Source organism: Ochotona curzoniae, unplaced genomic scaffold (genome assembly GCF_017591425.1).
Source record: "Ochotona curzoniae isolate NIBS_2020 unplaced genomic scaffold, NIBS_Ocur_1.0 scaffold_4506, whole genome shotgun sequence".
In the NCBI taxonomy this organism is placed as follows: Eukaryota; Metazoa; Chordata; class Mammalia; order Lagomorpha; family Ochotonidae; genus Ochotona; species Ochotona curzoniae.
In genome coordinates this window covers 67911761-68488476 of record NW_024467119.1, presented here as the reverse complement: position 1 = coordinate 68488476, position 576716 = coordinate 67911761, and the positions used below count along the sequence as shown (strand labels likewise).

At 43.6% G+C, this 576716-nt stretch overlaps 2 protein-coding genes, 2 long non-coding RNA genes and 1 pseudogene across 4 annotated transcripts; 3 read left to right on the top strand and 2 right to left on the bottom strand.

The window, feature by feature from the left end:
• Positions 1-98734: 98734 nt before the first annotated feature.
• MAML3 (mastermind like transcriptional coactivator 3) lies at positions 98735-532059 on the top strand. The gene is made up of 5 exons (XM_040967043.1): positions 98735-100190; positions 357719-359284; positions 520435-520692; positions 524833-524917; positions 530610-532059. The coding sequence occupies exons 1-5, from the start codon at positions 99699-99701 to the stop codon at positions 531611-531613; spliced, it is 3405 nt and encodes a 1134-aa protein (XP_040822977.1). The 5' UTR covers positions 98735-99698; the 3' UTR covers positions 531614-532059.
• On the bottom strand, positions 159698-160673 carry LOC121147252 (annotated as a pseudogene).
• Positions 229208-243940, top strand: LOC121147230. Its single transcript, XR_005882353.1, has 3 exons — positions 229208-229947; positions 243653-243661; positions 243927-243940. It is a non-coding gene; the product is annotated as an uncharacterized LOC121147230 (long non-coding RNA).
• Positions 364364-377148, top strand: LOC121147231. Its single transcript, XR_005882354.1, has 3 exons — positions 364364-366900; positions 369066-369068; positions 377136-377148. It is a non-coding gene; the product is annotated as an uncharacterized LOC121147231 (long non-coding RNA).
• A 6205-nt stretch (positions 532060-538264) lies between the features above and the next one.
• Positions 538265-557051, bottom strand: MGST2 (microsomal glutathione S-transferase 2). The gene is made up of 5 exons (XM_040967058.1): positions 556847-557051; positions 553647-553746; positions 541098-541168; positions 539112-539193; positions 538265-538493 (listed from the first exon to the last, which is right to left on the bottom strand). The coding sequence occupies exons 1-5, from the start codon at positions 556902-556904 to the stop codon at positions 538361-538363; spliced, it is 444 nt and encodes a 147-aa protein (XP_040822992.1). The 5' UTR covers positions 556905-557051; the 3' UTR covers positions 538265-538360.
• Between the last annotated feature and the right edge of the window lie 19665 nt (positions 557052-576716).

Below are 576716 nucleotides of genomic sequence, written 5' to 3'. Positions count from 1 at the left end.
TAGAAAGTCTATTGCAATGAACTGCACATGCAGTTAAAAAGACATTTACCAAGGTGAGAGTGGAATAGAGAGGAAACACAGATCTTTCGGGTGGGGGTTCAACAAAGGATTTAGACACTGCATCACATGTTAAGATACATGGGGTTAATATCTGGGTTTAATACTGAGTTCCAGCTCCTAGCAGCAGCAGTTTCCTGCATGTGAGAACACTGGGAGGAAGTGATGACTCGAGTACTTGGGTTTTTGTCACTTACGTTAGAGATCTGGCTGGGAGCGCAGTTCCTGGCTTTGACCCCAGCCCAGCCCAGCCCAGGTTGTTGTGGCTATTTGGGGAATGACTTGGTGACTGACAGCTTTCTCTGTTTCTCATCGTCTCTCAAATTAACAAAAATACATTTTTTCAAAAAAAAGTTCAAATTGTTACAACTTTTTTAAGAGAGATATTATGAGGTAAAAAAGAATAACAAATATTGTGACCAGTAGTTGGATGTGAGGTTGTGAAAGAGAGAGGAATCAAATCTTAGATTCTTTTGAAACTTTGAAAGTACTGATCACTGGTCAGTGATGCCCAAAGCTTTGTAGACAGGTATTTCCTGAGTTGAGCTTGCTAATGCATTTTTCCTTGGTTTGATGTCCATCTCAGTAACAGGCTGGTGGGCATTTCTGGATTTTTCTCTATCACATTTTAATGAAAATTGTTAAATTCATCCTGTGGAGAGCAAAGAGAATCTGGAAAGACCAGGCCATTGGATCAACAGTAAATTGCAACTTGACACATCTGCCCTTAACCCGAAGTACTCTGGGTCAGACACAAGACATAATCAGCAGGAACAAAAACCCATATATGGATGATGATGATGGAATATAAACAGACAGGCAGATAACAGTGATAGATAGACAAAGGATAGTTGACAAACAGAAAATAGATTGCAGAGAGAAAATAGGCGGGTGGATGGATGGCTATATGGATGAATAGATGATAGATACATACACATACGCAGGCAAATGATGGGCCTTCATTTAAGTTTGAGCTTCAGTTTTTTGGTTTTGTTTGTTTGTTTCAGCTTCAGTTTCTAAACTGGGTTTGATACCTAAGAGAGGCAAGTGCAAACTATTTTTGAAGCTTACTCAAAGAGAAAATAGTGGAGAGAGCAAACCCCAAAAATCTAGAGAGAGCTGTGCTCCAACTCAGACACTCTAAAGAGGTTCTTCTGCTCATACCATGAATGAATGATAGCGTTCAGAAATAAGGAACTGGCAGTAATGAGGTCAAATGAGAGGTTGGCTTGGAATTGACCTTTCAATCCAGAAAGAAGTGCAAATGCTTGGGCTAAGGACTGACTGATTATATGGCTTGCGTCTTACCCACAGTGGGCAGTCAGTGCTTGTACTGTTAACCTCAGTGAAAATACAGTGTTGGATGCTGATAGCAACCCCTCCTACTCAGCTGGAGGCAGAGGCTGGCCTCAAGAGAAGCGAGAAGCAGATGAGGAGGTACTTCTGGGAAAGGAGACAAGATGAGCCTCCAACAGAAGAAGAAGCTGAAGGAAAACAATTTGTTAGTAAATGCCTCATGAGAGGCAGAAACTAGGGATGAGTCTCCACTTCTGCATCTGGGTGGATGCAGCTGGGTGACCACGAAGAGGGCCTTGGGTGGGGCTTGGGGCTTGGCAGAAGGGAGAGAAGGTATTCCCAGCTGGCAGTATGAGTAACAGACCCATGTGTGGAGTGGGCTGAGCAGTGGCGACCTTGAGGGGAGAGGCAGGAACTATCTGAGGACCCCAGTCCTGCCCCATACAGAGACCTGCCCAGGGGCAGAGGCTGACATGAGAGTCAGGTCACCTCACCAGAGGTGTAGAAACAGTAACAGCACGTGGGTTCCTAGGACCAGCCTGGGTCGAGGTCTGCCCCATGCAAAGAGGAGGATAGAAACACGGACGATCCGAGGCTAGCTGGTACTTACCAGTACTGAGCAGGTGCCAGGCTGGGGCTGTGCGAGGCTCTCTGCACTTGCCATCACTTTCAGTCCTCACCTCGAGCCAAAGAGGGTCTACCTTCCCCAAACGGGAGACCGAGGCAGGGAGGTTTGGATTCCACTCAGCCACCCAGCAGCCAGATCCCTCTAAGGGCTCTCCCCGCTTTTGGGTCTGCAAACAAACAAACAAACGAAAAACCTCAGAGGATGAACAAAGGTGCGCATTAACCAAGCTTCCTGTAAGCCAAATGGTTCTGCTGTCAACACTTACCCTCACAAACAGATGTCGAGAACAAAGCCTGTGTGGGCAGCTCCATAACACCTTACCTTAACTTCCAGAGGACACGCACTGATTCAGCAAAGAAAAAAAAACTAATTCGCTAAGCTTCAGATGTAGCCATCATCCCCATCCGAGGCAAGAGCATCTCAGTAATGATGAAAAGCACCAGGATATTAACCTTGTTATTGGACTAAGCACAATGTACACTCAAGACCAAACACACACACACAAAAAAGAAGAGATTTATGCGATGTAAGATGGAAAGATAAACTCTTGTCCCTTAGTGGCTATTAGAAACATTGCCAAAATACCATAAATGTGCGAGAGATGACATGATTAGTTTGCATTTCCACTGGGCATTTCCTGCAGTGTAAGAATTTATAGGGGCAGAGTTGACAGCAAAGATGGCAGTGCTTGATGGTTGGTGGTGGGGGAAGCTAGCAGCTACGTGCCAGCTGGTCCACAGAGGAGGGGCCCCTGCCCAGACCACTGATCAAGGGCAAGTGGCTTCAGGCAGAAAGAACCCACCCGATTGCATAACAGCCAACAGCTGCCTGCATTCTTTTTCTTCCTTACCTCCAGCCACCTGCTCAGACGCCGGGCTCCTCATTTCATCACCATGTGCTGTCAGATTCTGGAACTGCATCCTTTGAGTCACCACAAAGCCTGGAACATGAAAGGGCATCCAGGATAGTTCAGGAAATCCAAGGAGGAGAGGCCTAGGATCCCTGACCATCCCCACAATGCCTCATAATGACAAGCTTCGGATCCAGCAGGTTAAGTCACCACGTGTGACACTGGCTTCCTACACAAGTTCCAATTCCAGTCCTAGCTGTTCCACGTCTGATCCAGCTCCCTGCTAATGTGCCTGGGAAGGGAGAAGAAGGCCCATTCACCTGGGCTCCTACCATGCACTTGGGAGAACCAGATGGAGTTCCAGGCTCCTGACTTCTGCCTGACCCAGCCTTACCCCCAGACACTTGAGGGGTGAACCAGTGGTTAGAAGATCTCGGTCTCTCCGTTTGTAGCTTGGACTTCATATTAATACATAACATCTTTTAAAAATAAGTTGTGTTGATAATAACTACAAACTTTCAGGAAATGAATAGCATCTAACCCTGAGGAACCAGAATAAGGGAACAGAGAGCAGACTGTGATATAACTGAAACCAATTTGAAAATCATTCTTGTAGCTGGCCAACTTCCACCGTAGAAGGGACATCATCAACATTGACATTGGAAGGTCTGCTCATGGAAAGTCAGCCCCAGCTCAGGCAGTCAGGATTGGATGGATGCAGGTCATGTAAAGACCTGAAAGCAAATCAAGGCTAGGTCCAAAGCTCCACTTGGCTAGCAGTCAGTGTCAGAAGCAGGAGGTCCGTTCAGCTTCTGGCCTCTAGAGAGGCCACAGGGAGGACACAGAGTTAATCAATGGGGGCAGGCATGGCAGATGAATCTTCTGTCCTGTGGGGCTGGCATCCCATCTGGATGCTGCTCTACTTCCCATCCAGCTCCCTGCTGGCAGTCTAGGAAAGCAGTGGGGGATGGCCCAAAGCTGTGGGACCCTGCACCTTTGTGGGAGACCCAAAGGAAGCTCCAGCCTCCTGCCTTTGGACCAGCTCAACTCCGCTGTTGCAGCCATTTGGGGAGTGACCCAGCGAGCAGAAGATCTCTTTCTCTCTGCCTCTTTTCTTCTAACTTGAACTTTCAAGCAACAATAAATATATCTTTTTGAAAACAGCCATTGGAGGGGTCTGGGTTACCATCCTTTGCTAACATCATTTCTTTTTCATGTGGAGCTGAACACAGAGCAATGTGCCCCTAGGGCCTGTCGCACAGACACCAGTGGCTGTGGCCGGGGTTGAGTTTCAGCCCCGGTGGGTTGAGTCTGGTCCCGAGATGCTTGAAGGCAAAGATGAATACAGTGAGTTAGAGAACATCCACACATCCCTCGGGCTGACCTAAAAGGGAGTGCCACAAGCGTGGGTGCTTCACGAACAGTCTCGTGAAGTCAGTACTTGTCAGGTTAAGTGTTTGCAAAGGAAGCACCGTGGCCCCTGGATGTGGCTAAGCGAGGGCTTCAGCTGCTGCATTCCATATTTAACTGCAGGCTGCAAACTGAGACGCAGCTCCTACAACTCCAAATACACCCTCTACTACAGAGAATGGTGACTGAAGCAAAAGTAAAAATAGCTGCTTGCATCACAGTCTGAGAAAATCTAAATCTGAAAATGATCATTTTTAGTTGCATGGCTACCAAATAAGGACATTGGGAAGGCAAGGAGTCACCAGAACTCAAGCATTGACCAGAGTTGGCATTCCTGAAGACGAACATCAGATATTCTAACACATGTATTCAGCCTCCCCCTAGATGGGTAGCTCTGAGTTCCCATCTGAAAAATGGGTTGAACAACTTCTCAGAAGGGCTACCCAGCCTTAGCCTACCCAGGCGAATGCCTCCAGGGTTTCTGACTTGCAAACACCAGGGCACACTACTTCTGGTCTGAAGAATACGTGAGGCTTTTCATAGTATCCCACAGTCATGGTGTCCTTTGATCTCCCAAAACCCTCCAGGCAAGGTGTTTGTGTGCAGTGGTTGTCGCATCAGAGTGCCACTGCGCCAGGATGAATCACCATGTGGTAGAGAAAGAAAGGAACAAAGGAAAGCTGGGAGACGTTGAGATCTGAGGTCCCTGTTAGGCTTCCCTCCACCCCTGCAGAAATGCTCTTAAAGTGACAAAACCCCCCACAGCATGGTTTCGGGTTTTGCACACACTCCAAAAGTGTTTTCTTGTTGGTGTCGCTGTGAGGAGACAATTTAAAGAGAGTTAGGGAGGGTTCTGGCCTTTTGTTTTGAAATCTCCTCTGTTGCCTGGTTGCCTGCAGACGGGGAGATGGGCTTGTTTGCTTTCAACAGACTGAACAACTTCTAAAACAAGCAGCATGTTATGACAGGTTGACTTATTCCGGAGGTGCGGAGCCTCTCACCCAAGACTCAAGAACTCTGTCGCTGTGTGACGCGGCGAGCGCTGTCTGTTGTGGCGTACTTGGGGAGGTGGCAGGAGAAAAATGGCAAATGGCGCTGTTGTGCAGCGCCACCAGCTAGCTGCTTTTGCAAGAGTTTCTTGAGAGTCCTGGAAAGAAACCTCCATTATCCAGTGCCCCAGCGCCAACCACCTTTGCCAAGAAGCGACAGGGCATAGTTTCCAAAGATGGAAGACCCGATTCCTCTGCCTGGATGAGAGGGGATGTTTGTGGTTCATTACAGTAGGTTTGCGTGGATTCGTTTATTCCAGCAAAATAACAACGTGAATGAGCAAAAATGACATCGATCCGGCCCCTTGCTTGGTTGTAAAATTGAGATGCAGTGGAAAGGAGAGCGACCAGGAGCTACCAGCACAAGCTGGGAAGCTCTCGCCTGGGGACATCACCCACCTTGGCACATGGCAAACCCTCCATGGTGTAGGCAATCTCTCCACCCCTCCCTCCCCAGGAAAGGCTGGACCTCAGGACATTACCAGCAGGGCCTCTAGGGTCCTGGGGATTAGGGACAGGAATTCTGGTCCCGCCTCTGCTCCTAATTCCTTGGTTGCCTCCAGATAAAGGGAGTCTGCCTCTTTCATCTGGGAAGTCAGGGGTGAAGCATTCTTCAAGGGCCCTACGAGAACGCACAGCGAGTTGGTAAAGCAAAAAGCGATTATCCCCGTTGGCTGTGAAAGAACGGACCTCGGGGGTGGTGCGAAAATAATCTTCCCCGAATGCCCGCAGCAGCGGGTCGGGGAAAGCCCGCAGAACCGCAGGATCGCGGCGCGCAAGGCGAGCGCAGACTGCCAAGGCGGGAGGAAACGGGGCGCAGGGAAGACGGCTCGCCTGGCGGAGCTGCGAAGGCAGGCTGCGGAGGGAAGCAGTGCCTCCTCCGCTCCCGCAGTTTCTCCGCACCATCACGCGGCACCTTGCGCACACCATTAAATGTCAGCCACAGAAAACATTTCCTTCGCTTTGTTGTTCCAGACCGGGGGTCTTTTGTCCTCCCTAGAACGCATATGCAGAAACAATGATAGAGCAGAGATTTTTTTTTCTCCCTTTCTCTCTCCAAAGCCATGACAAACACGTGGCTGCTTCCTCTCTCTCCCTCCCTCCTTATCCCCACCCCCTAAAATAAATCATTGTTCCCAAAACCAAAATCCCATTGTCTATTGTCCAAGGAGAGGAGGATCTGCCCGGGAAGCGCGCTGGGGGCGCCGCCGTGTCCGCCCGCGGCCGGTAGGTGGCGCCCGCAGGCAGCGCAGGCGGGGCGCTGGGCCGCTCCCGCCCCGGGGCCCCCGGCCCCCACCCGCGCGGCGCGCTAATTGCTGGGTGCTCCGCCGGGACCCGGGGCACCGGGGAGCCAGCGGCCGCGGAGGTGGGGAAGCCGGCCCTAGAGCCAGCGGCACGCTCTCACCCTCCTTCTCCCCCTGTCCTCGGCCCCGCCGCTCGGGACTGGCACCCCCGCAGACCCAGAGACCCTGCGAGAAAGTGGGGGGCTCAAGGTGTCGGGACCCCTCCCATCCCTACCCCCGCTGTCCAGCGGGCACTGCCCAGCCCAGAGTCGTGTCTAGTCACCCGCGTGCCACGTCTGGAGATGCAGAGTGGGCCGAACTGCAGAGCAGGATACAACCCCCCACCGCCACCACCACCCTGTGCGTCCCCAAGTGGGCTCCACCTGCGGGTCCTCTTCCTGGAGGAAGCCACGTGCTCGTGTGACCCCCCCAACCTATTCCCCGTCTAGTAAAACCCAGTGTTAAGATGTCTGAGCTCAGATGGCAGGGGCCTGGGCTGGCCACGGCGGGGCTTGGTGACCTAAACTTGGTCCCCAGCCCTCCAGCAACCGCCTGGGCAACAAGGGCAGTGCCACTTAGCTGCTAGGAATGGTGTGAGGGTTTGTAAAAAGTGCTTCCCTGAGCCAGAGTCCTTGGGGAGAGTAGCTATTATTATTAACAATCAGGCTGCCCTTGGAGGAGAAGGGGTGGCAGTTCGTACCCCTGCCCAGTAGGAAGGACGCCCAGGGGATGGTGGCCAGAAGGGTGATGCCCATCAACGGAAGACCCCAGCTGGCCCCTGCACCCCAAACCAGTAACTGCTACCTGGTAGTGGCCAGCTGAGGCCCTCCTCCAGTTCTCCCCACCTCCTCATCCAGCTCCTCTGCTCCCAGCCCAGACATCTGCCCCCTGGGGAGATGGTTTCCCCATTTCTGCTGGAATGCCCAGAAAGGGCAGGCCCTGGAGGGAGATGGGGCTGGTGTTCCCCTGCTCCCCCCCGGGGCTCCCCAGGAGCTCAGCAGGAAGTGGAGGAAGCCCTTGGCCTCCTTAGTTCACTCTGCAATGAGGGCCGTGAGATCTACTTTGCAGGCTTGCTGGGAATACTCTGCATAGTTATGTGTAATAAACCATGAGGCACAAGCTCGCTCTCCTCTTGTCTCTCTCTTTATTTCGCTCTGGAAGTTTATAAAGTTAAATCTTACTGGTGAGATGAGGTTACCTAGCAGAACGTAAAGGACGGACAGTCCTGGAATTGCCGCTGACAGGCATAGAAGGGGAACCCAGCAACTGCTGTCAGCCCCTCTGCTCCCATCTGGGCCAACAGGCTTCTTTCCCCTCCCCAAAAGAGAAGAAATTCCAGGGGACCATATGCTTCCTGGAACCACACGGGTGTGACTTCGAGCGGCAACAAGGTTTGCTAACTCAGTTGTGCATTGCAGAGCAGATCATCCACCTGGAAGGTTGCCTGGTAGGGGGAAGAGGGTAGATGCTGAGCGGTTGTGCTGGATGCTGAGACGTGTGCCCAGCTGCCCAGTGCCTCCTGAGGACTGTTCCCCTAGGCAGAGCTTGGGCAGCTGGGGCATAGCACTGAGGCAGGTAGGGGGTGCTGTCCACCTTTCTTCAAAGGATGCTCCAGCATTCCCATACTCATCAGGTTCCAGGAGAAAGTTCAGGGACTGGCTCCCTCAAGGCCATTCTCCTAGACACACCCAATGCCCCTGGCCTCCTGGGGAACCCTCAAGCAGCTGTGTGGCATGTGCTGTGAACACTTCATGACCTCAGCAGGCCAGCCTGCAGATGGCCACATCTCTGGCCAGCATCTTGGACACAGGAGGGACTCCAGGCCAAGGTCATGCAACGAAAACATGTGCCAGTTCTTGACCCAAAGAAAAACTGTGTGTTTTGGTCTGTTTGAGATACAGCTGCTTTGCAGAGGGCTCCCATCCACCACAATGTAGCTGAAAGAGTCCTGCTCCCCAACTCCATCAGCCCCGGGCGCTTCATTGATGAGTGGGTTCTATACACCCCTTTTGTACCTCACCTGAAGATCCCACTTCCAAGAAATCAAGGGGAAAACCTCCAGCTAGCATCTCCCAGCAGCGCCAAGTTAGGACTTATGGAGCAGGTGCTTCCACCTGGAAGTTAAGACCGCTGCTTCTGGAGAGTGAACAGGTGCATGGGAGTGCTCACTCTTGCTATTGCTCTCAAATGTATCTTTTTTTTTTAAAAGATTTATTTATTTATTGTTGGAAAGTCAGATATACAGAGAGAAGAAAAGACAGAGAAGAAGATCTTCCGTCTGACGATTCATTCCCCCAAGTGGCTGCAACGACTAGAACTGCACTGATCTGAAGCCAGGAGCCTGGAGCCTTTTCCAATTTCCCACTCGGGTGCAGGGGCTGTCTTCAACTGCTTTCCTAGGCCACAAGCAGGGAACTGGATGGGAAGTGGAGCTGCTGGAATTAGAACCGGCGCCCATAGGGGATCCTAGTGCATGCAGGGTGAGGACTTTAGCGGCTAGGCTACTCTCAAATGTATTTTTTTTTAAATTGGATTAGAAGTAGGGTACTCTCTGCCTACCCACAGCTCCTCCCCAGAGTGTGTCCTGACTTGGCTCTGGCATAAGATTGTCACCATTTTTTTTAAAGATTTATTTTATTTTTATTGTAAATGTAGATTTACAGAGAGAAGGAGAGGCAAATATGTCTCATTTGCTGGTTCACTCCCCAAGAGGCCGCAATGGCCAGAGCTGAGCCAACCCAAAACTAGGAGCCAGGAGCTTCCTCTGTGTCTCCCATGCTGGTGCAGGGCTCCAAGGTACTGGACCATCCTCTGCTGCTTTCTCGGGCCCTAAGGAGGTGTCTGAATGGAAAGTGGAGCATCTGGGACATGATCTGACGCTCATATGGGATGCTGCGCTTACATGTGAAGGATTAGCCAGTTGAGCCATTGCACTGGGCCTGTCACTGTGTTCTGAACTTATTAGTGCATCTGCCAGGATCCACAGATGTTAGCATGTCCTGGTGGTTGTGTCGGATCTTTTGGTTTTGGGGTTAGAAGCCTGTTACTGAAAATTCAGTAGGTGGGTTGTGGTAACAGGTTATGGTGGCCTGAATGGACAGATCCGGGCTGCTGGAGGATGAGGTTAGGAATGGCACATTGACCGATCAGGTCACCCTGCTTCCTCCTGAAGTTTCTTTCCCTGGTCAGTTCCAGGACTGGCTACCTGTGCAATGTTGTGTGTGGCTGAGTCCAAACCCCAGGAGTGACTAACTGTCCCACTGCACCAACCGTCTGCCTTAGAGATCTCACACGTTTTCACCACTGAACATGCTGAAGAATCAAAACACAGTGACTCAAAATGAATTAGTGCCTAATAGCCTTGGCATTTTCTGTGTTTTCATAGTCTGCCCCTAAGCAATCAGATGTTGAAGTCTAAACAGATCTAAGATGACTGATCGGATGTTTATATTATTGAGTGAGGAGAGGGTGCTGATTGCCAATTCTAGACCCCAAGACACCCCGCCTCCCCACCAGAACCAAAGTTATGATGGAGTTTGGCTTAGCAGGAAAACTCAGCTTTTTGGAAAAGCATTCTGATCCCCTAAAATCCATTTCTTATTTTAGATGTGATGCTAAATTTCAGCTTTTTTTTTTTTCAGAAAGTTTCGGTTTTGCTATATTTTTAGATTCAAAGGTATTTATTTAAGGTGAACAAATGATACAGCATACCCAACTGCTAGGACTGCTTTTTAATTGAGTACAAAAAGGGAATACCTGGAACAAGAATATGCAATTACCACTTCATTGTTTTCAGTGCGTTTTGTCAAGTTTGTTTATCTCATTGGTAATGTGATGATACAGCAATCCTTGAAAAAAGAATAGCACTGTGTTAAACAACACATCTAGATAAAAATGGAAGATGGTGTTAGCCACAAGCTGCAAGGCCTGCTATGCGGAGAACTCCCTTGGAACAAAGCCACCTCCCGCCTCACGAGAGAAGATGCCACTGTCGTGTCTCCCTTTCTGGTGCCACAGTGTTGCTGAACAAAGGCCTTCAGGCAGTAGCTGCCTGGCATCTATTTTGTGATGTAATTTCTATTTTCAGGGCCCCGTTTTCCTCCTGCTTTGTGCCCGATGCATCTGGTCATCGGTGCCTTCTACTTCGCTCCATCACACTCACCATCGCCAGTGCCCACCTGGAGCGTTCAGCAAGCTGTCCGCTGGCCAAAGCAGGAAGGCTGTTGTCCATCTCCAGGGCCGACAGGCATGCTCAAGGACTGGCCCACCGTAGGTAGACAAGGAAAGGTGTATACGTTCTGCAGGATGAAAAGGCCGTTCCAAATGGTGTCAAAAGGAAAAGCTAGACAACTAGCATATATCCAACTCTTGGATACTGCTTAAAGAGCAAATGGGGCTGAGGTTTCTGCTGGTGCAGTACACATGTCCTAACTTGTGACTGGATCAAAAGTAGCTGTATGATACTTAGAAATTTGCATAGTTTCCCCAGTAACTTTACAAAGTAAAGGAGAAACTCTGGGTATTTATTCTTTACGGCTAAACAAGGATTAGATGGTCTCTAAACATGTCACACAAGTATAAAATCCTGCAGCTTTAGATTCTATATATGGCTTTAATCTGATTTTAATATTTATTCCTTCAGCTAGACATTAAACAATTATTTAAGTACCTATCGTGTACTAAGCACAAATTTGCATTAACGACAAAACAGATACGGATTGTTCTTCAGACTACCATGCCCATAGAGAAATCTGTATCCTTACAAACCATATACATTTTGGAAAAAAATAAATGGATTTGGAGATTAAGAATATCAAAATGTACCTATCTTAATAAAGGCAATGTAAATGGTGTCTCTAAGCAGAAGACATTTAAATCAACATCCGAATAATTTTAAAAGTCTGTACAATTATTTAAGGAGATGGGAGGATTGACATCCTAGGGGGAAGAAATGGATGACACAGACAAAGGAAAAGGTGTTCTGTGTGAAGAGTTGAACCTGAAAGATTCAGATTCCTGCAGACTAGAGAACATGCTAGAACCCATGCCAGTCCGGGCCACATAACCAGTTTTTAAATCCCTTTCATAACACTCTCTCTGAGTAGTCAACCAGCTTGAGGCTGAGTGGCTCCACGGGGAGGGAATGTCCCACCTCTTGAAGCATCTGCGGAAACCTGGTCTCAGCATGAGACTTTGCTCCAAGTGAAGAAGCTGGAGCCATAATCGGACTGGTAGTGAAATGGGAGCAGCTGCTTGGATAGCTGTGTGCACCACTTATTATTCCATGAGATGTCAAGGAGAGACGAGATTTCAAGCTTGTCATTCTTTTGGAAAGAAAGGCGAGAGGAATAAAGTAGCTATCAAAAACTTTCCTTTTTTTTTTTTTTTTTTTTTTTTAAATAACAAGCTACAGGTCTGCATCCTGGCAGAATGGTGATTGCATAATATGATCAGTTGTACCTTTGGGGGACAGCTGTATGTTTGGGCTGCCATGATGAGGTGGGGGCCACTTCCCTGTGGTACTTGTGGCTCACGGTACAGAGGAAGTGTGCTGTATCTGCTGGTTTTACAAAAGGTTTTGATAACATGAGTTATGGCCGGTTATTAAAGAAACTCAATGAGGTTCCAAGAAGACTGTTGCAGTGACCTGCTGCTCTTGCTCACACCCACTGAACTCCAGCGATGGCTTCAGTGTTCACCTGTCCTGGGGTACGCAACAAAACCTACATTTCCAGGTCTCAGGGAGGTACTTCCAACTTGAAAACCCCGGATGATGCCCTTTTAAAGTCATTTATGAATTTTTGTAGTGATTGTTGGCACACTCTACTTGAATCAACCATCAGAGGATGTTGACTCATCTGTCATATTTATAATACTGTATGGGTGCAAAAAGTCAGAACGTTGACTGAGATTATATGCTAACGCACACGATGAAAATCCTGTTGACAACTGATACATTTCAACGCCACTGAAAAACAAGAGGGAAACCTTCATTGAATTTCACTTCTTAGCAGTTATGCTCTGAAAATATCAAAGCAAAAGAAAAATAAAACACAAAGAATATCTGAGGCTGGTCAATGATGAGTGTGCTTGTGTGGCACCTGTTTCTAGAATAAACTAAAGAGCTACAGACCAGGGCCACCAGTGTCTTCAGCCAGTCCATAAGGACCACTTCTTAGACCTGCTTCATGCTGAAGGATGAGACAGATTTGCCAACATGCCCTGAAACACAGCCAGCCCAGCAAGGCTGATGGATGTCCTCTAGGTTGGCCAAGTACCAGCAGGCTGATTTTCAAGTGCCCCTGGAGTCTGTTGAGGTGGCTCAGCTTCAAAGAATTGACCACTGGACCCTTTTCAAAACTTTACTCAGGGGACTGGTGTTGTGACATAGCAGGTAAATTCATATGGCCGCTGGTTTGTGCCCTGGCAATTCCACTGGCAATCCAGCTACCAGCTATTGACCTAGGAAAAACAGTGGAAGGTGGCCCAACTACTTGGGCCTGTATGGGAGAACTAGGAGAAGCTTGCGATTCCTGGCTCCTGGTTTTGGTCTAGCCAATGCCTGGCTGTTGCAGTTACCTGGTGAGTGAAACAGCAGATGGAAGATCTCTCTTTCTTCTTCCTTCTCTGTGACTCTTTCAGATAAATTTAAGAAAAAAGAAAAACCAACAAAAAACCGGAGGCTTCCTTAAACATCACTGCTGGTGGCGTCTAGCTCTAGCAAGCTGGCAGACAGAACAATAGACCTTGCTGGCCAGCAGTAAGGAAAAATGGAGCAGATCCTTCCGCCCAGAGCTTGTATGCACATGTCACTTTCGTTGGTCTCATTGCCACTAGTATCCCCCGGGATACTAAAAAAAAAGGCAGGGCCAGAGAAATTAACCTCAGGACAAAGGGGAAAACAAAACAAAACAAAACAAAACAAAACCAACCAACCAACCAAACAAAAAACGTTGATGAAAAACCAGAAATGCGTGTTCTCTGGAAACAGCTAGCTCCTGTGGAATTCCTCTGCAGATACGTGACCCTACAGCAGCAGGGGTGGGTGGAGCGAGCTTGGTGCCATGGGTAAAGACCAGACACATAAACTTAACATGATTTATCATCTCTAGCTGAGTACAAAGCCAGGCAATTCTGCCAAGCAAGTCTCTTAGAATCTTCCCTGAGTGGGAAGAACATAGGACCAGGAGCGTAGGGACCCAAATCCCACTCCAAGATCACTGACCAACTTGTGCTGGGTGACCCCCACCTCATCTCCCTGCCTTCTTGGAATCACAGTTGAAGCATCTGTGCAAGGAATTGGTGGGACCCTAGTTCTGCAAACTTGGAAACTGATTATGCTGAAAGCCCTCACATTCCAAGGCTGCACTTTGCTGGGAGCCTGGAGTGTGAGAAATCGCAGCGACTGACCCAGGTAATGATCCCCTCACACAGGCCCACACTTACACACCTGTGCACACCTGTACACACCTGTACACACCTGTACATACATTTTCTGTGAATTCAGCTGAGCAGGAGGATCATAGTCCATCCCCTAAGCGCCTATCTGAAATCTCATATGGATCCTCTGGGATTGTAGATAGAATTTTGATAGATTAGCCTTGATAGTACCTATAGAATTTCCTAATTTTTTCCCCCAAGAAACCTAGCAAAGTAATTTTCAAGGTAGGTGGGAGGTAATAGAAGTAGAGTTAGGATGTATGTGTGTGTTTTTGGCAAATATCACCCCTGCTTCTATAAATGGTGAAATATAATACTTTGATGTAATTTGGGACAAATTAGATCATATTAGAAAAGCAATTACTTTTTAAAGAATTACTTATTTTTATTACTGGAAAGGCAGATCAGAGAGAAGGAGAGACAGAGAGAGAGAGATCTTTCATTCATTGGTTTACTCCCCAAATGATTGCAATGGTTGGAGCTGAGCTGATCTGAAGCTAGGAACCAGGAGCTTCTTCCTGATCTCCCATGTGGGTGCAAGGTCCCAAAGCTTTCAACCATCTGCTGCTGGTCCTAAAGAGGTGTCTGGATGGGAAGCAGAGCAGCCAGGACATGAACTGGTGCCCATATGGGATCCTAGCACTTGCAAGGTGAGGATTTAGTCACTAAGCCATCACACTGAGCCCAACAGTAACTTTCATATTCAGAAAACAAATGAGTGGCTAACTATTTTTTAGTTAAGAAAAAATATCTGGGATAATTGTTTATCGATCTTTTTTTAGCTTTAAGTCATCTTTCTTCACCATTTTTGGAATTTCTAAGTCAACTAAAAAAACTTTTTTTAAAAAAAGATTTATTTACTTATTTAAAATGTAGAGTGACAAGAAAAAAAGATTGAGAGAAAGAACTTTCCATCCCCAGACTCACTCCTCAAGTAGCCACAGTGGCTAGGATTGGGCTAGACAGAAAACCAGAGCCTGGAACTCCATCCAGTCTCCCATATGGATGATAGGGACCCAAGCACTTGGGCCATATTCTGTTGCTTTCCTACTTGCATCAGCAGGGACCTGGATCATAAGTGGTATGGCTGGGACTTGAACTGAGACACTGGTGTCATAGGGGCAGTGCCATGACAGTGGCCCCCATAAACTGTTTTGAATCTTATCCTCCTCTACTGATCCCCCTAAAATCTGCTCTCTGATCCCCCCCAAATCTGCTCTCTGATAAATAGCTCCATGTACACTACCTGATTTCTTCCCCATTTCTTTCCACCTTCATGTCCAGACTCCATTTTTTTCTACACTCGACACCTGGGCCTTCTTTCCTGGGCCCCCTCTGTAGAGAATTCTGATTGAGCATTTCCCCAGACACACCCCTTTCTCAAATGGACAGAGCCCAAACTGAGGCCACACTGGCTCTACCTTGAGCCCCTTTAATGTTCAGATGAAAGTCAAGAGGCTCAAAGTTTGCTCTGTCTACACAATCGCTGTGCCATCTTGACCAGCTCCCGGCCACCTGTGACACAACTCAGGGACCCAGTCTTGCCTGCACTCAGTATCCTGGAGGGAAAGCTTGCTCCTTTGTGGGAGTCTCTGGCTAAAATGATGGCTCTTTGATTCAGTCAGCAGGTGCTTTCAATGAGGCGGGAGAGGACTGCCATGGCTTGCCGTATAGTGTCCATTTGTAAAACAAGGAAGTGGAAGAATCTATCCGCAGTGAATTTGCTCTGACGGCTCACAGCAGTTTTTCAGGCACCATTGAGAAGAGGCCTTCTCTTCAAGTCTAGTTTTCTGAAATATTAAAGCTAGAGAGGATTTCTAAGAGCATGAGAACTGCTGTCAGTCAAGAAAGGAGCCCAGAGAGAAGCTAAGTAGCTTGTCCAAGTTCACACTGCACGCAGCCCGGATGAAAGCCTGGAAACGCATTTCCCTCAGTCCCACCCACTGTCCTCCTGCTCTTGCCCTCACACTCTCATTCAAAGTGAGGAAGACAGAGAGGCAGACAGAATGACCCTATCTCCAAATCCTGCCATCTTCAACCTCCCCCTCTGGTTCCCTTTGTCTTCAAAAGATGGTGGACCTAAAAAGAGCAAATCTCTGAGAGAGACAAATATTTGCCATCTGTCTTCCCAGCCTCTCTGCTTCCCTCCATCCCTCCCTCACTCCCTTCTTTCATTCTCTCAAGATGTTCAATATTTTGGCTTTGCTCAGGAAATGAAGGAAAAGGGTAGAAAATTAAATATCTAAAAAAAAAAAACAAAAACCTAAACAGAACTGCTTTTTAGAGAGCATTTGCGTAAACAGAATAAAAATGTAAATGGCCTTCCCATGCAGTGAAACATACAGAATAATGCTTTATTTATCTGTTCCCCCAAAACCTTGGTGGGGACAAACCCTTCAGTCCCCTGCAGACACTGGGTCTTCTCATAGCAGGGATTTGTAAGAACAGTCCATTTTCCCTAGGCTTCCCTCGGCTCTCCCCAAGCCATCCCTTCCCTCACCAAGTTGTCTCTTCCATCATCAGTCATTCTAATAAACATTCCTAATAAACACAAACTCTATAAAACAATCCAAGATGCTACTTTTGGCTTCTATGCTGCCTTTAGCAAAGACTGATACCTACATTAACTTTGTCATTTGTCCTGAAGAAACCCAGCTGAGATCTCTAACATACGCCGCTGCAAGCTGCAATATAATGGACATATTTAGCGTACATTCTGCTGTTAAATGGAATCTGCATTCCTAAGTGAACTAAAATTGCTTAATTATTAATCAGTCCCCCAGGGATCGGTGACATTTGGGATGATTTTCTCACACTGTAGATATTTAGCAACATGTACGTTGGAATCCAATTCAACTTCTTTCCTTTGAAATAAAATTCCTCCAATTTCTATTTTTTTAAAGACATTTATTTTTATTGGAAAGGCAGATCAGATCTGGAGGGAAAGAAAGACAGAAAGATCTTTCATCTGCTGGTTCACTCCACCAAATGGTTATAATCATTAAAACTGAGCTGATCCAAAGCCAGGAGTCAGGAGTTTCCTCTGGGCCTTCCATGTAGGTTTAGGGTCTCAGGGACTTGGGTTTCTGTCTGCTGCTTTTCCAGGCTGTAAGAAGCAAGCTGGTTGGGAAGTGGAGCAGTGGGGACATGAACCAGTGCCTACATGGGCATCCCAGCTCTTGAAGGGGGAGGATTAGCTTGTTGAGCCACAGGGCTGACACTGGTTCCTCTGCACCTCCTGATTTCATGCACCACATAGACCAGACTGAATATGCAGACCTGGGCGCATACAGAAGTATGTTACTGACTAATAGGAAGGGATGAAGCTGGGGCTACAGGAAGGGAGGGGTGAGGACAGGCTTCAAGGAGCTTCCTCCTGGGAGTCACAGTTGGTTCCAGGTGATGCTTCCATGAAGGGGAGACAAAGGGAACCAGGGGGGAAAGTAGAAGATGGCAGGATTTGGGGGACAGGGCTTGTGTCTCTGCACTGAGCTTTCTGTGTGACTCTGAGAATGTTGTTTAAACTCTCAGAGAAAGCATTGTCTCATACGTGTATAAATGGTAGCACAATTGCAGCTTCCTTAGCTCCTTTATAGAATTGTATGCAAGGTGTATTTAGTACCCCCAGCAATTGAAGCACTATAGAAAGAATATATTTACAGTTGTAAAGAAGGAACTCTTATATGCTACATGCCAGGGTTGTTTGATATTTTTACACACAAGAAGTCCTCATGCGAATGCTCAACTGGACCTCTTGCTCCCATTTCTCAGGAGGGGAAGACCAAAGCTCAGAGCCCCGGGCTGCAGTACTGCTGCAGAGTCAGGCTAAAATCTGAAATGTAAAGGGGCACAACTGAGAAGACAGTGTGCCAATGGAGTGGGTCACACCTGCAGGCTTCCACAGAAACGTCCCATCAGCCCAAGAATCTGTTGACTTCCACATGACGATACGGATTCCCACAGCATAACAGCACCATGACATTTTAATTATTTTATCATCAGCCTATTTCTCTGCACAGCTCTGATATTAAAGAAGGAAAAAAATCTCTTCATATCAAAAATAGATTTTTAGATGAAGTAGATGTTTAGAAATTCCTGTCACAAGCTTATGACCTTCACCTGTTAGTGGTAGACTGATCAATGATTGTGAAGTTAACACTCATGACTTGAGTTCTAGAATTTCAACATGAGATCGGCCTTGGGTGGCAGTTGGACTCCAGCAATCACAGTGGTTTCTTTGGCTCCATGCCTGTCCTGAACCCCAAGTCCTGCTCCAGGGCGAAGGGGGAGGTCTCATTTGCACACAGCTGCTTTGAATCCTGTGTGTCCTCTGCTGGCAGTGTGCAGCCTGAAGAGGAAGTTACTGATAGCTGTCTACTAGACAGACAAATTGAGGCAGGATTCAGAGTCAGAGACTAGAAGCTAACCCATCACTTGCTCCCCAGTGACCTCACTTCACCCCTTCATGCTTCAGTTTCTCTGTGTTTTGATCAAAGGGTGACACACTCTCAGAGTGTGGTGGACAGCATTGTAAAGCACTCGGAGATGTTAGAAGGGTCTGAACGCCTCCATGCTTCCTTTATGAGGTAAAATCAAGCCTCGTCTAATGCTTAAAAATTACAGGTGATTTTTAACCATTAAAAGATTTGGACTGCCACCCTGGTACAATACGTTAAGCCTCTGCCTGCAACATTGGCATCCCTATCAAAGTTACTGGTTCAAGTCCCACTTACTCTGTTTCTAAGCCAGCTCCCTGCGTATGCACTGCTAAAGCAACGACAGATAGTCAAAGTACTTGAGCCGTATTAGCCTAGTGAGAGACTAGTGGAATTTCAGGCTCCCGGCCTCAGCTTGGTCCAGCCCTGGCTGTTACTACTGCTTGAAGAAAGACCCAATGGATGGAAGATCTCTCTCTCTCTCTCTCTCTCTCTCTGCCCTTGCAAAGATATAAGTAAATACATCTTTAAAAATAGAGTCATAGAAGGACTCAAAGAAAGGAAAGAAAGAAAATAAGAGAAGGAAGGAAGAAAGGAAGGGATGGATGGAGGGTGGGAAGGGAAAATGTGACCTGTAGTTCAATAGGGTATTACATTAAGAAACCCATTTCCGACTGGTGGACCTAATGAGTCATTTACACTTAAGCAAATACACATGCTAGGAGGTACACAGACAGGTGCTATTCTGGCAAATAATCTACCTTTCTGCCATAAAATGTTCCTAACACTTGTATCATTTCCCCTCTTTTGTGCACACACTCATACAAGCACTTGCACAGAAAGGCAGAAGGCTGCCATCATCACCTTATTTCACAGATGAGAAAACCTAAACCAGGAGATGTCTGTGAATTACCAGGCCCACACAGATAATTAGGGAGAGAACTGGGCACGCCATCTAAATCTCTTTTTGAAATGCAGGAATCTCCCTTCTCATCACTTGTTATAAACCTGAACACTTGCTGCCCCCTTCTTGTTCTCTGTCTCTTTCTCTGCTCATTGATGCTACACAGCCATTGGTGCCTTCTACCCAGCCTTTAGACAATGGTGCCTGGGTCCCTGACATGCTCAGCTGAAACTGGCACGGAGACCCAACTGCTTGTTAAGTTTGTGTCTCATCACACGCTCCAAGACAAACCTGCCCGAAACCTCAGGACTGAGTCACCGGGCCCTGCAGGCTGCTGAGTGGAGGAGCCGGTCGTGCTGGCCGCAGGCTCACTAAGGCTGAAATAGCTGCGTTGTGACGCCACTCCTCGCTACCATTGTTCCTCATGTGCTTCCCAGGTGCCAGAATACCAAAAGGACACCAGAGATGGGCATTTTTTCAACCTGTGCCCACCCGGGTGGCTATTCCTTCCCAGCACGTGTCCCTTTGGGCAGGACCACTCAGGAGGCACAACTGTACTGAGATGTTCAAACAGCGAAACAAGGAAGGCTGCAAAGCAGAGTCCAATTCAACAGGCAGCCAGTGGCAGCTGCATGCCGCCAAGTGACCACCGAAGCACGGACTGCAAGAATCAAGGATGCTCGTCTGGTCCACATGAGCTTCCTCCGCCAGGGCCAGCATCCCCAGGGAAACTGCCCTGTAAAATGGGCAGCATGGGGGCAGGTGTTCAGCTTAAGTTGCCACTTGAGGCCACAGCAGTCCAAATCCATCTCCTCTGTTTCAATGCAGCTTCCAGCTAATGCTGGGGCTGGGAGGCAGCAGAGGATGGCTCAAGTAGTTGGCACCCTGCCACCCACGTGGTAGACTCTGTTAGGAATTCCCGGGGTTCCTGGCTTCAGCCTGGCCCAGCTCTGACTGTTGTAGGTATTTGGGGCAATGAGCCAGTGATGGAAAATCTTGCTTTCTCTTCTATCTCTCTCTACTTTTCAGATACATATTTTGTTTTAATAGCTCGCACCCACCTCAGAGGCTGTTGCTGTGTCCCATCGAGCAGCCCCCAGAGCCCAGCTCTCTTGTTCTGGAGGGACAGCAAGGAGCTAAAGCTGGAGCCCAAGCCAGGCAGGAGGCCTGGGGACAGCCCCGGGCGTCTGGGCTGCAATGGCCCTTACCAGCTTTGCACTGTTGGAGTGGCTGCTCCGAGGAGGCCATGTGGCATGTCTCTCTCTGCTCATTTCCCTTTATTGTACCGTGCACTCTCACCCACGCTACAGTCTTGTCTGCCACCACCAGCACAGGGCAGCCAGCCCTTCCCCCTCCCCCCAGCTTGTCCCCGCCCCTCCCCCGCCCCAGAAGCCAGAAGGGCCAGATCTGGCTAGAGGCCAGATGCAGAAGACACAGCACATAGCAGAGAGAGGCGGTGGGTGTGGCCGTCCAGGAGCTCTGCCTTGCACATGCGGAGCCTACTTTTGGATCTCAGTCATCCTTGTAGCCCAGCGGGAAAGATGACGGGCACGGGGTGAGGCTGGGTGGGCAGAGGAGGGTGGGTGTAAGGGAAAGAGGAGCTGCAAATGATCTCAGAGCTGGGCCAGGCCCCGGCTCTCTTACTGCCCTGGGTGCCACTTTCTCCTCAGAAGGTCAAGTTGGGCTTGTTTGGACCTTTCACGGGGGTGTGTCTGGTTTTTAAGCGACAGTCACCTTCTTTCAGCCCCAGGCCGGCTGAGCGCAGTACAGGTGTGTCATCCCTTGCTCTGTGTCCGGCTTCCCCAAAGCCTCTGCTGACAAGAAGCCATGCCCACCCTCCTTGCTGCGCCAGCCTCATCCCCTGCGCCTGCCTGCGAGGCCCCATCTGCTTGTACTGGCCCCACGCAGACAATAGGCCGGCCGGGAGAGGGAAGCGGCAGGTGAGAGCAGGCGGCTTCCCCTGAACAATGGAAACCACTGTCTGACTAGGCAGAGCTCCCAGGGCGAGGAGCCCGGCCCCGCGCCGCCCCGGGGAGCTAAGAAGGGCTGCTCTCGGCTCCGACAAGGGGGTGGGCGCGCGTCCGGGGGCGCAGGCTCCCGGGCAGGCGGGGTGGGGGAGGGAGCAGCCCGCGTGTTGGCGGGGCTGGCCAGCCCGCAGCCCAGCAGCTGCTGGTAATTATGCGTTGCAGCTTCAGAGGAAGTTGCTGGCTCCGGAGCGCGTGCTCGGCCGGGCTGCACACTGGCTGCTGGGCTTAGGGGAACAATGGAGATAGAAAGTAGTGGCAGCAGGGGAAGGGGAGGAGCAGGACCCGGCTGAAGAAGACTGGCTGCGAGGGAGGGCTAGGGCTGCTCCCTGCCCTGGCTCCCAGACCGACATGTCCGTCTGTGCCCGCGCTGGGCGCAAGCCCCCGACTTCGCTGGCAGCTCTGTCCCTGCTGGAGACCTTGCGGCCAGAAGTGCGGCCGGCTGACATCTTGAAGGGCACTCTGGCACCGCTGTGATCCGAATGGACTGGCGGGCCCCGGGAGAAACAAAAGACTTCGGGGCGTGAAAGGGGGAAAGACTGTGCCTCTGGTCGCAGTCCTGCTTCTCCGTACTCCGCCAAGCGCTGAGCCCAGCTGCCTGGATCAGGAGGCAGAGGGGGAAGAAAAAAGACAAGTTTGCAGAAGTGAAATGTGTGTTAATTAACAAGGTTTTTTTTTTTCTGTATAGAAAAAGACTTATTAATATCTGATTCTTTATACTTTCTTACGTTTCTTCTTTAGGGTTTCCTCATGAGAACAGGAAAATCCAGGAAGGTACTAGATTCATGGGAGATGAGAAGCCTGGCCATAACCAACCAGGTTTCTCTCTCTCTCTCTCTCTCTCTCTCTCACACACACACACACACACACACACACACACGGACAATCCCATCCGCCAAGTTTTTTGGGTCCTTGTTTCTGCCAGGCAACCCAAGGTAGGAGGACCCCACCAAGTATCCTGTGCAAGCTCAGAGAGTAATTTGAAGGCCTCTGGGAAGCCAAGGGAACAGGCCTGAGATTCCTGTGGCCTCCCGGTGACCCCTCGGCACTTGCACAACTGATTTATGTTGCTTCAGAAGGGCGGGTGTCCTACCTGTTATTGGGCACCCTTGATGTGTAAAAGTGACAGCCACCCACAATGACACATTATTGGCTTGGGCTGGTAAATGAGGAGGCAATTTCATTACCTCTCCCCCTTGTCTGTTGCCTCGCACAAGATGACTTGAAATGCTATCAATCAGTAGGCATGCATGCAGGCGAGTGCCCAGCCGGGGTGTGGGCACGGCAGCTTGACTCCCTAATGATTAATGAAAATAAATGATGATGCTCCCGGACTGTGAGGCTCTTCTTATTGCTTGCTGCAGAGGTGATGGTGAAAGCTCCGAAGGAGCCTTCCAGAAAGCTCCTTATCAGGATGAATTGTTCTACCTTTTCCTCCCATGTAGGTCTTAGATTTGTCCAAACACACTCCTGACCCTCCCTCTGCCAACACACACACACACACACACACACAATTAATTTTTAGAACTGTGCCATTCAAAACAGTAGCCACGATGGCAATTTCAGTATAAGTAAAAATATGAACTCAGTTCTTCAGTCCAAATATTATTTAAAAATTTCATCAATTTATTTCTATTTACTGGAGAGGTAGAGAGACAGAAGACACAGAGAGAGAGACTTTCCTTCCAGTGGCTTACTTCCCAAATGCTCACAACAGCCAGGAGCTCAGAACTCAATACACATCTCCCATGCACACGGCAGGGACCCATCGGCTGGGACTGCCAGTCCTCTGCTGCCTTCCAGGGTAGCAGTTATCAAGAAGCTTTAGGCACTCTGAGGGTAAGCAGGTGTCCCACCCAAGTGATGTCAGATGCTTACTCTAAGCCATACTTGAGTTGTTCAGTAGCCACCATAAGGGACAAGGAAGAATGAAGTTTTACTAGATTGTCCAACTCAATGTACCTATTAGTGCTTATACCTCAGGTCTGCTTTTCCTTCTAGAATCCTCTACCTATAATTTCTGTAAAGGTGAATATTTTTTCTTTATTTGCAACTTAAAACAATAAGCTCCCTCCCAGACCCAAAGGGATAGCTCCCCAGTCACTCTGCTGGTGGAATCCTCTCGAATCAATGGCAAAACAGGGTATAGCATTGAAGACCCCGAAAGGGCAAAAAGTCAGCAGGGCTGATTTCAGGGGCTCTCTGGCCTTTATCTATTTCTTTAGATCATTTTCCTAGACAGTTCAGAATAATAGCTACAAGAAGCTACTATGAAAGTCAAGTGATCTGGCCAGTAAGATACCAGGGCATCTCCATAAAAATTTGCACAAGAAATAGAGAGTAATAGCTCCTTTAGAATGACATGGTACACTGCACTGCACATTCCTGGAGGGAGGCTTTGATGTTGGGTGGAGATGCACAGAGCAATGAAGCACTTTGATGCAGCTGGAAACACCTTCAAAGGCTCAGAGGGAGAGATTACAACGACTACCTGGAACCAATTGTTCAGGTCCTTTGTGTGTGTTGCTGGCAGAGCCAGGGGCTGGACCACACAGAAAATCAAACCAAAAATTACACTGGAAACCCTGTGCCCAACCTAGCTACAGTACAACTTAACAAAGGGTAAGATATTAAATTCAAAGCTTTGGCTAAAAAAAAAAATATATATATATATATATTAAAACTTTTATTGTACTCTATTTTTATTCATTTTCTTATTATTAATTTGTTGATTTTCCACTTTAAAGTAGAACCTTGTTGACTTGTGGAATTTGTTATTTCTAATTTCTTCAAATTTTACTTTGTGATAAACTGTAAATCATGTTAAAGAGTTAGGCAACAAGAACCCAGTCCCTATCCTGAGCCTCCCACAGCTAAACTGGAGATGGAGTATTGAAAGCAGAGTCCTATGACCATGTTTCTATTCATGACGGACTTTTATTCTGCTCTGTTGTGTTGGTGGAGGAGGTGGCTATCCCTGTTTAACAGAACATTCCTAGAAGCAGATAAACAGGATATTGCCCAAGCTGCTTTCTTGGTCCAATCTCCTTTGTCATAAAGCAACCATTATGTGTCATAGACACAAAGCAGAGCTATCCACAAGGATGACTTTGCCATGTTTGAAGCAATAAAATGTGGACCATGGCCTTGGTGGACATTGAGTCTGGAACAGGGCTAGAGTGAGCAGGAAAAATGGGTAGAGTTGAGCCCTGCTTGAGAAAATTTCCTGGGTAGGTGCTGGAAAGCTTTTCCAGTTTGAGATTTCTGCTTCTCCCTGTCTGACCTCTGGTGGAGAGTGTGAGGTGGGGAGGAAAAGGTGGAAGGTCAAGGTTGGCTGTGCACAGTGATGTCTAGCAAGAGTCCTGGAATACTACTCAGTGAGGCAGGGAGACAACCAACAGAATGCTCGAGCCTGGACCTAATAACACTTGATCCCCTTTCCATCTTTCTCAGGACCTTGAACTACACATGCATTTCTGGAGTAAGTAGCTCCAGGCCCCAATGGCATTTCTGCTCCAGTGGTTGGCATGTTTGGGAGGTTGCAAGCCTCCTGTGGCAGTGGAGAGCAGCTACAGATCCTGTGTCACTTCTCCAGCTAGAGACACCCCCATTGGAGCTGGGAGCCAAGCAAACAGGGAAGACGGGTGTTGTTGGCAGAAGCAGCTTCAGAACAAGCAAGCCAGGACCACATGCTACCACGATCCTTGACTAGCAAATCCTTGAAAAACAAGGCGGCTTCATCATCACGAAGCAGGCTGTTTTCTTCTTCTTTACGTCTTCATAAATCACATGCAGCAGTGTTGGCACGAGTCACGTGGCTGGGCGGCAAGGCTCCTGCTAAGCCGCACAGCTGCACGAGACAAAAATACCTCGGTGAATACAGCGTGTTTGTCCTGCAGGGTTGATGGCATAAAAAAGAAGTCAGCCAGAATGCAGGGGTTCCCCAGCCTTGCATTTCTGAGTCTGCCAGTCCTGGGCTGCCTCCTCTGCCCCCTCAGCTGCCCACTATGAACCCCTCCCCCCAGGATCATCATCACGTCCTGCTTGTCTGATCCTTAGTCAAGGTGGAACCTCAATCAGGTAGATGTACAGAAGCTTTTCTTTCCATGGCAATGATGAAAGACATCCTCCCTTACTCCCTTACAAATGAGTGGGCTGACAGGGAACTCAGTAACTCACAGGTGTGTCTCCCTGACCTTGGTCTTGTCCTTGTTGCCTTCTGGGGCCTCTTGGGAGAAGGTCGCAGGTGCCCTGTCCTTGCACAGATGGTCTGGGCCAGCACCGCTCGTTCAACCTGTCCTGGAATTGCTGGGGTGACAGATGCAGGCTGAGTCCATTCTACCTTGGTGGAGGCTAACCCCATGAAAACCTTCTTCAAGGTCCTTCGCACTCTGGAGGATCCCAGGTTAACTCTGTGATTCTAACTTCCTCTCTCTCTCTTTCTCTCTTAGAACTTTCAGATACTTGCACTCTAGCAGCCTACTTGATGTTACTTTGGTGAATATTTAATAGTTTCACACTGTATACTTCTCTGTCCTGGATAGGTCCCTATAACTTCAGTGCTGTTGCATCACCGAATCATGCGGTTTCTGACACCAGTGTCTGCTGTTGGGATGCATTCACTTCATTAATGGAGGTATTCCTGTCTATGTGAATCACTTAATATCTGTAAGGTGGCATATCTCATTTACCTTCAGAGTAGGCTATCACTTAATATGTATTTAGGGCTTTGCTTTTAAGAGATGTATTTCTTTAATTAAATACATATTTTGAGTCCTGACATCTGACATGTTTTGCTTTTATATAAAGTGTTTATATAATTTGCCTATCTAATTTCAGTGAAGTATAAAATACACTAATGAGTGATAGTAAATCACTCTACAATTATAAACCTCAATTTTTTTGTGTGTGTGTGTGGTTGGACTAGAAACAGCTAGAGGCTTCTCCAACATTCCATGCCCCGTTGCTTTGGGATTTGTTTATCTGAGTATGGGTTCTGGCCTGCAAGGATGCTTTGGAACAGCTTCGCAGCCATGTGTCTGTTTTAGGGCTTGAGGTGTGAAAAGCAAAGAGACAGGTAGGAGAAAGACATTTTGGTGATTGTCATTTTGCTTTGAACTATCTGTGGACTTCCCTGATCTTTCCTGATGTGGAGAAAGAGAATGAACTTCAATGTCAGAGGGGCTGCATTTGAATCTATTAGCTCTTAACCTTGAACAGTTGAAAAATCTTTGTAAGCCTCACTTTTAGCATCTTAAAAAAGTGGAGGGTGAAACATAGTTCCTATGTTGGTTGTGAAACAAAGGTGCTTAGGCCAATTCTCTCTATAATGATGTTCGATAAATGTCAACACTCTTCCTATTCCTGTCTTCATTCAGCTATCGGTAGCAAATAACCACATTTAGAAGACAATATGAGGAAGCATTTTAGTTCTGGCCCCATCACCATGTGAAGTAATTAAGCAAAATGTCAATTAGAATGGGCATCTGGAAAGTGACATTGGTGTCACACATTCTGGATGTCAAAGCAGCAAGCCACTGCCCCAGGTTCTTCTGCCTTTTCATCAGCAAATGGCCATGTGGAGTCAGTGCTATGGGAAGGTGGACAGTGGACAGACTTGAGGGTGGAGAAAGACCACATGAGATCACACCTGTCTGCCGTCACCAGCTCCAATGGCAGGTGTGGCCTAAAGACCACAGAGCATCATCATGGGCCACACAAACATCCAGAGTCTGCCTTTGTTTCAGAGTTTGTCAGTGACAAATGTACAACTCAGCCTAGTTTTCCAGAAATAATTTGGGGATTTATTCACCCATGTTAGGAAAGGTCGTAAGCTGATACTGATTCCAAGTACATTTGAAGCACATGTCCATCCACTGAGGCTGTGGCAGGCAGTCATTGCATGGATCAGACTGTGTTCGTAAGCCTGCTCCTCCTGCACCAAGGGCTAGAGTCAATCCTGTGTAAATCCAACTGATACTGAAAATGGGAAATTTGGCCAAAAGGCAAAGATAAGTTTCTGTGAGGACAAGTGCAATAGAGGTGGGACTTATGCTACTTGTAGAAAATATTGTGGGTGTGAGCAAGACAATCTCCATTTTCAGCTGGTCTATCAGGCAGGGCCTAGGGAGGAGGCAGAAGCCACCCAGGTTAGTTCTAACTGGGGACCATGCAGTTCACACTGCAGTCTGAACTGGACAGAACTGAGAGATGCTCAAGTCTGGGAATGCTTGTGAAGATGATTCCAGAGAGGTTAATATTTGCATAAGGAGACTGAGTAAACGAAATGGCCATGAGAGTGTGCGGCAGCATGATGCACTCCTGGAGGAAGAGTGACTACTCCTTTCCGGCTGCAGCTGCTGCCATTTGACTTCTGCCAAGGCCTCGGGCGCTGAGACCCAGGGACTGACCTGGCATCTCGGGGCCTGCAGCTTCCGGCTGGGCAGATAGTGAGGCTTGTCAGCCTGCAATACTGCATGACCCAATCCCCCATACTAAATCCCTTTCCATACATTTCTCTCTGAGTCCTTCCTATTGGCTCTGTTTCCCTAGAGAAGCCTGACTAATAACAGTAACGAAAAGTGTAAAAAGAGGATATTAAGATCCAAAGAAGGCCACAACTGCAGGAAGCAGCAAGCAGCTATAACCCTTAGGGCTGAGGATGAAGGAAGGTAAATGGAATTGTTAAACTCTGGAAGCCTGGGGGAGACGCCCTATGGAGCTGAAACTTAGGCGTCTTGAGAAGGGCACTCCCAGCTGGTGCCTGAGCTGCTGGGTTTAAGAAGGCTACTTCTGGCAGGAAGAGATGGAATGCTGGATTCACTCCCTGCTATTGGAGGGAACTGCTTCATTTCAGTTAAGAAGTTTGACTGGGTGGCTCTCACAGCAGGGACCAAAAGGGAATAAATGGCAAGGAGGTAGTCGCCCCTCCTCCACCTGCCTCACAGACTCCTTCCACTCTCTGAGCCTCTCATAGAGTTACTGGCCAGGAAGTTTACAGAAGGCCAGCGCCTGCACCCTGAACAGCCTACGGAGCAAGCAGGGGTAATTAGCAGGTGACATACTTCAGTGTGCATTGGTGACTTCCTTAAACACTGGCAGATAGTAAATGTGCTGAAGAAATGAAGTTTGCAGGACAATGAATAATGTGTGAGATCTGGAATATTCTCTCTTATCATCAAAGTTCCCTCTTCTTGGGGCAGACCAGATGTGATATCAGGGGGCTATTATAGATATGACATGAAGTCAAGAAATGGCACCACAAGGACAATGACTCATTAATTTGAACAATCCTTCCAGGTACTACAAGGAGATCAAGCTTTGCTATGTCTATCTAGGCTGTGGGTAGTCAATGTCTTGCTTATTACCTAGCCAGGGTGACTGAAGCTTGATTGAAACTTTCTGATGACTAAAGAAGTTTGCAAGGGGAAGGGACCAGTATGTTTACGCAAAGTATTTGTCTCTATACTAAGGTAAGGCTCTTTACCTGGTCAAAATTTCGCAATAGCTCTTTCCCTTGAGATCAACTCATGAAGATCTGAAGTTCTAGACAAATTTAATTTCTATTATGAATCTAATTAGCATGAACATTTTGACAGCAAAGCAAGATGTATATGTGTGTGAGAACACATTTCATAAGACCAGGTGAAAAAAATATTCTGTCAGCAGTAAATGTGAGGAAATCCGGTATGATTTTGTGAACTTTAGCAGAACATATATTAATTGATACCATCCTTGTCATTGCTCCAACAAATTGTGAAGGATCAAATTTTCAAGAAATGGAAAGGCAAAACTATTGAAGTACAATTAAAACACAAATCCATTTTTGGTTTGTTAGCAAAGGGCTCTCATTATGTTTATTAATAAAAAACTGATAAATAACAATTGTTCCAAATAAGAATAAACTCTTATGAAAAAATATAGATCTAAAAATCACTCATCATAAATGGTAAGCAAGATAAAAATGATGAAAATACTCTAATTTACTTAAACTAAGTCCTTTCTATAAAGTTTTCAAAATGCACTCCTATGTGCTATCCCATTTGATCACCTCAGAATTGTTAGGAGGCAGGTAAGAGACATCAGCCGGCTTTTCACCTAAATGTGCACACACACACACACACACACAGCCACCCTTATAGGCTCAGGGAGGCCTGTGCGGTTTGTGGTTTGTTGAAGTTGTAAATGGTGGAGCTGGAGCCAGGAATCAGGATTTCTGAATCCCATGTTAATTTCTACTCACTGATGCTTCTGTAACATCATGGCCAGCTGTCATAAAATGTAAAGGGCCATAGCCTATTCTTTCCTGCACAAGTAAAGTGGTAGAAATCTAACCTTTTAGTCAGTATACCTAAAATGTAACTTACAAATAATTGAGAGGCAAGACTAGACACATTGCCATCATCATCATGGTAAAGCAGGCATTATGGCATGGTAGATTAACCCTGTGCTTGTGTTTACCTGCATGCCAAATTGAGTGCCCTCTATCAGGTTTCCTGCTAATGCATCCTCAGAGATAGCAGGTGCTGGTCCAAGTGATCCATCCACTCTCATGCATGTGGGAAGTCCAGATGGAGTTCCAGGCCCTGGGTTTGGCCTGGTTCAGCCCTGGAGTTGTGGGGATTTGGGGAGTGAGCCAGCAAAAGGTTTCTCTCTCTCTCTCTCTCTCTCTCTTTCTCTCTCTCTGTTGTGTGTGTGTGTGTGTGTGTGTGTGTGTGTGTGTGTGTGTGTATGTCTCTCTTTCTCCTGCTGCTCCTGCTCTCACTATCGCTCTAACTCTGCCTTTCACGTATATAAAAATGAACATTTTTAGAAAATAGCAGTTAACATCTTGTTGTTACTATTTACCAAACTGCCTTATGCAACCCCTAAAACTACCTGTGATTTATGAATTTCTTTTAGTTCCATTTTAGAGAGGAGCCACTGGAGGGTTACCTAAGTTTCCAGAATCACTTAGCCAGTAAGTCGCAGAGCAATGATCCAATGGAGTTCAGCCTCACCAAGAACTCATCATGTAAGCACAGTCCCCTGTGGCACTGAGCCAGTTACAAACACTAACCCATCCCAGACCCCAAGACCCACACAGGCACAGAGGACGAGGCCCCAGTCTGATGCTCTGCAGATACACCCTCACCTGGGCAAGGCATCATTTTGGCTTGGCTTTGCTGTCTGACCTCTGCTACAACCCTCCTTTGTGAATTTCCTCTGCTAGTAGGGAAGGACAGGTGCAGGCCCATCTCCATGGTCCCTGAGCTCTGACTAACCTCCTCCACAGCTTCACACCAACAGGACAGACCTGGGCTGGGACTGTGGGCCTTTCTGCCTTGCTTTATTTAATATCCTGGAACAAAACACACCATGTAAATTCCAGGGAGTGCCCAATTAACTGTAATGGATAACGTTTGTCATATTGGAAGCCTGAAGGCAGAAATCAGCATTCCACATTGGCAGAAGTAGTAGCGGATTTTAGAAATATTCACACACGATACAACACATTTCCCACCAAGTAGTTTAGATTTGTGTCATCTTTACACCAGGGACATGTATCCGTATCATGGGCTTGAAACTTTGTTTTCTCTCCTTCAAGTCTTACTTTCAAGTTGTGAAACTTGAAGGCCTGAAACGATCAAACGATCAAACGTCTGTTTCAAACGTCTGTTTTAGCACCTTTAACCATGAGTACATTTTCCCCCCTAAGGTTTTTACAAGGGCTTTGCTCTTGGACTGATACTTGTTAATGGAGTTCTTTTTCCTGACCAACTTTTAATTTCCTGAAAGTTGGGGCTTATTATGGAGGAGGTGGCAACAATTCAAATCTGGGGTAATAGGTGCATGAGCAAATGAGTGGAAGGTTCTACCCAAAGCCCATCATGTCTGGGGCTTCTTTTCCTCCCTATTACATGTAGATGGGATGCTCTGAATGTGCAGAAGTAGTCCTTCAGTAATTGGACTAGACTAACAGTCCAAATTTATTTTACGTAATATTCTTTTTAATAACAATGACTATTAAAGACATGTGTTGAGAGTCTGTAATGCTTATTTCATGGGTAGACAGTATGAGAGCATGCTTTCAGAATTCTGTTTCCAGTTTAACATTATGGGCTGTTAAGGAGACGGTTTATGGCTGCAACATTATTAGGTGGAATTTGACTGAAGTTAAAATCAGGCCCAAGAATTTACTTATCCATAATATTATGAAGGGCTTTTGAAAGCATTAGAAGCTTAAATATGCATGAATATTAGTATAATTTAGTGTTTTACCTACATATTTCAAGGTCGTTCAAAACACTTCCTAATCACTAGATTTCAGATTCAGAGGTTGGCTTGTTCCTCATGCTATACAGGTTTCAAACATCAGAGATTTATCATGTCAGGCCAATACTATAACTGTGAGAGAAAGAGAGATGTGTATTGTTGGATTATTTGACTATAAGTGAAACAGGGGGAAGCTCTATGACCAGAACCCTTTGTTAGGACTTGGCAATGTCAGCCGCGCCTTGAGGATGGTGGTAGGCTGGGGAGGCCCTAGGGTGCCCAGTCCAGGCATGGCCTGGAGAGAGGCCACCCTACTGACTTGCTTGCCAACTGAAAGTGAATCATCCCAGCCACCCCAGCTGGATTTAGCATCTCTTGTGATTTTATTTTAAAATCTTCATGATCAAGATTAAAAGAAAGCAATAAAACGTATCAAATGTTTGCTCATGCAGCTAGAAAAGCCCCCTGTGTTGCAGATCTGTGGCCTTGACACTTCTTTTGCCATCGCTATTAGTGACACAAGGAATAATTCAGCACTGTCAGGGAATTTGGCTGTTTCATCACCTACATAAGGGACCTGCATAGCTCCATGGTGATTGCTGTCGCAATGAATTATGTGGCTCTGTCATGCACTTTTTGATTGAACAGTGATAACTCAAATAATGCATTATCCTGTGCCCCTCTCTGCAAGGAAACTGCTATTTTTTCTTACAGAGCAGTCAAAGGAAGACCTTATAGAGGCATTTAAAGTGACATTGCTATCCTAATCCCAATTTATTATAATCAGGAAGAAGCAATTGCCGGCCCAGATTAAATACATAATAGAAGGAAATCTCAGTGACAACACTTCCCATGCTTTGGAGCTGGTGCTAATTGGTCACCAAGTTCTTAGAAAACGTGGAGGAAATAATGTCCCCAATGTCATTGATAAAATTTACTTAATGATCTCACGTCATTCATTCTATGTACAGTGTCACATGTCGAACAGAAATGGCCAGTGCTCTTCAAAGGTTTGTAGTGTCCTGGGAAGAATATTTGAATATTTACAAGTGGGCTGAATATTAAGAAGGAATACAGGATACCCTGTAAGGCTGTCACAGGGGATGTAACCTACCTGGAAGCATCAGAAAGATTTCTTAAAAGAATTGATCCTGAAACTGAGACCTGAAGGTCTAGGGGCATCTTTAGAAGGCAGAACGCTTAAGCAGAGCAGGCAGCAGGTTCAGGGTCTCAGGCAGAGACACAGCACACATGTGAGAACCCGCAAAGTCCGCAGTGGGCGGGACATAGGGAGGGGAGGGGAGCTTGGCATAACAGCAAGTGTCCTGATGACTAAGCGAGCAGCAGCCCCAAAGAAACAAACAAAAAGTATGCTATCAATCAGGTTGTACTGTACTATGATTCTAGGGTTATGGAGAATACTTTTTTTAAGATTTGTTTTCTTTTATTGGAAAGGCAGATATACAGAGAGGAGGAGAGACAGAGAGGAAGATCTTCTGTCCAATGGTTCACTCCCCCAAGTGACCGCAACAACCGGTGCTGCGCCGATCCTTTTAAGCCAGGAACCAGGAGCTCTTCCAGGTCTGCCATGTGGGTGCAAGGTCCCAAGGCCCCGGGCTGTCCTCAACTGCTTTCTCAGGCCACAAGCAGGGAGCTGGATGAGAAGCAGGGCCGCCAGGATTAGAACCGATGACCATATGGGATCCTGGTGCATGCAAAGCAAGGACTTCAACCACTACGCTATCATGCTGGGCCCAGTTATGGGAGAATCTTAAAAATAAAATGATGAGAAATATTGTTTTTACTGAGGAGTGTATATGAGTGTTGTGGGGTGAGAAGGCAGAACATATAAAGAGTATATATACATATTTACATGCATGCATATATGTTCATGAATTATATACACACACGGCTACAGAGAGAATATGTACATGAGCAGGGTCTTAAGCAAGTTTGGAGAAAACAAGTATATGAAAGAACACATGAATGATCTCAAAGATTTTGTACAAAACTTATTGTTGAATTCCATTTCCCAAGGACTTTTTGGAGAACCCTCATATACTAAGAGATGCTTTTAAACAAAGGCATTTCAAAAAGTTTGTGGAAAGATGTGGCCGTGTAGCACAGTCACTTAAATGCTACTCAAGGCACCCACACCCCATTATCAAGGTTCTTGGGTTTGAATCCTGGCTCCATATCCAATTCCAATTTCCTGCTAATGTGCCTGGGAGAAATTGGGTGACATCTCAAGTATTTGGGTACCTGCCACCAACATGGGAGATGCAGGCTCAATTTCTGGCGCATGGCCTTGTCCCGGCTTAGGCCTCAGTACAGCTCTCTTACTGGCATTTTGGGAATGAACCAGGGGGTGAAGGGCATGCTCTCTTTCTTTCCCTTTCTCTTTTTAATTTTATCTGAAAGATAGATTTTACCTGAAAAAAAAATTTATTTGAAAAAAATTACCTTTCAGATAAAATTAAAATAAAGAAGTAAAAACTTAAAAACCAAAAGTTTAAGGATAATAAAATCAAAAGGCAACTTTATTTTTTGGAGATTTTTTTTGAAATCACATAATCTTGGGTTTTTTGTTGTTGTTGTTTTTATTGCAAAGTCAGATATGCAGAGAGGAAGAGAGACAGAAAGGAAGATCTTCCATTCGATGATTCATTCCCAAGTGGCCACAATGGCTGGAACTGAGCCCATCCGAAGCCAGGAGCCAGGAGCTTCTTCTGGGTCTCCCACACGGGTACAGGGTCCCAAGGTTTTGGACCATTTTCGACTGCTTTCCCACAAGCAAGGAGCTGGAATGGGAGCAGGGCCGCCAGGATTAAAATTGGTGCCCATAGGGGATCCCAGCATGTGCAAGGCGAGGACTTTAGCTGTTAGGCTATTGTGCCTATATACAAGTACCATATACTTGTATGTGGTATTGTGTATATGCATATTCTCACATAGCTTGAATAACTATATTCTTGCTGAACTAACACTATTTAAATTGCAATTCAAATGAAAATAGAATGGTCATATTTCTATCTAACACTCAAGTTTAATAAATATGCTATTTATTATATCATTAATTAAATAATTGTTATTATATATTTCATAGTATAGTCGCGCTCCCTCATTTTTACTTATAATTTTACTCACAAGTGTGCATTATTAAGTTTATGGGCTGCATAGTTATCTGAATTTTATGTAAGTGAAATTATAGCCTACACTCATGTGCCCTTTTAAGACTTTTTTCTGCACTAAACATTCAGAAGCAAGATGCTGTGAATTTTGAAAATCTAGAGGGAATTTCTAAATATTCTCTCTTCCAATTTTAATTTTATTTTTATAATAACACGATATTTTCATTAATCATTATCTTTGAACACTTTTTGGAAGGAATTTATTTATTTGAAAGGCAGAGCACAGCAAGAAGGAGATTTCAATCCTCTGGCTTACTCCCTAAATGGCTACAATTGACTGGGGTTGGCCCAGGGTGCTCCACATGTACAGCGGCCCAAGTCCTTGGGTTACCTTCCACTGCTTTTTAAGCTCATTAGTAGGGAACTGAATAGGAAATGAGATGCTAGCATCACAGGTAGAGCCACAAAACCCACCCTTCTGAATTTCTTTACTCTCTTTAATAGCAAAAAGCTATGACGGACCATAAATTGTCTTATATTTGCAAAACGTTTCTACTTTCTGCCATGCAAGCCTATCATTGCGTTTACACCTCACCACAAGCACAGGAAATAGGCATTCCCTAACTTCACTATCTGACAGGTGGAAGGACTGAGGTTTAGCGATCAGGTCCCTGTGCCAGGGGCTCCAATAGGAGGAACTGAATTTGCTGCTTTGCTCTTACCACTGCGTTGTCAAATATTGGACAGTGAAAGAAGCGAGGAAGAAGGGGCTAAAGGTGTGAAAACTTTGTGAGCAATTTTTCCTGATACTGGATTATCACATTAAAACCTCCGGCATTAAGTGTAAAAATAAATTTAATCTCCAAGAGTTAAGTTCACCCTTGCTCCTGCCCTTCTAAGACTTAAAAAAAGCAGAGTTACAATTCACCACATCTTCCACGTGGTCTCTACATTCAGAGCCTTCTATCTAAGTAGCAGAGGAGATAGAACAGAAGTGCTTGGTGAGGAGATGGACTTGTGTTTCCCCATCCACCCCACACATGCCCTGACTTTTACATAGCTCAAAGTTCCTTCATACTTTTTGTTCTCATTTATGCCTTACAACCAAGCAGCCTTCGTTAGTAACATTGGCTCCACAGTGAACTTGGACTTGGCAGGAGTTAAATGACTGTTCAGGAAGGCAAGCTTATCAGAAGCAGCATCCTGACGAGGACAAAGCTCACGCAACTCCAGAGGCATTCTTCCACCCTGGCACAGTCTCTGCGTACCTGCAAGGAGGCTCAGGTCTGTTGCAATTTGAGAGTGTCCTCGAGGTCCTGAATCCAAATAAATTCCTGAACACACCCTGAGCCAGCTCAGGAGCAGAAGCAGTTTGCATTGGGATTCCCTGTTCAGCAGGTAACAGTAGCAGGCTGGTTCGGCAGTTCCAGGATTGTGTTATAACTAGGTAGTTTCTGAGAACCTTGGAAATGATGTGAAATACCAAGTTAAAATTGGGCGGTTCAGTTTGCATATCAGCTTCTAGATTTTCATCTGTTTGTTTTTATCATCATTCTTTCTGTCACTTTGTATGTTTTCAAATATTTTTATTAGCAAAATAAGTCACTTGTAAAATATAGAGCACTTCCGATCCTGATCTTGTCTAAATGAAGGCCTGATTGGGCTCATATTGCAGGAACTCATGGACCTACGCAGTATTCCCAAGGACTGCTGAGTATCTGCAGCACAAATCCCTAGGTCCATGGTGTTATTTGGGTTCACTGTTTCAATTGCTCTGAGAAATTCAGGATACCCTTACCTGTACTGGTTTATAATTTATTGGAGGGAACTTTGATGGATGAAAGCCTCAAGGCTGGGTGGGGTGTAGCCAGGTATCTTAGCCATTGAATGAACCTGGTGAGCTGAGCCTGCTGAGTCTTGGAGCAGTTTCATTGTTCTCTCTTCATTCTCAGCCTAAAAGTGCTAACCTGACACTTGCCAGTTGGGAATTTACAAAGATCTTCTATATGCTTACGTACCAGGAGTCTACTCTGATTCTCCACAACATTCTTTGTTAGACTGAATCCAAAACACAGGACAAAATATAGTATTGTTCGTGCGTATACAAGAGTACTTCAGAAACTTTATGGAAAGTGCAGTGAAACACTACATTTAAGGTAGAAGTTGGATCTAGTGGTGAAGATGCCCTTGTCCCATATAGGAGGACCAGGGTTTGAGTAGCTGCTCTGGTTTCCAGTCCCTGCTTCCTCTTGGTGCAGACCCTGGAGGGCATCAGGTGCTGGCTCAAGCAGTTGACCCTTAACGGCACATGGGAGGTCTGGATTGAGTTCCCAGCCCTGACTTCAGTGCTGCCCAGCCTTGGCCATTGTAAACATTTGAGAAAGGAACCAGTGGATGGCTGAGAGTGTTCTCTCTTCTCCACCTGCTCTTTCTCTCTTAAATAATATTTTAAACATGGAAAAGATAATGTTTAATAATAATTTATCTTGGTGGGTTTTTTAAAATCTTTGCAGTCATTTCCTAACACACACTTCCCTTTACTCTTTTTTTGAAGACTCCTTTGTGTATGGGATCTGTGCCTATCTATACATGAGGAGGTCTCAAGAAGATCATGAAAAAATGCATCCTATGAAAAAACTATGCATGAACTTTAACTTTTGCATCAAACCAAAGCTATCTTTTAATTTCATTTTCTACAAACTTTTTATAAAGTACATATATGTGGGTGCAGTATATTAATTAGATTACAATGGACTACACAAAGAAATGATACGATTAGAACTGTTTTTTTAAGGTTTATTTATTTATTTTTATTTGAAAGGCAGATACAGAGTGAGAGAAGGAGAGACAGAGAATTTTTTCTATCTGCTGGTTTAACTCCCCAAATGGCCACAACTGCCAGAGCTGAGCTGATTGAAAACCAGAAGCCAGGAGCTTCTCCTGGCTCTTCCACATGAGTGCAGGGGTCCAAGCACTTGAGCCATCCTCGGCTCCTTTCTTAGGCCATAATTAGAGAGCTGGATCAGACGTGGAGCAGCCAGGACACAAAAGCAGCACCTATATAGGATGATGGTACCACAGGATGGAGGATTAGAGTTCCTTGCTACCACAATGACCTGGAGCAGTGTTTTCTAACTGGAATTGGTTTTATCTGTGGCGGAAAAGTGGAAACTTTTGACAGTTAATAATGACATCTTGAGTTATTACAACTGGCTGGAGGGAAGTTGTAAGCAGAACTGGCAGATGCCACTGCATGTGCTAGAGAGAGACCTTGCTCTAACGGTGTAGAGCCCAGGACAGCCGCTTACATCAAACCACTTCCTTATTTATTTATTTATTATTTATTTATTTATTTATTTTATTTTTATAGACTTGACATAGTTCATTAGGTCACAAAAGGCCAAGGGCTATAGGAAAGTGGGTAAGACCATTGTTTCCACGTTATTATTGTTATTTTTTCTGTAGCTGGGATAGGTGGAGACATAAAGGGAGAAGCCCCACCCAGCCTCCCACCCATCCCAGGTCCCCGACGTGCAGCATGCTCCAAGGGTCCTGCTCAAGTGGAACAAACCACTTTCTAGTACAACATGTCAACAGTGCTAAAGTTGAAAAACCTAGAATTGTAGGATTTTTGTCTATTGTTTCAAAATTACTTGGCTATTTTATAATGTATCCTAATATGTAATGCTGTTATATTTAGGCGCGCGCTCTCTCTCTCTCTCTCGTAAGTGTTCTCATTCCCTAAAATCAAACCATTACCATCCTTACTTTCTGGAGAATTTCCTTTGTGATTAAAGCAACACCCTCAGCTTTCATCAAGGACTAATTAAGCAAAATCTTAATATGAATTCTTTGCAATTTGATAAATCTACAGATAAAGACAGAGTTCACACTGTTACTAAATTCACCTTTCAAAAATACTAAAGAAATATTTCTTTGTCCTCAAGGCCACAAGAAGTTCATTTCTCTTGGGAATTTGGTCTAGTAGATAGACGGATGATTGGTTGACTGATTGATGCTACCTAAGAGTTTGCTTTGAGTGATGAGTACGTGTAGTTTCTCTCTTTGCCAGGGCTGCTCGGAAACCTTACTAACTGCTAATCCCACTTCCTTGTTGTCTCACCTTCTCTGTTAATTGATTCTTCCCATCTCCCTGTATCTTGCTCATTACTCTCTGCACCGAACATAGCACACTTTGGATTCATGAGCCCAGCACATATTCTTCTCCTATCTCCATTTCTTTCTGTTCTATTAAATATTCATGTTTCTCTCTGTAGTGTTCTTTCCTTCCTTATGTTTTATATTTAATATTTAGCTCTTTCATAATTTTAAATGTGGTCAATCTACTATCTCTTTCAGATTGTGGCATTATCTTAGGCTCCTGTTTGATGCTTTCTTGATCTTATTTTAGATTACATTGTTGCCTTGTGTGATTAGTAACTTTTGTGCATGAGTTTATCTCTAATTATTACTGGGCTTTTGATATTGTTTTTTTCTAATAGAATCCCATGAATCTTTAACGAAAGGCGAGTATATGTATTTTTAGAAAAAGTTAAACAGTATTTTAATTTTATACTATATTTTATACTACATTTCAACACAAGATTTAATAAAATAACAATATGAAATATTTGAAATTTTCTTACATTATTATGTAAATGCCAATGGCATGAACATGTTCTCACAGAGCTGGTATTCTTAAATGAGAATACAGTTAGCCGTCCAAATCTATGCATTCCATATCTGTGGACTCAACAAACTGCAGGTTGAATATCTGCAGCACAGTAAAATTACACGGTCCTGAACATGTGCACACTTATTTGCTGCTGTTACTCCCTAAACTGTTTGCTACAATAGCTATTCACATACATCTGCTTTATGTATGTATTACAAGTAATCTGTAGATGATTTAAACTCTAAAAGAGGATTGTGGTATGTTGTGTGCAAATATAACACCATCTGATCTAAGGGATTTAGTATCTACAGGTTCAGTATTTACAGGGGCTGCTGGACTCAATCGCCATGGGCACTAAGGTAAATGTCGCATGTTAAAACATGAAAGACAAATCCATGATTTTAAAAATAAAAGATCCTGGGAGCAAGCATTGTGACACATGGCTTAAACTGTTGCCAGCAGTGTTGCTGGCACTGGCTCCAGTCCAGCTGCTCCACTTATTCCCCAGATCCCTGTTTATGCACTTGGGAAAGCAGCAGACAATGACCCAAGTAACTGGGGCCCTACCATCCATGTGTAGGACTCAGATGGATCTCCCAGCCCCTGACTTCAGCCTGGCCCAGCCCCAGCCATTAAAATCATTCAGGTATTGAACCAGCAGATGGAAGATCTTTGTCTTTCCCTCTTTCTCTGTAATGCTGACTTTCAAATTAATAAATAAATAATTTTTAAAAACCCTGGCCAGGAAATGACATACATCACCTACTTCCACATTCTTGTGGCAGCCATCTAATAGTCACACTTGGAGATATGAAGGGAATTGCAGTGGTGTCTGGGCCGCAGCCTCTCTACTATAGAAAAGTATGAACAGCAGTGGTCAGCTAGCTGCCTCCACCACAGCGGGCCCTTCCACACCCTCCTCTAGCCTTCCCAGGACTGAGTGTGTAATATGCCGCAGTGCCTTCCCAATCCCAGCTCTCATCCATATGCATACCATATTGAGGTTGTGAGGACAGACCTGTGGGCATACCTGACTGCTCAAGCAGTTAGTCCTTTACTCAATATGGGTTAGGCATGGTGACAAGCTATGAAGAATACAAACAGGTCCACAAGGAAATTAAGTCTGTGAAGGCAAAGGCTCTGCCTGTTTTGTTCACCACTATCCTCAGGGCCTAAAACAATACATGGCATGAAGCAGGTGTTCGTGGATATTTGAATACATGAATGGTCATATTGAAGAAGTAAGTGTCTCTCTGCTGCTTTCATCTTCCTTATAGTCTTTGCATCTCATTGGAGATCCACCTGTCCCATCTACAATGACTTCCAAAATTTCCATTTTCCCATTGATCTTTCCACTCCGTGGCAAGCTCTTGGTTCTACAGCATTATGCTTCTTTTGTCCCATATTCTCTGTGTTGATTTGTTGTGTTCATCAGTGTCCAAACCCTCTGCCTTTCATTGGAGTGCCTTTTATTTTACTGTAACGATGCTCAGTAAATTAGGGTATGAATCAGTGTATTACAGAATAGCCTGGAAATGCCTATTTGCATTCTCTGATTTATGTGGCGTCTCAAGGAGCCTTCATTAGGAAAAACTGCACCTGACTCCTCCCTTAACTGAATAATCTTCTTTTGGCTTTGCAGGGCAGGACAGGTTGAGCCAGGCAGCATGGCGTGGTAACAGTGCTTGCCAGTTCCCAAGGCAGCAGCTTCACACCCCATGCATCATGTCCTGTCCTACAAGGTGCTTGCCTGCTTCTCTCTTTGGCACAGGATCCTTGTCCTATGTCCTGATCATTTTGGTCTTTCTGCTGATGTTGTGAGTGGGATTATTTTCCCAAGCTCATTACTTGGGTATAGAAATGCCACTGATTTTTTTTTTTTGGAATATCGATTTGGCATCCTGGCACTTTCCTACGTTTATGAGTATGGGCTGCTTCTCATTAAGTCCTGAGGATTCTGTATGTAGATGATTATGTCACCTGTGGGCAGTTGTTGGTACTTCTTCCTCTCAGATTTTCCTGTCCCCTGTCCTTTGTGCATGCCCTGATGTTGGAAGAGCACAGTTTATCCATCCCTGAAAGTTTCCTGTCATTCCTTAGAGCCTCCTCCTCTCAGCCACCCTCCTTGCTGTGAACTAAGTGCCCAAAGGTCGCATGCTGCCTTGTGTTCATATACCTCTAGAGAACAGTCGTAAGACCCCTAGATCTAACTACAGCTCCTTTATGCCCCCGCAAAAGGAAATGTATGGGAAAAGTGCCAGGCAACCTTCTGATAGTCATGGAAGAAGTCCCAGGAGAACCTACAGACTCATACATCTGCATGAGGAACTACACATCTTCTGGCCCTCCATATACACAGCAGAAAACATTTCCAGCTGCAGTTCAGTCACCTTCGGCATGGCTTGACCATGGCTTGGCTTGTCAGAGTCAACTCAAGATTCCTGGGGAAATGGCACTTGGTCTTGAACTACATTAGAACATCACCCTTGGATCCATTCAGTCTAGCCAGGGCACAGTCTCTAGATATTAAACGACTGTGACTTCTATAACCAAACATCATTTTAACAAATATTTTGAGAATATATATGCAAAAACCATTGTGCTTGGCAGTGATGATAGATGGCAAAAGATACAGTCTCGATCTCTACAGTACTCAAACTGTGGGAGGGAAGACAGCGGATATAATTCATTATCAAATCCATGGACTTCAGATGATGATGATGATGCCATGAGAATGCACTGCTCAGGTCTGCCAGTTGCATGGGGCACGACTGATAGCCCCAGCTGCTCCTCTGGTTTCACTGCCCTGTTCTTACAGACCCACCCTTCCCAGGTATGCCAACATGTCCTCAGGTGACCTTAACTGAGTCATGCTCTTGCAGATTGACCTCTTCTCTCTTGACTGCAGTTAGGACTTGTGGCTTCTCCATAACCAATAGGAACTAGCCAAGGACCAGGGGTGTTGTATATGTAATTAGGCTTCCAAGTAAGCTGCCATGGAGCTCTTCCAAAAGGGCACCGTCCTAGTGGGCCTGACAGCAGGTGACAGCCTTTCAAGGAGAACGTGGCTCCTCCCTGGGGTCAGGATTTCTTCAGAGATGCATCAAGTAAGAAGCTCTTTGGGTTGTGAGAGACACACAAGGTAAAAGAATGTGCAATCCTCTGGGATCTTAGCATGGTCCCTGGCAGTCAGCAGGTAAGGCTGTGGAAACATCAGTCTGACCACCACAGGGAACTGAGTTCTGCCAACAGCTACATGGGCTTGGATGAGGCTCCTGACTGACAGCAAGGTTTCTGAGAGCCAAGGGAGAAAACACAGCCAAGCCATGCCCAGATTCCTTGCCCACAGAAACTCTGCTATAATAAATGAGGATTGTTGTTGGTCCCCAAGCAATAGATAACTAACTCACATAGTAAGAGTGAGTTTTCCTCACAGTGCTTCAAGATCAACAAAAGCAAATGATCCCTCAGGAGTTGCCCACCTCCTCTCTAATTGCCAGATTTGAAACTCGGGTTTCTGAACAGTAGGACCTGGTTGAGTCTGGGCCATCCCGACAGAGGAAGAGATTATTCACTGAAGATATGTAAGGTGTGAGAATTAACTGGAAACTAGCAACAGAAATCAGAACATCCTTGAGGATTCCTGAGCCTCAAATAGGGCCAAATGTAAGACAACATAAACAAGAGTGCTTTGCACCTAGGAGGCATCTGCCCAGTGTTAGAGATGGATTAATGGAGAGCATGAGAGGTCATGCAGAACTGAATTTTTATTGTTGTGACAGGGCGGCCATCGTCTCACAGGATGATGTGTTGAGACAAAGAAAGTGACTGTTTTTGTACATTTACACAAACATAGTGTAAGTGGTGGGAAAGCAGGTGCACAGAGCACAGATTAGCGGAGCTTCCACAAGGTCATAGTAGCCCATAACAGTTTCAAGTAAAGGGTAAATAAGTAGCTCCCTTGTAAGAAGAAAGGAGTTGGACAACATTCCGAGGTAGAATAAAACATCAGCCTCTGGGGGCAGGTCTTTACATGACTCCTGGCCTATGATCAGCCTTGCATGTACACAGCCTTGCTTGTCTTCTGCTTTACATCTCTCTTGGAATGTCTGCCAGACATCCACATCAGCCCAGCACACTACTATAACATCCTAGTTAGCACCAGGGAGCAGGGTAGCTCCTAGTAGCCCAGAGAAAGTACTAGATGACACTGAACAAAGTATGAATGATGGTATGTTATGAGTATGGGAGACCACTAGGTGATTATGTTGGGTGAGAGGTTGCAGAGAATGTAACAATAATTATAAAGGCTGATCTAGCCATTGTTGCCTCTTATTGCTCAGCTCTCCACAACAGTGACCAGTGGCAAGCTTCCAGATGGTACTATTCCTTGACAAAAACTTCTAACTGCTGGATGACATGTCAGTTACACTGGGTTTCTGCCATCCTAGAAGGACCAGTGATCTGTGTCTCCTATATAGATCATCTTTTGAATATGAATTTGTCTTTCCTGTACCCAAAGCCTCTGCCAACATTAATTGGGAATGTACACAGACATTACGTCGCTTGCAACATAATGTCTAAGCAGGGGACACATTTCACAGCCAAAGCAGTGTGGGAGTGGGCCCATGCCCACGAACATCACAATATGAAATCACGTCACCTACAGCACCATCTGGCTTCACAAAGCTCCAACACCACTTTCTACTGTTACAAGCTGAGGTGCCTGCTCAGAGACAACACTGCAAAAGATGGCAGCCACATATATTACATCAGAGAAAGACTGCCCTGTGATGCTGTGTCTCCAACAAGAATGCAGGGTCCCAGAACAAAGGACTGACAGCAGGAATGGCACGCCCTCCCATGGCTCCCAGTGACCACCTGGGGAAGGGGCTCCAGTTCTGTTGTCTCCAGAGTTGGGTATCCTAGTTCCCTGTTGTCGGCAGGGGCACATCAAGAGTCCATTGAATACAAGCTTTGACTTTTGCTGCAGGGAATTGGGAACCCCTACTGTCCAGAGACCCACCAGCAAGCAAAAGGAGGAATCAAATCAGCATAGTGGCTGAGCTAATTGACCTAGAGGAGCAGAGGGAGTAGAACTATTGTAGACCATGAGGGCAGAGGAAATCGTGGGGAGCCTCAGTGATTCATTTGGAGGGCTGGCTAGTATTTTGCTATCTTCTGGCAACTGAAAAGGAGATGATAATCAAGAGCTCAGACTCTTTAGGAATGAAGATTTAGTTGACTCCAATATGTGGACCATCAAGATCTGCTAAGGATAAAAACAATTTTAGAATGGATGCTGGAAAGGGCAAGAAAGGGTGTCATAATAGCTCTGAGACCGCTTGCTCAGGTGGGAACTGTAGTTTGCACTAGGGCTTTCCCTTTCCTAAGTTCCCCGCCCTCCCTGAAAGAAGACCCATGAGAACATGAAAGGGCTACTGCATGCACTGTGTGAAACTGTATGGCACCGGGGCCCTTGTCAGCTGGGCTGTGCCACTGGAGATATCCATGGAAAGCATAGAATGGAAATGTAATCTTCTGTGTGACAATATTAGAAGGTAGAGTTCATGGGAGGTGTTTGGCATATGAGGGTCTTGACCTCATGAATGATTCGTTACCATTTGTTAAAAGGTTTCAGGTGGGAACCAACTTTGTAGCACAGAGTTAAGCCACTGTTTGCCTCACCAAAATTCCATACCAGAGTACTGGTTTAAGTCCTGGCTGTTCCACTTCTTATCCAACATGCCTTCTAAAATGCCTGAAAAGGCAGCAGAAATGATCCAAGTACTTGTATCCCTGCCACCCTTGGGCAATCCAGATGGATCCCTGGTTTCTGTCTTCAGTCTGACCCAGACCTGGCTGGTATAGTCTTTTGAGAAGTGAACCAGCAGGTGGAAAACTCATTCTCTCTCTCACCTTTTTCTTGCCTTTCAAATAAATGATTTTTTTTTTCTTTAAGAAAAGGGGATGGAGATAGTTCCAGGCTGCAAGTTCAATCTCTTGTTCTCTGTGCCCTTGACATTTGCTGATTGCACCTTCCCAGACTCCACCGCCTCCAGAACTATGAACCCATGAATTTCTGTTCATTATAAGTTTTCCATCTTGTGTAATCTGAGCTGGCTCCAATACAGGCTGCCATAGCATCAAACCACAAGCTTCAACACCAGCCACCCACAGATCCAGAGGCTAAGAAGTCCAATGTCAAAGTTCTGGCAGACATGGTGTCTGGCGAGAACTGTCTTCATTGTTTGCAGAAGGCTGCCTTCTCGATGGGGTCCCACATGGTAGAAAGAGATGATTGCACACTCATCTCTACCTCTTCTTATAAGGTCATTAATCCAAACAGACAAGCTCTACCTTCCTGTACTCATCTAAATCTAATTACCTCTCCCAGGCTCAACCTGCTTACAACATCTCAGGGATTAGTGTTTCAATATAAGAATTTAGAGAGCTCCCGAACATCCAGTCTATAGCACTTGACTTGATGCTTGACAACCATGAAAATGCATTTCTCAAATGACTGATGACAAGGAGCAAATGTGACTAATGGTCCCAGCTACTGTTCTTTTGGACCCATCAGAGTATTTGTGTCATGGACAAATCTGAGGACTCCCAAGCAATGACTCAGCATGGCACTGGTCGAAGGAAAGTCTATTTCTGCAAGATGCAAGATTCTTCCAGTGGGTGATTGGATCCAGTAGCCCCTGTGGTCCTGGCTGTAACCTCTTCTGGACTGTGTTGAAGTTCAAGGCTCTTCCTACTCAACTTTCCTTCCTCTTCACCTGCACTGCAATCTGGTGGCTGTCCTCATCTTCTGAACTTTCTCTCTCAGTTTCTTTTTTCACAAGCAATTCCCCACCCCCACCCCCCGGGTCAATCTCTAGGATATAGTTCCACTTAGGCATGTGCCACTTCATAGAAGGAACTAAGATAACTCACGAAATAGAGAAGATCCTGGAAGTTGTAGAGAATACTGTGAAAGTGATGTCAAAATGAAAGACCACCTTACTTGGGTTATTGGAGGAGCCCTTTGGAGATTTGATGCTAAACAGTAAGCAGATGAAACAAGCTAAGAGGAAGGCAGGAGATGTGCAGAGAGCCAGGATTCTGCACTCTGGCATGATGACCATTAACAGGCCTGGAGTATAAGCAGGCGAAGAATGTGGCAGGCAGGAGTAATCTAGAGAGTGCGGCAAAGATCAGATCCTGTGGGAATTTTTGATCATCCAAAAAAGATGGGATAAAAAGAGCTCCTACAAGCAAGGAGAAATCAATCCCATTAGTCAGAATTGGCAATAACAGAGCTTGTAATGCTGTGTGATTCTGGGGTCTGGTATCTCAGTATTTTAGATTTATACATTCCATGTGTTTTTGTTTGTTTGTTTTGTTTTTGTTTTGTTTTGTTTTTCCAGCTGAGAAGAATTCAGACTATCAAGGACAGTCTCAGAGTAACCAAACTTTGTATAGTCCGATGTCTATCTCAAAAATTTTACATATTAGGTCCAAAATGGTGGTGGTTGGTCAAAATGTTCCTACTTTGTAACAAAATTCACCAAGAGAATTAAAATTGAATCTAATGTCTGTTTCCTTTCAGCCAAATCCTCTCTTTTTTCCTGTAGTAACATCTTTCGTGAATTCCACAGAAATCCTATTCACAATTTTGTCAATACAATCTTCAGAGCACAATGACACGATTGGCTTAGCAACTCATAAGCATAATACATTCCTAAACTGACTCTCCAGACTACTTGCTAGTGACTTTGGGCTATTCCTATACCTTTCAACTGCACATTGATGAAAAGGGTCTTGAACTATACATCATAACAATTAGTATTAGGGAATTTTTATTATTGTTATTTCAAGTTTCTTACAATGCTTATTCTTGCTTAAGCCCTTTCCATAAAATACTTCCTCAAATGCTGAGAACAACTCTGTGATGGAGGCCTTGTCCCATTTTACAGAAAAGGAACTGAGTTAAGCAACTTGAGGAATTTGTCATTGTGACCTTAAAGCCCATCCTGATCATTTCTATTTTCCGGTGTTTTGTGCTTTTGTCTTGCTCTCTTTCTTCTTTTTTTCTCTTTTCTCAGTTATAATCAACCACCGGGACAGCACAATTACAGAAGGGAATAAAAAGAACATAAGCTCTATCTTATTCATTCTCACTTCTTAACACCAGCAGTGGTTCATCCAGTTTCCTACTCAAATAAAATTATTCACCAACAGTTTACTTTGTAGAGTTCTTTCATATTCTACACGCAAGCATGCACACGAGTATGTATGTGTGTTTTCACAAAGTATACATTCTTACATCAGTATGACTATCTTCATACCTTCCTACCTCATTCATTATTGATAGATTTCATTCTTTTATTAACAAGCTTGTTTATAAGATTTTATTTAGTGAAAAGCAAAGCAAAGGAGAGGCAGAGAGAAAGATTGTGCATCTGCTGGTTAACTCCCTAAATATTCATCGCCAAATCTAGGCCAAACCACATTAAAAATAATGAACATATCCATTATTGTCAGAAGTTTCCTCATACTCGTTTCTATATATTCTCTTCATACCCACCCCCAGACTTGGTTCCATCCACGCACAATCAATTGGTCTATTTTCTGTGCATTTTCTAGAAATGTATACACTTTGCATCAAATGTATGTATTCTGTATTCTCTCTCTTTTTTTCCCTAGGCATAATAATTTTGAGATTCACCATGTTATTATACATGTGATACATAATTCTTTTCATTACTGAGAAGCATTCTGTGGTATGTTACAGAAATTTTGCTTCTGCATTCATCTGGTGAAGGAGATTTAGTTTGTTTCCAACTTTTGGCCATTACTAATGAAGCTGCTCTAGAAATCCATATACAACAAAGTGAAAAGGCAATAGAATGGGAGAGAAATCTTTGCACACTACACAACAGACAGGGGACTAATATCCAGGATTTACAAAGAGCTTCAGAAACTCAACAACAGCCAAACAAAAGATCCTAAACATGGGAAAAAGAAAAACAGATGAAAGAGGAAAGGCTAAAGAATCTACTCTACAGAATACTACTCAGCCATTAAAAAGAATGAAATTCTACCATTACTGACGAAATGGTCCCAACTGAAGACCATTATGCTCAGTGAAAATAAGCCAGTGCCTAAAGGACAAACATCACATGTTCTTTAAGGGATAGATAATTTAATACTTTAAAATTTGCTGAGGCTTGTTTTGTGGCCTAAAATGTGGTCAGTCCTGAAGAAGCTTCTTTACACTGATGGAAAAAAGTGCGTCTCCTGTCTGTTTGATGAAAGCTTCTGTAGGTATCAGTTAAGCTTATTTGTTTCATTGTCTGGATGAGCCACTTTGTTTTCTTTCTGAGTTTCTGCTTCATCAGTTTGTGCTTTGTGGTTAGTAGGGTGTAAGGTCTAGTTCTTCTTTTAAATCCATTAATATTTATTTCAAGTAACTAGATACCCTGGCATTTGGTGCATATACATTTATTATGATGACTTCTTTTTGTTGAATGGATCCTTGAATTATTGCATGGTGTCCTGCTTCATCTCTTTTAATGCTTTTCACATACACATAGAAGTTATATTTTCTGATACAAGAATGACTATAGCAGCTCATTTTCCTTTTCATTAGCCTGAGATATTCTTTCCATCCTTTCACTCTCAGTGTTGGTGAGATGTGTCTCCTATAGGCAACAGGAAAACAGGTCCTTTCTTTCTTTCTTTCTTCCTTTCTTTCTTTCTTTCTTTCTTTCTTTCTTTCTTTCTTTCTTTCTTTCTTTCTTTCTTTCTTTCTTTCTTTCTTTTTTCCTTCCTTCCTTCCTTCCTTCCTTTCCTTCCTTCCTTCCTTTCTTTCTTTCCTTCCTTCCTTTTTTTTTGGCTCTGAAAAATTATATAGCAACCAATTTATTAGCCTGAAAGAAATGAACAAATTCTTGGTGAGATACACCTTACCGAGTTTTAATCATAAGGAAATAAAATAATTTAAAAACCAACAACAGGTAATGAGATTGAATCAGTAATTTTAAAAACCTCATTAAAGAAGTTCAGGACCAGATGGCTTCACTGAAAAATTCTCTCAGACTTTTAAAGAATTAACATCAATCTTTCTTTCTTTTTTTTAACATATATTTTTTATTGCATTTCATTTTATAACAATGTTTCATAGGCTCTGATGTTCCCCCTTCCCCTTCTCTTGCCCTCCCCCCATGGTGCATTGCTCCACCTAATTGCAGTAATACAGTTCAAATCTAGGCTTGTTTCTTTTTTAATCTAGTTCACTAATCTATAACTTTCGCTGATGGCTTTACACCATTTACATTCAGGGTTAACATCAACAGGTAGTGATTTGGTTCTCTCATTTCAGCATTGCGTTTCTGATGGTTTAAGTTTCCTTTGTGGGTTTATTATCCACATTTGCCTTTGGATTTGGTAGGTGTTTTTTTCTCTGTCTTCCCTCATCTTTAAACAATATTTGTAGGGCAGGTCTGTTATTGGCTAATTCTTTCAGCTAATGTTTGTGTTGAAAGTATTTAGTTTCATTTTCAAGTACAGAGCAAAGCTTTGTTGGTTGTGTTATTCTGAACTGACAATTTTTTTCTTTTAGGATCTGGAATATGTCACTCCATTCTTTTCAGGCTTGTAGGGTTTCCTCTGAAAGATCAGCTCTGAGTCTGATTGGGGTTCCTCTTTAAGTTCATTGACTTTTCTCCCTTACATATTTAAGCATCTTTATGTTCAACTGAAGAAAGTTTGATTATGATGTGCTGTTGAGAGTATTGCTTTTGGTTGACACTGTTTGGGGTTCTGTGTCATTCCTATATTTTGTTTCCCAATTCTTTTTCCATGTTAAGGAATTTCTCAATTATTATTTCATGAAATACATTTTTTAACCCAGCTTTTCTTTCTGCACTTTAAGGGACTCCCATAATTCTTGTGTTTGGCCTTTTAATGGTTTCCTTTCACAGATGCTTCTCTTAACTCAGTTCCTCTTCTAGCTTTCTGTATCAGCGTTATTGCAGGAAATACCTTCCAGTTCTGAGATTCTTTCTTCTGCTTCACTCATTCTATTATTGAAGGCTTACGTTGAATTTTTACTTTGCTGATTGCATTCTACATTTCTGATAATTCAGTTTGATTTTGTTTCAGTGTTGCTATTTCCTGTGTAACATTGTCCTTAAATTCCTCAAACTCCTGAGATGTGCTTCTCATTGTTTTTTAGATTTATAATGATTTTTAAAAATTCTTTATCTGGCAATTCCTCGATGTCTTCCTCAGTTTACTATGAGGTTGACGTATGTTTTGGACTTTTGCATGGGAGCTATTAGTAACCTCCTTTACTGTGGGTGTGTCTTTTCTTTCATCTTTGGTCACTGTAACTCAGATGAGCGAATTCTTCACCTAAGGGCCAATTTTTAAGCTGTGTTGTCCACAAGTCTACAGGTCGGCTTTACTGATCCTGTTCAGTGACCAGTTCTCTATTTGCCATCACTTGTAATACCCTGCCAATGAGTTTTAGTCCCTGGCACCGGTGCTTCGTTTCCGCCATGGCCTCTGCAGCCAGGGCTCCCAGGTCACCACCCTCCACTTCCTGTAATCCCGTATGTGGCTGCAACATTGTCTGCTTTAATTTTAAACTAGATCACTGGGCTCTCAGTAACATCCGTTGCATGGATTTTTTTTTTCTTTCCTCTTCTTGCTGAACCTACTAGTAGTTAGGTTTAGGGGCGATCTGAAATTATTTTTAATAGAGCCTTGGGGATATCAAGTTAGTATTATTTTCCTGGTGCAACCAGTGCAATGGATTGAGCTAGAACTGAGTTCTTCACTGGCTTAGCTCAGGAACAGCTCACTGTTGTTCTTTCCCAGGGCCTTTAACAAAATGACACCCAATGTAACATTGGTGGAGGGCCTGGGATGTGAAATCCACCCTGTTTTCATATCAGTCCAAAATGGCTGTACCTCCTGTTTCTACTTCTGATTGGAGGGGGAAAAAAAATCAGTGGGACCCGCAATTGTATAGCTGGATTCAGCTCCTATGTTCCCCTTGATCTCCCCCACCCAGCTGGCTGCCAGGGGAGCTTCGTCACCGCTGGGGTTTCTGTTCACTGCAGCTCTGTTCTGCTTTCTGTTTGACTTCTCCATGCCCACGGGTCTCCAGGTGTCCCTCTGCTAGCAGCCTGTCTTCTCCTAACTCCCGCAGTGGTGTCCTCTCTGCCTCACCTCAGCCGATCCTCTATCCATTCTAATGTGTCTTCACCCTCTTCCACCATCTTACTCTTTCTGCCAGTGAATTAGATTTATAGCTGCTCTTTATTAGCGAAAGCACTCGATACACTATTTCTTATGTAATGATAGCCATTCCAGTGTGCTTTTAGTGATATCTTACTATGGTTTTATTTTGTATTAATTAATGACTAATAATGTTGAACACATTTGTTCTCTCGAGTTTTTAGCAAGTAAAGATTCCCTTTCTTAGGTGAGAGCCGTAAGTTCCCTTTATAGATATTTCTAAATATAAGCCCTTTCTTGGATACATGCCCTACAACTATTTTTTCAAAGTCTGTGGTTTGCTTTCTTATTTTCCTAACAATGTTTTTTAAAGAACAATTTGTTCTTTTCTTTTTTTTTTAAGATTTATTTATTTTATTGCAAAGTCAGATATATATAGAGAGAGGAGAGACAGGGAGAAATATCTTCCATCCAATGGTTCACTCCCCAAGTGACTGCAATGGCCGGTGCTGAGCCAATCTGAAGCCACAAGCCAGGAGCTCTTTCGAGTCTCCCACACAGGTCCAGGGTCCCAAGGCTTTGGGCCATCCTCAACTGCTTTCTCAAGCCACAGGCAGGGAGCTGGATGGGAATCAGCTGGGATTAGAACTGGGATTAGAACTGGAGTCCGTTTGGGATCCCGATGCGTTCAACACAAGGACTTTAGTCACTAGGCTACTGCGCCGGGCCCCAAGTTTTTATTTTCAATGAAGCCCTTCTACTTCTCTTTCTGGTTTATGTATTTAGTGTTGTTTTTAATAAATATTTGCCACATCCAACTTTACTAACACTTTCTCCTGGGCTTTGTGTCTAGATGTTTATTGTTTGAGTTCTCTCACTTTGTCCATGGTCCATTTTAGATTAATTTTTACATACAGGGTGAAGTAATTGTTCAGCTTGTGCTGTTACTGCTTGCTCTTCTTCTTGACATATGGTTATCCATTAGTTTCATTACCTTTCCCGACTGAATTGCCTTTGTACATCTGTTGAAGATCAGTTGTCCATTAGGAGTCTACACGACTTAGATCTAACATAAGGTTTAAAATCATGCAGTATAATCATGGAAATATATTATTTTTACAGATGGTTTGGTTATTTTAGGTATTTTGTAGTTCTTAATTTTAGGGTCAGCTTGGCCATTTATGTTTTTAAAAGCTTGTCAGTGCTTCAGCTTGACTGCATCAAATTTATAAATATATATGGAACAATTGATGTCTTAGTAATATGAAATCTTCCAATCCATTAACATGGTATAGCTTTCATTATTTCTAAGTCTTTAATTTCCATCCACAATATTTACACTTTACAGAGTACAAATTTTAAATACCTGTTGCCAGATTTGTTCTAAAGTATGTAATATTTCTATGCTCTTGCAAATGGTATTATTTAAAAGTAATCTCTAATTGTTTGCTAATAATATATATGGAAATGCAATTTAATTCTTATTAACGATTATATCTCTAATAGTGTCTAAATCACTCATTTCTAGTAGTTTTGTAAAAACATGAATATTTACTAAATAGTAGATGAAGTGGTAGGCAAATATTCCTTGTCTAATTTGATATTTCCTGCCTACACCTAGAACAATACTAAATATAAGGTACAGAAATGGACATTCTTGGCTTGTTCCTGATCTTAACGAGAAAGTACTCATTTTTTTCTGTAGGATTTTTTTAAAAGAGGTTTTTAAAAATCCAAGCTGAATAATTTCCTACCTATTCTTTTTTTGCTGATAATTCTTGTTATTTTTGCATTTATTAAACGTATTTATTGATATAAAGATTTGATTTTGTTTTCTAGTCTGTCAGTGTGCTAAATTGCAATTCCATTGCTAGGATAAACTTCACGTGGCTTGAATGATGTATAATACACAGAGAGATTATTCATTATATTATCATAAATATAAATTACGAAATTTTGTTTGCTAAAATTCTGTTGTGGGGTCCCAGTGTGATAGCCAGGATCCCATATGGGTTCCAGTTCTAATCCGGGGAGCTCCACTTCCCATCTACTGCCTGTGGCCTGGGAAAGGAGTCGAGGACGGCCCAAAGCCTTGGGACCCTGCACCCGCGTGGGAGACACGGAAGAGACTCCTGGCTCCTAGCTTCAGATTGGCTCAGCTCCTGCCATTACGCTCACTTGGGGAGTGAATTAATGGACGGAAGATCTTCCTCTCTGTTTCTCCTCCTCTCTGTATAACTGATTTTGCAATAAAAACAAATAAATCTTAAAAAGAAAATATGTTGAGAAATTTTTGTGTATATTTTCAGGAGGCATATTAGTTTCTAGTTTTCATTTCTTTTTTTGCCCCTGCTCTTAGTTTTAGCATCAGAGTTGTTCTGAATCATAAAATACATTGAGAGTTTTTCATTTTTTTAAAAGAATACGGTTTGCATTTCTATCTTTTTTTTTTTGTAAAATATTTGGTAGGTTCATTTGCAAAGTCATCTGGAATATGTTTACTTATTTTGCTGAATTCTTTGTCAGTTCAGTTTCTTTAGTAAATGTGAGGAAGGTCAAGTTTTCTATTCTTGAGTGAACTGTTATCATTTGTGTCTATCAATTAATTAGTCTAATAAAGTTACATTGTAGGATTATTGGGGATAAGTTTCCTTACATTATTTTATTGTTCTTTTAATCTCTGGAGCAATAGTTTTTGCTCTCTTCAATTCATATGTTTTTGTCTTCTTTCTTTTTCCATGTTCAGTTTGATTAAAACATCTTTGAGTTGCATTGGCTTATAGGGTCTTTGGGTTTTTTTTATTATTATTAATTTGTAGTTGCATTTATACTAGTTTTCCACTTGGTTACTTAGGGTTTCACTTGTTTCTATTTTTAACTTATTAAAGTAAAACTTGAAGTTACTGATTTGAAAAGCTTCTTTTCAAATACCATATGTGGTGCTATAAATTTCCCTCTAGTTTTAGTTTTAGATGCATTACACAAAGTTTGATGTTTTATTTCCTTCTTCAGGCACTTTGATGCTTTCTAATCTCCCTTTTTATTTCTTCTTTACTCCATGGGTTATTTAGAAGCCCATTATTTAGTTCCCAAGTATCAGAGGACTTTCCAGATATTTTTAAATTTTTGACTTCTACTTTAAGACCACTGCAGGGACTTTTCCTTGCATTTCTACTTATTCTGTGAAGTCCTAAGAAAATCACTTGAAATAGTCTGTAACTGTGAATTTATTTATTGGTCCTTTTGATTCCATGAGGATTTTATTAATTACATTTTAAAGCTCTGTTATTAGGTGCCTACATTCTTAACTTTATCTTTGCCTTTTGAAGAACAACCCTGGTAATATTCTTTGATCTAAAACATGCTTTATCCATTGATAATACAGCAACTCCAGCTTTCTTTTTTTTAAAATTAATTTTAGCATAGTATATACTTTTCCTTTTTCACTTTAACATATTTTTCTCTTTTGTATTTAAAATGAATATGTTATTGACAGCATAAATTGGGTCTTGCTTTTTAAAATAAGTTTTAAATTTCTGCAATGTAATTGGAGATTTTAATGATCTATTTATTTTTACCCAAATTAACTATGTAAAGATTGTCAAAATAAAAAAAATAATTTATGTATTTATTGTGACTAGTTTTTAAGTTATTGATTTATTTATTTTGAAAGAGTTACAGAGCAAAGCAGAGGGAAAGGAGAATGAGAATGCTCTTCCGTCCACTAGTTCATTCCCCACAGGTCACAATGGCCAGTTCTGGGCCATGCCAAAGCCAGGAACCAACAGCTTCCTCTGGGTCTCCTTAGTAGGTAGTAAGGTCCCAATCAGTTGGGCCCTCTTCCACTGCTTTCCTCAAGCCATTAGCAGGGAGCTAGAGCAGCCCAGACACTTATGCCCAAGTAAGATGCCAGCATCACATATATCATGCCTCAATGCTGACCCGTGGTGTGATGGACACAGTTAGATTTATTTAGTTTTATTTATGTTGATTTGAAAAGCAGATTTTGCAATGAGAAGGAGAGACAGAGGAAGAAGTCTTCCATCTGCTGGAAGACTACCTCCCCAAATTGCCACAAAAGCTAGAGTTGAGCTCATCCCAAACCATGAACCGGGAGCTTCTTCTGGTCTCCCATGGGGGTGCAAGGGCCCAAAATCTTGAATCATTCTCTGCTGCTTTTCCAAGACTAGAACAGGTGGTTGTATCAGACGTGGAGCAGCTGGGATGCTAGCATTAAAAGACAGAAGATTAGCATATTGAGCTACCAGGCCAACCACAATACATTTAATTTTAAAACTAGTAAGCTGCCAATTGTCTTCTATTTGTTTCATATATTCTTTCTTCACATTTTCTTCTTTGGATTTCTCATGTTTTATAATTTGGTTTTGGCATATTCACCATATCTCTGTGTCAGTTTTGTTTTTAGAATTTGCTTTGATTTTACAGTATGGATCTTTAACTTATGACTGATTATCTCCAAGCAATACTGCATTATTTGCCACAAAAACTTTACAATAGGAGCCAACTTTTGGTGCAGCAGTTGAAGATGCTACACAGTAAGTTGAGTTTCCACCTGCATTACCAACATCCAATAATGGGCTCCAGTTCAAGTCCCTTCTATTCCACTTGTGACCCAGCTACATACCAGCATGCCTGCAGAAGCATCCGAATACGGCCCAAGAATTGGACTCTGCCACCCATATAAGAGACCTGCATGGAATTGTAGGCTCATGGTTTTGATCTGGCCCAACTCCTGGGAGTGAATCTACAGATGAAAGATTTCTTTTTCTCTGTCTCTTCCTCTGTCTCTGGGCTGGAATTGTGGTAGGCCAGGTATATCTGCAATGCTAGCATCCCCTCTGGGATCCACTTAGAGTCCTGTCCGCCCCACTTCCAGTGCTGCCCCTTGCTAATGTGCTTGAAAATCAGCACAAGGTGGCCCAAGTGCCTGGGCTCTCATACCCATGTGGGACCAGAAGAAACTCTTGACTCTTGGCCTTGGTAAGCAAGCAAATAAATCTTAAGAATGAAACACAATAGCATACTTACATTTATCTCTTTTATACTATTGTCCAACATTTTATATATTTCAATTTACTGTATATTTACATGTTTGCTTTAAATAGTCCACACGCTTTAAATTTTTTTTAATAAGAAATGTAAAAGTGCAAAATTTCTGATATACTTAAAATCTCAATAGTTTTTGTTCTTTTATTTAAATCCAGATATCCATCTGCTATTTTTGTCTTCTGCCTTAACTTTTAATACAGCACAGATCTCTTGCTGATGAATTCTTTCAGCTCTTCTATACCTGAGGGTGTGCATTAGTATAAAGTTGGAATCAGAAGTATATGGTATTTCAACTTAGCCTCTACAACTATAAAAAATAAACTTCTGAAATTTAAGATACTTTTTTTATCACAACATGACTATACTAAGATAAACAAATGTTTTCTTATGCAGTGTCTGGTGAATTTTTCATCTCATCTCATGATTTTTTTCATGCTAATCTGTTTTCCTCTTTAGAAGTTTGGTTTGGAACCTGGCACAACAGCTATGTAGCTAAATCCTTGCCTTGCATGCAATGGATTCTATATGGGCACCAGTTTGTGTCCCGGCTGCTCTGCTTCCCATCCAGTTCCCATTGTCACCTGGAAAAGCAGGAGAGGATGGCTCAAAGCCCTGGGATTCTGCACCTGTGTGGGAGACTCAGAAGAGACTCCTAGTTCCTGCCTTTGAATTGGTTCAGCTCTGGCTGTTACAGCTACTTGGGGAGTGAACCAGCAGATGGAAGATCTTTCTCTTTGTATCTTCTTCTCTCTGTAGACCTGCCTTTCAAAAAAATACATAAATCTTTTTTTTTAAGTTTGTCTTTTTTTTTTTTTTTTGTATCTTTTGTGTCTGTTTGCCAGGCTTGTTTTCTTCTATCTTCTTGATGTTTTCACAGACTATTTTTGATGTTTCTATTAAGTCTACTCTTAAGTATATTTTTCATTTATTTATTTAAAAAGCAGAGGCACATAGAAAAGGACAAACCAAGAGTTCTTACACCAACTTGTCTGTAGGATCAGAAATGGAGCAGCTGGATTAGAACCCAGTGCCCATACAGGATCATGGTGCCGCCATACAGGATCATGGGAGCTTAGTGCTAGCCCTAATTCTACTCTGTTGTTGTTGTTGATTTCAAATATCATTTTCTGCTTCTTTATGTGTAAGGTAAGTTTCGATTGCACATTAGAAATTGTGAATTTTACCTTGTTGGGGCCTGGATATTCTTGTATTATTTTGAATATAAGTTAGCTGTTCTGTTCTGTTCCAGTTAAGTCACTAAAAATTTCAAGACTTCCTTTAGTTTGTTTGACAAGACCAGAGCAGCCCTTAGCACATAATTAATTTTGTCTTAAAATTGAAGCAACAGTCTCTAAGGACTCTACACCATGGCCAACATAGCATGGGACACTTCCACTCTAACTTGCAGGAATAGAATTATTCCCAGTCTGTAAAGTCTCCTCAGACTATTACCTCTACCCTTCTTCATGGCTTTTTTCCCCTAACCTTTGTTTATTTCCTCAAATACATGCACCAGTGGGTGTTTAACTGGTGACTCCTCAAGGAACACACTCTGTAGAGCTCTTGGATTTTTTCTTTATTCAGTTGTCTTCTCGCTAATTTTTTACCCAATGAACATTAAGCGACCTTAGCTGTCTTGAAATTCCAGCCCCATATCCTTGACTTAGAGGGATTCCTGAGTTCTGCCTCAGTTTCTCCTCCTTGCAGCATAACCTAGCCCTGTTCAGGTGGTTCAATGGACAATGGCAGCCATGCCCTTGTTTTTCTTCTCTCTCTGTGGTTGCTCTCCTCCACTACTTGTTATCTACTGCCTGAAAACAATGATTCACACATTTCCCCCCAGCGTTTCAGTTGTTTAAAGTAAGCAGATAAATCCAGTTCTTATTCATCTTGGCAGAAGCTGAAATTCCTTACATGTTACTATTAGCAAAGACTAACATTGACTTGACTCTTCTTACAAGCTAAATTTTCCTGAACTTACAGTCTTTTACAACCTATAAGCTTTTCATTTTTGACATTCAAGTTACTAATAAGTAAGGTATTTATGGTCAACATAAAATCAGATCTCATTCTGCCAAATTTCTTTATATAGATTTTAGTCCTTGGGTCTTTTCGAATAGTGCTTCTTGCATCCCTTTTATTGTCTGTCTCCATTATTTGATGAAAATTTATCAGTGTCAATTTTAGAGAGTAAATAATTTAGTCACATAAACACAGTTCTTTTTTCTCATGCAGCTAACATTTCAAAGGGAAGGAAATACATGATAAAAAAAAGATTAGAAATATAAGCTAATAAATTAATTCAGATAAAGTCTTAGCTCAGGCTACTATAACAAAATACCACAGTCTAAAGTGACTTATGCACAACAGAAACTTATTTCTCACAGTTCTAGGGACTGGAACTCCAAAATCAAGGAGCCAGTAGATTCAGTGTCTGCTAGGCTCCTGCTTCCTGGATCATAGATGCTCTATTTGCTGTATTATCACACGATGCTTGAGGAAAGTGAGATTTCTGGAGCCTCATTTATAAGGACATTAATCTCATCTTAAATGGCTCTAACTCCATGCATAATCACTTCTTAATATATCCACCTTCTTTTTTTCTTAAAGATTTTTTTATTTTTATTGGAAAGTCATATATATAAAGAGAGGAAGAGAGAGAGAGGAAGATCTTCCATCTGATGATTTACTCCCTAAGTGACTGCAATGGCGGGAGCTTTGCCAATCCAAAGCCAGGAGCCAGGAGCTTTTCCTAGTCTCCCACATGTGTGCAGGATCCCAAGGTTTTGGGCCATCCTCCACTGCTTTCCCAAACTACAAGCAGGGAGCTGGATGGGAAGCAGGGCTGCTGGGATTAGAACCGATGACCATATGGGATCCCAGTGTGTTCAAAGCGAAGACTTTAGCCACTAGACCATGGTGCCAGGCCCAATATTCCCACCTTCTAATACCACCACATTGTAGGGTGTTAGTATATCACCGTAAGACTTTGAGGTCGGTGGTGGGGCGGGAGCACAAATCTGTTGTATAATCACATATGCTATGAAGAAGGTAAAACTGAAGACTGTAACCTAGTCCCCAAGGTAGAGCTATGGCTGCTTTAACTTAGGTCAGAGAATTTCTTTGTTGACTGAGAACAACAGAAAACAACTGGGCTTGCCTTAGGCAGAAAAGACATGGATTGCAAGGGTTCTGAGAATTAATATTATTGATACATAGGCAGTAGGACCTTCTGACATCAGAAGGAGCCTCAAGAAAGAAAGCACATTCAAGAGAAAAATCATACCCTACAGGATACAGTAACTCAACGCCAGGCAGTCACAGCCACAGCCATGACTAGCAGCACACAGCTCAGCAACCACAGTCATGAGTCCAGCGATCTTAGCCACCATCATCATTCCATGTCTCTCCATGGCACCACAGCCACCATGAAGCTACAACTGCCCCACCCCTGTGTGTCACTCTCCTGAGCTTCAAAGTCCAGAGTCATGAACTGATTGGCCACACTCTGCCCAAGTACCTCTGCCTTAATTTCCATAGGAACTGAAAGAAAATACCTGACCTCAGGAGTTCCCTTGGTGCCAGCCAGGGTTGCTTGCTAGGCAGATAATAACCAATGACTCTATAGTTTTCTAAAGATGGGCATTTGCAACACTATTTAGTCAGTGAGAAGAAGCAACTTTAAGAAGATCTGGAGAAAACACCCTTCAGAGCAAAACAACAGACGGGTCAAAGACCCTAAAGCAAGAATAAGGTGTTTCCAAGTGACGTGCTGTGCACAGTGACTGAGACGTAGTGGACAAGGATAAGAATTGACCAGGCAGTGGCAAAGGCAAGACTTACAGAACCTTGAAGATCATGGAAAAGGATTTTCACTGTAGAGAAGTCATCAGAGGACTGAAAGTTTATAGAAAGGGAGGTGGTGGTATGTCATCGCTCCTTCTGTTGTATCACTTCACATTTAAATCAACTTAAAATTTCATTCCATTGATTCTGTTTTTATTTCTGTTTTCCTCAAAGTTGGCCCATGTGCATGTACATTTACTTATATGTATTATCCTTTTTACTTACTGTTATAGTATGCCTGTTCGATACTAGAGTTGATGCTACGTTCAGCATTTTTCTTGGCAAACTTTTAAAAAGATGTACTTTATTTATTTGGAAGACAGAGTTACAGAGAGAGATAGAAAGATGTCTTCCATCCACTGGTTCACTTCTCAAATGACCACACTTCAGCAGGCAGCTGGATCAGAAGTAGAGTAGCCAGGATTTGGACCAGTGCCCATAGGGGATCCTGGCATTGCAGGCTGAAGCTTAACCCCAAACACCACCACCTGAGATCCGTAAATTTTCCTTACAATGAACATTTTGGTACAGAATTATAGGGTCACAAGATTTAGGGTTTTTTTTAAAATATAGTTCATTCATTCTACTCATCAGCACAAGGCAAGAGAGGATTTAATTTGCAATTGCCCAGTCTTCAACTGATACAAACTAGGATGCCTGACTTTTTCCCATTATTCAACCGAGTATCACCTTGAAAGATCTCAGACTTCAATCCTAGAATGTGTAAAGTATGGGAAAAAACTAGTTCATGTGTGATAAGTTCTGAGGTGTCCAGGAGGAAGCATCACTGCCTCCCTTGGGCCCTGTCTACTCTTACTGTTTGAGGATCTCTGTCTCTCACCTTTTGCTTTGGGTTGGTCTCTTATGATAAATTCTTGTATTATCAGTCTAAAAAATAATAAAATAAAATATAGTTCATTCAGCCATGGGGCTTTTGCAAGGGTGGAATTGATTTCTGATGTTATTATAATCTGTGAGAATGTTGGTTTTATTATAGCTAAATAAGCTCCTGACTTTGTGTATATCACAATTTGAAGTGTGTTCTCACTTCAATTCTTTAATGACAACTGCCACCCATGCTCCTCGAGGCCACATGAAATTGGAGAGTAGTGCAGAGTTCATGTCAGAAGAAATGAGAGAGAGATAGTTTGGCCTATCTTCCACTTCTAAAATTGTGCAGACACAGGCTTCCTCTGTGTCACCAAGCATGAGGTGTCTGCAAATGACCCTCCTGGGGCATGCCCTGTTCTGTGCACCTCCTCCCCATGAAAGCTGCTTCCAAGTGGTCACCAGGTCTCAGCACCAGGATGCCTCCTCCCAGTTACTAGAGTCATCACCACTGCCTGCAAGGTTGCTCACTAACAGGAAGCTGAAATTAGGAGCTGGGACTGGGAATGAAACACACACACTGATATGGGATGTGGGCGTCTTAGCCAATAGGCTAAATGTCTATCCCTGCGTGTTCTTCTTAAAGATGAAAAATTCCTCTTCTGTGAATTACTATTTCTATTATTACAATTCTATTATTATTTCTATTCATCATGTTTTTCTTACACATTTGAACCTAATTTTCTTTTTATGTATTACAGATATTATTCTGTCAAGTTTGATTAAAATCTTGTTACAGCCTGACTTTTCCTTTTAATGTAACATAATGTATGGATATTTTAAAATTTTACTTATTCAAGCCTGTCATTAACCAGTATTTTCTGCTTAGTTTGTTTTTGCTTATTTATGGCTGAGAACATACTCTTCCTTCACAGATCTACAAATATTTTGTCCTAAGTTTTTCTATTCTAAAAATGCTTATTTTTAACTTTAAATTGGAAGGCAGATTTTACAGAGAGAGAAGGAGAGAGGGAGAGAGAGAAAGTCTTCTGTCCATGAGTTGACTCCCCAGCTTTGTACAAAACTAGAGCTGAGCTGACCAGAAGCCAGAAGCCAGGAGCTTCTCCTGGGTCTTCCACATGAGCAGAGTTCTAAGCACTTGAACCATCTTCTGCTGCTTTCTCAGGCCACGAGCAGGGAACTGGATCAGAAGCAGAGCAGCTGGGACATGAAACAGCACCTGCATGGGATGCTGGTGCCACAGGCACTTGTTCAGCCTGCTACAGCATGGCATCAGCCCCCAAACTCATTCAATCCCTTCTATTCCTCTCAAACTCCAGCAATCACATTCCACGTACAGAGGAGCTTTATTTGAAGTTCACATATGAGTTAAAATATGCAATACTTTTTTCTTTCTGTGTTTTCCACCAGACATTCATATAATTTTGAATTATTAGCACTTTTAATGTTTTTGAGAATGATTTTACATATTGTTTAACATCTAAGCAAAAATTAATTCTCAATATTGCAATATTTTCTATATCATCCTGCCTTAGTGATAAAACTTGGGAAAATCCAGAATCAGCTCTGCTACCCTAACCACAGAAACTTCTGGGGTTCCCACTAATCTGTCAATCAACATTCCAGTTAGTTCTCCTAGGTATGACTCATTTCACTGTGTTTTCCATGGTCTTACTCAAGCTATAGACAGAAGGCTAGCTCCATGAAGCTGGGGATCATGTGTTCATCCCCACCATATGACTTTCATATTGGTTATTTGCACCATAAGTGTTTTCTCATGAATAAAAGAAAGAAAGAATAGAAAACAGAAATAGGTAACTAGGAGTCCACCTGCGGTTTCTTTATTCATTCCTTATAAATCCACAAGGATAATGGGAAAGACTCTCAAATGTCACTTAAGCCGCCTGACTTATTATTATTTCCTTGATCCTCTAGTCTAGAAATGTTATCAAAAGAGGAAATTATGTTAGGTCCATTGTCAGTCCCTAGTGGACTCACACATACTCCTAATACCGTCACTCTCTTGTCTGAGTGCTCTCAAATCACCTGCTTTGTAATCTTTTCTAGACCTTATCCAAAATCGCCTGTAAGCTCCTTGATTTCCAGAATTCATTTCCACCTTGCCCTCACCACTTTCAGAAAATAAAGGCAGGGAGCATATATAATAAAAGAAATTCAAAATGTTCCTGGAAAATGGAGTTTAATAATTTGAACTATATAATTTGTTTCTCAATAAGCACCATCAAGTTCAAGACACTTATGCAAGCAATGATACCAGTTATTCAATAGATCTCTGCATTGTTGGAAATTTCCATTGAAAGCTCCTGTCTGCAACTAATCTGGACACAACAGTTTCATCACACAGTGAATAGAAAGGTTGTCCCACTTTGTTTCCCATCATAGCTGTGTATACCAAACCAATAGAAATGTCTGTAGTGTTGGATCCCATATGGGTGCTGGTTCATGTCTCGGCTGCTCCACTTTCCATCCAGCCCCCTGCTTGTGACCTGGGAAAGCAGTCAAGAATGGCACAAGGTCTTGGCACCCTGCACCTGCGTGGGAGACTTGGAAGAAGCTCCTGGTTCCTGGCTTCAGATTGAGTCAGCTCCAGTCATTGTGGCCACTTGGGGAGTAAATCAGTTACTGGAAGATTTTTTTTTTTTTTGTCTCTCCTCTCTGTAAATCTGACTTTCCAACAAATATAAATATATATATAACAGATATATATATATATATATATATTTAAATGATGTATCTGTCTGTAAACTGCTAATAGGGGTCGGGATGATTGTCTCCATGAGCACGGTGCACCAACGATGTCATCACTCTTCTACCAAATCTTCACCTTCAATTTTGGCAGACTTCATATTGCTCTGATAGGGGCCTATTTGAAGCTGATGTATTTACTTCATAGTACCTCAAACTAGGTCAAGTTTATTTGGGCGTGAGTGAGTTCTGAAATCTATACATAGGTTTTTCACAACATGCATTTCCCACGAGCTTTGTGAAAGTCCCTTGTATTTGACGTGGTATTCTCTTTGCTGAGTATTATTATAGGAAAAAATAAGTAGGCAACCAACAAATGTTTAATGCACGAATATCTACATGAAAAACAATTATTATCCAACAGAATCTTCTAGCCAATTAAAATTAAATTGTCCCAGTAAATATTTTAGTGCTGAATAATACTCACCAGCAACTCAGCTCTGTTCTACCCTCCTTACAGAGAGAAGGTAGCCACAAAAGTGCTCATGACCCAAAAGGCAAAGACTATTAGCAGTCCCTCTGACATCAGGGACAAGTGTGACTATCCCCAAATTGGGTACTTTGAGTAAGACATGATCTACACTGCTAAATGTTTGCAGAGATACTGCTTTTGTCCAGATTTGCCTTTATTCGAACCATCTTTTATTTTCTCCCTTTCTCACCAAGACAAGAATGAAAGAAAGCTTTATGCACCACAGTTTCTCCTTAGATCTGACAACTTTGTGCAAGGGCCCAAGTTGAATCACTAGTCTTTAAGTGTACAGGGGAAAAAATATTTAAAATAAACTGCACTGGCAAGCCATCTGCCTTGGAATATTTAACTTAATTTCTTAAAGTTATTGCCCATGAATGATGTGTTTAGCACCATTTGTCATAAAGCAGAATAAAGCTCATCTTACTGAAGGTCAGGCTGAAGGTCTTCCCACTTAATGAAGCATCAATATTAAATTGGAATGAGTAAATTTGTATTAGAAGAATCTGATAAGCAATGCCCAATCTAGGAAGGGAAATGAACACAAGGCCAGCTAAGGCCACACTCTGTAATGATGTGCTCTCCCCAAGATTATTGGGCCCCTCTGTTGGCTTGGAGACCTGTCATTAGTAGTGAGGAGGAGTTTGGTACTTGGAGCGAGCCTCCTGTTCCACAGGTGCACCTGCAGCACTTGGAGAGAGGTCCACTTGCTCAATTTCATCTCTCTCTACAGGACTCACAAGCCAGCTCCAGAGCCCCTCTTGCTCCTGGGAAGACCCTCTGCCTTTCCTGTTCATGGCTCCTGCCCATTCACAGTGTATCAGACACTATCAGAGGCAATGCTTGTGTCAGTCCCATAACAAGCTCAGGACTTGTGCAGGTTCTCTGGCTCCTGAAACCCTTTAATGATGGCCACTACATTATGGGTTGGCAACTTTTACTGCAAAGGTCCAATTGATCTTTGTAGCAACTATGTAATTCTGACATTGTAGCGCTAAAGCAGTCATAGATAGTGCACAAATCAATAAACTTGATGAGGGGCAGTCTCCAGAAATTCCAAAAACAGGTGGTTCACAAGCTATGGTTTGCTGACACCTACCCTATATTCTTAGTGTTTTCTGAGAACATTCTTGACTTCTCTCTGGCTGATGTCACCTAGCCTTGCTGAGAATACCTCTACTCCTGAAGCGCTCTCAACTGCTCTGGTGGCTACTTCTCCTTTGGAAGTTGTGGTCAGACAGAAAATAGGTGTTCCATCTGTTGTTTCAGTGTGTCCCTTCGTGCACAGGCTCCCTTTTTTCCTAAAATGTCTTTTTTGAAACTCTCTCATCAGGTGCTTCTGCCCCTGTCTTCTGCCACCTACTAACTCTAGGCAGACCTCTTACTCTTTGAAGATGTTAGCAACCAACCCACAATCACGGTCCTCAAAAACAGCCCAATTTTTATTCATGTTATTGCAGTAACCCGGGAGTCTTGCAATACTCTGGCCTTTGAGTTCCTTAATTTTCTTGCTCCAGTGGTCTCTTTATGCTCTCAATGTCTGCTGCACATGTCTAAAATCATATTATTGACCTTTTCCTTATTAATAGTTTCAACATCTTCAAAATCTCAGTTGCAGACATCATCCTCTCTCATCCCTAAACACTACCGTTCCAGTGTGTCCCCTCTGGTATCCCAACACATGTAAGCTTTCTGCAACACCTAGATTCTGATCAAATGATCCTATCACCTTCTCACTGTCTCCTGTCCTCCATATTCAGACTCTTGTAGGCCCAATTGGGTAGGCCCAATTTAACTCCTATGGCCTACCTGCCACACAAATGTGACCTTCTTGTCCCTCTCTTCCTTTCATGGGCTTGGATAAACCAAAATTTAGTTGTATTCCAACATACCTACTGGGTCAACCATCCCTTCTTTCCTGGGTAATTCTTAGAGCCCAGGCATTGTATTTCCCTATTTGAAAAAAGAAAAAAAAAAAACCTCTTGCTTTCACTGTGGCCCATTTATCACTTCCTCTTTATAGTAAAGCTTGCAGGGAAAACTGTCCATTCCCACTGTGTGCAATTGGTCTTCTTCCATTTTCTCTGAAGCCAACAAAGTTGGCCTTAACATGTCCCCAATTACTGCACATTGCTTGACTTCAACAGGCAGTCCCTCACCCTCATCTGATGGGTCTGCCAGAGCCTTTTCTCACCAGGTGTGCCTGGAAAGGACAGTAAACTGTGCTTCAGCATAATGGAAATGGGTTTCTACTTTTATAAAGTTAAACTTGTAAGTTACGAACAAACCCATCTGGAAGACTGTCTCACAGCAACACACCCATCTCCCTTCACTGAGTTAATGGTGATTTATGACAGAGAAAGAATAAGGAATGTTAATTGGGTTTGTTTTAGGAAGGGTTTTCCCCCCAGAGATGATTGATTGATAGGGAAAAAGCTTAAAGGAACATGGAAATCTGGTTTCCCAACCGAAACAGTTCTTACACTCCTCTGCTGTCTTTCAACATTTAGCATTACAAAAATAGTACCTTGGAATGTATCTTGCAAAACAACTAATCAAACTTTTCAGTAACAGAGAGGGACTCTCTTCATCTAGAGAAGTCAAGCTACCGCCCGTGTCTCAGAGCCAATTAATGACTCATTTGAGGCTAGAACCCGAACTCCTCATTCCACATCCCATGTCCTCTGGGCCACAGTCGCCGCTGTTACACTTCCTCGCAGTTCTCTCCATGTCTGCATTCTATAGTGATATTTTTAGTGCATTTTTCCAGGAATCCTCTTATTCTGCTGGACTGTGTGGGCTCTTAAAGTACAACTTTCCAATGCACCAGGAGCTGGTAGGGTTCTCTCACAGTTCATCTGATGTGTTCAGTGTGCACATTCTCTGCCAAAGCACTTCATTCGCTTTTCAGGGTCCTTTTACCCCTCCTGCATGGCGTAAGATGTTGGGTTCCAGTAAGGAACATACTTCACTTATCAGGGCTCAATCTGACAGTGGTTTTGATTCGTTGCTTTGCCCCAAGTTGTAAAACAGATACACTTGGCAGCATCCCAGGCTGCATTCCAATGCCAAATACTTAAAGATGTTCTTGATTGTGCAACATTTTAAAATACCCTCCTAACATGGGACTTGGGTCTTGCTGCCTACTTGGCGAAAGGTCAGCTACCAGTTGTCATTGCTCCTGTTCGATATCTGTGAAATCTTCAGTCCACAGAATCTGCTCCATTTGAGACAACTTCCTGAACCTTGCCCAAGAGGCTCTGCAATTGAGTTGTTTTAGGAGAAAAAATGAGGCATCTCAACTAGGCCAACTCACAAGTGACAGTCCTCTTAAGTAAAAGACTAGCAAACCTCTCTCCATTCTGTGAAGCACTTTATTGAGGGATCGTTGGTAGCAAAAACATGTACAGAGGTAAAATGTACCTCTCTGAGAGTTCCTGGTTAAGAATGCATTGATGAAACCGTGGCCATAACCAGGTACATCAATATGACCCGTTTCTTGTTATAATTTTTGTTGTCCTTTGGCTTGGCTTGGTAAGAATGTTTGTCATATGAGCTATCCTCTTACCAAGTTTTTTTTTTTTAAGATTTATTTATTTTTATTGGAAAGCCATATATTCAGAGAGGAGAAGAGACAGAGAGGAAGAGAGACAGCCGATGATTCACTCCCCAAGTGACCACAACAGGCAGAGCAGAGCCAATCTGAAGCCAGGAGTGGAGCTCTTCTGGGTCTCCCACGCCAGTGCAGGGTCCCAAGGCCCCAGGCTGTCCTCAACTGCTTTCCCAGGCCACAAGCAGGGAGCTGGATGGAAAGCAGGGCCGCCGGGATTAGAACCAATGACCATATGGGATCCCGGTGCTTGCAAGGCAAGGACATTAACCACTACACTATTGGGCAGGGCCCTCCTCTTACCAAGTTTTAAGAACACAATATAGTATTGAAAGCTATAAATCTCATGCTATAGCAAATATTTACATCAACCTCTGCTTAATAAGATAAACTGGCTCCAAAAGCAAAATAAAACTTGCTGAAAGCTGTTAACATACCAGAAGAGTGACTGTGTCCACTGAGAGGGGTGCTTATAGCACCAATAATGATACCTAACACTTTCCAATGTGTCAAGCACTACCCTGGGCTCTGTATGTATAAATGGAGGAGACCTTAATCAAAGAGCTTAGGACAACAAATGTTTTGAATTTTTAATTTTGTTTGGAATATGTATGCATATAGGAGATGACTCAGGGATGGAACCCGAGTATAAACATGAAATTCATTTATGTTTCAATACACATAGCCTGAATGTCATTTTATAAAATATTTTGATAGTGTTGTACATGAAACAAAGTTTCATGGTATGTAGTTTTTTCACTTGTGGTGTCATGTTGGCAGTAAAAGAATTTTCCATTTTGGAGCATTTCAGATTTGGGATTTTCAGATTAGGGCTGCTCAATATGTACTAAATCTAATAATAACAACTCTTTAAAATACTCTTCTGAATGGAATAACCCAAAGCACAGAGATTACATAGTTGCCTGAGATCACACAGCCGGTGCAATGGCGGAACACGATTTGAAGGAGGGATATGTTGACTCTGGAATCTTGACTTGGTTTTTGAGAGGCAAGGAGAGAGTTTTCCCAGCGGTTGGTTCAATCTCCAAAATGCTTGCAATGGCTAGTGCTGAGCCAGGCCGATATCAGGACCTCCTGGACTCACCCAGGTTTCCACCTGGGGAACAGGGATCGCAGTACTTGAGCAATCACTGTTTCCTTCCAGGAAACGGGTCAGCACTCAAGCCTGGGTTGTCTGGTGTGTTGCTGGTGGACATGCTGGTGCTTTGCTCACACTCTGTGGGTTTTGTCGATGTGAGTCTGACAGCTCCTCCTGATGCTCACAGCTCCAATGCGGGAGTCAGAGCCAGAGGCCACCACAGCAAGCAGAAGCCTGGAGATCCTGCTGCCGATCTTGCCTCGACACTGCAGACATCTCGGCATCAGGCCTTCTCCCTCGAGGGTTCACCTGGCTTATTTTCCTTATTACAGAGGCGACTGCTTGATGGGACCTATTGCACTGCAGACATCTCGGTATTTCTTAGGTGTCATTGGCCTGCCCACACCCCTAGAACTTGTCAGGGTGCTTCAGCTAACTTGCAGTGGCCAGCACTACGTTTTTCTGTACTGAGGGCTTTCCTGAACCCAGAAGCACAGAAGGTGAGTCCAGACTACAGGCTGACAATCCCCCAACTCCTATCCCAAGAGCTGTCAGCTGACCATAAAATGACTTTTGGGAATGGGTAAATAACTCCTCCAGCACACTGCTCCCTAGGTGGGACGAAGCTCTGTCTGTGGGCTGCACTGAAGAAGTTCCTGTCACCCACACTGGTGTCCAGCCTAATAACACACTCTTAATAGTTGCTCCCCAATCTCCATTTCACCTCTCCACTGCCCTGTGACCTCCCTCAAGTTGCCCTAGGATCCTTGGCTTTGTATCTGCCTTGGTTGGAGCCCAAAGTAAAAAAGAGAAGAAGGCAGACAGCACTTACAGAATGGCTCTTGTGCCTTACATTAGGCCAAGACTGCTGCAAGTACAAATCATCTCTAATCTAGCCACAGCCACAGTGTGTGGGAAGATATTTCATAGGTGCGTCACCAGAAATTGGAAGGACAAGCAACCTGACGGTCACTGAGCTGCCCAGTGGTCAACTGGGATGCTGAGTAGTCATTCATTTTTCAGCCTAGCTTTTGGCCAGGACTTCACACCGTATAACCAACACCCCAAAACATGTGTGGGATACTTATGTGGATATTTCTGGACTGACCTCTGATGATCTGTCATCCTATTACCAACTTCCAAGCGGTGGATCAGCAACAAGAAAACATGTATCAACATAAGCAAATGTTTCCAAAACAGCTCCTCCCCCTCTGTGCTGTCTCTCTTCATGGAGATTGAGCCTGTGTCAAAGTTGAGGCAGGGAGTAAACATGACTAATATACAGCCTATTGGGCCGGCTGCTCTATGCAAATCTACATATCCATCGAGGGTGCAGGTGCCCGGCCAGGAGAGAAGACGGCCTGCCGAGATGGGAAGGCTGCAGTCTACACACAGGCCCAGATTTCTTCCTACAACATGCTGCCATGTTGTTGTGCAGACTGAGCCCTGCTACCATACACAGATACCTCAAGGAAGAGCTAATGTCTTCTGTTTGGCAAAGAAGCAATCAGAAATTTTTCAGCCCCAGAGAAGCTATAGTTGTTTGTCATTGAGGTTTTTATTTTGTTTTGTTTTCAAGGCTCCTTCTAGGACTGGTCAGTGAATCATGATGGAGCACACCTAAATTATAAACCTAGCCACAGATTCTTGTCCTCAAAAACTTTAGAGTGTAATCACAAGATTTAACAGTCTAAGCATGTAGACTGAAGTTCCTGTCATCCCCGCTGTCACACCTTTCCAGGACCTCAGAGCCTCACACATAGGACAGAGCATGGCCGCCCTGTCATCCTCGGGCTAGAGATTGCTGGCCCTTCCAGCTTCTACACAAGCCTCACTTGCCAAGGCAGAGGGAGTGGTGTTGACCGAGGAGCGTCCCCGCCCATCCCCTCTGCGGACTCCTTTCTCCAAGGGATGAGGCATGTCTGTGTCGGAGTGATCGTCCTTGGTGCTCTTGATTGGACACAGCAAAACAAGCTTAGGTCGCCTCTGCTGACAGCTGGGCTAGGAAAAGCTGTGTCTTCCTGTAAATTCTCCTTCCCCAGCTGGGCTTTTCCATGGTTTTGTATTAAGATAGACACCTCCAAACTGGACAGATCTCCATCAGGGGGATCCGCGTGAGGACTTCCATAGACTATCATAGGAGGTTTCCTCTTCCCGGGTCACTCCATATTCTGCAGCCCTACATTGCTTCTGCTTCACAGCTCACTCCTGAGCAGGCAATACACACATAACTGGTCATCAGGGTTCTGTCAGCTGAGCGCAGACGCATCAGTCTTCTACTGCTGACATTAGCAAGTTTATCATATATTTCTCATAATTGTGATGAGTACCTCTGGAATATTCAATCAATAAGAAAATCCTTTCCAAAGAATGACAACTAACATCATGTTTGGGTGAAGGTCTCTGAGCATATAAACACATCAAAATAAGAATGGCCCACCAAATTCCAGCCCCAAGTGTGTCTATAAGCACCCATGCTCCTGGACAGACTTCCAAGCCCTGGCTCAGACATCTATCATAAGCCACCCAACAAAGAAGCTCTTGCTGAATAGGGGATGGAGTTATCTCACCAATGTTATAGTGAGCACCTGCTTTAATGACAAAAATCAGAAGAGCAGCACTTGGGGCCTCTCCCATCGTTATTCAGAGATTGTTCATCATAATCTTGGTGATGGTGTTATTTCCAATAGGATCCAATGGAAAATAAAGCAAAAAAAATGACTGTTTGCTCTCATTTTGAAGGAAAAATTATCATATGAAAGTTATACTTATGTCAAAATTCAAAAATTGAAACTTCAGAGTAATGTCACATTATTGGAACAATCAAAGTGTAGCTTTCCAAAGAAGTTATGAATGGGTAGCACCACGGTACAGAATAAGAAAAGCAGAATCATTTTAATATGAAAAAAATACTTAGTTTATTATAAAAGCTATTTTATCTTTGGGACATAATCAGAGAAATAATCATCTTTCTGGATAAATGTATGTCATCTATTATTTAACGTGTTCTCTTCCCCCCAAAACGCTACCAAAGTGATAGTTATTTTTAGACTTTATTCTGAGGTTTTGCATCAAATCGATGATTGCTACACCTGCAAAGGCTTACCTAACAAATTGAGTTAGCATGAACTAGATGGCAATTGTAACCATACCTGTCAATCTCAAGGAAACTCAGTTTGCCATCACCAAAACACAAAAGCTAAGGTTTAATAAAAGAATCCTAAACAGGAAGCATTTTTCTTTCTCCACAGTTCAAAACAGTGTTTGTTCATCATGTAGAAATGGCAAATATGCATGTTGGAAATTCAGAAAACAAATATGTTGGGAAGCATTTTATGCATCATTTAAAATTATATTTAAACAGTTCTGTGGCTGTAAATTAAAAGAAGGAGAAATTATGTGCCCAAGCTTTCATAAATGTCACATACCAAATTCATAGAAATTAATAAATACAAATCAAGTACAATTTATCTTTTTTTCATTAAATAAAACAGTAATTCACCAAGTCTAAATGAGAACTACAGACACTAACGCATTATTAACAGCAGCAACGATGCTGTATTACCAGAAATGTTCGTAACACATTAGATATGTTGCCTCAAATGGACAGGAATAAATTAGAAGTAGCATGTATATTTTATGACATATTGATAGTTTTTCTTCCTGGTTTAATCCACCCTTCTTTCCTCGAGGTTTAACCCTTCCCCTGGGGCAACAATTGCTTTCAGCTCATGTCACAAACAGGCTCAGGACAATGCAAAGGCTAATAAAGCCAGGGCAATAGATAATAACAAATATTTATACTCTTGAGCAGGACTGGGAATCAAGTGCTGCTCCTTCACTGGATTCCCTTGCTTGCTGAGCTGCACAGCTGTACAGGCCTGCTCATAGTTTAGAAAAGAGAATCTGGACAAGGGGGGAATTGATAAAGGTCGTTTGTAATTCCCTGCAGCCAACTGTCACAAAGTGATTTCAATGTGTGCTGTGACCTGGTGCCAGTTGGCATGTACAGGAGACTAGCAACGGGAAAAGGTGGAGATTATTTTTCCTTCATTTAAAAAAAAATGTTTTTTTTAGACCAAAAATGTATGTTTGTTATACAACTTAGAAAATACAGCTTTAAATATATATATTTAAATATATGTAGTATGTATATGTGTAATAAAGACACAAAATTTAACATGTATCTTATGCCCTGATTTTATTTTGTTGCTGTCTTATTAGGTATTCTTCAAGCGTTTTTTTCTTACTCGGTGATGTTCTGCCGATGCGCTGTCATCTATCTATTGAGTGCTTTCCTGCTGCTGGACGTCTACTGGTCTCCACTTCTCGAGAGTTATGAACAGCTGCTACAAAACATTCTTGTTTACCCATTTTCATTTGCATGCTTGGTTATTTGCTTGTTATAAACACCCTATTTTATAGCATGCTATTATTACATATTGACAAATCACTTTTCAAAAAATATGATACTGGGGTCAGCATTAACCCCTGCATGCCGCATCAGAGAGCTGGTTTGAGTCCCATCTGCTTTAGTTCCCAGCTATTGCACATGGGAATGGTAATCCAACTGCTTAGAGCCCTTCCATCCACAAGGGAGACATGGATGGAGTTCCAGGCTCTTGGCTTTAATCTGATCCAGTCCTGGCAGTTGTGACCATCAGAGGGAAGATATTTCTCTCTCTGTTTTCTGTCAAATAAATAAATCTAAATAAATAAGTAAAATCATCTTTTTTTTGTATTGTCCCTTGCAGGTTTTAGTTTCAGTTATATTAACTTAATACAATGAATTTGGTAGCTTCTCTGCTTCCCCATTGTCTAAAATAACTTAAATATTGAGACTCTAAATACTAAAGCTGGGCCCAAGGTCTTTAGGGGCAGAGCAGAGGGCATTTTATCTTGGAGGAGCCATTGCTTCAGTGGTTATGGCTTTATTGCTGTTGGGTATTTTCTACTTGAGTCAATTTTGAGAATGTCACTTGGTTCCTATTTACTCTCCGATCATATATCTGTCTTCCTCTTGCAAGCTGGATTGCCAGATTCCTACTCGGTCACTTAGTTTGAATAAACCGTAGATACCACAGGAAGAGTAGGAAGTGCCGGAAAGGCAGAAGCTAGCTGTTGCCCCTCTTCTCGTCCAGGCGGGTGCCGTGGCACTATGTATCAATTCACACAGTTTGAATTTGGAAAATGCAAATGACTCATCTCAAAGAATTATATCTGATATAGTTTCATAGAACTGAATGGACTTTGCTTGACTTTCTTCTTTTTTTGTTTTCTATTTATTAATTTCTGCTTTTATTATTTCCTACCTGTCATTCTATCTGGATGTACTGTGCTATTAGAGGGCACTTTTTTCATTTGCTTACCTTATAAATACATAAATATATCTCGAATTTCATGTTAGCCATATCTCAAAATTTGACAAATGGTAATTTCATAGTATTTATTTCTTAGTATTTTATTATTCCCCCTATGACTTCTTACTTAATCATTGAGTCATTTAAACATAGCTTTTATCTTCCTAACATATCTGTTTTTAATTTTCTTTTTGCTACTGATTTATAATTTAAGTACATCATGAAATTGAAGTGTATTTAGCAAACCTGTGTAGCAATTTGTATGTATTCTGTTGATTCATTTCCCACAAAATCCAGTGGTCTTTACATGAAAGTTTATTTTATGTTCATTGGACATGATGGTCTTGCACACACATTAACTCATACTTAATATTATATTTTTCAACTAGATATTATATATATTTTCATTTCCTTATATGAAAATATATATTTTTTCTTTTTCTGATTATGTTGTAATACAGGTGTGTGTAAGATGTCCTGCTGTGTTTTGTTTGTCATGTTATTTTCAAATTGTTCAGCTTCTGTTTTACTGATTTGAGACCATATTGCTAGTTTACAGAACCTCATGATTATTATGTATTCTCAATGACTGATGTTTATATTATTTAAGCCCTGTTTGATCTTAATTATGTTTCTATCTCATTTTATATTAGTAAATCTTTGCCATATTCTCTATACTTTTATTTGCTTGATATATATGCATATATATTTTTTAAGATTTAGTTATTTTTATTTGAAAGGCAGATTTATAGAAAGAGTGAGAGACATTTCCATTCACTGATGCACTCCTCAAATGGCCACATGGCTGAAGCTGAGCTGATTTGAAGCCAGGACTTAGGAGCTTCTGCTAGGTCTCTCACATGGGTGCAGGGACCCAAGTACTTGAGCCATCGTCTACTGCATTCCCAGTCCAGAGGCAGGGAGCTGATTCAGAGATGGAGCAGCACATGAACTGGTGGTACCCACAGGGATGCCCATTGCTTTGCTTCAGGGTTTGCTTGCTGAGCCAATGCGCTGACTGCTTTGCCTGGTATAATTTATTCTGTTCCTTGTTTTCAAATTTTTGTAATCTTTTAAAATTTGATGTTTTTAAAGAGTCATGGAACTTAGCTTTAAAAAATGCAAACAGCAAGTGGAAAAAAAAAAACTAAAGTATATCTGTTTTCAAGCGACATGAATACCTGGGATTGACCATACACCTAGAAAATCCTGAGGAGTCTTCAAAAATAGTCAAAAAAAGAGAATAGAACTTCTAAGTTAATTCAGCAAATTTGTAGAAATTATAATCTACAGCAAAAAAATCAGTTGGGGTTGGGCCCAGCACAGTGGCTCCATAGCTAAATCCTTGCCTTAAATGCTGTGGGATCCCATTTGGACACTGCTTCATGTCCCAGTTGATCCACTTCCATCCAGCTCCCTGCTTGTGGCCTGGGAAAGCAGTTGAAGATCCCCCAAAACCTTGGGACCCTGCACCTGTTTGGGAGACACACAAGAAGGTCCTGACTCCTGACTTTACATTGGCTCAGCTCCTGCCATAGCAGCCATTTGGGGCGTGAACCAGCAGATGGAAGATCTTCCTCTCTGTATATCCTTCTCTCTATAGATCTGTCTTTTCAATAAATGTAAATGAATCTTTAAAAAATAATCAACTGGGATTCTCCTTAATAACAATGAAAATATGAAAGCTGAACATTTTAAGTGATATACTGTTTATAATTATTCCAGAGGATATTAAATATTTAAGTGTAAATCTACTAAAATATATTCAGAATATGCATGCTGAGTTGCAAAATGCTGATAAAACAAACCAAGGGAAATCTTGGGTGGGTGTTGTGATGTAGCAGGATAAACTGCCACTTGGGACGCCCATGTCCCATTCTGAGTTCCAGTTTTAGGCCTGGCTCCTCCATGCCCAATCTACCTCCTTACCAAGATGCCTGAAAGGCTCTGCTACCCAAGTGGAAGATTCCAATGGAGCTCTGGGCCTCAGCCTGGCCCAGTGCGCGCCCTCTCTCCCTCTCTTTTCTATTCTGTCTCTCTTTTTCCTTCTTCTACTCTCTCTCTCCCTTTCTATCTCTTGCCCTCTTCCTTTTAAATAAACAGATTTGTCTTATAAAAACCAGGGACCAAGGCTATCAGAATAGAGGTCCATCCCATGTTCATTGATTAGAGCATGATAGATGTCAGTTCCTCCAAAATTAAACGCAAGTATTAAAAAAAAAACACCAGGAAAGGGACTGGTATGATGGTTCAGTGGCTAAATCCTCACCTTGCAAAAGCCAGGACCCCATATGGGCACCAGTTCAGGTGTTGGCTGTTCCACTTCCCATCCTGCTCCCTACTTGTGGCCTGGGATAGCAATGGACGTTGGCCCAAAGCGTTGCACCTGCTTGGTAGACCAGGAAGACACTTCTGGCTCCTGGCTTCAGATCAACTCAGCTCCAGCGATTGTGGCCATTTGGGGAGTAAACAGCAGATTGGAGATTTTTCTCTCTGTCTCTCTCCATAAATCTGGTCTGCCTCTCCAATAAAAATAAATAAATATTAAAAATACCAGGAAGATTTTTAGTAGACATATTTAAGGTCATTATAAAGTGTATAAGAAAAGGCAAAGGAATTTGAAGAACAGAAATTTTTAAAGAAGAAAGAAAAAAGTAAGAGAAAACAATTTCCTGAATTTAAGAGTAATTAAGGGTCTGGTGCGGTAGCCTAGCAGCTAAAGTCCTTGCCTTGAACATGTCCAGGATCCCATATGGGTTCCAGTTCTAATCCCTGCAGCTCCACTTCCCATTCAGTTCCCTCCTTGTGGCCTGGGAAAACAGTTGAAGACAGCCCAAGCCTTAGGATCCTGCACCCGTGTGGGAGACCCAGAAGAGTTCCTGGCTCCTGGCTTCAAATTGGCTCAGCACTGGCTGTTTCTGTCACTTGGGGATGTGAATCTTCAGCTGTCTCTCTTCCTATCTGTATATCTGATTTTGCAATAAAAACAAATAAATCTTTAAAAAAGAGAACAATCAAGTTTGTGGGACGTGAGTGGAGGGATAGATACATAGGCTAAAGAAACAAATGCAGAACGTAAAAATCAATCCATCAAATATGCTCAGGTAACTTCCATCAAAGGGATGAAAGCAAATCCGAGGGAGAGAGGTAACCAGAACTAGCTGTGCATCCAAAGGCAAAAAGCAAGCGAGCAAACAAAAGAACCTCAACCTCACACCTTGAAGAAAAATGGAAATCAAAATATATCTCAGACATGTGTGAAATATAAACCATACAGCTACTAGGGAAAAAATTGTGAGAAGATGTTGGGGAACAGGAGAAAGGTGCACTTCTTGAGCTTGATATAAAAAATACCACCATAAAAAGAAAAAGCTTATAAATGGAACTTGATCGGCATTAAAAACCTTTGCACTGGGAAAGACTTCGTTAATAGAATGAAAAGACAATTTAAAAGTTGTAATATTGGCAATATACGTTTGTGACAAATGACTTGTATCTTAATTTATAGAGACAATTCTAAAGGTAGCAAAGTAAATTAACAATCAACTTCAAAAGTGGACAAAGGGCCCGGAGTGATAGCATAGTGGTTAAAGTCCTCGCCTTGAACACACTGGGATCCCATATGGGTGCTGGTTCTAATCCCGGTGGCCCTGCTTCCCATTCAACTCCCTGCCTGTGGCTTGGGAATGCAGTCGAGGACGGCCCAAGACCTTGGGACCCTGCACCCACATGGGAGACCCGGAAGAAGCTCCTGGATCCTGGCTTTGGATCGGCTCAGCTACAGCCATTGTGGTTGCTCGGGGAGTGAACCATCGGACAGAAGATCTTCCTCTCTGTCTCTCCTCCTCTCTGTATATCTGCCTTTCCAATAAAAATAAATAAATCTTACCAAAAAGAAAAAGAAATTAAAAGTGGACAAGACATGAATGATGCTTCTCTGAAGAAGCCATACCAGTGGGAAATAAGCACATAAGAGTATTCAACATTGCTCACAAGCATACTGTCTTATACATGCCACATTCCCAGGGCCTATGGACCTGTATCATAAAATGATAATAATTTTTAAAATTGAAAAAAAAATTTAAAAAGCAATGCAACAACCCAACGCTAGCAATTACAAGTCAGAATTTTCTGTAGATAGGATCATGTATTTCTCAGAGTCCTTAACCCAATGTTTGACCTCTGAGTGACTCTACCTTTGAGAATAGTAAAATCTTGGAATTGAAAGGAAAAAAAAATGTTCGACATCATTGTCATTAAGAAAAAACAAATAGAAGCCATGATAATACTACACATCTATCAAAATGGCTAACTTTTTTTTAAAAAGTAATTATCTACCATATAAGAATAGAGAAAAAATCACACATACATTGTGAGGAAGAGTGTTAAATGGTATAGGCATTCCGAAAAATACAGTTCATTTTAAACATGCACTATCATATAATCCAGCTACGACATTCCTGGCCATTTATTGCAGAGGCAAGAGAAGTGACGTTCATGCAGGATGCTGTGTGCGAGCGCTCCGAGCAGCCTTGTTCCTAATAACCCCAAACTACAAGTTATCTAGATATCCTTCAGTGGGTGAATGGGTAAACTGTGTTACATCCATTGCAGCAATCAAAGGGAGCAAAAGTTGATAAATGAAACAACTTAAGTGAAATTCAATATATTCATGCTGATTATAGAACAGTGATGATCATGTACATAGAACTACCAAGCAGCTGTGGCCTTAAGGTGACAGCAGGGGAGAATTTCCTAACCTGACTGTGGTGGTAATTACATGCAGGCTTCATTGTGCAGGGCATTTGTTCAAGAACCTTTTGCACTTTAGAGCAATATAACAACAACCTGGAAGCTCTTTGAGAATTCCGTCACAAATGACAAGTACACTTTACACTGACAACCAAATGTGTCTTCTCAGAATTCGTCGGAACATGGTGAATCATAACATATCATAATCTCCATTCATCTATAAAATTATCTTTTAAATTCATGTTCAGCATACAGGTAAAAAATTATCCCTTTAGTTCAATATGTTACATGCAGTGCACTATTTATATAACATATTAAAAGCTACCAATGGCTAAGCAGTGTCTTAGCAGCTGGACTTTTCATTGTCTGTGAAACTGCTTTTATGCTGATTAGAAAATTGTTTTAAAGAGTCACTCACCTAAAGTTTGGGGAAGTAGAAGTTTTAGGACTACTAGGGGTCAGTCGTGTGGTGCAGCTAGTTTAACTACCCCCGGTGACTCCCAAATCCCATATGAGCACTTGCCTACTCCACTTCAGATCCAGCTTGCTCGGGTTTTTTGTTTTGTTTTTGTTTGTTTGTTTGTTTGTTTTGCTTGGTTGGTTTTGTTTAAGATTTACAATGTTTTTATTGAAAAGGCAGATTTACAGAGAGGAGAGACAAAGGGAGAAGGGTCTCCCATCTGCTGTTTCACTCCCCAAATGGCAAGGAGCCAGGATCTTCTTCCAGGTCTCCACACACAGGTGCAGGGTCCCAAGGCTTTGGGCCATCTTCCACTGCTGTCTCAGGCCACAAGCAGGGAGCTGGATGGGGAGTGGAGAAGCTGGTACACAAATCAGTGCCCATATGGGATGCCAGTATTTGCAGGTGGAGGATTAGCCAGTTGAACCATCATGCTGGCCCCAAGATCCAGTTCTCTGTTACTGTGCCTGAGGAAGCACTGAAAGATGGCCCAAGTACTTGGGCATATGCCACTGTTGTGGGAGACATAGCTGGATTTCCAGGCTCCTGGCTTCTGCCCGGCCTAGCCCCAGGGGCCATTTGGAGAGTGAACCAGCAAGAGAAAAATCTCTCTCTCTTTCTGACTGTTTCAAATACAACAATAAATAGAATTTTTTTTAAAAAGTAAAGACTGGCAAATGTTTTCTCTCTGACATACTGTGTACTCTGGAGTATAATTAGGAAAAAAAAACCATAATTCTAAACTAATTGTTCTACAATTTGAAAAGGAGTGAGACAAGGCTTCTCCCTTCAAGTGCTTTCTGAAATACCAGTTTTTATAAATATCCATCTGCTTGGGCTTTAATTTCCTTTATCAGCATAATTATGAAAACACAAATCTCAATTCTAAAATCAGAAATGCAAGCTACATCTCCTGAATGTTGTCTGTAGTATCAATTAAAATGCTGTTACACTGTGGGGGGCAGATAGGAAACTTGGATAATAAAATTTCTTGGCTACTTTAAAAAAACACAGTGTGAACAGATTAGTAAGTTCATTTAATAAGTAGAGTTCATTTCAGAGTTATCTATAGTGATTGGTGATGTATTTAAATACATATCTACAGTATTTTAACATAATCTTCCTTTTTAGAAGTTCTCTTCCTTTTCTAGCTTTCCACTGAATTGACAAAGGTTGTTGTCCCATTTTAAATTTTCTTCTGATGATTTGTAAACTATAAATTACATTTATATTCTTTTTTCATTAGATCTTAAATCTATATAACTTTTTATAACAGTTTGAAGATATCCTTTATTTTCAGCTTTCTAAGCACACTAAAGTCCTTGGCATGGATAGCATTTATAGAATCGCTTATGATCTTATAATTATAATACTGAGTTTCCGATTTTTCTCTTTCCTTCACATAGAAAGTTGTTATTACAACCAATGATTGATTAAAATATATCCACACAGTAAGCAAGCTCTTTGTTTACAGTAGTTCCTTTCCTCCAATGCCTTCCCAACCTGGTTTTAACTATCCATAGCGCCAGACTTTCTGTTCCTTAGTTTCCTTACTGTATAACAGGACTAAGAACATGTTTGCCTCCTAGTGTTCCGTAGCTGTTGTGGCTGTCAATAGGTTCTTCACTTCACAGTTCAGTTAGTCACTTAATGAACATGTGCAGGGCAAAGGGTAAAAGTTTTTAAATGATAGTTTAATTCCTATTTGTAGCTAGACTGAAAATTATTTTCCTTTGGCCATTTGAATAATTCTTTCATCTATCAGTATGGTGAGAGTTCCGTTGCCAGCCCAGTTGTCCTATTTGGTTAAATAGCCTGTCCTCTCTCTAGTAACTTTTTCTAAAAAAAAAAAAGATTTTTATTATTTTCCATGATACACTTTTATAGGTTTGGGGATTCCTTTTCCCCTCCCTCTCCTCTTCCCCACTTTCCCCTTTCAGTAGATTTTAACATTCTATTTGCCTTCAATGTTTCAGCTTCTCTAAGAGTAGAGAAGTTGTTATTGCTTAGAATTTTGCAAACTTTTGTTTGGCAATATGTATCATTAATTCTTAAAGTTTTCTCAGATATTGCCTCTTTAAATATTAAATACATTTTGCTTCCATATATTTTTTCCTGGAATATTTACAAGTTTATTTTACAGGCCCTCTATCTGTGGCTCACAACTTAGTGCTTTGTTCTGTTTTTCTTTTCCTGCACTACATTCTGTGTAACTTCCTCAGCAGTATTTTCCAATTCTCTTTGGCTGATTCCAATATAAAATGTATACAAAAATTGATTCATTTTTTTACTTCAATGAATGCATGCTTTTATTTTTAGAATTAGTTCTTTTTTTATATCTGTTTGCTCTCCATAAAATTCATGTTTGTTTGTTTGTACAATAAAAACTAGCTTACCCATTTCTGTAATACTCACATTGTACACTGAAGTGAGGAGAACTCAGGACATAAACTAAAATTTTAAGACAGTAGTATTTAGGATTCATTCTATTTAATTCCATTATAGTATTCATAAATTGCCTATTTTATGTAAAAAATCATTCCACTGAAACAATGAGTAATCTTTAAAATGTCTTACCTTCATCATGCTCTGAAAATCAGCTATCTGCATCAAACACGAACATTCTAAGAAAAACCAAGATGAAAGGGAACAATGCAGAAATGTTGTAACTTCTTCTAATTTTTAAAATTTCTTCTCAGTGCAACGGAATGAGATTCATTTGTATGGCCCATGAAAGGCAGTAATTAGGAGCTGGGTGAATTTAGAAAGCATGGTAACTTTTTAAAATCATGGAAATCTTATTATTAGGAAATTACATGCGGATTTCAAATCTTGAGGGCAGAATAAACCCACCTTTAAATTCTGTTCTTCCACAAGCCCTCTCTCCCCCCTCTCCCTCCTTTCCCTTCTCTCCCTCCTCTCCCTCTCTCCCAATCTCTTTCTGCCTTTAAAATATGTAAAAATAAATGAGTAAGCTTTTTGAAAAAGATACCCTCTCCTTGAAGATCAGATTCCTCTGAGATCTACTCTAGGCTGAATCTCCAATCAGCTGTTGATTCTAAGTAAACCTGCCATGAGGCTGGTTGGAGTCATTGAACAGTGCACAAGGAAGGTCTTGGTTCTCAGCTTTTCATAAATGGCATTCATATACTAGTCTTTGCTTTTTCAATAGGTGTTTAATCCCCGATATTGCTCATGTATTTTTCCAGGAGATGAATGTAACTATCGTATAGCTTTATGCTTAGGCTTTTACAAAAAGATGTTTGCATGGCACTATTATCCTTTTACTATCTTGTCATATAGATCTGTTACCATGTTTCCAACTTGAAATATGAGAGGTAATTCATGTGCTCACCTGTTTCTTGAGAGAGCTCTGTTTTCTCATATTCATCTCCCTTCACTACATGGGATTTCAAAGGCAAAATAGAATTCTGAGTGATCATGCAGGCATTGACCTTCGGATGTGGGTAGTTAGGGAAACAAGCAGCAGCAATGTCAAGTTTTAACAGTTAATTAGCACCAGGCCTAAAGGTTAGGATTTATACTTCCTAACTCCTGGTCTAGTGTTCATGCAGGCAGAGAGCCTAGGAATAAATGTGAATATTTGGTGGATTCAGAAGCCACCTGAGATATTCCTGTACTTTGTAATGAGTCTATTAGTAGTATAAAATTGTTGCTTCTGACATGTTATAAACAAAATCAACAATCTCATGGACCCATTATGAGGTACTTAGGAACTTAGTTTTGAAGTTTAAAAGGCAGAGGAAGCCGGCCAAAGGAGCTCTCTGTGGATGGGCAGCTTTCCCAGATAGCCCCAGAAGGGAAAAAGAAACAACAAATTAATGAATCAGAGTTCTTTTAATAGTTCTATTATTATTCTAATTGTTGAGTATAAGACCCTATGATTTCATCACAAGGTTCAGCACTCAGAAGATGTTGGCTAAATTCACTTTTTTCCCCCAAAATACTAAAAAACCAAACAAGCTCTTGACCTAAAGTGAAGTGTCCAAAATTCTAAGTTCATTGTATATGAAAAGCCATATTTAAAATCATAGTGCTTTCACTAGCCCAACCTCAGCATCACAAGTAGTTTATTTGTGAAATTTTACTATCCATCCTGAGTATCAGACAACCTCATTTAACCCTCCTAATAAGCTGGTGTGGCAGATCTTGTCATCAATGTTTCCTCTGCTTTATAAACAAAGAAACTGCCGAGTAGAGGAGTTATATAATCTGCCCAAGGTCATGTAGCCAGTAGCAACAGAGCTGGGATTGAACTCAATTCATTCTGACTGCAGAGTTTAGTTACAAATCACTACGATATACAGACTCCATTTCACTATGAATGGGAACGAGACTTCATGGACGAGATTTCCATATTCCGGTGCCAAGAACTGTGCTTACATATACTCAATAAATATTCATTGGATACACAAATCAATAAGTTTACAAGGGTACAAAGGACAGTCTGCATCTTCATATGAGCTTGTAAATCTACTAAATACACCAGGTAGGCATGACCTAAGAAAGGTTAAACACATCTTTCTTGTTATTTTGTTGATTTCAACTGTGTTGCCCCAGAGATGATCACAACGTTAACTGCAGAGGACATCTCCGAGTGCCCATTGCCTGGTGGCCCTGCCTGCTGATTCACTGCAAACTGGTGAGGCGCCTCTAGAGTGGTAAATATTTCTTTCCTAATAAACAAAGGTAGAGAGTAAGCCTTTCAATTCTTAGCGGTCTTCAGCATTTCTTAATGAATTTGCCAGATGTGCATTCTAATTGATTAGCCATTACGCATGTTCTCTGAAGTCAAGCTGGATATGAAATGAAGTTCCACCCCTTGTCAGCTGGGGAACATCAGGGCCTATCTCTGCCTCAGTTCTCTCATTCAGAAATTTCTGTGTGCTCCTAGGTTGTGGTTGGTAAGAATCAAATGAGCTAATCCACTTAAAAAGCTAATCTGTTTTAAAAGTTTGGCACTATGCCCAAGAAATAATACTTGATCAGTAAATATATGCTTTGCTTTCCTCAGTGTATGGAAAGAAGCCCAATTGGTTCATCAATTGCATCTGAATATCTGAGTGTTTTCCCACAGTCCCTCATCCACGTGTAGGGAATAGGGAAACAGGCTGTTGTCTGCATGGGCCTTGTGCCTAGAAATAGATAACTGAAATTGGATGTGGTTATGCCTAATGGTGAAAGTGCAAGGAGGCTAGCTAGCAGAGTAAAGGAGCAGTGGAAAGAAATGGAGAAGACAGAGCCAGCAAGCAAGAAAGGGCAGCTGTCAGAGCCCCTGAATGAGATGGGAAGCATTAGTAAGTTTTGAGCAAAGGATGGACACGATCTGCCATGGGTTAGAAGAATTCCTGAAGTGGCTGTGCTGCTGGCTAATGGGTACGGGCCTGAAAGAGAATCCAAGAAACTAGTGTGAACACTATAGCACTAGTCCACATGTAGATTTAGGCCGTGATGGTAGCAAATGAGTTGGTCAGATTTTAAATGTTGTTGAAAGGCAGAGCCATCACAATTCGCTTTGGGTTGGATCTTGAAAGAGAAAAGGAAGGGTAATCCCAGAGGTTTTTATACCAAAGCTTTGGCAAACTAAGGTTGCCACTGCAGGAGGATGAATAAGGCAGGGTTCTCTGAAGAACCAGAACAAGTATCATGGATATGTGTCTGTTTATCTTTCTAGAAAGAGGACATTTCAGTTTAAGTCCAAGATCAGAAGAAAGCTGTTGTCCCACTTAAAAGGTGGACAAGAAGAACTCTGCTCTTCCTCTGTAGAATGCCAGCCCTTTTGTTTCTTTCAGATCAACTGATAGCTATGCATATCAGGGATGGCTGCTCACTCAATCTATTGATTTAAATCTTAATCTCATACAGAAGCATCTAGAATAACGTTTGTTTAAATATATGAACACCCCATGGCACAATCACATTGACATGTGAAATTAACCATCACAGGGTAGGGATAGATTTCAAGAGGAAATAAAGAACTGTTCCTTTGGGTGCTGATGTTGTGTCATAGCTGGTGTAGCTGCCACCTGCAACAGCAACATCCTATATGGCTACTGGTTTGTATCTCAGCTACTCCGTTTCCAACTCAGCTTTTTGTTAATGGCCTGAGAACAGCAGTGAAAGATGGCCCACGTGTCTGGAGCCCTACGACACACATGGGAAATCCAGCTGGAGTCCCTAGCTCCTGGTCTTGGTCTGGATCAGCCCTGACTTGTAGTCAACCGGCAAGTGAACCAGTAGATACAAAATCTCTCTCTCTTTCTTTCTCTTTCTGTAACTCTGCCATTCAAATAATGTTTTATATCTTTTTTTAAAGGAATTTCTGCTTTGGTCATGTTAAGTTGGTAATGTTTGTTGGATCTCCAAGGAGAGAAGTGGTTAAGCCATCAGGTGGAGGGACCATGTAATCTCCCTTGGGCATCCAATCAATGAATACATTTGATGTAAGTTCCTCATGCCAGCATTGGTGCTGAGTCTGCCTTAGTGGTCCATAGTTAGTTGCTAATTTGTTGACACATGTTGACCTGAATCAAACAACTTACAACTTGGGGCATCTTGTTTAAGGGCCCTCACTTGTCTCACCTGTCTGGGCCCTCACCTTAGCTGATGCTTCTCACTTTGTATCTGTCTTCCTGGAAAACACTCTGTAAGTTTCAAACAGACATCTCCTGCTCCTAATGAAATCTTTTTCCAAGTTATCTAGGCAGATTCAGACTGTACACTTCCTCTTCTTCCTGCTCTTCAGCTTCTCCCTCTCTCCCTTTCTGCCTCTCTATTTTTCTTTCTGGAAAGTTTTCATTTTCTCTGTTATATAAACACTCTCAAATATCACAAAGTAGAACTGAGTAAGAGAGTAAAAAAAAATGAAATCCCAGAATAATGATGCTTATGTAGCTTTTTAGAATGTTCATGATTTATATGTTTAAATATGATAATTATATAAAAGAAGAGTATTTTGTAACTTGCTTTATAACCTGTTTTTTAAATTTTCTGGTTCTTTTTTAGAAATAGACTCTATTTTAAATTGATAAATGGAACCCGATTCTATTTAAGGTGCACAGCCTGATGTTTGGATATATGTGTACATTACAGAATGATTACATCAAGATGACTGCCATATGTGTTACTTCACATGCTTTTTTTTCCCCCAATACTTGCTAATTACAAGCACCGTGTTGCACAATGAGTCTCTAGGATTTGTTCTTCCTGTCTGACTGAAATGTCATACCCTTTGATCAACATTGCCAGGCTCCCACTATCCCCAGCCTCTGGTGACCACAGTTCTGCTCCTGGCGGCTCTAAGTTCAACTTTCCTAGATTCCATGAGTCAGTGAGAACAAGCAGCGTTTGTTCTCCTGTGCCTGACTTATTTCACTTAATGTCCTTTGGATTTATCCGTCTTGTTGCAGATGACAGGCTTTCCTTCTTCTTAAAGGCTGAATTGTGTTCTAGTTGGTAGACAGTGTATGGCCCAGTGATAGTTGCTTCAGCTGATTGCTTATCTTGGCTATTGCCAGTGCTAGTCTAATGACCATGGGAGTGTACAGATCTCGTTGACAGACTGATTTTGTTTCTTTTGGATATTGCTAATAGTGGGATTGCTGGATCATGGGCTAGCTCTATTTTTATTTTGTTGAGGAACCACCATACTGTTTCCCATAAAGGATGTACAAATTTGAATCTCTACCAATAGTACGCAATAATAATCTGCTTTTTAAAATACACCAAGAAGAGGCCGGCATGATAGCATTTCGAGTTAATCCTCTACCTGTGGCAATAGCATCCCATATGGGTACCTGTTTCTTTCCCAACTGCTCCACTTACATCCAACTCCCTGCTTACTGCCTAGGAAGGCAGTGGAGGGAAGATGGCTCAGGTCTTGGGACCCTGTACCCAGGTGGGATACCCAGAAGAAACACCTGCTTCTGCCTTGGTTCTTGGGAAGTCAAAAACAGCAATTCTTAAGGCAAGTTAGATTTCTAGTGCTTTTGTACCAAAATCTCTGTCCCAATTCTGCCCTCATGACAGCTGAGATGTCACGCTGGAGATGTTCTCTAACACACCTGAGGATTTTGTTTGGAATCTCATGGGAGATAGCTAATACCTTCATCCTGGAAATATCAAATCTCACATCAGATTATGTTCTGGCTTCACTGAAAGTCAAAAGGCAGACTAGGCCAAAGTGAGAGGGTACTTCAGGAAGTTTTTGGAGGAGCTAGTGCTGTGGTGCAGTGTGCTAAGCTACTGCCCACATGCATATGAATACTTGTTTATTTCTGGCTGTTCTACATCTGATCTAGCTCCCCGCTGATGTGCCTGGGAAAGCAGCAGAAAACACCTCAGGTACTTGAGTCCCCACCTCCCTGTGGGAGATCTGGATGGAGTTCCAGGCTTCTGGCTTCAGTCCTTCAGGGGGTGAACCAGTAGACAGAAGGACTGTCCTTCTCCTTCTCAAGAGAAAAATTCTTGGAAAAACAGAATTAAGAAATAAGTTTACTTTGGTACAAAAGCAATTCTGAAATCCTACACAAAAATACTCTTTAAATATACTGAAATGTGAATCATGAGGCGCAATGCATAGTTTTCCAAATTACTTTGTACCAAGAAACATGTTTTAATTCCATGTGGATATCCTGAATAGATTCATCATTTGGTAGTCCAAGAAACCACTTTGCTTGGCATTTCCTCACCAGAGGGAACTGGGGGTAAGCTGGAAGATCGGGTCACCAGGAGCTCTCTCCTTAGTCTCAAAGCAGCCTACCTCACTCTGTCAACAAAAGCCCTGCTAGAGCCAGAAGCAGCCTGGGCAGGGGCAATGCGTTCAATTCCACCACTGCGTGTGTGTGTGTGTGTGTGTGTGTGTGTGTGTGTGTGTGTGTGTTGTGGGGTAGGGTTGTTATGATGTTCCTTCTCAGCCTACTCAGATCACCCCCACCCCCACCACACACATACAACCTGCAGTTGTAAATAGCTTTCTCTAACTCCACACACATTTAGCAAACCTTAATCCTGCCCACTTCAGAGGAAAGGAGAGACGTTGGAGGGACCTGACCTTCAACAAGTGGAAGCCACAACAAATTGAGCTTTAGTAACACCATGAGAAGATAGAAATCATCCGATGAGTGTGAGGATAGGCCTGGGAGGGAGAAGAGGCTGCCAGCAGCAGCAGCTGAAGCAGAGAACTTTTAACACTTCTTTTAACCAGGAACTCTGTATTCCAAGGCGACCTCACTCCAATTGGAAGGAGGGAGCCGAGTTTCAGGGCTGGATCTAGCCCAGCGCCCCACCCCCGCACACCCAACCATTGCACAGCCCCTGGGCCCCTCAGAGGGAATTCTTAGGGCTCAAGGCAGCTTAAAAACCGCTGACCTAGACTGTCTACTGGAGTTAGAGTGAAGAATGCAGTTTGTTCAGAGACAAACTCATGTTGCCTCGGCTTTGTTCCAATGTTAAAAAGGGAGAGCTAAGGACAGACAGTATCAAACCACTAAACAGATTCTGCTGGGCGTTTTCATCAGACATTGAAAATGATGCTCTGTGTTCTGCAATGATTGTGTTTTATTCTTTTTTCATCTTTTGAGTGACATGTATAAGGTAGCAAATTTTCCTTAATATTGGATGTAATTCTAGCTAAGCTTAGGCTATTTTTCCCCTATGAGCCCTCCTTTTTTTTTTTTTTACTAGTTGTGTTGTTTTAACTGTGCCAAACCTTTTTCCATCCTCCCTCAAATCCTACTTTACCAAGAACTGACTATACTTCCCTTATTCTAGCTTGTTTTATAGCTTACATCTTCTCTTCACACCAGATTGCTAAACTCCTTTACAGAGGAAAATATTTCTTTTAACATATGTATCCCTTGCACCTGGCACAGCATTTGTGAACAGTCATCAGATATTTACTGAATGAATGACACCCACAGAAACATCATGGCCATGAGGTCTCCCACAACAGTACCAGCAACACAAAAGGGAATTCACGCGGTGTGGTGGCGTGGAAGGCAGAGACATTGCACTTGATTTGGGTGGAAGCTATGCACATTCTTTGAGCCTTCATTTTCTCATCCATAAAATGGTAATAATGTGCTGAAGCCACAGCTGCTCAGGGATGTGGTTACAATTATCTTAAAGTTTTTATGACGTATTCACTTGGACTACTAGAGCAAAGACACTACAGAGGGAGTATTTTACACAATAAAATTGTATTCCTTACAGTTTTGAGGCTTGAGGAGTTTAAGGGCAAGGTGGAAAATGATTTGGTTCCTGGTGAGGTCCCTCTTCCTGATCTGCCAAGTGAACACCTTCTTGCTTTGTTCTCTGCTATGGAAGAGAAAGAGAGAAAGGGGAATTTCTCTTGCTTCTTCTTACAAGACCAACCAATCCCATTATGAGAGTTCCACCCTCATGACCTAATTGTATCCCAGAAGCCTCACATTGAAATATCATCCCACTGGGGATTAAGGTTACAGCATATGAGTGTGGGGAAGCCACAAGTAAGTCCATAGCATCGTATATCATTAAGGCAATAAAATGGTATATGTGGTTTGTTACATTCTTCTACTGCCCCATACAATGACAAAATAATTCCTACTCCTGTGTTCTTTGTAGTATTGATGAAGCAGATGAACCCACTAAGTTGCAATAGTTTTTCGTAAATTTATTTTTACTCAAAAGACAGAGAGAGAGAGGAAGCGAGAGAGAGGGTTCTCATATCTCTTGGTTCATTCCCAAAATGCCCTGAACAAATGGAGCTAGACCAGGCTGAGCCTAGGAGCCAGAAACTCAATCCCGGCCTCTCATGTGGGTGGCAGGGACTTCAATCACCTCTGCTGCTTCTCAGGCTGTGCATCAGTAGGAAGCTAGGACTGAGGCCTGAGCTGGGGCTGGAACCCAAGCTTCCCATCCAGTGTGGGATGCATGCAAATGGCATCTTAACTACTCTGAAAAACACCCACTCTTCCTATTATTTTTAAACAAAACTGAGAACAGAGTACAATCCAAGGATGTCGGGCCCAGAGGCATGGCCTAGTGGCTAAAGTCCTCACCTTGAACACGCCAGGATCCCATATGGGTGCCGGTTCTAATTCCGGCAGCCCCACCTCCCATCCAGCTCCCTGCTTGTGGCCCGGGAAAGCAGTCGAGGACGGCCCAAAGCTTTGGGACCCTGCACCTGTGTGTGGGATACCCGGAAGAAGTTCCTGGATCCTGGCTCTGGATCGGCATAGCATCGGCCATTGCGCTCACTTGGGGAGTGAATCATCGGACGGAAGATCTTCCTCTGTGTCTCTCCTCCTCTCTGTATATCTGATTTTCCAATGAATAAATCAATCTTAAAAAAATTAAAAAAAAAAAGAATTCAAGGATGTCAGAAAATGCATTTGGTCAAGCCTGGTATACGCACCTCCTTAGGCTGTGGAGATTATTGAGTTTGTTAGTACTTGTGTATGGAAAGTACCTTGCTAATTGAGGACACTGGGCCACTGTGTACAGCAAGTGTGAGCCCCTCCCCCTTTCTGACAGGCAGCCCAAGTGCAGTGGGGAGATTCCTATGCTGGTTTCACCCTTACAACTGTCCAAATCAGTTTTAGAATGCATCAAACCCCTGCAAGACAAGACAAATAAATTGAATAATACTGAAAAGTAAATTCTCTCTCACTTTGACTTTCTGTATCCAGATCCTACAGTTTCTACAGAACTAGCAACACAACTCTACTCTTCTTGGGGGCTGTGACCTGGGGCTGCCTGCAACTTCCTTTCCTTTTTTGTAACTCTGGTAAGTTGTGCCTCATTTGCTCTTTCATGGACTCCCCATCACCACACACTGTTGCCGAGCTCAGTTCTGGCCCCATGTTAAGGGACAAAGACCAAAGAAACACAAGTGAGAGACCCACCAGGAATTAGACAGTTACAACATAAGATGACAACATCAGTGGCAAGTCTGAGCAAAGCATGGAGAAGGTGACAAACCCAGAATGGCACAGTCACAGAAAGCTACAATCCTTCTGTAACAACAGGCTTTTGTTAATGTGAGTGGGTAAAGCACAGGAACTGCATTTCTGGAGGACAAGCAGTGGAACTAGCAGGCAACTAACCAATCTTATTGTTTAACTTTAAAAAAAAAAGATTTATTTTATTTTTATTGGAAACTTGGATAAATAGAGGAGGAGAGACAGAGAAAAAGATCTTCCATCCGATGATCCACTCCCCAAGTGGCTACAACAGCCTGAGCTGAGCTGATCCAAAGCCACAAGCCAGGAGCCTCCTCCAGGTTTCCCACCCGGGTACAGGGTCCCAAGGCTTTGGGCCATCCTTGACTGCTTTCCCAGGCCACAAGCAGGGAGCTGGATGGGAAACAGGGCCACCAGGATTAAAACTGGTATCCACAGGGGATCCTCCCAGCAGGTGCAAAGTGAGGACTTTAGCCACTAGACTACCACACTGGACCCCTTGCTGTTGTTTTAAAGATTTATTTATTTGGAAGGTCAGAGTTACAGAGAGGAGAGACAGAAAAAAAAAAGATCTTTCATCTGTTGGTTCACTTCCCAAGTGCCACAATAGCCAGAGCAGCACCAATCCGAAGCCTCGAGCCAGGGACCTCCTCCATGTGGGTGCAGGGTCCCAAGCCTTTGGACTATCCTCTACTGCTTTCTCAGACCACAAGAAGGGAGCTAGAAGGGAAGTGAAGCAGCTTGGATGCAAACTGGAGCCCAATGGGATCCTTGCTCATGCAAGGTGAGGACTTTAGCCACTAAGCAATCTTATTACATGTTTCTTCCCTACTGTGCATCCAAGGGTCAAACTGCCAGGGCTTAAATTCAATCTTCATTACTTCAAGTTTTGTGGTTTGGAGAAAGTTCCTTAAGTTTTCTGTGTGTCAGTTTTTTTTTTTTTTTTTGACCAATGAAATGGGAGTAATAATAAAAACTATAATAGAATAAGGTTTCAGTGATTGCTAATGATTAAAATAATTGTTTTGGGCCTGGCATGGTAACCTAGTGGCTAAAGCCCTAGCCTTACACATGCCAGGGTCCCATATAGGCGCCAGTTCTCTTCCCAGCTGCTTCACTTTCCATGCAGCTCCCTGCTTGTGGCCTGGGAAAGCAGTCGAGGACAACCCAAAGCCTTGGGATCCTGCCCTGCGTGAGAGACCCAGAAGAGGATCCTGGCTTGTGGTTTCAGATTGGCTTAGCTGCGGCAGTCACAACCACTTGGGGAGTGAACCAGTGGACAGAAGATATTTCTCTCTGTATCTCCTTCTCTGTACATTTGCCTTTCCAATAACAATTTTTAAAAATATAATCCTGGGTGGGTTTTGTGGCGCTTGTATCCACGTTAGAGCGTCTGGCTTTGACTCCTTCTCCATGCCTGTTCCAGTTTCCTGCTAGTGCATATTGTGAAAGGCAACAGCAGATGGCTCAAGTACTTGAGTCGCTGCCACACACATGTGAGACCTAGATGCAGTTCCCAGCTCCTGGCTTCCGGTTGGTCCAGCCTCAGCAGCTGTGGGCATTTGGGGAATGAAGCAGTGGATGGGAGTTCTCTGTCTCAGGCTCCTCTCTCTCTCTCTCTCTCTGACTCTGAGCTAAAGCAAGTAAACAAATGGAAACAAATTATTTCTTTTTTTTTTTAAAGATTTATTTTTATTATTTTTTTATTGGAAAGGCGGATATACAGAGAGGAGAGACAGAGAAGAAGATCTTCCGTCCGATGATTCACTCCCTAAGTGAGCGCAATGGCCGATGCTATGCCGATCCGAAGCCAGGAGCCTCTTCCGGGTCTCCCACGCAGGTGCAGGGCCCCAAAGCTTTGGGCCGTCCTCAACTGCTTTCCCGGGCCACAGGCAGGGAGCTGGAAGGGAAGTGGGGCTGCTGGGATAGAACCGGCGCCCATATGGGATCCTGGGCGTGCAAGGCGAGGATCTTAACCACTGTGCCACCGCACCGGGCCCAACGAATTATTTCTAAAGTGACAGTTTAGCTGTCTCTAGACCTTCCTGAAATGAAAACTTACACAGGTATTTTCTTTCAGAAGTCTTCAACATCTTGCTAGGAAGCCAGACCCCATCCAAGTCAAATGCTTTTAGTTTGTGAAACTATTTAATGCAGAGAGTAGGGGCATATATGAAATTAAAAAGAAATGTGTAAATTTTTTCTCTGTTACGAACTTTATAGAACCTTCCCCTTAAAAACTATAAAACTATTATATAAATATTAAAATAAATGAGTGAGAAAATATACCTCATTATTTCATATAATTCTCAAAATATATGGAATGGCCTAGGATATAGAAAATCCTTTCTTAAACAAAAGTGAAAATTAATAATGTAAACAGGGTCTTGCTAGGAATATTTAAAAGATATGGCAAACTTTTAAATCACCCCAATTCCATTTGGGATGTCACCTGCACACAACTGTTTCACTAAGGAAAGAGCGAGAGACCATTAAAACAGTTCCAAGAGACTAGAATTCATTAGGCTAGACAGAGTGCTTCCTTCCAAAGTAATGAAAGTCTATATCATTAAAGATATTACATAATATTTTTGGTTAAATAAGGCTGACCTTTTTTCCTAATAAGGAGGTTTTATTATATAAAGATACATATGACTATAACATGCTCAAGTGCTAATGCTGAAAAGGGCTGGTCCAATTCATCCTTTGGGATTTTTGCCTTTTGTGTTTTACTTGCTCACTACTTGGAAGCCAGAATTCAACACAGCTGAAGTTGGTCACTGCAAGCCTGCTGCAGCAGAGGGTAAAAGGTGTGTGTGTGTGTGTGTGTGTGTGTGTGTGTGTGTGTGTGTGTGTGTGTGTGTGTGTGTGTGTGTGTCTTGCCTCCACACTAAGGACCCAGGCAACTGTGAATGTGATTGGATGTTGGAACTGCCTGCCATTGTCTCTCTCTCCAAGACAGCCCTCCCTAGAGTGCGTTCTGTTCTGTGGGACGTAGCAGGATTTTGGCAGTGCTAGGTTAAACAAAGTTAAACATGCTTGCTGCAAGATTTCTTGTGACCTTCAATGTGGTCATGAATCTTCGAGAGAGATGCAGCATGGATCACCTCCAAAACTTCCTTGGCTCTGAAGCATTTCTTTCTGGGGAAGCATCTATGGGACCAAGTTTTCAGAACACACTCAGAACACCCTATCATAATACATCTACTACACTGTTGAAGGAAAAAGGGTAAGTCAGCTTAAATTCTCCTAATGGCAGCCATCTCAAGGACATATCGAAACCTCCGCATAGCCTTGAGCAACCTGGCTCCTGCTCATCCCCCAGCCTCAGCCTCATTCCTTATCGCTGTGCCTCACAGCCCCAGTCCTGGCAGAGGGAACCACTGAGGAATTTTCTGAAATAATCTTAGATGGCCCCCTTCCCCCGACTCAATCCATGTCTACTCCATGGCATCTCGGTAGGTGCCTGTCACTGGGTTGGGGACTGTGCTCTGTATGCGGGCAGTCTGTATACCCAGTGCCTAGCACATAGTGGAGTTATTAAAAGGATAACTATTGCTAGACAGTTGAGGGCACACCTCAGTGTGTGTGCCCAGGCCCTATTTTGTAAAGACATGTACGTGTTGGCAGCAGAAGGTACCTATTTTCTGCTAGTCACCTACAAGTATTTTTAGGGCATAATCATGAGGCCAGGTCTTTTGAGCCACAGTCTGAAACAGAAGTGGCATACAGGCTTGAATTGTTACACAAAGATCTCTTTCTTGTCCCAAAGACATCAGGGCCTATCAGATGAACATGGGAAGATTCCATCAAGCTAGCCTAAAGGAAAGGGAACCTGGTCCAACTCCTGAGAACTGCCAACTTTTAATTGAGGGTCAGAGGTGATGGACAACTTGTTATAGGTGCTTATTGCTCACTCCCTTCTCTCCTGGGCACCCAGATATAGCTATCTTCAAAGTCTGACAATGCAGTCAGAGCAATTGATATCTCATTTCTGGTGTGGCATCGCAGAATGTTTTGCCACTCAACTTCATTCCATGGCAACTTTGTGGGTGAAGTGTGGATAGCTTCTAGTCTCAACTGTTACTTTGTAATAGACTCACATACAAGAAAAAGTCAAACCCCCTCCTCTGCTGTTGATGCCTGGTAGTTTAGAAAGGTCTAGAATATGGAGATTTAGGACTTGCAAGAACTTGTTTAGGATAGTGAACCGAAGTGGCCACTGTAAACACCTCGCTTTGTTCCAAGGTCAGTGGAGTAGCTTAGCATCTCTCAGAGTGATGATCTATGTGGCTCAAGACTCAAGTATTGTTCACTTCCTGCTGCTCCCTTCTAATCATCCCAGATAAGACGTCACAGTAGAGTCTTGCATGGATCAGCTTTCACCAAGACACTTCTTCTCTCATCAGCAGCCAGGCTCACAGTCTTCCTTTCCCAAAATTCAGCCTGCTATTCGCACCATCTTGAAGAAATGAAAGGATACCCCTCTCTTTTTATCTCTCTTTACACCTCCCGCCACCACGTGTGTGCACACATGCAACTTGTCCAGAGTCTGTGATTGTTTTGGATATAGTGCACTCAGGCACCCAAGAATACTGTGATTGCACAAGACAACTCTGTCTTCTCAGAGCCCCAGATTTCAAGGCTAGACAGCGTCTCATCCAACTATTGATTCCTTCGAAGGGAACGGTGTAAACTCTTGTGCATTTCACGGTTGCCTTGTGATGGGAATGGTAAACCGTGGCTGTCATGATCATTGTTCTCTGTACCCCACTTCCAGTCCTGCCCACCAACACCAGAATGTGGACCCCCTCAACAAAAAAATCAGATCCCAAGGCCCAGGAAAAACTAAAATGAGAAGGCAAATCTCAAAGCTGGAGGTCTGACACTCAGGAGTTCCCATCCCTGGCAGTGAAGTCCTGGGTGGGTGATGCAGGCAAGTTGGGGTAGGAAGGATGAAAGCTAAGACCCAGCGAAGAGAGGGTGGGCTGAATGCCGAGTCAGAGCTGTCCCTTTGTGCGGGAGCCATATGTTTCCTGAGCCAAGAGACATTTTAAATGTACAACTGAAAAGGATCGAAACTACTTTTCTCTCTTTCCTTATCATTTTTACCATGTCCTTCATGATTTTCGAGTCTAAATGGACTCCTTTTCTGCAGAACCAACTCAGCTTAATTTTCTGATTGGCCATGGAGGAAAGGGAGAGGTTTGACTTAGAAGTTCGCATGTGAACTGTAACGTCCACAGAAGAAGTGTGGCAACTTTGACAAAGACATGTTCTCAGGTCGGATATACCCTAAGAGTGACCGGCGCTGTATGCAGTCAGACTGTGCTGCTCTTTCTACCATATGCTCTAATGGATGTTGCAGCTACCGTTCACCCTGAAGAGCTGATTAATTGAAGAAAATATAACTTCTTATCTCTGACATTATGAGGTTAGAAATAGCGTCCTATGCTAATCTGCAATGCCAAGGAATGAAGATGGCTTAAATCAGATCTCATGACTAATGCATAAGACCCAAAGTTCTTTTATTCCTGGCTATTTTAGAAAACTGGGGTATATTTTTACCCTAAAAATTGATCCTGCAAGATTTATTGAGATAATACAAAATGCCTTATAATTAATACCTCACAATCAAGATTCCCGGTTTCCTGAAGATCACAGAAACTCCAGCCATGTCTCCATTTTAAATGTAAAATCTCATCCACACACAGCAGTTTACCTCTGGAGGGGAAGGATATGTGATCCTTGGTCATTGTTCTTTGAAAGCTGGTAACGTGGAAGGATCATTCCCCATGATACAATTAAAAAGCCCTGATGGCTAACCGCAGTTGCTATTCCATTTTAATTTTATTCACTGTGAATTAATCGAAACAGAAAGAAATATATCCAGCAATAAAGTAAGCCTGTTATTTTTGCTTGTTTTTGTTTTGGTCATGACAAACTGTGAAATGCTGTGTTTTTCCTATAGTTCTTGCTCATGAAATCTGCAATCTTTCCACTTGATTTACGAAGGACCCTTAATTACTGCTGTCATTAGCACCTAGTGTTCAAAACAGTCTGTTAAAATGTACTGTTAGTCTCACCTCCAGGTCCCTGCTTGCTTTATTTTAATTTTTTTCCAAGGGTAAGTAAAGCAATAATTGCTTTAATAACAGCAATCATTGTGTACAGAGAATTAAATAATATATTCCCCAGTTCTTTGGTGCTTACTTCCACACACGAAGCCTTCAGCGTTGTGTGCAGACTGGCCTAGAGTTTGAGCAAGTGTTTACGAGGCGGCTTATTACGAACCCAGACTTAGTCCCTGAGTTTGAAAAACAAGTCACTCATTTGCCTTTTTCTTTACACATGGACGGTGCTAACAGACAAATGCTGTGAAGCTTCAGTGTTTCTGCCTGGTCATGCACCTTTCTGCAATATAATGCATAAATGTATAACAACAACTGGGGCTCCCTTGGAATAAGGAAAGGCAGCCAGGCGCGACCCCGCCGTCGTCCTCTCACACGCGCGCGCGCGCACACACAACATACTCACACAAGCACGCGCGTGCACACACACACACACACACACACACACACACACACACACACACACACACACAGGTCAAAAGTTGATTCATTCCGACACCAGTCCACAACCATTCTCCTCCTGCTTTCTGACTGCTCAGGGTTCCCGGGCCAGGGAGTCGCGAGGCTGGGGGCGCAGGAGCGGCGGGGGCGGGCGAGGCGAGGGAGGCGCGAGCAGGCGAGCCCGGTGCCGGTGCGTGCCGCGCCCGCTCCTGCCGGGTGAGAGTCCGGGCCGGGTTTTGCGCCGCGTCCCCGGGCCTGTCTCACGGCCTCCAGCCGCCGCCGCTGCCGTGTTTACTGAGCTCGCGCGTCCTGATATCACTCCGCTGGCATGGAGGAGGAGGAGGAGGTGGAGGAGCGAGAGGAGGAGGCGGCGGCGGCGGCGGCGAGCAGTTGATCATTGTGATGGTGGCAGCAGCAGCGGCGGCAGCGGCAGCCCAGCCGAGCGTTAGGGGCTGCTCTCCGCGCGGCGTTTTGCAAAGGACTTCACCGATCTACTTTTGCAGTCGCCTCGGACTGGCCATGTGTTTACTTACCCCAGCCCGAGGATTCGATATCTAGGTTCCTGTGAAATGCAACTGAGCAGCCAAAGTACTTTGAGAACACGGGGCGGCATAAACACCACCAAAACTTTTTTGTGGAAGGAAAATGCACTAAGCAAGCTTGCCGTTTTCCGATGCGGGGTGGAGTGAGTGTGTGTCGCGCGTGTCCGCACTGGAGGCATATGCTTGTGTGTGTCCACGGGGTGTGTTTTTCGGAACGTAGGGAGAAAATGCTTGCCAACCTCCGGAAATCTCCTGGAATTTATTAGAAAATGATGGATTATAAAAAGAAGGCAGGCGAGGAGCGGATCTCCCCTTGAGTTGTAACCCGATGTGCTGCTGGCTCAGTTTGTTGTGATTCTTTTTTGTTGATAGGTGTCTGATGGTATTCCGATAACACCCCCCTCCTTTTTTTCCCTGGAGCTTTACAGTTTTGTTTTGTTTTTTGGTTTTTTTTTTTTCTAAGAAACAAAAAAACCATCCCAAAATCCCCCCCCCCCCTTTTTTTCCTCCCCGTCGGGATCGCTGTTTCCATCCATGTGCTTGCATCTCCCCCGCGTTCCACTTAAACTATTTTAATCCTTGGACCCAAGGAGGAGGCTGATAGGGGGGGTGGGGGTGGATAAAAAAAGTTCTTCCAAAATAGTGTGCCCGGGGAGCAGGATGGGGGATTTCGCAGCCCCCGCTGCTGCCGCGAATGGCAGTAGTATTTGCATCAACAGTACCCTGAACAGCAGCCTCGGCGGGGCCGGGATCGGTGTGAATAATACTCCCAATAGTACTCCCGCTGTTCCGAGTAGCAATCACCCCGCGGCCGGAGGCTGCGGCGGCGGCGTTGGCTCCGGGGGCCCCGGCGGCAGCTCGGCGGCCGTCCCCAAGCACAGCACCGTGGTCGAGCGGCTCCGCCAGCGCATCGAGGGCTGCCGGCGGCACCACGTCAACTGCGAGAACAGGTACCAGCAGGCTCAGGTGGAGCAGCTGGAGCTGGAGCGCCGGGACACCGTGAGCCTCTACCAGCGGACCCTGGAGCAGAGGGCCAAGAAATCGGGCGCCGGCCCCGGGAAGCAGCAGCAGCAGCAGCAGCAGCACCCGAGCAAACCCCAGCAAGATGCGGAGGCTGCCTCGGCGGAGCAGAGGAACCACACGCTGATCATGGTGAGGGCGCACGGGCAGCGGGCTTGGGGCGCGCGCGTCGTGGGTGTGTGTGTGTATGTGGGGGGCGGGGGAGCGTGGCGCTTCCTACTTGGGGGTACGAGGGGTGAGGTAGATTGGAGCCGAAGGGTTAATGTCAACTTTTCTGAGGTAAAAAAAGGGGGGAGGGGGGAGAAGCTGTCGTCGCCGCTACCTGTTAATCTGTCAGGGTTGTCAGATTTGGGGAGGAGGGGGCGAGAGGGGGAGAAGCCAGTCACGACCGCGAGGGGCGGAGGGAGCCTCGAGTCGCGCCGGAGTGAGGTGCTGGAAAAGTTTGCCCCTCCCTGTCTGAGGGAGCGAACCCCTAAGTGGAAGCCTCGCTCCTCCTCTTCAGCTCTCGCCGCGCCGCCCCAGAGCCGTCCCCCCTCGCCCACCCTTCTCGGCACTTGAGTCGGGTGAGGAGAAAAACTGCTGCTGTCGCGGTAATGGGCGGGCACAGGCCCTCGACACTTCCCTCTGCCCCCCTCACCTAATGGAGAGGGAGAGGCCCTTTCGCCGCCTCTTCCCAGCTCACCCCTTTGGGGCTGAGAAAGTCTGAGAGTTTTGTGAATGAACTTTGAAGTGGGTGAGAAAACGAGCGAGCGAGTGTGGTTGCGCGCGCGCGCGGTGCTCGCGGGAGCGCGCGGATGCGGGGCCGGGGTGCGCTCGGCTCGCCGCTCCAGACCCGGGGCTAGCCCGGCAGGTGGAGCAGCGGCCCGGCGGGGGCAGCGCGAGGCCAGGCTGCTCCCAGGATGTGCGCCCGGAGTCCCCGTCGCGCAACTTCACTCGGGATCCTTTTCCCTCCTTCCCAACTTGCTGCACCAAGCCGGCTCCACTGGATCCTCCTTCACCCCCCACCCCCACGCCTCTCCCCGGCTCCCTGCCAACTTTGCGGGGTTGTCTAAGAATCCCGGAGGAGGGGAAGGTAGCTGGGGAGCCGACCGAGGCTTAAATGGCTGGGTGGGTGGGTTCGAGGTGGGATGAGCAACCAATGGCTGAACTTCTCCGGGAGGAAGGGGCAGTTCCCACCTCCGAACCCAAAGGGGAGAAGCCTTTCTCTTATCTCCTGTCTGCCGTGCTCCGGCTTTCCTCGGGTGGGTGGGAGGCCGGAAGCCTGGGGAAGGTGTCTGCGCCCCTCCCCCAGCGCGCCGGGGAGCGGGGAGCACCGTGGGGTCTGGCGCGCGCGCGTCGGCGCCTCCCGGGCCAGGCCGCGCCTCGGCGTGCGGCTGCGGCGAAGCGCGCGCGGCCCCTGCCCGGGGAGTCCTCGGCCGCAGGGCTGGTGTCGGCGCCGCCGCGGGCTCCGGCCGGGCGCTCCGTGACAAAGAGAGCGTGCCGCGGGGAGGGAAGGGGAGGAGGAGAGCGGAAAGGCGGCCGTTCGCGGCCTCCACCCCCCCCCCAGCCCCGCACGTGAAGAGGAACAATTTGTTTATCTTGGGCTTCTAGAAGCCGTTCCTCCTCCCAGTTCTCCGAGGCCGCCCGGCCCCTCCTCTCGGCCCGCCCGCCCTCTCTCCTTGGACGGCGCGATCCTGCCCAGTCCCGCCGGCAGCACCTTCCTCCTCCTCCTCCTCCCCTGCCTCACCGCCTCCCTTCCTCCTCCGCCCTCCCTCTTCCCCTCCCTTTTGGAACGCGGCCGTGGGGGAGGGAGCGGGCGCTTTGTCCGCCTTGCGCCCGGCTCAGCCTCGGGGCCGCCGGCTGGGAGGGGCGCTGCGCCCGCCACCCCGCCCCACCCCCGCTCCCCGGCGCGCGCCGAGACCCGGGCCGCCTGGGCTGGGAGGAAGAATCCCAGTCCCTGAGCCGGGGAGGGAGGACCTCACTTTCCAAACGGGAAGCAGAAACCTGGGCTCGCTGGAGCTTTTCTGATTGTACCCCAAGGCGGGGCTCGGACCCGTGTCTGGGGCTGTAGCGCCCGCCCCCCGGCCGTACTTGTTTGGCTGGCACCCCCACCCCCTCGCGCCCTCCACCGGGAGGAGATCACTTTGTGGCCTTGAGGCCGAAGTAGAATTTGAAAGGCATGTAGGAGATTTCGTCCCCATCCACCCCGCCCCACTCTTTTTTTCTGTGGGCGTGAACACAGCTCACGCACACAGATTGCGTAGTGTTGTTGCCCCTCAGATCCTTTTCCCGCGGAATCCCCCAGCACCCTTGGGGTCCCAAGGTGGCTGAGGCGCTCCCCGAGCCAACTGAACGACCCTGGAACAAAAGCTAAAGCTGCTGCCAGGCCGGATCGCTTCTGGCCGCAGGGAGAGCCACAGAGTTTGCGGCCAGAAAGTTTCCGTGTTGGGACCTTGTTCTCACTAGCTGTTCTGTTGGCGGCTGGGATGGGTAGGCAGGGCGGAGGGAACTCGGGGTGCGCGCACCCCGTGATGTACCTCACCCTGCAGGTGGGAACCTGCTCAGGGTCCTGATGTTGAACGGAGGCTGCCCAGTCCAAGCCAGGGCATAATTTTGCAAAGGAAAAGATCATACTTATTTGAACAGAGACAGGTGGCGTTTGGAGATTTCATAATGAATCCTAGTTATAGCTGGATAGATTTGAAGTGTGACACTAATTGAACCTATTGGTTCATGACGTCGTGACCAAGGTGAAGTGGAGAACTGGAGTGCAAGGCCAACTTGAGCGATTTCATGTATGCAACTCCCAGTGACACCAGTGGGAAGCTTGCATCTGATGCTTGTCGTGAACACAAACAGACCACAGCTTAAGCAGAGAATTCTGTGTCATTTTTGGGTGTCAAAAGAAAGCAAGAAATGCGTGATTCTGTGTACAGTTTCTACTTCTAAAATCCCGAGTTTGAACATTCACCTTGGCCTCTGAAATGACAGAGAATTTTAACTTCGACTATGTGTGAGATAAAACATAAAAATAGAGGTTACAAAAAAAAATGTTAGCTGCTTCATTTTCTTGAATTGACTGCTGGATTATGGCTGTGCTCTGCTAGGCCCAGAGCAATTAAATTTAGTTCTCAGATTGGGCTCCCTATTTGGAAAGCCCTAAAGGAAAGTCAGGGTCAGCTGCAACTGAATGATAATAACACTGATGATAAAAATAAAAGTGAACAGGATTCTTTTTTGTTTGGTTGCTATTGTTTACCTTCTTAGGGCCAATATGACCAAAATGCTAAGTATCGATTAATTAATTCTCCTCTGCCTGGCTTGGGTTAAGAAGGCGCTGTAATGAGGGCTTTTTAGCTTTTTTGATTTGTTTGTTTGACTTACACAAGTATAAGCATAGGCATGAGAAGCAAACTTGGCAAATAGAAAAGCGAGAGGGGGAGGGGAACTAGCAATCTTTTTTTGCCACCAGCTTGGGTTCTGTGTGCTTTCATCTATCCCTGCTGATGGAGCAGATAGCACAGACCTGGGTTTCTCACTGTCTGGGTCCGTTATGAATGAAGTGAAGATCTTTCATCCCAACATCAACCCTCAATGCCTTTTATTTATAAAGATTCCTAACAGCCCCCCCATATACATGTTTGTTGATGAGAGCTATTCATTTCGCCTAGTAAAAACTTTTTAAGTGGAAAGTCTTTCCCCCCAAGGTAGTTTTATTAAATGTTAACAAAAAGAGGTATTGTTTATTAGCTGTGCTTTAGACTGAATTCTTGGTTATAAGTGTCAGATAAATTTCTATAGGCAAGCTTATTTTCGAGCCTGACGATGGATGGGACATGTGATTGTTCAGGCCCCTGAGCATGCACATTGCTCAGTTTTCAGAATTTCTCCAAAGGATGGTGGTGGTACTTGACCTTGATACAACTCACACACATATTCATTACATCCTGATTTTTAGACTATGCATATAATGTGCTTCATTATACCTATAGAGCCTGTGTCTGAGTGAGCCGTACCCTGAGGAGTTTTTCAGGTAACATTTATTTGCTAGTAGCATGTAGGTTACTGAGTATGGGCTTGGTGACAACAGCAGCCTATTCACAACAGTCTCCTAGGTTCCTGGAATAGACCCAGGGAATGTCAACATACTAGTCTGGAGCTCAACTTCCTGGTAGGTGAGCCTGGCTTGCCATTCCTTTCCCTACTGAGGGTAAATGATTGGCATTGTCTCCGGGTCTTTTGGCCCTCTTGTGCTACTAGATCGTTCCTCTTTCCTACAACAGCTTTCTGTGGCTTGCCCTGTTCTCCTGCCTTCGGCTGGCTTGCAGGACACACAGTGATCTTTTGGAAAAATTGGCACAGAGTGTGCCTTACATTTATTAAAAGCTTTTCGAAACTTTGGCTCTGCCCTTCATGTGTTAATCTTTTCAAGCTCCGATGCAGGCTTAATTTTATCAAGGTCTTTGGTTGCTTAGTACTGGGCAGCCAGTGGTGAGCAAAGTAGAAACACAGTTAATCATTAATTGTAATCTACAAACTACTCTTCAGACTGGGTTCCTATCTAGTGAAAGGCAAGTTTTCACAAACTAGTGTGTTTGATACTTTCCATCTTGTCTCATGAATCTTAAAGGCAAACTTGAGAGTCTTATGCAAGCTTTCTGCCACCCGATAGGACAAAAATGAGCATCCTGGCGCACGGTTTACTGACCTTTCTGTAAGAAGGATGAGGATCTTAACCGTTAGACATAGAGTTACCCTTATAGGGGATTTTTCCTGGATTCTTCATTAAAACCAGTAGCCACCTGTTGTTACACAGATTTTTTGGACAGACTTCTTTTGGTTCAGATTGGAAGAGGGAATTTCTCTCGCTCTCTCTCTCGCTCTCTCTCTCTCACACAGAGGCATATCTTGCAAACTACATAATAATTCTTGGGTACGATGAAGTACTTATGTTTTGTGTGTTGTCACTTACAAAACTGTATCGATCAGTACTCTGGTGATTAGCAGTTCCGTGCCGAAGATGGGTAAGCTATCTTCTTTCTCCGTGCTTTTCATCAGAAAGCTATGAAATTCATCAATCAGGTTTCAAAGTCTTATAAACAGGAGCATATTTAGAACTCAGTCTCAAGATTTTCATAACCCCCACCTTGTTAGTCTCCCAGAAAACTTCACATTATTCAGAGGGTGATGAGTGAGTTTTTGGATCCTCCAGCTGTTGGCTTTCTTCCCCCTCCTGCTGCCAGCCTTTTAGTCTTTTCCACCTCTTAGCATTTTTACCAAAGAGTAGCAAGAACCAACAAAAAGAGGATGCATTTAATTTTGCTTCTTTGACTCAGAACAAGTGAAATAATTGGATAAGGTGCCTTCTTGAGTTGAGTAATCTTTTGCTCTTATGTGCTGTTTATTCTTCCTTAGCTCTAAGAATAGAGAATAAACCAAGTTTTTATGAAGACTGGTACATAGTCCATAGTGCTTCGAGGAAGTTAAAACGCTAATGCTAAGTCATGCTCCTGTTGTTTTTTTTTAATCAGCATCATTATTGATGCCAGTGACTTCGCAGTGGTTTCAGGCTTCAGGCTGGGATAGCTCCCTCCCCAGACATTTTAAAGAAAATAATGTGCTTTTCTTCCCTGTTGTTTCAGACTACTTTGACATTGATATCTTCAAAGAAAAAAAAAAGGCTGATCTACAGAGATTTACAGATGACTGCCCTCCCCCAATTAAAGTTTCACTAAAAGTATGCATGGTTTTCTCACAGACACAGTCTAAAAATTCATCCTTCTGGTTTCTGAGTGGGAGAGGTAGCTTCTGGAACATCAGCTCCCAGTAAGACCTAATTCCTTTTCATTTCTGTCGTATTATCCAAGAAAGTTTAAAGCACAACAGAGTAATATTATATAAGTTCAAAGCAGAAAGCAAAGTTAAGGATCTCTGTTTACACTTAAGGAGTGTAGGATCCTGTTTAGCGGGCCAGGGAAGCAACACAGCTTTTGTCTCCAGCCTACCTGGCTGGCCCATCTGCTAAGTAGTAGATGTGCTTTTGAAGGGCTTTGGAGATTTCATCTCCGTTTGGGTGAGAGGCCCAGGGTTCCCCAGGGCCACATAGGCACATGCAAAGAGGAAGGAGATTGCTCCTAGGGTACATATTTTCTTAAGGCAATCTGTGAGTACTATTCTTGGGGGAATTTAATAAAAGTCTCCAAAGGCTTGCAGTTCTTTGCCTAACATAGGAAAAGTGATTGCTTAAGAATAGTTTAGGCACCTCCTTTGAACCCTGTCAATCTCCCGTGGTTGGAAATGACGCTTATGCAAAAGTAAAATCTTTAAAAATTACTAACATTCATCATCTTTATCATTGGCTTAACAACCGCAGAGAATTTGTTTCACTATTAACTTCCTGCCTTTCCTCTCTTACTCTGTAAGTCTCCACCCATCCTGCCAGGTGCAGTATGGTTGTGGAGCATCCCCAACCCTCACCTCTTTCAGCGTTCACCTGTGTGTGTGAAGAAGTGATTAGGATACCTTTCTGGATATCTCTCCTTGTCTCTCACAACATCTTGCTCCACCTGCTGAATACTTGTCTGTACAGGGGCTGCCTTCTCTTCAAAGGAAGAGGATGAAGGGCTGTGTGTCTATTTGTATGGATTCAGCCTGGGCTGTTGCTGTGACTCAAAGCAGCGCACAGCTCTAAAAGACAAGCGCTGCATGTCCCATTTATTCTCACAGTGGTTGGTTATTTTTCTTTCTTTGATTGTTTGCTACATGCTGAATGTAGCTCAATGGTGGAGGGTGAATCTACAGGGATGGGGCCCCAGAAAAAAGCTGGAAGGATCTAGTGGTACGGTAAAGGAGGCTAAAAAGGATGAACAATTTGGCTGCATCACCTGCAATTGGTGGCAGGGGAGAGACCAATGAGATGTGTTTGGTTTTGCCTGTTTGTGGAAAACAGACAAGGTCCTGGTGGCTTGGGAGTCAAGGCAACGTGTGCTATTAGAAGTGTACTCATAACCTGCAGGCCTTGCGGGAAGGCAGCTATGTGTTTCCAAGAGCTGATATCTGCAGTGCTTGTATCTGGGAGATCACGTTGCAAAATATTCTCATGTTCTCTTAAATCATTACTGCTGCTCTTTCGATGGGTTTAGTGGAATTCCTTTAATTCAGTACTTTTCAGCTGGCAGAAATGTGCTCTGCACCTTAACCCCAGAGCATTAGGCTCGTGTAGGGTTACATTTTCGCTTGTCACACATAAGATGCTGCTAGTGTCTAAAGAGTTGAGTCCAGGGAGTTTGCTAACTGACCTGGCATCCCCAAGCACAGAACTCACCTGCACCCAAATATCAGTATTGGTTGTATTTGAGGAAACTTGTTTAATCAAGGAATTCCCCCAGGTTGAGAACCACATGTGGCTTTATGCAAGATTTTCAAAATCACTCTTCATAGTGAAAGAGTGGAGCTGCTGTGTGAGAAGAGAAGGAAGAGTGCCTGGGAAGAAGAGAGAGCCTTGCTGTATGGCATTTCAACTCAGTCCCAACCAGCATGGGACAGTCTGGGTCTTGACTTCTTGGTCATGAATTCTGTCACCGTGCCTATCAGGAAGGTGAAGAGCTGTTATTCCTTTTTATCTCACAGGGCGATGCTTAGGATCGAATGAATTTGTTTATGTGAAGGTCTCAAAGACTTCTTGTGCTGTGCAAATACTGGGTCTGGTTTAAGAATCCCTTTGATTTTACTTGTTGCTTGCTGCTTAGATATAGACTCATTGAAGAATAATTGGAGGCTGATTTCTGTCACACATAAGCCAAGATCTAATGAGGCTGTCCTGAGCCAGTGTTGCATTTGGGGGGCCGTTGTAGCTACTGTGGAACGAGTGGAGAGCAGTATCCTTGTTCTCATTGGGCTCTATTTGGGCATCACATTTCTTTAGAAAATGGTATTTGTGGTTTTTTATACATGTTAATGGAAAGAGTGAATAAATTAGCATCCTAAGGGCGCTAATATGCTTTGTATCTTCTTGTAAGCTTTATTTCTGTAACAAAACTTACTTTACATTTTTGAAAGTTGTGTTCATTTGAGGGGCAGTGAGACAGTGAGAGATGCCATGTATCTGCTTGTTGTTTACGTAGCAGGGGCAATGGATGGGCCAGCCTGCAGCGGGAGCTGGGAACAGAATCCAGGTGTTCCATGCAGGTGACAGGAGCCCAGTTACCTGAGCCATCACTGCTACCTCCCCCAGAGTCTGCTTTAGCAGGAAGCTGGAGCCAGGAACCAGAGCTGGTCATCAAACCAGGTTCTCTGATTTGGGATGTGGGCACGTTGACTGCTAGACTCAATGCTCATCCCCATATTTATCTATTTTTATTTTTCGAATAAAGTTATGCAGTGAGGAGAGCATTAGTTGGCATGGTGAAGAATAAGCTATGGGTATGATTTCACAGGAGGCAGATGATTGTCTTCCTCCCTTGTTTTCGGATGAAGTGACACTTGTGGCTCCAGAATTGCAGCTTGCCATCAAGCGTTTAGAGGGAAAGAGGAGGGCATGCAGAAAGGAGCCAGCAGAAGTAGGGGCTGGATGCCTGTCACCTGGAGAATGGGTAGAAGACCTGGAGGAGCTGAGGCTGATGCAGAGACTGATAGAGTTGCTTTTTTGAACTATTAGAAGGGTCATCATGTGCAGAAAAGATCACCTGTGCTCTTTGTGGCCTTGTGGGCGTGTGTGTAAGGAGCCAACTTTTTAATATGTATTTATAACTCAATTTGACAAAAATTAAAACTGTTCAGAGGTGAAATGAGCTGTATTGATGGGTGGAAATGACCTAGCAAAAGTTGTTCAGTTGGCTAGAATGTTGGAGAAGGATGTGGCAAGGAGCTCTATTAATTTTTATGATTTTATACTTCCGATGACTCGAGAGGGATCCACCAGTTCACAGGACGAAGCCCAAGTGTTTGTTGCCTGTAATACTTATGAGAGTCACTAAGAAGTGGATTCCCCTATTCAGAAGTCATCTTGGTTTCCCTCTAGAGATCCTCCTATTTACATGTATACGTTATACATAATCACACATGAGTTTTTAGGTAGAAATAGAATTCCAGTCCATTTTAGGACAGATGAGAGTTGTGTCCCCCTAAAATATATGGCTTTGAAAAATATTAACTTTCACAACTTGTGTTGAACTTTGTGCAAACTTTATTTTTAAAGACTGCATAGATGGCAGATGACACATGTTACAGGATTGATGTTCTTTCATTTCAGCTGATCCTAAAGAGGAGTGCATTGAAGTAGGAGAGGAGTTAAGTAGCCCCTGACCATTCTAAGAAGCAAATGCATTTCCTTGTACAAGTAATGGTTGTTCTTAAACTTGGTGCTCCCCAGGCCCAAATATGTGGCTTTATCTGAACTGTGTTTCAGCTGGTGATACACCTGTGACTGGGGGCAGGCGTGGGTACAGATGTGAATGACCATAAAAGTCTCAGGTCTGTGAGTTGCCACTTCCTAGGGCTTAAATTACCCTGACTAATCCAGTCACCTGTGTGACATGGTAATAACAACCTGCTGACCCGGCCAACTGTAGAAAATGCATCAAAATGGACTTGCCTTGACAGTCACCCTGTCACATTTGTTTCGACAGTGAGAAGTCCTATCAGTTTTCATTATTCACAGGTGCTGGAGTGGCCCAAAGACCGCCCTGCATCAGCATCTATGGCCACTTTGATGTCTCTCTGACACGGTGCTTCCCCACCCTAAGACGTTAGTGGTAGTCTCTCTTTCCACGGTGGCTGCAGCCTTCTAGCTCCCATATCCCTGCCCTGGGCAGCCACGTTACTCTGCCCTCACTGGAGCACTTGAGTTGCCATGAAGCCTTCGTCTGCCAGGGAGACTTTCCTTCCCGTCAGTTTGAGCAAGAGCACATTTTAGGTGCGTGGTCGTGGGGCCCTTGCTTCATCACCAGGACTCTGACTTTGCTGTCTCCCGGCTCACATACCTCTGTCTGCCCTCTTTCCCATCCCCTTTGCCACCGCCTCATGTGTTGCCATTGTCATAGTGACAAGCACAAGTTACGGGTGCTGTGACCTGAACCAGAGAAACAAGAAGTCAAGGGTGAAAATGTAAGTGATCAGGGAGGAGAGAGCTACATTTTACACGTAATTCTCTCCCTCGTGATTTGGATAAACTAGGAATTTTACTTGAATTTGAGACCTGGATGATAATTAGCCTTTTTATTATTATTATTTTTTAACATTAACTGGGCCACCTAGCATTGTGAGAAAAGCCTTTGGCTAGCTGAGGTAGTGCAGCTGTGTGCTCTGTGCAGAGTAGGGAATTTGGGTTCATCTAGACACACCAAGCTAGCTTCTGTTATTTACATAGCCAGGGTTGGTTGTGTCCACAACACAGGAAAATTCACTCCTAATCTGGAACACAGGCCAAGGATGTGATAAACTGAGAGGCTGAGAAGACTGCTGCTCTGGTAGTGCAATAAAGTTTCTGCCTTTGACTTCCTGGAGTGGTTAACTGCTCTCTGTGAAGAGCACCATCTCAGTTTCTGTGTTGGCTTCTGAGTTTTGCTACAGAGGTTTCTTCCATTTTTCCTTTTAGATCTTGTAAGGAGGACTTAACCAACAAAGTAGACAGCTCTTGGATTTTGCAGAAGTGTAAAACCTTCATGTTGATTGGAGATGACTAAAGGGTTAGCTAAATGATTTGAGTACTAGTTATTTAACAGCCATCTGAGGATGACCAATAGACAAAAGCAAATTTCCAAAGCTATCTGGGTTACAACTATATTTCAATAAAGGTATAATTTCTAATTCCTTTGGAAAACATTTTCTTATTTTTTCTTTTAAAGGATCCAGAAATGATTTGTAATGGACAATAGCAAAAGCCTACACTTAGGTCTTCCCTTATTATGTAGTTCTAAAAATGTAATTTGCAAAAAGTGTGTAAGCTGCCATTAAAAAAAAAAACTTGGTAAAGCTTCAAGGCTAATCTCGAGAGACTGGCCGTGAAGACAGTTTAGTAACTGTGGTTATAAATTCACAGATGTGGGGTTTGTGTAAGCATTTAAAGAAATTCGATGGATGCAAGAGCTTGATACAACTTTCTGAATACTCATTCAAAGAAATGAACTAACAGTTTTGTTTTACTTTCTTTAGTTTTGGCTTCAGATTGTCCTAAACGATACCAAAGCCAGAATTCCCTGGGGGAGAGGGGTAAAATATACATTCCTTTTGCAAGCTCTTATCTTGTGTTCCTTCTCTTTTGTCCCCTGTTCTAATCCACTGTGGTATTTCAGTGCATCTTCCCTCGCAGAGAGGAGAGTATGTGGCTGTAGCAGGGGCCGCCTTGGCAGGGCAAGCAGGTGGTGTTTGTCTTTAATCACTGAAGGCATTTCCTCACCGTGGTGTGTGTGCGCGCGCGCGCGCGCATCCACACCCCGTGCTGTCACATTAACTGTTCGTATCCTGCAGTAGCCCTTCACCCAAAATCCCCTGGTATTTGCTAAACCCTGGTTTATACACAAAAGCAACTTTCTCAGCTCAGAAGTGGTTCCATCTAAATGGTTGAAAATGCAGGTTGCGTTTATCTAGGAATTCCTTCATGGTTTGCAGCTGCTATTGGGTTTTTAAGAAACACATTCATTTGCTGCAGTGAAGCCCACGGCCCATGATTTCAGCTGTACCTAATTCTCAGAATGTCCCGAAGAAATATTTGCAAGAGGTATTTGTCATAACAGCAAATTACCACCCTCAAAAACCTTTTTGGTGAGTGGTGTTTATCGGAGTGCAGTACATCTGCAGCCTGCAGTGAACTGGAAGCCTATGCTGGTGAATTTGAGGGTGAGAATCAGTAGCATACTTCGGGGATCACAGATCGCTGGCACCAAGACTGCCGGTATACAAACATTGCCTTTTTAGTGTTTGATCCTGTTCTTGAGTTTTAGAAGGACCGATGTGACTCTTTGCTGGGAGGGGTTTATTAGCAGTTAGGTTTGTGGTTGAGCTCGGAATACTCAGACATATGTAAATGACAGTTTTCAGTGGGGGAGTGTGATGGTAGTGTGTGCTTGGGAGAATCATGTCTTTGTTTCCTTTTGGGAGGTGCAGGTTGCTTGGGTGACTGGTTTGGTGAGCTTCATGTTTATCTGAGGTCTGGAATGTCAAAGGTCTGCTAGCCTGAGACTTTGCTTCCCTCCTGATTCTAAAGTGATGGCATAGAAGTGTCTGGTCCTGGCTGCAGGGGTGGGAGCTCCATTAATGGGAGAGGAGGCAGCGATTGGCTAGCTTTGGTATTCTCCTCCACTTCCTCTAATGCTATTTTCATTATGTTATTAACAAACAGAGTGTATACTTTGAGCAGTTATTTATTTCTGTCTTTCCCTTCACAGTGTAATGCACATTTCACTTGTTTTCTCCAACTTTTCATAATATATGTGTTTATGAGACACGGAAGAGCAATACATTCGAGAAGAGAGATAATGAGCTTTGACAGACTCACAGAAATGAGATTGTAAGAGGAGGAATCCAGAGGATGGAGGATTGCTTCAGAAAAGGTTGGATCACTGAGCCTGAGGAAAATTATGTAGAGAAGAGAGTCTTCAATATGAAAATTCACAGGTTATAGGAAGAAGTGGCTACTTCTGTGATTTAAAAAAAATTATAATGAATATTTTGTAGTAAAAAAAATCCAGTTAGACTTTCAAAATAGAATTTTAGGAAGAGAAATTGAAGATACTGATTAATGAAGTGGAAGGCACATGAACCCAGCTGTTGATGTTAAAACTCCTTAGGTTGTTCACACTGCCCTTGAACTTGAACTTCTCTGTTAACATGAACATGTATCGTTTGTGAGAAATCTTTGTTTAATAGCTATTTACATGAAAACAGTAGTTCCTCCCTTCCCTATGTGGCCTGTGCACTTGGGGAAGCCACTTTCAAGAAACAGGTCTTATTCACTTGAGTCGGTTGTTGATCCTGCTCTTCTCAGAATGGGGGTTCCCTCTGCAAAAGGGGGCGATCAGTTTCAGCATTTCTAGAAGACAGTGGCCATGGTTGGGTTAAGTGATTCCTACTATTGTAAGTCATTTCTGTTTTCCAGATTAATCGAAACACTTGTATATCAGAGTGAAAGACTGATGATGGCTGACAATGGGGAGAGGTGAAATCCACACCCTGTAAACCCCAGGATGACCATCATTGCCTGGCTTTTCCTCTGCAGGGTCAAATCATGCCCTTATTCACAATGGGGATCATGATGTCGAATGGGGGACTTTATTGTTCGTAAAGGAGAAAAGGGGGGCCTTTTAGGAGAATTTCATAGAGAGTGAAAATGTCTAGGCAGTTCACAGCCCAGTTGGTGGGATAGTTCTATTTGGTTACCATCAGCCCTCAGCAGCAAGGTTTCTAGCATTGACTAGGGAATTGCTTGGGTAGGGTGAGGTATCTCCAAAGAATGTCAGAGCCAAAGGTTTGGCTTTCCCCATAAATTCAGCCCAGTGTCACAGGGTAATCACAGTGAGTATCTCCTTTAAAATGTCCAGCTTTTTTTCTATCCACGCCCAGGAGCTGCCTGGGCTCCACCCCCGACTCCATTCCTCTGTCTTTTGTTCCATGAATAAATATTATGTGGTTTGGTGCTCATTACTCTTTGATATGAAAAAAGGCAATTCATTAGGTGGAGGGAGGAGGGAGAGGGAGACACCATTTTTCACCGAGTGCATCAAGCGCGGTTACACTGATTTGAATTCCCAGAAAAGTAATAAAACAGTGAAAATAATGATAAGACAGTTCCTGGGCTGACAGCTGTGCAGCACACGGGACGTGAAGCCAGGCCTCACTGTTGCGTGCGGTGGGACAATATTGTAGAGCATATGGCGCTGCGGCAAGCCAGTTGTTGAACTCGGTGGCTGGCTTTTGTGTGGGGAATTCCCCCTGCACTGAGGCCCTGGGAGCTCTTCAGAGACTTCTAGTCTTATTGGCAGAGGGCTCTTGGCCCCAGGCCAGCCTAGCTGTCCTGTGGCTGACTCAAGTCACGGAAAAAGCTCCTGCTTGGAGAGTGTTCACTCCTCCTCACTTTGGTCACTAATCATTGGTTCAACAAGTATAAATTGGGATCTGTCTCTGCAGCAGCCCAGTGGCAACATTACAAAGGGGCATTTTTCTATGGGCATGCCAGTTAATTATTAGATGCATTAATTCACTGAGGCTCAGTACTTCTTGTGAGAATGAAAGTGGTATTGTTTTGCTTTTAGTGCTTTTCAGAGCCCTTTGCACATTACCTTTTCATTCTTCAGGTGTGAATAGCCCAAATCATTAAGTGTATTAGGGAAGAACTGCTGCTAGAAAGGAGAGAGAGGGAGGGAGAGAGAGAGAGAGATCTGTCTACCAAGTTTTTAGAATATGGTGCTGAAATAGGCCTTTTCTCTAGCATGGTTCTGTTTTTTTAGTGTAGGAAGCTGGCATGTGTGTTTGCATATAAAAGCTAATTAACTCCGCTTCCCTCCATGGGAGCCTCCTTAGCTGCACTGTTAGTAGGACACACAGTGGCCAGAGCTGGGCCATCAGCCTGAATCCTCTCTTACTTCCACCTCTATGGAGTTTTGGTCACCCATGCTGGCTCCTTTCTGTTGGATTCCAAAGTGCAGAGCATAAGCGAGATGGGCTGGCCAGGCCTCGAAGAGGCTCCTGCAAACATAGCAGATGGCGAATCTCAGAGAATCACGTTCCATGAGGAAGGGCTGTTGACCATGCTATTGTGCTCCGTGAATGAGAATATTTTTATTTCAGGAATTAAGGGAGGAAACGGGTGCTATTCACGCTTTGATCGGGTAGCACCAAATGTTGCCCCAGTCTTGGTCTCTGGGGGAACCTTTCTTACAGAACACCCATGAAGGCTGGTTGGATAATGGTGTTGGTGTTGAGATGAGTGAATTTCTTTTTCTCATGAACCAATGTCATTGCAAGGCCAAATGTGCTAGAAAAATATGCTTATGTACATATATGTGTACATATTTCTGTGCTGTCCTCCTTATCACTAATCAGAGATTATAACGCTGGGATCTGCTAGGGAAGCTGCTGTGTGTTTTTACATGTTTGATCACTGGTCTTGAAAACATGTTTTTAATTGCAGGAGAACAGGTCTGTCTATAAATCTGCTATAAATGAGTGCACACTTTCTTTAGAGTTCTGGGACTGGGAAAGTTTATGCCTGTACTCTGGAAGTTATTAAGAACATCCCGAGAAATGACGAGGACTTGTTTTCTGTTGCTTTATTAGGTTGGCTGCGCTTGCTCCTTACACGTGTGACTATGCCTTCAACCTCAGCTCAGTAGTGTGCTCATGCAAATCTGGGGAGTAGTATGATTGCTTTTTTTTTTTTCAAATGTTTTATTTGTTTTGTTTTATATGAATATTTATTTATTTTCCCCTTGATGCAGATTAGCATGTCTATTTTTGTTTTCTCTGTGTTTCCTAAGTTAGAAGACCCTTTGTAGGCTCTCTTCTTTTGAGAAATCAAGCAGGAAGATAGTGAAAGAGTGAACTCTTCTCTATCCTTGCCCCAAGCATTGTAGAACCAACCATAGTCACTCCTGGGGTTTTTTGCTGTAACTATTACAGCTCCTCCAGAGGCAGAGAGCAGAGAGACAGCAGAAGGATGAGTGGGGTATCAGAAGAGAGCTAGGGGGATAGCTGGAGAGAAAAGGGAAAAAGCAAGGGTGAGAAATGAGAAGACATTTTTAGTTGTTAAGAATGGGTGATGGGGTAGGCTTTTAGCCCAATGGATAAGACCCCACTTGGGATACTCGCATTTGAACACATCCATTGGGAATGAGGTGTTTGGACTGAAGGGTTGGCTATGCTTCACTTCCAACTCCCTGATGGTGCATGCATGCTCTAAGAGGTGATGATTCAAGCAGTTGAGTCTATGCTACCCACATGGGAGGCCTGGATGGAGTTCTTGGCTTGTAACAATGTCCAGGTCCAGCTCCAGCTGTTGTAGGTGTTTGTAGAATAAATCGGCAAATAGACTACTTGTCTCTGTCTGCCTTTTAGCAAAAAGAATGAGTATTCATACAGATGAAGTGTTTTTATTTCCATTTAATTACATTTGTAAAAGATTGTAAGTCTTACAGCTATTTTATGCTTGAGAATAATATTAAAATGATCTAATGATGTGACATATTTAAGGGACAAGCAAAGCTGTGGTAAGACCCAGTGTACTTATGAGGTCACCAGATAAAGTAGATGCCAAAACAAAAGGGGAAACAGATTTTTGAACATTCTACCGTAGGTTCCAGCTTTTCCAGTTGGACGAAGAAATGAGAATCTGAAAATCTAACTGTGTTGCTTTATAAATTACTGACAAATATAATCTTTAGGGGTTATGGGGATAGTTCACTTAAAAAAAACTTGCCCCCCTAATGTGATTTGTATTATAATTATTTAATACCTAAAGGACTTTTATAATTGAATTTTAGGGTGTTTCATTTACATTCGAGCTGGCAAGAGTTGCAATACTATCACTTTGTGGTCCTCTAATTGCTGTCCCAAACATTCACAGAATACCCTGTTATTCAATTATAAGTATCTTCTAGGGACTGTGTAATTATATATTATGTGGTTATCAGTATAAAGCACCAGGGAACGCTGAGCCAATCAGATGCCTTTCCTGGTAGATGTTCGTTACCTTGCCACTGATAACATGAGGTGCTATGGGCAATGCTACAAATTTTGTAAGGGTGACCACTGTACTTTTAGGGACAGACAAGGGTTTGCATGTTAATTTTTAAGCTGCACAAAAATAATTTATGGAGTAAGCTGTCCCCCTCCCCCTTTTTGGCGTTATGTAAAACTACTCAAAGACATAGCATTAGAGAGTAAATTCTCTTGACAGAAATCCATCTCTGCTCTTTCCTCATTTAGAAATAAATAAGGGCATCACCATAATCACCAGCTTGTTTTTGATAGTATCAATTGCCAGCACTTTCAGGGCAGTACACATGAACACAAACATTAAACAATGGGTTAACATCTGTGTTCAGAATAAAGGAGACACAAAATCTAAAGATGGGATCTCTGTAGCTTATAGTGAAAGAAAAAAGGGAGGATTACTGTGTGTATGTAAAGCTGTGTTTTCATCAAACTAAAATTAAACCAAGAATAATATAAGAAAATATGCCACATATACAAAATAATTGCTGCATGAGTATACCTACTGATGTTTGAATTAAAGAACATAGAACCCGCATTTTCGGAGGGGGTGTTTGTGCACTGTAAAAAGTCTTCAGCCTGCTCCTCCCAGGGCACCATGCAGGCATTTACTTGTGGAGTTTGCTTTCTTCCAAGAGCTCTTTAAAGCAGTCGTCCGCTCAACAGCAATTGCTTCTGAGCAGTGTTCAAACAACCCTGACATGAGTCCCTTGGTATATCATTATCTAGTCTCATATTTAACCTTTTTCTAATAGCCTCCCCAAAGTCCAGCATTTTCAGCTGGCGCCGGAGGAAGTTATAAAAGGTGGTTTTCCCCCCTCTTGACTGTACAGCTGTGAGAAGCATCACATTCTAAAAGCTGCCTTTGTTTTTCCTTCTTTGTCCTAGGAGGGACCAGGTAGATGTGAAAGTAAAGTGACCTGTTGAGATGGGCCAAGCTTTGTGGCAGGTGTCAATACGTTAATAAGAACTTCTCTTTTTCCAGTTTTAGCTGAGCCTCTTGCTTGATTAACTCTATTCTTAAAAGAGAGAAGGGCAGGGGAGTGTGTGCTTTCAGGAGCTCTGTGCTTCTCTGTCGGTATGCTTCAGCTGGTTATTACTGAAGCATGTGTTTCAGTAAGAGGTCAGCTATAAGCTGCAGCATTGTGGACAGGTCTGAGAAGAGTGGTAGTGTTTCAGTTGGCAAAGGCCCTATGCTGGCACCTCCTTGTAACAAACAAGACTTGCTTGCCTGATTGCTCTACAATCCCATGACCACAGAAGCAGCGTATGAAAATGATGACATCTCTGTTGACTCATCTGCAATAGGAATTGCAGATGGCGTTCCTAAGTTGACATGAGTGGAGAATACCAAGAAGTAATTCTGAGTGGGGGCCAGAGGCAGAGGACCCCAAAGACACTTGCCCATTCACTGCTTCTCATCTGGAGCCTGGGCAATAGGTGGGTACTGCTGATGTTCTGGTCTCACTGTTAACAGCAACTACCTGGCAGATGTAGACAAGAGCAGAGAGCTAGATCAAGAAAGAAATGAAATACATAAGAGGAAAGAATGAGAGGAGAGTTTTGCGTGCTGTCTCTTGATTAACCTGGCACCGATTTTTGAAGTAGTGAGAAGGAAAGTTTCTCCACTCTCCTTGGAGCCTGTGCAGATCTGTGCTGGCTTTCTTTCCTGGCTCCTTGCTTTTGGAGGCATCTTTGTGGTCCTGTGCACATTCCAAGGTACCTGGTCCCGCAAGACCTTAAACAGCATGAGAAAGGGGGCAATAGGCACTTGAACCAAGCTCCTCCCTTTAATGACTTACTTGGGAGACCTCTAATGTGGGTGCTACACACATTTGGATAAACAAGCCTTTCATCTCCCAAGCAGGGCTACTGCTTTGGAAGGTTTCCCTCATGTTTCTCCTGCCCCATTTTGTAGTTTCCCCAGGTTAAATCAACATCCAGCCTGTAACCTTTTCAAAGATGCTGGACCCGTCTCTCACAGACAAAATTTCTCCCACTGTCAGTTCTGTGTCTGGCTCTCATGTTCCTACTAGAGAGGCAGTTTGGTCTAATACTAGTAGAACATTCCATAGGGAGCCAGGAGGTGGGATAACATTCATGCTACAGCAAATTATATGACCTTGAACAAGTTACTTAATCTCCAAGGACCATGGTTAAATAAATTTGTTTTAATGTTTGATTGATATGTAATACTTATTTTATGGGGTACAGTGCAATATCCCAGCACGCATATATAGCACAAACAGATCAGATCAGGCAGTCAGCACTTCCACTTCCATTTCCATTTCTTTGTGCAGGGAACATATCAGCTCATCTCTTTCACATCTTATGTCACATGGAATGTATTGTTGTGGACTATGCTTGGCTCACTATGCCATGAACATTAGAGTTTGCTTCTTCTACCTGACTCTGTGTGAGTTCTCATTACCCAATCTCTTTCCTTCTTTTTCTTCTCAACACATCCCAACTTTTAGTAACCACTAAAATATTGGAAAACTACTACATATGAAAGAGAATGTACAGTATTTATCTTTCTGTGTCTGACTTATTTCACTTAGCATAATGACATCTGAGTTTATACATTTTGCTGCAAATGTCAGGATTTCTTTTATATTGCTGAATAATATCTCATTGTGTATATGTAAAAACTCATGATTTGATTCCTTTGATTTGTAAAGACATAAATTCATGATATTCAGATTTTCCATAACCTTCTGTAGCTATACTGACACTACTTTAGATTTGCAATCTTCTTCTGGCTAACCAGAAGTCTTCAGTACAATAAAATTAAAAGAGGAGTCAGAACCTGCAGTGTTGCAATTCTGCTGTCACCTGTGATGCTGATTGTCATCATCTAGAACCACTGATTTGAGTCCTGGACCTTCACTTCTGGTCCAGCTCCTTATTGATATGCCAGGAAAAGCAATGGAAGATGGCTCATGTATCTGGGCCCTGCATGCACATAGGAGATATGGATGGAGTTCCTGGCTTTGCCTGGCCTGGCCTCAGTCACTGTGATCATTTAGGGAGTAAAGAAACAGATGGAAAATTTCTGTCTCTCTCCCTTTGTAGCTCTGTCTTTCAAACACGTATCATCTTAAAAATGATCATAATGAGAAAAGAGGGCTTGACTTTCACTGCCACAACTGGAGAACGTTGTCCAGAGATCAGTGAGTAAACCCAACATCTGTGTGCATGTGCTTTTCTTGGAAGTCAGCCATGTACAGTTAGTTTAGTCAGCAGGACAGGAAGTGATGGTATGTAAATTATGCTGGTTGTCTTGATGTAGAGCCCCTGGCTACCCTTTCCCTTGTGGTCCTCAAGTCACCCACCCTATAACGTGGTGTTTGTCCACAGTGCACGTGCATGGGAGCCAGCACTGGTGGTTAGCAGACTCTAACAGAGGTTGAACTTCACTCACTTGAATTGCTCAATAGATGTTTCTCAAGTAGATCTGAACTATGATACTGACTGGGCATTTCTTTATGCTCTTAGTAATTATGCCACTCGTCTTAAATTTCAGAGCTGGAATCTCCAATATGGCATGTGAGTGAGGCCTCCCTTCATGCTTTTCTTCTGGTGGGCTGGAGCTATTTTACTCCTCTTTCATGTAGTATTTATCCATCTGCTTACCAAACTTTTAAAAATTTTCATTTCTTAATTATTGGTAAGTAGAACCCTTCCTTCATGAAGGCCAAATAATGGCCCTAGGATTTAAGCAGGCTTGGAAAAATCATTCACACAAACTGCGGTTGATAGGCTTTTGTGTTAGGCAATATGTGAAAAAACATCAGAATACTTTTCAAGACTCTCAAGTTCTTAGTCGTGGACTGTCTCAAGCAACTTACCTCTATGTCACTTTCAGTTGAATTTCCATCAGGCAATGTGTGTTTGAACAGATGAAATTGTGGGACCAGGCACAGGCTAGTGTACAGAACCCACCACGTATGCAAATAACGTAAGTATTGTCTGCAAGCATAGATGCTGTTTCTTTAACTGTAAAGATGTTTAGCTTTGTTGTAATTGACCAGCACATTTCTAAATAAAAATATCATCAATGATAGTGCACAGATGGTCTCAGCGCAGCAAGATAAAGAGCCTATCAGAAGCACTGTCCTACCTAGTGTGTGTTTGTGTACTCGGCAGATTTTCCATCCCCATAGCCTCCAGTTCTAAGTTGATTCAAAGATGTATCTACTTGTTGGAGAGGCAGAAAGACATACAGCAAGAGGGGCAGCTAGACACAAAGAGCTGGCTTCTATTCATTGATTCACTCTCCAAATGTTTGCAGCGATTGGAGCTGGGCTCAGCTGAAGCCAGGATCCAGGAGCTCAATTTAGGTCTCTGCAGTGGGTAGAAGGGACTCAAGTACTGGAGTCATCACCTCTTGTCTGTCAGCATGTGCATTAGCAGGTAGCCGGACTCAGGAGCAGAGCCAGGACTAAAACCGAAGCACTCTGAAACAGGACACAGGTATTCCACGCTATGTCTTAAGCACCAGGTTAAGTGCCTGCCCCTCCAAATAGTTGTGGCAAGCACAAGACAAGAGAAGTCCTCATAATCAAATCATGTTCCATTTTGTTGTCTCTCACAATGCATGCTCTTACAGAACTCCAAAGTGAAAAGTAGTCACTTTAATCAAATGAAGGCAAGAGAACAGAGCTGGGTTGAGCATGTTGTCTGTTTGTGGCCCGGGGATCACACTGGTGATTCTGTTGCACTGGCAGATATACTTCTTGTTCTGTGTCACGATTTCGAGAGCAAACAAATTACTTGCTAAGTTTTAAGTTTGCAAACAGAAGGGTTTTTCCCCAGGTTAACTCTTTGTGTGGGTGTATGTGTGTGCACGTACGAGTGCATGCCTCAGCTATCACCATCTTGGATTGATCCTGGGTCCCGTTTCCACCACTGCAGAACCATTAGAATACTATGGCATAGTAGGATGTTTTATTTCAATTCTAAATGACTGGTTCGAGGTTCCTGAGGGGCGGTGAGCCTGCAGACTCCTCCTCTTTTGTATTTGTTTCAGTTCTTTGGCAGACAGACTCAGCCTGTCTTTCCAGGGGCTAGGGAAGATTATTAAGCAGGAAAAATCCACCTTCTCTGTTGCCTTGACTTTTTTTGAAAACATAGTGCAGACAAAATTGGTTCTGACTTAATTTGATTAAAAATACTTGGGTTCCAAGGAAAGGTTTGTGACAGAACTATGAGTGATTTAGGAACAGCTTCTGCCTATCCAGGACTTTGGCATGTCTCCAAAATGGGGTGGCTTGTCCTCTGAGCTGTTCATTTATAAGCATCCCTGTGGCTTTCCGAGTTTGCCGTGGCCTAGCAGAGTGCTTCTGTGATCCTGTTGATGGAAAAAGTAACAATTGTAACGGCTCCCATTTCCTCAGTGCCAGCTGCTGTTTTAAGTGCTTTCCATGTTGTCATCTCTTAATTTTCACAATGACCTTAGGAGGTGTTATACCGGTTGTTTCCATGAAAGGCGAGGCCGCTGAGTTCCAGGGAGTTCTGGTGACTTGTCAAGGTTAATGAGTGGTAGAGCAGGGATTCAAACCCAAGTACTATTGCTCCGCAGCCTGTGTGACTGAACACTGTGTCTAATTACCTCTGTGGGCTGGTTGTAGTGTTCAGGATTTGGGAGCTGGTTTACCCATGCAGTTGATGCACGCTGAAGGCAGTCTTGGAGGTCCACACCTAGATGCTGCTTGCTACTTATCTCCTGACTGACATGTTTTACTCTGCCTTGAGTTGAAGGATAGGATGACACTGCTGGATAGCCTGGCTTCAGCTCTGTTCCTTGTTCTATAAGGAGCCCACTAGCTATGTTTATATTCAAAATGTGTTTTCTACCTATATCAGCTTGCTTCTTTCCCACATTGCCCAAGTCAAACTCTTACTTGGCCTTGAAGTATTCATCTGGAGACCTAAGATTTTGCAGGTATGGCCAGGGAGCATCTGTTTATATGCAGCATTTCTATGGCAGCACACAGAGGTTTTCCAAGAGTGCCACAGCCTTGATTTCAGAAGGAAGCTTCAGCTAGGAACTAACCAGTGTTCAAAGCTACAGTCTCCATAAAGGCAAGGATTCTGTGTCATGTGTTCGTTGCTGTGTCTGTTGGCCCTACAATATTGCTTTGGATAGTCAGCGTTCGGTATGTGTCTGTGGACTGAACTTTAAAAAACATATTTATTTGTTTGTTTATTTACTTATTTGAAAGGCAGATTTACAGAGAGAAGAAGAGACAGAGAGAGAAATATCTTCCATCCACTGACTCACTCCCCAAGTATCCTCAATGGCTGGAGCTGAGCCAATCTGAAGCCAGGAGCCAGGAGCTTCTTCCAGCTTTGGGATGTCTGATCATGCTTTCCCAGACCACAAGCAGGGAGTTGGAAGGGAAGTGGAGCAGCTGCGACATGAATGGGTGCCCATATGGGATCCTGGCGCTTGTAAGGTGAGGATTTAGCCACTGAACCATGGCGCCAGGCCCCTTGGACTTAGTTTCTAAACTATTTATTTCTTTACTTAAAAGGCAGAGAAACAAAGAAAAACATAGAGACAGGAAAAGATCTGTCCACTGATTTGCTTCTCAAATGTCTGTAACAGCTAAGATTGGGATGGCCTGAAGTGAGGTCCCTTACATGGGTGGCACAGAACCAAGTACTTTAACCAACATCTGGTGCCTGCTAGGGTGTGTGTTAATAGGAAGCTGAAATTTGAAGTGCAGCTGAAACTCAAACCTAGTCATTTGGACATAGGGTCCAGGCATTGCAAGTGGTGTTCTATCCCCTAAAACAAATGCTTGAGTCAGTGGACCTAATTGTATGGGCAAATATGGTTATATCTCTGTCCATGTTTTCTCTCCCAAATTCTATACTTCTAGATCTCTCATCCATAAATTCATTCAAACTCTTCTTGAGCGTTGGAGATATTTTGGCTTCTGTATCTTCTAGAGTGATGAGGAAGACCTTGCCTGTTTGAAGAATCTTCATGACTGAAGTTGGGAAGAGGATTTTGGAGAAGTTGGAGTGTTGAATAGACAGATGAGGGGATGAAGGATAATGAAGGTACAGGTGCCAGCAGGGAGAGAGGAACTGCTTCTCTGTGTATCACTTAGGTCTCCTGTAGGTACTGGTCTTGCACATCTGTGAGGTACTGGGTCAAGGGAAGGAGTGATTCTTTAAATTGGTGACGTCACTTTATTGGATGAGAACAGTGGCTCAAAGGTTTGATGACATGATAAGCTTTTTTGACCTTCTATTCACAGTCAACTTGAAACATACCTGATTTGGGGAATTAATGTGAAATGTCTATAGACACTTCGTTTACATTCTGGTGAGCGATATTCTTAATATTAAAGCTCTGTGCCATTAGTAAAGTTATTTGATGTTTGGGCGTTAGTTTTTCTACCTGTAAAGCACAAAAGGGAAACAGTATCTTTTCCCATGGCATTGATGTGAGGCCTGGCATTTAATTCAACAAAGTTTGGGAGACACAATAAACATTCTATAAATATTAGTTGCTATTATTAAAATCATCAATATGCCCACTACTGTGCTTCATGATGGCAGGCTTAGTGGATAGCCAACAAGTTTTCTCCATGAAAAACAGTGTGACTAGGTTAATGGTTGGTACTGTATGGACTAGAGCTTTTGCTGCTTGCCTTGTATGTCTTGTTGGAAAGTATTTAGCATGTTTAAGTTTCACTGTTGTGATTTTCAGCCTCAGTTCAATTTTTTTCCCCTATAGATTTATTTTATTTATTTGATAGAGAGTTACAAAGAGAAAGAGATTTTCTATCCTCTGTTTCACTCCCCAAACAGTTGTAATGCCCAGGGCTGGCCCAGGCTGGGGCCAGGCTGAAGCCAGGAACCAGGAGAGTTTTCTGGGTGTCCCATGTGGATGCAGGACCCAAGAACCTGCACCATCTGCTGCTGCTTTCCTAGGTGTGTTAGCAGGCAGCTGGACTAGAAGTGGAGCAGCGGAGACTTCAGCAGGTACCCAACTGCTGTTCCAGGCTGAGGCTTAGCTTTCTTTGCCACAATACTTACTCTGTAAGTCCAAATACTATCGATTCCTTCTATTTGTGTCATATATTTTATGCTTGGTCTATATTGTTTTCCATTATTTATCATTGATAGTTCACCCGGCACCTGTTATGAGCTAGGCGCTGAGTTAAGCAATGATGTGACAGGTGTCTAGATTATTATCCCTGCCCTGTAAGAGCTTGAAGAGTGTTTTGGTGAAAGAAAAAGGGCCATGAACAGGAAATTACAGGTGTTTTGGTGCTGTTGAAACAGAAGACTTGGGGCAAGAAGTAGTGGAAAAGGAACCCCGTAAGATTGATGGGATTTAGGGTACAAAGGACCATGTATGTCATGCTCAGGAGAGTGAACTCTGTAATGTAAGTGGAAGAAGCAATCAAATGATTTTATACAGGAGCATGGTGTGGTCACTGGACTTTACATAAAGCACCTCAACAACTACATAAAATAGCTTTGCAGAGACTAAAGGCCAGGAGGTCAGTTAGCACACATAGGATATTATTGAATGGCTTAACAAGAGCTGCTGAAAGTCTTGAGATACATGAACGGTAGTTATAAATGAAGATTGGAGACCATTTTCAAAATAAGATGAAGGAAGTAATTCATTGAGTCGACAGGGAGGTTTGAGAGAAGTCAAGGATGGCTTCTAGTTTCCCTGACTTAGAAGATAGGGTCATTATCCAACTTAGGAAATAGATGATATATGGTTTCAGAAGGAAGATGTTCAGTTCTGGATCTGCACAGTTTAATACATTTAGTTATGGTCCATTCTTCTGGGGGTGTCCAGTAATTATTTAAATCTGCATGTCTAGAATTTAGCTTAGAAGGGTGAAGTGCAGGTATAGACGTTAAAGATGGCTAAAACTTCATAGCAAGTGGAACCTGGAGGAGTGCGTATAGCATGACAGGAGAACAAAGGCAGGAGCACTGAAAAACACATCTAGTGTGTGTTTTTGCGAAGGAGATCTTTCAAAGGTAACAAAAAGGAATAGTCTAATTGATGAGCAAGAGGAGTGATGTGTTGATAACTTAGGTGCGTGTAGCCAGCATGACTGCAAGGCAGGCAGGTACGAAACAGTATGCTGAGATTGGTGATGGAAAGCTACTGGCTTTGTGTTGCAGCAGTTACAATAGAGTGATGGGAGCAGGGGCAGTGAAGGAGAAGTGTGGGAGAGAGGAGAGGTTGGTACAAGAAGAAGAAACTGCATGCGTAGGAGGGAAGAGATATGGCTAGGAGAGGGGCCTCTTTCAAATTCATGGTAAACCTCCCGGGCTTGGAAATGTCTTGAATATCTGTGGTTTTGTAGTTTTTTTTACAATGCTATTATAATCTTTTATTATTATTATTATTATAAAAAGGGGTCCATTAAGTGGAATTATGTGCTATCTTCTCAAAATTGATACTTTGTTTCTCTATGTGAGAATGAGGTGGACAGTTGGCTGCCTTATGCAGGAATAAATATATTCAGATTCTTACAAAGGGCAGATAAGAGGAATAAAGCCATGTGATTGTTACCACACTTATTTTGTGACGAACTCATTATTTCAAAATTTACAGGTTTTTAAAAGATTTATTATTCATTTTTATTTAAAAGCCCATTTTACAGAGAAGAGAAGAGAAGAGACAGAAAGAGAGCGAGAGTCTTTCCTCTGCTGGTTCACTACCAGATGGCCACAATGGCTGGAGAGGAGCTGATCTGAAAGCAGGATCCAGGAGCTTCATCTGGGTCTCTTACTTGGACCCAAGGATCTGGGCCATCCTCTTCTGCATTCCCACAAGCAGGGAGCTGGATGGACGGTGGAGCATCCAGGACTAGTATCAGGGCTCATATTTGATGCTGGCACCTGCAAGTGGAGGATTAGCCTTTTGAACTACAGCACTGGCCCCAGAAATGAACATATTTTTATAGCTTTTGTAAAAAGAAAAATTGTTATTAAATATTTATCAGTTGGGATGTGTTGATGTTGATTTCTTTTCTGGTATGGTTTGAATTGTCTTTTTTAAAAAAGATTTATTTGTTTTATTTCAAAGTCAGATATACAGAGAGGAAGATCTTCCATCTGATGGTTCACTCCCCAAGTGGCTGCAATGGCTGGAGCTGAGCCAATCCATAGTCAGGAGCCAAGAGCCTCTTCCAGGTCTCCCATGTGGGTGCAGGGTTCCGAGGTTTTAGTCTATCCTCAGCTGCTTTCCCAGACCACAAGCAGGGAGCTGGATGGGAAGCAGGGCTGCTGGGCCACAAACCAACACCCATATGGCATCCCAGCACGTGCAAGGTGAGGACTTTAGCCAACAAGGCTACTGTGCTGGGTCCTCAATATGTGGTTTTGTAAGTCATGTTAGTAAACCTTTTCTGGAACCAGCAGGGATTAGATGAGAAGAGTCACATTTTAGGATAAAGCAACCAGAGTCTAAAATGTGCCTGCTATTTCCCAACCATAACTGTATCTTTAAAAACCTATAGAGCTTTGCTTGGAAGAAGTTTGAAATTCGTAAAGTCTCTATTTTTAATATTACGATGCTATTGATTTGGTAGAGAATGTGAGAGATTAGAGGATGAGATAATAAGAAAACTATTTCAGGAAAGCTCAAATCTTATCAGTAGGAAAAATCTGAAGTACTTAGAGTAATTGTAGATATTTACTGAATATTTAGTTAAACATCAGTGTACTTTATTCTGAGAAGTGATGACACTTTCAGATTTACACAGTGGTTTTACCAAATAGACTCAGTTTTGTTTATTCTTGGTTTTTTCTTGGATAAGCCCCCTCAGTGCACTCTAAGTACAAATACCTCTAGTACATTTAAATTTGGTTTTGTTTTGAAAATTTAACTTCGATTGCTCTTTAAGTCAAATAGGTGATTATGAAATAAAATACGTTGGTAAAACTCTGCTTTGGGCCGTGCCGGATGGAGTCTCTGAATATCAGCTAAATCTCTGTGCTGCTCGTGGCGATCCTCGCTCTACCTGCAGAGCCTGCAGGGTCTGATGGCTTGTCTTCCCTCTCCAAGTGGTGGTTTAGTCATGATTGCCAGACAAAGACCATTTCTGATTGATTATGGAGGTGTGTGCTACATTGTGAAGTGGCCTAGATAGCCTTCTGAGCTTTCTGAGGTTGGATTATTTATGTGACCATCAGGAGTATTTAACATTTTGAATTTCACTTGGAACGAACGTGGTAAGTGCACTGAAGCATGATCGTTTGTACCTGTTTGGCACAATTAAGAAAAGCCAGATTTCGTTGCTTTTGCGGCCACCACGAAAAAGAAAGAAAGAAAGAAAATGGACAAAGCATTAAGAAGCCAAGATGTTGAGTATGAGTGCTTGGTAGTTTTTGTGTCCACATGTAAATGATGCTGCTTTTCAGTGTTTCTGCCTTCAGCCTATCTGTTTGGCAGAATTTTCAGTGAACAGCTCTCTGTAAACTTAGAAAAATATAGAGTATATTCAAAGCTTAGCGTTAAGTCTGTCCCTCAATCTGGATTTAGAGCTTTTAGCTCACAAGATTTTATTTGATACTAGAAGTACATTTTTCCTAAGACCATTGTGGGCTTTTTGTTTTTCTTTGTAATAATACTTAAGGATCACCAGTGTCACCCGTTCTTAAGTGTACTGTTGGGATAGGAACTGAATGTTACTGTAACACCTTCATCCTGAGAACAAGCAGTGACTGACTTCCTTTTCCTATCTGTGGCTAATTTCCAAATGAAAAGTGAGAGTACAAAGATCATATAATGAGAACAAAGAAACACATAATCCATGTTTCTCCATGAAGGAAAAAAGAAAGATTAAGGAGCAACTATTAGATCTTAGCTGTGGCCAGCTTTTACATGGGAAAAGATTAATTCTCATGAACTAACTCTATCTAAAATTAGAACTGTGGGAAAAGGATTATATGCAACAAAATGCGAAAGATTAATGTGGAGGCATGATGCCTAAGGATTGGATACCCTTAAAATATTACCACACATCAGACACATTTGCAGAGTTCCAAGTACTCATGAGGAAGTAGAGAGACAAGAATGGTCTCAGCTTAAGCAAAGGTTTTGTTAATTTGCTTTGGTTAATAACTACTTTTACAGGACATCATCTACCTAGAATGTGGAGTTTTTGTATGTGGTATCAGTAGTAACCTGTAATTTAATACTGCTCATTTGCTCATTACACATTAGGAGAGACACTCATATTCACATTGTACGTGCCACACTTTTGGTCAACTTTTAACCTGAAGAGACAGATTTGATTGTGGCTGGAAGTCTTTATTCAAACCCATAGTAGTTATTAATTTGCTTCTTGGGAACATCTAGTAGTTACTGACTAAAAAGAGATTGAGTGATATTTGAGACTTCAAATGCATGAGTATTATGTATCTCTAAGTGTCTCTTTGGAGGGAAACTGGCATTGTGGCATAATAGGTCAAATCTCCCCTTACAGTATCAGCAGAAAATCTTTTTAAAGATTTATTTATTTTTGTATTGGAAAGGCAGATTTACAGAGAGAAGGTGATACAGAGAGAAAGATCTTCCGTCTGCTGGGTTCACTCCCCAGCTGGCTGCAACAGCCAGAGCTGTTCTGATCTGAAACCAGGAGCTTCTTCCAGGTCTCCCACATGAGTGCAGGGGCCCAAAGCTTTAGGTCATCCTCTACTGCTTTCCCAGGCCACAAGCAGGGAGCTGGATGGGAAGCAGAGCAGCTATGACTGGAACCAGTCAGTGCCCATATGGAATCCTGGTGCGTGTTAGGCGAGGATTTAGCCACTGAACGATCGATCGCACAAGGCACAGAAAATCTTTTAGACTGGTTGTCTAGTGTAGATTCATGGGGTGCCTGTTACGGGTGTCCTGATTCTCATTGCGAAATATTTAGAAAACGTGGGTTCACTGTGTTCTTTCTGGGTATTATCTCTCTGTGAAAAATCCACTATGTTTGGCCATTGATAGAAGGTGTTAAAAGCATGTATGCAGAGTGCCCTGAGATTTGCCAGGTCAGCTTCTGCTCTTTCAGCCAGATGCTGCTCCTCTGATGGTGCTGAGGTGCTGCAGGGGCCTGCTGTGCTGCTGCGGTTATCTCAGCCTTGTACCATGTGCTTGTATCGCTTTATTAAGGGTAGAGCTTTCATTCAGAAACCTAACATTATCATGAGATCGGGGGAGAGATAGCATCAACACTGATCAATTAGTCTCATTTGCATTTATGATTTTGATATATTTTCTGGCGTTTTGAATGGAACTTTGTTTCTTACATGGGATTTCCAGTTTAAAATAACTTGCCTTGTCTGGGTCGAAGCCTGTGACTGGTTTGGCAGGACAGACTTGCTCTGTAAATCACACCTTTCAGCTTTGTGTTTAGTATATGTTACATCCAAGTTTAACTTGCAAGTTACATTTTTATGTGTCAGCAACTAGAAGCAAAAGTATTTATTTAGAAACACCTTTTAAATTTTTTATTTGAGATAGAATAGTGAGTATTTAAGAAAATATGGGGAAAGAATTTGGACCAATATATTAGGAACCTCAAAATTTTCTTTTGGGTTGTAATAAATGCAAGCCAATGGTGTGAGGATTCTGCTTGAATCAAGATTCTAAGAAATCACCAAGCAATTGCACTGAGAATAAAGAGGTAGACTAGACACGTCCCCACTTTGAAAACAGAAACAACTTTTAATTTTTCCAAGGAATAGAAAATAGACTTTTTAAAACACTGCAAAAAGAAGAGGACATTGTGAGAACTTGGTGTGCTCTGGAACCACTGTGAGAATGTAGCAGGGAGAGACCTGAGGCAGAAGGTGGTTTACATGAGTGATTGTGTGTTATGTGTAAAAAAGTTCTCATGCTTTAAAAAAAAATGCTGTCTGTGATGGGAGAGGGGTCATTACCAACAATCTCTGGATACCTTTCACAAGGAGGTAAGTGCTGTTGTCCATTCTGTTCAGTTGACAGTGTTTAGTTCCCAGAATGCTTGATGCAGTTTCAGTTTAGCAAAGCATGACTCACTTCCTGCCCTACTGGGGGAAAACCAGCTCCAGTGGTTTAGTCTGCTAGTGCACCAAGCTGTAAAGGATGGAGAGAATGGCACCTTTTGAAGCAGTGATATTGGCACCTGAGGTTAGAGTGGCAGGAGGAATTGAATACAGGCAATTGTCTCCAAGGGAACTGTGTTTCCTGTGATTCTTTGTGAGCCTCTGCATCCTTGTGTTCAAGAAGAATAGACCCCTCTTGTGTGTGATGACATGAAATGTTCTCTGCGTAGGGGTCTTTGCTGGGAGTCTGTATGAATGGGGCTCAAGGTAGCACTAGTCCAAGCTTCCCAGAGGTCCTGGATATGGGAAAGTGTTGTTTTGTAGACATAAAAAAAATTCATAATTGTAGGAATACAGAATCCCTTAAATTATATGAGCCTGGGTAAGACTTTTTGTTTTGTAAGAAAGAACATTGATAAGCAAACCATTGATACACTAACAGGAAATAAAACATGCAAGCTTTTCAATAAAGTGCTTTTATTTGGAATCATCTATTTAAGAAAAACAGTAACAAAATAGTTGTAAATAAAATCACTGCAATAAGCATTTTAAAGGACAAAGTTGTATCTAATAAATATTTATTTGTACATATGTCAATGTAATTACTACCTTTTATTAATCCATGTCACCCTACCTTCAGTTAATATTAATTTTCATCATTTTTTAAAAAGGCTTATTTTGGGGGAGGGGGCGGCGGCGTGGCCTAGCAACTGAAGTCCTCACCTTGAACGTGCTGGGGATCCCGTGTGGGCGCTGGTTCTAATTCCAGCTGCTCCACTTTCCATTCAGCTCCCTGCTTGCAGCCTGGGAAAGCAGTCGAGGTCGGCCCAAAGCTTTGGGACCCTGCACCTGCGTGGGAGACCTGGAAGAGGTTCCTGGTTCCTGGCTTCGGATCAGGGCAGCACCAGCTGTTACAGTCACTTGGGGACTGAATCATCGACGGAAGATCTTCCTCTCTGTCTCTCCTCCTCCCTGTATATCTGACTTTGGAATAAAAAATAAATAAATCTTAAAAAAAAAAAAGAATGTTGCAAATTGCAACCCTCATTAAAAAAAAAAAAAAGAAAAGAAAGGCTTGTGTTTTTGTTTAAGAGGCCAATTTACAGAGAAAGAAAAGGAGAGAAAGAGAGACAGAATATCTTCCATCTGTTGATTTGCTTCCCAAATGGCCACAATGGCCATAACTGAACCAGTCCAAAGCCGGGAGCCAGGAGCTTCTTCTGGGTCTTCCAGTGTGTGCAGAGGCCCAAGGACTTGAACCATCTTCTACTCCTTTGCCAGGCCTCAGGCAGGGAGCTGGGTCAGAAGTAGAGCATCCGGAGCAGCTGAAACTCAGACCTGTACCTATGTGGAATGCTGGTGCTGCTAAGTCACCATTTAAAGATAAGAATTTAAAAATATTTTCTGTGTATTAGTAGACATCTTACTTTGCAGGAACTAAATGTGTTTGGTGGAAAACCCTTTTATATTGAAACCTAAACTCCAAAGCGTCAATTTCACATTATAAAAGAGCATCTTAATTTTCCAGTTCCTTGGTATTCATGTAATGACAAAGTTTTCATATACAGGAGACTAGAGTTGTGCACCAGGCTAAGCAACATTCCAGCATCCCGTATCAGAGTGCTGGTTTAAGTTCAGGCTGCTCCACCTGCCTGCCTGTCCTCTTTCAATGGGCCTGGGAGGCAGTAGCTGATGACCCAGGTACATGTGTTTCTGCTACTCTTGTGGGAGACCTGGGTGGGATTCTCGGTGCTTGACTCCAGCCTGACCCAGCCCTGTGGCTATTTTGGCTGCCTGGAGAGTAAACCAGAAGATGGAAGATTCATTCGCTCTCTTTCCCTTTGCCTTTTGAATAAATAATCTTGAAAATATTTCCCTATACAAATGTTTGTTTATTGAGGTTTTCAGAAATAGTTTCCTTGCATATATTAAGAATATTTACTTCATGCTCTTTATGCAGTTTCCCATTCCTAATCAATCAATATATTTTATATGCACAAATGCATATAGATGAACTTACATAGTTGTTTTAAGTCTTGCCTGAGTCTGAATATCCCCGTCGTCCTGAGCTCTGCTTGAAGAGACAGTTAATTTCCAGATCTGTTCAGTGTTGGTCTTTTTCACTCATTGACTCTGTTATTGTGGAAGCATTTTCCCTTATCCATTGATTTGCATGCTTAAATGAAAAATCTTGGCTATTTAATAGTTTTACACACATTACTTGTTTATGAATTGTTCATTAACTTTTTTTAACCATAGTTTTATATTTTAAAAATGAAGATTGAGCTGAAAGCATTTGTGTTAATTCAGAGTGAGCATTTGTGTTTCAGGAAGAAGAAAGACATGTACTTTAAAACTTAAAAATAAAATGTATTGCTATGGGCTATGAGTAACTCAAAAGTAGTGCCAACTCATGTGGAAGTCTTTGTCAGCGGAAAATCTTTGAGTAGAAAGGTGATAAGCTGAAAACAAATTATCTCATATGTGTATACAGGACAAATATTTAACCAAATCTGAGCAACATAATTAGTATGTTGTATTGAAAGGAGACTTCATATGTCTTGTCCTCTGGAATTGTATGGCTCTTAAGATAAATTTGAAGCTTTCTGTTTAAACAGGGTAGCTTGTGGTTTGTGTAAAGTATCAGTGTATTTTCGTTGTTGAGACTCTTAGTCAAAAAGGAATTGAAGACCATTGAGAATTTCAACGTTCATTGCATATTTGATGACACTGGGGATTGTTATTAAATCCTTAAAAACGTATAATTACATTTTTCAGAAAGGAGACCACAACTTTCTTTTCAAAGACTTATTTATCTGAAAGGCAGAGAAACAGAGAGAGAGGGTTGGGAGAGAAAGTGTGCCTACTGTAGGTCCCTTCCCGAGAAGGCCGTTTTAGCCAGAGCCATGAACTCTATCCACATTTCCTCATGTGAGTGGTAGGACCCAAAGCACTTGGGTTATCATCAAATACTTCGCAGGTACACCAGCAGCAATGTACTTGGGACTTGAGCCTCACTCTGATATATGGATGTTGTGTGTCCCATTGCTGGCCCAGGAGATCCTGGCTTTCAAAGGTACATTCTGTAATGTAATAACTGAAATGTGATTTAAAATAATATGAGAGGGGAAATGGATGTAAAATATAGGTGAAACAAGATAGTTGTGAGTGAAATGAAGCTAGTGATGGCAATTTGTGACATTATTCCAACTACATAGGTGTAATTTTCAATCAAAACATTTGAAAAGGAAAACATACAAAAACTTACTAAGCTGGCTCAATGCAATAGCCTAGTGGCTAAATCCCTTGTCTTGCATGCTCCAGGATCCCATATGGGCACCAGTTCTAATCCCAGCTGCTCCACTTCCCATCCAGCTGTCTGCTTGTGGCCTGGGAAAGCAGTTGAGAGTAACCTAAAGCCTTGGGACCCTGCACCTGCCTGGAAGACCTGGAAGAAGTTCCTGGGTCCCAGCTTCAGATCAGCTCAGCTGTGGCCATTGCAGCCGCTTAGACAGTGAACCAGCAGACGGAAGATCTTTCTCTCTGTATCACCTTCTCTCTGTATGTCTGACTTTCCAATGAAAATAAATACATCTTTAAAAAAATTACTGAGTAGAAATACATTGATATTTCATCAAAGACAGCCAAGGAGAATTTCAGAGGGAAGAAACACCTAAAAATATCAGAGGTTTGATTGCATTGCAATTACATACAGCTATATACAGTGATATGATTTTAACTCAGTAACATTGTAGTTTTATTCTAATTAAGATAAGTTTGCACCTAGGAGAAAAGAAAAACAACCTTTGTCATTTTGGGTATAGTCTTTCATTTAGCAAACATTTTTTTAAATTAAGATTTATTTTATTTATTCAAAAGTCTAAGTGACAGAGTGGGACAGAGAAAGATATTTTCCATCTGCTGATTCACTCCCCCAGATGGCCACAACAGCCAGGACTGGATCAGGTTGACGCTAAGAACCTGGAATTCCATCCAAGTCTTTCACATGAGTGGTATTTGGGCCACTTTGCAGTACTTTCCAAGTTTCCTTGGCAGAAATGGGATTGGAAGTACAGCAGGTCTCGAATGGATGCTCCAATGTGTGGCATGCTTGTAGTACAGGCAGCAACTTAACTCACTGCACCTTATTGCTTTATCCCAGGGAATATTTTTTTAAAATAATTATTCTGTGTAGAGTTTTTTAGAGACTGCTGGAGTTAACACTTGACTGGGGTCTTTAGAAAAGAGTAGCCTGTTTCTAGGCCGAGAGAACCATTGCAGGTATAGGAAGTGGCACGATCCATAGATCAGAGGGAGGAAAATGAATTCTGCTGACAGTATCTGATTCAAGTAACGTTAAAACTTGGGTTGGGATAAAAAGAGTGGAAGTGGATATGTGAACCTCAAAGTGAGGTCCAAAATTCAAGTTCTCCTCATGCCCAGAGACAGCATGCAATAGTTGTCAGCTTGTGTTTCTACGTCCAGTTTCAAACTTCGCCTGTGACTTTGGATAGGATTAATCATCCCTGCTTGGTTTGAAGGTTCTAAGTACCCCACCTGATGACTCCACGGATGAACAGATTTACATTTGTGTATGGGTGGAGGTGGCTAATGAACAGCTAGCAAGACTTACAGAACAGGTTGCTCCTGTGCTTTTGGAGGCAGTTTAGGTAGCTTTTCTACTTTACGGTGTTGATGTGGGTTAGAGTTTAAGCCTGTTGACTAGGGGTATTCTTGGTAGTATTTGCTGGAGTGCACCCTGGCAAGTCTGACTCGCAGACTAGTGGAAGGACACTTGGGACTGCCCCTGTTGAAAAAATTTTGTCTCACTGTGTGGCCTTGGGATTGTTGATGCAAAGGTGAAGCAATTGAGCAGAGATGGACTTTTACGATGAAGTACATGAATCTTGAGCTCAAGTGTCCTCCTCACTTGTAAATCTCTTGCGTGTTTCTGGAGCGGCCCTAGAAATTTCCATAGAAGTAATGCTTTACTTTGTATTAGTAATATGCCTAAAGCATAAACTGTTATGGGTTCCGGTCCCATGGAACCTGAAATTCCCCTTGCTTCTGAGCCTTGCGTGGGAGGTTGTCTGTGTTTTCTTCCTTCTTGCTGAAAAGAGCAGGTCACAGTGTTTTCTCCCTCATAGACTGGTTACTGATTATTTTTCAGTTGTATGCAAAATGGTATTAGATACTGTTTTCTAGGTCAGTAAGTGTGATAAGCAATTGGGTCCTTACACCAGAGAAGAAGAACTCTGTCTGGGTAAGCTCTAGTGGTTATGAAAAGTCTGGTCCTGCCCAGGGCAGACCAGCAGGCATGTTTCGCCTTATCTCCAGTACCTTACGTTATCATGTTGGAATTCTGATCTCTGAATTCTAACTCTTCTTCTCTCTGACCTTTAACTGTCCCGGGCTTTCATAGCCCAGCTGTGTGTGGCAAGAACAAAGTCAGTTCTGATGTTACTAGACATGAACATGTGAGAAAGGCTGCACTCATTGACTACTTTCTGCAGGTTGACCAGTGATGATTTCATTCTGTATTAGACAGACACTTTTTACATAATTTTCTTTAGTATAGTTTCATCATTAGTAGTTCTTAGTCTTCTTGATCTTGATGTTTTTATAGTTCAGAGGGCCATTTCTTTATAGAGTGACACTTAGATTGAGTTTCTCTTGTATTTCTTGTATTTAGAATCAGGAGAAACCACTGCACTAATGCTGGAGCCTCAATGCGTCATCTCACCAGGCACCTGAAGTTGATTTGTCTCTGTATTGGTGTAATGAATTTAGATCACTTAAGTGATGTCTTCTAAATTCTCCTGCTCTAAGTTACTGTATTTGTCATTTAGTTAGTAAGCAGTTTGTGGAGAAATACTATAAGACAGCTACTGGGGAAGGGCAAAGATAAGGACTGAGGTGGCAGCAGTGGGCAGATTGGAAGAGCAGAACAAACGCTGTAGCTTTCTGTTGATTGTGGGAGCTTCTAGCTGCCTTGAGACAAGGTTTATGAGCCAGTTTTCAAGGTTTGCTCTTCAAATGAGGTAGTATAGCAGATAAGATCCTTCTAATATGAAGGTTACAGAATGTATTACATAACACTGTTACAAGATGGGTCTCCTGCCACGTTAGGAGGTAGCAGATAAAAAAGCTCCTTGCCAGTGGATTTTATAAGTATCAAGATACTTAAAATGTTTATCTGTCCCGTGATACTTAAGTGATGTTTATCAAATTCCTAAGGGGAGATGTCCAAGCTAAGGTGACTATGTGAAAACCACAAATGATTATATGGGAATGTTCATTTGTGTCTTAACAGCCTGGTAAAATTGATTGAAATGTTCAGTCCTGGGTTGATCATATTGACCAGGTATTACTGAATGTCTATGTGTTGCAACATCTATAGCCATGATTCTCTGTAGAAAATTATGAAAGCTGTTGAAGATTTTCCATTATGAAGGTCAACCTTAGTTTTATCTCATAGTCTTTTTCTGGCCTTTTATGACATCTACTGACAAACAATGCGGTGGCCACGGTGGCCAAAGACTTGTCCAATAAGCAGCAAACAACTAGAAAGGCTCTGTTACAGAGGCTTTTGAGTAGGTAAGCCTTCAGTATGTCTTGTTTCTATAATGTCTGTAACGCCATGTTTAGTACCTAGCTTAGGTAATGCCAGTTCATAACTGATATTTTGACAGTCGGTTAAATGTTTTATGGCTATGTTTTTTGGGATTTGGTCAGGTTCATTCCGATAGGTGCACAAATATTAATCTAAGAGTTCATTATTTAAATGTAGAAGTTATATTACCTTTGTCCCCATATGGACTGAAATTTATTCTTATCATATGAAATTGCTTAATTTTTTCTGAATGTCAGTATTTTATGCTAACTTGTAGAACGAGGTACTATGCCCTATAACTACTTTGGTAGTTAGTGAGTGGATGATGTGCAGGAGTATTTTTCTGTGAAAATAACAGGAGTTAAGGAAAGGTGGAGCAAACTTATCAGGATTTGAGCCTCCTCAACTGGAAGAGTTGCCACTTTCTGTGCCCTTTGGCCCTCCCCCCCTTTTTGTGGATGGTCATTTGCTTCTCAGGCCCATGTGACTTTGGATGTTGCCTTTCATTATTCTTGCCTGTAAGTACTTTTTCTCCACCAGTAGTTTGTTGGTCAAAGGTTACCTTTTAATACCATTTGACTGAAACTTTCCTTGAGGATGGGGTTGAGCCACCACCAAGAATTTGCAGTGCTAAATGCAAAAGTCAAGTATCCATGTTCATGGTTAGAGTGCAAAGGGGAGGTTTGAAGAGGAGTGGCAGCGATGAGCACAGGAAAAGTGCTCACAGAGAAGGCTTATTCTCGTTTCTACTCGCTGGAACTGCTGTCTCTGTGCCTGTGTTTCATGCCATCCTGAGGAGATCATGATCCCTGGGGGCCAGGGTTGTGTAGATGGTCATGACACACCTTTAGAAATGGCAAGAACTGCGAAATTTTACTGTCTGATTTTCTTGTGCCAATTGTATCTTCAGAGGATCTTCAATCAACTGGAGTTGCTTATACATCTCTCTTGCAGGCTGCTGCATTCACTGGCTGCAAAGGGACAGTTCACGCACAGTCAGCTACATTTATACCAGCCACAGCCTCCTCTGTCTCCATCCATCCCCCCCTCCCTTTCCACTTAAGGTTTCTTTTAGTTTTTGCAAAGCAGCCATGTGAGAGGAATAAAATAATTTTGAAGAGCATTATATAGTGGGAATTTTGACAATGAGTGGAAGATGGTAATTACTCTCTTCCATTAGACTCAGTGGCTTTGGACAGATAAGCTGTATTGAAACGTGTGACCAGGGCATGGGATCACGGATTGTCTTTCACTGTTGTCATGGCGACAGTGATGCAGGTGGCCTATAACTGCCGGGCTGTCAGATCTTATACATCAAACTGGTGCTAAGTGAAAATATGTTAGAAGCATTGGGGAAAAAATTGCCAGCAGTGTTTATAGGATCAGCTGGAGAAAAGCTGGCCCAGTTGAAGAAAAGATTTCTGTTAAAAGCTCTAGGTGATTCCAAAGAAGTTGGAGTTTTTACTTTTTTATTAATGAGGCAAGAGTGGACTATTAAAAGAGAAACAACAGTTTCGGTTTCTCGATGTAGCAATGTAGCGCTGCTGTCTGCTTCCAAATGATCAACATGATACCTTTCTGCTTTCCCCCTTGAGCTATTGTGATAATGCAGTGGCTACAGAGTAGGCAAGGAGACACCCGTAGTCTTGAAGCTTTGCTTGGGGGCTGGGGAACTGGTTTTGCACACTGAAATAAGTTTGAGGTCTTCTTTTTCCACAGAGTCTCACTGAATTTCTGCTTCTTAGAGGTGGTAAGAAATCATTATCACAGAATTCTAGTAGAGCACTTTGTGGTATGGAGTACATTGTTATACTGCCATACACACTGGACGAAATATATTTCCTTGTAGGAGGAGATTTGGGGTTGTAGAAGGCTTCTTCTTTCTCAAGCACAATTGTCATACCTTCTCCATTTCTCATTGGTTTGTCTTCTCTCCTCTTTCTTTCTTAGTCTTTTGTCTCTTTCCTTAACAATTCATAAATGCTTTGATGCTAAGCACAGTGAGTTTAATTGTGTTTGAGTATATGGTCCCTTGTCTCTGTAAGTTGGAACTATATGAGTTAGCCATGCTCTCTTGGTGAATACAAAGAATAAATGAGTGTATGTTTTCATTTCCATGTTATATTTTAGGGATAAAGATAAGATGGTGAAGTTCCAGAAAAAAATATTTCTGGGGAGGACAGTCTGTTCTTGGGAGAGCCAGGCAGAACAGATGAGGTGATGGGGACTTCCTGGAAGACCTCAGAGTTTGGCGTATGGCCCAGCTCCTGGCATTGTGCGTGGCATATTCTTTGGTATTCAAATGTAAGTTAACAAGAGTAGGTGAAATCATCCTATGTCGCACTGGCAAATAATTGATCAGTCATACTATTGGAAGTGAAAATTTAATTTAACATATATGTGTTGAGCATGTACTCCATGGTGGGTGCTATGCTTGGTCCTTGTAATCAGAAGGTAGTAGAGTTTCTAAAATTTGTTGAGCATGTAGTGTGTCAGAAGTAATTATGAAATTTTGCAAGAATCTTGAAAAGTAGTTCTACCATTGTCATTTTGTAGACAAGATCTTTGACAGACACAACATTCAAATGTGGTATACCTGACTCCAAACTCTGTGTGTGTTTGTACTCACCATGTGGTTTCAAGGGATCTACAAGACCAGCCTTGCCTTCAAGGAGCCCAAGTTTCATTGGAGACTCTAGGAAGCATTTAATGTCTACAGTGCAGCTTGTTAATTGCTATAATAGACATATGCAGTGGGGAGTACAAAGCAGGGGATAGGCAGCTCCTAACAGGAGATTACGATAGTCCTGGTTATTAAAGCATGAAGGGATAATTTAGAGGTAGATGAAGAGGGTAGGGAATTCCAGGCTCACAGAACAGCGTGAATAAAGACATAAAGGCATAAGACTGTAGAGCCTTCTGAAATAGTACCCAGGTGCACATTGAGTTGGGAGAGATTCTAGTGAGGGCAAAGTATATAGAGTGAGTCTCTAGAGTTTACACTGGACAAGCCCAGTAGAGAATGTCTTCTGTTACCTGTGTGATTGGGGATCCCAAGATTATAGTTTTTGTCGTTGCTATGTAAGTCCTCACAAGCTGTTGCCATGGTGATTCTTTCTGAATTATTTTTCCTTTTTGTTTCTGTTTTTCTCTTAGTGCTTTTCTTTTCTTAAAGTTTAATTTTGTTCACATCATCACTGTCTTTTTCTTTTTTGAAAAATCACTGTGGTCAAGGGCTCCTGTACTTACAGAAACCACACAAATCAATATCATCCGTGAGACCTAAACCAGGGGAGATATCAGGCATAACAGGTAATGAGCCTAACTCATCAGTCCTAGACAAATAGTTTGACTAATTAATATGATAAGGTGATAATAAGTTGCTCCACTTGGAGCCCTAAGTAGCTGATTTAAGAGGGACTTATTCTGTTGCTGTACTGACTGACTGCTCAACAATATGTTCTCATCACGTCATTTATATACACTATGGAGATTGGACCTCTATTTTTGTTTTCACTCTTCTTGAGTTTGGATTAGCAAATTGTTTTTTCACAGATTAACCTCAGGACTTTGCAAAAATATTTCTGTTTAGACTTAGAAAAGTAGGGAGTTGTGCTAGAGCTGTGATTGAGTGGAAACTGCAGATATTCCGGTGGTTATGCTGCCAGTGACAAAGAAAAGGTAAACATTTGAGGTAAACATAACATTCAAAGTAATGAAGTTGAGTGTTGGTGTGCATTAGTCGCCATGCAGCTCAAAACTGGAATAAGACTGTCAACCTGTCAGTCCTGGTACTTTGGAGGCACAAGGGTAGTTCAAAATGTTCATGAAAAATGAAATTAAAAATGTTTATGTTGGTGGAAAAAGTGGAAATGCATGCATAGTATTTTCCTAATTCCATTTCTATATATTTTCAGAGGTACCGTAAAATTGGAAGTACTAACTTTATTTGCATATGAAAAAATCTTCTTGACATTTATCGTTGACTTGTATACAAGTATGCACACACATATTTATATCTGTTGGATTGATACTTATAAAATTAGTGATTTATGGCAGTTGATCATGATTTCGTGTGAGAATACTTACTTAGGATAGTAATAAATCCATTGCCCAGAACCAAGGTTTATGATAGATAAGAACAATTAGAAGGCAAAGAGTGTGACATTCTGGCCTAAATGCAAGGGGTTACTCTCTATCTCCATGTTTTCCATCTCCGATGGAAGAGAAAGATCTAGCAAAGAACAGGAAATAGCAGATTAATTTGTGCCTCCTCTCTCCTAATCCACTTATATCTCAGAGAGATCTTTTTGTGTTTTTTCTTTTTTTTTTTAAGAAAAGTCAGCTTTAAAGAAGAATTATCTTTAAATAAAGATGACAAGTGATACCATCATTTGAAGCTGACTGTTGCATAGAATAGAGTGGTGGAATTGTTAGCAAGGAGTCATAAAAGTGGATTCGAGAGCATCAACGTGGGAAAACCAGGCCAGCTCAGTGAAGTGTTTTTTGAGTTTGGAAAGTTACGGCACCTTGTGTTCAACTTCGGTTTCTTCAAGCATAGAAGTGCTGCCCTTGTTGTTTCTGCAAGGGATTGTGCACCAGGATCACAGGATTTCAGTGAGCACTCCTGGTGGGTGTGTCCTTGCAGACTGTGGAAGAGAGTCTTGGATTTTTCCTTCATGTTCTCTGCAAACAACTCCTCAGAGTTATATGCTCACTTATTAATATATCAATGAAACTGCTTAAAGAGACAGTTTTTTTTTTGGTTATATTTTATGAACACTAAGCTTTGTAAATAAGACAAATGAATGTGATCTATATTAAAAAATGTCTGCAGGGTCTAATGCTGTTTTGTCCTTAAGTGGAAGGGCTGACATGTGAGATCTTTTTTTATGTTAAATTGCTGTTGTTCATTCCATAAGGCACTCTGATGTTCTGTAGGGGTTGTTGGCACTTACGTTAGCTGTGAAAATGAAGAGCAGAAGAGGTAGGTCTGGTGGGAATTTGGAGTGTCTGGTTAGGACCACAATTATCGAGTTTCTCATAAAATCACTGGGTGTTCCACTGGTTAAATCTATTAAACATAATTGTTTTGCTCACCATTTTAAGTGCTTTTATAAATAAAATGCTCTACCCAAGCATGTGTGCTGGTTTAAAAAATAAAGGTTTTGTTTTGTTTTGTTTTGTTTTTTACTTTTGATCATAGGACACTTGATTTTCTCAGGCATACAGTGGTAGTGACAGTAGTTTAAAGAGACTGGAAGATGTTAGTCATGGAGCTTCAGGACTTGGACACTGGACCTCATTGCTGCTAAGCAGGGGATTCTGGAGCAAATGTCAGTGTTATCCAGAGGTGGTACTATGAATCCATGCACCAGATCAGAAAGTTTAGGCAGAAGAGCTAAAAAGGCCTTAAATGAGTGTCTCACTCATTAGAAGCATAATGCCACCAACTGACATATTAAAAAATATATATGTTAAACTAGGTAAGTGTAACTTTAACTCCTTTTGGTTGGCAAAGCATGAACAACCTTTTATAATGATGTGTTTGGTTTTTATTAGAGGTGATTTTAAAAAATGATGGTTGGTCTTTAGTATAAACTGAGAGCAGAGGTTACGGATCTCATGTGTACAGTTGTGCAAACTGTATCTTCATTGAGAGAATAGTGGAGACACATTGTAATGTGAGCCATGTCCTGACCAACAGAATGGACTGGTTTGTCAACCAAAATTAGTTCTCTGCTTTAGTAAAGCTGAGAGTGTTTCTTGAATGTTTTACCAATTCTGCTGCGGGTGAAGCAGAATTTTGACCAGATCTGGTCATCTTTTTGAGCCCAGAAAGGCGATACAGTGAGGGACAGGTAATGAGCAGCACCAATTTCATCTATTTCCAAGGTTTATCAGTCCTGCTGTGGGTCTCATGTTTCATGTTTGTGGTAGAATGATTCTCCTGGAAAAACCATTTTTGCTTGTTCGTATTTTTAAAATAATACTGGGGCACATCTCTGCGCTTTATATAAAGTGTATCTTCAATAAGCTGGTTTAATTTTGTATGAAACTGGAATTTTAGATGAAAGACTTCCTAATGCACAAAAGAACCCTCAGAACCAAAACAAACACATAAACAACAATGAAAGAGTTCCAATTAGGATTTTCAGAACACAAATACCAATTTAAATGCACCTAACAATTCTCTGCTAGCAACCACTTTAAATTATTGTGCTTTTCAAAAGGAAAATCCAATATAGTTGAAAGCTTATGCTTTATAAATACAAGATGCTACTGTGCATTATCTGATAAAAAGAGGAAATCATGTCTAGCTTTTTTGAATTTTGCATGTTTTAGCTAATCAGAAAATCTTTATTAATTGCATTTATGAACTATATACCACTCCAAGAATATCTCTGAGATTTTTGGGCTACAAAAACATGTTGGAAAAAAATATATATCAAAGAGTACATTGTCTTGTGATGTTACAGAAAGCATGTGATTGTGTTGTGCTCTGCCAGCGACTTAGAGCAGGAAGGCAGTCCCTGGTACTTCGTCACTATTGAGAAGAGGGTTTGGGCATGCAAGAGTAGGTTTGGGCATGAGCTGTGTTTCATGTCTTGCTCAGAGTCTGTTATTCTGGGTTTTCCATTTGCCTTCCCACAGCCTTAGCTTCCCCTTCTATCCTTTACCTTCATATTCTGGTTCTCTCTCCTCTCACTCTGGGTCATGAGTAATATACAAGGCCATTTTTCTGAGCTCACAGAACAGAACCATTATGGGATCATGAAACACCCAGACATCAGCTGGTAGGCCATCAAAAATGTCAAGGTCCAGGAAGTATACCCACTAGCTCATGACTTGAGGTGTTGCTAGGACTGTATTGTGTTGCCCCAAGCCATGGGTTGAGCTATTTTCCTTGTGTGATTATTTTTGAAGAGCGGGCCTGGAAGGAGCTTACCATGGTTAACCATGGGGCGCTAATCCAGCAAGACTAGTACCCTGATAAGTGCAGGAAGAATCCTCAGGCCTGCAGAAGTATAGAGGAAAGGCCACCTCGCAGCCATAGTGAGAAGGTGGCCATCTATAAGCCAAGGAGGGAGAGGCCTGGGGAAGAACCAACCCTGCTGGCATTTTGATCTTTCCTGGATTCCTAGCATTTAAAACTTTGAGAAAATAAATTAATTAATTCCTATTGCTTAAGCTGCCTTCTGTTTGGTGCACTAGCAACTGCATCCAGGGTCAAATCTCCCCTCAGTCTCTTTTCTCCATCATTAGAAATTATTCTTACATGATAGGGCTTTTCTTTGAGAATAAGGAACAATAATGCATTTACCATATTGCCTTAGTTGATGCTTTCTCCTATACAAAGAATGTATAGCCACAGAACAGGCCAATGCTCATTTTCCAATAGTTCAGGTTCTTTGTTGAGTACTTAGCTTCATAACAAAACAACACAAATCCTTATCTATGTAAGTTTCTGATTCACTCCCACATTCTGTGTGGCATGCTTGGTGCCTTGTAGAAGACCCAGACTTTGGCATTGATGATTCTGTCTTCTAGTTCAAATATGTGCTAGATCTCTTTCAAAAACTGGATGAATTTTCTGTACATGTTAGTGCTTTTCTGTTTACTATAGCTTAAAGAAAACAAAAGTAAAATCTGGCAAATGTCAAACAAGCACTCAGCTGACTCAGCATATGGAAAAACTTTATCTAATCTAGGCAATTTTATTAATTGGAATCACCTATCTGCAGCACAGCGATAATACTTTGAGTTTACCTATACTTTTGTGCAAGGAACTAAAGGTGTTTTACATCCATAGCCTCATTTTGCTTCTGATTTATGCTATTTAAGGCATTGTATGGGGTGTTGGGTCCAGGTTCTTGTCTCCAATATAAAAGAGAATGCAGGGTGAGACAAAGTTTAGGCCCAACACAGAGGCAGGATCTGTTTACATGCAGTGTGCAAGTGCATGCTGAGAAAAATCCATGGGAAAGCTCAAAAAGGGTAGCATTCCACAGAGTGCAAATTCATCTCTTACAGGATCTGAAGGCATGGGGGCCACCTCTGGAGTGAGGCTTGATTGAATATTCAAAGCAGCTAGAGTTTGGTGCAGAGCTTGAGTGCCAGCTGTTTCCTTGCCCCTCTTTTTTTTTTAAGATTTATTTATTTATTTTTATTGCAAAGTTAAATACACAGAGAGGAGAAGAGACAGAGGGAAAGATCTTCCATTCGATGATTCACTCCCCGTTTGACCACAATGGCTGGTGCTGCGCCAATCCAAAGCCAGGAGCCAGGAACTTCCTGCAGTTATCCCACACAGGTATAGGATCCCAAGGCTTTTGGGTTGTCCTCAACTGCTTTCCCAGGCCACAAGCAAGTAGCTGTATGGAAGTGGAACTGCCGGGATTAGAACTGGTACCCATATGGGATCCCAGCGTGTTCAAGGCGAGGACTTTAGCTGCTAGGCTACCGCACCACTTTGCCCCTCTTTTTGGAATGCTAGGAAGTGTCATGGTGTGAGGTGAATGATGGGAGTGGGAGTATATGGCATGGTAATTTTATTCTGATAGAATTGTAATGACCTGAAAGTCATTTCAGGGATGTAGTAGGCAGCCATATTGAATATTTTTTAACATCAATTGTAAGCTGCAAAGTGCAAACACTGTTTTTCCACTGTACATCAAGGGTGTCTGGAGTTGGTTAGTGCATGGAGACGGGTTGCAGAAGACAGGATTTGGCAGCATTGGTAGGGCTGAAGTGCAGGAGGGCCAGCAGCCGGTGCTGACCACCTCAGCTCCTTTTGCTCGCTCCCTCTCTGTCTACACCAGTGTCGTATATGCTTCTCTCTACTTGACAGCTAGAGAAATGGAAGTAAAACATTGCTTCCTCACCTGCATGACAGGTGTGGTTAGTGAAAGATGGAATGAAAGTCCTCCCGGTTTCTGGTACAGTATCCTATCAGTTTGTTCTAGCATTTGTGTATTTATTGATTTTAAAGACTGATTTATGTATTTGAAAGGCAGAGTTACAGAGAGAAAGAAATGGAGACAGATTTTTCATCTGTGAAGTCATTCCGCAAATGGCTACAATGACTGAAGCTGGGTTGATCTGAAGGCAGGAACCAGGAACTTCTTCCAGGTCTCCCAACTGGGTGCAGGGGCCCCAGCACTTAGGCTAGTCTCTGTTGCTTTCCTGGGTACATTAAAAAGGAGCTGGATTAGGAGCAACAGCTACTCAAACTAGTACCCACATGGGATGCTGGCATGAAAGTGGCATCTTAACTTGTTATGCCACAGTGTGGACTCCAAAAGTTTTGTATTAAGATCTCTCCAAATACTATGGGCTCTCCAAATACTAAGTTGCTTCTTGCCCTTCTCAAAGTAAGAAAAGATTTTGGGTAAAAGAGCTTGGTTTCTGCATTTCCAGGTCTTCCAGTAGGCTGCTTTTTACCAAATAGGCATCAGTAAATCAGACATTCCAATAAATTACGTTGAGTATTTGCTGTGTGCTGCATTCTGAGGGGACAGGTGTCATGTCAAACATGGCTGGATCTCTCAGTCTGCTGACAGCATGGCTAAGGAAAGGCTCTCTGGACTCTAGGACAAGTGTAAGACACATGTGTAATATGTAATACATGTGTCTTTAAGACAAGTTCAGTGTACCCCCTACTAGTCTATCTATTGGCAAATAAGAGAAGTGCTCCCTTGGGAGGGAAGGTGTTCTGGTAGATAGGAGAGAATGCTGAAGCTCAAGTGATGCTGATGATATTTGAATGACTTATTGCTTTTTGGCAAACCACACCAGAAGTTGCTGGCTTCATTATAGGAGGACATTTCCAAAAAGTTTGTGAAAAAATGGAACAATTTTTGTTCAAACTTTTTTAAAATCAATGCTTAGGTCCCCCTCCCATGATATGCATTTTCCATGATTTTTTTTTCATTATTTCACATGCTTTAATTTCAGTCTTAAAGATTTAAAATTTACTTTTTTCATTTTCAAAAATTATTATTTTATTATACATTTCCATAGGCTCTGGAATTTCCTTAACTTCTTCCCCAAATCCCTTCCCCCAACTGATTTCCCCTATATTATTACAATATAGTTCTTCTTCAACAGTCATAAGTCCATCATTGCAGGCATAGACAATGGCAGAGAGTCCTTCATTGTATTGTCAAGATACAGTAAACAGTTTCATTGGAAGTCCATCTTTGGTCTGGAGGTAGCCGATGCATACCGCATTGTATCCTCACATCTGGATATGATAGTCTCCATTATACACTGTACATCCCCTTAAATGAAAAGCCATAAAGAAAAGCAACAACAGGAAGAAAAGAAATTAACAACACCGTGAGGTTAAATAACATGCTACTGAATGACTAATGTGTTGTTGAAGAAATGAAAATCAAGAAACTTATTGAGGAAAATGATGACCTTTGAGTCAGTGAAAAGTTAAAATGAGAAAGAACTGTTTGAAGAAATGAAAATTAAAAAAAAACATCAAAATCCGTAAGATACTATTTCTGCTGATCTTTATTGCTGAGATGTGTCTCATGTAACAACAGATGGATTTTGTTTTTTGATCCATTCTACAAATCTGTGAAGTTTGATTGATGAGTTTAAGCCATTTACATTCAGGGTTAATATGCATAGGAGGCAATTTAGTCCTGTTATTTTAGATGGGTTATTCATTGTTTGATTAGTCTTCTGGTGTTATTTTAGTGTTATGTTCTTCGCATTGCCTTTGGTTTGGGTGGGTGCTATTGCTTTCCTCTGTCAAGAGAACATCTTTAAGTATCATTTGCAGGACAGGTCTACCTTCCTATCTGTGATTGTGTTAACCATAAATTCAAGTAGGGCTCAGCTAGGCGACTGAACACTGATTTCACTCAGTGCCATTCAGTCATTGCTTGGTCTGATCTGGAGAGGCACATAGCTGACACCTGCCTGGGACCCTCAGCCTCCACATGTAGCCTTGGCCTTAGAACCTTTCTATGTGATTTCTCCACTAGTGTAATGGAAGTTCAAGTTCCAAAAGAACAAGGCCAAAGCTGTTGATTATGTTAAGCACTAGGTTTGGAATGGCATCCTGTCATTTCTATACTCTCTTGGTCTGAGCAGTTACTAGGAGTTCATATTCAAGGATTGGGAAATAGACTCACCTGTACATGGAAGACATATTAAAGAATTTATGACCTTCTAAAATCCACCACATGTGGTTCCTGACTCAGGCTTTCTAGGTTTGTGATATCCTTTAAAAATACATCCAAGACTCATTTCCAGTGCATTTTAGTTCTCTTTTGCCAGAATTTGAGCAGTCTGGTGATTTGTTGTCTCCTTTAACCTTACAATATTTACAAGGGGTATTCAAAAGTTCATGGAAAAGGGATACTCTGAAGAAACTACACAAGGATTTTAATTTTTTGTACCAAACTCAAGTTATCATTCAGTTTCACTTTCCTCTTAATTTAATTTCATTTAACTTTTGGAAGTGCCTCTTAGATATTTTCCCCCCAGTAAGAAATTGTTCACTTCATCAAAGCATATTTTAGCTTCCTCTACCCTCATCCTTTCCCTCCGTTGAAGGCATTATCTTTTGGGTTCTATCTTTTTCATGCCAAAATGAAACATGACAATGCCATTCTAAATGAGTGAAATTTGGCTTGTGCCATAGAAGGACTCCTATTGTGGTGGGGATAAACAACATGGGTATGGAGAGCCAGAGGACATGAAGCTGGGGTAATGGTCTTGAGAACATTGATGTAGGTGCATAGCACAGAGTCAGTCACCAGGATTCCAGAGAGTCAAAGAGGAAGTGATACTTGAGCTACACTGGGGCATACTGGTCTCGAAAAGGAGAGGGGTGGGGTGAGGGTGGCATCTAGGAGGAGGGGCAGGGAGCAGATGGTACATTCCAGGAAACAATACCTGGGTGTCTGGAACTTGGGGGCCTCAGTCATTCAGGGTCCAGTGGTGGGCTGGTGGTGGTGGGAGGTGAAGCTGAACAGATGGTTTGGGGACTTGTGGACTTTGCTGTGAATGCAGATTTATTCTGAATGTAATCGCCATAAAGGATTTGTGGCAGGGAGCGCTGTGATCAAATTTCTGAGTTTTGGATGCTGTTGGTAATAGCAAGCTCTGGTTTGCAGGAGCTGCCAGACAGAGGGCTGAAAAACCAGTTGGGAGCAGTAGTTCAGGCAGCTGTAAATGGGCAGTAGAATGGAGATGAAAGGAGGGGGTCCTCAGGGAGGGGCGGTTGGCAAAACAGCTTTTTCTGAATACCTAACATGTTCAAACACTGCTTCTGTCTAATGTAATGCTTTCAAAGATCCATTTTTTCAGATGAGGTCACTGAGGCTTTGAGACATTTAAAAACCTCCTGGACAGTGGGTAAGCTAATAGGGTTGGGAGTCAAAGCCAAGTGTGTTTGGCTACAAAGTTTCTCTGACTTCCCATAAACCTCATTGCCTCATCCACTGAAAATAACCAAAAATGGCTTCCTTGTGAGCCTGGGTGGAGGATTGTGCCAGTAACAGGGAAGAAGTCAGAAGTTTAAGATTTTGAAGATGCCTTGTTCCTGCATTGTGTAGATGTTTGTATATGTGTAATGATCACATACTTCCAACTTGAAAATTGTTTTGAAAATACTTAAAGTTTTTAGCATGTGTGTTATCACTTCCACCAGCTGAAATGTTACAGATTAAAGGGAACTATAAAATACAATTCAATGTCAATTTGACTGTCTATAATTTTTGTGCATAAATTATTCGTGGTCTAATGACTGATTTATTTTTTTTGCACATTAGACTCTTACAAAACAAAGACTGGATTGTGCCATGTATGGAATAGACCAAGACCTCAAGGGAGGGCTGGAAGGGCTGGAAGGGAATGGGGAGGAAAAGTAAAAATGAGTCAAAGAGTAAGAGAAACAATGTAGCAGTTCATTGGAGTACTTCCTGGGAAGGGAGCTGTATTTCTCCCATAGCCACCCACAAAATTGGGTACTTATCTCCTAAGAGCCAAAAGGGAGGAGGAATGGTTCTATTTGTACTGGAACCTGGAGGGCCAGGTCTTTGGACTCTTCCACTCTTTGCTTTTAGGTTCCTAGGTGAATTGACTAACACGGGTTTGGTTTCCTGGGTTTATTGACTGACATAGACCACTAGCTTCCTGGGTATTCAGGGTATTCAAGACTTCAGGCTAAGTGCCACTTGGAAATGCGGTCCTGGACACAGATCACATTAAGAGCTTGACAGTAGTGGCAACATAGGCTGGTAGCACATGCATTTGGTTTCATTCTCACAGGTTTTCGGGTCCTTTGACAAGTCCTTATGATGATTGGAGAGGAGAGATCTTGCTTCTCTTTGCTGTCACTGAGTATGTATGCCTAGAACAGCATCCAGCCCTTAGTAGATACTCTGTAAACATTTACTGAATGGATGATTACTTAAATGCTGTGTGCCAGGCTCTGTGAATGGCTTGAACTCACTGCATCATTTTTTTTTAAATAATAAGATTTATTTTATTTATTTGAAAGGCAGAGTTTCACATGGCTACATTGATCAGAGATGGGCCAGGCCAAAGTGAGGAGCCAGGAACTCCATCAGTGTCTTCAACATGGTTGGCAGGGGCACAAGAACATCTTCTGTTGCTCTTCCAGGAGAATTGGCAGGGAGCTGGATCAGAAATGAAACAATTGCACACGTATGAACAGCCAGGTTGAAAGCTGTAACTTGACCCTCTGTGCTACAGTGCTGATCGCTTATATCTCATTTAAACTTCATAAAAACAAATCTAGGCCTGCACTAGGAAGATGAAGTCAGTGTCTAAAGAAGAAACTCACCCAAGAGCATGCTGCCTCATATGTAGTAGTGCTAGGATTCAAAACTGGGTTTATATAGTTCAAAACCTTAAGAGAATACCTCTGATACTTTGACTACGTCACAAACACGCTATCATATTTGCAAGGTAGAATTTATGCCTTTTGAAAATATGGGAGCTTTAATAAGAATTGCTTGTGTCCCAGACATAATTAGTAGACATGCAGTAAATGTTGATGAAATGATTAGGGTTAGACTTTGTTGTGGAGGAAAAAAAAATATGTGGGGGACTCAAAGGTTGTTAGCTTTAAATAAAAATACTATTCTCAAGGCAATTTTCTTAGCACAGGCAGGTCGACAAATGCTGAACCCTTCAGTGACAGCTGGTTGCTACTTTCTGTCCTGGCCAGTTTGGCAACATGATACTGAGAGTATTGTGGTAATTTCTCCCATGTTGTCAGAAGTGTTCACTTCCCTCTTGTCAACAGGAAGAAAAGTGAGCTAGGAGATGGGGTTGTGCAATTTCCAGTTGTGCAGGAATGGTCAGATAAGTGGCCAAACTTTAGCATCTTTCCCATAATTCTCTCCACTTAACTCTTTGATATCATTTATAGGATTAGCCATTCTATTGTTTCTGGTCACCCTTTGCCCTGTCTATTCTGGCGGTGCCCCCCTTTGTATGATATCCTGATTGACAAAGGGTTTCCCTACTAATATTTTCTAATCCAAGAGCCTTTTTGTTTTAATCACACTTCAACTTCCCTCTTCTGTGAAAAACAAGCAGGTGTGTCCCATCCTTCCCTTCTTTGGGTTTCCCTGGATTATGTCTGCTGAAGCCTGAAAGAAAGGACCATCCTTTGATTGTCAGGAAGTGAGACTAACTCCATCTGTATCTGCCCCTTCTCTCAACTGTTCTTGAGCACTGGAGGCTTAAAAAAAAAAAGTGAAGGAGGGAAAGGGAAAAGAGAAAACTTTCAAATTAAAATCTGGGGCCATTTGTGTTTTTGCATGGATGAGGCAGTGTGGGACTGGCTGTATTTGTTGGTTTTTTTTTGGGGGGGGGAGTGGGAGAGGTCAGTTTTCCTGTTTCACCCTATTTTAAAATGAAACTGCATATACAAATGTATCCTGCAGGGTGTTGAGTTGGGTTAGGTTGTACCCTTAGGGCGAGCAAGCCTTGTTAAGAATGCTTAGCAGTTCCACATGGAATGAAGTTGAACAATGGCTCATTTTTCAGGTGTCTCAGTAGTAAACTTTTGAATAAATACAATCTACTCCAGCAATTGCTGAAACTATGAAAAAAAAAATAAAGTCATTCCCTTGATAGAAACCGTTCTTAAAATATTCCCAACTTCCTTTTCTTTGCAAGCAAAGCAGACTCAACCCTTTCTCGCTAGCTGAGTCATCCTTTTGAAAGTAAACACCGTACCTGTGTTGGTGTGGGGTATGATGGCGTCATTAAATTTTGCAAATATGTAGGACTCCTTGTTCCTAAATATGCAATGTTCCCAGACTCCCTGGTGCTTTGCCTCTTTTTAAAGTTTTTCTATCTCCTCTTTTGCATAAGCTTAGCATTTGTGTAGCTACTACTGGACCAGCTCCAGAAGCCAGGAGCCCTTTTCCACCTCACTGCTTCCCTGTTTGCTCTCTGCCAGGCAATGAGATCGCACAGATTATCAGGTGGATTTAAAGCAAGAACAGATAGGCCCTGAATGCAGAGCGGATGACCGCTTGTGCGAGTTATCTCGTTCAGCTGTAGCATGTAGACTCTGTCTTTTGGCTTCTCAGAAGCGTGTTTGAGGTTCCAGGCTGAGTTCTGGTAGTTAAGGTTTCAAGATAAGTGAGCTGTCATTCTGTGACTCATCGTGTACTGTTTTAAGCAGCTCCACAGGCTGGGAGAATAAAGGGATGTGTAATCATTTCCAGTTTCCTGTCACAGTTGACGTCACTGTCAACGTCATTGTCTTCAACTCCAGCACATTATTAAGCACCTCCAAGCCCATGAGTTGCAAGACAAAAACACATTCCGTAGACACAGCCCCTGGTGTCTAGGAAGATTGCCTTTGTTAAATGGGTAACACTAAACAAGTATCTAATGTAGACTGATAGGTTGATTGCTCTGTGGTAAGTAATAGATGGTGTTAGCTAGTAATCTGAAAGTACAAATACAGTGACTTTATTGCCGAACATCTACCTTGTATAATAGGTGCCCATGGTGTGTATCAGGGTGCTGAGTTTACACAGGGAAATCTTACATATTCCCTATCCTTAAGGATGTTGGTCCAATGACACGGGTTCATGGACACTACATTTTTTATTCCCAGGAAAGAAGCATTTAGCCCAGTCTGGAGTTTGGGGAGCACCTCAGCAAAGTCTTGATTGTTAGCTGGTGAAAGGATTAGGTGGGGAGGGTGGAGCCTGAGTAAGAGGCAGGACACTTCCTGGTTGGGTGTGGGGCGGGGAGGGGCGGCGCTGGTGCTAGGTGGGTGAAGAGCAGCACTGGCTGAGGACCCTGGGGTGCAGGCAGATGGGCACTGGAGAGTGGAGTTACCTTCCTCAGGGAGAGATGGCCCGGTTAGCAATGAGCAGGATGAATTTGATATTGCACTAGGCTGTGGTCTTATCTATGGACCCCGAGAGCTGGGTTTAAGAAATGTGTGTGAGGTGAAAGTCAGACAATGTGCAGGTGGAAGATGGAGAGGGATGGGTAAACATGAGTCCCAGGTCTGAGGGCAGAGTAGGATTAGGGAGAGGAAGATTTGGGTTCAGCTTTGGATATACAGGTTTGACCTGTTTGTAAGGTGCCAAAGGAAGCCCTGGAGTGTACTGGCTAGGTCCTCAACACTATCTAGGAGAATCTGCAGGTGGTGGATGTGCCACTCTGTGAAAGTGGGGGAGGGGAAAGGTGTGCCACAGCCCTAGCAGGTCCTGTCTGGGTGCATGGCCGAGGCTCTGAGACCAAGGCAGGCCTGGGGGCAGTTGGTGGCAGCAGCCCAGGCTTAGGAAAGGCAGAGCTGCACTGCTGAGCCGCTGGGCTCGTACTCAACCTTTCATGGCAAGCTTCCAAAACCTCGGCTGCCAGGGCTGGGCCGCCACTCACAGCGGGAGGGGAGGGAGAAGAGGAACTTGTTTCTCCATAAAGTGCCTTTTGGCTTTGAGACAAAGGAAAAAGAACAGTGTACTGCACACTTCATGACCCAGAGAGTCAACCATAGATCAGCTGAGAGAAGGAGAGAGAGAAGGAGTGTAAGAGACAAGAGAGTCAGACAAACAGAAAGATGAAAGAGGAAGGAGAAAGTTTTTCAATAGTTGATTCTGCTTGAAGGAGCTTTGTAAAAACACGAAGCACCAAAGGGGAAAGTTACTTCTGTGTGTGTCTGTAATGTAGGAAATTTACACTTTGACCATAGGATCTATTCTCCAGCATTTTTTAATAAAAGATTTATTTTTTGCAAAGGCAGAATTTCAGAGAGACAGGGGAGAGAGAAAGAGACAATGAGAAACAGAGAGAGAGAGAGAATCTTCCATCTCTCTCTCTCATTCATCCCCATATGGCTGCGTTGGTCTGGAAGCCAGGAGCTTCTTGCAGGTTTCCCACATGGGTGCAAGAACCCAAGCATCCAGGCAGTCCTCCACTACCCTCCAAGGTGTTTTAGTAGGGAGCTGAATTGGAAGTGAAGCTGCCAAGACTCAAACAGGCACCCATAGGGGATGCCAGTGCTGCAGGTGGTGGCTTAACCTTGTAAGCTGCAGCACTGGCCGCTACCCTCCAGGTTTTGCAGTGCTTTTGCTTCATCAGACACATGCCAAGGTAATGACAAAAATAGTCAAGAACAGAGCACACTGGTTCTGACTCAGTTTCTTTGTTATGCACTGAACACACCATGCTCTCTGGTGTTGAGTGGGGGAGTCTGTAGCCCAAGAATGACAATTAGCAGCAGTAAGGCCCATTTCTTCTTTGCAGGGCCCAAGATGACAGATGCAGTGGCTTTGGCACCTCACCAGCACTGGCAGGCCTCTGCAGTGCACGGTGGGAAGACAGGCATTCTCCCAGGGGGCTGTTTTCTCCTCCCAGATCCTGCTTACCCAGGTGAACTTCTGATGCCCATAGAGTTGACACCACCTGTCAGTCAAGCCTGACAAGGCTCAAGGACAGAGAAGTCGGGTTTTATTTTAGAACCCTGACTGGACTGTGTAGATCCTAGCTAGAAAAGGTCTCTTGTTTCTGCCCAAGACTAGCGCCGCTTCAGAGGCTAGACTGTCCGAGGGAGTGTGCTGCTTGCTGTGAGCCCCAAGGCCCTGCTGCTGTGTAGCTGGAGTAACTGGGACACTGATGGCCGGAGCTGGCTCACCACCTGGTTGGCAGGGGCTCTGCCTTCCTGTCATTTTCAAGTGTGGTATATGGGGCAAGAGCTCAACTTCTCACAGCTATCGTCGGTTCCTTAGCCACTTTTCCTTGGTCAGGGTTTTTAGTCTTTGCTTGCATCCCCAAAGTAGACCAAGTACATTCAAAGGCAGTTCCAGGTGAAGTAATACACTTCTGCTTGGTTGCTGCTTCTATGGCTAGACATGGTTCCAGCCCTCTGGAGAGTCCTCAGGCTGCTTGCCACAGTATAGGTTTGATCCAAGAAGACAGAGTGAATCAAATATTAGAAAAATTGAGGTTTTAACTGCGTGGCCAGGATCCAATGAACCATCAGAAAAGACAACCATGTGGAATGAAAATGTCTGGACACATGACCTGGCAAGCTTTTCTGTTCAGACTTAATTCTAAAAATCCACACCCAGTTGTGCTTTTCAAAAAAATAAAAATAAATAAATAAAGAGTTGTGGCTAAATACATAATTTACCATCATCAGGAGACAAATCTTGTCTTTAGGGTTTTGAGATCAGAACTGCCTAAGAAAATGCACGTGTTGCCCATGCTTTGGGGCCGATTTATAAATGGGTCAACATTCTGCTTGGAAATCTGCTTGCAAGAAAGAGACCTGAAAGAAGGTGTTCCTGCCTTCGCATCTGAAGACGCAGCCTTCTTGATTTCACAATAATCTATTGCTACAATCCCTGCTGCTTCCTCTGCTTGTCTCTTGCCTGCTGTCTTGCGAAGCAGCTAAAATTTTCTCTAATATCATCATGACTATTGGCATGGAGCTCTGGGATCAGACTTGCTTCTTTCTGGTTACTCCGTGTAAAGCCAGGCCCACAACTAAACTGCAGAGTGGATTATGGGGAACCCCTGAGCCCTGCTGGAGCTATCTTCAGTCTCTCCAAAGTGGTTAGGGGAAGAGGTGCAGGCCCCACCAGCCTCTGGAAATGGGCTCCTGGGCCAGTGTTTTCTGTTGGGCTCTGCACTGGGCCAGCCCCTGATGGCACACATTGAAAGGCAAATGACAGCGGTAATTGGCTGAGAGATAAACCACAATGAGTGAGTGAGCAGTGCTGCGGGGAGTTAAGTGGCTAAGTGACAATTACTGCTCTGCAGCCTCCGGGATCACGGGCAGCCCAGCCGTTTGTTCTCTGTTTTAAAGGAGCAATAACACATTAATTGGAGGAGGGCTTCTCGGTTAACACGCCTCACCCTGCTTCTCATCTGATTCTGCTTTGAGCAGTGGGACTTGGCAGCCTGCAGGTTTGCCTGCCCAGTGTTCTCCTCCCAACACCATTCACCCCATTGGATTGGCATTTTGGAAATGTGTGTCTTTGATTCCGGTAGAAGGATGATTGAGTTAGAAGATTTTGTAAAAGCTCCCTTCTAGAGAGGCAATGCCCTGTTACTTCTCAATCGCGAGGAATTGGCATCTGTCTCTGGGAAAAGCCTCCTTTCCCTGCCCACAGTGCCGTAACCCTCACGAGGTTCAAGGTTCACTTTTCCTCTTCCCATCTGTTCTAATCTCAAAGGCAGAGATGGACAGAGAGCTCCTCCATCTATCGTTCATGCTTCAAAGGTTCACAAAAGCCCGGATTGGGCAAGGCTGAAACCTGGAGCCTAGAACTCAATCCACTCTGCCAGTCCCTGAACCAACACCTGCCTCCTGCAGGAAGCAGGAATGCAGCTGGGACTGCAGACCAGGCTCTTTGATAGGAAATGCAGGCTTCCCAAGCAGCATCTTAATTTTGGTGCGGAATGTTCTCCTCCACTTTTATTCCAAAAAACGATGTGTTAGATGTGGCAATGAGTAGCAGAGATAATGCCTTGTTCTTCTTTTTGGGAACCTACAGTCTGGTTCAGAGTGACACATAGGAAGTAAATAAACCACAGTGCGCTGTTTATTTGCTCAGAGATCCTTAGTAAAGATCTTTAATAAAAAAGAAGCTTGGGGTCTTCAGAAATAGGTTGCAATTTAGTGTGGGCCTGGCAAGGCCTGCCCTCCTTTCTTTGAAAGGCCATTTGAGCCCTGTTCTAGCTACAAGTAGCCATTAAAATGATTAGCTTGACTTGAGATAAGCAGACTAAACAAACCCAAGAACTAGATGAGAGGCTTTTTTTTTTTTTTATTGCAATTTGCCTTTCTACCCCATTCTAGCCAAGTTCTCAGGATCTAAATACCTTCCAAGAACCCTGGAAAGGACTGTTTGTGGTTTCCTTCCACTAGCACGGTAGTTCTTTTCTCCTGGCTGTTTTTCTATAACACACAGTTCTAAACAACTTGTTTAATGTCTTAGGCTGAGACCTGGTCATTTCAGGTACATGAACTTGCCTGCTTTGGCTCACAGCTGCTTAGAAGACAGTGAACAGCTGGGAGGAGAAGGTAGTGGCCGGTTGGCAGAAGCAGCTCAGCTTCTGGCCTTGAAAGTAACCTGGCCTTGAAAGGCCTGAGAAGAGCTCCCTGCTAAGCCAGCTTTGCAGGAACAGTGAGTGTACAGAAGGAAAATGCAACTGTTCCTGGTGAGGAAAGGCAGCCTGTGTTGGGCCTATTGCTGGGCAGACTTCCTCAGGAAAGGAGATGCTGGAGATGCTGGTCTGCCTCACTGAGCAAAGGCCTTCTGTCCAGTTTCTGAAGGAAGCTTCAATAAGAATTGGTGGAATTGCCATAATAATAGTGGCAGTCTCTCCAACATAAATGTCCTTTTAAATAAAGGATAAAATGTCCTTTTAAATAAAGCTTTATCTACACAGGATCTTAGCCTTGTGGCAGTAATCAGAGCAGGCAGATTTGAATTCTGACGGTGCTACTTATTGGCCTCTTGACCTTGAAAAACTTAGTCTTCCCAGCTGTCAAATGGGACAATTCCATAACCTATTGAAGGTGAGGAAGATGTTTGGGCACAGCAGGAAAGATACTTACTGAGATGCCCACATCATGTGTCAGTGCCCAAGTTGGAGCCCTGGCTCTGCTCTTCCTTCCAGCTTCCTGCTGGTACAGAGGGAGGCAGGGGTGATGGCTCCCCCCACCTCCCAAGTTTCCAGTTCTTGGCTTCTGTCTGATCCTGCTGCTGCTGTTGTTTGTGGCAGTGAAGTGGCCAAGGGGAGATCTCTCTCTCTCTCTCTTACTCTGCCTTTCAAGTAAATAAAAAAGAAAAGATATACAATAAACTGTATCACCTTACTCACGAATGCCATCTCCTCATGCTACCCATGTGTAGTCAGATAGTCCCCCTGCCGTTAACCTCTGACAAGCACTGATCTGTCCTCTAGCCTTATGGATTGGTCCTTTTTAGACTGGCATGTAAATGCAATCAGAGAATGGGTGTCTTTGGAGTCTGTCTTCTTCACTTAGCATAACGCCTTTGAGATTCTATCATGCTGTTACATGTATCAGTAAAAAGCTTATTTCTAATACTCCTAAATCATTAAATTCTAGAGCGGAATGGGATTTTAGCAGTTGGTACCACACATTCTCATTTCCCAGGTGAAGAAGCAGAGATCTCCTATGGTGAAGTGACTCGCCCAGGGTCATGAAGCTAATTAAGGAAAGGGCATGAACTTGAAATTCCCCACTATTAGTCCAGGCAGCATCTGGTAAATCATGTTGGGATTAAGAAGACTGTATAATTGATTGTCAAGTGGGGGGAAGGGAAGAACTCCATTCTGACTGCATTACTGATCAAAATCTGAACAAGCAAAATGAGCCTTACTTATGATAAAAGTTTTGGCAGGATTAAATTTTGACGATGTACAATTTCCTTAAAAAGTATCTGTATTACTCTCTCGGAAACACATTTCTTGCAGAGACACATCTGTATCTTTGCCGCCATCAATTCTATGTATGATTCAGTAACAGAATCTGCACCTGAAGGTTTATCACTTGTTTTGTGCTTACAACAACTTTTTTCTTTTTTTGCAGAATATTCTGAGTATTATTGTCTTATTTTCAGTTCAAGTTGTAAATGCCATACATTTCTAGGTGACTTAGCGTAAAGGATGCAGGTTAAGAATGAAGTGTTAAGCAGTTTCATCATTCACTTATTAAATAATGGCTTGTGGAAATTCCTTTTTTTTTCTGGGTACAAGGTGGACTTTATTGATGGTAGCATGACAAGATAGGGCTCGCGAGGCTCCTCCCCTTCTCCAGGGGGTCTGGGATGGAGACTGTAAAAGGGCAGATTACCAGCCCAGCATCAAAGGAGGAGGAGTTGGTGTTACTGTTGATGTCACAGGAGACAACCTAGTCCTTGGTGTAGCCCAGGACACCCTTCAGGGGGCCCTTGGAAGCCTGCTTCACCACCTTCTTGATGCCATCATACATAGCAGCTTTCTCCAAACGGCAAGTCAGGTCCACCACAGACACATTGGTAGTGGGCACACGGAAGGCCATGTCGGACAGTTTCCCATTCAGCTCAGGGATAACCTTGCCCACGGCCTTGGTGGCACTGGTGGAAGCTGGGACGATGTTCTGGGCAGCCCCATGGCCATCATGCCATAGCTTCCCAGAGGTGCTGTCCACTGTTTTCTGGGTGGCGGTGATGGCGTGTGTTCATGAGGCCCTCCACAATACCAAAGTTGTTGTGGATGACCTTGGCCAGGGGAGCCAAGCAGTTGGTGGTGCAGGAGGCGTTGCTGACAATCTTGAGGGAGTTGTCATATTTCTTGTGGTTCACTCCCATCACAAACATGGGGGCATCAGCAGAGGGGGCTGAGATGATGACCCTCTTGGCCCCACCCTTCAAGTGAGCCCCAGCCTTCTCCATGGTAGTGAAGGCACCAGTGGACTCCACCACGTACTAGGCACCAGCATCGCCCCATTTGATGTTGGTGGGATCTCGCTCCTGGAAGATGGTGATGGCTTTCCCACTGATGACTTGCTTGCCGTTCTCAGCCTTGACTGTGTCATGGAACTTGCCGTGGGTGGAATCATACTGCAACGTGTAGACCATGTAGTTGAGGTCAATGAATGGGTCACTAATGGCTACAATGTCCACTTTGCCAGAGTTGAAAGCAGCTCTGGTGGCCAGGTGCCTGATATGGCCAAATCCCTTCATTATGACCTTCACCATCTTGTGTCAGGGATGCACTGCACGAGAGGAAGTGACTGTCTGTAGCACCAGGAGAAGCAGAGGGCTGGAAATTCTATACTGGAAACATTGAATTATGAGAAATAGAATTTAAGATTTTTTTTAAAAAAAGATTTATTTATTTTTATTGCAAAGTCAGATATACAGAGAGACAGGAGGAAAGACAGGAAGATCTTGTGTCCGAAAGTTCACTCCCCAAGTGGTTGCAACAGCTGGAACTGAGCCGATCTGAAGCCAGAAGCCAGGTGCTTCTTCTGGGTCTCCCACACAGGTGCAGGGGCCCAAAGCTTTGGGCCGTCCTCGATTGCTTTCCCAGGCCACAAACAGGGAGCTGGATGGGAAGTAGAGCAGCCAGGATTAGAACCAGCACCCAAATGGGATCCTGGCACATTCAAGGCAAGGACTTTAGCTGCGAGGCCTCCGTGCTCAGTCCAAATTTAATATATTTTTAAAAACAAGTTTGCATTAGATGACTAGAAATTGATTTGGAGGCCCAAAAAACTCCTACTTAAATTAGTTCTTGAAGCAAATGAATGATTTAGCAGTTAAGAATGCCCACATGCTGGGCCTAGCGTATTAGCCTGGTGGCTAAAGTCCTTGCCTTGCATACGTATGCATCCTGTATGACGCCTGTTTGAGTCCTGGAGGCCCTGCTTCCCAGGCCCTACTTCCTCTACAGCATGGAAAAGCTGTAGAGGATGGCCTAAAGCCTTGGGGCCCTGCACGCATGCGGGAGACCCAGAAGAGGCTCCTGGCTTTTGAGTTTGGATTGCTCAGCTCCAGCCATTGCAGCCACTTGGGGAGTGAATCAACAGACAGAAGATCTTCCACTCTATCTCTCCTCCTCTGTGTATATCTGATTGTCCAATAAAAATAAGTAAATCTTAAAAAAAAAAAAGAATGTCCACATTCCAGATTGGAATGCTGGGGTTCCAGAGCTGTCTACACTCCTGACTCTAACTTTTTGTTCATGCAAATCTTTAGACAGCAGCTGTTGGTGGCCAAGTTCTAGCGTCCCTGACACCACTTAGGAGACGTGGATTGTAAACTCCAGGATTGAACTCCAGGCTTTGGGCCTGGCCTACCAATAGCTATAAAGGCAATGGACTAGTGAACAGGTGATTGGAAGATTTCTTTCTCTATCTTTGTCTGTGTATCACTCTGCCTTTCAAGTAAGTAAATGAATAATAACCTAAAAATTATTTCCCCTGTACATGGTTACAAAAGTATTCCCACGTACTATGAAAATGTAAATATGGTGGACAGATTTCCTTTCCTCAAGGGAAGGAGAGGTATCATAAAAGGCTACTAGAAGTGCAGTTTCTTAGAGTCACCCCAGTGGGATATGATTTGTCGCTGCATAGAACACACCAGAATGTTGTACTCAGGGTGGAAAAGGTCAGAATGGTGCTGCAGGAGGTTTACATGGTAATGAGTACTAACAGGATATATGAAAAGCAAATTTTCTAGGAAGTGCACTTTTCTTTGCAGGAGTGAGGAAGGTGTAAACCATGATGCAGTGGAAATGGAATGCAGGAAGTATCTTAGAAATAGCTATTGCATACAAGAGGGAGTCTTCGAAGAAGACTGTGGGGTTGTGCCCTGGGTGAGTGGGTGGTAGCCCTTCCATGAAGGAGATGAGTGAGACATGGCCCTTCCATGAAAGAGATGTTGGGGTTTGTCTAAGACCTGGGACTGAAGTGGAAAGTAGAGCTGGTCACGGAGGAAGGAGCGGACCCTTTGTCTTTGACCTGGCTTATTTTGAGTGATGATGCATGAACCTGTTAGTGATTATTTAGGTTTTATTGTTAGCACCTTTGCCAGAGGATTCAATACAGATTCAGTTTTCTTGAGCAGAGATTTCTGGTTTTCATCCTAAAGAGTTGGTTGCATAATTAGTTAGAGGATCAACAGATTATTTTTGGCCTTTTCCTTCACCTATGCTCAGAGCTTTAAAAGAGACCATGTAAGTAGGGAAGGAGACATTTGCCATGGGATAAAGTACAGACTAAGTTATTGCTCTGAAAAGTGCATGCCCCAGGTACAGGGAGAAGGAGAGTACATCAAGACAATTCTTTTTTTTTTTTTTTTAAGATTTATTTATTTATATTGGAAAGTCAGATATACAGAGAGGAGATGAGAGAGAAAGATCTTCTGTCTCCTGGTTTACTCCCTGAGCCGTGACAAGGGCAGGAGCTGAGCCAATCTGAAGCCAGAGCCAGGAACTTCTTCCATGTCTCCACATGGGTGCAGGGTCCTAAGGATTTGGGCCATCCCAGACTGATTTCCCAGGCTACAAGCAGGAAGCTGGATGGGAAGTAGTGCAAGCTGGGCCATGAATGGGTGCCCATATGGGATTCCTGCACATGCAAGGTGATGATTTAAGCTACTAGGTTACCGTTCCATGCCCCATCAAGACATTTTTTTTTTAGAGATTTATTTATTTTTATTGCAAAGTCAGATATACACAGAGGAAAATCTTCCATCCATTGATTCACTCCTCAAGTGGCCACAGTGGCCAGAGCTGAGCCAATCCAAAGCCAGGAGCCTCCTCCAGGTTTCCCACGTGGGTACAGGGTCCCAAGGCTCTGGGCTATCCTCTACTGCTCTTCCACTCAATAAGCAGGGAGCTGGATGGGAGGCAGGGCCACACCCATATGGGATCATGATGTGCTCTAGGCGATGACTTTAGTTATAGGCTACCACGCCTGGCCCTGATCAAGACAATTTTAAAGTGAAATTATGTGCCTCAAAGACTAGGGCGGAGAGTATATAGATGTTCAACACAGAGTTAATAAAAATGTAGGAAACCATCATCATTCAGGCTTCTTTTAAATATCATATCACACATCCAAAGAAGAATCTTGCCATAACTTAAGCACCAACACGTACTTTCTGTAGCTTAAATATCATAGAAAACTGCAAATAATTGCAAATGTTTCTTGTGGCAGTCTTTTTTTTTTTTTACAACAACAAAATTAAAAACAGTGTAAATTCTAAAATCACAGGATGTCAAAGGAAATATTGCTTAATAAGATATTTTCTTTGGCACAGAGTGGGTTGCCAAGGCAGAGGTGAGTCTACAAAGGAATGTTCAATGGGAGGACATTTATAATTAACATGGACTCTCTCATTACAATTAGAAAACTTGACTGCTCCCAAGGTATAGGGTCACACACCAAAACTCAGGTTTTTAACACAGGGCAGAGATGGGTTGGTGGGTCAGCTTTGTGTTTTCATTCTTTCTCCTCAGTGAGTCACTGCGAGTGTAGTCAAAAAGAACATTTCTAGTGAAATAGTTGGGTGTTTGTGTGGCCCTTCCCCTCATTTTCTTCTTCCTTTAAGAGGTTCTGGTTCCATATGTAACACGGGGGAGAGGCAGGAGGAATGAACTGCATGTATGAAGAGCCTGAAGCTGTTATTTTGGTTCTGATTCTGCCATCCCTGTAAGATCTTGAGCTAGTCATAGAATACTGGATATTGTAAATGCTCTTTTCTCTCCTTATAATGAGTGGTGGAAATGTTCCCAGTCCTTTCTGTTTTCATGGATGCTGAGAAGATGGTTGCAATAAAACACGTAAAAGCACTTGAAGCATTTTGACAGCAAGCCAGAGCATTATTTAACTCCACTGTGAGACAAAGGCAAATGGAGGAAATGGATTCTGGAGGTGAGCTGTTGAGAGTGAGAGCACAGGCGTGTGTGCTTATTAAAGCGGAATTCAGGACAGGGCGTTGGGATGGACACTGAAGGGACAAGGTCTCTGCTGGCCATACTGGGAGGCATAGCTTATGTGGGGATGGTGGCCGGTGGAGACTTCATGTACAGACAAGCTATTCCCAGTGTAGCATGCCACTAAGAACTCATCACGGAGGCCCTGCATGTTTATAGAAAGGTGCTCTCCAATTGGAAAACAAATATGCAGAGAGGGCCTGCAAGAGCCGTTCCTTAGGCTAGAGAAGACTTGTTCTGAATCCAAGAAAAGAAAACATCACTGTGAAATGGAAAGTTTACATGAGTTCAGTTAGGGCCAGAATTCCCTTCAGTAAAGTAAATTTAGACCAGTAGCAGTTAAAGGAGAAAGCATACTTTTTTTTTTTTTAATGGGCAAAATCGATATAAGTCTAAGAAACAATCTAAAGGACAAATGGTCATAGATATAAAATTTCAGAAAAAAAAAAAGACTGCTTTCAGTAAAACTGGAGGTATAGTGTCTGAGAAAGTGTGATTTTGATGAAGGAAGCATAGACGAGTGGTAGAAAATGGCCTGACTGCCTTATTCTTTATTTCCAAATTATATTGTAATAAAATGGTCAGATATTTGTGGATGCATTATGCTCTTATGTGAGTGATAAGAAAAGGAACTGGAGTGTTTTTAAAACTTCTGGCTTCCTTCCTAGTGTCTGCCTGCATTGGTCAGGCAGCTCTGGAATCATCTAAGTAGCTTGCATAAGGGCACCACAGTGAGTTTAGAAAGAAGTGGGAGGACCCTGTGCAAGGACCTGTCTTTTGTTTTCTCGTTCCTGAGACAAACTGGGGCGGAGTGGAGAACCCTTGTAGCTCCTATGTATGTGTGCAGGGTGACTGGGGTAACCCAGCCAGGGGTCCAGAATGCAGTAATTGCCTCCTAAGGTTTTCTAAGGATGCCCCTGGGGTCTGCTGCCTGTGAAAGGGATCCAAACTCTGGGGTGTCCTTTGAAGTTCCTACAGCTCCACTTGGAGCAGCCTTAGACTGCAAAGCAGGAGGAGTAACTGGTCCCAAATGTTTAACTGGTAAAAAGCTTACAAAGAAATAAGCAAATACAAAAACAGGTTAGACAACAGACATTTAGCCATGCTGTGGCTGGTCTGTTAAAAAAAAAAGTCTTTTGATTTTTTTTTGGTGAATTCAGCTCATAGCTATGTAGTGGTCTGGGAGCAGATATAAAGGTGCAAAAGTTAGAGCAGCAGCAACAACACTGTAAAGAGTGACCCAATATTAACCCTGTTGCCATCATTCTGTGTGTTTTCTGGGGTTACCATTGGTCTAGAACGGTTAACTGCATTTTTAATAACATAGCACTTGGGCCCGGTGCTGTAGCTTAGTGACTAAGGTCCACGCCTTGGATGCTCTGGGATCCCATATGGGCACCGGTTCTAATTCAGCTTTCTGCCTGTGGCCTGGAAAATCTGTAGAGGATGGCCCAAAGGTTTGGTACCCTGCAAACACGTGGGAGACCCAAAAAAGGCTCCCGACTCCTGGCTTCAGATCTACACATCTCTGGTCATTGCAGCCACTTGGGGAGTGAATCATCGGACAGAAGATCTTTCTCTCTGTTTGTACTGCTCTCTGTATATCTGACTTTCCAATAGAAATAAAATAAACCTTTTAAAAAATAGCACTTTACTATTAGGCCTTTGCATTTTCCCCTTCTTATGATTAAATCTCAACCATAATGTGTTCAAGCCGTTTTGGAATCCCCAAAGTAGGTTAAAAGATTCTCTTCCTTTGGAAACACAAGTTTTGTTTATAGGATCCAAAAATAGTGGCTATAGCTCCTTCCGTTTTGCTTTTGTTTGTTTATACGTGTTTCACTTCAGAGGTCAAGAAGTAAAGGCTGGCTTTCAGTTGGGCCTACGTTACTACTTGGAGTGAAAAGTAGAATATCAGGAATACAGTGGTAGGAAAAGAGGTTATGGAAGGAATCTGGGACAGACAAGGGACATCAAAATGTCTGGGAAATGGGATTAAAAGATAAGCTTGTGTGGTACAAAAAATGTTTTTGAAATTCATGCGCAGTTTTTCCATTATGTGTGTGTTTTCCAAGAACTTTAAAGAAATTATTCATTCTTTGGGAGTTGAGAGAGAGAGAGAGCGAGAGAAAGCACTCTCTTACCATTAAGTCACTCCCTAGTTGGCCATGACGGCCCTGGCTGGGCCAGCTGGCCTGCGGTGTGAGTGGCAGGAACCCAGTTCTTTGTGCCATGGCTACGCCTGTCCTTCCAGGGTCCTCACTTGGAGGCAAAGGTTGTCTCAGGAGCCAGAGCTGAGAACCGAAGCCAAAGGCAGATGTCTGAATTGTTAGACTCAATGCCTACTCCTACAAGAACTTTTTGAAGGTCTCTTGTAGGTATAGGAAGTTGAAGAACTCGGGAAGAAATAAATCTTAAAATGGTTGCTCTACCAGTACAAATGTATAACAAAACACACAACTTGGCATGTGTCTTTGAGGAGTCTGATCTTCAGCATGATAAGGTGCCAGAATAGCACACTTTCATTGCTTGTTGATACATGCATATTACATTGTGCATTTGGCAGGAAACTGTATAAACAGTAGAGAAAAGTTTTGTAAACAAATAAACCACTGAAGTGATTGTAACAAGACAGTAAATCATGGCTTTAATTCTGTGTACTACTCAAGGGTAAATACCTGAGTGGTCCTTGACCTTTTTGCTTGTCTTAACAATTTCAATATTCAATTAGACTTGATAAATTCTCTCAAGTGTATACTAGAGGATAATAATAATCATTCATTTATTTAATAAATGCTTTGAAATGGTGAGTGATGATGACATGTCATAGATTTGAAATTTTTAGAAATATGTAGTATTAGGGAGATGGGCGGTTCACAGCTGGCTTGAGGGCTAACAGCCAGTTGCACACAGTTCCCATCCTATACCTGAGTTCACCGTCTATAGGGTTTCTCTCTCTCGCTCACTCTTTGGTTAGTTCTTTCTATCTGCGGTGTTTCTTTTGCCACTGGCCTTCTTTGAAGCCTGCAGGAGTGAGTATGTGGGAGAGAATTTATGCCTAGAGGAGGAGCAGGGTAGCCAAACGCCTGTTAACAGCCTGGGAGAGATGGTTTTTAAAAAAACAAAACAAAACAAAAAAAAACCAAAAAGAACCCCAGACTGTGCCATTGGCAAAACATCATTTGATGTAGTAGCAAAAACAGGGAGGACTTAGGGGAACCTTCTGGTAAAACAGAGAGGTAAAACTTCAGAGGAGCAGGTTGTTCGGAAGGTGTGTGGCAGCCTGGTGGCAAAATTTTCAGACACACTTGCATGTCAGAAGAAGCAGGTGGCTCAGGCAAGGCTCAACTGTCTGGGGTAGAGAAGCCAAATGGCATTTCTCTGCAAATAAGAAACATGCATTTGTATTCTTGACTGTTTTTCTGACTGTTTAAGTAGTAGAGACTTGTTACTCCCGTAAGTCTGTCCTTGGGCAAGAAAAATGAAGGTTCGTTGAAACTGTATATATGGAATGTCCTCGTGTATTTGGAAATATTTGTTGAACAGCAGTCGTGTAGTGATTCTAAGAAAAAAAAGTTAGGGTATTTTTGTCCCTATACTTAATAAGAACCACGAAATGGGGACGGGAGGAGGACCGGCTCTGTTGATGCTAACAAGCTATGCTTCCTTCTGAAGGTGAGCTGCCATGTGTTGGAAAGACACAAGAGGTTGGTTTCAGCAAACCCTTGCAGGTTCTTATCCTTAGTTCTTGTTCCATTAAATGGGAGTGATAATGTGTACCCTTCTCCCTCCCGGATTTGCTGTGAAATGAGATTGTCTATAGTTAAGAATGTGTAGTAAACTGTTGCGTTCTCTAGGTAGGTGAGGGGAGTTTCCTTAAAAGTAGTAATTACCACGTCTGAGAGTCGGCTGGAGTTGTCAGCTAGCCTCACCTGTTTTCAGAAGTGATACCCTAGTTGCAACCTCCGGAGTTTGAGTTCCATGCAGGACATCTCTGGTTCCGTCAGCTCAGCCCCAGCCTCACTCAGGAGTCTCATGCTGGTTTCCAACTGTGAGATATGCAAATAGTAGTTTTGATAAATCCCAAATATACGTTTTTTTTTTAAAGATTTATTTTTAAAAATTTTATTGGGACGTCAGATATACAGAGAGGCGGATAGACAGAGAGGAAGATCTTCTGTCCTTTGGTTCACTCCCCAAGTGGCCACAATAGTTGGAGCTGTGCCAATCTGAAGCCAGGAGCTTCTTCTGGGTCTCCCGCGTGTTTGCAGGGTTCCAAGGCTTTGGGCCATCCTCTACAGCTGTCCGAGGCCACAAGCAGGGAGCTGTATGGGAAGTAGGGCCACCGGGATTAGAGCTGGTGCCCATATGGGATCCCAGTGGGTGCAAGGTAGGGACATTAGCTGCTAGGCTACCGTGCCGGATCCTATAGTTACTTTTTTTTTTTTTATGATTTTGAAAGTCCCTGGATGGTTTAGTTCTGTGTTGGGAATGCCTGATGAAAGCATAGGTAGCTTGAGAATGGAGAGTGCCTTGAGCCTGTCCCATGAGAACCAGCATCTGTGCCATCCACTGAGGTTGACTTGGTCTGTGAGCCCACAAACCCTGTGGGTTGTGAAGGCTGGCTTGTGGCCATGGCAACAGCACTGCTACAGGCAGAGCTCCTCATGAGGCCCAAGAGGCTACCAGGGAAGGAAGAAGGATGCAGGGATGCAAATGTAAATAAACCTTCCCTCTGATTCTGTTGAGGCAGTTCCAGAAGTGCTGGCCTCTCAACCTACTGCTCTGTGAGTGGGCTGCTTTGCCATATGTGGATGAGGCGGCTCTGGCTAGTTTGTTTTAAATGAAGTCAGGCCTGAAAAGTGCAAGGAAGGAAAGCTTGGCCAGAATTTCTCTTTGAGAACATATGGAGATGACCAAACTGAGCCCACTGGGCCCCCAGGCAGAATAAACTTGCACTGCTGGTTGTGCACAGCAGTGTGTAATAAAACATTCTTTCCTTGAACCCTTTTGACTGTGCAGGGGGCACGAGGGGTGAACTCAGCAGGAATTCTTTTCTTTTCAGCTGCTTCGTACTCTGTGGCTTACATTCACTCTCCAGATCTCATTGGGCGGCTACTGTGTGTGAGAAAGAGACAGAGCATGTGTTTTATGGCGGAGACTGATTAGCTCTGGCCCTGTTTTGTTGTCATTGGTGGTGCTATGGATCCTATTTGATGTTTACTGCCCCTTGACATTTTTTAAAAGGCATCTTCAAAGCAGAGGGTCCTATTCTGAAGACAGGTTTCTAGGCAGTAAAGTTGACAGGGTTTAACGTCGGGAAAGTAAACCTCATAGAAAAAGAAAGCAGTATAAACAACTCCTGCTCCATCGCACCAAGACCTTTGATGGGAAAAAGCCTTGTTTATGAAGATCTGGTGGCAGCCCCAATGCTTCACATTCTCCCATGCTGTGGAACGTGAGGTTTGTCTTTAAAAGACCCCAGCATTGCCAGCAGCAGCCAGATATTCAAGCTCTTAGATGAAACCCAACCAGGAAGACTTCATGTGGACCAGCAGGATTGCTCCCATGCAACAACTGCTGGCTTGTTTTTACTTCTTTCTCTGCTTTTCCTTCAATCCACTTCACTAATTGCCTTCTCTTCCTCGACCAATTTGTGCCTGTATATTTATTGGAATTGGCATTTACATACTGAAGTTGAAACTGATTGGCTTAATGCAATCAAGGCAGTAGCTAAAAATCTTTGGTTATATTGGTTAACAAAAAATGAGATGTCATCTCATGGTCCTGGTGCACCCCCCTCTCTCTGCATTGGGGTAAGCCAGTGGATGAGTCACTAGGAGTTTGTTAGCAGGGCTTCAGGAGTGGGTTAGAGATATGTGTTTACATTTGTGTTCATGGATAGATGGTTTGCGTATTTTGTTTCCTTAATGTGTTTAATCACATGACAAAGGCATATTATTTTATTTGTGTGCTTGGTCACAAGCAAAATTGTTAGAAAACATTCTGGGCAGAAGAAACCTAAAATGTTTTAGAGGGTAAAAAGTGGTATCATTAGAAACCACAGAAATTCAAACAAAATAGAGAAGAGGTGAGGGCATCTTAGGGTCCATGAATCGTAACATTCTCATCTGTAGGAATTAATGCAGATGAAGAGTTTACCTGTGAACTCCTGTGATGTGTTTAATGATGCATAAATATTTGGCTATGCTTAATAATTAAAACTATTAGCTCTACAGAAGACTTCTCAGTTTGGAAATTCTTTTTGTATCCAAACAGAAAGGTCATATGGGATTTTGCCTAATGTGGGATGGCCTGACAGCAGAAAGCCAAGTGCTGGTTCTCATAGAATCGGTGATTCAAGCTAAAACAGCTACTGCACCTTGCTTTATTTTTTTTTAAGGATTTATTTTATTTTTATTGGAAAGGCGGATATACAGAGAGGAGAGACAGGAAGATCTTCCGTCCGATGATTCACTCCCCAAGTGAGCGCAACGGCCGATGCTATGCCGATCTGAAGCCAGGAGCCTCTTCCCGCGGGTCTCCCACGCGGGTGCAGGGTCCCAAAGCTTTGGGCTGTCCTCGACTGCTTTCCTGGGGCCACAGGCAGGGAGCTAGATGGGAAGCGGGGCAGCCGGGATTAGAACCGGCGCCCATATGGGATCCTGGGTGTTGCAAGGCAAGGACCTTAACCACTGCGCCACTGCGCCGGGCCCATCCTTGCTTTGTTTTTAAGTTTCTGTACTGAGCAGGCAGCCTTCTGCCTTGCAAAACATCACCCATAAGTGCTGATCAATGGAAAATTATCATATATTTTTAAACTTCATTTTGGGTGCTTAACAACCCAAACTTGAAGTTTAGTTTTTTCAGTGGTGTTTCACAAACTTCCTACAAGATCAGATTCTTCTCCTTCCAATTCATTGTGGACTGGTACATATAGAAAATGCACTAATAATTAATTCCTAGGAGAATAGTCACCCATGTGGATATTCTTTTCAATTTTAAATGAGTGCATGTTTCTTACCATGTGCTAAAACATGCTGTACTCATTTTATCAGTGAGGAACATAACCAATATGGAGAGCAGTAGTTGCAAGAACCACTCTGTGAATAATACTGTCTTTTGGCACATTCTGATCCATAGCTAGACTCCTGTCTATGATGGGCAAATGAGAGGAAAAGGCTAAATAGAGTTACTTCAACTATTTGTCATATCTGTAAGCACTTCTGTGCTAACTTGTCCTAGCTCCTCTGTTAGTCTTTTCCTCCCATTCTTCATACTGTGTACCTTTCAGTAATTTACACATTTTCCTGTTTCTGTCAAATTAACCCCTGATTCACACATTTAAGTGAGGATATGTACTCCTTTTCTCAAAATGAACTGCCATAAACTGGTAGTCTTTGTTCAAGTGGGTATCATATTGTTTTTTTTTCCTTAAAATTATTTATAATAAATCCTCAACGCCCGTCTTACATTTTGTGAATGTGTGTGTCAGGATAAATTACATCATCTGTGTTACATCATATGTGTTACAGGTCTGTCTGAGACATTTGTGTAACAATTAAGTTAATGAGGGGCCAGTGTTGTGGCATGACAGATTAAGCCACTAGCAGGGATGCTCATATACCATGTCAGAGTGACTCTCCACTTCTGATCCAGCATCCTGCCAATGGGCCTGGAAGGCAGCAGATGATCGCCCAAGTGCTGGGGCCCTCCCATGCACAGGAGATGCCTAAACGCACTTCCTGGCTCCTGGCTTCAGTATGATGCAGCCCTGGCCTTTTTGGCCATTTAAGGAGTGAGCCAGTGGGTGAACAATTTTTCATCCTATTTCTCATTCTTTGTCCTTGTGACTTTCAAATATATATGTCTATTTCAAAAGCTATGAAATTATCAATGTAGGATTGACTCTTTGATCTGGGACCTCACTGTCTCTTTTCCTTTCCAGGCCTCAAGTTGATGAAATGGAGGCATCCTCCATCTTGACCTAGCACAAAGAAGCTCATTTCATTTCAGAAGTAGGCTTTCTTTTCATTTCTTTTATTTCTTTTCCTTCTTGGACTGTCTGTTATTCCTCTAACCCCTCTCTTTATGAATCTTTAGCTTTCCCTTGTGCACATTTCCTAGGCACAGATTACTTTAAGACTGAAGTTTACAGTGGCCGGATTGCTGTGATACGGTTGGTGATATATTAACAACCCTGAGCTCATTAGTCTTCCTCAAAGCTCTGAATGCAAAACAGAAGGTGTGATGAAAATATGGTGATGGCTAAAGGATCCCATTTTTCTTTAGAATTCTTCCATTTGTAAACCAAACTTGCGAACGTAAGGCTCTCGGCTCGGCTGTTTTATAAAACTGGAATGATTGGTGTGGGAGTGATGCCTTTGTGTTCTTAAAACCAAACTGATTCCCATTTCTTGCTGAAGTTGACAACTTAGGATCCCCTTTGTTCTTTGCCTTCTTGCTTTATCTCAGCTACTTTCAGCCCTTCTTAGAAGGAGCGAGGGGGGATGGGAAGCAAGAAAAGTTGTAATGTCCAGAAAAGACTCTGTTGTTTGCAACTGACTCACTTCCAGGAGTATTTGGGAATGCAAGGAGTTGGCTTCACTTTTAGCTTTGCTTTGCTCAGTAGGGAATGGTGGCTGTCGTGATGCCCAGTGAAGCCTACTTCTGTGTCTGCTGAGCAGAGATTGGAGCTGTGTTATCCCTCTCTTACCCCCCATAGCAATCACAGGACAGTTTTAGTCCAGCTTCTTCTTAATGAACCTAGGACAGCAGAAAGTGGTGAGTCAAGTGCTTCATCCTCTGACATCCACATGGGAGATCCAGATGGCTTTCTAGGTTGTTGCCTACAGCCTGGCCCAGCCCTCGTCTTTGTGGACATTTGAGGAGTCAAACTCCTGGATGGAAGATTTTTTTCCTTTGTCTCTTTCTCTTTTAATCTGCCTTTCAAATAGGTAAGTCCTTGTTAGAAAAGCAAAGCATGGATTATTTGAGGACTGCCATATCCAGCTTCAAAAGTTGTGAATGTTGTGAATGTTGATGGATGTTTACTCACAGAACCCTACTGGCTCTTGCCTAAAGAGGCAGGCTAGGGAGGGGGCCCAGGCCTCCAGTTCTGTCTTCCAGTGAGTTAACAGCTCAGTACTACACACTGTATAATGCTCTTGCCAGGGTAAGAAGAAAGATCAATGCGGTAAAAGAACTTCTTTATCACTCCTGTATCAGTCCCAGAATTCCTCTGTGTGAGTTTATAGGACTTGATGTTGAAAAAGTGGCTATAAATTGGACTTTATATGCATTAACTATAAAGACCATTGTAGTTCTGCAGACTTCTAGTTTTCTTCTGAATTCCCGATGCTTCTTGTCACCTTCCTGCCCTCCCCATCCCTGCCTAGGCCCACACTCACTTCCTTTTGGAGAGATGTTACCCTGGAGCCACTGATCCCGAGCTGAGCAGATCAAGCTGCCTGGTCCAAGGTGCAAAAGAAGTGGCTGTCTCAGCCTGCACATCCCCGACCATCTCCCATTTCCATTTGTGAAGTGTATATGTCTAGAGAAGGAAGGGCTGTAATCACTGCTGTGACCAGGCACTGGTTTTCTTCAGTCTTAATACTCTTGGGGGTGGAGTGGAATGGAAGCCGGAAGTGTCTGGGTGACAAACCAATGTTGTGGCACTCATGGTGGCGGCATTACAAGAGGCTATCTGTTCTTCCTCTTCCTCCCCCACAACTATTGCATGGACTCATACCTCAGACACGAACACATTCTTCAAATAGTGCCTTCTGGGACATTCTTATACCCCATATCAGCCTGCTCCCAGGACTTTCTGATAATGAATGAAAGCTTTCTTAACTAATGATATTTTTCACCATCTGTCCAATCGGTCATTGGCAACATAGGGCAAATGCTCTCTCTCTCTCTTTTGTAATCCTAGCTCCTATGGAAGTGTGCTGATTTTCTGTTTACAGAATAGAAAGGAATGTGATAGCTGATGTATGGAGTATTTCTTTGTGAGTTAGTTTGTTTTTTAGTGTGAATATTCTATAGCTGAGGAACTAAGAAATGAAATTTTTTTCTTTAAGTCTTTAAGGCTATTGTATGCATGTACATGCTTATTTCTGTTATATGTCACTTAGCTTTATTTTCTTTTTAAAATATTTATTTATTTCTATTTGAAAGGCAGATTTTCAGAAAGAAAGATCCTCCATCTCTTGGTTCAATCCTGAATGGCCACAATCACAAGAGCTGAGCTGATCCAAAGACAGGAGCTTCTTGCTAGTCTGCCATGTGGGTACAGGGGCCCAAGGCTTTGGGCCACCTTTCATTCCTTTCCCAGGCCACACGCAGGGAGTTGAATGGGAAGTGGAACAGCTGGGACACGAACTGGTGCCCAAATGGGAATCCCAGCACTTACAAGGGGAGAATTAGGCAATTGAGCCATCATGCTGTGCCCTTAGAGTTCTTTTCTAAGGCTTGCTTGTTTTCATTTTATTTAAAAGACAGGTAAAGACAGACAGATACAGAGATACCTTCCCCCTGCTGTTTGCTTCCCAAATGCCTGCAGTTCCTGGGGCTACGCTAAGCTGAAGCTAGGAGCCTACAGCTAAATCCAGGTCTCCCACAGGCGGGGCAGGTGCCCAAGTACTCGGCCCATTCCCTGATGCCTCTCAGGGTGTGCATTAGTAGAATTGGAAATGATGCCAAGCACTATGATATGGGAAGTGGGTGCCCTAAGCAGAGCCTTAACCAGTGAGCCAAATGCCTTCCCACTGCTTTAGAGAGCTGAATCCCTCTGCTCCTGTAGCAGCAGGTGTATATATGGTGGGGCAATGGGACAGACTGAAATTAGAATGCTGTTTGCAGCTCCTGCAGGGTGTCATGGAGCCATGCGACTGCATTTGCAGGAAGAGGTAAGCAGGGGCAAGTTCAGGGCAGCCTTGCAACTTGCTCCAAGGGTTGGGGCGAGAGTGAGAGTCTGCTTGGCCATCATGTCTGTTCACGTGTGTCCTCTGCAGTGGCTCCTCTGGACAGCTGTTGAGGTGTTTGCCAGTTGTTTTCATCCTCCCAGAATGACAAGGTACACTGTGGGTCTGATGGACAGGGAATGCTGCAGAAGCTAAGGCTAAGCCATGGCCCTGAAATCTGCAGCTGGGGGCAATAGGATGCTGTGCTATTGCCAAAATGGTCTCTTGCATCTGTGGTGTGCGGCTCCCTGGGGCTCTTGAAGGCCCAGAGCCTGGTTGAGGCCTGTTAGCCAGGACTAGGCTCTCTGGAGAAGCAAAGAGATTTTCTCCTTAATGAATTTTTAGTGATGATCACCTTGACCAGATGCAGAGGGGAAACATAGTTTGCATTGCGTCTGTGTAAGGCTTGATCAAGTTTGAGTGATGTTTACAAGAAGCTAATGTATGAAGGAGTTGGCGTAAGTAGCTGTCCTGCTCATTCAGTACCGTATCCAAGGGCTTGTACCCACTTGGTGCTTGGTTTTATCTTCATCATCCTCATGTAGATGCCATTTATCAAGGATTTGTTGTTTTGGATCTGCTAAGCAAGGCCCTTTTGCTTCTGGTCCAGGGGAACCCGTTGCAGACCTACTGAATGAACAGCAGTTAGTTTGCTGGGTTCTCGAGTTCTTTTCTCCTCCCTCTGGAGTGTGTTCTGCTTTCCTCTGATTATCTTCATCAGTGGACTGGAAAAAGTAAATTCACTTCGAAAAGGAAAAACAAAGTTTTCATAGTGGAAAAATAAAAACACTTCACATCAAAATGATTGCTTAGGCCTCAGAGTCAAAGCACTTTCTTAGGTTAGGAGAGTTTCCTTCCTAGGCCACCTGTTTTAACATGCGTGTGTACAGCTCACTCAACAAATACTTCTGAAGGCCTTGGTACACACTGAAGTCAGAATTCGAAATACAGATGTGAACAAGACAGGCATTGTTTTTGTCCTCATAAAATTTAGACTCTGGCTTAATTTTAGTTAGTATTTTGTTTCAACAACTGTAATGTAGTACATCTTTCTTCACAGGGTGATTTTTTTACTTCATGTTCTATTCTTCGTGTATTTTTAAAGAAATAATTATTTTCTTTATTTATTTGAAAGAGTGACAGAGAGGAAAGATAGAGCTTCCATATGCTGGTTCACTCCCCAGATGGAAAGACAAGACTGGGCCAGGCCAAATTAGGAACCTGGAACTCCATCCAGGTCTCCTATGTAGGTGGTGAGAGCCCAGTTCCTTGGGCCAACTTTTTCTGCTTTCCCAGGTACATCAGCAGGGGGCTGGGTTATAAGAGGACCATTCTGATACGGGATGTGGGTTGTTCCAAGCTGCATCATGACTCAAGGTGCTACAATGCAGACTTCAACTATGCATTCTATTCTGTAGCCTCTGTTAGAAAAAGCCACTTCTGATGCTTCTTGCGAAGTTTCCTGCCTTGATAAATGCCAGTGAAGTTTGTTTCCCTATCTGCTGTCTTCTCTGGGGAAAGAGTCAATCACTTTATAGTAGAATCTTGTCAGAAGGAAGATTCCGCATTTGCCTTCTCCTGCAGGATAGTAGCCTTTTGAAGTTGCAATAATCATGGTGAACATTTTTTCCTTGTGTCAATTCAAAGCTGATAAAAATCACAGATTGATTCTGTCATTATCCAAGCTATTTACAGAGCCTGATTTTTCTTAAAATTGGCATTTCCATTTTTCTCTCTTTCTTTTAAAGTTTTATATATTTGTTTGAATGGCAGTGAGAGGGAGAGACGGAGTTCTTTCTTTCACTGCTTCACTCCTTGAATGTCCACACCGGCTGGATCCGGGTCAGGCTGAACTTATTCTATGGTGAGAAAGGCTCCAGCGCTTAAGCTCCCACCTGCTGCTTTCCAGGATCATTAGCAGGAGATTACTTTACGAATGGAAGCAAGCACTCCATGTGAGATGCGGGTGTCCCCAGCAGTGGCTTAACCCACTGCATCATAGTACTCACCACTTCCATTGGTCTTCTCAGTTTTCAGAATATAAGGAAGGGAAGGATAGAAATTCAGAAAATTTGATCAAATTGTTAAATTTGATATAGGCAAATAGATACTGGATAAAGTGGAGGGAATGGATAGTAATTACATCAATAGCTAGGCATTTCTTGAATGCTTACTATTTGCTAAGGAATGGTCTAAGAATGTTTAAATAGTAATCTTGTTATACACAGCAATACATATTGGCTATTATATGAAATGGGCAAAGTATTTGTTAATGTTTTTAAATGGAAGAAGAAGTTGAGAAAGGTAAAGTAATGTGTTTCAATGTTCAACTTGTAAATGAGAGTATCAAGAATCCAAAGTGCATTTTCTATATCCTAAAGTTGAACAGTCACCTCTCCGTGGATTTCTCTGTGCAGACATTGTTTGCTTCATTGGCTTACAGACTTAAGAACTAGTCAATCTGCGAAGTAACAAGGCGGAGATGCTGTTTATGTACCACAGTCACTTGCCTATCGTCAAACATCCCATTGCACGTTGGCTTCAAGTTAGTGAGCATTCCATACCTTCCCTCTTGAGTAAGAATTCATGATATACTTTGCAAACCGCTTATGGAAAGCCTTCTCTGTGCAAAGTCTGGTTGTGATCAAGTATATAGCAAAGGAGGGGTTATAGCGACCACAATGATAAAGTCACTGTAGCTGCCATAAAAATGACACCAAACTTTGGGATGCATTTTGCATTGAAAAGTGAAGTTTGTGTAATCTTGCATCTGGATGGTCTTATGATTGCTTGGGCCAATAGTATGGGCAGAAATAGCACTCTGTGACTTCCAAGGTTTTCAAGGCCTAACCAGAAAAGTTCTTTCTATTCATAAAAAGTCACATCAAAATTCAGTATCAATTTATACTTTAATTCCACTTCTCCATGAATTGTTTGAAGTACATGTGTGAAAAGGGTGATTGACACTTTCATGTGTTACTTGAAGTGTAAATTCTAAATGTTTGAAAGCTTTAAATATCGGGGGAAAATTTCAACCTTTTGCTATGTTATATTTATTATCATGGGTAGAATTAACTGCCTAATCGTGGCAGCTGAATATGCTTTTTAAGTAATAGAGCAAGATAGAAAACTGAAGTTTTAGGAACTTTATACTATCAACCGTACTCCTACCTACCCCACCTACCCATCACATGAATATTCTGGGACATTATAAGTTAGTATGTAACAGACTTTATTAGCAAGTTGTACTTTAAATGTTACAGTGTCTCCCTCCCTGACTGTGTACATCTCCAGCCCCTCTCTAGAATCGAAGTGACAGATTTTCAAACTCTTGGTCATTTAGATAACTGGGCTTACATAGTATCTTTGAGTAGTAGAGGAAATTAAACCCATTCTAAGAGACTTGCATTTTGCATCTGTTTTTCTCTGCCTGTCTGTCTCATTCTTTTTTTTCCTATTGCGTCCCTCTCTCTTACACAACACACAAGCACACACACACACACACACACACACACACACACACTCACACACACACACACTCCTAAAATCTTATATAGAATGGCGCACTGGGGCTGGAACTTTTAGTAATCTCTTTAATTTGAATCCTTCTATCTGCTTCTAGATGAGTGAACATGCTCCAGAAAGCTTTGCTCTTGGAGAGAAAAGTGTGCCAAATGTATCATTCAGGGATTTGTATGCGAGAGTTATTGTTGAGGTTGCTCATATAAGTTAATGTTGGCTCCAATCCATTTACATAAAAGATTGGGAATCTTTTAGATTAAAAATAGCCTATGTAGTATAAAACTCCCCCTCCCTTTTGTGTCTGAATAATTGGTATGAAAAGATTTGTGGTCTGTCAAAATTGAGCTACAGATCTTAGGTTCTGGGTGATACTAAGCAAGACTTGCATTGGATGGCTCTCTCAAAGAGGATTCTAGCTAGGTTAGGCTGTGGGGTTCAGAGACGGCTCCCACAGAGCCCCTTGTGTGTCTCTGTCCCCTGCCTCTGGAGGCCTTGGTGGAATTAGAGCTGGAATTCACTTACCACTTGTCATGTTCAAACTTGCTTAGCTTTGAAGCCCCAGAACTACCCATTAGTTAGTTTTAGCAATTTTCTTTTCTGCTCCTGTTTTTGTGGCTATGCTTACATTTTGAACTCAGATGGGATGCTTTCTTCTTAAATGAATCCCTAAAGTGCATCTTTCTCATTTGTGCTGCGTGAGGCAAGCCGACCTGCGTGGTCTGAGAAGTCTATGCTGGAGGTACAACTCTGGGTTCTGTGTGTCAGGATGATCTTCCCTGGAACATCTGTTGTGCACAGCCAGCAGGATGATGCTGACACTGTCCAGGGAACTTGTACACTTCAGAGGAACTGGCCTTTATTCCTGGTCTTCTATGTACCTGGCCACTTGACAGTGAACTTACTCCTCACAGCAGCTTCAAAGGTATTATTCTTGCTTCCTGTGGGAGCAGATCAAGGCTTAGAATAGTTTCTGGACCTTCCTGTAACAAAGATGTGATTCAGACCCAAGTTTGCTGCTCATTTTTATACACTTCTCAGATTCCAGTTATTACACAGCAGTGTTGAAAAGCCAAAGTGTGATCTGGCTGCTTCGTGTGTCTGAGATCCTTCAACTTATCCTTTTTGGTTTGGCTAGTGCCTGAGACACAAACATGTACCCCTAAAAAATTGTGTCAGTCAATCGTTGCTCACAGAGAGCGTGGAATCTGTGATCACTCCAGCCCTTAGGAATGATCAAGAGCCTGAGCAAATTCTTCTGGGAAGTTAGAGTGCCATTTATTCATTGGATAGATGTTTGTTGAGCATCTTCTTCAGGTCAGGAGCAGTGCCAGGCTGTGCCTCTCATGGAGTTTGCCAATGAGTGGGGGCACCAGGAATGTGTGTCTTAGGGAACTGGGCAGAGGAAAGAAAGCCCTTTCTGTGGCGAAACTCTTATGCAGATTCAATTCATCTGTAGCTTTTATTTTTCACCAGTTACACAGTAGATTTAAGAGGGGCTAAAACTTAACAATCCTTTGATGGGCTGGGAAAGACTTACAAGACTGGACCCTGCCGAAGGGTTTGAAGACATTGATATGGATGAATCGGGTGCACCCACATCCTCACAATAGACTGTGTAGGTTTGGTGAGGACATTGGTTGGGAACTTCAGCAGTGACTGCATGGATGGAGTTGATTCCAGAAGCTCTTAAGGATGGGAAAGTAAATGACTGTGATTTTGAGAAGTTATGGCTCTGTAAGTGAAAGGCTACTTCTGGCATGTAAAGGCAGGAGTCAGCTGCATTTGTGCAATAACTGCCATGGGCAATAATTACTTGTTCCTTTTGTATCAATAAAGTACAGAACTAGCAATGTGTATAGAAAAGAATGAACTAAGAAGTGTGATTCTACCTTCACAAAATTTGACACAGAAGACAAAAGCATACTTGCAGTTCCAAATGTAACTGAGAGCCTCATGTCAATTTTATTCTTTCACATCTGCAAGTGTGTATCCCCAAAGTGGTGTTAAGAGTTTGTTTGCTACCCTTCTCTTCAAAAGCACTTCCTCAGAAGGTCCTGGCCTTCAGTGGTGGAGGTACTTTTATGGTAAGGGTTCTATCCTGGCAGAGCCTTCCCATGTCAGGGAAAGGTGGTGACAGCCTCAATCTAGATTGAGTGGATGGTTAGGAATATCTTGCGTCTTCTGGTTGGTGTGGTGAGATAGTGGGTAAAGCTGCCACCTGCAGTACTGGCATTCCATATGGTGCCAGTTGGTGTCTTTGCTGCCCCACTTCTGGTCCAGCTGCCTGCAAATGGCCTTGGCTACCTGCTACCCACAAGGTAGAACTTAGAAGCTGCCCACTTTGACCTGACCCAGCCCTGGCTGTTGAATTCATCAGAGAAATGAACAGATGAGTGGTCTTTTTCTCTCTCTCTGTAACTCTGACTTTTAAATAAACAGATCTTAAAAATGAAGGGGATGCACCATATCAGTGGTTTAAGGGATTCAGTTTTGGTGATTTGGGTGAGAGACTTTTCAGCCTGAAGTCTCTGGAGCCCTCAGTACTTTGAAAAAAGGCCTGAGGAAACCTTAGTATTAGAAGAAACTTTTGTGAGACAACATACAAAAGGCTCACTTTAATTTTCCTTTTAGGCCACAGCTGTTCTAGTGGTTTTGATGAAGTAAGGAGGTGTGAGGATCAGGAGAGAAGAGAAGCAAGTGTTTTCTGATAGGAAATTGAGAAGGGACACTTGTGTTTCCTCGTGGACTGACCGAGCCCATGAACACACAGTGCTACCATACACTGGCTCGCGAGAGAAGCCGGCCACGGCACTAAGGGGAACTCAGGGTTTGTTCCTTATTCATCTGCTGAAAACTGAAAGTGCCAGGGTCAGGGGCCTGTCCTTTACAGAGGAGTCAGCCACAAAAGCTAGTGCAGAAATGCCACCTCCACCCAACTGTATAAACAAGAGAAACATTTACACAATTTTATATGCCATCGATTTGGGAAACTTTAGATAATGTGTTCCTCTTACATATCATCTTACATAATGCCCTGCTATCGAGTTACAAAAGACTGACAATGTGCCTTCTGCTTTTCCCCTGGCATGTTACATCAGAGTGCTAACGCATCTCACTTATGAAATACTTGGATGTTTACCTCTCAGTCTCTCAGTGGGTATGTTAAAGAATGTATTGTTTTTCCTGGAAACCTCCCCACTAATCACTGCTTCTTCAAAGAAATGAATCAAAGGGGATAGCTTGAAATATGGAAATAAGGGGCCTATTTTTGTGAGAAAATGTGAATTATGATTAGATTAGTCAGATGAAAAGTTTGCATCTGATTTTTTCAACAAGGAATGGCATTTTCCTAGCAGCTCCAAGAGTGTGGCAAACCTGCTCCAGGAAGACACAACGTGTCTGTCTTGATATGTGATGAGCACTTTCCTAAATAACCACTCTTTCAGCATGTCTAAGGTGACTTGCTCTGCCAGGACTGACCAATAGTATCTGTTTGTAAATAGCACGCAACACATCATGGTGCAACTGCATATTTAGCAGAATACTAGGTGAACAGAAAGTGTTTCATTTTAAAAAGGCACGAAAACATAAAAACAAAATAATAAGTAAAGAGGGCATTTCAATATGTAGTATTCCAGACAGCCAGCTGCTGTCAGTTATGGTTTATCAGCCATACGTTTGAAAGTGTCTAACTAAACGATGGACTCAAATGTGAAGAGCATGTATACTTTTTCACAGGCTTCAATACTAGTGACAGGCACCCAAGGTAGAATATAGAAAGAAATGTAAGTGCCTGTGGTCGGTGGGCTAGGGAATTCTTTCAGGCCATCCAAAGTATGGACCAGCTTCCGGGTGGGATGTACAGAGAGCGCTGGTAGGGTGAACAGGGGAGCTCCTCTTACCAGGGACGTTAGCAGGTGTTGTCTTTCCGGAGAGAACTGCATGGTGGGGCCCCCTGTTTTCCCCATTCACAGGAGGGCCTCCTCTATCCTTTTTGACCACTTGTTACAGTCCTACCCTACTCTTGAGATTCACTTTCTCTGTGTGTGTCTATCTTCCTCTGTCTTTGTAAATTTTGAATTCAGTCCTGATTGCCTCTTTGCTATGTAGCCCAATAGTCTCAGCTCACTCACTCATTATACATATGAGTATCTATATTTAAAAGGAGGAAGGTGTTAGGGTCCAACCTGCCTGAGTGCTGGCTTTGCTTCTTAGAAGCCCTAGGACATTGAAGCTGGTTTCTCAATAGCAAAATGCCTGTTTCCTCATCTAGAATGGACTGACAATATCTACTTATGATGTGGGAATTTAGTTAGATGATATGTTAAAGGCTTAGTAAATGGTTGGCATGGTAGCCTAATGGCTAAAGTCCTTGCCTCGAATGTGCTGACATTCCATATGAGTGCCGATTCATATTCCTGTGGCCCTGTTTCCCATCCAACTCCCTGCTTGTGGCCTGGGAAAGCAGTAAAGGATGGCCCAGAGCCTTGGGACCCAGGACCCTGTGGGAGACCCAGAAGAAGCTCTTGGTTGCTGGCTTCAGATCGGCTCAGCTCAAGCCATTGCAGTCATTTGGGGAGTGAACCCAGTGAACAGAAGCTCTTCCTCTCTTATCTCCTCCTTTCTGTATATCTGACTTTCCAATAATAAAAAAATAAATCTTAAAAAAATGCTTAACATAGTGCCTGGCACATAGCAAATATTTAATGAGTGGGAGTTACTACTGATATGCAATGATATTCCAAGAACTGTTTAGGGACGAACTTGTAAGCCACAGAAACTGTGCTGTGTCCTTGAGCTTGTTCATCAGGCTCCACTAGATCAGGAAATGAACATTAGTAAGTACTTCAGCACTAAGGAAGCCCGCAGGAGAGTTTTATGAAAAAGCCCAGAGAATGCTCTGAATCTATGTTCTAGAGCTATGTGCTTTTCTGATAGGGATGCTTTTCCAGTTCTTGAAGTGGTTCGTTACTGATTTGATTCTACCTAATGGTGTTGTGCTGATGAGTAAAACAACTGTGACAATCAATTCTAGGCTTGTAGTCGATTAGATACAGCAAATTAGAAGAAGGACCGGTGAAGGTAGCTACAGGGTGAACAGAAACAAATGCAACTCAATGGCAAGGAAAAGCAGTTTCCACTGAAAACACAAAGTTCTAAGAGCCAGCCATTTAGCGGGTTCCTTAGTAGATGGTATGGGTTCTCACACCTCTATCTCTATCAAGATTACCTGCAGGGCATGTTAAAATGCAGATGCCTTGGCCCCACTCTTTTAGCACCTGATTTATTAGGTCCAGGAGATGCTGTGCATTTGTGGTTCTACAGAGTTTCCAAGAGGGCTGGAGCCACTGTTCTTGAGGTGACTGGTATACCACATGATACATCGTGCCTGCTGGCTGCCTCATTTTTATAATCTAGAAATGCAGAGATAAGTCCAATTTTGCCCATGTCTCCAGTTTAAGAAGGCAATGGTTTGTGCTCAAATATAACACAATAGTTTATTCGAAATAATTCTCATAAAATATTTGTTGTTTGATGTGTAAAGAGGGACGGACTCTTGATCTGTAGCAGAGAGTGGTCTGCAGTGAAGCATTGCCTAAGACTCCCGGAAGCGGGCTCTGCTGGCCTTCCTTAGAGTGGAGGTGGGAGCTGTGTACCCACGTGATGATGCCATTTATGATTTGGGGAGAGATATTTGTGTTGGTGTGATTGCCTGCTTCCTCCTTTCTTGGTGGCTTTCTAGACAAAAAAGACTTCAGAAACAGATGTTTTTTCCTACCACCCCAACTGTTTGATTTAACTTAGCTCTCATAAATAGCTGAGTGTGTTTCAGTAACAATGTCAAAACACTGGGCTCTGTGCTGTCTGCGCATAGAGGCACCATGTTGTCGTTCTTTTCTTGCTTCATTTTGCCAGTCGCTGGTAAGCTTTGCCAGTGCTTAGAGAAGTCCAAGTACCACACAGTGGACAAAAAATTACCCTTGGTGAGGGAGGCCATGGGCTTCCTTGTAAAGAACATTTCCATTCTAAGCATCAGTATTTGCTTGTTTTCCATTACACAGGGGGAAGATACATGGAGAAGAACACAAATTGCTACTGGTCATTGTTGCATTGTAGTAACTGGATAGAAACCTGTTGGTGTTAGTTGGCTTGAGGCAATATTCCAGAACTTCTATGACATGAAGCACTTTGATCATTCTTTCAATGAGAGCTTTCTTTGGAATTCTCATGGGAATCAGAACTTCTAGGAATAGCATCTTGGCTTTGTTGCTAATCTTAAATACAGTAGATCACTGTCTTCCTTTTAGACCAGTGGCTTTTTACCCACAGAGAAGGTGCAGTCTTCCATGTCATTGTTGCAGGATTGCTTCCAGTCAGTATGGCTCTCTCCCATGCCTGCACACTGATAAAGGTTCTTATGCCCTGAACTTTAATTTAGTTAAGAACAGTGTTTTCTTTTGAGTCCAATTCTGGTAAAATGCTGTGACTGTTGCCAGTGTGTTAACTGGAAAATGAAATATAACTTGTGTTTGGTGCTAATAGCTAAGGAAATAGAAGGGGAGAAGGGTAAAACATCGAAAATACATCTTGAGTCCGGTGTGATACTGTAGCAGCTTAAGTCCTCGCCTTGAATGCACCAGGATCCCATATGGGCACTGGTTCTAATCCTGGCAGCCCTGCTTCCCATCCAGCTCTTTGCTTGTGCCCTGGGAAAGCACTGAGGGTGACCCAAAGCCATGGATTCCTGCACCCATGTGGGAGACCTGGAAGAAGCTCCCATCTCCTGGCTTCGGATTGGCTCAGCTCCAACCATCGCAGCCATTTGGGGAGTGAACCATCAGACAGAAGATCTTCCTCTGTGCCTCTCCTCCTCTCTGTGTATCTGCCTTTCCAATAAAAACAAACAAATCTTTGAAAAAAAAAAAGAAAGAAAGAAAATTCATCTCAGGCCCTGTGTGATGGCTCAATTGACTAATTGTCCCTCTGCAAGCACTAAGATCCCATATGGGTACCTGTTAGTATCCTGGCTGCTCCACTTCACATTCATCCCCTGATGCTTTTGGCCTCAAAAAGCAGTAGAAGATGGGCCAAAATCTTGGTACCCTACACCTGTGTAGGAGACCTGGAAAAAGATCCTGGCTCCTAGGTTCAGATCGTCTCATCTCTGGCTGATGCAGCCATCTGGGAAGTGAGCCAGTGGATAAAAGATATTTCTCTTTCTCTCCTTTTCTGCATAAAAATGTGCCCTAAGAAAAGAAAGAAAGAAAGAAAGAAAGAAAGAGGTAAAGAAAGAAGAAAAAAAAAGAAAGATAGGAAGAAAAAGGAAACAAGGAGGGAGGGTGAGAAAAAGGAAGGAAGGAAAAGAAAGGAAGGAAGGAAGGAAGAAGGAAAGAAAAGAAAGAAAGAGAAAGAAAGAAAGAAAGAAAGAAAGAAAGAAAGAAAGAAAGAAAGAAAGAAAGAAAGAAAGAAAAAGGAAGAAAAAGAAAATTCCTGTTTGTGAATGCCATGTAGAAATGTACATCAGATGCTTATACATCTTGTTGCTGCTGATGGTATAAAATCTGAGCTCTGGTCCTCCTTGATGGTGACTTGCTATAAAAGCAGAAATTTCCAGAGTGAGCATTTGGTACTGTAATTAAGATACATACTTGAGACACTCACATCCTGTATTGGAGTCCCTAGCTTCAAATCCTGGCTGTGCTTCTAATTTTAGCTTGCTGTTGGTGCACATCCTGGGAGGCAGCAGGTGATGGCTCAATTGCTTGGGTCCTTGCTACCCTAAGGAGATCCAGATGGAGTTCATTTGGCCCAGCCCTGTCTGTTCTACACAGGGAATGAACATGTGGGTAGAAGGTACTTCACTCTTTGTGTCTCTTCCATTTTGTCTCTGCCCTTCAAATAAGTAGACATATACCTAATAAAAACTGAAACAAACAAAAGCTATAATTTCCGTGTCGTCTTCTTTCTACCAGGGTAGCTGTATTAACTCATTGAATCTCTCCTAGAGCCTGGACCCTCTACTGAAAACCAATGCCATGTGTAGTTAGATTTCTGTTTACAAGTGGCCATCTGACTGTTGCATTAACATTGTGATTAGGAATAGGACTAGCATTAAGCCTTTCACTAGCATGTAAATTAAAAATGTGGTATCTCAAACACTAAAAATGAAGCTTAGAGGGAGGGGGAGGAAGGGAATTATCAGTATATCCTTTGAACTGTGTCTATGAATGACACTGCATTTGTTCTCTTTGTACTAGTACTAAATATTAACATGAGAATTGAAAAAAATTAAAAATAGACCTTCCTTTCAAGCACATAAAATGTTCAGTACCTGTATTTCAATGTGTTTTACATAATTTGAGAACATCAGGGTATTTCTTACCATGGTAGTACTTTAGAGAGGCCATGGCTATTCAAATGCTGTTTCATAATATTAATTTATAGTCTGATGATTAAGACTGTTAACTTTGTTGTTAATGTACTGTCTGATTTTGAGAGCTTTTCTGGGTACTTACTGTAACTAGCCATATTAGCCCTGATCTAATACACTGTTCAAAGAAATCTTTCTCCAGAAGCTGTGGTTCTGAGCTATGCCAGAGGCAGAATTCGGGGGTTAAATTAAAAGTTTGGTGGTTGAACCAAAATGTCCTTTGATTTTAGGTTTATGACTCTTAATGACTTAATTGTCCCATTTTAACAATACCCTTCTAGGGCCCAGTGTTGTCACTTGATGGGCTAATCCTCCACCTGGAAGTGCCATCATCCCATATGGATGCCAGTTCGTGTCCCGGCTATCCCACTTCCCATCCAGCTACCTGCAGTGTGAAAATTGGGCACGTATACAGTATGCAATGATCAAATCAGGATAACTAGCATACTCAACACTTCAAATATTTATTATTTTCTTGGTTTGGAAGTATTCAAAATCTTTGCTTGCAAGTATTTTGAGATAAAAATTATGGTTAACTGTAATCACCCTACTATGCTTGTGAAACACTTGAACTTAATGTTCCTAATTGTATTTTTGTACCCATCAACCGACCTTTTACTAAATCCAGTCCCACCTGCCCTGCCCAGCCACTGACTGTGTTTATTGAATAGTATCTATTTCTTTGTTTCGTTCACACAAAGTTTTTAAAAAAATGAATGTTCGAGTTGAAATACTGGAAGATGTTTAGAAAGCACTGCTCTCGGATTCGCTTCTACATTTAGAATAGCTAAGCAGTCAGATAAATCACGCTGAAAGCAAGCAGTCCTCCCTGAATCCTGCTGTGGTTCAGCACGTACAAAAGAATAGATATCATTACCAGCATTTTACCTTTGAGATGCAGTCTCCCCAGACTCTTCTTTCATTTCTCTCATTCATATTATTTCCCTTTTTATTCCTTTCTACTCTGTTCTGACTGTGCTTGGATTTCTTATTTGGTCAATAACATAAAGATCCATATTTAGTCCAAAAGGATTAATTCAAAAGAATCAGTAATTCCTACACACACACACACACACACACACACACACACCCATTGTGTTGTCTTTCAGAAGACTAACCAGAAAAAAAAAAAGAAAAAAACTAAATGTTCAAGCAAAGGAATAATAAAAAGATAAGTTCTTAAGTTGAGTACAATTTTGAAACGTGGAACCGTGAAACAACGTAATCAAGACAAGCAAGATACAAAGACCCAGGACGTAAAGATTGCTCTTATTGCCATATATTCGTATGTGCCCGTGTGTACAATCTTTCTGTCCTATTTATCTGTTTACCTATCATGCATCCGCCCATCCGTCAACCTGTTCATTCACTGATCCAAATTAAGCAGGACTATGGAAAGAATTACAATAAATGTTATTTTCCTAGCAAAGTGGGTTAAGTCAGTAATTTTCCAGAGCATTTTAGACTTGAGTTCCACCAGAGACAGAATGTTCAAGGTGAAGCACATGTCACTTTAGCTTTTTATAAGAATCATACTTCTTTTTTTCATGATCCATTATACCTTAATACTGTATCTGTTAAAATAACTTATTTGTTTCAAACGTAGAGTGACAGAAATACACACACACACACACACACACACATATAGAGGTATCTTCCATCCACTGATTCACTTCCCTAAATGGTCACAATGACCAAGAAGTCTGGTCCAAGCTGACCCAAGGAGTTAGAACTCCATTTGGGTTTTTCATGTGGGTTTCACCAAGTACTTAGGTAATCTTCCGCTCCTTTCCCAGGCATGTTAGCAGTGATCTGGATGAAAAGCAGAGTGGTGGGATGCTGGCATTGCAGCTGGCTGCTTAACCTACTATGCCACAATGCTGGCCTCACTATTTCATTTTAAATGAAGGCAATGCTTAATTTGTCTAATAAATAAAATAAAAGCTTGCCAAGAGATCTACATTCCGGTTTTGAAGAAGTCTACTTTTTTTCAAAACCTTATTTTCTTGTCATTTGAAAGAGATTTTACAGAGAAAGAGGGACAAAAGATCTTCCATCTGCTGGTTCACTCCCCAAATGGCTGCAAGGTCAGAGCTAAGCTAATCTGAATCCAGGAGCTAGGACCTTCTTCCAGGTCTCCCACATGGGTGCAGAAACCCAAAGCTTTTGGCCATGATTTAATGCTTTCCCAGGTCGCAAGGAGGGAGCTATATGTGCTGTAGAGCAGCTAGGACATGAACTGGTGCCCACTGGGGAGCCCACTGCTTGCGAGGGAGATGATTAGCCAATTGAGTTCTTGTACCATGCCTGAAGAAAGGTATTAATTGGAGGTTAGTCTTCCATGAGCCTCAACCATCTGGAACCGAGAATGAATTCGAGGAAAAAGAAAAAAACTTAAAGTCAGCCCTCCATTCCTCTCTTCACCTCTTTTATTTATTTAAAAATTTTTACAGTTTTATCAGGAAGGCAGATTCTTTCTTTCTTTCTTTCTTTCTTTCTTTCTTTCTTTCTTTCTTTCTTTCTTTCTTTCTTTCTTTCTTTCTTTCTTTCTTTCTTCCTTCCTTCCTTCCTTCCTTCCTTCCTTCCTTCCTTCCTTCCTTCCTTCCTTCCTTCCTTCCTTCCTTCCTTCCTTCCTTCCTTCCTTCCTTTCTTTCTTTCTTTCTTTCTTTCTTTCTTTCTTTCTTTCTTTCTTTCTTTCTTTCTTTCTTTCTTTCTTTCTTTCTTTCTTTCTTTCTTTCGAGTAAAAAGACACAAAGAGAGGTCTTCCTTCTGCTCACTGCCCAAATAGCCACCAGAGCTAGAGCTAAGCTGATTCGAGGCCAAAAGTCAGACAGTTGTTTGAGGTCTCCCACAAAAGTGCAGGGGCGTAAGGACTTGGCAGCCAGGACACCAGCTAGTGCCCATATGGGATGGTGGACTTGCAGGTGGAAGGATTAGCCTGCTGCACCATCAAGCCAGCTCCAGGGCTGTTATATTTATTCCTCAGAGCCACTTGGATATCTCAGCAGCTATGTAAAAAAGGAAGAAACTAGAAACAAGGTCAGGATGACAAGAAGTAATGATAGGCAAGAATAGGAAGAAAAGAAACATAAAAAAGTGGATTTGGGGAGTGGCTAGTGTATGTGTGTGAGGGGGACACACAGTGTGCTAGCACTCTGCCCTCCAGTGCTGGCATCCCATATAGGCGCTTGTTTGTGTCCTGGCTGCTCCACTTTCCATTCAACTCCCAGCTTGTGGCCTGAGAACACAAAAGAGAATATCCTTGGGCCCCACAGGGGAGACCCACAAGAAGTTTCTGGCTTTTGGATCAACTCAGCTCTGGCCACAGCAGTCATTTGAGGAATGAACCAGCAGATGGAAAATCTCTCTCTTTTTCTCTCTCTCTCTGTATGTATGTCTTTCTCTCTATCTTTACAAAATATGCCTTTCAAGTAAAAGTACATCTCTTTTTAAAATTATTTATTACTGCTTTATGATATAGTTTCATAGCTCTGGGATTTCCCTTTCCCCTTCCCAAGTTCCCTCCCCCCATTCAAATAAAAATAAATCTTATAAACCCTAAAAAAAATCCTTTAATTAAAAAAAAGGCAGACTTGGAAACCAGGAAGACAAAGTAGTTCGGGGTTCTTTGATGCAGGGTCAAATATCTCTGTAGAATTTAATAGCCCACTCCCTAGATATTTGAGCCATGACACACTATTACTTACAATATTCCTATAATGTTAACTAATAAGATGACATTCTAAATTATTTTTCAATATTGTACTTTATTTTTGCAAGGCAGAGAGACAGAGACAAATGCAGAGAGAGGGAGAAAGAGAATGACAATGAATATAAGCATGAGCTTGCTCACTAGTTTACTTTGCGGAATGCGTGCAATATCCGGGCTGGGTTGGGATGAAGGCAGGAACTCTTCCACAGGGGTTGCAGGTACCCAGCACTGTAGCATCATTCGCTGCCTCCCATTGGCAGGAAGCTGCAATCAGAAGTGGAGATGAGTCTCAAATCCAGGCCCTCCAGTGTTCGATATAAACATATCAGTGACAGCTACTATGCCAAAAGCCTGCCTCAAGAATCTGGTCAATTTTAAAGAATGTACAGTTATAAATATGTAATAGTTTTTGATACTTTTTGGAAGTATCTATTGCTTCAAAAAGTTATCTGGATAGTCCAACTGTGAAAATGCTGTATTTCTTTTAATAAAGCATTCTTTTGGTCATCATTTAAGAATATTTATTGCTGACCGAGGGGTTCTTCCTTAAAGTATTCTTCAGTTTTCAGTTTTCAGTTTTCATGGTAGTAAGTTGATTGTTTTTGTCCTTTTTCCATTTTTTTTTTTTATTCTAATGGTAAATAGCACCCGGAGTCTATATATCATTCTGGGGGGAAAAATCTTTTTGGCTTTCTAGGGCACATCTTTCATGACTTTTTTTCTTTTAAGTGAAGCATTGTTCAGTTAATTGGACTTCTACTAACAAGCAGAACAGGCTGTATCATCTCATTTCCTGATGTCCAAATGTGAAATAGCTTCTGTGTTGCATAAAGGTGAAAAGGCCTCTGAAGACCAGCGTACAGGTCAATGTGGTATTACATGGTGTTCCAGCTGTGGTTAAGGGTGTTGCATCTGAGGTTGTACTGCTGGGGTTTAAATCCTGGCAGGGTTATTTACTAGTTTTATGACTTGGGCAAGTTACTTAACTTTCCTAACCTTCAGTTTCTATATCAAAAACAAAACAAAAAACAGAAAAACAGAAAAAAATACACATTTACATTGGAGTAGTTGGGACAAGCCATTTACAGTGAATACTTGTACATGGTAAACACTCAATAATTTTATGCTATTACTGCTAATCCTGATCAGTTTTTAAAACTATTTTATTTGAAAGGCAAAGTTACAGAGGAAGAGGGATACAGACATATGTGCATGTGTACATGAATGTGTACACACACACACACACACACAGATTTTCCATCTGCTGATTTACTCCTGAAAATGACCACAGTGTCCAGAAGCCAGGAACCTAACCCCCGTCACAGCCTTCCATGTTGTGTAGCCCAGGTTCAGGTATTTGGACCATCTGCTGCTGCTTTCCCAGGCTGACTAGCAGGTTGCTGGATTGGATGTGGAGCAGTTAGGACTTGAACTGGCAGCAGTCATATTTGAGGCTGATGTTGCAGACTGGGACTTAACTAGCTGCACTACAACACTGGCTCCTCCTGATTCGTTTTTATGTGAGGCTTTAGAATGTGTTTCTTTTCCTACTGATTTAAGAAAAATATGAGGAGAAAGCTGAGATTAACTGTGGGCCTACTGTGTTACAGGACTCAAAGGAGGTGTCAAAATGCAAATCATGACACTGTTAGAAATGAAAGTATAGGGAGATTTCCTCCTTCTAATCAGCACTAGTTAATTTGCTAAAGTGGAGATGCCACAATGGCAGGGAGAATGTCACACTGAATGCTGTGTGCATATGTATAGCACGAAGCACAGTGATTTCCATTAGTTCCTTCCAGCTAGCATAGTCACCCTTTCTTCTCAGTCAGCATCCACTGCTTCACTACCTGTTTTATCTTTAATTGGCAAAGGGACCAGTGCTGTGGCTATTACCTGCAATGCCAGCACCCCATATGGTACTTGTTAACATCCAGCTGCTCCACTTCTGATCTAGGTTCCTGCTAATGTGCCTGGGTAAACAATGGAAGATGACCCTCTTGCTTAGGCTCCTGCACTCATGTGGGAGAGCCAGAAGAAGTTCCTGGAGTCAGGCTGATCCAACGCTGACTTTTATAGCTAGGGGTGGAAAGTCTGTCTGACTGTCTGTAATTCTGCCTATCAAATAAACATTTTATTTTAACACATGTATAGCTCTTGCAACAATCAAATCAGGATAATTAACATGTCTATCACCTTAAACTTCAATTTTTTTCTTAATGGCAAAATATTCAAACCTAGTCTTCTTGTTATTTTGAGACATATAGTGCAATATTGTTGATTGTAGTTAGCCTGTTGTGCAATAGAACACCAGAACTTATTATTCTTTAACTGTAATTTTTGTACCTGCGGAACAACCTTTTTCAGTCTCCTGTCCTCTCCAGCTGCTGCTAATCACTACTTACTCCTTTGAGATAAGATGGGTTTTCTTTTCTTTTCTTTCTTTATTTTCATGATACGGTTCCATAGGCTCAGGGATTTCTCCTCCCACCTTCCCCATCATCCACTCCACACCCTACCTTGTCACACACACACACTGATTTCCCTCCACATTATTACGATAGTATAGTCCTTCAGCAACATTCACAAGTCCATCATTTTGCTGTTTAAGTGAATCATGACATTGTAGGTATAGATAATGGTCCACCATGTTGTTATCAAGATATACTTAATGGTTTCATTGAGAGTTAGATGGCCTTTTTAAGTTCAGATTGAGTTCAGAAGAAATCAGAAAAGCAGTCCCATTTATAAAAGCTATAAAAATACATAGAAATAAACGTAACCAAGGAGGTGAAAACCTCTCTATAGTGTGAGCCATGAACTATTGATAAAAGACATTGAAGGAGGCATAAATAAATGGAGAGACATCCGATGTTCATGGACTGCAAAAACTAATATCAGTGTAAATGTCTATACTACCCAAAAACAGTGTACAGATTTATTGCGATCATGATTAAAATATCAATGACATTGTTCGCAGAAATAAAAATAGACCCCTGGATAGCCACAGAAATCTTGAGCACCAAGGCTGGAGAGAGGCATCCCTGCTCTTACTTTCAGTGTCACATACCTGTTTCCTGCAGCTGACTCTCACTCTTCTCCTTTTCTTCCATGCACTACTCTTTTTGTCTACTCTCTCCCCTGAGTCACCTGTTCTCTGTTACTAGGCTTTTGAATGGAAAGCAGTCTTTATAGACACTGCAAACCAATCAATGGACAGTGTTTCTTTCCCTTTTCACAATGAACTAGTCATTTGTTAGGTGATCAGTGTACATTCTGGAGGCCAGGTCCAGGTCTTTTGTTTACCATCTGTCTCTGGTACTTAAGTACCACTGGCCCATGGTGGGCACTCCGCAGGTACTTGATGAAAGAGCCCGTGTGTGGTGTTGGATCTTGACTTTCTGCAGTCATGTTTACATTCAGCTGAGTGGCCAAGGGGCTAGATTTCTACCTCCAAAAGAGGTGAGATACATGTTTGTGAACTCCCTTTGAATCTGGAGATTTCTGGGAATTCTAAAGGATCAGGAAAGTTCAAAAAAAGAAAAAGTGCTATAGTTATGATTTCCAGCCTCCCAAAAGGGATAAACAAAACAAGTAAACAAAAACAAACCAAAACCCCAGGGAAATATCTAAATAAGGGTGAACAATCTGGAATCTCTTTGTTTTCAGGTAGTTTATCAAATTTAAATGTTTATACTAAGATTACTTTAAAATCTCATTAATTTCATTTTAATAGCCCCATAGTATTTCCAAAAACTGCATAGAATAATCAGTTTTGATGGTCTTGTTGTGAACTTATCACCTACAATAGTTTAAATCACCTAATTTTAGAGAATAAATGAGATATTTCAGGTAAGGGAATAGAGTAGATCAGAATAACTGATTCTGGAGTGAAAAGGGACTTTAGAGGCCATGTGGTGTGACCTAAATAATACAGAAATTCCTTCCACAAAATCCCTGACAGATGGTCATGCACTTGTGTTTTTAGTGTCAGGAAATTTGTTATTTCAAGAGGTAGCATATTTCATTATTGGACAGTTTAAATGTTAAAAAATAATATTTTCACACATGAAGGCAACAATTTTATCTGTCCTATCCACTGTTCCTGGAATGTTTATTAAATATTCTACATTTGTGTTTTAGTCTAAGTTGGCCAGAGAAATGGCTGTAATGCTTAAGCAAAGATTCCTCACTATTGGGTGCTTGGGAGGACATTGCCAGTTCTAAGGGAGTCCTTGCCTGTTGGGGACTCATTTACTAATTAGAAGACAAGATTAGCCATACAGTAAAGTAATTGACAAGGGATGATTTGAGTAGTGAAGGTTTCCTCCTACCCTAATAAGTGTGCAAAAAGAAAGTAAGAAAAAAGGAACTAAACCTTGAAATAGGAATGTAATTTTGGAGGTAGAAAACTTAAGGAAGCAGGGAGGTAGAAAAATTAAGGAAACAGGAGGAGTGTGTGGGATTTTAGGCGGATAATAAACAGATCATTCTCGTAGACCTTGACCCTTGACCGTGGCACCAGACATTAGGTTCAAGAGGAAGAATATCAAAAAACTTGAGAGCTCTAAAGAAGTCTTATAATCCATCAGCCATCCTCTGTTTATGTTTTACAAATTATAAGAGAAATGCATACCTATAGCAAAAATGCAGAAAAGATAGAAGTACCTTACTTTAAAAAGTGAAGAAAAAACTCTATTCTTTCTCTTTCCCATTTCCTGGAGCTGATGGGCTGTAGGAGCGTACTTTGAAAAAGTCATGGAAACTTGGGACTAGAAGAGAAGCTTAAGTGCAAAATACTTTTATATTTATACATAAATTTTCTTACTAATAACTTCCCACAATTTTTTAAAGACTTTTTGTCATCTAAGAGTCACCAGATTGTCCCACATGAGCCAAAACTGTCCTATTGCTAGTTTTTATATGGCCTATGTATTAGTTTTTAGATCTGTTCAAATGGTTGGAAAAACTCAAAAAAATTTCATGGCACATGAAAGTTGTATGCAATTCATGTTTTAGTGTCCATAAATAAGGGTTTGAATTTCATAAAGAAAATATTTGTGGAAATGTGTTTTATCCTTGGTCTATAGATATCTACTTTAAGAGCCTTGATCATGTCTTTTTGGCCTTCTGAGTTGAAATATTTGTTAAATGGCCCTTCACAGAAAAGATCTGCTAGAGACTAACATATTGATTAAAAAAAATTTTTAGCAATTACACAAACTCATATATGTATATAGTGTTGTGTTTTGGTTATAAAACTTGGGGTTATCTGAACAACATTATGGCAGAGTTCTTTAGATTTGAAACCATTAAATTAGGAGCCAGTTTTCTTTGTGAAGATAACTTTGACTCAAAGTCAGGGGCCCAGAGGGCAACCTATGCAGCAGGGGATGTGACCCCAGCAACAATGCAGCTTAAATGGGTGTGCTCTGACATTGGGTACCCACCACAGGCAGGAGTGGAAGAGGCAGAAGTGAATCACTTGGGAGGGACAGTCCATGGAGCATGTGAGACTGTCCCAGAGCTGTGCCGTGTCACTGCAGGAGATGAGGTGTGGAGTAGCTGAAGGAGCTTTGTGTCCAGGTTGGCACTGAGAATGCTGGGGCCCTGACACACATCAAGAACAGTGCAAGGGATGGTTCCAGACTTGTTTAAAGCAGTCCATGCAACAGCAACCCAGGAACACCAGTTGGTGACAGCTGGAGTTCCTGGCATCAACTGAAGAATCCACAGCCCATCTTTCATGATGGATTTAATAACATACAGGTTTTACATTTTGTATGAATGTGGTTCTTTGGCCCTTTTCTGGGACATAAGCAACATGTGAGTGTGGTCCATTTGGTGACTGCTGAATATGTGGATTTTATGTTAAAGTGATATGGAAATAACAAATCTGGGGGAAAAATTACCACCATTTATTTACCTTTTTGATGGGAAGAAAGAGTTGGAGATTAAGAATGTTTTGAGGGAAGGAGGTCCTCGTTACTCTGAGATGCCTTTGAGGCTGCCACTTCCACCACCATCACTTCATTGAACAATTCCTGCAGGTGCACCAGGTAGCGGGTGGCACAGCACAGAGGCGTACTTGAGACACAAAGCCCTGGTGTGCTCAGGCCTTTTCTGTCAGTACAGAGTTCCATGCAAAAGAAGAAAAGAACCTCTGCTGTGCTGTTAAGTAGGCTGCCTGCCTGGCTACCCCATCGCAGCTCCACCTTGTGGATTTGTGTCTCAGAGAACTAGCACAGCTGCGTTTTCTGAGTGCTTTCACATCACATCCAGGTAGTGTTAGAGTTGGGTCCGCACATTAGGTGAAGCCTTTCCATTCACTCATGTTTGAGACATTTTTGGATTTTTGTAGACTTTCTTCAAGTCTTTCACATACTGCTTTTCTTTTCCTTCATTCCTTTAGTGATGGAAGAAAAACTTGATATCAGCAGGGCCCTCCAGACTGGAAGCAGTAGCACGAAGGCACGCAGGGCCGTGAGACATTCTAAGAAGTGTGAGATTGGCCTCACTGTGATTCACAGAGAATGAGGAGCCTGATGGCTAACCCATGAGGCTTTAGTTGGGAAATCTGGTCCTTATCCACTAGCTTGCCCCATGATGTTAGGGCAACTCTGCAGTTCTTCTGTTTCTCTGGTGGGACGGGAAAGTGTCGTAATTTAGCATTTAGTTCTTCCAAATGGAATATTTGTAGGGACAAAGCAAACCCTGTAAAGCACTTTGAGCACCTGTAAAGAGAGACAACAGCTGGGCTTTCAGAATCACCAGTGTTCTGTTCAACGTGTCTGTGTCTTGGTGAAGACAGGCTTTGCCAAAAATGAAAAACAAGCTGCACCTCTTGACACACTGATTTTATAATCTTTCTGACTTGCTGCTTATGGTGTCTTTAATAATGCTTTTAAGCTTATTGCCTATTAGGAAGGAGGAAGTCATGGATTTTGTTAGTGATAGTTTCTTATCCTTCCTACAGAGAAGAATCACAAATTTCCAGATACTGTCATCAATATGGCGGCATTCCTTCTCATAGTTTCAGTAAAGCTGTAATTTCTATAATCACACGGCTGTTTCTCGTATGTGTGTGTGTGTGGGTTACATCTGAATTCATAGAATAAAAAGTACTGATTGATTAACAGATGAACATGCTAGCACATATACTGCAGACGTAGTTTCTGGGTACCCTTATTCCTTGTACCAGTGTTCACTCTTACCTTCTCTGTAAAGTTTAGTGTCTCCTGGATAAAACTTTCATTTCTCTCAGGGATAATTTGATTGGGTATCAAAAAAGACTGATGAAATAATTTCGACATGGTTGTGATTCTGAAGGAGACATGGGCTTTTAGGGAACTGCTTCCTGTCCCTCTTGGGATAGGATCACATTGTGTGTGGTGGTCCATTGTATCCCCTTGGTGAGGCCTGTGTATGGTCTCTGAGGCCATCTGGGATTGGGGGAATGGGTGGGAAGGCCTTGATTCCCATGTTAACCCAGAGATACAAGCTATGTTTTCAGAGGAGTCCGCATTCAAGGATCAAATGGCTGTTTTCTGGGAGCCTACAAGGCAATGTTTTGTGTGTGGCTCTGCCCTGAGCAGTAGGTGTCACTGCAGTCAGTAGCTTTTACTGCTTGGAGAGGAGGGGGTTAATGGGGTCTGGGTTAGAAGGGCAGTTCTAGGCCCATCTGTGCCTCCCCTGGTGGTGTTTGTCTCTAGGGCGCTGGTTGGCTCCAATGAAAGACCAAGTAGACTCCATTTTTCGCTAAGATGAGGAGAAGGATACTTTCCCTGCTGATATTTTTGAGCCTAAGGCTAGATGCCTTGGGGAGGGGTGGCTAAGCAGGTGAGAGAATGCTACTAAAGCTGGGGAGGGAGACCCAGAGCAGTGGGGAAGAGGATTCTGTTAAGAGAAATGAAAGAATATGGAACTGCAGAATGCATTTCCTTGTTGTTACTGGCGCTGAACCCTGTGATGAAAGTGTGAGCTCTTAGAACTTCTATCAGCATCCTTCTGAGAAATTTCCCTCCCTCCACAAAGGAAGCAAAGGGGGGGGGGGAGTCTTTCTAGCACAGATGTTCTTCTTTTGCCACTTTCCACTCCAGAAAGTCAATTTGCTAATGCTAACATGAAATTCAGGCTTTAGAAATAGCTGCGCTGTTGATTAATTTTAAAAAATCTCATGATCACAGAGCCAATTGCTTTTTTCAAGAATACCCAATTTTACCTTTCTTTTCTAGTAACACCCTGGTGTGAAAACAAAGTCAACCCGAGTAAACTCAGGGTAGAGTTTGTTTCATCTTCTCTCATTTTATTTATTTGCTCTGATAACTTATCTCTCTCCCCACTCATCACCTATGCAGCACCGCGTGGTTTACCCTTAAAAAAGGAACACACGAGGGCAACGTGTATGATTTATGCAGAGACACTCATTAAAAATCACTCCTGCCTGTCCAGCCTTTGCTCTTCCTCTCGTCGCCAGCCTGTTGGTTGTTGTTAACTCCCTGATTAAGCCTTGCTCTTAATAGTACAATATGTTAGGCTCTGACTGCTCTGTTCTCGCGCTCTCTCTCTCTCTTTCCTTCCCTCCCCCTTCAGTCTCCCTCCCAGTGAGTGGCTCCTTTTAAACCCATCCGCACACTGGCTGAGCCAGGTGGCATTGCTGCCTGCCTCTCCTGCTCGCTGTTGCTAAGTGAGAGGCAACACATCACACAGAAAGCTGAACCAATAGCGTCCTGACCCCCATCGGCTGGTAAAAGCTGAGGAGCAAGGATCCCACAGTGTTGTCTGTGACCGGCAGGTCCTCCTCCCCCTCCCACCTTTTCTTTCCCAACAGGAAGGGGAGGTGGCGAGGGGGGACGATAGGAGGAAGAGGGAAGAAAGAATGGGGGAGGTGAATCCTGGGAAGCCTGGCTGTACTTGAGATAAGTGCCATGTCTCTCCCTTTGTGAAGAAAACGAACGGTGGCTTCTCCTGAGCAGTCGCAGGCAAACACATGCGCTGCTTTCTGCCCCCAAACTGCCCGTGTTGTCAGAGCTCAGACCTGGAATGAGGTGTCTGTTGGCCTGCAAACCTGCCTGCTCTTCTCTCCCTCTCTCAATCTTTTACCCCCTTCCAATTCTGCAGATCTGGGCACCCAGTTCTTTCTTCCTCTTCATTCCTCATCTCTTTTCTGTTTCACAGTTCTCTTCCCCTCCCATTTCAGAATACATGTCCTTGAAATGTAAAAATTAGCAGAAGATATTTTATATATTGTCTTAGGCAGAAGTCATTAGATCCACCCAAGGAAGGAGGAGTATTTATACAAGGATTTTTTTTTTTTAATCTGCTGTTAAGAATTTCATAGTTTGGCAAGGTCTTTGCAAGCACAAAGTGAAATAAAAGGCTGTTCGTTGGATAACTGCCAGGGTAGATAGCCAGTGTATACTTGAGATTGTACAGCAGAAATGACCTTTCTCCTATAATTACCTGGGTATTTTGGGAGACATCAAAACCAAGTTACCTGAGTAATTATGGCTCTGTAGATCTAACCTTGGAACAAAACAGATTCTGGTTGAGTTTTCCATGGAAAATATTTGCTATCTTTGGTGGTTAAGAAAAAAAGTAGTGAAGGTACCCGCTGTTTTTGCAACCATGTGAAACCTGGTTGCAAGGAAACTTTCTTCATTTCCGTGCCCAGTAGGTTCCCAATAAATTCCTCCTGACCTTTTGGAGATGGCTTTATTATTTGGTCACTTGTGTGCTTTTGCAAAAAATAACCCTTAATGAAGTCTTGCTTGTGATAGTATAATATGTTGGGCTCAGATTACTCTGCCTTTCAGAGTGTTTATTTCTGATTCAAGGGTGTTGAGGCTTCCTGGGTGTGCTCATATATGACAAGAAATCAAAAAGATGATATTCATGCTTAAACTGTCCATTTCTCCCCAGAACATGGCCTTTCACACTTGGAATACTGTCCTGCTGTTAGACCAAAAAGCATTCCATTTGGGATCACAGAGAAAGGTGATGATTATTCTCTCAATCTACCTGTTTTTCCCCAGCATTTATACTGACTTTTGCCTTCTTGTTGGTTTGCGCAAAATGAAAGTTTTTTTTTTTCATAAAGGAGAATATGCAGGATCAGATTAAGCAACAGAGAGTTATGAATGGAAACGCTTACCCAGTGTTGAGGTCCTGAAATTTCTTTTTGCCTTGAAAACCTGTATTGTTTTTCCTGTGAGCTGATATGAAATAATAATAATAATAATAATAATGCAGCTCATATTACTAGCTTGCACTTAGGATATGAAAAGCTAAACTCTTAGCTAAACACGGATTTTATTTACTCTGGGTCTCTACAAGGTTATATCAGAGCTAGGAGCTTTTCAGATAACCAAAGGCTCATATTCATCATCATCTTTTGCTGTGCTCATTTTGGGGGTGGAGAGAGGAAGTTGTGAATGACAAACAAATGCTCCAAAAGTTAGTCAAATTTTAAAAAAGACCAAGAAATTAAAGGAGCATGTGATGAGTCCTGTGACACCCACTGATGCTCCAGCTCCCTTGGGTTGGTGACAGGGCTATCATTCGTCACCACTCTTTAGCAATGCTCAGCCTGTGCTGAGAGTTGGATCTGTGAGCTCAGAGTAAGCAAGGTCCTGACTCCTTGCTGCATTGCTGGGTCCAGACCTCTGGATCTACACTTCATTACTGTGTAGATAGAGGCACTATGCCTCCGCCAGTTTTATTTCCTTCATACACAATCCTGCTGCTGTGAATTCAGCACTTCCCTTAAATTTGCATTTGTCCCTATTCACTATAGGGACTAGTGGTGGCTTCTCTGCCCCATTGCTTTAGTACCTACCTGCCTCTTCTTTCTAGGCCTTTGCTTCAGCTGTGTCCTTTGCCCAGAATTCTGCTTTTCTAGGGGTTAAAATTGTGGCCTCAAAAGCTCATCTCAAATATAGTCTCAGCAGTGAAATTTTCTCTCTACCTCTGCCACTCAGATTTATTCTTCCAGTCCTTGGAGCCACTTCTTCACCTCTTTGAGAACTTATCATCTTCTACTTTGAGTTGTGCTTTCTTTGTTCTTGATGACACCAGCAGCCTCTGAAGGGAGACTTTTAGCCAGTCTGTTATAAGCCCACCTGGTTCCAATAAATAATCACAACGGACTGAATTTGCCATGCAAATGGAACTTCCAAACAGTCCAAAGGTGCCCCATGTAGGCCAGTTGCTAACCCTTCCTTATAGAAAATCTGAAATCATATCCTCCCCTACTTTAGGTCATTCATGGCCAGAGCTGTGTTTTGCTAATCTTCAAGTTCCCCAAATTCTCTTAAGTTCTCTTAATGTGACTTCCTTGTTTCCAGTAAGCCCTGTATACATGAAACCCAAGATACCAGAAAGGTTGTGTTTATGACTCATCAGGTCTTCAAACTATATGCAGAGAAGAAAGGAATGCTTTGTGAATATTTTAAATTGGATTATGAGGTCACGAAGAGAGTTTTATCATACTGGTGAGTCAGGAAGGGCTAGGTGATGAGATGGTAACAAACAACCCTCCCAAGTGTTAGTGGCTCCAAATGACAGTAATTGACTGACTTTGTTGATAATAGGTTGATAGGGAAAGAGAGGGAGCTTGCCTGTCATCTGGCAGGGGTCAGTCTGACAAAATCATCACTGTCCCACATGAATGATCCAGCCGAGAGGTCCAGAGGGCCCCTGTCCTCAGCACTTAAGGAGTCCAGCTCAGAAGTGGCACCTGTCACTCTGCTCATGATTTACTAGTCAAAACAAGTCATATAATTCCATCTAACCACACAAGGGCCAGGAAGTACAGTTTTACCTTGTGCCTGGAGAATAGCTAGCAATATTGGAATATCAACACAAATAACCCCCACGCTATGCTATATTGCAAACATTTTTAAGAGGAAATTTAATGCTGAGTGTGGAAGCAAGGAGACTGTTCAGTTAATTTCCTTCCCTTTGCATATTGTTAACTTTAGCAAACTGGGCCATAGTAATTAAGGGGTAGGATGTTCTGTTTCCTCTAAGTATAAAGTGAAGAACTTGCCCATTGTTTATACCTCTTCAACTGCTCTTACCAATACTTCAGAGACTCTTTTGATGACTAATTACGCAAGGTCACTTTGAATTTGCTACAGTCAGGATCACAAAAAAATCAGTAGAGGTTTTCTGTATGTACTCTGAGAAATTCAAGCATGTACAAATATTGCCTATTAGTTGCATTATGTTTTGTATTGAAATGCTGGAAACAGCCTAACCATTCAACAATAGGAGATTAGTTATGTAAAATATGGTGTGTATAGAAGATGGAATGCATGGCGTTGTTAAAATGATATTTTAGAAGAATGTTAGTGAAATTGAAAGAAGTGTGCAATATATTGACTACTGATTTTGTAAAAAGCAAGCCCTGGAACAGAGTATCTAATGGATTTTGCTTTGTAAAAATGTACCAAACTTGAAATGAAGAATAACTAATATGTGAATATGAATAACGTTTATCTCTTTATCTCCTCGATGATATTATGAATGGCTTTTGTGCTTTTTCCTTGTCCCCTTCCTTTTTTTTTTTCCTTTGGTTGAGCAAACAAGAATGAGATATGTAAATCTCTTTGGCCTGTGTAGCCTGATAATTTCCAGTAGCATGCATGCTGTTACTTTTTTTAGGTGAGTAGTTTGGTCTAAGAGATAAACACAATTGACTTTCACGTGGATGGTGGAATGCAGCTGGTGCCAAGACAGAAATTCAGAAACAGTACTCCTGTGAATCAGGAGACAGTGTGACGTCAGTCCACATATGTCCAGGCAGAGGCATTTTGCCGTTTCTTGCCCTTTCTTCTTCCGAGCTGCTGTATAGATCTTCCATGGCATTTGGACTTGACATTTCACAGCTGCTGCAAATCCACTAAGCAGGGACATGACACTGGCACTCTGAGACCGCTGGTAGCACACTGGTTTGTAAAGAGATGCGAAATTTGCTGAGATTGTGAAAAACTGGCATGTATTTATTTTGGGATGAGACGGACTCTTGTGAAATAGGGGCCCATTCTGGAAGAACTTGTAACACTCATTCATCTTGTGTTGTGCACTGAGCTATAATGCTACAGCTGTCATCCACTCTCAATGAACGATTGTCATATTGTCAATCCACAATAATACAGAACAATTTTCATTCCCCATGTTGAAGCATCGCCATTGTAATATAATTCAGTTCATATTAACAATGCTTTGATGACAATTTCTTTCCACTCCACCCTCATAGCCCTCCCTCTCTCCTTTTCTTAACCAGAGGGAAACGTATTTTGACAATATCTCCAGTGCTAACATTCTTCTGCTTTTAAAACATTTTGGACCCATAGCCCCTGATTGAGATTGCAGAGAACACATCACTCATTTGTTTTTCTATCTTATAGCTCTGTCTGGGGATGAGATAGTGACTTTGCCAGAAGAACTCAAAATATTTTTTTAGTCGTTTGTCTTATTTATTCTTAAAACATCTCTATAAGAAAGAAACCTGTGTTATTATTATTTTTTCTTTTTGTTACACAGAGCACAATTAGAATTCAACTCTTTTTGCTGTAGGCTTTGCAATCTGTTCATTAAAAAAGACCACTTATTTTGCCTAGTTTTAGAAGTAATGTCACTATTTACATGGAGGAATTAACTACGCTAATGAATTTATATTCACTGATTTTCCCAAGAGGGGAAACTGCTTCTCTGTATGAGCCTTCACTGAATTCCAAGGTGCTTTCCTGTCACAATAGACTGTTTTAAACTGATTGAGAATTGTTGTCTTTGTTAGAATTTTCCCAAGAGCTAAATCCAGGTGGGCACAGTGGAAATGATTAAAATACACTGTGCTTACTTCTGTAAGCTGCTCGAGATACCATGCTGCAGCTCTAAAATAAAAACTCCATTGTGCCTCTTGGTTATCTCACCTATCATATTTTAATTCTTCTCTGGCTCAGATACTTGTCTGAGAACATGGGGCAGAACGCGTACAGAGGGAGCAGGTTAGAGAAAGGGAGGAAGCTGGATGTCAGAAACCACCAGAAATTTTTGTAAGGTCACGAATCCCCCAGATGACTGATTGGAAAATGCTTTCCTGGACCTCTTCCTCAGCGTTCCTATAAAGGAGAAAATCAAGCCTTTTGAAATGGCACATTTCTGCAGTGCAGGAAGACAAATGAAACTGGCTGAGGAAAAGAATTCCGTCTGGGATTTAGGAGTTGAACAGAGCCTTAGGTAAATGTAGGTTTAACAGCCCTAAATGTCTTCCTGCTTTGCATCCATAAATGGGGACTTGAGAAATGAAGAGAAAGGAGGGGTGGGAAGCTGAAGGGAAAGGAGAAATATACTCATAGAATATGCATGTCATGCTCAGTTTGTCATCTGCTTATTGCTGTGTTGCCTCTTGGAACAGTCTTGACTCTGAGTAACTTGCTTCTTTGTCCTCTTTGCTAGACCCGTTTTTTGTTTGTTTAATCAAACTTGGGTCTCTGCTCTCGATTCAGACAATGTGGTCACTGAGCATTTCAGGGCAACTTACTACCCAGGTTCAGATGCCTAAGGGACCTAAAGATCAAGACTTTGTCAACCCGTGAGAGCAGCGAGTTCAGACCCTGTTATTAACTGAAACTGCAAAATTCATGTAAAGTTTGTGCCCAGGTAAGAATGTTGCTAGAACACCAGGGCCACTCAGTCTCCTCCAGTAGGAGGCATCACGGGACCTGCAGGGAGTTCCTGTAGTCCCTTACACATCTTCAACCAGTGGTCAGGTCCCTGCCATAGTCATCTTGTCACATGGCCCCTGGAGGACTGGGTCAGTTGGATGAGACATCAACCTTGGTTTTGGCTTTGCATCTGAAAAGGGAGCCTGTGTGCCAGGGTGGGATGCAGCTGTGGCCAGCTTGTGTATGAAACAAGGTTTTGTTGAGCCATGGTTTGCTCATGGAGCTGCTCTCTGTGGTGTAGACAAGCTCTGCCCGCAGCCTCTGAAGTCACAGGCTGGAAACAACTGGCCTGGCCTCTGCATTCATTCTCTCTTTTGGTGACTCACTTGTTGCTGAAGCGGCTGTGAAGGCTGAGTCTGGAGTCAAACAGTCAGATTTGAACTCAGACTTGCTCATTTCCTGGCTATGTAATTTGGTCACATTCTTTCCCATTAGTAAAATGTGGACATAATACTTTTTCTACTTCTCGAGAGTTTTTGGAATATTAGACAAGGCTAATATATGCTTCAAACAGTGCTTTACATTTATTAAGACCTTAGTAAAGGTTAGCTGTTTTGTGTATTTATCTCTTGAATGAGAGACAGCTACATACATGGTCGTACTGAGGAATCTTCGAGTTAAGGTTTTCTTAAAATAATCGAGGTCTTTGGGTGATAGAATTGCAGCCTCCCCGCTTAAATCATGGAAGTATAGGTTCTTTGTTTTACTTTGAATGATCAGTGTTTATTTTCCTTTTGAAATAAATATCTTTATAAGTTAAGTAGTGCTGGAGTGAGATCACTGCTCAGATTGTTGGAGAGAGGGCTTGGATAAACTCCCCTTTCTTTAGTTTTGATTATTTGAGCCTCCTGCTTGGAGGGCCATTCTCTTTCATCCATTCTTCTTCATGCCTTTTCTTTTTCTTCCCTTCTCTCTATCCTCCTACTTCATGGAGGCCAAGTAGCCAAAGTATCTGTCTTCAAGAGTATGTCCTTAGCCACTGTCATTCATTAGCTGATCCACTCCTAAAGTTGTGTGATTTACCTTTCAAAAAAAATCAGGATGTTTCAGTATGCATTTGTATAGAAAGGTTTAAATATGACTGGACATTAACTTGTGTCTATATAAAAAAAGTTATTTAAATTCCAAGGATATAAAAGTTTAAAAGAGCTTCACAATGTGTCGTACAACACAGTGATTCCATGGTGTCCTCTATGAAAGTTTCATAGGCTGCATTTCAGAGACAAGCAGAGTGGATCAGACACTTGCTAAATAGTAATTGTAGTTCTGTTCTCTCAGGAGCTTGAGTTGAATTCGTTGTATTAGCTCAGATTGTCATAACGTCTCAGGAATGGAAAGAGGGTAATATTTTATGTTTATGTAATAGTGGAAGTAGGCTATTATTATGCATAATATATATATTTGAATCCTGTTTAAATCAGTGAAGAGTCCATTTCTGACACCGATTCCTCTACTCTGACAAGATGAGGTCAGTATGAAAGACATAAATATGCCAATTACTCTGTGTGTGTTTTAACATTTGCATTTTTCAGAAAATGATGATGTCCTTTGGTTAAGCTCTTTACCCTGGGTATTGATGTTGGGGGCAGTGGCTAATTTCTGTTAAACATAATATGAGACAGGATGTTGCACTTGAGGGTAGAGTGAGGAGAGCTGGAGAACTTGGCAGACTTTGGCCAAGTGTGACCTCGTGCTGGGGCAGGGTGTTGCAAGGCTTGTGGATGGTCAGATGGGAGAGCCCTGCCTCCTCCCCCCAGGGAGGAATTCCATTTGTGAATTCTATACTGTGTTGAAAACCTCTCTGGGGTTTCAGAGAGATTCCAGGTAAACTTTTTTTTTTTTAGATTTATGTGTGTATGTATGTATGTATGTATTGGAAAGTCAGATAGATATAGAGGAGGAGAGACAGAGAGAACGATCTCCTGTCCGCCAATTTACTTTTCAAGTATCCGCAAGGGCAGGACCTGAGCTGATCCGAAGCCAGGAGCCAGGACCTCTTCTGGGTCTTCCACACGGGGGCAGGTCCCAAGGCTTTAGGCCATCCTTGACTGCTGTCCCAGGCCACAAACAGGGAGCTGGATGGGAAGTGGGGCTACCAGTACAGGAACTGGTGCCCATATAGGATCCTGGCGTGTGCAAGGCAAGGACTTTAACCACTAGGCTGCTAAGCCGGACCCCCAAGTATACTTTCTTTGCTTTAGATATATTTCTTTGTTTCCTTTAGGCACCCTCTACCCTGCCCCTTAGGATCCTCCACCCATGCAAATGATGCTTTCAGCAATGTGATGGGATAGAAGGGGAGTGTAAAATGAAGTGCAAAACTATTCCTGCCTTCAATGAACTTAGAAGGTACTTTACCCTCTCCCCCTCTTTCTCTGCCACTGGAGATATGCACGCTGAGCAAAGGAAGAGTCAGAAGCCAGGTGGTGTTCCTCCCTCTGCATGACCTTGGCCTCCCACTCATGTGGCTTGCACTCAGTGCTCTGTGCTCATATGTGTAGCCTCTGGGAGCGTTTCTGCACTGATGTTTGTTCTGTGTTCCAGTAGTGATAAAGGAGTTACCTTTGAACTTTATGTGTGAGTGGGAGAAGAGAAGTGGATGCTGGTAAAAACAATGTATATGATCTCTCTCTCTCTCTCTCTCTCTCTCTCTCTCTCTCTCTTTCTTTATTTGGGCCCAATGCAACGGCTCTATTGACAAATTTTACACTTGTAATAAACTGGCATCTCATATGGGTACCAGTTCATGTCTGAGCTGCTCCTCTGCCCATCCAGCTCTCTGCTTGTTGCCTGGGGAAGCAGTAAAGGTTGGTCCAAAGCCTTGGGCCCCTGCGCCCATGTGGGAGACCTGGAGGAAGCCCCTGGCTCCTGGCTTCAGGTCAGCTCAGTTCAGTTCCAGCCATTATGGTCATTTGGGGGGGTGAATTGGGACAGAAGATCTTTGTGTCTCTCTTTTTCTCTGTAAATCTGCCTTTCCAATAAAAAATAATAAAATCTTTAAAAAGATGATTTATTATTTACCTCTCTTGGAAAGGCAGAGTTACAGAGAGAAGGGGAAATGCACACACACACACACACACACACACACACACACACACACACACACAGATCTTCCATCTGCTGATTCACTCTGAAAATGTTCATAACAGCTGGAGCTGAGCAGGTCTGAAACTGGAGGCCAGGAAATTCCTCTGGGTCTCTCACATGGATTCATGAGCCCAAGGACCTGGACCATCCTCCACCACCTTCTCATGCCATAAGTAGGGAGCAGGATCAGGGAATAGAACAACCAGCACTCAAACTGGTGCCCGTATGGGATTCTGGCACTGGAAGGAAGAGGATTAGTGTATTGTGCCTCTGTGCTTGCCCCGAGTATGTTTGTTCTTAAAAGGTAGAAAAATCTTGGAATATCTGATGGCAGTTCGATAGCTCTTTTACCAGGGCAGCCCTCATTTGGTGTGTGTCACACTGGAGTGGTCCTTGTGTCAGATACCTGACTGGCTCTGCGTTCGGCAAGCACTGCCGATGAGTGGGGAGTGTAGAGAAGGAATGAAACAAGCAATGATGCTGACATCAGTGCTGTTAGCATAGTGCTGGGGCTGTACTTAAGGGATTATAAAGTCAACAGGAGGAGCAGATGCAGGAAGCCACCAAAGCAGAGAATGTCACCCTCAAGAACAGGGCTAGGTGACTTGGACATTGGTGATAGTTCTGATGTATCTAATCACTTCTGATGTACTTACTCTCAGACTGCTCTAGTGTGTAAGGAGAATGATCACACCTGCTCAGTCACCTTGACTAGTGTGCAGCTGCCGTTACCGGGACTCGTGTGCTGCTTGGTCACCTGGGCTAGTATGCTGCTTGATCACATGGACTAGAATGCTGCTAGGTTACCTTGACTAGCATGCTGCTGCAGTCACCTGGACTAGTGTGCTGCTGTAGTCCCCAGGACTAGCATGCTGGTGCACTCACCTGGACTAGTATGCTACTTGGTCACCTGGACTAGTATGCTGCTGTAGACACCAGGATTAGTATGCTGCTGCACTCACCTGGACAAGTATGCTGCTGTAGAAATGAATGGACACACAGATTTTCCACCTGAGTGCCTAAGTGACCTATTGGGGAACATGCTAGCAGGCAGGTAGGGCACAGTAGACTGTTACCCAAAGCTTTGATGGTTCTTCTGCAAGTCTCTGTTCTCACTAACCCAGCCTGAACTCAGTGTTTCTCTTGGAGTTTACTTTTCTTTTCATCCCTGCTCCAGTTCTTAGCCCCAGGAAGATGATGGCATTTTGTCCAACCTGCCTGGATTTACCTGAGAATTGTTGTTTCTGTGCATGTAGAGGTAGGTAGCATGAGCAGAGGCAGCTAAGAGTGCCTTCCTGAATAACAATGGAATAAGAATAGCTGAACCTTCAGGGGTAGAGCTCCCTTCTTTGTGTTTTATGTTGACTGATTCTTTGAATCCTTGTAACAACCCAGGAATATAGGTAGCATCATTTTTCTCATTTTACACATGGGGAAATCGAGGTCCAGGATGAGCAGTACTTGTCCAAAGTGACACATCTGGTTAATGCTGTGAAGTTTGATCCTACTCACAGGCTGTTACGGTCTTTCTTCAAATAAGGCAGTTGTTGAATTGGACACTAGAAAGTCATGGAAGTAAAATGTAAACTCCTTATCACCAGCAGAGAGAAAAGACACAGACAGGAGGCCATCAGAAGCCACGTAGGGGGTTATTTGCTTGGGTGTTATCTTTTTTGGTGGGTTTTTATTTTTTCAGTTCTAACATTTTGCTAAGGGAGTGAGAGCCACATTGTGGTTAAGCCATCTGCGTGACCTTGGCGAAGTCATTTTGTTCTCTGCTTTATTGATAAAATGCAGGGGAGAGGAGGCAAATTATCTCCAAGGTCCCTTCCAGCTCTGAAGTTGTCCAATTCTAGGAATGTTTTTGCTGAGCGTGTTCTGTGGCCGTGAAAACGTTGAGCTCTTTCAAGTGCATTTCTTTCTGAGTCTCTTCTTCATCCATGTAGAATTCCCGAAGTGTCGTGTGTTCTTTATTAATCACACAGGGACTGTCATCTTCTCAGACTCCGCTGGAATGGCTAAGGTGCCCTCTGCAGAAGATATCGTGGCTAATGCTCTCATTACTGACTAATTGGCTAAAGAGACTTCTCTCACATTGCATTTAAGCTGATTGATAGTTTTCTATCACCTGATGGGTGGAATGGACAGCCAAACCAATTATCACTGCAAAGACAACCTCGTGCTGCAAAGCAGTGCAGCCTGAGACAAAAGCCCTTATAGATTAGGTCTCATCGGGGCGCCTGCTGAGAGTTTGTTTGTTAAACGAAATGATTTTCTGAAAAGTACAGCTTGACATGTCTTGAAATACCTTAGATTGCCCTTACACTCACTAGGCCTTGTCTTCCTGGAGGAGGGTATGAGTCTGGTTCTTTTTCAAACATGGATAGCCTGGATACTTAGCTGTGTAACTATTCCTAGTTAGCTTGGTGCTGAGTGTGAACGGGTATGCATTTGCTCACAGTGGAAGCTGCCGGCCTCCCATGAGTCACATCACATGGCGACATGCTCTACTTAAATGGAATCTTGTAGACACAGGACGTTACTCAGATTCCTTTTAGTATTCATTTTGTTTTCATGTTGCTCAGGCTGTTTAGAGGAAATACTATTCAGGTCTCTTGCATAGTCATTTAAATTGAGTCCATTTCTTTGTAGCTAATGCATTAATTTATTGAAATCTCTGTTTAAAGTGCAAACTCCAGTTTTTCAGCATCAAGATAATAATGTGTTAAGGATTCATGTTAAAACTTAACTCAAGGAATTTCCTGATTATTTCTTGGTCTGTGTTTTATTTTTTTCAAGCAGGTCAGAGGTCATTTATAATTCTTCTCTACAAACAGCTTTGATATTTTCCTGGGAGTAAATAAAACAGGACTCTTGGAGCCCTGTATTCCAGTAGTCTACTGAATTGTGTTGCACAATCAGCATTCAACTTAGGGATGCCCATGGATTAATATCTCATCTACTGCCGCTGCCCCAGATAGGGCCACAGTGAAGCCAGCTGGGATCTTGGGAACTTGCAGCCGAAAAGGTGTGACATAAACTCTCTCGGTGAACCAACTTGGAATTCGTACCAGAAGGTGGGAGTGATGAGCATGAGGGAATGGCTATAATTGCAGCATGTTCCCACAGCATGCCCCTGAGCTGCTGTCACCTTCAAGGAGTTTCCTAAAATAAGTCATCCTCCTTGACCCACAGGCGGCACCTTCCAAGACCCCCAGTTGATGTGAAATATGTGAAAATGTGGATAGTTCAAGCCCTATGTTTATTTGCTATATATGTATGTATGTTTTTTCCTATATATACAAACCTATATTAGGCACAGAAAGAGGTTAACCGCATTAACTGCTAATAAAGTAGAACATTTACAATGTACAAGGGGTCCTCAACAATTCATGGAAATTGTCTGCTAGAATAAAACTATGGATGTCAAAATTGGCTTTACATCAGAATTAGCCTATAGTTTTACGGCAACTTTCCAGGTTTTTTTTTTTTTGAAGTATGCCCTCACACTGTAATAAAAGTTATGTGAATATAGTCTCTCTCGTTCTGTTTATCAAAATATTGATAAATTTTCCTTTATAAGACATAGATCTTATTTTTTGTAGTTCAAGGTGCAACAATAAAACTAGCATGGATTTCTTTTTCCTTCTTTATAGTTTTGTGGGTAGAAGATTTGTTTTGCCAGAGAGCTTAGCAACATCTGCTTACAATTTCTTTCTTTCTTTCTTTCTTTTTTGCATGTCAAGTCAAGGATTTTCACCTTTTCACTGAATGGAAGCATTTTATTTGGCATGTCTGTGTTGCCTGCATCACTAATCTTGTACTTTGGTAGTACTATTAAGTAAAATAAGGGTTATTTGAATACTAGAACTGCAATGCCAGCACAGGCAGTCTGATAATCCAGATAGTTGTTAAAGGACTAAAGGGCAGGTAGCTGACACAGGGTAACCATGCTGGACAGAGGGATGATTCACCTCCTAAGCAGGAAAGAGGAGGGTGGTGTGAGATTTTATCACGCGAGTCAGAACAGCATGTAATTCACAACTTAACGAATTGTTTATTTCTAGAATTTTCTGTGTAGTCTTTTGGTCCAGTTAAGGCACAAGCAACTTGAAATCTCCAACAAAAGGGGGTTACTGTACCCATCAAGGGTTCAATTGCAGAGAACAACTCAAGAGACCAACTGTGACAGAGTGTGATTGTTTTTGTAACCTAACAACTTCCGGTAAGTGACTCAGATGTGCACATGGCACTTAGGGTGGAAAGAGAAGGGCTAGCACATGATTAGCTGCATCAGAAGTAGAAAAAGAGCAGCTGTTCTTTCACACCGTCCCCAGATGCTTCTTCAGGAGATTCCTACTGGGGTTGTGCTGGAAGCTGCTTCTGTACCATGCACCTATATGAACCATCAAAGGGGTCAGATTGATGCTCATCCAGCTCAGCACTCAACTTGAAAGGGTCATTGTGCAGCATGGTAGCAGCAGACTGTATACAAGAGTGGACAGGTTTTAAAACAGCATCCTACTTTCATCTTCTGGGTAGTGTTTCCTGGTAGTGAAAAGGGAGCTTACACACACTCATGATTCAACATGGTGGGTGACTGAGGTTTGACTCCTTCTCTGACCCTCTCTGCTCCTGCCCTATTCACCTGCCACCAGTGATTTCTGGGAAGTAATGAAGTGGGCTATGACATGGGAAACAGGTGGATTATTTACTTACCTTGTGTTAGCACACAGTATGTCAGAATGGGCCTCAAATGCATTAGGAAAATCACCCTTGTTATTTCATGAAAAACTTGACCAACCAGGTATGTAAGTTTTGGTCGCAGCAGAAATACTATTGAGAACACAATGTGGCAATGGTGCAGTGACAAGCCATGTATGGTGGGGCATGTCCCGATTCTTACTCACCTATACACTTCTTTTCCTTTCGCAAATACTTTGTTTCTGGTTTGAGTTCATCTCAGTTCGTTCTACACTATGCTGTTCTTCTATCAGTACTTCAGTCAGAAAAACAACAGGAAAAGAAACTCCCACCACGAAAAAAACAGTGTGTTCTGGAAAAGAATTGAACCAAAACTTTCATTTCAACCTCAGATGGAGCAATTTGGTATTAAACTTTATTGTGTTATTAGCATTTTAATATTCCCTCTAGGCAAAAGCATGATTTGTCTTTTAAATACTGTATTTTTTTAAATGACCATTTTACTAATTGCACTATTGTATAAGAAGAGGAGAAAAATGGGGGTCCTGAGTTCAGATATCAGATCTGGAAAGGACTGTGTTGATTTCCTGTATTTGGAACATGAGCATTCTATCTTTGAGGAATTAACATTAGAACTTAACTCCTGTTGTTATAAAACTGAATACATTTTTGACCTGTGTCTGTTGACTGTGTGTAGCTATAACTCTGTCTGTTTCTACCCGCTTATAAGCTTCATGCATGGGCTACTTGCTGGAGTTATCTGTCATTAACTGGAATTTACTAGAATTAGGGAAGCAAGCAGTCAAAATGCAATCAAATAATGGCAATGCCTCCTTCCTTACTTCCCCTTTAAAATCTAAAGTAGAACATTTGTTCAATTTCCAAAAAGTTGAGTGTAGGTATGTGAACTATTAGGAATTTGAATTTCTTGGTGTAGTAATCAACTCTATTTCTGTCAGATCTAATCTCAACCAAACTACGTTTTATTCAGCATTCATTTGTGAGGAATCAGCTTGTAGTCAGCCAGTGTCTTCCCTGGTCCTCATCTTGCCCCTGGCCTGATGCTTGGCAAGCTGACCTCTCAGAATCCTTGAGACCTGAAGCTTTTTGTATACGTTTGGTTCTGTTCAAAGCTATTGTTCCTGCTTCTCTTTATCCTACTGGTCTGCCATGGGTCATGATTACCCTGAGACCCAGGGCATGACAGTTATCAAACAAACCATTCATGTTTAGGCTATTTATTTCCAAAGGCAGATAATTCCTTTCATAAATATGATAAGAATTTGCAAATAAGAATTGAAATTGGAATTTCTAGAGTTCCATATCCTGCTTGATGCCAGCAACTATCATTACATTTTATGCCCAATGTCTTGCCAACATTTGAACACTTTAATTCTTAACCAACATTCCTGCTGACAGTCTTGTGTGGTGAGTACCACCTTCATGATTTGACATACTTGGAAACTGAGGGCTAGAGAAGTGAGATGACATGTCCCAGATCACAAAGCTAATGAGGCATTAGGATTGGTTGGAATGCAGGTACTCTCATTCCAGAACTCGGTGCTCTTAACCTTGGTGCCACACTGCCTCATGTAGCATTTGCCACAAAATAGACACCGAATGAACATTCAGTGACTGAAGGTCAAATATCATTAGAGAGTTAAAGTGCTTTTCAGGCTGGGACTACACAGCCTTTCCTCTGACTGCTGTCTTTCAATGTATAAGCGCTCAACTCTACGCAAACCATTCTTTTCCATACTCTTCCTCTTCATGCTCCTTCTTTTTTTGTCTCTTTTTTTTTGAGGTTCGAATCATTCCATCTGTGGTCCTCACCACTCTTATTTTCAATGAGCTTCTCTCTTCTCTTGCTTTCTACTTTTTGTATGTAAAAATTAATTATGACTTTCTACTCATGGTCATCTTTTCAAGTACTTTTGCTATTGCTGCATTGCTGCAAGGCAATGGCAAGAAAAAGCTCTTGCTCTTCTTTCTTCATAGCTGCCAGTGTGGTGTTATTCCTAGGATGTGTTCGATAAGAATTTCTAGGTCTATTGATTGTTTGAAACCTATGTGGAACAGGAAGTTCCACTGGAGCCTTATTCTCCTTTAGCTCTTTGGAAATTTAAGTACCAACGAATAGTCTGAACACCCTTTTCACACCTAGGAACTGGCGACTTTTCCAAGAAGACACAATTTCTTCATTTTTATAATTGTTTGACAAAATAGAAAAAAAATCAAATAGTCTTTAAGAGCCACGAGGGATGTTAGAGGGTAAGCAGTTGGCTTTAGTCTCTCATTCCTTATAGTGAGTATTTTGCCCTCCATTGGTGGTAGAAATAATATAAATTCATTGTAAGGAATTTTGGTGTTTAGCAAAAAGTACAAAGGCAGGAGAATAGAAGTGGACCATATTCCTGGTACTCTGCTAAGCTTTCCTTAGAAGTGACAGCAAAAGAATGAACAGCTGAAATGTTAAGTGTTTTATAACATACTGCCAAATGCCCTTCAATAAGATTGTACCAGTATATCCTCTTATACCAGAAATGGATATTGGAGTCTAATACTCTTGTTTTTATGTAATGGGTAGTGGATTTATTGTTTTGATAATGAAAGAGCTCTGAGCTTACTTAGACTTGATGAAGAACCAATTAGTGAAAAATTTTAAATATCTGGCTTGTTATGTCTAACAATTTCTATTTCCTTGAAAGCAGAATGTCTCAAGTCTGATGGTTTCACTCAGGCTACACTCACCTCCATTCAATACTAGGGGATCCACAAGTTCTAAGACTGTCGCAAAAAGAGGCCTGAGAAGTCACTTCCAATTCTCCCTGAATTTTATCACTTGATAAAAGGGCACTTAACCTCTTTGAACTTTGCTTGCCTTGTCTCTGAAAATGAGTGGTTTGAACTAAATTATACCTAGAATCATTTCCAAATCTTTGCTTCTTGAGCCATTCATCTAAATCTATGCGGATGCAACTGGGGCTTTGGGAATACTGTTTGGTAGGTGGGGAAATTAAAAAAAAAATGCATAAAGATTGCAGCGAATTTGAGGTTGAGCTGTTATGTTAGCTTTGTGTTACTACAACTAAAATGTCTGATGAATGACTTAGGAAAGAAGAAAGTTTATTCTAGCCTGAAGTTTTTGAGATTCACCACCCAAGCTTATGTGGCCCCAGGAGTTTGGTGAAATTAGAGGTTGACTGAGAGGGGATCACAGGAAGCAGGGACATATAGGAAATACTTTGTGCTGATATAACCAATCTGTCAGTCTACTGGGCCTGCATCTTGGATGCCATCATTATGTGGATTCTCCACTCTATCCGTTCATAGTTAACCTGTTAACCAATATATGGGACTTTTGGGTTTAAACATCTGCATGAGTTTGCAGAATCAAACTCCATCTAACCCATAAGAGGTAGAGTTAGGATGCAAAGTTCCAAATCTTCTTTGGACAGTTTTGTTTATTTTGTGATTGTGACTTAAGATAACAGGCCAGTTAGCTGGGTTAGGCAGAGACTATAGAGTTAGTTCCAGTTACTAATGGAGTTGCTTCTAGTAGTAGATAAGGCAAGGCTGGAAATTGAACTAAAGAATTTGAACATCATTTAGACTCTGAAGAGATGACACTCAATTGAGAGAGAAGAAAGTCTTCCTGAAAGAAGGAATGCTTCAGATAGACCTTAGCAGGTGGAAGGAGGAGGTGAGTGGAGTAGCTGATGCCTGCATCCTATATCAGAGAGCCTGGGTTTGTGTCTTAGTTCTCTTTCTAGTCCAGTTTTGTGCTAGCACTCACGCTGGGAGACAGCAGATGACAGGAGAATGCTTGATCCCTGCTGCTCTCCTGGGAGACCTGGAGAGAGTTCCTGGCTCATGGCTTTGGCATGATGCAGCTCTGGCTGAGGTGGTAAGTATTTGGGGAATGACCAGAACATAGGAACTTCCTTTCCATCTGTCTGTCTTTCTGCCTTTAAAAATGATTTTTTTAAAACACACGAAATAGTTAAAGAAAGTTTCTAAATTAAGATAATCTTGTCATTTCCAAAATGTTATGATGACTAACCCTATGGGAAATTTAAACTTTATGGATAAAAATTTCCATGCCACTACAAGTTTATTATAAAGTTTAAGTTTAATCCTACTTCCATAAATGTCACTCATTGAAAATCTTTGTATAACCAATATTGTGAAGCCTTTGCTGATGGGTTACTTATTTGAATCAAAATTTAATATTATGAAATTTGAGCAAAAGAATTGTGACAGGCTCATAGGGTTTGTTGTCGATCCCCTAATAACTATGGTATCTCCTCAGACTCGCAGACTTTCTCAGAGTTTGAAGCACATGAAACTTTCTGTCCTCTGTTGCAGTTTGTAAGAAAAAAATTATTTCGCTTTGAAGTATTTATTCTTTCTATATTGTACACACAGAATGTCAACTCTGACCCTCAGAAGAGTGCTGAAGTTCAATGTTCTGATGATTTCATGGGGACAGATGGGCCAGCATTTAAAGAATAAATATTTAAATCAAAGAATGAGTAAGCATTGGAAGGATAACAGAGAAATTTTCTTTGTTGTTAATCTGAGTGTGCTTGAATTTATTTTAAATGCCTTTTAATTTTTTTTTTACTTTTAAAAATTATTTTATTTCATATGATGAAAGGCATAGAAAGAGAGAGTTTAGAATGAGTCATGTCTTCCCTCTGTTGGTTCAGTCTTTGAATGGTTGTGACAACTAGGTCTAGGCCAGGTCAAAGCCAGGAGTCAGGGACTCCGTCTGGGTCTCTTCCTTGAGTAGCAAGATCTGCATTACTTCAACCTTCACCTGCTGCCTCCCAGGAAGTGCATCAGCAGGAAACTGAGAGAATCAGGGCTTAACCCAGGTGATCCGATGTGGAATGCGAGTGTCCATGTAGCATATTAACTGTTGTACAAAATACTCATCTCCAAAGTTCATTTCCCCTCCCCCCGCCCCCGAGAAGCTGTATCTTCAGAAAGGTTTTACAAATGTATACTATGAAAAATAATGCATGGATTTAAAAATTTACACATATTTTTTTAACTAATCCTTTAAAAATGTAGGTTTATAAGATGCCATATGATTTCTCAATGCTCATGTAGATTACTCAATGTTTATTTGCTCAAATATTTACCATCCTTTAAGCTCCTTTCTCTGTGGTCTTTTGGAAGTCTCCTTAGAAGGCGGAACTCACACAAAAGTAGTCCTGACTCGCTGTAGTACTGAAGGAAAGCTGTTTGAACACGGGTGATTGGGCATAGAAGTCAGTTATCGGTGCAGTCGTTTTCTGGTTGTGACTTCCTATTGTGGCATTACTACAGCTTGGGTGTTCAAATGGTGTTATATGCTGATGCTATGTTGCCAGCCTATGTCATTTCTGAGCTTCTCATTATCAAAGGTGCAAACCTTACTCTCTGCCTAGTGCTGTAGTGCCTGGAGAGGTAATAATGATGCTGATTTTTACCCTCCTTGGGGTTTAAAATGTCTTCTCTGTTAGGAGGCTTGCCCGGTGGCAGGGGGTAGCCTCAGAACTGCCACCTCCAAGCACTTAGCTGACAGCAGTTAGAAACATGCATTTGTAACTCCGGATAGAGAGCCAGGCAGGGAGGGGGCAGTAACATGCACAGGGCATTCAAGGCAAGAAGATGAGATGAGGAAAAGGAATCTTTCGTTCTCAGAAAATGCAGAAGCAAAAGGGTGAGGGAGAAAAGAGAAAAAGCAAGTAAACACAGGGAGAAAAGGAAAGGATGAGAGGAGGTAGGTGGGAGTAAGGAGGCTGTGTCTTGCAAAACTATCGGAATCAGGTCTTTATTTTGCTTTATCCAGTTAATAAAAGCTGATTTTTGTCTCCCCCATGGCATTTATCTTTGCCCCAAGGAGACAGGCTTCTGTTGGCAGGAGTTGGACACTCTGCAGCCAGCTGGTTGCCAGAGTTGCTGTTTCGTAACCAGGGCCGCAAGTGAGGTAGTTTATTAATAAGTGGTTGCAATTTTAAAATAATGTAATCCCCTGTCTCCAAGGAGGCTGCTATGAAGTTACAAATGTGTGGTTGGTGTGGCTTCTAAAGATGAAAAACGCAGTTATCCTGAGATGGGAGGGCAGGATAGGATGACCCATGGGCAGAATCAACGTGAGAAGTGAAGGAGAAAGCTACAGGGAAAAGACATGGAGAAAGCAGGGCAGGCAGAGAAAGTACAGTGGGAAAACATGACCCTCACTTCCCTTGTTTGTGTCCTTTCTACTCACAGCATGCTGAATTCACTGGCAGTGAAAGTGGGGTGAGAGTATGTGTGTGCGTGCATGCAGATTCCACTCAGAAAGAAGAGGCACATGAATAAGTTATTTTCTTCCCATTATATTACTTCTTCATTCCATACCGAATCTCTTTGTGATTTCTTTCTAGTTGGACTCTTTAAAACAATTTTTTCTCAAGCATTTCCCTATTAAAAATAAGACACGTTCATCCTGCATTATAAGGTGAATATTCCAATGAAATTAATCCAACATCACAATTAACAGTCACAAATTCAGTTACCACACAGATGAGAAAGACTGTAAAGAGGAGGAGTGAATGTTTCTGGGTCTAAATATTTGTTCAAGTGTGGTGATCATCTGGAGAGAGATAATTCAGGATTTCACGCAGTCTGTAGTCTTTGGACATAACTGACACGTGGAGGAAACTGCTAGCCTAATAGCAGTGGCAGTGCTTAAGCAAGGAGCCACTGCTGGAATTGCTGCAGTATGAGATTTTGAGGTGGGAAATTCACAAACATGGGTCATCTCTTCTCCCAGCGAGTCTGTGTCGATGCTGTACTGTACTGAGCGGGGTGTAGTCTCCGTAGCAGGATGGTAGTGGCCCCATCCTATCCTAGGTGAATCTAAGAAGTCTGACCATGGAGCTGCATCTCGTGGTTCTATAGCACTTCTCATCCTATAAAATCAGGCAGGTGCATCACTCAAGGTCAGAAGCTTCACCATAAGGACCATACATCATTGAAAAAACCCGCGACAGGAGACAGTGATAACTATGCAGAAATAAAAGGAAAATCAATCAAACAAACAAGAAATGAAGAGAAAAGGAGAAATCTGAGTGTAGATGAAGTCTGTCCGTAGGACTCTCACAGAAGCTCATGAATCATCTGAGAGGTTCCAGAGTTACAACCAAGAAGTATTTATGGCAATCAGTGGTGCAAAGGGTAATACTACAGACATAATAAAGAAGAGAAAGGAAGGCATGCCAGAGATAAAGGAGCCTGGCATTAAGTGAGTAGAGAGATAAGCCTAATAATTATGCTCAAATGACTGAGCTATTGATGGCAAAGTGGCTGAGCTTCTGAACTGCTTTTGAAAACTGGCCTTTAAGAAGATAAATAAAGACAATTAAATAGTAATGAAGACCTGTTTCTTTTTTTGAAAAGGATAAAACAAATAAGTAGGCAAAGTCTGAGATGATGTGTGGCTAGTGTTAATGGAAGTGGTAATGAATTCATCAAAATATGGGAGCTGTCCTTTGGAAATCATAAAGAATAATGAGTGTGAGGAAAGAGATGGACAGACACTGAAGGAATGGATGCATGTCCAATTCCATATTATCCCGAGTCTTGTTGGTAGGGATATCACAGATAATCAAAGCATAGATTCATTCTATTATTTTAGCTACACTTTTCAAGATTCTGTTCTCAGAAACCTGCTTATCACAACCACCAGTAAGAAGCCATGTTGACCTTTCTCCCCTATCTCGGCCCCATCCAGACCCTAGTGTTACTACGATACTGTGAAATTAACAGTTTTGAAGAGACATTGTCTTGTGTGTTTCACAGAATAGGAGCCCTGAATAATTAATTACTAAATAAAATTAGTCTTCAACCTGTTCGCAGCACAGGCCTGACCCATGCTGATATTCCACAGGTGTTGGCTGAATAAATAAATGAATTGGGAGAACTACATTGCAAACCAATTGTAGAATGGTTGGGAAGGTCAGTGTATGAACATCAGCCATGAATCACCAAAAATATATGTATTACAACACTTTTCATGTTAGGACGTTTGATTTTTTGTTTGTTTGTTTTGAAAATCAGGAAACAGTGAACTACGAAACTATTGCTAGATACATTATTATTTCTCAACACATATAGGCACTAATGGAAGAATTGATAGCAGGTCTCTTTGAAATCTAGTTCAGAAAATGAATTCGAATTGAGTTGAATGTGTCAGATTGATTGAAAATTGCCCAGAGGACTGAAAGTGTAATGATATATGGCAATGGATTGGGTATTGAGGAGGGTGGAAGCCAAATTCAGCATGGTCTTATTTAACAGTTTCATAAAATGCCTGGGAGAGGAAGTAAACAGCTAATTCATTAAATTTGTAGAAGTTCAGTATAGAGGCAGGCTATAGCATTACTGGGTTGGGTAGAGGATGACATAAAGGCTGTTTACATTCTCTGGAACGGAACACTGTCCATAAGTTGATTAAAACCAAAGCTAACGTCCCAGTTGTGTTTACTCTGTGCAGAGCACAAAGCCAGGTGCTCTGAGCAATTAAAAGAGGAGTAAAAGTGCCAACAGCTGAGGATGGCGGGACACAGGATGAGGACAGCGCTGCATTTGAGGCACATGCAGAGTGCTCTGGGGCAAGGTTAGAGTAATGGAATTCTGAACAGAGAGCCAAGATCACCAGTTCCTGTTGTCAGACTGTACGAAAAACAACAGATTCAAGACACATGTAGGGAATGACTGAAGTGGACCAAGGGTGATATACGCACTGGCAGGAAGCTACGAGACAGCGGCTTTCTTCAGGCACACAGCCTGTCATAGGTGCTGAAGTCAGCACAGCAGCTTCTCCAGCTCTCTCCCCACTCGGGGGACTTGGCTTTCTTATTATCTTTTGTTTCTCTTTCTTGTATGAAGGCAAACTACTGGATACTGCTCTTAATTTAGCTTTTTTATTATTATCTGAGGATCCGTGCTTGAAAACACATCATTATATGAGAAATAAGAAAGTATTGCACATAACAATCTTCATTAGAGCGGGTGGGTGTTTGAGTGGTTAAGACGCGTTTGGGGAAGCTCACATCCCATATTGGAGTGTCTGGGTTCATCCCTTTCCTGGCTGCATACTCGATTCTACTCCCTGCTGATGAGGAGCCTGGGAAGCACCCATGACAGATCAACCCGCCTCCCATGTGGGAGACCTGTGTTGAGTTCCTGGCTCCTAGCGTTAGTCTGTCCAGAACCAGTCCCAGCTGCTGTGGTTATTTCAGGAGTGAGCCAGTGGATGAGAGATCTGTCTCTCAGTCTTTCAAAATTAAATAAGTAGGGCCCAGCGCTGTAACCTTGCTGCTAACATCCTTACCTTGCATGTGCCGGGATTCCATAGGGGATCTGATTCTAATCCCAGTGGATTACCTTCTAGCTCCCTGCTTGTGGCCTGGGAAAGCAGCCAAAGACAGCCCAAAACCTTGGGACCTTGCATTCATGTGGGAGTCCTGGAGGAAGCTACAGGCTCCTGGCTTCAGATCAGCTCAGCTCACTAAGCTCACTACCACTTGGAGAGTAAACCAGGGCACAGAAGATCTTCCTGTCTCTCCTCCTCTCTGTATATCTAACTTTCCAATAACAATAAGTAAAATCTTAAAAAAATAAGTGAATAATTTCTGGGGGAAAGATGTCCATTATACTATAATTTATACTGTAGAACAAATGACAACCAAATGTTTCATAGTAAAGGAGAATTTAATAAAATTATACTGTCTTCCCCTTGCTGGGATGTCTTATGGCTTTAGTAAGAATAATGCCTCATGAAAAATTAGCACCCACAGGCCAGAAGTGGCATTGTGGTGTAGCATGTTAAGCCGCTGCCCGTGACACTGGCATCACTTATGAGTGACTGTTGAAGTCCAAGCTGCTTCACTTTTGACAAAACTACCTTCTAGAGAGCATGGAAAAATAACAGAAGACACTCACATATTCACTTTAAAAAGAGTTAGGCTCTTGCCTCCCACCTGGGAGACACCAATGAGTTCCTGCCTCCTGAATTCAGTCCAGCCCAGAAGCTGAGGCCATTGTAGCTGTTTTGGGAGTGAACCAGTGGATGGAAGATCTCTCCACTGCCATTTTGCCTCCCTCTCTGTTAATCTGCCTTTCTAGTTAATAAAATAACTTTCAAAAAGAGAATTAGACGAGGAATATGCCCACATTAAGTGTTATATGGAAAAAGGATTTTTGCAAAATTTACCTGAGATTATGAATAAAATAAAATGTAAAACTTACGATAGTTTTAGAAACAAAGTGTGTTTGTGGTTATCTGTGTGTGAGTAAGGAAAATGTCAAGGGGCAATGTTGTGGCATAGTAGGTTAAACTGCCACCAGCAATCCTCCACATTCTATGTGGGAACCAGTTTGTGTCCTGAGTGTTCCACTTCTAATACAGCTTCCAGCTGATATACCTGGGAAGGTAAGGGAAGATGGGCCAAGTCTTTGGGCTCCTGAACCCACGTGGGTGACCCAGACGAAGATCCTGACTCCTGGTATCACCTTGGCCCAGTCCCAGTTGTAGTGACCATTTGCAGGGTGAACTAGCAAATGGAATATCTGTCTCTTTTTCTGTTCTTCTTTCTACTCTGCCTTTCAAGATAAATTATGTGAGAAATAAGAAAGTATTGCACATAACAATCTTCATTAGAGTAGGTGGGTGTTTGAATGGTTAAGACGCCTTTTGGGAAGCCCCCATCCTATATTGGAGTGTCTGGGTTCATTCCTTTCCTGGCTGCATACTGGATTCCAGCTCCCTGTTAATGAAAATACTTATTAATCATTTCTCAGCCGTTTTGCTAAGATCAAGTAAAAACTATTTGTTTATTTATCTATTTATTCACTTGTATTGAAAAGGCCGTTTTACAGATAGCAGAGACAGAGAGAACAGGATCTTCCATCCATGGTTTACTCTCCAGATGGCCGCAGGGGCTAAGCTGATCCAGAGCCTGGCAAGAGCTTCTTCCAGGTCTCCCTTGTGGGTGAAGGAGCCCCAGAACTTCGGCCATCCTTTCCTGATTTTCCAGGCCATAGCAGGGAATTGGATCAGAAGCAGAGCAGCCAGGACTAGAACCAGCACCCATATGGGATATTAACACTGTAATGCAGAGGATTAGCCTGTTGAGCTACCACATCAGGCTTCACATATTCACTTTTAAATGATTTATTTGATCTATTTGACAGTGATGGAAAGAAGGGGAAAAGGAGAGAGAAAGGAAATATGGGGCTAGAGGGAGCGTTCTTCCATTGGCTGGTTTTCCCCTCCAATAGCCACAATAGCTGGGGATGGTCCAGCCCTAAGCCAGGAACCAGGAGCTCCATCTGGGTCTCCCACAGGGGAGGCAGTGGTGTGGACTGATTCCTGCTGTTTCCCCAGGTGCTTTAGCATGAAGCTGAATTGGAAGCAGAGCAGCCGTGACTCAGACCAGCACTCAGTATGAAATGCTGGTATTTTGAGCAATGGCTGAAACTGCTGTTCCACACTGCTGCCCTGTTGTTCCCTGTCTGTTATCACAGAGCTCCCAAGGAGGGAGAGCTAATCAATAGGGCCAATTTTATATGCAAAGCACAGAAGGTGGACAGGGATACCAGTGTCATTTTAGTCAGTAGTTCTGACACAGGGCTTGAGCAACTTGGGTGAGAAGGACACTTCTTTAGGAAGTTGAAAGCAGGAACAGCCAATCTGCAGCTTGCCAGCTGGTCTTTTAATATCTCCCGGACACAGCATGAGGCCTTTCTGTGGTTCTGTCTTGCTGTATGTCTCTGTTCCCTGGCTGCCCCGTGCGCCTCCCTTTAGTCCTCACTTCCTTTACCTGGCTCCAGTCTTAGGAGAGATGATGTGCATTCCCAGGTGTGACTGGGCATTTCTTAAGTAATCAGTTTTCAGACTATTTAGCAATTATATATTTCAACAGGATGCAAACTCTAAAAATTGAGTTAAAAGAGAAGTGTACCTTGGTGCATTTTTCAAAATCCATGGCAAAAGCTTGTGAAAAATACATGTTATTAAAAATGACCATACAGATGTATTTTAGAACTTTTGTGTGTCAATATAAATTTGCCTATTTATTCTACTTTTTCTTTTTTTTTTTAAGATTTATTTTTATTATTTTTTTATTGGAAAGGCGGATATACAGAGAGGAGAGACAGAGAGGAAGATCTTCCGTCCGATGATTCACTCCCCAAAGTGAGCGCAACGGCCGATGCTATGCCAATCCAAAGCCAGGAGCCTCTTCCGGGTCTCCCACGCGGGTGCAGGGTTCCAAAGCTTTGGGCCGTCCTCGACTGCCTTCCCGGGCCACAGGCAGGGAGCTGGAAGGGAAGTGGGGCAGCCGGGATAGAACCGGCGCCCATATGGGATCCTGGGCGTGCAAGGTGAGGACCTCAACCACTTGCGCCACGGCGCTGGGCCCTTTATTCTACTTTTTCCACAAATTCTCTAAAGTCTTCTCATTTAGCGTCACTTAGGATCGTGATTTTGTCTCATCTGGTTCATTTGTACCCCTCTGTCATTTTATACCTCTTAGTTCCTTTATTTTGAAGATGGAGTTGGTGATTGTGCTGATTTGGCCATCAGCAGTGTGTAAACTCCCCTTCCCCCACAGGCTTGCCAGCATTTGTTACTTCCTGTCTTCTGGAGAATGGCCATTCTAACAGGGTGAGGGATATTTCATTGTGTGATCTGCATTTTCCCTAACAGCTAGCAATTTTGAGCATTTTTCTTACATTTGTTAATATTTCTTTTTAAAAAAAGATTTAGTTTGATTGGAAAGTCAGATATACAGAGTGGAGGAGAAGCAGAGAGGAAGATCTGTGCAATGGTTCACTCGCCAAGCGGCCACAATGGCAGGAGCTGAGCCAATCCGAAGTTAGAGGCAGGAGTCTCTTCCAGGTCTCCCATGCAGGTGCACGGTCCCAAGGATTTGGGCCATCCTCAACTGCTTTCCCAGGCCGCAAGCAGGGAGCTGGATGGGAAGTGGAGCTGCTGGGATTAGAACCAGTGCCCATATGGGATCCCGGCACATTCAAGGCAAGAACTTCAGCCACTAGGTTACCATGCTGGGCCCTTTTTGCACTATCTTGAAGGGAAATCATATATAAGAAAAAGGGAAAAATGGATAATTTTATGGAATTGTGTAAAAGTCAAGTTTTTTAGCTATTGAGAACAGTCCTTTGGATTGTGATACTTTCTCAACAAAACATGTTGAAATGTCAAGATTAACAGCATCTCAAATGAAAACATCTGAGAATGCGGCCCAAGAATGTAGGACTAAAGACTCAGTTATAAGGGGTTGCTTCATTTCTGTGTTTGGGGTGAATGTTTTATTAAACTTGCATATTTAAATAAAAAGGCACAAGAAACTATTTTAAAAAGCCATATGTGAATGCCAGCAAATGTTTCAAGGAACAAATATAAGCTTGTTTTAACAATTCTCTGAAAATTCATTCTCTCCATTTATCCCCCAAACAGCCTTTGCAATATGCATGCTCAGCCTGGACATAAAGGACTGAATGTGAAGGGGGTAAAAGATGCATTGTGTCTGCTGCTCCTGGGTGATGTGAGCCGCCTTGGAGACGGGCCCTCAGGAGGGAGCAAGCTCCTGGGGGCGTGGGGGAGTTCACAGACCCCAGCTCCTCGGGGTGGGGGGCTTCACAGACTCCAGCCTCCCCAGCTGGGAATGGTGGCTGCTAAGGTAGAGACTGGTAGGCTGAACGGAGCTCTGGTCGTGCTGTGTCTTGGTCTCAGAAAGCTCCGGTGCAGGGAGGTTAGGTAACTGTAAGTCACACAGGAAGGTAAGGCACGAACTTGACTTGCGTCCATCCAGACCCAGAGATCTTAGCAACAATCTGTATGTCAGCGTCTATAGGGATTGAGAGAATTGTCCATTCAAAAATACTGGTCAGACCTGGTTGCATACATTTCTCAGGTCAGACTTCTCAGAGCCTTCCACGTCTTCGCAAGGGTGATTGCACAGCATCTCTCAAATTCTATGGCCATGGAACCCTTTTTCTCAGTGAGTGTGCTTTGGGTTGAAACTCCCCTAGACTATCCCTTACTCGAGCACAGAACACAAAAACGGAGGGAGACAGTCCCAGCATAAGCTTGCAGTATTTATAATGGCCGTCTTGACCTGTATTTGAACTAGGGTTATCTATTCTTCTATTGAGTTAGTAGTGGCAGATCAAGACAGTGAGAGAAAGGTAAAAATTGATTAAATTGCTTATTTAGTGAGCAGAGACAGAAAAAGATGGGCCCATTTCGTGTTTTCTCAAGGCTTTGGATTTGATAAAGAAAAGATGGATTTCTCGTCTGATTATGTTTCCTGTCCCATTGCTTCTTCTCTGGCCTGCACAAATTTTGCTATTTCTAGAACCAAGTTCATCCATTGTTCTTGCTAGGCATCTTATTGATCTTCTGTGTTATTAATATTCACTTTTGGCTGCCAGATTAGCTCTAATGAACCATTTGCGTTTATTTTTAGCACACTTAGAAAGTTGGGATGTATTATCCAGATTGCATTCTGCTGCGCAGGAATGGTATCTACAGGAGTGAAAAAGCCACCCCCCAACACCACCTTTTCCTATTTCCCTCACTTTGACTTTACCCTGCATGGAAATAAAGGAAGTCCCCAAATTTTGAACAGGCTGTTCCAATAACTCTTTCGGAAACTCAATTTATGTGCCAATCAAATCAATATTCCTAGGTTAGTCTGACAGAATAGCATTATATCCACAGTGGCTAACAGATTTGTTGCACATTTATAATAAAAAAGGAAGCAATTTCCTTTCAAACATCACAAAAATGCTTACCTGCTTATTATTTTGTAAAAACGTTGTTTATATATTTTTATTGTTTATTTGAAAGGCAGATTGAGAGAATGTCTGTATTTCCCATCTGTAAGTTCAGTGCTCCCATTGCCTACAATGGTCAGGACTGGGCTAGGCTGAGCCTGGAGCTGGCAAGTCCTTCTAGGCCTTCTGTGTGAGTGACAGGGACCCACATACTTAAATCATCACCTTCTGTCTCTAAGTGACTTCACTGGTGAGAAATTAAATCCAAGCAGTCTGATTGGGGAGATAGGAACTTGCATCTTAACTAGGAAACTAAATACATTGTAGTTCTTAAGGGTATGTGAATGCATACCCACCATACTATGGAACCCCCTAGTGAAAATAGTTCAGAATAAAGTAACCCAGATAGCCTTTTTGTTACATATAGAACAATGTATTCTATTTATTTATTTAATTTTGTTTGAAAATCAGAGAGGGCCTGGTATGGTAACCTAGTGGCTGAAGTTCTCGCCTTGAATGCGCCGGGATCCCATATGGGCACTGGTTCTAATCCCATCCAGCTCCCTGCTTGTGGCCTGGGAAAGCAGTTGAGGACGGCCCAAATCCTTGGGACCGTGCACCTGCATGGGAGACCTGGAAGAGACTCCTGGCTCCTGACTTCGGATTGGCTCAGCTCCTGCCATTGTGGCCGCTTAGGGAGTGAATCATCAGACAGAAGATCTTCCTCTCTGCTTCTCCTTCACTCTGTATATCTGACTCCAATCAAAATAAATATAAATCTTTTTTAAAAAGAAAGAAAATCAGAGAGAGAAAGATAAAGGGAAGAAGACAGAGATTGCTTCCGCTGATTTACTCCTCAAGTGCCTGTAACAGTAGTGACAGGATTAGGATGAGGCCAGGAGTGAGGAACTCAGCGATGGCTCAGTGGGGAACGGGGAGCTGACTGCCTGGGTGAATTCACAGCCTTCCAGGGTGCGCATTTGCAGGAGCCTAGAATGGACAGTGGAGCCTGGATCAAAACCCAGGCACTCCAACAGCAGATGCAGATATCCTAAGTGGTGCTTGTTTTCCCCCTAAGATTTATTTGTTTAACTTGAAAGTCAGAGTTACAGAAAAAGAGAGAGAGAGAGAGAATCTTCCCTCTGTGGGTTCATTCTCCAAATGGCCAAAATAGCCAGAGCTGAGATGATCCAAAGCTAAAAACTGGGAACTTATTTCAGAGCTCCCATGTGAGTACAGGGACCCAAGACTTGAGCCATCTTCTGCCTCTTTCCCAAGTCTCAAGCATGGAGCTGGATTGGAAAATGAAGCCGCCAGGACTTGAACTGACACCCATATGAGATGCTGTTGCTACAGGTGGAGGATTAGTCTGATATGCCACTGCGCTGGTTTCCTAAGTGATGTTTTTAATAGCTACACGCAACACTTGCCCCTTTTCCACTTTTTCAACAGGAATTGTCTTCTCCTGCTTGAACCTACTGAAGAGAATTCGAAAGTAGGTTCTCTCTGGTGTTACAGAGAATAAAGATAGTCTGTGCCCCTGGCAGGCCACTGATTCTTCAAGTGACCTAGTTTCCACATCTCTAATATGGAGTCTGTCTCCTAAGGTAGTTAGCACATAGACAGTGCTACAAAATGAAAGGTGCTTATTACCATTATGACCATGGCAGTAATAGTGGAGGTGGATCTGATAGAAGCTATGGCTAGAACAGAGCTCCGACCAGATATAATTAGGTAGAAGTATTGCAGTTGGTAGCTCCAGGAAGTGGAAGAATAGGAAGGGTGGTAGCATAATTCAGGAAATTTTAAATGGCCAAAAAAAAAAAAAAAAAAGGCGGGGAAAGAAGAACAAAGACGCCAATGTAGTTGTGACCTAGACTAAGATTAGGAAAGAGGAATCAAAGAGGAAAGGGAAATTCTTGGTTTTTTTTTTAAATGCGGTAAGGATAGCAGGTAGATAGTTTTGCTACTTCTAAACTGTAAGATCTAGGTTTAGATTAGTTAGCTATTTTGAACTTGAGTTTTCTCATCTTATAAACTGGTAATAATAGTGTCTGTAGGGAAATATGAAGATTCAAACAATGGACGTGAATCAACTGGCATTTATTAGGTTTTCAACAAATGATAGCATTTGTTTGTATGTAAGGCTTGCATTGCTAACATATTTCTAGCAAGCAATGCTTTGTTTCCACCCCTAGTCGGTTTCTATTACTTACATAGCCAATGTGCATGTGCATACATTAGAAATTTAAAAATAAGTAACTTGTCCAAATCACACAGATATGAAATGGATAAGTTGAGATTAGAAGTTTGCCAGTAATTATAAATGCAAATTCTACTCTTATAATCAACACACAACTTTGTAATCCCAGTGGAGATAGCATTGTTTATTTAAAAAAATTAAAAGAGAAAGGGGGAGGGACACAGAGAAAAAGATCTTACATCTGCTGGTTCAATTCCCAGATGTTGTGGAGGCCAGGCTGAAGCCTGAAGCCTAGAAGGCCGTGTAGGTCTCCCACAGGAGTAGCAGGGGCCCAGGCTCTCTATCTTCCACTGCCTTCCCACGTGCATTAAGTGGGACTCAAAGTGGCTCTCCTCTGAGATGCCAGGTGTCACAGGATTTGGCTCTACCCATTATGCTACATGCCTACCACTGTTTATTTCTTTTTTTAAATGTATCAGTTCATTTTCAATGTATTTGGAAGAGAGAGAGAAATTGATCTTCCATTTGCCAGTTAAGACTCTGCAGGCCTGCAACAATGGGACATGGTCAGGCTGAAGCCACGAGCCAGGAACTGCATCCATTTCTCCCTCATGAGTGGCAGGAACCCAAGTGATGACTGAAGAGTCATCACTTGCTGCCTGCTGTGTGTACATGAAGAGGAAGCTGAATCTGAAGCGGAGGAGCCAGGACTGAAACCACGAACCCTGCTATGCAATGCAGGCATCCCCAGCAGCAACTAAGATGCTGCACCAGATATAGCTTTGCTTCCTATGGCTCTACACACAGAAAACCAGGCCTTCTATTCTTCACACATTGTTTTTGTCTCTGTGTAACTGTGTGGGTACTTTAAAAATACAAAAGTGACCTTCACCTTTGCTTTCTGTGAATCAGATCCTAAGAAGCTGGTACTGGAATTCAGTTTGTTTCAACAGCAAGTCTCTGCAACGGCTCAGGATGGAGTTTTGCCGTGTCACCTGATCCAAGCAGAAACTTAGGTAAATTTATGAGGGCAGGCCAATTTTTGCAGAAAAGCTGACTCTAGTGAAAGATTTTCCTCTCAAGTCAATTTTTTATTTGTATTTGATCTCTTCTGCATGGTGTTTGGCCCTGTTCTTTGCAAGTTTTGCAATTTCACTGTCCAACAAGCAGCATCTGATAGGAGTTTTAATAAAACTCTGCCATTCTCTATGCTTAAGTAATGTCAGCTTTCTGCCATCTCCTGAGAAACAGGGCCCATCTACTCCAACATGCTACAGAACAGGCCCTGAACAAAGAGAACTCAGTGCTAGTGATAATCTCCTTTATTTCTTCTGTAAAATATTTATGCACTGTTTGTGTAATATTAGACCAGGTGAAATAATTATAAACAAATCCAGAGATATGTGCTTGATAGTCCCTATGTTAGTCAACTGACCAAATGTACAGACATAAGTCAACCTTGAATTTGATCTCATGGTATCCTCACTCTATATGTTCTGAAAAGTGTGTTGTAAAAATGTCTATTCTTCCACCCCTTCATTTATCTCCACATCTTCTGCCCACTACCACCTAGAAAAGGACAAGACCCCCTATTTGCATTTGGAGATGTACATAGACACTTCTTTCCTGAAGCAGTATGGCAGCAGCCAGCAGAGCACAGAGCTTGCTAATACGTAATCAAATGATGAGCATTGTTAATACTCCCAAAGGCTAGATAGACAGGGACCCTGTCAACATAGGTCAGGAAAGAGGAAAATAGTTTGCTCTAGGAAGAACCTTCTGAAATCAGAGCTGAAAAGCTGAGGGCTTACAGGTGTGTGTGTGTCCTGTGTCTGGAGCAGTAGGTCGCCAGCAGGATTAGTGTCTGAAGATTTGTAGATTCAATACTGAGGAATATGAGATCTTGGTGGTAGCCTTTGACACTAAGAAATCTTCACTTTAAAGAACCCAGCGCTTTAATGTTTCTTTGGGTGAATTGAGCAGTCCAATCAGCCCACCTAAGTGTTGTGTTCAAGATACTCTTTCATGCCATCTTCATGCTAAATGCCCCCATTGCCTTTTCTCACGATGAAACATGATGTATGTTCTCAAGAACCTTGAACTATTCACCAAGAAGTGTTTTTGTACTTCTTGAATAGGTCTCTGGAAACATGTTAGATTGAATGCTTTCTAGAAAGCTGCTTTTCTCCTCTATTATATAGCAGTGAAAAGATGATAAATTCTAGATTATACCTGTGATGTCTCCAGAGAGTTTCTTCATGTACCTGACCATGTTCATAAGCAGGAACTATTCAGCCATTTGGGTGAGCAAGGAGCTGCCTATCTTCTTATGCCAAAAGTTCAATGCCAAAAGTTCAAGGTTCTATTTGTAACTCATTCTCTTGCCGCTCTAGGTATATAGTGATCATCTGCTATGGATAAAGCCATTTTTATGATGTTGGAGATTAAACAGTGAACATAACCTGGTCAAAAAGCTTCAGGTCTGGTTGGAAAGGCAGACAGGAGGCAATTACATCATAGTGAAATAATTGCTAGGCACTCAACAGTGTGCCTTCTCCAGCTCTGAAGTCCCAAGATGTGGTAGGATCTAGCCGTTAAATTGTTGTGTGTGTGTGAGTTTTGGGGGAGGAGTGCGGGGAGAGTTTTCAAGGTTCAGAAAACAGCAAATGCCTGGTAAAGAGCATAGCCAGTTAAGGAAACTGAAAGTAGGTCATTGTGGTGAGCAGGTGGAGTTTTGCGGATTCACCAAGAGAAAGAAATTGGGACCCATACTGATCAAGAGATGAAGGTTTAAATAATTTGGAAAAGGGAAAAAGTAATTCTTCCAATGCTAGCTTTTCAAATGTTATCAGTCTGAGTTGAGAAGTTTTATAAGATTTCCTCTATTTTTAAGTAACTTTTACATCTTTTTGTTTTTTTGATTCCTAGTTTATTGTCAGTTATTACTACTCTGTTAATTGTAATTATAAAAAGTTGAGGAAACATAGAAATTGCTTATGTGCATCATAGTAAGTTAAAATACTGTGTACAACATGGAGGAATGATATAATGATATCTAACTATGTATACCTATTTGTTTTTCAAACCACCTAGGGGATTGGCATTTGGTGTAGCAGTTCAGACACCACTTGGGGATAGCCGCATTCTGGCTCTGCTCCTGACTTCAGCCTTTATTAATGCACACTTTGAGGACAGTAGATGATGGCTTAACTACTTAGGGTCTCTGCCACTCAGTTTGGAGTTCCCACCTCCTGAGTCCAGCCCAGTCTAGCTCTGGCTGTTGAGGGCATTTGAGGAGTAAGCCAGTGATGGAGACATGCATTTGTCTCCTCCTGTCACTGCCATTCAAATAAATAATTAAAATTTAGTTGTTAAGACCTGAGTAGCAGAGGCCTTATCTTTTTCATGTTATTTATTTATTTGAAAGGCATAGTAACAGAGGGAGAGAGAGAGAGAGAGAGAGAGAGAAAGAGAGGGAGGAAAACACACACACATAGATCTTCCACCTGCTAGTTGCTGATTCGGTTCCCAAATATCCAGCAGCCATGGCTGGGTCAAGTTGAAGCTTCATCAAGGAACTCAGCCTAGGTCTCCCACATGGGTGCTTAAGCCACATTGTAAGCTGGATTGGCAACAGAGTAGCTGGGACTCAAGCAACAGTACAATATGTAATGCTGCTGTTACCAGTTGTGTGTTAACCTCTTATACTACAACATCCGCCCCAACAGAGACCACCTCTAGTTCATCTTTTTGTCTATCTCAATGCCAAGCAGTTTCTACTGATAGAGTGTAAAAGATCCTTGTAGGTACATTAGTGAATGAATGGAAAAATTAAGTATGGTAACTAAAAACTGTTGGACTTCCCATTTCAGAAAAGAGATAATGTGAAAGCTAACAGAAATATTTTGCTGAAAGCAATGTTTGGAACCAAATAGCCATGCTTTGCTTTTTCTATTCCTTTCCGGTAGTTACAGTAAGATATTACAATCAGGATGAATGCTTGTCTTATTTAAAGCATTTATTCAATCCATCTTTGATGTGTTGTTACATTCCATGAATAGATGCATATATTTGTTTTCAGAATCACACATGTACTTTCCACTAATTCTATTGTATGTCAGGGTTTGATATTGTATGCTATACTTGTTATGCATTTGCTTAGTTTTGGTTTAGTACACATACTGAGAGAAGGTGATATGCAGAGGTCCGTGTTAGAACCAGGTTCAATTTTCAGATTAGGATTATAGGTTATTTAGGGGTAGGCATTTGGACTAACTGTTCAGACACAAGTTAGGATGCCCACACCCTGTGTTAGGGTTTCTGGGTTTGATTCCTGGTTCAACTCCTGGCTCCAGCCTCCTGTTAATGCAGACCTGAAGAAATGACTCAAGTAGTTGGTTTCCTGCCACCCGTAGGAAGATTTGGATTGAGTTCCTGGCTCCCAGTTCAGCCTCTTCCTCCAACCCAGGTATTGCAGCCATTTGGGAATGAACCAGCAGATATGAGGTCTTGTTCTCTACATGTTGTCTCTTGCCCTCTCTGTGTCTCTCTGTTTCTCTGCATCACAAGTAAATAGCATTTTAAAGCAAATAAATACAACTTTAGGTTATTTCAATGTAGATTATCTACTCTTGAAGGTATCTTTAGAAACTCTTACACTAGACAGAAAATCAGCCTACTTTCACTGCACTCTAGATTATTCATTACTTTTTTATTGTTTAGATTAAGTATTCTTTTTTGGGAATGATTATATAATCACATGTAGTTTTAAAACATTATACCTCATGTATCCTTAGCTCAGTCGCCTCACTGGTAACATTTTGAAAAATTGTTGTACTTGCTTAGAATCAAGACATATGATTGAGATGAAAAACTTTCACAACCACAAGGATGCTCACATTGTCCCAATGATAGCTCCATCCTTCCCATACTTATCTTTCTTAAACCGTATCACCAATTAATTCTCCCTGTTTGTAACTACAACATTTCAAGAATGTTACATAAATGGAATTATGCACTGTATGACCATTTGGGATTAGCTCTTTTTCACTGAGCATGATTCACTGAAGTTGTTGCATGTATATGAATTGTTCATTCCTTTTCATTGCTGACTGATATTCCATTTTATACACACACACACACAGAGAACAGTTTGTTTAACCATTCTTACTTTGAAGGACATTTGAGATGTTTCTAGATTTTGGTTATTGTGAATTAAGTTGAGATAAACAACCATTAACAGGTTTTTCTGTAGACATATTTTTCACTCTTCTAGTATAAATGCCTAGCCATACAAATTGGTCATCCTATAATTAGCTGTGAAGTTTCTAAAGAAAAATACCAAACTTTTCCCCTAGTGGCTGTGTTATTTTACCTTTCCCTAGAAAGGTGTGAATGATCAGTGTGTCTGAATCTTTGCCAGAAATTTGTGGTAAAATGTTGTATTCTAGCCATTGTGATGAGTGTGCAGTGGTGCCTCATTGTGGCTTTAATTTGCATTTCCCTGGTGGCTAATGATGGTGAACATCTTTTCATGTGCTGATTTGCCATCTGTATGTCTGCTGCAGTGAAACGTCTGTTCAAGTCTTTTGCCCATTTTTTAATTGGATTTTTTAACTGCTGTGTTTGGAGAATTCTTGATATATTCTACGTTGAAGTCCTTTGTCAGATATGTGATTTGCAAATATTTTCTCCTGCTCTATAATTTGTCTTTTCATCCTTTTTAGAGAGTCTTTCTATTTTCATTTTTAAAAAACAGTTTTAGTTATTTGAGAGACACACATATAAATAAGCAGACTGGCAAACCTACCATCTGCTGGTTCACTCTCCACCGAAGTATGCACAACAGTTAGGACCAGGCCAAAGCCAGGAGCCACAAATTCTGTCCTGGTATTCCACATGGGTAGTTGGGGCCCAAGTAATTGGGCCATCTTCTCCCACCTACCTTTTCAGGCAAATTAGCAGGGAATGTGGGATAGCAGGACTCAGAACAACACCCAATATGAGATGCTGGCAAAACAAATGATGCTTTAGCCACTGAGTCACAACTCTGACATACATACACAGACACACACAGATACAATTTGTATTTGGAAGGAGAAGAGAGACAACTATCTTCGATGCACTGATCCACTCCTGGTTTCCTTTAACAGCTGGATCTGGGCCAGGTCAGGCCCAAATTGGAAGCTCAGAACTCAGTTTGGGTCTCCCAAATGGGTGACAGAGTCCCAAACTTTTAAGCCATCACCTGCTTCCTCCCAGGATCCACATTACAGGAAACTGTATCAGAAACAGAGCTGACATGTGGATATCCTAAGCAGTATCTTAACTGCTGCACCAAACGCCCATTGCCCTGTGTTTTACATCTTCCATAGCACCTTGTCATTTTAATGATTGTATTCCCTAGTGATTCGGTTGGATATTTATGTCAAACTACTTGACTCACACATGACATTTCTTTCAGGATCTGTTGTAAGTGTTGGGAAGTTAGAATAGTGTTAGATGGTGAACCTCTTGGAAGCACTTAGAAAGAAATTGGTCTGGAAGGACATAAATATTGTGACTAAAATGTAAACACCCAGTGAGCAGAAACCAAAGGAAGGTGTTGCAAATTGTGCAGCTTCTGCAGTGTCGCTCCTGCTGGCTTTGCCAATTCATCTGAAAGAAGCATCTCCCTTCGTGAAGTCTTTCGAAATGGTGGAAGGATCAGGCTGCATTCTCCTCAGGAGTTGAGGAGTCTCAGCACCAGGAGGGTCATGAGTTTCCTGAGTGCCCAAGACAGGATCTCCATCAGGAGCTGTGCGGTTCTGAGATACCCTCAGTAGGTGCGTGCTCTCGAGTCATTTATACCAAGGAAGGGGAACTAAGATGAGAGCCTTACCAGGCTGCCATCAGTATGAAGCTCAGATCCTACACTTAGACACACAAGTCCTTCCTGGCTGTGTGACTTTGACCAAACTATCTGACTGCCACAAACCTCATGGTATTCATCTGTAAAAGGAAACACAGTATTTTTATGGAGATTATATGATGGAGAATTATTTTATGGAGAATATATGAGAAAATGCACATAAGACTTTTAGAAGAGAGCTTTGTGTGAGGTAGGTATGCATTTTTTTTGAAAAAAAAAAAAGGTGCAAAAGATAGTATGGTGTCGCATCCAAGGTAGCACATGATTTCAGAAGAAAGGCAGGATTAATTTGGTTAGTGAGAATGAGGAGGATGTTATTGGAGAGTAGCGAGTGACGTAGGTCTTAGGTTATGATTAGAGTTGCAGGCAGATGAGGAAGCGTATAAGCAAGGTGTTGCAGTGGAAGAAATGACCTGTGCAGAGGCCAGGAGAGACTGTCAAGATGTGTTCCTGGAAGTGGAGGTAAGACTGCAAAAGTGAAAACAGACTACACACGAGTGCCCTTAGCAAACCAGGCATTTGGCTCCTTAAATATTTGTTTATATTTTCTAGCAAAGTAGAGGGAAAAGTGATTTTCAGTTACTGAAATTCTTACGGAGTTCTTTATGTTGAAGATGGAAGTCTGCTCTGAACTCTGAATGCAGCATGGCTTTGTAACTTACTTGAACTTGTCCTTTGCAGTTTTGCTAAATCACTTACGATTTAGTACAGGTGGTCACACTCATCATGGATAGAGGTCAATAATATGGGTCCAGTCGCATGGTCTCTTGGTTCAGAATTGTTTGATCAGAGGAAGCCTAGTTTACATTTTAACAGTAAAGGAAGAGTGGAAGGGTAGAAACCTTAGTTAACTAGCACTCTGTTTCTAATGTATTAGTGGTGTTTCAGTGCCCCCTATGGGATGGTGCAAGGGCAGTTGTCTCATTGGATCTCCAGGTTTTTGGGACTCTGAGAACACAGGAGAGAGTATAACCTAGAGTGCCAAAGATGCGTTTTAGGGCCAGATCCTGGAGAAATCTCAATTGTCCAGATAAAAAAAGGTAAGGTTTTTTGGATATTGAGTAGAGTTCTCTTGGAAGACTGTTAAACAAGTGCCTTCAATAGAATTTAGGGACATTTATTTGAAGGTGAAAGGTATGATGGCTAGAAGCTGCCTTGGTATTAACTTTAGAAAAACTGTAGGTGTGCGGTTGTAAATGTGGACTTTGGACTAAAGTGGTTGAAACTAGATGGAGCACTGCTGGAAGTGTGCGGAAAGAAGTGTAGGGCTGGCTGCTGGCTCTGCATAAGAGACTGATGGGAGATCTTAGGTCTTCCTGACCCTCTGAGTCCAACTGTTGCGCACCAACCTCACAGTTGGTGTCCTCTGACCAGTGCCAACAGGTGACTGATACACGTCCTGGGCACTAGAGTATAGGTTTCAGAAACCCTATCTATTTTTCAACCTTAAAACTAATTCCTTCATCTTCTTTCCCTCATTTGGATGCCTTCCAAAGTAGAAGTTTTTTGTTAGCCAAACCTGGGAGAACTCTATGTTCTTAAAGATTGTTTTAATCTTCATGCCCTGTCCTTGCAAGAGGATTTGTTTGAAGAGTTCATATATGATAAGTAATTGCTTAAAATATCTGTAGGCTTTGTTTTTTGAAAATTGCATTACTTTGCTAATTTATAGTAAAGAATCATTTAGATTTACTAATTCATTACTTTGGGAATTTCCATTGTGATTCTCCATGGAAAAAAATTTCCTCACTTTTCTTTCTACTCCTCCCCCCCCCAAAGTAGAAGGTTTAATGTGTGTTGACTATGAACATAATTTTTAACAGCATGTTGGAATAGGAATTCACATGGTAATAAAAGCATCTGTTCTCCATGCATAAGAGCTTGCTATATACATGTGGACATACAAGTTACATGTACATAAGCCAAACGTTAAGCACTAATAAAACATCCTTCAGGTTTTCCCTCTCGCAAAATCTTGGAATAAAACTAAGTCATATCTCTTCTTTACTAGACAACGTCATCGAGGTTTTAGCCTTTTGGGCCTGTTACTCATTGTTCAACTGGATCATTGTTTGGTTTGGTTCCCTTAATTCTATGTAGAAATAGTTTGATATTTTTAATCTAGGACACCTCACTTCCAAAGTATTTTGACATGTCTTTTTTTCCCTACTTATCTCAAAGGATTTTTCCAAACATTAGCAGTTCTTACAAAATTGTTGTGGATTTATGAACATATTCAACAAAATATAATCAAGTTGATGCCTTAAAAATTAGTCTTGGCAATATTTATATTGCTTGATTTCATTCTAATTTGTAATAGCAAGCAACCTTTTTTTAAATCAAATTTCTTCTAACTTTTGAGTATTTCAATCTGATCTATTCCCTACAAAGAGGATAAATGAAAGAGCAAATATGACTATCCTACCAATCATGAATATAGTTACATTTCCACTTTGCATGCTCATGTTTAAAAATCACTTCTACCAAATGGCAAATATAGATATGTGTGTATATATAGGTATGCCAGATATTAAGTTAGAATAAAATGAAATGAGCCCCCTTTACACCGAACTCTAAAACTAATCAAGGCCCTCATATTTGTAGTTCACACTGACTTTTTCAGTTATTCAATAGAGTTGATACCACTCCTGTAAATACATGCGAAGATAAAGTTACATTGTATCCTGGAAAACAGATTTTTGGAATGTGAAAGAACCCAGTTGAAACAATATCTATGACTATTTCCACACAGACTTAGTTGAAAACTTCTTGGGGAATCCACATTACTTATTTTTCTATACCATCCAGCCATATGCTTAATCTATGGTAAATCCAGACCTGGGATTTGTAAATGATGGCATAGTGTGAAGTTACAGTCTATTCCAAGTGAATGTAGGTTAAACACCAGAGTTCAGCAAATTTAGGAAAGTATCTTGGGTATCAGCTTCTCAAGGGCAAGGATTTTGGTCTCTTACTTTTGAATTGATGACTCATAGCAGAAATTCTGTATACAAGAGAGTGCTTTCAAAAGCTCATAGGAAAATGGGAATAAAATCTAAGTTTATTTTTGTACAGAGTTTTGAAATCCAGCAATAGTTTTTTTTCATAATGTATACGATTTCCCATGAACTTTATTTGAAGTACCCTGGTACTTGTTGAATTAACTAAATGTAATTAAATCTTTACCCAGATCATTGAGAATAATTTCCAGAAAGAACATCACAGTAAATGAAAATATTGTTACAACATATGTGACAGTTGAGTACTAGATCTGACATTTTAATCATTGGTCAGGACAGTTAATTGAGGACAAAAGAATTTTAGAGGACAGTATCGCTTGTTACCAAAAGAAGAGGCCAGGGACAAAGGCTGGGAGAATGCATTCCACACCGAACAGTGATGCAGACAAGAGAAAGTGGGTCAGGATCAGAAGCACGTGAGAGGAAGGTTGAGGAAACCTTGTTCTATAGAAAGCAGTAAGGTTTGTGGAGCCTGGGGCTGGGTGGTTTCCGGATGTGACCTCTTTCTATATCTTCCTGGCAATTCTCATTTAGGGATCCAACATTCAGAAGATCAAAATACATGTTACATGTAACAACAAGTACAGACTGATGTTTTATCTCAGCATTAGTTATTGTCAGACTTGAACATACACACGCTATGTACAATGGTACAGATACATGTATTAGTCATATTTAGGTTATCTGTCATGCTATTTTATTAAAACTCAAATTTATGACAATTACTACTATAATGCTAAATTACAGCTTGGAAACTTTTGGAATTTATGAAAAGGTGATTGCTTTAGACACTCAAAGAATTTAAGATTAAGCAAAATGTGCAGATTATAATTTTCAAACATTTTCTCAGTCCTTTTATTATCAGATCAATTTATAAAGATTTTGTGCTGTGAGAGGGTAAACAAGTGAATCTACATCCGTGTGATGGTTGCTATCCTGGGGACTGATGGAAATTTCTACTTTGTCACAAGGAGTCAGTTGAGTACCAGGTTAACGTTTGTGTGCAGGCAGATGTGGGTTGTTTACAGAAATGGATTTGTCTCACAAATTTTGCTTATTTATTGGAGTAATGCACACTAAGATTATCTAGAAGGTAAACTATGTATATTCAGTATCTGAAAATCAATACAAAGGCAGGCTTTTTTTTAACTTGTGAAAGTAAAGAAGAGTAAGATCTGACTGCAGTATTTTCATCTCTTATCTGCTTGTAGTTATATTTCATAGTTCCTTCAGGGACTAGTGTCATAAGGCAATGAGAAGCAGCAAACTGTGTTCCTAATACATCTACTTTATTTGTAAAAATGGTCAGAAAACATTTAGTCCTTGCCATGTGATATGCTTCTGAAAGGTCAGCAACCTGTAAACACCATGCAAAAACATTTACATTTTTTTTCTAACTCTGGGACTAGCCAAAGGTAAATATCAGAAATATTAATCCTAGTGTTTGGAATCTCTTTTCTCAGCAGTATAAATTGACTTAACACCACCCAGCAATGCCATGTCTTACTGATGAAAAATTCTCTTTGACAGTAGGGCTAAATAAATGACTGTGAGTTACTGGATTAAGGTGACCTCGAGAGCTTTCTTTAAAAAGACAGCAGGTTTTTAAGCATCAAAGTAGAGAGGCCGTTTGGTGGATGAAAGCAGTGAGTTCTCTGGGATTGTCTGGGAGCAGGCTCAGTGTGGATAATGGGAAACCAGTGATTTCCAGCCCATACTTTCCTGGCCCATTGGCTTTGGAATATAACATGATCTCCTTCCTATCCCTCTTATTCCAGTGAATGGAAAAAGAGTAAGTGGCAAAAAATCAGATTCAGGAGCCTCTTTTTCAATTCCTACTTTTCTTTCTGGATCTCTTACATAACCCCCTCAAATATAATCCAACATAGAGACAGCAAGGCTCCATTTGCCTCACTTTCTGCGCTGTTATTTTTCCAGGAATTAGCATTATGAACAATCCCAGGAAGTAGAAGCTGCAAGGATTATAATTTCTAAGAAGTGGCTAAGAAGCTCATGTTTTTTTCTTTTGTTTTGAGTTAGAGTTGCTGCTGTTAAGAGGAGTACAGACCATCTTCTTCAAACTGATAATGGATTTTTAGGAACTGTGAGGTCTTTCACTTTTTGCCACGTATTTTCTTTTTGATGCTAATCTCTTTTAAATCTGACTTCTCTTCAGAGGGGTTGGTATTCTCTGCATTATGATTTGTGAACAGTCTTATTTAAACAAAATGAAAGTAAGATCCTAATGTACTTTTTTCATATAACATTTTCCCCAGCAATACATGGAATAACATTCTGTGTGGTGAAATATGCAGATTTCCAAGTTTTCTTTTTAAAACTGTCACCTGTATTCCATTTTATCACCACCCTTGTGAAGTGTTTTATTTCTCAGGAATACCTAGGTTTATATTGACTTATATATGCTACCTACCTTAAGGAATGGTTGGAAAATCTAAACAAGTTAATATGAGGGTACTTTTAAAAAGTTAGTTAAAACTTAAATATACTTATACAGAAATATTCCTTATAGTATTGAATCTATAAGTATTTTTATTTATTTTGCTTTTCCAATTAATAATACGTATATGCTCTGTAAATTATGCTATAATTGTCCATATAGATATCAAGTCTTCAAAAGTTCATGGAAAAAAATTGCATGGATCTCAGAATTTTGGCCTTGTTTTCCCTAAGAATTTCCTTATCTTTTCATTTCAGTTCCTCAGGAATGTTTTTGTTTGTATAAAAAGGCATGAATTTATTTGAAAAGTAAAGTTGCAGAGATAGAGGGGAAAAACACACAAAAAAAGAGAGAAAAAGGGAGACTGAGAGAGAAAGATTGAGATCTTTCATCTCCTGATTTACTCCTCAAATAGCTGTTACAACTAGGAGTATGCTGTTACCAGAAATGCCTGGTGGGTTCTTTCCTCAGCTTAGTATAGAAATAAAAAGCCAGGAATCTGTTGCAAACAGAAAAGTTTATTTGCGAAGGGACCAGGGAGCAGGGAAGGGAAGGAAAGGGAAGCACCTCCGGAAAAGAAGCCAGGAGGTGGGGTGCCTCTTGAAAGAGGAGGGAGAGAGAGAGACACCAAAGGTTTGAGGAAGGGTCTAGGGGTTATAAGCCTTCCTTGACCCCTCCTAGTTGGGCGGGGAACCTACAGGTGAGATGTTCCCCATTGGTGGTCTCTTGATTAATTAGGAAATGGGTGGGCAATGCTGTTGTCGCCCACCTGAAGGTGTGGCCAAGACCTCAGAAGACCTGGATGGTCTCATATGCCATGCCAAAGCCAGGAGCCCAGAACTCCATCCAAGTCTTCCACATGGACGGTAGGGGTCCAAGCAGTTGGGTCTTTTTTCACTGCTTTCCCAGGTGTATTAGCAGGAACCTGGATCAGAAAGAGGAATACTTGGGACTGGAATTGGCTCTTATGTGACATGCTGGTATTGCAAGCTACAATTTAACTGCCACAGAGCGAGCTCCTTCTGTGAGGTTTTTGAAGAGCCATCAAACACTTAACACACTTAGGTTAGTGCCTGGCAAAGGATAAGCTCTATGTAAGTGTTTACTACTATGACCACTACTACTACCACCACCATTACACCCCCTCGTTCTTTAACTTAATAGGAGTATATGGAATACACATTTCCATTTGAGTCTAGCAATGATAGGATTCAGATCTGGCTCTGCAGTTATTGGATCTTCAAGGGTCAAAAGAAGTACCTCAGTTGATGAGGAAACATGCCAGCCACCTTGTTTTTCTGCCCTGTTCAGGGATCTTGCACATTTCCTAACTTACTTGTCTACTCTGATACCAACCAAGAGAGGAGAGTGCCACTGTTTCCTCTTTCCACTTCCAATTGGCACCTTAAAATTAAGGACAAGACTGAAGAGTGTTGGTTTTGTTTTTCTACTTCTGTGTTCCCGTAGGAAGTCAGCTGTTCTATGAAGTTCACTCACTTTTGGGCAACCCTAGCTTTGCATGTGATCTTACATGGCAGCCTCTACACAAAAGATGGGTCTTTAACCTGCGTTATTCAAGGTCAAGAGACTGAATGATGTCTGTTTACCCACCTGGTGCTTTCAAGCTGACCCCTGGTTCCCACAAGATGTCTTGAGTTTGAATGATGTCGCAGGGCAGGGGTAAGGTCTTGATCACAGTCGGGTGAGATGATTTGGGAGGGATCAGGTTTCATCAGGAGACTGACAGAACTCCGCTCTCTTCTTGTAGTGCATAAAAACGATTAAAACTTAAAGGCCTCTTGCTGCAGACTGACTCTGGTGTGCACATAGAAATTTTTTTTCAAAGATTTGTGAAATGGGAGTCCATCTCCCTGGGAATGTTTATGGTGCTCATTACAAAGCTCACCTCCAGGATGTATGCTTCTCACTTTTCCCTTTCTAATCTCCTTTTGGGAGGCTGGAAAGTGGGTGGAAATCAGTTCTCCCAGCTACATCTGCATTTCTCCCCTTAGAAGAGATGGTTCGTTTTAATTTGTTGTCTGATGGTGCTGCAATATTTATTCTAGTCTGTTGTTATTTAAAAGAGCAAGCCCTATTGCTGTCATCATCTATTACCTGGGGTGTTATTTAGTAAGTGCTTCCAAAACACAAAGAGGATTTTTTTTTTTTTTAATTCTACTGGCGGAGGGATCAGGTCTTGCATGCCCTGGTGTGGCTAGGAGCTGTTACACTGTTCCTCCCTCCCCCCCCACCCCCGTGGGCTTTTTGATCTTCATTCTTGTGTTTTCCCCCAGTGTCTCCCAGGGTGGGGAAGATTTTACACCTCCTGTTTGCCCAATCCCCAATCCATTTTGCTGTCCAGAATGATTAGGAATCCTTCATGAATTATCCTGGTCCAGTAACTTCTTGGGGCAGAGGAAAGGTGTGACATTAAAATGACCTACCTACCTGGAAGCTGAGAGAAGGGGGTCCCATGGGCACATCTAGATAGCTGCCTGGCCATTGTCCTCTTCGCTCTCACTGTCCACACTGACAAGGGATATTTCCCACTTGGGTTGTTCGAACATGCACAATCTCAGGCTCTTAGGTGGGCTTCTCCCTCACATCTCCCCTGCCTGTATTTATTTCTTAAGAAATTCTAAACTAAAGAGCCCAAATTCACTGTGTGCGTTTGCTGCTGGAACAAACAGCAGCATCTGGGCAGTGTGGCAGTGGGCAGGAGTGATTGCTTTGTCTTCCCAACAACCTCCCTCTCCCCCTCCCCCAAAAGAAGACTATATAGCCCCTTTCCACTCAGAAATTCCTGGGTTGCCTGCGCTTGGGGAGCTTCTGGCGAGCAGGCCGTGCGGTGTGCGCTGCGCCTCCTCCCAGCGGTCATTGTGCCCCCAGCACGTCCCTCTGTGTTCTTTGTCTGTGGTGGGTGGCTGTGTCACACACGTCCAGGCCAGCGCTCATAACCTCCCTCCTCATCCTGTTTCTTTTCTTTCTTTCCTCCTCCTCCTTCCTCCTCCTTCCCTGTCCCCGGGGCCCCTTCAGTTTCTAACAGGTTTGTGATTCAAGGAACTTGAGATCATTTTGGTAAAGTCTGTGCTCACAGGCAGGCTTTCCAATGAGCTGCAAAGAAGTGCAGAACCAAGATGCTTTTAAAACTGTCAGTGCCCCTCTGCGGGTTTGGGAGTTTGTGGGCTGCATGGAACCATTTCAGGGGTAGGACAGGAGGGGGAGGTTAGCAACCAAAACAAAACAAAGTGAAACACACCCTTCTGGAGGGCTGGGGTTGGAGGGACTGGGCTGCTGCGGGGTCTGCCAAGAACCTGCACTCTGCAGTGGCTGCCCCTCCCCCAATATTCTGGGCGATTGAGAGCGCAGCCAGTGTCCCCTGGCTTCTGTGCCATTGTTAATAAGAGGGGAAATGCGACAACAAATGCCCTGTGAATTTAAATGGCCAGGTACAATGTTCAGAAAAGCTTCTGAAATAAACACGCTAATCCACGGTGTATGTCTTGTGCAAAGCCGAGCATTAATGGCTTGGTGGGGCTTTACTCTGAAGAGCCCATTTGCAGTCTCTCTCTCATCTTTTCTTCCATTACCTGTAGCTTACAATGCTTTTTAAGTGATTCTCTGGCTTGTGCTAAGGAGGAGGCCTGTGAGGGGAGAAAGGTTGCGTTGACAAAGCTCTTAACCGCATCTCTAATTTATACAGAAACTTTCCTTGGGGGAACTTAAAAGCACTTCACATGGAAATCACAGAACCAGGACAGACTACATTCAAGGATCCCTAGCCCTTGTTGCTGGGAATGTGGAAGGCAAGTGTAGCAGCCATTTGGGGATGTTTGGTAGGAGGCAGGGCCTGTGTGTGGTCAAGCTAGGACCTGAATCTGGTGCGTCCTCAAGATTACAGCAGGGGCACACCTTAGTATCCCAGAAAGATGTCACTGGCAAAATGGATTTCTCCCCACTTTAAAATGGGAACACTGCCTTCATCATGACTCTTCCAAGCTAACGGAGATGAATCACATTGACCTTAAACACACAGTTACTTGGCCCCATGGCATGCTAGGGTCCTTCTGCATCTCTCTCCTGCACTATCCCCCTTAATACTACTTAACTCTTCTTTTCCCTATGCCCAATGGATAGCCTGTATTTCTTTCATTAGGTCCTTCTTTTCCAGGATACCTAAAATTCTGGTCAAGAGCTTCTCTGAGAATTTGCCTCCAAGTAACCAATGCCTGAACCACACTCCAATATAGATAATATTGGTGTCATTTCGGTTCCTGTTTTCTAATTTGGAAGGCAGACTCTACAGAGACAGAAGCAGAGACAGAGAGAGAGAAGGTCTTCTATCTGCTGATTCACTCCCCAAATGGCTGCAATGGCCAGAGCTAAGCTGATTTGAAGCTAGGAGGTAGGAGCTTTGTTCGAGTCTCCCACATGGGTACTGGGTCCCAAAGACTTGCACTGTCCTCTGCTGCTTTCCCAGGCTATATAAGCAGGGAGCTGGATATGAAATGGAACAGCCAGGACAGGAACTTGCACCCACAGGGGATGTTTGCACCACAGGGTGGAGATTAGAGTACTATACCACTAGCTGCCCCCGGTGTCACTTCTAAATTCACTTTGACCTAGTGTAGTTTGATAAAAGCAGAGCTGGCCTTGGTGCAGGGAGTTGGGTGGTGGTGTTAAAACTGAGTCAGAAAACTTGAATACTTTCTTGCCAAGTCCCTTTCAACTCTGGCACCTTAAATCTTCCCACATATTTGCAAAAAGGGACTTTGAGGAAGCAGCAGCACCAGCCTAGTCAGTTTTTTTTTTTTTTAAAGGATCCTGCTTCTGGATATGCAGATCATTGGTCTGACTTTGGAGCTGGGTGCCTGCCATTGCTTTACTGCCAGCATAGTGGGAGCCACTCCAAAACACTCTGCCAGCACCTGCTCAAGGGACCAGTGCTGCTGAGGAAGGACCGTTGGGAGTGCTGTAGGACAAAGGATGCTGTGTAATTGGACAATGAATTTTTATACATGCAGGCTTCTTCTGTGCCAGATTGGCTTGGGTGTATCCAGTAAGCAAATCAGGGGATAGTTGTAGGTGTGATATTGTGATTTTCCATGATGCTTGACTACTGTGACTGTACTCCAGCCTTAAGGATTCTGAAGGGCAGCCCGGTTTATGAAGGAGCCGTAGGGGGTGGGTTGTTGCTTGAAGAACAATTAATGATAGTGAAAGCCAGGCCTGTAACTTCTGATTTCAATTCTAATCTTTAGGGCCTAACCAGGTAGAACTTAAAGTCATCACTATCTTCTGAATATGTATGAATGTATAATGAAAATGCACTTAATACAAAGTTGACCAGTTGTATCCTTTCCCTTGATGACTTATTAAAACCCATGATTCACATTTTCTGCCTCTGCTTTGCTAACTTTTCCCATCTCAGACCTCAATTGAAATTATTTTTCAGCACTAAAAATCTATTCCAATTGTAATTAGAACAGACTTTAAATGGACAAGAAAATGGTAAAAAGCAAGGCACACAAAGACAAGTCCTGCATGATCTCCCTTATACCTGGAATCTGAAACAGCAGAACCATAGAAGCAGAGAGCCGGGTGGTGGCCACTAGGAAAGGGGAGTAAGAATTGGGAAGAGTCTGGTCAAAGGACACAAAATTCCAGTTAAATAAGAGGAACAAGCTCAAAAGATGCATTGTATAACATAGTGACTGCAGCTAACATCAATGTGTGGCATGCTTGAACTAAGTATATTTCAAAGAGTGATAATGCACTAATAGTGCAATTTACAAATTAATATGTTCATTTGAGAGATAGAGACAATGCATGAGAAAGACAAACAGAGCACCCACCCAATTGCTGGTTCATTCCCTAAGTGCCCACAGCAGCTAGGACTGTGCCAGGCTGAAGTGAGGAGCCAAAAACTCAATCTGGGTTTTCCGTGTGGGTGACAGGGATCCAATTACTTGAGCCATAACCTGCTATTTTCCAGGGTGCACATCAGCAGGAAGCTGTAATATGGAGCTGAGCCAGGACTCAAACTCATGCACCTTGTTATGGGATGCTAGTGTTTCAGCTGGCAGCTTAACTGCTAAGCTAGCTGCCTGCCCCCTAACACTGGATTTTTAATGTTCTCACCATATGTGTGTGTGCATACATACCCAGATAAAAAAGTGAGGCGATTCATACACTAACCTGCTCAATTTAGCCATTGCACAGTGCATACATTTTTCAAAACATGTCATAGAACAAAAAATTAGATACAATTTTGTCAATTAAAATAAATACATTTTTAGAAAAAGAAAAGTTAATAATGTTTATTTGTGCTGTGACAAAAGACAAGATAGTTCAGGTGTTAATCTGGTTGTCTGTTTTTTTTTTTTTTTGCAAAGGAGAAAGTGGAAAGATTCCCAATGTAGAAAGCAGCTATTAGGTCAAGGATAAGATTAGATGGTGATCAGCCTTTGAGAGGTACACGTAGATTTAAAAGTTTAAGTGTATGGGGAAAGTCTTCCTGTAGTTTTTTAATTAATCTGTGGACCACTGTTAGGTTAGTTGAAAACCCAAAATACAATTCTGGATGAATCACAGGCAGATGGGCAGGCACACTTCCTATGGCTTTTGTCAACCTGGAATTTGGACCCATTCCTTCTGCAAAGTGATGACCCAGGAGGGGCTCAGCTTGACTTAGACACAGCTCTATGCTGACTCTAGCAACTTTGACTTTTTCTCACTTTGATACTTCTGAACTCCAAGACCTCTTGGGGACATCTTTTAAGCTCTTGGCTCTCCTTTCACTGGAATTATAATACCTGCTCCCTAGCTTCCTGGATTGAGCATTAGAACAGTTATCAGAATAGATGAGATAAAGTCCCTCATAAGAAAGCCATTTGGTACTTTCAGACTGGTTTCATTATAGAGAAGAAGCTCTGAAAGTGTGTTTTAACACGGAAAGAACTGATGGTGGCTGAAACTGCAACTGCTCATGGAGAAAATTGGAATAGTCTGTTGCAAATCTAACACACATCTATTCCATTCTGGGCTGAAACGGCAAAAATCAATGTGTGTTTTCTTAGCTGATTAGAGGTTTGGCTCCTAGAGCATGTTTGCATTGCGTTTGGAGGAAAAGGAGGCCCCGTGTTTCTGGGCCTCCTATTCTTTTCCCACTGAGGGTGTTGTCCACATAGCTGAACTGTTACTCCACTCTTGGTCCTCTTCCACTTCCCCCATGTTCTTCTCCTATAGGAAGAAAAGTCTCAAGTAGAAGTGAGCTGGGATAAAAGTTTGGCTAACTGGCCTTCCTTTTGATTTTGGTGGAAACTGGGAGAGACTGGAATGTGATGATTGAAGCTCAAGGATTTCTGTTTGCTCTGCTGACTTGTTACGTGATCTCCAGCAAATGCACTGGTGTTCCTTTAAGGGGCTAGTATTGATGTTCGCTTCACCAACTGTGGAGAGGTTTCGTTGATATTGGCCAAGCTCTTTTCATTCCCAGGCTGAAGCATGCCACAGGAAGTGCTGTGTTGCTTTCTTGCTTCTCTCTCTCTCTTTTTTTTTTCTTCAGAAGAGAATTAGAGGTTACAGAACTCCTACTGCTATGCTGACTTTTTATCGCATAATTTTGGTTATAGAGCAATCATGAGATTTGAGAGTCATGAGAAGTCTTTATAGACGTAAATGAAGTTGACCATGACAGTTTTAACGTGTTAATCAAATGATAGTGCTGTTTAACATAGGCACCATCTCAATTAGAAGCTTGCTTGATGGGAATGGAAAAACTCACTGTGGCATTTAAGGGAAGGGACATGCCAAATAGGAAAATGTGGCTTTGATGAGATATTTTTAGGGGAAATATATCTTCAAATGATCCTTGCTTTTATCCTCTGTATGACATTTTGTGTGGATGCTTGGTGAACATAGTCGCAAAGGTTTTTTAAAAAAAAATTGGGGAAAAAGTATATTTCTTTTCAAAAAATATGTGAGAATCAACATCAATGAATCACAGAATACTGATTGAGTTGCTGCTGCATATCTGGAACTGGGCATCCACGTGGCTTGAGTTAAGTCTTTAATTATAACTGTTTTTATTCTCTTATATGAAAACAATTCCTAGGTTCAGCTTGATTCATTTAGGAACTACATGGTATTTAACAGCATACAAATCAGATTATGTGGATTATAAACACATAAGTAACTCATTTAGGGGGCCTCATTTCTGTGTTATCTGTATCGTTTAAAAATAAACTAGGACCAGTGTTACAGCAACACTTAGGATGTGACATCCCATACCGAAGTGCCAGATCAGTCAGAACTGCTCTGCTTCTGATCTAGCTCTATGCTCCTGTGCTTAGGAAGGCAGCAAAAGATGTCCCACGTACTTGGGCCCCTGTCACTCACATGGGGTCTCCAGCTGGAACTCCAGGCTCCTGACTCTGACCTGGCTCAACTACAGTCATCTGGGGGAGAAACCAGTGGATGAAAGATCTCTATGTGTCATGCTGCCTTTCAAATAAATCTTAAAAAATAAATCTTGAGTGAGACTTCTGACTATGGAGTCAACAAATCTTTTTAAGAAAGCAAATATAATATTGAACAAAAATGATCATTTCTGTACTTTGGACTACAACAATCTGATAATGCATGTAGACTGAAAAAACTGTCGAACTTCTACTAGATAACATGAATTGACATCAAATTAAATATGTTCTTCAACTGCCATATAATTAAATTAGAATTCAGGTGTAGAAATATTTGGAAATTCTAAAATTCATTTCTACAAACCAAGGGACATAAGAAGATATCCTAAGGAAAATTTGATAGTCTTTTGAACTATTTTTAAATATTTATGTATTTATATTGGAAAGTCAGAGATACAGAAAGGAGGAGAAACAGAGAGGAAGATCTTCCATCCATTGATTCACTCCCCAAGTAGCCACGATGGCCAGAGCTGGGCCGATCCAAAGCCAGGAGCCAGGAACTTCCTCCATGTCTTCACTGTAGATGCAGGGTCCCAAGGATTTGGGCCATCCTACACTGCTTTCCTAGGTCATAAACAGAGAGTTAGATTGGAAGTAGAGCATCTGGGACTGAAATGGTATGCATGTGCAACATCGGCACCACAAGCCAGAGGATTAGCCTGCCATGACGCTGTGGTGTCTCCTTAATTAATTTTTAAAGATTTATTTGTTTATTTATTTATAAAGAGTTATATAATTTACTTTTATTGGAAAGTCAAGTATACAGAGGAGAGACAAAGAGGAAGATCTTCCATCCATTGATTCACCCCTCAAGTGTCCACAGCAGCCAGAGCTGTGCCAGTCTGAAGCCAGGAGTCAGGAGCCTCTTCCAGGTCTCCTATGTAGTTGCAGGGTCCCAAGACTTTGGGCTGTCTTCAGCTGCTTTTCCAGGTCACATCAAGGAGCTGGATGGGAAGTGGGCTGCTGGGATTAGAACCAGCACCCATATGGGATCCCGGAGCATGCAAGGTAAGGCCTTTAGCCACTAGGCTATTGCACCAGGCTAGCTATTTTTTTTTTTTAAGATTGTATTCCTTTATTTGAAAGGCAGAATGACAAAAAGAGGGGAAAGCAGACAGAAAGGTCTTCCATCCACTGATTCACTTCCCAAATGGCTTCAATGACCAAGGTTGCTCCAGACTCCATTCAGGTCTCCTTCGTGGGTGGCAGAGGCCATCTTCTGCTGCTTTTCCAGGGTCATTAGCAGGGAGCTGGACTAGATGTCAAGCAGCAGACATGCAAATCGGCACTCTGATATAGGATGCAAACATTGTAACTGACACTTGCTCCATAACAACAGTCCTCAATACTTTCAATTCAATGAAGTTGAAACATAAGTTGAAATTATGAGATGTAGTTATAACAATGCCTGGATAAAACTAATTGACTATTTCAGAAAAGATCTAAAATAAAAATCTTGAGCTTCAGTCTTACACAATAAGGGAAAAGAAGCTAACTAAACTTAAAGCAAGAAGAAGAAAGGAAAAAGTAAATACCGCAGCAGGAATCAATAGAAAAGAGAAAGTCAACAAAACCAAAAGTTTGCAAAAGATCAAGAAAATTGACAAAGCTTTAGCTAGACTGACCAAGAGAAAAGACAAAAGACACAAATTGGTAAAATCATCAGTGAAAGGTGGGTTTTTACAAGCCTATCAGAATTTAAAATTATTATATGAAATATTATAAATAGCTTCACGTCAATAAGTTAGATAATTTACATGAAATAGGGGACACATTCTTAAAACATGCAATAGAAAGGACAGACCTATGATAAGTGAGGGAATCACAGTAGTATTTAAAAATGTTCCCACACAGAAAAATTAGAGGCCCAGATGTCAGTTGTGAATTATGTCAAATACATAAGCAAATGTATTCAACAAGGTTGTAGAATACAACAGACAAAAATATTAGGCCAGCTTGTTAGTTCAACAACAAGCTAGTCCTCCACTTGTAGGCAGTAGCCTTCCTTATGGGTGCTGTTCTGTGTGTTGGCTGCTCCATCTCTCCTCCAGCTCTCTCCTTGTGGCCTGGTCTTTAGCTGACCCGCATGGGAGAAATGGAGGAGGTTCCTGGATCGTGGGTGCTTGGCTGCTGGTTTCAGATCAGCTCAGCTCCAGCTCTTGCAGCCATTTGGGGAGTGAACCAGTAGATGAAAGATCTTTCTCTCTATATCTCTCCTCTCTATAAATCTCCCTTGCAAGTAAAAAAAAAGTTTTAAAAAGATACATAAAATATTCCATTTTTATTATAGGCAACATTTCATTAACCCTTTCTGAGGATAAAGAAGGAAATAGTATCCAACTTTTGATATTGATGATGGACACAAGATTGCAAGAATGTTCTCATGGATGCACAAATCCTTAACCAAATATTAGGGAATTGAATTCTGAAATATGTGAAAAGGATTATGCATCACGGCCAAGTGGGATTTATCCCATTAATGTGAGGTCGCTTTAACATCTGAAAATTAATTAATGTAATATACTGTATTAATAGAATAACAGACAAAAGCTAATTATCATCTCAATAGATGAAGAAAAAGTATTTGACAAAGCCCAGCACACATCCACGCTAACAAACTTTCAGCAGACTAGAAGTAGTTGAGAACGTGAATCTGATAGAGGACATCTACAAAAACCCCACGGTTAACCCCCTACATAAAGGTAAAGAGTGATAAACTTACCTGATAAGACAGGGAACAAGGCCAGGCTGATCTCTCTTGCCACATCTGTTAAACATTCTCCAGGAAGTTGTAGATAATGCAATAAGAAAAAAGTAAAATAAAGGTACTAACATGGTGAGTGTTTAGGCTAGTGGTTCAAACAGTAAGATGTCTGCATGCCACACTGGATAAACAGCTCGTAACTCCAGCTTCCTCCTAATGCAGGCGCTTGTGAACTAACGGTGATAGCCCTGGTCACTGGTTTTCTGCTATCCACTTTTGGGAGATTTGGATTGTGTTTGTGGCTCCTAGCTTTAACCCCAGCTTATACCAGTTGTTACAGGCATGTGGGGTGTGAACTGGTAGATGGGATCTTTCCCTTTGCTCTCCAAATTAATACACAGACACACACTCATTTATATGTAATATTATATACATATATAAATAAATACATCTTGTATATGTATATAATGACATCAGGAATAGGAGATTTGGTCAAATGACTTGGTACTGTATGCAAAACAATTAAACAAGGAAAACTAGTAGTCAAACTTCAAAATATTATAAATTACAAGATTAATATGTAAAGCATTCCCTTTTTATTATAAGCACTAATATGAAAATTAAGTTAAAAATCAGTTCTAATAATATAAAAACATAAAGACTTAGGAATAAACTTAACAATATAAGACTTGTATGCTGAAAAACAGATCATAAACTATGACTGAGTACACTCTAGCTTGGGGGTTTGGGAGATTGTCAATATTGTCAATATTGCATTTCTTCAGGTCTATAAATTCAATGCAATCCCTGTAAAATACTTGCTAGATACTGATAAATGATCTTGAAATTTATTTGAAAAAGCAGTAGACCTATAATTATTAAAATAGTTTTGAAAGAAATGAACAAAGTTAGAGAACTCACTCCACTCTGCATAATATTTTAAAATGAATTTTAAAGTCAGATGTTCATGATAATGTATAAATGGCAAAAAGAGAGTCCTTTAAGTCAACGAGGCCGACGTTGAAGAGTGTAGAAAGGAACCTGGCATCATGGTCAGTTGGTTTTTAGCAAAAGTATCAAGACAATGTCATGGAAAACTCAGTCTTTTTTTCTGTGGAGCAACAGAACACCTATGGTCACTCACATTACACATCTAAGTTAATTCAAAATGCATGATTTGATCTAAATGTGAACTTTCAGAAGCGAAATCTTTGTTACTTGGATTTTGGCAAAGAATTCTTGAAAACTGCACAAAAAACACAACCTGAAAGGAAAACATGCTGATTAGACTTCATCAAAATTAAGTACTTTTTTTGCTTCCAAGGAGGTAAGAAAAAAAGATGAGCCACACAGACTGGGAGAAAATATTTTCAAATCATTTTTTTCTGATAAAGGACTTGTATCCAGAAATAGATGCATTTGAAATATTCTTACAGCTAAATAATGAGAAGATAAATAGCTCAATTAGAAATAAGCAAAAGATTTGAATAGACATTGTACCAAACCATAGACATGAACATGTGCTCAATATCATTAATCATTATTGGGATGTGAACTAAAACTCGATGAGATATGGTTTTGTACCCGTTGGAATGGCTATACTCACAACAAACACACAATAGCAAGTGTTTGTGAGGATGGGAGCCTAAGAAGTCTTATGGATCACAGGTGGAAGTGTAAAGGCGCCCAGTCATTTGGGAAAACCAACAATACCACTCCCAGGAATGTACCCCAGAGAGTTGAAACACATCCATCCAAAGAGATACACAGTGTTCACAGCAGAATTATTCTGAATTACTGCAGACTATAGAAAAAAATCCAAGTGTTTATCAGTAAATGGTCAAATAAAATACAGAACAGCTATGCAGTGCACTAATGAGCAACAATTAAAAGATATTAACTGATGATGCATGCTAGAGTATGGATAACTTCCCCAGGCTTCATGCTTGGTCACAGATTCCAGGTACAAACAATTGCACCTTATTTGACTCCAGTTTTGTGAAGATTCCACAATAGACAAATTTTTAGAGTCAGAAATCAGATCAGTGGTTGCTTTCGGTCTATTGTGGTAGTGGTGATTAACCGTAGCAGGTGTGATGATAGTTTTCTGGAGTAATGAAAATATCTTCAGATTAGATTGTGATGAGAGTTGCAAAACAATTTTTTAATTGTACATTTATGACAAGGGGTTTTATTTGTAATCTTTCACCTTAATAAAGTATAATTTACAGAAAATTTATTGATTTGGAGCCAGTGGATGGAATAGTAGATTAGCTCTGCCTATAGTTTTGGCATCCCATATGAGCATCATTTCAAGTCCTGGCCTTCACTTATGACATAGCTCCTTGCCAATGTGCCTGGGAAAGCAGCAGAATGCCCGAAGCTTGGATCTCTGCACTCTTGTGGGAGAGCTGGATGAAGCTTCTGGCTCCTGGCTTCGACCTGGCCCAGTTTCAGCCATGGCATGATTTTGAAGAGTGGACTAGTGGATAGAAGATCTCTCTTTTTCTCTAGCTCTCTGTAATTCTGCCTTTCAAATAAACGAATGATTCTTAAAGAAAAAGTAAAAAGGAAAAACAGAAGGATCAGATCAATAGTCAATCCTCCCCCCTAAAAGAAGCACTTTATGCACACGAAGTAACCTTTTAATTTTCAACAATACAGTTTTCAAGGGTAAGATTTAAACTGGAACTATGTGCTGATAGCATTCCTACCAGCATTAAGCTTAGTAAATAGTGTTCTTGTTACACACATGTATTTTAAACACATTGATTCATTTCCATTAAAACAATTTTCATTTTCTTACATGCGATTTTAGGATTCTAAATTAAGCTCATGTTAAAGATTCCATGTACTCCATAAGAAACCTCTTTAACCCTATAATTGTTGTAGTTGACAGTACTTCAGCCTCGGAAAAGGGAAAGAAAATAAAAGATTACGCTGTAAGAGCAAAACATCTAATTTCTTCTGACACTATCCTATTTCTTTTCTTTCTAAGTTATCACAGTGGGCTCCTGATTGTTTCTTTAGCTTAATAATTTACTTAAAAAAAAGATTTATTTATTTTTATTGAAAAATCAGATATAAAGAGAGGAGGAGAGACAGAGAGGAAGATCTTCCTTCTGTTGATTCACTTCCTCAGGTGGCCTCAACAGCCGGAGCTGATCTTAAGCCAGGAGCCAGTAGCTTCTTTCCTGATCTCCCATGTGGGTGCAGGGTCCCAAAGTTTTGGGCCATCCTCGACTGCTTTCCCAGGCCACAAGCAGGGACCTGGATGGGAAGTGGGGCTGCCAGAACATGAACCAGTACCCATATGGGATCCTGGCACATGCAAGGCGAGGGCTTTAGCCACGAGGCTACAGTGCTGGGCCTAATAATTTACTTTTAAAATATATAATGTGTAAAATACTGTACACAATGGAATACTGCTCAGCTATAAAAAAGAATGAAATCTTGTTTTTCTCAACTAAATAGATACAAAAGAACATTATGCTTAGTAAAATAAGTCAGTCCCAAAAAGACAAATATCGTATTTTCCCTGAATTTTGGTAGCTAGTTTATACAGTACAAAAAATGAATGAAATGGACATTTATTGTTTATATCCCTTGTCCTTATTCCCGAGGAATAGTGGTTTTTCTACTTGCCACTTGTTAAATTCTATATTTAGTCGGGGTTAAGCTTGTGGTTATAAAGTAAATTGAAATTGTGTCATTTCAGTAATAAAGAGATTGAAAATTTTATTTTTAAAAATCAAGACAAATGAGAGAGGAGAAAGGGAAGGGTACTAGGATGGGAAGTATTACGCTGTTAAAACTACATGCACACATATGTGTATACATGTATACATGTACATGAAATTTGTATTTTTTTTTCAAATAAACTAAAATTAACAACAACAAAAAATAAATTTTCTGGCTGTGGAGGGAACAGTGGTAAGGAGGGCAGGGCTAAGTGAACAAAACTGGTGAGCTCATGGTGACAGTGTTAGCATAGTCACAGTTCCCTGCTGTTGCTCTGGGAGCTACACTACTCAGTCCTCAGCTACCCGGGTCACTGGTTTGCCTGGAAGAGTAGCCTGCCAAGGCTTGTGCATGAAGACAACCAGAGCACGTATCGCCTTCAGTGGGAGAAAGCTTTTCAGAAGTCACTCGGTGAGGCAGAATGCCTGGGTGTTGCAGCGAGTTCTGTGGGCTCCATGACTCATGGATGGTGAATAATAACATCCCACACTGGAGACAGCTGCGCTGGCAAGTCAGACATATTCGCTACTGAAAACCATGGCCAGGTTTATACAATAGGGATAACCATGGCGTGGAGGAGAACACGAAGGGGGGAGCTGGCTTGGCAGGCTGGGAAGGCTCATGGTACCAGCTTTCCACGTGATCTCTCTGGACAAATGTCCCATCATTTTGTGGCATAGGTCAGATGGCACATTGGAGCAGCAGCTGTCCTGCTCGTTGAACATGAGTGAAGCCATTCAGAATGGTGTTTTACATGATGGTTTATGGAAAGGCAGTGTGCCTGGATGGTTCTAGATTTGTGTTCTTGGTTTAAGAATCTTGCTTCCATGCCGCCTAGTTGTGCCTCTCAGTTGTGTTCTGGGACAATTGTGGAGATGGGGCCCTTCTGCCAACTGAGGCAGCTTGCAAGGGAACACAGTTGTACCCAGCCAAGGCGTCAGAGGTGCAGCCTGAGGAGGAACAGCTCACCAGCACTGGCTTGGGTTCTGAAATGCTGAGCAGGAAGCAGTTCAGAATTGCCAGGGAGTGTATGCTGTCTGAGCATACTTGCCCCTATTTAACAGGGGGTGAGATAAGGACTTGTTTACCTCACTCCTTCCTCTAGTAATCTTGCTGTTAGTTTAGTCAGAAGATCCCCCCCCCAATGCAATAAATGCATCAATTTTTAATGCATAGTTCTTGAGTTTTGACAGATATACTCAGCTGTGTAGCTACCTCCCCAAGTAAGATAGGCTCTACCTGCCTCACAGCTCTAGGTGGCCCTGTGCTGCCTCTGTTTTGTGTTAAGTTTGAGGCAGGACTGCTGAAGAACTGAAGTGTTTTGGGAATGGCAGCAGTGTAAGAGAGACTGTGAGTGCACTTGGATTCCATTAGAACACAGCAAACAGAGACTTCAAAGCGTAAGTGTGGGGTGAGTCTTCCCTCTGCCTTGTGAAGTTCCTGTTACTGTTAGGCCATGAGACCCATCCGAGTTGCTACTGTGGGACAGCCCACGGTTTCATGCAAGATGTACAGTGCACATGTGGCAGCAGAAGAGCACCAGATGCTACCGATGCACAGTTTCATCTCAACCCTGAGACCTTGCAGTCTGTTACGGGTTGCTCAGGAGGGTGCTTCTGAATGGAGGCTGGAGATGCAGAAACCCAGGCCAGATGCTGCCCGCTCAGCTTTGACACAGAAACTGATCGTCCTTCCCACCCTGCTGTGATCACCATCAAGAACAGCTTTCTAGTTGGAGTCATTGGTGACAAACACATAGACAGCATCACGGTGCTCCACCCATCCTCTCCCGCTCCATCCCCCACTCCTGAGCAAGGCCACAGGAACGCCCACCATCATCCCATCATCACAGCCTGACTCCCCAGTGACTGGCTGGGACTGCTGTTTTCTCCTGTTCCTGAGACTTCCGTGCAGTCATTCTCTTCAAGGCTGTCTGATTGAAAAAAAAAAACAAAATACAAAAAACAAAAACAAAACCTGCTGACCAGGATACCTCATAGTATGCCAAAATATTTATAAACTGTCATTCCTCTGGAAGTGAGGGAGAACATTGCTTGTTTTAAAATAAATCTTAATGTAGGGCAGGTGAGTAGCTCATTTATCCATGCTTTTTTAGCAGGAAGAGAAGTCTGCTATACCCCATGCTCCCCAGTCTGCGGTAAGGCTTTGCAGTGGCTCGCTCCTGTCTTCCTTCTCAGCCAGCCTTAGGCTCCTGTGCTTGTTGGGAGGCTGGCACTCTCAGGTTGGTGGTGCCGAAGTGCTAAGTGCGTTTGATTGGTATCATTACTGGTCTCTGGTAATTGATTACTGTCCGTGGTGAAATATTCAGGGCAAGCACACAGCCAATAGCAATCACTTAATCCATCATGGCCGATTGTTCCTCCTCTCCTGAGACCCATCAGCCACATGCTATCCGACCCCACCAGGCAAATTGCCGATGGCTGCTTTGTGTGTACAATTTACTGTGTATTTACTGCATTCCCTGTGTTAACCAAAGCCACAAGCTTTAGTGAACAGGGAAGAGCAGGGGAGGCTGTTGCTTTGCAATGTCAAGTTCACTCTTTGATGAACCTCTTTGGCCTCCTTTTTTTTTTTGTGGAAATTTGTGATTCATCAGTGTTGGTTTTCATTGCTGGAGGGAAAAAAACCCAGGTGAATGACGTTGTGGTTATATTAGGAATATTAATTGTGAGATTTGAGATAGGTTGATTGGAGTAAGATCCTGGAGGGTTGTTTGTAATGCAGATTTTTTAGAAACAAGAAGTGGGAGAATAATGAATAACAACCAGAACTAATCAATTTTGTGTGTGTGAGTGTGTGTGTGTGTTTAATCCAGTGATAATGACTAAACGTAGTTATAAAAAGAAATTCAGTGCCTACACGATTTTCACCATTTTCTCCCATGATGTTTTATCTTTGTATCTTGGCAAATGTGCCTGTCCCTTATGCACAGTGAGGAACTTGGATATTCAACCCAGAGAACAACATGCAAGGGAAAGGGAGGGAAGACTAAGCAGGTGCCTGGTAGAATGCACTGGCATACGTGTACTGATTATGGTCAGTGCTGGACAGTGCTAAGACTAATGAGTGATGACACCAATGTTAATACTGACTAGGACCAAAATCAGGAAAAAAAAAGTATTTTATACTTATTAGTCTATAGGAAAAAAGGAGAATCCTGAAGCTAAAAATCTCATGTGTATGTGTTACTCCTGGCACTGCTTCCCACAGAGCTGATGAAACAGCACACTGAGGGCTGTATTTGCAAAAGAGGGTTGGTATTTACTATTAAGTCCCAGAGTGGACTTCAAAAGCCAGCAAGAATAAGACTGAGAAAAGCATGAGGTGACATTGCACCAGAGATAGCAAAAGGATATGCTCTATTTCCATCACTTCTTTTGAAGCACTCGCATTCCAAAATTTATTTAAAGAAATTGTTCTGAGTATCTCAGAGGAGATCCCTGTTGCCTGTTTTGGTGTGCTTTATTTACTTAAATAGTCCCTGCTGTCTGTAGCATATGGTGGAATTTCAAGCTAATTCCTCCTGGGCTGGAAAATTATGATCATGGGTGCTGGGTCCTTGGATGAGGCTCTCCATGGGCAGCTCACTACACACACGCCAATGTCTAGAGAGCACAAAATCTTAATCCTAGTATATGCACATTCCTCATGTGGTACCTCTTACCTGCTTTAAGTAACCCCCAAGTTAATTGGGCATGTTTCACTGTTGATCACAAACTATTTTAGTTCAAATAAGCAAACAGAGCACATCTGAAGGCATTGACCTTTTATTGTGTACTGTGGGACTTGAGTTGTTGCAGAGTATTAGCTCATCCTTCTGCTTGTTAGCCAACAAGTGTTGTACTTTGTGATTGAAGGATCTTTAGGATTTGAGCTTTGCTTCTCCAGTGGTCTACTTCATGGGCCCCCTAAGATTTCTCTTTACAGGTGCCTGGTTGCATTCTTTGCCTCATTCTGAGTCACTGGCATCGAGAACTGAAACAGCAACTTTTCAGTTATGCACTGTGGGTGAAATCTAACAGACATAATCTATGCCACTCTCTCACTTTTTAGAAAACTTTGAAAACCCTATCAGTTCAGTCTGCCTAAACTGTTAAACTTTTTTTCAATGTTTATTTAATTTTTTATTTGAAAGATGTACAGAAAGAGAAAGATTTACAGAAAAGAGTGACTGCCATGGCTGAAGCTAGGCCACTCTGAAGCTAAGAGCCAGGAGCATCCTCTGGGTCTCCCACATGAGTACAGGGACGCAAGGACTTAGACCATCTTCTGCTGTTTTCTCAGATGTATTATCAGGGAGATGAATCAGAAATGTAGCAGCTGGGACTTGAACTAACCCCCATATGGGGTGCCAGCATCACAGGCAGAAGCTTAACGGGCTACGCCAGGTTCTCAGCCTCTAAAACACGTTAGACTTCGGGGGATACTTTACTATGCTAAAGGAAACCTAGCTTTTGGTATCTAGAAAAATAGAAGCTAACGGCATTTCCAATCTCTGACAAATGTCCGCTAATCAAAATCTCCCCACAGTCTGCATTTGCAGTACTATGTTCTAGAAAGCTGCAACAGCCATCTTCTGGTTTGTTGTTTCATTGTTCCCCTGTGTGATGGCTTCTGTGTCATCTTGATGGAATTGTGCCACTCAGTTATTTTCTCAAACACTAAGCCAGATGTTGCTGGGAAGATATTATTATTATTTTTTTAGATTTGGTTAATGTCTCCAACTAGCTTAGGGAAAAGAGATTTCCTGGCATGGGGTTGGGATGTGGGCAAGGGGAATAAGAAGTGGGCCTGATCCAATCAGGTGAGGACTATAAAAGAAGCAAAAACAGAGGTTTCCTAAGAATTTCTACCTCAAGACTGCAGCAAAAGATCCTGCTTGAGTTTCCAACTGGCTGGCCTGTGCTGCAAATTTCAGACTTGCCAGCCCCCACAATCCTAGGAGCCAACACCTTAAAATAACTCCCATCTTGGTACTGCTGCCTTGGAGGCCTCTGCTGTACCATCTTAGTGAAAGATTTGAAAGAGCAAGAATGAATTATTTGACCTTGTCTGGTGATCTTCTTATGGATGGGTTATACTGTAATAAACAGGTGCCTATTTATTTCAGAAATTAGGTCTCTTGACTTTGCCATAGAAAGCAAAAGGAATGTCAAAATTGATATCTAGGACTTTAAAATGTGAATGAATCCTCTGGTTTCTTCCCACACCCACAGTTGATTTGAGTATTTCATTAATATATTTCTCTTTCCATCCTAATTCTGTCACTACGTTGGATGGTATCACCATCTATTTCATGTCATGCATTGCTTCACAACAGGAATATGTTCTGAGAACAGTGCTGTTAGGTGAACATCAAGGCATGCTTACATTAACCTGGTGGTCCAGCCTGTTACATGCCAAGCTGTAGGTATAACCTGCTGCTCGTAGGCTGGAACCCTCAGCACTTGAGACTGTACAGCATGCTACTGTACTGGATGCTGTGGGCAATTGTAACTCACTATAAGTGCTTGAGATATAAGCATAAATAAATAAGGAAAAGATGCTGCAAAAATATGGCCTAAAAGATAACAAAGTTACATCTAAACAGGGTGCTTACTGCAAGGAAACTAGCAGAACCAGAAGTTTCTCTGGGTGAGTCAGTGCGTATGTGTTGAGTGAATGTGAAAATCTAAGACATTTACAGTGCTATATGTTTTATCAACACAGTACAGGCTACGCTAAATATAAAAATTCCTTTTTTCTTCAATAATGTAAACTTGGCTTGATGGAACTTCATACAAATGAAATGCTTAGTTTATGTTTAGTTTCTTTACTTTTTAACTGTTAGGCTTAAAACACAAACTCAATAACACAAAATACAAAATATTTTCTTCAGGGGCAGGTAGGTCGTTCAGCTGGTTAAGCTACTGCTTGGAATGTCTGCATTCCGTTTCAGAGTGTGGGCTCTGAGTTGCAGCCATTCTGAGCTTCTGATCCAGCTTCCCGCTAATGCCCCTGGAAGGCAGGAGGTAATGGCCTAAGTGCTTGGGTTTGTGGATCCTGTGTGGGACACTGCAGTTTCTAGTTCTAGCTCCCACCTGTAAACCCGCAGTTGTTGGGAGGCATTTGGAGAGTGAACCCAGCAGATTGGAAATCTCTCTCCCTTTTTTCTAGCGTTCTGCCTATCAATTGAATAAATGAAAAGAAAAAACAGTAGAAGTTGTTGGGTTGACCTTCTATGAAAATTCTTTTAAAAATATTTTCTTCATATCCTATTCTATAAGCTTTTCTCTGACTTAAAATGTTTTAATTTTCATGTTTTAAACTTTTTGCTAAAACTGATTAACAAACACAGCAGGTCAGGTTACCAGTAACACGGTCTTTCATTTCTAAATCCTGTCCACTCAAAGGTATTTCAGGCAGTAACAGACAGGAAGCTGCCTTGCATGATAATAACATCTTCCGGATACCTTCTGATGGATCTGCTCAATGCTTTTGCACAGCTAATATTTTAAAATATTTAAGTAGAAAGACTACAGTCAATTGACAAAAAGCATAATGCAGTAACTGCATAAGCCAGTAACCTAGCAACTCATTATCAAGTATCAAGGACTGTTCATGTACGTGGCAAACATTTATACAACTGGCAGCACCATAGGTTTCTTCACACGAACATCACCACAAACATCCAACTAACACGCTGTGCTATGAATTTAGGACAGCTATGGTATCTCTAGGCAACAGCAATTTTCCCTCTCCATTATAAACTGAAGGTACCATTTTCTGGGTGGTTGATGACTCTATTTTCATGACTTTGCAGCTCCTTGATCTCGTCATTTGCTATTTTCCTCCACCCCATATGAACCATCTGTTCTTAAGGCCATAACCTTGATCTGCCCTTGGCAATCACTGGCAATTACTTTCAAACATTCCTCCCTATGTGCTTCCAGTTTCCCATTCTTGAGTTTGTCAGAGTCATCAATCTGCTGATGCTACCATGTTTTTCTGATATGTTACCTCTCCCTACTTTACTTCCCTCTAAAACCAACCTAGATATCATTGTGCATTATTATAATTGCTTCATTGCATCCACTCATTACTTTCTCTCCGACCTCCTCCCTGAAACTTGCTGGCAAAGTCCGTTACCTCCATGGAGCCACCCTATCTGCCACTACTGTACGTCTGCAGCTGAACATCCTTAGAGAACAACTCATGATGGTGCTAACTGTTCCCTCTTGAAATTCTTGACCCCAGATTATCAAACCCTGCTCGGCTGTGTAGCACACTTACTGTCCTTCTCTAGTTGTGTTAGCCTTTTCACTCTCCGAGTGCTATTTCACACCCTCACTTTCTTCCTTTCGTCTGTCTCACCTCCTTATCAGTCTAATGGTCACTCTTCAGCATACTTGCAGCTTGCCACTATCCACCTTGTTGACCGATACTTCTTTATTATAATAGTAACATTCCAGCTGGTTTGAAAAGGTGACATACTGCATGGTTCTATTTTTATAACACTTTGTAAAAGGCAAACTAAGGAGATAGTAAGCAGACTAGTGACTGCCAGGGATTTGAGAGGCAGACAGAGTAGAATAAGTGAAGCATGAGGGATTTTTTTTTTTTAGGTCGTAAAACTTACTGTAATACTGTAATGCTGAATACTACATTCACCAAGGCTTATGGAACTTTATAGCACAAGGAGTATACCTTAATGTAGGGATTAAAAAAAAAAAACGTAGGAGATCAGAAAAATCCTAAGAGGGAATGAAGATTGTGACAAAAGGATTTAGTTATCACAAGTTTGAGTCTTATGAAATGACCTAACTGAAGGGATGGAGGTGCTGACCTTTGTAGCTTTGGAAATGAGTTGAGACTACAAAACTAAGAGCAAAAGCAGCTGTTAATAAGTGCTGTGCTCTAATTGATATTCTCTCCCCTGAGGGAGGTACAGATTAACAATTCTGAAACAACTATAATGTATATTGGAATCAAACAATTAAGAAAATAGATGGTGGCTGGTGGGAGGCAGGTTTCTCACTGTTGTAGGGGGAAATTACAGCTAGCATGATTCCCATGGTAATGGCTTAGACTCAGTATCAGTATGAATTCATGTTCAGCTTAATATAGACACAGAAACACACATACACTCTCTTGCTGTGTCAGGTGAGAGGGCTCGGTGCCAGCAAGTGTACCTACTGCCTAGACCTTGAGACCTAATATTGTTCTTTAGTCAGAGGAACCATGGCTTCTTGATGACATAGTTCATTAGGGCTGGGGCCAGAAATGCAGAAGATAAACTTGCAAAATCTTGGGACATATGCAAGTATCCAAAGGAAATCTCACAATAATGGAGTGTACCTAAGGGATAGAGGAACCAAATAGAAGAGTATCAAGGAGCCAAAATGGAGACTACGTGAGCACAATAAACAGAGTAGCATCATACCCCTAAGTACAAAACAGACATCTGTGAGTTCACCCTCATGTAAGTAAATAACTGAACAAATAAGTAAGTGAGGATAAAGGGAAGACTCCTCCCAGGCAAATTCCAATAATTTTGTAGATACACCAGCAAAGAATGGCCTATACCTAGGGACTTCCTTCTTCAGAGCACAGTGTAGAAAGGAAAAAGGAATACCTTTCTGGCACCTGCTACCCCTTCTAGGTCATGAAAATACCCATAAGTAGTAATGGGTCATGTTGAAGCTATGTGCCTTGGATAGAATGTGAGGAGAATGCCACATGAGTTCTGTGATTTTCCCTTCTAAAAACCTGTAATGCAATGAAACTCTGAGAGAAGCATCAAGCAAATGACGATGGAGAGATTTTCTGCAAGCTGGTCAGTTCCCTCCACATGGCTGATTCATCCTTTTAAAGCTGGCCACCTAAAGCCACGGAGGACTGAGAAACTTCCTGTGCTGAGAGCAGCCTACCAAGCCCCAGCCACTGACTATCATGTGGTGCCCTGGATGGGATCCTGGAATAGAAAACGGGTGATACTTTAAAAAAAAAAAAGCAGGATGTGAGTTTTAATTAATAATAGTCCATCAATATTGGTGAATTTATTGTGGTACATGTGCTATAATAATATAGGATTTTATGAGTGGAAGCGATTGAGCTCAGGGTGCATTGGAACTCACTGATTTGTCTTTGCAACTTTTCTGTTCATCTGCAGTTTTCTGTTAATCTGCAACTTTTGGTGGTGGGCTCAACCACATCCCCTCTGCCCCCAGTGTATGGAAATGAAAGTCGCAAACCCCAGATCATTGGAGTGTAATCGTATTTGGGGAGAGGCCTTTGAAGAGGAGACTAAGTTAAGAGGGTGTCCTAAGGGTGAAGCCCTGGTCCAACATGACTGGTGTGCTTAAATGGAAAGGAAGAGACAGCAGGAATGTGTGTGTGTCTGAGGGATGTGCCTCTGAGGAGGGAGAGCAAGGGCTTCTTTGGGAGTGCCCACAGCCTGGCACCTTGATTCAGGACTCCCAGCTTCCAGACCCATGAGAAATCAATGTCTGCTGGCCACCTGGTCCGCAGCATCGCATCGTGGCAGTTCTGGCAAATGAATTTTATGCTGCTTTGAAATAAACTCTGGTTTTAAATACCAAGTACTGGCCTTCTGACCAATCCCAGCGCAGGGCTTTCACCTGGAGTCCTTGTCATGTAGGTCTCAACTCCAGAGCAGACACTGGGAGACCGTCTCTGATCATGCAGTTCTGGTCATGCTACGTTGCTTCACATGTCCGCATGGGGCTCCTTAGTGTGTCCATTTATGATCTGTTTTCCTACAGCAGAATATGGGCTTCTTCAGAGAGGCAGCCTTACCTGCCCTGCCTAGTGCTGATTCCAAAGGTGCCAAATGCCAGGCTCAGTGCTGACTACATCTATAGACAGTGGCTTTGTGAAACAAAGATTGACTCCCCTTGGAGTCTGGGGACTCTTGATTTGAACAACTCATTCACCTCTGTTACAAGGCTGAAGGCTCCCCTGGGAGTCTTCCTAAATTACTAGGACTTAAAGGATGAGCAGATTAGCAACCACATAGCCCAAGGGGCTGTTAGATTTTTGGTATGTTCTCAACTCTAAGCAAAGTCTAAAGTAGACATGAAGGCTGGAGGTTGCTGACTTGGCTAGAAGCCTTCAGGAAGTCTGTAAGCCTTGAATCAAGAGGAGGCTGCAGCAGCTGCTAGAGGAGGTATGAAAGTGGGTCTTATGTGTAGAGTGCCTCATGGGGAATAGGGAATTGTGACATCTGAGACTCAGCATGGTCACAGTCTATTACCAGTAGGTTTAGAGGCTATAGAGGCCAGAGGACCTTTCTGGAGAAGCTAATGGCTCCAAGGAACCAGGCACTAGCCCTAAGACAAAGAGGCTAGTAGAAGCAAGGTCTCCAGGCAGTTCACTGGCAGTCAGGGCTGGCCTACACCTTGCAGGATATTGCAGGATATTGTTGAGGAAGGAGCACATGTTGGACATCCTATTGGTCTGCCAGCCAAGCAGAGTATGACAACAGCTCAGTGCTGATTTGGGCCTCTACACTGTCTGTACTCTCCAGGACGCACTTCCTAATGGAGGTCGTCCCCCAGAGAACCACCCTCTATATCAGTTTGAATCTACTGTAAGAAAATACCAAAGACTGGGAAATTTACAAAGAATAAAAAATAATTATTTTTCACAGCTCTGGAGGCTGGAAAGTCCAAGATCAAGGGTCTGGCAGGCAGGATGAGAGCTGCTGTTTCCAAGATGGCATCTCCGTGCTATACCCTCTGATGGGGAGCAATGCCGTATCCTCCCAGGGTGAGCTGACTGCTGTGGGAAGCATCACCATTCATGAGGGAGAAGACCTCGACGTCTCCTTGCCTTAAAAGCCCCACCTCCTCAAACCATCACATTGATAGCACATGAATTTTGAGAAGGACACCTTCAAACCATATCAATCACTAATCCAGATGTTGGCTCCTGGACCCAGATGGTGCTAAGGTAGCAGCTAGAGAATACCGTTGTAGGCTTGGTAGACAGTGACAGGCAAGATGGGAGGAGACAGTGGTCTCCAAAGTGGTAGATTGGTGGGCTTTAGCTTCAAGCACCAAACCGTGAGCAGCCTAGGTTGAACTGCACACCTACGACAGGATCATTTAGGACAGAGCACAGCACCAGCCGGCTCACCTATAGCATGTTGTTGGAAAAGGCAACCTAGACCAAAATATTTTAGAAGTTTATTTGCAGGCTCTGTGGTTTTAAGTCTTTCTAATCCATAGTTCCCTTGCCATTGAAAATGAAAATAAAAGTGCCTACCTTGATGAAAGGCTCCTGGATAACACAGGAGGAATACATAACACAGAATCACACACACACAAGATGCTAAATAGACAGGGGTTGATAATACCACTTACTATCCCCACCGGGAAAGCATTGTTGGTTTGGTTCCTGACAGCTTCTGTCCGCAAAACACGTCAGAACATCCTTTGAAAGTGCAAAGAGGGAGGTGCCTCATCTCTGTGCGGACTGGAAATGGAGAAGTGGCAAGGCTGCTTGCCACTGTGCAGCAAGGTCTGCGCAGAGGCCAGCTGCAGGCAACCGGGGAGGATCAGGCCTGCTACTGAGGTCCTTGGGGGGCATGTCAGTCTTTAAAAGGCCCAAAGGTAGCCACTGAGGTATTGGAAAGAAAGAACCAGAATGAAACCCTGGTTCTTCAACAACCTAACCACACCCAGATTGCTGCCCCTTGGAAAGAGTTTGTCGTAAATGCATGGCACACTTGAGTACTCTCTTCCTCTTTGGAGGTGTGTGGCGCTGGGACTCATGGGAGGTATCTGGACGATGAGGTGGAGCTGTAGCTCCTCTCAGCCAGGAGGAGAAAGAGCAGAAGGGCTCTCCTGTGCCACCTTTTTTTGAAAACATTTCCAGAGCTTCCTTTGTGTGGGATTTGACTTTGAGAGAGAAGCACTTGAGACACCCTTGCCCCATGTTGAGGTTGTCCTGCACCCACCCTCACAGGCCTCCTTTTGAGAGGTCTTGGCTAGCAGAAGCCAGACCTTGAAATGGGTCTGCAGCCAGGTAGGATGCCGAGCCTCTCTGTGCTTGATACAAGCCCACCTCTTCCAAGGCAGAGTCAGGTGTGCCGTATGTTACTTTCCTTGGAGGCTGAAAGCAAGAGGGAAACCTTTACAAGGACTTCATTAGGACTGTCATGGGCTCCATCTTTTACATCCATCTAATGCGCAGGAACTATAGTAATGTGCTGAGCTTAGTCCCAGCTCTGAAGCTGACCAGCCATAGCCTGGGAACAAGTCTACAGTGCTCCGTCTGAGTGGCTGCCCCAGCTGTCAAGGAGCTGAGACAGATCGTCCTGATAACCTCAGCTGGCACATTCAGCTTTGGTATGCCCTGATTCAGTTATAAATTTCCCAGAATTTCTACACAGGAACATAAAAGAGCAAAGACCATCCTTGTTATCTTTATTTAGAGATTTAATCTGAACACTCCTAAGTGGCATTACCAATAAGGGCAGAGTGTTCCAAAGCAGAGTCTGTGTGCATTACCAAACAATGCAACCTGTAGGGTTCTATTCTTCAACCCTGAACGCACTTGAACTAAAAAGGTTGTTTACTTTGTCATCAGTTAGGGAGCTCTATCAGAGATGATTGAGTGCAGGTTTCTCACCCTCAGAGTTATTGACGTTTTAAGCTAGGTAATTCCATGTTGTGGATGTTTTCTGTATATTACAGGATGTTTAGCTGCATTTCTGGTGCCGTAGTCCATTTGGGCTGCCATCATAAAATACCATAAGCCAGGTGGCTTGTAAACAACAGAAATTTATTTCTCACTGTTCTGGAGGTTGAGAAGACCAAGATCAAGATTCAATGTCAGGAGAAGGCTGGCTTCCTTCATAGACAGATGTCTTTTCACTAACTTCATATGGCACTGGAGTGCCTTAGGAAGCCACTAGGAATCCCATCCATGAGGGCTCCACCCAAAGTCCTACCTCCTAGTATCATCGTATTTGTTGATTAAGTTTCAACATATTAAATTTGGGAGGGATAAAGTTGTTCAGACCAGAGCACATGACTTCTGCTTACTCTATGTGAGTACCATCCCCTTTGCCCCCACAGTTATGACAACTTAAACAGCCCCAGACATTGCTATGAGCACTCTGGTAGTGGGTGGGCAAAACCAGTCTAAGCTGAGAGCTGCTGATTGAGAGCTGATTTAGGATATAAATTTAAATAGCAGAAGACTAAATATGGAAGCAAACTTAATTAAGCAAATGTCTTTGGAAAAATACTGGATTTTAAAAGAAGTAATAGTAAAATCTGAATTTTCAGGAACGTAAGACTTTTTAAAAAGCCCATTTCCTGCATATATACCATTCACATCCAGCTTCTTAACCTGAGATATCTTTAAATTGCCAAGAAACAGAGATATTTACCTTTTTCTCCACTGAAGATAACACATATGATTCAAAATAATGCTGGGTGACCAGATGTTAGTGTAACATGTTTTTAAGAAATGCATGAATAAGTCATTACCTTCACACATATATTATTTGCTAACTATACCTTTAATGCGGTATTTTATAAAACGAAATGTATTTATTTGAGAGGCAGACGGAGGACCCAGCCACTGGTCACTGCTCAAGCACCTACATGGGTCAGGGCAAAGCTGGGAACTAGGCACTCAATCCAGATCTTCTAAGACAGTGGCAAGGACCCACCTGCTTGAACCAACCAGCAGTGTAGACTCGCAGAGTTTGCCTTGGCCGGATGCTGGGATCAGGAGCTGGAGCTGAGATCAGACCCAGAGACTCCCTGAGGGGCCTGTGAGCACACTGACAAATGTCTTGGTTAAGACAAGGCTACCTGCTCACCCCTCTAGTGAGGTGTTACTGTCTACACAGATCAATAAAGACTACGTAACCTACGTTCTTTCTTTCTTCAATCGCAGCATGTTTTTAAAATGAAAGTTTCATGTCAAAGGGGTTTGTTGTCATTTGCATTGTTCACTCTCCAAGGCAAAGAGGAAGCATAGTACTATGTCCCTGAGAGCTAATAGAGAGTAAGTTGTGCAGTACGTGGGGCTTTACCCAGCCATGCACACTGGAATTGCCCTCACAGGGCTGCAGAATGTGCCATATATTTTCCTCTTCCTTCTATAGAAAGTTGCTTGCAGCAATTCTCAGAAATGTAAACAGGAAGAAAATAGCAATTGATGATGTTTAGAAACAACTGAAGTCACATGTGTCCTATTTGCCTATGAAAATGTGCATCATTTTATTTTCAACACATTTTCAGGTTTCCAGTGCCCTAAATGTTCCCTAACTCCCATGACAAACCTCTTCTCTGTGACCCAGGCCAGGATGTTGAATTAGTTAACAGCCCCTTTTGGCTATTACTCCTTGATGTGGTCTCTCTCAGTCAGCTCTTTCTCTCTTCCCACTGGTTTCCTTTCATGCAAGCTTTTATAACCCTCCACCTCTAGCACATAACCTCTGTGCTCTCTACTGGCAGTTCAGCCTGTGAACTTAATTGACCTAATACCTTTTTCATTGTATACCTGTATTCATTCACTGGCCAAATAGTTCCTGGACCTCTGATTTGTGCCTGACTCTGTTCTCCATTCTAGTGAGAAGGCGGACCAAACTGTCCTCACAGCATTTACACTGTATCCGGGGAGACAAAATTTTACAAGTTCCATAGAATGGTAGAATATGGTAGATGCTATAGGATAAGTGAAGCAGGGAAGGAAGACAGGGAGGTGAGGATGGGAATTTGTGGCTCTCTGTAGAAAGAGTGGGCTACCATTTTCTTTTTATATTTATCAATTTTCATTTTTATTTTTGATGATGTTTACATAGTTGACTAGGATGAGACTATTGTTTTCAAGTCTTCCCCCCTCTTCATCCTATATCTGGGGGAAGGGAGAAATTAGGAGGGAAGCTGCACCCAGCCTCCCGCCACCCCAGATCCCTGCGGAAGAGGAACATGTATCTGAAGCCATCCCAGGATCCCTGATGTGGGGCCTGCTCCGAGGGTTGCACTTGAGTGGTTTCAGTAGTTCTGAAATGCTGTCTATCTCACTGATCCAAGGGAAATTCTTCCAAGATCCATCTGCTGACACAGTTCACCCAGAATCTCCATTCACCCAGATATTTGCTGTCAACACTTGGCTGGGGTAGTTGAGCAATTTGTTCTGTTCTCCTTCTTCTGCTGTCATACCAGATGTCCCATGCAGACTCCAATGGACTACCATAAAATCCACGTGCATCTGAGCATGCCATCCACTGCTCCATCTTAGCCACTGAGGAGGTCCAGTTCTGACACATGCGCTCCGCAGTCAGACCACAGGTCCTGCAATTCTCACCATGGTTGAAGTTCTAAGTCCAATAGTTCAGTTGGGAGGATCCCCACAGAAATCTCATTTGAAGTGGTCCCAGACCTGACTCTTGTATGTGCTTGCCAGTATGGGTTTCGGCTCAGTCCACCACCCATGTTTGCCTACACACACACACACACACTAGTTGTAAATGCTAGATTAGTTCTATCTCCAACCCTGTCTCTTACATAAAACAATGGATCCTGCTGCCCAGCACAACTGTGCCTGCCACATACTTGGCCTTCACGTTCACCAGTAGGATCTGCGTTTAAGTTCGAGTAATCCCCAATAACCCCCACCGGGCTTTATCTCAGCTCTGGTTCCTATGCTTGTCAATATGTGCAATAGATTGGCCCAGTCTGTCCCACATCCCATTCAGCTCTTGTATGCATCAACAGGCCTTATCCAACTCTCTATGTAAAGTGTACTTGGGCTTTCTCAAAGAAATGATGGGTACATTAAGGATTGATACCATGCCTCTACATCTCCAAATCTCCTATAGTAGTAGTTAGAATGGTACACTTAATAACAGGTGCTTATTAAGTTGTACAAATAAGTTAGGCTTTTTATTGGTTGATTTGTTTTTCAAAGAACATCATAAGCTTAAATTCAGATAGTCTAGACACAGTGCACCATGGAAAATATCTGTACTTGCTCGCTTGCAGACTTCACAGATTTGCTTGTGATTGTGGTTAGATGGGCAGATGAATTTGAATTTTTTCCCCCTTTCTCAAAGGCTTTTGTTCTGATAAAATGATAAAAAGATAGTTGTATCACCTCTGAAAGTTGTGTCAAAGCAGTTAAGATGGAAAACATTTTTTTTTTGCCATTCTTTGTGCCCAAGGAGATGCTGATTATGATGGACAGAATTCTGTCCTTTGAGCTTTTTCTTTAGAAAGTCAGTAGTGTTGATCACAGCTATGAAGTTATGATGTTCCCAGATGCTGATGACTTTATCAGGACTGTTGCAGGATATCTAATTCATGCTTTGGTCCCAGAAATGCCCTTCCTAGGATCTGACTTAGAAATATAGATCCAAGTGGAGGTGAAGCTGAAGCTTTATTCCGGTAATAGTTGCTCAATAAAATGAAGTGGTTTCCAAGAATCTGTGGTCCACGCCATAGATTTGATACACTTAACCTTTACAATTTAGACCCACTCAAACAAATCAATAATGATTGCCAGTGTTTTTCATTTTTGCCAGTCAGTGTAGCATTGTTTCGAATTTGGCTTATATATAATCAAAGCAACTGCCTGAAGTTGGAAAAACGAACTTTGTTCACCATAGTTGTTCATACACCGCTATCAGCATCAAGTTCCTGAGGTTTTAAATGACTTGGAGAAAACCTGCTGGTTTGGAGAACCCTTTAAAAAATCCACTATTAGTGACCCATGGTTTGACCTTATGATTAGGTCAGTGAACTCAGTCACTGTAGCGTGATTACAGTAATGCTAAGAAGAAAGATAAAGTACCTGAGAGTGCCAAGAAGCTTGATTTATGGCCACACACCATGCTAGACCCTACTGCAGCTAAGCATGGGACAGATGAATATCAGTGCTCACAAATCTCAAATCAAATGTAAATGGCTCAATGAACTCATCCAGAGACCCTAAATAGTATCTATAGATAGTGTGTTCATCTGAAAAGTAAAATGAAAAATTTGGTCATTCTGGTGGCTGTCTAGCTGAAGTATTCCTTGTTATATTTTATTGTGTGATTATGCACCTACAAGGGTACTTATAAAGGTTCATGAAAAATGGAAATCACAGATTAGTTTATTCTGGTACAAAGCCTTATGAAATTCCTGGAGTTTTTCTCCCTATAATATTATTATTCATTAATTTTTTGAAGATATCTCATATAAAAGCTTTTTTTAATAACAAAATAAGCTTATCTTTCAATTCCATTGTCCACAAATATTTTGAAGTCCCTCACATATACATAGTTATTAAATATTCTGAATAAATGTTGTTCCTTTAGAATGTCAAATGCTTATTACATTTGCTTACATTTCTTAATACCTGGACAATTCTTTGGAAATTTTCTTTTTATGTGTGGTCAGGGATGTAGCATGCTTACAAGTAAGGGAAGGCCAAGGAAATGGCAGGGTCACTAGATTAAGACTGTGGGAATGGGTCTTGGCAACTTTTCAAATTTTAAAATGTGGGATTATTATTATTATTGTTTTTTAATTTGAAAGGCACAGTTACAGAAAGAGCAGGGGAAGAGAAAGGAAGAAGATCTTTCACCTGCTGGTTTATTCCCCAAATGACCGTAATGGCCAACACTAGACCAGACTGGAGCCAGGAGCTTCCTCCTAATCTTCCACAGGGGTGCAGAAGCCCAAACACATGGGCTAACCTCTGACTCTTTTCCACACAGTGGGAAATGTTGGTAACCAGGGGAGATAATTCAGTAATTTTAGATAGCCAGGGGTTGTACTTCCTGAGGACTATAAGGAAAATTTGGATATGAAGAACTTACAAAAATAACTTCAAAATAGATTAAGCCTACATCTGTGACACCAGCATCCGATTTGAAAGCCAGTTTGAGTCCCAGCTTCCAATGCAGATGCTAATGTGCCTGGAAAAGCAGTGGAGGATGGCCCGGGTACTTAACACTCTGCACTCACATGAGAAACCTGAAAGTGGCTCCTGGCTCCTGGCTCCTCACTCCTGGCTCCAGACCAACCCAGCTCTGGCTACTGTGGCCAAAAGAGATATGCACCAGTGGATGGAAGATCGCTTTATCTGTCTTTCCTTCTCTATCTGTAACACTGCCTTTCAAATAAAAAAAAATAAGGCTTTAAAAATTCAATGAAAAATGAAATTCAAAGATAATTAACATTTTTCATGGATCTTTTGAAGATCTTTAGTACGCATCATATTCTAAGGCTTCTTTAGCCTGAGTATGACAGTTTCTAGTTAGCAGTGCAAAAATGGAATTTATATTTTTAGGTTACCTGTGATCATAGGAAATCCATGTCCGTCTGTGCAAACTGAAGATGCTGACTGGGACATTTACTGGCTGGAGTGTGTTAGGTATTCCCTCAGGACTCTGGAAAAAGTGAAAATCATGGGCCCGGCTTGCAAGACACTACTAACAGCATGAAGGTGGACATGGAAATTCATTGGAAGTTGCTGTAATGAAGCTATGTGCAAGGTGCAATTAAGAACCTGTGAGAATGAGCCTCTCAGTCTACCCCCAGACACTCCTGGATTCTATGATGCAACAGTTGTGAAGTTAAGCATGTTTTTTCATCATGTTACCTAAACTTGTTGGGAATCCTCCCACGCTGCCTTTTGCATCCTCACCTCTTGATTCTCTGGTGCGTTTTGAAAGTCAGTGTTCCATTTTCTTCTGCAGATCCCAAGTGGACTTTCATTGCCTCCAGAACAGTCCAGAGTTCCCATCTTGAGTTTCACCCACTTTTCCACCTCCCGCACTCCTCCACAGGCTGCGCTCTTCACTTTTCCTGATATGCTGCAAGTGTTCCCCACTTCCAACTTTTGCTCTAATTTGTCCTTGTTCATCTGTCTATCAACATCCAACTAATTTTACTGGAAGGCCAGCTCAAATTTCCCTCCTCAATGGAGCCTGCTCTGAGTTTCCCACCTGTATGGAATGACTGACGCTTTGCTTTTCTAACTACTTGTTTGTGTATCTGTCACTTTCACCCAGTTTTTAGGAGACACTGACTCTATCTTTCATAATCCATTTACCTCATATCCAACAGTCAATAAAAAGATCTTCTGCAAATGCTGTTGAGTAATGCCCAAGTTAGTGATATATCAAGATTCAAAAGTTTAGTTTTTTCTTACTTTTCTCAAGATTTCAGGAATTCTGGTATGTCACTAGCATATACCTACTTTATCTGTTGCTCACCTTGGAAATATTTCTGCGTGAATCAGTGGTATAGAATGGCCAATGTTGTCATGCTGCCCAACATTTATGGTGACAGCAAGGTTGAAAAGGGAGTTAGGGGATGGATGTGTTTATGTAGAACGTGTTTTTCCATTTGCAGTGGGTACTATGACTATTTGAAAGGAAGTCTAGAAGCTGTTTCCTATAAGAGAGGTTAAGTTGAAATGAAAGAAGTAAAGACTAAGGGGTATTAACATAAAACCTGTACTGTGAATCCTTTTACATGAATGCATTACTGTTGACAGGTGAAGTGGGAGAAGTGGTGTCAGGGAGTTTTTTGAGTGTCCACTTTCATACTCAAATGTAAAGTTGGTTGTAATTTATGATATGTAGAAATTCTTCATGCTTATAAAGATCCTTGACAAGAGTATGCTAAGGGAAGATCCTATGTGTATGAGTGTTTATTTTTCCAACTGTAATTTTCTTTTGCAAAAACAGGAGGAAGCAGAAGGGAGCAGGGTGAAGTGAGGAATGACTTTTTCAGTCTTGGGTATTTTAAACCAGTCCCTCTCCCTCTATTGTCCATACACTTACCTACCTGCACATCAGTTCTGCAGATGCAAATCTCTGGCCAACTCAGCATTATCTGGAATGTGGTGGGAGATTGTGAAGGAGAGGAGACTGGAAACAGCCCCATCTCTCCACTCAGCAGCTTCCCTCCTACTCGGGTCGGGCCCCTTCTTGTCATGTTCAACACTCACTCACCTGAGACCCACAGTTAACTTGACTGGCCCCGGTGAGAACCTCTCGCCTTCTTCCTCACTCAGCTCCTGGCAACCAGGCACTGTCACCTCTCTTTCTCTTGTTCCTGTTTTCTATCTGGTTTGATTTACAGTCACCTGAGTAGCAGGCTCGGCAGCAAGCTGTTTTGCTTGCTTCCGGGAAAGGGGAAATTGGTCGTGGATGGAAGGAGAGGGGGCTGATGTCTCTGTCTCAACACACCTTCCCCAGAGAAGACTTGCTTTCTGTTCTTCTGACAGCAGCCAAAGCACTTGCCAGTGAATGTATTTCAGGAGCCATCTTGGCTTAGTACTGAAAGGTAATAGTTAAGAGGCACCTTCTGGAATGCCATTTCAGTCACCCTCTATGTCTCACCACGATGGAGTAGTTGGCCTCAATGTACTTCTGTTTTCTCGCCTGGAAAATATCTCAGGGAGTTGGTAAGGTTAAGTTAAAATAGATAATGCATTTAGAAGAATGTGTAGCACATAGTAAGCAACATGTCATATAGGTTGTTATTACTGTTTTATTATTGGTTTTGCTTACTGCTCAAAAAATGTAGCTTATGGTTTTCGGAATGTGCTTGCCAATGTGTATTAGTAACTATTGTTATTATTATTATTATTATTATTATTATTATTATTAATCAAAGACAGACAGACAAAAGGCATCTTTTACCTACTGATTCATTGCCCAAATGTCTACCATAGCTACAGTTGGGCCAAAGTAAGGAGTTCAGAATCCCATATTGAGACTCTCATGTAGGTGACAGGGACCAAGTCTTGAGCTATCACTGCTACATCCCAGGGTGCTGATCAGTGGCGAGCTAAATCAGCAGAGGAGAAAGGACTCAAACTAGGTACTGCCATATGGGATACCTCCCAGTCACTGTACCAAATGCCTTCCCCAGTAACACCCTTTCTCTTTTTTAACATGTAAAATTTTATTTTATTCATTTGAAAGACAAAGTTACTTAGAAGGGTGGAGAAAAAGTTCTTCTGTCTACTGGTTCACTCCCCCAGTGGCCACCATGACCAGGGCTTAACCCGGGAGCCAGGAGTCCTTCACCTGGGTACAGGGGCCAAAGCACTTGGGCTATCTTCTACCAGTTTTTCAGGCACATAGCCTAGGAGCAAGATTGAAAATGGAGTGCCCAGGACAGGAATTGGCACCTATATGAGATACCAGAGCCACAAGCAGTAGCTTAACCCACTATGCCACAACTCCAGCCCCAATAACATGGTTGACATCAAAGGAACTGAGTGGTGAGACAGAGCATCAGGCCAATGAAACTCAGACTGAATCCAGTGTTGTTTGTCCTAAAATGCATTAAAATCCAGGATGGGATTTTAACCACTTACTGAATTTGTTTTGGAAAGGTAGAGTTTCAGAGAGAGAGAAAAATTTCCTACTCATTGTTTCATTCCTTCAAATGGCCTTAAAGGCCAGAAGTGGACCAGGCCATAGCAAGAAGCTAGGAACTCTATTCAGGTCTCCCATATGGATGGCAGGGGCCCAACCATTTGAGCAACCTTCTTCTACTTTCCCAGGCACATCAGCAGGCAGCTGGATTCAGAATCAAATAGGCAGGACTCAAACTGGCCCTCCAATGTGGATGCCAGGCTTGCAGGTAGCATAATCCGCTGTGTCACAACACCAGCCCACTCCGAATTCTTCAGGGGGGAAAGACACCCTAATGTGACTCCAAAGTCACATGGAGCCTGAGGTATGTGCCTGTGAGGCTGGCTGTTGGGCAAGAAAAGTTGAATTTAGAGACAAGAATAGCAAGAAAGCAATAAGGAGTGATTTCAGGATGTAGCCCAGGATTACCCCAGAGACAAGGAGGCACCCCTCTCCCAGGGCAGGTGTTTCAAAACGTCAACTCCAAATCCATGCTAAGCAAGATCCAGTCCTGCAAGCACTGTGATTCTGTAATTTGCTTGCCTCTGTGTTTTGCTAAAAGCCTTCAGTTTTAGATGCTCTCAAGAACTTTTAAGGCCTGGCATGAGGGGTTCTGTCTTTCACTCTCTCTGTATATATATATTATTGAATAGGGTATCCTCAGGATGGCAGATCTCATTTGGGAAACTCTCTCTCTGTATGTATGTGTGTGTCCCTTGGGAAGGAAACAACAAACTTAGTATGTTTTTCATGCTATTTTCAATACAAGTACCCTTTAGGCTGCAGGGAAATAGGGTAAAATTGTATTTTATTACCAGCTTGCTTCTTCTCAGTCCCTTCTCCTCCTCGTGTTTCTCAGATACTATCCACAGGGAGGGCAGTGAGGACACGGCCCCAAACTGAGCTGCAGGAAGGGCTGCTCCTGTGCAGGGGGCTGTGGTGCACGAACACCTGACCGTCTCCTCCCTGTTCTCATCTCTTCCCTTCTTTCGTACGCAGCACTATGGAATCTCCAAGTGTCCGTGAAAAGCTCTTTGGACAACAAAAGTCCCTCTTTTCCATTGCTGCTATCTATTTGTCTTAGTTTCTCCTGGTAGTGAATATTAGGATTTTTTGTTTGTTTCAATATTAACTTAAATATAATTAAATTTCTTCACAATTACTAAAAATGATATAGATACCAATTGGCTGTGTGTATGTCTTTATAATTTGTGCCTCACTAGATGGTTTTATTCTTTGCATCGCTCTCTGTTTTTAATATCTTGATGTAGCTTCCAGCTTACGTCCGACAGGGCTGGTATTTCATTAGCAGAAAGTCAAGAGGTTTCAATCATTTCAGACGATCCAATATTGTAAATGCTTTTTCTTTTATGATGGGCATTTCTGTCACCAATAAAGTCTATTCATTTATGTTAAGAAGGAAAAGAAAGCTGTACTCCAATGTAACGATAATAATTTTACTGATTTTACTCTGTTGGAAACCGATCACCAGCCCAAATCTTTGGTTAATATGAAAATTAGCTAGTAGGCATCAGACATTGATAGGAAACACCGGATATAGTGAAATGCTTTCCAGTGCTAACAGATTCATCCACCTAAGTAGTGAGCCGGTCCTATTAATAATCCTGTCAAACCAGAGACGAACCAGGTGAATTTAAATGCCATCTTTTAGAAAGACAAAAGTATGGCCATATTATGCCTGTTTTACCTTTGATGAACTGCTTTCTGCCATGTTTGTACCGTGAAAAAAATCATTGCATGTTTCTAGTCCCTGACATCTGGAGACTGGCAGGGGGTATTCTGTGCTGTATTCTGCATGCTTTATTATCTAATGTGTTAATTGTAAATCTGGTGCCCACTAGAAACAAATTTTAAAAGTTCAAGATACAGAAAGACTTTCAATGATGTTTTTATTCTTAATAGTTAATAGGTACACATAGTACACCTTTCAAAAGATTCAAAGATGAATATAATGCAAGCCACAGGGAGACTTTATTTCAGGCATTCTTCTACCTAGATTTTGCAAGCTTTTTTTTTTTCATGTTGACTAAACTGCCAAAGTCACTTATGCATGGAGTGGTAAGTGAATGGAAGTTGCTGTTTGCTTGGTTTGGGCTTTTGCTTGTGGAAACAGCATGGTCATGATGCAAATGTTTTTATTCAAGTTAATTACATCACTTGGCCAGATATTTTTTTTTCTCCAATATCTTTTTCCCATCCTGTGAGCTGTAGTATTATTTGCTTTTGTGTTCTTACAAGAATCTCACTGGTAATAAGCAGGTAGCTAAAAGTATGAAAAACAGTTTAATAAAGAATCTCAGCTTAAAAGTAGAATAGAGGAAGCAAGGAATTGCATGTGTTAAATATGCCAAAATGCACCTCTGCTATAACTCTGGCAGAAATGCAATTTTGTCATTCTAGTCTCCTCTTTAATAGCTTTTCTTTTGTGCTAGAAGCAAACCAGTTCAGATATAGGAGGGGATATAAAGATATTAAGCTGCCATTTCTCTCACAGACAGTTGTAGGGAACAATAAAAAATAGTGATGCTTTATCCCTCTCCGTAGAGTCCTGTTGTGATTTAGAGATGCTGGGGCTATGCCTTTCATGAGAAGAACTTGTAATCAGCAAAACCAAAAACACAAGAGTTGAACTCTCAGAGTTCATGTAGACAAATTCTGAATTTTCAGCACGTCTGTGTCATTTATGTCCAAATGGCATGTTCGCAAAATTTAAGGAATACTTATTCAGATTGTAAGAATGCCATTGGGGGAAAAAAAACTACAAGGGAGCTATTTTTGGTTTCTAAAAGTGCAAGGCCTCGGACAGTGTTATGCTTGGAGGTTCCCAGCCTGCATCTCCTACTGGAGGCTCTGCTCCCGACTCCAGTTTCCTACTAATGCAAGCCTTGGGAAGCAGCAGTGTACTTGGGTAACTGGATTCTTACCACCTACTCAGAGGACCTTGAGTTTCTGGCTTCTGATTTCAGCCCCAGCAAGGAGCCATCGCCAGCTTTTAGAAAGTGAACAATTTAAAAAAAAAAAGCACAAAAGCTTATAGTTTTTGGTCTTTCAGTAAGAAAGTGAAGACATTTTTAAGAGACAAACTATCTTGGAATTAAGGTGCATTTTACCCTTCCTGGATTATTATAACTTCATTATTAAGCCAACAATGTTTTATATCATGGAGTTAATTTCTAGAAGGTACTGGAGTATACTTGTAAAGTCTATAATTATACATATTTCTTCCTAGCACTGTGCTCAGTGTACCCAGAATTTCTTTCTGATTCTGTGAACCAGCTTGAAAGCTTAAAACCAGTCATGGTGGGAGTATTTATGTCATCAAAATTGACAAACGTTATGTACTTGGGCTCCCTCCCTGCAAGAGCAGGTTGTTAAATACTAGTTTTCACACCACTGTATTTAAAGCCAACTTGAATTATATTAACCAACACATGGGATAACACTAGAATATGTAGAAAAATTATTATTTGAGCTCAATAAATATACTAGAGGAAGGAAAACCCTAGTGAAAGATTAGGCAAGTTGAATTTTGGCAGGTGCCCCAAGATTTTGAATGAATTTTAAGAGAGAGGTTTGTTCCGTTATTCAGGGTCGTTCCTGTGGCCTAATCTTAGCTTTCTGGATAGAATAAAATCAGTCCTATATCTGCTGGCTGAGCATCAGTGTCTGGTAGGATGGCCCCACATGGACAGCTATGATTACTTCTTAAAAATCATCCAATATTTCTGGAGTAGCTCTAGACATTACCTGACGTTTCTTCTTTAGCCTCAAACTATGACCTTTTCTAATAGTGAGATACACTGCAGATACAGAATTTGGAGAATGAGGAAACAGAAAGTCGTACTCATAAAGAGTAGACCACTGCTTTTTTTTTTCAGTTGCCTTTGCTGGCTTCCTCATTGCTGGGGCTTTGTGAACAAAAACAAAGAGTAACTTCTGCCATTGGGATTCCCTGAGCTAAAAGACAATCTGATTCATGATTTCATTTCATTCTACCAATGCATTTTGAAAATTTGACATAGGGATCATTAGCCAAGGAAAATGTAAGTCCTGTTTATTGACAATTGCTTCATGGAGAGCTGTCATTGCCAGACATGTAGACAAGACATTGCTTCTGTTTCTGGCCAGCGGCACTCATTGCATTCCTAGTCCTTTTACTCCCAGTTGCTCCAAGTATTGTGTGGGCCAGCAGCTTTGGTATTAATTCAAAACTCGCCGCAAACATATTTGAGAGGGTCATTGCAGACCTACAGAATTGGAATGTGTTGGTTCACATGACAGCTGGTGATTTTTCATACATTGAAATTTGAGAAATGCTGCCTCACTTGTCCCCAACTTCATTCTCAAACTCTCTGAAGAGCTTTTCTTTCTAGGAAGGATTTAGGACATTAGAAACTTGAAGTATAGGGCTGAATGATGGAAGGAATTTTTTTTTAAGACTTATTTCTTTTTTACTGAGAAGTCAGATATACAGAGAAGAGGAGACAGGGAGGGAAATCTTCTGCCCAATGGTTTACTCCCCAGATGGCTGCATCGGCCAGAGCTAGGAGCTAGGAGCTTCTCTCCAGGTCTTCTCCACTGGTACAGTGTCCCAAAGCTTTGGGCTGTCCTCTCCTGCTTTCCCAGGTCATAAGCAGGGAGCTGGATGAGAAGCAGGGCTGCAGGGACACTAACTGGTGTCCACATGGGATCCTAGTGCATACAGGTTGAGGACTTCAGCCACTAGGCTACTGTGCAGGCCTAGGAATTTTTTTTTTTTAAGATTTACTTTTTTGAAAGGTAGAGTGACAGAAAAAGAGAGAGAGAGAGAGAGAGAGAGAGAGAGAGAGAGAGAGAGATCTTCCATCCTCCAGTTCATTCCTCAAAAAACTACAACATCTTGAGCTAGACCAGGCTGAGGCCAGTAACTCCATCCAGGTATTCCACATGTGTGACAGGGACCCAAGCACCTAGATCATCACTTACTGCTTCCCAGGCACATTAGCAGGCACCTGCATCAGAAATGAAGCATCTGGATCTCAAATTGGCACCTTATATGGGATGTGAGCACCCCAAGCAATGGCTTACCCCTTCATGCCATAATACCTGCCCCAGAATCTATGCTTATGGTCTTTACCTGACCCCAACTTCCCTCATAGACTTGTCTGCAATGGTAACAAAAGAAACACCAAGGTATCTCCAAGGTAGCAAGCATTCTGGAATCTCTGAATCATATTTTCTGAACCAACTGAGTACTTCTAAAGTTTACTATTCCATAGTTTGCTGCCTAGAATTAAACTCGTATTAAATACTGTTTTTCATTTGTCTCTTTCCCTTTCTTCCTTGCTTTTGCAAAAAAAAAAAAAAAGTTCATTCTTAGAATGACTTTAGATTTACGGAAACAATGTGAGGATAGTACAGGGAGTTCTCATATACCCCAAGTCTGTCTTGCGTTTTGATCAGAGCTGTGTTTCTACTTTTCCTAGACTGGCAGAGTTTCCTGGCTAAGGAAGCAAAGTTACAGCACCCAACATAAATAGTATTTGATTAAGGCTAATTATGGTGCTGTCACGTAAAAAGAGGAGAAAAGAGAGCCGGCTTTTTCAACCAGCAATGAAATAACCTGCTGTCTGTCTACTGACTTAATAGCTTTAATTGCCAGAACATAATCAAGATCTGGTGAATTTGTTTGAACATATCAGCAGGCACCAAATATTTCAATGAGATCAAGTTGCATAACCAGTTGTGCACTAACTCAGCCTGAAATGGCTCTGACAAAGTGAGTTGTGGAGTCTACAAGGCAACACCTGTTGGGAAAGGCCCGCTGATATGATCAGTTGATTTACTAACACTCCCGACACCAAGAAAGTTGTAGGTTTACCATAACTACTTCAAATGAATCTTACACCTTTGGGAATCCATTTAATGTCTTAGTTTACATGATGAATTAGGTTGGGAATGTGCTTGGGAGACTCATTCTATTTCCTATTTGTGGAAAACTTTTGTTTTTCCCTAGAGTACCAGCAAAATGTGCTCATCGCCTTGATTCACCATTTACAAATACACTTTATGACAACAGTCATACAGAAATGCAATCATTCTCCCACATTTTATTTTCTGCTACTTGGGAATGTGGACCTAGAATCTGAGTTAGATCCAAGACAGTCTACCTCCAAGAAGTGATTAACAAATGACCTTTGAAAGGGGCGGCCCCTGTGGGAACTAGAGAGGACAAGTGTCTCTGACTGGTTCTTCCTCATTTAGGTCAATGTAATGGAAAATCATCTGTTGGTGGTTGAGTACATGCTTTATAAAACCACGTGGTATTAGTTGGAAATACCCCTTTTAGGGAACAGTACGAATAATTTATTCTCTATTTAGTGATCAATGAATTTCTCAGCATTTAAACTCTTTACGGCTGTAGTCAAAATAGTCTGGAAAAAGACAGAAAAAAAAAAAAAGTAAATGGAGATTGTGTTTCCTAACTTGGGGAAACAGAGGCATGAAACTGCAGAGGCAGGTAGAAGACACAGCTTAGTGACCTGGGCCAAGTGTCCTGGGAGACGCCTGCTTTAGACAGATGGCTGTATTTCACTAAGGCACTGGCGCCTGATGGCTGTGCTGTGGCTCTGAGACACTGGACTGGGTCTGGTGGCTTAGACCGAGTCTGAGGAGCCTCCATGTGCTCCACGGGGCTGACAACCATCTAGGTTTCTTTTAGAACCAAGGCAGGTGGGGTTACTCACAGACTGAGCAACAGAGGCTTGGGTTTAAAAAAAAAAAAAAGTACTTGGGTTAGGGAAAAGTCTCCTCATTCCCTTCCCTTCCCCAGCCAGGATCACCGCCACCTGTCGGCCTCCAGGATTTCCTCGAGAGCCCTGACTTAGCAGTGGGCAGCTCTTTCTGTGCATGTGTGCAAATTGCATAGGCTGTGAGGTGGAACTTGAAAAGGCTGGGCAGTTAACTTTTCATGTGCTCCTGCTGTTCTTTTTAATTTCTTTCTTTATTTTTTCTTTTCATTTTCCTCTGCCTCATCTACTGGCTTCTTTGAGGCTTCAGAGGCCCAAAGTGAAGTTTGTCCTAATTTTAAACTTGCCTCTATGGCTGCCTTGTAATTTTCATTCCAGAGCCTAAATTGGAGCGCGTCTCCATGGGTTGGGCTCAGCCCCTTTCTGTCAAGCTCCCCACCAGGCAACGCTGCTGTTGTAGGGGCGCTTGGACACGAGAATCCAAGATTCAGCCTATGTCGGAACACCAAGGGCAAGGCTTTGCCCAATTTTAGAAGGCAGCGGGGGAGGGGAGCCAACCGCAGCCATTGGCTGAAGCCAGTTATCTGGAGACGGATGCTTCAGCTGAGCACTCGGGACAAAATGTTCACGTTCCTGCCGTTTGAGAAGTTTGTATGGAGATTATCTAACTTGGATTGTTTTTCTCTGTGTACTTGGAGGTTCAAACTCCGGCGTGTCATTTGAAGATCCCGACTCCTGCTCTTCCTCCCGACTCCTGCTATTCCTCCCTCTCCATATAGGCTTCTCAGAATGACCTGCAGCCCACCTTGGTATTCCTTTCCTCCAAATTTCTGAGACGGTCAGACACTGGGCTCTCTCTGAAGATGTGATCTCGAATTTGTCTGTGTCTATCACATACCAGACTTAGGGTAGGGCCGAGATCTTGATTTTAATGAGCAATTTTTAGGTAATTAATTGTTGCCCCTTCGTGATGCAAAAGTCAAGCATTTTCTTGCTATTTTAGTCATGTGTATAAAATGGCCTTGAAAAGTTTTTCTATTAGAAAAATGAATAATTGTACTTATTTAACATAAATCTGTCCCACAGTGGAAGATAGGTTTATACTTAATGAAGTACCTGAAAGAAGTCAGAAGCTGTGGTCCGATTTAACTTTCTTCTCTAGTACACTTGGGAGGGGCTGGTGGTGGGGATGCAATAGGTTAAGTCATGATGTACAAAGCCAGTATCTCATATCAGAGCGCCAGTTCGAGTCCCTGCTGCTCCATCCCATCTGGTTGCCTGCTGATGTGCATGGAAAGGTAACAGAAATGGCCCTAGTACTTTAACCCCTTTCACCCATCTGGGGGACCTGGATGGAGTTCTAAATTCCTGGGTTTGGCCTGGCCCAGACCTGGCAGTTGCAGCCACTCGGGAATTGAGCCAGCAGGTGAAAGAGAGAGAGAGAGAGAGAGAGAGAGATAGATAGATAGATAGATAGATAGATAGATAATTTTTTTCTATCTATTTTCCTGATTATTTTTAAATAACTTCCTAAGGAAAAACAGGAATACTTGGTGTCTGCCCAGATGCAGTCATTAGAGGTAAGCTATCCATTTCCTTTAGGTCTCAGGGAGCATCATAAACTTCAGTGAACTGCCAACAGTGAAAGTAGAAGAGGCTCACACATTCATGAAAACCACTGCTGGTCACCTTTTTTTTTTTTTTCCTCCCATGAGCACACCTGACAGCTGACCCAATCAAAGCCTTGATCCACCATGAAATATCTCCATTGTATATCCTGCCCAGGTTGTTTCCAGGTCTGATGGCCATGGAATGAAGCCATGCAAGGCTCAGAGTGAGATTCCCACCTCAAAAGAGTCCCACAGCCTGAAGCCTGCTGGATGTGAGGTCAGGACACTTAGCAAGTGCCCACTGAACTCAGCAGTCTATGGACTACCTGGTTTTCACAGGTAAATGTGAAAAGCTGTGTGATTGCTAAAATTTTAACCCATCTTACAAGCTATCTTGCTAACTGTTGTGGGAGATCACCCATGGATCTCTGCCTACCTAGCTCATGTAGGAGGCTGTAGGGATACGGCACACTGTGTCACCAAGGGAACCCCTGACAGGAGTATTAACTAACCCAGACCTCAACCTGGCCTGTTCCCTGGGCATGCAACAAGAGCGATGTGCTGCACTCCTGTCTCTCTTGTCTGCATCTTTACTGAGCTGTGCTAGGACTTCCTTGGTAAACAACTCTAGGAAGTCAAATGTTACACTCATCATGTTTTCAGCAGGTAACAAGTTTGCCCTGAGACATAGCTTCCTGTGCTTCCTCTGCTTCCTGACCTTTAACTTCATTGGAGGGTCCAAGAGAGATAGACGTATCTATTAGCCTGTCACGGTGTCATTGTTGGGTGGAAGTACTGTCAGGACTGCCCTTCTGCCTGCCCCTTTTCCTACCCTCTGTAAGCTTATGACTTCTCTCAAATCAATGGACATCCCTTACCACCAGCTTATCTCCAGTGTTTCTGCTGCAGAAGAACACCGTCACCTCACCCCTCAGTTGTCTCAGAGCCTGCTGGACAGAAGAGCCCTGAGAATTTGCTTTTTCACATAGGAGATTGAGAATTGGTTCAGATGCCTTAACTCTTCCCCTAAAAATATGAACCAGTGATGCTTGTGTAGTTAATTCCTGGTAGTTTTACTCTGCTTTTTCACTGTCCAAAGAGTTCCACCTAGAATAAAAGGAGTCTGAGAGCTCTGTGATGCAGCCCTCATCTAGGACAGCCACTGTACAAACATGTGCCACTGGCCACCAGAAAAATCAGCAGCAAGCAATGGATGCGTTGGGTTGGATCCAAAACTACCACAAGAGAAGTAAGGACAGCACAAGCTCAACAAAATAATTAGTATTGTGACTGTTATGGTCCTGATATCAGTGGTTGTGCAGACCCACTGAAAAACATGAACATGGTACTCTGTTGCCAGCAGAAGTAGCTTGGATTGGCTCTCACTTGGACACTGGTTTGGCTCTGGCTTCTCAAGAGACTGACTCTCTTCATGTGTCCCAAACTCTGCCAGATCTGCTGCTTCTGTACCTCCCTCATATGCTGCTTGAATGCCACCTCTTCCATGAAGCAATCCCTTCCTGTTCTGATGAGAGCTCTGTGGCAGCCTACCCGATGATTGCAGTCTGTGTGGATACTTTTATATCAAATCTATCCTGCTAATTCCTTAAAAAGAGGAGTCCTGTTGTATGCATGTCAACAGCCGGCACATCATTGTTGGTCCACAGGGCTTACCCTGTAAATATTTCCCAAAGCAACAAGTGGAGGTCTGTGTCATAGTATGGATGCGTAGGCGCAGCATCTTTAGACTGTTGATGGTAGGATCAGAACTGAAGGTTCTTCAGGGAACTGGGTGCACGTGAAGTGTCCCCCCACCTACAGGTGGGATAAGCAGAAATACAGAGAGAGGAAACAGGTACAGAAAGATGCTAAGGGGTGAAGGGTGATAGCATCATTTGACTGCCTCCCCTGTGTCCAGTTCTGCCCATGGAGCCTTTTCGTTTTGTTTTGTTATTAAGGATGGGTATTGTTTGTATAATTCACTCAGGAAAACTTAGTAATTTTCCACCATAGTTAATATTCAGATATGAAAAATCTCTTACAGCATAAATGGTGAATAGATGCTAATTTATACATATATACTTATGCTTAGAATGCCTAATTAATGATCTTCCGTGTCAGTCACGGAGATGTTAATGAGCTTCCTTTGCGCCTGTGTCATAATTGCACTCTCCTGTCTGACTTAAGGTGGGTAGAACATTGTAGCTGTGAGTGAGACAGAACAGCAACAATGCGACTACAGTTTTCTTCCATGATTGGTAAGGGCAGGAAAGGTGGAAGGAATTCGGTGTGAGAAGATGTGGAGCTGGCCAAACAGCTACAGACTTTCCCAGAAGCTCTTATCGGGGGAGTGGAAAAAGATGTGCTCACTGTGCAGGTCTCCCTGTGATATGAACACTGGACACTCTGTCTTCCTAGCCCTGGTAAATGGCTCTGCCTCGGTCTGCCTTTTGTCTCTCTTCTTAAAGTCTTTGATTTCTGCCCCTAAACTTTTGCATAATGGTCAGTCACTGATTTTCCCACTTTAGCAGAATTGGGTTGGACATGGTTCCTAACTTCTCTGTGATCAAGCACAGATTAATCAACCTCCTTGAGCCTGGTTCTTTCTTCTGTAATATAGCATGAGAATACCAACCAGTTTGGACTAGGCAGGAAGACTCAGTGAATCAATGCATCTGAATCCTACGACGAGGCTTTAGTCAAAGGGTAGGATTGCTACCTGTTTCCTTTCCCTTCCTTTTATGTCTCCCTTATACATTTAGTACTTCAGAGCCTAACTCCTGAGCCCAGGCTGAGCCCAATTCCCATTTGTGCTGTATTTCAGCTGTGTGACCTTGAGCTAGTTACTTTGCCCTGCTGTGCTTCGGTTCCTGGATGTATAAACTGTCAGTGCTTGGCACTGAGTGAGCACTCACAGGTTGACAGCGGTTCATCTCTGATGACATCAGGAGCTGGGGACACAACCCCCTGGCGCATTAGTCTCTGGATTGCTGTCAGCTCTGCATAGGAGTCTGACCACTCCTGACCACTCTTCTTGAGGGTCCGAAGCCCAGTGCCTTGGCTCTCAGTCAGGTCCTCATCCTGCTTCTAGAGCTCCATGTGGATTTCATTTCTTCTGTCTCCCTTCCCTCCTAGGAGGACTGTGTTTCAGCAGCAAGAGCGATACCAGCATGGGTTTGTTCTATCCCTTCTGAGCGCCTGTCTCTCTCCCTGTTTCCCCACGCAGGGGTGAGGGCTGGAATACCTGATCTCTCGGTCACCGGGTGCCCACCCTCTCTCTCCCACTCTGACAGGCTGTAGGAAGAAGAAAGGGCTTTGTGCCAAGCCTTTCATTCGGGGTCTCTATTTTCCTTTCCTTTTTACGCCCAAGACAAATAGTTGAGTTTGCTTGCTGGAAGTGAGGCTTCTGGAACCGTTCAGCTGCCCCTGACATTTTTCAGATAATGAATTCTTCTCCAAGTGGTATCAGCCTTTGACTTTTCATGATCTTGATCTATCCAAGGTATGGCTTGATTTTTGAAGAACAGTGAAGCAGTGAATTCTAACAGCTGACCCCCAAATAAGCAGTCCATTGTAGCTCTGTATATTCTCCAGGTGTATCTATAATAGTGCTAGTACTTTCTATCTTGAGTTGGCTGCTTGTGCCTTCAAAAAACTTATTGAACCTCCCCTCCAACTGATTGTAAGACATGCCAGGAGTCTTTTACAGTCTTTAAAAAAAAAGAAAAGAAAAGAAGGTGGCCCAGCAGGTTTGGGTGTCACTTGCAATGCGAACATCCCAAATTAGAGTGCCAGTTCAGGTTCTAGCTGCCCTGCTTCTAATCCAGCTTCTCACTAGTGCACCTGGGAAGGCAGCAGATGACAGCCTAAGTGCTTGGGTCCCTGAAGCCATGTGGGAGGCCAAATGGAGCGCCTGCCTTCTAACTGTGGCTTAGCGTATCCCTGGCTACTACAGCTATTCAGAGATCAGACCAGCAAATGGAAGATCTCTCTGTCTCTGCTTCTCTCTGTGACGTTTTGACTTTCAAATATATAAGTTAATATTTTTAAAAAAAGAAACCACTGAAGCTTAAAAAGATTAATTGGCTTATCTATTAATTGTAGAGATAGAAGTCTAATATTCTGACTGGAACTGAAACCTCAAATCAATCACTTTGAACCAGTAAGTGAAGACAAGATTATGGTGCAGTGATGAGCCCGCCCTCCCCCAGCTCTCCTCTTGCTTCCACTGGTTCAACACAGCAAGGCTTCCAGCTCAGCTTCCTGGGAAAAGGACGAGGGCTGCGCTCCACCTAGTCATTCAGAGCCCCAGGGCATGGAAGGTTCCCGTGCTATGTCATTGCCATCTCGGTGTGTGACATCCAGGTTGCTGAGCAAGCAGGGAAGAATGTGGAGAACTCGGTCCAGCACTTTCTGTGCTTGTAGTCAGTGGAAGAGAAGGTACTTCTGTGGCACTCAGTTAGCTGCACGAAAGCCTGGCAAGTCTCTAAATTCTTCAAAAGGTGGGAACCCAGTTCTAAGGAACCCCAGAAATCTCCGTCAGAGACTTTTAGATTGTTCATTGAAAGACATTTTACAATAAATTTGGCAACTAGAACATTCATTTGTTTGAGAACCATGAAAAAGGATGAAATGAATTTAAGGTAGTTATCAGAAAGGAAAAAAAAAGTTTTAGGGGGAAGGCATTGTGGCATTGTGAGTAAAGCTGCCTCGTGTGATACTGGCATCCAATATGGGTGCCAGTTCCTGTTCTGTTGCTCTCTGCTTCTCGCCATGCTTCCTGCTAATGGCGTTGGAAAAGCAATAGAGGATGGTCCAAGTTTTTGGGTCCCTGCCACTCATTTTGCAGACCTGGAAGAAAGCGCTTGGCTCCTGGCTTTGGCCTAGTCCAATCCTGGCAATTTAGGCCATCTGAGGAGTGGACTAGCAGTTGGGAGATCTCTCTGTTACTCTGGCTTTCAAATAAATGAATGTCTTTTTTTTTTTTACAAAAAATTAAAAATTATAATTACAATGTATTTGTTCGTCTTATCCTATTTAGGAACCTTGTGTTTTAAAAAGTATAAGTTTCTCCAGAAGATAGAAAGCTTGTCACTTAAATATAAGGATTCTAACTCTCCTCTACCAATCTGTTTTACAGAGAAACTTTTAGATTTTAAAAAAAAAGAAAGAAAGAAAAAGTACTTTTCAAGTTATTCCTTAGAAACTATTGAAGCTTGCTCTTAAGATATTTTAAAAACTTAGCAAGTCATTCTCAAGTTGTATTAATCAGTTAGATTGTTTCCTAAGAAGTGCACATCTACATAGCTTCCTCTCTATATATGGATAATTGACATAAAGAAAAAACTATAATCAGAGACATGACCCAGTTGAGTCTGAGTTATATAGAGGAACTGAGTTACATAGCAACCTTTTGGCCACAAAGATTTTAGAATATATAGAAGAATGGGAATTAAACAGAAACTGGTCCAAGGCCAGCCTAGATTCCTTAAGACACATCTACAAAGTGACTTTCCTGCACACAGTCACCTGCCACAGGCTAGTTGCCACCTGGATCTCTCCCTGTCTAAGCCAGCCTGGGCGCCAGTCTCCAGGCTCACCTACTGAGCTTCCCATGTGGCCCATGCCCCTGTGCATTCTACAGCCAGCTGCATACATCCTGGGGAGAGCGGCTGACAGTGTGAACTGCCTGCTACTCACCCAGCAACAGGACAGAAATTCTCTAGCATTTCCCCATGTTTTCTACACATTCCTTTTCTTCTAGAGAATCAACTATTTGTCTCTCTTTTTCTCTCTCTCTGGATGAAGCCAATTTGGAAACATAAAATAGCAATCCAAACACCCATGCTAACAATAGCAGTGATAACCCAAATAGGTACTTGGGTATAGCATCATTGTGTGTGTTTAGAGCAGGGATTGGGAAGGAGGTATTCCAGCATCTTCCACAGACATCGTCATGGTCTCAGTAGACATGTTTGAGTTTCTCAGACCATAAATCCCATTGTCTGACTTCCAGGTACATACAAGATGTAAGTGAAGCATCTGATCCAGCAAGACAGGGACAGGTGGACAGACAAGAATGGGTTTCCCTGGCCTGCCTGGGTATTAAGTTGCAATTATTGGCCACTTGTTAACATTTTGCTTTCCTATGTGTTATCTCAAAACTACTGAATTAAATTTTCAGAAAGGAAGCCCCTGGACCCTTCTTTGTACCACATCTAGAAATGACACAGCCTGGCAGAAGAAGTAACAGTGTCTCAGAGAGGAGGAAAATGCTCACCCCAAGAATTCAGAGGTACTGCAGAAATCGCAGCAACTTCTATGCAGCCCTTGTGTTTTCAGGGAAAGTACACTCTGTCTGATTGGTTTCCAAAAAGGGTGTTGGAGGTTCAGTGCGGTGGCCTAGTGGCTAAAATCCTTGCCTTGAACACGCCAAGATCCCGTATGGATGCCGGTTCTAATCCCGGCAGCCTTACTTCCCATCCAACTCGCTGCTTACGGCCTGGGAAAGCAGTCAAGGATGGCCCAAAGCCTTGGGGCCCTGCACCTGCGTGGGAGACTCAGAAGAGGCTCCAGCCTCCTGGCTTCAGATCAGCTTAGCTCCAGCTGCTGTGGCCACTTGGGGAGTGAATCATCAGACAGAAGATCTTCTTCTCTGTTTCTCCTCTTCTCTGTATATCTGACTTTCCAATAAAAATAAATAAATCTTTTTTATTCTAAAGGGCCTTGGGACTATGAGAAGCATCTAGAAGCACTCTCCTGGTTGTCTGAAACAAGCTTCTTTCAAAGTTTATGTTTTGTCAAGTCTGTGTTTGAGTTGGTAATACATGCACATAATAGCTGTGTAGACTAAAAACAATATGTGGTAGACCATAAATTGGTTCCATCCCTTTCTTCCAGTCTCCCATTTGCTTTCCCAAATGCAGCCATTGGTACAGTGCTCTTGTGTTCCCTCCTGGTGGCCTCTCCAACATGTATCAGTGCCGAAGTGGGCACAAACTTTCTTCAAACCTCAGTGGGTCCATGCCGTGTTAATCCATCTGCCATTGTGTCTAACAAGTCATTCTCCTCTGACATCACTTATGATTTTGTGCGGCTAAAGTAACTTTTGTGGAAGAGTAATTCTAAAGTCCCCAATGTAGTAGCATTTTCTTTCTTTCTTATGCAACAGTCCAATATGAACATCCATTAGACAAGCAACCAGACTTACATTGTATTGCTCCTCTGTGGATTTTGGAATCTTTTTTAAAAGTCTTTTTAAAATGTACTTGTTTATTTGAAAGAACTAGATACAGAGAGCACATTTGTTGGCTCACTCCCCAAATGGCTACAACAGGCGAGGACAGACCAGGAACAAGCCAGGAGCCTGGATGGATGTAGGTTTCCCTTATGGGTTGTAAGAGCCAAACAACTTAGGTCAATTTTCCTGTTGCTTAGCAGGGATCTAATGGAAATGAAGCAGCTATGATTCAAAGCAATATTCATAAGTATGCCAAAGTAGCAGGCAACAGTTTAACCCATGATGTCACAATGCCAGTCCCTTGGGTCTTGGAAGCTGGTTGTGGGAGAAGAGAGCCTAGAAGATCATAGGAAATCATATCAGAGATCTGAATGGACCAACGGAAAATGGCACACAAGATTTCTGTTTGTGTTGCTCTGACAAGAATTCCATCATTTCTCCCTTAATGCGCGCAAGGAGAGCTGGGAAATGTAGTCTTTGGCTTTCAACCACTTACAGAGATCAGCTGCACATAGTTGAAAGAGTGGATGGCTAGGCATGTCGGAGACAGTTTTCATTCCTAAATGTACTTGGCTGTCTCTTAATTATGGTGAATGGGATTTTGCTTTCTTCTTAGAGTGTGAAAAGACAGCAGGAAGTTGGTAGGGATTTTTATGCCACAAATGTAGCCTGTAAGCCACAGAGTTTGAGCAGCACTGCTTTATATAGAAAACCAGAGTTCAAGTTCACCTTTTGTCCTTACTAGTATGTAACCCAAACACCAAAAATGTCCCTTTGCATGTGTCTGTGGACAGGCAGAGCTGCTGGCAACCTGATTCCTTCATTTATCAAACCCCCTTGAACGTAATGGTTTCCCTATTCTCTAGCCCAGACAGATCTCAGGAATAGAGAACTCCAGAACCTCCTGCTCTCTGTCTGTGATGTCAGAGTAGTAGTTTGCAAGCCTTGATTTTAATGTCTGGCCACTCTCACTCCCACCCCTTTCATGCTAGACTTGCTACCCAGGAATTTTTGGACACCCTTTTTGCTTATAAAACTTTGCTTCACTTTGCTACTCAGAAAAAAAAAAAAAAGGAAGAAAAATAAAGGCACACAACAAATCAGCAACAGAAAGGGACTTGTGTTAAATTCCATGTTGGAAAGAGGGCAAGTTCATACATAGAGCTTCTGGGAATCGGCGACCGCCTGACCGTTCTCTCACTCCTGTCAGTGGGGACCAGTGGCAGGGAGGGGACTGCCTCCTCCACCGCTCTGCCTGTGTCATTCTCCAGAACAGAAACATACGCATGAGGTTGCAGTGTCCAGGGAAAGGCAGGAGGAGCTGATCTTTCCCCCGCTCCCTGCCACCCGAGGGCCTCCTTTGGCCAGCCTGTGACCTCTGAGATGGGCCTCCGGAAGCCGGGAAGGATCGCAGCCCTGCTTCCCCGGGGCATTTCCTCGTCTGTTTTCTTTGCCTTGCTGGTTTGCATTGACTCTGTGGTCACTATTCTCCATGTCAGCACATTCAAAATTGCTGACTGTAAACACTGCAGGCAGCTTGCTTGCTACCGAAGAAGCCACAAGGAACACAGCTTGAGGCAGTGGTGGCTTTTCTTCTTGGGACTTATTCACTAGCTCCCAGTATAAGCCCCAGTACAAAGTACAGAGCTTTGAGTCTGGGGAAGGTGAGAGGAATAGAGGAGGAGGCTTGGTTTGTTCAGATCTTTATATAAGGAAAAAAATACTGATTTTCTACTGGGTGCTCTTTTTGGGAGCTGGAACCCAAGAAGAATTTGAAATGTCTGAAATGGGAGGATTGCCAACGAGCAAAATGAAATTGCTGCAAGGAAGCTGGGAGCCGTGAAGACAGTGAGGTAGCTGTCTGCTCTTGGGGGTCAAATGTTACCAAAATGCCATCTGTAAAACCAATGGGCTCTGCAAATCTGTCAGGCTGTCCCATCAGGCCCTGATGGCAGCGGCTATTGCCCCATGTGCGTGGCACTTAGCCGGATGTTTCTGACCAGGACAGCTGCATCTCTCTGGGGTCCAGTTGAAAGACTTCCACAGACCAGTGTGTGTAGGCTGTCAAACCACAGCTGTTCCCAGGGGGCCTTGTGGGTTAGAATCGACCATATTGGATGAGAAACAGTGTCACCCACAAATATGCTACTTTGAGTGCTACTAGTGTCCTTTCGTAAGAACCACAGTAGGAATTCAACCAGAGGCATCATGTGCAGGTCATCTGCATGCCACATGTACATGAGATCTACATGAGCCTCTCATGTGGAATGTGGTAGGAGGGAGGTGCTCAGGTGTGTTCGTATCCTTGACACACAGAACCAACAGGAAATCCAACTTCCTCCCTGCCTCGGTGTTGAGAGATTGATTTTGTTTTTAAAGGACTTGGCATATTTTCTTGTGGAACTGGTAAATTCCGTACCTGTGCACCAAGCTAGTAGGCTAAAGACTCGGGGAGGAAGAATTACTGTAGTCTTGAGTCCGAAATCTGCAAGCTGGACATGCAGGCAAATGTAGTCTGAAGGCACAATGCATGCTGTTTGGATCCCCTGTCCTGTGCTCTCAAGGCCATTGACTGATTAAATAAGGCCCATCCCCAATAGGGAGGGCTCTCTGCTTTACTTAATGTCTACTGACGCAAATGTCAATCGCAGCTAAAAATCGAGCTTCACAGTAGTGTCTAGCCCGGTGTTTGACCAAACAGCTGGGTTCCATAGCCTTGCCCAGGTAACACATAAAATTAACCATTGCATGAAGAATCTCAGGAAATTAAAGGCACAAAGATGACTGCTCATACAGTTGACAGGCTAGACAGATGATTTGACGATAACATTGATATTTGAGACCTATGTTTTGGTAGTTCATATCAGTTAAATTCATATTTATAAGTGTAAAGTAGAATATTATATTCAGATTTCCATGGATCATATAATAGGAATTTCTTTAGGATAAAAGTTATGTTACAAGCCCGTTTCTTAGTGGTATGCTTACTTGCTTTCTTGTACCATATTGTATGTGACATTATCACTAATCTGATGTGCATACATCAGAAATACTTTTGACCTTGGTGTCTAAAAGATGGTGCATGGCCTACCACGCAACACTAAAGTAGTCAGAATTCAACTTGTAATACTTTGTCTATACTATGAAATGAAGCTAAGAATCATTCATTTTTTCCACCATATCTGCACTTTTAGAAGTGTGTCAGTGAAGTATAGGGGCTGCATGGTCATAGGGATGGGCTTAGCCCTGGGATAAGCCTGCCAGGGCTCAAAGCCCAGCTATTAGGCTGTCTGCACATCAGTTTCCACACATGGGAAATGGGGATGCTAACCATTGTTCTACCTCGCGGGGGGTAACAGGAGACTGAATGACATGAGCATTGGGCAGGTGTCTGTGCATTTGCTATTAAATTTCATTGATCACTTTCTGGGAACATGAGGAGAGAAATCTGCATAGAGGTTTGAAGAGAAGTTTCTGGAATATTTTGTACCTTGGAACTTTGTTGTGCTTGAGCCCACTTGTCCTCAGGAGATTCCACTCATCATCTGCTCAGATGAATTGTGACCAAGATGGAGTGGCCTACGATCCAATTCTGCACTGTAGCTAATAGTGCTACGGAGAATTTCCAGGGTATTAATAATGAGCTAATACACGTATGAATGTTAAATGTCTTGGAAGTAGTTTCCTGATGAGCAAACAGCAGATGTGGCAATGGCAACGGTCTAATTGCCTGAAAGGCAGTTAAATATAGTTTTTAGTCTCTTTCTAAGCAATTATTTGAAATCTGAAAGACTTTTCCCTAAAGGCCCATCATTCTTTCTTACCAACTGAGTGAAGTATAGGGCATGAGGAGTGGTCGGGAGTGTGTTTACTCCCCATCCACTTAATTTGTTCTTGTAAATTATTGATGCTTTTCCCTGCAGAGGCTTCTGTTTTGTATACTTCCGTTTGCCTTTTTGGTGTAGAGTGGTGGCTTTTACTCTTCCAGAAATTCCGATTGAGGATCTGGCGTAATAGGCTAATTCTCTGCTTGTGGTTCTGGCATCTCACATGAGCACTGGTTTGTATCCTGGCTGCTCCACTTCCTATCCAGCTCCTTCCTTGTGACCTGGGAAAGCAGTGGAGTCCAAGTCCTTGGGCCCCAGCACCCACATGGGAGACCCAGAAGAAGCTCCTGACTACTGGCTTCTGGTCTTGGGTTGGATCAGCTCCGGGTCAACGGCCATTTAGGGAGTGAACCAGCACTTTCACACACACTGTTTCTTTTCCTCTCTCCTTTCTTCCTCTTCTCTGTCTCTGTAAGTCTGCATTTTCAAATAATCTTTTTAAGACTCTTGATTGAAAAAGTAATCTTTTTATTGAGCTCCTGCAAGTGCCAAGCACCATGCTAAGATGTTTTTATGTGTCCCATGTGTGATGCTCAGCATGGTTGTCCTCACTGTTTTCCATTTGGGGGAACTGTGTCTTAGAGAGTTTAGCCTGCTGCAGATGCTTCACAGGTATGTAGATTTCAGGCAGTAAGAATCACAAATGCCTAAATATTTTGCCCATATCCACCAATGTTCCTTAAACATCCTTTATTAAAATCAGCCCAACCCTTTGCAGGGGATTCACCAGTGCTTTGCAAAGTATGGAATGAGTTGTTTTTACGCCTGGAATTCTTCTATTAAAAAGTTCTGAGCCCGGTCTGATGTACTAGGAAATTCTATATGTGTCCATACAGTTAGTGTAAACAGAATGGGATTTTTCTCTGAGTTCCTGGTGATTGGCCTGTATATGTGGGTTCAGTTCGTGGCCCAGTGTCTCTGTGGAAGCCATTGGTTAGCAAACCAGGCCCGGCAGAGCTAACTTTACCACCTTGACAGCAAGACACAGGAAGAAAATCTGCCAGCAATTTTTAAGAAAATGTCCATTTTATTTAAATAAAAAAGGGAAATGCATCTTTTGTGTCTGAGCATACATGTATTTTTAGAAAAAGTGATTTTTTTTTTTTTGCAAAGCAGACAGTGACGTATCAATGACTAATGTTAAACAACAACAGCTGGAGATGTTGCACAGTGTGGAGAGTCTTCCTGTATCTATATTTGGAATAAAAGTTCAGGTTTTACTGTCAGGATGTGAGCTTAATTATAGCATGTTGCAAACTTTGCTTTTGTAAAAGGGTGTGTGTGTGTGTGTTTTATTCTTCCTGGAGAAGTTTTGGGTTAATTTGGTTTCCCTTTTGAAATATCAGTAGCTGTTATGAGGTAGTTTGTCCAAGATGCTTAATTCACTAGCACTCTCCTTGAGTTCAAGAACATATTTTATCACCTGTTTCACTGTTTTTTTTTTAAAGGTCTATTTACTTTTTGCAGGGGTGGGGAGAGGCAGATTTACAGAGAGAGAAGAAGAGACACAGAATCTTCTGTCCACTGATTCATTCCCCAAATGGCTGCAGCAGCCAGAACTTGAACATTTGCAAGCCAGGAGTCTGGAGCTTCCTCCAAGTCTCCCACAGGGGCACAGGAGCCAAAGCACTTGAGCTGTCTTCTGCTGATTTTCCAGGCCATTAACAGGGAGCAGGACTGGAAACAGAGCAGGTGGGATTAGAACCAGTGCTCGGGCCCGGCGGGATAGTGTTAAGGTTCTTGCCTTGAACGCACTTGGATCCCATATGGGCACCAGTTCTAATCCCGGCAGCTCCACTTCCCATCCAGCTCCCTGCTTGTGGCCTGGGAAAGCAGTCAAGGACGGCCCAAAATCTTGGGACCCTGAACCCACGTGGGAGACCTGGAAGAGCTCCTGGCTCCTGGCTTTGGATCAGTGCAGCACCGGCCATTAGGGTCACTTGGGGAGTGAATCATCAGATAGAAGATCTTCCTCTATGTCTCTCCTCCTCTCTGTACATTTGCCTTTCCAATAAAATAAATAAATCTTAAAAAAAAAAAAAAGAACAAGTGCTCATATGGATACTGACACCACGGTCAAGGATTAACCTACTATGCCAAGGTGCCAGTCCTTTGTTTTAGCTTTAATATACTATTTTATAAGATGTATTAACTTAATTTTAGAATTGAGAATGTTGGTTGGGTTGTTCAGATTTTTTTCTTGTTGACTTCTACTCAAGTAATGCATTAAGTACTCTTTTGGAGCTAACTTTTCTTCTGGCATGGAAATTTATGCCTAAACGGGTCAATGTATTACCCCAGAATTAACAGCTGTTGACTATTGGCTAGCCAGTTACTGACTATTCAGGAGTTAACATTGTGTGTTTGTACATCTAAAAATGTGTCGCACTGAGATTAATCACATTGTCAGGCTCATTAGATGGCACAGTGTTTGGTTCTAGCCATGGGTTTCCGTGACACTTTGGACACTTACTCAGGACTGTATTTCCTGAATCTGAAAAGTCAGCCGAGGTGCTTTGCTGCAATGATCCACTTATTAGCAAACTCCACCTCACCTTCAAAAACCACTAGTATTATGAATCTGATGTGTACCAATATATGAGCATATTACCTTCTGAGTTCAAGACGCTACTGTACTTTGTACACAGGACAATGAAGACAAATTCAAAAGAAATCAAGATGGAAGTAATAAAGATAAAACCATTTACAAGCTTATATTTGTCGGGGTTATGGGACAAAGGGGTGGGAATAGTATTCACAAGATTTATTGGTATTTTCCGTTCTGATTCTGCCACCATACCGTTTGGGGAAACTTAACATTTTCTCATTAGAAGATGTCTGGTGCTAAAATAGAATGTAGTTAATCAGGACTGAGGAGGTGTGCAGCGCATACACTTATCAAGGAGCAATCCACTAGCTCCTTATTACTGCCATTAGTTCCCAGGCAACCCCTTCTACCTTTTTTGTTTGGTTCGTATGGCAGCTTATTAAAAGCCACTGCCTGAGTAAATGCTTTCTATATGGTGCCCAGGAACCAGTAAATGAAACTGAGACGGAAAATCATGACCTGGAGTAATTAAACATCTCAGTAATTTAAATAAAATTTTGATTCTTTGTTAATTACGGAGAAAAATAGTATCTGGCAAACATTTACTAAATATTGATCCCTGAATCAGGCTGTTGGAATTCAGTGAAAGAAAGTTTGGGAGTCTAATTTCAAATTAGCAGGATGGCTTGTTCAGTTAAATGTCTTTGTGTGGTAAGAAAGTGGATTTGAAGTGCTCACTGACAGAATACAAAGGGTTGTGGGATGTGCAGCTTTGTCTGTAGTTTGATTTTAGTGTTAAGAACAAACATTAAGCGGTTTAAAAGAGGACTTGCCATGGCACAATCATCCATCCCTAATACCAAATGGGAAACTCTAAGGTTTAAGAAAAAAGGCTTCTAACTATATTTATTAAAGTTTCAGATGAAGTCACATCAGTGTATTGCTGGAAGGCATTTCAACATCTGAAATAACCTGAATCCAATAAAATGATCATTTAAATAATCTGCAAGAGTCGGAAGAATTGTTTGCTTTGGAATAATTGAGTCTTAATTGGAAATTTAGAATTTAAAAGGCAGAGAAGCTCATCATTCCTTAATACCCAAGGAAAGGAGAAAGGAAAGCCTGGGAGAGTAAATGGCCCTGAAATGCAGAACTTTCTGGAAATCGCTTTGATCCTTTCTATGGGGAGGCAGGATTCTTTTTAAAGTTTTGTCTTTGGACCCCCAAACTAACCATACAGGACAATGTTACACTCCAGACTTCTTATAGTAGGTAATCCACAGGGTAGGAGTCTCAGAAAAGCAGCTGTTGGACATGCAAAAGTCTAAAGCCAAAGCAGCTCCATTGTACACACAGGTATTCCCACAGTGAAGCCATGTACATCCAATGTACATGGGTATTGAATGCTGGTTGACAGCACAACCAGGTCAAATGATGAGCTTCTGATCCTGGTTCTTTTCTGTTTGTGGGTTAACCACCTGGTTCAGGATGCCGTAAGACTGAGCCATCTGCTTGTGTACTCATTCCCCACAGCCCACCTCCCTCGCCAGGGCTCATGTGGCATTGACAGCTTCCCCCTCATCCTCCCCTGCTCCTTTTCTTCTTCTTCCTCTTCCCTTGCCAGCTCCTTCTCTTCTTCCACCTCCTTCTCAAGCTCTTTCTTTGCACCTTCATCCATAGTCTCTTCCTCCCTTCCTCCATCTCCCCCTTCTTCATCTTCTACCCTTTTCCTCCTTGTCTTTATCCTTTCCTTTCTCTTCTTCCTCCTCTTCCTCTTTCTCTTCCTTCTCTTCTTCCTCTTCTTTTTTTTTTTAAGCTGGAAAGGCAGATATACAGAAAGAAGAATATATAGAGAAAAATTTCTTCCATTTTGCTGGTTCGCTCCCCAAGTGATCGCAGTAGCTGGAGCTGAGTCAATCCAAAGCCAGGATCCAGGAGCATCTTCCAGGTCTCCCATGTGGGTAATGTGGATAAGGGTCCCAAAGCTTTAGGCTGTCCTCAACTGCTTTCCCAGACCACAAACAGGGAGCTGGATGGGAAGTGGGGCAGCTGGGACATAAACCAGAGCCCTATGGGATTCCAGTACATGCAAGGATTTCGCCACTAGGCTATCAAGGCAGGCCTCCTCCTCCCCCTCCTTCTCCTTCCTCTTTCTCTTCATCTTCCTTCCTCCTACTTCTTTTTTGTTTAGATCTGGGGAGTACAATAAATCAGGATTCACTCTTGGCTGTAAAACTGCTCCATTTTGTATTTCCATATAGTTCCTACATACATATTTTCTTCACATGGAAAAACTGTGAGTCTGAGTTATTTCTAATTAATATTGGAAATATTTCCATCAGGGGCTTACTTTGGTGAGAGAAAAAGCATTGGAATTGTGTCTTTTCAACTCATGTTCCAGACCAGCGATTTCAGTAAGACATAACCACAGACAAAGGGGTCCCAGTGATTTCCTGCCATGATCAGAGAATGGTAGCTGTCACATAAGTCCTTCTGAATAGGGTTGTGTCCAGATTAACCACAGAGAATGTAGTCACTTGCCACAGAAGGGTTCTAGGCCAGGGCTTATTTATAACAGAGGATGGGAAGCAGCAAAGCTTCTGCCTCATGTTCATCATCCTTAGTTGTCTGAAACCATGATTGGGCATAGACATCTGAACCTCTCTGCTTGGCCACTGCAGGAAGTAATGAAATCCTCTGCGTTGTGTTGTCCCTGATAATATGGCTCTTTGTGGTAGTGGTAAAGGTTTCTAAAGTCAAGTTGAAGAGGACTGTGTAATTCCTGCAGGTATGAGTAGTTATACTGAAATATAAGAACATATTATACCAAGTGGCCCAGAGGGCACTCATTAATCTGTGATTGCCACCAGCAAGATCCATCCCCATGTGCCCATGTACCAACCTCCTAAATACACACAAACACATGTATACAAAAGTCGTAGATGATGTCTGGTCATTGCTGTCATTCCTACTACTTCCAGAATCTTATCCTGAAAGAAAAGACTCCAGTACCATCACTGTACCACCACTGTCACCACCCACTACCATCAGCCACAAAAAAAAAAAAAAAAAAAGGAATTTTAGACTTAGTAGCCTTATTTTGGGCACTAGAATTAAGTTGCCACATAATGCTTGGTAAGGAAATAAGCAGTATTGAAAGCTTTAATCCTGCCTCTGCAGGTTGATTTTTTTTTTGAAAACTATAGAGATACACACTTATGAATCCATGGGTCATTTTACAGAATATACATAATAGCATAGGAAAATGAAAAATGTAATGCATATATGAACCCAAGTTGGAAAATCTTCCACTCTGAAAAGATTTTTTAAAGATGTATCAATATAGTTTATCATCAAATTCTATAATCTGGACAGCATATGTTGCCAATAATATTTTAATGCTAAATCTAGAAACAGAATTTAAAAGCCAGCATGTTTTTGTGGAAACAAGGAGAATATTAAGTCACCATAATGAAACTTTAAACCAAATGTACATAGTAGGAGTGGAGAACATTTTAATTTATGACTATGAGCTGAACTAACACAAATGTGAGATGCAACTCATTTATCAGCATCGCTCATGATCTATATTTAACATAGATTATAGGACAATATCATTAATAACAAAGTCTGAAAGTTGAGCCAACTCCTAAGTCACTCAGAAAATCTTAATGATTAGCAACTCCTTGGTTTTATATCCTTGTGCTGTGACATGGCAAAGTGGACTCCAGGCTGCACTGTGCTCTTACAAGGAAAGGTGTGCGTACCAGGCATTGCATTGTGTCATGTGTGCGAAGAGGAATCCATTATGGCAGAGGGGTTATCCCTGCCCTTGAAGAATGTATAAACTGGAGAAAAACACTCAAAGCAATGTGTTAAGACCTATATCTGGGAAGGAATAAGATCCTATGGAAGGGCAAGAGAGAAGAGACTGAATCTGAACTGTTGAAATTGGGGAAATATTTGTTGACTAAGGGGCTTGGGAAAGGGACCTCGAAAACAAGCTTTGATCACAGGTATTAGGGATAGGGATAGGGATGAGAAGGAGCCAAAAGGATACTCAAATGTATGTAGTGGGAAATTTAAGATTTGGCCAAAGCTTGTTAAACCGAACTGACCTGTCTTTTGGAGAACCTGGAGTGTTATGCCAACAAATGTAGACTTTACTCAGCCCTGGGAACCCTTGGAGATGTCTGAGCAACTTAACATCATCCAGGGTTGTGCTTTGGGATGCTAGCTCTGATATCTGTGTCAACAATGAAGAGAAGTGAAAATAGATAAAAAAAAAAAATGTGCTGTAATCGCTGATAAATGAGGTAAGGAAGCTCCATTAAATCTGGCAGGGGAAAAGGGAAAAAAAAGTACAATCATTGAGGAGGCAGTGTCAGAGGAGATGTAGGAAGTGGAGACTTACACAGCATCACTGATGTGGCCATGGGCCTCCTATTATTTTTATTTCTTCATTTATTAATTTTGTTGTTGTTGGAAAGGTAGATTTATAGAGAGAAGGAGAGAAAGGAAAATTTTTCCATCCTCTGGTTCACTACCCAAGTGGCTGCAACCACTGGAGCTGAGCCAATCCAAAGCCAGGACTTTTTTTCCAGGTCTCTCACATGGGTACAGAGTCCCAAGGCTCTTTTTCTCTGCTTCCCCTGGCCACAAGCAGGCAGCTAGATGGGAAGTGGAGCAGCCAGACACAAACCTATATGGGGTGTTGGTGCTTGAAGAGGGAGGATTAGTCAATTCAGCCACTGTGTCAGGCCCCCATAGACTTTGTTTTAGATTTATTTATTGTTATTGGAAAGGCAGATCAGTTTTACAGAGAGAATGAGAGGAAGAGAGAAAGATCTTTCAGCTGCTGGATCACTCTTCAAATAGCTACAATGGCCAGAGCTGAGCCAATCTGAAGTCAGGAACCAGGAGCCCTGCTCTGGATCTCCCATGTGGGTGCAGGGTCCTAAGACTTTGGCCCATCCTCTAATACTTTCCCAGGCCATAACCAGGGAGCTGGGTGGGAAGTAGAACAGCAAAGAACCATGCCCATATGAGATCCCAGTGCCTGAAGGGAGAGAATTTAGCCAGGAGGCTCTCATGCCGGGTCCTTTAAACATACTTTCAAAGGCTCGTAGAAAAATACAATGAACAGCTAAGTTTATACTGGTCAAAAAATATTCTTAAGGAATTTTTGAAGATCTATTATGTACATGAATTTTTAAAATTTTTTCATCAAAATAAACTCATCTTTCAATTCTACTGTTCATGAACTTAATAAAGTTTATTTAAAGGGAAGATGGCCCCACTGACTTGAATTATCCATTTTTGTTTTAATTCATAGTTTTATTTTGATCCATTATATAACCCTGGAAACAAAATGAAATTTTGTCATTACTTCAGGATGCAAAAGACTATTAAAATATTTCATCCCCTTTCATAACCACCATCATTCTAACCCCACAGCCATACCAGATCTCAAAGGCCATTATTACAGTAGGTCATATGCTAATGTAATAAGTGTGTATATATATGAAGGGCCTTCAAGAAAAGTTCATGAAAGATGCATATTACCAGAAAAATATGCATATGCTTTAAAATGTTTGCACCAAAATAAACTTACCTTTCATTCCATTTTCCATGAACTTTTTGAAGTCCCCTCAGATTCTAATATGAATACTTTTTCTGACTGACCTGGAATTGACTTGCATAGTATAAGAAGGCTCACTAGTCACTAACAGTCCCCTCGGGTTCTGGCCTCACTTGCCTCACACTGACTTATGAGGCCTTGTCCAGACTCTTGACGATGCTGGCTCTTTTCCATATGCTGCTGGAGCTGGACCCAGTGAACAGTAAGGTCTCTCCCACTTGCACACATTCTGCTCTTGATGCGAGGCCCTATCAGTGCAGTCCAGTCTTGTCTCAGTATCTGATGTTGAGGAGCTACCCAAGAATCAAGGGTGGCTCACGATGTTTGCTACCGGGAGTTTAAGAACACGCCATTGCCTGCTTTGACATCTCACTACCTTTGGGCCCATGATTAGCCCTTGGTGATCCCTCGGTAGGGATGCCAGAGTGTGCTTGATGTCATAGGAATCAGGGAGGAGAATGTAACAGTACGACATGAAAGCAGATGACCTCTAAATCGGCATGGGTCTCCATGGTTTCCAAATCTGACAGCGAGCTAGAGTGAAGTCTGTACATCTTGATTCCTCTGGTTTGTGAAATTGTCAAGTGTGGAGAATTGTCTATAGGCAGGAGAGGTGTGATATAATTTATGGGTGCAGTTTTTCCACATTTGTAAGCAGAAGGCACATCTGTGTGCAGAAGAAAAGCACAGAAAGAAGGGACGAATTAGAAACGAACCAGAGAAGCCAGAGCAGATGAAGTTTCTGCTTGTGAAGCCTTCGAGGTTAAGTAATGAAAATGGTCCTTGATAGACCATGGGGTTTTAATCTATATTTATTACCTAAACCTATTGCATGTATGTTATTTATTTATAACCAGACTAGACCAGACCAGACTTTTGTCATTAACCCTTAATTCACTTTAAATTGTCACTGACATGAATCTTGCAGTGTTTTGTTGCTGTACATTAAGTCTATGAATGAGGTTAAGAATTAAGTATTTAGTTATAGGAAACAAGAGTGCAATAATCACATTTCCATGAGGGGCAGAGTTTGATGAAATTATGCAGATTTAATTTAGTGCTGAAAGAAAAGTATCCTTGTGAAACTTTTCATTTGAGTGTATCTTTCAGACAGTTTATCTGGGAAAGAAACACCAAATCACAAATAGCTCTGCAAGCTTTCTCTTTCTTCTTTTCCTTGTTTAGAAAAATGAAAAATAAACAGATGCTGGAGGTTAATGTGATATGGTTGTTTAACATCCGGTTAGAAGTTGACTTTCCCTTGCTATTATGATATTAGAAACAAACAAAAAAGTCCTTGACTCCTGAATCCAGTCTCCTGGCTCCCATGAGCAAGATGAATGTCTAACAACTTCACTCCTTGAAAAACTCTACTGAAGACATAATTTAAGCAAGATTTTTTTTAAAAGAGATCATTTTTGAGTGTTATTCAAGTGGCTCTGTTGAGGGATGGCGAAGGTAGATATAGAGGAGATGGGGCAAAGTGAAACACCTTAGAAATTTCCAAAATTATTCTTTGAAAACATTGGTAGCAATGTAAATTGGTATAGCCATTACAGAAAATAGCATGGGGATTCCTCACAAATTAAAAAAAAAAAAATAGAACTACTGTATGATCCAGCCGATCTCAGTACTTGGTATATAAACAGAGGAAATAAAGCCAATATTTCAAAGAATTATCTGTACTCCCAAGTTCACTAACATTATTTACAGTAACGAGCTATAGAAACAACTGAAGTGTCTGTAAACTGATTAGAAATTTAAACTGATCGTCAAACAGGAACCATTATTTAGTGTAAAAGGTAGATGATCTTGCCATTTGCAACAACGTGGATGAACTTGGGGGGGCTTTAAGTGAAATAGGCAGACTTGGAAAGACAAATATCACATGATCAAACCAATTAGAAGCTAGACATGTAAAAGCAGAGAGTAGAATCATTGTTCTGGCCGGGGGGAGGGGCAGGAATGGTGAGATGTTGGTAGAAAGGGATAAAGTGTCAGTTATGCAATAGGGATGAGTTCTGGGGATCTAATGTGCCACGTGTAAATCACTGTCAACGATACTGTATCGTATTCTTAGAAATTGCCAGGACACTAGGTTTTTTAAGGGTTTATTTTGTTTATTTGAAAGGCAAAGTTACAGAAAGAGGGCAAGGGAGAGGCATGGAGGGAGAGAGGGATGGAGAAAGAGAAAGAGGGAGACGGAGAACTTCCCTTCTGCTGGTTCACTCCTCAAATGGCCACATGGCTGTCGTTGGGCCAGGTCAAAGGTGGGAGCCAAGAGTTCAAACTGGGTCTCTCACAGGGGTGCAGTGGCCCATGCACTTGGGCCAACCTTCTACTACTTTCCTAGGCACATTAATAGGAAGCTGGATCGGAAGTAGAACAGATGGGACTTGAGCTGGTGCCCATATGGGACCACTTGCAGATAGATGGTGGCTTAACCTACTGTGCTGCAATGCCAGCCTGAAAGAGAATAGATTTTAATGGTTCTCATCACACACACAAAGTAGCAGCTGTAAGAGGTGACAGGATATGCTAATTAGCTTGATTATTGCAATCACTGCACAATGTATACACATCAGAACATCTCATTGTGTACCTTAGATGTATACAAATTTTACTTGTCAATTACACTTGAAGATACTGGGAAAAAAATCAGAACACATAAAAACAAAATCTACTATGACAAAATGTGATGAAAACCGGAGCATTGAGAATAAGTATTAGACAACTGAAGCACTTTTTTTTGTTCTAAGAAAGGAACAGCCTCAATGTTTGATGTGATAGATTTATGATTTTACTAGGAAGGAGAAGCAGGGCACCGAGTGGAGAGCCTATTAACAGGATATTGCCCAAACAGCTGTAGCTCACTGAATATTAAACTCACTATTGTTTGCTGAATGTATGTTTATTGCTTAAATCTATTCCATGTATCTTATTTATTTATAATTTTAAAGATAATTTAATATGTAAAAGCTCCTGTGCTGAAATGTGGGTATTAATTTCCAAGCATCATTTATTGCATTTATGGCTGATGGATTGTTATGAGTCAGAACTAATAAACTTGTAAGGATTAATAGAATAGCAGTCTGACAAAAACAGAGGTATCTTTATGGTTGCCATGTAACCGCATCTGCCTGCAAGGCTGAATTGCATGAGCAGTCTGCTGTGCCTTGCTCGTTCGCTCACGGAGGAGGGGGGTGATAGGCAGTGGGGGAGAGCAGTAAAATGGATGATTAATACCTTCTAATTGAGTGGATTTGGGCAGCTGTGTGTTGCCCAGGACACCAAGAAGCTGGCAAAGCAGAGGTCTTTAGCTAAACCTGGTTAGACGCTCATGGAAGTACCTGCTCCGTAGCTTGGCCAGGTGAGGTGAAGGAAACTAGGTTTTGTTGAAACAAACCAGGCACAAGATTCAACAAGCAGAAAATTACTGTATGCCTTAGGGTTTATTTTCTGTGTGCAGAAAGAGAGTCTTGCTCTCTGTGTGTGTTTCAAAGTGTTGTTAGGGCAAAGAGGGTTTAGAAAAACAGTATCAGCCACCCGGCTGCTTTCCTTGACATTTAGGGAAGACAGCATTCAGGTTGATCTAGGCTTTTCCAGGGCTCTCAGGAGGAAACAGGGGTCCCTTAGCTACACGTGCTTTTTGGAGTCTAGGATATTTGTCTTTGCAGGGCGGTAGAATAGGGGAGCTATACCATTGTAGCAAAATGGGGAAAATCTGTCGGGGGGCATTGGGAGTTTGGGGGAGAATCCCAGTCTATATGAAATTGTGCCACATATTTCAAAAATTCAAAATAAAAATATATAATAATAATAATAATAGTAATAATAAAGAATGGAGGAGCTGAAGAGCCTGGGTGGACCTCCTCACCCTCTATAGAAGGATGGGAGAGAGGCAGGCAGGGGCACCTGCTTCCTAATTGATGAGAGACGACATCATTGCTGAATGGGAAGCTGAGGGCTAGGCTCTGGGCTGTGTGCTGTACGTGTTCATCTGTGTTTCCAGTTGGGAGAATGGAATAGCCACATACGTCTTCACAGTTTTCCCCATTTTATTTTCCTCCATTTATTCCCTCTTCCTCTCTCCTCCCCAACACACATGCACAAGTTGCACAGTCACATACAGTTACACTCAGACAACCTCATCCGCTGGCAGCCACATGCATCTTCACAGTCACACAGACAGCCACACACACACATCTTCCCACGCTAGTCGTGTCCCTATTCACATGCAGCTTGCCACACACATACCCACATATATTCACACACACACACCCTCCCACACAGTTACACATTCACAGAATTTTCAGTCACCCACCCCAAAATACATTCATTCACACACATGCACTCCGACATACATCCTGACACACACAGTCACAACTCACAGAGTCACACCCACACTCCTTCACATACATTTGCATATGTGTACCCTGTCACTCATACAAACACACACACTCTCTCTCTCTCTCGGACGCTCACACCCACTTGCACAGACTCACATGTACACACGTGTGCGTGCATACACATACACACAGCGTCACATTCTCTGGCTTTCTCCGCCCTGCTGTGCTAGCTCCTTGTTTTGAAACAAAGCACCAGGCTCACCTCCGGAAGAGAAGGGTATTCTGGGTTAAGGACTGCCTGTTACCGGAATCATTTATTAGACCTGAAGTTTGATTGGCAAAATTGGATTAAATAAATATTTAGCAGGCAGAAGCCACCCTGACTGTGAACATCAAAGCGGCATGGCAGACTCCCCAGCTTGTGACAGCCCCCACCAGCTTCTCCACTATCATCAGAACGAGGGCCTGGAGGGTCCCAGCCAAAGACCTTTCTATAGGTCTGTCCTGGTGCGGATATGGTAGCAGTTAAGCAGATTCTCACACCTTGGGAGGAAGCCTGCTCAGTGTGTTGGCTATCTCCCCACCCTGCCCTGCCACACACACACACCCTCTCTCCCTCCCCACAGTGCCCCTCCGCCTGCTTCTACTGCCACAGTGCTCTGACTTGGGCACACTGGGCTGTGGCAGCGTGTTACAGAGAAAGCAGCGTTGACACCTCCAGCGTGCCTGAGAGGACAAAGAGGGTCACTCCAGGGTGGATGCTGGCTACGAGGGACTCTCCAGGGATGAACCCCACCCTGCCAGGAATTACAGTCAGCCTGCTGAGTGCTGTATCTATGTGCCTCTGCATGTATCTGTCCCTTTTCTCTCTCCTGCCACCCCCCACCTCACCAGCATTTCCATCTCCTAATTGCAGTTTCTTTGTATCTGGCTTTTGTCCCCAGCTCACCCTTGATCTTTCCGTTTTCCTGCTTTGTGGATTGCACAGCCACTGCTAACCACATCTGTCTTTCTGTGTACCCAGACCCGTTTCAGAGGGCCAGAAGCTAATGGACTGGGTTCATCATTCCAGCCCACCTATGTGTGTCATGTGGAGACCGCAGGTGTTCTCGGGGCCAGAGGCTCCGTCCTGGCTCTATCAGCTATGACCAGATGAGAGGCAGTCTCACTTTAAAAGGGAGTCTCCTTTAAAAGGGAGTGCTAGACTAGATTCATTCTGGGAGCAGTTTATTATCCTTCCACTTGTTTGCCAATCGGGGCAATTCACTTTAAACTTACTTCTGACTATCTGCCGTTGTCTGTACCTACAATGTCGTGATACACTTAAATCGCAGAATGATGAAACTGTGATTGTTGCTGAAGGACTATATTATTGTTATAAGGGGAAACAGTGGGGAGAAGGAAGAAGGTACGGGGGGAAGGAGGAATCCCTGAGCCTGAGGAACTATGTAGCATGAAAAATAAAAATTAAAATGGCTTCTTGGCCTTTTGGCTAAGATCAAGTGTAAAAATAAAAATAGAAAAAAAAATGATGATGATGATTATTAGTGCACTGTTTTTATAATTTGTGGTTCCTTAGCCCAGCCAAGAGTTATCTCAGAGATAGTATCTGTTAGTATTGAAATAAATGATCTGTAAGGGGGTATTTAAAACTCTTAACAAGCTGTTGTTAGCTGCCCTGGGGCACTTGAGCAGTGCTCATTATTTGTAAACAATCAATATGCTAATTACAAATAAGCCTTATCTATTTATTAAAGTGCTTAACTGAGTCCAAGTCCCTGTTAACTAAGCCACATTTTGTTAACCTTAGTTTCAGGTACTGCATAATTCTGAGATCAATGAAACTTCATTTCTTTTCAAGTGTTTTGCCAAGATATCACACACACACATACAAAATCAGATTGCCAAAACCTTGTAAACCAGAAAGCAAGTAATTGTCTAAACTAAGTAATAGAAATAGCAGAAAGTTAGAGTCCTGCGGTGAGAAATAACAATAAAATGCCTTTTATTTACATGATTTTTTTTCTCACATGAATTTAAACCAAAAAGGCAGGCAAAAATACTATTTGGAAAATTATGCAAATCATAAAATTGTTTTTAAAGCATTTCTTACAAGTTAGCCTTACTCTTCAGAGTTGATATCAGAAATATGGATTAGTAACAAAAAACTGTAAGGACATTTCTGAAAGTTTGTGGAAAATGGGTTAAAAGATAAGTTTATTTTGGTGTGATGAAAATTTGAAATTCATGCCTAGTTTTTGCTGAGCATGCATTTTCCATAAGCTTCTAGAAGTGTACGTGGGAGGATTGTTGAGCATCAGGGAGAGAATAGTCAAGAAAAGGAGGAAGCCTCCTGAGGAAGCAGGATGCCTCACTGACCTATGCTGGGTTCGGGCACCTAGGCAGAAAAAAAATTAGAGGCGTGAGGACCTGTTCCAGAACAGGCGACATTGTGGTAGAGCATAAAAACTCAGTTCAATATTGCTTAAAGCAGCCTGAAGTGGAAGCTATTTTAATATTAAGAGGACTAAAAAAGTTCATAGGAAAGTGGCATTAAGAAGGATAGTTTGTTTTGGTGAAAAAAAAAAAAAAAGAATTTTGAGCAGCTGGCATAGTGGTGCATTGAGCTGCAGAGTGCTATTTGGCATCTCCGCTGTTGCACTTCCCATTCAGCTCCCTACTAATGCACCTCGCAAAGCAGCAGAAGTCGGTCTAAGTATTGGGTATGTACCACTCATGTGGGAGACCTGGATGGAGTTCTAGGCTCCTGGCTTCAACCTGGACAAGCCTGGGCTATTGTGGGTGAATCAGCAGAAGAAAAATCTCTTTCCCTTTCTCTTTATCACTTTGACTTTCAAGTAACAAATATTTGATTTTTAAAAATGCATGCGTAGTTTTGTTTATCATATAAAACTCTGTGGATTTTTGGAGACTGTCATTATACATGGATTTCAAAATTTCACACTGAACCTCTCTTGGAATTCCAAATTTCTACCCACTTGTGTGTCCCCTCATGTGAGGCAGCCAGAATTGGCAGAGGGCACCCTGTGGAATTCTCATAGTACTTTCAAGTATGCCTGTAAATTTCGTTGCAAGAACCGTGGACTTGCTTAGGCCACCCTATCGCTCATCCAGGCAAGGATGAAAGAGAAGAACCTAAAAGGAAAAAGCTGACCCCGGAGCAATGAGGCTGTGGTGTGTGGGAACCAGGGCTTGAATCACGCTTCCCTGGGCTGCTTTGAGCTTCTCCATCAGGTCTGATCCAGGGGCCCTGCATTTCTATTTTGTACTGGGCCCTGCCGATGGTATGGTCAGTCTTTCCAGAACTGGAGACCCAAGAGCCACAACCTCTGCCCCTCCTGGAGAGAGAAGAAAGCTCAGACTCCATCTTGCTTGTAACCCTTTCCTAATCCATTCTCCTCCCACCCCACCCTTTTTTTAAGGAAACTAAAAACATGATTGTAGGTGTGCCTGTCATGGCTCTCAACATATACAACCTACAGGCCACTGCCGGAAACCATATGGCAAAGACAAAACCTTCAGTTTCACAATGAGAAACTTTTAAAAGAAATGCAGTCTGTAGGTAACATGAAATACAGCACAGAAGAAACATAGCAAAGTATAATTAACAGGTAAGTATTAGGCTACTTCATAAAGTTCATGGCAAAATGAAATTCAAAATAAATTTATTTTGGTGTAAAAATTTTTGAAATCCACTTGGCTTTTTTTGTAGATTGCATTCCCATCAATTTTTTCAAGGCCTCAGTATGTGTAGCTTTTTTTTTTTTTTTTTTTGCACTAAAGCTTTTTTTCCAAGTTTATTTTGCAATGCAGAGAGACAGACAGTGACAGAGTGCAGGTGAATGGAGATAGATCTTCTGTCTACTTATTCACTCTCCCAGATGCTGGCAATAACAGGAGCTATGCCAGGAGTTGGACCCTTAATCCAGGTCTTGCCCATGGGTGACAAGAAATCAAATATTTGTACCATCACCTGTTGCCTCCCATGGTGCCCATGAGCATGAAACTGGGTCAGTAATAGAAGTGGAACTTGAACTAGAACTTCAGTAAGGAAAGTGGGCATCCCAAGCAAGCTCTTAACCGCTACACTGAACACTCACTCCTAAACTTACCTGTTCATTTCATTTGCTGTGAACTCTTTGAAGTGCCCTTCTATAAAGATCTATTGTCATAGTACTCCCCCACTTCAACACAAGAAAAAGGGACAAAGAATAGGACACCTGGGAGCTGGCACATTGGCTCAATTGCCTAATCCTCCTCTTGCAAGCACCAGGATCCCCTGAAGACTCTGGTTCATGTCCCAGCTGTTCCACTTCCATCCAGCTTCCTGTTTGTGGCCTGGGACAGCAGTGGAAGATGACCCAGGACCTGAGAAACCCTGCACCTGTGTGGGAGATCTAGAAAGAGCTCCTGGCTCCTGGGTTCAGATCAGCTCAGCTCCAGTCATTGTGTCCATTTGGGGAGTGAACCAGCAGATGGAAGATGTTTCTCTCTGTCTTTTCAATAATAATAATAATAAAATCTTTTTAAAAATAGAAAGAAAAAAAAAAAAGAAAAGACCAGGGTGCCTGAAAGCATAACAGCAGAGAAGGTGGTCACTATGGGAAGGATGTGTTGCCAGCAGGAGAGGTACAGCCTACACTAAGATGCATCTATTCACTCCATAGCGTTTGCTTCCAACTGTCTCTCCCTTCCGTGTGTCAGTGCTTGTAATGGACTCCTCCGTCCTGCCATCCCAGCTTCTCTTATTCATAAGTATATTTTCTAATATGGTGAGTTTATCACAAAGAGCCAAATCCCTGGTGGAATTGCTATTGACTTTCTCCAAGTTGAGGAGCTCCTTATGACAGGACCCATCCCTCTTCCTTTTGGCACTGGGGAAGCCATTGCCCAGTGAATTTGTGCTCACATGCTCTGCCTGGACAGGGGTTCTGGTGGTGAACAGGGCTGTGGGCTCAAAGGTCTTTGTCTAGGTTGTGAACCATTCTTGGAGACACTTTTAACTCTTCTGGAAAAGAAAACTAAGACCTCTGCCTTCTGCATGGTACATCCTGAAGAGCATAGTGAGGTGGTTTTTTCATCTTTTGTGAAGATGAAAACTGCTTACCTTCCTCTAGCAAGAACGTCTGTACAAGAAAGGCTGTACTTGGCAGCCTTATTCTGTGACAGAATTTGGAATAGGAAGGACACTTGTCTTTAATAAGGCTTGAAATTCACTCTCCTGAAAAAATATGGGCAGGAGGAGAGGGTGATGCTGGATGGTGACTAACCCCATTTGGTCACCTGGCTCGGTCACACTGCTTTCTGATAGCTGATGGGTCTGTGGTACGGGTACTTTCTGTTTTTTCCCATTCTTCTCTCCTTCCCATTGTCCTGTGACATGACTAAGTTGTCTAGCATCTTGCAAAACAAATGACACATTTAGCTCTTTTCTTTTGTATCTCATAAGAACATATCAAAAGGCTGGGTGCTGTGGCATTCCAGGTGAAGCTACCTCTTGGACACCACTTACCAGAGTGCCTGGGATTCAGTCATGCCTCTGTTTCCTGTCCAGCTTCTTGCCAATGCACACTCTGGGAGACAGAAGTGATGGCTCAAGTTCTTGGCTGTATGGGACACCTCGAAGGAGTTTCTGGCTGCTGCCTTCAGCCTGGCCCAGCCCTGGTTGCCACAAGCATTTGGGGAATGAAGCAGCAGATGGAAGATCTCACCCTCTCTCTCCTTTTTTCTCCCTCTCCCTCTTACTCTTTCTATATCTCCCAATATCTCTGTCACTCTGCCTTTTAAATAAATGAATAAGTACTTACAAAAAGAAACACAGGCCCGATTGTGGCACAGCAGCAAGTTGACTTGCAGTGCTTAAAGACGAATACTGCACAGCAATGCAACGTAACCTGTGTGTGGTGCACTCAAGGGAAAACGTGACCATGGCTGTATAGCTGTTAATGTCTTTGCGTATAAGCTGTTCTTTGAGATAAATGTCAATAGAGTTGTTGTGATGGCTTCCATTCTAACATCAGTATTCTAAATCTTCCTGGTGGCTGAAATTGTGAGGCTATGTTTTAGTATCCCCCAGTCACAATGGAAAAAATGTGGACAATTTATAGAGAGCACCAGCTATCTAACTCTGAAGAAAATACTATATGGTAATTATCCGTGCAGTGGCCAACCACCAGTATGAGTAAACTAAATTTCATTACCATCTAGAAATTTCATCATTTTGTAAAGTGTAGCTTTCTTCCCTTCTGAAGCTGCTGCTGAAAAGTAATACTTTATTTTGCTTTCCTCAAGCACTGGAGTGATCACAGGGGAAGTGATTGATTTGTCTTGACCCTGTTGATTTGGGGGCTATTGAGCACTTTTGTACCATCTTTGCTTGTCTCTTATTCTCTAACTCTGACAGTCTTTAAACATCCCCTTGAAACCCTGGAGTTACCTATGACTTTCTTGCTGTCCTATTTGCCGAGTATTATCAATTACATCTTCAAACAGCTTATGGGAAATGAAATTAAAACATAACCCACATTGTCCACAAACATTTTGAATGCCCTTTATCACCTTCCTCTCTGTTCTTGTCATCCTTGCCCCAATTCAGACTCTGTCTGATCCCCTAAACTATCTCAATGACTTCCAAACTCATTTATGTCCACAAAGATCACCCCATGTCACTCCTGACAGCTCTTTACTCACCCTCTCAGGGCGTGCCATGGGCCCCTCGAGGAAGCACACGTTCCCTCAGAGCCAGTTGTTTGCCCGCAGCTCTGGAGGTAGGATCTAAGATTCAGCCAAAGTCCAGCTAGAGTTCCACTCAAACTTCAGGGCTATACGATGATACAGGCCTAATTAATATTTACTAAATGACTAAATCCATTTCCAAGCTAGTCAGTTTAGGAACTGATCCTTTTTTTTTTCTGCTAGCATACTATTTCTTATTAGATATATCAAAGCCCATGCTGATCAATGACTCCTGTGTTGCAGTTAGGATTTATTTTCTTGCATTGCCTATATACTTGGGTCTGATTATTAAACCTAACTACCTTTTAGGTTAGAAGGAAGGTATTACAGGTTTTGCATTAGTGGAAAGAAAGTTATCAGTAAGGAACAAGGAAGGCTGAAATGAACCCTGTGGTGCTGGGTTGTCTTTAGAGTGCTCAAATAAATTCATGTTTTATAACTGTGTATATGCCTTTGCTCAACTAGCTAATGTTCCCACCTACCAGAAGCATCCAATTTGGAATGCCAGCTTTTACAAGCAGAGGTATGGGTTGCTGTGCCACCACATCAGCCTTGAACAAATGGATTGTAGAGCTAAACCAAGGAAACACAAACTGATCCTGGAATATGTTACAGTGTCAACAAGTAACAAAGTGCTCAAGGGAGGAGGAAGGATACTAGATCACCTAAAGAACAAGGGACTCAACCCATAAGTGTTCCTAGTGGCCACGATCAGAACAATTTGAGTAGCAAAATAAACAGTGTATTTCAACTCATAAAATAAACATTCAGAAGTCTGTGGAAGAGTATGTGGCAGGGTAAGCTGCCACTTGAGATTCCTACATCCCATATTAGGGTACCTGGTGTGAGTGCTCCCTGTGCTTCTAATTCAGTGCCTGATACTACGTCTGGGATGCAACTGGGGGAAGTTCTTGGGTCCTTGCCACCTGAGCCCTGGCTTCAGCCTGGCCCAGACAGCTGGGGAGAGAAGCGATAGTGAGTTGACTCTTCTCTCCGTGCCATTCTGCTTTTCAAAAAAAAAATGAATGAATAAAAAATATTTAAATATCCATACTAATATTTAGATATCCATACTAATCATTTTAAAATAAATAATTTTAAAAATAAATAAGAGTGGGGGGAAAAAGCTACTCTTCCTTAAGTAGATCCCAAAGAATAACTATGTAGGATGTAAGTGAGAAACTGACCCACCATTAGAAAAAAAAAAAAACACTTTTGTTGTGATGGCTAGAGAGTTTCTACAAGTAGATGCTGCAGTTAGTTTGAGCAGCAGCAGGGCTTGCCTGTGTTAGCATACTCCCTGAAGCTGCTTTTTATTATGATGGGAAGATTTTGAGTGGAGAAACCAAGAAGCACCACCCTAACCACGTGATCAAGGGAGACATCCTCAGGATTGAGACATAGTGACATCCCAGACATCTTGATAGGATGCACTGAGGACACCACTTCATTTTGATAGTATGCTTTCTAAAAATGTATATCCATGGAACAGTCATAAAAAAAAACTGGACAAACCCAAACTGGGGGACAATCTACAAAAGCTTTTTGACCAGTTTTCTTCAAAGAGGTTGAGGTCAAGCCAGGTAAGGAAAAACTGGGGAATTTGTTACACACTGGAAGAAACTGTGGGAAAATAACAACTACATGCAGTATAGGGTCATTCTGGATAGGGTCCCAAAACAGAAAATGACAGTAGTGGCAAAAATGATCTCATTCTAGCAAAGCATGTAGTTTACCAACATTGTATGAGTATTCATCTCTCATCCTCGATAATGAGCGATAATGATACTAAGGTTATGGAAGATGTTAATATTAAGGCAATTGGCACAAAGGATAAGAAGAGCTTTGTCCTGTTTTTGCAACTCTTCTATAAGTCAAAAAATAGTTTAAAATTAGAAAAAGATTTTAGAGGGGGCCTATTGATGATTGAAGAGTTCCCAGACTGCCTTTAAAGAAAGCAAGCAATCAGATACTGTTTCTGCTGTTTCTGCCTCCCTCCCCTTTCCCCGTCTTGCCTCTCTTGTTCCCACTTGTTTCAGGACCTTTGGCTCTGACAGTCTGTGCACAAAGCCTTGTTCCTCTGAGTCAGGGGAAGCAGAGGATAGACTGCTTTGGTTTATGGTGGTTTTTGAGCAGACCCAGCTCTATCTGAATCCCCTCCTGGGGTTCTGATGCCACGGCAGTAGTGTGTTCTCTGTCTCCTGGACCTGCTTGTCACTATGGACAGTTCTTAAGCAGGACCAAGGATGTTTTCATTGCACCTGTGCTTTTCCCATTCTCCTCTGTCTTGTTGCATTGTGACTTCACAGTGTAATCAGGATTTCAGTCCCAACAAGAGCAAGACTGCTCATTTCTTTTGCCTCTATGCATTCTCCTTTTCCAAGGAATTAGTCAACGCACTTTACTAAAAAAATAAATGAAACAAACAAAAATGCACTTTTGAGGAGTCAGTGTTTAGTTCAGAGATTCCGTTATGACTATGGAACACCTACAAGCACTATCAGAATGCTTGAATTCAAGTCCCAGCTTAACTCCTAATTCCAGCTTCCTGCTGATGCATACCTGGGAGGCATTCGGTGACGATTCAAGGATTTGAATTGCTGCCTCTTGTGTGAAAGGCCTGGACTGGATTCCCAGTCCATGGCTTTGGCAGAGCACAGCCTTAACTTTTACAGACAAGTGGGGAGTGAACCAGGAGACAGGTGATCTCTGTTCCTCTCTCTGCCTTTCAAATACATAGAGGTAAACAAAACTTTACAAAGAACAGAAAAGTCCCTCTTATTATGGAAATGCTCAAACATAGTGAAAAACTGAATAAAATAAAACCCTTGTTGGTTTGATGGTAACTGGACAAGCACCCTTTCCAAGGAAAACCAATTGTGAGCACCTACAGTTAACTGGAGTTACCAGTGGTAGGGGTGAAGGTGACAGCCCTGCTCCAGGACCTCTCCTTCTTCCCTACTTGTTTTGTATCCTTGGTTTGCAAGCATCCCTTGGCTCTGGGTCTTTTCATCTTGTCAAGTGCGTGGAGACTCACTAAAGCCTCTCTTTCCCAGCCCTTTGCCCAGTGCCGGTGGAGGTCATTCCCAGGGATGACCAATGCAAAATAGATCCCTTTCCAATGTTCTGCTGAGAAGCCCCAGATGGAGTTTATGCTTTTACTGAAATCTCAAAGTCAGGTTTGACTTTCAAGATAAAGGGACAGTTCTCTTAAGGAAGTGGAAGTCATGTCTCACTGAGGCAGTGGCTGAACACAGAACAGGTTCATGAAAGGACCTGGGGATAGCGGTCTTTCCGTTTGCTAACCTGGCATTTTCCTATCCTGAGTAACTCGGGTTTGGGAATCTCAGGTGTTATTCCTAATGGAGCAGTCCACAAATGTGGGGCCCTTAGGAGGTAATGATCTAATGAATACTGCAATGGCACAGCTCTCTTACCAGGGAAAGTAATACGTGAAGAATAATTTGCTGGTTTCATAAGAGAAGAAGGAACTTTTTACGTCTGTATTCAGTTAAGATGCCAAGTATAAGCCTTCTGTTTCACAGAAGTAGCCATTGAGAGGGAAGCAGTGGGACATTTGACTTCTTATACTAACTTGCCAAGTGATAAAAGTACACCCTAGTATCTCTCATTTCCATTGTCTTAATAATCGTCTCTCATGTAATAATTTTACAATAGTTTGTACTTTTTATTGGATGGTGGCAAGAAGGATGGATTCCCATTTCTTGATTTAAGACAACAGAATTTGAGAGGTTCACACACAAAAAATATTACGGGATAAAAATTACAAAAAGAAGAAAGAGGATTTTTTTGGTAAATGATATGAACATAAAAGATTCCTGAAATAGTTCTTCTCGTATTTTAAGTTAGATAGCCTCTTCATGTACACACACAACAGCAGTCACAAGAAGAGGAATGCCTCATGCACCTCTTGGGTTGCCTCTAGTCAGTCACCTCAGAATTACTGTTAGCGGAATACTCTCTCCTACACATTGCAGGAGGGTTTCTTCCTGTGAATTTGTTATAATTGAGTTGCTAGCTATGTGGGTTAGAATGACACTAGAGGAGCAGGGGTGTTCCCTGAGTTTCCAGGTCTGGGGAGAGAAAAACAGTGGACTGAAGAAATTTGGGTCAGTATCACTTTTCTTATTACATGGTGATATGTCAAGCAGTAGGATGAAAATGAAATGAAAACATGCCATTTGTGCCAAGCCAGAGAAGGGTGAAACTTATTTCTATCAACTTGAAACTCTGTATGTATAGCAAGGTGCTGTCTCGAAGCAGGGCCGTAAGTGAGTCTCATAAATGTATTAGCCTATTCTCTTTTTCATGATTGTTTCCTTCTTCATAAAGATAGCTGTTAATCAAGTAATGAGATTTTTGGTTTACCTAGACAAACAACTGTGTGTAACTCATAGCACAATCTGTAACTTATGATCTTATGAATCAAATAACTAACGGTCCATCTTATGATAAACCAAGGAAGCATCTAGATGTTTTCAGAAACCTTTAATGACAAAGGTTTAAAATATGTAAAAACTGCTTTGGCATTTTTGTCGAGAGGAATGGCCTCAGACTGTACATGTGTGCATACACACATACACAAGGAGTTTCCAAAAAAGTTTATGAAAAATGTGTTAGGAAAAAACCATGCATGGATTTCAGAATATTTTCACCAAAATAAACTTATTTTTTTTAATTCCATTTTCCACAAACCTTTTGAAGTGTCCTCATTCATCGTTCTTTAAAAGATAGCCTTGATGGGCCTGGCGCAATAGTTTTGTGGTTAAAGTCCTCGCCTTGAACGCTCCAGAATCCCATATGGGTGCCGGTTCTAATTCCGGCAGCTCATCCCATCCAGCTCTCTGCTTGCAGCCTGGGAAAGCAGCCAAGGACAGCCCAAAGCCTTGGGACCCTGTACCTGTGTGGGAGACCCAGAAGAGACTCCTGGCTCCTGGCTTTGGATTGGCTCAGCTCCAGCTGTTGCAGCCACTTGGGGAGTGAATCATTGGATGAAAGATATTTTTCTCTGTCTCTCCTCCTCTCTATATATCTGCCTTTCAAATAAAAATAATAAATAAATCTTTAAAATATGTGTATATATTTGTAAGATAGCCTTCATGCATGTAGGCACAGAAGGATAGACAGACAGATACTAAGGCTGTCCTTTAATATATTAACACGTGTGTGGGTATAAAATCTAAGTAGAGAAAACTTCACTCCCAAATATGCAAAACATGGCAGGCATGTATTACAATTTTGAGAAGGAGTTTTGCAGTACACACTTACCTCTATTTCCAGACCTGAGATAATGAGGCTATTCCATGAATATTAAGTTAGGAAACCAAGGAGAACACAAGAACCTATTCCAGGCATATGTAAACTCAGCAAAATTCCCCCTGCTGTCAATAGCCCTGGGCATGGAAGAGGACGTCCTTTACAAGTTGGCACGGTTTTGCCTAGCTGGTGATATGGGAAGGTTGCAGGGTGCTGAGCCCCCAGAGGTTGGTGGAGCCTGTACTAGAGCCCCATGGTGCAGTTGTCCCCCAACGCATGGTGTCTAGGCTGTTGGAGCTGGGGCTTTCTACAGCCAATGCTCTGAATACCAAAAGGCAAGTCTAGGAGACAAGGCCAGGCCCCTGTTAACCCAGGGGCTCAACTTGGCGACCTCTTGACCTAATCGCAGACTGGATGCTCTCCAGTGGCCACTCAGCCCAGGGGAGTCCTGTGGTGCCTATGTGCCTTCTAGCTCTTGGGCTTGGGGAAAGGAACTCCAGGGACTCCAGATCCCTTGGAACTCATCTCTGTCCTTTGTGAAGTACCCTTTGTCCTTGTACCACTACAGGGGTTCCATTACTGACTCATGCTGCCAGGCACCCTTGGCCCCATCTTGGCCATGTCCCCTTGGTCATAAGTCCCTGCGAATGGACCAAGATGTGGCCAGATTCCTGGCAAGTGGATGGGACCCTGGGGAGCCTTGTGGATAGCATTTCTCGGTGTTGCCAGACATGTACATTACTGCTTTCTCACTCTTCCTTGGGAAAGAAGGACCATTGGGGAGTAGTTTTTAAATTAAAAAGAAGGATAAGAAAAGGGATCCCAAGCCCATATCTCTTCATGTCCAGAACTTAAAAAAACAAATTTACTCTTCCAAAACTTTTGCTTCCTGGGTGAGAAAAGAATGTAAATCTTGTGTCTAATTCCCCTGATTTTTCAGACTTAGCCAAGACAGAAAACCAATCCATTGCATTATCGACTGGTATCATTAGCGTGAGGTTAGGGACCCGGCATTTCCTCTGAAGCCAGTCTGCCTGCTTCTCTCAGCCTCTATGTTATCCCTCCATCATTTTTGTGCTCTGTCTCTCTCTAGCCTTTGATATGGTAATGATCTTGCACAAGAAAAGCCATTTTTTTGTATGAGTGCTTAAGGAATTAAAGGTGAGTGAGAAGGTGGAAGGTGTTAAGAAGGATGGCATTTTATCATTAAAAAATAAGTAAGCGTACCCTTCAGAATTCAAAGGCAAGGCAGCCAGTACAAGGGGGACAGGAAGGGGAGGGGACAGCTGGGTGGGTGTCTCTCGCAAACACAGGACACAGTGTCACTAACAGACTGGCTTCAAGCCCTCTTAACAATGTGCACTTGCTCTCCCTAAGCTTGTGGATTGATTTCCCTGTGCCCTCCATAGACCTGGCTGCAGTTAAGCCTTGTGTCCGCCACGTGATGCTGAGCCGAATCAGATTTTCCTTTTAGTTGTTCGATCAAATTTTCCTTCCTAGAGCTTAGAAGGCACACTTGGGACCATAGAGTAATTGCCTCCCCACACTGAACTGCTGATACCTTTATTGGATTGGCATAGGGTTTCAGAGGACTGTGTTTAACATGCAGTGAGCCGCAGCAATGCAAACAGCTCCAGTGTTTAAACAAGCATCCATTAGGCCAGGAAACAAGGTGGTGCCAGCCCATTTGGTGCTCTGTAGTGCTGGCAGCTGGAGGTGAGCAAGACAGCCTGGCTCTGGAGAGGGAGGGGCGGGCTCCAGGGGGATGTGGAGGGATTGTAGTGTCAGAGAAGGAGCGATTCTCTTTAGATTTGTGCACGAGGGCGGGGGAGCCAGAGGGAGAGAGAAGTGTTGTGGCTGGGGACATGTGCAAAGCTCATTAATATCTCATTATGTTAGAATTGCAATCTCCCTGCAGCTCGGCCTTAACATTGGCAGTGCCAGAGGACGGATGGGCTTGTGGAAGGCAGCTTCCCTCCACCCTTTTTGTGCAAGCCCCAGCAAGCTCCCCCATGCCTGTTTGGCACCGAGGGAGTGATGGTGTTGGATTTGTGAGGGAGGCTGTGAGGAAACCCCATGAGAGCAATACGAGCATCTCAAGAGCGTGAGGGAGATGAAAGCTGGGGTTTGTAAATAACCAAGTGGCCAGCTTGCCTGTGTGCCGGCCAGGCAGCCAGAGGGAGGAGAGCTGACCCTTAGAAAGACAGAAGAAAAGTGTGGTAAGCAAGCAGAGCCATGGTCGTGCCTGAGGGTGCATGGCCAAGTCCTAAATTCAGACCTGCCTTTCCCAGGGACTAGGTCACCCACCTGCTGTGTATCCTGGGGGGCTCCCCAAGATCAGTAAACACTAGGAAAGCAGGTGAGGAGGATTACAGGGGAGAGGATGGAACGCAGAGTAGGGTAACTACCCTCTGAGCTGTCCCCACAGTTGTTGGGGATAGTGGCTCAAAAGTAAGATTTTAAAGCAGGGGAGAGAGAGACATGAGGGTAAGCGCCTCTCTCCCTTCAGCACCGGGTTGGCTCTGTTCAAACCAGGACAATATTTTTTCCCAGTGATGAAATCTTCCTCAATGACACTGGCCCAGCCTCCACTCTTGCGCCTCGGTTACACCAGGCAGTAACTTGAGGGACTCTGGCCCTGCGACAGGGCCCTCACAGGAGGAGAAATTCAATAGGAATTATAACATCCCTATAGACATCCAAGTGTGCTCTGAGAAAGGATCTACTATTTCTGTCTACCCTGGACAAATTGAGGGTTCATGGAAAAGTTCATGGAAAGTGGGATCAAAAGGTAAGTTTATGTTGGTGCAAGCCATTTCCAAATCCAGGCATATGACCGAAGTTCATGGGAATGCATATTTATGGGAAAACTACACATGGGTTTCAAAAACTTTTGCACCAGAATAAACATGCCTGTTCATTTCATTTTTGCATACACTCTTGGAAGCGCCTGTGGGCATAGCCTCCATGCATCAATGACAAATAGGTAATGGCCACTTTGGTAAACATGTCAGAACACAACAGTACATGCATTCTATATTGCAAGGCCACCCTCAAGTAATTCCTATTCAATTAAGAGCATCCCTTTTCCAGCTCTTTATTTTTCAGAGTACTTCTTTCCACCTTTGGGTTTCCTTACTGTGCACTTGTGCCTTCCAGGTCCCTGCACAGCACAAGCACACACAGACAAGCCCACACAGATCCACGGGCCGTCAGCCAGTGTGGAAGGATCACGTGGGCTTGATGAGCATCCTACCAAGTGATGCGGCCAGTTTTCAAGCATGGGTTAGCAAGACCTCACAGTCACACTTTGTTCTGGCTTGACACCATCTTCCATTAAAATGGGCTTGTTCATTAACTCACAGAAAGGCAAAGAAGTTAATGTCATCATTGAGAGTTGTTTGTGGTCGTTTTGGAGAACTATAACTTGAGTTACATTAGCCATTAGTTTGTTATGTACAGCAGTTCTTATAATGAACATTTAAAAATAAATGTATTTGATAACCATAACCAAGTTTATTTAGGTTACAGCATACAAATACTGCTGAGAAACAAATTTAACAGGGCTTTTTTTTTTTATAGCATAGCCTCTAGAGTAGAAATAGTAAAATTCACCCTTATGTGTATTAAAATCTATTTTTTTGTTGTTTTTTAACTGTACAGTTCTAACAAATCAAGTAAGATTCCAAAGGATGAAGCTGGGAAACAGCTTAATTGCCGTAATTGCATACCCAAATATAAAAAGAAATAAACCCCTTGTTTACATGTTCATTTTGCCAAGATTAATTCTACTACCCCTCTTCCCCCCATGAAGAATTCATAGATATAAATAGCAAACTGCGCTTCCAGGGCTTCACTTGTGCCTTCAGGTCCCTGTTGTGAAGTGCCCCACATTCTGTGAGCTCCTGGCCTGTTTCCCACCACCTCTTCCTCTTCCTCCATTCCTTTCGGTGATGTGAGACCCAAGCGCAGATCTGCAGTCCCCAGTCTGTCATTGGCCAACATCTACACTCTTGCCCCCTCTAAACCTCTTTGCCTTTCTAGGAAAGGAAGAATGGAACGTTAATCTTCATCCAAGCATTCCCCATAGCAAGAAAGTTAGGACATCCGAATTGCCCATTTGAAGAGAAAAGGAGAGTGACAGAGCAGAATTGCTGCTCAAAATAAAAGGGGATTTAGTTTCCAGTGAATTCCTAGCTTTTTTTTCTTCCTGGGCCTCTGCCATGAATAAAATTTTAAAGTGAAATATCAGAAAATCAGGGCTGAGATGGGTCTTAGAGAGATCCTTCAGGCCCTGCCTCCCCCTTCTTCAATGAAGACCATATCTAAATCATCCCAGATGGCTGAGCTATTTTTAAAGATCTCCCGAAAAGGAGATTCTACCACCTCCCTAGTAACCCACTCCAGCATCTCCTGTTCCTTGCTGCCAGAAATCTTTCTTTCCCGTTTTTTTTTTCTCTGACAGTCCTCAGAGAATAAGAAACAAGGTATCTTAGATTTGGGGATTGTAGTATTGCTTTCAGATTTTACCCCAATGCACATGTGAGAAACCTCAGGGACATGGATAATGTCTTTCTGCAGAGACAAACAAACAAAAACATTGCATTCTGTGATACTTGAATTCATATTACATGTGTGAGCTTCCTGAGGTTCAACCCCAAGTTCTTTCAAGGTTTGCAGTATGCTCAGTAATCCCCTGAGTAAGAGGGGGTGGCATCAATATCGCTTCCTGCTTCCCGGCTGGAAGAACCAGGTCACACACAGCTCTTGAGCTGGCCAGTCTTTTTCTGCCAGCCACTTGTTCATGCATTATTTTGTTCTAAAAATATTAACTGGCCACCAACAGTGTATGAGGCAGGCACATTAGGCACATTAGCGAATAACACAGCCTAAGTTTTTGTCTTCAGTGCGGCTACTCTCAGTTGGAGGGCAGCAGGAGATAGTATCAAGGAAAGAGCTAGAAGCAAGATGACTATGAATTGTAGTTAGTGGCAGGAGCAGAGTCCATGTGGGGATAGAAGCTGACTTAGAGGCTGGTCATGACGGCCTTTCGGGAGAGTCTTGAACTGACGTGAAGGTGGAAAAGAGCTGAGCCAGGACCTTGAAGAAGCACACGTCCCGTAAGAAAGCAGGGCAGCTGTGGAGGAGCCGGGAGAGGCTACAGTGGCTGGGAGTCACACAGTCACACAGAGGAAGGGGCAGGAAATGAGTTTGGTGACCCTAGGCTGTCTGGCACCTCATAGGCTGTGAATTTGAATTTGACTTTAAGAGAGAAATGGGACTGGATGAAAGAATCTTGGGCAGAAAGATATGATCTGATTAATGTTTTAAACAATGATGCTGGATGCCCCATGGAGAATATATTGGAGAGATAAGTTGTGAAGCAAGGTTAGTGGCACAAGAGGCCAGGGCAGGGTGGAGTGACTGCTTGTGGGGAAAGGAAAGACTCAGAATAGGAGAACTAAGGGGAAAGGGGGCTGGCCATGCAACCATACCATACTATTTGCAAAAACAAAATGTATAAAATCAGAACTTTCAAAAAAGAGTGCTTATTCCCTTTATAAAATGATTCGCCTCAAATAGCTCATGTATAAAACAAAGGAAGATGCGTATGGGTCCTTGACCATAAATTTTAATAAGAGATATAAAACCTTAATAGATGGATCAGGGAATTAGAAGGAATCATAGAGGTCATTTTCTCCTTCCTCCCACCCTGTAAAAGAGGCCCCTGAACCAATCCCGGACATGAACGTGTGATCTTGGTAGGGATACTTCAAGGGACAGGAAGCTCATTAGCCTCACAAGGCAGCTCTTTCTATTTTGAATCTCCCTGAACGGTTTTTTAAAATCCCTCTTCTCAGATAGAGGCTGAGTTCTTTGTCCCCATCACTGGCCCGGGTTGATCTCAGTTTCAATTTCTAGAACCTCACAGATAGATCCGATCCCCGACCTGCACCGCCATCATCAGCTATGGAGAGAGGAGTCGTGCCATTTCTACTCGACCACACGCTCCCTTGTAAAGTATCCTCGGCTTCTTTGCCTCTTCCTCCTGTGACATGGCTTCTGGGTCCTTTGCTCTGGCTGTGCCCCGCTGAGACCACAACTTTCAGAATGCAGCTGTGCCTTCCACACACTCTGAGTGTAACACATACCTCTACCACCCTGGATGTGGAGAGCATGCATTCACTGAAGCAAGCTGTCATTGCAAGTGCAGATGGCTTTGAACTTTGAGGAAGCCAGAACTGGTAGGAAGACAGGTTTTTCTGTCTTCAATGCAAAACCTGACAGACCGCTAACTTGTATTTGTCATGGCTAACCTGTGTCAGTGTGGTTTTTACACTTTGTAGTTGCAAACCAAACTGAGAATCCAGGGAAAGCCTTGGGTGCTCTCTTCTGCCCACAGTTCTTCCTATGATGTTTCATAGTTCTCAGAACTCTGAAAAGTCTATTTTATGTAAATCTCCAATTTATAAAGCCAACAAGTATTGAAGTCATGGAATCCTGATTCTAACATCTCAAACCATATTTCTGTGTTATCTCTATGTTCAGTAATAACATAGTTTAAAATGATGAAGACCTACTCCTTGAAAATCCCTACCAGTTTCTGTCAAATTAGTGGAAGAAGAAAGTTAGTTTTCAAGTGCCTTCAGACCTAGACCAAGATCAACTTTATGTTACTTATGAGCAAAATGGAATTTAAAGATAGAGATAAAGGGTATTAGAAAAATTTGGGTGGGGCCTGCAGTGTGGCTTGGTGGGTTAAGCCACCAATTACAACACAGACATTTGTTATGGATGATGATTCAGGGCCTGGCTACTCTGCTTCTAATTCAGCTTCCCATTGTTGCTCCCGGAGAAGCAGTAGAAGATGACTCAAATGTTTAGGCTCCTGTACCCGTGTGGAAGACCTAGATGAAGTTCCAGATTTCTGGCTTTAGCCTGGCCCAGCCCTGACCTTGGAGCCATTTGGGGAATGAACTAGCTAGCAATGGAAATTCTCTACCTCTCTCTCTCTGTAACTCTTTCAAATAAACAATCTCTATACAATTTTTTAAAAAGACCCAGGAGGAGACAGTCCCAACAAAATATGCATTACTACAGTTCCTTTAATGAGTCATAATTGATACCCTGTTCATATATAGGGATCTTTACCATGGCTACCCAGAACACAGCAATCCAGGTCTGATTCCTGGGAAATGTGAGCTTGTGTTTATGCCTGTCTTCTCAGCCATTTTCCTGGAAAGTGGCCAGCAATGCAGCCGGTCATTACTGTGGGCCGCCTAGGTGATATGCTGTTATCAACACCATCCTTTTCAGAATTAAACTTGGGTTGGGTCTGTGGCCAATGCAGTCACACCTCAGTAACTCAGATAGCTCCAGAAGTGTTCTAAAGATATCTGAAAGAGCTTCTTCCCCTGTAACAAAATCCATTGCAGAGAGGCCTTGCTCATTTGTCACACAGCCATGGAGGGGAAACTGACTTCTGCTGGTTCCCTCCCTCCTTTCACGTATCATTGAAGAGCCACATTCTGGGATAGGCCGGAGATACAGGGTGCATTCAGCTCACAACCGGATGGTCCTGCAAAGGGGAAGGCCATGAACCTCATGCCTCGACTCTCTCCTCCAGCTGTGCGACCTTAAATAATTTATGGGATCTCCCTGAGTCCCAGTTTGCTCAGTTGTATAAGTGCTGTTTGTTAACCTACAATACATAGTTAACGTTTAAAATCGGAGAAGAAATCTTGGATTTGCAGCGCATACAATTGATGAAGACACACACAAAGAAAGAGTAAGAATAAGATGAAATAGAACAATAATGGCTGCTTTTATGAATAACTTTGAGAAGGGCCTAAATTTTGATGTCAGTTTGGCAGTAAATTTGACTTGACCACACAGACTCTGGATTCCTGGAGGGATTCCAGATGGATTCCTGTCTCCATCCTAATTCCTAACCACCAATCACCTTTGGCTGGAGATAAGGGAGAATTCAGGTAGTTGTCCGTGGTGACCCGCATCCTGCAGGCCAGGTGTCTCGATGACAGAGGGATCCAGAGTTCTCCAGCCCCATCTCCCAAGCAAGTGTTTTGGGAGCTTGGGCTCAAAGACAAGCAGATCTCCGAGACAGAGCAGTGTGAGATTTAGCAGTTAATATGCATGGACATTTCTAAAATAAGCCTGAGTTTCCCAGAGATCAGATCAGAACTAAACATAGTTAGGACACGTTCTGCCTAAGCAGGTTTTAAAAGTGAAGTTTAAAAGCAGAAACAGGCCTGGCTAACCTCATCATTCTGTGAGTCATTTAGAGGTAGATGAGACTTGGTCATCTCCCTCTGCTAATAAGGAAACCAGCTTAATTAACTGAAGGAAATGAACTTGGGTAATATTGCAGGCTGAATCTGTTTCCGAAGAGAGACTGATTCTTTCGTTTCCTGCGAGCTGATGTTCACACAGCAGTTAATTCAAGAGGCTGCACTTACAAGCCCTGCTAGCAGCTGGCACATGTAGTGCTTTCCTGATGGCGCTCTCAGACCTTCCCCCGGCTGCTCCAGCTACTGAGAACCGAGCCGTAAACCATCCAGAATGATTTTGCAACATGGGACTCATTTGCATGTCTTAGTAATATGGGAGTCAAATGCCTATTTTAGGTAAATATAAGCCTCCCAGTTGACTTAAGGTAATTGAATGATTTCAGATTTATTTTTGTATATATACTTTCTTCTTAGCCGTTGGTTTTAAGCAAGCATAAGATCACATTTGAAAACCCTCCGTTTTGAGATCCAATTTGGCTTGGCTGAATTAAAACCAAACTGGGAGGCAACTGGGTTGTCAACTCCAGACTGGGGTTCCTTTGTGCACCCCAAGAGCTGCAGGGCAGCTAACAGTGTTGTCTTCCTTTAGTGGCCATTCTAGGGGCAGTTGCCTAGAGTAAAGTGGTGGGAGGACTCCTCAGTCCATGGTTTCACTTCCCATTTTAACTGGCTTTTAGCCTCTAATTTTTTTTCTCTCCCTGTTAATTTGAACTTGGCTCCTCCAGTCCCGGGTGGGGTGCTTGGTGATATCGGTTGTGGCTGGCATTTCTGCAGGGTTCCCTTCTCCTCCTGGCTCTCATGGAGCTCCCTGGGCCACTGCATTGCTGGAGAGGACTGCCACCTTTTCAGGATTTCCTGTAGTCATTTTCTCTCCACGATATGGTTCTTTGTGAATTAAAATCTAAGTTCCTGGGGCTGAAGGTAGGAATGGTGCAGGGGAAGCCAAAGCACACGATAATAAATGACAACAACGAGCATCGACCTCAGTGGAGAGCTCTTGTCGGAGGGCTGTGTCTTCAGCATCTTAGCACTGCCAGCTTCTCACAGAGTCTGCTGCAGACGGGGTACACTGTGAATGTCCATGGAGTGTGTGAACTCATTTTTACAAAGCCCTCTATAATTTATAAAGATGCCTTGAACAGCAACATGGGGGGGGGCATTTTTAAGATTTTTAACAAAACCATTTCCTCCCTCATTTCATTAAGATTGTGCAATTGTTTTGGAATTTTGGAGCAGCGGCACTTTTGCTGTATGCCTTTCATGAAAAGCCAACATCTAAGTGCTTGCTTTTTTTTTTTTTTAAGTGAAGGGCTGTGGGAGGGAGTGTGGAGGAAGGAATTTGTTACTAGATACTTTTCCACTAAAGAAGTTTTTAAAAAATGTTATCTCGGGATGCTTGCTGAACAACAGTATTTCGGAACTCTTGTACTAGGATGTAAGTGAATTTTTACACAAATAAGACATAGGTTTTTAAAGAGAGACACAAAGTAGACAGCAAGGAAAAGGCTCTGTGATTGTTTTTATGACTTGTTTTGACTTGGCAAACATTCAAGGTTATTCTGCTTAATCAAATAATCGACATAACTTCTGTGTCAGCAATACCTGAACTTCCATTCCAAGGTACACCCGCCAGACTCTCCCCTAAGCCCTTCAGTCTTACACTGATTGGATGGTGGGGCTGACCCCACATAGCTCCTTGGCTGTCACAGCCACCCAGGAGTTCATAGCCAGACAGCTTCTTTTTAAACGCATTAGTTCACACTCATCACCTTCACACTAACTCCTTTTCCACAAACCTCAAGTGTAAAAGTAAAAACATAATGGTATTACTATTTTTCCATCAATCGTTGCCACTTAGCATAAAATTGAAGTCAGTATAAAAACAGATGGATTTAGAAATGTAAAATATTAAAAAGATCTTGGGCCTTTACAAGTAAAACAAGGGTCATACTCAGGATTATAACTCAGAAAAAAAAAAAGAAAAGAAAGCAAATGCAAGTGAAATAAAATCCAAAAGAACTTAAGGTGATGGCATGGACGAGGCATCACTTATACACATCCATACCCTATCCCCCTGCTTAGAGATGTTGAGATTCTTTCTTCTATTCTTGGTTCTTAGAAGCGTACAAGGTAGTGCGTTTGTATACATGTCTCTTTTAGGCTTGGAAAACACAGCTAAAAAACCTTTTAGTATGGGCTACTATTCAAATATATATGAAATTGAATTACTACCTATGTTGGTGTTGTTGTGTATCAGAAAGCATATTACTCATACAACAGAATAGTTTAGAAATACTTTTTGGCCTTGGCAAAAGATGACCTTGGCCTACTGCAGATTCATGCTCTGTAGCTGTATTAGTTCCTAGGGCTGTCATAACAAAGATACACAGACAAGGTGGCTTAAAACCCTAGAAATGTATTATCTGACAGCCTTGAGTGCTGGAGGTTCAAAATGAAGGTGTCAGTGAGGTGTTTTGGCATTTAGTACTACCTTGCCTCTCTCAACTTTCCAGATGTTTCCAGTAGTGTAGCTGTGTTTATCTGGCAGCTACATAACTCTAGTACCTGTCTCTGTCTAACAGGACACTCTGCTTGTGTGTTTCCTTGGCTCCTTACGGCCGCCAGATTCATACAAGATGATATCAACATGTAAAACTTAGGGCCAGTCTACTCAATATGACCTCGTGTAACATCACCTGCCAAGATACTGTTGCCAAAGTCAGTTCTGAGGAACTGTAGAATAGGACTTCAACATGTTTTAGGGTGACACAATTGAACTCATAGCACTGACTGTCTCTGTTAGTGGACCCCCAGAAAATCTCCCTGTTCTCTTTCAACAGAAAAGCTGTACGAATCCTTCATTCACTGCTCTTCCCAAGCCCCTGGTGTTTTCCTGATCAGCTGTAGTTTTAAACTTGGAAGTGATAACCTTGTGCCAATGTCGTTCAGAAAATGCAGACTATTAAAGGCAGGCTGCTTAGTCTCTGCCCTCAGCCCTATCTCAACATATCATTCTCCTACATTTGCCTTTTAATCCCCTCTCTTGATAGCTGTGATACTCATTCTTCATTGTCTTAAAAACAGATCTCAGATAAGAATATGGAATGGTGCAGTCACAATAGAAAACACCATGTCAGTCTCTTAAGAAACAAAATCAGAATTACCATATGATCCACCAATTCCACTTTTGGATGTATACCCCCAAATAATTGGAACAGGATACTGAAAACATACTTCTATACTCATATTCAACTTGCAGTATATTAATGATTGCCAAAATGTTGAAGTGACTCAAGTGTCCCCCAGTGGATGAATGGATAAACAAAATGTGCTGCAGGCATATTTTGATCTGTTTGGGATGTTGTAATAAAATGTAATAGAGTGGATGAGTGTCAGCAATAGTTATGATTTTGCATAGTTCTGAAGGCTGAAAAGTACAGGGTCAAGGCACCAGCAGCTTCAGTACCTGGTGACGGCTCAATCTTGTTCCTGGAGAGCTGTCTTCTTGCTGTGTCCTCACAGAACAGGGGATGCAAGATGCCATGGAGGTCTCTAGTGTTAGGGTACCAATCCCCATTGTGAGAGCAGAGTCCACATGTTCTGATCACTCACTAAAGATCCCACGTCCTAATGCCATCACCTCAGGGATTAAGATTTAAAAATATGAACTTAGACACACACAATTCAGAAAATATAGCATTCCATGAAATGTTACTCAGCCTTTACTTTCCTTTACTCAGGAAATTCTTGGCATAGCTAGTTAAACCATCCTTGGCACACAGGCCCCGTGTATAAGTCACAGTTACTCTCCTTTCAATCCAGTTCCCTGCTAATGTGCCTGGGAGCAGCAAAAACTGGTCCCAGTGCTTGGGTCCCTGCCACACGTATGGAAGACCAGATGATTTTCAGGCTCCTGGCTTCCCTCTGACACAGAGCTGGCTTTTGCAGGAGCGTTTGGGAGTGGCTCAGCATAGGGAAGATACTGCGTACTCTCTCTTCCTCTTTATGTGCCACTTTGCCTTTCAAACAAATAAATAAATAAAAAAGAAAGATGACTTCCAAGTGGTAACATGATGGTGAATCTTGAGTGCGTTTACTAAAATAAAATATTTCAATCACAAAAAGATGTGTATTGTTTGAGGATATTTTAACATTTTTATGGAAAATGGAATTAAAAGATGAGTTTATTTAAGTTCAAAACAATTTGAATCTGTACATAGCTTTTTAAATATAATATGCATTGCTCACAAACATTTTGAAACCCCTTCTATGATTCCATTTAGAGAACTAAGTTGATGATAAAATTTCAGTTTTGCAAGATAAGGAGTTGTGGAGATGGGTAATGGAGTTGATTGGACAATAGTAGGAATGTTCTTCATTTCATTGAATTATATACCTGAAAAACGTTAAGGTGATAAATTTTTATGTTACTGATATTTTACTACCACTAAATATATAGCTAAATCTACCAGTGTTATACATCTCAGACTTTTCCAGAATAACTTTTCCCTTGTCCTTCTTTCCTTAATGTGTCTCCTGCTCCATCATCGCTTCTTCTTCAAACCCAGCCAGCATAGTTCTCCTGAGAAAGCCCTTACTTCCACTCGTGACATAGAAGCTGTGATGCCTTAGTTTCCATTGTGCTCTTTCCAACAAGGCTTCTTATACAGAACCATTGCATCTGGCATCTTCATTTTTCACCATTTGCTTTAACTTCCTAACTCCAAACTGGCCTTGTAGAACTGTGTCATCAAATGCAGTAACCACTAGTTGCCATGGGGCTGTTCTTACAATTACTTATTTTCATTTTGTTTGAAAGGCAGAGAGAGACCTTTTATCCATTGCTAATTCTCTAGATGCCTTGTACTACCACCAAGACTGAGCCAAGCTCATGTGTTTGAATGGCGCCATCATCTGCTCCCATTCAGGGTCTGCCTTAGCAGGAAACTGGACAGAAGCAGAAAAGCTGACCTTGAACCCAGGAAATCTGATATGAGACATCCCAAGTACTGACTTAACTACAGTGACAAACTGATGTGTCTGTTTTAAATGGCATTAAAATTAATAATTTGAGGGAGGGGCTGGCTAGATGGTGTATCAGGCTAATCTTTCACTTGAGGCATCAGCTTTTCATATGTGTGTGTGTCTTGGCTGTTCCACTTCCCATCCAGCTCCCTGCTGGGAAAGCAGCAGAGGATGATCCAAGTCCTTAGGCCCCTGCATGCATGTGGGAGACTAGGAAGAAATTCCTGGCTCCTGGCTTTTGTCTGCTTAACTCTGGCTGTTGCGGTTATTTGAGGGGTGAGTTAGCAGGTGGAAGAACTCTCTCTGTAGCCATTTCTGTAATTCTGACTTTTAAGTAAAATACATACTTCTTTTAAAAAAGAAAATGATGGGCCCGGCGCGGTGGCGCAGTGGTTAAGTCCTCGCCTTGCACGCCCGGGATCCCATATGGGCGCCGGTTCTAATCCCGGCAGCCCCGCTTCCCTTCCAGCTCCCTGCCTGTGGCCTGGGAAAGCAGTCGAGGACGGCCCAAAGCTTTGGGACCCTGCACCCGCGTGGGAGACCTGGAAGAGGCTCCTGGCTTCGGATCGGCATAGTATCGGCCGTTGCGGCTCACTTGGGGAGTGAATCATCGGATGGAAGAGCTTCCTCTCTGTCTCTCCTCTCTGTATATCCACCTTTCCAATAAAAAATAATAAAAATAAATCTTTAAAAAAAAAAAAGAAAATGATGAAATGGAAAGGCCAGAGCCTCTGTAACACTGGTCACATTCTGAGCTCCCAACAGCCGCCAGGGACTAGTGACTGGGTGCTCACACAGACTTGGAACATTCCTGTTGTCTCTGGAAGTGATGGCCACAGCCAGCACTGCTCTTGAGCAAGAGGCCTGAAGGTCACCATAGGATCCAGAGAGCTTGTAAACCAGAGTGTTGGCTCCTGTCGGCCCTGCCTGCCACCCCCTTCACCTCTGCACTTCTGATTCAGGCACAGTGATGACTGCTAATTGGCACTTGGTTCTTAGAAGATTTTCACAAATTCCCAGATGCTGGATGTCAGAGAAGAATCCTCTCTTAGATTCCCAGTTAATTATCGTTGCTAATCTCAGAGAGTCTTCCTTCTGATTTCAAAGCTGCAAGGGGCATTACAGCTCTGACCAAGGATCATTCTTCTGTGTTCTGTCCTGCATTCTGTGTGCCTTATTTCCTTTCCTTGTGGATACTTGTTCCTTTGTCTCTTTAGTGACCCATCCACATCTCACTGCCAGGGCTTATTTCCAGCTGTGCACTCACATTCTCAGGCACCTACATTGCTTAGGCTGCCTCTGGCGTAAGGACGCATGGCACCCAAAATGACATGCCCATGTTTCCAAGGCCATGTCTTCAGGTGTGGGCTGACTACCTGTGGATGGACCACTACTATTGAACACGGTGCTGTTAAAAGCTAAGCTGCCATGTATCTCCTCAGTCTGACCAAAGAACTGAGGCATCCAGGGCCTCTCATAATTGCTACCGTGTATTTCTTTTAACAATGTTGCAATGCTTACGTGAAAATCTTCATAGAAATGTCAAGTATTATGTGTACCTGTTCATTAACTATTCATGCAGTGAGGGAAGCCACCACTGCAGTAGGCTGAGTGATTTCCTTAACGCCTTTCCTTACGGTGACCAACTGTTTTGTAGACTGAATTGGCCTCATCTTCTTCATGAGGTATGATGGGGGTCAGATACGAGGAGGCCCATTTTCAAATTAGGAGAAGTCAGAAAGAGTGACCAGAGCCAAGGAAGCCCAGCTGGAGTGCACCGCTTCCATGCAAAGCCCCAGACTCCTGGGCAACGCTCTCACTGTCAGAGAACGCTAAGAGGGTTTTTCACATAAAAAGAAATTGCAAAATGTGATTCCACACGTCCTGTGCATAATGCATTTCTGTGACACTTCATAGTAATGAGATAATTACCATGGGTACAGTATTAGAGTATACATATTCTGATAAGTTACAGCTGTAAGAAATCAGTAATGGCCATTAATCATCCCATGTTCATTCTTTACGAATCTCAGACTGGAAGTTAAACTGCAGAGTTCCAACAAACCCAAGACAAATTTTATAGTCATCTTTTCTGCAGCTTAGATGAAGAGCTTATGAATACAATAGTCTCTCCCCAATTTAAACTAATTTGGGCGAATGGCTGCCGGAATTGAGAAAAATCTGAATTAAAGTAAAATAGCAAATAGATTCAGCATGTGATATATATTTAGGAGTAACATCTGCAATTCACACTAGACTAGCAAACTGTTAGTAAATAAACATCCTTGGGGGGTGGCTCTAACATATGAGATTTCACAATATATGTATCAATTGCTTATTTAAATTTTGGTCTCTTGAGTCCTTTAGTCTTTGAGACTCATTTATGTCTGAAGTAGGTTAAGCGTTCCCCCTTATAATCTTTATTATACTGATTTGTTTACACATTAAGCTCTTTCTTTATACATAAAGGATAAATATCAGGTTGGCCCTTAGCCAAGTTACAACTAAAGGCAAAATTTGTAGAAATTGAATTAATGGAGTTTTACTATACACTATGTAGAAGTGGCAAAAGACACAACTTTTTTCATTCTTTCAAATTTAGGAATTACTTGCATCTTTTAGAAAGGATTTTATAAATATATGGCTTACATACAGCTAAAAGGACACCTAAAATGTCAGTTTTGCCTTTAAACAATATTCAAATTAACCTGGAGACATAAATTTTTGCACAGTTATATCTGTAAAGGAGGTTAGAGAAGTTTTTATCTAGGGCAAAAATGGCAGGAGAACTAACTTCTGCAGGACAAGTAGCTTAGCTATGTAAGATAAGGGATTACAGAACCCAAGGACCCTGACCCTAACCTTACAATAAGCCCACAGCTCATCTTCCCTTCGAATAAGTTCAAGAAGTAGTAGACACCCAGAAAACCTGGATGGCTCCTACTTGTAACCTGGTTCAGGATCTAATTACCCAAACCTGTTTATTTAGACTCTTGAAGGCCATTTATTCGAAAGTATTCACAATGGAGTAATTGAAGGCCATTTATTCGAAAGTATTCACAATGGAGATGGAGAAGGTGAAAGTTTAGCCACCTGGTGGTTGTCAATATAGCATGCAGTATCATGGGCTGTTTTTGACAAAAAGAATGCATGGAGGTGGCGGGGAGCTTTTTCTAAAAGACAGAGCAAAAGGATAGCATGCCACAGGTGCAGCTTCCTGAGACATCAGGTTTGTGCCGTCTTTGCATTCCTGGCACCCAGCTCTGCATCTGGCATCAAAAGGGCCATTGAGAAGTGAAGAGTAATTTAAAAGAATCGTATAATTTACAAGTTTGCTTTCTGCTTTGTTGTTTTTTTCCTAAAGATAATTATAATTAGGATTCAAGTATAATTTTTCTTTTGAGTGGACCAAAACCGAGACACCTTTGCTTTGGTGCCTTGAAGCGTGATTTGGAAAGCAAGTCATTGATTTGGATCCGGAGTCCAAACAGAGTCTCTGAAAGCCCGAACACATCATGGAGATCATGTAGTCCAACCTTCTCATTTTATAATTGAGGAAACAGAGGTTTGGGGAGGTTAAGTAAGTGCTGCCTGATCACTTAATTAAGTTTGTTTAGTTGCTGTGCTTTAGTGAGATCTGGAAATCACCACAAGCATATTTTTGCTTTTCAAGTTCCTGACATTTTCTGTTGTGTACACTCAGGGTATTTTTAAATGCTGATAGGCATGTGAAGGCAAACCTCATTTACTTAAACCTGGCAGTGCGGGCAGTCTTCAGTAAAATCTATTACGTTGCCTTCCTGATGCCTTTATATTCAGCTCTTTTTGATTTGTGGTGCTTGATTGGACAAAAGGCAACAAAATATTCACTGCAGTAAAAATCCTTCTTTCTTTCACATTCACGTAACTTCAAAAATATCTCTTCAAGTCATCATTTGTTGTCACAGAAAATATTTGCTTCTGAGCTGAGTCCAAGGTGAAAAAAATTCGGTCCCAGGGGATTTTTTGAGAGCCATAACCATGCCAAAGTAGGTAGTTACAGAAAATATTATGCAAACTTAACCGTAGCACTGTAATGGAAACTGCATCAATAATATCTGGATGGCTAGGTAAGGAAGATAAAACTGTTGAAATACATACTTTGGACTCTACAGTTTTACAGTACATTTACAATGCACTACAATTTGAACAGAAAGTTGACAAACTCAGAACCTATTATCGGCAGAGTGATTTATCTCCCAGGGCATTGGGCTGGAGCAGGGAGTTTCGACTGTCATTCTTTGTCCTTCGACTAAATCACATTGTCACCCTAGCCTTTGTGCCTTGGTTTTCTCTATGTGCATTCTGGAGTCAGCTGGATTAGCACTGTAAAGTCATATTTACCAAACTTCAGGTCATGAAGACTTAACTTTCCAGTGCCTGCTGGAATCATGGCAGGCAAATTTCTGCCTATCCTGAGGTTTGGCTTAGAGTCATCTCTGACTGTACTTCACTAATGATTAAAAAGTTAACATGAAGATTGGGTGGGATTTTGGAGACAAACATTTTCTAAAATATACAAGAAAGGACAGGCAGCCCTAATTCGCAGTGCTGGGTTTGAAAACAAGCGCCTCTGCTTCTGATCCAGCTTCCTGCCAATGCACACCCTGAGAAGCAGTTGATGCTGAACCCAGTACTGGGGCCCCTGGTCAATCATGGGGGCGGTCACAGACGGTGTTCTAGGTTCCTGCCTTCATCAGGGGCTAGCCATGACTACTGCAGACATTTAAGAAGTGAACAAGAGCATGAAGAATCTCTCTTTCTGCTTGTTTATCATCCATGTATCTACCTAACTCTATTGATCTAGCTGAAAATTTTAAACTAAGTATTTTAAAAATGTATATCAGACATCTTCGAAAAGTTCATAGAAATGTATAATATGAAAAAAAAACTGTAACTGCATTTTTGCACTAGAAATGTTACCCTTTATTTCCAATTTTTTTTCTAAATTTTTTGAAGTACCCTACTAAGGCCTAAGTTACAGCTGTTGTCTCAAGATAAACTTTGTATCTTGTTAGTTTAGAGAGATAAGCTCTGTGGTGTAGTGGGCTATGTCACCACTAAATCACCACATCTCGTATAAAGCCACGGGCTCAATTTTTAGCTACTCTGTTTCTGATCAAAATACTGCAGTTGTGTTTAGGAGGCAGCAGGTAATAACCCGAGGTCTTGGATTACTGCTACTGACCTGGGAGACTCAGGTGAAACTGCTAGGTTCTAGCTTCAGCCTGGCCTAGTCCTGGCTGTTACTCGCCTTTGGGGAGTGAACCAGCAGATAGAAGTGTTGGGAATTTTTGCCACAAACCCAAATGCCAGAAACAACGAACCACACTGGAGGGCTTTATCCGAGTGAAAAAGATGGCTGTGGGGAAGAAAGGATCTGATGGAATGCTCCCTGGTGGGAGAGAGCCTGAGACTACTTCCATATGACAGTGACCATGTGAGGGAAATGGCTGCCCTGGGTATACAGCACTTGGGTTTTTATACATCTTAGGTGTGGGGGCTGGAGCAAGGTTAGCAGCTCCTCAGTTTGCACATGCTTGTGAAGTGTCATCATGGTGGGTGTTGATCTGCGCAGATTCAGTATTCCAAACATTCCTGGATAGGAGTGTCTGCTTGACCTCAGCAAAGATAGCATTGAGGCTAGTGAAGCTTTCTTCTGTTGTTTATGGCCTGAGGGAGGCAGGAAGGAGAGAGAGCGCTGGGACTTGGTCTACTGCTCGGATTGCCCAGGTTACCAGGTGTTCCAGGCTTGTGATAAGCTTCCTTTTCCTCCAGTGCACTCAGCTACTTCAGGAGTCACTTTTGCTCAGCCCAACAATGAGTCTCTCTCTCTCTCTCCAGAACTCTGAGAAATACGCATTTCAGGTGTTTGAACCAGCCAGTCTGTGTGGCATTTTTCCATGGTGACCCTTAGAGACTAGTATAGACTTGTACTAGTATCACTTGGGATACTGTATCGTTTGCAGCAATATTAAAAATTAACATCACAGGTGACTGTTCTTCCCCAGTGCATCCCAAATCCTTCTGGATAAATTTCAAGGTGCTTGACATGGTATAGGACTCTTCAGTCTGCACACTCACTTCTCTGTGCTGAAGCCAAATAATACAACTTATTGTTACATTTAAAGGTATACTTCTTGGAATCAGCATTGTGACACAGCACGTTAAGCTGCACCAGCATACTATATTTAAGCACTAAGTTCTGGCTGTTCCTCATCAGACCCAGTTTCCTGCTAATGTGCCTGGAAAACCAGTGCAAGATCCTCCCTTGTGGTCAGGCTGATGCCACTCATGTGGGAGACCTGGCTGGATTTCCTGACTCCTGGCTTCAGCTTGGCTCAGTCCCATCTGTTAACAACCATTTGAGGAGCAAACCAGTGGATGGAAGATTCTCTCTCTTACTCTGCCTTTCAAATAAACAAGTCTTAAAAATAAATAAGTAAATAAATAAATAAAGACTTCTTTGTCTACTGGCCCAAGGCCAGGTGTCCTTACCTTTCACTGTCATCATTTCACTATGAGTTGTTCTCAGCCATCCGTCCCCTTGGAAACCTAAAGTCATCTGAACTGAGAGACACACCACTCCCTCCTGTGTGTCCCCACATGTTAGCACTTGCTATGGAGCAGAGCACCCAAGATAGTCAGTTACATCAACACATGGGCAAATGTGTGCAAGATATCCCTTTAAAATAGCTATTGAGCATCAAGCTTATGTAAAACACTAAGACAGAGATATGCTAAACAAAATTGTCCAGTGTTTCCAGCTTGCCAGGGCTGCCATTACTAAACACTATACTCCAGATGGCTTAGACAACAGAAACCTCTCCCTTCAGATCTAGACTCGACTTTCCAGATCAAGTTATTAGCAGGGATACTTTTGTCTAAGATCTTGCTATAGCCTGAATGTCTCCAGGAATTTCTGTTAAAACTTAACATTTTTATTATGGCACTGTTAAGATGTAGAGCCATTTCTAGTGGAGACATCTGACACAGAGTATGCTAGCTAGATGATCGAGGTCAATAATGACAAGTAATATTGGCAGTGGATCACCTTGATAGGATGTGAAAAGAAGGGCACTTTTTCTAAAACCCACAACCCTAATCTTATAACAAGAGTTCCATCAGATAAGTCTCAATGGAGAGACACCCTACAAAATGTGTAACCCATTTTCTTCAAAAACACCAAAGTCATCAAAAACAATGCAAGTTGGAGGAACTATCACAGCCAAGAGGGACTCTGGATATGATAGGATATCCTAACTAGGAACCTGGAAACAGGAAAAAAAATCAGGTCAAAACTAAGGAAATCCATATTAGCATGGACTTCTGTTAATCCGAAAAGAAAAGAAAGAAGGAGAAGAAGAAATGGAAAAAGAAACAGGAAAGGGAAAAGGAAAGGGAGGTGGGGGGTTGGGAGGAGTGACCCGTCTCAGGAGGGCTGCTCTCTCACGAATATACTAGAGCCTGTGAAAGACTAGAGGGGATCAGTTGGAGTCTTTCTCTTTCTCTCCTGTTTGTCTATCACATGAGGACATAGTGCCTGTCCCCTATCATTTCACTATGTGAGGGCATCTGTGTGGATCAGGACTTCTCCAGGCACTGCCCCTGCTTCCAACTTGATCCTGAACTTATTAGCCTCCAGGACTGTGAGAAGTGACTTTTTGGTCTTTATAAATGACCTGGTCTCTGGTATTTTGTTATAGTAACACAATCAGATTAAGACAGGCCTCTCTTCTGGGCTGGCAGGTAGATGATGCTGATGTCCCCGCTTGGCCTTCCATCTGGTGTGTCTGTGTTGTTATCTCTTCTTCCCATAAAGACATCATCCTAGGGGAGTCGGAGCCAGTGTAATGACGTCCTTGTAACTTAATCACCTCCTTACAGCCTGTCTCTGTTATGGCTCCCCTGCTTGCCTCCCACTCATGCTCCAGAAGTCAGTCTTTTGCAAAGATAAAGACTTTATTAATGTCCTTAAGTATGGAAGCAGGAGAAATAGATCTCAAATCTTCCTCCTCAATTGAGGGCTGGGAGAGCTTTCTGGCTCAGTCTGGAGAGAGCTGGTAGGTGGGGATGCTAGGCAAGGGGAAACTTGAGGAGGTAGACTTGGGGTATCCTGTCCTCTGAGCATGCTCAAGTCTTCCAGCAGGCAGCTCCCATGCTGATTTCCCTCTGTGCATGGAGAGAGACAGAGAAGAAGGAGGAGGAGGGAAGGAAAGAGAGAGGGAAGAAAAGGAAGAGAGGGGAGGGGAAAGGAAGGGAGAGATGAGAGAGAGGGAGGGGAAGGCAGGACAGGGAGAAAAATAAAGAAAAGAAAAATGAATTTAAAATCAGGTCTTTTGCTAAATCAGAGAATGGAAAACCTTCAGACTGAGACTGGAGAAGCATGACAAGAGGTGTTCCTCTTTGGCTCAACAAGGGAAACCTGGTCATAGGCAATCCACTGTTCTCTTCAGATGATGGAGTATTCTGAGCTATCCGGGTGAGAATGTCAACGAATGGATGGGGCTGGTGGGCAACTGCACCTGTCATTACTCACAAGCACCAGTTTTCTAGGCTGTTACTGCCTGTGTGCCCTCAGGGTGGACACAGACTTTGCTACCCGGTTCCACTTCCCCGTAAAGTTACTTGCCAGAAGGATTCAATAGGGCCGTTTGGAGATGGATTTCCAAGATTGGAACGGGTTATTCTTTAGATAGTTGGATACCTCCTAGCATAGTCTTGGAAGACGAAAGTAAGGGGCTCACTTCTGAATTCCTTGGGGATATCTTCATCTTCACTAGAAGCGCCTCCTTCCTGAAGTAGCTAGTACTTGCTGAATCCAGTGAATCCTGTAGTTCCCAGACCAGTGCCCACTCAGGAGGTGAGAACCTTGGCTCCAGGACTGGGAGAACTCTGGAGCACATGGTGACGTCTTGTTGCCACTTTAGCTGCAGCCTGAATGTAGAGGACTGACGCTTCCACTGTTAACAGGCTCCTAAAGGGGCCACTTGGCTCAGCCATGGGCCCTCCCTCTACATAATTGAAATCGCTGCCCACGGATGTAAGATTGGAGTTGTGGGAAGAGGCTGGGTAAATGACTCTGACTGTTGCTATAACAACAGTACCTTGGTCTAATTTCTTTTGAAAAATGAATTTCAGCTTGTGGGATGAAGCCAAGCAGCCTCTCCCCACAGATGAAAGCTTTGCCAACAGGCTCCAGAGCTCCGCTGTTTGTGGATGGAAGGCATTGAAGGGTGAGGGTCCCAGCCTGCAGAAATGGCTTCAGAACAGGTTAAACTGCCTCTGTGGTCAGTGCTGTGTGAGCGTGTGCCTGTCCACATGTGGACCCCTTCATCCAGGGCTCCATTCCTCCTAGAGAAAAAAGTCCTCTCATTCTACCTTTTGTCCTGCAGGGGAGATGTGAAAATAACTGCAGCCCTTGGGTGGGAATGAAGGCAAGTCACTTAGTTTTGAGATTGAAAGTGAAAATCAGCTATGAAATGGAAGGTTGGGAGCCAGATGCTGTTTGGAGACAAGAATTAAATCCTGTTTGCGAGAGAGAGAGAGAGAGTGAGTTAGTTCTGTTACAGAAGATAGCTCTTAACTACTTCAAGCTGCAGTTCACAAGAAGCAGCAAAGCTGAGCTGGAGAAGGAGAAGGGTGCTTTTTTGTACAGACTTAGAGATCTTACTTCAATACTTTAGTTTTGCAAAGGGAGAGAAACATGTGCTGGGGTTTTATTCAAAAGCACAGACAGGTTCCTGATGCTGTGGGCTATTAGCATTTCCTATGCTGGGGCCAGGACTGCTCAAAGCAAGACCGAGAATGTCTCACAAAGAAGATGGGACATTTGGAGCCAACAATGAAATGAAAATGCTCTGGATTCCCAGCCAAGGGAGAGAAGAGCATCGAGCTTCTCTGGAGTGTTTCTCCTAACTACCCCCTCCTCCTGGCAGAGAATAAACAAATGGAAACCTCCTGCTTGGTCCTGACTTGTCTGTTCTGTGTTCTTGTGTTGTTGGCATAATTTGCCAACTGTGCCTGATGCAGATAAGATCTGATCTCTTCACTGGCCTTCTCCCTGCCTTGTGCCTTTCCCTTCTTCCTTGCAAACCTGCTTCACTGGCATCTCTTTCTAGCTCTAAGTAATATCCCTTTAGGGTTTTCTGGTTGTAAGGCAAGGTTGTAGATACAAGCATGTTTGAATAGAAAATGTACGCATGGACTTCTGGGAAGAGACCTTAGGAGACATTCCTAAGGAAATGATGTCTTGTCTTTAGAAATAAAGGTAATGCACAGTGTGTGTGTTTGCATATGTGAAAAGGCAGAGCAGCCCATGGCTCAGATTGGGTAATTTGGATGCTCATCTTGGTGGAGTTTTTCCTGCAGACGGCTGCACAGTGAAGGAAGCTGCCTCCGGGACACACGCATCTGCTGCCTTGTGGTGTTTCCAGGGCTCTGAGAGCTTCTCCTCCGCATGCTCCATTTACAAAGTCACATCGTTCTTTGCCGGAGAACACAGTGCTTTCCTGTGAGTCACCCAGGCCTGACTCAAAGACAGGAAGGTATTTAGACCAGCACAACACAGGTGGCTGAGATACTTCCCTTGGGACTTCTAAGCAAGATTGGCTGGAGCTTGATTGGAACAGAAGCAAAGCACAGACTTTAGGGACAGGCAAATCTGAACAGGGTTCTGCTCTGTGCTTTAGGACAAACTGCCTCTTCTGATTCCAGACCTCCTGCATTATAGGTTACATGAGGATTAACCAAGATAATTCCTGCAAAGCCACTTGCCGTGATAGCTGACCCATGGTACGTTCTCAGCCCAAACATTCTGGGACAATAATACCTAGAACATTGAGCAAACAGCAAATCAAATGATTTAATGAAAATTCCAAAATCTAAGCTATTCCATTGCAAACTATGTGAGGTGATTTGGAAGTCACAATCCTCGGCATTTACAGGAATAACATTCTTGATTTGAATGAGGAATTACAATTATACTAATATATTAATGTAAACTGCACATGTAGAACTAACAAAAGACTTTAACTTGGGATCTAAACAGGACAATGATCATGTGATCATTCATGAAAATATAATTGAGTCATTCAGTTGGGAGAAAACCAAGAGCATGTATGGGCATTTATGAGCTTGAAAATGGGAGGTTGGAGGAATGCCAATGGCCTGGTTTGTCCCTACTCCTCATATTTTTAAATCTGTCCTCAGTATGCCATGCATATGGTTGGCACTTATATATTTAAACATTGATTAAGGAATGAAACATAGCAAAAATCCCAACCACATGCACACAAATGATATGACAATGTTTTGAAAAGGACCTTGCTGCAACAACTCACCATGCTCCAAACACCAGAAATATCAGGTACACCTCACAGTTCTTGGAAATGGGGTTTTTAAGTCTGATTCAGAGCAGAAAGAAGAAAGGACATGGTTATTTCTAAAAGTAATCTCAGAGTACTTCAAAATGCTTGAATGGGTCTCTCTTTCTAGCCAGGGACTCTGTCCTGGTATCCCCAGGCAGTTCCTCAACTGATGATTCCCATAGCCCTGGAGAGGAAGAAATCACTTTTGTCTTTCTGGAGCATCTCCGAGTGGAGATCTTGAGCTCCTCATAGTTAAAATCCGCAACCAGAGAACCAACATTTCCCACTTCCCAAGACTGTAAAAGTGACATTTGTTTATATTTTTGGATGATTGCAAACAGAGGTTTAAAACACTTTGATATCATGGCAATTATACACATATATATGTAATCACTTATTTCTGAAGTTAGGAGTGTGTAGGATTGACATGAGGTGGGGGGCTGCATGAGTTGTGTTATGATTTCTTTTGTTTTTGTGTTGCTCTGCATTTGCAACGATCTCTTTGCAACACATGCATCCAGGGAGCAGGATATTTAGCTAAGTGATTAAGACACTAATGTCTCCTATGAGAGTACTGAGATTCAATTCCTGACACCAGCTCCTGATTCCAGATTCCTGCTGAAGCCCATCCTAGGAGGCAGTGGTGATGGCTCCAATAGTTGGGTCGCTGCTGCTTAGTGGGTGATCTGGACTGAGTTCTCAGTTCAGGCTCTGGCCCAACCCTGGACACCACAGGCATTTAGGCAGTGCACCAACTAATGGGAGCTTACTGTATCTCTCTCTGCCTCTCAAATAAATAAAATTTAAAAACAAAAAAGTCAACTGTACACTTCCTAGTGTAGTCTGTGTTCCTGAGAATAAATTGACCCCGTGCTGTAACTGGCATGGTGCTGGCCACACAGTGCCCCCTGCACTCATGAAGTGAAAGTGAAGGTTAATCTCCTATAGATGTGAAGGCAAAAATGGCCCAAGACATCAGAAAGACACAAAATACTGAAAACTACCTAAATTTTTGTAGAAATCCAGCCAGCTTCTGCAGAATTCATGACCTTCTGAGGTTTGGAAAATCCCAATTTTGAGTGCTGCTTTTTAGTTCTGTTTGTGGGATGCCCTCATAGAACCTCCAGCCATGCCAGGGACATTTTGTAGTAATGATGGGTTTTTGTGTGCATGTGTATTTTTTAAAAAACGAAGTCATACTAGCAACCTCAAAATATCAGTATGCAAAAGATACTAATTAGCCTAGATCAGAGGTTCCCAAAGCTGGGGATCCTAGACCAATCAAATCTGAAGAATGTGAGATTTTGATTAAATTCCTTTCAAGACCTCCGAATCCCAATCTGGGCCCAATCTCTACCTACTAAATCAAAAACTGGGAGAGAAGTGGGACTAAGAAATCTGCATCTCTAAATTTCTCAGGTCACAAATCATATTAAAATGGAAAAAAAAATCACAGAAGAAAAACAAATCTCCAAGTAAATTTCACAGGCACTTAAATCTGGAAGATAATTCTGGAAGTGTTTTGCACACCATTCATATTCTACTAATTAAAATATCTAACACATGAGTATTCTGGGTCACTCATCAAATATGTTAAATAAGGAGGTCTAATTCATCCATGTGTCCATAGTCTTATTATCTGCTGGTAGTACGGAAAGAGAATGACCATGTGAAAATTGATTCCCATGACTCATCTCCTAGTTTGATAGGAACAAATCAAAATGATCAAAATGTTCTCTTTGAGTCTCTAAATTAGTTATCAAAGCTGCAAACTGAGATTCTAAGTCAGCTTCAAGTCATGGGGAAAAGTTGTATCTCTAATTTGGTAACATCAACTCAGTCACACTTTTAGCTGGAGAAGCTGCTTTGGTGGATCGAAAAACAGAGCCTTTGTGTAGAAAGATAAGCTCCAGCCGTGCAGACATGTGACTTTGGTGTGTCACTTTAAAGACTGGATTCTAGTTTCAATTTTCTTTTCCCTAAATCACTTTGCCAATTGTATGATGGTTCTCAACATAGCTTTATTTGATCTGGGGAATTCTCATAAACTATTATGAAGAAAGTGATCCGGTTTAAACATTTAAAAATCACCAAAGAAAGTGCGCATATACTCTGAAAGCATGATATAGTTCAGTGTTTTTACATGCTTTCTTTGGGATTCAGTTGCATAAAATTAGGGTAGTTATTTGAGAACTCTTTGTGGCATTCATTCATTTGCCCAGGAAGGAAAAGGGAAAATGATTACCTTAGTGTGCCATACTGTCAAGAGATTACACAAAAGGTGGTGTAGGAGTTGAAGCAGGTTGAAACACATGCAAAATCTCCATCAGACTGGGTTAGACAGAAAACAATTGAGCTGTGTCCTGGGATTTGCAGGTCATTAGATCCTCTAGCTGAATGTTTGAGTCAATCAATATTGGGAGCAAGAGGGGGAAGAGGACTGGAAGTGAAAAGGAATGGAGCTCAAGTTGTGGAATGTTCACACTCCAGATTTGGATAATGCTAAAAATACTGTACTGCTCTGGGGAACCTGGGGTGAAGGATGGCCATGGTCAGAGACACATCAGAGCCACAATGCAAAGAAAGGGTTGGATGGGGACACACCTGTGACAGAGACTCATCAGAAGCTACTGCAAAAATCCTTGAGGGAAAAATTAAGGATTCAGCATAAACTAGTGCATTGGGGTGGGAGATGAGAACAAAATTCACAGATTCATGAGAATAATTCTTGAGACTTGATTGGGTACAGATGGTAGGGAGAGTGTGGGATAGAGGATTCCCAAAAGCATGGTCTGAGAACATTACAGGGACCTTACTTAGGGTCAGTGCCACTGGAGAAGGAACCAGTGTGCTTCGCCCAATGCTGGATAGAGTGTGGTGTGGGTACTGGAGTCAGATCTAAGTTCAGCTGCCTCCGCCCAGATCTTGTCTCAGATAACTAAGACTTCACTGTACTTCAACTTAAATGCATTATCTGTATGACTTATAGAATACCCTGTCTGTAGAATCATTAGGGTCTAGGAATATGATGGAATATTCGTCCCATACTTGTCATTATCTTTATAACTAAACACAGTAATCCTGCCCAATTTCCCACAGAATCATGGTTGGGACGATGAGAAAAAAAAAATTTTAACGTCTGCTGGTAGGAATAAAGGCTCTTTTCATCATGGACACGTAGGTCCAGGGCACATCTCAAGAATCCACTATGTGGGGCTCCTTGGTGTCAGTAGAGCCTGGCAAACGTGGCCATGTGCTTCCATGTTGGGGGTGTGTCCCACACATGCGCATTCCACTTCCTTCCAAACACTGCCCTGTTCTCTTGGAACCATTGGGCCAGCATATGACCTGAACCAAACGTGTACTATGAAGATGAAATACTGTCCTGTGAGAAAGTGCTCTGTGACTCCAAAGGCACAGATGTTCTTAAAAATGCTGCTCTCTGCAGGATCCGGCCTCTACCTTCGGGCTCTCAGTTTCTCCATCTCTTACAAGATCAATAACAAAGCCGTTATGGAATAGGACTGGTTAACTTCAGAGTAACTGACATGTGGCATGGCCTGTACTGTCACAAACATCAAATGGACTGGATGAGTCACGTCCTGGCACCATAGCTTCCTTCAGTGAAAGAGGGCATGGCCATGTAATAACAGCAATACAGGAGCAAAGCAGCTGGCATGCAGAGGCTTATCCATAGTCCTCCTGAGCAGTTTCCAGCCTTGTGAAGCAGAGGGCCCTGGCCCTGGCTAAGACAAGTCTATTTGAGACAAGGCTCTGACCTTGGGGCGGGGTGTTCTCAAGGTCGTTTTCCTGTCTGCACCCAGCTCACTGCTCACTGAGCAGCTGCTTGCAAGGCAGTCAGCCTTCCCAAACACATAGCTGGTTCTGTGCCTTCCCTTCTTTTTCCCATGTGAGACATAAAGAGAAAAGTCGGCTCTTGGACCACCTTTCCGTTAAACAAAGCGGGTTGAGAGACTGAAAGGATGCAAAGATTCTGCTGTCATTTTGGATGTAACAGAATAAAATGCAAAGCATAGCATTACAAGTTCAGTGCTATCTTTCTGAAGTTTCAAAATGCAGATATATGAAATACGTATATGTAGGTTCACACACACACACACATATATGTATATATCAAAGTTTAGGTTAAAAGGAGTCAGTGGTGGGGAATGTTAGACCCTGAGGCAAAGGAAATTCAGCAGCTCCATTTAGGTGGCATTCTGGAAGTGTATTTGATTTGAACCTCAACAATCTAGCCTTTGCTGTTCTACAATCTAGGACATGAATGCATTAGCACTTGGGCTCGGACTTGAATTGCAAATTTTGTATTTGTTGTTCATATTTAAAATGCTACACCAGATGCTTGGAAAACATTATGGTTTTGTCAGCTACTGAGCAGAAACATTGCCATTCTACCTGTTCATGTTTTGATGATCCAGGAAGCATTTTATCTCAGTTGAAGTTGTGACTCTTGGTATCATATATTGTAACAATCATAAAGCCAGAGCTTAGTAGGCACTAGCTATGCAGCTGATGAGAAGCTCGGTGCTTTCTCTATTTGTTTATCAGCTCATACTCACAAAACCCTATGAGCTATGTATTATTAAGCCACTTTTCAGGTGAGGAAACCAAAGCTTCACAGAGGTTAAATAAGATTCCCAGGATTTAGTCACTCAACAGGTGTTTGTGGAGTGTTTTTACTGTGAGCTAGTGACTTAGTGACTTAGTAATAAGCAAATCGAAGAGGCTTTGCTTCCATGCATCCACTTAAAAATTTATTTATTTATTTTAAAGGCAGAAAGAAGGGGACACAGAGGAGAAAGGTATTCTTTCATCTGCTGATTCATGTCCCAAATGGCTGCAGTAGTCAGTGTGGCCAGCCTGAACTGGAAGACGGAAATTAGATCTGGGTCTCCCAACTGGCTGGCAAGGGCTCCAAGCACTTGGGCTATCCTCTACTGCCTTCCAAGCACTTTGGAAGGAAACTGGGTCTGAAACAGAGCTGTCATGCCTCAAACTGGAACTCCCATGAGGACAGCTTAGCGCTCGTGTAATCTGCTTTTTAATGGATAGTATTATAGTCAACCTTTCTAAAGCTCTAGGCCACACTTGCGTGGATCAGGTTTTAGCTAGGGGATCCTTGGTCTGAACCTCAGCATCCTCACTCCAGAGCCCCTGCTTTTGTAACACTTCTGCTTAGTAATTTACCCAACAAGGGGTATCTGCCACCACCATTGTTACACAGAGGAACAAGTGGAGCATCTTCAGTTTACCATCCTGCCCCAAATAATACATGAATCCAGGACAGAATCATGGACCTATGCTTTCTCGGTTAGGTTTTTTTTTTTAAGATTTATTTATTTTTATTACAAAATCAGATATACAGAGAGGAGGAGAGACAGAGAGGAAGATCTTCCGTCCAATGATTCACTCCCCAAGTGACCGCAACGGCCCCGGTGCTGTGCCGATCCGAAGTGGGTACCAGGAACTTCTTTCCAGGTCTCCCACGTGGGTGCAGGGTCCCAAGCAGGATCCCAAAGCCTTGGGCTGTCCTCGACTGCTTTCCCAGGCCAGAAGCAGGGAGCTGGATGGGAAGTGGAGCTGCCGGGATTAGAACCGGTGTCCATATGGGATCCCAGCACATTCAAGGCGAGGCCTTTAGCAACTAGATCACGCCTCCGGGCCCCAGCTAGGTTTATTTTTAATATTTTTTAATTTCAAATAGATTAAAAACAAACCAGAATGGATTGGGGGGGGGGCGGAAAAACATGGGGGCAGACAAGCAAGGAATAGAAAATAAATACAAGTTAACTGTTTGATTAATTGCTTCATAATAGCAACACACTGGTACTGTACACTGCCCTGCGCAAAACACAGTAAAGTTTCAAAGATTGAAATGGTCCTTTAAAAGGCTGTCGTTCTCTAGGATTTCGAATTTAGGCTACAGTCCTTGTTTCCGTGTAGCTCACTGGGTTTGTGGCATGGTTGCACCTGTAAGTAGATTGCAACATAAGAATGGCCATTGAGCCCAAGCGGTGAATAGATGAAGTGTTTGGTGGCATGTGGCACATAATTACCAAAGTCCCTCCCTGCAATGCAATGCCACTGATGTAGGCTACAGTGTCCTTTTCTCAGTTGTGCTGCTCCAATTCCTGAGTAGGATACCCCACTGAGACCTGTTGCATCTCTTTGGACATGTCCTTGGTATTCAAGCACTGTGAGCCTGAAGCAGGAGTTGGCGCATGGATGGGTTTCCCAGGGAAGGTACTAGCACGGCTCAGATCTGAGAGAAACAGCATGGCTTTTTTTGGAGGGATATCATTGCTTCTGAAAGTGCCTAGGACCCCAAACCTCATTTTCTTTTGTCGCCAACGTTGTGATGTTTGTGTATGTTTGGAGCTGTGTTCAAGCTTATGCCATCCCTACAATCAGAGCTGGTTTTCTGGTTTGTTCAATAAGCAAGGTTGCTCCCTAGTAGTGTCTGCTTAATAAGCTAGATGGAATCAATATTTTATTTGAAATGAGATTGCAGTGTGTCTGGTTAGGGTCTTGCTTTCAGCATGTCAGGGACCTCTACCAGTAGAGACTGGAGACAGGGTATGATCATCAGAAATACAAGACTTAAGAACCAAGGTTACACTCATTCCTTTTCATTTTTAAATGGAACTCTCTATTTTATGAGAAGCCACCCAGAAGTAAAATGACCCCCTCTAAAATTCACTAGGTCATCTCTAAACAGGGCCTCCTCTCAAGCTGCAGCAATTCCATCTGTGACAGGCTTCCACCCCACCCTCCCACTGCTTCTACAACGTCCAGCAACTTTGCCAAAGAGTCCTGAACAGAAAGACTTGCTCTTTTTTCTCCCTCCCTGCATGTGCCACACCACCCTTATCTTTGTGGTGCTGCTGGCATCCCTCCCATCCCAGACTGGTGTCCCATTGTCACTCAACAGGCTCTCCCCAGTGCCTCTGATAACTAAAATCACAGGCACTGACTCTTGGTGGCATCCAGATGAATTAGTTGTCTACTAAACAAATACCTGGAATTAGCAGACCTTTCTTAACTGGGCTCCCTAAATGCATCTGCTTAAGTGGTTATAACACTCCAAGGAAACAGCTCCACTACTCCCATGAGTGGGAGTGTAAAGTGGAATGGCCAGATCAGGCATTCTTCATGGGCAGGGAGGCTGACTCAAACTCATCTCTCTCAGCCCCTGGGAATTTGGCCATAGAGTCATTCATTTACCTTGGTATTATTTATCAGCCACTGCTATAACTAACCCACTGGGTACAGCCTGCATATACGCAGAAAGCAAGTCAAAAAAGATCCCCAATATATTGGTGTGTTTGGTGGTGGTGGGAGTTGAATGGATATAACATAAAATTTCCTAGAGTAATTGAAGGCTGAGAAGTTAACCCCCAAAATAAGCAACTACTAGCCAGGGGCCAGGGAGTCATGAGGCAGAAGTATTTCATAAGACAGGAAAACAGCATCCTGGAGCAGGAGGAAGCTTGACAGATAAGGAACTGGAAGAGATTTTGGAAAATTGCTACAAAGTGTATTATGCAGGAGGGAATGCAAAGGGGATGCTAAATAGAGAGGTAAAAAGATGCACTTGGAAAGATGAACAGGAGTCAGGTGGGGCTGGCAGGAGCCAGGGTGGGATTGGCCAAGATTATTGGAAGGCACTACATGGCTACCAACTGAAAAGGCAATGAAATTTTTGGAAAATTTCTTGTCAAGAAAGGCAAAAGACTGAGAACTGCAGCGAATAAAAAAGTGGATGACAGAGTAAGTAGAGCAATCATGTAAAAGACTGGTGCTACAATCTAGCAAGAGATTATGGTGTCCTGGCCTGGGAGAGGGACAGTAAGGTGGGAGGTGAGTGAGTACGGAAGAGGGATGCTTTGGAGGCAAAATCTGTAGAATCTGGTGAGCGATGCTGTAGGAGGTTGTTAGGCAAGTGCTCTAGGTTCTGACTTGGGTACCTAGGCAGATACTGAAAGGAACAGCAATGGTGAGGATCATGTTTAATGTTGCAGAAGCTGGTATGCTCAGTGTTGAGACATGCTGGGCTTTTGTTGTTCATCAGATACCAGGGAGGAGGGAGCTGAAGTGAGAAAGATTCAACAGAGAGGGTTGGACAGGGCACATTACTTGGGAGGGGTGTTAGTCTAGAGAAGACAGTTGATGCTGTTTCCAAAAAAATGAAAATAGTCTAGAAAGGTAAGTACGGTGAGCAGAAAAGAGATCTTAGGGTAGGAGCATTAAAGGAACCCCATAATTTAGAAGAAAGAACTGGATAGACTAGACAGGCAGAAAGGAGTGTATCCAGAAGAGTGTGATATCACAGAAATTTGCCTTTAGGAGAGAGGATTTCAGAATCAAAATGTGCTGCGAGGTGAAATGAAATGGCAACTGGGAGAAAGTGTGGGACAGACTTAAACCTTACTCCAGTTCTGTGCCATCTAGTAAATGTACCAAAGTCAATATTCTTTTTTTTTTAAAGATTTATTTTTATTATTTTTTTATTGGAAAGGCGGATATACAGAGAGAAGAGACAGAGAGGAAGATCTTCCATCCGATGATTCACTCCCCAAGTGAGCACAACGGCCGATACTATGCCGATCCAAACCCAGGAGACTCTTCCGGGTGCAGGGTCCCAAGGCTTTGGGCCGTCCTCTGCTGCTTTCCTGGGCCACAGGCAGGGAGCTGGAAGGGAAGCGGGGCTGCTGGGTTAGAACCGGCGCCCATATGGGATCCCGGGCGTGCTAGGCGAGGACCTTAACCACTTGCGCCACTGCGCCGGGCCCCCAAAGTCAATATTCTTAAGAGTTTCTCAGTTGCCTTAAACTATGCTAGATTTAACTCTTTGTTTTTCTCAACTAATAGGCAACAAGAAATCAACACAAGTAAGAATGTCATTTATAGGTGTGATACATTTGATCCATGTTTCGTGTCATTTAGAAAATGACAACAAGCAATGTTTCCTTGTTTTCCACCTGTGAAGTACCTCTTAGTCTTATAAGCTCTGCTTTTAGATAGTCTTCCATAGAATTTGAAATGCAGCATTGCCTGAACTTAAAATTAGAAGTTTCATTTCTTTTTTTATGTGTTCTAAACCACTTAGAAGTTGGCTCAAGGGCTGATGCGACACAGTGAGTTAAGCTGCCTCTTGCAACACAGGCATCCCAGATTGAAATGCCAATTCAAACCTTAGCTGTCTGGCTTCCTTTCCAGCTTCCTGTTAATGACTAGGAAAAGCAGATGGGGATGGTCCAAGTACTTGGGATCCTGCCACCAACATGGGAGATTAGGCTGGAGTTCCTGGGTTCTGGCTTTGGCTTAGCCCGACCATGACTGTTGTGGCCCTTTGGGAAGTGAGCCACCAGGTAGAAGATCTCTGTTTCTCCCTCTTTCACTCTTTGTCATGTGTCTGCCACTCTTTTACATAAATGCATAAATCTTAATAACAACAACAACAAACTTGGTTCATAACAATGCGTATTATGATGCTGAAAGAGTCAAATATGACTAGGAAATTTAATTATCCTCTTTCCTGTTTCTTTTTCAGCTACAAGAGACTGTGAAAAGGAAGTTGGAAGGAGCCCGATCACCACTTAATGGAGACCAGCAGAATGGTGCTTGTGATGGGAGTTTTTCTCCAACTAGCAAGCGAATTCGAAAGGACATTCCTGCTGGGATGGAAACCATCAACAATTTGCCCAACAGCATGCCACTGCCTTCAGCTTCTCCTCTTCACCAGCTTGACCTGAAGCCTTCTTTGCCTTTGCAGAACAGTGGAACACACAATCCTGGGCTCCTGGAAGATCTAAGCAAGAATGGTAGGCTCCCTGAAATCAAGCTTCCCGTCAATGGCTGCAGTGACCTGGAGGACAGCTTTGCCATCTTGCAGAACAAGGACCTCAAGCAAGAACCTCTAGATGACCCCACTTGCATAGACACATCAGAAACATCTCTTTCCAATCAAAATAAGCTGTTCTCGGACATTAACCTGAATGATCAGGAGTGGCAAGAATTAATAGATGAACTGGCCAACACGGTTCCTGAAGATGACATCCAGGACCTGTTCAATGAGGACTTTGAGGGGAAGAAGGAGCCAGAATTCTCGCAACCAGCCACAGAGACCCCTCTATCCCAGGAGAGTGCGAGCGTGAAGAGTGACCCCTCTCACTCTCCTTTTGCACATGTGTCCATGGGGTCTCCCCAAGCCAGGCCCTCCTCATCTGGTCCTCCCTTCTCCACCGTCACCCCAGCCACCAATTTACCTTCGGTTGCCAGCACTCCTGCAGCATCAAACCCTGACAGCTCACCAGCAAACTGTGCTGTCCAGTCCCCACCAACTCCAAACCAAGCGCACACTCCCGGCCAAGCTCCCCCTCGGCCTGGAAATGGTTATCTCCTTAATCCTGCAGCAGTGACCGTGGCTAGTTCCGGCCCCGTAGCTGTGCCCAGCTCCGACATGTCTCCAGCAGAGCAGCTCAAGCAGATGGCTGCACAGCAGCAGCAGAGGGCCAAACTCATGCAACAGAAGCAGCAGCAGCAGCAACAGCAGCAGCAGCAGCAGCAACAGCAACAGCAACACTCCAATCAGACTTCAAATTGGTCTCCTCTAGGACCTCCATCCAGTCCATATGGCACAGCTTTTACTGCAGAGAAACCAAATAGCCCAATGATGTACCCTCAAGCCTTTAACAACCAAAACCCTATAGTGCCTCCCATGGCAAACAACCTGCAAAAGACAACACTGAATAACTACCTCCCTCAAAATCACATGAATATGATCAGTCAGCAGCCAAATAACTTGGGTACAAACTCCTTAAGCAAACAGCACAATATTCTCACTTATGGCAACACTAAACCTCTGACCCACTTTAATGCAGACTTAAGTCAGAGGATGACCCCACCAATGGCCAACCCCAACAAAAACCCCTTGATGCCCTACATCCAGCAGCAGCAGCAGCAGCCGCCACAGCCACAGCCACAGCAGCCTCCACCACCGCAGCTCCAGGCTCCCAGGGCACACCTGAGTGAGGAGCAGAAACGCATGCTTCTCATGAAGCAGAAAGGAGTGATGAATCAGCCCATGGCTTACACAGCTCTTCCATCCCACGGCCAGGTAAGTGTGAAAATGAGATGCACTTGGAGAAGCAGGCAGTGCATTGCAGGCTGGCACTGCATGATGCTCTGACCCCAGCTGCAGCGGGGTCTAATTACCTGTAGAAACCCTCCTTGTGCTCCCTCGGATACTTGGGAGATTTGCATAATTTTCTCCTTTCTTTTGAGAGATGGGAAAAAATACTAAGGTGGCATGGTAAACTTCCCTGTATGTGATTGCCCAGGAAGCAAACACCTTTTTCCTTTACCAAATAGTATATGAAATTCTCACTCTGCAGGAGTTAGGCTTCAGCAGTCACATGGTAGGTACCACCCTGAGCTCCTTACTCAGGTCGTCCTAGGGGCTTAGGGCTGGAGTAGAAGGCAGCCAGGTGACATCTGAGTCTAACTACAGTGGTTTTACAAGGCCCTGAGCAACCTTCAGCTATCTTAATGAATTATGGATGATAAAAAAATTATTCCTGACATTCACATGTGGACATGTTTGCTGTATCTTCAGAGGATAGGTTTTGGCGCAACCGCTCAATGTTAAACAGCTATTGCTGGAGGAACAAGCATTAGAAGCTGTTGCAATTTCATTATTTTGAGAGTATGATAAAACCTGACCAATTCATTGCCTCAATTTCATGAGAATTTTGTGGGTAATATATCATAATGCTGGATTAAAGACAAAGTTTTCTTTTTGCTATTGTCTTCCCTGCTGATATCCTTTACAGCGAGGGAGGGCCTAGGCTCTCAATTGATGCATAATAAAAAGCAAAAAACAACAACAATAACAACAAAAAATGTTTTAGTGAGTGGTACTGGTTGGAGAGTACTTACCCATGAACTAACATTTTGCTGTCCTCACCCTGGCCAGCAACCAATAGTCAGAGTTCTAACACAGGAGTAGGGAAGAGCAATCTTGTACTGATATTCATGGATGAAGACAGGAGGGTCCATGCTACTGCCAGTTGCTACTCTGTGCTTGTGGAATACCGATGTGGGAATTCTAGGAGATTTTGTGTAAGTCTTCACTTGGGAGACTGACATGTTCAAAACTAGTGGCTGGATGACTGTCTAGTGTCGGATGCCTTGGCTGCAAGGGAGAGCTAAGTAGACAGCTCCTGTTGAGTTTGGAGGCTGTTTGCATCCTACATCACCTTGAATGCCATGCCCCACCCTACTCCCACTCTCCCACCCCTGCCTGAGCTGGATGGATGCTGCAGGGCTGGAGGTGGTGCTGGCCTGCAGAGACAGGCCTCAACTCTATGGCTTCGTTCTTGTCCTTCACAGCCTTCCAACCCCAAAAACCTTGCCGTGGCTTCTTGCCTGCACATGCTAGCTACCTCTAAGGAAACTCTGGATAAATAAGGGTGTAGCTTGATTGACATGAACCTTGAGCAGTGGCTGGCAAAACAACATTACTGAAATGTGGGCTTCTATGTTTTATCTTGGCTTCATTTAAATTTCTCTGTATTATATATGTATGTACATGACTATATGAAAATCCACTGTTTTGTACATCTCCAGATGAAGTTCTGAAGCAGGCAACAAGAGCATCACAACACAGGGATGTATATGGTAGTCTAGATGGATCAGGCAAGCTACCAGAAAACAGTCTCTTGTTAATACAAATTCTGTTTCTACATTCACTGCTTTCACACCAGTTGCAGTGAAATATTCCCCTGAGTCAATAATGCACCCCATCAAACCCCTGCTTCCAACACACACACACACACACACACACACACACACACACATACCCCTCTTACAGAATGTACAAACTTAGGACAAAGTATCTGTCTTTGCTGGAACATGAATATCAAAGCTTCTCATTTTGTGTCTTATGCTTGCCTAACTATGCATGAGTCACTGAAGTCTCAAGTTTTCAAAGGGCTCAGTGAGGTGAAAAAGCAGAAGGGATGGTTTTCTGGATTAAATCTATGCGTTCCTCCCTCCCCTTAATCGTGGGGAATTTTCAGAGTGGACAGAATCTTCCTTTTGGAGGCCTTACTAGAATAATTGCTTCTTAACGTCATAGTCATAAAGAACTTTTAGGGAAAAGCCTGGTTTTTAATGAAATAGTAACTCACCACTGTTTGAAACAAGCTTAAAAACATAGGCATAAACATGCAACTGTGTTTCTGCAAACATGACATTTATTTCATGTTTGTATCTGATGGTGTAGCAGTACTTGCTTAGCTCTCTGCATAGTTAATTACACTCCATGCAAGTAAATTGCACAAATACTAGCATGAACCACAGGTGAGATATGAAATATAATTATGCATTGAGGTTGAATTTTGTTTTCTTCTGTTGCTGGTGAAAATCACTTCATTCTTTGTTGGTTACAAGGATCTTAGTCAATGTTTGGTTTTAATGATTGATCTGAGGACAAAAACCAATAAAGAATAAGAGAATTTTGGACACATTTATTTCAAGGAAATTAACACCCTTAGATGTTTGCTTGTTCAAAACACTTGTGGAAAATGTCATTTCTTCCAGAAATAAATAGAAATTTAAACACTTCCTGAATATATCTCATAAAAGAGAGAATATAAAATAGAAAGTATTTTTTCAAAATGTTACATGTGTTTTATCTAGTAATTCCACTTCTCAAAATTTACATTTTCCTGTAATCAGAGGGTTGAGCAAAAGTTAGGGACATATTGTTACTTATGATGGTGAAAAATCAGAACTGAAATAGGTATTTTAGAAAGCTAATGTATAACTTTTAATATGAAAGAATGATTAATCAAAGAAAATGCTCATTATATAGGTAAAAGAAGCAGTTTATAAATGTTACAGTCCAAATTGTGTTTTTTAATATGGGTAGAAAAATAGCAAGTCAAATGTTAGAATGCAGATTTCTTTTTGGAAAGAAATCATTATTGTATCTCCCCTTACCTCTTACAAGATTTTCTAGATTTCTATCATACATGTGTTAACTCTATCATCCAGATGCTTTCTTAAAGAAATGAAACTACCTATTTAAAAAAAAAAGATATAGTTTTTCTAAGATGCTAGTTTTTAAATAATCTTTCTTAGATTGGCCAATTGGTAATACCATTATTTTCTGTTTCTGTATATGTATTAATTGTGGATACTTGTTGTAGTGAATGTTCTCAAATCTTCAGCATTCACATTTACTTTTATTTTACCACATACCCTTTTCCCCCCTTAACATTTCCTTCTGATTCCTACACGACTAGCTACAGTAGCAACAAGGAAACCATCAATAAAATTTCCACCATTTTAAGTTTTTAGATATTCTCTTTGTGTTTTGTTTTGCTTTGTGTTTTATTTTGTTGCTTTGATCATTTTCCATTCTCTCTCTGTTAATCCCCCCTTCCTCTCTCCCTCCCTCTTTCTCTGTGTGTATCATTGTTGAGCATTTTGTTATTGGACTTCCAGATTGCTAATTTTGTAAATATGCTTCTATGATGAATGAGAATTTAACCTGGGTTGTGTCTACCTATTGCCTTTTGATAGCCCTGATGTTCCTTTACAAAAGGATCAATCTCTTTATTCTTGCCCCCTCTCAATTTGGGCTAATTTCGGCATAGGGCCTCATATTTTTCTGAAGCACAGAGATGTTGAATAAATAGTTTTATGGCAGTTGTCACAATTTGAGCCAAAAGTACGTTTAAGTTGATTGCCAGTGCCAATGGGGAAAACATTAGCATAGTCCACACAGAGCTGCTTTTGAGATCAAATGGAAAAACTGGAAAGGCAGGTCTACAACGGCTCCTTTGATAACAGATGATTTAAGGGGACCTTGGTGGAACAGTGAGATTACTGGGCAGGCTGACTCAACCCCTGGGTGTGACAAACAATAATGGAACAACTAGGGAAAAAATAACCCCAAAACCAATAACTGCCTTTTGGGTCAAGGCATGTCATAGGCCTACCTTCCGATAGCCCAAGAATAATTCCTAAGTGGAAGAGTGAATGTGAAAAATCTCCACGACATGATGCACAGAAGGAGATAAATCGGAGATTACTGTGTTGTTCTTTACGTAAGGGTTTTGTGTGTTTGGCTGTGTCTACCATACTAATGAGATAGATATAGCTATAGATACATACACAGAGGTAGATATAGATACTGATATATAGAAAAGCATTTTTACAAACTGCTTTCCCTTTCCAGTTTCATTTTTCCAAGATGTGTGAGGTGTCCTGTGTGGCACATTAGAAGCATTTTAGCCATAAAAATTGCAGAAAGAACAAAACTCCAGTATTCATAACCATCATAGAAGTCCGTTTTGAAGATATGTTTTCCTTAACTTTAAGGACCTTGCATCCCTCTGCTCAGCTTCTTCAAGATATATATTGTTTACTTTATCCTAGTAATGCATGCATATCTTTCAGAAAGTCAAGTAGTGCTGCAGGGTTCATGATGAGAAGCAGCAGTGCTGTGCTTTGCTTAGTCTGTTTATAACTTCTGCTTCCCAAAGGCAACCACTTCAATTCATTAAGTTGTCTGCCCATTTATCCTAATAAATGGTTGTCTCTCGATTTTTCAGTGATTTGATTCTGCAGGATGAGAATTTTACTCCCACACATATGCAATTTACCCCACCCCAACACAGTCTCCTTTTACTTCTTTCCCAATACTTTTAAGCAAAAAAAAAAAAAAATCAATAACACAAATTGTGATTTAAGAAGTATTCCCTATTTACCTAGCTAATTTTGCATAGTGCCTCTTCGTTCAGTGTCACAGGATGCCATGATTGTGGTTCCTGTACAACTTCTTGGTTTTTTTTTTTTTAGGATTCGTAATTTCTTTTGCTATTTTTCTTTCCTTTTTCTTATCCCTGCATTTCCTTCCTTTCCCTTTTTTCTCACCTGCTTTGGTGTCTTTGTAGAATGCTTCTGTGCTCCCCGACATTTGCCTGCTTCTAACACCTGCTTTCTTGCCCTATTCCTTAACTGACATCTTGAAGCTGCCCTTTGCCATCATTTCTGAATGGCTTTTCCACCCTCTTGTGCTACATTAGCTGATTTCAAGATCCCTCCCTCCTTCTTTGATTATGCCCTCACATTGATGGAACACATCTTCATGGTTTCTTGTGAAAGAATACATGAGAGATTTGCTTTCTAGACTCATTTTGTGAATGGTTCTAACATTACATTTGATTGATTATTTATATGATGCAGAATTAAAGTTGAGAAAATATATCCAGTTAGAATTTTGCAGACATTTCTTCTTAAACCACTGATTTTCCTACTATTGAAAAGGTCAGTGATGCTTGGATCCTGCATCCTACATGTGTAATTCATGGATTCACATCTGCTCTTTATCCCTGAAATTTTATCTTGAAGCAGCTCTTTTGCATTCACATAGTGAATGTAGTACTGTAACTTTTAAATGTATATCCTTTAAGATCTGTTTTATGTTTTGGCATTCTTCTCTTGATCATTTATTTTTTTCCCTTTTCTCCTTGTTCAATTTTCTAGAACTTCTATTCATATGAAGTCCCTTGTATTATGATCTAATTTTCCCCTATTTTCTATTTTCTTAACCATTTTCCTATTGTTCTACATTGTTTGATATTTCCTTCATTTTGTCCCCCAGACTTGATACTAGATATTTCCTTTTATTGATCATATTTAATTTCTGCAGGCTCTTTCTTATACTCTGACTTGCCAATCTAAGGATATTAATGATCATTTTCGGTTGTCTGTTCGCACTCCCTGATTTGCCTCTATTTTTCCTAAGTACCCTTCTATTCATGTTTCTCTTGTTCTCTTTTCTTTTATACTAGAAGCTGTTCTCTGCTCTGCTTTGGCAAGAGTGAGACACAATAAAGCTGGCTAGTTGCTGTATGTTCATAGAGAAGGCTGTAAATGTGATGCTTACTGTAAGGTGACTAGGTGACGGGGTTAGCGTCTGACCATTGCACTGGGTCACTTCCTGCAGATTGTTATGCCTTGGTCAGCCAGAACAGACCCTCCCAGGCTCATTGCTGAGGGTGGTAAATCTGGGTGCTAGTTTCTGGACTTGAGCAGGGGCAAGGAGCTAGCTGATGGTGATGAAGATGAGAGATGTCTCCGTGTAGACTATGTAGACTTTCATTTGATCTCCTTGTTGTGCTGTGAATTCTCTACTTGCCTCTGTCAGACCCGTGCCTTGGTCCATTTTCTGTTGCTCAGGTACCTGAGGCTGAGCAGATTGTGAAGAACAGAAGTGTACTTTAGTTTCTCAGTTCTGGTGCCTGCTTATACTCTGGTGAGGGCTCCATGGTCCATGGCATCATCACAGTGGTGGTGCATGAATGCAAGAAGAGGGCACCTGGCTGGACAGGAAGCCAGACACAAAAGTGCAGGGGCCAGACATACTCATTATTCTAATAAGAACAAACGTTCTGCCTCACTCTTTCCCAAAGGCAGCATCCCCAATGACCTACTTCCCGCGCATGAGGACCCCTGTTAAAGCTTTTATCACGCCCCTCATCACCACAGTGTGCAGCAAAGTTATTCAGCACAGGAACCCTTGTAAGACAAGCTACATCCTTACTGTAGCAGCAGCCTGGGAACCAGGAATTTAGACTGGTGACTCCTCTCTCCAAAGTAATGCACCTTCATTTCTTCACTCTGGGAAGGGTGTCAGCCACATCTCTTCATTCCACGGGACCTCAGGATGCCTCTGAGGCCAAAGTCACCAAAGTGCTTAAGACATTCTTCAGCTTAAACCACTTTGTGTGGATAGTTGGCTTCCCTTCTACGGGAATATCTGACTTTCTTTAGCTGCTAGTTCATTGACCACTTAGCCATTTCATTTTTTTTCTTCCAAAATTCTGTTGACATCACTTGATTGCTGTTACCACCTCCCATTTTTGTTCTTGAATGTTTCCATTATTTTCATTCCTTTCTTTCTGTTGTCCAGAGAGATTGGAAAAAGCCAAGATCAGTGTGGGCATTCACTCTACTAGTGGCCCCTGGAATAACTCAGCACTTTCCTGTTTGAATATTGAATGTTATCCAATGTTAAAATGTTTCTCTCACAGAAAATTCCACATTATTTGTTTATAAGACTTGGAACTTTAACACGGCAGATTTCAAAAACCTAAAGTATTATGTTAACATAAAGTATACAAAGGTCAAATGCATGTATTCAAAAGGACTGAAGTGTCAACATGATCATCATACTATTTGAGAACAAGAACTTGTGATTAAAGCCATTGATTCGTTTTCAGAATTTTGAAAATATTGACTAACTTCAAGGACTATAAAACAGTTTAGGTTCTATGACCCTGACTAAGCCGATCGTATCTGGCAACTCAGGTACAAGGTAAAATATTGATGGAACACTCATCACTGATGGAATGCAATCCCTCCCAGCCCAGGGAAATCAGTGGGCAGAAGAACTCCAGAAGTCCAGATAATAAATGAAATGTCCCTGCTGATAGGTAAAATAAATCATTTCCATGCGCATCCTGGCCTGTGTGGAAAATCCCGATTGATATTTCACTGCAGTCTTACAAATGCAAAGATTGTATTTCTAAGAGAAAATAACCTAAGTGAAAATGAAAAGTTTGAGGAAAGGAATTAGTTTTCTAATGGTATTGGGGGATAAAGGGAGGATTTTAATTGGAGCCCAATGAGAATTCTCTAAAAAGGATCTGTGTGTGTGTATTTTCTTTTTTCAGACAAGAACATTCTTGTTTACTAAGAAAGCTTATAACCCATCAGATAGTGGTTCTGAAACATTTATGGGCCAAAGAACCACCTGGGGAAAACGTTCAAGATGCAGGTAATCAGAATCCACTGCTAAATCCCTAGGTCTCGGATGAGGCCTGGGAATGTGCACTTCGATAAGCAGCACCACCCTCCACCCCCATACAAAAACACTAACACTGCTGTTTTCTGATAGAGAAATAGCACATAATACCAAACTGCAGCTAAAGCAGCCCACGAATGCTAAATACTTGTATCTGCTTAAATATGGCTATTACAGTACTGTTGATTTCCTTAGTAGGATAAAGCAGTACGTCATCCCACCTGCTCCCTGTCCTGCTAGCATGACAAGGGGTGGGCTGGCCCTTGTCTCTGCAGAAGATTGGTTGATCCGATTTCCTTCGCAGGACCCATAAAGGTAGTGCCTGTGTGTGTTGAGCTGCTCCCTCAAGGTCTGTAGAAGAGACTGCAGTGGAATGGGCAGTGTGTGCAACAAAGGCACCACAAGGCTTATCAGAGCAAGGCTGCCCTCTGTTAGTCAACAGGGTGACAGCTCACCATGTTCTGTGTTCTGATACATAGTTACCCTTAGAATGTGCCAGTGTTCCTGGGCTTTGAGGCCTTGCCTCAATCAGAGGCCCAGTTTCATTCCACTTCCCAAGTTGTCCTTTTCCCCCCTCTTTTCAAGGTGCCTTATCCTACACCCAGGGCCCCACTCAATGCTGTCTGGGGCTTCGTTCACCAGGAAGAGGGAGGGCCCAGCTCTCTCTTGTTTCCTGGCAGGAGTCTAAGGGTCTGACCAAATAAGGGAGTTGTGAAACTCAACCAGTCATGCTGCCATGTGTATTCAATCCTAGGATTCTGAATATTTAGCTCAAAGAGAGATACCAAAAAACAGAGAGGGTCTAGCAAGGGACAGCGTAGTCAAAAAGATAAGAAGTCCATATAAGGCAGCCCAAGGTAAGAGCCTCCCTATTAAATTCTACATTGAGGATCACTCAGCTGAGAGAAGGGAGAGGGACTGTACAGCCCAGATAGATCAAAGTAACTACCCAAGGGGAAGTAAGTTTGAGGACAGACCAGAATGAGTAAGAAACAGATGGACAGAGGTGGGAGAAACCCTCTGCTGGAGGCAGAGGATTGCTCCCAAAAGCCAGCAATTCAGATTCCAGCCTGTCTGGAGGGGAGGCCCTGGCCAGAGAAGAATGCAATGAGATTTGAATAGAACAATGAAGGTACTTTCTACTGTTTCAAGTGGGAGACAGGAGGAATCTCTATCTGGATGTGGCAATTAAAATGTAAGGGAGAAACAGGGAGAAGGGCATTGAGAGAAAGAAGTAAAGAACTTGGCGACTGTGTAACAAGATGAAAGGGAACAGAATCAACCATTGTGGTCATGAGTTTGACTATTAGGATGGTATAACAGACTCTGAAGTGATCAAATCTTACGTTCAGTTGGAAGCAATTCAAACACTTGTTTATGCAACTTATTATTTATCTTATTTTTTTGATTGATAGATCCCAACTGTTGAAGTATTGTTTCACACTCAGAAAAAGATATGAAAAAGTTCCTGGTTAAGTTTTTAAAGTTTCTGCCAGGCACACACATTTGACACTGAGTTAAGACGCTGCCTGGGGCTCACACATCCCATATCAGAATGCCTGGGTTGGAGTCCTGGTTCCACTCACAATTCCAGCTTTCTGCTCAGCACATCCTGGGAGGAAGCAGGTGATGGCGCAAGCCTGTAGGTCTCTGTCCACATTGGAGGTCCAGATTCCATTCTGGGTTCCCATCCTTGGCCTGACTAGCCCTGGCTCTCTTGTGCTCATTTGAGGGAGTAACTCAGCAGATAGAAGATCTTTTTCTCTGTCTTTCAGAAAAAATAAAAATTTAAACAAGAAATTTCGAACAGTTTAAAAATAACAAATTTTATGCTACACCAAACCACCATTAATCTGCCAATAACTACCTGTGTCCCTAAGTATTTATATTTCAACAAATTCATGTTATTTCTGTTATTAACAGGCTATATCTGTAGCAGGCTCTTTGTGCTTAATGTTTTTACTGTAACGGTTTACTTACTTATGTTTTATCTCTTTGGAGAGTGTCATCTCTTAAGATGGTCCTTATTTAAGTTTATGAGCGGAACACAGCCTAAGACCTATTATATCATCATTCATTAACCATATATAACAATCCTGGGCTTTCCTAGAGATTATAGAACTCTTTGGGAAAGAAAAGAACAAGCCTTTCCTATATAAAGGTCTTCTATTATATCTTGGTTCTTGGGCAAATTTCTACAGAATCAGCCTTCTTCATGACACCAAATGGTTGGCATCAAAGCAAGCTTATAAAGAATCAAAATGCTCCTCTTGCTAGTTGGATTTATAGTACATTGTCATGACTGCTGAATGTGATATGTAATTTACCTATGCATTTTGACTTAGCAGTAGGGACCCCAAATAGTAGCCAAACAATTAACTCCCATTTATTGAAATTGTGATTTTCCTAGGAGTTTTAGAAACATATCTGTGTTCTCTAATTGCTTTTTGATCTGAAATTTCGGGGCTTCTGTCTGCACTGGGATCTAGCTGGTTCATACAAAGCATGTTCTAATGGGCTTGGTGCCAAGCTGAAGTTTGCCAGCAGTGCAAGAAAAAAGATTATCTCTGGGCACAAAGAACAGTCTACTTCAGGTACCTGCTCTGATCATACGAACTCCTGACCAGCCTTCCAGGTACCTGCTGTGTGAGGTCAGTCCCTTGTGTGCCCTCCTGTGGACCCCATTGTGCTGTGCACACCCTGCACAGCCATGGATAGCATCCCTGAGTCCACATGGATGTTCCCTACCAAGCTCTGAGCACAGAGCAGAGAGTCAGCTTTTGATTCGGCGCATTAAGAATGATCAGATGTGTTGCTGAGTGGCACGGAATGCTCTTGCCACAGCAAGTGCAGGCCTGTCTTGGGAAGTTTTGGGGCTGAATGGTGATTGAAGGCCCTGGAATGCAAGACGGTTCACATTTAAATGTAGAATTGCATTCATGGCCGATCATGCTAGTTTCAATATCACCCATTAGTATGATTTTCATTAGCATGGCAGAAAAAGCCCAGAGACGAGACTCGTAAAATCATTTAACATTTGCAAGCAGTGACAGGTTTAGATGTTCCATGCTCTACAGCAGGACCATCTAATAAAAATACAACACAGGCTCCAAGGGTAAACCATGCAATTCTTGATATTTTTGTTGGCTGTGGTATGAAAGGCAAAAAGAAACTAATGAAGTTAATTTCAGTATTTTTGGTTGAATCCAACATATTAAACTTAGTGTCAGTATGTAATCAATAAGATCACTAATGGGTATTTTACATTCTTTTCTTCAGACCAACTGTTTGAGTTCTGAGTGCCTTTTAGACTCAGCCTGGCTCAGTTGGAAGAGCCATGCTTTAAGTGCCCAAGAACCCCATGTGGCCAGCAGCTACTGTGTTAGACAGTGCAATCTGCACACAAGCAAAAACTTTGCTGTATGATCAAGCAGGATGAGGAAGAAGTGAAGTAAAGTGATGTTTGCTCTTTGTGAGTCTCAGATTTTCTACAGCACCTTTGAAATGCTATGTTATTCTATACTGGACAGGTACTTGGGGGTTTCCTTGTCTCCTCCAGGGACCCTCCCCTGTGGGCACCTGGACACCCAGTTACTTTGATGCTCGTGTTACTAGCATTCACCTAGTATTCTTGGGCCACTGTCTACAGTGCCTCTCACATCCATATGTGCATGCTGTAGCCCCTGCTTCTCCAGAGAAAGCAATGCTTGCACACATCCCCTCTCTGTCATCAACATGTAGCTTTTGTGAGCAGCAGCTTTGGAGCTGCACCAGCATCCCGCGGCGAGGTCAGGAGCACCTGACCCCCTATTAATGCGTCAATGAGAGTGGCTGGTGCTCTGGGCTTGTTTTCTAAGGTTTTGATGAGCTTCATTAATTATGTTGAGAAAGAAAGGTGTGCAGCTGCAGAGGCGCCCACTTAGCTCCACGTGAACATGAATAATTGGACGGTTGGCAGGTGTTAAATTGGCGATCTAGCGAGAGAAACTCGTGGGTAAACACAATTGCCCCCAAACACCTCGATGCAACCATGGTCCTCTACTTGTGCACGACTCGTGCCACTTCCATCTTCCCTTGCCTTGCCCTCACCGACTGTCTGGCTGTGACACTGTATGAGGTCACTTGGTTGGGAGGTGGTGGAGTGTGGAACAGTAGGAGTTCTGACATCAGCAATTCATTACTTACAGGGCTTTGGGTGGGTTACATAACCTCTGTGACTTGTAGGTTTTCCCATAGAAAATGGGCATGATCTTAAAAAGATTGGTAGGACAATTCTGTGTGGAGTCGCTTATATACTTATATAATTACTACTAAAGCCACAGTGTGTAATAAGTTTGTCTTTAAATGAAAACTACTCATCATAGACTCCCTCATTCACACCTTTTAAAGCCTGTAGGAGAATCTAACTGTGCCTGCTTCAGTTTCCCCGCTTCATTCATTCAGCAGACATTGATTGCTCACCTGCAGTGTCCAGGCAATAAACATCGTGAGCTGGAAATACTGCAGAAGAAACATGTTGCATTTATGGGAGGCTCATGAGAGTAGGCACCACAAACATAATGGTATGGGTGTATTAACATCCTCTTTTCAATGCCAACTCTTAGTTACACTGCTGATTTAAGAAAACGAGCTTGTTTTTTCATCCTAGTTCTAACAAAATTATTCCTCCTACATGCACCTCCATTTAAAATAAAAATCACTAATTTATCATAGCTTAATGAGTAATATGAAAATGGCACCTTTTTCATTTGCTTATGTTAAATGATCTTAAATAAGGAAAACACTTCAAAGATGATCTCACCACTCCCCACCCTGACCTCAGAGGTATCTTTGAGTCAAAAGGCCTTACAATGGCCCAGTTACTAACAGATTCACATTATATGAGAAAAAAAAATCATGTGTCTTTGTTAAACCCTGCAAGTTTAAAAGGAACACGGGGTTTAATTCATCAGGGCATTTGTAACCATTTATCTTAGCTTTTTAAATATGACAAGCTGGCAAACAAACATTCTAAAACTGGGGAAATTATTTCAAGTGATTTTTCTTAAGGTTGGGGGATTTTTTTTAGATTGAAACAGTCCTTTCAGCAAACATGTTGACAGCTTAATTCCAAAATAAAGAAGGACTCTCTTGGAAAATGATTGGATTCGTTATCTATTGCTGTGTTGCAAATAACACCCCAAACTCAGCAGCTTCACACAGCCAATATGTCTCCTCCCACACTCTGCTGGAGGGAGTCCAGGAACAGTATAGCCAAGTGGCTCTGCTGCAGGGGTCCCAAGAGGCTATAGGCAGGTTGTCCCCCAGGGCTGCTGTCATCTGGAAGCCTGATTGGGGCTGGAGGTGGGCTTTGTGGATGACCCACTGTGGCAGCCTCCAGGGGCCTTGATGACATAGCAGTTGGCTCTCCCAGAGTGCGTGACTGTAGAGAGAGCAAGCCGGAAGCCACCGTACCTTTTCCATCTAGTACTGGCACACCCACACCTTCATGACTCCATTCATTAGAAGCCAAGTATTGGGGGTCCAGTCACACTCCATGGGAGGAGAACTGAATTCCTGTTTCTGAAGGGAGTGTCAGAGATGTGCAGACACATCTGTGATGCCATAATTCTCACAAATAGCTGTTAACTTTGGAAAGTGTGGATGGGAGGAGCCAAACTGGCCCTGATGAGCAGATGTGGTTGGGAAAGGAGTGCTGGGTGAGTGGAGGGAGGAAGCTACAAGCTCCAGCTCAACACACCTCTGCTCTCACAGAGCAACCTCAGACCTGGTCCCAGGGCAGAGATGTAGTGGGATCCTCTGGGCATGCTCTCATTTACACTAAGACCTACTTGTTCTTGGTACCCATTTCCATTTCTGCTTCAGAATGCATTCCCTTGCCTTTTTACTTGGAGACTTCTCTTAATCTGTGCTCTCTGTCTTATATAGCTGTCTCCCAGCAAGCAGGACCTGAGGCTGCAGTAGATGCAGCCCACCTCTACCCACACACCTTGGCATTCATTCAGCCTGTCCCGCCATTCCCCTGCTTTCCATTTCACACTTGGGTGCTGCCCTGAGTACCTGAAACTCGCTGTGAGTAAGGCTTTCAGGGGCAGAGCCCTCAGGCCCTGGCCACTGAGTCCTTTCTCCCAGCATGTGTGTCATTTCAGCAAGATGCATGCATACAACTCCCCTACAGCCTTCAGGCCTTTCTTTTCCAGTTCCTTCAAATGTGAATCACCCAGCAACATTTACTGATGACGCAGTTGCATGCAAAGTTGTGTTCTTGTTGCTGTGAGCATCACAAAGCAAGTAAAAACCCTGATCCCTGCTTCTATTAAAAGTTGAATTTGGAAAGACCTAAATAATAATAGCATACAGTATAGTCAACAGAGTGACATGTTGTGCAAGTTAGAATGATCACATTCACAGGTTATTGCTTGTACATCTTTTCATTGAGCAAAACCAGCCAGTTGCTTTCTGGACTCAGTAAGTGCACCTGCCTTGACAAGAACCAGTGTGTGTTTGATTGACTTGGTAGTATTGCACATCTAGGGAAGCAGGCTTTTAGAGCCAAAACAAATAAATAAAACATTTGCCAATCATCTGTAGCCCCCTCCCTTAAAAAAAGATATAGCCTCATTAATGTGATAAATAATTAGGTGCCACTGGTAACTAAAATATAAGAGAAGGATAATTTACGAATGTTCTGACTTTTCTCATTTTCTCAAAGGTTTCAAGCATCAGATTTGATTTACTTTATCCGTAATGGGTGGCTGTTCAGAAGGGGATGAGAGAACTGTGGGCTGTGAAGTGTTGACCAACAACAAAAAGTGCTGGCTGAGGTGTAGCAATAGAAGGGGCCAGGGAGAATGACTTGATGCGGGGAGGAAGCCCCTCCGAGCTTGTTATTAAGATCTCACTTGTGATACAAGAAGTCATGGGTAGTCATTGTGGGTTTCTGAAAAGAGCAGAGTCCTATCTTGATTGTAGTGATTGGCAGGATAGACACCAGGAAACAGCACAAAATAATTAGGACCTGACTGCTTGTGACCATGGAACCAGATCCAAGGAAAAAGACGAGTGTGGTTAAAGTGACCATAGGCAGGAGTCAGAACATGAAAAGAAGGACTGGGGTCAAATCTGGTTAGCAAACTGTGGATCTGCTCTCTGAGGAAAGGCGTGGTTGACAGGGAAAGAAGGAATCCACCAAAGGGGGAAAGTCACCCCAGTATTTGGATTAATTGTCATTTGGGTCATTCAATTGAAGTTCTCTTTCTGTGGAGAAATGAGAATATGAAAATATGAATTTTGGGTTCCTTCACATCTAGATGGTAGTAGAAAACATGAATGGATGAAACAGGTCTCAAATGATGTTGTACTTGAAAATAGGATATATATGTATGTATATATATGTATATATATATATTCCTTATATGTATATATAAGAAATATGTATATATGTATGTATGGAGAGAGACTAGTGTCGGTCTGGAGATGGCTAGAATGAATAACTGAAAAATAATTATTAAATGAATGCTATGGGTATATAATGTGAGTATATACAATGGTCTTCAGATAATGTGTGAAATGTAAATTATAAAAACTGCATACATTTCAAATTATCTTGTAAGAAAATCTGCTTAATTTTCAATCCAAGTTTTTCACAAACTTTTTCAAGTATGATTTTATATATGTGTACATATGAATATATGTGTATGTATATACAGGCATATATTCACATCCATCTATTTGAAAAATGTCTGAAAACCTTTCTGTCATCATTACATTAAGCCTAGTTAATTTCTATTATGGAATTATAAATTTTTTTTCTTTCTCTCTCTGTTTATCTGAATTTCCTGTTTTTCTAGTTGAACATATATTACTGTTTACATGTCTTCATGCAGATAAAGCATTTTAAATCCTTGATGACATGAAAGAGTTGAGTCCGTGCTCCCCATGCAGGGGGCTCAGTTTAGTTCCGGGATCCTAGAGTGAGCCTAGCCCAGTCTTGGCTCTTGTTGGCATTTGGAGATGTAAACCATGGAATGGAGAATCTGTGACTGCCTCTCTTTCTTTACCTCTCTGTTTCTCTAGCTTTGAAATGGGAAGGAAAAGAGGAAGGGAGGGATGGGTAGATGGAAGCAAGAGGGAGGGAGGGAAGAAAGGAAGGAAGGAAGGAAGGAAGGAAGGAAGGAAGGAAGGAAGGAAGGAAGGAAGGAAGGAAGGAAGGAAGGAAGGAAGGAGGGAGGGAAGGAAGGAAGGAAGGAGGGAGGGAGGGAGGGAAGGAAGGAAGGAAGAAAGGAAGGAAGGAAGGAAGGAAGGAAGGAAGGAAGGAAGGAAGGAAGGAAGGAAGGAAGGAAGGAAGAAAGGAAGGAAGGAAGGAAGGAAGGAAGGAAGGAAGGAAGGAAGGAAGGAAGGAGTAGAATTTTCAGGATCAGAACTTGGAATAAGAGAAAGTCATGAAATAATGATCATAAGATGAGTAGACTGAGACCCTAATAGCTATGTGATTGATTTTTAGACTTCCAGTCTAAGAGTAGGAATTTTCTAAAGGTAGAACTTGAAAATATGTATGTCAAAGAGAAAAATGAAAGTATCTTCATCTTCCAGAACCTGAATTAATCCAAAGAACTGATTCTGAACCACAGGAAACTTTGTTCCTATCTCCTCCAGTGTACATTCGGCAACATCTAGAGATGTTTTTCCTGTAACAACCAGAAATAGGAGGGACATTGAGGCTACTACTGGCATCTATTATATGAAAGCCAGAGATCCTGCTGAAACCACTGATTAGACCAGGAAAGACCCTCCAAGCAAAACATTGTCTACTGCAAAATGTCTTCATAGCACTGAGGTTAGGACAGTCTGGTCAAAAGTGAGACTATATAAAAGCCGCCATCCATGGAATGCTCTCAGTGTGCCAAGAACTTGGTGTGGATGCTTTGATTCCTTGTTCAAATGACCTTGAACTAGCCTGGAAATTTAAATTATCTGTTAGAGGCTACACAACAAGTAAGCACTAGAGCTAAAAACCAAAGTGCATGTGAATACAAACTTGAGCTCTTAAATGCTCGACTGTTTTGCCTGCGTGTTGTCAAGCACAGAACAAAATGCACAAGAAACCATTGGAAGAGCACAGACAACTTCTGCTCTTATTTTTTTCTACCTTTGCCAGGACAGTGGATTCTAAGCTTCAGAGTCACTTTTAACTTCTAAAGATGTGATAGGTGGTGAAGCAAATTGCAATACTGTCTTATGCATCTAGCCCTTTAACCTCCCCTCCACCCCATATTTCCCATAATGTTTATTTCTTAACGAATATTCTGTGCTTTTTGTTGGGGTTTGGGAGTGGCATTTGGGTGGTTGTGTAAACAGCTGCTGGTGTATTTCTGCTTTGTAGTCCTATGAGTCATGGAGTAGCAACCTGAACGTGTATGAAAATTAACTGCTAATTCTATTTTGGCAGTGACATCGGCAGATTTTTTTTACACTGTTTTTCTCCAACCTCCTAGATTCTTTTCACTCCTGTCTCTGGATAAAGATTTGTTGTCTGCAGTATCCTACAGTTACCTCAGTCTTGTCATTTTCACTGAGGAGACTGCACGTTAGAAAGCAATAATTGTATTCCTTTTAGAGCATGAACTTCCTGGGGTCTTTAAAAACAAAGATCTTGAACTTCATGGGTCTAATTGATCTGCATATCAACTGGGAAGGAAAGGTAGAGTTCTCCATTATCATGGGCATACACATGTCTTTGCTCCACTGCCCACACTCACCTCTTCATTTCTAGAAATTGGGATTTTTGAAGTATTTGGCCTTAGGGGCAGGCATTGTCGCATAGCAGGTTAAGTTGCCACTTAGGACATCCACATCCACATTCCATAACAGGGTGCCTGTTCTCAGTCCCAGCTACTCTGTTCAGTTTCCTGCTAATACACTCGGGAAAGCAAGAGATAATGCCCTAAGTCCTTGGGTTCCTCCCATCTACATGGGAGGCACGGGTTGAGTCCCTGGCTCCTGACTCAGCCCAACCTCGCCCCAGCTATTGTTGGTATTTCAGAAGAGACTCTGAAGGAAAAGTAACAACTAACTGTGTGTGTGAAAGTGTGTGTGTCTTTCTTCCTCTCTGTCATTCCATGTCACTCCGTTTTTTAATACTTAAATAAACCTAATTTTTAAAAAAGGAATTGTGTTTTAAATACATTAAACTGCTACAGAAATTTGGAACAGAGCAATCAGGGTTTTCAATCCATCTTCTCTTTGCTGTGGCTCCCAGACAAATTTGGGATTAAGATAATTCATTGTAATGGTTGACATGCACAAGAAGCACCATAACACATTCCAGAGGTTCCACCCATTTCTGAGGCTCCCTTTGGATCAGACAAGATTATTTTAAAAAATAAAATGTCAGCATAATAAATAAACTTGGGAAGGAAATTTGGATAAACCAATGCACAGGAGAAGATTTATTTCAGAATTCTTTTCCTGTGATTTGTATTGTGAGTATTGAATTTCTTTTCAATACCAATGTTGCCATTCTTGGGGATGGAGAATTTGTAACCTTTATCCTGTTTTGATTTTTAATGGGAAATTTTACCAATTTATTATTTTTGCACATCCCACTTCTTTAGACATGATACTGTAAAAACAAAATACCACCATATTTCAAGTCAGTCCAATGCTAGAAGTACTGTTCTAGATGACACCATTTCTTTGTTTAGCCTATGGCAGCAAAAATTGTCATAAAAATATAATTATTTCTATTTACATTTGAGAAGACTGAGACTTAAAAAGGTCAGGTAACATTTTTTTCCCTTAAGGACAAGTGGAGATTTGAACTCCAAGTCCTTTGAGCCTTTTGAAATTAGGGCCAGGTAACACTTTACTTCTGGGCAGAGCTGCCTTCCAGGTAACATAGTAAACATGCATTTCAATTTCCTTTTTTTTTTTTAAGAGCTAACAGCACTTTTACATATTAATTTACTCGCATAGTATCAAGTTAGGTAGCTAAATGCTATGAATTCATAATGTAAAATGAATCTTGCATGATCCTGCCACCAGCCTTCCATATATATCCAACATCAACAGTGTTGTCTGCGAGTTCCTACTAAATCTGTAGATGGTATGACTTGATGACTGCACACAGAGTATTACTTGTGCAGCTTGCACAGTTGACTGCACAATCACCATCTTCCTAAATATACCCTAAGTGTAATCAGATAGGCAGAAAACATATCCAAAATTTTGACTGAAAAGTATGATTGCTTCACACACACACACACACACTTTACCCTTTCCTGTAGTGTCAAACACAGCCCTGGATACAAAATAAATGCTTTATAAAAGCTTGACAACTTGGGCTTATCTCTGGAAGAAGGTGAAGGGAAAGAATTCCATCCCAGGAGAGTAATTATGGCACCTGCAAGCCACAGCCCAGTCCACTGATTTTTGTATAAGCCACAGGCAGCACAGGTCACCCCTTAGGGGCTGTAAAAAGCAGTGAGGAATAGTGTACTCAACAGTAGGTGGCTTTCTTTGGAATCCCCCACTTGCCAGCTATGGGGTCTTTAGCAAGTATCATCTACACTGTAATTCATACGTATTTCTCAACTTAGCTTTCTCATCTGTGAAATGAAAAAAATAAAAATAACACAATATATATTAATTGACTTAATATGATCATTATTGTCATTATTATTTTAGGAAGGGCATGAGAGAGTCAGAAACCATTTTGTTGAAACATTTTGAAATGTGGAAGGAAACAGATCCTGAGTCTGACCTCTCATGTGATGCTCATTAACTGTGCACCAGGGGCAGGTCTCTGCAGGTCCTCCCCTGGCTGTGTGACGTGACAGTGTCCCCCTTGGAGAAAGGCAAGTGTTCACTATGTAACAGCCGCTCAATAAATGATAGTTCCTTGTTGTTATTGGTTGAAAGTCAGAGTTAGAGACGAAGAGGCAGAGAGACAGAGATCTGTGTTTGCTGCCTCACGCCTGAAGTGGTCACAATGGCCAGAGCTCAGTGAGGCCAAAGCCAGGAGCTTCATCTGGGTCTGCTCAAGCACTTGGGCCAGCCTCTGCTGGCTTTTCTCAGACCATTAATAGGGAGCTGCATCAGAAGTGGAGGAGCCAGGATGTGAACCAGTACCCACATAAGATACTGGCATCTCAGGTGGCAGATTTACTGGCTATGCCACAATGTCAGCACAGACAAATGGTAGCTTCAGACGATGATTTCTACCTTCCAAAGCTGGTGAATTTTTTTTTCTTAAACTCTTAGATCACTTCTGTGTACCCACTAGGCCCCTGGGCTTTATCATTCTTTCTAAGCAGTGCATCCTTTTGAGAACACAATGAAAACTCAAGCTGTGAGATCAGAAAAATGCAAACAAAGGTGGCTGCAATTGCAGGGATTCACAGCCTCCCAGGTTAGGATTCCCTGGTGCAACTCAAAAAATTAAGACTATACAGCAACCTGAATGCATGGGTATTGGCTTTGAAAAAGGATTTGTTGTACTATTCCCACTGCAACATTCCTGCTATCATTACAATCCGATTCCATGGACTAGAATGCACTGGATTCAGAACATTTCAAGAGCACATTTATTTCATTAACAGAGGCAAGCCTGTTTTAACAAAGCATATTTATCAAATGCCTATTATGTGCCTAATAAGGTGGTGGGTGTTACGGGCAACAAAAGGCACTTAACATGTGGTCTCTGCCCTCTGCGTTTTCTGTCTAATTGGAGAGGCAAGTGAACAAGGCAGTAGGAGATGTATTAGTGCTATATGCTGATATAATCAAGTACTAAATTGTGTATGCTTGTGTGGGTGGGCGCACAAGCCTCACATATCATTCTCTGACCTTGAATTGTACACAAATCATTAGCGTCAAACCGGAATCGCAAGCCGCTCCCCCACCCCTCATCCTTGCTTGGCCAACTTCCACCATAGCCTCTCCCTCTCTGTCTGTAGCGTGATTTAAAAAAAAAAGAGGGGTGAACTAATCCAGTGAGGAAGAGAGAAAAATCAATGAAAGAAAAAGGAGGGCACGTGGCAGTGTGTGGTTGGCACAGCAGCCTGGAGCCTCTGTGGGCCCAGGGTCCGACCAGGAGCAGCCAAACTCTAGGAAAACCCCTTTGGAGGGGACACGTAGCAGCTTTTGATCCTCGGTTACAAATTCAGTCAATGACTGAATTGGAAGAGCAGGCGGCAGTGCGCAGAGGCCTGGCTGTTGGGAATGGAGGCTCACCCCCCCACCTTCCCCAGCCCACCACAAGCCCAAAGGTTGTGCTGCATTCCCCCTGAACTGGTATGTGAGCATGAGAGAAAGGCCTGCTGTTAACCTGAACGGGCCCAAGCCAGAAGATGCGTATAGGCCTGCATACCACATGACTGGTGGTCGGTCATTACACGAGGGGCTAACAAACTGTTAAGTAAAACATGTTCTAGAGGCCACCTTAAACAAGTGCAGCTTTCCAGAAACTGGGAAAGGCCGTTTGACTGCAGAATTCTTGCCTCATCAAGGAGCTTCTATGACTCAACTCCCCCACAGCACGCAGCTTTCTTTGTGTCCTTGCTGTGCCCTGCATCCCAGGGTGCCTCCCTCACCTCAGATATCCCTGTGCTCTCCCTTGGTCACTTTCTGGGCTTACAGATGCACACAGTTATAAGGAAATAAAGCCAAGGGCCTATAGGGAGGGAACATTGGGTTCCAGGTGTGCAGAGCACAATGTGGACTTGGGGACATAGCCCTCACCATGGCCCCATAAGACTGCTTGTCAGGATCAGGGTTGATGTGGCCCTACCAGGACCCCACCAGGCCGTCTGAAGCTGGCAGCCTGGGCTGAGGCCCCATCAACACCCTTAGCTCAGAAAAGAAAAGCAAGGAGAAGATCACAGCCAAGCCACTAAGCCTGCTCTGTTCGTTGCTGAGAGTCTGTTGGAAGCGCAAAATGGGATGGAAGAGTAGCTGATGCGAAGAAAGGATGAAGGCTCAACACTGGCCCCCTCCACACAGATAAGCACACTTAATTTATTGTGTTTTAGTTAGAGAACAAATAAAAAAATAAAAGCACCCTGCTTTTACAAAGGCCAAAGGGCCCTATAATTCAGTGACAAGGGATATGAAAGGCATAAGAATGATGGTTCTGGAGCTAAAAGCAGGCATAGTGAGGACTTGCCTCCCAAGGTCACCTGTGCCCTCCTGAGGCTGCACCTTCAACTTTGTCTGCTGCAGTCCAGGCCCCAGACTGCTCAGGCAGAAACATTCCAGCTTCTTGTGTGCCCCAGAAGACCCAATTGAAGGCTGATTGCAATTTTCCAAGGAGAAAAACAACCTTTATTTGGAAAACAACGTTTCTTTGAATTAGAACTAAAGCATTTCGTTGAATTTTCAGCTATACTGAGAGAGGACAGTTGCAACTTTTTTTAAACATTGAGTTCTTTCTATGTTTGAAAGGCAGACAAAATTGGGGAGGGGGAGGGACTGAAGGAGGATGTTGTGTTGGATCCTCAGGTCCACTCCCAGATGGCTGCAAAAGCCAGGTCTGAGTCACCAGGCTAAAGCTAGGGACCAGAAACTCCATCCAGGTCTTCCACATGAGTATCAGAGGGCCAGCTACATGCCCCCCCCTTTTTTTTTGCTGCATTCTCAGGCACATTAGCAGGGAGCTAGAGCAGAAGTGGAGCAGCTGGGATTCAAAGTGCCTCTCTGGTGTGGTATATTGACATTAGGCAACAGCTTAACTCATTGTGCCACGATGTTGCCTCCAAAAAGACATTTTTAATTTTTCTCAAATGTACTTTGTAGAGTTGAAGTAAATGCTATTGAAATTTCAACATTATGACTTGCCTTTATTTCATAAATCCTTTGTTTTAGAAATAACATACTTGAATAACTTAAAAAAGAAAAATATGATTAATAAGTGAAGTTTATGGTAAAAAGCAAGAAGCAACTTTGCATTATTTGTCCAAAAAGTATTTTTATCCGTATTTAACTTTATCGTTAGTCAGATTAGTAGGTGGGGAATTTAAGCTTCTTTGAAGGTTCCTTAACCCTACCTTACATGATCTACTTTATTCCCAAGCTGTTGACGGCAATTCCAAGAAGTCAGGATGTGAACGTAGTTGACTTGACTTTGGGAATTTGGGAACTCACTGTTGAAGGTTTCTATTCACTAAAGAATCAGGGTATGAATGAATAATTAGTCTAAGGTACTGCAGGGTGTTCATGGAAATAGAATTAAAAGATAAGTTTATCTAGATGCAAAAATGTTTTGAAATTCAGGCATAATTTTTTTCATAATATTACATTATAGAAGACACCCTAAAATTATACAAGAGTATGAATTTGAGGCCAAACAATAACACAGATGGATTAGGGCATTTATGATTGAGCCACATGCTGACCCAGAGCCTGTATCTCCTTTAGCCTCTAATTTCCTGTCTGTCATTTGCTCCCTTGAAATGATCTTTTGTTATTATTAATCATTACTGTTTAGATTTTAGAGATTTTATTGGGTTCATGTTAGGTTCTGGCATTACTGTAATAGTGATGTCATTGACAATAGTGGGAAATTATTATTTTGTAGCAGATATTATTTTTTAAGTATTTATTGGTTCTTTTGGTTCTGCATTTGTCATTATAGATTTGAAGTAATAGTACTAATATTCCATGACCAATTCATCATGTTTTTAGGGAAACTTAGCTTCCCTTATAGCATTTGCAAATTTAGCTTCTGGAAAGTTGGTGAATATGTTATCCTCAACTGTCAGGGGTTTGCATATAAAACAAATGCATGTCCTGATACTATCACAAAAGGTCAAAGAAGGTGCAGAGATTGGGAAGTAAATACAAGCAGTGCAAACTAATTGCAATGCATTGCATTCATTGGGCATTTTGTGTTCTTTCAAAGCGTCTGTACCGTCACCACTTTCACCTTTGCTTTGAGAGAGAGGGACGCAATATCACTGTACAAGTCCCTCAGATGAGAAAAGGGCACAGAGAAAGAATGTGGCATGCCGGCAGTCGGCACCAAAAAATGAGCAGACCAGGGCTAGTTAGGATGATAGCAGCAGTTTTTAACAGCCACCTTGCAGAACCCTGTATTACAGGTACTGCAATTGTTCTGTTTTATGGAAGAGGCGACTAAAGCTTGCTGCGGCATGGCAGCCTAGGACAGATCATATAGGTAGTAACTGGAGCTAGGGTTCAATGGTGAATCTGTACTGCTACAAATCCCCAAATTCCAAGCATTTTCAGTCAACATTGATACCTAGGCTTAGGTCTCCAGAGTCTTATACTAGTCCATTGGGCTTTCCATTTCCATGAAAGAAAGATCTTCCATCTGCTGATTCACTCTTCAGAACAACCATGTCTGGCCGAAGCTGAAGCCAGGAGGCAGGAACTCCATTTAGGTCTCTCGTGGGTTGCAGGGCCCCAGGCACGTGGACCATTTTCTGTCCACCTTAGCAGGGAGCTGGATCCCAAAGCAGAGCAGCCAGAACCTGAAGCAGTGCCCATAAGGGAGACTGGTATTCAGATAACACTTAATCCCTGTGTCACAATGCCAGTTCCCTTTACATTTCTTATGCAAGGGACCTTAAAAAGTTTGTGGGGTGCTGAATGCTTGCCCTAGCTGTTAGGATGCCAAGTGAAATATTTGCATCGCACATTAGAGTACCTGAGTTCAATTCTTGACTCTGGCTCCAGATTCCTGAGAAGTTGTAGTGAGGGCTCAAGTGATTGGGTTCCTGCCACCCATACAGGAGACTTGGATTGAATTTGGCCCCTGGCTCAAGGCTGTTGTGGCATTTGGGGTGACAACTCTTCCTGTGTGTGTGGGTAGGTGGGAGAAAATGGATCTTGGTGTCTCTCTCTCTCTTTCTCTCTGTCTCTCTCTCTGCCTTTCAAATAAATTAATTCTTAAAGTTCATGGAAAATGCATATTATGAGAAACAATGCGTAGATTTTAAAAATGTTTTGTACAAAATAAATTTCTTGTGCAATTCCATTTGTCCATCAACTTGTTGAATTAGCCTTATGTAGATATTACAGAGCACTTCGTTGTTGCCAAGAATCGTGTTCTGGGTGGCGAGTAACAAGAATATTCATTCTTATCCAACACAGATCTAGAAAATTTAAAAAAACGATATATATATATATATATATATATACAGCTAGATTATAGTGTAGCATGAATAGGTAGTGGTAGGCAGTGGCAAGAGCAGAGGGCAGCAAGGGTGAAAATAGCGACAAAGGAGCTGAATATCAAAGGATGTAGAAATTTGGCAAAGAAGGCCCAACACAATAGCCTAGAGGCAAAAAGTCCTCGCCTTGCATATGACAGCATCCCGTATGGCTGCTGGCTCATATTCCAGCTGTTCCACTTTCCATCCAGCTCCCAGCTTGTGGCCTGGAAAAGCAGTAGAACTTAGCCCAAAGCCTTGGAACACCCAGAAGAAGTTCCTGGCTCCTGGTTTCAGAACCGCTGAGCTCCAGCCGTTGCAGCCACTTGGGGAGTGAACCAGTAGATGGAAGATCTTTCTCTGTCTCTCCTTCTCTCTGTAAATCTGACTTTCCAATAAAAATAAATCTTAAGAAAAAAGAAATTAAGTTGTCAAAGAGAGACGGGGTTCCAGTACAGGGAACTGGATGGCCTGTTGCAACAGCTTTGGTATGAAGACTGATATTGGAGAGATGGCAAAGAGAATGGGAGGGACCTAACCAGTGATAGCCAAACTCATTTTACACATTTGAATAACTTGGGGTGTTTTACAAATGTCCCAACACAGGCCACATCCCAGATCAATAAAATCACCATCTCTTTTTAAGGGACCCAGGCATCAGTATGCTGTCAGAGGATCACAACAGTTGATGAATTTGACAACCATTGGTTATACCCACTGATAAGGACTTAATCCTAGGGTATAGCCAACAGGAGTTTCTACAGAAGGAGGAGTATGGTCATGTTCATTTCTGGAGAAAGGATCTAGCCATACTGAGGGTGTCCTACCAAAGAATATTTGGGATCGTCAGCCAGCAGAAGCAGCAGCTGTTCAGGAACTAGACAGGACTCTGCAGGGGGACCTGCCTTGGATCTTCGACGTGAAGATCCATTTTGCCAACTACAATTTCAAGCTATTAGCTAAATTTATATGAATTCTCTTTCCCCATGTACAACTGTGGAATTTTTTTTAACATCTACTTCGCTTGATTGTTGTAAGGCTTATAACATTCTCTCTCTCTCTGCCTCTCTGTCTCTCAAACATACACCCATGTACATACACACACATACACATAAAATGCCTGTCAGAATGTGTGGCAATGGACATATATTTGTACATCTTGGTTAGTACCCTGAACACTGGATAGGAATAGAGTTTGAATTTTAGATGGTGAGAAAGATTGAAGGAGCATAGAGAAAAACAACAAGGAGCCAAGGATGACTGGGAGTAGAAGTGATAGAGAATGTGCACAAAGAAAAGGGAAGGAACCAAGGGTAGAATCTTAGGAATGCCAACATTTAAGTTCTAGACAAGTAGAGAAAACAGGAAAGGGGAGAGATAAAAAAGAAGTTGTTTCAGAGGAAAGAGTGAAGTCCTGAGATCTGATAGTGGCCACCAACAATTCTGCAGAGTTAGTTCAAGGACAAGCGCTAGAATATGGTATATGGTTTTACTCTAGTCAGGGAAAAGGAAGGTTACAATCTTTCGTTTCAGGCAGTTGTATATGGATATGTAAGGGTGTTAAAAATATGGAAAATACATATTATGGAAACATCATACATATATCTCAAAAATTTCGTGCTCAAAAATCAACTTATCTTTTAGCTTAATTCCAGTTTTTGAAGTCCTTTGGCATATCACATCTGTTGTATACAAAGGAACTTCAAAAGGTTTGTTAAAAGCATAATTAAAACAAAAATTAGAAGTACAAGCTTTATTTCTCACCATAAACTTCCATCAAGTTCAAGAGATCATTGTAAGTTATGTTATCCGTGATTTAGTCCATCCCTAAGGAACTGAGCAAGTTGGTAATGTAACCATGTCAGTGCAGTCTGCTTCACATTACCAACTGAAGAAAAATGGGTACCCTTTAGGGGCTTTTTAATATTAGGAAACAAGAAAGAATTTGAAGGAGGCAATTCAGAATTGTATAGCCAATGCCTAACACTTTTCTATCAAAACTGTTACAAAATTGCCCTTCTTTTGTGAAAAGAGTGAGTGAGTGCATGTAGTGAAGAAGGAAGATTCTCTGGTAGAGCTTTCCCAGGCATTTTTCTGTTAAAGCTTTGGCTAGCTTTCTTAAAACACTCTTCTAGTAGATGTTATCATTCTTTGTCTTTAAAGAAAGTCAACAATAAAAAAAAAAAAAAGGTCTTGAGCATCCCCCAGAATTGCATTTGTCCAGTGTGTCTTTTTCCTCAACTGGACCACTTTCACTTCTTGTAGCCATTGCTTTGGTTGTGTTTTATCTCTTGGTTAAGCCATGTTTCCCTCCATCTACCGTCCTTTGGAGAAATCCCTTAGGATCACAATCCCACTTGTTTCAAATTTCCATTGAAAACTCTGCTCCTGTCTGCAGCTGATCTGGGTGAAGTTTTCTCACTCACTGAATAGAAAGTTTGTTTCACTTTAATTTTTCCATCAGAACCAGCTGGGTGTCTGTGATCTGCACTACTGTTGCTGCTGTTCATCGGTGGTCCTCTTCAGTTAGTGCATGAACAGGACTGATTTTTTTTCTCTTGTGAATTGATGTGGGTGGTCTGCCACTGTGAGAGTCACTTCCAGCATTGTCTCATTTCTTCTTAAAATGAGTCATTTATTTGTTAACAGCTGCTTCCTGTGAACCATGGTCCCAGTAACCTTTTTGTAAAACGTCACCATAAATTTGTTTTTTGATCTTCAATTTTAGTGAAACTCATGTTGCTCTGATGGGGATGATCTTCAAATTGTTAGATTATCCCTTCTTAGTGCTTGAAACTAAGTATAATTCAAGCATGTCATGAGAAGTTATTATGAATTGATTCTGGTGCCAAAAAAATGGAAACCAATGCATAGTTTGTTCATAATATGCGTGTTTGCATGAGTTTTGAAGGCTCCTCTCATGCACGCATTTATGTGTACCTAGGTAGTCATACACAGATATATTCTAAAGGTTCATCATTGCCCTTCTGGGAGTGATCTGAGAAGGGGTCAGAGCCCTGAAGTCCTGACCAACCCAAGCCGTGGCTAGGTGGACATAGGACAATGGTCAAAATGAATACAGAAATCTGTCTGTCCTCCAGTTTCAGCAAAATAAAGGAAGTGGTTTAGTCCTAGTTTTCTTTGTTTTGTGGGAGAACAAAGGTTGGCTAGACTGGGACGGGAGAAAAAAAATGAGCCAGGGAAGATTAGTCAGCAGTGTTGGCAGCATTCTGCTCTGCGAGAGTGCATTCCAGGAGCTGTCCTACTCATTCCATGAGCTTCAGGGATGGGAATTCATGACAGCATCTGCAGAAGGGTCTCTGGAGGTGAGATTGTCCACATAAAGGTAGAAAACTTTACAACCTCATTCCACAGGCACTAGGGTGAGCCCAGCTGCTCGAGGTAAACTGGACCTGGCCCCTGGAGCTGGCTCTGGGCTCTGCAGCATCTCCACTGAAGCCTGTGCTGGCCACACCCACCTCCCACTCTGCTGTATTATTGCCTTGGTGTTTTTGCACTGAGCCTATGCTGCCTACGGCCACTCTCAGCTAGTGACTGACTAGCAGACCCACACTAGGAAAACAAGGATGCCTCCAAAAGCTGCTCTTTTTTTTTTTTTAGTGTTTATTTCTTTTCATCCTATTTAAAAAGCAGACGAAGATGAATAGAGAGTGAGAGAGAACACACACACTCCATCCACTGATTCACTCCCCAAATGCAGTAGTTGCTGTTACACCAGATGGAAGTCAGGAGTTCAGAACTCAGTCCTGAGATCCTACAGTGGTAGCAGGGGTCCAGGTACATGAACCATCAGGTGCTACTTCCCAGAGCAAGTATCAGCAAGGAGTTACAATCAGTAACTGAACCAGGCACACCGACGTGGGAAGTAGGTGTCCCAAATGCCCACATGCAAGACATACTTTGGTATGGGGCTCCAGTAGCCATTGCAGCCTCACTAAGGCTGTGTGGCCCAGGAAGGCTGTCTCACTGGCCTGCCTCTTTGCATAGCATCAGGACAAACTGACATTACACGGGTTCTTCAAAACATTCATAGAAAATTGGAATTAAAAAATGTGAATTGGTGCAAAAGTTGATATCCACACATAGTTCATGATGGAATGCAGTTTCTTAAATTTTTTAAAGAATCTTGATATGCTGGAATTTCTAAGAGTTTTTTACATCAAAGGTAAACATCTCGTTTATTTAGATTTTTTTAAAAAGATATATTTATTCTCCATGGAAAGGCAGATTTACAGAAAGAAGAAGAGACAGAGGAAAAAATATCCTCCATCCAATGATTCATTCCTCGGGTGGCTGCAATGGCCGAAGCTGAGCCGATCTGAAGCCAGGAGCCAGGAGCCTTTTCTAGGACTCCCATGTGGGTATGCAGGATCCCAAGGCTTTGAATCATCCTCCACTGCTTTTTGAGGCCACAAGCAGGGAGCTGGATAGGTAGTAGAGCAGCGGGGACATGAACTGGCACCCATATGAGATCCTGGTGCTTGCAAGGCGAGAACTTCAACCACTTGAGCCACATACCAGGCCAAAAGTAAACATCTTTTACTTCTATTCTCTACTAGGTTTTTGAAGTGCTTTCCAATTTTCTATCATTCTCCCTGTCTCTCAGACTCTCTCCTCACCTTTTCTAACACAGACAGTTTGTCTTTAAAGTAAAAGCCCTTGCATATTTGACACCATGTTAGCACTTCTTTCATGGAAGACTTGGGTTAATATCGTCTGTATTTTTAATAGGATAAGTGTTAATACTATATTGGAGCTCATTACAAGCAAGAAAATTAATGGCTCTGTCTGTTTATTCATCTTGAAACTGGAAATCATTTTGGTTCAATTTTCATGAAGTTGTAACTATGAAATAATGCATGTAAGGAATGGGTGTTGTGGCACAGCACGTCATGCTGCTGCTTGGGGTGCTCATATTCTGCAATGGAGTACCTGAGACTGAATCTCAGCCCTGCTTTTGATCCAGCTCTGTGCTAATGTGCACCCTGGGAGACAGTAGATGATGGCTTAAGAATTTGGGTTCTTGCCTCCCATGTGGAAGACCTGAAAGGAATTACTGGTACAGGTTTGGCCCAGCACAGTTCTTCTTAGCACCTGAGAATGAATGAGCAGATAGCAGCATCTCTCTCTGTCTCTTCTTTTGTGTGTGTGGACCTCTGTCTTTCAAATAAATAGGCCTCTAACAAAACAGAATAACATGTTTAAGTCAACAAACACCATTCCTATCACTAAATACTCACTACTTGCTATTTTGAAGTTAATACTATCTTCAGGATTGTCTATTCCAAAATACTTCAAAGTTTATTTACAGTAGAAGCTCTGGTAGCATTGGTGCTGAGAAAAGACACTTGGGGTAAAATCCGAGTTCTCTTTCCTGGGAACGCACACCCAGAGGCTTGATGTGGTTGTCACATTGGCGGCTTCCTGGCATCCCGAGGTGCTCTTGAGTGTCACTGTGAGGCCTTGGGCTACCCTGAGCTGCTCAGGTGTCAGTGTTCTGAGAGCTGGCATGGGCAGTCAAGGCCAGCATCCTCAGAGCGCAGAGTATCCTTGCAACTTCCCTTTGTTTTCACTTGATTTCTAGACTCTGGTCTTGATCACAGGAACTGATACTTCTCTCAAACCCTTCATTACAGAAGATTTCTGCTGTAGTAATGGTTACATTCTCAGAGCCCAGTTAGATCACCACTCCCAACAGGCATTGCGTCCTGGGCGCACTCGCCACTCTTACTGATACATGGAAAGCACAGGAAAATTACCAACAGAGAAAGGCTGGGGTGGGAACAGAGCGGGCTGTCTCACAGAAACTGTGTGCTAGCCTTAAGCATCCAGCAGTGCCTGAGCCACCCTCTAGAAGTCCCCTTAGAGCTTCGTATTTCAGAACACAATACTTCTTTCAGCGATTTTTATTGAGTATTAACTAGCTGTGTGGGTTGCAAAGAAACGTGTGACGCAGGCTGAGCATTGAAGAAACATACAATGAGTTCATTTTTTAAATCAAGTCATGATTTGACTAAATGGGATCATTTCCACTGGTAGTGCAAAAATAAAGGAGCCAAGAGTCATCAGGCAAACCAGTCAGTTAGTCCTAGTGAAAGATTTTATGAATTACTTGGATAACATTACAAAAGACGCGTTTAGCAAGTTGGACATGATATGGGGACTGGAAGGAATAATGAATACAGTGCATTGAAGGAAGGAACACAGATCTGAAAAGAGCTTCAGAATTTGAAATACTGGACAGAATCTGTCAAAACTGAGGGTACCAGGAATCAACTCCAGCCTCCCCAGTTACTCTGTAGCTTTAGGCAAGTTAACTCTCCATGTCTTAGGTGTAAAATGTACTGGTAGTGGTTACACATAGTGTGAGTCTCAGGGTTTAAATTGGTGCATTAAAGCACTTGCCATGCCTGTCACATTGTGGATACTCAGTAAATGTAGTGAACAGTGGTTTCAATTCGCTGTTGCCTGATGGAAGTACAAGGATATTTCAAACAAATATGTTCACTTCAGTGCAAAAAAAAAAAAATTCTTTGAAATCCATTAATAGATTTTTTCATTTTCATAATATGTATTTTCCATGGACTTTCTGAAGACCCTTCCCATATGGTCATGCACATAAAGTTGTGTGTGACACTAAATGGTGCTGAATTGTCAGACCACATTTTATGGCACGTGCCCAGTAAATACCATGTTTCAAGACAAAGAGCAAAGGTGGATTGAGTTCACAGGAGAGTAGCGAGAAACTTACAATCATACGATGAAAGACTAAAAGAACTGAGTTTATTTTGCCTGAAGTAGAGAAGAATCCAGTATTATATAACAGCATTTTCTAATATTTGAAAGGTTCTCATATTGTGGATGGTTTAGACTTATCTTCTACCCAGGGGCCAAGCATGGATACTTCAGAAGGACAAAATTGGGCTCAATCTCAGCAAGATTTCCCAAAGTCAGTGCTATGGCATAGAAGATAAAATCACAGCCTGCAATGCCAACTTCCTACACAGGTGCCAGTTCATGTCTAGCTGCTCCGCTTCTAATCCAACTCCTTGCATGTGCCTGGGAAATGCATCGGAAGATGCCCAAAGTATCTGGGATCCTGCCACCCTGTGGAAGACCCAGATGGGGCTCTTGGCTTCTGGCTTTGGCCTGGCCTGGGGCCAGCTGGGGAGGGTGAACCAGCAGATGGAGGATTGCTGTCTGTCTCTTCCTCACTCTTAGTTTCCAAATAAATCTTTAGAAAGAAAAAAGAATTTGCTAATACTGCTGAGGGATAACAACTTGTTCATGAGGCGGTGAAGTCCTTGTCACTAGATATGATCACAGACCAAATGTCCCCTTGATGCACTAATGCCTCAAGTGACCTTTAATATACAGTCTGAAAGGTGGGGACTCCAAGTCTGAAAGGTGGGGACTCCAACAGTCAACAACAGGCAAAAAAAAAAGAGAGAGAAAATCTTATCATCAATGTATTGATTTATTCTACATGTGACAAGGGAGAGCATTTACATTCACCAGATCCTGATCCAGCAAAGATGGGGATTGGTTTTCAGGTTTGTGGATAGTAGGCGGAAGGGACATCCATCGTGCTGTACAACGTGAGCTGCCTCGTTGCTTTTCTCCTGGCTTGGTGGGGCCTGTGTGAGGCCACTAACTCCCGAACAGACCTTCCGCTTGGCTGGATACTTGCAGCCAAATAAAGAGTGGCTCAACAGACTGTTTCTTGTGTGTCTTTCTTAATCTCCCTTAAACCGCTCCCTGCCTCAGCCAGCAGTAAACTCATTGCAGAGGTTAAGCCGACCCCACACTCTTCTTTCTGTTTGCTGGTTAATGCCACTGATATTTGTGTTTCTTATTTGCTTTGGGTTCAGATTATTGTTAAAAATGACAAAACTTACTTGTGCCCATGCTAATTAATTATCTTCTTTGGTGTTGTAGTTTGTGTGACTTTTTTCTTGTCTGGCTCTTCCTTCTGTGTTTCGCTACTAAAATTTAAAATTCAGAATTACACAGACACTTGGATGCAATTTTGCCTCTCCTTTGTGTATTTAGATTCATTGTTGCCTTAAACATCTGTTAATATTACAAAATAGCACACAGATATGGTTTATTAGCTGTGATCTCCTAAGAGTTAGAAATTATATTTTTCAGTATCAGCAAAGACTATATGGGTTGACTCTCTTTCGGTGAGTGCAGTTGGGCACCAAGACTCCAGTACTCTTTATGATGTCCCAGAAATAGTACTGAATTTCTTAAAGGCACACACCAGTCATGGCTCACGTGTAGCAATAGCCTGGACTGCAGAACAGCTTCACAGGAATTGGACTAAAGGCTTTTCTTTAACCTTTAACTGCCTGCATACAACAGACCTTTCATTTGCTTTCTGATCACTGGCAAGTGACTCTGTGAGCAGTACATGCTCAATTCCATTTTCCCAGATGCTTTCTGTTCAGAGAATTGCTCTAAACTGAGCCAGAGGGGAAGGTCAGTTGCTGTTTGTGTCCACCCAGGTTGCCTCCATTGCAATCTTCATAGTTGTCCCCTTTCCAATAAGCTACTTCCCTTGACTCCGCTCCTCTGCTTGCATTCGATTTGTACTTTATAAATGCTAAAGGTTACACTCATCTTATTGCTTAAGATGATTCCTGAAGGGACAAGCAGTTGGTGACTAGATGGCCTGTGTCCTCCATGGGAATGTCTGCATTCAAGTCCTACCCCAAGCTCCTGATTCCAGCTTGCTGCTAACACAGACACTGAGAGACAGTGGTGATGGCACAAGCACTTGGTTCCCTTTCACCCATGAAGGAGACCTGGATTAGGCTCCTCACTCCTGGTGTCTTTCCCCAACCCTGTCACTGCCTAGCTGTGAAGATGTGGGCATCTGGGGAGTGAACAAGCAGGTGGTACCCAATTCATACTGCACATTTCCCTATAAGGTTTCTGATCCCTATGGTTTAATCTCCATCTAGTCCATGTATATTCAACACTTACCAAGTGCCTTCCACTGTCTAAGGTGAGCATGAGGGAGATAGAGACAGGACATTAAGTATTTCTCCATAATGAGTTTAATTTATTTACTGTGGGCTCATATCATTATTTTCTGCCATATGAAAATCAAGATCTGAATTCATCTCCTGCCACTCTCCAACTAGCCGGCCCTTGATGCACTACTAAAGATGGGGAAATGCGGGTCAGAATGCTTCATCATGTAAAATTTTAGAATGATCCAGCACCTTTCATGGAACAGTTTTCACTCCTTACAAATTCTCTGGTGGTTTTAAAACCTGAAATACTGAAATCCTTCAGAAACAGGAAGCAAAGAACACTGTGCATGGAGTGTGGCTATGCCACTGGGACAATAAATAACTATGGGCTGGAAAACAGAGAGAAAACTGGAGGGGGGGGGTCTTTTATAAGAAAGGGCTTTAACAGCGAAATATCCCTGAAGCCATTTAACTTGGACTGGTGTCTTCTCTTTAATATATACCTTGATAAACTTTTTATTCTGACATTGTTTCATCTCCTTGCATGAAACACGTTTTATCTCGCAGCAGCTTCATTCCCTCAGACCTGTGAAAGTGTCAGCCCGTGAGATTTATTATCCACCAGCATGCAGCATAGGATGAAGTTCATATTCAAATCGAGTGAGGACAGGATTGCTTCCTATAGAACACCTGCTCCAGCTACATCTTGCTCTTCCTCTGATGAGTCTTGTGGAAACCCCAGACCTCTGAACATGCCCAGTGGGAAGAGGCAGAGTCCAAGATGCAGAGCCAACCCCAGACCTAAATCTACTGATTTAGAATGGGCAGGGGATCGCTGTTAGCATGGCAGGGAGAGGACTCAGGAAATGGCGGGGAAACCAAATGATCACAGGGAACCATAGGAGCTGGAGACTCAAATTCCACATCAACAAAAAAGGGTGCTGTATCAGTAGGGACTGTGGCCCAAATACCTACACTGAAAAGAAGGCCTCACTTGCTCGTCAGGCTTCAGCCCTGTGAGTGATCTTGAACATGGAGTGGGACCGAGAACATGTCAGAGATGTCTCAGCACAGAGCTCCATGCTGTTGCCACCAGGCCTGAGTCAGCACAGAGTGGAGCGTCTGTACCTTGGAGCTGTCTGTGAAAATGCTCCTCTCTGTTGACACAGGAAATGGAGAGGTGTTTCTGCAGTCAGCCGTGGTTCAGCTCATTGGTTGTATTGACGCATCAGATCCAGTCAACAGATGCCCATTCTGAGGTGCACTGAGATCAGAATTAGCATAATTGGGGAGAGGGCATTATACAGTGTAGCAGTAGCAAAAAGGTAATGTTCATAGTCCATAATTTGTCATTTACTTGAACATTGCAGGGTTGAGCAAGGCACTCTACCTCTCTGGCTCTCTGTTTTCTCACTGAGAACTGGGGAAGATGTGTTAGTAGCAAAACCACAGCCAGTTCTTGACACTGAATCAGAGCTTTGTGATCTTCTCAAACAACTTGTGAGGTTACATTTTCCCAGTTTTCAGGGAGAAAACAGTCATCGAATGAATAAAGAACTCCAAGTTGATCTCAGTTGTCTGCACCTCGGGAGGCACTGACATTTCCCAATCCCCACAGTGAACAGTCTCGGACTTCTGATCTTGGTGCCTGAAGACCTTGGCAGTGACTAAGCTTCCAGGTGTGACTATCAGCCCTGCTGCTCTCTTCAGCTTCCCTGAGTGATAAAACACTCCAAGATGACCAGAGATCATTGTTTCCTGAAGAGGCTTTTGTGTTCTGTCTGGTCAAGCCTCAAACCCTGTCCTGGCAAGACCTCCAGTCCAGCTCCATAATCCTCAAGGCATCCTTCCTGCTCCCCTCCCTCCATGGCAGCCAGCAAATACAGCTGCAGCCTCTGCCTCCTGCCTCTGCTGCTTTCAGGGTGTTTCTTTGAGAATGTAAGGACTGTACTGTGTACCTAGAATAGATGAGCATCTTCAGCAAGGTTAGGGAATGAATTTGACTTTGACCATCGTCCTAGGGGAATGTGTCATTATCATGACAAAACAAACCACTTGAGATTTGAGAAACTTTGGGTTCAGATTCCAAGTATATCCTTGGCCTGTGTGTGTCAGTGGCAGCTGAAATGAAAAGGTACCCAGTGCCCTGGACTGTGCAGTGCTGTGACGTGACTGCTTTGTGTTCTAATCACTTGGTCATTCTGTGTTGACAATTCTTTGTAACACAAAGGAGACAGTTATGACCTATGTACTGTGTGTTCTCATTTATAGGCCATTTTCACATACATGTTCTTTTATTCTTTTACCTAAGAACATATGTAAACAGGAAAATGAAGGCCCATCAGGGAGAGCATAGAGACTTGACCACAATTATCCAGCTAATAATGGGCAGTGAGAAAGACGAACCTTACATATTTATAGCATTTCATTGTAGCTGAGTTAACGAAGAAAGAAGGGAGAATTAACCAGAAGCCTTCACTTTAGTAAATGTAAAGTCTTTGGGAGTGGCTTGTGACACTCTCACAATATAACAACCACCATGTAACAGCAATAAAACACCTGGAATACAGTGAAGCTGTCAAAGATAGGTTATGTTTCTTTGGACTTTTGGAGCTTTTTAATGTGTTTTTGTTTGTTTGTTTGCTTGCTTGCTTTTCTCTGAGACTATGATATGGCACATAGGTTGATTTGCCCATGAATCTTAGCCCCAAAGTTGTCATACCCTACAAAGTTTTCATCTGGCCTTTGTTCAGAACAGTGATGGCAAAACACTTGACTAAATCGTCCTTAGGACAAGTTCAATTGTCCCATGTCTTCAGTAATTCCAGAATTTTTACTTATCTTGGGCCTGACTCCTGTGGGTGGGAGATCTATAAATCTGTACTATTCTAGGAGATGACGCACATCTCTGATGGCAAATAGACCATGATGTGGAGTTCTGTGTGATTAGCTCAATCCAAGTTCGTTTAGTAGAAAGTCCCCCAGCCCTCGATGCCTCAGAGCCCACTTGGCTTTGTTTTGGAAAGACAGGATGTACAAACCTGGAAGGACAGGTTTAACTTCTTGCTCCCAATCTGTTGTCCCTCAGCTGTGCACCCAAGAGTTTCCTTGGGTCAGCTTCCTAGAGCAATGCTTTTTCACCGTCCTAGAACGATCAATAGTTCATGAGGAGCCATTGTTTTAGTGAAAGAGAACATCCACCTGCTGATTGAAGTTACCCCAGTTTTCAAGCCTAACTATGCTGTCAGTCTGCTTTCTTTTGCAACCTTAAGAGAATCTTGAAGCCATCTACTTTCTGTGTAAGGGCTTGAACCAGGGCACACACCCAACCTAATGGAGTCCTGGCAACTCTGCCCCCAGCCCAGCTCCCTGCTAATCACCCTCAGAAGGCAGAAGATGGCCCAGATGCTTTGGCTTCTGTCACCCATGTGGAAGACTCAGATGGAGGTCCTGCTTTCTGGCTTTGGCCCAGCCTAGCCCTAACCGTTGAAGTCATTTAGGGGGTATACAAGGAGATAGAGGGTCTCTCTCCTTCTTTCCCTTGCCCTATTACTCTGCCTTTCAAGTAAATAATACACATCCTTAAGGAAAGTAGTCTGGACGGGGCGGAGAGGGAGCTTGCTAAATCTGTGATATCAAGCTGTTCCATCTCATAGGAGATCCAGGCCACTGGTGAACAGCACGCCAAAGATGGTGACGTGTCACGGGTGACGTTCTGCACCTGAGAAAAGTCGGGTTCTCCCTTCCTGGCTCTGGTTGAATGCTAAGGATCTCTCACCTAGCTCTACAGTCTATAAAATTATTGAGCTACTGGCACTGTCAGAGAGTGCCTGGAGGGAGCATTCTCAAAGAAATTTCTAGAATGTTGTCAAAATACTGAATGTTAAAACCCAAAAGACATTGTGAGTAAAATTACTATAATTTCCCACTTTTCTGGAGAGAGGCTCTTAGAATATAGACGATTTTCTAGACCCAGCCCAACTCTAAATTTTAGTAGAGTGATCTCTCACACAAAATAACTTTCTGTCTAAATGTGGGTCTATAGGAACAGTCGTTTGGAAAGTAAGGACAATAGATAAAGCTGAAGTTTGTGTGAATTCTGTGTGTTCACAGCGTGATCAGACGAGCTCACAAACTGATGGAAGACTTTGGAAAAGACATCCAATTATTATCCAAACCAGGACACTTTCGAGGGTGAAAAGGGGCAGTAACCATAGGGGTTGCCGGGACAACCATTGAAAGTTAGAAGGGGCCTGCACATCAGGCTATGTGGTGACTTTGACTGTCCACAATGAGCGCCCCCATTGCCATGGCTACTGGGAGCTATCTCTCTCAGGATCTGTCTCACAGTTGTTTATGTGCTAATATCTCTTTTAGCTAACCTTGTGTGGAAGCTTAGATTTCATAAAATACTACATCCTTTTGTGGTTGTTACTCTGATACTACATATAGAACAACTAGTTACAAATAGAACCTTAAAAGAAGGAAGGGAAAACATTTTCTTCTGTCAAGGACCATTTGGATATTTGTAACATCATTTGCAGGTCATTCAAAAGCCTTGGGGTTAAAAATTAGCCTGCTATAGATTCAGTGAATTTTGAGTCGTGCCTGAGGTTGCATTGGCACAGTCAGACCAAATGGTTTCATGGACTTACACAGCCTAGATATGTCCCAGCCCTGACTTAGAGGAAGAAAACTACACTGAATTTAAATTGGTATTCAGCAGGTAAGAATTTTTGGCAAGCTAGAAAGGTGATTGACAACTATCATTTCCTATAAATCTTGTCTAAGTCATTTTTACAGACTGAAAGACCATAAGTGAGAAATCTTGAAACCAGTTATGAAAAGGGAATATTACTAAAAAAAAAAAAAAAGGACGCTACACATAGATTATAAAATATTTTTGTGCCAAAGTCACTTGCCTTTTAATTCCATTTATCCCAAGAAATTTTTAAAGTACCTTTGCACATATTTTGGCTGTAGTTAACATTCTAAGCCATGTCTTCTTTTTTTTTTTTTTTTTTTTTTTCATGTTTAAATATAATTTATTTTTATATTCTTTACATACTTAGTTAGAGTAAGAAGGTTCAAGGGCTACAGGAAAGTGGATAATGCTAGTATGTTTTCCATATTGTTACCTTCATGTTTAAAAGGAGGGTATTAAGGGAGAAGGCCAACCCAATTTCCCACCCTCCCCAAGTCCCGGGTGTAGGGCATGCTCTGAGGTTCTTGCTCGAGTGGTTTTGATGTTGCAACAGTTATGAATCGCTGTCAATCTCGCCACTCCAAGCACTATGAGGTCTTTGAAAAATCCACTGATTGACATAGTCCATCATAGCTGAGATGGTTGGTTGACCTGTTCTGTCTTCTCTCTTTTCTTCGTTAGGGTTCTGAGTCCAGCATTTAGATTAGGAAGATCTCCAAAGAAACTTCTTGTATGTGCTAACAAGTACAGGGCCAGGCACCGTCCATCGCTCCAATCAGCTGGTGGTTGTAATTGCTGGGTTGGTTCTGTTTTCACTCCCGACTTCCACTGGAACCAATGGGTGTTGCAGTCCAGCCTGGTTCTGCCCCACACATATTTGGCCCTCACCTAAACCAGTGGGAGCTGCAGCCTAGTTGGAGCGACCCACAATAACCCCCACCAGGACCGCCCCTACCCTGGTTTGCCAGTAAGTGTAGCAGTAATCCAGTCTGCCCCACACCCCATTCCACCCCAGCCACTGTTTAGTTTTATGTCCTCCCGTGGAAGTGGTAACCCAAGAGGGATGAGCCCACTATTACCCTCCCAGGCCTCTCCCACTCCCAGATTCCAGCTGCCCAAAACAAACCTCGCCCACTTTAATTCTGTTTGCACCAGTAGGAATAATCCACCGAGCCCGGCTTTTCCCTGATCTAGTCCACATGAGGCGCACAGGTGTGGTAGCTCTGCCTAGTCTGGTCTGCCCCCATCCCAGCCCTTGCTCTCCAGCGGGAGTAGCTGTCCAGCAAAGGAACCCTCCCTTATTCCCCTGCTGGCTCTGCCTACTTCCTTTCTTGTTCTCAGGCTGGTTGGGCGCTGCGGTCCCCTCCGGTACAGGCAACCTCACCTCGGCATTCCATATTGTGCACTAATCTTTGTTGCAACCAAACCTAGGTCGACCCACACTGGTGCCTGGATTTGCCAGTGGATGACGTGGACAGATTCAGCCTGGTCTTGCCCCTACGTCTGCCAAGTGTATGCCAGTGGGTAGCTTTCCATGGCCTGTTCTGGGCTGTTTCCTATCATGTTTCTTGCGCTGACCTGCCGGGTCTGTGTCCTGCCAGAGGAGTTGCCCAGGCTCCTCCATCAGAACCTCTCCCAATGCCAGGTTACACGCTTACCAGTGGGTCCATGAGCCAATCCTACTCAGTCCACCTCCTGTCATAGCAGGAACTGTGGCTTTTCCTGACTGGCCTTCCACCCAATCTGGTTCTTGCTGTTGGATGTTCCAGCCCAGCCATGGCTTGTCCATACCTACGTATGGCTCACACATGGCTCAGTAAGGGTTTGAGACCCTGCCTAGTCCATCCCACATCTGCCCTGGTCCTCCAGAACACCAGGGGGAGTCGGGGTCCAGCCCGGTTCGGTGCATCCAATCCCAGTCCACACTTGTGCCAAGGGAGACTACAACTGTATCCAGATCAGAACGCAGCCCCCCTTCCAGGCCACGCGCCTCTTTGTGGGAACCTCAGCCCAGCTAGGGTTGTCCCCTTTGCTCCCCAACCGGGTCTGTTCCCAGCCATAGCTCACTCGCATGCCAGTGGTTGCTCTGACTCAGCTTAGCACAGCTCCTCACCTGTCCCGACCTCTGCCTTAGACACTGTGGCTTTGTGTCCCTGGCTCCTGCAGACCAGTAGGTACAAGAGCCTAGCTCGGCATGACCTTTGCTCCCTCCTGGTTTCTAGTTTTGCTTGTGGGCTAAGGTTTGCTCCTTCGTACCAGATCTACTCTGTTCCCCACCAGTTGACACATTAGCTAGCCGTTGGAGCAACTTTTGCAGGACAAGCCCCAAGCCCAGGCTTCTGCATGGACTGGTATTTGGTGCCCAGCATTATTAGTGATTACAACATTTACAAAGAAAGAGTTACTGCCTGTTTCAGGTCCGAGAATCACAATGGGTTCAACCTGGAGCTAATTAAGCAGCGACTGAAAGAACAAAATCCCCAGAGCTCCCAGCCGGGCGGCCAGTAGGCGGAGCCTGGCGCCAATGGCGCACTGGCCGCCCGGACACGGCTCACCATGTGCCCATGGCGGCCGTCCGGAATCCAGGCATGAGACGCCCCGTCCTGAGACCCACCAGCTGCCAGGAGGCAGCTGGAGGTTTAAATTCCCAGGCCTAAGGTCGCGCCCCTCCCAAATCCCCTTCACCGCCCAATGAGGGCGGTGGCTGGGTGCCGGACCTGCCCGGTCCCAGAGGCCTCCCCCCTCGGTCTACTCACCCCAAAGGAAGCAGCCTCTGGAACCCAGTAGGCCCGGACACGGCTCACCATGTGCCCATGGCGGCCGTCCGGAATCCAGGCATGAGACGCCCCGTCCTGAGACCCACCAGCTGCCAGGAGGCAGCTGGAGGTTTAAATTCCCAGGCCTAAGGTCGCGCCCCTCCCAAATCCCCTTCACCGCCCAATGAGGGCGGTGGCTGGGTGCCGGACCTGCCCGGTCCCAGAGGCCTCCCCCCTCGGTCTACTCACCCCAAAGGAAGCAGCCTCTGGAACCCAGTAGGCCCGGACACGGCTCACCATGTGCCCATGGCGGCCGTCCGGAATCCAGGCATGAGACGCCCCGTCCTGAGACCCACCAGCTGCCAGGAGGCAGCTGGAGGTTTAAATTCCCAGGCCTAAGGTCGCGCCCCTCCCAAATCCCCTTCACCGCCCAATGAGGGCGGTGGCTGGGTGCCGGACCTGCCCGGTCCCAGAGGCCTCCCCCCTCGGTCTACTCACCCCAAAGGAAGCAGCCTCTGGAACCCAGCAGGCCCGGACACGGCTCACCATGTGCCCATGGCGGCCGTCCGGAATCCAGGCATGAGACGCCCCGTCCTGAGACCCACCACCATGTCTTCTAATAATATGATTTTCTCAGTAACTTCAAGAAACGCACCAAATATTATTGGAGATGTTCACAATTTCAGAAAAAAAAAATAGCCTTTCTGAATTTTGTGTAACATTTCAGGAAAACACAGTGAACCCCAAATGAACAGTTAAGGGATATTTTGATAGGCCAGAGTAAAAACGGCCAATTAAAATTTGAATGGTTGAATTACAGCAGCTCTCATTTGGGCAAACTAATCTGTACTTTGAGGCCCTGTTGCCATTGGGCATGCCACTGCCACGATGCAAGTCATTTTCAGATTCACATTTAGAAGTTTTCTAATAAAACTCCCTTTTGCCTTCAGCAGCAGCCATACCTGCTGCTTGTCCATTCTCTGACAATCTGTATTTAACCTCTTAGCCAGGGAGAGGCATGCCCAGATGTGCAGTTAAAACTGTTTGTCAGCTGCAAGATCAGATTTTGTCTTATTCTTTTCCCAGTGCTTCGTCTAGACACAGAATCTGGATCTTTTCTTTCAGTGTGTTCGCCCTAACCCTTTTCTACAGGAAATTCCCTGGCGCCAATCATTGCTCAGCAAGTAATACACGGTTATCCTTTTAACCATTTAGTCACCAGGCATGAGACACCTGCCATTCTTTTAGAGAGCAACAAATCTAAGTTTTGATTCACAAATGCAAAGCAGCTCAAGGATAGCTGGTGCTGCTCTTAGCAATTCTTGTGTTTGTCCATAACTTTTCCTCTTTTCCACTACAAAATGTGCATCTGTTTGGTGGGGTTGGGGGCAAGATGTGAATAGACAATGCAGAAACAGTAAGATTTCATGGCGTTAAATACATCAGTCTAGAAAGACAGCAAGAGACTGTGGAGATTGCTAAGGAAGAAGCCAGAAGATGGAAGCCCTCATCCCAACAGACAGGCCTCACTCAGGGCCCATCTCTGCTAAACTAATTTTGCTGAAATGTTTGTCATCTGAGCCACAAGTAATTGCCAAAGAACAATATGTCAGGATGAGTCTCATGGCATAAAGCTTAGCCTTGTTCTGATCTGTGTCGCCTTGGTATTCCATTCCCGCTAAAAATGAATGTGCTGTTTTCTCTAGTCTTTCAGCAAAAACATCTTATTTCTCACTCATTTCTGAAACTTAGACTAAACTTCCGCTTTCTTGTGTGTTTGTTCCTATAAATGCTAATTAAATGTTTTTCCAATCAGAGTATTTTCCAGTGGTGAGAAATTAGTTATGACATTGTTATTTTGCTTGAGAATTTTTAATAAACCTTTGCCTTATTGCCAAGAAACCCCACTTATGTTTACTGTAGAGCATGTTTCTTTTTTTAAAAAAATACAGACAAGCCAAAATTATTTTCAAATGAAAATCACTGAAATCCACAGTTCCCAAATAGCCGCTGCCAGGTTCACTGGTGTGTTTGGTGCTTTCTACAATCATTAAAGGACCATTTTTTGAGGGAAATCTGCCCATTTCAATACTGTTGTGTTTGCAGATGCATATTTCTCATGCATTAATGCTGCTGGATCTTTAGGATAGAATAATGTTTTTAATGATTGGAATACTTAACCAGGAACTATCTGACATCTGTAGTCTCTCTCTCAGCTATAACGGTGCCCTGGTGAGAGGCAGCCGTCGATGCTGTCACTGCTGTGCACACACAGACAGCCATCCATCATGAATATTTAAAATTCAATCATTAGGTGCAGCAGCAGCCATGGCAGCATATTTGTTGCAACTGATCAGCCACTAATGGTTTAAAAACTTAGAAATTGGGGGCTTCTTTTGTCAATTGAAGAGGATTATTCCAAGCCACTGAAGCTCTGTGTCAGAATGGAAAAGTGCATTAAAAGAGATGGGATTGCACACCCTAGGGTCGCTGACAATATATAATTTACTAAGCACACAAGCTTAAGAGAAAAAGGGATCAAACAGAGCAGATTGGAGATCCCTAAAATAGTCTCCTACCCACATCAAGCACGCTACCAAATAAACAAACATAGCCAAAAATGTCTTTCTCCCTGCACCCCATGTAGATACGCAGTGAAGAAGGCCCCATGCTTCATGACCTAGGCTTGCCACCTCCATCATTCCTCCGGATGAACTTGCCCTTTCTAAGGGGCCTTCCACAACAATAGACGCTACATTGTGTTCTACCATCACAGTCATCAGGGGGTGTGTGTTAGCTGGCTTTCCCGTGGGCTTGGTGGGCAGCAATATGGCCTAGGTAGAAAATATTGCCTGGGTTGAGCTGTTTTTCCCTAGCCTGATAAGCGTCCTGGCCAACCCTGGCCAGCCCTAGGTGCAGCCCCTTGTTTCTGACCCAGGATTCAGCTCTCTGAATCCAACGGGAAAGGCTTGGCACCAAGGCTCAGAGAAGAATTCCGGTTTCTGTAACACATCCCAATGACCTGAGCTGTTGTAGCCCTTGAGAGAGAAAAACAGTATCTGGGAATCCCTGGAAAACAAGCGCTGGTGAATGCCTTATGCCTCTTGCAGGACCCCTTGAAAACTATTCTGGGATTTGCTCAGTAGATTGACTTCATGGCTCCACTCTGACTTCCCACACTTTGCCTGGACCAACAGTGACCTATGTTGACCCAGAGGAAATGAGCATGTGTGTATTTTTGCCTAATCTGCATAACGGACCAAGAAGGGAGGGAAAGAAAGGGGGTTGTCAAGCAGTGAGTCTGTACCATTTGCAAGTCAGTTACAGCTCAGGCCCATTATCCCATCTTTGGGTTGCATTTTCTTAGCTCTAGAAGATTCTAAGTAGTGTAGCCTGTGAAAATCTTACTGAATGATGTGAGAAAAAGCAGATCCACCCAGGCTCATTATCCTGTTTTCCCTCCCCCAGCCCCAATCATCACCACTTTGTGCTATCCAGGAGCTGTGTGTGACACAAACTTCACACGGACAGCCATGTGACCTGTCTCCCAAATTATCACAATGAAACTTCTTGATTTTTCTAAATGAAAGATACCCTGAGAATGCCACATTTTAGGTACTTTTAAGTAGAAAAGAGAAGGCTAGAGGTAAAAATGTTTAAATAGAGCCATATTTTAAACAGCATGCCTGCATAAAGAAGCTTTATGTGCCACCAAAAGTCATATAGACTCAGGACTGTCTTCAAGTACATCTTTAAACACAAACTATTTTAAATATTAAATGGCTATGAGGTCATTTCTTTCTCAAACTCTTCTCATAGACATAAAACTGCTTAGGATGGTGATAGAGCCTGCCTACTAAAATAAAAATACCATGCGATGCTAACTAATTGTAATGCGCAGTTCAGCCAACAAAGCTTCTGGCAGTCTGCAGGAAGGGAAATTAAGGCACAAAATAATCTACCGAAGCTCACATAAAGTCATCCACAAAGCTGAGGACAAAAGCCATTCCCACCCTTGAGTATTTTTTGTCGCTGTCAAACTGTCAGAAATAACCATAAGAAAGTCTGCTTACAGCATTTCAAACTCTGCAAAGTTGCTGTTTATATAGATGTTGGTATTTCTCCTCCACCACCACTACCACTTCTAAAAATAGATTCTAGACCAAGGGGTGAAAGATCAGCGTTACCCTGGTAAACCTTACTGAGACTCAAGATTTACTTAACCAACTGTAATCTTACTACTGCACAGATTCAATCTGTTAAGCAAATAAAACTCATTTTGAAAATGACCTACTGATGTATTTATTCAGTTTGTATTTCAAAATTATCATAATTCTGGGCATAAGGAGGTGGTGGTGCCAATGAAGCTCTTATATGCCACTCACCACAGATTTATAAATAGGGCTGCAAGAGGGAAAATAAGTCACATCATATGAAAAGCTTTAGCTCAGTTAAGGTTGAATATGTTTTCAATATGAAAACATTGAGACCAGGAAAATTATATTCAAAGTGACCTACTGCTTTGCCCTGGTCTCCAAACAGTCTAATTCCTGCTATCCCTTACCGCATGAGATCCTGGTACCATCGTGGAAAGAATACAGACATTCCTGAAAACTTCCACACTTCTACATGTTCGAAAATGCAGTAATACAGCAAAATCCGATATCCTTGTATTTATCTGATTTTTTTAGCTTCAGTTTCTATATGATGCCTCTATCAGTTTGACCCAATTTAGATATTGTGAACTTGGATGAAGATGTCCCCTTTTACTTTAATTCTTAATTTCTGTGCCTTTTCCCATTTCTGTATCATTTTCCCATTCTATCTACTACAACCCTGTGTCTAGTTCCTTTCTTAACTAGGTCACTATTCTCAGTGCTGCCCTTCTATTGGTTTTTTTAAGATTTATTTATTTTTTATTGGAAAGGCAGATTTACAAAGAGAAGGAGACAGAAAGATCTTCCATCTGCTGCTTCACTCCCCAAGGGGCCACAGTGGCTGAAACTGAGCTGATCCACAGCCAGCAGCCAGGAGCTTCTTCCACCTCTTCCACATGGTTGTGCAGGGTCCGAAGGCTTTGGGCTGTCGTCTACTGCTTTCCTAGGACACAAGCAGGGAGCCGGAAGGGGAGTAGAGCTGCCAAGACATGACCTGGCACTCATACAGGATCCTGGCAGATGCAAGGTGAGGATTTAGGCACTGAACCATCGCGTCAGGCCCTGCCCTTCTATTGTTTTACTCTTTGGTTTGTCCACTCTGTAAGACTATGTGCCATTTTTTTTTTTCATTCTGCACATCCTACCTTCTGGAATAATTATTTTTACATCACTTATTTTCATCTTATTGAAAGGTGAAAGAATGAAAGAGAAACAGAGGAAAGTCTTCCTTCTAGGCTTTACTGTCCAGATGCTCACAAGAGACAGGATTGTTTCAGGCCGGAGCCAGGAGTGTGGAACTCAACCCAGGTCTCACCTGCGGGTGGCAGGTACAGAAGTGCTTGAGTCATCACCAGCCTGACGGAGTGTGCATTATCTATGTAAAGCAAATATGTGGGCTACATGTGTTCCATCATGCCAAACACCCACCCCAACCTTCAAAATTAGATTCTAAGTACAATTCTCCCTAAGTATCTGTGGGCAGTTGGTTCCAGGAGCCCCTTTGGATACCAAAATCCACAAAAGTTCGAATCCATTATAGAACATAACACAGTTTTAACATATAACCTTCACACATTCACCTATACACTTAATCTCTAGATTGTTTATAATGCCTAGTGCAGTGTGAAGGACATGTAAATAATTGTACTGCTTAGAGAATAATGACAAGAGAAGGTTTATATCTGTTTAGTCCAGACACGTTTGTTTCTCCAAATATTTTTAATCCATAATTGGTTGAGTCTATGACTGTCAAACTTGGGGATACAGAACCCAAGAAGATGAGGTCATTAATAGAACTGTTAATCTCCAGAAACTTAGCACAAAGCCTGCACCCATTTCTCATCCAGAAAAAGAGGCCTCATATGGAGACCCATGTTGATGAAACAAAGGACAAGGGGGCTAGGAAGTCAGTCCAGGTCTCTTACATGGGTGCCAGCAACCTAATCACTGGAGCCCTCGCTGCCACCTCCCCCAGGGTTAGCCTTAGCAAGAAGTTGGAGTCAAGAGCCAGAGCTCATAAACAAAGCAGATACTCCAACATGGAACATGGGAAATTTTCACCAGCATCATAATTACTGGGTTTAATACCCACTCCAGCCACACTGTTCTTTTTGTGCTGTCAAGGGGCTGGTGTTGACCGTGTGGTGTGGCAAATAGTCCCAACATGCTGGCCATGCAATAGTGACGTAACAAGGCTAACACATACCCTGGGAGGCCACAGATGCTGTTTCAGGTGGTAATACTCCTGCCATCCACGTGGGAGACATGGAAAATTCCCCAGCTCCTGGCTACAGCGTGGCCCAGCCCTGGCTGTTGTGTGCACTTACAGAATGAACCAGTGCTCTCCCTTACGCTGCCTCCCTCAACTCCCTCTCTGAGTAAAGGGAAGAGCAGAGGCACAGAATGGGTGAGAAGGGTACTATCTGTGACTAAGAGAGGTGCTCACCAGATAATCAAAGGCAGTACTCAGAGACCCTGCTCTCACAGCCTGATCATTACACTGGTTCCCACCTGCATTTTCAGGCAGTCTGCAGCCTGTAGGAGAAGTATCAAGTCTTGAGGGATTGTGAGTTCAACAACGGTCTACGCTTTCCAAAAGAGTAGGCCCAGTGCAGTACTGTCAGCCCTACATCATCTCTGTGCCTAACAAACATGATAAAGACATGAGAATGTCATCAACAACTTAACAGCGAGATCTAATTGATGTGACTCTTAGCTCGACAGGGTGGCTAGAAGGATGTTTCAATTACCACCACCACCACCACCACCATCTGGGACACCAAGAGTCTGATGAGTAGCTATGCTCCTGTTCACAAGGAGCTGGCCCCTGCTTCACAATATGTTGTCTCTGACGATGTAATGGATTCTTCTAGTCTGCACAGGTCTTTACAGGCGCTTAGCTTACAACAGAGTGTGGAAAAGGTTTTAGATCCAGCTAGATCATCTAAATAAATGGATCTTACCACAGCCAGTAGAATAAAAGCTACCAAGTTCTAGTGTAACCTCACCTCACATATTAGTTGTGAATTTGATAAATGCCATGCTGAAGAGCAATTGATTTATTAATTAGCTGATTCAGAATGTTCTTAGGGCTCATTTGGGATATGGAGTCATTATAATTTAAAAATGTCAGCTCAGTGCAATAGAAGATGAAATGGCACCTCCCAGGGGTTGTATGGGCAAAGCTTTTTCCTTTGGTGGGTAGGCTCTCCTACATCAACCCAGAGCTGCCCAGGAGGGCCCTGTACCAGGCCCAAAAAGGGGAACCTTGGAAAATGCCCATTTTGAAAGAAAAGCCAAGGCGCAGATTAGAATGGAACCAGACTGAGAAGAATAACATTGGTTTGACTGTTGAGCCGAGGATTGCAGCTGTTTCGTGAAAAGACTCTAAAGAATTAAGGTGCTTTGGCTTGGGAATGACTTGTAGAGACACCTTAATTGTATTCAGTTCCCAACACCTATGAATAGGTTGTCTACCTCCTTCTTGCCCACAAAAGATATGAGACAGTGAAAGTAGGTGCTGGATTAAATGATCACACATTGATTAGTTTGATATTTTTGGTTTTATTTTTGCACCATCATGGAACACGAATAATTTAAACCCGACAGTACTGCGAGCTGGCATTTGTGTTCAGAATTTTCAAAACATATTCTACTTCCTGTGTAGAATCTGGTAGTAAATCTAAAAATTGCGATAGAGCAGGTTAATGCCTAGAGTACTTTTTAAATGTGAGCCCATTTACTCAGCAAGAGGATGCATCTTAGTAACGCACTCCCTCATCCTTAGGCAAAGATGGATAGCACATGCTTCCTGTTGCCTGCTGGGCACTGCAGTGGATCCGGGAGTTAGGTCAAGGGAAATGGCATTGTTGTCAAAGCCCTTTGTCAAGTGGATACGCGTGGAGCTTTGGGGAAGAACAGCTGGGGTCAGTTAGAGGTTTAGTGCTCCCTCCTCTTCAGAAAGAAAAGGAACTGAAGACAGAGCCAGCAACTGGTGTGGCTGGAGGAGCCACACATGTCATGTGTTTTAACGTTCTGCTGCAGGTGCCTGGAACCTTCCTGAAGCACTAGAGGCCTGCCAAACATCCCCCCAGGAACTTCTGAAACTAGATCCCCTGAGACTCCAGGCAAAGGGGCTACCATGGGAATCCAGCCCAAGGGGGGTGTGGCTTTGAGCGAGCTCCTTACTCAGTCTTGGTTTCCTTAGCCAAGGTGCCTGTGTATGTAAAACTGCCTAGTTCCAGGACTGTGGAAACAATTAAGCCTAATCACAAGTGGATACTCAGGAATCATAAATTCTCGTATCTTTCCTTCATTAGGATTAGGATACAGTGGCCAAGCTAGTGGTCCAGAGAGCTAAGCTTTAGTCTGCCATGCTGGCATCCCATATGAGCACCAGTTTCAAGTCCTGGCTGCTTCACTTCCTACACAAGTTCCTGCCAATCACCTGGGAAGGCAGCAAGGAATGGCCCATGTACCTGGGCCACCCTTGAGAAACTCCAGGCTCATGGCTTTGACTGGGCTCTGCCCTATCTGTTGGGGTCATCTGAAGAATGAATCAGTGGATGGAAAAATCTCTCCCTCTCTCTCCCTCTTTCTATAACTGCCTTTCAAAGAAAATAAATACATCCTAAAAAAACAAGTGGTGAAGTCACTTGCCTACTCTGTATTTGAGTTCCTTGTATGTAAAGTGAAAGTGTAGTAATGTCCACAAATATCTATCTGCTTAAAATCCTTCTATTAAAATTAGCTGTTTTGACATCAGTCCAGCAACCTTCCCTTCTTATCTGCTCTTGTGGCTTGTTTTATAGCCTTCAAATCGCTCATTCCCTTCAAACAAGATCTTCAAGCTAGTGTCCGGTCACAGTGCCCCAACAGCACTGTGCTCCAGGCGAGCTCTGAATGTGTCACCACTGCCATGGCTGGCAGCCCCCATGCTCCCAGGGGACTCCTTGTCTGCAGGTACTGCCCCCAGCCTGCAGTGAACTCTGGACCTCTTATTGATCTTGAGTGCAGCTGGCTCCACTCTGATACCAGGAAGAATGGAGGTTGCTGGCCCTGGCCTTGGTCCTGGACAAATAAATGTGTTTGTCAAAGCCCTTTCCTGACATTGGTTGTCTCTAGCCCAGGTGGCACTGTGAAGGGTAATTAGTTCTCTTTATTGAAGGGACCGTCAGGAAGCTCTGCACTGCTTACCCGGGCGGACGTATGCAAAGATTTTGTTAATGTGGCTGTTGCTCGCCTTTTCATCATGCTAATGGACAGCCCGTAAGAAATTTAACTTCCCATCCCTGGCACTACGCAACACCTATCAAACAAAGCATTGTTTCTTCTCAACTGTTGATAAGTGTGACTCATGGAGGCCAGTGATAGGATGCTCATTTTTATCTGCTAAGTGCACAGTGCTTGTAAAAAAAAAAAAAAAAAAAAAGCCAGCAGTGGCCTTGTTACCACTTGACATGACACTAGGTTTAGCTGTTTACATTGACACGCTGCTGCACCCTTTACAGCTGCAGCCGGAGGTCAGATTCATTAGAGAGCCACGGGACTGAGAGCAGGCAGCATGTGGTGGGATTCTCCCTGCTGCCATGGGAAGCAGCAAGACAAGGGGCCTGCTTCTTGCAATGGGTGCCTTCTAATTCTTTTCTTTATTATGGAGGACCCTGGTTATTCTTTGAAGATGAGACAGAAACAAAGATCTGGGCATAGCATTCAGCAGGGTACTGAGGAGTCAGAATGTTGCAACCTGCTGTTGTTCCCCTCTTTCTAATTGGTTGCCCAGAAAGGTGGCAGAAAGGAAGTAAAAAGTGCATATGTTTGTTATCATGGCCATCAGGCTGAAAAGCAGAAATAAACTGAGTGCACTTTATTTAACTAGTGCACTTTATTCTCCCTTCTGCCTATTTCATGAACATCATCTTGGCCAGTGACAAAAATTCCATGTGGGGCTTGAAGCCATGGATCTAGCACTGTGACCCTTTTGGGTCTTTTGGGAACAGATCATGATAGTGCAAAATTCTTGGTTCATTTTGCAAAAATGCTAAGCACACATGTTGCCAATGACACAGAACAGTCAGAGTGCTCATGGAGAGTCAGCGCCCTGGCCTTCCCCTGCTGCTGCTTAGGAAAGCATCTCCATAAATCTACACGCACAAGAGATGGGAGACTGAGCAGAAGCTGCTCTTGGCACACCATCAGGATGCTATGGGAGGGCATACTTGTGCAGGTACCAGCAGAGGTCCATCTTCCACAAGGTCAAAGAACTCTGGCACCACCCACATCATCACACACCTCACCTCTGCCATCTGCCATCACTTTCAACTCCAACAGCAATAAAACAGCTGCTTCTCACTTCTACCTTTCTATAAGGACTTCAGCTGAAGGAGAGCATCTGTCTTTGATGACTTCCTGCTCTTGCTTTGGGAATCAGATCACTGCAAATGGCAAAAACATCCCTAGCCAGACCTTCCCATTCCTCGGATGCTAGGGTAACACAGTGGGTACCGTCATCTGAATGATCCTTGCAAGGACTTACCAAGAGGTATTTGGACATTTTCTGAAATCATTTCTGGTAAGATAATAGTGCCAGTGTATCATGAAATTCAGAGAAGTTCTGTCAAGAAATGTCTAGGCTTTTTCAGTCTGAGCATTGTGATCCCAGTTTGCAGATCCAGCTTTGTCAACAGGCCTACAACTGCCTTGTAGAGAAATCTCATTCTACCCATCAACTGTGTTGGCATCTGCCCTGGGTGCTTGGGGGATAGACCTCACAGGGAAGATCCTAGGCTGGGTTGTGTCTGTGTGGTCTGTGGGTCTGCCATTACTGTCTCCATCCAAGGCTTTTTCCGTTCCTGGGGATGCTACTAAGACTTTCCCCACACAGGAAGAACAGGACGTTGGTGGCGGTGTAAGGACTTACACACAAGGTGCTTTTCTGTCTTAGGAGGGGCTTTTGACACCTTTCCATCTGCCTGAAATCACACGGAATAAGTCCCATACTCCCTTGGGGCACCCTGCTGGGTCTGGAGAGTTGGGGGAGGGTTAGCTTGGGAGCATCATCTCCCCTGGGGCTTCCTCCCTCAGCAGCTTGCCCTGAGCTCCTCCTCTTGTCTCCCCTCTACATCCACCATCTCCTTGTCTCTGTGCAGGTCATTTATAATCAGCAGTCATGGCATACAGGCCTCATTAGTGATATAGCCATTCCTTCAGTGCTTCAGAAATAATCATTTAGAAAAAAACGCACAGTTTCCTTCCCTTGAGAGCCCATGAGTGATGAATTTATTTCAGTTTGGCTGGCTTGGCTGTCTTGCTCAGCCTTATTTCCATATTTATTTCAACAAACAATGTAGGGTGGGAACAAGAAAACACATGCTGGGTGTACACACTCACAGCATATCGGCTCTCAAGCTCCATTCCTCTTGGGGGAGGTGTAAAAAGAATGTCAGCAAAAGAACCTTCTGTTAGAAAAAAAAATTTTTTTATTTGATCTGCTGGACTGGGATGGGGTACCGTGTAGCAGCAGATGAACCAGTTCATGACTACTTTATTTGAAGAGGTGTGAGCAGCGCGGCCAATGCAATAGATTCTGGTAAAGAGGAGGGTGAGAGTGCTCTAGCCATTGACCTCCTTGCTCTTACAGGGTCCGATTCATGTGACGGTGGTAAGGAGGAGCTTTCTAGGACATTGGAGAACCAGGTGCTTCTGTCTGACTCCTTCAGCTAATCCCTGTGTGCTGTGGCAGGCCACGGGATGTGCCTCTGTGTGTTGGGATTCTAGACTGCTCCAGCCAGCAGCACTGCCAGCAGGTCCTCCATGGCATATGGTGTCCAGAGTCACCCTTGCAGATGTGCTGGCCACCTGGCCCCTAGAAATCTGCTCTCTCCAGGATTTTCCGCTTTATTGAGAACTTGGCTGAAGTTCAGCACTCAGCCACCTAAATGTTTTAAGATGGTTTTTTTAAAAAAAGATTTATTTATTTGAAAGGCAAAGCTTCATAGAAAGAGGGAAATGAGAGAGAGGGGGGAGAGAGAGAAACAAAAGCAAAAACAAAGAAAACTCCCATTCCCTGGTTTAATCTGGTTGACAATTGACAGAGCTGGGCTAAATCAAAGCCAGGAATTCCATGTGTATTTCCTACACAGGTGACAGGGAAGCTAAATCATTGGGCCATCTTTGCTGCTTTCCCAGGAGCATTAGCAGGAAGATGTATTGAATACAGAGTAACCAAGACTTCAACCAACACTCTGATATGGGATGTAGATGTGCTAAGAGGTGGCTTGGCCCTCTGTGCCACAACTGCCATCCCTGTGGTAAATGTTTTCAGGTGACTGCAGCTAAGGGTCAGAGATGACCTCAGAAATCTGCTTAGAATAATGAAATTAAAATATAAGTTTCTTATGATACAAACATTTGGAAATCTATGCCTGTTTTGTCATAATACACATTTTCTCTAAAATTGGCCTCTTTTAAAGCATGAGCACTTGTATCCAGGGATCAGGCGTCCCCCTTGCTGACCTCATCTTCCAAGCCAAGGAAGACGGGAGTAAATGACAACTTGATTTTGTGGAGCTCTCTTCAAGGTGGTGAGTAGGGTTTTCTAGCAACAGTAGTGTTGATAATAATAAAGGCTTTTCTGCCCCTGGGAGAAAGGAAGTGGAATGTGCAGGAACACATTTTGTCCTGAATATAACTGAGCACCATGTTCCTACAGAAAGGTTCATGGCTGTATCCATTTTACAAGAGAAGAAATGGAAAAGGTAAATGCGTAGGAGAACCAACAAAGATTGAAAGTTTTTTAATGCATGGACCTGAACAGTACAATTTCCAGAATCTCTTCGCAGACATGCATTTTAACCAAGCTGAAGATTCTTTTTGCTAAGCAAGACATCTACCTTTCAGCAAAATTGATTCAGTGCACAAAACCAGGATGATCAGGCATGAAGCCAAAGGTGAGCTGAGCAATCCCCAGTGGATACTGTCTGCCCCCAAATTAAAGTCAACATCAAACAGGAGAGAATAGCTCCAGGGAAATGGGGGTACCTGCTACTGGGGAAGGGACACTGCGCAAATGCCAGACTGCTGCAGAACTAACCCCTAAAATAGCAAAAGCAAAAATGTAGTCTTTGGTTGAGAAAAATGCAAAAAGGTCCTAAGAGTTCCTATTGTGCAAAAAACATGAATTTCAAAATTGTTTGCCCCAAATAATGTTTACCTTTTAATCCTATTTTCCCACAAACTTTCTTTTTTTTTTTTTTTAATATTTTTTATTTTAACAATCTTTACATGGTTAATTTGGGTAAAAAGGGTCAAGGGCTACAGGCAAGTGGATAAGACTATTATTTCCATACTGTTTCCTTCATATATCTGAGGTAGAGGGGGATATTGAGGGAGAAGCCCCCCCTGATTTCCCACCCACCCCAAGTCCCGCATGTGGGGCATGCTCCGAGATACTCATTGAAGTGGTTTCAATAGGTCACCAGTTTTGGAATTGCTGCTAATCTTGCCTCTCCAAACACGATGAGGTTGTTGAAAAATCCATTAATTGACATTGTCCATCATAGCGTCTCTATTTGCCCGGTATTTTGTTGCTGAGGTGGTTGATTAACTTGTTCCATCTTCTGTCCCTTCATGGTTTGTGTTCTGAGTCTGGCATTTCAATTGGGCAGATCACCAAAGAAACTTCGTCTGAGGTGTTCCCAGGCCAGATACTCGTATGCACCAGCAAGCACAGGGCCCAGCACAGTCCATCACCCGGTCAGCTGGTAGTTGCAAGTGCTAGGTTGCTTCTGTTTTCAGCCCCGCCTTCTACTGGAACCAATGGGTGTTGCAGTCCAGCCTGGTTCTGCACAGCACATACTTGGTCTTCACCTAAACCAGTGGGAGCTGCATCCTGATGAGAGCGGCCCACAATAACCCCCACCAGGCCAACCCCCTACCCTGGTTTGCCAATATGTGTGGCAGACCAGTCCAATCTGACCCACATCCCCCTGGTTGTCGTACATGGCAAATGGCATTGAAGCTTGGATCCATCTACCCAGCTCAACAGTCCAGCCTTCACGGGTGTGGTTGGGTGCCTCTCTGTCTAGCTACCCCAGCCCCTGTCCTAGTTCTCGTGCCTTCCCGTGGCAGTGATAACCCAAGAGGGGGGAACCCACTATTTCCCTCCCTGGTCTCTCACTCCCGGATTGTGCACTTTCCAGGTGGTTCTGCAGTTTAACTTGACAGGATTAGCCCTCAGTGCCAGTTTCTGCCAGCTGATGCTACGGCTATAACCAAACAGCCCTCTCCCATTCTAATTGTAGGTTGCACCCAAGGAACAATCAACCCATCCTGGCTTTTCCCTGGTCTAGTCCACATGAGGCGCACAGGTGTCCACAAACTTTCTAAAGTGTGCTTGTAGTGGATGGATGCTAACATCACTAACAGTAGCCTTGGAACTAAGCACAGAGCTTCTTTACTAGCAATGAAAGACTCCTCAGACAGGCAGATACAAGGCAACCTCCAGCTACGTCGTGTTACCCCAGTAATGATGATCTATCAGCATGTAGTCCAAACCCAGTCCTTGCTCATCCAAACCACGCCATTATTGGAAGAACCATCCATCCCACATGGACAAGGGTTAGCGTTGCCTCTGTCCTTTCCATCAAATGCAGACAACACAGAATTGTTCCTTTTATTCTTCTAATTAATAATATTATAAAATACGTCATAAGAAGCACATGCCTTCTCTTGTCCCATGTGAGAACAGAGATTTTAACGAAGGTGCTGTTGGGACAGTACTGGCGTCAGTCACTCTAGTGAATAAGAGATGTAGCCAAACCTTGGTCCTTTTTACAGAAGTGATTGAAAAGTAGTCAAGGCAGCAGCTGTGTAAATGAGAATGATGATTACTGTTTCTCATGGAGAACGATGCTGATACCCTTTCAGCAGCATCCTGGACCTTTGGAAAAAGGCACAGGTGCTGGGGAGCCCCCTTTCAGTATTACTTAAGGAGGGCTTTAGCACTTCATTAAAATCCACAAGGACTTGCTTGCTGGAAAGGTGGTATTCCATTTTTAATTGGTAATCTAACCACTCTTAACATGGCATCAAGACAACAGAAGTTGATAACTGAATAAATATAATCTTCATTGTTGTTTTGAATTACAAATAGTTGTAACAACATCTGAGGGTGTCTTCTGTCACCAGCATTCTTCCTGCTACTGCAGTTGTGTACTATGTCAGTCTATGATGTTTTTCCCCTGCATTGATATATTTCTCCCAAGACCCTTTGTAGCTTTTTCATTTACTGATGAGTTGGCATACATTAGAAGGGCCAAGCAACTGAACTGACTGAGTAGCTGAAACACAGACATTTGGCCTCTGTAATGCCTTCTGATTCTGTTAGTATTTTTCCATTTCTGTGTCTGTTACTTGGGTGCATTTTGTAATGTGGTTTATCTATAAAGACTGCCGAGGAAAGGGAAGAGACATCACAGTGAATTATAGCCATATTGACCAGAGGATCACAATCACCCATCTCCTTTCCCCACTTCCTGATAGGGTTCTGTGCCATTGGTGGTCACTGTGGAACCCCATTAGCAACAGCAGAACCTCAATAGTGCCCTCTGCTGGAACCCCAGACCTCTCCTCCTAGCTCCACTGACCTGCACAAGTGCACCAGAAGTTCCGTCCCGCACTGCAGCCCCTGACTTAGCAAGTATTCTCTTTTCGTTCATGTAGCTGGAATTTTCCTTATCTTTACCTTTAGATTTACTTTTTATGCATCACAATCAGTTCCTTTACGGAAATAATATTTGACTCCGTCATTGTATGAAAAAAATTAAGTAACCTTTTAGGAAAAGTTACATTAAACACTGAATGAGATGCAGTAGAATGTGGTTAAAAAGAAATTACAACAGGGTTAGGATGGTTGCGGCCAAGTCAAGGAATCCACATGACCCAGTTACTTGGGTCTTAAGGGAAAATGGGGAACATCCCCACTGACCAACCGACGAGTTCCATTTAGATTATTTCTGTGATCCTTGCGCCTTAGAATTCTTTTTCCTGCTGGCTATATTATCATAGATAACTTTAAGTTACTGCACACTGCCACCTGGACTTTTGAAGTCTGTCTCAGCTAGTCCCAGTTTTCTGGTTCATAGAAACTTATAGGCTCAGAACCTGGAAGAAATCCAACAAGGACCCATGTAAAATCAGGTCAGGGCCTCAGTAACGAATGCACTCAGAGCTCCTATGTCCTTAGTCAACAGTCGTCTATGAATATTTAGTATTTGTAGCATATCAGGAACCCAAAGGCTTTCACCTAAAGCCATTCACCACTAACGCAGGGAAACACAAACCAAAGTATACAATTGCCAACACCGGAGGCCACCTCCGAGTCTCCGTTCCTATTCAGCTCCTAGAGAAAACAAGTGCCCCAATAGGGATTTAGTCAACTGCAGTCAAATTCAGGTCAACAGAATATACCTCCAACTTGCCTTGCTCTCACTCCCCGTAACGGGAATAGCCAGCACTGCTTGTCCTCTTAACCAATAGGAAACTTGTTGGTAGAATGTGCCTGAGTCTAGGACACCTTGAGACGCCTTTGCCCTTGAGAACTGAACAAGAACAGCATGTTGAAGTAAACATCAAATTCTATTTCATACCTTCTTCCAACTGTGTTCGCCCTTCCCTGCCTCCTCTTCCCAGAAAGCAGTGGTCACCCTGGGAACAACTTAGATGAGGTCTCCGGAGTTCATTCAAACTCCTTCAACATACTTTGACTTGAAATGAATACGTTCCGTAGCGATTCATTCAGTGCCTCATGTTGGGAAACTCTGCTCTCCGCTCTCTTCCTTCCTCCATTAGCCTCAGTGCTCATGCTCCGTTAGCCCAGAGCACGTGAGCAAAGGCGATTTAGCTCCTTGCTGCTCCAAGTGTGACTTCCAGACCCTCCCCTAGACCTACTGAGCCATGGCCCAACTGTATACCCCTTTATGTGTACCAGGTACTTTTTCCTTTTTACAGACAGTGCCGGCTGGGCATGGAAACTGTCCCCTTCCAAACAGTAGCTGGCTCTTTCAGGCTGACCGCTGAGATATCCTTGTTTTAAAAAGAAGGGAAGCGGTGGTTGAATCTCTTTAGGATCCCTTAGCCCCACTGGTTGATGTCTTACAAAGATTGCTGTAGAAATGAGTCCATAGACAGAAGCTCCTGTGCAAAAATGAAGATGAGTTTTCTATGAAAGCTCAGTCTATAGAGGTCTCGTTGCAAAGTGGCAGGGCCCCATATCTTCCTTTGCTTTCTCCTGCACCTGTCTTCAAGAGGCAAAAGTGCTTTGGCATTTTGGTGAAGATGAAACAGAGGGCTAGACATCCCTTCCCACTCTCAGCTTTTCGTTGATTTTTGTTTTCTCTTTAAAAAAAAATCCTGGCTGTAGAACTCTTTGTATTAATCAGGAAGCCCACCCCTACCCCCCATCCACCAAAGGGGCTTCCAGCTAAGGCACACCTGCATGGGAAAATGGCTACTGTGATTTAATCTTCTAAAGAGCTTAGGAGAGAACCTGGGTGCGCGCTTGCGTGCACACACAAACACACACACACACACACACACTCGGCAGCCGCACCCCTCTTCGGACCAGCTGCCTCTATCACAAGCCCCTAGAAACTGCAGCAAATCCAGGTCAAATCCAGGACTGTCCCCAAGCCACAACCCTGCTTGTGATGATATAGAACTTGAAACGCCCCACCCTTGATACTACCGACATTGAACAGCGAGAACAAGTCTTTTAGTGGTGGACTTGGGGCCTCTGCGCGGTTGGGGAAGCACTCAGTTTGTTAGCAGCTGCCTTCCCCCGCCAAGCCTTAGTTCTTCGGTTTCCTCCTGCCTTTTCTCTTTCCCCTTGGCGGCCTGCCCCCACCCCTCTTCCACCCGCTCCTGCCTCGACGCCTCTGCTCTCCCACTCCCCAAATGGAACATGTACAGATTTTACGGTTCACTGGAGAATAAGTGGCTGTCATTTCACAGACGGGCCAGGATGTAATTAGCCACAATGCATTGGAGTAAAGGAACAGATGTCTCTTTGTAAACCGAGTTTGCTGCGGAGCACCTCGTGCTTGCGACCTACCGACTGCTCCAGGCCATTCCCCCTGTCCCTCCCCCCTTCTTTCTCCATCTTGCTCTAGGGCGGTCCCTCTGCGATCCCGGGGCAGTCAGAGGCCGGGAGCTGACGGGGGTGACCGTGGGCGGACTGTTTTGTTTTCCCTCTGTGCTAGCCTGGCTCACTTGCGTTGCTGCAGAGCGCGCTGGTGACATGAGGAAGAGTGAGGGAGCTGAACCCACAGTTATTGATGCAGTCATTCACAGTAGAATAGGTGATACCCCTCTTAGGAGATAATTGGCAGTTTCAAGTTGCACTTATTACTGGATGATAATACACCGGCAAAATCATAAATTACTGTTATGCTCTCTGGCCTGTTGTTGTTTTTCTTAACTGGGAAGTAAAGGAGCTGTGTCTTCCTTCTTCCTAGGTTATTATTTGAAATCTAAATAATAGTCACAGAAGATGATACACGCAAACATCAGACAAAGATGCTGGCAAAGAACCTTTCAGATCATCGGGGTGCACACACATGGCTCTCTGCACTTTGCTAGGAAGGTCGTCTCTCCAAAAACATGTTTTAAGGAGTGACATTTGAGGCTGATGGTTTGGTAGGAAGAGAGCAGGCAAAATTCTTCCCAGTTGATCAGTAGCCAAGGAAAGCATGGCGAACGTGAGACGTATCTGCAAGGAAAGCACAAAAGTTGGGAGAAATGGTAAATGCTGGGTTGAGGATGCTATACCTTTTAAGGCCTCTTTTACACAGAAAGAATGAAATAGTGAAAGGAAATATAGCCAATTCCTTCCTCCGGTGTCCGGCCATTTTGAGGAACCCAATCCTTGTTAAAATACGGAAAGACTCCCTAGGATGGGCCTGGCTTGTGTTCCTCGAGGTATCAGGTTTGCTTTGATTGCCTCTTTGCCTCCAGGCCACATACTCAGAGCTTAGCTTTGGTCAAACATAGAAGGTGATCCCATGCTTAGGTCCAGGGTCAAGTTCCAATGTGGTCATCTATGTGGTGCCTTTGTCAGTTGAAAAATGCTCTTCAAGGTCACTGGTATTAGCAAGGCCACATCTTCTTAGAGAGACAAAACGTTACTGCTTGACCCGTCTTTGTCATATGGGAAAACTGACTGCAGGCAGAGAAGAACCTCTACATGGAAGGCTGTAATTGGAACCTTAGGTTTCAGTTTAGGACTTGGTATCAGTGAATTGAAAAATGTTTGGTAAATCTGGATTATTTTATTTTAAACCTTGAAGTGTTGACTGTTTTTCTTGAAACAGATCAAGAACCTTCATTTGGGCTTTTAAAAACCCATTAGCAATGGAAAAACTACAGTCTCATGTTAATTTTTACCCTGAGGATTTTACAATAAATAATAGGTGGAAATAGATCTCTGGTGTATGAAACTGATACCTAGACTTGAGCAACACATAATTAGAAACCTCTACCCCATGACCTCATTGATTGTCTCTTGTTCATGAAAGTTGAGACCTCTGCTATTCTCCAAGGGGCTTGGGTAGCTATGATTGTGTCACTGTAGCAAATTTGGAAGAGAAAGATCATTTTTCTTCCCATCTCCATAGAGCCCAGCGACCAACACGTGAAGCACCTGGTACACCCATCACTCTAGCAATATTGCTTTTGTTGTTTTAGTTTCATATCTCAAAGGAATCCTTTGTCTCCTCAAAGTAGATTATTCGGTTATATTCCATTGTGTGACTATTCCTGAATGTTTTCTGCTTCCCAAGTGATGCCGCATTGAGAGCAAGCCCCGCTTTCCTAAGAAACCACTGGCTGTCTCTGGGATCATACTGCATGTCTCCTTAGGGAAAGCAGTGCTGATTGGATCAGGTCTGATTTCTGGCTCCTCCTCAAGAACTAAGACAGTGAATAAATATATCCTGATTACTTTAACATGAACTAGATACCCAGAGGTGTAAATTAGTCCCGATCATTGATTGTTACAGGATCCCAGATATCTGAGGTAGCCAGGAGTTACTGATGTTTTCGAGCATTTAGGGCTGGGAAGGAGAGTCACGTGTATCCAGTAGAGCCACTTGTCAGGAACTGGAGTCTCCTCCGACATGCTTTGTCAGGGTGGCTGTTGAATCCCTGCTTATCATTCAAGTTTGTGTTTTGGATGTGGAATGATGCAAAAAATCCTTCCTTGGATTCAGCTGAAATCCACCTGTACATATAACCTTCACCTTGAACCTATACTACGTCACAGAGTGAATAGGTTCTCTCTTCAAACGCAGCCTCCCCAAAACCTTTCCTATGTCCCTGTCTTCTTCCTCCCACCCCAAACATTGCCTGTTCTTCCCACTATTTTAAATCTTAGCATGATTGTTTCACCCATTGTCATAGAGGTTGTCTACTTTCTATTTTAACATGCTTGGAATAATGAGATTTATATATCTCATTTAATAACTCTTTAATAATGAAATTTGCATATCCAAATGTAAAATGTTAAATGGCGTTCGACCAATGCAGAGTTCGGTCAAAATGGTCACACCGTGTCTGCAGCCTACAGGTGCTTGAGTCAACAATAAACCTCTCATCTTACAACAAAAACCACATCTAGCCAGGATTTTTCCAGCACAGCACTGAGCAGTTAGTATAGGTAAATCAATATTTGATTCTGAATTCTTAGTTTTTCTGGCCTGATCAGATTTATATTTGTTTCTAATTGTCATACTTTCTGCTTACCAAACCAATATATCAATCACTGTTTCAAAGGAGACCAACATTCCCTCGGGGCTATCCATCAATGCCAAATGGACTCCAGCTCCCTAGGGTGCCCTCCAGTTCTGCCACCTTCCCCATCACTGCACAGCTTCATCTCCACTTCCTTTGGGGATCCCTGTAATCTCAGAGTCTCCATGTCAGCACTCAGGCTTTCTCTGCCAAGAAGTCTTTAGCCACATGTGAGCTGGCTTGACTTGTACGCATCTTTCAAGGCTTACCTGGAGAAGCAACTTTCCATGAGGCTAATGAAGGAGGTGCATATCAAGAGCTTCTAGTTCACGATCAGCCCTCCACACCAACATTCTGTGGGGTATTTGTTCTTTATTTTCTCATTGAGAAAGGATCATAATTTATAATAAGGCTCAAGAAATTAAAATAAGGTTTCAAAGAAAAAGCCACTTTTTCTGCAAAATCTTCTCTGACTCACTTTCTTTTCTTTTTTAAGATTTATTTATTCTGGGGCCTGGTGCAATGGTTCAGTGGCTAAATCCTCACCTTGGATGTGCCAACATTCCATATGGGCACTGGTTCATGTCATGGCTGATCCGTTCCCTTCCAGCTCCCTGTCTGTGGCCTGGGAAAGCAGTCAGTAGTGGATGGCCCAAAGCCAGGGGCCCTGCACCCACATGGGAGATGGGGTTCCTGGCTCCTAGCTTCAGATCGGTTCAGCTTCAGCAGTTGTAGACATTTGGTGAGCAAACCAGCGGCTTTGCTCTGGCCCCATTTCTTACCCACATTCAACCATCATTTTCTTGAAGCACTTACTATGTGCTAGCATTGTACTGTGTTTGACTATTTGGCCTCACTAGATTTTCAACTCCATAATAGTCAGGGTTTTGTTCATTCCATGGATCTCTGCTGTCTAGGGCAGTGTCTAGAGTAAGCTTCCATATTCAGTGACATCTGAAAGTGCCTACCTCTTTGTTCAAAAGTATACCTAGGGAAGTTCTATCCAATGCTTTACTCAGGTCGAGTCAACCTGGCCTGTTTGTGCCAATGCTTATTTTCAATACTTACTATTAAAAGAAAAGGTGAGCTTTGGTGATTGCTTTGGGTTCTTGTTATGTGGATTCTTTTTTCTCTTTAAGATGCTCCGGTATTATAACTTCAAGGCTACCTACCTATATTGAACATCCACTGCACAGACTATTACAAGTGCTATTTTGGGTCTGTCCTAAACCATATTATCATTTTTTCTAAGTACTAATGGAATTATGATTAGCTATAATTGTATATAGAAACCCACAAAGAGAAGTAATTATAGGTGCTTATTCACTCAGCTTTTAAATCCCTACTATGTGCAAATGTGTCAGACAAATAGCATCTTGACAGCGCTGTAACGACGATGAGCATGATCAGCACACAAGAGGGTGCTGAATCCTCCAATTACACGCTCCCTTTCTCAAGAGTTGACATACCACCACTGTATTTATCACCAATTAAATTTCCCTGTGTTAGTTACTCACAGTAATGTTTGAGGCAATCACCTCAGCTCAAATTGCCATAGCAAACCACATCATCTTACCAAATAGAATTATTATCAGCAGTCATCATCCTCATCAATTCTTTATTAAAGACTCATTTCTCAAACCATTTTAAATTGTGGCTTAGAGTAAGTCATTTATAACCACATTTTGGAAATAGGCACATTATACTTCCATTTCATAAATATGTTTTATTAGTAATGAGTAGTAGAGTATTAGATTACTAATAGTATTCTCATCATAGATTGGAAAATGCTTAATTAACGAAGATATTGGATTGGAAAAAAAAAATGACTCTAGGCATATTTCTTCTTGACCAAATTATTACCTGTTTTTTTCCCTGCTAGTCCTTTGTAATTTTTAATTGCATTCACCTTTCCCAAAGAAAGATTGTCCCAGCCTCTGCAGAGGGAAGCTGAGGCACACCGGAAGGCAAAATTCAGAACTGACTTCCGATGCTATATCACGATCTCCTAGGACTTCCTGTTGGACCTCGTCCCCAGCTTCTTCTCAGGGACTGTTAGTCTTTGTTGTTAAGGAGCACTGCTTGGAATCTTCCCTGACGCATCATGTGTCAACAAGATTCCTGGTTGAGGTCACCCTCAACTAATACTTGAGATCCAGATGACCCCCCTGCCCTTTTTTTGAGTGTCTCTATGGAGTACTTTTATTTGTGAATACACACTGTTTTCTGGATACCGAAGCGTCTATGACCCATGGTCTGATTTAGCATCCCAGTACCAGAAGGTCACTGCCAGGAAAGCCACCCAGTCCCTGCTCTGACTGTCGTGTGCAGAGCGGATACCACTAAGCCTGGGCAATCACATCTGTGCTTGAGCCAACACCTTTCCTAATTGTTGTTGTTGCTGATTTGTAATTAGCACTTCTGACTTGCTTTCTTTTTGTCCTCTTGTTGGGATTCTTGCTTTGTTTGCATTTCATTGGCATTATTTGCTTCCTTATCTTGTCTGAGATTAGTACTTTTCCCATTGTTTTCCATGATTAATTTTCTAAAGAATGGGCCGCGTTTTGTGATGGTGTCAGACATTACTGCGAAGGTCCAGGATGCGTTCTTTGAAGAATATTGTGCCAGCATCAAGCAGCATGGGCTTGTGTATTCAGTTGGAGACAGAGTTAGGGAGGGCTTTCCCTGAGCTGGCTTGCTGGTTCCCTAACAGCAGGCAAAGGCGTTACACCTGCGCAGGTCCTTCAGCGCTAGACGGTGCTCTGAGCGAACAGGAAGAGCAGCAGGAATCTGCGAAAAAGACGTGACTTTGTTGTCAGTGACTGCTCACCATAGTGCCCTGACTGCTGAGGGCACCTGTAATACTTAATGTTTGTTTGGGTATCTTTCCCAAGATCCCTAGATATGATTACTGTTCATAAAAGCTTTTAATATGGTTCTTCCATTCCCTCTAGCAGGTAAATAATCACCAAGTTTTTCAGAAAGTAAGCACACTATGAACAAAGCTTCCAAAGACCCTAAGCCCAGCTGTGAACTCATCCTGTGAAGGACAGTAGCCTTTCCTGACACCCCCTGTGGCATATACCAATGAGACAGGCCACAGCCACTGTCCAGTATGGAAGAAGGGCCTCTGCTGCACATGCTCAGCCAAGAGGCTGGGCTTGGGGATGGCTCCAGTTGCTGCTGGGGAAGGCTGTGCCATGACAACAGCAGTGGCTGCCTGCTCTTCTCCCTAGGAAAGAGGTGGCTCTCAGTCGAGTGCCCTTCTGTTTGCATCACACACCTGTGCTACCCGAGTGAAAAAAAGATCAGTGCAGCTTAACCCAGCACAGGGTTGAGGGTTGGAGGGAACTATGGCAGAAAACCCCTTCCTCCCGCAGGGCTTCCTGTGAGAAAGCTGACAAGGGACACAGAACCGCTCCCAAAGCGATGCCCCAACCTCAGGTTACAAATGAGGATTGATGTTGCGCTAAGACACTGTAATGGCCTTATCACAGCCATCATCCTAGAACACCCATGTCTCCTCTCTCCTCCCTTCACATCTGACTGGTTATCTATTGTTCCTCATTGCCAGAGCTTGTTTGAAGAGTTCTGCAGCATCTGCAGGTATAAAAGAATGTGCAACTCCTTCCCACCCCCTCCTCCACCTCTCCTCTTCCTTGAAGTCATTGTCTATATTTAGGTCAGTGACGTGATGAGAGATGTTGATGTGTTTTGTGCCTCATGCTGAAAATTGCCTCTCCGGATACAGGGGAGGGGGAGAGCCTCTGATGGGACTGCCTTGTGCTGCACGCCTGGCAGGAGCAGTGCACTGCCACCACCTGGCCCAGGGCTGCCTGTGGCCAAAGGGTTGCCTCAGCCGCACCCCCTCCTGCTCCTCTGCCCCCACCACCACCACACTGCACAAACTCACAGTGTCACGGAAATCTCTGCCTGGCCTCCCAGATGGGTTGGGTGACAGAGGGAACTGTGCTGTGAAAAGGTGAATGGGAAGGTCGGAGGAAGTTGTTTTATCCTCTACCTGGAGTCTGTAGAACCCTGCACTCTGCTCTATCAAGTAGAAAATGGGGCCTGATAAATCCTGCCCACAAAGGAACTGCGCCTTTTTAACATGCAAATGTTCCGTCAGAGAAAGTAAATAGACATCTCCTGCTTCAGGGGACTGGGAGGCAATCACAGCCAGCCTTCACCCCACACCCAGCAGCGGTTTTTTTTTTTTTCCCTTCTTTCCATTCTCAGAGAAAGGAAATCTGATTTTTCTCCCATTCTTTTTTTTTTTTTTTAGGGAGGGACGGACTTGCATTGAATTGCTCTTAAGCCCCACTGTCTTCCCCCTAACTTTCTCCCTTCTAGGTAGGCTTCATTAATTTGATAAGCCGACACCAAGAGAAAGGGGTGCCGGTGGAGGGGGCTGGGGATTGCAGGAGGGTCTGCCTAGAGGCTGCCCTGAGGTTTTAGAAGATGAACTGCTAATGATGTTGAAGACGCACCTTTTTAGACTGGCTGGTCCCTCTGGAAAATCAGGGTCCTTTTTCACTTATTCTGATTGTACCGTAAGAACTGAAAAAAATAGAGACCTGGGTGTGGGCTGGCGTGGGGGTGGGAAGTAGACAGATGCGTCTCCAAGCAGGAGCAGGAGTGTGTTAGTGACAGTCTGAAAGGGTCTTTTCTTTAACAGGGTTCTGATATTGTCATGCTAAAGACTTGGAAGCTAATGGGGGGAAATAGATTAATTTGCTGGGTCAATTATTGAACAGTCTTGACTGATTCTTACAAACTAGCGAAATTAGTGCAAATTGGCGATATGAATATTTTGATCAACATCTGTGACCTTGAATTCAAACCAAGTAGGATACAAACCACGCGGCTCCTGCCATTTCGGGCACACTGATCTTCACCAGCCCTGTCCCATCTTCTGATGTTGTAGAAACTGATTATTCCCAGGACAGTCATCTGTATCATCTGCCCAAGACACTCCCATTTTATGCCAGTTGTCCTAGTTTGGGTGAAAAAAATTATATATTTACCCTAATTATACTTCTCGGCAACTGGGAGAAGCTGAGAGAGCCCCTGGCTTCAGAATGAGTTTATTTTTGTTCTCTGTTCTCCTGCATACTTTCAAGATCCTTCTCAAATATTTAGTAAAAACAAAATTCCATCCATTCGGAGGAGAGAAAGTCTTCATTTAAACTAGGATCTTTTCTGCTTGTAGTTTAATGGCCAGCTAAGCCACCCGCAGATAGGCTAGAAATCTTGGAATATTCTTAGATCACAAATCAAAATCATACAGTGACTTGTTTTGCTTCTGAAATAAATAGCAAGGTGGGATGGGAGTGTCAGTGGCCATCATTAGTTAAGTGACAACAACCCAGGCTACTGACCCCCGGAATTTCTGCTCCAGTAAATATTTTACTTCCTCCTCAATTTTATCAAGTGACAGTGATTGCTTGGCAGTGTCAGAGCCAACTGCCTGATGGAGGCTGAGAGCAGCTTGAAGCCTGAGGGGTGGGGGAAATGTTTCAGACAGACAGGTCCAGGACTGTGGACTTACCAACCGCCTAACTAGAATCTAACTTAGAGCAAGTAATAAACATTGATCCATTAAACAAATATTGATTGCATCTCTGTTGTGTGCCTGCCACTGTTCTGGGTGCTTAAAATATGTCAGTGGATAAAAATGATAAAAATGTCTGCCCTGTGCAGCCTGTGTCTAGCAGACATTGAGCAGGAGGGTGCTTCAGAACACCCCTGGCAAACAGACATTAAGGAAAAAACTAGACATGACTCTCAAACTGTTTTTGCATAAAAATAAGCATCTTTTGGGGAAAACGGGGAGAAAGAAGGCAGAGAAAGAGACAGAGAGAGAGAGAGAGAGAGAGAGAGAGAGAGACTGAGAACGAGAGGGAGGAAAAGAGAGTGAACCCTCTTCCACTGGTTTCCTCTCTGAATGACCCTTCAATAGGACCAGGCCAGCCTGGAGCCAGGATCCAGATCAAGAACCAGGTCAATCCAGGTGGGAGGCATGAATTTAACATGAGCCATCATGTGCTGCCTCCTGTGGTCCACATTAACAGGAAGCTGGAGCCAAGAAGGGAGGTAATATTCAAACTTCAGCACACAGATGTATGGCATAGATATCCTAGCTTGAGACAGAGAGGAAGATCTCCGTCTGATGAATCACTCCCCAAGTGGCCGCAATGGCCAGAGCTAAGCTGATCCAAAGCCAGGAGCCCAGAGCCTATTCTGGGTCTCCCATGTGGTTGCAGGGACTCAAGGCTTCAGGCCATCCTCGACTGTTTTCCCAGACCACAAGCAGGGAGCTAGATGGGAAGTGGGGTTGCCAGAATTAGATCTGGAACCCATATGGGATCCTGGAACATGCAATTCAAAGACTTTAGCCAATAAGCTATCGCGCCAGGCCCCAGCTTGCATCTTAACCACTAGGCCAATGCCCTCACCAGATTTATCTTTTTTTTTTTAATTGATACCTTTTAAAATATTTATTTATTTATTTTCTGATATCCCAAAGGGAGTTATTCACAGAGAGCTTCCATCTCCTGATTCATGCCCCAAATACCCAGAATAGTTAACTCTGGACCAGCGACCCAGAATGTCATCTGGACCGCCCATGTGGTAGCAGAGGTTCAAGTCCCTCAAACCATTGTCTGTTGCCTTCAGGATGCTTTTAGCAGGAAGCTGGAGCGGGAATAGAGTAGCTGAGACTCAAACCAACCCTCTGATATGGATTGCAGGGCATCCCAAGCAGCATCTCAACCCACTGCACCACAATACTAATACTGCCCCCCTCCAAAAGTAATTATCTTTTTAATTCCATTTTGCTGTGAACCTGCTGAAATATCCTGATACAGTATGTTTGCTGCTCTTAAGTGCTATGAAAAAAGAAAAAGTAGAACAGGTTGAAGGCGGTTGAAGATCTGAGATGCTTAAGAGCTTTTGATGCAATACCCATGTACAAACACTGCCCCCTGCTTGGAGCAGAGATCACATACAAATGCCAGGCCGAGAGAGGCCGGCACTCACAGGCACATGTACAGGAACTGCATCCTGACAAGGGGGGTGGCAGCCACAGTTCCTTCTCTTTGTTTGCGTCAGCCTGGTGATCTCAGCCAGTAGGGCTCTGTGTGTGTCTCTCTGTGAAAGGAAGCAGGGGTGGAGGGGGCGGTGGGGATTCCTGGCTCTCTGCTGATTTGGGTTTGAGATGGGGTGGAGTGCTGAAGGGAGCTTGTGCTGCCCATGCGACAGCCATTCTGCTGAAATCTTGAAGTCTGTAGGTATTAATTTCTGCAGCTGTTTCCTTCCTCTCTATGGTCAGTGAAAAGAACGCAACTTCCATTTCTGATGTAACAGATGCTATGCTTAAATATGCAGATCAATGAGCCTGGGATAAATGTGCTGCCTATATGTCTAGGCCATAAAGGGGTTCCCAGAGAGGCCAAGTAAAGCTAGCAGGAAGCTGAATCTCCAAACTCATGCAAGAAACATGGCACCAAGTACAGAGTGCAAGGTATAGCTCCACTCACTGAGCCCTTTTCTCCAGGGCCCTACCTTTTTTTGCTACTGTGATGATGATACCAATGCCAACAGTGGCGGTAGAGATAATGATGATGATAGTGACAGTAATAACGAGGACAGCTATGATGGTGACGGTATGATGGTAATGATGATGATGAAGGTAATGGTGATAATGATGATCCTGACTTTTAATTACATTACCAAGGAAAAGCACTGAGAAAGCTGTGGAAAGTTTAGAAACTTGATTCCAAATAGACATTTTATAACTACAGGTGCTCTTTGACTTGCAATGAAATCACATCCAACAAACCCAAAGTTGAAAATGTATTTAATACATCTGACCTATCAGAGTGCACTGTGGAAAATCAACCATGTACCCTGGTGATCATGGGCCTGACTGGGAGCTGCCATTCCCTGCCAATGTTCAACATTCCAAGGGTGCAACAGACTGTATCGCTGTCCTGGATACACTCAATTAATATCATAACTGTATGTGCTTTTGTAACACCCCAAAGTAAAAAAGTCCTGTCAAGCCACTGTTTCATCTATTCCCCCAATACTTAACTTCAATTGGCAATTATAAGCATAGAGTTAATGAATTTCAAAAATTAAATACTTCCTCAATGCTTATAACTCACAGAAGGTATTGCAGTAAGTAATTTATCACACCTATTTTGATTGTAGGTATTATTGTCAACATTACATGAATGAGAACAGTGAGCCTACTTCCCAGTTATCTCCTGCCATGCCACAATCAGGCTTTGAACCTAGAAATGGCAGGCTCCAGTGCGAATAGTGAGTTCATTTTGATAACAGAAGATGCTGCTTCCAATCAACTTGACGGTGGTTTTTTTCATAGGAGTGTTAAATTTTTATCTCCAAAACTGTTCATATGGGGGGAAAGGACAGCGTGTGTGTGTGTGTGTGTGTGTGTGTGTGTGTGTGTCCTCAAAACCGCAGTGGTCCCTCAGTTTCCACTAGCGATTGGTTCCAGGGCCTTCTGTAAACTCAACTCTGCAGATGCCCAAGTCCCTTATGCACAATGGTGCAATATTTGCACTTAGCCTATGCATGCCCTGCCGTATCCTTACAATCATCCCTAGATGACTTACAGTACCTTATATGCTATAGATGTTATATAGGCAGGTGTAGTATATATTATTTGGGGGATAAGGACCCCCCCCAAAATATGTGCATGTTCAGCCTGACACAATTGTTGTCTGCCAAATATGTTCTATTTGAGGTTGGTTGACTCTTAAGAACGTAGAACTCACAAAAAGAGAAGACTAGCTCTATCTGATCTCTTTGTAGTCTCATGTTCCTTCAAAAGTAGTTGCTTTCAAAGAAAAACAGAAGTGATTCTGCCATTTGTGTAACTCAACAATAGCTTCATAACCAAGATACTAAAGCAAGTACATCAGTTGGTTAGCAAGCTTTCTGTCTAATCAGAAAAAAAAAAGACACATTAAAGATTTCCACTCCTGACTGGGAGACCAGTCTCGGATAAAGGAGATCATTTATTCTTTATTCTAGGGGTTGAAAGGAGGAAAAAACTTAGGATATTGGGTTGCTGAGCACAGCACCATTAACTGATGGAGAAAGCCCAAATCAGATGCTTGCAATACCATCATAGTACGGCAATCAGAACAGAAGAACATCTCCAACATGGGGAAATAGCTGTACACAAGGACTTTGTATGTGCTTGAAAGACTTTGAACCTAAAGCAGAGAATGTCAACACTCAGTCAGTTTAAGAAAGTCTTCAAATCTCAGTAGGGTTCAGTAAAAGAGATATGAGCCAAGAGTTCACCAGGACACTGAATAATTATCCCTAGTACTTGTGCCTGTCTCTCCCTCTCTCTCTCTCAAACAAATGAGAACACGTGGTGGGTGTTTCAAAAATAAAGCCATAACAACCACTCACCACTCACCTGATAACATATAGCCCAATAGGAAGAAAATATGCCACAGAAAGTGAAGTTAAAAACTAGCCTTCCCGTGTCAGCTAATCAAATGATGTGGACATCACACCTGTCTTGCCTGACTCAAACCTGGTTTTTAAGTAATGATAAAATAGTGAGGCAGCTTCAGAGGATGCAATTGGACTCATGCTGCCTATAGGACAAAATACTAGTTCCTGAGCACTGCATTTGAGATTTTATATGCTCTGACTCTAATACCTGTTCAGCCTTTCTCCCCTTCATGAGGCCTCCTATCACTTAGGCCTCTCATCCATGAGTGACCCACACTTCAGCATGATAGCACCTCAGCCCGTTAAGTAACCTCTGGCCAGACTGGCTGGCCTCAAAGGCTCTGCTGCTTTTCTTGGCCCCTCATAATAATAATTCTCCATCCTGCCCACAGTCCCAATCAGATACCAATTTAGAAATAGTCTATCCTTCCCATTCCTGAAGACTTTCATAGATGTCTATTCTGCCTTATAGTTTAGCTGGTTGTTTATCTTACCATCAGATTGTTATCCATCTGCCTATCCATGTGATGCCAGGCCAAATGATCCCACACAGTAGTTGTTTGATAAATGCTTGTTACATTTAGGTAACTACAACTGTTCATAGTATTCCAGATATTCATGCCAGCACCAAAAAAGTGGACTCCCCCCACCCCGGCACCAGAATCTTTGGTGATGACTTCTCTGATTCTGAACAAATTTTCTGCAGCTGTCAATGGTATTCAACAGCATTGGCACATTTCATTTCCTAGGGAACCTCTCTAAACTATATCAACTCTGAAGCGTTCCTCCAAGTAAATGTAGAATACTGGTGCTATGCCCTCAGTTAGTCAGAGGAAGCATCATAGATGAGACTGGTCCTGCTTTAGCAAATATTGATGGGCATACACTATATGCAAGCACTTAGTAAACACTTGGGACAGAGACTAAAGATGACCCCAGACCTCACACAAGAGTCTAACCAGAGACAGACGTTAATGAAAGGTCCACACAAATAATGTATTTAATGAGGACAAGTGCTATGAAGGAAACATACAGACAGACCATGGCCATGGATCACAGGGTCCTGGGATGGATGGCCAGTCAGCAAAGTGATCTTGCAGAGACTTATTTGGAAGTGACTGCAGTTCTGATTCAAAAACTGAAGGGATTTGAGGGATAAGGTGTGGAGGCAAAAGGCAGTGAGTGGATATCAGTGCATCTGAGATACTGGGGAGACTGAGCCCCCTAAAAAGGCTCAGGAAGTATTTTTGAACTAGGGATTGAGGCAGAAGGTATTAGGTTGGATCCTAGGTTTCTGACTTGTTAAATGGGACTGGCACAATTGGTGTGGTCATTGAGATACAGACGTGGAGATCATGGGTTTCAGTTGACTTATACTGACCCTGGGCTATATGCTAAACCTTGGCAGAAATTGCGTGGATGAAAGCCAGGCAGGAGCGGGGAAATGGTTCTCAAGAGGAAGATACAGTGATCAAATGAGCTGGAGGATAGAGATGGAAATGCTCCCAAGATCATGGGAGAATCTGAAGCAGAGGTGAAGCTCATAGGTAAGATGAGGATTGGCTGGTGTTAGATCATCATGGAAGGTAGGCAGGGGAAAATCATGAAAAAGGATAGTTCAGAAAGAATGACCTGGGACTGGCGCCAAGCTAACGCTCTACCTGTGATGCCCATTCTGTATGGGCACCAGTTTGAGTCCCAGATATTCCATATCTGATCCAGTTCCCTGCTAGTGACCAAAGAAAGCAGTAGAGGATGGCCCAAGTTCTTGGGCCCCTGCATCCATGTGGGAGACCCAAAAGAAGTTTCTGGCTCCTTGATTCAGACCAAATGTTGTAGTCAATTGGGGAGTGAACCAGTGGATTAAAGATTCTCTCTCTGTAACTCTGCCATTCAAATAAAAATAAATATTGGAAAAGATGGAAGAAAGGAAAGGGAAAAGGAGTAGAGGGATGGAGTGGGGGGAAGGGAGGAAAACGGAAAGGGAAAGCTGACCCGATAGCGTTTTACACAGGCAAGAGACCAACATGGAGACTACCACAGTAACTAAGGGTACCTCATTGCTTCTAACTGTGAAAGAAAGTGCTGGTGGAACACTGGAAAAGGCCACATACATTCTATTCTTTAATTCCCCACAAGTAATTATATGTTTTTAAGCCATATAGCCACATAGATAAACTTTGAAAATGTGGAAGCAACTTCTTTTTCCTATTTTAGGGAACACGGATGAGCCAGGCCAAGGCCAAAAGCCCAGAATTCAGTCTGGGTTTCCCACATGGGCAACAGGCACCTTAGTTCCTGAGTCATCCCCTGCTGCCTTCCAGGGTGCACCTGAGCAGGAACTTGGACCCAGGAATGGAGCTGAACCTTAAACCCAGGCACTGCAATGTGAGATGCAGACAGCCCAGACAGCATCTTAACTGCTACACCAAAACGCCCCTCTGAGGTAGGGTATTTTAGTGGAAGCCACTGTTAATTAAAGGTGACAATCAGCACATAGTAGGCACTCAAAAGCTCTGTTAAATCGGATTGGATGGACAACAGTGCAAGATGGTACACTCACACTCAAGCAATGAGGGTTCCTGCATAAGAATCGGGACTTTGGTCACCCCATCTGTTCCTCTTCTTCTCCCTTCCTCCCCCACTGCTGCCATGGCGACCTGTCTGGAATGGCAGTAAGCCTGGCCCCCTAGAGAAAACAATACTGTGTTTGAACAGTGCAAGTTGGCCCCTGAGCTCCCAGGCCCCATCCCCCACAATCAGAGGAGTTCTTGGAAAAGAAAGCTTTTGAGCAGCGGGGTCAGGGCACCGCTGCTCATCGATTGGAACCCACTTTATCCCTGGGCGCTTTCCACTTGTTTGTTTTTGAACTCCCACCACAGTCATAGTGCTGTTGGTGTGTTTGTGTCTAAGTCCCCCGATGTGGCCTTCTGCAGCCCCGCCATTCAGCCCCACGGAGCATCCTGCTGCTTTCTTGTTTGTGTCTTCTTGTCACTGCTGTTGACTCACCAGGCTGGGGCTGTTTGAGCTCAACTGAATTAGTAACAATGCAATCAACATCTCTATTTTTAACTGGGCTCCTGGAACCCTCCACCCCCATCCCTACCCATTTCTCTCTTCACCACTGACTCACTATTTCTAGGTCTCAGAACTTGGCAGCCTTAAAAGAATTATACCGGGGCTGGGAAGAATATATTCACAGATGTGATATTTCTACCATTCAATACAATGAGTGTTGTCTTTTTTTTTTCCTAGTGGCACAAGGGTTCAATCGTTAGAAGTATTATTTATTGTGCTCATCGTCATCCTTATGGCTGCTATGTTCCTGCTCCAACTGCCGTTATCTCCTGAGGTCTGAGATGAATCACAGGCAAGGGCAGGAGCCCGGATTTGATGCCTGAAACTCATCTTCAGAGAAAACTTGTGTTTTGCACAGAAACTTTTAAGTTTATTCCAGTTGAATTCTGGAAATCTGGGCTGAAGTCTATGCAAAAGATACACCAAATACAATACAATAGTGCTACCTCTGTGATATATATATATAAAATACGTGTGTGTATATATATAGTGTATTTACACATGTGTAATTTATATATATACACACATATGCATCATTATGGAGTGGGCGTTTGCCTAGCACTTTAGCCACCCATTGGGAAGCCAGCATGCCACATTGGATTATCTGGGTTTGAGTTCCAGATTAAAGTTCTGACTTTGTCTCCAATTCTGCTTCCCCCTAATGGGCACCCTGGGAGGAAACAAGTAATTGGTTCCCTTCTACCCACACAGGAGACCCAAATGGAAAGTTCCGAGCTCCTGGTTTCAGCCTGACCTAGCCCTGGCCCTTACCAGCACTGGAGGAGTGAGCCAATGAATGGGAGCTCTGTCTATCTGTCCCTCTTTGCTTCTCAAATTAATTCATTCATTAATTTTAAAATGGCATCATTAATGCAAAACGTCATTTTCTGCATAGGCCTCTCAGTTCACTTATATTCATGTTAAAATTTATATAGATAGATGTGTTTAAGAAGCATCTATATTTTTGGATTCTGGATCTGAATGCTACCTTGCTTCTCAGACTTAAGTACTCTGTGTCTTCATTTTCTCTTGTTTGGTAAAATGGAGTTTTATGTTTCAAATATACATCATAATACATGACCCGAAGAATTATTTTGAGAATTCATTAAGCTGTTATAATGTGCCTAAAATAGTGTCTGGTATATAATCATAATAAGGTCTCAATAAATATTTGCTGTTGTCCTTTTTTGAAAACATTTAAAAAGGTTTTGAAAGGCAATTACAGAGGGAGTAAAAAAAAAAAAAGAGAGGGGGGGAGAGAAAGCACGAGAGAGAGCTCTTCTTTGCTTTGGCTCACTGCCCAAATGGCTGCAATGCCAGGCAGAAGCCAAGAGCCAGGTATTCCATCTGGTGCAAGGTGCCAACATTCACATGGGTACAAGGGCACTTGGATCATCTTCTGCTTTCCTAGGCAAAGTCGTAGGATGCCAGATCAGAAATGGAGCAGCTGGGAGTTCAATTGATGGTCACATAGGATGCTGGGTTCGCATGTGGTAGCTTAATCCACTGTGCCACAATGCTAGCCACTGTTATTTCGCCTTCAGAAAAATAAGGCCTCCCTTACAAGAGCCTTGGCTGAATAAGCACAGGACTGCTTGTTAAGAAATAGCTTTACTTATTTCTGAATTTCTAAACCATCTATTTCATAGATAACGATGTAGACACTGAACTACAAAACAGAGCTGTTTGTCTTTCCTTCCTAAGTAGAGTTTTCTAACTTCCCAGTTTGTCTGTCACATAGCCAGAATTTCAGATTCATTTCATCAAAATTAGATTCTGGCGCTCACGTGCTTCAAATCCAGCAGTACTTACTCCTTTTCTCTGCCGATGATTACATTTTATACAAAGTGTCCCCTCCTTGCCTTGTCTAATACTGCCTCATTAGACTGTAAGCCCTATAACGACACTTTTATTTCACAGAGTTGAGCCCATGAAGATACCTGTGGTACATAAAACTCTGGGCACAAGGGCTTCTCTTTCATTCCCCATATCCTTCCATCATTTCTGGCCTGTGCCTATTAACTAGCTGTAGAGACAAAGGCCTATTGTGGTGCAAGTCCAACAGAAGAGTCACAGAACTTGAGCCACTTTTATTTATTTATTGCAAAGTCAGATATACATAGAGGAAGATCTTCTGTCCATTGATTCAATCCCCAAGTGGCCACAGCAGCCGGAGCTGAGCTGATTCAAAGCCACGAGCTTCATCCAGGTCTCCCACGCAGGTGCAGAAATCCAAGGCTTTAGGATGTACTGGATTGCTTTCCCAGGCAGCAAACAGAGAGCTGGATGGCAAGCGGGGCCTCCGGGATTAGAACCAGTGCCCATATGGGATCCTAGTACATTCAGGGTGAGGACTGTAGTCCCTAGGCTACTGCACTGGGCCTGAGACACCTTTTTAGGTAAGAGCTACGTTATGGCATGGTGGCCTATGTCTCACAGGGTCTCATCTGCTACTTTCCAGTATTGGAGCTGTACTAGAAATCCTCTGAACCACGGTGATCATTGCACTTTGAAACGAGCTGGCATTGTGGCAGAATGGGGACAACTGCTGCCTGCAGCAACAGCACCAGTTCAAGTCCCAGATACTCTATTTCCAATACAGCTCCCTGCTACTGTTCCTGGGAAAGCAGCAGATGAATGTCCTGACTCCTGGCTTTAAACTAGCTCAGCTCAGATGTTTCAGCCTTTTAGGGAGTAAACCAGCGGATGAAAGATTCTCTCCCTAACCTTACCTTTCAAATAAATAAATACATCTTAAAATGTTTAAAGACTCAGTAACTGGTTGCTTCACTTTCAGCCTGGTTAGGTGTTCAGAAGTAACTAGTTGACTCTTCGGTTTTTCCGAACAGTATCTTAATCCAGTAACACAGTGACTTGAGCAACCCTGGAGTACTGGGAAGCTTTTATGATGATCTGTCCTGCCCCACACTGCTTCCTGATTGTTGTTCCCGAAAGCTTTATGGTCTTCATGGTATTTCTTCTGCTATTACCCTCTCCTTTTTCAATAGCGTCTTTCTACCACTATTTCTTGATTATTGTGTGTTAGGCATTAACTTCCTAACACGGAAAATAGAGATTTACTCACTGACAGTTTCCTTCAAGATCTTAAGCATACTTCCTCTTCCTCCATCTTTCTAGTTATTTCTGTATCACAACTTTTGGTGAGATTTTTTTAAATGTTTATTTATTTGAAAGATAAAGCATGAGAGAGAGAGAGAAGAGAGAAAGAAAGAGAGAGATATCACTTTTCCATCTGTTGGTTCATTCCCAAATGTCCTCAGAACTGGGCCTGGCTGAATCCAAGAGCCAGAAATTATATGCAAATCTCCCAAGTGAGTGGCAAGGGGCCCAAATTATGGTGCCATGATTCCTGGCAGGCACTTTAGCAGGATGCTGGATCAGAAACAGAGCAGATAGAACTCAAGCTTCCAGTTACTCCAATATGGGATTCAAGTGTTGCAAACTATAACTTAACCCACTGTATCACAATGCCAGCTCCATTAGATTAGTAGTTTCTCATTCTGTGTGTGTGTGTGTATCTCACAGCTAAGCCAAGTGTTAGATTTTGATGACATTTCTATTGTGAGAAGCCTGCCTTTCCCTGCAGTAAGTGACTGTATTTCTTTGTTTGCTTGGTTTTTTATGCGCATGTCCTTAAATCATTCACAGAATCCTCGTTGCCAGTGTAAATCTTTTTGCACTGCATTTGCAAACATCAGTAAACCCTGTTCTTTCTCTCTGCAGACCAGTGCACTTCCGCTTGCAACCCTACCGCCTTCTGTTGCCACCTGCACTGAGAGGTGCCAGCACTTCCAGCCCAAGCCTCTGTTTTTCCAGCTTCTCCCATAAATTCTTGTCCATGGACTCTGGCTCTTCTTTGGTTTGGTTTAGCTCCCATTTTGTAGGAATATATACCCCCCCCCACTACTGAGAGATAAATATTTGAGGGCTTGCCTATATGATATGGCTTTATTCTCACACATCTGAGAGAATACTGGATCCCAGACAGTAATATGCTTCTTGTGAAGTCTGGAGACACTCTGCATTTCCTTCTGACATCCAGGATTGTTATCCAGGATTGTTATCCATAGTCCAATGCCATTCTGCATCCCATCCTTAGGAAACTTTGAGGATTTCCTACAGGATAGTGCTAACTTTCTAAAATTTCACCATGATGTACCCTGGTTTGTTCAAGAATTTCCTAGACCTTTTCAATCTGGAAACTCATATGCCTCAGTTCTGGGATATTTTCTTGTATGATTTCATTGATAATTTCACTATTTCTTTCACTCTCTTTTCTCCTTTTGTCTCCTGAAATTCTTATTATTTAAACTGATCCTCTACTTTCTTATCTTTTTCTCTTCTAATCACAGTCATTGTGAATTTTATTCAATTTATTGAAACATGTCTTTAATTTTGTCTTCTCACCATTCCATTTAATATTTCTACTGCCACATTGTTATTTTATACAAGTTTGTTTTAATCTAAAAAAAAATGTTAATGGCCTGTTCGGATTTCATATAATCTCTGTTTTTCTGAGACTATATTAATGATCTTTTAAAAATATTCTCTTGATGCCTTAATTTTCTCTTGTTCGTTCATTTCTTTGGACTAAGCATTTTGTGTTATAGGCTTTCCTCAAATGTGCTGCACTCACTCATTGCTCCAAGTAAGGTATTAGCAACCTAACTGGGAGCTAAGTCAAGTGTTGAATGTGTTTACATGTGTTACATGTGTTTACGTGTGAAGACTCTCAAGTGGTGGTGATTGGCTTAGAACCCAGTCATGGGTAATCTAAGATCTGTTAGTCATTTTTCCTAGTCTGGTTAATTTTCCTAGAGAGGCATCCACCAGTCCTCTGTCTAAAAGATAGGAGACTGTCTATTAGAGCTCTTGAAGCCAAGTGGCAGCAAGGCAGGGAATGAAGGAGGGTTATCTCACCATTGACTTGTTAGGTTTCCACTTAATTGCCACTTCAGGTCCAAAACTCCCACTTTCACATGTGCTTTGTGTCTCTGGACCAGATGCCTCTGCCCTCGTATCTTTAAGGAGAAAACCACCCGTCTTTTCGGGAGCAGTTGCATGACCTTGGTCCACCACCCTGGTGTCCCCAGTTCCTCAGCTTGTTAAGGCCTCTTTAAAATCTCCCTAACAGGCTTTTGTTTATTTCTTCCTCGCTTTTTCCTAGTGAAAGTTTATTATCCCACTTTTTCTTCGCTGGTAAATTAGTTATTACTTACTCATTGGCTTTCTAGTTTCCCTAGTTGATGTCTCCTATATGCTTTTGCCTCCCTTCTATGTAGTTTTGCTTTTTAACACATCTCCCTTTTTTGTCATATCTGTGTAATATGAATATGTACAATAGAAATAAAATATATTTAATTGGCCATGTTTAATTGCAATGTATGCTTTGACCTTTTATTTTTAAGAAGCATCATGTTTTCCATCTACACCGAAGAAAAACTGGATTACTTGACAAGACCCACATCCTGAACTAGCTCCACATGGAGCTACCATAGTGATGTGGTTCTGCGTCCAAGTATCCCTAAGAAATGAAGTGTAGGATCAGCATTTGGCCTAGCAGCTAAGAGGACCACATCCTAAATCAGAGTTTCTGGGTTCAGTTCCCAGCTCCAGCTTCTGATTTGAGATTTCTGCTAATGCAGAACCTAGAAGGCAGCAGGTAGTTGGGTCCCCACTGCCCACACAGGACACGTGGGTTGGGTTCCCAACTCTTGATTTTAGTCTGTCCCATGCCTGTCTGTTGGGGACATTGAAAAGTGAACCAACAGATAGGAATGTCCTCTTTCTCTTTTCCCCTCTCTCTTTCTGCTACTCTGCCTCTCAAATAATTTTTTTAAAGAAAAGAAAAAGTTGTGGGGGGAGTACAATGTGATCTAGAGATATCCTTGGTGTTGTATTAGATTTCTATAATTCATGAGTAGGTAGTCTAAAAGTTACCAAAGATCAGACACAACACTTCCCCTGGATTTGGCACTGAAATCCACTCAAATTCAAAACCAGCCCAAGTAACTGGAACTGTTCAGGCCATGAGTCTCGGTATGAACTGAAGGGGTCAGGTCTATGCCCTCCCCTGTCCCAAGCTTGGCTTGATATTAGTGTTCTGAAAGCACAGGATGGCATTGTATTTTCATATTGGTCCTTAGGTAGGTGGGACTTGGGTTTAAAAATACCCTGTCCATTAACTGGAAATCAGTTCAGCTCAAATTCTGATTGTATGTAAAAGTCACTAGTTACAGAGGTTTCAAATTAAATGTTTTATTTTCTTTATGTAGTAAGAGACTAAAGACAGGTAAATGAGGGATATGCAACTGCTTATGGTGTTAGGTATTTCCCATATCCACCTATATTTCTACCCCCAGACGTGGCTTTGATCCTCAGGCTTGTTATCTCAAGGTCATAATGTGGTGTTCTCTCCCCTAACTTATACCTGCACTCCAGGACACAGAAAAAAGAACACAAGGAGGAAAGGAATGAGGCCAAGCACACATTCCCAGCATGCTTCTACAAGCACCTTGATGACCAGTCTGTATTACACAGTCACCCCTAGCTGTAACACACCACACCATTAGCATGTGCTGTAAATACCTATACAGACCAACATGATTTGCTACAAATTCATTTTGTTTTGAGCATTACAGAATAGCTCTTGGCAAAGTAGTACAGAAAATGAAATTCAGGAATCACAACTCAAAAAATTATTTTCAGAATGTTTGACTGCAAGACATAGAGAATACAAGAAGATAAAGATGACTTTATAGTCTGTGTCTTTTATTATCAGCCTTAATCTTCCTTTATAGTTATCCTACCCACCAGCCTCTTTTACCACTCTTCTCTTGATTTCTTGAAAGGTTCCTTAGTTGATATTTACTACTGTTTATCTAAAAACTTTATGATGCACTTATTGGAACATCATCATGTTTGCATGTGTGTATGCGCGCGCATGCACGAGTGTGCTCAGGCCCTCTTGCCTTGGCTCCCTACACACTGCAAACCAGCTTGCTTTAGGGAGGTGGGAAATGTCAGGTGAGGGAGGGAGGATTGCCAGCAGCCAAGCTCAGCCTGGAGGATTTATGAAACTGCAATGGTCTATTAGTGTTGGCGTGTCCGAGGGAGAGCAAGCACATGGTTTCTCTCTGCTGCCATCCGTGGCGTCTCCCTGCCTCCCTAGACCCAGTGTGTTCGCAACCTGCCCTGTATCATGTGCAGTGCACAGTGTAACAGAGACCTGGCCGGGGTCCCAACTCCCCACCTGTACATTGCAAGGGACCTTTGGTTTCATCTCTCCAGCAAAATGAGTATGGCTAGCAAAGGGCTGAGGTCTGATGCTGTTGTTGTTTGGGGGCAAAAATGAAACAATACTGCAGTTTCCTCCCTTCCCCACCTCCAAGCCAGGCTGCCTCTTAAAATCAGCAGCTAAGGTACACTTCTTGGGCTACTGTTTGCCTCCATGGAGCCTTGGCTGTCTGTGTGGATACCAGATGCCACAAGGCAGAGGGGCAGCTCTTTCACCGGGAAAACAAAAGGCAGCTGTCAGTTTAATCCCAAGCTCCCTGATAACATTCCAGCCAAGCTCCTTTTTCTGGAGATGAAATAAGAACCCTGGCAGGCCCTCTTGACTGGCCACATAAATCATTGGTAGTAATTGCTCCGAGCGCGGAGAGTCGCTCAGGCTCCAGCGAGCACGGGGGAGCCACCCTCCAGAGGCATGCTCATCCTTGCTCTTCCCGCCCCAGCTCTCCCGCACTGCCACACTCACACACACCTTTCAGTGTGCTCAGGGTGCCTCTGCCACCCGCCCGGCCTGCCTGTGTGTGCGTGCACCCACACGCACGGCCAGCCCTCTCTCTCATGGCTCACGACAGGAGTTACAGGAGCTGCTGGGCGACTTCAAGTCATGCTTTAAAAAAAGCGGAAGCATAGATACACAGCAATGGACAGAGCCTAATCAATTGTCGGCTTTGTGTTTCCTTCTCTTTGAGGCTAACAAATATAGATTCTTCTGGAGGATCATTTCGGAGGGGATAATGGTTAAGAAGGCAAGAAGCATGAGGGGAGAGAACATGAGGGAAGAAATGGCGGCAGTTTGGCCGTGCAGGGTGCGTGCATTGCCGTGCACTCTGTCCTGTGTCGCCTGCTTCCTCCCATGTGCCACTTCTGGTGAGAACTGAGATGTGGTCATAAAAATCCCCCCGCCTCTCTGATCTAGGGACTACTGCTAAGGCTTGGCAGTTCGCTAAGGACAGAACTCTCAGAAGCCACAAAGCTGTAATATCCTTTCCCCTCTGTGGCCAATAAAGCTGGTGATAATCAAATAACGGGGCTTAGAAGTGGTATGGTGCCTGCAGCGGTTGGCCGCAGGCCTGTGATATACACCCTTCACTTGCACGCTGATGTACATTCACTGAAAATACTGAGGCCACCAGGAGTGGGGGAGGGGGAGCTTCCCCGGACATACACAGCTGTTTGATGAGTGAATGGAATGGAGGAGTGAATACATGAATGGATAGATGGCTGAGTGAATGAATGATGGATGCGTCGAGTTCAGTGTTGCGTTATGAACACAGCTAGAGAAGGCAGGAAAATCGCAGAGCTTCCCTGTCCGATGGCTGCCTGGTCCCTCTGCATACACCATGAGTTACAGCTGTCCTCGGCATCATGCCTACCTACAGAGGCGACCAGGCAAGGAAGGACTAGACGTGCATGGAGGACTGCACCTTGCCCCACACCACTCTTAAATCCCAAAAAAGCCCTGGCCGTGAATCAGCACTGCTGTTGAATGCGGGAATCACCATACAGAAAGTCATGGCCATTAGTTCTGTTTTTGAAGAAAATAGATCACACTTGGAGTGCATCCTTGATGTGCTGTATACCCATATGCCCAGAGCCCATTTTGCCCTTGTCAAACTAATACTAAAACCAGCCGTCTTTATTTATTTCCCAATTATTTGACCTCAGTGATTGAACTTCAAAGGAAAGCAAACTGCTGCTGTCACACCACAGTGCACCCCAGGTGTGAAACGGGGTATGTTCCAACATGAGCCACTCTGTCTTTGGGGTCGCGGAATGTCTTAGGGTCCACGTGTGCTCCTTGAGGGTGTGCTGTGGGGGCTGAGCTCAGGCTGTCCTTGGTTGGATCTTTTTAAAAATCTGTCCCACTGGCACGTGGGATGTAATTTATCATTCCCCTCTTGGCTACCAGGCCAGTTGTTTCAGATCATTATATGCACGTACACTGAACTAAAGCTGGCTCCTCTGCAGGAGGAATAAATGCATACACTCTAAGATTTTTCAGAGTCAGGGTTTCTCAAAGATGGGTTGGTATAAACTTTTGCTTTACTCTGCAAGGCCCATTTACATTGAAGCCCTCAACCTCAACTCACACACAAAACCTAATAATAATAACTTAGCTTTATAAGATACCTTGCAGTTTGTAGATCAAGCTTCCTGTATGGAAAGTCCTGTCAATTATTAGTTCAAGCTGAAGAAACCAAAGCTTAGGGAGACTTAAGACCTTGTTTAAGATCTTGGAGAAATTGGTGACAAAAACAAGAATGGAGGCTGGGTGAGGAAACATCAGATCTTATTTACCACAAAGCACCAATAAATTACCATGGCCTCGCTAATTGTTATGAATTGAACAAATTACTTTTTCAATGCTATTTTAACCCTGAATCTGTTTTAAATCATGCAGGGGTAGGTATTGTGGTATAGCCGGTTAAGCTGTCATTTGAGACAGCCACAACCCTCATCAGAGTATCTGTTCAAATCTCAGCTCCCCCACTTCCAATCCAGCATCCTGTTAAGGCACACCCTGGGATGGCCCAAGTAGTTGTGTTCTTGCCACATTCTGTGAGATTCTGGCCTTGAGTTCCAGGTTCCTGTCCTTGGCCTGCCCAGCCCTGGATATCGCAGCTATTTGGTGAATGAACCAACAGATGAAAGATTTTTTATCTATCTATCTATCTATCTATCTATCTATCTATCTATCTATCTATCTCTGTCTCTCTATCCCTCCCTCTCTCCTTTTGTTGATCTGCCTTTCAAGTAGATTAAATAAATAAACAAACATTCAAAGAATAAATTGTATATAATCCTATGATCTAAGAGACTTTCTCAAATAGCAAATGGAAGTGATTCATGCCAGTCATATTCTTTGCTTATAAGGCTAACAATAAGGTCTCGATTATATAGCACTGAATCTTGGTTTCATATTAGTTTGTTTCAAAATGTTTATGGAAATAGAAATAAAAGTTAAATTTACTTTAGTGCAGAAGAATTTTAAATTCACACCTAATTTTTACATAATACACATGTCCATGAATTTTTGAAGATCTGATAACTGTTGTTTTCATTTGTCTTGGCTTTTTTTTTTTTTTTTTGGTCATTGAACATTATTTATACAGCATGGTTGTTAATACCTGAAAAACTGAAAAACTTCCCCTAGTATGAGTATACCATAATGACTTAGAATTTAATTCACTCTTTATTGTTGAACATTTTAGTATTTCATTTTTGTTTATTAACATTCTCCTAAATCTTAACTTGAATTTCTGATTGTTTTTAAGGTTTGGATTCTTAGAAGAGGAATTGCTGGGGTGGAAGCTATTAACAACTTTTTAGGATCTTAACATGTGTTACAGAATTAGATTCTGGAAAGATCTAACTGAATGTGCTCTCTCATCATACCTTTTCCAATTTTAAGAATTATGACATAAAGATTTATTTTTACCAAATAATCATGAAAATGTGTTTTATATTTCAATCTGTATTTGTGTAAAAATCAGACTTTAAAAATCATTCATCTGAAGTGTACTTTTCCCATTTAATTTGCCCTAATATTTAATGTGCCTCTTGCATCTTACAGTTACTTTTATGTTTAAGTTTTATCTTTATATATAATGAAAAATAATGACTTATCTTTTGTAACTTCTGGATACACTTTACTTAAGCTCTCTCTAACCAATACCATTAAATACTGACCTTTAAATGCTTGGGGGAGTTCAGTGTTTACAGTGGAATATACGGCTTTGGGAGATGTATTTCAGTGTAGTTGTAAGGTAGCAAACTTTTCTCCAGGAACTCTTGTGTCTTTATTTAATGTTTCTAATGGATGCTAGATTCTCACAGTCTCTGGACTCCTTCTGCTTCCACTGACTGGCCTGTGCATTCTTCTACCACAAGCAACTTTCCATGATTGCACCATTGATATGGGTTTGAACAACTCACTCTTTCGCTTTTGTTTCCTGCAGACCTTCTCCTAATTAACTTTGAAGATTTATTTATTTTAAATTGGAAAGGCAGATATATATAGTGAGAAGGAGAGACGGAGAGAAAGATCTGCTGTCTGCTGGTTCCTTCCCCCAGTGGTCACAATGGATGGAACTTAGCAGATCCTAAGCCAGGAGCTGCCTCACAGTCTCCCTCGCAGGTGCAGGGTCATGAGGCTTTGGGCCATCCTCTACTGCTTTGCCAGGCCACAAGCGGGGGGCTGAATGGGAAGTGGAGCAGCTGGGATACAAACCAGAGCTCAAATGGGATCCTGGTGCATGCAAAACAACTCCTAATTAATTCTTCCTGAACAACTATTAAAAACAAATGGGTTCCTCTGGAAATACCTGGAATTCTTTGGGAAGAAGAGACTTCTTTTCAATATTCAGTCTTCATCTTCAAGAATATCACCATTTGCCCAACTGTTTTACTTGCTTCTCTAATTTTCTTCCTTGTAATTTCAATTCATTTCTCATTAAAGTTATTCTCTGGTAATACAAGTATGTCATTACTCCTATTTCTGAAATCAGTGCAAAGTGGAATATTTAAAGGAGGGTCCTGATTAGCGAAGTTGAGGTTAAACTATGAGAAAACACACAAAAAAAGAAGGTGACATGCTAGAAGTCATCAGTTTTCACATGAACATGAATTAGATTAAATTAACCAATTTTAATGTATTATTTCTCAGACCAAAAAAAATCCAACAGTTATTCTCATATTACCTTTAGGGACTGTCCCTAATGATAAACATGCCACTTTCAGTCATCAAGTAAATAAGAATACCTGTAGTAAAATCATTTTTAAACAAATTACTGTTTATTGTTATTAAACAACAATGTTCTAGACACATTTCTACTTTTTAAAGATTTACTTATTTTCATTTGAAATTTTGAAAGGCAGATTTACAGACAGAGGAGATATAAAGAAACTCTTCCATGCGCTGGCTCACTCCCCAAATGGCAGTAACGGCCAGAGCTGAGCTGATCCGAAGCCAGCAGCCAGGAGCTTCTTCTGAGTCTTCCATGTGGGTGCAGGATCCCAAGGCTTTGGGCTGTCCTTGATTGCTTTCCCAGGCCACAAGCAGGGAGCTGGATGGGAAGTGAAGCAACCAGGACACAAACTAGCACCCATACGGGATGCTGATATAACTGTCAAGTCTTAGTTTTAGCTCAGGAAAACTTCATTTCCCAAAAACATGTTTTCATTACAAAAGTAAACACTTAACTATCCTACGTAAATCTATACAAATGCATGATGCCATAAAAATATATAAATGACTTACAAAGAAGATGTACTAAAGAAGCTGAGCTGAACCTGAGAATTAAATGGGCCCATGAATCCCCTAAAATCACAGAGAGATGAGTGTGTGTGTGTGTGTGTGTGTGTGTGTGTGTTTAAATTGCATTTCTGAAGAAAGTGGGTTGTAGAGTCCGATGTGGTTGGCAGCTTTCGACATCTCCAGAGAAACGAATGAGTGATTGGCTCCAGCACTATCATTCACCATGTCAGGAAACAAGGCCCACATTGCAAAGGAGATACTTCTGACACACAGCTCCTCCCATGCACAGCCAGGACAAGATCTCCTTCTGGTGTTCAACACCTCTGTGCACTCTGTGTGATCCCTGCACACCCAGGGGGCCTGCTTCGTGGAAGATACGCAGCACAGAATTATCGTAGCATTTCAAACCAAGCCCCCATATAGAGATTCAGCTCTGGGATCAGCAGATGTTTGACCCTGGGTCAGCTCTTTGACTCTGTCCTCCATATCCTTTCCTGTGGAGTTGAGTTGTAGCAATAAGACCACTCTATCTCACAGGGTTTGCAAGAGGATATAATGGGGTGATGGGTGAAGTGTACACACAGCAAGGCGCTTGATAACCTGTGAAGTATCTGGGAGTGTTGATATTATCATCAGGACTCTGAGGAGAGCTGGATAAGGGAGAACCAGTGCAGGCAGCTGGCAACTTGAGTGACTTGCAGCTACCATGCTGGGTACCCCAGGCATCTCCCCTACCAGCACCAGCACCACGCCCCTTTCTATTCAGACCATTCCCACTGTTTTGATGGCAAAGGTGGTCATCACCTTCGACATCTCCCAAACACCAGCCCAGGAAAATCCTCTTGATGATGTTCTAAGAGAAGGAATGTGCAACTCTCAGAGCTTCAGAATTGGGGCTCTTGTTTTGTTTCGCTTTGTTTTAGTAAGGCTTCTCCCTGCACACTTCCCCAGAAAACAGGATAACCAACCGTACTCTCTCAAGAACTGCAGTAAACTGTATTTAAGGAAATAAGGCTCCTTTAAACCTTCTCTCTAGCAGTTCTGTCTTGTAGATGAATGCAAAATCTTCACGGAGTTTCTTAGTTCCTATTCTGAAATGTCTTTACAGGGCCTCAAATCTGGACACTTGAAAGAACACCATTCTCCAGGTGTATTGATACATTTTCTCAGCACCCTCCTATGTATGTGATTACTGCTATTTGCTTTGTAGTGAAGTTGGACGTAAGACATTGTTTGTCATTTAGGTAACATTGCCTTACATTGAGAAGTGCTGCTCAGAGTCCAAATTTACAATATTATATTTCATGTATAAATATGCATTTGGCTTAATCCTCTCAACATATGTTAAGAGTGAGAGATCGTCACCATTTTTAAAATTATTTATTTTAATTGGAAAGGTAGATTGACCGAGAGAAGGAGAGACAGAGAGAACGAGCTTCCATCCAATGATTCACTCCCCAAATGACTAAAATGGCCACAGCCAGGCTAGTCTGAAGCCAGGAGCTTCTAGATCTCACTGAAGGTGCAGCTGCCCAAGGACTTGGTCCATCTTCTGCTGCTTCCCCAGGTGCATTAGCAGGGAACTAGATGGAAAGAGGGGTGGCAGGGACTTAAACCAATACCCCTATGAGATGCCAGCACATAAGGCAGAGGTTTAATCTACTACACTGTTACACAAACCCCGATTATGATCTGTCAGAGTCCCTTGGCCAGCAAGTCAAACCCGGACACGCATTGTCTTTGTGGAACCTTTATTGTGGAGATGACACAGCAAAACCAGTGCACAGTGGCTGCACAGCGGCCGCCATGCAGCCTCCACGCAGCCGCCATGCAGCTGCCACATCGCGAGACGCGCAGCAGCTACATCTTGGCAAGGCGCGCTCTCTCCCTCACTCTGAGGCGCGCTCTCTCTCCCCTCCCCAGTTCTCTGGCTCCCTTATATATTGGGTAACCCGGCCAATCAACATAAAGGTCACCTGTGCATGCAGCGGGCAGGCCAATCCTCACACAGATCACGCGCTGCCCACGCACCATCCACGCACCCCTGGGCCAATCACAGCAGACTTCCTGAGACTTGTTTTTTCTACCACAGCAGGAAGCAGCAGTTCGGCGCCCCTCTGTCTAGGGTGTGGGCTGCAGGCTCTCTACAGCTCCCCACAATGATCATTTTAAAATTTTTTATTTATTTTTATCTGAGAAGCAGATTCACAAAGAGAGAGAGATCTCCATCCACTGTTTCACTTCCCAAAGCAGCCAGAGTTGAGTCAATCCGAAATCAGAAGCCTCTTTCAGATCTCCCATATATAGGGTCCATTTGAGCCATCTTCCACTGCTTTCCAAGGCCATAGGTAGAGAGCTGGATCAGAAGTAGGATAACTAGGACTACAACCAGTACCTATATAGGATGCTGGCACTGCAAGCAGAGGATTAGCCTGTAAGCCACCATTCCAGCCCTAATTATGACCTTTTTTTTTTTAAAGAAGAAATGGAGGTGGACTGGCTGGAGGCCCTCACTTAACCAGCAGTCTAGCTGGGACTTGCCGCTGCTCTGCCCATCTGTGTCTCAGCCCAGGGTCCCTGCTCCTGAAAAAGATAGTCAGTTTGATTCTCTGGAAGAAAACAGCAATTGTTCTTTCCTCTGTAATGGTCATTAGCTTATTATTAGAGAGAGAAGAGTATTCAGAGGACAGTTGAGCAAGAGGAAATGTCATGGTGAGGAAATCAGACACAGCAGAAAAGAGCCCAGAGAAAACAGCAAATTCTACTCAAGATAAGAAAGACAAGGACCGAGGGAGAGCAGAGATGGGGACACTCAGCCAGTGGCTGCCAGACCCTCTGGGGAGCTCCGCATTGGAAGGTGCCAGTTAACTTCTGGTACGAAGTATTAAGTCAACTTAAGAACCAGTCCTTTCCATCTGAAAGACCCCAGCCTGCGCACTCCCTACAAGGCAGGGACTGCCAAGCTGGAGCTGTCCCCTCTTTGGATCTAGCATCTACAGATAGGGTCATGCTGACCTGGGCCCTGGGATTGACAAGGTTGCACAGCTCTGTGAAGTGCAAGCCTAAGCCCTCTTCCCAAGGGACCATCTGCCTGGCAGCCTCTTTCTGCCCAGCTCTCCTGGGGATTTGGGGAGCTCACCTATGAGGAGCCTAGGTTGGCTGCAAACTGCCCTTGACTTGGAAACTAACTCTTTATAGGCTGGGCTCCTTTTCTTTGAACAACTTTCTCACCATGGTTGTTGGTTCCACTCCTAGTACCAAGCACTATTACTGCCTGGATTTGCCAAGGGTGCAGACACAGATAGACACATGTGCCAAGTGCACCTTTCCTGTACTCTCCAGCTGGGTCTCTCTGGGACACTGACCCACATCTCTGTGTCTTTGGTTTTGTCTTCTTCAGTAAGACATGCATGTGATTTGGCGTTCCTGGCATTGGGGAAAAAATTCCACATTTCGTGCTCTTCTCCCTGCACCCCTGCCACTCCAGGGCCTCCTCCCTCCCAGCAGTTGTGGTGTAGCCACATCCACCTTGTGGTTAGTAACCTTGTCTTGAGAATGGGGTTGCCAGGTTTAGTAAACAAACAATACAGGAACCCCACTGAAGCCCAAACTTCAGATGAACACATCTTCTATCTGTGCAGTGTGGCAAAGCCAACACCAACACCGGAACTGAACATCAGCAACACTCGCCGAGAGGCAGGGGCCTTGCTTACAAATCAGCTTCTGACTGTGCTGGGGGCTGAGAAAAGGAGGGATTGAGTGGGTGCGGAAGTGCTAGTCTCAGAATCCAGAGCTGCCTTTCTTATCCTCTTATGGTCTCCTCTAGTGGTTGTTATGGTAATTATCAACTGTTAACGTGCTGGTGGGAGTGTCATGTAGCATGCAAATGGGGTTGTGAGGAAGGTCAAAGTTTTCTAAGGTCACATGGGCAGTCATGTTGAGTTCAGCTCCTTCTGATCAATTAGCCTGAGGGGAAACAAGGCATCCTGTTCTCCAAGAGAAGCAGTGTTAGGATGGGAGTAGAAAATTACCTAGACCCCACAGGCATCGCCCTCTGTATCTAGTGTGTTATTGTAAGTTGTTCAATTACAGTTTAACTGGGGGTCCTCTTTTTATCTGTCAGTCCTCCTTCTATGCCATACCTGACAACTCAGTGTCTTCTAGGAAAGAGGTATTAAGACGATCACAGCTATATGTGTTGGCAATGATCTTTGCCATTAGAGCAGGTCTATCCCTTAGCAGGTCCCAACCACCTATTCCTAGAAGCTTGATTATTTCTAAGAACGAATCAGATTCCAGCTTGATCAGACTGTCAAAGCAGATCTTACAAGGCCCACATGTACAGATCTTACAAGGCCCACATGTACAGCTGCCTGGATACAGCTCTTCATTTGTTTCCGATGTTTCTCTTCACTTCTCTCTGCCAGAATTTTCCTCCAACTTTGCAAAGAGGGCCCAAAACAGCAGATAATGAGTACACTTTGCCAGCCCTGTCTGTCCAAAATTATTATTCATTTTGGGCAAGTAACTATTTGTAGAATGAGTTGGTCATATTTTAAGCCATTATCTCCCATGACTTCTTAAAATTAAAGTAAAAGTTGAGTTTCCAAATGAAAACAAGTTTGGCCTTTTTGACTGTATCCAGTCTTAACCAAGTCCATCGTTGCCAAGGTCTGAGCAGCATATGAAGGCGTACAGCTCTAGCTTGCCTTCTTCCATTTTTAAAAATCTCTCTTTTATGTCTGCAAATTTTAAAACAGAAATCTTATGATTTTCAGTCAATCATGTTTTTTCTCTTTTTACTTTTATGTATCTTCCTCATCAAGTTGATTACTATGTACACAGGTATTTAACACCAGAGGTTACGTACTGGAAAAGCACAAATCTTTATAAATTTATATTTGGTGAGACCACACATAACTGTGTCCATGCAACTCTGCCTTCTTAAGAAAGGTGGGACAGGGATCCAGCGCAATAACCTAGTGACTAAAATCCTCACCTCACCTTGCATGTGCCAGGATGCCCTGTGGGTGCTAGTTCATGTCCCTGCTGCTCCACTTCCCTTCCAGCTCTGTGCTTGTGACCTGGGAAAGTATTGGAGGACAGTCCAAATCCTTGGGACCCTGCACCAGCATGAGAGACCTGGAGGAAATTCCTGACTCCTAGCTCCTGGTTTCCAATTGGGCCATTGTGACTGCTTGAGGAGTGAAAGCTCAGGAAAGAAACTCAAAATGTTGCCCATAAAGTTAGGCTGTTTTAACTGTCTAAACTACTTACACACCAAGGTATTAAGCTGCTTTTAATCTATGCAGATAAATAGATGAATGCATGAGATAAGATATTTAAATCTACAAAATGTAATATGTAAACACCACAAATGGGTCCAGTAGAGGATCTTGATTGGAAAAAAAAAAAACGTTAATGCATTCTAATCGAATTAGACAACCCTCCAATTTTGAAGTTCAGTATCAGCTATAATTTTTAATTTTGTTTAAGTTTAGAGGTGAGGCTAGGAGTAAATTTGGAAACTGGCAGAGTCTGTCGCTGAAGGCTTCTCCTGCCTGAGCTACAAGGGAGCAGTGTTGTTTTCTGTGGGTTTGGCCTCAACTTGCTTTATCTCATAGACCAGGAGTGTTGGGAGACAGATCATGGAGAGATTCCCAGATAGCTAACATCAGAATGGACAGCAAGACCATGACCACTTGACAATACACTTACAGGAGCATAATGAAGAGGGTTGGCCATTTCTCTTAAGTTTTTGTTCCCATCCCTGGAGAAAACTGCCCAACCACTCTGGATATTGATGTGTTCAGAGTTCAACTCTCTCTAGAATTATGGAAAGAATGTCAGAGACAGAAAAAGAAATCACTATGAGGGTCTCTGGGTTGAATTGAGCTCAATCTTGAAAAGTTGTGTCTCATTTCCAGAGACTTCAGCTTCCGTGTTTTAATGAACATATGCCACTCAGGTTCAAAACGACTAAATGAAGAGGAGACAGAGAAAGATCTTCTATCTGCTAGTTTACTCCCCAGGTGGTTGCAATGGCGGTGCTGAGCCCGTCCAAAGCCAGGAGCCAGGAGTTTCATCTGGGTCTCCCACGCAGGTGCAAGGTCCTGAGGATTTGGACCATTCTCGACTGCTTTCCCAGGTCACAAGCGGGGAGCTGGATGGCAAGTGAAGCAGCTAGGAATAGAAGCAGCACCCATATGGAATCCTGGTGGATGCCAGGCAAAGATTTAGCCACTAGGCTATTGTGTTGGCCCTTCCCTTATTTTAAAACTAAATTCAAACATGTATGGAGAAAATATTGTAATGAATTTCTGTGTACATGCCCCCAAATTTAATTCTTAAGATTATTGTACTTCCTTAGTTCCCTCAGTTTGGCTTTTAACTGAAAGATTTTAGAGTATGTGTGTGGATATAATCTTGAACATTGATAATTTTGCAAGTGACCACAATGTCATTGTCGCACTTAACAAAATGAATACTAATTATTTGATTTAGAATCACATTCTCTGCTTTTTATAGTTGGTGTCATGTGTGGTCAGAATCCAAACAAAGCCTTCCTATTGCATTTGGGGGTTCCACCTGTTACGTTTCTTTTTCTGCTGAGACCTGGGCCATCCTCACTGGTTTCTCAGGTCATTAGCAGAGTGATAGATGGAAGTGGAGCAGCTAGGACACAACTGGCACCCATGTAGGACGCTGGCGGCACAGGGTGCTTGATTGGCCTGTTGAGCCATGGCTCTCACCCCTGTATGTATTTGTCATTTTAAATATTTTAAAATATTACATATTAACTTTCTAATTGTGAGACATGAGTTCAATCAGCAGGCTTATACAGAGTACTCGGCCAGAGCCAAGTACTTCGATGCTTTCCCTTTTAGGCATCACCACATTTGTAAAGATCCATCTCATCGTACACGTAAGGAAATTAAATCAATAGATCTGAGGCTTTAGGGATCCAAGTGTATGAGCAGCTGCAAAATGAGATCTGGAAGACCCAGATGTTTGTTGTAGTCACCATTTTTCATTCATTCACTCATTCTTGCTGAGTTGCACACACTATACTTGACATTGGTGAATAGCCTTTTGGGATTTGTGGTCATATTTAAGCCTGTCTCTTGTATGCTTTTTATAACGGCCGATGGGGAGGGATCCAGCCTCTACCTAATGACTCCTCATAACATTAGGTGCTTGCTGTAAGTTCTGAGAAAGAAAGAGCTAAACTCTGACCTGTCCAAATCCATGTTTTCAATCCACAGCTTTCAATATATTCATCCATAGAGAGGCTACATTGCAATAAGCCAGCTCCTTTAGTGGTTGGCATCACAGGGTCTACACCCAGAGAACACTCCCATAGTGTGTAGAGGACATTCAAATGCTGCTGGAAAGCGTGAGGAGAGGGGACCTTCTCCTGAACCCCATGTAGGATCTTTGTCCCGGCTGGACTTCATTGCAGAAACCTCTGCAGTCATTATAAAATGAATGTTTTCTCTTTAATCTGTGTGCCACATTGCAGCAATTTTCATCAAAAATATATTAAGTCCCTGCTGTAAATTGGCCCCACACACCCTTGTCAGACATGTGTAGCATGAAATATCTTCTTTTTCTTTTTTTTTTAAGTTTTCCCACTCTCTAAAGCCCTAGTGGATATCAGCAGTTCCTGAAGCCTCATAACAGCGCGTCAGTAAGCCAAAGATTATAACGCGAAACGAATCGGATTCCGTGTCAGAGGTGGATCTTATCCATTGTTTACAAGAAATTACAGAAAAGACTCTGAGAAGACCAACATCAAGAGCCCATATTTTCACGTGTGCTGAAAGCTCCTCTTGAGTTGTCTTCCCGGGAAAAATTAGTTTTCAACCTCAGGGCAGAGAGGTGCCCAAGCTCTACTTAAGATTACCCTACACCAGCTTGAGTTCACACCTGTTCTGAAAAAGGGCCATTGTAGGTACGGTGAGCTTAGGGTAGGTGTGTGCAATGGGTTTGTTGAGAGACTCCTGCCCATTTTCAGGGCACATACATACAAACACACACTTGGTAACTACTCACCTGAAGAAACTGCAGGTCTTTCAGCCATTCTCTCCCTCCTAGCAACAGCACTACAGCAGGTTGTAAGTGGGACCAGCTGCAAACTCCATTCAGTAGGGTCATCCCAGAGACCAAAGCTCCTCTCCTGCTTTAAGCTGTCAGGACACTGCCGCTCTCCCGGGGAGGGGGGGGGGGGGTGTCAGGCTGAGGCCAGAAACATCTGTGTGTGTTATGGAGGAAGGAATGCAGTCTCTTCTTTACCAGAAAGATGTGACTTTCCAAAGATGTCATCTACCTTTTCAGCTTCCTATAGAGAGAAGGATAGAGGCTTAAACTTTCTCCAGAAACTCCTATAGCAAAAGACATTTGGCAGTTTCATAGAAAATTTCCCTGAGTTTTAAACCATTGTAATTTCACCTCTTAGCCCTTGCTAAACCAGATTCAAAACCATTTCATGTATAATATGCATGACACATGCATGAGCCCGTTCAGTTGAATTCATATTTAGCTGACATCTTTATACCTAAAAAAAAAATAAGAAGCAATAGCCAAAAGCCTATGTTTTAAAGGGGCTTCCAAATTTACTTACTGCTTCCTCTTCAATCAAATACACATGAAATTGGACGTTACGTTAAGTAACTGTTGGGCTCATCTCTTTCAATTACTACTGTTAATGAAATTCCAAGTCAGATGGTTTTCCAGGCTTTCCTGAACTTCAGGGTGGATTACTGACATATCTGACAGGTAGGATGCCAATCTTGTGACACTCCAACTGTGCCTTCTCACCAAACTGTCTGGCTGCCGTTTCTGAGCCATGGGGGAAGAAGCAATATGACTTTAGTCTCCGTCACTACCTGAGCAGAAACAACTATATTGGTCATGCAGGGGATTTTTTTTTTTTTTGCCCCCTTACAAATTTCAGCTATGTGGGAATTGTGAGGTGTCATTGCCAGCGATTCTTACCTTCTTGCAGAAAAGGAGCCTTCAGGGCAGGGCAGGCAACCAGACCCTAGTCTATTGAGCGGTGTGAAGACAGGAATAATCTTGGCCAGCTATTCAGATGAGTGAAGACTGCTGGCAGTGCCATCAGCAGGGATCAGGAACAGAGGTGCTGTGCCACCATGGAAGGCAGACCCGCTCAAGTTACAAAACTGAAAGTTCCGAGGCTGGCATTGTCCCAAGAGAAGTCATCATTTTGAAAGTGGGAGGAGAGCTCTCCACACCAAGTAGAAACCCCGATCTAGAGACCATCTCATCAAGTCATGGATGTTCACAGGATAAGGAGAGAAGGTGCTAAGATGGAGACACAAGTGATTAGCCGTAACAGTATCCTTAGGACAGGCAGATAGCATAGCAGTTAAGCCTCTGCTTGGGATTCCCAAGCCCTGTGTTAAAGTGCTTAGTTCAAGTCCTGATTCCTCTCCTTCTCATCCAGCTTCCTGCTACCACATACTCAAGCAGGTGAATTTCTGTCACCCACATGAGAAACCTGGATTGAGTTCCAGGCTCCTGCTTCAGCTTGGCCCAGCCCTGGCCTGTGAGGGCATTTGGGAATAAAGCAGTGTAATGATGATCAATGTTCTCTCTCTCTCTGTCTCTCTCAATCTCTCTCTCTGGTGTGTTTCAACTACAATGAAAATTAAAATGTTATGTGCCAGCTCTGTGGCAGAGCATATTAAGCCACCACTTGGAACATCTGCATCCATGTCAGAGGCATTTCAGTGTCCACTGCATGGTCACATTAAGTGTGAGGATCATCCTGCTGGGGCACTGAGCACCCCATTGATTGTCTGGGCTGTTTACTAACCTAAACAGTTGGCAGGGTGGCCAGCCTCCTTACCATTCTACAAATGTCCTTCCTGGTACTGCACAGCGAATCAGGAGAGCTTTCCTCCGCAAAGCATCATTCTTTGGCCAGAGCTGTATGATGACTTTGTCTGTTATCTGGCGTTCTAGTTCATCTTACTGGAGTAAGTAGTATACTGAACAGGAATATTATAATTTTTCAAATAATGCATGGCATTAAAATGAAGTGAATATGATGTAATCCTTTTTGGATAGTGATTTATATGTTACTCCAGGATCCTAACAGGAACAGGCAGTCATGGGCATGAATATTGATCAGGCATGGAGGACTGTTCTTTAGAAACATAAGTGCTTCCTGACAATGACTTCTGGCTAATGCTAAAAGTTGAGTAGCCAAAATATGCAGTGCAATTTGTTTTTTTTTTTTTCCTTCTAATTAGGAAAGCAATGAACTCCCAGTGCACAGCTATAATAATAACACTTCTAGGTTGTACCTCACCGGTGGACACTGCCAGTGGAGCATTCAAACATACACCTCAAATAAAGCCTGTTTTTCAAAGATACACCTATAGATATCTGCTAATTAACATGAACAAATTATAGAACAATGTGTGTAATACTGTTAGGAACTGAAGATCTACATTTATGGACTCAGTGTGCAAGTGGGGTTCCTTGGTAGAAAAACAGTAGAAATCAATTTAAATGAACCTACACACAATATGCATGAGGTGTGTGTGTGTGTGTGTGTGTGTGTGTGTGTGTGTGTGTGTGTGTAGTGGAAACTATTCAGTATTCCAGAACATTAGAGAACTACATTTAGAAAACAAAGAAACAAAAGCAACTCTGGGCTCTTTTAGCAAGAAATAGAATTTAGGCTTTAAAAAAAAAGGGGCTTATTTATGTGGCCAGGATTGTTGACAGTAAGTTAAGCTATTACTGCCTGCAGTGCTGGTATTCCATATGGGTGCAAGTTCAAGTCTTACCTGCTTCACTTCTGATCTGGCTCCCTGCTAATGCTTGTGGGAAAGCAATAGAGAATGGACCAATTGCTTGGGCCCTTGCACCCACATGGATGGTCAGGAAGAGCCTCCTGGCTTCAGCCAGACCACCCCCTGTCGTTGTGGGTCTTAATCCACTGTGCCACCACACTAACAGAATTTGAGGCACTGCCATCAAAATGAATTAATTCTAACTCTTTCTATCCTAGAATACAAATACTGGAGGTTCACAGATCTGGCAGAAAGAGCATAAAGTTGTCCAGTGGTTCAGGCATACACACCTTAAGCACCAGGTACTTTGCTAACATTTCCTCAAAGTCAGGGGAGATGGCTCCAAGAGGAAATTGGAAGGCTGATACTAAGAGAAAGATGGGCAAATTCCACAAAGAGGTCCCACAGCAATGCTAAGTCTGTGTCTGGAATGCTAATTAACAGTACTGTTGGCACATCTTTCCATTAATCCATAACTCCAAGTTAGATAGGATGGAAAGAGAGAAGACTCAAAAACATGGCTTAATAGGGAGCATTAATAAGAAGAAATGCTTCTCTTTTGGGGGGATGTTTAAGAAAGAACTCTATTAATGATAAATCCCCACTGGTCTTTATTAGCACACTTCAGGAAAACCAGTCCTACTGGAAGGACTGGTTCTATTAACCAGTGTTAATGGTGTTACTAACTTCACCTAACAAATAGGAAAAAAAAAAAAACTTGGGCATAGTCTGACACATGACAGATTCCATTAGTCTTATTGCTACCTGGTAGTTTATAATCATGAAGTACATGACAATTGTAAATGCCATAAATCTGAAAATACAGACTGGGAACAGAACATCTGTATAATCTCTGTGTTAGCTCACATAATCTCCATGTCTGTGTAAGATAGTATCATTGTAATGTGTTTGAAACACAGGGCAAATGACTATGAAACAATTTTTTGTCCCAATTATTTTCAATTGGTGTTGAAATGGCAGCTTAAATTTCTGTTCCAAGATCATCGATACTACCCCTATTATACTATTTACGAAGGATCCCATTGACTTCTAGAAGAGTTGGAGTCGATGACTTCTCAGATCTCTTCTACACTGACTACACTGTGAACCTCAGTCTCCTCTCTTTGCGACAGTAACAGTATTTTGATTTTTTTCTCTCAATGTCTCTCCGTGAGAATTCCACACATGGAACCCAGCCTAGTGCCTGGAATTTAGCAGGTACTCAGTAAATGTTGAACAAGTTGAGTTGGTCACTAGGTCAAGTTGACTACTCTCCCAGTCACCATCCCTCCATGCTCTGTGTCCTTTCTCCTAAATCATCTACCCAACAGCAGAGACCACCAGCAAACCTCCAAGTGATTTGCTTGATCTGGGTTCTCAAGGAGTTGTTGGTTGAGTTTCTAAGTGCCTGAGCTTCCAAACAAGATCTGAATGTCTCAAAACTTCTCACGTGACTTTGAACCCTGTCATACTTCCATCCAGGTCGCACCTTCACATCCACCTGCTTCTGGTCATGGGGCCAAGCAGATCCAGTGAATTGTTCTGCACCTCTCCTAGCTCCTAAGGCTTCTTGGGTCTAGACTGTGTTTGCCATCTGCCCATCCTGCTTATGAATTGCAGCCTTCCTTCATGGCTGACATTGGATGTCCTTTCCAAAGCTTTTGGTGGTGCAGACTGCCTCGTGTTGCTCCCTGATCAGTTATTATCCTCTCAGTGTTTTCGAATTCCTCTGTGATGGTGCTTAACATATATCCTCTTCCTTGTACTGACAGCTGTGTAATAAAAGCTGCTTTTGGGCCCGGCAGCATGGCCTAGCAGCTAAGGTCCTTGCCTTGAATGCACTGAGATCCCATATGGGCACAGGTTCTAATCCCGACAGCTCCACTTCCCATCCAGCTCCCTGCCTGTGGCCTGGGAAAGCAGTGGAGGATGACCCAAAGCCTTGGGACCCTGCACCCATGTGGGAGACCCCAAAGAAGTTTCTGGATCCTGGCTTCAGATTGGTGCAGCACCGGCCGTTGCGCTCACTTGGGGAGTGAATCATTGGACAAAAGATCTTCCTCTCTGTCTCTCCTCTTCTCTGTATATCTGACTTTCCAATAAATAAATAAATATTTAAAATGAATAAATAAATAAAAGCTGCTTTTAGGAGAAAACCATATTTCAGAGCATTTTGTCTCTGATATGGCACTGAACCTACCACCTTGGACATGGTAGACATTCAACCAATGGAATAAATTGAATTAAGTTGGAAAGGATAGTAACTAATGATCTCTGAAGTTACTCTCCAATAGGTTTTGGTTATAGGAAATAAACCTTTGCCAAGTCTTTTCTGTATCAGTAAAGATTAGATTTAGCAGCAAGTTAGACACTCTCTCCCCTTTCCACTTTATTCACTCCCAAAATAGTGGCCTGAAGGGCACGACTTACTTTTCTTCCACAAAAACAGTTCAAAGGAAGGTACTGTGATGCAGTAGGTTAAGGCATTGCTGGGGACATTCACATTCCCTGTTTATGTGCCTTGTTTGAGCTCCAGTTATTTCATGTTTCTATTCTAGCTCTCTGCTTATGTGCCTGGAAGCAATGAAGGCTTAAGGACTTGGGTCTCTGCCAGCCACATGGGAAACCAGATGCAGTTCCTGGCTCCTGGCCCAGTACCAACTGTTAAGGACATTTGGGGAGTGAACTAACTGATAGCACATCTTTCTCACACACACACACATACTCTCTCTCCCTTTCCTTTTCAAGTAAATAAATCAGTAATTTTTTTTTTATTATTATTATTGTTGCTTACATTGTATTATGTAGTACAGCTCCATAGGCGCTGGGGATTCCCCCACCCCTCCCACACCCCTCCCCCCATGGTGGATTCCTCCACCTTGTTGCATAACCATAGATCAAGTTCAGTTGAGATTCATTGCTTGCAAACACATGCCTAGCATAAAGTTCCGTGTCCTATTGTCCAGATAAGTTCAGTGGCCTCTTGGGGAGACCTTCTATGGTCTGAAGATAGGTCTAACAGAGTAAAGATCCGGTCAGTTAAAAGCCCCAACAAGGCCTCAGTATCATTATACAACATTATGGAATTAATTGACATAGTATTGGGTAAACAATATGTTAAAAATAATGCAAGTTCCATTCTTCGAGACATCTGGGTTGAGACAGTATCAATGACAGGTTCAAAAAATAACAAACAACCAAACAAAAATTACACGTTAAATCAAGGCAAACATGTGGTATCTAATCTTTTGGGATTCACTCATTTCCCTTAGCATTATAGTTTCCAGTTGTGCCCATTTAGCCACAAAGAACTGCATTTTGTTTTTTTTAATAGCTGAGTAGTATTCCATGGAGTAATTTTTAATAAAGGAAAAATGATCCGGAAGTGAGCATCACAAGACTAATGGCAGCTCCTCAAAGCTATCACAAACCCAGGCTTCTGTCAAGTCTCCACTAGGCAGTCTCTGAGGCACAATCTGAAGATTTTGGTCTGCTAGCCTAGAAAGGCTCCCACTGCTCCAACCCTCAATTATGTGTTCCAAGCAGAAATTTTGTCCTAAAAACAGAAGGGAATTTGCAGAAAAACTTATTTAAACTGCCAGTGCATCTCATAAGGTATATCTTAGTTTCTTGGCCGTCCCATCTCCTTCAAGAAACGTTGAGGCTTAAAGCGTTTAAGCTTGCTAGCAGCCAGTCTTGCTGAATCGGTCTTATCCAGGCCAACAGTGATCCCAGGCACACTCTCCTTGATCATCTATTTTTTAAAATATTTTTTTTTTTACTTAGAAGGAAGAATTACAGAGAAAGAAGGAAAGACAGAGATATCTTCCATCCAAAGGTTTGCTCCCCAAAGAGCCACAACAGCCATGATTGATCCAAAGCCAGGTGCTTGTTCCAGGTCTTTTACATGGTTGCTGGGGCCCAAGCACATGGGCCATCCTCTGTTGCTTTCCCAGGCCATTAGGAATCAAAAGTGGAGGAGCCAGGGTTCGAATCAGTGCCTCTATGTGATGCAAGCATCACAGGAGTAATGTCAGGTTCGATATCCTCTTCAGGCTAGGTAGAAAGCAAGGATTGGACAGAGCCCGGAGTAGAGAACTGGAGACAAGAAACAGCATGCAGAACTTTAGCTTGGTATCTGAGAAAAGAAACCAGGAAATGATCACAAAAGCCTAGGAAACTCACTGGTCCTGGTTGTTTTTGTTGTTTTTAATGAAACTCCCCCGTAAAGAAGAGAGAAGATTATGAGGGAGCACAGGTGCTCTGTGTGGCAAGTCCCCTGCTGCCAGTATGGGCGGCAAAAGAAACCAGTGTGCAAGGTGGCTCCGCGAGAGGATACACAGTGTTCTTGTTCTCCTGCTGAGTTTTCAAGGTAACATCCAGATGATGGGAGACATGATGCTGTCATTCAATACAGCACCAGAACGAAGGTGCTTTCTTGAGTTGACTTTGCCTCTGGTGTGTCATCTTCAGGTCTTCTGTCAGCTGGGATTTTGCTGGGGTCTTTTACACACTCCTTAGTGTAGAGTCTCAACAAAGAATGCTTCATTCTGCACCTTTTAAAATCCGTTGATTTCCAAAAGTGTGAAGAGAGTAGAGGGCAAAAGCTCTCGAGCAGAGTTAAGTATGAAGCTTTGAATTGACATGGTTAATAAAAAGTTAAGGATTGCTGTGAGACACTTCAGGCAAGGCTAAACAAACTAGGGGATTGGATAGTGTGGAAGAAGATGAAATTTAATTTGGTTAAGTATAAAATAATGCACTTTGGGAAAAATAATCTAAACTTCTCATAATCTGTGATAGGCTCTGAACACATAGTAAAATCATTTAAGAGTCACAGCTGATAACTTGGGGAAAATATCTGTCTAGTGTGCAGCAGCAATTTAAAATGCCGATAGGATGCTTGGGGGATTAAAAGAAAAAATAATATAGAAAATTTAAGATAGCATATAAAACATTAGTGCTATTCTGTGTCCAGTTTGGGGTTATCATAGGAGATATTAAGTCCCAGAAAAGGGACTTGAAAATAGTTTTTTAAAAGTAGTGAGAGTTGGGATTTATAGAAGTTGGAAAATGGCATTTTTGAAGAAGGAAGAGGCAATATAATACAGAGAACTGGAATGATCCTCTGGAAAGAGCTACTCCCTCCTTGGGTCCACTGTCCCGTAGTGTCAAAAGGCAGTGCTTGATGAGTTCAACAACCACAACCAAAAGAACAAATAGATAAGATGGTCTTTAAGCAATGTTCCTTGGTTATAGAGTTTCCTGTTCCAACAGAGGACCTGGGTTTGATTTAGGAGCACAGAAACACACTAATGTCGGGTGTGTGTGTGTGTGTGTGTGTGTGTGTGTGTGTGTGCGCGTGCGCACGCACATGCGTGCACTCAGCTGAGGATGAGTAAGGGAAGTGTAAGGAAATCCCCTGTGGGATGCTGGGACAAGTGGTACAGCTCAACTGGACAGTTCAGCGGAGTGCTGCTCACAGCTGGTCAGAGAAAAGCGAAACCCAGCTGTGTTCCTGCTCAAGGCAGAATGCTGATTTTTCTCCCATATATCATCTCATGACTCAACACTTTTACAACAGCAATTGGGAGGGCCATGTCTACATGGCCCAGGGTGTTGGGCACCCTGTCCTAGACAGAATAGAAGCAGGGATGGTAACCAAGCCTAGAAATACACATGCTTGTGTCTCCCTGAAGTCAATCCTTTGTGTATGTGTCTGTGTGTCTCCAGGGAAAACCATACCGGCAGTAACCTGGCCCTTGACCCCACTTTAACCTCACCTCCTAAAACACATGATCCCGGGTTATCCATTTTCCAACTCTAAGTAACTGCTGAGCCGTGCTTCCTGCCGTGAATACAACCTGCCTGGGGACTGCTGCACTGTTGTATTGACAGATCTGTCTGTTATCCGCTGACACCTTGGAAAACCGATTGATTGGCTTCAGCCAAAGTCTAGAGATTGATTTGAAGGGCCAGATGGACCCTTCACAGCATTCTCTCAGTGCAAGACGTCAGTTCTGCCTTATGCACAGGAACCTGCCAAGAGCCAGCCACTCTTTTTACTGATATTTTGCCAACAGAAATATCCAATTTCCACCCAGACCCTGTGAATACGGCATCTGGCCTGAAAGCCACTGGCCACCCATCCTAAGACAGGTTAGATGAAATTTCCGAATGCTGAGAAACTCCACTGCTGTTCGTCCACGATTTCTCACATCCTTGAAGCACATTAGCACTCATATGTCTTGTGTGAATTTGCTCGGGGTCCACCATTCTGGCAACTGGGAGTTCTGGATCATGCTGTTGAAGAGATTGGTTGCTTTTCAGGCTTCCACCCAGCCTGCATTCACTTGGTGCCTTCCTATAGCCTTTCATGCCCAAGCCTGTGTCCTGGTTACCTCTTCTTATAAAAACATTAGTCACAGGGCTGACATTGTAGCACAGCTTCCAATCCTGTTAATGTGCCTGAGAAGGCAATCTAAGAAAACCTGGGTCCTTGGACCCTCGATTCTCATGGGCTAGCCATGGATTTCCAGGTTTCTGGCTTTGGTCTGACCCAGCCCAGCCATTCTGACCATTTGAGCAATGAACTAGCAGATGGAAGGGTCTTTCAGTTTTACTTTCCCTTTATGTCTGTCTCTGGCTTTCAGATAAATAAATATAGCCTGCAAAAGAAACACATAAACTATAAGTCCCTTTAGATTGGAGCCACCCTAATGACCACATTTAACCATCGTTGCTTCTTGAAAGACCCTATCTCTCCTAGAGGTGCATCCTGAGCTGTTGACTTCTGGATCTTAATCTGAGCAGGGGGTCAAATTCAGGTCATAACATCATAAACTTCACTTTTGGTGCCACATCTGGACTCCAAGGCTCTCTTCTTCTGCGAATAGCGAGCTAGTAAGCTACAGGCTATTCCCCACTCACCTGCCAGCCGAGGACCGTGCTAAGACTACACTGAGGTTTTGACACCTAAAACTGTGAGTCTCATTTTAAACTCATGTGCATGTGTTTCCATCCCAGGGATTAAAACAGTGAGAGAGGGGCTATGGGAATGAGCAGCCAGGTCCTAGCATACACTGCCTCCAGCTCCTGGCAACCATATTGGTCTTGCTGCGTGAGATCGTGCCAGACAGCACTCTAACTGTGCAAATACCGGGTGTGAGTGCCCCACACCATCATCACCAGAGGGGCACCACATTTCACCCAACAGAAATATCTGCACCCACTGCTTACTTAGTTCACTCATCAGCAATATCCTGATCCCAGACACAGAGTCAGTTGGGTTCCAGGTATTCCCCTCTCTCTGCCCTTCCAGGAAACACACAGGACAAGCTCCACTGTGGATTTTATCCTCTACTCAAGCCTCTACAGCAAGGTACACTGCTGGTTAATGTTGTCAACATATGAATCACGAAGGCCAAGCCTCAGCCTCCAAACCAGGATCAGGGGCAGCCAGGGAGGACAAAAAGCTGTAGTTCAGACTTGCTGTGCCCACCATGCCCTCACAGGAGGCCAGCGACAGCCTGCCAGTGCCAGCCAGAACTGCAGGGACCAGCCCTGGCTTCTGGAGCTTCAAGCTGACACTTGAAACTGCCCAGGATCCCTTGTTGGCTGCACCAAATAAAAAAAACAGGAGCTCATTACTGTCCAAATTGGGATTCCCCCATAGGGTGACAAGAGCTGCTGAAAGTAGCTGTTAATCAAGACATAACCCTTCCTTGTCCCAGAATGATAGCTCAAATGGCTAAATACTCACCTTGTTCATGCCAGAATCCCAGTGGGCACAAGTTCATGTCCTGGCTGCTCCTCTTCCCATCCAGCTCCCTGCTTGTGGCCTGGGAAAGCAACAGAGGTTGGCCCAAAACCTTGGGACAATGCACCTGTGTGCCAGACCCAGAAGAAGTTCCTGGATCCTGATTTTGGATCAATTCAGCTGTGGCTGTTATGGGCCTTGGGGAGTGAAGCAGCAGATGAAAGATCTTTCTCTGGCTCTCCTTCTGTCTGTAAATCTGCCTTCCAAAAAATAAATAAATAAATATAAAAAAAAATCATAGCCCCTAGTGACAGCTAAGAAGAGTTTCTTCTCCCTACAGAAAGAATGGAGAAATCACAGCATTCGGAAATTCAGTGGCGATTTCATTTTATTTATTTAAAAGTCTGTTTAAAAGGCAGAGGGAAAAGCAGAAGCAGAGGAAGATTTGCCATCTACTGGTTCACTCCCTACATGACCACGAAGGCCAGGGCTGGGCCAGACCAAAGACAGAAGTCAGGCTCTTCTTCCAGACCTCCCATGTAGATTACAGGCAACCAAGTTTCTGATCCATCTCCTGCCACCTTCGCAGATGCTCTGGCAGGGAGCTGCATCAGAAATGGAGCAGCTGGAAGGATGGGGAACAAGTGCTGAGAGTGAACTTCCTTCCTAAGGAAGGGTATCCTTGAGATATCCACAGGCGGGCAGGAAAGGGTTAGCCATAGTGCAAAGGTGTCCAGGGCCTCTGGGGTGTCTTGCCAGCAAGCAGAAGTCCCTCACTGCAGGGAGAGAAGCCGTGGGTCTGATGGGGGATGCCACACACACACATTATTAGCACTCATTCTCTCTTGCTCACTCACCCTGTGACTCCCCAGGATCGCCTGGAATGCCGTTACAGATGCAAGACGGTTTTAGAAACAGGAAATTGGGCATGTTCTGCTTCAAATACTTTAGGCTCTATGTGTGGGGGAGAAAGAGAGTGCCTGTGTGTGGGTGGGAGGAGCGCTTGTGAGGACATGCCCAGGCCGGCATGGGTTCAAGCTGGCAGGCGGCGACCGCAGCAAGTCAGACTGGTCAGACCTTGTCAACTGCTTGCTTCCACAAAGCCATGCTTGTTTTCAAGGCCATTCTCCTGGCGGTACGGAACCCAGGGGCTGGCTTTTCTTCGTCTCCCTCTTCCTTTGGATGAGAGGAGGTTGCTGTGTGTGGAGGCTTGAAACAGTATTCATATGCATCTTAATATCCATGATCCCCAACCCCCACGTCCAGTCAGCAAGCTTGCCCCTGCACCAAGGCAAGTGCCTCTGTGACATGCTGGTTAGACTGAAAACAGAGCGCTAAATGCATAATGAAGAGCCTCCGAGGAGTCAATCTGCATGTTAAAATGGTGTTCAGCAGCCCAGGCTGTCACACAACATAATTTGAAGATGAATGTGCATCCAATCAGACGGCCAGCCGCTGACTGGCAGGGTCCTGGCTGTTAGAATTACCTGGCAGTGGAGCTTTCCAAGGACCACAGGTTAACCAGCACACCCCACCCTAACCCTTCCAAATCCATGATGAGATAAATGAACCCTGTCTGGGATCTACCCAGACCTGCCTGCATGGTCAGCCGGATGCCAAGAGCCAGGCAGAACTAGAGAGGAGCAGTTAGGGACACGGAAATTGATCTTCCCAACAGAAAGATTCAGAGCTCCGTGAGTTGGAGTTCAGAGGCTTGAAGCAGCAATAACAAAGGGAAATGATCAGCTTGACACTTAGAAGCAGACAAAGCAAGTTCCGGGCAACCCCACATGGGCAGGTACCACCCTATCAGTGACCAGGTGGGCGTTGCGATTACGGCCGCTGCTGCAGCTGCAACAGCTCAGTCAAGAACAGCCTTGGTCTGAGTGATGCGGAGACACCACTTCTGTCTGAGCGCTTGACAGCAATTAGGACCTGACCCCAGGGACAGGACATCGCAGCAACGCAGGAGCTCTGGAGACGGAAGGTTAGAAGGGAGAAATTAGCTGTGTGCCTGGTGAAGGCAGTGTCTTGATGGAAGCATTTACCTAGGACCCACGGGCAGCCTGACTGCAGGTTCATTATCCTATGCCCAAGCTAGACAGAGCACCAAAGGGCTGTAAGGGCTGTGTTCTCTTTAAGGCCCTTGTGCCTAGACTGGCTGCATGTGCCTGTCTTTTGTTCATCCGTGGCACCTGCTGGGGCTGCCACTAAATGCCCAGCCCTAGGGAAGGCTTCCTATTAGCTAGAGGTTTTATGCATTGTTCCTTCCTTGAGCTTCTCAAATGCTGAAAATAGGCAGCCTGGGGCCAAGTTTGGAGAATGAGAAAGAGAGACAGACAATTGCAATGCCCCGTTTTGAATGTTTCAAATCTCCATCCAAAAGCCAGAGAGGTGGGAAATGCTTTAAGATGAGTGGTTCCCAAGCTGGGTCCCATGTGCCTTCTAGCTGCCCAAAGCTGTACAGTTGACAGCAGAGACCTAACAGCCCTGCAGGCTCCTGGCTCACACCCCAATGCCTCTGGCCACCATCTCTCTGGGAAAAGGAGCTTGACCTGTGGCAGCATGTTGGCCTGACTTTGCCATTCCACACAAGCTAACAGCCAGTACCAGCACAGCCACCTGAGCTAGCATGCGGCTTACTCTTCCTAACAACCCTGCCCAGTAGGGAGAAGCATCCAGGGAAGTCTCTTCAACACGCATAGGTGAGCTCATATTTGTCTGTGTGAACAGTGTGAAGATTACTATGCCTGGTTAGTCAAAAAATCAATGCAAGTATTCAAAAACAAGGTTTGCAGCTGACTTTTTTTTTTTTAAGATTTACTTGTTGTTATTGGAAAGACAAATTTACAAAGACAAGGTAGGACAAGAAAGATCTTCCATATGCTGGTGTCCTCCCCGAAGGGCCATAACGACCAGGGCTGAACTGATTCAAAGCCAGGAGCCAGGAGTTTTTTCTAGGTCTGCCACGTGGGTGCAGAACCCCAATGCTTTGTGTCATTCTCTGCAGCTTTCCCAGGCCACAAAACAAGACGCTAGATGGGAAGAGGACCAGCCAGGACACAAACCAGTGCCCATATGGGATTTCAGCACTTGTGAGGGGAAGATTAACAACTGAGCAATTGCGCCTGGCCCTAGAGGTTACTACTTAACTGATTCGACTAATCAGTTATATAGGTCTGGTCTTATTTTTCAAGTCATCATTTTTCCTCTCCTCTCTACTTCCCAGGAAGTTACCTTAATGCATGTGGTTCATGGTAGAGTTTCCTACAGTACTTGTAACATCCAGCCTAATTCAGCTTTCATTGGAACCATCTCAGGATTATATTATTATCTACTCACTGCCGGGTGATTTCACACAGGGGAAGTGCTATGAATGTATTTTTATGTCAATCATTTACTCAATCACCTTGACCTTAAGGAGCCAGGCTTTTCTTTAGCACTTATTTATTCATTTGAAAGGAAGAGTAGTAGAAGTAGAAGTATTCCCACCACTGGTTTACTCCCCAAATGGTTGCATTAGCCAGGGCTGAGACCAGGACAAAGCAAGGAGCCAAGAGTTTCTTCCAGGACTCCCAAGTGGGTGGCAGAGGCCTCAGTATTTGAACCATCTTTTACTGCTTTCCCCAGTATCAACAAGGAGATGGGTTGGAAGTTGACAATCCAGGACACAAACCAGTTCCCATATTGGATGCTGTTGCCATAGATGGCAGCTTAATTCACTGTGCCACAACACTGATCCCAGGCTATTTCCTTCAATATCCCAAGTAGAAGGCATGGAATGAGTAGCTGGATTCAAAACTGTTGCCCGCATGCTCCAGCCATGAAAGATGCTCCTCTTATATCAATGTCCAAGAAGTTCAACTACACTGCATGACCCAGTTATGAAGCCTGAGTCTGCCCACTTTCTTTATGTATGAAATTAGGACAATAACAAGCCTACAAACTGCAGAAGAGTAACTAGCATAGGAGAGAAAATAACCCTAATGGATGTACAAGGCAGAGCCCATGTATAAATATTCTTTGAGACCTTTAGAAGAAAGTGTCTCCCATAAACTCAATCCAGTAGCAGCATCAGGATTTTGAAGTTAACCGAACTCCAACATTGTGAAGTTTACTGAATGCATTCTTCTCTTTTGAACTACATAACTCCCAGTATTCTACTTCTCAGAGTGAGAGCTTTACCCTGTTGTTGCTCATGTCCTGGAAGTGTGGCAGCTGACTCATGTAGCATAAACTCTGATCCAGAGAGAAAAGGCTGGATTTTATGGCTTCATGTTGTATTTCTGGGTTTTTCCTTGTCTTTTATGTTTTGTTTTGTTTTGTTTTTTTAAGACTTGTTTATTTGAAAGGCAGAGTTACAAGAGGACTGGGAGATGCACGCATGCATACACGCGCGCACACACACACACGCACACACGCACACGCACACACACGCACACACACATCTTCTATCTACTCATTCATCCCTGGTATGCTGGACTGTGCTAAAGTCAGGAAGGAGACAGAAAATTCTTTCAGGTTTCTCATGTAAGTGCAGGGGCCCAAGCATTTGGTCTATATTTTGATGCTTTCCCAGACACATTAGCAGGAAGCTGGACCAGTAGTAGAGCAACTGAGGATGGAACCAATGCCCATGTAGGTTGCTGGCCCTGCAGGAAGCAGCTTAATGTGCTCTGCCACAACACCAGTTCCTCGGGTTTTCTCTACAAGTTTATTTTCAGTGATAATGTAGGAAACTTTTTTTTTAAAAAAAGATTTACTTTTTTTATTGCAAAGTCAAATATATAGAGAGAGGAGGAGAGACAGAGAGGAAGATATTCTATCTGATGAGTCACTCCCCAAGTGACTGCAATGGCCGGTTATGCACCGATACGAAGCCAGGAGCCCAGAGCTCCACCACGTCTCCCACATGGGTGCAGAGTCCCAAGGCTTTGGGCTCTCCTTGACTGCTTTCCCAGGGCACAAGCAGGGAGCGGGACTGGAAGCGACGCTGCTGGGATTAGAACCAGCACCCACATGGGATCCTAGCACATTCAAGGCGAAGACCTTAGCCGCTAGGCCCTGGCACCAGGCGCAGTGTAGGAAACTTTTGAGGGTAGAAAATAAATCAAGAATTTATGAAAGGGGCCAGCATTGTGATACAGCAGGTAGGACCACACATGCCACACCAGCATCCCTTGTGGGCATGATGGCACCAGTTTGTGTCCCAGCTGTTCTACTTCTGATTGAGCTCCCTGCTAATGGCCTGGGATAGCAGTAGAGGATAGCCCAAGTCCTTGGGCCACTGACACCCATGCAGGAGATCTACATGACTCTCCATGATCCTGGCTGGCCTGACTCATCCCGGACCATTGTGGCCTCTTCAGGAGTGAACCAGCACATGAAACACCACTCTCATTTTCTCTCTCTCTCTCTCTCTCTCTCTTTCTGACTTTCAAATAAATAAAAAATATTTTACACAGTAGAAGTTGTAATATACAATGAAAGTAAGGTTCAAAGAGCAATGTATTTTGGATAAGAGGCTAATGAAGCAGGTATAGAGGCTAGACACAGGGATGGAACTGTGGAGTATTTCATATCAACAAGGGGAAAATGAGGGCTTGGATGACTACCGTAGGAGCAAAAGGGAATTATCAGAACCTCTGAGTTCCTTTGTCTTCAGAAACAGGCAAGTCATCCACACAGCATGTAGATAAGAACAGTTACGTTGAGGATCGCTTGTGAGTAACAATGACAAGGAGGCAAATGCAAGGGGAAGCATTTCACATGCCTTTTGCAGCTTGGCAGGATAAGTACATATGCATGTTTTGCTTCTGTTGAGAATTTTGCAACTGCTTCAGGATCTGTCCTTGGTTTGAGATTACTTGACCTATGTCCTGCATTTCAGTGGTGCGGCAGCTGTGGTACATGTGTGACACCAAGAGAAATTCCCAATTAAAACAAACAAGATTCTCTTCTTTACCCTAAACAGAGAGCAGCAAACTCAGAATCCATGCACAAAGAAGGAGTGGCCTTTTGTCATCAATCAAGTTTTCTGGATCAGGTGCCTGTTAGAAATTTCTGGAATAAAAAAAAAAGATTCTGTATTGGCCCAGTTCCATATAGTAATCGCATAGCCATGTTGAGTACATGAAAAATGGCTTGTGGCATTGAAGGACTGAGTTTTTTAATTGCATTCAATGTAAGTCATGGCTACTTCATTGTACAACGTGATTCAATTTCCTGACCTTCTTCAGGAGCTAGTCATCATAAAATGGAGCGCCTCTGCTGGCCTAAAGGCACAGGAACAAGAGTCCACAAGAGAGCGGCCCTTCCACAAGCAACATATGGCTTGTGCTCCACAAAATAACGAAGACAGATCTGTGACAGAAAAGGGTAGAAGCCTCCCTCTTGGCCTCCCCTCCTCCACTCGTTCTAATTGCAGAGAGCAGACGAGGGCTTCACATAGTTAAGCCTGGTTATTGTCAAGCTCAATTTGCCATGACTTTTATTTTCCAATAAGCAATCTGGCCAGCTGTGGCTGACAATGAAATCACCAAAGCGACAGTCCCTCACCCCTCCTCCGATTATTGATTTATAAAGGACCCTGCCCGTGTCCCAGTCTGGCATCATATCCGGTGGTCATGTGGACTGTTGACAAATCCCGTGGTACAGATGTAGTCCCCAAAATGCTTTTTGAGATGAACTTGTATTTCTAAATTTGAGGAGATTTCACTGGCTTTTTCTGGTCCTTTTAGAAAGGACTCCCATGTGAAAAATTGGGACTTTATGAGCAAGCCCTAAAAAAAAATTAAAACTGTGACCACTAGAGGATTGGGCTTTTTGTGTGTGTATTTATCTATTGTTAATATTTTCCATGGTATGCTTTTGTATGCATAGGGATCCCCCCTCCACCTCTCCTTCCTCCCTGCCTCGTCCCCTCAATCCACTCCTTTCCCCCATATTATCACAATAGCATACTCCTTCAGCAACAGTCACAAGTCCAATATTCTGTTATTTAAGCGTATCATGACACTGTAGGTATCAGCAATGGTAGAAAGTCCAACATCCTATTGTCAAGCTTTACTTAACTCTTCCATTGAAGTCCTCCTTCTATTTGGGAATAGAGAGGCATACTGCACATATCTTCACTTCCCAGTATGCTAGTCTCCATTGTATGGTTCATCTATGAGAATATATGTATATACAGGTTTACCTATATATCTAGTTGCTTTGTATTTACATGAATGACCACGAGAGTTTCTTGGGGAAGGGAGAACATCATAAATTCTTTTTTTCTAACAACATTTCTAAGTTGATCTTGATTATCTTTCATTACTCTCAGCTCCCAGAGAATAACACCTTTGGGATTCTGAAGGGCAGTGAAGTCAACTAAAAACTTACTGGCGTTATCAATTTTGTGAGGTCTGTGAGTCAATCAACAATGAGCAAGTATAGAGTTCCCCCAGAGACCGTCTTTGGAGATATGAAGGGCAAATATGGAAGACATTGACCTTGCTTGGAAAATCTTGACTAAATAACTGGCTGGGGTGATAGTAGGGTTTTCACGTTAGACCCACAGAAATCATGCAGCCATACCCTCCAGTGATCCTTCCTGTGTCTCGTTAGTGCAACGCAGGCTCTGCAGGGGCAGAGTGAAGGTGGTCTCCAGCATTTTCTATAGGAATTTGGAGCCACAGGACCTTGTAAATGTTCCAAAGGGAGAGATAAGGATTGACTTATAGGAGGAGTAAGGGGACCACCCAGCTTCTCAGGATTCTTTTTGTGTTTTCATTTTTTAAAAATTTTTTTTTAAAAAGATGTATTAACTTTTATTGCAAAGAAAGATAGGCTTACAAAGAGAAGGAGAGACAGGGAGAGAGAAAGATCTTCCATCCTCTAGTTCACTCCTCAAATGGCCACAATGGCTGGAGTTTGGCTGAGCTGAAGCCAGGAGCCAGTAGCTTCTTCTCCCACATTTGTGCAGGGTCCCAAGAACTTGAGCCATTCTTTGCTGCTTTCCTAGGCCACAAGCAGGGAGCTGGATAGGAAGTGGAATAGCCGGGACACAAACTGGCACCCATATGGGATACCAGTGCTTGATGATGGAGTATTAGCATACTGAGCCACAGAGCCAGGCTTTCATGATTCTTTTTGAAGAAGGACAATAGAAGCCTCAGCTCACCCCAACAGGTGACCCAGTGCAAAGGTTTTCAAGTGAAATAGAGAATACTGAAGACTTTCTTCCCTCTGTGCCTTTTCTTTTGCACAGGGAAACACCCTTAGACTCCCCTGCCCCTGGTAAGAATGATGTCCCATTTGGTTTGACTCTTCTCTTGGACCCCAATAAAGGAGGTATAAGGCCCCTATCTCAAGTGTTCCCAGCTCTATGACTCTGAATCCAAGACCAAATGATCATCCACACAATTTATTTTTCTCATCTTCAGCTCTCTTAGAATAGCAAATAGCAACCTGCTTTGATGGCTCATCCACCCCATTGTTCAACCAATCTAGGCCACAGATTGGTGAGCCTCAGTGAGCCAGGTTTAAGTCTGTTCAAGCTCTGGACAAGGACATAAAGTCCTGCAGAGCTGATACTTGAGTTGAGCTCAGAATTACAGAAGGAACAGCCCAAGTGGCAAGCTATGGCAAGAATGTCCTGCACTGAGAGAGAGCTGGCACAGAGACACAGACAGCCAAGCTGGCCAGTTCAGGAGCAGCAAGAGAGCATGCATGGCTCCAGGGAGCTAGAAGGAATGAGGGCTGGAGCCAAGTGATGCAGAGCCATGGGAAAAAGTGAAAATTTCACTGCAAGCCTAATGCATTGGTCACCTTTAGGTAGCTAAGCAAAGGCGCAGCATGGTCTGATTTATTCTCTAAGAAACAGTGGTGTGGAGATTTATTCTCTAAGAAGCAGTGGTGTGGAGAGTGGATTAAAGGAAGATGCAAAACAAGCAATGATGATGGTTTCAACTGGGAAGGTGGTAGTGAAAATTGAAAACTGGTCAAGTTCAGACTTTGTCAAAGCAAGATCTGCTGAAGGACTGGATGAGGGGCTGATAAAGAAAAGAAGGAAGTGTGAGTAGATACTTAGGATTTTGTGACTCTGTAAACAGAGTAGATATAGATCTTGCTTTTAGAAGTAGACAGGAGGGAGAGAGGAAAGAACCAAAAATTCTGTTTTGGACATGCGAAGTCCAAGCTGCATACTTGTAGCAGACATGTGGTTTTGATGTCCCTGCCTTTCCATAGACCCTCCCTTCTCTCCAGCCGAGTGCACTCCAGCTTCTGATTTAATTAATCCACTTGTTTGCTGTCAGTCCCCTGTGTGCTTAAAGAAGGGGTGATGAGTGCCCTTCAGAACCCTCCCTGTGTTTGAATACTGTCACTGTCACTCCTTAACCTTTTTTCTTCCAGGATAAACAACCCAATTCCTTTCATCTTGCTTAAAGAACCTTTTTTTCCTCTCCCTTTAATCATGATGGTTGCTGGCCTCTCAGTCCTCACCGGTTTTCTATGTCATTTCCTAAGTGCTAGAGCCAAAGTAGGACACAGAAGTCTAATGAAGGTCTAATGCCAGTAAAACAAAAAGATTGCTTCCGCCTTTGAATGCCACTCTCTTTTTAAGCCATCCCAAAATTGGGTCTCTTTTTTTTTTTCCACGAAAGCACTGCCTGGCTGATCCTTGGTCCACCTGTAGTGTCCACCCCTTTGCTTCTGTCCGTGCCTGTGCTTTGCTGGCAGGTCTTTGTGCCTTTTTATTTTTCTCCTTACCCTATCCCCCAACCCCTTGGCAAGTCTTACCTTTGAGTATGTTTCTGTTCTGGAGTCACCATCCAGTGACAGTTCAGAGAAAGACTGTCTACTGGCCTAAGTCTGCCCGAACACCCAGTAGCCCTGCTATAGCCCTGCCCTTTTCCCTGTAGCTGCCAGTAGCCTTACTATGTTTCATTCATCTCTCAATGAGCATCTTCAAATGCTTTTCTAACCAGTTGCTACCTAATTCACAAGGTCAATTTCCAATAAAGGCTCAGAAGTAAAAGCAGACATTGTGGTTCAGCGGGTTAAGTCCCTTGATTGGAACACTCATAGCCCATGTCGAAGTTTTTGGTCCAGGCCCTGGACTGCTCCTGGCTTCCAACATGCCTGTCCCAGCCCTGGCTGCTACAGGCATTGTAGGGAGTGAACCAGCACCTGGAAGACCTCTGAAGGTAAAGCAGGAAAGGACACTATGTGCCACAACCAGCATCTTTAAAAAGCTGGAAAATTTTCACATTCCTGGAAAATGTGACCTATGTAAAAAAAAAAAGGTGCACAGATCTTAAGTATTTTTGCACCACCATAAACATCTCTCTTTTAATTCCATGCTTCCAGGAAAGTTTTTTTAAGCACCGTCGTATATCTCTTTAGGCAAGTCAGCATGTTACAGTTTCTGCTAGACAATCACAACACTTCTGCAACAAAATATGACACAAATTAGTATTCCAAAATAAAATTAGAGCAAAATAACATAAATTAACTGCAATTGACATCAAAGAACTGTTGATTTACACAATAATCCCTCTTTTTTTTTTTAACTCACGTGGATTTAGACATTTTCTATGCAGATGCATTTATCATTTGCCTGGAGTTAATGCTTTCAGTTTTGGCATGCTACTTGGTGGGAAATATTTATGTAAGTAAGGTTTTTATTTCCCATAAATAAGTTAAACAGCAGCATCAGAAGCAGAGATTCTTGTCTCGGGGTTGACTGCGCCCTTACTTTCCTGAGACAGGGGAAGGCGCAGAATCTGACAGCTGCATGCTGGGCCTTCAGTGTGAAAGAAGACAAAAACGTTTTCTCAGCATCTGGAACTGGAAAATAGTTGACATCACACTGAAGGTAACAAGCTTTTGAGGGAGCCCCAAGTGTAGTGGGAACATCAGATGCCAAAGGAGGGCCATGATCAAGAAGTGATAACAATCATTTGAGTCAGTAGGTGGGGAAGACAGAAGCAGTGCAACCAAGATGTGTTGGAAAATGTAGGGTGAGCCTGAGTCCAAGCAGAAATGAACCTGAGGCGTTCTGTTACTGCAGTCACTGCCCTGGCTGGCCTCGCCTCCTCTTCCCAGGCTCACAGCCCTGGTGGCTTAACCTGGGAGGCTGGAAACTCCAGTTGCATTCCTCATCCTCAATTTAAGCCAGACAGAGCTTGGACATGGCAACTTCGTTACCTTTGGGTAAAATCAGATCTTCCTTGCTAGCCTCAAGCAGCCAGGAATCTGGCCCAAGGGGTGAGCTTGGGCTAATGCAGCCCAGCAGCTCCCCACCACTCTGCTGGAGCCCACTGAGAGCATGCTCCATGAAAGGGTTACCCAGCGCCTTTGCCCCCCGCAGTTCTCAGCTCTTTCTGGAGGGGTTACTCTCTGCACAGTCTTTTCTCTTCTGCCCGCCTGCCTAGCAGGAGGTTGCTTAGGGCAGTAAAATGTTTATTACCTGTTTATTGTGTGAGTAACTGCAGGCGAGGAGGAGAAAATATTTCCCAGTTTACCTAGGGCAATGAAAATAGGATTAAGAGTTCTGAAGGCTGGGGAAGGAGCAGTAAAAAAAAAAAAGAAGAAGAAGAAGAAGAAAACAAACTCTGAGAGCCCTGCACCGTGCAGCCCGAGATGCACAGTCCTGGCTTATCCTTTCTTTCTAGTCATGGTGACTTCTGCTCTCACGCTCAGGCCCCGTGTAATTCACCGTTATGGATCCGGGGATGGCTGGTGTTCTCAAAAGAAGCCTTTCTCCAAGGGGAGTTTGGCTCCCATCCCAGGTGCAGCCATCAAATTGCACCAACAGACAGGTCATTGGCCTGATTAATGCTTACACGTGCATTTATTTCTCTTTCCTCCAAAGTAAGTTACAAACAGCTTAATTTCTACCAATTTCGCAGGGTGAAGATTCAATAAAATATCATATAGCGGTTCAAGCCCTCCTACAACTGCCATTTATAGTGAATTTAGTTATGGTTTAAGATAATTCATGTCTAAGATGAAAAAATTACTATCATAAATCTTCAATTAGTTCTTACACATGATCCCTCCCTCACTCCCCCACCCCCAAAATTCTTCCTGTCTTGATCATTAATGGAGACACACAGAATTTAAATCCTTTTCCTGCCTCACAAAATTACACTTGGCAATCGCTAAAGCAAAAATACTAAAGTGCCCTGAAAGGGCTTATCGCTCTTATAAGCAGACTACAAGATGGAGCCCTAATTACTTCTTGCGTTTATTGTTGCACCTTCTTCCATTTGCTCATTTGTCCCTCTGTCCTTTTGTAGCAATGGACCAAATTCTTCCTTGGTGCCAGGCCCATGCTGAGACTTGAGACAGCAAGCAAAACAGAAGCTGACTCCACTGAGGTTGCTCACAGACTGGCCGACTGGCCGGGGAGACAAATCCTCACTCAATTAGATGCATGATTACCAAGTGTGACAGTTGTTGGGAAGGATTTGCACAGATCAGATACACAAGGTCAGGGGCATTCTGGCCATTACGTCTGCTGCTGAAACTACAGGAGCAGCAAAGCACAGCTCAGCTCTGGAGATAAGCATTCCAGCTTGCAGCCATGCCATGTCCTGGCACAATGCTGTTCTATGACACAGGCACTTCTTGGAGACTGTGCCTTTGGCTGTAAAAACAAAACTTGCAGAACCATCAATGTGCCCAAGCAGGTTTGATCCCTGCTTGCAGTAACAGCATCCCGTGTCAGAGCACTAGTTCGAGTCCTGGCAGCTCTACTTCTGATTAGCTCCTTGCTAAAGTGCCTAAGAGATCATAGGAGACAGGCCTAGCTTCTGCCTGCTGTGGCTCCCCAGGAAGTGAACTAGCGGATAGGAGAACTTTTTCCCTCTTTGAGTGTGTGTATGTGTGTGTCTTCTTCACTGTCTTTCTGCCTTGTCAGTTAAGTTCAGCTTAAAAGAAAAAAAAAGAAGAGGGACCAGTGCAGTGACAATCAGTCTAATCTTCCATCTGCAGAGCCAACCTTCCATGTGAGTGCCATTTCGAATCCTGACTGCTCCATTTCCTGGTCAAGCTCCCTGTCAATGGCCTTGGAAAGGAGCAGAGGGTGGCTCAAGTCGTTGGGCCCCTGCACCTATGTGAGAATCCCAAAAGACTATTTAAGTTCCCAATTTTCGATCATCCCAGCACTAGCCATTGCGGCCATTTGGTTAGTGAGCCAGTGGATGGAATATCTGCCTTTCTGCAACTCTGGTTTTCACATTAAATAAGGTAATTCTTAAAGAGAAAGTGAGAAAAGAAAGCTTGCATGACCTGTTGCGAAGGAGGGTCTGATGTGGCTTGCTTCAAATCTTGACCATTTGTTGTAGATTCCAGACGTTGAAGACTATTTCAGAAATACCCAGTTAGATATTATCAAAAATTTCACTTCAATGTGGTCTGGTTGTTTTAACCTCTCATCAAATTGAGCATTTCTCTTCTCCATCAACTCCTCCACCTGTCTATTTCCAGTCTAAGGGCTGAAGCTTTCCAGGTACTCATGTGTGGTCCACATAACAGAGTAAAGTGTGAGGAGTTTAGCAACTGTCTCACCAACAGGGACAGAGGTCATGGGTTTGTCAAACAATGTGGACTCCAGAGCTTTGCTCCCACTTACCAGAATTGTTAGTCTCATGACCTGAGACACTCAGGATCTCCCTTTGGTTTCTATCTGCTCAGGCCCATCATCTTTTCCCTGAGTGTCAAGCATCTGGTAACTTGCTAGCTGCTATCCCAGCCGCACCACCATCTATGATTTATATTTGGAATAGTTTCTGTTGTAGTGAGAGCCATGCACATGTACACCCTTGACCGTGAAGAGGAAACTGGAGCACTGGAACATAAGTTCAGAGAACCAGCCTGGTATCCTCTTGAGAACCGAGATTTCCTGGGCATGCAGCCACAGCTGTTCTTCCCATGCCCACCGCTCCCCCCCAACCCCCATTTCATCCAGTATTGGGATGGTGGAGACCATGTTGATGCAAAGAGCATGGGCTCTGCCTCCTGTCTGGCCATTCTCATAGGCATATGATCAACCAGCGAGTATTAGCACCATGATAAAGGGCCAGAATCCCCAAGTCTGTTGTTAGTTCGGTCATCAACTTCTGGACTTCAGGCTTTTTCTTTTAAGATTTATTTTATTTTTATTGGAAAGGAAGATACACAGAGAGGAGGAGAGACAGAGAGGAAGAGTTTCCATCCAATGATCTGCAATGGCCAGAACTATGCCAATCTGAAACCAGGAGCCCAGAGCCTCCCCCGGGTCTCCCATGCAGGTATAGGCTCCCAAGGGTTTGGGCCATCCTCGACTGCTTTCCCAGTGCAGAAGCAGCGAGCTGGATGAGAAGCAGGCTGCTGGGATTAGAATTGGCGCTGATATGGGATCCTAGCACGTGCAAGGCGAGGACTTAACCACTAGGCTACCAAGATGGGCTGGTGGATTTCAGTTTTACAGACTGATTTTTTCCCCCCTGATTTAAAAAACTACCAATGGTGCTGACATGATGGTTCAATTGACTAATAATACTCCATCTGCAAGCACCAGCATCCCATATGGGTGCTGTTTCAATCCTGACTGTCCCACTTCCTATCCAGCTTCCTGTGTTTGGCCTTAGAAAGTAGCAGAGGATGGCCTAAGTCTTTGGGACCCAGCACCCATGTGGGAGACTGAGGAGACTCCTGCCTTCTGGCTCCGGATTGGCTCAGCTCTGGCCATTGTGGCCATTTTGAGAGTGAGTCAGAGAATGGAAGATCTTTCTTTCTGTCTCTCCTTCTCTCTGTGAATCTACCTTTCCAAATAAAAATAAGTAAAAGAAAAACCTACCAATAACATTTGCAAGCATATGCTTAGATTTTATAAAATGTAATACTTGATACATTAAAACAAATTTTGTTATAATGTCGGAGGATCATAGAGCTAGAAGAAATGTCAGACACTATTTCAGGGCTGGGACCTTCTCCTGAAACTTGAGTCCCCTTCCAGAGCATTCCCCACAAGTCTTCCAGTACTCGCTTAAGCACTTTTAGTGATGGAAAAGTCACTAAACCATTCCATTTTTGGACAGCGCATCCTTTCAAATCTTGCTGTCATACATATAAAAGTTAATGAAGGGCCAATAATGACAGAATAACTTCTTTAAAATGTCTGTGAACTAGACAAGAACTACACCTGAAGAGCTGTAATACACTTCCTTCCTACCTTTCTTTCCTTTTGATTTCTTTAATTTCTTCTTCATATTTTTCTTTTCTCCTTTCTCTTCCTTTTTTCTTTTTGGCTGTAAAAAAATAGGTGGGAGAAATCCGTTGAAAAACAGCAGGGAACCCTAAACCTCTGTGTGCAAAAGAATCGCAGGTGAATTTGTTCCAATTAAAGGTGATCAAGCTCCACTCAAGAGAGCCAGGTCTGGGATGGACCCCTGAAATCCGCATCTTCAAAGAATCTACCACTGATGCTAGTAAAAGTGGTCTCTCTGGATCATCTAATTAAGAAACTCCAGCCTCAGCTGGGAAATTTGTAATCCAATAAACTCCAGGTTCCCAGAGAAATCTTTTACATCTTCTATTTTCTCAACCAGAAAATTATTTCCAACAGCTAAACTCTAGGGGTATGGTGTATAGATTAACTGGTGAATTTTTGAGAATGATTTTATATCCAATAGTCCCAACTTCTAATGCAGAAAATAATGATTTAGGTTTTAGTGAGCCTTTCTGCCAGTGTTTGCTAAGGAGGAAATGGATTGGAGCATTAGCTCTAATGTCTGGAGAATCCTCTCCCTCTTCCAAGGAGGAGAGAAACTTCTTCCTTACCTGATGCTTTATTTATAAGTTTAGTCTTTTAAGACAGCTGATCACTGGGTTAGTTAGGCAAACACTGCCCAAAGGACTCTGTGTAATGAAAGCGCTTGGTGTAGGAACCCACCAGCTCATATCACAAGGAGTAGAGAAGTGCTCCGCAAGTGACCTTGCCCCTTTGGTCATCAACCCCTCCCAGTCTCTAGGCAGTCTTTCCAGCCTGCTGCTCACCCCCATCTTTAAATCCAGTCCACCTCTCCCTGTCCTAGTCACTCACCCTTTCTCCTGGATCTGCTTTGCAAACATGCACGTCATCTATATCCTTTCATGGGAAACTATCTTTTAAGTCATTTACTTTACTGTGCAATATTTTCTCAGCCACCAGAAGGCCTTGAAAACCTTTGGGTTCACTTCAAGGCCATTGAGCTAATTCTAGAAAGAGGCCAACAGTTGGTTGGCTTTACTCCAGGGAGGACTCCAAAAAAGCAGGGGCAGACTCACCCTCTGACGTCAGTTTCCCAGTTCTGTCCTGCTTCAGTGCCACCACCACCCATCTCTGGTGCTCCCCATATCGGCCACTCCCTATATTGGTCAGCTACCCTGGGAGCTGGGATGGGCTTCTGACCACAAACACAAGCGGAAATAGTCCTTTGGAAAGAAAGAGTGTCCACTGAGAACAAAATAAGGACTTCTCTTTTCCTTCTCCCACACCCTTACCTTATCCATGGGAATTAACTTCTAAACTAAAATCATTTTATCAAAAGCACCCAATGGATTTTTCCCCCAGTATCATTGTTTTTCATATGCAAAAGTAATGAAAATATTTGGAAAAGTGTCTCTGAATCTTCTTAACAAAAAAGGAATTTTGACATGAAAGGTTTAAAAAAATCACTTTTTTTTTTAATGTGTGAGTACAGAGAGAGGAGAGATACAAAGTTCCCATGTACTGATTCACTCCCCAAATACTGGCATCAAGTTCCCCTGACATCAAAGTTGAGGGATGGGACTTGAGTGCAGGTTCCATTTGGGCGGCCAGGCCTAAAATCATCATCACTGCCTCCAAGGGTCTGCATGAGCAGGAACCCGGGGTCAGGAGCAGCAATGGGTGTCCAACCTAGGCACTGTGCTATGGGACATGGGACACACTGGATCAATGCAGCGTGTGTTACATCCTGTGTCCTTGGCATATGATCTCAGGAGAGCACGCTCTGATTTTCCCTATCTGCAGCTGCTCCTCAGAGACCCTCCAGGTGTAAGAGAGGCAGCAATGCTTCCTTAGCTCCGCAGTCCTGTCTGCCTGCTCCTAGCTCTTGGCCGAATCCTCAAGGTCCAAGAGTTCATTGCCAACCTAGAGAGTTCCCAAAGTTTTTGCTGACAGTAGGATTTCTGCATCCACTGAAACTTGGAATTCCTGAAGTGAATCCATCTGGAGGGGAGCTTTTGCAAAGAGACTAGAACAAATCTTCCTTCATACCTTTTCCTCTTTTTTTTTAAAGATTTATTTTATTTTTATTGGAAAGGAAGATACACAGAGAGGAGGAGAGACAGAGAGGAAGAGCTTCCATCTAATGATTCACTCCCCAAGCTGCCACAATGGCCAGAACTGCGCCAATCTGAAACCAGGAGCCCAGAGCCTCCCCTGGGTTTCCCACGTGGGTGCAGGCTCCTAAGGGTTTGGGCCATCCTCGACTGCTTTCCCAGGGCACAAGCAGGGAGCTGGATGGGAAGTGGGGCCACTGAGATTAGAACTAGCCCCCACATGGGATCCTAGCACGTTTAAGGTGAAGACTTTAGCCACCATGCTACTGCGCTGGGCCCCATACCTTTTTCTTATCAAAAACAGCCACCATCAGGAATTGTAGACTCCAGAGTGATCATTTCCTCTTTCTTATGGAGTCAAGATTGACTGAGGCCAGTGAACTGAAACAGCCTTATCCTGTATGTCACAGGGAGCTAAGGGAGTGAATACATTGCAAAGCTCAAGTGTTGTTGAACAGCAAATGTTCATTATGTTTTTGGTCCAAAATAGTTATAATAGCTAGAGGGTCTTGCCTTCTATGCACAGAGACCCTGTGTCCCAGCCAGAAGCATGCCACACTGCAGCAGAACTGGTTTCTGTCTTGGCCCACCAAAATCACATTCTTCACAAAATTGTGGGGCCAAGAAAGTAGTACCAAGAATTTGCATGAGGATTGCTTAATTTCCTAAACACTGGCAGAATAGCTTAAGCATCTGTTGCTTATCCACTGTTGCTTGTAAGGAAGTATTTACAACTTCTAAACTAAAACCTAAAATAGATGTTTATGCTTAACTGTCAGACCCCACTCTGTTACATCCTGAGACCAGATTAACCTAAACTATAAAGAGCAGTGACATATAGGAATTATAAAGCAATTTGCTTCTAAGACTCAAAAACAGTTTTCAGGTATGTTATTTTTTGCTAAGACCTGGTGTTCATGCAAACAGCTCTAACCTATGGCATAAGGCTGTCACAAGTGCCTTAGACAGAAATCTATTAGAATACTTTTAGACATCATGATTTTACAAGAGTAGATCTTTTTCTTGTTGGTGGGGAAATGGCATAGACAGGTGAGCAAAAGACCAGTGGGGGAGGGAGTGGGCAGGCAATGAAGCTTTCTGTGGGTAGAAATAATCCGAAACATGGCCTTCCTGAGTTGCAGTCTGCTGCCATCAGTAGACCCCTGTGCTTCGGCGGCATGGCAGAAGCGTTTTTTCTCACTCACCTAGCAGTTGCTGGTGGGCAGCAGCTTTCGCTGCAGTGGTGACAGACGCAGGGACTCAGGTGCATTCCTGCTTGGACTCCTGCCATCAGCAAGAGGGGCGTCTGTATCCTAATATCACATGGACAGAAGAAAGCTGTGGGGAGACATTCCCAACCCTTTCTAAGCAGCCCATCACTTCTACTGCCAGGAGTTCATTTCTTAGCTCTGTCTGGATGCAAGAGGTTCTAGGAACAGTGGTTTCTGCTGGGGAACCCTGCTCAGCCTCTGCTCTCTGACATGCAAGGGGGAGGCAGGTGTTTGGGGGCAATTGATTGTTTCTGCCATGTGAACTTGCTTACTTATAGATTGTTGTGCAAGAGGAGGACACAGGAGCATAGGCAAGTCTGCAAAGGACACTGTCTCAATGAAAAGTCACATCTGCTTTCCAGAAGATCTGACAAGACTGTGGCTACGATGTTGACAGGGTAGAAAATAGGAGGAAGTGCATCCAGGGAGAATGGTCCTAGTGGAAGGGTACTTAGATGTGATAACCCGCTGTGATCTGTGATTCCACCCAAGCAGTTTGCCTGAGAATCCTTGTCCACCATTCCCCAAAGACACGGTGTTTCAGCGGCTCTGCTAGAACCCGCACAGTCACTCAAAATGCAGATATTGTCTGGTGAAGATTTATAAGACAGCAACATAATTTTGTTTACAATTTTGGCATGTCTTCATGCCAGGGCTAGGGAATCATCCTGTGAGCTGTGAAAGGGCTACAGAATCATTTGTGCAGGTCCTGCCAAGGTAACTACAGTGGAGACTCAAAATTTAACGAATCTACACCGGATTAATTTTTAAATTAATAATATCATGAATGATATTAGAAGTATCCAAGATGGTTCTTGGCAGTAAAAAGATTCCCTACCACCAATCTAGAATATTCGACTCCATTCTTGTCATTGCATCTGAAGAAATAACTAAACAAAGCTAGAGAAGACTCAAGGAGGAACCAAGTGATCACTGGCAGAGGAGTCCCTTTGCACAGCTCTCAAACCTTTTACTCCAGAGAAATACATACAGACCTATCCACTATCTTGCATACATTTTCATGCGCACCCATGAATAATTCCTCAGACTGAATGACATAACCTTTGATTTAAGAAATCCTGTGTGAGGGGCCAGCACTGTGGTGTAATGGGTTGAGCCACTGTCTATGACACTGGTATCCCAAATGGGTACTGGCTTAAGACCCAGCTGCTCCACTTACGATCCAACTCCCTGCTAATGGTCTGAGGGAACAGCAGATGATGGACCATGTGCTGTTCCTGCCACCCATGTAAGAAACCCACCTGAAGCTTCTGGCTCCTGGCTTCAGCCTGTTGTTGTACCTATTTGAGAAGTGAACCAATGGATAGAAGATGTCTTTCTCTATATCTTCCATCTCTAACTCTACCTTTGAAGTACGTATTTTTTAAAAAGGCATTCCATATGAGAATAAATTTAAGATTTTGAACTCTTCCATCTGGATACTCACGGATAGAGTAGAACTATACTTGCAGATTGAGAATCACCAACAATGTGATGAGTGCAAACATGGATATGCTCACTGCATCCTGATGCGGTAAAAGAAATTCAAGAGTATCATTCTGGAGAATGAGAAAGGCAAATTCAAAAGTGGGGAAGGGACATCACTTTTACATTTAGCTTATTTCAAAGCTGGTGGAATTTCATTAATGTAAGAAGCGGAAAACAAAGAATTCTGTCAGGTTTTGTTTTTTTTTTAAATAGCTTTAACCAGTTCCCTAGGTGATCAATGATGATAGGTGAAAGTTCAGTGGCCTCATGTGCAGCCCTCACCATTTGAGGTTGGCATCAACATAGACAACCTAAACAACTTCCCTAACACATCACCAAAAGAGATTCAGAGTTGGCTTCGTGCATTGAGAGTCGACCCCATCCCGTGTGCAGTTTCTAGTTTAGATTGAACCAACTGTACCTACTGGAAAGTTGCTGTGGTACTGATGATTTGTTTTGTCTGTTTCTTTGGGAAGCCAAGGGCTTTAACTTTTATTTATGGGGGTGACCACGTTGGTGTGATGATGAAGTGGGCAGTAATGGTGATGTATATGTTTGTTAGGTATACTATGCAAGGCCTTTTTATGAGTTTTGGAGGAACACATACCATTACTCCCAGTTCTTTATATGTGTAACCTGCTGCCTTGTGGAGAGTAAGCAGCTTACCAGTCCTGGCTCTCCACAGTGGTTATAGAACTCTGGGCCAGGTGACATGGTGGCAAAGTTTAGTCTGTTTCTGCTCTGTGCTTTGGCTACTGAATACCCGAATGCCAGAAACTTCCTATCAACTTGTCTTTATTTTCCTTTTTGTCAAACAGAGCAAAACGTTTTTAAAAAATATTTATTTCTTTTTATTGGAAAGGTAGATTTATGGAGAGAAGGAGAGACAGAGAGAGAAATCTTCCATTCTCAGGTTCACTCCCCTAATGGCCTCAATGGCCAGAGCTTGCAGATTTGAAGTTGGGAGTCAGGAGCTTCTTCCTAGACTCCTTTGTGGCCGCAAGAATTAAGCCATCTTTCACTGCTTTCTCAGACCATAAGTAGGGAGATGGATAGGAGCAGTGGAACAGCTAGAACTCAAATCGGCACCCATATGGAATGCCGGCACTGCAGGTGGAGGACTAGCTGCTACACCATCTTGCTGGCCATGCAAACTTTCTGGAGAAAAAGGAAAAGATTGAGCAGTTGTCCTTTCAGCATATGTACCCCTATAAAACAAATAGGGCTGGCTACCACTGCTCCCAAACCCTGTTTTGTCATAGTATATGATTATTTATTTGAGGAGCTGAAAAGTTGTTAGAAATTCCCCTCACTGACATTATCTTGAGTTGGTTGCCACGTACTTCCCCAACAGCCAGTGGTAATCACGCTGTGGGAAGAAAAATGGGGAAAGGTGAACAGAGGAAATACATAAGGCCTTTCCCAGCATTCAGCACACAGCAGGCGCTTACTAAATGCTGCATGTTTTCATTTATTGAAAAGATGGCAGACGTCTAAGGTTTTCCACATTTAAAAGTCATGACTGGTTTCCCAGTTTTTAAACATTGCACTTGCTTTGCCTTTCACTACATTTCCCCCAAAGAGAAAAAAACTTAAAATATTTGAAAGGCTGAAAATATGATTATTACTTAAAATACTTTAGCTTATGTGGCATTTCTTTAAATTTGCACTTTTAAGTCCAGTGAAGCCAAATCAGGGTAACCAATGCCATTTTTAAAATGTTAAGATAGCAATTACGATTCCATTTTGTTTTAAGTTAGAGATAACTTAACAACATTACACGGGACAGGAAAGAGGCAAGGGAAGGTGTCCTTGTGCCGCCATTTTAACCCAGCAGTTTCAGTTTATAAATACTCCCATCCAGCCGTGAACAACAAGCATATGCATTTCTGTCCATATGCATCACATTTGTCACCCTGGTAAACTTACCATTTTTATCAGATTGTGATGCAATCCGAAAAGCAGAAAAGAACCAAGGAAAAGAAATAACAATTTTCTCAGTTAAATGGTAGGCAAAGAAGCAATCGTTAGGAGGATTACCTAGAGAAGGTGGGAGTCTCTCTCCTCCCAGCTGGAACTAAGCAGCGTTGGGGACCAATAGGACCAGTAAGGAGGAACAGCCATTCACATCACAGCTTGGCCCACTTCTACCTCCATCCCTGGTGCTCTACATGCTGGCTCCCTGCCCCGCCCTGCTCTGCTCTTGGAGGAAAGTGAACAGTGTTTTCGCCTACTGAAGGATGGATGGCCAGGCCATCTGTGTGTACACAGCTCTGAACACATTGAAGATGCTATTCTTCCCCCGCCTCTCCCAGCAGCCACAGCAGCAGTAGCAAGGACATCGTCCATCAGGCTCCAGGCTGCCCAACTTCACCCAGGGCTTTCATACACAGTAATTCCTCCTCCGCCCGGTGTTACACAATGTAGGACAGGAGACTTGGAAAGGTGAGGGCCACATCTTCGGCCTCAGAGTCAATGTCCTGTATTCTTCGCTCCACTAGTCATTCTGGGAAAGGCGGGGTCTTCTCTGCCTGTGGGCAGCCCCAGGTGTACACTCTTGTGCTCGTCCATCCTGTTAAGCAAGCAGCCTTGCCAGGTCTGTGCACAGCTGTAAGGAAGGAAGGAGCAGGGGCGGGGGAGCTGCTGATAAGAAGGTCTAGCAAAGCCGTGTTTAAAAATAAATGGGTCCTGACCAAGACAGAAAAGGTTGGCTTGTCAGCAGCAAGGCTTGTCAGCAGGACCACATGTCCAGGTATGTGATGTCTTTTTGGCACAACCATTCCTGTCTCAGGTTATTAAAAAATTATGTATTGATTACTGCCACTTTGGTTCACTTGGCTTAGGGAAGCTATTTCTTTTGGAAAAGCAGCAAAGCTGGGAAATGGCTTCTTGCATTTTGGCATGGTTTCTGACATCTTGTGGGCATCGCCTGAGCCCACTGCTAGCCTCTCACCCACTCACTGTGGGCTGAGAAAAGGAACCTATCAGGTCATTGTTTTAGCCCCCAGAAGAGCCTGCACATTGGCTATTTTTAACACATCAGGTGCACTCTGCCTGCCATGAACTTGGTGTATTTGAGTGTTTCATTCGGCAGCCTCTACCATTTGAAAGGGAGGCTGTTCCAGTCCTCTGCCCACCATCGCTCCCCTTTTACAGCTGCTCGTAAATTTCCAAACACGCAGAGATATCTTTAGCCGTGACTCCAGATATTTCCTGTTGCACAGCAAGATGCAATCTTACAAGCACACTGAGGCTAAATATACCCTCTCAGTCCAGGACTCGGTGGAAGAAACAGGGGCAGCATCAATAGGATTTTTTTTAATCTGGTGCTGAACAGGTTTTCTCTATTAGATTAATTAAGTAGTTTTATTTGTTTTGGCCATTGAAGACGTCTCAGCATGGCCCTACACCTTGATCACCTCAGCTTCATTTTCTCTCCTCGTTCCAGAATTGACCGGGAGCCCTTGGGCAGGGATGTTTTAAGACCATGTGCCTCTTGAGCCTGGTACTTCTGCCTGTACCTGACCTCAGATTAAACTCCTCTCGGGTTGTTAGGGCCATTTTTTTCTATTTGAAAGACACAGAGGCGAAGAGCCCCCATCTGCTGGTTCACTCCCTGCCCCTGATTGCCTGCAACAGCTGGGGCTGAGCCAGGACATGTGACAGGACCCAGGAACTCAATCCAGGTCTGCCATGTGGGTGGCAAGGACCCATGTCCTGCGCAACCACCTACTGCTTCCCGGGGTGCGTACTAACAGGAAGGTGGAATTAGGCATGGAGCCAGAGAGCCAACCTAGTCACTCTAATATAGGATACAAAGGTCCCAAGTGGCATTGTCACTCCGAGGCCAAATGCCTGCCCTTAGGGTTCCCTTTGTGGGTACGAGTTATAGCCATCAGTCTAGCAATGGAGCCTTACATGACACTCATATATTCTCTGACAAGGCTGCTACAGAAAATGAGTTCTAGGATTTTCATTAGCAAAACTAGTTCCTCAACGTGTCCTTCAAATGCTACTGTTTGTTTACGTAACTCCATGCACTGGGGGCTTCTTTGGGGGCTATTATTGTTTGACAAACATCATCATCCATCTAAATGTATTAAGCAGGGACAACCATGAAAGCAAAGGCACCAAGCAGCGGGCTTGCAAAACCAATAGGAGAGGAGACTAAGAAATGCAAATGAATAATAACAATAATATCTCTCCCTTATGAGCACTTGCCAGGGCCAGGTGATGCTCTGCTCACCTTACACAGAGTAACTTAGGAAATGCCACAAAACCCTACGGGGCTGCATCTTTTCTGCCCTCCTCTCTTTCTTGCAATGAAACTATGAAGTATTTATTAGGTACCTACTGTGTATTAGATATTGGGCTAGAGGCTGGGGATACAGCCATGAATTAACAAAGGTTCTTATATCTGTGGGTAGAGCACACATGGTGATGAAAGCAATCATTGCACCAAATATTTCTAGAGGCCAGGGACTAATTGGGATTCTGCAGCTGAAGCCAGAGACCCTGCTACGTGCGCATCTGGGTGTGGCATGCAGGCCCTTAAAAATCCTACACTGCGTTATTGGGTTCTTGCTCCTCTGGGCTTCTACAGCCCAGTTTCCTTCTGTGCTATGCCCTGAGCTTCACTGCCCAGCAACCTGCGGCTGCTTGTCCACTGGGCCGTGGGCTGTGGTGTTGCCCCTGCTGCCTCTAATGCTTCAACAATCCCTGTAAAGCTTCCAGAATCCATTCCCCCAGAAAACCCCTCCTGTCCCACCTTGATGCAGTCAAGCTGGCTCCCTAGCTCTTGCTTTGTGTTCCGGGGCACCTGATGCTAATTATCCCTGCTCTTGCTTCCCTGTTTCCCACGGATCTGCAAAAGGGTCCCTTTTCTCACCAGCCTGGATGCACCCTTTTGTTATACTTTGATATACTTTTGTTCATCCTTGTAGCCCTTGTCAAGCAGCACATTCCAGATCTGTAGACTGCCCGTCAACGAATGCCCATTGGAGGACTGTGTGTCTGTATGTGAGCGTGTGCCTTCTCTACCCCAGTGGAAAAGGTTAGGAAGAAGAAAACCATGTCCTACCTCATAGTAATTAATGAGACAGAAGGGAGCCTGGCAAGGGCAAGCCATAGAAGCTGTAGCTGCTGCACAGAGGAAGGAAATGAAGAGGAGCAATTGTAGAAACCTCTCCAACTCCACTCAGAGACACTCACCCGGACTCTCTGAACACTCGCAGTGAGGGAAAATCAAGCAATTTGTTCCATCGGCAGGTCTATTGAAAAACCTTCCCTTTTTGTTTATTCAGCCGAGAGCTTATAGAAATGTGGCCACTAGAACAACGGAATAATTTGACTCTCTTCTATGTAACAATCCCTCAAATATCTCAAGAGAATTATGGTTCATAGTGGACTCATTTTTTTTTCTTTTCTTTTCTTTCTTCTTTTTTTTTTCCTTTTTTATTAAATGACTCTAGGTTCTTCAGCTGTTTCTCACTGCCATCTGAATCCCCTCCGGACTCTTGAGGTCTCTCCTAAAATGATGTCCTGAGCTGAACATATTCCAGCTGTCTCTGATAGAGAACAAAATGGTATCTTTGCTCTCTTGAATCTGTGGCTCAATTTCACATCCACTTGTTCTATAGCCTCATCACTTGGTCAGTTCATACTGCTCTTGTGGGCGACTGAAACTCACCTGTGTTCCATATTCAGCCAGCTCCTATCAGATTATGCTTAATATCTACTGTAACAACAGTTAGCACTTACTGTGCATGTTCTGGGTGCATGAACCACTGCTGCGCTGGACACCGTACAATCAGTTCCTCACCTCTTTCTCTCCCTACACTCAGGTTGAGTGGGGTAGGAAATTTGCCCAAACTGCTAAGATTTGAACCAAGTTGATTGTCTGACTCCAGAGCCCACATTTCCTTTAACCCATTCCCCTGCCTCCTTACCTGAACTTTGCAATGTTTTGCACCTAAATTTTAGATAGATCTCTGTTAAATTCAATCTGGATTTCTGCTTGACTCTTCCCCATCTCAGACATGCCATGGGTAGTTTCTGTTTTTCATATTTTCAGGTTTGGTTCATCCTAACTTCCACTGATATCCAGGTCAATAACACTGCTCTTAACTTGCCCTTGGAGAAGAAATTCCAGTTGACACCAATCTGGGCATCAGCAGTGCCAGACCTTCAATCAGCTTCCTAATAACCTGCCTTGAAATTCCTACACCTCTTCCCATCTTGTTCCAAAGTCGTTGCCAAATATCGGGTTGGTCTGAGATAATGTCACATATGTGTGTAGAATTGCCCTACTTTCACCGGTTAGCAACACTAAGGAATAGTGCAAAAGGTGGCCTTTTTGTTTTACATATTTCACGTATTCTCTGTCTACTCTTCTTTCCCAAAACTACGCCAGGAGTCCATAATCTGTTCATCTTGACTCTGAATAAAGTAAAAGTAGACTATTATCTCTTGTGTTTTCTAATTCATTCTAGTCCTTCATTTATTCTTTCTTCATTATCAGCATCAGTGTTCCTACAACTACAAATGCAAACTTGTTTAACCTAAATCATTTTTATTTTCCCTGACTGCTAGAATCATACATACTTCTTGCAGAAAATATGAGAAGTACAAAAGTAGGTAAAGAAAGCATGAAACAAAATTAGCCAGTAGTCTTAGAGATATCCTCTGGCATCTGTAATTCCTTCTATAATACAGAAGAAAGTTTACCTAGGTAGGATCTAAAGTAATTTATAGTCATGATTCAGGGTGGGTCTCCTACTCCTGCAGCTTAAGAGCAGTGGGAAATGTGCAAAGGAGAAATGCTGTTCAAAAGAAAAGAGAGAGGCTGGATCCTAGGACAATGGTAGGATGGAGGGAGTGGTAGAAGACCGTGGTCTGCAAGCTATGTTAGTCCCTGTCCCCGTAGGTTTGTTGTTCTGTCTATGCTGTGGATTTTAATGTATTGATATTCCAGGCAGTGTGTGGTCGTCGCTCAATCCTCCCAACATGGTTTCCTCGGGGGAATAGCTGGACCGCTCCTCTGCTGTGGTTTTTCTCCGTCTGTCATAGCTTGTGTGCCCCATGCTACCCAGCTTGAGACATTTGTTGCTTCCCCTCACACATCAGTCTGAACATTAGGGATTCCAGAGAAATCATACGGGTGAGAAAGTTCTCTATGGGTGACTGTGATTTGTTGGACATCTGTCTCCAAATACGTTATGTTCAGTGTAGAGCCAGCCTCTCAGCCAATCACTGTGACTTTTCACAGATGGGTGGATGGACAAACATCTAACAGAATCTCCTGTCGATTCTCATCAAAAGAAGTTCAGGTGCAGTACTGTGCAGAGGTCCCTGGCAGTGCAGCGAGGCTTTGAATGTGTGATTGATATTTTCGCAATGGGGTATCACTTGGTGTATTTGTCAGTGGCTGACAGCCTTCATGGAATATCAGCTTGGTGCAGCAAAGCCTTGAGGAAGATGTGAATCATGTAGAGACATCTGGTGGGGGAGACAAGCTATCCTGAGATGGCACAGAGAAGAATATGGCAAAGCCTACTACAGGGGAGTTTTGATGAAGAATAAGGGGGGTGGCAGAATGACACTGGAGTCTGGCTAACACAGAGAACAGCATCCTGCACTTATTGACCACGCAGGAAAAGGATGAAGAAAAGCAGCCGTGGTTGTCATGTCAAGAACAGTGCCCTCAGAGCTGCAAATACAGGCTGCAGACACCTCAAAATACGTGTCTGGGATCAAATAAACAGCTGGGCATGCAGCGGTCTTTCTGGCCACCTCTATACTCACAGGTGGATAACAATCACCTGGAGTAGCCACATCTTAAAATAGGAACAAGAAAAACCTTAAAAGGTATATTCAGATTCTGTGTGACCCCTGGTCCTTGTCTTTATACACAGCAGAGGACACACAGGTTGGCCACGTCTGCTGAGTTGGAGGACACATTTTCTCTTCCACAGACACTCAGAAGGTGACAAACAGGCACTCAAGAAAAGCATCTACTTCTCTCCCCAGACAAATGTGAAAAGTCATCTTTAGGAATTTAGGAAAGTTCTATGTAATAAATAGCCACATATCCCCATCTAATTTTGTGTAATTGGTTTTTTGAAAGGCAGACTTACAGAAAGAGAGAGAGGCAGAGGGAGGTATATCTCCCACCTACTGGTTCATTCCCCAGTAGTGATGGCATCCCTGGCCTGGGCCAGGCCAAAACCAGCAGCCAGGATCTCCACCTAGCACAAGTACTTGGACCATCTGTCACTGCTTCCACAGGCACATTGGCAGGAACCTGGATTGTGAGCAGAGCAGTCGCGACTTGAGCCAGTGTTCATATGGAGTGCCAGTGTTACACATGGCAGCTTGACCCCCTGCAGAGTCACCTTCTGCCATTCAGTCATTTCCTGATTCCCTACTGCTTGACAGGCCCTGCAAAGCAGTGTCCAAAAACAAAGGTTCACAAGGGACATACAACATGATGGGGAGATGACCTGTTGGGCACACTCTCACAATGTAGACACTAGGGCCAGTGGAATAAAGCAGAGGGTGCACTGGATGCTCAAAGAGGAAGTGGCCAACCATACTGATGGCAGGAAAGGCTTCCCTGGTGTGATACTAGGGTTCATTGTTTCAAAAAAAAATGAGTAGGAGAGTCAGGCAAGAGAAAAATGAAGGTAGGGGAGATGGGAAGCAGGAGCAGAAAACAAGACATATTCAGCCAACTATCAGCAGACTCAGCATGGAGCCCAGAAAGGTGCACTCAATGGAGAAGGCTAGGGCACTGGGCCAGGAAGTGGGCGCTCCCCAGGGCTGAGACCTCCTCCCTGCGGTGCTGGGGTGCAAGGAGAGTGCTGAGAAATACAAGCACCACCAGAAAGATCACTTGAGGGAGCAGGAATGGGAAGGTGTTTTGGAGGGAAACAAAGTGTAAAATGAACAATCAACAAGGAGAGCAGCAGAAGAAAGTGCTGACAACCTGGACCAGGGAAATATCAGGAGCAATGATGGGAAGAAGGCAAAACCCACCAGTTTCTCAAATGGCCTGGCTATCTAGAATAAAGGATTGGGGCAGGTGAAATATAACCTTCTGGCCCAGGCAGCAGACTAGCAAGTTAGCAGCACTATTTGCAGAGATCTAGAGCACAGAGGAATGAGTTGGCCTGCAATGGAATGAACAGGGCTGTTGATTAATCCTGGTTCCACAGTGAATTGTTTGCAGTGAGAATTTGCATCCGTGCTGCAGAAGGCAGGAACTGAACTGGTGGAAGACTGGGCCATGTGTTCATATCAGCCTCTGCAAAGTACAGGAGCCTCCTTAAATCCTTGGGGAGAAGGCCAATAGTCTTGGCTTTGCAAAGACTGAGTATCTCCTTGGAGAGTTTTACTTAGTTTGTTTCTCTAGACTACCGTGTGCTGATAACACAGAGAGTCAACTACTGCATTAGTACTGAGCTAAACATTGCAAGTCAGGGAGCAGGAATGAGGCAAAAGCTGCCCAGGACATTACCTTAACTCAGCTTAGAACAGCCACAGCCAAGTCATTCCCCCACCCCCCCGCCAAATATTTTATTTCCAGCTTCAATTTGCACTCCGGATTCCCAAGACAGCTTTCCTACAAGCTGGAAATTAGCCAGTGCCTCAGCATGCATTTCACTCCCAGGTATGCTATTCTTGGAATATTCTATAAGAATGTTGAAGGAAGACTTTTTACAGCCAACTTAGTGTTCCGACACATGTGATCCTGTTACGTAGAGCAGCTACTTCTGACTTCTGTTCGTATGTCTCAACACATAATAAAAAGCTTCTCACGTTAAAAGATCTATTTTAGTTCACACCATGATAGGCTTTGAAAGTGAACAACCATTTATCAGTACACATCATATGTTCCAGAATCATCAACTTTTTTTCATTGCCAGAGGAGTGTTACTAATCAAGTGCACTGAACAGCTGCCGACTGGAGTGAGAAAGTCCAGGGTAACATTCTTTCCCAGAGTACGCACATCCGCCACTTGTCACAGCTGAGGAATACCATGCAGACAGGTGTGCCTTTTGCCTCTGCCATGGGCAGTTTTTACAATGACTGATGTGGATGGACTTCTGCATTTACTTTCCAGTTCCCCTTCCACCTTGTTGCAAATCATTCTCACATAAGTTCTGCAGAACTGGAAATTTTACTTTCAACTTACAACCAACTCCGGACCTCAGAGTATAGATGAAATAAATTGACTTAGAAACGACAGACTTGGGATGCTTGGGTTTTAATGGTTAACAACTGACCCAACGCGATCCATTGCATGACACCGTTGGTACACCCTTCCAGGTTCCAGTGGTCTCCTGATCAGACAGTAGCTCTTTGCTGTGAATGTTATGTTCAGCTAATCCTGATATGCAAAAATTCACTTGTCCTCTTTCTATTTTCCCATTTGTGTGGACAAAAACAAAAAGTAACTTAAAATCCTGTATCAACTCAGTCACCATTGTAACAGAGCTCTAGATGCCAATGTGCTTGCCTCCCTTGCTGGCATAGCTACCTTTCATCCAAAATGTGCAGGTAATGGGAATTCCAAGGAGCAAACAGCAGCCGCTTGCTCCACTGTTCCAGATGCTTTCATTCCCTGAGCCTACAGGTGTTATTCCGACTCGTGGCTGCTGGTCTATGGAGCAGCACGCCAGCTGTCACTCATAGGAATTGGTGCTGGCCAGCCGGCCAAGCTAACTACAGGGATAAAGATATGTCTTTTCACTCTCATCCGCGGGGGTCCTGTCCCTGAGCAGACAGCTGAAGAATCTCAGGTGACAGCCCCCGGGCATCTACTGTGCTGAAGAGACAGGCAGGAGACATTAGATGTCACCGTGCTGCTTAAGGAAAGTGAGAGGCTGACCCTGCCTCTCCTCGGGCTTTGGGCAGAGGAAAAGACATAGAGGGAAAGCTCAGGTGACAATATGCTATAAAGTCATCTTCTATGCCAAGTCTTCCACTCCACTTCATTAGTGGGGAGCTTTAAGAATCACAATTGCACTGAAGCAACAGGCCATTAATAAAAAAAAAAAAAATGGAATATGGGATCCAGCACAGTAGCCTGGTGGTTAAAGTTCTCACCTTGCACATGCCAGGATCCCATATGAGTGCCAGTTCTAATCCCAGTGGCCTCGCTTCCCATCCAGCTCCCTGCTGGACCTGGGAAAGCAGTTGAGGACAATCCAAAGCCTTGGGACATTACACCCACATGGGAGAACTGGAGAAGGCTCCTAGCTCCTGATTTCAGATTGGCGCAGTTCCAGCCATTGTGGCCACTTGGGGAGTGAATCATCGGATGCATGATCTTCCTCTCTGTCTCTCCTCCTCTCTGTATATCTGACTTTCCAATTTTAAAAAATGGAATCTAAAATATAATGCAGAAACCCTCGTGTATTGCAAATGCAAATGGGAATAGGTAAAATCTTCCAGGAGGACCATTGGGAATTGACACCGAAACAAAAGCCCCCAAAACATTCATGCTCTTTGACACATAACTTTAACTTCTAGGAATTAATTGGAAGGAAGGAATTGAAAGTTTCTTATGCTTTATTTCAGAAATAATTAAAATGTTAAAAAATTACAAAGTTATTTAGATGTCCAACCAGAGACAGCTGACTCAGTGTTAACACCTCCATACAATAAAATAATGTGCAGCGTGATCCTTACTTTATTTGAGCAAATATTTCAGTAGGAAAGTTATTAATTATCATTTCTGTGGTAATGATTAGCATAACTTCTTTCCCATTTTATGTTTTTCATTGTCTAAATTTCCTAAAGTGGATAAATTTACCATCAGAAGAAAAATGTAAGGAAATATAAGCACATGTTTACGCTTTTTTAATTTAAAAAACCCACATACTTGACTTTGCTAAAACAACTGTGTTCTTGCATAGCTCTATTTTCTGCATCATGCACTGGTTTCAATTTTACAGTTGCAGTCAAGGGCATTTGCCATCTTATATATTGGTTTCAACTATCATTATAGTCCCACATTACCCATCGTCTGTAAGTATCCTATTCATAACTTCAAATGACAGCATATTAATGTACACTCACGCAGTAGATAATATTAATTCTGAATTCTGCCTTGGGTGGGGAGGGTTTTCATTACACCCACTACTGCCCCACCCCAGTCCCCAGACAGAATTAATCATCCCTTCATCTGTGTTTTGCTCATTATACAAGTCTTTGTTTCCGTCTGTCTCCCTTCTGATGCAAGCATTACTGGTGGGTCAGTCAATACCTGTGTTTCTTGGTAGGCATGGTGCCCAACTCTGTTCCTGGCACCTGTGTCACACTTGTTCAGTAAACATGGGTACATAAAAAGTAGGCAAGATGGGCTGAAGGACAGAAGAAAGAAACAAAGAAGCATATGTTTTGCTGGTTTGATTTCTATTTGTCTTGAGTATCCTTGCAAATTTGTTTGTTCTGACTTCAGCCTTGGAAAAATATGTAAGAAAGGAGAATAACATGCCTGTAGTTGCTCTAATACAGACATTGCCCTTTCCTCCTAGTCAATTTGTAGAACTATATTTCATGTCCATCATGTTTTCATCTCTGGGTTGTATAAAGGTCTATTAGTAGTAGTTTTCTTACCAGCTTCTAAAACTCACTTTTAATTTTGGATCAGGATTTTAGTCATCACATGTTTGTCACATTCCTTTCAAGGTTTGTGTCAATAACCAGAAGAGTGGTTCACATGCTCTTAGTAAAACAATAAATATGCAGGGGGGAAAAAAACGGAGAAAAGAAGGCTGCTTCATAGGTTCACAGTGTTCTCTTTAGGATGATGAGAATGTTCTGGAGATTGTAGTGATGGTTATGCAGCACTGTGAGTGTACCTGATGTCACTGAATTGTGTGTGGCTAGGATGATAAAGTTCATGGTGTGTGTATTTTGCCATGAAGTCAGCAAGAAGGAAGGAAACGAGAGAAATGGGAATTGTGCCATGTGGAGGCCAGGCTTCCTGCGATCTGTCATGGGGAGGACCTCTCCCATCCAAGACTCAAGACCACAGTGAGTCTGTGGGAGGACAGAAAGAACCACTTCCCCATGATAAGAGCGGATCCTGTTATATAGACCCAGGCGATATGCGCCCCCAGTTCACCTTGGCCTGAAAAATCTTTGCCATCCCATTTTTTCACTCCTTTTAGTTTTCCTCAAAGCATTTTAGTGCTAGCTAGCCCTATGTCTGCTTAAGTGGCAATACTACCTCTCATCTTTACACATATTCTCTTAGAGGAAATATGGACAATGTTGTGGGAGAGCATTTTTTTTTCATTGAACTATCGCTTAGAAGTAGCTATAGTTAAGCCTGACTCTGAATGAAGGAATGAGGGGACTCATGCAGCTCCCCCAAGACCTGGGGTTACCTTTCCTAGCTAGCACCTCCTGTTCTAAGATCTAGGAAGATAGGGAATAGCTCTCATCACCCACTCTTCTTCATAGGTGAGCTTGGAGAGAACCAGGCCAAGTCCAACGCCAGCGCCTGAGGTGCTGGGGACCTGGACCTGCTGCTGATGAAGGGGACTGACCTACTGCACCTAATTCATTCTGGGAGGCAACCTATTGGCATCCCTGAAAGCAGGATGCCTGTGACGACTAAGATGTTTAGGCTGTGATTTTTAGCAACTTTTATTTTTTAAGATTTTTTAAACTTATTTTTACTGGGAAGTCAGATATACGGAGAGGAAGATCTTCCATCCAATGATTCACTCCCCAAGTAGCCGCAATGGCCAGAGCTGTGCCAATCTGAAGCCAGGAGTTTCCCCCAGGCCTCCCATGCCAGGTGCAGGGTCTCAAGGCTTTGGGCCATCTTCAACTGCTTTTCTAGGTCACAAGCAGGGAGCTGGATGGGAAGCAGGACTGCTGGGATTAGAACCAGCACCCATTTGGGATCTCAGCTCATGCAAGGCGAGAACTTTAGCTGCTAGGTTACCCCGCCAGGCCCAGCAACTCTTTTTCTACTAGATTCTAATAATGTGCCTTAACATGGAAGCCTGAGAGTTGATGAAATATGATGTACTTGGAAGGACCTGGAGATAGCCATCTGTAACATTTTGTAGAAATTGCTGAAAGATCTGCCTGCAAAGAGAGTTTGCTTTTGAATCCTCATGTCACAGGCAAGGAAGGAGACAAGGCTATAGCAGAGGCAAGCAGGTAATTAGGAGCTTTAGATTTCTGCTGCGGGGCTCCGGCCGCAGCAGCAGAACTGCCATGCAGGCTTCTTTTCCACATGGAGGCTCCTTGAGGGTCTCTGCTTTGAATGTACCTTGCTTTCTCAGAAGGAGCTGTGCTATATCTTTGCATACAGACACTACAAAAAGTAAGAATGGATCATTTGTGGATGAGAGGTCAAAAATGTCATTGTAACTTTGTGGCTTGCTGTGGGCCAAACTATAACCTGGGCTGGGCTTATTTTAGTGTCCTCTTCCTCAACCCCCGGGCACAAAGTCCCATCTCCTGCCACTCCCAGGATCAATCATACCTGCTATCTTTGAACCTAAGCATTTTTTAATCTTAATTACTCATTTGAGAAGCAGAAAGAGAATATGTATATTCCCATATACTGATTTCACTCCCTGCAAGTATCCAAAATGGGCATAGCCACACCAAAATTAAACCAAGAGCTGAAAACTTAGTCTAGGTCTCCTGGTCCTGTATTGGCAGGAACCTGGAGTTAGAAACCACAGCTCAAACCAAGCGCAGGTGCTCCAAAGTGGGATGCTTACATCTCAACCACCTAAGTGTCCACTGCCATATCTCTACCAACTGCTTGAGGTCCCTTCATATGTAAAACCATGCTAAGTAATATTTGAAGTATCATAGTATTCTGTAAAATCTAAACCCATTAGCAGGCCTGTGATGTTCAGACAGAGAAATGGGAGATAGCTTTTAGAAGACCTTTTGCTATTTAGCAAATCATAACTAGAGAAAACCACCATCCCAGTCATATTTAATGTTCATTCTTTGCCTGTTCCACATGCCAGATTCACAGGTGGAATCTGCAGACTGATTTTTCAGTTGCAAAAGCTTCTAACTTGGGGAAAAGAGTGAGAAGGTAAAGAAGACAACTTGCCAGCTCCCCCAAGTGGGAGCAGGGTTTGTCCACTCCTATGTCCATGAAAACACGCTCACCTTAAGGGGAAGCGTTGGACACAGGGGTTAGGTCTGGGCTGCCTGCATCCTGTGCTAAGAGGACCTGGGACTGGATCTTGCCACCACTTCCACACCATCCTCCTGCGAATGTGCATGCTGGAGATGGCAGTTACTGGATTCTGGCTTCAACCTGGCTCAGTCCCAACTTTACAGGCATTTGGGGAGTGAACCAGCAAGTGCAAAATTTCTCACGCACACATTCTCTCTTCCTTTCACCCCTCCCCCATCACTCTTCCTTTCAGATATATAAATACATTTAAAAGAAATGTTCATGGGCCCAGCACAGTAGCCTAGTGGCTAAAATCCTCACGTTGCACACACTGGAATCCCATATGGGCACCAGTTCTAATCCCAGCAGCCCTGCTTCCCATCCAGTTCCCTGCTTATGGCCTGGGAAAGCAGTCAAGGACAGCCCAAAGCCTTGGGACCCTGCACCCGTGCAGGAGACCCAAGGGAGACTCCTGGCTTCTTGCTTTGGATCAGCTTAACCCGGGCCGTTGAAGCTGCTTGGGGAGTGAATCATTGGATGCAAGATCTTCCTCTCTGTCTCTCCTCCTCTCTGTATACCTGCCTTTCCAATAAAAGAAAAAATATATATATTTTTAAAGAATGTTCATGTTCAACTTGAGCAAAATCAGAAATGTAAAACAAGCACAGTCTTTTCTTGAGAACCCTCCTCCCAATCCCATCTAAAAGGGTTGGGGTGGGGTGGCAGTCATGGTGAGACTTGACAATGGGGAATGCTAGGTTGAAATGCTAACTTTCAAAGTTCAAAACTTGCTGGTGTTAAAACATTTTTACGCAAAGTGTACAACAAAGTTAATTAAGCCTAAAGAAGGCCTTATTAGATCTTTAAATTTATGTTATTTTTATTTCTTTTTTTTATGTTTTTACTGACAGCACAAAGGTCCACTTCTACATGGGGTCAGGTGGAGTGAACAATGGAGGAGTGAATTCCAGCGTGTCAGGTTTCATCAAGGGGCATGATATGGTTTAGAGACACAGCTTAATCGGTAACTCTCAGATCCAAAGAGGATTTAAGGCTTAATATTTCCCAGGAACAAAGAAGTAAAGGTCCCAGGCTGCACCAAAGGCCACTTTCTGGTCTGTCTGGTTTGCAGTTGCTGCAGAGGTGGCAGGTACTGGGCTCTCCTTTCCAGCCTTCAGTAGATTTTGTTGAAGCTGCAGGGTGGCCCCCAGGGGACCATGCATTAACTTTCTAAGATTTTTAATGTCACCTAGGAAGGAGCTGGGGACTCGTCACCCTCTCTGTGGGAGATGGGAGACCCTCCCATCTCTTCCCTTGAACTTACCTGGTCTGAAATTCTTGCAGATAAATTCCAAAGATTTCTTGTCATCAGTTTCCTGTGTTTTCACAGCTGTATTTGGCATCCTATTGGCACTTCAGGGTACAAGCAAATTCACTGTCGCTCTAGTGAGGTGAATAATCCATCTATATTAATGAAATGATAGCTGTTCCTTGCCATCTCTTTTCTTATTTTAAAGCTGATTTCAAATAACATGAATTCCACTTTGGAGGAGGGTTGACGGTTGAATGGGGGAGTGGATTTTTCTTATTCAGCTCCACCATGGAGAAGGAAAGACAAAGAGATAATGGAAGGACAGTGGTGCAGAATAACTGTAAAATAATTACCACGTTGCTCAGAATTCTGTATTATTCATCCATGTAGTGAGAGCTCCTGTTTGGTACCACACTTGAGTGGCAACCTCACCAATTAGCACTGCCACTGCGGGTCTGTGAATTGCATGTGAAAATAGAATTTGTCCAGAAGTGCACATGCAAATGGTGCAGCACGAATGTGGCCTCTGTTGTCAAGTCCTTTCACGTGCTCCGACAGACTCGTGTCTTTCCAGATTTCTCTGATCAACGCCCCCGCCCACTGACAGTTACCAGAGCTCACAAGCCGAAGAAAGTGGTTCCTGTCACCGTGAGCAGTATCTGTAGTTGAGGTTTACAAGTGGTTCCCCAGTTGGATTTTTGCCTCTGAAAATAATCAGATTTTCCCTCTGATCTGTGAGAAAACCCATTACACAGGGGATCCATGCAATGTCTATATGAATGCCACCACGTCTAAAACCTGGCCGCCTGGTGCCTTAGCAGAAACTGCTATAAGTGACAACTTTCTAGCATTTGAACAATGAATGTCTGCTTCGTGTCTTACAAATCTGTGTCAATGCAAAGGATCCTGGCGAGCCACAATGGGAGGCCAAACAGGAACTTACATAAGCAGGGTATACAGTATCTCAGTGAATATGGAGACCGTTTATAAACCATTCTCCATCTGCTCCCGCCACTGCCCCCCCGCCCGAGGAAATGACTGATAGAGCCCAGAGAAGAAGATGCATTTTCCGTCTGAGCTTTTTTGAGAACTGCAGGACTGGTCTTCTTGGTTGGAAGTTTGGGGGCCCCCGCCTGAGAGGAAGAGGGGGCTTCTGGAATTTGAGAGGCTTGAGCAGCCACAGCTCACATGCATCCTGTGTGCTCTGAAGATGCAGTACCAAAGCACGTGTGGGCACAAAGAGGGGCTTTCTTCTAAAGCCAGCCAAGCCAGGGTGATTGGCAGGCCCAGGAAATAACTGCACGAAAAAGCACCTGGTCAGGTTGAAACCCTCCTTCATTTTCCCCTGCCTTTTCACAGTCCAAAACCTCAGGGAAAGTTCTTTGAAGTGTGTCAACTTTCTACAGCAAGTATCATACAGACTGGAAGGGAAAAAGATGCCATCCACTCCACCAACAAAGCCTTTTATTCCTTACCTCAGACACTTAGAGGAAGTCTTCAGAAATGTTCGTGAAAAATACACATCATCACAAAACTATGCAGCGGCTCCCTTTAGTGTGCACCAATATGAACTTACCTTCTCAATTCATTTTTCTCTATCCTGAGATCAATTTGTATAGACACCACAAGCACAGGTTTGGGTAAGACTGTCTCAAGCCAGACCTTATCCTGATTAGAGGATCAACAGGGAAGTGTGCTTCCAGAAAATTCTGTTCTTTGTCATCTTCTCTAGCAGAGGCCTGTTCCCTCAGTGTCAGTCATGGCCACTTCTGCAATTTGTCCCCTTCCCTGCTTGCCCTTTCTGTCTGTTTTCACGCTCAGTCCCAGATATCCTTTTCTCTGGGAACTTCTTGGTTTGGTCCCTCTTCCTCTCCACTTCCAGGACTCCCTCCTATCATCTAGATCCCTAGTCCCTCTGTCTGGAGCTGAGGGCCCTGTCTCTGTAGCTCCTGGAGGGAATGTGACCAACCTCAAGACTCATGGGTGACCCACCCTGGAACCCTTAACTTCGGAAGTATCTTATCTGGTAGTCCAAATGCTCTCAGCCTCAATTCCCAAGTGCTGTCTTCTTGAACAATGGGAAGAGTTGGAGGCCCCTTCATGTACACTATGTGAGCGGACACAGCCCAGGCAGTGTTCCTGTGAGTTGCTTTCCCAGTCCCTCTTAAGGGCCCCCACCTCCGAGCCTGCATTCTATTGCTCTGCATCAGTAGTTGTTATGAAAGCAAGTGTGCAAGGAATAAGCATTATACAAGATGCTTATAAATGCCTTGCCCCCAACATTCATTCCCTACCTGAAACAGATGCAGACCCTTGATGAGAAAGTTGCCCTGTTCTCTGTGCTCTCCCTGCCCTGCCCAAACTCTCATTCCTTCCTCAGTCGTGCAGATAGCGTGGATAAAGGAGTGAGGTTTTCTCACTTGCTCACTTCCTCGCTAGACTGGGATCTTAGAGCTAGGCTTCATTTCCCTGCACCTTTTGAGCACAGGATTTTCCAATGCTCTCACTCCCTTGGCATGGCCCAGGACACAGGCTGGACGAGTCCCAGGCTGTACAGATCCAGCAGACACAATCAATAAGAAGTCATGGACACTGGTTTCTGGCCATCAAGTCAAGTCAGGACCCAGTGGCCCAGAACTCCTCCAAAGGAGTGGCCCACCTGGGCTGGATGGCCTGGGACAGCAGATGCCAGCCCTGTGCCTCCCAGCCCAGCACTTTTCAGCCCCATGCCTCTCAGTCCTGCTCGTCCAGAGCTATTTACGACTGACTTGATCAAAGGAGGGAAGAGTCAATCTCTCTTCTACTTGTTTAGTAAAAGAAAACATAATCATAGTTTGGCACATTACTTTGGGTGGATACACAGGAAGAAAATCCTGTATCAGAAAGGGAAAGAGGAAGAGAAAGGGGAGGGGGAAAGAAAACAAATTGCCTGCTTGGGGAGGCCCAGTGTCACATGTCTGTGGAATCTTGTTCCTTCTGCCACCGTGGGAAAGACCATAGCAACAAGGGACCTGCAGAGCGAGGGAGACAGATGGAGAGATGTGCAGCCACTCCCCTGATCAGAAGACAGAGCAAATGGGAAGAAAGCCATTTTGCAGAGCCCAGAGGCAATTCCAGCGTTGTGGTCTGGAGTATCTGCCACCCCCGGATGTTGTTTGTAGAAGGGGCGGGGAGATTTTTCAGAGCAGCTTTTCCATTTGTGTAGCAGCCACACTCATCTCCAAGCTGATGATAGAAAACATGTTTTTACCTGGACCCACCTAGGTATTCTCACCTTCAATCCTGCACTTTCCAGTGGCCTAACTGCTTTTGTACTGATTCACGTTTTTGTTGAAAATTAGTGTTCCTGGCATCTCTAGTGTTGATGTAAAAGTTTGGTGGAATACACGCAACATTAACTATCTTGTTAAAAATACAGCATGCTATTGCTCCGCAAATCAGATTTAGCAGTAAGATCAAGAATCATTTTCCAGTTATTTGTATTCAATCTAGAATTTAGGGCTAGGAAATATTTAGCTATCAATTTATTATGAATTCTACTTGTCATTGAAATCCTTTAATTGGGCCAATATGTAACTCTCATTGTTACTTCAGGCATTTTGGAGAAAGTTAAATGAAGCATTTAGCAGCAAGGAAAAAGTTGGAGAATCAAGTCCATGAAGCACAAAAATGAAAAAGCCTCTGCTTTTCAAACTTTGGTCCCATTTCCTGTCCTCAGCTGCTGTCTCCTCCCCAACCTATTCTGTGAGAGTTTTGAAAATATTCAGAGTACCTGTTGTCATACCTTCCATTGAAAACCCAGAAAGTGGAGCTGGAGTAGCAAAGTAGCAGGTAAAGCCGCCATTTGAGGCATCAACATCCCATATAGGTGCTGGTTCAGGTCCCACCTGCTGCACTTCCCATCCAGCTCCCTGCTAATGGCCTGGGAAAGCTAGTGGAAGATGGCCCAGGTCCCCCTGCCAGCCATGTAGAATACCCGGTGAAATTCCTGGCTCCTGGCTTTACCCTGATCCAGCTCTTGCCACTTTGGCCAGCTGGGGACTGAAGCAGTGGATGTAAAATCTCTCTGTCTTTCTGTCTCTCTCTGACTGTAACTGGCTTTCAAAATAAATATCCAAATTAAAGAAAGAAAGAAAGAAAGAAAGAAAGAAAGAAAGAAAGAAAGAAAGAAAGAAAGAAAGAAAGAAAGAAAGAAAGAAAGAAAGGAAAGAAAGAAAGAAAGAAAGAAAGAAAGAAAGAAAGAAAGAAAGAAAGAAAGAAAGAAAGAAAGAAAGAAAGAAAGAAAGCAGGCCAGGTAGCATCTTTAAAATACTAAATACTAAATTTACATGTAAGTAAATGCAGTTTTTTAAAGTAAGGGGAACAAAAAGCATGGGAGTGGTTTACACCTGCCCTGTTAGCAGGGAAATCCATTTCTGTCTGGTTCTGGTTGCCACGTGGGCTGGACAGAGTGATAAGGGAGACTAGAAATGAATTCAAGGAGGTCAGAGCCACTAAGCAGAGAGTGACCCCAGACAGTTGCATATGGTTAAAAGGGCATGATACACCTAGCCACAATACACCTTACAGGCAAATTGGGTTCCAGTCCTCCCATTCCCACTGGCAATAAACCAGGAACCAGTGCCTCTTGTCTCTTTCCCCTAGTCCTTCCTGCCCTTCTCAGCATCCAGCCCCATTCTAATGTTGGCTTTATCCAACACCAACTTAATCTCCTTACAGTAGTGTGTTTATGGTTTTATTCCCTCTAAGAGCCTCTCGGGTTCCGTGTGTCTGTAAGCTGCCAGGTGTCTCTGCCTGCCTTGGACCTGTCCATGGTCAGTCCCCAGGTGCTTGCAAGCCATCTCCACTTCCTGTGCCCACCTCTCACCTTGTAGGTGACTACTGCTTCTTCTCTTCTCTTTCTCTTCTCTGCACTCACTTCGGGGCTGCCAGCCACACAGCTCTGCCCAAGGAGAACCAGACACTGCTCAGTGACTTGCCCCAAGGCCAACAAGCCTTAGAATCCACGTGATCTGTGGAAACTGGGATGAAACTCAAGCCCATGCCCCATGGATTCACCCCCCAGCAGCTGGCGGCACCTGTTGAAGCTTCTAAGCACGGGTGAACCTGTGTCCTGCCTGACCCTTAGTCTCCTGCAGAACAGGGTCCTCCCACTCCAGCCACAACACCTGCCCTTGGTGCTAGCCCTGTGGAGGGAAAACGTGACATGCCCATTTGAATCTCAGGAAAAAATTCATGACCAGCTCTCGTCCCACTCATCATGTTCTGAGCTAAAATTCTTTCACTTTTTTTTTCAGATTTATTTATTTTACTTGATAGAGATACACCTATAGAGAGATCTTCCATGCACTGGTTCACTCCCCAAAAGGCCGCAGTGGCCAGTGCTAGGCTGATCCAAAGCTGAGAGCCTGAAACTTCTTCTAGGACTCCCATTTGGGCATAGGAGCCCAAGACCTTGAACGATCCTCTGCTGCTTTCCCAGGCCATAAGCAAGGAGCTGGATCAGAAGTGGAGAATCCAAGGCATAAATTGGCATTCGTATGGAATGTTGGCACCACAGATGAAAGATCAGCTTCTATGCCACCATGTTGGCCCCCTCACATTTCAGAATGTGTGTGGTGGATGTTTTTCTTGGAGCGACCAACAATAATCTTTTTTCATCATGTCCAAAGTAAATCTGTTCACACAACCCATGCCCACAGGCTTCAGTGTCGTATTAAACAAGGCAGTTGTTTAATTATTATTTTGTGTGTATGTCTATTTTAGCTTTGAGTACTCTGTAAGAAGAGTCAACTCCAAGATCTGGACAGTGAGACAGAAAATGCTAAGAAGGGCTGGGAGGTACTGTCTGGAGGTCCAAGGAAATGGCCCGCAGCCACAGACTCTCAGGGCATGTCCCTGAACTTGGCCATAACTACACTTTCCTAATCTCATTGTTCATCCTTAACTGAGCCCAGTGGAGAAAGTACATCCGAGCAGGCCAGACCTCTAGAGGCTCCCACCTGAGACTGTGCTCATCTCACCACTTGTAGATTTGGGTTCTGACCCCAAGAACCCTCTGGGACATACAGAGTGGCTGGGACTCTGCACAGCCATGGCTAGGCTCTGGGGAGACTGGCTGCCCTGTGTGAACCAGGGGCTGTCCCTGCACGTCAGAAGGCAGCTCTCAGCACACTGTACATGGGTGTCCATTCCCTGAGGGTTTATTTTTATCTACTCCTGGGAATTTATTGCCCATCCTTGGAAATTCTCTATGACTACATTTTTTAAAATGGCCTTCTCAGACTCTCTGGCAGCCCAGTGTGACGGCTCAGTGGCTAAATCCTCACCTTGCATGCACCAAGATCCCATTTGGGTGCCGATTTATGTCCTGGCTGCTCCAGTTCCCATCCAGCTTCCTGTCTGTGGCCTGGGAAAGCATTAGAGGATGGCCCAAAGCCTTGGGACCCTGCATCCATGTGGGAGACCTGGAAGAAGCTCCTGACTTCAAATCAGCTCAGCTGTGGCACTGTGGCCACTTGGGAAGTAAACCAACAGATGGAAGATCTTTCTCTTTGTATCTCCTTATCTGTAAATCTGCCTTTCCCAAAAAATGAATAAATATTTTTAAAAATCTAAAAATAAAAAAGATTTAACAGGCTAGTGCAGTGCATGCTAGTACCAACATCCCATTTGGGCATCAGTTCTAGGCCTAGTTGTTCCACTTTCAAACCAGGTCCTTGCTTGTGACGTGGGAAAGCAGCAGCAGATGGCTTAAGGTCTTAGGCCCCTGTACCCATGTGGGAGACTAGAGGAGCTCCTGCCTACTAGCTTTTGACTGACTAAGCTCCAGCCATGGAGGTCAGTTGGGGAGTGAATCAATGAATGGAAGATCAAATTCTCTGTCTTTCCTTCTCTCTGTAATTCTGGATTTCAAATAAAAAGATAAAGATACATTCCTTTTTATTTGATAGAGAGTGGAGAGACAGAGAGATCTTCTATCTGCTGGTTCACTCCTCAGTGACAGAAATGGCTGCAGTTGAGTTGATCCAGAGCCAGGATCCAGAAATTTCTTCTGGGTCTCCAACATGGTTTCAGGAGCCCAATGCCTTGGACCATCTTTCACTGCTTTCCTGGGAGCATTAGCAGGGAGCTGGATTGGGAGTGGAGTAGCTGAAACTTAGACAACACCCTTATGGGATGCCAGCGCCAAAGGCAGAGGCTTAACCTGCTATTGTCGTAGTGCCAGCCCCTGCATGACTGTATTTTAAGGCAGGGTTTGCCAGGTATTATATAAAATAAGCAGCTAAAGTTAAGCCCAGAAAAACTCAAGTAAGTAAAGAAGGGAGTCTTATTCTCACTGGCTTTTCCGGAGTGTTCCATAACGGGAACCAAGACAGATTCAGAGCTCAATGAAGAGCCTTGTTGTCCCCCACTCATCCTCCCCAACACCCACGTGCACACAACACATGCCTACACACCTTGGCAAGTTTCCAGTTGTTTATTATTTCAGCTCTGGAAAAAGTTAGGTTGACTTGGAAGGATGTCATAACGGCTGCGTGAAACATTGCCTGTTCCTAAGGGCATCCTAAAGAGAACAGAAAAGCAGCGGAGAATATAGAGTCCTTAGTTGATCCAGAGTGAAAGAAAGGAAGTGCGTGTGTTAGAAACGTGGCCTAGTGGGAAGGAAAACCCACAACCCAGATCCCTAGTGCCAAAGGAACCTTCTCAGGCTGAAAAACTCCCAAACAGCTGTCCACTTGCCCTGTCGGATGCTCCCATCAACCAGTTGCCTGGTGTTCAGATCTCACCTTCCACCAAGCAGTTCATCAGAGCCACCCATACAGGGTGGGAGCCCGTGAAGCAAGCAACTGGTGCTGAGCAGACATGCTTGTGAGAATCACGTTGCTGTTGTGCCCACTGGACCTGGGGAAGCTGTGGGAGCCAAGAACCAGCCAGGGGAGGAACCAGTCCTGGAAACTTTGAGGGAACTGTGGGGTACCATGTCCTAGGCAGTTGATGTGGCATCATGGTGAGAAGGTGAGCCTTGCTGGGCAGAAAGAAATAGAAAGCTGCTGATCCATCCCCAATGCTTAAGGAAACACGTTTGTGCCCTTGGAGGTGTTGAGTGGAGAAGAGATTTGGCACGTAATCCACCCACCTTAGAAGTCCATGTGGTGGACAGGAGTCCACAAGAGTGGATTTATATCTCATTCCAGAACAGTTTCCCAGAAATTTCATCTTCCTCCTAGGGTCCTGTTCCACATTTGCCTAACAGTTTAGTTTTTCCCCTAAGCAAAAAGTGTTCATTTGTAAGCAGGCTCATCTATTGCATGGCAGCTGAGGACCTGGTCTGATCATTAAGAAGAGAAGATGGGTTGAAAACCTGGGTTGCACTGAGACTCTCCAATGGCCTCATCAGTTAAAGGTGATGATGATGAGAGAAAACTAGTATGAGCACCTCTTACGTGCTGAGCGATGCTGATTCATGTTACCTGAGAGAAGTTGTAGGGTAATGAGAAAATTCAAAATCTGTAGAGGAGTAACTTCTAATTCTTGTCAAAATCTTTGGAGTTATTATTTGTACAATGGTGTGAGTGTGTGTTATATAAAGGGCACGTGTGTCTTTGTGCATGGAGTGTGTATGTATACATGATGTGCATAATACGTGTATGACTATAATGCATTTGCATGTTGTATACGGCATAAGTGTGTGTGTGTGTACAATGTGGAGTCAGGAGCTGTGTTTACTGCATGCAAATCAAACTGTTAACACTAAGGTTCATATTTCTAAGGTTTGTCCTTCAGTCTGCCAAGGCTAAGACAAGGCTTGAACCCCTATATTTATTGGAGTCTTCAAGTATACTTACAGCATTAAGAAATGTCAGTAGAAATTACGATACACTTAGAATCATCACAAATAGACAAGGAGTATGTAAAGCATGTTCATTTCAGTGGCTTTACAGCAGTCTGCTTCCATCACAGGGACACCACGGAAAGGTGTAAAATAGATGCTCTTGCACAAGGCTTCCCAGGCACCCTAAGTAAATAAACCTTTTTTGAAAACCATCCCGTACATCTCCAAATCCAAACACCAGACCTCAGTCCAGGCTCTGATCCCCACCTGCCCAAGAGCCTTCCCAGACTGTGAGTGAACCTCTTCGCTAGATTGCTTTCTCAGCTCAGACCTCTGGTTATGTGTAAGATGTATCCATCCCAAATTCTGCTGCCTTTTGCTCTGCTTTCACTGTCCCCTGCCAAATTCTGGCCTCCTCAAAGCCCACAACTACCACTTTGGGGAGCCTGCTGCTCCTGGGGCATCTTTCAGCATCCAGTGCCCAGTGGTGGTATGCCCCAAGATGGGATTCGGCAGTCAGAAAACCAGCAGAGCTGGCTGGCGGAGACCTTCCCTGTGGCAGCTTCTGCTGGCGGAGCAGGGCAGGGCAGGGCAGGGAAGAGCATGGAGCAGGCAGTGTGGAGCTGGTCTAACAGGGCCGCCCTCCCAGGCTACAGAGGGCCTGGAGATGAACAGGGAGTGCAGTGCTTTCCCTCCATGGCATGCCAGGCTCCTCGCCTTCCCTCCCTTCTCCTCCTCTTGTAGTGGCTGCAACACGAGTTCCATGTGGCAGCGTGGTGGTGCTCTGGTCTATAAATGGCAACATTGGCCTGCCTCCCAGTTTAACATGAGCCAGCCTGTGCATCAGTTATGTAATCTTTGCTCTGATGACTTCATCAGAAAGAATGGGAGTACTAAGAGTTGGGGGTGGGAGGAAAGACTGATAGTCCTGGAGAAAAAAAAAATCTTTGTAAGCTGCTCTGCTGCAGACAGCTGAGACACTCCCTCTGCCTATTTTTGAATTGATGGAAGAAAGGTGGCAACCATACAGGTGAAGGAAACCTCAGGGCACAGCTGACAAGCACTTGCAGTGCATACATCCCCCCAGTGGGCCCCTGAATGCCAGCAGAAACTGCTTGCCCCTGTGGGACAGGGCTTAAACCCTGATGGCTCAAGTTTGCTTCCATGGCCATGGTAGAGACGGCTTGTGGAGGCAAGTGGCAGTTTTCATTCACCTCTCACATGCTTGAATTCTGCAGGTCTGCCTGGTTCTGCCCATGTCCTGCGGATTTAACCCTAGAATGGCGGGGAGGGGGTGGGGCAGAAACAGGATGCAGGACAATGCCATAAACAGCAGACTTGTCCACATGGATCTCATCTCAGAATCCATGCAAGATGTTAGTGTCTTGGGCACTTTCTTTGGAATTTTTTGTTGAAGTGAGGAAAAGCTGACCTCATGGCTGCCCCTGCACCCAAATCCAGCTGTTTATGACACATTCAGATCCCAAAGGGGCACTGCCCCGGGTGTATCTACTGGCTTCCACAGAGCAGTCTGTGGGCTTAGAAAGAAATGGCCCAGGTCCCAGACCCCACCAGGACCCTCCTGGAATTACTGTGTCCCCATCCGTTGTCAGCTTAAACCTACTTTCAAGGAATTATGAAAAACAGTTATATTTATTCAAAGTACTGCTACATATTAGTAGAAAAATGTTTAAAGACTATAAGGGACCTGTGTTGCAGCACAAGGGGTTAAGCCACTGCCTGCAGCATCAACAACCCATATAAGTGTCAGTTCAAGTTCCAGTTGGTATGCTTCCTATCTAACTTCCTACCAATGTGCTCTGAGAAAGGAGCAAAAAGTGGCTCCAGGATCTCAGCTCCTGCCAACCATGTGGGACAACCAGATGCAGTTCCAGACTCCTGGTTCTGGCTTGGCATAGCCCTGGCTGTTGTGAACACTGGGGAAGTGAGCCAGTGAATGAAAGATTCTCTCCCCTCCCCGCCTCTCTCTCCCACTTTTCCCCACTTCTCTGTCTCCTCCTCTCTATAACTCTACTTGTCAAATAAATAATCTTTTAAAAATAAGTAAATAAAAAGTATGAAAGGAAAATCCCTTATAATCTTATCTAACCAGATTATTCAGCAGCTAAGGTTATAGTACTGTTTCTCTCCCCTCTCTCTATGTGGTAACCTTTTTTCTGTGTGATTAGATAGTCTGCGAAAGCATGATTTTTATTGGATGCCTAGTACTCATGGTATGGATGTACCATAATTTATTTAATCAAGCTCCTATTGTTACACACTAATGAACTTTTAACCAATTTAGAGTTGCATTGGTGGTGGAATTAATTACAACAAAGGGATCAGAACGACTATAATTTACATCAAAGGCAGCGGAGAAGCATAACTCTCAAAGTTGTGTTTTCACTGGAACGACAGAGGGTGACCACACTCCAAGTGCTGATAAGGACAAATGGTATTTTCGTTGTTTTTTTTTTCCTCCTCCAAGAAAGGCCTTGACAGCCTGACCTCTCCGCTGACTGGTGTCACTTCACATCTCAGGCTGCACTGCCACCTTTAACCCTTTCCTTAATAGTCAGCAAGAGTCTGAGGGCAGTTTAGAGAAGCAGTACATGGAAAACCATACTGCTTTCTCATCTCCCGTAATCCCCGGTATGGCTTTAAGCTAAAGGGCATTGTAGCAAATTAGTTGAGTTCAGCAAGTATTTGGTTGTTGTTGTTGTTGTTGTTGTTGTTGTACTGTAGACCCAGCTTGGTGCTGGATGCTGGGAAGACATGTAGTCCAGTCCCCAACCACCAGAGACTTGGCCAGGAAGGATGTCTTCCTGTCAGAAGATTATCACTGGTAAGCACTGGGAAAGCTGGAGCCTGCCACCTTTCTTGAGTCACTTAGAAAGACCCAGCAGGGTGCACCATCACGCGTAGACCATGACGGTGGACGTGGGAGCTGTCTTGGCACACAAGGGGAAAAATGAAAGGAAATGCAAAACACAGCAACACATCCAGGACAGTTATCTTGGCGTGTAGAATCCACGTCGTGCCTTTTGCATCTTCATACATGTCTGCACTGTTCTTCCAAATTTTCTGCAGTGATTGGTTGGGGAGGGGGATCCTCAAACCACATATTTTTAATATGTTCTCATTGAGAGAGGGACAAAGAGCTCCTAGTCGCTACTTCATGCCTCAAATGCCCACAACAGCAGAGTCAAACCCAGGAGCCAAGAACACATTCTGGTTCTACCACATGAATGGCAAGAGCTGAATTACTTGAGCCATCACCATCACCTCTCAGAGGCTGCAGCAGCAGGAACTGGGAAAGCAGGAGCCAGAGGTGGGCATTGAACCCAGGCACTTCAGTTGGGAATGCAGGCGCTAAACCACCAGAGCAAACTTTGTAAGCTACAACTGTGACCCCCCTAGGGACACCAAAATTTGAGGATATTCAAGTGGCTTATCCTTAGCAGTGTTATATTTACATAGACCCTGTCCACATCCTCTCACTCTAAATTACTTATAACACCTAATGTGCATGCTGTGTAAACAGCTGTTACACTGTATTCTTCGGGGAATAATAGTGAAACAAATGTCGGTACATGTTCAATACAGACGCAGTGTTTTCTTTAATAGTTTCGATCTTTGTACAGTTGGCTGAGCCCTCCGATGTAGATCCCATTGTTACCAGGGGCTAATGGTAGTTGTTTTATCAAATGCAGAGATGCCACTCTGCTCACTGAAGACCTAGAAAAAAATCCAAGTTTCAAGCTGTAGCTGCATTATTTTGGGAGCTAAACTAGAACCGGAAACTCATGACAGGTGGTGGCAATGACTGTGACACGGACGGGGTGTGACCATCACCAGACATGTGCTGAAGCAGAGTTTTGGTCAGGGCCACTTGGATTCTTCTTTCTTGAAGATCAAACAACAAACTCTACTGAACCCAAGAGCCACCTTAGCCTTGTGCCTCAAGTCACTGCAGTTAGAGCCAGAAGCTTCCTAAATTGATAGGCATTGCTCCAAAACTCAACCATCCTGGAGACACAGCATGGCACATCAGGAAACAAACCTTCCCCAGCAGCCTTCCTGAATACCCTTCTAGACAAAGGCGCTCGCAGGGGGAAGGCCCTAGTGCAGTTCAGCTCTGAATGGAGCACAAGTGACTCTCCCAATCCAGGGTGCAAGCCGGTCCTGCCAAGCCTGTAAGCCATCCTGAAACCGTATCTGTGAGGCACTTCAAAGGGAACTACAAAGTCTTGGTTTTTGTGTCTTTCTTGCCCTCAAGGGTGAATAGTCTCGTCACGTGCCCTTTGTTTAAATGTCGAAGTTGATAACAAGGAGGCATCCCGATTTGGGCAGTCAGACCCCATATACAAAATAAAGTGTGTTTCTGTGCACTTTGCAGGCTCAGCCTTTGATCCCAATAGTGTTCCCGCCTTTTTCGGACTGTGTCCAGGCCGCTTCCCCTACCATGCCCATTTCTTTATGCCCCAGAGTTCTCTTGGGTGGTCTGCTCAATTAAGACCAGATGCATGCCATGGTCCGTGGAAAAGTCAAAATCCCGAAGATGCCACTGCTGGCTGGGGGGGAGGGGTGTGCATCATACAAGTTCCTTGAGGCTCTCCACAAAGCTGGGGATTTTTCATCAGAACCATAGCTTTCCCTGGTGCTCATGTCACACCTGGGAAAGCTTTGTGATGGCTGATGTTCTCTTAGCAAGTTACTTAGTTACACTGAACTCCTTCTTCTTGCCTGGGCACCTCCTAACCCCCACAGCAGAGGGGCAACCAAATCTTGTCCTTCCTGGAGGAATCTCGGGCATGGCCTTTGCTCAGGACACTTGGGTTTGCACTTCAGACATCACTGGCCCAAGCAGGTGATAATCTTGTTTCAAATGCGCAGGAATTTGCGATAGGAATCCAAGCAAAAGATGCCGGTGACGGGCAGTGGCCACCAGGATTGCTTACCCTGGTGATTTTCAGAGCACCTGCGGTCACCTGGAGAGCCAGCTAACCACCACGTGTCCCATCCCCACTGCCCGGAGGTGCCCGTTCTGGAGGCCTGGGACTTTGCATGTCTCACAAGCTCCCAGGCTCGCTCGCAGGCAGCACACTTGGAGAAGCCCTACCTTAAGCCCTGGGTTGTTCCCCAACTGCCCATCCTGGAAGGGCAGGGGGCGGTTTTTAGCACCTTCCTCATCATTTCCTCTTCTGCACCACCTCATGAACTCCGAAGCTTTCATTGTCAAAGGGGCGGCCTGTGGAATAGAGTTCTTCAAGAGGTGCCAACTCCGATGGATTCCTACTCCACCCCACCCCCCACCCCGCTGCTCTGGCCCTGTGCCCAGCCAGGAGTGAATGTAGCGCTTTCGTCTGATACACTCTACCTTCGGGAAAACGAGAAGTTGGGGGTAGGGGGCAGAGAAAGAGTGTCCAGATCCTGGTCGGATATCCGTTTGGACTGCAGACTGCTTTTTCTTTGATCTGGCCAGTTCGTGTGTGTGTGTGTGTGTGTGTGTGTGAAAGAGAGAGAGAGAGAGAGAGAGAAAGAGAGAGAGAGAGAAGAATGGAAAGAGAAGAGAGAGAGATCCGTGCACGCATTTATTTTCTCCTTGGCTCAGCAGGCCCCCTCCTGGCTCCCCTGCGCTCCCGGGCCACTGGCCGGTGCGGGGTGGCCGGGAAAGGGCTTGGGCACGCGCGGTCCCCGGGGACCCCACGCATCCCGCCTGCCACCGCCCCTCGGCCCGCGCCCGGGGTCGGAGCGCCGGCTCCTTTGTTAGGGACGCCAGCGCCCAGAGGCCTCGCCCGGCTGGCGGGGAGCGCCGGGGCCCTGACTGCCTCTTCCAAGTCGGCCAAGGACTTGTCAGCTTGTAAGGCTGCAGTCGAGAGGCTAAATGACGCCCCAGGGGACTTTTTAAATCAATTCCTAAATTCCCCGCAGGCAGCTCGCAGGCCGCGCGCCCACCAAGCCCGCGAGCCTTCCCCGCGCCGGCTGGAGGGGGCCCTCCCGGGGCAGGTGCGCGCCGGGGCGCGGGGAGGGAGAGGGGACACGCCACCCCGCGGCCCCTGGGTGGTCTCGGCTGCCTGACCCGGCTCCTCTCCTCGCCCCCCTCACACTACATCCCGTCTCCCGCCAGCTCCCGGCCCTTCCGTTTCCTTCCGCGCCCTCCCCTTGGGCGGGAAGAGCAAAGTCTCGGTCGTGAGCAGCCAGCTCGGTTGCGGGGGCGCGGGGAAGGGGAGGGGAGCGCAGAGGAGAGGAGCGCACCCCGAGCCGGGCGGCGGTGAGGAGAGAACTCATTTTGTGTAAAGAGGGCCTCGAGTCACCAGGGAATTCCTGGATTGTCTCGGGCTGTCGTGCGCGGTGTCCATCACGCCGCGCGAGCACCATCTGCTCGGTATTATGCTCGCAGTTGCCAGGCTACCTGCTGTACGCAGTAACACTTGACTGCCCGGGCCCGCCAGCGCCGAGGCCGCGCGCCCGCCGGATTGAGCCATCTGCGCGGGGCGGGCGGGCGGCGCGGTCCAGGCCGGCCTCACAGCGCCATCTGCCGGCGCGGCGGCGCGGCTCCCCGGCTCCCGCGCGGCTCCCGCGGCCCGGCCCGCGTCGCCTGCAGAAGGCCGCGGCCGCGGGGTGTCCTCCCGCACGCGTCCCCGGCGCGCCCCGCAGCCTCAAGGCGACCCTCCCTTCCCCGGAGCCGCCAGCAGCCCTGATTTCTCCCTCACCCAAACACCGCCGCGTGTTCTTGCAAACACTTCAGAGAAATCAAGATTGCCCCGCGCTGGGATTTCTAAATAAACAGCTGGCTTATTCTTAGATTTTTTTTTTTTTTTTTTACAGTGGCTGGGATTTGTGGGGAACCTGAAAACCTAACCTTCTCGTTAGGGGAGATGAGTGTTGTTTGTTTTGTTCTGACATCTCCCATCGCACTTTTTAGCCCTAAAAGGCTAAGACCTTTTCCCCAGAGAGGAAGGTAGGTAGGATGGATTTTTGACTTTGGTTCCTGGACTTCCTCCCTTTATTTCCCTGAATAGGGAGAGGGTTTGGCGACAAGGGAAAACCCATGAGGGCCCCTGGATCCGAAGGGGAAAGGGAAGCAGCGGAGGACGCAAAGGGAAGACTCCCGGGCAGGCAGTGGAGAACAAGCCAGCAATTAAAACACTAAAAATACTGCCTCATTTGGCTTCAAGGCATCGCATTTCGCATGACGAAGGCGCAGCCTGGTTTCCTCTAACTGGCACAACCCAGAGTGTGGGCGCCTCGCAAACTGGGGGCAGCGGCCGGGGGCCTGGGTCGCCAAGCTGCTGCAGGCCAGGGTGCGGGCTGCATCCCGAGGCGGGGCAGGGGCCGCAGGCCTTTCCCACCTGCTGTGACTTGGCACCGGAGCCAGGTGGGAGAGTTCCAGAGCTGGGGCTGGTGGAAGGCAGCCCATGCGCAATGTACAAAGGCCCACCTGCCTGGGGAGTGTCTGGATGGGGGTCACCTCTCCCTCGGCTAATCTGCATGTAAAGGCTTTGAGAGAAATCCCGGGGACCAATACTGGGAGTAATAACCTGACCTGCCCGGCCCAAAGTACTACTTTTGGTCTCAGGAAGACAGGGACAGAAAGCGACCATTGTCCCCATGTATGCCTTGCCTCTCTCTGGCCCACTCCCCAGCTGCGTGGGGGCTGGACACACATCCCAGCGCCCAAGATCAACAGAGCCCGGCTCCCCAGCCCAGCCCTCCCAAGCAATCGAGCTGAAGAAAACTCTATACCATCCTTGGGTCTCGTTTCCTTGCAGCTTTGCACCTCCTTATCCAGAGAAGTATCGAATAATACTGAAAAGCACTGAAGGGAATTGTTGCTGCTCCTGGCTGGGTGTGTGTACTTCCGCTGTGAATTCCTATTGGTTCCAGCGTCCAGTCTATTAGTCACCTGTGTCGGATGGTGGTGAGAGCGGCCTTGGAAAGAGGCAAACGTTTGCAGCAAAAGGGACAGCACCTACACCCCAGATATGTAGCCCCCTGCAGGGGTCAGTCAGAAAGTACACTTTCAGGGGGCATTAGACCCCCTCCTGTTTCTCAGTATAAAATATTTTTGTGAATATGAGCAGACAGCTCATCACTGTCTACTGAGTCATTGTGTTTTTACAGAGTATATAGACAAAAACCAACCCTCATTGCAGCAACAGCGCTTAGCTATAAAGAATGGGACGCAGCGCACTTCCAAAAGGGACGCCATGGTCAGGGTTCTTCACGAGGCTTGTGTAACACGCATAGTGCGAAAAACTGAGACTTTCAGAATTTGGAGACACCAGAACAAGCTCCCTTTTTAAAGGACCCTCACATTTAGTCCACAGGTAGTTCTTAGGTGCTGTTGACCTGGGACCCATCATGGACTCAGGAGGGCTTGAGCTGGAGGAAGAGCTGCCGAGTTTGGGGTCAAAGTCAGTGCTGCCATTCTGCTGGTTCTAGGGCTTCCAGGTCCTAGCTGGGCAAAAGCTACTGGTCTACCTCACCAGAATTCATGAAGCTGTTGTTTCTGGGTGAGAAAACTAGTTTGGTTTTGCTGGCTCTGTTTCCTTTTGGGTGATGCAGAGCAAAAGCAGGAGCCACTGAAGACAGTTTAGGGAATCCACAAAAGAGGGAACGTGATGGCTCAAGATCAGACAGGAATGCAGCCAGCCCAGGATGTGGGGAGGCAGCCAGAGGCTGTCTGTCCAGGACACACCAAGAGAAACCCCAGGCCTTTGCTTGGAGCAGAAACTGCCCGCGAGATTGACTATATCCATTTCCGAAGGATAGTAAAGAAAAAAGGGGGGAATTATTAAGCTCCAGTTGGATAAAGCTTTTGTTATTCACATTCAGCTTTTACTTCTTAGTTCTTACGCAAACGCCATGCCCACTACGACCTGTGTTCAACCCTCTGCCTGCAGAGTCAGCTCCTCTTGGATCAGACTGCTTGACACCGTAGTGAATTTAGGATATTTTGGTAGACTATTCAGGCAATACTTGCTGCTGCTGAGCGCGTTCAATAGAATGTAGAAGAATCTGGAAAGGAATCTTAATGCCACATACATCTCATCGCCTCAGCTGTCCTCCCCTAGCAGTCTATGCTGTGCAGCTGTTGAAGACCCCCCATCCACATAGTCCCTTGGGCTGTGTGAACTGAGGTCTCTAACCTCTACCGCTTTACCTCCAGTGGCCTGAGGGCCAGTCCTCAAGTTGCCACAGGGATTCAAGTGCTCCAGTCCATGCCCCACCCCACCCCCTGTAATTAAATAAGCCTGGATATGAGAGACTCGGTCCTGTCTTTAAAGATGTTGGCAGATAACATAGCCTAGGTCAGTGTGAAACACTTGTCCCCATCAACGACTCTGCCCAGCAAGATTTTTGAAACAGAGATCTCAGCTCCGAGATATCAAATATCAGATCTGGTGACTCAACAACTCCAGCCATGGTCTGTAAATGCCTCGGCTCCTTGCTACATGAGAAGTCAACCATTTTGGCACGGCCAAGATGCCTTGTTCCAAGGTTCCTGGCGTGAAGTGAGGGCATATTCACAAAGTGAGAGCCCAGTCCCTGAGCCAGGCCCTCTGCCTGCTCCCAGTGCCCTGGAGCTTCCCTCCCACTAGCAGTGGGTCACCATGTCTCCATCTCTTCTTCCCAGGAACAGCAGCACTCCGTGGGGATTCCCCGGAGCGGCGGCCCCGTGCAGTCCACAGTGGCGCCAGGCTCAGGAGGCCTGGTCTCTGGGGCCAGTCCTGGGGCTCCGGGCTTCCTGGGCAGCCAGCCCCAGGCGGCACTCATGAAGCAGATGCTCATGGACCAGCGGGCCCAGCTGATGGAGCAGCAGAAGCAGCAGTTCCTGCGTGAGCAGCGGCAGCATCAGCAGCAGCAACAGCAGCAGCAGATTCTGGCTGAGCAGGTAACATGCCCCCATGGCGTGACACATTCATTTGTGCATGCATTTATTTGGCACCTGCTGTCTGTCTGTGACAGGGTCACAGTTTGTGTCCTCTGCTGCTTTCACTCACAGTCCAGCATTTCCTGGGAATCTTGGGACCACCTGTGGAATGGAGACCTCACCATTAATTGGACTTTTTCCTGTAAGGAATTAGGCTATTCCTCCAAGACTGCACTCCACCATCATCTTCAAGGTCCTTTTGCCAGGCATTTTTTCAACTCACACCTGCCCCGTCTCCTGATTTTAGATACAGGGGCCACGTTGTGAGCACACCTTGGGACCAGCTTCCATTCTCCCTAAGCCTTCATATTTCTAACATGATTCAAGAAATAATCACTCAGAGAACTTTGTTTCTTGGAGGAACGTGGCAGGAAGAGGTTTTGAGAATTCTATAGAGCTGGTCACGAACAATGGACCAGGGACAATAGTGTAACAATAGGGCCAACAGAACTACCTGGAAACCTGACCTGGGGGGTCACACTTAAGAAATCTTCCCAACAGCTTTTAACACAGTTCAAGAAAGCTGTGGGCTGAAGCCTGACACAAATGTACCTTTTCCGACCAGCTTCTCTGTCCGCCCTTGCCATATCATTCTTCCAGCTGCGGAAGTAGCTCTCCCTGCATACTGCGCCTGTCTGCTTCCATTTGTTTTGCCTTCATGGATGGCTGTGCCCGTTGTAACATTACCTCTGGGAAAGGCTGGAGGCCGTTCAGAGAAGACTCCTAGTCGACTTCTCTAAGGGCCTGCACAAGGAAAGCATCCACTCTGCAAGCTCTTTGTAACAGGACAAGTGAAGATGCCTCTTTCTTCATCTGCCTATTTAGAGCTCATTCCTCCTCCTCCCCCCCCCCCCAGCTATGCTTCATAGCTAACCTTCTAGTATGTTCCTAATTGGGTCAGCGTTTTGGAACTGTTCCAAACATCCACCCCCCGCATATATCCAAGGTACCATGTGGGACAGAGGTTCGCAGAGGGCCCTGCTAGCGAAGAACAGCAGTTCAGAGTCATACCAGCCATTTCCCAAAGAGAAGAATTTGTACTGTGGAGCACAATTCCCTTACGTTCCATTTCTGCTTTTGTTCCTTTACAGCTATGTAATTATCTCCCTTTTCACCAAGGTCAGTCAGCTGCCTGGCAGCTATTGTACAAACAAACCCGCATCCCTCTCACCCTGCATAAGGTGTGTGACAAGGAAGCATGCTAATATCTCTCAGACAGTGATAAATGGAACTGCAGAGAGATGCTGGGCTTCAGAAACCCTCCCCTCAGCCAATCCCAGGCCATTTCAGGTGTGCCTGGTGCTTTGAGTGATGGTTTCTGATGTGCGTGCTGCGAGCAAAGCACACGCAGCAGGCTCAGTGGTTGAACGCAGCCTGCTGGGCCTGGAGAGCGGCTGTTCTTGCAGGGTGAAGTTAGCTAGGTTTCCCAGGAGCAAGGCAGGAGGTGGCAGAGCAAGAGCAGACATGCGTCAGGATGATGGCGAAAGAAAGGGAACCAGCACTGAGAATCTTGGCTTAGGGACAGAATAGGGCTGCTATCCTGGGGGAGGGTAACAGAATGGAAAACTGTGGTCTGATTACAAGGGGGCTTCAAAGCATTTCTGGAAAAGGAAATTGAAAGGTAAGTTTATTTTGATACAAAGCAACCCTGAACTCCAAGTACAATGTTTTCCTAATCTACATGTTCCACAGCTGTTTAGAAAGCCCTTTATAGGCATGGGTTTTAGAAAGTTTGTACCAACACAAGCATATCCTTTACTTGGTTTTCCCATGCATTTTTTGAAGGGTCTGTGCGTATGGCTTCTTAGCAGCTGTGTGTACCAACAGGTGCAGGGGGACACAACAAAGCTCTCTCTACTCAAGGTCAGCATCCTTTCTCTGCTTGCAAAGTGACTTGCCCCCTTTCTTCATCTGCCAGGTTAGGTGTTAATAACTCCCCTCATAGAAGCCTTTTGAGGGCGATATAAAATGATCGATGTCTGTACAATTCTTTGGGAGCCGTGCACTCCGCACATGCATCTGTGGGGACTTGTCACACGGCCCCCAGGGTCACTGCGAGCCTACATGTGAGGACATGCTTATTGCTGCAGATGTTCCCAGAGGTCTACCAGTACTATGTGCGCAGCCTCCCATTTCAACACTAAGTATTGGCGTATCAACACCGTGCTCCTCAGCTTGATCTCTCCAGCACTGAACAGTGTCTCAGCACTTTCCATTTTGGAAACACTTGGGTTTCCTGAGAGCCCATGTGAGGCAAAACGGAAGGATTTGGGATCCTGCGTGTCTTTGGGAATTTGAACATGAGTCTCCATGGACTTGTAAATCAGAGCAAGGCAGGTTGAAAGCAGGCACGAAGTAACATTTAATGCCTTATTCTCCGAGAGAGCGTAGAGCGTGTCGCCTCTCGCTGATGTAGCACGCCTTGACAGAACATAGAATTTTAGATCTGAAACATTGGGATCTTGGTGCCTCATCACTGTAGCCATGATAACCCTGAGACCAGGGAGCTGCTATGATTTATCTGAGACCACAGAGCCACAGAGGGACAGAGCTGGAAACTCACGGCTTCTGACTCCAGGCCAACACCCAACCCAGGCGACGCCTCCAGAACTTAAGCCTGGTTGCAAGCTGAGCAGTAAAATTCTTGCTGGAAGCTTGGCTGCAGCTCTGCTTTTCCAAGCTCAACCTGCTCTCAAGCAGGCCCTTACATTGCCGCCTAAAAGACCTGCTGGTTTCTTGTCTACACTGCAAGGGGCTACAGAATCTGATTCGTCACAACCATTTCCCACAGAACACTGCAGTAGACAGCACAGGATGAGTGAACGATACAGAAGCTGCTTTTTCTGTTTGCTTGTCAGAATGCTGGCTAGCCTCGGAGAGAAAAAGCAGAAGAAAATTACAGAGCTGCCCAGGAAAAAAACAGAAGAGAGAAGACAGAAATAAACACAGGCGTTAAGAAGTGGTCAGTCTGTGTTATTGCTGTAATGAACACTCTAAGGAGCAGGGACCTTGTCCTGTGTTCTCTGGAGCCCTTGCAGTTGAAGGGTGTTTCACGAATATTCAAGAGCTGTGGAAGGAGGTCAGCTGACCTCCCCAAGGTCACGCAGGCGGAGAACTAAAACCTCTTTCTCTGCTATTTCCACCTCCCTCTACTTTTCTTTGCCTTTGCACATGATAATGATCCTAACAGCCTTCAAAGTCTGTTGGTAACAACGTTAGCAGTGCAGAACCTCCTGGTTCCTGGTAGATGAAGAATCCCATGTGATTTCCCCAGCACAGTGAGAGCTGAATATTTCACCTGCAGAATGTATTTTGCAGGCCATGTGGCTTCGTGGGAATGAGATTAGCCTTTGTTGGAGCCCCTGAGAATCCCATCTTCGAAGACCCAAAGCATCCATTTCAGTCATTCAAAAGGAGTTGCTTGTCACTTTGAGCTCAGTCACCAGCTCCCTGTGGTGTTGGGACATCCATGTCAAAACAGCTTCTGTCAGTACATGGTTCTCATGAGGCAGCAGATCCACACGACAGACAGGCACCAACAGGCACCTACAGTGTGCTCATAATGGTGGTGTTCCTACCAGCTACCAACTGGAAATGCCCTAAGTGGCTGCCACCAGGAGATTGAATAAACATATTGTGATATCTTCATACAATGGAATACTATTCAATGAGAATGAACAAGCAACAGCCATGCATGTCATCAGGGAGTCTCACAGACACAGTGGCCAATGTAAGAAGCCAGGCTCAGAAGCAGCATTGTAGAGGATTATTTTCTGTGGAGTACCGAAGCAGGTGGAACTAAATGTTCAAGTTAGGCTGGAGGTGTCCCTGAGGCATTGGGAAGGTGATGGCTGTGAGGGTCACAGGGGACTCCCAGCAGTGTTGTGTTTCCTGCCTGATGGCCTGGGTTGCCTAGCTTAAGCTCAGTGTAGAAAATCCAGGCAACTCTACACTTAACACTAGTGCACTCACCTCTATGCCTATTATTCTTCAAGACAACGTTGATTACATTAAAATGCCCCCCCCCCCCGCTGGGGATGTATAATTGAGTTTTCTCTCCCTGTCTCACCTCCCTGCCTCTCTTGCCCTGTGTCATTCCAGCAATTGCAGCAGTCACATCTACCCCGGCAGCACCTCCAGCAACAGCGGAATCCGTACCCCGTGCAGCAGGTCAATCAGTTTCAAGGTAAGGCTGGTGCACACCTCTTTCATTTTCTATTTTCCAGCCCTGAACTACAGGTGAATGTGTAGCCAATGGTGTCACGCCTTATATGCTGGATTTATATCCAGGTAATACTCACAACCATTTAACAGCTAGGAGAATAATACCAGCCAATCTGAATGGATTGTAGCAAACAGGAATTAAGCTTTTTATTACTGGGTCATAGAGGGGTGCTGGTGGGCCCTGGGAGAGGTCTCAGTAGTTCTGGGAGGAGAGAAAGGGGCAGTGTTTACAGCATTTAAAGAGTCTAACATCCAACAAGAATATGCTGGTACCTGTTGACCCAATGTCTAGATCATCATCTTAGTGACTACAGGGGTACAGGGGCAAAAATCCCATGTCACATCTGTCTTGCTAATGCCATCAGATCAGCTGGCTGAAGACCTTGCTTTCCAATAACCAGCTTACAACAGCACCTGACTGGTATCTGATACCCAGAACACAGACTGGGCCATGAGGTCCACAGGGCTGCTCTGGCCCTGCTGCCATTTGAAAGGTTCCTGAAGCATGATGCCATAGCAGCAAGCACACCAGCACTGCCCATCCTCTGTAATAGGAAAGGCACTTAAGAATTAGCTCCTTCAGTCTCCAAAATGGAGAGAGAGAGAGAGTACCTCTGAGGCTCTTTGTATGGGGTAAAGGAAAAGACTAAGAATCCTTTCCAAACTTATCCAAGGAGTTTTCAGGAAGCTAACAGCAGAATCACCTAGCAGCAGAAACCCTAATTTCCATCCTTTGCCCACTTATGGGGTTGCTATCAATGTGTCCTGATTTCTCAAATGTCACCTATCCCTCTAAGAATGTGCTGGGAGCTGTGAGAACTCTTGCATAGAAATATACATATATGTAAGTATATATCAACTTTTATCTGGATCCACAAGGATTGCCCTTTTGAAGGTTATCCACAGTCTGAACAATTCCTGATCTAAGTTAGCATTTGTCAACCTTTGGATTGCCATGCACATAATTATGAAAACAATTGAATGAATAATAGCCAAAACACCTTTCAAGTAAAATACACTAGGAACAACCAGGAGCTCTTGTATATGTAGTAAGCTCACATGTATCTCCTGGGTCATGTACTATACATGCGTCCCAGTTTCAAGTTCGGAAGCCAAGGATGTTTGCTCATGGATCTCTCTGTGGATTTCCCATGAAAACACAAGGTCCTGGGCTAGTGTTCTGGGAAGCTGCTTTCTGCAACACTGGTATCCCATATTAGCAACCATTCCAGTCCCGTGTGCTCCACTTCTCCTTGCTAATGGCCTGGGGAAAGCAACGGAGGACAGCCCAACTGCTTGGGCCCCTGCTTTCTTCATGGGAGACCTGCAAGAAGCTCCTGGCTTTGTGGTCTGGCCCCGGGCTGGATCTCTCTAGGGAGTAAATCAGCAAGTGGAGACTCTCTCTGTGCAGCTATCCCCCCTCTTTGTGACTCTTTCAAATAAATAAATAAATCTTAAGGGAAAGAGAAAACACTAGGGCTTTATAGCCACTCCCTTCCACCCAGGGACGTTTGTATCAAATCCCTCAACACAGGGAGGAACTGGGATTGAGCTGATCTGTAAATGCCTCTCTCGTGTTATCCTGAATGGGGAAAAGACATTATTCCATACACTTGCAGGTAATTCAAGCACTTCATGGGAAATGCAACTGTAAGGTAAATTTACTTTGGTACAAACATTTTTGTTTGTAATTTAATTGGATTTTTTGCATCAAAAATTTTTTTCTTTTTCTTTTCCTTACCTTTTCCTTCCTTCTTTCCTTTCTCTGTCTTTCTTTCAAATGTACAGAGAAAGACACAGTGACAGACAGCTCTTCCACTCACTGACTTATGCTTCAAATGTCTGCAACAACTAGGGTGGGCTGTGCCAAAGCCAGGAACTGGGAACTCCATCCAGATCTCCCACATGAATGGCAGGGACTCAATTACATGATATATCACCTGCTGCCCATTAGGGTGCACATTAGTAGGAAGCTGAAATCGGAAGTCCGGCCAGGACGTGAAGGCAGTCCCTGTGATGTGGGATGCAGGCCTTCCAAACAGTGTGCACCAAATGCCTGCCCTGCCCCAATCATATATTTTAATTTTACTTTCGCCTTAGTGTGTGTTGCAGATGCTGAGCTCTCTTGTGCAGCAGCCCTAGTTCTCTCACTTGACCCTGCATCCAAATCACCATGGAGCTCAAGAAAGCACAGGCAGCCCCATTGTCTCTGAATCAGTGGGCATGCCTGAGAATGTGCATTTGTGACAGGTCCTCCACGAGTTGCTGATTCCACCAGCTAGGGCACCACACTTTGGAAACCACTGTTTAAAATTACGAATTGATGAAAAACATAGAATCTGACAAGTGCAGCACAGCATCCCTTGAGTTTTCTAAATTCGTAAGTTACTGATTATTTTTTGAAGAGACCCACCAAAATTTCCCTCCTATGTTGGCAGAGAACATGGACATATCCAAATATGTGTACACTTGACCCTCTGTATCTTTAATTCACCCAACCTGTGTCAAATGTATTTTTTCATATCCCATTGTACTAAACATATGCAGATTTTCCTTCTCATTATTCCATAAACTATGTAGTACAACAGCTTTGTGTATAGTGTGTATCTGGGACTAGGTATGATAAGTAACCTAGAGATAATTTAAAAGATCCAGATGTGCTTAGAGGCAAATGTTACACCGTTTCACAGAAGGGTCTTGAGTTTTCCCAGGTTTTGGAAGTCAAAGGACATTCTGGAACCATTCCTTCTCAGATACCCAGAGATGACATGTATTGGAATGATACCCTTGAACTATTCTGAAGCCCTAAACCACATGTAATCAGCCCAGAAACTTGACCCTGCAAATGCCCTAGAGCCAGGGTGGCAATCCCATTGTCCTCAGTTTGATATGTAATCATTAACCAGGATTTCCATAGAGTCTACTGATACCCCATGTTAGGAAATAATCTGGGGCCTGAAACAATGGTTCAGTTGGCTAATCCTCCCCATACAGGTGCCAACATCGCATATAGGTACCAGTTCCTATCCTGGCTGCTCCACTTTCCACACAGCTCCATTCTTATGGCCTGGGAAAGCAGTGGAAGACGGTTCAAAGCCTTAGGACCCTGTACCCACGTGGAAGACCCAAAAGAAGCTACCGGCTCCTTCCTTCAGATCATATCAGCTCCAGCCATTGCAACCATTTGGGGAGTGAACCAGCAGATAAAAGATCTCTTTCTATCCTCCTTTTCTCTGTAAATCTGCCTTTCCAATAATAATTTTTTAAATCTTTTAAAAAAAAAGAAAACAGCCTGGTCACCAAGAGATACATAGATAGAGAATGAGTAAACAGCAGCCCCCTGTTCAAAGGTCGCCATAATGATCTCCCTCCAGCTTCCTGCCTCTGGCCAGTGTCATGTGTCACGTGTCTGAAATCTGTAATTTTTTTTCACAAATATAGCTTCTTGCAAGTGAAAACAGAATATAAATCCCATTAAGAAAAAATTCCAGACTATCACCAGTATTTGAATACTAATTTTCTTAGACATTGTGTTAACCAGCAGACAAAAAAATAAATGTGACTATAGCATCTCACAATAACATTTCTTTTAGTCAAAAAGGAAACTTAAAAATGATCTGTTGTTTAACATACATGGGAATCAGGTAAAGACAAGTTAATTCTTTGGATGCTTTTGTATTTTTTCTTTTATTTAAAATTGCTGAAGGCACAAAACTCATTATAAAACTTTTATTTCTCTTAGGTTGAAAATATTATGAGTGCTGATTTTAATTTGTCTCTTTTTTTAAAAAAAAGTAAGAATTATATCTGGAGAGTGGTAATCACTGATACTAAGTAAAAATAAAACTTGGCTTGGATTATTGTTTTATTATCTATTAAAAAGCATTATGACATTTCTGTCCTATGGTGAGGAGAACCTATTTCTCATTCCAAACACTGATTCAGACAATATCCAGCCCTTCAACAAAGCCATGCTAAATACTCAACAAAAATGTTCAAATTATGAGAATGCTTTGATCTAGTTCCAGCATCCCATCAGCCTGTTTATGTAATTTGGATCTAGCCCGTCAATCCCTGAGTCAGCACTGTTTCCCCTAAAATGTTTTTATAAATAACCCGATAACTCATTTCTCTGTGGTTGATCCAACTGGCCATGCAGTCAATAGAAACATAGTCATTAAAGTCAGAGAACTTTATAGCAAGATTACAAGAATATACTACCGTCAAGCATGTAGCCAGGGACTTTGGATTTCTGTTATAATCACTTAGAGTTAAGCTGCAAAAAAAATTGGGGCATTGTAGGGATTCCTCCCGACTGTCCAGGCTCCCCCACATTGTCCAGTGCAGCCTTATAAGGATCTCAAGGCAGACAACTGTAAACCATCATCAAAACTCCCATCATTTTCTCTCTTAAAAAGAGGAAGGAAGTGTAGAGGCTCATTGGCTGTCCGGAAATCAATAACTCCATCAGAAAGACAAAAACCGATCCTAGGACCCTGCCACAGTGCCAAGTTTAACAAGGTTAACCTCTCCTCGTCTGGGTAGGATCGTATTTGCTTATCAGATCATTTGGCTCTCATACCGAACCTTCTTTCATGTCCAGTGGGGGAAAAAAGCTATTTTTCTTTCTCATAAACTTAATCATTAGAAGGGACATAGAAAAATCCATTTATGAACAGTTCCTAGCCCTTCAAAACATCAACCGGTGTCCTGGGGGTGATATTTCCGTTCTCTTGGCTGGTTGGGAAATTTGCTGACATGTAAAGGATTCTTTCGAATCTCTAATTAAGGTTGAGTGTCTTGGTGGTGATACTCTGGTCCACTCTTAAACAGCATCATTAAAACTGTATTAGCAGTCCTTGCCGATTTGAAGAAGTGGACTTGACTGCAGAAATACATGAAGTTCATTGCCAAGTGACAGGAAGCAGGATGATTTCTTTTCTGGCTCCGGAACTTGGCCAGCTTGCATGGACATGTTACCATTCTGAGAATCTGGAGCGTATGGAAATCTACCGAGTAGACTCAAAAAGCATTCCATCTGTCAGAATAGCTTCTTGGCAGAAGTAGTGACCTTTAACCTCTCAGATCGCACACAAGTCTGAAGGGAAATCAGTCTAATGGGCTTTATTGATAGTAATCTCCACTAAAGCATGTTATTCACGAAATGATGCAAATGACCAGTGGTTTTTTTTTTTCTTAATTTAATCCACGAAGTGAACTCCCACTCACCTCCAAAGAAAATGGCGTCTTATTGGTTGAAGATGACATCACAGCCTCAGAGTGAGAAATTATTTGCTTCTGGAGCGTAAACAAAAATATTATCAGAGTGTGTTAAGCAGAAAAATCTACTACACAAGCACATGTATGGTGCCACTGTGGTGTGTGAGCACATGTGTAGTCATATACAAGTATGAGCACAGTTAGCAGTGGTTCTCTTTGGATGGTGGGTATTTGGGTGACTTTTTGTCTTTGTGCTTTTTGGTGCTTTCCAAAATTTTTGCAATTAGCCTATGTAACAAAAAAAAAACCAATCATTTTAATTAGAGTAGGCTCACCAGATCCTTGTATATGAAGGCAAAGAAAATTCCAGCAAACGTGTCAGAGTGCTGCTTATGGAGAAAAGTAAGTGGTGTTTGTCTTCTCTTTCCCTGTAGGGTCTCCCCAGGATATGGCAGCTGTGAGGAACCAGGCAGCCCTCCAGACCATGCGAACATCACGGCTGATGGCACAGAACGCAGGCATGATGGGATTGGGGCCCTCCCAGAACCCCGGGACAATGGCCACGGCAGCAGCCCAGTCAGAGATGGGACTGGCTCCGTACAGCACCACAGCCACCAGCCAAGCAGGAATGTACAATATGAGCACAGGAATGACCCAAATGTTGCAGCATCCAAACCAAAGTGGCATGAGCATCCCACACAACCAAGGCCAGGGACCAAGGCAGCCCGCCTCTGGAGGGCAGGGTATCGGGATGGTGAGTGGTTTTGGTCAGAGCATGCTGGTGAGCTCGGCCCTCAGCCAGCAGCACCAGCAGATGAAGGGGCCAGTGGGGCAGGCCTTGCCCAGGCCTCAGGCCCCCCCCAGGCTTCAAAGCATTATGGGGACAGTCCAGCAAGGTGCACAAAGCTGGCAACAAAGGAGCCTGCAGGGGCTGCCTGGGAGGACTAGTGGAGAGCTGGGACCATTCAACAACAGCGCCAGCTACCCCCTGCAAACAGGCCAACCGAGACTGACCAAGCAACACTTCCCACAGGGACTGAGCCAGCCAGTCGTGGACGCTAACACGGGGACAGTGCGAACCCTTAACCCAGCTGCTATGGGCCGGCAGATGATGCCCCCACTCCCAGGGCAGCAAGGCACGGGCCAGGCGAGACCAATGGTCATGCCTGGCCTGAGCCAGGGCGTCCCGGGCATGTCAGCCTTCAACCAGTCCCCAGCCCAGCAGCAAATCCCCAGCGGCAGCTTTGCAGCCAGCAGCCAAGGTCAAGCCTATGAGCGGAACCCTGCTCAGGACATGTCCTACAATTACGGCAGTGAAGCAGCGGGGGCGCCCTTCCCGGGCCTCCCAGACAGTGCCGACCTGGTGGACTCCATCATCAAAGGCGGGCCAGGGGATGAGTGGATGCAGGAGCTGGATGAGTTGTTTGGGAACCCTTAGTTAGCAGGGACTGCAAGAGCTGCAACACGAGTGGTTCAAGTGAAAAAAGAAACGGGATGTGGACCCATCCTCGTTTTTCTTGTTGTTGTTGTTTTATTGGCCCATGTACACTGAGCATAACTGACAGCGGAAGATCCTACAGCCTTGCTTGGCCCCTGATGTGAGGGAGGGAGGCCCTTGAGGGGCGGGGAGGCGCGAGGCGGAGCCAGCCCGCTAAAGCCAGCTACTCAGCACTCCCTGGGACCGCCTAGTCCAGCAAGCGCTGCTCCAGCTTGGAGGAACCGCGGCTCCACCTGCACCACATGTGGGGGCTGCAGCTTTGGAGACACGAGAGCAAGCCTATACTACAGAGAATCCCTACAGAGGCTGCTGGGCGATTGCAAAGGCCAAGTTCGCAGGTCAGAAATGCAGTGAACCATGGGTGGAAATGCAGGGCTTCCAGGCGAGCTACTGGATTGGGAGATGGGGACGGAGGGACGGTGAGATGGTTACACGGAGATGACGAGGGTATCTCCTGCCCTCCGAAGGCCCTCAGGAGTTGTGAGGCCTTGCTGTAGGGCCCCTGGAAAGGACAGCCTGCCAAGTTGGAGAACAACCCATCTGGAAGTTCAACAAGAATGCATCCGGCACTTCTATTTCCTGCCACAGGAGTCCAGGTGTCTGCCAGCCTGGTCATCCATCTTGTTGCCTGTAACCCAGCCTGCACTTGTTTGTTCTGATCATCCAAGAAGGGAAGCCTCTGTCATTAGAGAGTCCCAGGGCCAAATCAAGAGAAATGTAAGAAGAACTTAGTGTCTGAAATGCAAAGGCGAAACACTGGCGTCTGCTTTCCCTGCAGCATGCAATGGAGGCGGAGCCTCTGTCTGGAACCGGGTGGGTTACTGGGGTGTCTGTGGCTTGGGATGCCCTGGGCCACATGTGAGGAAGAATGGCCTGGGAGGCTGGCTCCCTTTGATGAAATCCACCATGCCATCATCCCTACTCATTGGAAAGAGAATTAAAAATATGAGAGAGGAAAGGCTTAGCAAACCATTCTGTCCATCTTACCGATTGGGGTGATAGGAGAGGACCACACGGTGCCTTTCAGAAGGCAGCCATTTACTTTGAGAGTTCACTGTTATTGTTCTCTTGGCAATTCCTTGGAATCTGCCCTCAGAGAAATCTGTCAGAAGGAATCCTTGCAGCCACCATCATACAGGCTCATTTCTTTGGTCCTTTGTCCCATGATGGAGACCGTATGTGGCATTCATTTTGTCCTGAAGAAGTGAGGGGGGGAGTGCTTTCCTGTCCCCTACTTCCCACACATGGAAGACCAGAGCCCTTGGGGTTGGCCTGGCTGAAAAGGTGGCCTCCAGGGGAAAGCAGGAGGCCCAAAGCTGTGGGAGCAAGTGCACGTTGCCCTTGACTTGCTATACACAGGCCAAGAGTTCTAGATCTGCTCGGGCAGGGACAGGAGGGGAGCTGTCAGGTTGGTAGGAACCCTGCTAGCAGGATCCTCTAGAAAAAAAAAATGTGATGGTAAGATAGCCATGAACTCCCTGAGCGAGCAGGGACACCCTTGGGGAAACCACCTAGAAATAGATGAAAGCCAAAAACAAAAAAATAAAATGGGAAGACCCAAGTCCCAACAATTACCGTTGCCTGCAAGGAATGGGAAATAAACGTACTCGCAATGATGAGAAGCCCAAGGTGGCTGATACAGGGAAGGGGGCTCCACTGTGTCTTCAGAGCTTTCTCCAAGTGCTCAGTCCTGGGACCAACTGATAGAGAGGTAGATTTTAATGAAGTCCTTTTGCTTCTGTTTTTCCTACGGTGCTGATGTATATGTAATGTCTAAAAAAAGTTATTTGTACATAAGTTTTTACAATACTACAGACATCACTGGGTCTACTATCTGTAAAAAAAAATACATATAAATATATATATACTGTTTGTTTAAAATAGAGTATTTTTATTTCCTTCTTTAACTCATCATCATGGCAGTGGTATTGCACTTCAGATAATATCTAATTACTACTAATTTGTACTCTATGACCTATGGTAACTTGCTCCATTTGATCCAGATTTTTCTAGTTTTCTGTTTTTACTTTGTACATTGAGCATTGCTTATTTCCTTCTGAGAAATGTACAGGACTCTGAAATGTAGAAACAAAGTGATGTTGATATACCAATTTTAAAGAAAAAAAAAGGCAAACAAAAATAAAAGATCATTATCTGAATCTATCCAAAATAGAATTCATGTCTAGGAGGCTTACCAGATCCCCAACCCTCCTTAAGCAGGGAGACGATTCCTGGGTTGTAATTAAGATTAACTGTAGCTCTCTTCTCAAGATGTTGACAGCATCACTTAAACAGGTATTTAATAGTAGAAATCAGCTATGCACAGCATTTTTCATGTACACTACTAGCACTTTCTATAGGGGCTGCAGCTTAAAAGGGGATATGGAGAAGGGAAGGAAAAATGTCAACTTTGCCAACGTCATCTTGAAGTCTACTTGTAGATTCCATACTAAAGCAATTCATATTCCCAACTGGCTCATTTGAGGGACTTCAACAATGGATAGGAATATGATGTGAAGAAGGAAGAAAAATTAATGCATATATTGGAGGAAGGGTCAAGGAGCCTTGCTCGCTGCTGGGGACCCTGTGGGAAGGCACCCCATCCTCAGAGCTGCAGCCCAGACCCATCCTGCCTGCACCCACCCTGGGAGTAAAAGTGCTTGCAAATCCATATCCCTCCAGTAACTGACCAGTGCTGGCTATGAACGCCCTATTGTCTTTTTTTGACACATTCTGAAACAGGAGTTGGCTGCAGAACACCCTCTGGAACCAGGCAACAGCTGGGATTTGGTTGAAAATTGCCCCTTGCTGGGTTTCTTCCCCTTCTCCGTCCTGTTCCTTCCCCTCACTCACTTTCCTTTCCCCCGTCTTGGCTCTCTTTCACTAATAAACCCAGTTTGTGTCACCTGTATCCCCACCTCCTCAGAGCGCCCCTTCCCACATCAAACTCAGAAAAACACAGGAAAACAACATGTCTCAAAACTATCTGGGTCAATCACAAACTGCAGAATAAGATCAGTATTGAAAAAACAGGTCCCAAAGCACAGGCAAGTTTTTAAATATACAAAGAGAAAACATGAATTCGGCTTTGGGAGAAGTAGCCAACCCCATGGCCCTGGGCTTGGGCCTGAGGTCGGGGTGAGGGGGAGTGGGGAGGGCACAGAAGGCAGCTGACACTTAGAGATATAAACAAGGAGCTTGGGGTGGGCGTCGGGCATGGTGGCTAGAACACCACTTGGAACACCTGTATCCCATATTGAGTCCCAGCTCCACTCCCAGTTCCAGCTTCCTGCTAAAGCAGGTGATGGCTCAAGAAGTTGAAGAACACCAGATTTGGTTCCTGGCCCAGCCCTTGCTGTTGAGGGCATGTGGGAATGAAACAGAAGATGGAAGGGGTGTGTGTGTGTGTGTGTGTGTGTGTGTGTGTTTCTATCTCTTACTTCAAATATAATCACTAATTAATTTATAAACAATGAAGTTCTGAAAGGGTTGTTACTCCACCCCATTCCTATCAAAAGTCAAGCTTCCTACCTTTATTTATACCAAAATTTGTCCATCATTGGATGGATGGAATGAATGAAGTATCTTTCTCCTTTAAAAGGATTTCCTCTGTGCGATCTTTTGGATCTTAATAAACTGCTTGTGCAGCAAGTGTGTATGGTGGGGGAAGAGGGAGAGGAGAACAAACTTCTACCCAGAAAGTCACTAGGCAGACTCCGCAATAAGGAAGGTAGATTTTATTGTTGATAAAAGGACATTCACACACCTCAGATTTGCTGTGTCAGCCTTTGGCCATTCTTTTCCAGGAAAAAAGGAGTGAGAAACAGAGCCCAGGTATGTTACTTATTAATTACTTTTGGCCACATCTCACTCACCAGGCAGACGGGAAAAAACAACTGAGAACAGAACAGACCCCTTTGTGTCACCAGTATTTTCCCTTCTTTTCTCTTCTCTTTCCTTTTCTTAAATCATTTGAGAGGCAGAGAGAAAGCTCCTTTCCTCTCATTCAGACCCAGAATACATATACATATATCTTGCCTGCACCCACCACAGGAAGTGCTTGCAAGTTGATGTCCCTCCAGAAACCAACTGGTGCCGACTATAAACACCTTTTTGCCTGCCTTTACAGAACATCTGTGATGGCAAGAGCTGGGGCTGAGCCAACGCCAGGAGTCAGGGACACAAGGGATCTCCCATGTGAGTTGCAGGAATGCTGGTCCTTGAGCCATCCCTGCTGCCTCCCAGGGACTGTATCAATGGGAAGCTGGAGCTAGGAGCCAGCATCAGGACTCAAAACCAGGCACTCCCAAGTAGGATAGGGGCATGCTAATTTCCCACTCACTCTGCACCCCTCATATTTTCCTTTCGTTTTTTAATTGTTGTTTTCTTTTCAGTGTTCACTATTCTTTTCCCCTTTTGTTTCAAGTTCCAAAGACATCCGCTTCCTTCAATGGTTTCTTCTGCATGAGCTGCCACAGACACCTGTCTTGTTTCATTCAACAGAGGTCATAATCAGAGCTCAAATGTCTCTGCCCATGTCCAGGACATTAGTACCAGACTAGTGTGACTAGCCAAAGCCATGCCAGTTGTGCTGAATCCCAAGACAAACTTACAGCACACAATCCCAAACAAGAAAAAAAAAAAAAGAAAAACAAATCTTCAGTTACTGAGACCTTAACCTTGGGTTATAAATCCCCTTCTGATATCTGAACTTTGACTTTGAATAGTGTCATGCCTCTCAAGACTCTCCTTTTATGGGATGTGCCTCTCCATCCCTTTCGTCATGGTCTTGGCTTTCTGAGATAATAAATCTGATCTCTAAAAATAAAAATTGGTCCATTTACTACTACCGAAAATGTATCTTGCTCATCAGGAACTCACATCCTTCTGGCCACTGTGTTTGTGCCCTGTAGCCAAATCTAATAGAAATTCAAATCATCAAGAGGTTGCCTGGTGACAATGGAATTAAAATAGAGAAAATAGATTCTTTCCCTTAAAATGTTTAAAGATGCAAAGCCTTGACAACCTGGCCAGTTGTATTTCCACATGTTGTTTAACTGAACTCTGGGTGTGTGGTGGGTAGGAGTGTTTATATAGATCAGAACCAATATAAGTACAAAATAGAAATCACTTCAGAATCATTCAGTGTAAGATCTGGAAAGTTATTTTTCCACTTTCAAAGAATGTGATGGTGCAGTACTTGTCATGTCTTTAGGGTCAAAAATTTGCACTATGCTCCATTCCTTGTCTTCATGTCTTAATTGTCCAACATATAAAACAATAACAATGCCATAATACAAGATATCGTAGCTGATAACAGTTATAAGTGAAAAGACCAAAGACCAAAGGACACACACCATTTTAGATAAATATTAACTCTGTCGTAGGGAAGAAGAAACGGAGGCAGAGAGCTGCAAAGGGCTAGGGTAGAGCCACCAGCCAAGGGAGTGGAGTCCAGCTTTCTAGACATCACAGCACAACCTCTTCTTGATAGGATTCCTGGTCTAAAAGCCAAGAGCAGTGAGTTGGAGGAGCCACCCGGACTCATATCCCAATATCCCGTTTCCAGGCCAATACATTCTCAACGTACTTGTACATTTTTTTAAAGATGTATTTGTTTATTTATTTACTTGAAAGTCTAAGTAACAGAGAATTGGAGGTGGGAAAGAGAGAGAGAGAGAGATCTTCCATTTACTGGTTTGCTCCCCAGATGGCAACAATACCCATGCTGAGCCAGGTCACAACCAGGAGCCAGGACCTTTATTCCATTCTCACATGGGTGGCAGGATTCCAGATTCTCAAAGCATCCTCTGTTGCCTTCTTAGGTGCATTATTAAGAAACTAGATTGGAAGCAGAGCAACGGGGACTTGGACCAGGGCTCCAACAATGCCAAGTGGGCATCCTGAGCTACACTATGCACCATGCCCTGTCCCTTCCACCAAGTGCTTTCCCACAGTTAGTGCATTGGGCTTGGTTGCCTATCCACATCTGTCTGAGATTTTCCATCAAGGAAGAAGCCAGCTCAGAGGCAGGCTGGATCTGTGTTCCCTGAGAGGCAACACACAGGCCAAATGGCTTTGCCTACACATACAGAGTCATGACTTGGGCAAGAAATTCTTTTTTTAAAATTTAAAGTTTTATTTAATTTTTATTAGAAAAGCAGATCATATCACAGAGAGAAGGAGAGAGAAAGCTCTTCTACCTGATGGTTCACTTTTTAAATGGTAGAAATGGCCAGAGCTGAGCTGATTAAAAGCCAGGAGCCAGGAGCTTCCTCTGGGTCTCCCACACAGATGCAGGGTCCCAGGCTTTGATCCATCCTCCTTTGGTTTCCCAGGTCATAAGCAGGGAACTGAATGGGAAGTGGAGTAGCCAGGACACAAACCAGCATTCATATGGAATCCCAGCACATTCAAGGTGAAGATTTAGCCAACTGAGGCATCATGTTAGGCCCTCAACAGGGAATTCTAAGACCAGAGACTTACCCATATCCACCAATGATGTGGACATACCCAGCCACAGGGTAAATTCAGTTCTTAATCAAGGAATTACTTTCTATAACATGTGTTTCTACAAACCCATTTCAAATATTTACTTATTTATTTATCTTTATTCAACAAGTGACATCATAGCACCTTCAGGAAGGACACTATGTGCAGGTATTCCAGAAAAGGGGAACAAAGCAGTTAGAAACGCCACCCCACCTTCTTGGTGACTTCGATGTCCAAGTACTCATCCAGGAAGCTGTTTGCGATGCCCAGGATGCTCACGACAGCCAAGAGAGTCAGCACAACCAGGCTCAGTAGGAAGCCAAAAAGCCTGCAGGGTAAACAAGGGAGACAGTGACTAACGGCTCTACTGGTGCAGCTGGGAGTCTGGTGCAGTCTGTGCATGACTGACATGACCTGGAATGTGCATGTTTTGGCCATTGGCAAAGTTTAAATCATCACACAGAGTGAAGGGCATGTCTGGCCATGGAGCAAGCCAGGAGCTACCTTTAGGTCTCCCATATAAGTGCAGAGACCCAAGGACTTGGGCCATCCTCCTCTGCTTTCCCAGGTCATAAGCAGGGAACTGAGTGGGAAGTAGAGTAGCCAGACCACAAACTGGCACCCACATGGGATGCCACCCTCAGAGGTAGAGGAATAGCCAGGAGAGCCATTGTGCCGGTCCCCAGGATGAGTCTCTTGGCAGCTTTCTGGAGATAATGCCAATTTTGCTGTAAGGATTAAAAAGTGTCCACTTTTGGTGATGCATCTCACACGTGCACTTTCCCAGCTCACGCAGCACTGTGACTGGTCTGGCAAGGCTTAGCTAGCCCTCACTTCTGTCACTGCAATGCCGGGGATTATTAACACAGCCTTCAGCCACAGGAAGCCAATACAGACATTGTCCTGTTACGCTGGCATAACCACTCAAGTACTAGGTTCTTCTTACCTTTTTGCAACAGCTTCTGAATATCCGAAGAAGTACTGCCAACGGGCATAGATGTACACTAGACCCAGACAAGCAGCAAAAACTGTAGGGAGGGAAACAAAAAGACAGACTAACCCAGCAGACTTTCAAAACTTGACATTGAGATTAATAAGCCATTTATCCACACACATCTCTCCAGACACTTGTGTCTAGAGCATATAAACCCCAGTTACCATTCAATAATAAATGAAAAGAAAAGAAAACTTTGTTTTTAAAATGGGCAAAATAGGAGGCATGTGTTGGGGTAGGGATGCCCATATCCCACATCTGCCTCTCACCTAGCTTCTTACTAACTCATAATCTGGATGCAACAGGTGATGGATGACATCCCTGGGTCCCGACCACCCCCACAGGAGACCCGGACTGTGCTCATGACTCTTGGCTTCAGCCTGCCCAGTCCTGAGTGTTGCTAATATTTGGGAAGAGGGAAAATCTCGCTCTCTCTCTCTGTTTCCTCTTCTGTCTCTTTCTGTCTTCTGGTTTTAAAATAAATAAAAATTAATAAATTAACTTTTTTGGAATGGCCAAAATATTTGGATACACAATTCATGTGCAAAGATAAATAAATGAGTCAATAATTACATGAAAAGTGTTTCCACACTAAGCAGTGATGTGGCTTAACAGGTTAAATTGCATTTGGCAATTCTGATACTCCATTTTGGAGTGCCGATTTAAAACCCTAGTTGCTTCGGTTCCAAACCAATTACCTGCTAGTGTGCATGGCAAGGCAGCAGGAGATGCCCAAATGTTTGAATCCCTGACACTCAGGAAGCCCAGAAGCTCCTGGCTTCAACCTGGCTCAAACTCGGCAGCTGCAGCCATATGGGGGGGTGAAGCAATGGATGGAAGATCTCATTTGCACTCTCTCTCTCACTCTCTCTCTCTCTCTCTCATACACACACACACACATACACACACACTACTTTTCACATAAATACGTAAGTCTTTAAGAAAATGTTTCAACATCTCAACAAACTGCCATTAACAAAGTATAAAGTATACTTCAAACAATTTATGAATTGAAAGACATTTGTTTTGCTGCAGAAAAAGTCTTTTGAAGTTCATGTGTAGTTTTTTTCATAACATCCGTTTCCCATGAGCTTTTTGAAGACTGGGACAGATTTCAAAATCTTGTCTCAACAAAATAAACTTGTCTTTTAACTCTGTGTTCCATAAACTTTTCAAAATACCCCCGAGAATGAGATGGCACCTACCAGAATGGCTAAAACTAAGAATGATCAACAATACAAGGCCTTGTAAGCCAACTGGGGTCCTCCAGCACCACTGGTGGGAATGCAAAACAGCACAGTTGCCTTGGAAAACATTCTGGGAGTTTCTTATAAAAGTGAACATTACGGCTGACCCAGCAATTCCATTCCTGTTTATTTACCCAAGAGAGATGAAAGCACACATCCACAAAAAAGCATTCATCCACAACGGACACCCATTGCAGCTTTATTCAGACCAAGCAATCTGTATGATGGCAAATGTCAAACTGTACCTTACTTTCCTCTTCTATGAAAAGTCAATCATAGATTTTAATGCATATGAGGGTTTTTAATCTCATACATGGAAAAATAAAGTATAAAATTTAGAATCAGCACCTGGCCCCTAGTAATGACTTGAAAAATACTAACTGTAATTATTACAGTGAGTTAATTCTGTGTTCATTCCTTCAATGGATTTAGATTTTTAGACTGAAAGATAAGGAATCTACCCCAACTTCATTCTTGAGTACCCAGAATAAGTTTGTTTCTATATCTTTAAATGATTGAATTAAAAATTAGAACGATAGTGGAGTGACCCTACCTGGAATGCAGCACTCTTTGGGGCAAAACAAATATAGAAAATTATTTCCAGGGTCACTGTCTAGATGACATACCTGCTACTAGGTAGTTTTAAGTAATATGGTCATATTAAAGAGAGGTGCCTGTGTTTTAGAATTACCTTGATTGAAATAGCATCCAGCCATCCACAATGTAATCAAGAATACGGGATAAAACTCCACACAGTTTTGCCTGTATGAAAAAATAAACACCCGAGTTACTCTATGAGAAAGTTGTCCACTAAATGTTACATACAGAAAACGTCCAGGCTGTTCTGATCAACATACAGGTACTTTCATAAAGAGTCTGAATGATTCTTAGCTTTAAAAGGCATCTTTCAAAGTGGTACTCAAACATTGCTCAACTCTCAGAACCAGGCCAAAAACCCTTCTGCTATGTGTAAGTTGCCATGAGTAGAAATGTGTGGTAACTCCTTGACAAACACAGCCCTGCTCAAGCAAAGTCATCCCAAAGGTGGGTCTTTGGATGCCACTTGGGATGCTTCTACCTGCTGTCAAGGTGCCTGGCCAGAATCCTTGATCCGTTTCCAATCCAGCTTCTTGCTAATATGCACCTTGGCTTATGTCACTGGGTCCCTGTCACCCATTTTGGAGCCCTGGATTAACTTCTGGAATCATAGCTTTGGTCTGACAGACCCAGCTCTGACTGTTGTGGACATCTGAGGAATGAACTAGTAGAAGGGAAATTTTTCTATCTCTCTCATAAGATAAAAATAAATTCAAAATATTCAAAATTTTCATGTTAGAAAATCATCTGAAAAGCTTATATTTTTCCTTCTTAGAAATCCCATCATTTCCATTGCCTTTTGAGTTACTTAAAAACAAACTTTAATTATTTCCCCTAAAATTTCCTGAAGTTGATGAGTGAGCAGCTTTCATTCCCATTTCATGGAAGGAGAAATCAAGGTCCAAATACCCAGGCTCATTGATAGACTGTGGAGAAACAAAAGCAGACAGTGTCCTCACCAGACTACAAAGGCCTGTTCTAACGTGAGGTCAAATCACCTCTATTCAGAGAGGACTTGGCTGGAAAACTGGACACTATTTTAAGCAAAATGGAATAGTTCTCTGGGTACTATAATTAATTCATCTGCATCTAGCAAAGGGAGAAAAGATGAATCATATTCATCCTACTTCCTGAGCTACCCCCACAAGTGACCTTGGTTAGACTGGCTGAGCCCTTTGCTGAACTGTATCATATCCAGAAACAACTTTAACGTAGTTGGGGATGAGATCCTAAGTAGCTCCTGGTGAAGGAGTCCCATCCCATGGGCAGGCATTTGACACTTTGGGATGGGTTGCCGCCTGGGCCATCCACATTCCCTAGAGGAGTGCCTGGTTTGACTCCCAGTTACTTTACTTCTGCCCCAGTTTCATGCCAGTGCTCATCCCTGGAGGCAGCAGGTGATGGACCAAGTACTTGGGTACCTGCATCCATGTAGGAAACCTGGATGGAATTCCAGGTTCCTGGCCAGGCATTTGGAAAGTAGACCACTTGGTATAAGATCTCTCTCTCTCTCTCTCTCTCTCTCTCTCTCTCTCTCTCTCTTTCTGCCTTCCAAATAAAATGAAAACTAAATAGGTCAAAATTTTAGAAGAGGAAGGATCACTGTCTACAAGAGTGTCAATGATCCCACGTTTTTTCTTAAAAGAGCAATAAACCTTCAGTGCTCAAAGGTTATGAGGCCATTGACCTACAAACAATGGATGCTGATTGTTGAAGGCCTGGGTGTTTCAGTCCAGGTCACCATGAGTGATCATTTTCCTTAAAGAAAAATAATAAACAAAATTTTTCCTCATTTCCCTTAATTCCACAGGAGCCGGCGTTAGGTCACCTGTATCTTACCAGTGTATGCCTCAGTGACAAGGGACAAAGTTCTCTGATAACTCAGCCACTTCTTACAGCTGATAAGAAGAGTGAGTGCATCATTAGCCAAGTCAAGACTTTCATAAAGTCACGGCTGATGCAGAGTCCAGAAACTCTGAGGGGAATTTCAGCCAAGATGCCAGCAGGTGCCCAACACAGCTCTCAAAGGCCTTGGGGTAGTGCTTATCAGTTCTCTAGGAAGATTAGAAACAGGTGATGGGAAAGTGAACATGTTTCTTTTCTTTTCTTAAGGTCCAAAAAAGTTGCGCAAGACCCTGTGGCGTCCCATCTAGGGCCTCACCATGCTGCTGCTCTCATGGGCCACAGACAACCTTTCTAGGGCTCAGTAAACTGACCGGACTTTTCCTTCTGCCACGTCCCATCCTTGCCTGTGTTTGCTTCATTAATTGTCTTCTTAAATCATTTTTTGAAGTTTATAAGGCATTACGATAGTTTGCCCAAAAATATACGTTCACTGATCTGTACAGTCAGGATAATCATAGTTTTGTAAAAAATAAACAGCCTCCCACCACTGACTAAATACACAAATGTGTTCTCCCCAAAGAAAATGGGGGATCAATGAAGAGGAATTCTGTATTTTTCACCCTGGCTGGAATTTTAAGCAACCCTCTCTGGGAACGTAATACAAGCATCCCATCACGTCTTAGGCTTTGTAATATACTTTACATTACACCAAATGGAAGGATCATTTCCAGGATGTGTTTGCAGGACATATTTCACAATCAACTGTGATGCAATCTTTTTTAAGCACCTTCAAAAGAAGTTCACCTTATCCTCAGAGTAGTCTTTGCAGAGACTTTCCTTGCCAGCAGCTTTGGCTTGCCACCTGGGGACCAAGAGAGGGTGTTGCAGAGGACAGCCTAACCGAGCCAAACTGCACCACCGAGGCCAGAGACTGCTGATCACAGCCACTCGGAGTGTCTCTGCACACAAGCTGATGTGCCCATGTGCTCTCTCATCAGAAGAAGATGGCAGTCTCCACACAGGCAGGGAAAGGAAGTGAGACTCCTGGGGACATGGCTAAGGTAGGGTTTGTTCTCTCCTGCTCAAGCTGGGGATTGATGGAAGCCTATCTGGGGGCTGAAGGAGGTCTTCATGAATGACTTGATGGGACCCCAGACTCGAGTCATGCCAGGCCTTAGATGGCAAGAGAGGTAGAGCTGAGGACAGCCATATGCCCCACCTCCATCCCCCCACACACCCTCTACACCCAGCTTCTGTCAGGGACCCCAGAGAAGCCCTGGATGGTAGACTCACAGAAGATTCTCCGAAACCTGTGTGGGGGTCTGGGGCAGGCCAGTGGCATGACCTGTTCCTTTAAATTGCACACAGCAGAGGCTATGTCTCTGGTGTCCTGACTCCCCAAAACAACTGAAACAATAAGGAAGGGAGTGCAAAACATGGGTAAGGAGAAAGTGTTACAGACATTGAGATGTAGGCAACAATGTGCTTGTAACTGCACCTGCGTGCCCTGGAAAGACAAGGCTAGAATATGTAAACAGTCTAGTCCTGGATCTCTGTAGCCTGATCTCCCACAAAACGAGGCCCAGTAACAGTCTAGTCCTGGATCTCTGTAGCCTGATCTCCCACAAAACGCGGCCCAGTGACCCCAACAAGCACCAAGCACCACTGGGCACCTTGTGTCCCATGTATCACTTGGCTTTGAAATACCTAGGACCCCATACTCTGCTCATCAACACCTCTTCCATCCCCTCCACTACGTGCCCTTCTGGGCCATTCCAGTGTCCTACACCACAAACAAGTGATCCGTGCCTGAATGTGTCTCACAGTACCTTGGCAACTTGCTCTCCACAAGCTGTGAGCAAATACATGAAGGCACTTCAAGAAAAATCATGGCAAATGAAATGAAAAGATAGATTTATTCTGGTACAAAAAGGTGCCAAAATTCACACACTCAAAGAATCCTCCAAAAGTTCATGAAAAAAATTCATAGGTATGAAAATCATTCATGAAATTCAAACAACCTTTTGCACCAAGATAAACTTATCTTGTAATTCCCTTTTTTTTACAAACTTTTGTAAGTATTCTAGTATTTAACTTTAAGGAGACGGAAGTCTGGAACTTCCCACTTACCAATCCTAACAATGGTTAATTAGTTGTGTTGACATGAAAATAATTTATGGTCTTCTAGTCCTAAAGGTAGACATGATAGATCCTCTTACTACAGGAAATTCCTAGGAAAATGTGCCAATGAGGACAACAAGCCATTCGCAGCAGCCAGGTATCAACAGGTAACAGTGGCTTATGAGCACTGACAGATGGTCCCCTTGCCCATGTGTCCACACTGAGTGAACTTTTTACCCAGGCCAGAGCCTTCTTATGCAATAACTCTGCTGTCCTCTGATTATGACATTTACGATAAGAAGACTAGGGCAGAGCTTGACCTTCAGTAGAAGTAGGTGGGCCTTGAACCCTACACATGGGATCCTGACAGAAAAAAGCCTTGACTGGTTTGCCCTGCACAGAGTTTCCAAAGTGTGGGACTTACAGGTTTAAAACTAGGACAGTTTCAGATACACTGTCCTAGTTGACCCAGGACTACAGGGTTCGTGGGAACACTGAACTTGCAACGCTAACCCTGCGCAAGTCCCAGGGAAATTGGAAGGAGTTGATCTCTCTCAGGGACAGTCTACAGAGATGGTACGGACTGCACACTCTACACCTCTCACTCTCTAGCTGAATACCGCGGGGCCTGGGCTGGGGGCTCTGAACACGTGGCTCCTGCTGGGAGCAGTAAGGGCACACCTGATCAGGATACAATGACTGGGGCCTGGTCTCAACCACTGAGTATCCCACAATGTTGCTATCCTTTGGGTGGGAGAATCAAATTGTGCCTAGTCTGGTGTTTTCTGATGGAGCAGCCTCCAAGCCTCTCTGACCACAGAGACTTAACAGGTGCAAGGGACCGCTACAATTCACCCAAGTCCTACCGTGGCAGAGGTGTTCAGTTGATGAGCAACCCACAGCAAAACTGGCTAGGAGGCACTTGCTCAGCCAAGGTCCAATCACTGGCCTCCTTTGGCTCTGAGTGGAGCCTCCTGGGGCCAAAAGAAAGGCAGGAAATTACCCCATCATTGCTGAGCCACGTGCTTCAGCATCTTGTGTGCCAAGCACTCTTTCCACACTCCCTCTTTGAAGGGAGAAGACTCAGAGGTCTGGGCCCCATTGGGCATGTAGGGAATCATCCAGCAGATATACAAACCACAGAAAATTGGATGCGAGTGAGACATGTACTTCTACTGTGTTCAACCACTGGGCCTTATCTATCAGCACAGCTAATACATTCAACCAACAGACAATATTATATGAATTTTAAAGCACTTAATAAAAACCAAAAAGTAGAATCCTAAGGACAAACATAAATGGAAACTCCAATATTTTCCTTGCTCTCACAATAGATGACATAGTGAATCCCTCTGGTGAGTGTACATTACTTAGGAGACCACTGAAAACAGCTCTGTATATTTCTTCTAGTTGATACATTTCCAATGCACATACAATACTCTGTCTTAGTGCTGGTGAATCAACTTGTAACCATTTTGGAAAATCTGATCAGCCATAGCTCATAGCATGGCATCTTTCTATGGCAAAAACTGAGGCAGGAGTTTGGTACAAGAAGTAAACTACCACCTGGGACACCCACGTTAATACAAGGATGCCCAGCCGCATTCCCAGTTCCATCTTCCTGTTAATGCACACCCTGGGAGGTTAGCAGTAATGGCCCAAATGGCCCTGCCATACATATGGGAGCTCTGGGCTGTTTCCAGATACTAGCTCCAACCTGGCCCAGCCATGGCTGCTGCAGGTACTGGGGAAGTGAATCGGGCTTTCCCCTTTCAAGCTTCTTACGTGATCCTTTCTCTCCTCTTGTCTTGGGTGATTCATTCTGATGCAGGCAGTGCCCACCATGAGCCTCTTGTAGTGTTAATGGACAGCCCACAGCCTCACTCTGCTGACTTTGGATGCTGTGAAGCCTTTTAGATGATTACACTAAGTGTAGGTGAGAGTGCAGGGTAATAGGCTCAGAAAAGACTTGGATGAGGGAAGTTGCTGGAGTTAGTCCTTTTATAGAGACTCATTCCCTCTAGGAGGCTTCTGTTGAGTAACTCATGTATGGGGATGCAACAGGGAAATGGCTGCTAGCTGTGGGAGGGCACAGACCTAACCACCACCCTCCAGGCTGCTGCTGGAGGGGCAGAGGTAGAGTGACACCTGCAACCCCTCCAGGTTCCAGTTGCTATTTCTCAAGAACACCTGGATTTGTGGTGACTGGGTTCACTTGTACTTCATGGCAGGTTAATTTGGGGGAAGGAATTGAATAATTTAGCTTTGACCAAAGATGCTTTCACAAGAATCAAGTAAGAGGTAGTTCTGTCTTATTCAGTCCCAACTAAACCACTGCTAATGCACCATTATACACTTCTGGGCTCCGGGTTCAAAAATCCTATTAGGGTTTTCAGACTAAAGAAGACAAGTAAAATTTCTAAACAGCCAGAGGGAAATACTGAAGAATTCTTGCTCCCTGGACTCAAAATAGAAGAGATTAAAGCAGCTTAATAACAGGCCTCATGCATGCGAGAAGAAATCAAGTTGGCAGCTTCTCCTCTCTTCCCCTGAAGAAAGAATCAAGCAACATATTTAAATTGCAACAAGATCAATTTATTACTTGGACCTACTTTTTAGATTTTATGAAAAGCCTTTAATCTAAGAGGATCAAGGTGCTCAAATTAGACAAGATAGAGTTTCCTGAGTTTAGCAATGACATCAAGGAATGGCCCATGGTGAAATTATAGATGCTATTTTCATAATTCTTGAAAATGCGTTCTGGTCAAAGGGTAGTAAAACTCCAGAGATGGTCATAGCCAAACCTTTCTCTGGGAAAGGGAAGAGGAATGTAAAAGAGAATCCCGGGCCTGGCGCCGTGGCCTAGCAGCTAAAGTCCTCGCCTTGAACACGCCAGAATTCCATATGGGCGCCGGTTCCAATCCCAGCGGCCCTGCTTCCCATCCAGCTCCCTGCTTGTGGCATGGGAAAGCAGTTGAAGATGGCCCAAAACCTTGGGACCCTGCACCTACATGAAAGACCTGGAGGAGATTACTGCCTCCTGGTTTAGGATCGGCACAACACCAGCCGTTGCAGTCACTTGGGGAGTGAATCATCAGACCAAAGATCTTCTTCTCTATCTCTTCTCTCTGTATGTCTGTCTTTCCATTAAAAATAAATAAGCTTTAAACAACAACAAAAAAGGGAATCCCAAAGGGGCTGATGTGGTGGCTCAACAAGCTAAATCCTATGCCTGCTGCATTAGCATCCCATATGGACACTGGATCTAGTCCCATTTCTAATCAAGCTCCCTACTTATGACATGGGAAAGCAGTGGAAGTTGGACCAAGGCCTTGAGCCCCCATATCTACATGGGAGGCCCCAAAAAAGCTCCTGACTATTGGTTTCAGACTGGTTCAGCCCTGTCAGTTGCAGCCATTTGGGGAGTGAACCAACAGATGGATGATCTGTCTCCTCTCTGAAAATCGACTTTCAAATAAAAACAAATATTTAAAGAAAAGAAGAAGAAGAAGAAGAAGAAGAAGAAGAAGAAGAGGAAGATGAAAGGGAAGCCTAGGGAAGGAGTCCTGAGCTTGTAACTTAAGATCACTAGACCCCAGAAAATTCAGCACTGCTCGGCCAAGAGCACCCATGCTGAGATGACCCTCAGACAAGACACAGGTGCACTTGTGTGACCAGAGGGCCTTGAAGGGAGCACCAGTGAGATGTCAAGTCCCACTCACAGACACAGATAGTCCTAACCTTGGGCTTTTTGGCCAAGCCAAGGACAAAAATAGCAGAAAACCAAGGAGAACCAAAACAGCACTCCTGGCATTGTCATGGCCATATGACCTTCAAGGCCAAAGTGACTCCACACTTTGGTCCAGAGGAGCCAGAAAGTGCATCCCATTCCAGGGAGTGTGCAAAGGGCATGGGAACAGAACCTGGAGGAAAGAGGAGAAAGACCACAAGGACTGTGGAAAGAAATGGTTATCTAACTTAAGGAGTAGAACTTACAGAGCCCTCACAAACTCGAATAAAGTCTAAATATATTTTCTCACTGAAAATTTGATCTGGTTTGTTGATATTTATCCTCAGCCTTAGACTCCTAGTTAAGAAATAAGCCAGGGGGCCTTGCACAGTAACCTAGCAGCTAAAGTCCTCGCCTTGCACGTGCTGGGATCCCATAAGAGTACCAGTTTGTGTCCCAGCTGCCCGGCTTCCCACCCAGCTCTCTGCTTGTGGCCTGGGAATCAGTAGAGAATGGCCCAAAGCCTTGGGACCCTGCAACTGCATGGAAGACCTGGAAGATGCTCTGGGCTCCTGGCTTTGAATTGGCTTAGCTCTGTCCATTGTGGCCACTTGGGGAGTGAATCATTGGATGGAAGATCTTTCTGTCTTTCCTTTCCTCTGTATATCTGACTTTCCAATTAAGAAAAATAATAATAAAATAAAATAAATCTTAAGAAAAAAAAAGAAAGAAGCTAGTACTTTATGGTTCTGCATCTTCCCTGATTCTTGGTTATAATGTGTTACTGCTTTTCTGTTCTGCCATGATGAATCAAATAAAACAAGCCAAAACATCTTTAACAAAGGAATCGGTTTGCATACTTACTTTATAAATAACAACTTAGAAATATTTGGAAATGGTGTCCAGCTTTATTTCTAGGCCAAGGGAAGTCCAGATATAGAAGAAGAAGGAGAGGGCAGTAACTTGAAAGCAAATCCAATATGAGGAGACTATGGGAATGAAAATAGAACCGAGGGGTGGCCCAAAGAGCTGGCCTGCTGGAAGCTGAGTACTTCCCAGGGAGAAGTTCTCAGACGGTGAAAGACCCAGTGGGAAGATCTGAAACGTTCCCCTAGGACGCTGTCTATAAATACCACGGTGTCTCCCAAACTCCAAACATTGACCTCTCACTGTCCATATTTTAGCCTCTCCACATATCACTTACTATTTTTCTATAAATCAATTTCTTAAATTAGGTGAAAGGGAATTTTACATCATGAACACAAATGAAGAAATTGTACCACTTCCTAAATAAAACACGTATTTTTAAAAATAAGTCCCATGAAAAGAAGATTCTAACTAGATACGACTGGCTGCTTGTCTGCCCTGTGCACAAGAGTTCTTCTCTGTCGGTGGCAAAACAGGCACTTCAGGGGCACCGAGTGTGTAGTGGGGACCTTCTGCTAGCCCTAACAGACTGACCCATAGGTATTATTTTGCTCCTGAAAATTAACTAAGATGCTACAAAAGTTATAGAAAATAGATATATGTCATTAAGAGCAAAGAAAATAGGATCAGGCATGTGAGTGGGAGAGCCATGTCTGCAAGCTTCCATGGGCCAGGAAGCACATGGTGTAAACAGGGCAGAGTTGGTGGAGTTCGCTCAGCTAAGCACCAAGCACCTGAACCAGGGAGGACTAAGGAACACAGATCCCTCACCCAAGGATCCCAAGAGGCTCAGGAAGAGAGGGCTCCAGGACCTCAGAGGCCAAAAACTGAGACTAAATCTCTTCCGAGGTGAGGCAAGAGGGCCCTAGCTTCTCTCCCTCTGAGACTTCCAACTCCCTGGGTCCCGTCTGTCTCCCCAGGAAACAATTCAGGATATGTCATCTGGAAAACCAAACCCAAGGAGCTCACTGCAGGGTGGGTCAAACTTCTATGCCACAAACAGTGACAATCTGCACACTGCGTGGCCGCAGCACCCTCCTGCCTCTTCAAGGAGTCAGGTCTACGACACTGCTCCCCGCTTAAACCTTCACACCTCGAGAGATTTCTCTGGAGAAATGAAAGGATGCTAGAAAGATGATTTATATAGCCTGACTTTGGGGTCTTCCCAAAAGAAAGCTGCTGTAACCAATTACCTTTAGTGGAACTGAGCCATTAGCAAGCTCAGCAATACATACCGCACTTCTAAGTCCCTATCCAATGCCTTGTTGTTAAATTCTCCTGGGGGTTAGTGGGAGGGTAGGGGTGTGTTCTGGAGTAGCAGGTAAAGCCATATATACAGCATCAGCATCCTATGTGGGGACTATTTGGAGTCAAGGATGCTCTATTCCCAGCCTAGCTACCTACTTAAGCACCTGGGAAAGCAACAGAAGATGGCCCATGTGCTGGGGTGCCTGCTCTCATATGGAAGACACAGAAGAAGTTTATGGCACCTGGATTAAGCTTGGCCCACTCCAGAAGTTGTAACCATCTGGGGAGTGAACCAGAGGATTAAGATTTCAGTGTATGTATGTGTATGTGTGTGTGTCTCCCTCTCTGTAACTCTACCTTTCAAATAAATAAGTCAATCTTCCAAAGAAGACTTTTGCATGGATGGCCCATCAGAAATCACCTGGCATTTGAGAAAAGCTTTACCACAGCCTTTGCTCAGATCTCTGTCAGCCTTTGGTCATGGCCTTGACCCTCTGATGCTGGAAGGGCCCAAGGTCTGTCCTCAGTTAGTGATTGCACTCAGTCTCATGGCTTTAAGTATTTTTTTAATGTGCCAGTGACTCCTGAATTTGTATTTCCAGCTCAGACTCTCTTCTAAACTGCAGACTTAAATACCCTGCTGTCTATCTCTCTCTGCTTGAAGGTCCAAGCAACATTGTGTTTGGCAGCGTTCTTCATGCAATAATAAACAATGTGCATTACTTAGTGGACCACCATGCTTTAAGGTTTCTCTTTGGAGTCAGTGAAAGTCACATCTCAGATACAGTACGTCAAAGCAGAACCACTTGGGGTAAGCGTTTAGCGCAGCAATTAAACTACAGCTTGAGACGCCTGCATCCCAAGGCAGAGTGGATGGGTTCAAACTGCAGCATCGCTCCCAATTCCAGCTCCCCATGCTAGCTTCCAATGAATGCACACCCTGGGAGGCAGCATGTCATAGCTCAAGTAGCTGGGTCCCTGCTATCCCTGAGGGAGACCCACATGGAGTTCCCATCTGCTGACTTCAGCTTGGCCCAGACCCAGCTGTTGCAGCCATTTTAGAAAGTGAACAAGTAGATAGGAGAGCTCTCTGGCTCATTCACTCCCAAATAGATAAATACAAGAAAATAAATATTTTTAAAACAAAAGATGAGAGAAAATCCAGAAATAGGTGACCCTGATGAAGAGGGTTTAAGAACAATTTCTAGGATGGTAATCAGAAACCCCAGGGTAACTGACAGGTAGCAAGCAGAGAAGCAGGCTTTGTTCCTTTTTGTTCTTAAAAGGAACTGACAAAATTGGAGAATCAATAAGCATCAGTGAAAGCACAGCGTTTATGAAAAAAGGAAATCAATAATCCAAGTGTTTGCTTTTGGTGAAAGTCAAACAATCCTAAGGATGCCAGCTGTTATGGCTGCGAATAGGCTGGGGGCTGCAAGGCAGGGGCCAGCGTGTGTAACCTACAGTCATGGGTTTATCACTACACTTTATTTTCAGGCCATATGCATGTATTCCACTAATAAAAATAAGTATTCATTTTGAGGTGTGGAACCTACTGGCACCAACCCAGTACTTTCCATTTGACATGACGTAAGGATACAGAGACAACCGAAATGGAAATACCCTGTCCTCATGGCATTCATGTTCCTTCAATCTGTCTTCACCTCTCTTTAAGTAGTCTCCTGTGTTACAAGGCTGTTCACCCTGCACACTCAAGCCCAGGAAATGATCTGACACTCTTTCTTGGAACAAGTGGATGAGTAAGGAGCCCATGCTGTCAGCACAAAAAGAACATGACTTGCCAAAACCGACTCAAGATGCAATTTTGAAAAGCCAGAACAGTCCAATAATCATTAAAGCAAGCAAAACTCATAGCTGAAAATTTTTCCACAAGGAAAACATTAGATCATTTTAAGCCAAGTCCCACGCAATTGTAACAGAATATACTCTTCTTACTTTATTAAAATTATCCAAGAAAATGGGACAAGATAATTTTTTCTACTTCAGAAAGTAGCCTAGTATAATCTTGATACTAAATTAAGACAGAAACTATACACAGAAAAGCAAAAATATAGTCCAATCTCACTCATGACATAAATGAAAGAACCCACACTAGCAACCGGAGATCGGCATAATGGCTACCCATAGCGCGGCCTTTCAGTCACACAGCTTTGCAGATGAACTGTAAAGGCCACCTCCAGCTCACAGCACACAAGCTCACGTGCTCACAGTGGAACGTGAACCATGTGGGACTGCCAATGCAAGGAGCGACCTAAAACACTGTGAATCTATGTGACCTGGAAAGCTCTTTCTTCTGACGGGATTCTGATTTCAGAAAGTAGAGCATGGAGAACGGGCAGAGAAGAGTGCTGGCTTGCCTCTGTTTCAAAACAGAGAGCAAGAAATAGCCAGAAAATTACGAAATAATGTATCTAACTCTGGATGATTGCACTCTCATGGGGCTGGAAGGGGGCTCCTTGACCAAGATGTTACACTTCAAAGGCATAGCAGTTGTTCCTAAGATCTCAGTGTTGTCAATAAATCCTGCTGAATTTATATTATTGCTCAGAGTGGGGCAGCTTACATGTGGGGTACCCTTAAGCCTTCAAGAACCATGCCAAGGGTCTGGCCAGGGGGATGGATTGTTGTCACTGGATACTAGTATTTTCTGTTTACACACCTCTTCCCCACTTATGAGCTTGTGCTTGTGCTTGTGTGTGTGTGTGTGTGTGTAGCAGGTGTACATCCCTGAGGAGTGGGAGAATGACTTACTGCGCACGAAATGTTCTCTCAAACTCCAACGACCCAGTTACTGCTGGAGGCATGATCTTGTACTTTTTTCTCATCCTTCCAACCCGAAAAGCAAAGTAACCTACAAAAAAAGGAACACTGCATTAGAGAGATGGGACATAAACACAAATTTAAATCACAAATAGATACCACTTCATACCTATCAGTATGTTTACCATAAGAAAGTACCAAGTTAGGAGTGGGCATTGTGGTGTATGGGTAATGCTGTTGCCTGCAATGCCAGCATCCCACATGGGTGCTGATTAAGTGCTGACTGCTCCTCTGCCAATTCAGCTCTCTGCTAACACAAATGGGAAAATCAGCAGATGGCCCAAGTGCTGGGCCTTTGCACCCACGTGAAAGATCTGGAAGAAGCTCCTGACCCTTGGCCCCTGACCCCTGGCCCAGCCCTGACCACGCAGCTCTCTCAGGAGTGAACCAGCAGATGAAATATTCCTCTCTCTCTTTTTTTCTCTCTCTCTTTCCCTCTCTCTGAAACTCTGACTTTCAAATAAATAAATCTTTTTGTTGTTGTTGTTTTTAAGTCCCAAGCTTAGAAGACAGGTGAAAGATGTACAATTACCAGGAAAACTCTCACATTTCTGGAAGGAACATAGAAAGAGATAAACACTTTGCAAAACAATTTTGAAAGGCTGATTCTGATAGAATTGACTGCAATGACTCAGTCAGTCCTCTCATTGGTATTCACCGATGAAAAACGAAGTCACACATCCACACCAAGAATGGTACATTCACAGCTTGCCTTGTAATAGGAGAAACTTTGTGATGCCCTCTGGATTAGGGTGCGGTGCCCAGCTGCTTGGTGCCGCTACGAGGTGTGTTTTCATGTGATTATTGTCTGAAGCCGCAGCCTCTGAGTAAAGCAGATTGTCCTCCAAACTGCAGGAGGGTCCTAGCCAACCATCTGAAGGCCTCACGGGGCAAGACTGAAGAAAACGGATTCTGCCTCCAGATGACCTTCAACTTCAGACTGTATCCTTGGGATCACATCAGTGCAACTGGTTAAGGCATTGCCGGCAATGCCAGCATCCTATAAGAGCACCAGTTCAGGTCCTTGCTACTCCACTACTGATCCAGCTTCCTGTTAATGCCCCTGGGAAAGCAGCAGTAGATGGCACAAGTGCTTAGGCACCTGCCACTTGTGTGGGAGGTCTGGATAGAATCTCAGACTCCTGGCCTCAATTTGGCCCAACCGTGGCTACTGCAGCCATTTGAGGAGTGAACCACAAGCTGGAAGATCTCACTCTAGCTTTCTTTCTTCTCTCTGCCTTTCAAATAAGAAAATAAATAGATCGTTAAAAAAAAAATAAATCCCAATGTCAGGGGCACCTTCACCTTGAATTAATTCGGTGGACTGCTTTCACTTTCAGATCCATGCTTCCTCCTTGGTCAGTGTCTGAACTTTTACATCTGGTTACCTCCTTACTCACCTTCTCTTCACCTCAGAATTAACTCCTGGGGCCTATCATCTGCTTCTAAAGTGTATGCTCCCTTCTCGCCTTCTGTCCAGCACCCCTCCTCCCTGACCTTGCTCACTATAGGTCCTCAGCATCCGTTTCCTATTTGCTCATGTTTTACACTTGCACGCTGAGTGTGGCTTCAATCTTCATGATACATAGCAGAGATGATGTGGTTCCTACTAGAATAAAATTTGACTCCCCTCCCACCCCACACACACACCATCCCCCACAAGAACTCAGGCTAACCAGGGCTCTTGCAGCACACTACTTCCCTTCCCCTAGCCCTTTCTGCTAGAATGGGTGCTTGGTTAGGATGTCCAACTCGCAGCTCGACACTGAGATGCATGTGCAGCGTAGCCTGAGGGAGAACAAGGACCTGGCGAAGCCCAGATGGTCTCATTTCCACCTGCGGGCTATGTACTTCCAGGGCCCAGCCAGAGAGCCAATGTGTGTGTGAGGCAATCTGTGAGTGAGGAGGAAGTTCGGCCCTAGCTATTCCGGGCCCTGGCATCACCTAGGCTTCTAACTTGCCTCCCAGAAGCAGAGCCAACACCCGGCAAGCCTTCCTGTCCCCACCGGTGAAATGGAAACAATGGGAGGTATGTGCTCCTGGGTTTCAAAATCTTCAATGGCACAAGAGCAATGACAATGACAAAGTCAAAGCTAGCTGCCCTAAGTGCTCTCAGGCCTGTTTAGAGCACCTGCCTGCAGGTGTGACACCAGCCCAGGGGAGGAGGGAGCCCCAAGGAGATGGAGAGGGAAGTGGGTGGGTCTCCCCTACCTTCCCCACCCAAGGAGGAGAATGCAGCTGTGCTTAAGGCAGACTCCAAGGGACAAAGGTCCCTTTCTGGTCTCTGACCACAGGCCACAAAGAGACCAGGGTCACTGGGACAAGATGGAGGGGGAAAGCCATGGTCCCCTCTTTCCCTAGAGAGCCTCAGTTGGTTGAAACGACTAATGAATCTCTGCCTTTAGAATCTCAACCTTGCATTTCCCTCAGCGAAGCAGGTGCACTCTCAGCCCCAGGGGGTCCCTTCAGAACTTGGTTTCTCCAATCAGCAGTCCTGCTCTTCACACACAGGGAGCTGGGGATGGGAGCCAATAGTGCTGAACCCCTGCCTGGGGTCTGGCACCGAGGAAGACATTGTTGAGACTTCCTTAACCGGGACTCTAAAGGGCAGAACAGCCTGGCCAGAGACATCCACCTTCCAAGGGGCGGACTCCCACAGAGAGAGCCTGTGGTGTTTCTGCTGGAGATGTCTTTTGCCTCACGCAGCATAGGTAAGAAGATCAACGAGTGGAAAGGTCAGGGTTGAAGCCAACAAAAAGCAGGGACAATGTTACTTTGGGACGCCTGTGATGTGCATTTACACTTCTTCGGCCCAGGCACACTGCTGGTGCTCTGTGAACAAGGCTGGACTTTGCAGCTGCAGTGGGTGCAGGGTGGCTGCGCTGTGAGAGCTCCAGGAACTCGCCCGGAAGAAGCAGTCTCTGGAATGTTCTGCCCATTCCAGGGAAGGCGTACCCACTGGGATCCCTGGCACCTGGAGCGTTTTCTATGTGAGCGCCCAGCAGCCCGGAGCCCCAACACAGTCCACCCCCCTCCCCGCCTCTCTCTCTCTCTCTCTCTCTCTCTCTCTCTCTCTCTCTCTCTCTCTCTCTCTCTCATGCATACACACACACGCTGCCCGAGCCTCTTACTTTGTTGGAAAGCGGAGAGAATAGAGACAGCGGCCAGCAGGACCGGACTCCCCGCCATCTTGCCCGCGGTCGGACGCAGCTGCTCCTGGGCGCTTCGCCGACAGCCGCTTGTGGAGTCGGCTGGGCTGATGTTCCTTATAAGGCAGACCAAGCTGTGGAAGACTTAGAGGAGGAAAACAGGAAGAGGGCTGACTCCTGGGGTTCCGCGACCTTCTGGGACCCAGGTCGGTTGGGCGGGCAGATGGGCGGGGCGGGAGGTGCGGGTCACCAGCCAGGTCCTGGATTTGCTTCCCGCCCCACCTCGCTTCAGTCGCCAGCTGCAGGACCAGTTCGTCCTGGAGTTAGCCCTCCGGCAGCTAAGCTGTCTTCCCTTACAAACTCTCTGGCTCCTTTCTTCCCCTACCACCCTCTGACTTCCCCCAGCCTTGTTGGAAACTTTCTCACCCGCAGAACATACGGAAGCAGTCTCACTGAGAGTTGAAACTCTGACTTAAACCTCTTCCATCTTTCTTCAGTCCCTCATCTGCAGACCCAGGATTTGAACCCAGTGCTGGCTGACAGTAACCATGTTCCAATCCCTGCACCTGCTGGCACTCATGGTCACTGGCTTCACGGTGATTTTCCACTGATCATAGTGACCATACATTTAAAGCGAAACACATCTCAGTGCTGTGACTCAACAAGCTAATCCTCCACTCCAAGGCACTAGCATCCCATATAGGTGCAGGTTCCCGTCCCCGCTGCTTCAATTTCCAATCCAGCTCCCTGCTTGTGATCTGGGAAAGCAGCAGAGGATGGCTCAGGTCTTTGGAACCCTGCACCCATAGAGCAGATTCTGATGAATATCCTAGTTCCCAGCTTTGGATCAGCTTAGCTCTGGCTGTTGCAGCCATTTGGAAAGTGAACCTGAAGATGGAACATCTCTGTCTGTCTCCCCTTCTCTCTGTAAAACTGCCTTTCAAATAAAAAATAAGCAAGTATTAACAACAAAAAAAAAAGGTTTGTTTTTTGTTTTTGCTTTTGTTTTTTGGTTTTCTGAAGCAGAGGATTGCTGTGGTAATGGGAAGAAGTGGGCCAGTGTTTTAGGTTAAACGCTGGGTAGGAATTCCAGTGCATACAGCCAGCTGCAGGGCAGGCCTTTCCACTGTCAGGACAACACTGCAGACCACCCTGGCAGGGCCTGTGCCCACCTGCATCATCCACACATCACAGTACCCCCATTTGGCCAAGGCAATGGTTTTGCTCTTTGGAGAGAAGCAGCTTTCCACTTTCCCCACTCCACAGTTTGGGCAAGCACTCTCGGACTCTCTCAGCTGTTGTACTGTGACCAAGATGCAGTCAGGCATGTGACTTCACCAGCAGAAAACCATCCCTTGCAAGCCTTCTTGTGTGACTGAAAGTCCATGGTCACGCATAGGGAGGTCCATTCAGTCCCTGATGAGGGCCCACTTTCATGTTTGCTGAGGGATCCCCCTCTTGCTATGTCCTCATTTGGGGATTGGGGACAGCAGAACAAGCCAGCCACTTCTTTTTTTAAAAAAATCATGTATTTTTATTGTAAAGGTAGATTTACAGAAAGAAGAAGAAACAAAGAGAAAGATCGTCTGTCTGCTGGTTCACTCCCCACGCCAGCCACTTGTAAGAAGGGCAACACCAGGTCATTCAGCACAGTGGCCAAGATACCACTTGGGGTACCAGTGTGGTAGCCCAGTAACTAAAGTCCTCAATTTGTACGTGCTCAGATCCCATATGGGCACCAGTTCATGTCCCAGCAGCTCCTCTTCCCTTCCAGTTCTCTGCCTGTGGCCTGGGAAAGCAGTGGAAGATGGCCCAAAGCCTTGAGACTCTGCACCCACGTGGGAAACCTGGAAGAAGCTCATGGCTCCTAGGTTTGGACCGGTTCAGTTCTGGCTGTTTCGGCCACTTGGGGAGTGAACCAGCAAATGGAAGATCTTCCTCTCTGTCTCTCCTTCTCTCTGTAGATCTGACTTTCCAATAAAAATAAATTAATTAAAAAAAAAAACACCACTTGGAGCACCTGCATGCTAGATCCCAGTGCCAGGATTTAACTCAGTTCTACTTCCAACTCCCCCTTCCTGCTGACACACACCCTGGGAGGTACCAGGTGATAGCTCCAGCACTCCAGCCACATGGGAGGTCTGGAGGCGTTTCAGGTTCCCAGCTTTGACTCAGCCCAGCCCAAACTTGCAGGTGTTTAGAGAGTGAATCAGCAGGTAGCAGCTCTCTCTCTGTGCCTCTCTCTTTGTGTCTTTCTGCCTTTTAAACAAAAATAAATGATTCTTAAAGGGAAGGACAAACCTGTGCATCTGGTTGAGGGGTAAGTAGCTGGTGCTTCCGGGAAAGAAGCAAGCCGGTGCAGCATTGGATGACACACCACTGGCCGCCGTCAGCAGTGCCAGCACTTCTGAGTGCGCCATGATGGACACACAGCCCAGTGTGCACCCAAGCCAACCAGCTCCCCGGCAGCCAAAGAGAGAAGGCATTTCCCCAGAAGACTGTGCACTTAGGTCCTTCTAGAATGTATTCCATTTTCATGAGAAAATTAGGAAAACAAACAACATAGTAGTAATGACAATAGGATATTCTGACAATACATCATCTGTAAAGAATCTGTTGAGAGTTGACCGAATCTATCCCCGCCCCCCAAAAATGATTCAGAGACAGAGTCTTAGAAGCCCAGAAGTCTTTATTCACTGGCTGGTGCCAATTGGTGGACTCTCCCATTCCCCCACACATGGGGGAGGGGAGAAACTGGACCAGATGTGTCCAGGGGTTTTTAAGTAATAATCATCCAATCAACTAAGAGAACACTGGTAGGAATTATTCAATCAACTACAGTGGCACAAAACAGATGCCTAATCACATCAAACATTGTGCATCCTGTACGATCCAATCAGTAAGAGCTGCCTCCCATCTAGTAGAAACAGTGGGACCAAGCAAACAGGTCCTTCCAATTGGGTTTACACAAAACAATTTGGTCAATCAGCTGACTGGAATGAAATAACTACTCCTCTTCTGAGACTTCCAAGAAACCAAGGTTATGGCAAAGGTTAGAAGTGTCCCAGCAGAGTTTCAGAAGACCTAACCTTACTGTTTCCATTTTCTATTGTCTGGGCTCACAACCCACATGAAATCAAATGAAATCTGTAAGGTTCCTAAGAGTGTTGCTTATTATTTAATTACCTGTTATTATCACACTGGGGGTCAGGTGAACCAGAGAGGCCACGGGACGGAGATATAAAAGCAAACGGAAACAGGTGAAAGAACTGCTTTGAGGCCTGTATTGTGGTGCGGTGTGTTAAGCCACTGCTTGTGATGCTGGCATCCCACGTTGGGGCACTGGTTCAGGCCCTGGCTGCCCTGCTTCCAGTCCAGCTCCCTGTTAATGCATCCAGAAATGCATCAGATAATGGCCTAAAAGCTTTGGTTCCTGCAATACAAGTAGGAGACCCAAATGGAGTTTCAGGATCTTTGTCTTCATCTTGGCCCAGTTCTTGCTAAGACCATGTAAGGAGTGACGCAGTGGAAGGAAGATTTTTCTGTCTTTGTAAGTCTGCCTTTCAAGTACATAAATAAATAAAGCTTTTTTAAAAAAAAATATAGCTGCTTTTATGAGATAATCTCTAGGAGCTGGCACTTTGGCTTAACTGGCTGATCCTCCATCTCCAAATTCCAGCATCCCTTTTGAACACCACTTCATATCCCAGACACTCCACTTCCAATCCAGCTCCCTGTTTGTGGCCTGGGGAAACAGGATGGCTCAAGTTCTTGGGACTCTGCACCCAAATGGGAGACCAGAAGAAGCTCCTGGCTCCTGACTTCAGGTTGACTCAGCTCTAGTCATTGCACCCACTTAGGAAGTGAACTGGCAGACAAATCTCTCTATCTCTCCTTCTCTGACTCTTCTTCTCCTTAGAGAGGGAGGAGGGGTGCCTAAAAATGTAGCTGTTTTGGAATCACTTGATAATAAGGGAAAGGATGGGATTGATTAAACTACAGTAATGTTCTCTCCCTACCATAGCACCTGTCAGGGCACCATGGCCTGTTGCCACCTGCCTGCGTGACAAAGATGGTTAATGGACCTCCTTCCCTGGTTACCCACAAATAATCAGGGGGAGCAGGGGATCATGCAATATTCTTGACTGACAAATAATCATGTAACAACCTGTGTGGACCTAGAGTTTGATGCATCACCTTTCTTTTAAGATGTATCCACTAAGTTACAAGTTGGAGTTATAAAATGGGAGAAACAGAGAATTTCTGTCTGGTGGTTCAGTCCCCAAATGGCCGTAATGGCCAGGGCTGGACCAGGCCAAAAGTAAGGAGCCAGAGGTTTCCTCCAGGTCTTCCACAAGGCGGGCAGGGGCCTTAACCCTTCAGCCATCTTCTGCTGCTTTCCCAGGTCAATTAGCAGGGAGCTGGATCAGAAGTGGAGCAGCCAGCCACTATGTTAAAAGTTCTGACCAGGTGATGAATCTTAGACCATAGCAGGTCTTTAGGCAAAGCACAAATCAACAGAATTTGAAACCACGCTCCTTTCTGCTATCTGTGGCAAGGTCTGAGGGCAGCTACTCCCCAGAATGTCGCCTCCCTTTTCCGAAATTGGAGCATTTCACTCTATAACCCTGAGCCACTGGTAGTTATTCCAGGTGTGAGCTGTGTGTGCCCCTCAGATGCTGCTACACCAGAGCTTGGCTTCTAGCGCTCTGGTGTTGAGGTGGTGGGACCTTTAAGAGGTAAGGTAATCTGGCCTGCTGGGAATTCTGGCTCCCAGTGGGATAAATACCGGGAGAGCGAGTGGTCAGAAAGCAAGCTTGACCATTCCCAAGCTTCCTTCCATCTCTGTCCCACACACACTGCTTGCTTTTCCCACATGTGTGCCTGCCACTTTGGGGCTGCTGTCCACCACAGGCCCTCAGCAGGGCCCAGCAGACACTGATACTGTGCTCCTGTACCTCCAGAGCTGTGGACTAGGTCAACCTCCTCTCCTCACAAAGAACTCAACCTGGATACTTGTTCTAGCAACAGCAAATGAACTCAGTTCATTGTTAAACAGAGCAGGGTGTCCTACACCCAGTGAAAAGAACCCTTGGCCATGGGATGGACAGGCAGGGGACAGAGAGCCGCAGAAACTGCTTGTCACTCAGCACAATGAATGTCCTCTCAAAGCCCAGGGACAGGCACCCGGGAGAGCAGAGAAGGAAAGAAAACAAAGATGCGCTTTCAGTACAGAGTCGGCGCTTGGGCCAGCGACTTGAGCTCACAGCCTAGTGGCCAGACTACCCCTGCACACATGTTTTCCAAGGGAAATGATCACACACCCCCCACAGAGTTCTTGTAATGAGGCAATGTGACCCTTCGCAGGAAATGCCCGGCATGGTGGGGCCACAGACTCACCTATCCGCTGTCACTGTCACAGCCCTCCCACCCAGAGGGGTACAGAAGAGCCAGAATCTACCTGCGGAGATGGCACCTTCCTCAACCACTGAGAGCTAGGCATGCCCGACTCCCCAGAGGAATGTGGACAAAGCCTTGGAGTCATTTCATGACAGCTTTTGACAGTAATAGGTGGTCTTGGGTCTCAGCACGTGTTGTCTTTAGACAAGACTCAAGAGTGAATGAACTAAAGCAGAATCCACAGCGGAGACAGAAATCCTGCCACACACACAGACACACTGGCACACACAGACTCAATATTCAGTCATGCCCACCTTCAGGCACACACACACACTTACACACACCCACTCATGCTTATACACTCACATACACACATGCACACCCAGCCACATTCTCATACTCACATGCTCTCTAAAGACTTGTGTCCCAGAATGGGATTTGCAAGCTGGATGTTTAGGCCTGAGGGAATATATGTGATTACACAGAGTGGTCATTGTAGCACTCGCCGGTGCACACAGAAACCAGGACTGGGGGCTGGTGCTGGGCTAGATCACAGCACCTGCTAGAGGGAATGTCTGAGGTATGGCCTCTCAGGGGTTCAGAGGGTCTCCCTGACTGGGTTGCTGAACTTGCTGGTACCTGCAAGATCCAGGTCTGGGGCAGGCTGCGTAGGGTGACCTGTCAGAAGTGGGTCCCCTGAATGGTGTGAGTTCCATAGACCAATGAGAGAACATCCCATGGACATAGAATCTGACTGTGGAGCACCTGTTCCTGGACCGGGCCACCCCATTGCTGACTGCAGAGAAAGAATAAAAAACTTGCACACATACCCATGAAAGACAGGACAACTGGCTCCTCTAATCCAACAAAAGACCTCAAGCACACCTTCAAAGGATAGACAGAAAAGCAAGTAGCATGACACTTCAGGCCAAGTTCTGGCGAAAGCACCTGGTACTGTGGACACTTTGAGGTAGACATGGACAACCAACAAGCCATAGAACTTACACAGACGAAGGAAGAACTCCTGTGAGGACAGATAGAATGGGTCACCCCTTATACAATGATTATTCAAATAACACTTCCAGAACATTCTCCCCTCACCTGAGGCTTTGAGGTCACATTGGAACACCACCTCTGGTCCCATCTCTGATGCTGTCTGACAGCCAGTCAGAGCCCCTCCCAGCCACATGCAGACGCCTCTGTCATGCTTCCTCCCCTCCCTGAGGCTCCCCACCCCTACCCAAGACCCACAGGGGTCCTCGCCTCTATAAGGATCTTTTAAAAATTAATGGTTAGGGCCCAGCGCCATGGCCTAGTGGCTAAAGTCCTCGCCTTGAATGCGCTGGGATCCCATATGGGCACCGGTTCTAATCCCGGCAGCTCCACTTCCCATCCAGCTCCCTGCTTGTGGCCTGGGAAAGCAGTCAAGGACAGCCCAAAGCCTTGGGACCCTGTACCTATGTGGGATACCTGGAAGAAGTTCCTGGATCCTGGCTTCGGATCGGCATAGCACCGGCCATTGTGGTCACTTGGGGAGTGAATCATCGGACGGAAGATCTTCCTCTCTGTCTCTCCTCCTCTCTGTATATCTGACTTTCCAATAAATAAATCTTTATTAAAAAAATTAATGGTTAAAAATAAGTTCGTTTTCTATATGCTTACCTAGATATCTATTAATCTTGTATTTTGCAAGAAGGTTCTAGAGGAGCTGTGTAATGGAGGCAAGTATGCCATGAAGTGAGGATACATTGTACTCTGCATCTCTAGTTCTGAATAAAAGATGGATTCCCAGTGAAATTGTTAAAGATATTTTGACAATAGAATGCTAGACTTCATACTATTCTCTATTCCTACAATGTCAGGATATGCTTAAATAGCACAATGATGGACTTGTGACTAAACTGCTGTTCCAATAGGGAAAACAGGAAAGGGAGGAGGGTAGAAGGGGAAGTCATTGAGTCTAAGGAACTGCAGCATGAAAAATAAAAAAGTATAAAAATGCATTAGTCAATTAAATTGTGACCATTGCTTTCAGGTTGCCACATGCTAAAGAAAATATTAACCCTGAAGGTGAGCAATATTCTGAACACTGATAACAGGGCAACAACACAGCAACACAAACGCTATTCATCTTCTTCATTGAATCATCACCAATTTGAAAATGGCAGTGTGACATAGCACATTAAGCTGCTCCTTGCAGCACTCACATCTCAAATAGACACAGGATCAAGTCCCGGCTGCCTACTTCCAATGCAGCTCCCTGCTGATGCACCTGGGAAAACAGGAGTAGATGGTGCAAATGCTTGGGCCCTGTATCATATGGAAGACCTAGAAGAAACTCCTGGCTCCTGGATTCGGACAGGCTCAGCTCTGGGTGTTGTGTTATAAAAGTTCTTTGGGGGCCCAGCGCAGTAGCACAGTAGCTAAAGTCCTCACTTTGCAAGCACTGGGATCCCATATGGACACTGGTTCATTTTTTTAAAAAGATTTATTTATTTTTATTACAAAGTCAAATACACAGAGAGGAGGAGAGACAGGAAAATCTTCCGTCTGATGATTCTCTCCCCAAGTGATCACAACGGCCGGTGCTGTGCCAATCCGAAGCCAGGAGCCAGGAACTTCCTCCGGGTCTCCAATGCGGGTGCAGGGTCCCAAAGACTTGGGCCATCCTCAACTGCTTTCCCAGGCCACAGGCAGGGAGCTGGTTAGAAAGTGAGGCTGCCGGGATTAGAACCGGTGCTCATATGGGATCCTGGTGCGTTGAAGGCAAGGTCTTTAACCGCTAGGTCACGCTGCCCAGCCCTGGACACTGGTTCTAGTTCCAGCAGCCCCGCTTCCCATCCAGCTCCCTGCTTGTGGCCTGGGAAAGCACTTGAGGATGGCCCAAAGTCCTTGGGACCCTGTATCCATGTGGGTGACCTGAAAGAGCCTTTGGGCTGCTGGCTTCTGATTAACTCAGTTCCGGCCATTGCAGCCACTTAGGGAGTGAATCATCAGATGGAAGATCTTCCCCTCTGTCTCTCCTCCTCTCTGTATATATGACTTTACAATAAAATAAATAAATCTTATTTTTAAAAAACCCTGAGAATAAAAATAGTTGTTTTACAATGTGTTGAAACCATCTCTCAACATGGAGCCTTTTCCTTCTCCTCCCTTCCATCTTTCACTCAGATTGTAGCTGTTGTGTGTGTTCCGATCATGCTCATCTATTCTGTGTGGTTCCGACCATGAGTGCCGTCCACTCAGGATCTTGCCAATGTTGGTTCAGTGTCCGTAGAGTCGAGACATTCTCAGGCCTGAATGGGATCTTAAGAATGAGTCATGGAGGGGCCAGCACTGTGGTATAACACGTAAAGCTCCCATTTGCAATGATACCATCTCACATGGGCATCCTGACTGTGGAGGAGACCCAGAGGAAGCTCCTGGCTCCTGGCTTGGGCCTGGCCCAGCCCCAGCCACCTCGGTTCTATGGAGAATAAACCAGCAAACGGAAGATTATTTTTCTCTGCCTCTAATCCCTCAATAAAGAAATCTTTTTAAAAACAATTCTTGTGAAATCATCACATACACTTACAAGCTTAACGGCCACCTCTTGCTGCTGATCAGACTCAACGCCAAGGGCAGGCTCAAAGTCCTGGCTCTAATATCAGCAAAAGATCCATTCAAGGGCAGAGACACGGACCACGAGTCTCTCTCTTGTTCCCCCAACACATTGCTCCAGCGTCTCCACCCCCACCACTGACCTAATTGCCCAGAGCAGCAATAAGATTACAAAACCACGTTAGAGAAACAGAATTCACTCAGGAAGAACAAACAAGAGGAGAGGGCCGACTCAGTTCCCGGGCACCTTACTTTTGATACTACTGTGAGTGACCCTAATCCTACATAAGGAAAGGAGACATTACAAAATGGACTAGACGAAGATTGTGTGGCTAATAGTCCGCAGAGGCAGAATCCACTTGAGACTCAGCCCAGCGTTGTTCTCACCGCTGTTTTCTTCCCGAAAGCCTTTGTAACCATTTCCCTGAGATTCCAGACAGGGGGGAAGAAGATCCCTCTAAAGAGCCCTCTATGTGCGCACAGGAACCCCTGCACCTCTTCCTGAGCGCCACCAGATGGCGCAGCGATAGACTAACCGGTGCTGTTTGTTATCAGTTGCGCTTGGCCAGACAAGCCTGGGGGAAAACAGCTGTGCCGAGAATGTCCAAACAGAGTTCCATCTAGGAAAGTGAAGCCTTCTGCCTGCCCCTGTCTCCCACTGGGATCCTTGCATGGCTCTCAGCAGATATAAATGGATTAGCTGATTTATTCCTTCCTCACCCTACTGCTAACCCACATCTCTAATTCTATTTTCTCTCCATCCTTGACACAGGGCACAAGTCCCACCCACATCAGAGGAGAGTGTCCTGAAGAGACAGGGCTTCAGGCGAGCTGGGTAGTGGAGAGGAGCCAGACTTGCAGTCACCTCATGGCATGGCAGGCAGAGGGTGGGTGCCCAAACACATCCCTTCCCACCTACCGACCCGCACTGTGGGGAGCAGGGTGCTGAAGCCGCCCCGGGATTGAGAGGAGCCATCGCAAGATGGCGGCTGGCCCAGGGCCAGGAGGCAGAGCTGGGCTCACAAGCAGATAAACAGGAAGTCACAGGGATAGGCTAATCCCCCCATGATTATGTCATTGCTACTGGCCTATCAGATAGCGCCAAGTGGACCCACGGGGAGAAGTGATTGGTGGAGAATGATATAAAAGTAGCCAGTAAAAGCTGGGACGACAGACCGACAAAGACGGACAGACAAGACAACAGAGGACTGGGAGGGGGCGACGAGGAGAAGAATTGGGGAAGAACGATGGACAAAACGGGAAGAACGGGGCAGCAGAGAGGGGAAGAAGGGTTTAGCTCTTTGGGTGGGAAAGTTAAGGTGTACAGGGAGGAAAAGCAGCAAAGAGGGATACAGACAGAAGCAGTAAAAGCAGTAGGGACAGACGGAGACAAGAACGGAGAAATGCAGCAGAAAGTACGGGAAGAAATATGGGAAGGAAGGGGGACAAAATTATGGCTAGAGAAGTGGGGAGCAAAGCTTAGACCAATAGGGACAGGAGAGTGGAGATAAGGACTTAATGCAGCAGCTGCTTTTGCAAGTGAGGGGTCTGTTTGCTGGCTTTTTCTGAACCCTTAAGAGTATGCCTCATCGTTCTACTGTCGCCACAGCTAGGCAGCGGCGACAAGTGGTGGCTCTTACGGGGATTTTTCAACCTGTGCCGGCATAAGAAAAGCAGCAGAAAGGGAAATTCCCGGTCTGTGCCGGCATAAGTGTATAAATAGGAACGGGAAGGAAGAAAAGTGGCAGAGAAAGGGGAACAGGAGCAGGACAGAAGAAAAGCAGCAGAGACGAGAACAAGGAACGGGATTTTATTTTCGCCTTTGAGGCGGTTAAATGGTTTTAGCCCAAAGAGGCGGGATACAGCCCAAAGAGGCGGATTTTAGCCCTAAGAGGTGGTGAAATGGCCCAAAGAGAAGGATTTTACCCTAAGAAGCGGTGGTTTCTTGCTTGTGAGAGGCGGCATAGCCATTGGCAGTGACTGCTCATAAGATGGACCTGTGAACTAGATGAAATAGGAAGAGACTCCCGAACCCCAAAAAGGCAGGGCCTACAACACCCCTAAAACAGCAGGAAGTAGCTACAGAAGATACGATTCTACAATTTTGCACCCCTCGGCAACCCTTAGAATTGGAGTTGGGAAGTCTAAGGAAATTAAGCAGCTAGTTTCAGGGTCATGAGCTTGGAAGTCAGCCACAAGCCCTGGAACCTTGCTGCAAAGGACCTTAACACTCCATGGCTGCGAAGGTGGTGGAAATCAACCCCTGAAATTCCTCATTCCCAGCAAAAAATAAAAAGGGGGGAGATGTGAGTAGTGGGGTGCTGAAGCCACTCCTGGGATTGAGAGGAGCCATCGCAAGATGGCGGCTGGCCCAGGGCCAGGAGGCAGAGCTGGGCTCACAAGCAGATAAACAGGAAGTCACAGGGATAGGCTAATCCCCCCATGATTATGTCATTGCTACTGGCCTATCAGATAGCGCCAAGTGGATCCACGGGGAGAAGTGATTGGTGGAGAATGATATAAAAGTAGCCAGTAAAAGCTGGGACGACAGACCGACGAAGATGGACAGACAAGACAACAGAGGACTGGGGACACGAGGAGAAGAATTGGGGAAGAACGATGGACAAAACGGGAAGAACGGGGCAGCAGAGAGGGGAAGAAGGGTTTAGCTCTTTGGGTGGGAAAGTTAAGGTGTACAGGGAGGAAAAGCAGCAAAGAGGGATACAGACAGAAGCAGTAAAAGCAGTAGGGACAGACGGAGACAAGAACGGAGAAATGCAGCAGAAAGTACGGGAAGAAATATGGGAAGGAGGGGGGACAAAATTATGGCTAGAGAAGTGGGGAGGAACGCTTAGACCAATAGGGACAGGAGCAAAGAAGATAAGGGTTTAAATGCAGCGTTTGGCAGTGAGGGGTCTGTTTGCTGGCTTTTTCTGAACCCTTAAGAGTATGCCTCATCGTTTTAGTGTCGCCACTGCTGGGCGGCGGCAACACCGCACACATCATAACGTACAGAGAACACACAGCCACAAGACACACACCTGTGACACGTACACTGCACTCATGCTGTGTACAATGGATCTGTCTTGGACTACTCCAGGTGCCGTAGCCAAGGACCACACGCTGAGTGGCCAAAGGAACCTAAATCTGTGTTCTGACCCTTTTTGAAGTTGCAAGTCCAAGGTCAAGTGTGTGCAGGGTTGCTTTCTCCTTTCCTTTCCTCCCTGTGTCCTCACAGAGCCTCCTCTGTGCCTTCTTGGAGGCCTTGCTGTGGGCTGCAGACTCCTCTGCCTGTAAGGAGGTGGTCAGACTGGATTAAAACCGAGCCTAACAGTGGCGTTTGCACCTCATGGTCTCTGTAAAGATCTTATCTCCAAACCTGGTCACATTGAAGGGACTGGGAGTTGATTTTGCAGGTAGGCGGGGGTCGGGAGTGAAGGGCTGTCAGGGTGGGTAACCGCGCAGTGAAACCCCATCACCAACTTGATGAGATCCAAAGTAATGAGTAGCAGGCCTGATCATGCTGGATTTAGTGGGCCCCACGAGGCCTCAAAAGTTCCAAGATTTCATCATGCACTTTACCACAACAGTCCCACCCACTTGGAGGCATCAGGGGAGAATTCAGTTGAAACTACAAGCAATTCTTGTTTTAAGATTGAATTATTTTTGTTGGAAAAGCAGATTCAGAGGAGAGGCAAAAAGAAAATTTTCCCATCCACTGATTTCACTCCCCAAATGGCCGTAAAAGCTGGAGCAGAGCCAATCCAAAGCCAGGAACCTGGAGCAAAATCTTCTCTTCTGGGTGTCCCACATGGACGCAGCGTGAACCCGAAGAGGCTGCAGCAGCCAGAGGTGAGCCAATCCAAAGCCAGGAGGCCGGAGCTTCTTCTGTGTCTCCCACTCGGGTACAGGGTCGCAAAGCTTTGGGTCATCCTCTGCCTTCCCAGGTTACAAGCAGGGAGCTGGATGGGAAGCAGAGCAGCCAGGGCATGAATCTGCGCTCATATAGAATCCTGGCGCATGCACGGCAAGGATTTAGTTGCTAGACTACTGCAACAATTCTAAGTCCTCTCAAACTTCTGATAGGTCTGGGTGACTTTTGATGAGCCAGCTAGAACATCACAGTATCTGCTCTGCTTGGAAAGCCCTAGTTCCCCCTTTCTTTTGAGGATACCCTGGAAGTCAGAGAACTCCCTCACTGCCTGAGGCCTTTCTATAGGGGAGGTGGTGCTCCACTGGCACCTGTTTTTCCTGTAGTACCTTGGGTGGCTGCGCAGGTAATAGGGTTGACCTCACGTTCAAAGTACAGAGGGTTTGTTCAAATGACAACGTCCTAGGCCGGGCTCCGGGCCACCATCTCACACCAGGGCACCATTTGGAATGCCGGTTGTTCCTTGGTGATCCAGTAGCTGCCTGGGAAGGCAGTGGAAAATGGACCAAGGAGTTTTGCCCCTGCATGAGTGATGCCGGAGACCTGGATGAAGTTCCTGGTTCCCGCTTTGGCCATTTGAGAAGTAGACCGTTGAACACATGGAAAATCTCACCCCCATCTCATGGTTGTCACTCTGTCTTTCAAATAAACTGAAAAAAGAAAGCCAGAGAAAATTAAGAAATCCCAGAGAATGTGTCTCAACCCAGAGGGAAAGTTGTGGAGGAAAGACTAACAAAACATTTTTTAATCATATAAATTTTATTTTGATACTTTTTACGTATTTGAGTGCAAAGGGTCAAGAGCTAGAGGAAAATAGGTGAGACCATTGTTTTGACATTCTCTTTTTCCTTCCTTTTCTGTTTGGGAGGGGAGAGACAAGGGGAGAAGCCACCTCCAGCCTCCCAAACCATCCCAGGGTCCTTGATGTGGGCCATGCTCCAAGGGCACTGCTCAAGTGGTTTTGATACTTCAACAGTTCTGTATTGCTTCCTTTGTCACCACTCCAATTATTATGAAATCTCTCCAGAATCCACTGGCTGACATAGTCCAGCTAAGAGTCTCTGTTTGCCTAGGTATTCACTGCCAACACTTGGCTTGGGAAATTGATCAATTTGTTCTGTCCGCTATCCTCTGTTATGGTGTCCACTGCATGCTCCAGTGTACTGCCATATCCTCCATGTGCACCTGGATATGCTGTCCACTGCTCTAAGCCACTGAGGAGGCCCAGCTCTGATGCATGCATTCTATGGTCAGACCATGGAACGTGCAGTTCTCTCCATGGTTGGAGTTCTGAGTCCAGTGGTTCAGTTGGGAAGATCCCCAAAGAAACCTCATCTGAGGTGATCCCAGACCTGATTCGTGTGTGTGCATGCCTGTCGGGGTCCCTTGGCCAGCAAGTCAAACCCAGACACTTGTCCTCGTAGAACCTTTATTGTAGAGAGGACACAGCAAAACTGGCACGCAGCGGCCACACAGCAGCTGCGCAGCAACCACAGCATGGCGAGGCGCTCTCTCCCTCCTTCCTGTTTTTCTGGCTTCCTTATATTGGGTAACACAGCCAATCAACGTAAAGGTCACCTCTGCACGTAGCGGGCAGGCCAATCCTCACTCAGATCACGCTCTGTCCACGTGCCATCCACGCACCCCTGGGCCAATCACAGCAGACTTCCTGAGACTTGTTTTTTCTACCACAGCAGGAAGCAGCAGTTCGGCGCCCCTCTGTCTAGGGTGTGGGCTGCAGGCTCCCTACACATGCCAATACAGGGTCCAGCATAGTCTGTCACCCAAACCGGCCTCCATGCACACTGGTGGTTGCAATTGGTGGGTCAGTTCTGTCTCCAGCCCTGTCTTCTACACAAACCAGTGGGTGTTGGAGCCCATCCTGCTCCTGCCCACTGCAACTCAGCCCCCATACAAACCAGTGGGAATTGTAGCCACGTCAGAGCAACCAGCAATAACCCCCACCAGACCTGCCCCAAGCCCTGGTTCCCATGCTTGCCAGTATGTAGAGCAGACTGGTCCAGTCTGTCCCACATCCCATCCAATTCTTATATGTATCAAATGATTTTGAAGCCCAGTTCAACCCAACCAGCCCCAATATCCAGCCAACACATGTGCTGGCAGGTGCCACTCTGTCTAGCCATGCCTGTCCCAGTTCTGGTTCTCATTTTCACCAGTCATAGTGGCAACCCAAGAGGGAGATGCCCACGGTTTCCTTGCTGGGCACACTCCCACTCCTGGATCTTGCCCTCTTCAGGTGGTATTGCAGTTTAGTTTCACAGAGTTTTCCCCCATGTCAGCATCTGCTGGCTGATGCTGCAGAAAAGCCCAACCAACCCACACCCACTCTGGCTTATACATATAGCAGCAGGTACCGTACACCCTGACTGCTTTGTCCACGATCCAGCTTACATGCAGGCCCACAGGTGTTGTAGCCCTGCCCAGCCTGGTCTGCCCCTGATCCCAGCTCTCATGCTCAACAGTGGGGATAGTGGTCCAGCAGGGGAGTTCCTTGTAGCACCTTTAGCGGGCTCACCCACTCTCCCCCAGTTCTCACATGTGCTGGTTGGGTGCTGCGGCCCAGTTTGGTATGTATGGCCCGTCTCACCTTGGCATTTGCCAGTGGGTGCTGTAGCCTGGCCCAGCCCAGCCCACCCACAGTCCTGGCCCTAGTGTGAATTGGTTGGTATTGCAGCCCAACCCAGCATGACCCACATACCACTCTCAGATTTGCCAACAGGTGATATGAACTGGCCTAACATGACTAGTCCCAGACCTGAGCCAAATGTATGTTGGTGGGTACTGCTACCTGGCCTGGTATGCTGCTCCCTGGCTTGGTTCTTGTGCTTACCTGCAGAGAATGTATCCTAACAAAGGAGTACCCCAAGCTCCTCCATTAGAACCTCTCCCAATACCAGATCTCACGCCCACCAGTGGGTCCATGGGCCAGTCTTACTTAGTCCACCTCCTGTCCTAGCAGGAACAATGGCCTTTTCTGACCAGCCCTCACCCTTTCTGGTTCTTATTGTTGGATGCTACAGCCCAGCCTAGTCTAATCCAAACCCAGACACAGCTCACGCATGGCTCCGCAGGGACAGAGACCTAGTCCAGCCGCACCCATCCTGGTTCTCACAAACTCCATTGGGTACTAGAGTCTAGCCCAGTCTTGCATGCCCCAGACCCAGTCCACACCATGCCAAGGGACACTGCAGCCATATTCTGACCAGACCACAACCCCTACTCTAGCCCCGCACTCACCAATGGGAACTACAACCAAACCAGTGCATCCCCTTAGCTCCCCAATAAGGCATGATCCCAGTCACTGATCTTGCGCATGCCAGTGGTTGCTCTGACCCAGCTTGGCATAACCACTCCCCTGTCTTGGCCTTTGCCTTTGGATGTTGCAACCTGTCATGGCCCAGCCAGCCACCAGTCCCAACTCTCATTGGAGGGTGCTGGCACCTGGCCCTGTTCAGTCTGCTCTCATCCCTAGCTCATGCAAACCAGTATGTATGGTAGCCCAGCCCAGCGTGACCTGTACTCCATCATGGTTCCTGCACTTGCCAGTGGACTATGGTTTGCCTGCCATGCCAACTCATACACTTACCAATGCATGGAACTACTCTACCCAGCCTACCCAGCACCCAGACCTGGACCACATGCTCATCAGCATTGGGCCACTCTCTGACCCAGGTCTCAAGCATTCCAATGGGTACTTAACCCTTACCACATGGCCTGCCCCATCCGTGCTGGCCTTTGTATGAGCTGGTACAGCTTGGCCCACCCCATACCCTGTTTTAGGGTGCTCATGCAGTAGCCTGGACCTGCCCTTGTTCCCAGCCCCAGTATCAGTGAGCATCAGTGAGTTCCAAGGTGATGCTTAGCTCAACCCATCACTATTTTAACTCAAGATAACCAGTGGGGCTTGTAGTTCCATAGGGTTGGGTCCACATATCCCCCACAGAATCCAACTCCCAGACCTTGTTCTCTTGCGTGCTAGTTGGTGTTATGGCCCAGTGTAATATGACTCATCCCCTGATCCAACATTCAATGTCAGCTACTGGGGTCTAGCCCTGCCAGACAGGACACCAGCCATAACTTACGTGTGTACTGGCGTGTGGTGGTCAGCCGTGTTCCATGCTAACAAGCCCAACCCAGGACTTCTATGTGGGCTGGTGCATCAGTCTGACCCAAATATCTTCAGATCTCTCTTCTCCAAACCAAAGGTCTCAGGCCCCTTGCTTACCTGCAAGTACGGTGGCTCTGTTATTGGGTGTCCCTCAGGATTCATTCCTTGCCTATACATATGGTGGCCTTATCCATGGATGTCCCTAGGCAATAATACCATACTCTCAAGATACCAGCGCTTGCCGCCGGTCAGCCTGTGGGCAAAGCCCAGTGCCAGTTGGAGCTCTGGCCACCCACAATCCTGGACCCTCCCCCTGCCTAGCAGCGCTGCATGGGGATCTAGGATCCCTATAAGGAAGTCTGAGCCACACAGGTACCCTCAGCCACATCCACGTGGGCTGAGGAACCCAGACACCTGTGCTGTGCTGCTGCCTAGATTTACCTGGACTCCTCCAACAGAATTCCTAACAAGACTAAATAAAGCAACTTCCTGTTGTGGGTTCCTCTAAGCTAGGGTTGGGGTGGGGAATCATCCCTTAAATACCTGTGGATTTCCAGAAACTCCTCCAAACCACCCTATTGCCCTTCAGAAGGCTTACAGGTCTGGATCTGCAGAGCCTAGTCATGTTCAACTAGCTCCTACCAGGCCCTTTTCATGGCAGGCTGCCACCTGCAAGCCTGTGATCGCTGTCTACAAAGGTTCTGTCACTGTCAAGGACAGTCAGGAAGCTGGAGCCAAGCCACATCTGTATCTCTGCACTGGGGAGTCCAGCATCCTGTGGTGGCAGGCTCCAGCTTATTGCTTTGCCCGCAGTCAGGTAGCAGGGTCTACTTACCTGAAAACTCCTGCTAGTGGTAGGAATGTGCCTGGTCTGTTTAGGAGTTCTTAGGGGACTTCATGCAGAGTGGTTTAACATGCCATTCAGGACACAAACAACTCATGCCAGAGTACCTGACTTTAAGTCCTGACCCCACTTCTGATTTCACCTTCCTGCTATTGCACACCCTGGGAGGCACAAGATGATGACTCCAGAACTTGGGTAACCAAATGAGAGACTCGGAAGGACTTGCTGGCTCCTGGCTTCAGGACCGGCTATGGCAAGCACTGGTAAAGTGAACTAGGAGGTAGAAAAGCTCTCTCTTCCCCTTTCTCTCTCTCTCTATCTGGCTGTGCTCTGGAGGACCAGGATAGATGTGGGACAGACTAGACTAGGTCTCAGTCCCTACTAAGTCATGTGTGAGCTGTGTGTGGGTATGGACGAGCTGTGGCTGGGCTGAAACATCCAACAGTAAGAACCAGATTGTGTTGAAGGCCAGTCAGGAAAAGCCACTGTTCCTGATAGGACAGGTGGTGAACTGAGGAGGGCTGGCTCATGGACCCATTGGTATGAAAAAAATCTGGCATTGGGAGGGGTTCTGACGGAGGAGCCTGGGAAACTCATCTGGCAGGACACAGTTCCTGCAGGTATGCACAAGAAGCATGATAGGAAACAGCCCAGAACAGACAATGGAAAGTTTCCCACTGGCATACATTTGGCATGGGTCAGGGGCAGACCAGGCTGAATTAGTTCACATCATCCACTGGCAAATCCAAGCACCAGAACAGAATGTGGATCGAACCAGTGCACATTACAAAATGCCAAGGTGAGGTTACTGTACCGGATGTGACCGCAGTGCCCAACCAGCACACGTAAAAACCCGGAAGGGGGAGCAGGAGCCGACAGGGGGAATATGCTCCCCTGCTGGACAGCTACTCCCACCGGAATAGCTGGGATTGGGGCAGACCAGACTAGGCAAGGCTACAACTCCTTTTGGCCTCTTGTAGGCTAGATCAGAAAAAAGCCAGGCTGGGTTGATTATTCCAACTGGTGCAAGCATAAATCAGAGTGGATGAGGGTTGGTTGGGCTTTGTCGCAGTATCAACTGGCAGAGGCTGGCACAGGGAGCTCCATCTGTCGAGTTAAATGCCAGAACTACCTGAAAAGTGCATAATCCAGGGGTGGGCATGGCCTAAACGAGAAATAATGGGCTCCTCCTTCTTGCGTTACCACCCCCACTGGAGGGCACAAAAGCAGAACAGGGGCTGAGTGGCTAGACAGAAAGGCACCCAACAGCATGTGTGTGAGCTAGATAGTTGGGCTCATTGGGTTGAACTAGGCTTCAATGTCCATTGACATGTATGAGAGCTTAATGAGATGTGGGACAGACTGGACTAGTCCCCTGCACATACTGGCAAACCAGGATAGGGGTGGGCCTGGTTGTCGCTCAGACTAGGCTGCTCCCACTGGTTTATGTGAGGGCTGAGTGTGTGCTGGGCAGAACCAGGCTGGACTGCAACACCCATTGGTTCCAGTGGAAGACAGGGCTGGAAACAGAACCAACCCAGCAATTGTAACTACCAGCTGATTGGGGTGATGGACTGTGCTGGGCCCTGTACTTGCTAGTACATACAAGAATCTGGTCCAGGAACACCTCAAAGTCTCTTTGGGGACCTCCCCAATCCAACTACTGGACTCAAAACGCTAACCATGAAAAGACAGAGGGCAGAACAAGTCAATCAACCACCTCAGCCATATGTTGACAGTGAAAAACAGGGCAAACGGAGACTCTATGATGGACTATGTCAATCAGTGGATTCTTCAACAACCACATTGTGCTTGGAATGGCGAGATTGGCAGCAATTCATAACCATTGAACTATCAAAACGACTTGAGCAAGACCCTTGGAGCACCCCCTATATCAGGGACCTGGGATGGGTTGGAGACTGGGTGGGGCTTCTCCCTTAAAATCCCC

Excerpts from the sequence above, each read along its gene's own strand:
- MAML3 (XM_040967043.1), top strand. The coding sequence starts at position 99,699 with ATGGGGGATTTCGCAGCCCCCGCTGCTGCCGCGAATGGCAGTAGTATT. Across the intron at positions 359,285-520,434 it reads CTCTTCCATCCCACGGCCAG|GAACAGCAGCACTCCGTGGG; the intron begins GTAAGTGTGAAA and ends TCTTCTTCCCAG. Across the intron at positions 520,693-524,832 it reads AGCAGATTCTGGCTGAGCAG|CAATTGCAGCAGTCACATCT; the intron begins GTAACATGCCCC and ends GTGTCATTCCAG.
- MGST2 (XM_040967058.1), bottom strand. The coding sequence starts at position 556,904 with ATGGCGGGGAGTCCGGTCCTGCTGGCCGCTGTCTCTATTCTCTCCGCT. Across the intron at positions 541,169-553,646 it reads GAGAGAACATTTCGTGCGCA|GCAAAACTGTGTGGAGTTTT; the intron begins GTAAGTCATTCT and ends TTTTTCATACAG. Across the intron at positions 539,194-541,097 it reads TGGATGCTATTTCAATCAAG|TTTTTGCTGCTTGTCTGGGT; the intron begins GTAATTCTAAAA and ends CCCTCCCTACAG.